The sequence below is a fragment of the Lissotriton vulgaris genome, chromosome 2_1, assembly GCF_964263255.1.
Source record: "Lissotriton vulgaris chromosome 2_1, aLisVul1.2, whole genome shotgun sequence".
Classification (NCBI taxonomy): Eukaryota; Metazoa; Chordata; class Amphibia; order Caudata; family Salamandridae; genus Lissotriton; species Lissotriton vulgaris.
This window is the reverse complement of record NC_141687.1, coordinates 906,119,418-906,696,133: the sequence shown is the minus strand read 5'-3', so window position 1 is coordinate 906,696,133 and position 576,716 is coordinate 906,119,418. Positions and strand designations below refer to the sequence as shown.

The following is a 576,716-nucleotide window of genomic DNA, read 5'->3' as shown; positions in this document are numbered from 1 at the left end:
GGGAGGGAATCTTGAAATAACTTAACCACAAAGGAGCGAGCGTCCCCCCCTTCCGCTCCTTCAGGGACTCCTAGGACCTGTAGATTACTTCGACGTAAGCGATTTTCCATGTCCTCGAGTTTCCACATCATATCCGAGAGCTCTACCTCGTGGGCATCGATCTGTTCACGATTTGAGGCAGTTTCTGACTCATTCACAACACCCTCGACTCCATCTCAGTCATTCGGTCATTGAAGGAACTAATTTTCCTCGAGAGTTGCGGACCACCCCCTGCACCTTACGAAGTTCTGCTTGGGCCTTACGGCCATCATGGGATGTCTCTTCTCTGTGTGCGGCTATGGCTAGCAACACAGTTTCAATCGTTGGTGCTAACATGTCTTGGGAGGTTCCAGGCTCCGAATGCTGAGTTGGGCCAGAGGTTAGCCCATGTGAACGTGTTGGAGTGACTGCTGGAAGAAAATTACTGGTAGGTGTGTAGTCCCAAGCCAACTCAGCAGAGTCTCGATGGCTCTTTCTGTGTCTCAGTGCCGTTTTCTGAGCAGTTCTAATCTCCTTGGTGCTGGTTTCATCATCACTAGAATCACTCAAGTGAGATCCTGTATCTGTTGACCAACACAGCTCATCAGAAAAAGAATAAAAATCGCTAGGGTCCATTGTCTTTGTCAGGATCATCCTCGCTAACAATTTCAGACCCCTGTTTCGAAGGCTGTGAGCCATCAAGAAGTGTTACCGCCTTTTGCCTTATCTGTGTAGCGGGTGGCCCCCCCAGACTGTCTACTTGGGTTTCTGTGCTCCCAGATGCAGACGGGAGTGATTGCGGGTGGTTACCTACAGAGATAGCACTCCCGGGGGTTAGAGCAGGTACAGCGGGTCCATTGGCATTTTCACCTATTTTATCCGTCTGATCTTGCATTTGCATATCACATGCGACATCATTCCTTAAATTTTTAGTAATGCCCCCGCTGGCTTGGGGGGTGCCCCCTCCGCTCACCGTATTGTCCTGTCCCTCTGCATCTTCAGCCAGTCCACCTCCGTCCACGACAGTTTTAACAGTTTCAACAGCCGGCACAGTTTCTACCACAAGCATTGCCTCGGGCGTGTGCTGAGCTCCCGGCTGACTCTTCCCTCCCTGACCCGGAAGGGGCCTCATTGGAGTCTTGCGAAGGAGCTCCACTACAGAGGGAGCGCTCTGGCCGCCTTTCCGGGCAACATCACACTGGTTAGGAGCCTTGCCGGGGGTCTTCTCCACGGGTCCCGCCGCTGTCGTTGGAGGCCCTGCACGTACGCCTGTACTTTTCCCGGATGCCTCCGCAGCCTCTCGAATGGCCAGCCTCGCCGCTCTTGCCTCCCTTGCTTTCGCGGCCGCCACTGCAGCCGCGGCCGCATTCTTCGGAGCCATGTCGTCCAGAACAGAACTCTGCTCATGCTCTTCAACGCCGCCCAGGTAGGTCTGGCAACAGTTCTTATGTTTCTTGACAATATAGCATAAATACCGAATCAGGGAGAGGCCGATTACTGTGGCCAGCGCCGGTACTTGACTCTTTACCAGCGCTCCATGTCTCTCTGTAATCTTGCCCTCCAGCATTATACTCCGCAATTGCTCGGCTCAAAACAGCCATCCAGACGTAGTTTCTTTCAAATCTTCATCTGTCTTGAGCTGCCTTTTTTTCCCACGTTACATGCTCGGTTGAATCCAAACTTTCTACCATGAGCACCGGACGGCCCACACTGCGGTCTCAAGCGGCCGCCATCTTGCCCCGTATCTGTTCTTGATTTGATTTGATTTAAATATTTGAATGAAATAATCTCATAACTGGTATGGTGTGATGACCTCTCCTCACTTTTGACCAATTAAATTGAGGGAATACATTAACTTGCAACATTGGGGGGTGGTACATTGCCCTGGAAAATGGTATATCTAAGGTAGGCTTAGCTAGTTAGATTGTCCGACTTGTCCGAATAGCTGATCTGTCACTGACCCAACGCACTAAATAGGCGATCGAGAGCAGAGGTGCTGGCGAAGCACTCTGTCAGAAGAATCGATAACCCAATCGGGTTTCTGAGGGAGAAGAATCGATAACCCAATCGGGGTTCTTGGAAGGAAATTCGATAACCCAATTGGGGTTCGACTGTTGGCACAGAGAGGGGTGTGATGCTGGCATTGCACTTTAGCTGAGGGTACCTGTCCTGACCTGTGTTGGTCCTGTCCTGATCCAATTTGGTCCATACTTATCTTGGTTCTGGTCTGCACCTGTCCTGTCCTGTTGGCACCAGAACAATCGGGACTCCTGTCTTTTATTCAAGCCCGTGGCCAGGGTTGGTTTTCACACCATTCTAGGTAAATTTAATCTGTGTGGTTATGTCATTGTTCTGTTTCCCTTTTCTTACCCTCCCTAATTTTCAATGCTTAAAGTAAGTTTCATAATATTTTCGCATCATCTTGCTTTAATCCTTATTTTCCTAATTGAAAAGGTTTTAACTAAACTTGTATGGACTCTGACATTTAAGAATTTTCCTAGATAAAGCATTTAAACCTTTCCCGAGTTTGTGGTTATTTTATGAATGCAAATGTTGTTTCTACCTATTATTCGAACTCCCTTGATCCCTTAGGACTTTAGGTACCGGTGACAAGGATTGGTAAGTCAATGGTATATGTATAAGTCCTAAAAGTTAATTATAATCCTGATTAGCGAGGGTTTACCTGTTCGAAGTGTGTATGTGTATGGGCCCAGGTGAGTATGGTAAAACGAGCAGGTGAACCCGCGCTCTATCAGTACCCACCGAGTTTATTTTGAATTTGGCTCAATTTGCTCTAAACTACTTTAAATTTGAGAACGAGTACTATTACCAAACCAAAAGAACTGCCATGGGTTGTCCCTTTGCGCCGGAATTGGTGGTTCTGTTCATGGACAAATTTGATGACAGATTTGTGTACAATAATAATCTGTTTGTCCAACACCTTTCAAATTGGGTGCGCTACTTCAACGATGTGTGATAATAATTTGAATAGTAATGAAAATGACCTTCTTCAATTCCACAGTTAGCTAAACACACAGACTCCAGATATTCAATTTAGTCTGAACTACAATGCAAACAGGATGACATTTCTGGACATAGAGATGTATCTTTCAGATAGTACACTAATTACAACACTCCATAACAAACCCACCGACAGAAACAAAGCCTTACATGATACAAGTCATCACCCATGGAGCCTTCGAGACAATGTCCCGTTTGGGCAATTTCTCAGGATCAAATGGAACTGCTCACTCAAAACACAATACATGCAACATGCATCTACACTACTTGGTAAATTACAGCTGCGTGGTTACCCCAAAAAACTACTGAAGCATGCCATGAAAAGGGTTTGGTGGACACCAAGAGAAACATTGTTGCATAAGATAACAACCTCATCAATGGAACGCTTAGTCTGCGTAGCCACATTTTGCCCAAACACCACTCTCTGAAGAAAGTAATAACGCAGAGTTGGTATTTGATCCATAATGTTTATCCGACATTTGAAAAACCTCTTTTTGCATTAAAAAAGGAAAGTAGCATTGGCAACCAGATTATTTGTGCAGCAGTACCACAGGCGTCATGGACAAACACATTAGGAGAACAACAGAGGTTGCGACCAATAGTGGGACACCACAGATGCGGTACTTGTGTGTGCTGCCCACAGACAATTGAAGGTTCTCCTTTTACATTCAAAGAGGTTCGATGGGAACATGATGCTCACTCCAACTGCAAAACACACAATGTCATCTACGGAGTATTGTGCCCATGCCCGAAGCTGCAAACGCCCCTTTGGTGAATCATTGGACTTAAAACAATCACAATGAAAACGATATTAAATGGACAGTTTAACTGAAAGTGTATAAAGACCCTCATGGAGGAGATTTTGATTGCAAACTCTCACAAACAGAAGCTATACTTATTGTAAAGTTTAACACAGCCGTAGATGGACTAAACAAACTTTCTGAAATATTTAACTCGTAATTACTGGTGGCTTCCAGCCTGCATTTAGCTGTACTTGTGAAAACCTGTCTGAAATTTTCTCCACACTACAGTAGCCATAATTTATTTTCTTAAACTCCATTAATCTCTCCTGCACTCGCTCTCTGAGCTTTTGATTTTTGAATAACAATTCTCTTCACATACCCACTAGCATTGAGCTAGCACAGACATTCTTTAGAAATTTTCCCTTTCAGGACCAAATGTGCTCCATACCAACATCCATTGGCAACATTATTTGAATGCATACACGTTCACCTTCATCCCTCCAAGGACGTTTTATACTCGATATTAGACCCTACAAGGACTTGTTTACTAAAGATGCTTTACATCTATTATCAGACTTTTAAGGAATTGTATACAACCTATAAAAAAGAAACACTCTCCCCTTAAAAAAATAAATTTCCAGCAAGCACTGTGGGCGTTACCACAGATGACGCATGAAAGCAACGTTCTCCAAATATCCAAATACTCATTGCAGGAACACAAAAGTGTAGTCCTACGAGTCGGAGATACAAGGACGGTCCTCTAACAACTGGGCTCTCAACTAAGATGAGCGCCATACACTTTCAGTGATATGGGTCATTTTAATACATTCCACACCACTAGACGCAGTGTAGACAAAAGGGTCTTTAAAAGCGAAAGATGAAGGACAAGCGCTTTGTGCTGCCATGCACGGAAAGCAAGGCAGCTCAATTCAGTATCCCGCCATGTGTATATATATTTTTTCATAAGACTTGCCTCTCTGCAACGTAATCAGGCAAGATCACGTACTATATAATATACAGCAGAGGTATTCAAACTTTTCCAGGTTGAGCCCCCCCAGCTGAATTCCCCCAGATGTTGGGCCCCCCCACCACCCGACCGAAACCTCGGGCATCCGGCACACCACATGATCGCCTGCAACGCGCACACCACGGGCCATATCCGACAAACAATGCTCAACACAACAAGAGTGCCTAGCAAACTGCAGGCCTGTGAGTGGGTGTGGCGAAACGACAGAGGCGTACCACACAGCTCAAAACACAATCCTCCAAGGCAAAGGAAGTCATCACAACCCTCCCCATCCATCATGTACACCTTGTCATCCACTAACTCCCCCACCATTCATTCCTTCCCTCCATCTGTGCCCCATCCACATCCAAACCCCTTCAACCACTTGCAAACCCATCCACCATCCATCCCTCCATCCATCATCTCCCCCATCCATCCCTCCATCCACCCCCTCACCCATCCATCCATCATCCATCCATCCCTTCACCAAATCCATCCCCTCACCAATCTATCCACTCTTTCACCCATCCATCCACCCACTCATCCACCCAACCACTCACCCAAGCTATCCTCCCACTCATCCATCCACTCCTCCATTCATCCATCCACTCCTCCATTCATCCATCCACTCTTCCACCCATCCATTCACTCCTCCACCCATCCATCCACTCACTCATCCATCCAACCACCCACCCTCTCAACCATCCAGCCATCCCCCACCCACTCATCCATCCACCCAGTCACTCATCCGTCCACCCACTCAACCCCCCACTCATCCATCCACCCACCCATCCATCCCTCCCGCTCTCCACCCTCCCCCCACTCATGCATGCACTCTCTGACCCATCCATCTCCATGCTCCTCTCCTCACCCATCTATGCACACACCTGCCCATCCACTCTGCCAATCATTCATCCTTGTCCTCACTCATCCATCCATCCTCCCCCTCTCTCTCCATTCCCCCCTTACCCAGCCACCCATCCCTCCATCCATCCTTCACCCACTCATCCATCCACTCATGCACTCATGAATTCATCCATTGACCTCTCACCCACCCCTTCACTCCTCCATCCATCCCCCGTCCATCCACCCTCCTCAATCACCCATCCATCCCCACATCCACCCCTTCACTCATCCATCCATCCATTCATTCATTCACCCCTTCACCCATCAATACATCAATACATCCATCCATCACTTCTCTCATCCATCCACCCACCGACTCGTCTACCATCCACCCCCCCATCGATCCATCCACCATTTCACTGATCCATCCATCCCTCCACCCATCCATCTACCCTTCCAACCATACACACATCCATCCACTCCCATCCATCCCTCCACTCATGCATCCATCCTCTCTCCCACCATCCATCCACCCCTTCACCCATCCATCCATCCCCTCACTCATCCATCCATCCCCCCCTGAAAGTAATTCAGAATCGCCTGCAGGAGGAGCACTCTCTTCAAGATGTAGTTTTCAAAAGTGCTGTCAAAGGTGCTTCAACAGCTCTGCCACCAAGGGAAGACTCTTTGTTGCAACCTCCAGACTACACGGGCATCTGTATGTCAACAAAGTAGCAGGGAACGTTCACATCACAGTTGGCAAGGTAATTCCACATCCACGAGGCCATGCACACCTGGCAGCACTCGTCAGTCACGAGACATACAACTTTTCTCATCGAATTGACCATATGTCATTTGGAGAGCTGATTCCTGGCATTATTAACACCCTTGATTGAACGGAAAAAATCGCCTCAGATCATAACCAGATGTTCCAGTATTTTATCACAATTGTGCCAACAAAACTCAGAACATACAGAATCTCATCTGACACTCATCAGTTTGCAGTGACAGAAAGAGAACGTGTGATTGATCATGCATCAGGCAGCCATGGCGTATCAGGCATTGTCATGAAATATGACATTAGTTCACTAATGGTGACTGTGACAGAGTCTCATATGCCATTTTGGCAGTTCTTAGTGAGACTGTGTGGTATTATTGGTGGAATTTTCTCAACAACAGGCATGCTGCATGGAATGGCAGAATTTATTGTAGACATTGTCTGCTGTCGTTTCAAGCTAGGAGCTTAGAAGCAACCGACTGTTCCTCTGCACCATGGAGACACAAATAACCACATACTTCTATGGGACATCACTATTTTTAATTATGCTGATGATTTGCAGCTTGTTTTTTCACTTAATTCCCCTCTGGCCATCAATACGTTCCATGCTGTAATGACTCACATACAACTCTGGATGGACCAGAACCAATTAAAACTCAACCCAGGAAAAACTGAGCTTCTTCTTCCTGGCCTCAGCCATATCCATTGGGGCCCTCAGTTCTGGCCGCCGGAGCTTGGTTCCCCCCCCACCCCTGCTAAAACAATAAAAAGTCTGGGCGTAATTATTGACACCGAACTTACCCTCAAAGCCCAAGTTGGAGCGGTAATTTCATCATGCATGTTCCAGCTTCGAAGGATTCGCAAAGTTCGTCACTTCCTCCCCCCTGCAGCACTCACCCAATCTGTTACCTCACTGGTACTCTCACGTCTTGATTTTTCTAACTCTATTTATCACGGCCTTCCACTTTATCTGCTGAATCGCCTCCAGGTCGTCCAAAACCAGGCAGCTCGCCTGATCCATGGACTACCTCGTTGGCAATCCGCTAAACCTCTGCTCCATAGCCTTCACTGGCTCCCTGTGAATCAAAGGGTCGCCTTTAAGGTGGCTTGCCTCACTTTCAAATGTCTTCACTGCCCTAGTCCTGGGTTTCTCAACTCCCTCATCCGCCCCTACCGCCCTACACGTAATCTACGCTCTGCCCGTAATGACCTACTAATCACCCCAAAAAATAAAACCAAGAAATTTGGTGGCCGCCGTTTTTCTTATCTAGCCCCCACTCTCTGGAATTCTCTCCCCCTGTCCATCAAATCCTCCCTCTCTCTTCTCTCCTTCAGGAAACTCTTAAAGACCCATCTGTTCCCATCCTTATGTTAGGTTTTGTGTATTTCTGTCTCTCTCACCTGTCTAGCAGCGCCAGGAAGCTTCGGCGTCAGTGCGCTTTACAAATGGCACTTAACATAACATAACATAACTTCTACTTTGAAGAAAACAGTACGCATTGACAAATACACCTGGAACCATGTTCCAATTGTTGTGATGAAAGCCACATTTTATTTCAATAAAATTCCAAAAACATTGTGCAGTATATTTCGGAAAATGAAAAAGTACAGGCTTTCCATTAGAAGATAAAGCACAGCAAATCAACCCATAACAAAAATAATCCTGTTGTGAAACAGACCTTTTAATGAAATTAATGCAAATGGTCACACTTTGAAAAAACTTGCATTTCACCTTAAGTTTTTCGATCAGTAGCAGAGGCAGCGTTAGGTTTGGGAAATGGTATTAGTCTCCATCCCTCAACCAGAATGTGCCTTTTACATTATTCTTTCTTATTATGTGTCTTCGTAAGAAATCAATTGAAAACATCACACGTCTATTTGTACCAAGGCTCAAGGAAGCACTGCCAATTCAAAAGCGAGAATTAAAAGGAGCTGAATAGACCAAGATCACACAAGGCCGACTAGTATGGAACTTGAAGCTTTCACCCTATTGAGCTATATCATCAGTGACTTTGTCCTATATTTATATATATAACTGGCTGTACTAGCACATCGAAACAAATGATTTTTGTACCATCTTTGGAGTAAATATGACATCGAATTAAAGAATGTTGAGACTCCCGACCCCACCCCCTCCCCCTCACTCCCACCCCCCTTGAAAGGCAGGGGCCCTGGGCCAGAGCCCACCCCGCCCGTGCCTCAAACCCTCTCTAGGGAAACCTTCTCTCCCTTCTGGGAAGAGCTAACTCTCCCAGGAGGGGGCCAATTCACGGAGTCAGCTTCAGCTGCAGTGGGAGGCAGAGGCAAGGGGTCTCCTCTGCTAAAGCTGAAAGCGTGTCTGTTTGTTTGCTTTCCTTTTTAGCAGAGGAGACTCCTTGTCCGCACTGCAGCCGAAGCTGTTGACTCCATGAATTGGCCCCCTCCTGGGAGAATCACCCAGACAAAGGAACGGGCACAAGGGGAAGATCGGAGTGGAGCGGCCCCCCCTGGGATGGTGCCGCGCCCCCCCAGGGGGGCGCGCCCCACAGTTTGAAGAACACTGATATACAGGTACCCCGGCTCTCTATAGTCATGCCCCTTCTTATGTATAACCTTTATAAGTCAACATTCATCCAACTTATAGCAAAGTATTATTGGCAACAGACAGAGATGGATTTAAGCAAACAAGTTTCTTTTTAATTTGAACAGATATTATAAAGACATCACAATTTCTAATCAAGATCATGAAACCCCCTTTTTTTCAGAACCAAAAGAACATATAGAAGAGGAGACTCTCAGTGAAGAGAATTCCAAGTTATACAGTCTTGATCAAGATGCACATGAACAGCCAACACGTGTTTTGTCACCTCCAGTGACTTCCTCAACGCTGTAACGACAATAAGATGGTTTCATGTGTACTGTTCATCTTTGTGTATGGAACAACCCCATTATTAAAGGATCATTTCCACCATAGATCTTGAAAAAGAATTTGCACAAAAAAATAATAATTGCAAGTTAGGAACAGAAGGGAAGTGTTTTAAAATCAAGAAACTTACAGTCACATGCATCAAGCTAAAAACCGGTCGCAAATGGGCAGATTCTCAGAATCTGCCCCTTTGCGACCAGTATTTTTGCATTTGGGATGCATCATCCCAAATGCAAAAATTGCAATTTACGGAATCTCTAAATTGAGATTCCTTAAATTGCGATTGCATTTAAGGAATCCCAAATTGAGATTCCTTAAATGCAATGCCTCAAAGTCAAAAAATTAGCTAATAGGAGTAGCAAATTACCATGAAGTTGAACTTCATGGTAATTTGCAAAAACTTTGAAAAATTCACTTTTGTGCATTTTTCAAAGTTTCATGTTGAGCACACACATGCCCTTAGGTCATGTGTGTGTGCAACATATGTGCACAGAGCAATTTCAGGGGTGCAACAGGGTGTCATTTTGACACCCTTGTACCCTTGAAATTGCATGAACAAATTTCTAGTACCACTGGTACTAGCAAATTGCTCATGCAATCTCTAATTCCAATTCCAATTCATCTCCAATTCATTCCTATGGGCCTGGAGGCCCTTAGGAATGAATGGGACAGCATTCCTTAATTGCGACTCACAATTTGAGAGTAGCAATTAAGGAATGTGTAGGAATCGCTATTTTTATAGCCATTCCTACATGCATAGGCTTTTGCGATTCCTAAATAGCGATTCCTTAAAAATCCCTATTTAGGATTCACAATTCTTTCTGTTGATGCATGTGGCTGTTAATTCCAAAGCGTGAATCAAAATGTGTCAGCAGATATTGGAGCAAGAAAAGAGGAGAAAACGGAAGAAGAAGAGAGTCCCGTTGTCTAAATTGTGCATCAGAACCCATGTGCGCAATCCATCCTAAACACTGTAATACTTGTCCCTAGTTTCAAAAATTCTTATGTCACTGACTTTTGCAAAAAGGGATGTTTAAACTGACAAACAAGTCTTGTTTCTTCAAGTAATTAGCTGGAAACGACCACAATACATCAATTGGCAGTATTCTGAGAAATATAATCAGAACACACAAGAAAGAAAATCAGATCAAAACTTATAAGGATCACGTACGTCCACATTTTTTAGCAGTTGTCCCATAGTAGTGTCGTGTATATACTCACTTTCTGGTTATACATGTGGCCTCAGCCTATATCGTGTAATGGGTCCCGATAATCCGCTCGTATTATAGGTCCCTGGTGGGCGAAAAGAAGAGTGCTTTTGAGGTCAAGCATCTCGGTCCCATATCAATCCATATGAGAAATTGTGTCTCCCTCACAGACTTACTAGTTATATATGTCTGTCAGATTCTGCGTCTTTATTTCCTTATTACAAAGTATTTTATTTCTTTGCCAGCCCAAAAGGGCAAGTTCTAAAGTAAACTTGTCCCATATTTGCTTCTTGAATTTCCTTGATCAGTAATTTAGGATCAGGTAGACCTATAGGTATAAGAATGCAAGGCAACAGTGTGGATACATGGCTGTTGCTACATTCTATGAGACCTCCACCAGGCCTAAGTTTGACTTACTTTGGAGTTCCTTGTAAAGGCCTCAACCTTATTTGTGATCAGAACAGGCTATAGTAGACCCCTGTAGGCAAGTAATTACAAACACAAAAAATAGAATATGAGAGTATATTCAATTATCTAGTCATAAGGTGAGGATATGCAGTAACATATTTGTGCTCCGCTAGTAGCCAAAAGTATAGAAAGTGCTCAATCTTAAACTATCCATCTCCCCCATTTTAAACGTAAAAACAAAGCCGCTTTATATGAAAATCCTCAGAGGGCGAAGAAAATAAAGTTGGCCCCCAAAGGAGATCATTAATTCCGGCTTATATTTGATTTTAGATCATTAAGTATCCAACTTGCCTGCAAAGCGATATTAAGATAAAACTACATGCAGAAGTGAAAGCTGCTAGAGTATCCATGCAACTCACCCCTTGATAAGTTCCGAGGTCCAGCGGCGTGGGCTGTCACAATATGTCCAGTAGAAAAATAAGCTACGTCCGGACACTGTAAATAAAACACGACACGCAGAAAGGGAACACAATTTAGTCCCCTTCATTCTATCTACATAGAATGCAACTGACGAGGTATTGTAGCAGCCATTTTGGAAAGGAGTTTGTCTACTGCAATATTATGTCGGGAAACCGGAAATTAACTCCGACGCGCAGGCCGAAAAAAGTTTGTCACCTTCACTCTGTAGGGACCTGCCAACAGGGCACTAGGACCCTGCAGGTCACTAGGGGGACACCGAGGGAACTGGACACCACATCTGGTCAGGGGTGTGGGGAAGGGGCCTTCAGAGTTGGACATCACAGGATACAGATGTGTGTGGGCAGGCAGATGGCAAGCTGTAGCAAATAAAGAAGTAACGATCTTTAACTGCCTCCTGAGCTTCTTTGGAGCAGAGACACAACAACTGCGAACGACGGTGGGATCATAGGAGCAGAAGTGGATCGGATCGTCTGTCCCCCAAAAAGAAGCGCGCGGAGCCCACCCTGGTCCGAGCACCGGAGAAAAGAAACGCGATGCGGGAGCCCACCCCGATCGTCGACAGCAGTAAGAGCTGCGCTGTGGCTGGGGAGGCTGGAAAAACAAAAACAAAAGGAGTGAAACAAGAAAAGGCATCCGCCGGCGAGCGGATAGAGAAACATTGCAAGGGAGCCCTCGGCTCTTTAAAGCGCTAAAAGGAGAAAGTGCGTGTTAGTTCAAAGGAATTATTTCGAGATTGCAGCGGCCATTTTAGGATCAGGCGGAATGGGCCAATGAGAAGACAGGTAAGAGCGGCGGCCATTTTGAAGTCAGGTGGCCATAAGAAAACATAGGAAATAGCGTGAGAATACGGTGGCCATTTTAAAGTCAGGCAGACTTGGCCAATAGGAAGCCAGGAAAGAGCGGCGGCCATCTTGAAGTCAGGCGGCCAAAAGAAAACACAGGAAACACAGAAAAGAGTGCGAAAAAGGCCAAAAAGACACAGAAAAGTGGAAATACAGCACAAGAATAGAAAATAAAGAAATAAATGTTATGTTATGTTATGTTAAATTAAATTTATTAAGCGCACGTACGCCCGTAGGCTTCATGGCGCTGTTGGAAGATTTGCAAAGACATAACATATAACAGAGAGAGGCAGAAATTAACTATGGGTAGGCTTGCCTAAAGAGCCAAGTTTTGAGAGCCTGTCTGAAAGCCAGCAGGTCTTCGTGAAGTCTCAGTGTCAGTGGCAGAGAGTTCCACAGGGAGGAGGTCAAGAAGTGAAAAGAGCCGCCTCCCTGGCGTTGTTTCCTAATACGAGGCACCACTAACAAGTTCTTTTGACCTGAGCGAAGAGCACGAGAGGGGGTGTAACTAACAAGCAGGCTGCTAATAAATCCAGGGCCCTTACCTTGTAGAGCCCTAAAGATAATGCATCCAGCTTTAAATGTTGCTCTCTGCGCTACTGGCAACCAGTGGAGACTGGCCAGCCCCGGCCTGATGGACTGCCATTTGGGAATCTTACAAATCAGCCTGGCCGCTTGGTTCTGAACCAATTGAAGTCTCTTGAGCTGCCCAGCTGGAAGACCCAAATACAAACTGTTGGAATAGTCCAGGCGGGACAGCACAAGGGCGATGATGACTTGGATCAAAGCAGGGTGAGTTAATAGGTGGACAATCTTCTTGATCTTACGAAGTTGAAAAAAACTTGAAGATACCACAGTCCCTACCTGACTTTTAAGCGAAAGATCTTCGTTAAAAGGGACCCCTAGGCTTTTTACTGTTTGGGACTTGGCTGGGGGATTTCCCATTTCTGGAGGCCAAAAATGTGGCCCCCAGTACAGTTCACTCTTCCCAGGCAAAATCAATTCAGTTTTGCCTGGGTTGAGTTTCAGGTGATTTAGGCTCATCCATCTCTGAATGTGGACCATGGCCTCCCGAAATTCGGTGGCAGCACCAGGGGAGTCCAGACGGAAGATCAGTTGCAAATCATCTGCATAGTTAAAAATTAAAGCTTTAAACTTTCTTAATGAAAACAGCAGGGGTCGTAAATACAAATTAAATAAAAGTGGGGACAGGGACGATCCCTGAGGGACTCTGCATTCATTTTTAATTTTAGGGGCTGTAAAGGTTCCTAATCTCACTGCCTGGGTGCGATCCGAGATAAATGACTTCAGCCATCTCAAGGCCGAGCCTCTAAGGCCCGCCTGTTCGACACGGTCGATCAAGATGGTGTGGTCGACCATGTCGAACGCGGCCGACAGGTCAAGAAGTACTAGTGCTTGATGAATGTCCTTGTCCGCGTTGCATCTAAGTACATTCTGGCCCGCCAATGTCACCATCTCGGTAGAATGCCCCGGTCGAAACCCAGCTTGATTGGGTTTTAGATATCCAGTAGTTTCAACGAAGCTAGAGAGACAGCTAGCAGCATGTGCCTCCAGGATCTTTGAAAGGAATGGCAACAAGGATATCGACGATAATTTGATGGATCATGAGGATCCAGGCCAGGTTTTTTAATCAAGGGAATGAGTAGAGGGTGTTTAAACCGTACAGGTACCTTTCCCTGATCAAGTGAGTCATTAAGCAGAGGAAGGATCCCCTGAGGGATGGAATGCCCTATTTCTGTGAAGATGTAATGTGGGCAGATGTCGTCGGGTGAGCCAGACTTGACACGTGCCAGGAGAGCAGAAAATGTTTTAGAGTCTATGGCAGGGAACGCATCTAAAGGAGCGGGATTATTAAAACTATCATCCAAAGGAGATGATATAGGAGAACTTGCAATTTTGCGTTTTATAGTTACAATTTTCTCTCTGAAGTATTCGTTCAGAGAGTCACACAACTTCTGGGTGGGAGCTATTGAGGGAGCTGTCCTATCATCGTCGCAGAGCTCATTAACTATATTAAATACATCTTTGGTTTTATTGGAAGAGGTTAAAATATTTTGGGAAAAGTAATTGGTTTTGTGTTGGTGCAGGATTTTTTGGAACTCCTTCCTAGCAGCGCAATACACTTTTCTGTCTTGTGGGGAGTAATTTTGTCTCCATTTCCGTTCCTTTTGTCGTACCCCTAATTTAAGATTTTTCAGTTTTTGGGTAAACCATTTGTGGGCATCCTTCCCTCTAATGCTGGAGACCAGTACCTATAAAGGAAATAAAAGAAAAAAAAGGAGAAAAAAAGAAGAAGAGTGCTAAAGAAAAAAATGAGTGACAATGATGAGAAACAGAGCACGAAAGCGATTTTCCGCAGGCCACTACCGTTCAGCCTATCAGAGCCGCAAGCAGGCATCAGTTGGGAAAGATGGGTCAGGAAGTTTGAACGCTACATGATCGCCACAGACGTTCCGGACAACAAGCAACTACTACTACTAATGAATCTCGGACGGGACGAAATAGAAGATCTATTACTAACATTCCCCACTGACCCGTCCGCGGACTACAAAGGAGTGATGCAGTGTCTCACACGAAAGTTTGACCCGCAACGCAATGTCGATTTCGAAAGATACACCTTCCACACTGCATGCCAGCAAGGAGAAGAGAGCCTGGAAGATTTTGCAACGAGACTAAGGAAGCTGGTAACATACTGCGAGTTCGACAAATTCGACAATGAGCAAGCGATAAGAATGCGCATCATTGAAAGTTGCAAATCAGTCGAGTTCCGAGCACATGTTCTGAAGGAACCAACAACACTGGAGACAATATTGACGATGGCTCGAAATGAATCACATGCCACGGAACACGCTAAGCAGATGGAGATGGGAAAAGAGAAGAGAGTGGCGGTAGCACATCGCGTCACTGGGAACTTCAAGAAAAAAGAATACCAGGTGCCGGTCCTGCAAAAGAAAGGTGAATAAACAAGCTATTGATGTGGCCTCGAATTCCCGCACGTCGGTGCTTGCCCCGCAATGGGTCAAAAGTGCAGGAAGTGCAACATAGACAATCATTTCTCGAACACATGCATGACCAGACAATTCAGACACGAAAGAGGCAGAATGATGAGACCACAGATGACAAGTAACAGATATGCAAGGCACATGGAAACTGCCAATTGCAGCTCCTCAGATGAGTCAGAAGAGACAGCAGCACCTGTGACGGAAGAGAGGATATATCTGATGTCAGACGCACCAAGAGAGAACCATGACATGGAGCACGTTCACCTCGTGGGGAAGAAGCAAATAAAGAAAACAGCCACTGTAGACATTGGCGTGGGAAGCCACCAAGCACAGTTCGTACTCGACAGTGGAGCAACTTGCAACATCATGTGCGTATCAGAATACCAAAAGATGAGAGTGAAACAACCGCTTTCACCGTCAACCGTAGATGTGTTCACGTGGGGCTTCCGACGGCCAGTAGAAAACATGGGGAAGTTCAAAGAAACCATAACATACAAAGGCAAAGCATACCAAAAAGAAATACATGTACTCAAAGGTGACATTCCAGCACCATGCCTACTCAGCAACGTGACAGCTCAGATAATGGGACTACTGGCCATGACATATCACATGTCAGAAACTGGAAGCATCCTACAAAAGTACTCAGCAATATTGAACGGTCTTGGGAAGCTGAAAGGAAAGCAGATTACTCTGCACATCAATGAAGTGGTCAAGCCGGTGGCCCAGTATCACAGAAGAGTACCAATCCACCTACAACCACAGGTGGAAGAAGAGATAACAAGCTTACTGGCCCAAGATATCATTGAACCTGCTGAAGGGCCAACGCGTTGGGTGTCTATGATCGTTGCAGTCCCGAAGAAGAACACTTAATAGATCCACATCTGTGTAGACATGAGGATCCCAAACACTGCAATAACAAGGGAACGTCACCCGGGACCACACCTTAATGACATGATCAGCTGTCTCACTGGGGCTTGTCAATTTTCGAAGTTGGACCAATGCAAAGGGTCCCATCAATTAGAACTAGATCACCCGTCCAGATACATCACAACATTCTTCACACACCTAGGTCTATTCAGATACATGCGGTTCAGCTTTGGAGTATCATCGGCAGCAGAGATATTCCAGGAGACCATAAGACAGGTGATAACACCGGTACGGAACAGCCTGAATTACAGTGATGACATTCTGGTATTTGGAAAAACAGACAAAGAACATGATGCAGCTCTACGTGAAGTGTGTACACTACTAGAGTGAGCAGGCCTGACGCTAAATGAAGGAAAATGTGAGCTGGGAGGAGGAGAACTAGTATTCTTCGGTCACATCTTTTCGAAGCAAGCGATGAGGCCAGATCCCAGCAAAGTTGAAACATTGAAGAATGCAAATGCGCCAACGGACGTTGCGGAAGTACGATCGTTTCTAGGGCTCGCAAGTTATTGTGCGTGCTACATACAGGATTTCGCCACAGTGAGCACCCTACTATGAGAACTAACAAAGCAAGGGCAGCAATTTATCTGGTCCCTGGAATGCAACAAGGCATTCGAAAAAATAAGACAAGCAGTGGTGACCATGGAGCATCTAGCCTATTTCGACCCCCTACTATGCACTGAACTAACGGTTAACGCTAGCCCGGTAGGGCTCGGAGCAATACTAGCGCAGCACCTGCCAGGAAGAGACTCACAAAGGAAGATTGTTGCATATGCGAGTACAAGTTTAACAAACTTTGAAAGGGCATACTCGCAACCAGAAAAAAAAGCCTAGCGGTGGTATGGGCGTGTGAACACTACCACATGTTTGTCTACGGAGAGTCATTCACAATCATAACTGACCACCAGGCGCTAGTGACAATCTATGGCAACCCGTCAGCCAAAATGCCACCCAGGATTGAACGCTGGGGCATAAGGCTGATGGATTATGACTTCACAATCACAGACAAGCCGGGGAAGGAACACAACCCGGCAGACTACATGTCGAGGTACCCCCTGCCGCTGACACAAGAGACGACATCGATGGCAGAAGAATACCTAAACTTCGTACTGAAAGAGAACACGCCAGCGCACATAACAGTGGCATAGCTAGCGATAGAGACCAAGAAGGATGCCATGATACAAACAGCCATGGAGATAATGAGAAGACAGAGGTGGAGGCATGCCAACAATAATTGCACCTGGGGACGGGCGTATGCAAGGAAAAAGTGCTAGCTCTGAAGAAGATACATGAGGAACTGTCAGAAACAGAGACCGGGATTATGATGAGAGGAACAAGAATACTGATACCAAGTTCACTGAGGAGGCAATTGATAGACCTGGCTCATGAGTCCCACAGAGGCGTAGTAGCAACGAAAAAACTGATAAGGGAGAAGGTGTGGTTCCCTGCACTAGATTGCATGGTAGAAGACACCATAATGACCTGCCACCTCTATCATGTAACAGGAGCACCGGCAAAGAATGAACCTCTACAAATGTCGGAACTTCCAAGAGCGGTGTGGACAACACTTGCAGCGGACTTCTTTGGGCCTTTGGAGACAGGCAACTACCTGCTTGTGGTCATCGACGAATATTCAAGGTTCTCAATAATACGACACGTCCCATCAACATCCGCCACAGCGACACTGCCGATACCGGATGACATATTTGCAGCCTGAGGCTCACCAGAAACACTAAAAACAGACAATGGCCCTCCAATCTCAGGGGAAGATTTCCGAAGATTCGTGCACTACCTGGGGATAAATCACAGGAAGATAACGCTGCTGTGGCCTCAAGCAAATGGAATAGTAGAGAGATTTATGGGCAACATCAAGAAGGCCGTTCAGAGGGCCAGGCTGGCGCAAGTATCACTTGCTCAAGCTCTGTGCCAAGTCCTATGTGACTACAGAAATACACCCCATACCTCTACAGGAAGATGTCCAGCAGAGTTGGTACTGGGAAGAACAAGCAGAACGAGGCTACCACAACTAGAAGCAACATTGGCACCATATCGCGGTGACATTGCAAAAAAAGACAAAGAGGCAAAAAAGAAAATGAAAACATACTCAGACGCAATGCGACATGCCAGTGTGCCATTCCTAAAGGAAGGAGACACAGTGGTAGTGCGTCAGAGGCAACAAAGGAAATCTGACAGCATTTCTCCAAAGTCCCGTTACTAGTGGCGAACGTAAAGGGACCAATGATAACGGGAGAGTCAGAACACCAACGGATAACAAGAAACAGTTCGCACTTCAAAGAACTAAAAGGAAACAAGAAGGAAGACCAGGTCAAAGACCAAGAAGAGCAAGGGCCAGCGGAAGAACAACTGACAGAAGCAAGCCCGAGAAGAGTTTGCTGATGTCCAAGTCGACTAATAGAAGAAATGTGATGAGGAGAGGTGCACTGACTGGTGCCAAGGAAAACCCGCATCTATCTTTGTCTCCACTCACTCATCACTGCGTCTCTCAATGTTCTCGTCACATCTTTGTGACAAAAGGGGGAGATGTAGTGACCTGCTAACAGGGCACTAGGACCCTGCAGGTCACTAGGGGGACACTGAGGGAACTTGACACCACATCCGGTCAGGGGTGTGGGGAAGGGCATTCAGAGTTGGACATCACGGGATACAGATGTGTGTGGGCAGGCAGATGCCAAGCTGCAGCAAATAAAGAAGTAACGATCCTTACCTGTCTCCTGAGCTTCTTTGGAGCATAGACACATCACACTCTAACTCCATAGAGTGCAACTAACGAGCTATTGTGGCGGCCATTTTGGCAAGGAGTTTGTCTACTGCAGATACCACTATAATGGTATCTAAAGCTAAAGTAGCTTGAGTATTCCACCGTCTTCATACATTATGGGGAGAAAGAATGATTGCTAATGTATATGTGCCGACCTCTCTAGTGGTACAACACACAAGCATGTAAAAATGGCTACTTATAAGAGCTAATAAAACCTGACACTTAAACAGTATAAATTTGGAACACCATGAAAACATGAGGTTACTACGAAGCAATGTACCCTGATTGCGTAGACTTTTGAGCAAACAAAAATAGGGTGTGCCAACCCAGATTAAAAAGTCTTGTGTACTACATTTACTATATTTAGAGAGAACCAATTTACGGCAATTTTGACATCGAATATACGTCAATATTCTGCTTCATAAAGGCCATAAAGGCCAGTGCCATGCAGTAATACGAGTGCATAAAGAAGACAGACTAAATGCAGGAAATGATTTAGGGAATGAAACGGATAAAAGGACAGTGAAGCAATTTATGGTTTATACGCCATTACCCCTCCCTCCCCCTGTTTTCTCAGAACAATAGTTTTAATACATTTCTTTGTCAGTATCCACAATGTTACTTTTGATCTCTCTTCCTTTTGTATGGAAAAACGCTATAACATTTCATATTTCAGCAGTGATTCATAGCATAAAAATAATATTGGTACATTAATCAGATGTTATTTCCAACATATATTACAAGTGTACTTATCATGATTATTACGACACAATGACAAAAGGTCTCAAGTTGTTACATTACACTTGAACATATCCATTCCATTCAGCAATTATACAGAAATTCATAAGTCTATTCGAGTAGAAATACATGCACTTCTTTAAATTGAGCCTCATCTTCACAGCCCACAATTTAATGATCCACTGTGTCTCTGCTCTTCTCAGTGCTAGTGTTCTATCTCCCCCTCTCGGGCCACTTTGTGTATGTGAAATGCCATGAAACTTGATTTTTCTCATATCTTCCAGAGTATGACTCTGGTTGAAATGGACTGCGAAGGGGTAGCTGCAGTTGTTATTGCGTACTGCCCTAATATGTTCCTGTATCCTCTTCCTTAGGGGCAGTATGGTACTCCCCAAGTAGATGAGTCTACAACAACATACGATACAGTAAACCACATAATTAGAGTTGCAGTTCATAAATTATTTGATGCGATGTTTAGTAGCAGTGTTATACTGAAAATCAAGGATCTTGCTGGCTGCGATTTGTCAAATGTTACAATTGGCACATTTGTAAAAACTTTGTGGTTTTGATGATAACCAAGTGGCCCCTTGTCTCTTAGGGGGCAGATAGCTGCGACACAAACGTTCTCTCAGTGTTGTGCCCCTTTTGTGCGATACTGTGGGTTTGTTGGCTATGTATTTTTCTACTGATTTGTCCAGCTTTAGGATGTGCCAGTGTTTCTGAAAAATGTTGTAAATTTGGTGACTGTGTGTGTTAAAATCCGACACTAGAGCGATCTTGCGATCCTTTTTTTGCAACCTGCTTTTGCGTCTGGTTTCATTTCTGGTGTCCCGACGTAGCTTTTTGCTTATAAAAACCTAGTAAACTTTATACCCTTTTTCTACTGGACGTATTGTGACAGCCCACGCCACTGGACCTCGGAACTTGTTATGGGGTGAACTGCATGGATACTCTAGCAACTTTCACTTCTGCTTGTAGTTTTATCTTAATATCGCTTTGCGGGCGAGTCAGATAGTTAATGATCTAAAATCAAATATAAGCCGGCATTAACGATCTCCTTAGGGGGACAACTTTATTTTCTTCACCCTCTGAGGATTTTCATATAAAGCCGCTTTATTTTTAAGTTTAAAATGGGGAGATGGATAGTTTAAGATTGAGCACGTTCTATGTGTTCGGCTACTAGCTAGTGATAATCTTGGGTAATGTCCCCCCTCTCTGCAAAGGAGAAAGAGAGGACTTTTCCCAACTTAAAAACAAGGTCACACACTGGCTTTCCCGAAACACCGCAGGTGGCCATATGGTTGTACATAACATAATTATGGCTCGCCGAGTTGCATGGCTGGGTCACTCTATGAAGACTAGAGAAGGTGACTGTATAGTCATAAATTTCAATAGCCCGACACTAGTAGCTAGGATACTCCGGGATGTAGAGGGAAGCCCCTCGATGGGGGGACAGGGTATTGAAATATTGTCACTCGGGTTCTTCTTCAGACCAGGATACCAGGGCACTTACAGCAACCAAAACCACATGAACAGGACGTCCGTTAATAACCCACATTATCCCAGGGGACAAGGAGGGTGGAACATAATACCTATGAATTCCAACGGAGCCCAGATGAGAGGCGGCCCAGGAAACATCCCAGGTGTCGAAGTCACAAATAGATTTAATGCTCTTTCGGGCCATAATGACTGCGACTGACTGGGTGGTAATCCGTCTAGCTATCCCCCCCAGGACGGCCTTAACATCTTTTCTGTATATCCTTTACCTCGGGTCATCTCAGTGAATGGCTATAATATCTCTGTTGCAGTTATCTCTAACAACATTGATCTGCCAGTAGACGAAGGACCCTGTGAGTTTAACTACTCTGGAATAACCAAACTTGATCTTACTATAAAACGTGCTCAGGTGATCATAGAGGACAACCCAGCGTTTAATGTTGTCTCATGGAATGTTGCGGGGCTATCGGGAAAGATTTTAGATCCCCTGTGGGTGCAGTTTGTAAGTAAACACTCTATTATTTGTCTCCAAGAGACATGGGTTACCAACTGTAATAATATCTCATTGGAAGGCTATAAATCATTCTGCGTTCTAGCCATAAACTCAAATAGAGGCAGCGCCTCGGGAGGATTATCCATCTTTACCTCCCTGGCTTTAAGATGCAGAATAAGGGTCTTTACCTCACTTAACAGAAACATTCAGGCTATTATCCTGGGGAAAAATGATAGTAGCCTGTGTGTGATACATTTTTATAATGCAAGTAATCAGGGCGAGGGATGTAGGATCACAGAATTGCATAACTTTATCACCCAGTGCCGCGGTCCAACAAGAAGAAACCTGTTACTTTCAGGAGATTTCAACGTACACCTTTGTGGAGACCCTATGGTAACCACTCTTGCGACCATGGGTTGCCACATGATAACGGGCCTACACTTCGAACATTCTAAACAAGGAAATGCGTTGAACTGAATACTGGATGAGCAGGATCTCTCATTTACTAGGAGTATTGCACCACCTCTATCTATACAGAAGGAACCCACTTAACAGGGCAGAAGTGCCGGGACTGTCATAGATTTTATCTTAGTCTCTAGATCCACTTTGAGTCTCCTGTCGGCATTCTGTATATCACCGAGCGCACACAGTGATCACAATCCTGTCCGTGTGCTGTTAGGAGGGAATTTAATGAAATTAAAAGATAAAGACGAGGCGGAAATACGCTGCTAGCTATAAATTGAGGGCGACATATTAAATGGAACAAGATCACTACGCCTGGTTTTCTCGACAGACTCAAAAAAGATTGTGCTGCTGAGTTTCTGGGGAAAAATGATAGTAGCCTGTGTGTGATACATTTTTATAATGCAAGTAATCAGGGCGAGGGATGTAGGATCACAGAATTGCATAACTTTATCACCCAGTGCCGCGGTCCAACAAGAAGAAACCTGTTACTTTCAGGAGATTTCAACGTACACCTTTGTGGAGACCCTATGGTAACCACTCTTGCGACCATGGGTTGCCACATGATAACGGGCCTACACTTCGAACATTCTAAACAAGGAAATGCGTTGAACTGTATGCTGGATGAGCAGGATCTCTCATTTACTAGGAGCATTGCACCACCTCTATCTATACAGAAGGAACCCACTTAACAGGGCAGAAGTACCGGGACTGTCATAGATTTTATCTTAGTCTCTAGATCCACTTTGAGTCTCCTGTCGGCATTCTGTATATCACCGAGCGCACACAGTGATCACAATCCTGTCCGTGTGCTGTTAGGAGGGAATTTAATGAAATTAAAAGATAAAGACAAGGCAGAAATACGCTGCTAGCTATAAATGGAGGGCGACGTATTAAATGGAACAAGATCACTACGCCTGATTTTCTCGACAGACTCAAAAACGATTGTGCTGCTGAGTTCTTAATCTGCACCAGCACCGATCCAGTAGGTGAAGGAGTCTTAAACGCTTTTGAAACCATTGCCCTTCGTGTAGGAAAGATGTTACAGGCACTGGGGAGAAAAAATCCATCTGACGTCCCTAAATGGTTCTGTCACAAATGCTCTAAAGCAGCCAGAGACCTGAAGAGGGCCTTAAAAATATTTCCTAGGGACAGACCCCTGATTCGCACTCAGCGATTAATTTACAGAAGTGTGCTGGCGAAAAGGAAAAGGAGTTGAAAAATGAGCTCTGGAAGGAGCTCTTAGATCCTGTGACTTTGGGAAGTTCCTCAAGATTTTGGTCTACTATTAACCGTTCACCCCTCTTAACATCAGGGGATAAGGAACTAGGGTCAACCATTACGGAGGAAGATTGGGTGTCCCATTTTGCCACTATTTTTAAGGATAGTGTCACCTGCCAAATCCAACCAATAGAGGAGCAGGGGTTGGCTCCTATGGTGTTTACAGTTGGGGATTTGAGGGAGGGCATCAACAACCTCTCAAATAAGAAGGCCCCTGGCCCAGATGGCATTCCCCCGGATCTATTTAAATCCTGCACCCCATTCTGGGCCCCAATTCTGACAGCAGTGGGAAACGCTGCAGCGGCTAAGGGATGTCCATCTTCCTGGGGATTATCCACAATTGTACCTGTATTCAAGAAAGGAGACCGCAATAGTACATTAAATTATAAACCAATCTCCCTAATTGATTCCATTGGAAAGGTTTTGGGGGCGCCATACATAAGAGGTTGACAACCTGGGCGGAGGAGAAATTGATAATCTCTGATATACAGTATGGGTTCTGCGCAGTGCACTCAACTATGGCGCAATGCCTAAACCTTTACTTGATCTTGGGCAAGTGCACCCTCTCACACCCTGGCACAATCTGCATGGCCTTCATGGATCTTTCCTCGGCTTTTGACTGCGTCAACCGGGGAAAGTTGTGGCAATCCATGGAGGCTATGGGGGTAGAACAACAGTTGGTACATTTTTTAAAAGATCTACACAGTGACACAAAGGCAAACGTAAGATACTCCATGGATTTGAAGGTATCAAGAAATTTTAGGACTGGTAGGGGGGTCAGGCAGGGGTGTATCCTGGCCCCTTTTATTTTTAATCTTTACATAAATGACCTGGAGGACACATTGGTTGACACAGGGGCAGATTACCCCTATGTGGGCCATCGGGGACTGCCCGTCCTGCTATACGCGGATGATGCCGTCCTCATAGCCCGCACACCGAAAGGGCTACAATCTTTACTCGATGCCTTTCATGGATTTATGGATAGTCAAGACCTATCCATAAATAACACAAAATCTTACGTTATGCAGGTGGGGAAAGGAGTAAAACAACAGTACCCCTTTATGGTAAATGGCACCAGGGTGCCTTTGTGTACCTCTTTTTCTGATCTTGGTGTCCACTTGGATCATCAGTTGAACTGGACCTCTCTCCTAAATAAAAAAAGGGGGGAGGTGCAGCGCTTTTTGACTTTGCTGTGAGAATGGGAAATAGACCAGTTGGGGCGATGCTGAAGGTCTATAGCGCAAAGAGTATTTCGATAGCCAGTTATGGAAGCGAACTATGGGGCTACTGTAATCCAGAGGGCCTTCAGGTGGTTGAAAATAAATTCCTAAAACAGCACCTATGTGTCCCACAGGGTACACCAAATGTGTCCATGCATGAAGAGACCGGTATGCCTTTTATCAGTGACACCCTGTCCATGCGCCCTCTTATCTTCTGGCTACAATGTTGGCTCAACAAACAGCTTGGTCTAATCCATAGTCTCCTTAAAGAGACACTGAGCCTCGATTGTATGACCAGGATTCCCTGGATGAAATATCTTAAAACTGGCTTCGGGAAGGAAGGGCGCTTGGACCTGTTTTTAAATCCGGAAGGAATTAACAGGAACGATGTAGCATACATAAAACAGTCCTTCACCACACGAAAATTAATGGACAGGCAGGAAAAGGACCTGTTGAAGCACAATGTGCGCCTCCATATGATGCTTAAAACCTCACCAGTTGAGGAACCATATTTACTCTTGCCACTAACAGCACATGAGCTCTTTTTATTAATAAGGTTTAGGTTTAATTTGTTTCATCTTTTATTCGCAGTCCAGAAGGGGTGCCACAGAGGGACAGTGTTAGCACCCTGTGGCTGCGACAATCAGTCTCCACAGGATCTGCTACACTTCATGTTTTTCTGTAAATATTATGAATTCCCTAGGGATTTTTATCTTAAACCTATTTTAAAAAGATTGCAATTTGTACAATCCGGGCCCTGCTTTATTATACCTACAGCTGTTAAAATCGGAATGTATACCCCATGTGATCGTTTTTTAAAAAGCTCAATGAAGTACAGAAAATGTTTGGATACTTCAAGTTACACAAGTAAACCTCTGAAAGACATTCCTTTTTAATATGTGACAGATGGATTTTAAAGTTATGAAATATTTGTCTCATCTATTGTAATTTAACATGTTTTCTCTTCTTTTGTATGGAAAAAAAACCGAATAAAGTATTTTTGAATTTGAATTTACTAGCGAAATACAAATATGTCGCTGCATATCCTCACCTTATCACTAGATAATTGGATATACTCTCATATTATATTTTCTGTTTTTGTATTTAGTTGCCTAAAGGGGCCTACTATAGCCTGTTCTAAGCACTCATAAAGTTGCAGCCTTTACAAGGAACTCCAAAGTAACTCAAACTTAGGCCTGGTGGAGGGTCTCATAGAATGACGCAATAGCCATGTATCCACAATCTTGCCTTGCATTCTTATACCTATAGGGCTACCTGATCCGTGAATTACTGATCAAGGAAACACGAGAAGTAAATACGGGACAAGTTTACTTTTGAACTTGCCCTTTTGGGCTGTCAGAGAAATCATTTATGAGGCTGTGCGTCACTTTTACGCCACTGTACGTCACTTTTTGTGACGCAACAGCAGAGTAAAATATGTGCCTTGTTGCACCATATTTACAAAGTGACGCATCTAGGTAGATGCATCACTTTGTAAACCCTTGCGCCACATTATACCGGTACCAGGTATAATGTATGCAAGGGGGGCGTTTTGATGCAAAAAAGAGTTATAGAAGTGACACAGTGAAATCTATAATATTTCACCTGACGCAGGCACTAACAACATGGGACTTGCCGATGTGAAAGTACACATTGCTGGAGTTGCGTCACTTTTCTGACACACTCCAGCAATGCATCACTTTGCGCCTACAGATACGTCAGAAATGACTCTCCCCTTTACTTGGAAGGAATGTTTTCACCCCAATACAGAAACGGTCAACTGTGACCCCCCTTCACTCAATATGCCCTTCAATCCAGGGCCAATTCATTTATTTATTTATATGGGACTTAGGGCCCGCTGCACAATAAAAAAGATTTGGACTCCCGTTTGTCAGCACGAGTATTACCTTAACTACCCAGGACAGCCCGCTAAGCACAATCCAATTTCCAGTTACTTACAAGGTGTTTTCTGATTGATGTTTCAGGGTACAAATTAACAAACTTCAGAGACAAGACCAGACTGGCCAATTTTCCAGGTATGTGCCTCACAAGGCTCCCTACTCGGGTCCATTACCCAAGATGAAACGTTTTTACAACACACTGAGTTCTTTTTCCTTGGTGGTTCTACAGTGACAACTAAACCAGTCCTCAAATCTGCTATCTTGATAAAGCGGGACAAAAGTAAGTTGTTTTACTTCAGTGACTGCTGCACTGCACAAAGTCCCTTTCATAATTTTTTTTAAATAAGACTCAGACTGACACCCCTGCTTTCCTTTTCCATTTTCCCTCTTCCTTCTTCTTTTTCTATCTTCATTCTTGTCGTTTTTATAGGCTATATAAGTAACGTTTTTCAACGTGGAATAACCGAGAGATCCATGTTTGAAGCACAGATTGGCTATTCTCATTCAAGGTAAATAAAGAGGTGAAGTTCATAGGGATGGAAAGTGGAATACATGAAGGTGTAAGTGTTAACACGAGCACTCTCTTGCTTTTCTTCTTTCAGCTCTATTTCGGTTCCAGGTTCTAAAGAAAACCCCCTTAAAAGAATGTAGGGGATCGAAACGCATAGACCTCTTTTTATGAACAAACATGTGCATATGAACATTGTATCAGTTTAACCACTTTTTCTTACATAAAGGCTCTTAAATCAATGTATTAACTGATTAACTGAGTGATCCAGGTTAAACTTTAAACGCAACTGTTTAGCCTTCACCCAGACGTGGGTTGTATCCCCATAAAAAAGGCTAAAAGTATCTTGTGAACCAAACATTACAAACCCTCTGGTTGCTTTTTTGTTTTGATTATTATTGTCTTATGTTGATGTTGTTATTATTTGTAATTGTGTGTGGAACCCCAACTCACAAATTGGTTTAAACTTTGAATGTAGGTCCTGTCAAAATTATATGAGAACACATTACATGTAATTTACAATATGTTTGTGCTGAGTTGTTATGTGGTGTATGAAATCCTTAATAGACTTGAAAGAACAACATTATAACAAAAAAATAAGAAATTGAGTGTTCTATTCTCCTTTTATGATCTACTTAAAATGAAATAAGCAAACTGACACGTGTGGTTTGAGGAAGTAATTTGTTTAGAAATTGTTGTTTCAATACTGGCATGTATGTAGTTGTTGACTAGTGGGCCTGCAGCACTGGTTGTGCCACCCACACAAGTAGCCTTTCAAACCAGTCACAGGCCTGCCATTCTAAGGTCTCTGTGTGTAGTTTACTGTCACTTCGGCTTGGCATTTAAAACCACTTGCCAAGCCTTAAACTCCCCTTTTATTACACATAAATCACTCGTAATGTAGGCCATAGTTAGCCCTAAGGGCAGAGTGCTGTGTAACTAAGGGGTAGGGCATGTACTTTTAAGTTTTACATGTCCTGGTAATGATAACAGCCAAATTCGTTTTTTATTACTGAGAGCCTACTCCTCTCATAGGCTAGTATTGGGAATTCCTCAAAACACTTGTAGCTGTAATTCCTGATTAGAAAGTAGTCTTTACATCATGTTTCATATCTTTGGAATGGTAATGATACATTCTCTTAACTGGTAACGTTGGATTTAACATTACTGTTTTAGAAATGCCACTTTCAGAAAGTGGGTATTTATCTGCTCTTACTGCTCTGTGTGCCTTGCAACCTGTCTCCAATACACATCTGTGCATTCCCCATAGACAGCCACAAACACAGTAAGGGTGGGTGTGACATAAAACCCATCTTCATAAATCTACATTCTGATAGCTGTTCCTGGGCAGGAAGAGGCCAGGGGGCTGACACTTACACCTGAATAAGCACTGTCCGGTTTCCCACACAAAGGGCTGATTATCCTCCCCAGATAGCTTGTCAGACAAGTCGGAGGAGAGAGGACCTGTTGCTTTTAAGTCAACCACACTTCAAAGGCACATTGGGTATAAGTACTGGGGCACTGACCCTACCAAGACAGTACACTGCTGGAGCTGCGAAGAACTCTGCCAGGTGTATAAGACTGCTGTGCCACAAGGATTGCCACTGTGCCTGACTAATTCTCTGATGTATGTTTTCTGCATTGCAGATCTGCCCTGCTGATCTCTGCCATGCTGAGGACAATAATTGGACCCATCTCACTTGAACTCAGAGTGACTCCAAGGTAGGGTCGCTAGATTTTGAGAAGGGAGGACTGGGACAGGCCAGATACAAAAGTAGGACTGAAGCTTTTAGCCCTACTTTTATGTCTGCCTTGTCTCTATTTTGAGTAGCTTGGTAAGTGTGTACGTACACACACACACATATACTTTAAATGTGTGTGTATAAGTATATGCCACACATTTACAAGCTACGCATTCATAATCTTAGCTATGCCACAGTCTCTATCATGAGCCAACCTGCACTCCATCCCCACTCTTTCTCCCCATCTACCACATTATGCGTGCATTTGGCCTTCTCCTGCATGCCTTTCAATTCTCCTTTCTGCATGACTTTACATTTGTCCCAAAAACAGGGACATGTAGTTAAAATTAGGGAAAGCGTTGGAATGCAGGGACAGTCGTTTGAAAACCGGGATTGTCTGGGGAAATCCGGGACATCTGATCACCGTACTCCAAGGGCTTGCTGGCTTGCCCCTTGTTCTGAAGTCGCAGGGCCATCAAACACTTTCTTCAACAGCACCTGGACTCTGCCATCTGTGAGTCCTGCCCTGCCAATTGGTGCTATTGCAATCCTGGACCCTTGAATGGTGATTTCTGCTGTCCAGAACCATCAAAATCGATCTGGTTCTACTTATTGAATGTTTGTTTTGGTACTTTTTTAATCATAAAATGATTCTCTATTTTTCTAAACCTTTGTGGATTATTTGTATGATGTTACTGTATGTGTGTGTTGCACAAATACTTTACACATTGCCTCTTTAGAAAAGCCTGACTGCTCTGTGCTAAGCTATCAGAGTGAGCACATGTTATCTTTTAGTGTGTATCTAGCTTACCCTGACTACAGTTGTGCTACCTGCTTGGGCAGGATGAATACCTCTGCCAACTAGAGACTCAATTTCTAATAGAGTGATAGAAGGGATGTATACAATTTAGAATATCTGATTGAGAAGGTCACGTTAGCTGTCACCTAGCTACAACTGATGAGTGATAAACAACATGCTCTTGATAACAACAGTCCTGGTATGATCTCCAGATTAGGTGAGCGTCCAGCAGGCATGTACTGCATGCATGCCAGCCATGGCTAATATTCTTGAGTTTAACCAGCAGTGATGACAAGCAATCCAAATGAGTGCACCAGTTACCAGTAGGCAAGGTAGGTTAGCCTAATCTCCATGCGGGAATAAGAGGAAATTACAGAATGGACAGAGCAGGAAGATAAATTGCTTTAGGTCAATGTAGCAGCAATAGAGAAGCAATCCAATGCATAAAAGGGTTCAAGGGGTCATAAGCAGCCGGCATTTATTTACACTGCATCCACAGAAGAACATCAGAGTACTATTTTAATGCTTGCACCAGATACAGTTTGTCATTGTAAATTTAAGGCATTACTAGTATGACCCTTCTCTTTCCCAATGTCAAACAATATAATCACTATGTGGTAAAGTATCCCTTTCCAGGTGGGTTATATATCAGCAATAAGTACCAAACTGCATCCTACAGCCTGATACCTACGTTCATTGTAGTGATGTTGTAGCTGACAACATAGGAAGATAGCTTTAATGGCAAAATGGCTGATATTTCTTGGGGCAACCCCTTTGCAACACTTTCTTTACCAGTTTTTACTATGGAGGCTTTATCACACAAACTTTTATCATGCATATGCCTTTACCACAGATGGTAAGTATATGTAAATAAGTAAGTATATTAGGGCTAAGGATGGTGCTAGGGGTGGCTAGTAGTAAATTGAGTCAAGGGTAATTTTAGGGCTTAGAGTTGAGTAGTGATGAGTGATGTAAGGGTCATTTTAGGGTTCAGGGTTGGGAAGTGGCATACTGAGCTAAAGGGTAATTTTGGGGTTTAGAGGTGGGTAGTGGTAAGGGGATGCAAGAATTTTGTATGTTGTAGTCTTAGTTTGCTTCTATCAAATTAATTAGACAAACAAAGACCAATGATGTGTGAGTTTAAAGTGTAGGATTGGAAGCAATGTCTGGGATTACATGGAGGGAAGCTGTCATTTTACACACAGACTAATGCTTCTGATACCTTCAGATTTCCATGGGAGAAAGCTTCCTAAATAGAATGGGGCCAAGAGAGAACTGTTGGACTTGGGGTTCAAATTGCCAACTGCCAGGGTTGCAATCCTCCTGTCCTTTGCACTGTAGTTCATAGACACAATATTACATGGAATTGTTAAAACCACATTTCAACCATATCGGACTACTGAGTAAAAGGAGCAAGGAAGGTAAGCAAGAGTAGGTTAACATAACAGAAATCTACACATTAACCACAGTCCAGCTCAGAAGAACTCCTATCCCATGAGACTCAGGATGCCATGTAAATCTTCAACACAAGCAACATGCCTACAACTGGCTCGCAGATCAGCCTACATCAACTTTAGGGTGTTTGCCTCTTTCACAAGGGTTGGATGGCACTTAACGCAGGAGGTGAAACCCTATGCCTCTAAGAAGAAGCTATGCTCCTTCTTCCAGACTTGAGCAACCACCCCAACATAGAGTTACATACAAACGGCAACCACTAATACTTCATTACATGATCTGTGAATTTCCACCAATCAAAGGCCAAAGGAGCTTATTAGAATTGGTCTGTTCTATTTATGATGGTGTGCCTGACTTTTTATTGATAAACTCCAATTTTCATGTTGTAATTTAATTTTTGATTATGGTGCTCAAGGGCACCTGCATTCTGCATATTTATACATTGGTTATAGCTTACAATGGAATGATCAAGGGTGTAACACAGATCCCTGTAGTCCAGGTGGTACATGGGAGTCCCCAGCCATCCATGAGACCCTATTCATCACAAATCCAATGAATATCTTTGAGATATGGGAGGCTCAGGGATCCCTCATCACAATCTGCGTGGGCGTCCCATCATTTTATGTTATGCCACCAGGAATGATCTGGCTCCATCAATGTTCAGGTGATCCCACCCACCAGTCCGCTGACCACACTGCAGTCTTAAAAAGGAGCACTGTGTTCTCACCGCATGAGGCGTCCAATAGTTTAGGAAGAAGTTATTGATCAGCTAAAATATGAAACTTGGAAAAAAACTTCAAATGTCTCACTTCGAAGAGTCTTCATCTCCGGTATCGTCCAGTGTGTTATGGGTGCTAGTGCAACAAAGAAAATGGCCCGCTGTTTGAACTGTTAAATACTATCAGGGTTCTGTGGTTCCCTCTCGCCTCTGGACCCAGGTGTCTATGCACTTGATGCACCCTGGTATCTCTTGTCTTCTGATTACAAGGGTACCTGTCCTATCCTCACTCCTCACACCAACATCCTTAACCTTCCCCCAAAGTATCTAATCTCTGTCAAACAGGTCAAAGCCCCACAGTCGATACCCTGCTGCTCAAAATCCAAACATGCAGGTGTGTTACATCCCACACATACGGTTGCTGCAGTGCATTTTTTAACTGGGCCTCACTGGAATTGTAATACCCCAGCCGGCAGAAAAATGTCTACAATCATCCAAGGCCAGTGATGTTTCCCCTTTCACACTTATAACGATAAGATAATACACTTTAAAATGTTTTCATGGATGCACATTTATAAGGGATTGATAATTAAAGTAAACAAAATCAGAAAAGAAATGGTTTAAATGAAAAACTCTTTAACATTAAGTTTTATTTATGGATCATGTCCGAGCCTTTGCAGAACTTTAAAAAGGTGAATAAACTGTATTTTCTGTGGGAAAGGTGTCAGCCCACCCCATTCACCACCAGGTAGATATGCCCCTGCTCACATGTACTTACCTGCTTCAATCTTTAAAATCAAACTTTGCCGCACAGCAAATTTTTATAAAACAGTAGCTGTAGGGTTGAGGAAGGGTGCATGGCTGTAGCAGGATTACATTTTGTAATGAGCTGGAGAGAAAGGTGGGGTCCACTCTGTACAGAGTAGCAGACGCAACAGGATAGTGTTCAAAACAGCTGTAAAACTTTTTCTGCGGTGACAAAACAGATCTTGTGGAAATCAAAGTCATCCACTTTCTGCTGCGAAGAAAGGAACAGATTTACTCCCCTCACTATGCCCCTAATATACCTACACTCCCGAATGGAGCCAAAGACTGCCTTCTAAAAGGAGATGCTTGATTGGATCTCCTTAGAGAAAGAGGGGGATATGTACAAGGAAGAGGCGGAGAGAGACGTTGGCCTTCCTGGCCTCTCTCCGCCACTTCAGAAACGCAAGGCTGCACCATATTTACAAGGATATGGTGCAGCCCTGCGTTTCCCCCTGCGCTGGCGCAACACTTAGCAGTGCAAGGGTGTCTGCGTGCAGCGGAGTATTGTTTATGTGTAGGAAGGTGTCCCTTCCTGCACACAAACAATCCTGAAATGCCATTTTGTCACCTTCGTTTATGCTGCTTCATGCAGCACACATGAAAGTCACAAAATTGCATTTTTTTAAAGGATTGTTTATGTACAAGAAAGGAAACCTTCCAGTACATAAACAATCCATGGCATTTTGCTTTTTTCATGTGTGCTGCGCAAGGCAGCACACATGGAAAATACAAAAACAAGGAGAAATAATGCAATTCGCCTCGTTTCGCCAACTTAAGAGCAACTTGAGACCAGGGTTTGCCTGGTCAACCCTGGTCTTAATTTTGGCGCTGCCTTCTTTGTACGCCACCCTTGTACATAGGAGTGTATATATATATATATATATATCCAAAGTAGTTAGGGTCCTTCCGAGACCATTCCTCCCATAGTCAGGTGGCGTATTCACACGGCGAACCCAATGCCGTTTAATATTCACAATTTCCAGGTTGCTTAATCAAGCTATTACGCACACAGAGGCAGGTTTGAAGAAAATATTTGTTTATTCCCAAATTACGCTACGCGTTTCAACACAATGCTGTGTCTTGTTCACAGTTCTTGAACAAGACACAGCATTGTGTGGAAACGCGTAGCGTAATTTGGGAATAAACAATTATTTTCTTCAAACCTGCCTCTGAGTGCGTAATAGCTTGAGATATATATATATATATATATATATATATATATATCTACAGCCAGTAGTTATATATATATATATATATATATATATATATATATATATATATATATATATATATATATATATATATATATATATATATATATATAAAAAAACTACTGGCGGTCTCCAGTAGGTAGTTATAGTTAGGACCTAGTATGCATAGGAAATCCACAACATTCTATTCCCAATAACTTTGGCACTGATTGATACATCTTTGCAAAATTTTCCAAACTTTTGGCCAGCTCTGGTCCACTCCTATCCTGAAAGCCTCACAGTGATTCGTCAAGAGGGGGCCGAGAAAAAAGGGGGGTCCCAAAACATGATTTCCCCATGCAATTTCCCATAGGACCTTTAGCCACAGCTACAGCTTGAACTGCTGAACGGAATGACACCACAGTTGGCAAAGAGGTAGCCCTCAGTTCAAACTTGTGCCTTTTGCTTAAATGGTGCCAATCTGTTCTTCAGAAGTTCCTGAGAAAATGACAGTTACATTTATTTATATATCTATAGGTGAGGTGGATCCACGGAGTCTGCACGCATTGTCAACGTACCATAAGCGCACCCTTCCGATCATGCCCCGAATGCTAATTGGCTGTCAAGTGGTTGTCAACACTCAAAGCCAGGAACTATTGGCAGCCATTTTGTGCCTCGGTAGAAGCGAGGCTGAGAAAGTCAGTGGAATATATGGGTAAAATGTAGAAAGGGGGCAAGGTAAAAATAATTTTACCCTCTAGACCTGCTTAGGGTGTCCCAGAAGGACCCCCAAGGCCCACAATTTTTTTTTTTAAAAGACCTGGCAGGTGTGTGTAGGGTGCGCGGACTCTGCTGTAAAATAAATAAAATAAAACTGAGCTTTTTTTGTATTTAGCCCCCGGGGGGGGCTAAATACAGGGGGCAACATTATTAAATTTTATGGGGGGGGGCCCAGAGGGGCCCCCCAGCCCCAGGGATCTTCATCTCCGGGGCTTAAAAAAAAATGGTGGGGGAGGGGTCCAAGGTCCCCAAAGCCACGGGGACCACACCCGGGGCTTTATGTATTGTGGAAGGGGGACTGCGTGGCCCCCCTCCTGGAGCACTCGAGGGCTCTGTTACCTCCCGGAGCTACAAATAAAATGGTTGAGGGGGCTGCAAGGTCTCCAAAGCCTAAGGACCACCACTCCTGGGGCTTTATGTATTGTGGGAGGGCCGGCTCCTGCAGTGTCCCGGGGTGTCCTTCCCACCCTCCCATAGCAAGGAAATCTGTTCTTTCTTTCAAAATCTAAATCAGATTGCTTTTCCACATGGGGAGCTGCATATTAGTAGCTCCCCACGTGGAAAAGAAATGCAGGCTCCCAAACGCGTAGAAGTTGTGCACCACAGGTGTTGGAGTCACGCACCCTACAGATTATGAGTGGTGCATCCAGGCGTGCACACCAGGGGGCGGCACTGAGCGCTGTGCTGGGTGCGCAACTTTTAATTTTATCGTAAAAAAATAGCCCCTATCAGTAATTTCTAATATCCCCGGAGACCCTATCCCCCGGGTCTTATAAAAAATGTTGGGGACTGTGGGGGGAGCCACTATGCCCCCTCGGTCCCGCCGGCTCCCCGCGTCCTTCGGGAGCCGTCATTGCTTTTCCACATGGGGAGATGCTAACTTGCATGTGGAAAAGTTATCTGGTTTGGATTTTGAAAGTGAGAACAGATTTCAGTGCTCTGTCTTTCAAAATGCAAACCAAGTTTGTTATCGGAGGGTGGGAGCCGCAAGACTCTCACCCTCTCATAGCGAACAGCAGTGTCCCGGGGGTAGGCACCCCGGGACACTGCAGGAGCCGGCCATGGGGGGTGGAGGTCCCGAGGGCCCTTGAGAGCTCTAGGCGGAGGGCCACTTATCCTCCCTCCCACAATACACAAAGCCCCGGGGGGTGGTGGTTCCCGGGGCTTGAGGGGGGTCATTTAGGCCCTTCCACTTCTAATTTTGTTGGGGGGAGGCCTTGCAGCCACTCCAACCATTTATGTTATAGTTCTGGGGGGCTGCTCTCACTGTTGCATAGCAAACAGCAATGTTGAGAAAATCTTCTGGTAAGATAACAAAGGATTTTGAAGTCCATTATCGGTGTTTTTGTTGTAGGTTGCAGCCGTTAAAGCGACGACAATTTAAACGCCTTGTTTGTAAATATGCCCTTAAGTTTTGTAATATCGACAATCTTGTCTCCTATTTAAATAGGCACGAAGTATTTTTTGAAGTGCATTGTGAATTGTGAAGCAACACTGTCTAATTGTGATCGATAAAGAATTGAAAGTGTTGTGTACTTATATTGCTCGTAATGTTCATAGGGGCAGATTTACAAATCATTGCATTACTGTTGCATCATTTTTAAGATGGGAAAAGTGACGTGAAAGTAGCTCAAGCGGCTTGTAAATCTGCTACACAGTGTTCTGTCTTACATAAGTTACTTTGCTTTCCTTTCTGTCATGTATAGGATCCTGGGTAAATATAACGGTTTCTGTACAGCCAGTACCTTTCAACCCTACAACTAAACTGCTTACTGCCTTTTTACCATAGGACCAGTTCATGGAACACTTAAGTGAGCACAGAGGTTAGAAGTTCACCACACTATGGGGCATATTACCAAGCAATAGCGATAATTATCGCTATTGCTTGGTTAGAGACAAAAATTTACCGCTGAGCTGCGGCGATTTTTATCGCAAATAAACCTTGGTATTACCAAGGTTTATCGCAAATGCGATAAAAATCGGCCGCAATGCATGAATATCGCTGAAAAGTCAGCGATATTCAGGCATTACCGAGCTAATGCTCTTAGCCATGTTATCCACCTCCCATTGGATAACATGGCTAAGAACTGCTCAGGGCAGGTGTTAGCTTTTGGAGATATTCGCGCTTAGCGCAAATATCTCCAAAAGTTGGTAATAGGAGATAGCGATGTTAGTGGCTGTTTCCAGTCGCTAACATCTTGGCACGCCCACTTTGCATGTCATTAGTGATAAATATCACTGACATGCAAAGTGGGGCCCAAGATGGTTGCTATCTCCTACTAGCTGTCGCTAACTGGTGTTAGTGACAGCTAGGTAATAGGGAGATAATTTTATCTCCGCTTTCTTGGCTTTTAAAGCCAAAAAAGCGGAGATAAACCCCCTTGATAATATGCCCCTATGTTGCTAATCGAAACAGTTACTGTGCTGGAGTTTTAAAAGTTTTCCATAGGAACCGTTAGTCGTAGAAGAAGTCAGTGTAAAATATATTAAAAAAATTAGCGGGGGTTCGCTGGGGCCCCCACAGTCCCGGGGCTTCACTCATGTTGGGAGGGGGGTGCAGTAGGCTGTGTAAATTATATCGGGAAAACAACAATGTTGCCTATTGTGGCTTTTCTTTAATATAATGTGCAATAATGTTTATTTATTAGGCAGTGTTCACTTTTGTTATGGATAGAGTCACTTTGTTACAGGAAATGTATTAATATGGAGGACGGAATGTTTTGTATGTGTGCGTGGAACAAATTTAACATTTAATTGTCTAAGGTGTTCCAACAACAAGCTTAATGTTCATTGGGTGCGAACTATTGAAAGTAGAAGTGTTTTCTGCAATTCACTTCTGCTCCGGAGTGTAGCAAGAACATCTAACCGGCTTACATGTTGTAAGGAGGACTTTCCTGAGCTTTATGTTGGTTGGTTGCGAACTATTGAAAGTAGAAGTGTTGCCAGTCATTCACTTCCACTCTGCGGAGTAGGAGGGACATCTGATTTGCTGACGTGCTCTAAGGCGGGCTTTCCCCAAGCTTAATGTTAATTGGCTGTATACTGTTGAAAGTAGAAGTGTTGTCAGCGATTTCTTCCTTCTTCGCTGAGTATTACGGACATTTCATTGGGTAACGTGTTCCAAGCGGGACCTTAAAAAGCTTAATGTTCATTGGCTATGAAGCATTAAAAGTAGAAGTTTTGGCAGTCATTCCTTCCTCCTCTGCGGAACAACATGGACATTTTATTGGCTAAAGTGTTTCGAGCACAAGTTTGCTCCTTATTGGGTGGGAACGGTTCACTGTTGTCAGTGATTTTGTGACGCACTTTCAAAGGAGTATGGGAAAAGAAAGTAGTAGAGGGGAGGTTAAGAACACTATTAACTCTGTACAGTGGTCACAAGGTGGTGAACAGGGATTATAAAGGTAAATTTTTTTTATATATTGGAAGAGCTATTTAAATAATTGCTGTGTGGTGTACAAATCACGGCGGAAAAATGACAGTGTCTTGCAGTGTTTTTTTAATCAAGTTTGCTGGTGGTATACTTCCCAGGAGAATTCTTTACTTATAATGTGGTGTTTACTTTTCTGATGGGGAGTTGTGGTTGCGCCGCAAAAATTTCAGTCTAGGTTTGAAACAGTTTTTATTTAGCAAATACAAATAAACTTTCTTCAGAAACTGACGCTGTATATATGAAAGGGCTGACAATTAAAAATGCAATTTCATAAAATGTCAGTTAAGCGTGGCCATACCCTCCTTTTTTCTGCTATAGTTTGTAAAAGTGTTGATACTCTTGATAATGTTAGAGGGCATCAGTTACTTTTAGATAAAGTAAAATAGAAGTGCTACAATAAACACTCCCGCACTACATTATCTGAGGTCAGGAGAAGTAAAAAACAGTTAAATACAAGTGTCTTCATATTACTTAGAAATGTATGCATTATTATTTTTCAAATTTGTGTTCTGTAGAATTCAGGAACGTTCTGTTGTAGTGCTTAGAGGTTGCACACTGTTCCGCTAACAAATCACATACTCACTTAAGAATATATAGGATGGTACTATTATAATATACATAACTGGTCCTATATATTCTTTAGGGAGAAGGTGAATGGGAACCGCAAATGAAAAGAATAGAAATTAGAAAATAACATTCAGAAATGTAGGGTTTATCAAATATTTAAAGTAACAAAGTATGGATGAAAGCTATATTTTTTATTCTGCAATTTCGTAAGATATGCTCCCTGAAAAAAATATCTGATCAAGTACGTTCTAATGTTTTCTAAGCTGTATTACAGATGGCGCCGAAAAATCTCCTATTCCTCTTCTGTAACAATAGGACAATCTATTACAACATAACGATTGATACCATTGTTACAGTAAAAAGAAAAGGAAAATAAAGTTACCAGAACATCCATAACGAAATACTTTCGAGCGGTAATTATTTTCTGAGCTTCTTTTCTCCGGGGAGGTCAAAAAGTTTGATCTTTGTGGCGACGGGTCATAAACTCCTCTGAGATCATGACTGTGAAAATTATAATATATATTTTCACAGTATATGATCAAAAGGGGGGAACAAACTAAAAAGCAGAAGCTGGTGAAGTTGCTTATATATCTTTACTCTTTGTGACGATGGGTCATAACCTCCACTGAGATTAGCATAACTCTTAATATTATTATATACATATTAACAGTATGTAATCCCTAGGGGAAAACACACTAACAACTGGAAGGTGGTGACGTTGATTGTAAATGTTTAGGGTTTGCGCCCACGGGTCACCAACACCTCTGAAGCGAAGTACAGTGTCAATATTATAATATAGAAAGTCACAATATATAAGCTGAAAGGGTGCAGAGCGGGAATATCGTCGTAAAAATATCGACTAACCTTAATATCGCCGCAGAAATATCTACAGGAAGAAATATCGATGTCAAAAATATAGTTTGACCAGAATATCGACAGACAGGTAAGTAATATCGATAACATTAATATAGTTGTAATAAATATCGTTTACAAAAACATCGTTTACAAAAATATCGTTTTTTAAATAATTATAAGTAATGTAGTGTTTTTAATGAGTATTGGTTGTCAAAGTAGTATTTTTTGTAGTATTTTATTAGTTAATAATGTATTTTATGTTGAATTTAGTGTTAATAGTTCCGTAGCGGGTTGTGGGTTTATAGGGAGTAGGGTGGGAAGTAATTTAAATATGATAAAATAATAGATTAATTAATGTTTTAATTGAATATAAATAGTGTAATAAATAATAGTTAATTAATTTCAATTAGTTAATTGATTAATAATTATGTAAATTAATTATGTTAATTGTTTAATTAATTTTAGGTGTGTGTACTATAATTATTTAGTGAAAATGTAGTGAATTAATTACATTTTAATTGAATAATTATTTAATTAATGATAATTAAATAAAAATAAATATTTGTTAATTTATAAATGAGTAAATACATTTAGTAATTTTTACACCTACACTATCCAACGCTTTCCCTACTGTTGCACCCTCTGGAGTGGGAATAGTAATTTTTACCCCTACGCTATCCAACGCTTTCCCTACTGTTGCACCCTCTGGAGTGGGAATAGTAATTTTTACCCCAACGCTATCCAACGTTTTCCCTACTGTTGCACCCTCTGGAGTGTGAATAGTAATTTTTACCCCTACGCTATCCAACGCTTTCCCTACTGTTGCACCCTCTGGAGTGGGAATAGTAATTTTTACCCCTAGGCTATCCAACGCTTTCCCTACTGTTGCACCCTCTGGAGTGGGAATAGTAATTTTTACCCCTACGCTATCCAACGCTTTCCCTACTGTTGCACCCTCTGGAGTGGGAATAGTAATTTTTACCCCTACGCTATCCAACGCTTTCCCTACTGTTGCACCCTCTGGAGTGGGAATAGTAATTTTTACCCCTATGCTATCCAACGCTTTCCCTACTGTTGCACCCTCTGGAGTGGGAATAGTAATTTTTACCCCTACGCTATCCAACGCTTTCCCTACTGTTGCACCCTCTGGAGTGGGAATAGTAATTTTTACCCCTACGCTATCCAACGCTTTTCCTACTGTTGCACCCTTTGGAGTGGGAATAGTAATTTTTACCCCTACGCTATCCAACGCTTTCCCTACTGTTTCACCCTCTGAAGTGGGAATAGTAATTTTTACCCCTACGCTATCCAACGCTTTCCCTACTGTTGCACCCTCTGGAGTGGGAATAGTAATTTCTACACCTACGCTATTCAACTCTTTCCCTACTGTTGCACCCTCTCGAGTGGGAATAGTAATTTTTACCCCTACGCTATCCAACGCTTTCCCTACTGTTGCACCCTCTGGAGTGGGAATAGTAATTTTTACCCCTATGCTATCCAACGCTTTCCCTACTGTTGCACCCTCTGGAGTGGGAATAGTACTTTTTACCTCTACGCTATCCAACGCTTTCCCTACTGTTGCACCCTCTGGAGTGGGAATAGTAATTTTTACCCCTTCGCTATCAAATGTTTTAACTAATAATATATTGTATATTTTAATTATATGTATGTATTATTGTTGTTATATAAAGTAATGTGTTAAATATATGTATATGTACACATTTATTAAGTTTATAATGAAAACGTGTAGTTAATTTGTTTTAAATAGTTAAAAAGTAAAAGTAATGTAATGTATTTTGTTAATAGTACTTATATTTATTTATTATTTAATGTAATTTTAATTAATTTAAAAAGTCGATATTTTTTACATCTATATTTATTACAACAATATTTTTGAGTGGATATTTATGTACTTACCTGTTTATGTATAGGGTGTCGATATTTTTGTAAACAATATTTTTACAACTATATTTATGTCAACTATATTTTTGTAATCGATATTTCAACACCCTACCAGCTGAAAGGTGCCACAAAAGGAGCAATGTTTGTTGTAATCTATCTGTTTCTGAAAATCAGCTGCTGACGTTACAGAGAAAAAGGGAAAAACATGCAATAACACTTTTTTTCTAGATATAAATGTTTAAATATTGACAAATAGCCACAAATTATCGCTATCTACTATGTCATAATGAGACAATTTAAAACTCCGGAATATGTTTGTTGGCGCAAAACAAGAATCCGATGCTAGAAAAGGGAACTAGCATCACAGATTGGCGATGCAGAAATAACTCGCGAAAACAAAACTAATCTCACAATAGGTGTGGTTTATATAGTTTTTGGTTGTTTAGTAGTCTATGGAAGGAAGATTCGGCTCCGCCTATGTAGCTGTCACATCTTACAGTTTACACGGGCTCACGTTTTAACTGTTTTACTTGTGCACGTGTTGGGAAAAGTTACAAACTGTGAAGCTTTGAATTTCCATAGTAATACGTATAAGGTCCTTATTATCTACATACGTTGGAGAGATTAAAAAGTGTTACCCGGTAAACTGTGTCCTTTGCATTCTCATGATTAAAAACATCCAAATAGAAGATATAAAAAAAAATATTGTTTACAGCAGAAGAAAAAAAATGTATTAATATTTGTTATCACTATGCTTTTTAATTAAAAAAATGCGTAAAGCTATCCCCGGAAAGGTGTGCCGGCGCTTGGGGCGTTGGGAAGATTAAGCAAGGTGTGATAGTGGTGGGCTAAGATGCTGACTTTGGAATCGAACTGTGAACGCTGTTCTTGAAAGTCAGGTATTATAGGTGCTGCGTCATACTTTTACCACACTTATACATTAATTACTGCTAATTAAGTTGAAAATATTCTTAAATTATAAGTAGGGCTCCTTGATTTATGTTTTTACTGATTTTTACAGATAAATACAGACAGAAAAGTATTTATTTTTCTCTCTGTATTTATTTTAAAGTGTGGATAAATACAGAAATTGGGTTATTTTTTGAGCTTTTGTAAATGTTGTCAATGATGAGTAGTAGGCCAATAGGTCTGTCGTTCTAAAAGTAAAAGATCAAAAACAATAAATTACTTTTAGTAAAGAGCCTTTAAGAGCAATATATATCCTCGTATAAGAAAACTTGCACATTTTAATATGAAGGTTGTCTATAGTTTATCATCTAAGAGTGTTTACATGAGTGAAAACGGTCAATCTTTCAGCCATGAGTGCCTATTTATCAGTAAAATAAATGTGGAAATATACTAATTTCAGATTCATTTTTTTACAAAACCCAAAATATATATGGGTAAATATACATACATTTATTTTTTAAAAAATTGATAAATATAGATGGAAATGTCCCAAAAATAAATACCATAAAACCAGGAGGTATAATTATAAGTTAGAAAACACTACTGTGAAGTTTGTCTTTACTATAAAAAGTGTACACGTGTTTTTAAATTTTGCTTAACAAACACTATAGGTTATAGGGATATTGGAGTTAGATATTGACATTTAAAAAAACTTTGATATTCACTGAAAAAAACATAGGTTTCAGGTAGGTTATAGTTAGGAATTATCATTTAAAAAAACCTTAGAAATTCACTGAAAAAACCATAGGTTTCAGGAAGGTTATAGTTAGGAATTATCATTTATAAAACCTTAGAAATTCACTGAAAAAACTATAGGTTTCAGGGGTGTTATAGTTAGCTGGACATTTCACTCGTACAAAACCATTGAAATTCCTCCCTTATACTTAGTTGTACTAAGTATCACTCGCGTGCCCGCAATCCACTGCTGATGATGTCACATATTACATCATTCATGACATGGTCAGTGACATCACTGATGACATCTCAAATGACATCACTGATGACATCACTGATGACATCATCCTGTGAATGTGGTTTGGTTTCATATTTATATCCACCTGTAGGAAACAAGTATTAGAAAAAAGAGCACAAACATGTTCCTCCCTAAATAGACAGAACAAGACCTTCAGACAGACATATTGGAATGAGTACTGCATACATTTGCTGTCTAGAAAAACATATTGTATTAGAGTCTGAAGAACATTGTGTCACATTCTAATGGAGGCATGCCAGCAGGCATCTATCCCAATGACTTCATGGCCCCCTACATGAAGCTGATCACAACCAAATAAAACCTCAATTCAGCAGACATCTTTAACTAGCAACCAATCTTCAAGAGGCCATTCTTGTCACACTTATTACCATAGAAGGCTTGGACAATACACTGCCATCTATCACAAAGAGCTTTCTGGAATGGCCAGAAGACAAGTGTAAACAGAAATTGATGGCCTGTCTTATCATTACAAAACCCGTCCACTGCCTGTGAATCAGTGTATTGCCCCACATGGGTTTTGAGGCTGGAAGATCTGGGTATTTAAGGAACCTTTCTAGAATAGATCTCCTCTTATCTCTACAACAGATGAAGCATCATCTTGTGCATACTGTACTCTTTTCTACACTGACTAGGAAGGTCCCTAATGTTGCATCAGTTCTCCACAGCACAGCCAACTACTGGAATGCATCTGATCCTTCAATCAGACCTGTTAAAGCCATGCAGAAGACACCCACACCATCCTAAAGCTCACAAACCTGACCTATTCTCCTCAGCCTGAAATGTAACTCATCACTGTGGACAATTGGAAAATTACCACCCTACGACTCTATGGTCCCATGAACTGGATCACTCTCAATAACATGTCTGAAACCTGGGAGTTATCATTGGCACTGATATGTCACTAGTGCCTTGAGTGAAGAAAGTTACAGAAAGTGCTTTCCTCATCATGCCAACACCCTGCCACATTTGTTTCTCCTACATTTCCATCAGAAAGTCTGGCCAACCATCATCTTGATACTGTTCCACCTGGGCTAGGCAAACTCACTGTCAGTTCTACCCTTTAAGAAAATGCACATTGGTGGCACATACCTGTCTCTTCAGAAAGCCAATCTCAAGAATTTACAGCCAGCAAAGTTAACAAATATTCACCATCACCTGACATTCAAAGAGATAGCTTTGCAAAACGATGACAGCATCAACTGTGGTAGGTATATCCCAAAAGATCCTTCGACTGGGGCAGGGGTTTGCTTGCATGGTTGCAGTAAAGGTGCACATATGGTTTTGCCAATTCTTCAGCTCAATCAGGTCTTCATTAACATATTGAACTTTTTCTGTTTACCATCCATTGGGGCTGTGATGGTCTGTAAATGTACAGATGCACAGATCTTCATCTCCTTCCCGTGGATGGAAGTGGAGGATGCCACATAATCATGGAAGTTTTCTCTCCTTCAAAATGATACTGTTCCTCTGAGCAGGTTTTTCTAGCAACATTGGTGGTCGTAATAAGGTACCTTTGGTTGCCAACGCATCAAAAAGTGACCTTTTGACAGGAGAGCTCTATTTGTGATTTCTCACTTCCTTTCTTGCTGATGTAAAACCACACAGTTTTCGGACATGCATTACAATCATAGTGATTAAACCATGCAGCGTTACCACACGTATTAACATTGATAGTGTGTTGGTTGCGAACCTCCCTTAATTAGTCCATGAAGGGGAATAGTTGCAAAAAAAAGTAGCCCATTTTGCACAAACATAGGCTAATTTTGTGATACTCTGAATGTAGACCGTGAAATAAGGTGACATTCTACAGCAGTTCCATCCTCTCATCACACTAGCAAGGTGGCTAAATGCCCTTTAGATGGTGATGGAAAAGAACTGTGAAGTACCTTGTACAGTGATGGGAGAAAGCCATGGTATGTTCCAATGAAGGAGGGATTCAACCATGATGTTCACTGCGTGATGACTGAATAGGATAGTAGACCTTTTGAAGACCTGATATTGAGATAGGATCCTGCCATAGAGTCCTCTAACAGTTGAATAGCGAAACCGAACTGGATTTTAATCCACGTGGTGATGAAATAGAACTTTGGGCTACCTGGTGGTGACAAGCTACAACTGCTGGGTAGTCCATATGGTGCTAGCATCGGGAAGGCACTGTGACACTTCCTACCTTTATTTAACTGAACTATAAGCTCTCTTATGAGATTTTATGTATTTTTATTTTCAAAATTTGTATATAGCGCTGGCTAGACCCGGAGGTATCAGAGCGCTTTACATGAGCATCAGATCGTAATTACAGGCTACATCGTTACAAAGGTTACATAGTTCTTAGAGCATGGCCACATAGTTACTTGTAAGGTCGAGATAAACAATAAGCACAAATACGTAAGGGGAAAAGCAGGAAAGGTGAGAGATTCAGGGGAGGGGGGTTGGAGCAGGGGAAGTGGAAAGATAATGAAGGCAGGAAAGAGGAGGGAAGGGTGGGAGACACAGCATGGGAAGAGGAGGGGAAGGGTGACGGGAATACAAACCGGTAGACGAGTCAAGGCAAACGTCCAAAGTCCAGTAAGCTGTGATCCCAGGGGAAGTGGTATCACTTCCTTATCTCTGTTGCGAGAGGCTCCCTTTGCACAGTGGACTCTCTCAGAGGGGTCTCTGAGTCTCCAAGGCCTACATACTGGATCCTTCCCCAGAAAGGGGAGAAGAGTGCTTTGGCAAGGGGTGCCATACCAAACCTCAAGTGTGAGTGGCTCCTTTGGCTCAGTGGACTCACTCAGCGGGTTCACTGAAATTCCAGAGTATAAATATTGGATCTTTCCCCAACAAAGGGAGAAGGAGTGCTTAGTCAAAGGGCACAAAGGACAGGAGGGTAGGCAGAGTAGCAGGCAAGGGGAGAGATTGGAGGGAGAGGGGATAGGAGCTAGGGACGAGACAATAAGGAGAGATGAAAAGAAGTCTGTCTAAAGACCGACTGGGTAGGTGGCGACCAAGGAGGGAATCTACTGCCCATCTTCCCTATAGCTAAACCAAGTAGCTCTATCGGGCATCTATAGGTGGAATGGGCCCATCACTTTGCTGGCCATGGTAGTACTGTCTTCCTACTGGATGCATCTGTAAGCAACTTAAGGTTATGTGCTGCACAATTTGGGTCCACAGGTGACGAGAAGGGTCCCCATGGGTTAGTTCAGTGGCTCAGGAGAGTGTATCGAAAATAACAAAGGTGGGGGAGTATAGAGGTTGATAGATAGAATGTACCTCCAATATAAGTATGTATAAACAAAAAGATTCTACCCTATTTTTAGTTTTTAATTGATATATTGTGATACATAAGTAAGTGAGTGTTACTGATCCCTTGAAATGTCAGGGAGAAGCACTAAGTGTTTTTAAGATACCCCTAACACACTAAGAAGCCCATAGATGCATGCTTCATCATAGGGTCTTCCCGTCCCTCTAAGGGGTGGGGAGGGCGGGTTTCAACCTACGAATACGCGGGAGCACTTGATTTTATTTAAATAGGCTATGTGTGGTGTGGGTAGTGAGAGTGGTAGGGAGTGTGCTAAACACAAAATTAAGGGCTATTAAAAATTCCCTGGCTAGTGGAAAAAGTACATTTTATTCACTTCCCTAGCTGGAAACATTAAAAAGGGGAATTATATGCAGGGGGTAAGTATTATGCCCTACTCGGTCGACATGTTTCATAAGCAGTCCCCACTGCTTTACTCATCAGGACCTAATATGATCCCTACTGCACTCAAAACTAATCTTTTTATATGTAGTATGCCTATTTTTCACAAAACAGACCGCAAAAATAGGCTGGTCTGTTGACAAGGGGTACAATTGGCCCCTCAGTAAAAAAATAACCAAATTGGTATTTGAAAAGAGAAAAGCACAAAAATGAGCAACCTGTATGGTTGTTTTCACAATACATCACCATAACGTTGAATAACTTTTTTTCTAGAGAAAAGTAGTGATATATTTTTCTCATAAAGCTATGCACTGTTGTTAGTTCATGCCTGGCGAATAGTTTGCCCATTGTTTGTATGACTTTCTCAGTTCTTTCACATTGAAAGTAGACAAAACATAGGAACACATATCACATGACTTTTGTTCATTCATACATTCGCTCTTTGTTAGTTGCTGACTACCACACTCATATTTGCGAGTGTAAACTGAATGTAGTATAATGGTATAGTTGGCATCACTTGTAAATAGTAAAAAGCGGTATTTGAAAAATGTTGACACTGAAAAATACATACACTTTTTGCCTGGTGATCGGGCCATACGAGCTAACACCGGGGGGAGGGTTCCTTTATAATAGTCACTGTTGATAAAAAGGGGAGATCGGGTTAACTGACCTCACCGTGTAGTATAAATAAAAAAGTTAAATCTGGGGTCAGGGAGACGGGTTTTAAAGACTTGGCTCAAGTCTTACTTACTTGAGAATTGATAGTCCCTCACCCGCCAAATCCCTTCGTGCTGCTTCGTGGGTATGTAGATGGAGAGTGAGCACTTGTTATTTATCCGCCCTTAATTGCCAGAAAAGCTGCGAAAACGGTTTTTACTAATGAACTAGACTGTGAGGCTCATTGGAAAACATCATTGGGCACTGAAGTGGACATTGCACAAGGACCACTTCCTTCCTCCGTGTTTGCCAGTGTTGCGGAAAACATCTAGTGCGCACTCAAAAATGGCCCCTTCATTTGTCACAGATAGATTGCTCTGAGTGCCCTACTTCCTGCTTGTGCTTGGCCACCTCTCTGCGGGCTTATCAGTGAAACGCATGGAGCTTACAAATTGATTGGCGATACTTACTCATGAAAGTTTATTCCCTTTTTAAAGGAGTGTTTTTCAGGAGGAGTGTTTTTTATAAACCGGCAATGTATTTCAGAGGAGTGTTTCCTTACTCCGTGTATGCTGGTATTTGAGAGAACACCTAGTACGCAAACAAAAATGGACGCTGCATTTGTCACAAATTGATTGCTCAGAGCGCCCTACTTCCTGCTTGTGCTAGGCCATCTCTCTGCGGGCGTACGATGCAGCCGTATTCTGTCGGACTCGGTTCGGTCTGACTCCATAGAAGTCAATGGGAGCTGATCGTACGACGCATACATGGGCTCCCATTGACTGAATGGGTACGTTGCAGACAAGTGCGCCCCCTACAGTGGGTACACGTTGATGCCATCCACACGGTACATGCCTGTGTTGGGTAGACCCATGGGTCTCCCCCTGTGTCCGAGGCGTAAGGCTGCGGGGGTAAGATCGGGGCCGATGCGGACCCCCAAAGCCCAACTCCGGGAGCTATTACGAGCCGGGAGCTCCGACTCGATCCGGCTCTATGAATCGAGTATTGTACTGGCTCAGTCCGAATTCGCCTCCATTGCGCGCCACGGTTAGCTTACGGCCGAGTCGTACGGAGCGGTTCGGACCCGGAAGCGATTCGGACGGAGATCTCGCGCTTGTTCGCATCGTACTTCGGCATCCGGACCCGTGTACGAACCGGACGGAAATTCAGCCCCAAATCAGATCCGCTAATGCCAAACCCGATTCGGTGCCCTTCTGACCGAGATCAGAATCAGCCCCTTAGTGCTTCTACCGGACATTTCAAGGGATCAGCAACACTCACTTACATGTATCACAATATTTAAATTAAAAACTAAAATTAGGGTAGAATCATTTTGTTTCTACACGCTCAGGAGAGTGTAGACAGAGCGATCCAACTGAGTTCAGCATGGTGTAGAAGTGACAAGTGCCCCTGCAGTAGAGGACCGTTGCCCAAGTTCTATCGCCTAAGCAGGGAAGACCATCAAGGCCATTATTATTTTTATTATTGCTTGGTCTACCATGGCTGCAGGTTGGAGGGGGGTCATGTTGGAAAATTGCCCCCTTTGAAGGGTCACCCCAAACTTTTTGACTTCCTCCTTCCCTTTTTGCTGAATTCTTTTTGTTGGTTTTAGGACTCTGTGCACTTTACCACTGCTAACGAGTGCTAATATGCTCATGCTCTCTCCCTAAAACATGGTATAATTGTTTTACACCTGTTTGGCATATTTCATTTACTTGTAAGTCCCTTATAGAGTGGTATACCAAATGCCAAGGGCCTGTAAATTAAATGCTACTATTGGGCCTCCAGCACCGGTAGTTACACTCACCGAAATAGCCCTGTAAATCGTGTACCAGACCTGTCATTGCAGCCTGAAGGCAGTGTCACACTGCCATGTCGACTTGGCAATTCAAAACCCTTGCCATGCCTTAAATCCCCCTTTTATGACATATAAGTAACCTCTAAGGTAGGCCCTAGGTAACCCATAGGGCAGGGTGCTATGCAATGAAAAGGTGGGCAATGTAGTTTAAGTTTTAAATGTCCTGTGTCGTGGATTGGCAGCAGCGCAAGCATACAATACGCCACTAACCTTTGCTCAAGATGTCCGGCAGAAACGATGTCTGAAGAGAAGTTCCCCAGTCCCTTCAAGCTACGAATCCCACAGCGAAAGTCTAACTCACTGTGTGAAAGCGTACCCCGTCGGGAAAGGGTAAGTGGATAAAACAAAAAACAGGCAGTGATGATTCTCTGGGGGTCCTTCTGGGTCTGGTCAATATGTTGCGTAGGATAGGAAAGAGCGTTCCACCTGAGTTGAGGAAGAGCAAAGAATATGGTTACAACCACCCTTGTAAAGATTATCATAGATATTCTGAAACCCCTATTCCACCACTCACCAGAATCACACACCACCCAGGCCGGTAAGTAACGGGCAAAGGAACCCTTGCAGGCCAGACAGCACTATAATTGAACACAGTCTTAAGAAGCTGGAGAATGGCTAAATCCACTCGACACAAGAGTTCCTGGCCGTTGAGTACAGCAGTAAGAAAACCAAAAGCATTTATGGCTGTTAGTATCACAAGCCAAACACTACCACTGTTTGAGTAATCCTGAGTTTGGATTAAAAAAAAAGGAAGTGGAAGTAAATGAGTCACTGTCTCTTTTAGGTTCGCAATCCAGTCAGGGATCACAAAGAAAAACAACGTATCCCAGAATGCATCTCTTGTTAGTTGCGTACGGAGTATCTGCAAACACGTCTTTAACAGCAGACGTGTTCGCACATAGGTACTTTCATTTACGAGACAAAGTCCAAGGAATGTCAATAGCAAGTGTACCAATAAATCACAGTCCCTATCTAACTATGGTACGAACAACGAACACACGACTTTCGCAACTGAGGCGAGCCCGCTCTCCAATTGCCACAGTACTTATCATAAGTCGTCAGGATTCAGGAGAAAAGATTCAGAACGAGTTCCACTCTTCGGCAAACTTCTTTCTTCCAGCTGAAACCCGGCAGGGATCACCATCCGCCATTCCAACAACCTCCGGATTGATTGACAAGCACCTTCCTAGTGGGAGGGAGGTGCTTATATGAGATACGCCCTGTGACTCCGCTAGACAGTCCCTTAGCATGCTGGTTAATGTAGTTCTTTCTGCCTGCCCTGCATATACTCCCAGGCACACACAATCGACGGGGCTCTTTAAGATGACACGGTTCTCACCTCCTTAACCATGAAATCGCTACAGAACCCCCTCTCGAGGACTGTCGACTCGGCGGTCGACCTGGTTTACCCGGATGCAGGGCATGGAATCGCTCAACCAACTCGGGACAGTTCAGATTACCCACAGGTTCCCATGTCCTCTCCTCGGGGCCATACCCTTTCCACTCCACCAAATACTGAATCCCACCCCTGACCATCCTGGAATCAAGAATGGATTGCACCTCATACTCCTCCTGTCCATCCACCTCAACAGGAAGGGGTTTCTCAGGGAGTCTCATACTGGGAGGACAAGGGACTAGGAGGGAAACATGGAATACAGGATGAATCCGCCACCTCTCAGGGAGCGAGAGTCTGACAGCAACAGGGTTAATAATCTCCACTATACTGTAAGGACCCACATATTTGGGCTTAAGTTTGGAAACCCCTTTGATGTGGAGATTCTTAGTGGAGAGCCAAACCTTATCCCCCACCCGCTCTACCGCCCTCCTCTTGTCAGCGAAGCGTTTCTGCGCAGACTGAGCATCGGCCAGACTACGTCTTGCATCTATCAACACTGATCTATGATGCGCATGATGTTCATGGATACTAGGCACAGGGGAGCGAACGGGCCAGTCGAATGGAAGGATATTCGGGTGATGACCATGGAGACAAAAAAAAGGAGAACAACCCAGTGTTCTGTGTACAGCGTTGTTATAGGCAAACTCTGCCATCCAGAGCAACATAGTCCAGTCCATATTGTTTTGCAGTGTGAAACATCGGAGATATTGTTCCAGCGTCTGGTTCAGACGTTCTGTTTTTCAATCCGTCTGGGGGTGGTAACTGGAGGAAAGTCGGGCATCGATGTTCAAAGTGGTGCACAGAGCCTTCCAAAACCGAGACGTGAACTGAGTTCCCCTGTTGGTTATCAACACACAAGGGAGACCGTGAGCCCGTACAATATGTTGGAGAAACACCTTTGCTAGTTCTGCAGACGTAGGTAATTCAGCCAATGGTACGAAATGGCCCATCTTCGTCAGATGATCCACGACAACCAATATCACTGTCATCCTGTCACAGGGTGGCATCTCAACAATGAAGTCCATGGAGAGAGTATGCCATGGTTGGGGAGGTATGGGCAAAGGCCTAAGAAGTCCCACAGGTCGAGTATGAACGGCCTTTCCTTGTGCACATATTGCACAATTCCTGATGTAAGATCGAACGTCCTCCCGTAATTGGGGCCACCAGAAGGAACGTTCCACACTCGCAATGGTTTTATACATCCCCATATGTCCTCCCAATACAGAATCATGGGACCAAGCCAACACTTGCTGTCGCAGCGCTTCCGTAGGAATTAACAAAGCTGTACCATGATAGGCGAGGTCGTCCTTTTCTGTACGATGTTCAATTTTCTGGATCCATTCCTGCAAGTTCATATCCGCAAGGGCAACCTTCACTTCCTCTAAAACGTCGTGTGAAGAAAGCAGGGCTACTGATGCGGTGGACATCTCCACTTCCTTGAGAATCAAGGGGGTTTCCATCTCCTCGGCTCTTTCCTGTTCTCCACCTCCGAGACATGAAAGTGCATCCGCCTTTCCATTTTGTGGTCCAGGTTTATACTTGATGATAAAATCAAAGTCAGAAAAGAACAGGGACCACCGTAACTGTCTTGGAGTAAGGGCCTTGGCTGTCTTCAAGAATAGCAGATTCCTGTGATCCGTATAGATCTCCACTGTATGCACCGCACCAAGGAGATAATGACGCCATTCCTCACAAGCTCTTTTTATAGCTAAAAGCTCCTTATCCGTGATATTATAGTTAATCTCACAGGGCGTGAGCTTTTTGGAGAAGAAGGCAACAGGATGCATTTGGCCGGTAACTGGATGTCTTTGGGATAACACACCTCCCACCGCAGATTGAGAGGCATCAGTCTCCAGAATATAAGGTAGTTGCGGATCAGGATGGCGAAGGATGGGACCCTGGGTGAACTGCTTTTTTAGAAACTGAAAACACGCAGCAGCATCCGAACTCCATACAAATGGAGTATTTTTTCTCAACAGACTTGAAATCGGCTGTATAATTTTGGAGAAATCCTTTATAAACCTCCGATAATAGTTTGCAAAACCGAGAAAGCCTTGCACTGCCTTAACGGTCCGCGGGGTGCTCCAATTGATTATTGCTTCCACTTTACTCATATCCATTTGAAAGCCCTGTGCGTTAATCACATACCCAAGGAAGGAAACTTCCTGTACGTGGAACAGACATTTCTCAAGCTTTGCATACAGCGAATTCTGTTGTTGTTTGCCAAGCACGGATTTCACATGAGTGACATGTTCCGAGAGGGTAGAGGAGTACACCAAAATATCGTCGATATAGACGATGCAATAGGTTTCCAGACATCCGCGTAATACTTCATCCATGAAAAATTGAAACGCGGCAGGGGCGTTGCATAGCCCGAAGGGCATCACCCTGTATTCGAACAATCCAAACTTTGTTCGAATTGCTGTTTTCCACTCATCCCCTTTTTGGACACAAACCAGATGATATGCCCCACGAAGATCGAGTTTGGTGAAATACCGGGCACCTTTTAGTTGGTCCATAAGTACTGGTATCAAGGGGAGAGGATATCGATTTTTGATGGTGACACGATTAATAGCTCGATAATCGATACAGGGTCTTAATTCAGCGCAATCCTTCAAGGGGATAAAAAACATAGGGGATGAAGCAGGTGATGTCGAGTGTCTGATAAATCCCGACGCTAGGTTCTCCTCTATGTAAGTTTTTAGATATAGTGTTTCTTTCTCGGTCATGGCATAGACCCGACTGCATGGAATGTCTGCTCCTGGTATTAGTTCAATTCGGCAGTCGTACACCCTGTGTGGTGGCAGATGGGTAGCCTGTTGCTTATCGAACACAGGAAGGTATGCCTGATATTCCGCAGGAAGTACGGTAGCACAACAATATCGTTCTTGGGAACATGCGGTTGCCAAACACACAGACGGTGATATTTCCGGAATATGGGTGGTAGAGGAATCCTGAGTACAATGTTCCTGACAATAATCGGATGACAGTGTAATGGTGCGTGCAGCCCAACTGACTTTAGGATCATGAAGAGTCAACCATGGCATTCCTAAAATGAGATGAAATTGTGGAGCGTCTATAAGATCAAACTGGATATTTTCCTGATGATTTGGGCTGGTCTGCATTAACATAGGACAAGTGTGGTAAGCTACTGGACCAGATGACAATACGGTTCCGTCAACGGCTTTCACCAATTCAGGTTTTTCTTTCTTTTCGCAGGCAATACCGATCTTCATGGCAAACTCTTGATCGATATAATTTCCGGTGGCTCCAGAATCTACCAGAGCATCAATGTTCAATGCGTTTTGAGGCGTGACCCATAAGGTGACTCGATGATTCATGTGCGCCACAGCCGGATGTAAAGTATTAGCAAGTGAAGGGGAGATCGTTAATGGCATACAACCCAAGGAAGAGACCTCCTCCTGATTTGGGTTCTTCAGTTTTCCGTCGGCTTTCCAGACTGTACTAGGGCTTGAGCCCGTGGAATGAAGGGTCTTCCTGATACTGCATTTCTTGCTCTACATTCTTTAATAAAATGTCCTCCTTTTCCACAGTACAAACATTGTTTTAGACGGCGTCTTTTCTCTTTCTCCTCCTGTGACAGGGGACCACGAATGCCACCTATCTGCATGGGTTCGGGACTTTCCGCTGCTTTGGCACATTCTTCCGTTGGGCCTTTAAAGCGAGGATAGAATGGACGATTGTCCCCTCTCGTTCTGTCCCCTTTTCTCTCAAGGAGCCGATGATCCAACTGAACCGTTAGGTCTATAAGGTCTTCGCAAGTGTCGGGAAGCTGTACCACTTGTGCCAGAACATCTTTAAGTTCCCCTCTAAGTCCTTGATAAAACAATGAGATCCGCTTAGCAGGAGGCCAGTCGGTTTCAACCACCAGCCTATTGAACAATGTAATGTAGGATAACAAGTCCTGAGAACCTTGACGTAATGTGAGAAGTTCCCTGTCAAGGGTCAACATATGAGACTTTCTATCAAAAAGCTTATGTAATTCCAGACAAAAAGCAGGAAAGCTGTGCAACACTAGGTCGTTTTTCTCCAACAACGGTATGGTCCAACTTGCGGCATTGCCACCCATATAGGACATCATAAATGCAGTCTTAGCAGGGTCATCTTGAAAAACCCCAGGTTTACAAAGAAAATGTAACCTACACTGATTCAGAAAGGTCTCAAAGTTCCTGGGCTCCCCATAGAAGCATTCAGGTGGGGCTAACGGAATACCCACGTTTTGCACAACATGAACTGTATGGACTGGATCAGTCTGGGGTGTCGTAGAAGGGGGGGTGACTGAAGGAGGAACAAAAAACCCACCCCTTCTGCTCCCAGAAGTAACAGGAGGAGGCAATGTAGCGGGTTTTAGGTAAGGACTCCCCCCTGTCCCTTTCCGTGACAGTCCTGCTACCTCTCTCCTCAATGTGCCTACTTCCTTATATAGTTTCTGATTTTCTGTTCTAGACGTATCCACTTCCTGCTGCAAGGCAGCTAGGCCTTCCACCACGGAAGCCAATACAGCCTCGATATTCATCGTCTGGGACGGTGTATATACTTGGGCTTGTCAATCTGTCGTGGATTGGCAGCAGCGTAAGCATACAATACGCCACTAACCTTTGCTCAAGATGTCCGGCAGAAACGATGTCTGAAGAGAAGTTCCCCAGTCCCTTCAAGCTACGAATCCCACAGCGAAAGTCTAACTCACTGTGTGAAAGCGTACCCCGTCGGGAAAGGGTAAGTGGATAAAACAAAAAACAGGCAGTGATGATTCTCTGGGGGGTCCTTCTGGGTCTGGTCAATATGTTGTGTAGGATAGGAAAGAGCGTCCCACCTGAGTTGAGGAAGAGCAAAGAATATGGTCACAACCACCCTTGTAAAGATTATCATAGATATTCTGAAACCCCTATTCCACCACTCACCAGAATCACACACCACCCAGGCCGTTAAGTAACGGGCAAAGGAACCCTTGCAGGCCAGACAGCACTATAATTGAACACAGTCTTAAGAAGCTGGAGAATGGCTAAATCCACTCGACACAAGAGTTCCTGGCCGTTGAGTACAGCGGTAAGAAAACCAAAAGCATTTATGGCTGTTAGTATCACAAGCCAAACACTACCACTGTTCGAGTAATCCTGAGTTTGGTTCAAAATCAAAAAAAAAAGGAAGTGGAAGTAAATGAGTCACTGTCTCTTTTAGGTTCGCAATCCAGTCAGGGATCACAAAGAAAAACAACGTATCCCAGAACGCATCTCTTGTTAGTTGCGTACGGAGTATCTGCAAACACGTCTTTAACAGCAGACGCGTTCGCACACAGGTACTTTAATTTCCGAGACAAAGTCCAAGGAATGTCAATAGCAAGTGCACCAATAAATCACAGTCCCTATCTAACTATGGTACGAACAAAGAACACACGACTTTCGCAACTGAGGCGAGCCCGCTCTCCAATTGCCACAGTACTTATCATAAGTCGTCAGGATTCAGGAGACAAGATTCAGAACGAGTTCCACTCTTCGGCAAACTTCTTTCTTCCAGCTGAAATCCGGCGGGGATCACCATCCGCCATTCCAACAACCTCCGTATTGATTGACAAGCACCTTCCTAGTGGGAGGGAGGTGCTTATATGAGATACGCCCTGTGACTCCGCTAGACAGTCCCTTAGCATGCTGGTTAATGTAGTTCTTTCTGCCTGCCCTGCATATACTCCCAGGAACACACAATCGACGGGGCTCTCTAAGATGACCCGGTTCTCGCCTCCTTGACCATGAAATCGCTACATCCTGGTACTGAAACATACCCAAACTCATTTTACACAACTGTGAGGCCTACCCCTTTCAAAGTTTAACATTGGGTATGCCTGATTACACTTATAAGCTGTACTTCCTAATTGAGAAGGAGTAGATCTGCCATGTTTCATATCACTGGAATAGTAATTGGTTCATAGACTGGGCAGCGTGCTGTGACGTGGTCTGTCTGTGGACGGTGCATAGGTATAAATATGAAATGGTTCAGAGTGAGTGTCACAACTTTTCATGGTGTGGTATGAGGATTCAGGTAGCATTTGCTTCCCTTAACGAGGTGGTGAAGTGCTTTGTGGACCTGTAGAATAGTTTTCTATATTACCTGATATTATTCCTCATTTCCCCTCTGAAATGGGGGGTCATGTTTTATTATTGTTTCTAACATGCAGTTTGGGAGCTGTGTCTTTGTGAATGCATGGAGAGAAGTATGTCTGTTAGTGTAGTGTGACAATTGTGTCCGTGAGTGTGAGGAGACATTTATGTCTGTGTGCAGGATTGCAGTCAAAGTGATGGTTACGTCTGAGTGCATCGTGACAGTTGTGTCTGTGAGGGCAGAGTGAGGCTGTCTTTGAGTGAAAGACAGGTGGTGTGTGAGTGCAGCATGAGGAGTGTCAGTGAGTGCAGAGTAAGTGGTGTGTATGTGAAGAGTGAGAGTTGTATCTGTGTGAGCACACTGTGCCGAGTGTCAGTGAGTGCACAATGAGTGCTCTGACCAGCGAGTGCAAGGTACCAGGCTAAGGGGAGTTTCACTATGAATGCAGGGTGTGCTTGTGTGAGTGTAGTTTGAGATGTTTCTTTGTGAGTGCATGGTGAGATGTGCTTCTGTGAATGCAAGGTGAGTGATGTGTCTCTGTAAGTGAGGGTGAGAGGTTTTCAGCGTGAGAATGCAGAATGAGAGGTATGTCTGTGTGAGTGCAAGCTAATAAGTGTCTGAGTGGAGAAGGAGCAGAGTCTCTGTATGACTGCAGGTGAGAAGGGTTTCTGTGTGAATGCAGGGTGAGGGGGTCTCTGTGTGAATACAAAATGAATGGAGTTCTTGTGTGAAGGAAGAGGAGCAGTCTACCTGCAAGGTCTGCCTGTGTAAATGCTCCATTTGCAAAGTCCAGGGTGAACGACTTGCCTGAGTGAGTACAAGATGAGTCATATGACTATTACGGCTTTGGATCAGTGTATGTACACAGTGAGAAATGTGCCTGGGTGTGTGTGTGTGTGTGCAGAGTGAGCACTATACGTGCGTGCTGGGTGAGCCATGTGCCTGTGTGCGAGAAGGGTGCAGCACATTAAAGTCAAACTCATTGGCATTGCCAATGGTTTTTGACTGACTTTCAGTTCATCTAAGGTAATCAGTGTCAAATATATTGTGGGGTGCAGTTACATCACATGCTCAATAGGGGCGATGCATCTGCCACATGGGCTGAGGCCTGAACTCCAACTCAGTGTCTTGTCGACTGTTATTGCTGAACCGTGGCATGGCCCGATATAAAGACTTAAGGTTCAAACCCCAGCACGTTAAATGTTATATAGTTCTTGCACCAGTGGCAGCTCCTCCGCTAAGGCATAGGAGTGTCGCCCCACTGCTTTTTGAGCAGTACAAAAAGGAAAAATAAAATGATAATAACACGTTATTAGCATTTTATTTTTCCGTACTGGCTCAGAGTTCTTTAAATTAGGTTTGGGAAGAGCGGGGCAGGGCTGTCACAGGAGCAGGGGGAAGAGAGGTGGGTGTAATGTTCGTGACTGCTGGTTAGCAGTCTAGTTAACAGCGCACGTAGGCATGCACATACGCGGGCGTAATACGTCACGCGGTGCACTATAAAATAGAGAGGGCGTGGCCGGGCGAGTTAGTCTGGACCACACGGAAAGTAAATCTGGTGTCCCAGGTCTAATTGTTGCCGCAGCGTTTTCCCCACCATGCGCATGCGGCCCCCAGACCTGACGATGGCGACGAGGGCTTAAAAGACCCATGCTGTGCCCCACCCGCCACTCCCGTCTGCCCCCCGGAGGTGCGCCGACACTCGACCGGCAGCCTGGCCTCCCAAGCGCAGTGGCCCGGACCGAGCTACCCGCCCCAGAACCTGGAGCCGGCGGATGACGGCAATCGCAGACTGCGGCCCCCGCGGATGTGTCTGTGGGTCGAGAAGGCTGCTGACAGGAGTGGTGTGCCCCGAGTGGCGGAATAGACGCCCTGATCTGAAGAACAGGGGTAAGAGCGCCCAAAGTCCACAACCAACAGTTGGAGGCCTCGAACATATCACGACCGCAAGAGCGAGTCCTTACCATGATGTGTGGCCCTAAACATCGCCGGCCTGATTGCTCAGCGAGGCAGATCATGGTGACATCGCCACAAGCAGCTACAGCACCAGTATCGCCCCATCCTTGCACTGAGCAACCCCACGTGCCAACATGACGCCCATTCCCCCCATCGAGCCATTTGCGGTGGACAGCGCCCCTGCGTCCCTGGCGCCGCGCTGGAAAGACTGGACGGAGCACCTGCAGTTCTACTTTGAGGGTGCTGGCACGGCGAGGGAACGCCGCAGGGCGCTACTCCTGAGAACCGCACCCATACCAACAGACCACGCACGGAACCTGGGCTTCATCCTAGACTCCTCCCTCTCGATGACCAGACAAGTCAACGCCGTCTCATCATCATGCTTCAACATGCTACGAATGCTCAACAAAATTTTCCGTTGGATGCCCACCGAAACAAGAAAGACGGTCACCCATGCACTGGTTACAAGCCGACTAGACTACGGAAGCACCCTTTACGCCAGAACCACAGCTAAACTACAGAAAAAACTCCAACGCATCCAAAACGCCTCAGCCAGACTCATCCTAGACATCCCCCGCCAAGCCACATTTCCGGTCACCTGAGAGACCTCCACTGGCTCCCCGTCAACAAGAGAATTACTTTTCGCCTCCTCACCCACGCACACAAAGCCCTCTACGACCTAGGACCCGAATACCTCAACATGCGCTTGTCCTTCTACACCCCCACCGCCACCTCCGATCATCCAGTAAAGCCCTCGCCGCAAATCCACGCATCCAAAGATCGACCATGGGAGGAAGATCCTTCTCCTACTTAGCGGCCAAGACCTGGAATTCCCTCCCCACCCACCTCCGCCTCACACAGAACCACCTCTCCTTCAGGAAACAACTTAAAACTTGGATATTTGACAAGTAAAGCTCCCCCCCTCCTTCAAGCACCTTGAGACCCTCTGGGTGAGTAGTGCGCTATATAAATTCAAAACTTGAACTATCTGGGAGGAAAAGATATCCACCGGATTTACAAGACCCTGGTAGAAGCCACGCCACACACCTACGTCACACTCCTCAATGCGCTCAACGCACATTTCGAGCCGATGGCCAGTAAAGATTATGAACGGTTCATATTCAGGCAAGCAAGACAGGAGGCCGAAGAATCGCTTGATGCATTCCATGGAAGGCTTAAAGAACTCGCCAGCACCTGTGGGTTTCATGATGAGCAAGAGGAGATACGAGGCCAAATAATACAAGGGTGCTACTCGTCAAACCTGAGAGTGAAAATCCTTCAAGAGGACGGAAAACCGCTAGCAGAAATCCTGAAACTAGGACGCTCCAAAGAACTGTTGCAAGCGATAGCGTCACACATGGAGGCAGCTCTCCATAGGCCAGTCAAAATGGAGCAAGTCAACACAGCCGAACAGGTCAATGTGGTCCGGCCAAAGTCACGCCAATTCACGCCAAGTCATCATCGTCGCAGGGACGACGGAAGGAATGCGGGTACTGCGGAGGCATGCCCCACCGCGCTCAAGATCGTCCGGCACGTGGGAAAAAATGCAGCTCGTGTGGCGAATGAATCCCTTTGCAGCGGTTTGCAGATCCACAAAGCCGAAGAACGAGGCAGCCCACGCCATCAGAGAGAGCCCAGACAGTGAAGACATTGACGATGATTCCAATGACTACCCGGTCCACTACGTGTTCGCCATCGACCAACCGGAGAGAAAGAAGAGGCGTCTCCCAAAGTGCTGCATAAGAATACACCAACAGGAAGTGAGAGCCACAATCGACACTGATGCCTCGATTGAACTCATGGCGGCAAACGTATATAACCAACTGCGGGAAAGACCAGCCTTGAAAACAGCATAAGATCCGAGTGTTCCCATACGGACAGAAGACCCCCATTCCGCTGATTGGGTGTTTCCAAACGGAACTACAACACCAGGACCGGAAGGTCCCGATGACCGTCTATGTCACCAAAGAAGGCAGTGGCATGCTCCTCAGCGGACAGGCGGCCGAAGAACTCCAACTCATATCATTCGCAATGGCCGTACTAGAAGAGGAGCTCGACACGATTCTTGAGGAGTTCGAGGACACGTTCCGAGGCATCGGATGTCTAAAAGGAAAAGAGGTGTCACTCCACATTGATCCATCCATTCAACCAGTCGCCCTCAGGCATCGAAGAATAGCGTTCCACCTAAGGAAGAAAGTGGAGGAAGAACTAGAGGCCCTCGAGCGACAGGGCATCATTGAAAAAGTCAGTGGGCCCACTCCGTGGGTGTCGCCAATCGTGGTGGCGCGCAAACCCAAACAGCCAGGCCAGGTCCGCATCTGTGTAGATATGCGCTTACCCAACGCGGCGGTCAAGAGGGAACGACACTTAACCCCCACCATTGATGACATTCTGGGAGAATTGAACGGAGCAAAGTGGTTCTCCAAAATGGATCTCCGGTAGGGCTATCACCAGCTGCCCCTGCACCCGGACTCCCGCTACATAACCACTTTCTCCACCCATGTAGGTCTCAGACGATACCGATGCCTCAACTTCAGCATCTCTAGCGCGGCTGAGGTCTTCCAGAACACCATCGGGGAGGTTCTGAGCGGGCTCCCAGGAGTCTTGAACGTCAGCGACGACACGCTCATATACGCGAATTCCGTCAAAGAACACCACCAAAGACTGAGAGGCGTGCTGCGAAGAATCAAAGACTCAGGCCTTACCCTGCACCGCGAAAAGTGCCAATTCCTCCAAAATAAAATCAGCTTCTTTGGATACACCTTCTCAGACCAAGGGATCGCCCCTGACCCAGACAAGGTGAAGGATGTGCAAGCCGCCCCAGCCCCGACCAACATGTCAGAGGTACGAAGCTTCCTGGGCATGGTGAATTTCTGCGGGAGGTTCATCCCGGACTTGTCCAACTTCACCAGGCCCCTCAGGGAACTCACCAAGTCCACCACCCCCTGGCAGTGGGGAGAGGAACAGGATGTTGCATTCCGATACACCAAGGCCGCATTGTCGGCGGATAAGACTCTGTCATACTTTGACCCGGCGAAGCCTACTAACATAGCCGTGGATGCCAGCCCTTACGGCCTAGGAGCCATGCTGACACAGTGCCAGGGAGAAGAGGACTGGGCGCCCATTGCCTATGCCAGCCGGTCTTTGACCGAAACTGAACAGCGATACTCTCAGATAGAGAGGGAGGCGATTGCAATCCATTGGGCCTGCAGGCATTTCCACGTCTACGTATACGGACACCCGTTTACCGTCTCCACGGATCACAAGCCTCTGATCCCCCTATTCCAAGGGTCAGTCTCCAAACCGCCACCCAGAATAGAGAAATGGATCCTACAACTCCAAGAATCCGATTACCAATTGGAATACAAGCCGGGAGCGACAAACCCCGCGGATTATCTCTCGAGGCACCCCGAGCGGCAACTAGCGGAGAAGAGGAGGATGCAGAAGAAACAGAGGAATACGTGAAAGTAGTGCTGGAAAGGTCAAGACCCCTACCGATGAGCATGGAGATGATCGTCGAAGCAACTCGCAGCGATGAAGTCCTCAAACTAGTGGTGAACGCCTTACAGGCCAACGACTGGAGAGCCATTCAAACATCACTAAGCAAAAGGACACCGCAGGCGAGAAGTGCCTTAGAGACACTTCTGAAAGTGAAAGAAGAACTGTCCATTAACAGCCAAGGGTGCCTATTGAGGGGACCACAGATCGTGATGCCAAAGAGCCTCACCCAACAAGCAATCGAGCTAGCTCACCGCGGACACCAGGGGATGGTGAAGACCAAGAGTAGGCTCCGCGCAAAGGTGTGGTTTCCGGACATGGATACCAGAGTGGAACGGGCCGTCAAAGAGTGCCAATGGTGCCAGGCTGTGGGGCAACCCAAATGCCCACCCCCGGTCATCACCGAAGACAACCCGCAGAGCCATGGGAGCGCGTCAGTGCGGACTTCGGACACCTTCCAGACGGTAGATACATGCTCGTCATCATCGACGACTTCACCAAATACCCGGAGGTAGAAATTGTGACAACTCTCACAGCCAAGGAAGTCATTGCAAAATTTGAGAAGGTCATCGCCACACACGGCATCTTCGAGTGGGTCAAGACAGACAACGGACCGCCATTTCATGGACAAGAGTTCGCAGAATACCTCAAAGATTGGGGAATCCATCACCGGAAAGTGACCCCCCCCCGCTGGCCTCAAGCCAACGGGGAGATAGAGAGGTTTATGCGCACACTAAACAAAGTTATCCGAATCGCCCATGCAGAAGAAGCCCCTCTGGAGAGAGCAATCTACACGTTCCTGAGGGAATATCGGCTCACACCACATCGCACCACAGAAGCAGCCCCAGGTCCATCGGCGATGGGGAGGATAGTCAGAGACACAATTCCCAACCACCCTACCTGGACCCCGAACAGTGCAGACTCACGAAAGACTCTATCCAACCGGAGGCGATCAAATTACTATGCCAGTTTCCGACGCAGGGCCAAAGAACCATCAATTCAAGAAAGAGACCAAGTCTACGTGAAAGACAGATATCCAGGGAGCAAATTCAGACTCCCATTTGAATCTCGACCATGGACAGTCACGTGCCGCACAGGCACTATGGTGACAGCTCAACGGGGGATGGAAACTGTCACACGCAACATCTCTTTCTTCAAGAAAGCTTACACGCAATCAGCAGATCTACAAGGCCAAGGGCCAGACCAAGAACCACCCAGTCTACCTGAAGGACCAAGCAGTCCACGAGGAGGCGAAGATGACACCTGGTGCGAAAACTCGCCAGCAAGCCCCCTTGCCACGAGACGCCGAGAATCGACAGCCCCCAATTCCCCGAAGATCCCCAGCATGCCACAGAATCGCCTCAGGAGACCCCACGGAGGGTGCTCACCCGTGGAGAAGCAGCAGGGTATGGGCTGAGAAGGAATCTGTCCCCGTCTTCACAACTGGCGGGCTTTGCCGTGGGCTGATCACAGACTTCCTATCCACCAGACTGGTAACAGGCCGGACGGCCCTAACAATACTTTACTAATATCCTCATACCCAGTGACTCTTATATATATTTTGTTTTGTTCAAATAAAGGTTGAAAGGAATGTAATGTTCTTGACTGCTGGTTAGCAGTCTAGTTAACAGCGCACGTAGGCGTGCGCATACGGGGGCGTAATACGTCACGCGGTGCACTATAAAATAAAGAGGGCATGGCCGGACGAGTTAGTCCGGACCACGCGGAAAGTAAATCTGGTGTCCCGGGTCTATGTGTTGCCGCAGCGTTTTCCCCACCATGCGCATGCGGCCCTTAGACCTGACAGTGGGCACTATCTTAAGTGTGTGTGACTGTTTGGCCCGCCATCTTGGGATGGCCAAACAGTCATGCGCACTCACCTTTGTGCTCCACCCGGCTGAAATGAGCAGCCTGGGTGGAGAACATGCACAGGTCCCGGTCTGAGCCCTGAGCCAGGGCTCTCAGATAATCACATTCCTGCTGTCATTCTAGAGGATTCTAGGGGCCTGTGTGCTTCAAGTTCTTCCGTGCCACAGAATAGGACGGAGGAGAGAAGCTGCGGCAGGTAAGTGAAATTTTATTTTTTTTCTATCCGCCCCCGTTCCCCCTTCCCCCTTCCCCCAGTTTCCTTCACTACCAGCCGCCACTGTCACACCTCTCTTCTTTCATCTGACAGGCCACCTCTGGCAATTGAGGATTTCTGGCCGGTGGTGTGGCGATGAGATCCAAAAGCATACCCTTTAAGCACTAGTTAACTATAATTAGCCACTTTTATAATTAGCCTCATTAGCGAATGCCTCGGCATCCTTTTCAGCAGTCAATTAGTTGCCCATGTTCCATAGAACAACAAAAATACCTGTCTGTTCTCGCAATGATGCATGTTAACCAGCAATTAAATCTTGTTGATATCACGCCTACAGCTGAGGACAGAGCACCAAGGGACAAGAGACTGCTGTCTGTGTGCGCACGCGCGTAGGGGAGGGGTAGGGTGGGGTGGGGGGGGGGGCAGGGTGTTCAGGCTGTACCTGCATCACGCACAGCTCTGACAGAAGAGAGGCCATACATGCTTCTTGGACTTGTCTCTTCCCCACCAGTGCTAGATTTGTGTATGCATTATTTACATCTTCCTTATTATAAAAGCAGGTCGGCGAAAAATAACTCCATATACCATTTATAACGAGGGTCATAGGAGCATATTAAACACACTTATGCTGCAGGAGTATACATCGTATTTATCGAGCTCGAAATCTACGTTCTGCTCCAGTGAGGGCAAAAAAGATTACCGATGTTATGAAGGACTGACTGAGGTAGGGTGAGGTACATAGACCATTATCGAATTTTAATGCCACTGAGTTGCATAAATGTTTTTCTGCAGACAATCTACTGCCTTTAAATCTTCAATTTCAGCATATGTAGGAAAATGTAGATTTACTGTTCTCACCTCTATCTCTGATTACTTTGATGATATTGTCAAAGTAAGTAGATGCTAATAGTGACCCTGCTCTTACCTATATATCCTTACCTTGATGGTATAGTACTAGAGCATTCTTCCACTTGAATGCAGCCGACGGGCTTCAACATCTCTTTAGTGCAGCAACCTACACCTTCCTGTTAGGTCATGGACTTTGCAACATATGTATAACCCTCCGTCATTCTATTAGAAGGGATCTAGGCCATAATCAAAATGAATACATGCCATTTAAGTGGAGTTGTAAGTATCCATTATGTCATTCATCTTGTGTGGTGAAAAATGTGATTAGAACCGCCATGAGATCCTATAACAATGGTAGAAATGGCTGAATTTTGCTTATGTTTTTATGGTGTATGTGGAAAGCCGAGACCTAAAATTTGGCTTTAGATCTGCATGTTATTACCAGGACCCCGAGATCATAATTTTATATTCATTTCTACAGGGCTCGCAGATGGAGAGGTATAAACCTCATACGCCAAGATTGTAATTGGTTGCTGGAAAGATTTGGCAGCCATTAGGGTCCGGAAGATACTGCGTTCTCAAATGCACCTACCCTAATTGTTTGGTGGCTGCTGGTAGACACACAAGTACATGTCAAAGTGGTTTGTATCGTAAGTCAAATTCAATATGGGAAAGACAAATTCCCATATAGACATAAAAAAAGCTCTGTGCAAAGTTGTGTGCTAAAGTCGTCCAAAAAAGGGCTGCAATTGGTCACGAAATGTCGACAATATTAGAAAAAATAAGCTTTTGTGTTAAGGGGCTCCTAATTTGTATTAGACCCCACTTCCTTTAAGGCTAAATATTGTAGTTGGAGGGCAGGGACTAGAGACTGGAGCCATTAAAGTAGATGTTTAAGGTAGCTGCACGCGTTTACCCACGGATTTCCTCCGTCGTCTCGCTGAATCCTTTTCAGGCGCCCGAGTCAGACTGACGCACTCCCTTGTCGTTTCGCTGAACCAATTTCAGGCGCCTGAGTCAGACTGACGCGCTCCCCTGTTAAATCAGAAAGGAATGGCGGCCTATTACGAATTTGCCCAATAAATTAATAAACAGTATATCTTCAAAAATCTGTGCAACTAACTGATCTCATTCAGTCTGCATGAGGAGTGCATGCTAGTGCGCCGTTACATATTTAATTTGTCGTTCCAAACCAATCCACGGAATAGCTTCAATTATTGAATAATAGATCGCATCTACTATGGGAATTACAGCATAGTGGTGTCTGGATGAACTACCAAGAAAGATTTTGGTCAACTTATCAGAAGTTTTGAGGAACCTCATAACCTCTAGGAGGTGGCCCACCCACAACCCCTCTGTCCTGAAGAAGACCCGCATCGTAAGGACGATTTCCCTACACATAGTTCAGGTCGAAACGTCGACAATATAATTACGACCAATCTCCTACCCCAACAAGACCCTATCGGCTGAAGCAGAGTTTGGTTCGGTGCATTTGTTAAAGTTTTGGACTTTCTTAGAGCCTCATACTGTGGCCCTTTGGATATAGGGACCGCGTGTACTCATTTTCCGAATTGTGATTAAAACTTGTCACAGAATGAATCGTAATACCCTTTGACCCTACCCTGCCCTTGACACTTCCTTCACTTCCCCCCTCCTCGTTGTGAATGTGGGCACGTATATCTAATATCAATTTGAAATATGTTTAACTGAATATAATATGAATTTCAACCAGTAAAAGGTATTCATGCAAATCTGAATAAATACTTTTTTGCGTTCATCAACTTTGTACTTTGAATTCATCAGATGTTATAAGTGTATATATCAATCTGTCTTTTTGTCTGGGACCCCTTCCCTTTATAACGATACCTACCCTGGTCCCTTAGACTTTATTGGGTTTGACCCTGTTTTTCATAACCTACAGGTTTAGAGGCATCGTTATTAGTCCTTGGAAACTGTGTACGATTTGGTCGGAAACAAGGGCTCTGAGACGGATTCGGCAAACCCAAATCTGATTCAGGGCCCTTCTGAATGGCATCATAATGGACCCCTTAGTGCAAGAAAGCACTTGTGACTCTGGAGATTTATCAATCTGCACTTATCCTGGCCTGTATCCCCTATGCAACCTGGGAAAAGATCATTAATAGACAGGTGCAATCAGTCTCCTTCCAACAAGATCAGGCCTCATTAAAAACTCTTGGTTTTTGACACCATTAAATGCCTCATATCTGGCATCCAAACCGCAACCTTACTTTTCAGCTGCTCGCAACCCTAACGTCAGAATAGAGATGATGTATATGCGACTGTTGGCCAGACCGATTGCAGATTTTAACCGGGCCTGGGCCAACTATGCATGGAGGAGCGTGTAGGCTCTGTAATTACCATCAGGAATCTTGGCTACATCTCTTATGCTGTTGCCCTGCTATCGCGCACAAAGGGAGACCTCTCCTCAGGAAAATATACTTAAGAGAAGGAGCAAGTACCTGCCTAGAGGCCTCAGCCTAATGCCTTATTCAAAAGGCCCCCTCAGCGCTGGCCCGCTGTGCTCGATTCATACAAACCCTCAGAGTCACTTTTCAGCCTTGTCTTGGTACTTTTCAACGCCCACACAAAGTGTAAAAACTGATACTACTTTAAATGAAAATCTGGCCCTGGTCCTTTTGCCGAATGAAAACAAAATTACGAGACAATTACCTTATACCAGCTAAGCCATGTCATGAACGGAGCTCACAGTACTCCGACAAGATCTAACTATTGGGGCACTGACTTTCTGAGAAAATGGACGGATCACTGACAGAATATCGAACTAAAACATGGTAAGTACAAAAATATCGAAACAAAAATATCGATTTAAAAAATTTCGTAGTTAATAATATTGGGTTTTTTCTGTAAAAAAAGCGTAAAATAAAGTAAATAATACTAGTAAATAAAGTAAACATAGCTAAATATATCTAATAATGTTTAAAATAATAAAGAATACATATATAATAATGAAACATTAATTAAATATATACATAAAATATATTAGATATACTTACTTAACAAAAAGTTGTAATAAATAAAACTACTATTCAAAGTCCCAAAAAAACGACAGTTATAAAAACACTGGATAGCGTAGAACTTAAAATTATTATTTCCACTCCAGAGAGTGCAACAGTAGGGAAGGCGTTGGATAGCATAGGGGTAAAGATTACTTTTCCAACTCCAGATAGTGTAACAGTAGGGAAAGCGTTGGATAGCGTAGGGGTAAAAATTACTATTCCCACTCCAGAGAGTGCAACAGTAGGGAAAGCGTTCAATAGCGTAGGGGTAAAAATTACTATTCCAACTCCAGAGAGTGCAACAGTAGGGAAAGCGTTGGATAGCGTAGGGGTAAAAATTACTTTTCCCACTCCAGACAGTGCAACAGTAGGGAAAGCGTTGGATAGCGTAGGGGAAAAAATTACTATTCCTACTCCAGAGTGTGCAACAGTAGGGAAAGCTTTGGATAGCGTAAAGGTAAAAATTACTATTCCCACTCCAGGGAAAGCATTGGAAAGCATAGAAGTTAAATATAACATACTTATAAATCATTTTTGTATTTAAAATAATTAATAATTTAATTTTTTAATAACTCTACATCATTTACAAATACCCATTAATAATTACTAAAAGCATAGTTACAATTGAATAATAAATTAACAATAAATGAACAATAAATGCCAATAAATATTAATTAATAAATATTAGTTACCAAATAATACATATTGAACACTACATTATTTTTCATAACAAAAACATATGAATTATAAAAAATTGATTAACAATTAACAAATATTAAACAATAAAATGATTGTTTTAAACAAAAAATATTTTTGATGAAACAATAATTACCAATTATTAAAAAGTATTTGCCAATAATAAAAAATAATTACTAGTTAAAAAATATTAATTGCCGATTGAAAAAAGTAATTACCAATTAAAAAAATTACTTGCCAATTAAAAAAAAAATTATTACCAATTACAAACATTAATTACCAATTAAAAAAAGTTAATTACCAATTACAATAATTAATTACCAATTAATAAATATTTAAAAATAAAATATTTATCAATGCCAATAAATAAAAATAAATCATTACTTAATTACAATTAAATTACTTCCCACCCAATTCCCCTGTAATCCCACAACCAGCTACATAACTTAAAAGCAAAAATTATTTAATTTAGATTTCCTAAAAATTAATAATGAATAATTAATTTACTATAATTAAATTACTTCCCACCCTATTCCCCTATAAACCCACAACCCCCTCCAGTACTAAAACATAAAATTTACTTAAAAATAACATTATTATTATATAAAAATAGTACACATATAATTTAAAACAAATAGAATACTTAACAAAAAACATATGACACATACATATAAAATACATGATAAAATACATAACAATAATACAAATATCGATATTAGTAACATCGAGATTAGTATCATTGATATATTTGATATCGATATTACTAACTTCAATATTACTTACATCGATATAAAAAAATTCGATATTACTTACCTTAGGTTCGATATTCTGTCCAATGATATTCTTGACCTCAATATTCTTTACCTTCGATATTTCCAACTCGATATTACTGTAGGTCAATATTTAGGAATCAATATTTAGACTGTGCACCAAAATGGACATTACTAACACGAACTATAAGCATTAGGCTACCGCACCAAGCAGATGCACCTTACTAGAGAATTGACCCTCGGGCAAAATACACGCTGCTGAAAGGTGAGGGCTACAGAGCTGGAGAACTAAAGTGACAGAAACTCTGGGAATATTGTTCACATGGGTTGGCCTCTGGGAAACATGTGTCTTTTTGGGCATTACCTGAAACTACCCTATCTTTCTTGAACTTTGACGGAAGGGTCTGCTGTAACATTTTATGTAAAAACCCTTTTAACTGGTCATGAAAGTAGTTGAGGATTTATTTTTTTAGCCCATGTACTCTTTTTTGTGGTTTAGTATCATGGTTTTTTATTATTTTATTTGTTGTGCAATGGTTTTAATTAATATGCAAATACAAATTAATTGGTTGACAATTTGGATTGGTTGACTCCTTAGTGTGACAATATTGTGGCTAACAAAAGACCAGCTGGGCTGTCTGATTTTGCACTAGTTTCAGCCTGTTGTTTAAGTCAGTGGGGAGTCCCTTGTAAAGAGCGTTGGCATAATCAGTCTGTGATATCACAAGAACGATAAGAATATCTCCTGATTTTAATTATTCTCCAAAGTTGGTAGTGCCAAGAGGATGATACCGTTTCAATCTGATGTTTGAGGGATGGATCCTCATTGATTAGAATCCCATGCTTTTCATTGCTTTCTTAGGTGTAGGTGGAGAACCTAATCTGGGGGTCCAAAAATAAGGATTCCTTTGGATCAGGTCATTTTTAGTGACCACAACTTCGGTTTTGTGCAATAATTCTGTTATTAAAGCCTGTAAAGCATGATACACAGCTACTCACCTAAAACCAGTGGCCGGCAGTGATTGGAGATATGTGACGCATGTAACAGAGCTGATTTCTTGCAAACATTGGGCCGTCAGCTAAGTCAGGCAAATAGATAACAGAAAAAAACAACTCCACAAATACCCTCTACCCCCACTCCTCCATACTTTAGCATTCATAGACTACGTTTCACAGGCCTCTTGATTTAACACAGCAAAGAGAAGGGAGATACAGCCACATATTCAGTGATGTTTAGCCTGCATTAAGGGTTTTGTGGTGGATCAAGCGAAGTAGCTGCAAGTAGGTTTGACATGTTAGTTCTCTAAATTCAGAGGATAGCATTTGAATAAAGGGTGCCCAATTATCAGGACAGGAGATACTTTTGGGATCCACAGATAGGGACAGCTTGCCTATCCCCAGCCTGAACCACAGCTTTTTCAACCAAGAGGTATGGTCAGGGATCTTGTCGGAACCCCAGAGTGCTAGAATTACATGTTGTGCAGCTCTCAGAGTTAGTGCCATTACCCCATCGGAAGAGCATAGAGGCTAGATCCAGGGATTCGGAAGCCCTAGAATAGTGAATGCTGGAACCTTGGGATGGAAGTGTTGAAAGCAGTGTTGATGTCTGTTAGCACTTGGTTCCAAGATCCGGTACGTTTTGTACATTGGCATAGGAGGTGGAGAAGGGTCCTCATGAGTCTGCCAGCACTCCATGGAGCACCCTGGGTTCTACTTATGAAGTCATGCAGGGGTCAGGTACCAATAAGAGTCAATTTTTAGGCAGTTTCAATGCTGGACATGTTATGTGCAGTGTTATGTACTCTATAAAAATGGTCCTCCCATTCTTTTGTGGTAAGGGCCCACCGCTTTCCAACGTACTTGCCCTGGCAGAAAGTTTGATAGAATTGGGCATTAAAACCATTGGGCCCCAGCGATTTCAATGTCTTTAGGCAAGCGATTGCCAAAATGTCCTCTTCTATTCGTATGGGTTGGTTGAGTGCTTCAGCCAGAGGCTGGGAGGGAAGCTAGGGTGATCCCTTTAAGATAATGCGAAGGGACTCCATTAGGGCCATCAGAGATAGAGTACAGGGAACAGTAGAAGATCTGGAAAGCCGTGGCAATCTCTGCATCTGAACGGGCCTCTGTAGAGTGGTCAATCAATGCATATCGTTTTGACGTCCCTGAATGAATTTTTACTATGGAGGGGGTGTGCTAACATACGCCTGCAACAGTTAATACAGATGTAAAATGTGTGCTTTATACGTATCAAAGCATATTCCACTCTGTAAAGGTCAAGACATTTAAGAAGAAGCCTCGTTTTTTCATGCTCCTGCCATATTCTGGACTCGCCGCCTGTTTGTGGATAGCCTCAAGCACCGTGGCTGATTTCTTCAGAAGCTGACATTTGTCTTGACGTCTGCGCTTTTCCACCACAGAGATTGCTATGAGTTCTCCCCTCATTACTAGTTTCCAGACTTCCCAAACTGACACCAAGGATACCTCCTTGGTGTTATTAGCGTGAAGGAAGTCTGTTAGTGTTTTCCAAAGAGAGTCGACCGTAGCAGAGGTCTGCAGCAAAGAGTCTAAGTCGCCAGCAAGAGGTCCGTGACTGGGTGACATCTAGCCAGAGATAGTGAGGGGGGAATGAGCTGAAAGCGACCGGGGGACAATGACTGCCTTTGTGACAAGGGCTGCAAGAGTCGGAGCTGCCAGGAAATTATCAATACTTGCATATGTTTTGTGTGCTGTGCAGTAGAATGTATGTTCCCTAACTGATGGGTGTAGTTGACTTTATATATCTTGTAGTTCACAGTCTGCCATCCACTGTAAGCCTAATGTAGAGAAACCTCCTGTTTAGTTGGAGTGCTGTCCTGATCGATCGAAGTTGGTGTACATTGCCAAATTCATTTCTCCCCCTATCAGAATAGCAGCATCAGGAGATGCTGATGTTTGTAAGTGGAATAGATATTTACCAGGATAAGACAGAAATTGCCCAATTTAAGTCAGACTGCAAGGAGACATGACTTTGGGCACATCAGTATCCCCCGATAATGTCAACGTCCAATTGTCTCTCTTTAGCGATGGTTGTGGGGTCAGGCTTTGTGCCAGCAGTGAGCTCCTGGTGTGCTGCCGTCAATAGCGTTTACGTGCCATGCAGTCCTGGGAGCTGTTGTGACTGTCATCCAGTGAATGATCCGCAATGCTGAGTACTTTGTAGGCCTCCATAAGGGATCTGAGTTGGTACAATTTACAGTCAAGCAGGAAGATAATCTGAAATGGGTCGCCCCAGGAGTATGATATCCAGCCCTCTTAGGTGAGCAGTGGTAGGACAAAAGTCCTGCAGTTCCCGAAGAGTTATGGGTGAGTTTTGGTATACCACAGGCGTGTGCCCTCAGAATTGAAATGTGGGCCTCTCATGCTTTGCGCAGAATGTTTTCTTTCACTTGAAAATCGTGTACACAAGCGAGGATGTCGGATGGGGGCTTTGCCTGGTTTTGGTAGATCCACATGATGGACATAGTCTAACTTTATGTCTGTGTCTTCTGAGGTTCCGAGGAGGGCCAAACATACTCTCTTAAGTTGGCTCCCTCAGTGTGAGTTGGGACCCCTTTGATGTGTATGTTAGTACGCTGAGAGTGATTTTCTAAGTCCTCGGCATGGGCTTGCAGATTAAGGTGTTGTTCCTTCAGGCAGAGAACGTCTTACTCGAGCCATTCCACCTCCTTGTCTCGTCTGGGCTCACGTTCCTCCATGGTAAACACCCTGTCCTCTCTAGGTCTTGATGGACCTCGCGTAGGTCAGCTGGAAGGTCCTTCTCCACTACTTGCAAGTCACCTTGAAGCGTAGAGCACCTCCAAGAAAGACCTTGTCACTGGCCCCTCTGGATCATCCTACTCAGGGAGATGGTCCATCGGAGGTGTAGGTGTCTTGTTACCCTTTGCACCCCCTCAAAGCTTCGTTAGCATGTCTCTGAGAGAGTGGTCCTTTTTCGCCCTGGCTGCAGACATGATGGGGATTTTCTACAAGGATGGAGTCGGAGGGGGCCTGGTCGATGGTACACCCTCAGATGGGGTGCACATGCCAGGACTAAAACAAATCCTGAACAGGCCGACTCAGGTGCCAAAAAGTGAGATGTCACTGCAATTCCTATCAGAGAGCCCACCGATAAAAGGATCCTTGTGTATTGATGGTTGGACTAGAGTAAACGCGTGAAAGTAGCATCCCCAGGGCATCGCTCGGGGCACCAAATGCACTGGAAGTCCACCAGGAGTGCAGACCTGCCTAAGGCCTCCAAGTCACAAGACCCCCAGAAACAAGCTGCTAGGGATAATGCCCTCCAAATAGGATCTTCTGGAGATGTGGAGCCGGAGCGGCAGGCACGCATCAGACTATGCTTGTAGACCAGGAATTGAGGAGGGGCCCTTCCCTTAAACCTCCTGCCCCCCAAACACAAACCTGGCCCATGCAAGAGTGTTTGGTCCTCCAGATCAGTCACCCCAGTCAGTGGAAGACAGCAGACTAATCCCCCTGATGTTAGAAATAAAATCTATTCAAGTAGCAAACTAGGAGAACTGGGGGATTGGCTGCCCGATCTTTATGAGGGTATGGGGCACTCAGAGTGTGGCTGGCAGGCAGAGATCCAGAGCAAGCACCAGGGTAGCTCATGGTTTTGCTGCCACATATCCTGCTTGTAGGCCCAAGCCTTGGGCATAGGGAATGTTGCCATTAAGTACAATAGTCAGGTAGGCCAGCGGGGAGCTGCAAGGCAGACAAGGGAGCCATAGGCCTACAGGCAGATCTTTCAAATCTTGAAGCTGCACTATGCTTCCTCCTTCCTAGGTACTTTTTCAGCAGGACCTTCGTCAGTCACCCGGCCTGCCCTTCATCGCAGTTGGCCTAAAGTTTGGATTTACCCTGTCCAGCGCGACTCAAGTAACCCTTAAACGGTTTTTGCTTCTAAGCACTACATTTTCATTTATTCATTTTTATAAATTCATAACTCCGGTTCTACTTATTGGATTTTTGTGTGGTCTTATTTTACTCATAAAAGGTGTTTTCATTGTGTTAGTGTGTGTGTAGGACAAATACATTACACATTGCCTCTTTAGATAAGCCTCACTGCTCTGTGCCAAGCTACCAAAGGTTGAGCACAGGTTATCTTTTAGTATGTCTCTACCTTACCCTGACTAGAGTGGTGGTTCCTGCTTGTACAGGGTGCATACTCCGACAATCAGAAATTCAATTTCTAACATTATGCATCCTGTTTTGGAGTTCTGATACTTTCCATTATAATGGCACATATACTAAGGAACATAAACAGTCAGGGTTGCAGTCTAGCTTATTCGCCGATGTTCTGGTTATCTGCAATAGGGTTCTTTTCTGATGAATCCCTAGTTGTTGCTCAACTTACACAGTGGCGTTGTGGTGGGAGCACCCACCTACCACAACATACAATGCTGGCATCCCAGGCAACCCCACTGGGGATTCAGATGGTGCGAAGAGGGCATCAATGTTGGTATAGCGCTCACTAGTCTGATGCTTCAGCATATATATAAAGGTGGATTATTAGGATAAAAATAAGATTAAGAAGAAGAGAATGAAAGAGAAACTAAAAGAGAATGAATGAAGCAATGAATAATTGCATTGCTTTTGACAACTCTGAATAAATACAAAATATAAATTGGCTACTATGTCAGTCGTGGTGGTAGACTGTATGGGGACAAAAAGGACTCGGGCATACATAGCATACAAAAATGGATCGTCGCTCAGACGGGTAATGCAAGGCTGGGAAAGTTCTTTACAGGTCTGTGCATTACAGCCTGGTGGGGAAGATGCAAAGTGTGCATGACTGTTTGGCTGGCCCAAGAGGGCCCAAGCAGTTGTGCGCACTTAAGCAGTGCACATCACTCCTCACCGTGCCCTGGCCAGACCCGCCCTGCCCTGAGAGCCTCTGACTCAATAGGAAAACTAAAAAGATAATAACAATATTTCAGGAGTATTGTGACGCTCCTCCGCCTTAGCTGAGGAGCCGCAAATTCAAAGACGAGGTTTCCCACAAGCATTTGGATGAGACATAACCTTCCAATGAAATTAGATAGAGCAATTGTTTGCAACGCCAAAGTAAATACAAACTTTTATCTACCTCAAATTCAGACTCTTTACCAAAAAGCACTGGGGTAGTTTTCCTGAATAGCCTCGTTTGTTTTACACTGAGATATGAATAATTCAGTGAATGTTCTATCAAACGGCTAGAGCAAGATTTGCAGACCCTAGTTTGATATCTGTAACACTCAGAAAAGGCCAACACATTGCAGATAACATTTTAGAAGGCTGAGGAAAAAATAAGTTAAACACATCTTGTTCTTTGAAATGCATTTCAGGAACTTCAATGACATCTGTATATTTATTTTAAGAGACGTTGTGGGTCATTTAGACCCTGGTAGGTGGCCCACAGGTCTGCAGTAACTCATATCGAAAGCCCATCAACCACTGAGGCAGAAGCAGTTTCAGAAGAGCTGAATTCTCAGTGGGAAATATATTTGTTTGCTTTAATTTTTAGTTTTTTTAAAACAAATACCAAAGGGAGTGTTTGTCCACGTAAAACAAAACCTTAATAGCTCTGACAAGCAGGGAATTTTGTTTTCGTTCCTTTCCAAGAATAGGCATGCATTGCAACTGGGATACCCAGTTAGGGAAAATATGCATTTGGAGGACCACCCTATTGAGGATGCATTTATGACACAATAAAGGCATGGGCGCCATTCAGCTATGACCCCTAGCTTGCACAGTATGACCCCTGGTACTGCCTTTGCGACTCCCGGCGTCAGAAGTGGCAAGATCAGTGCCTAGAAGACGGCTTCATCCTCCTTGTATATAGCTCATTTTTAATTGCGCTAACTGTGAATAATTGTATATTATTCACTATTGGTGTACTAAAACTGGAGTATCAGGTAAGTATTTTGTGTGCATGCTTGTGAGTGAAAGTGTGTTTGTATAAGAGAGGGAGTGTTTGTGTGCAAGCATGTGTGTATGTGAGCATGTGTGCGTGAATAAAAGTGGCAGTCAGTGATGGGAGTGGCAAAAAATCAGACTGAATGTCAGTAAGTGAGTATGATTAAGTCAGGGGGAGTGAGAATGATGGAGTGAGGTTAAAAGTGAGTACAAGAGAGTGAGAATGAATGAGTGCAAGGAGGTGACAATGCCTGAGTAAGTGTGAGTAGATGAGAATGAGTGTGAGTTGGTGGATGTAAATTAGCATGAGTGAGAATGTGGTATGCTTGCGAGTCTGCTTTAGGCCCTTGCAAAACACGGTGTTGGCATACATGAGGCAGGTATTAACAGTCAGGGACCTGGCATTCTAGTGATAATACTAGACATATAGGATACCATGGCAAAAGGCTGGCGCAGGCATGCAGGAGGTAATACTTGATATGGAACACCCACGGTAAAACTCTCTTTCGAGCACACTGGAGATGATTCTTGGCAAAAAGTATGACCGCTGTGGCATATAGGACGGGAACAAACATGATAAAATGCTGGCCCTATCATACTAAAGGTAAATTTTGACATAAAGGTCGCCAATGCTACATTATATTTTAAGAAGGATTACATTAATACCAAAATTCCAGGACTAGCATTTTATATGTAATTGGTGACATAACGGAGCACCCATGTCACGATTCGCTCCCTGTGCTCTCCTACCCACCACCAGGGGACCACATAGTAGGACTTTCCAGTCTTCTAATAAGCTTCCAGACCCTCCCCTGCATGCATATATTGACTTCCAGCCATTTGGACACTTATTGGTAACTGACATCCATTCCCAATCCATGTCGGGTTTTGTGAAAGCCAGCCTGCTTATATTTGAAGCCAGCCTACTCATGCTTGAAACTCCATTACCCAGAATTTCCTACTCACTGCTTTGTCTCCACCCCAGCAGGCCAAGGATGGGTGGAGGAATTCAGCTCACCTGTGGCTGGATGCCTCCAGCCTGCTCACACTTGCTGCATGTGAGTACTGTGAGCTCTACTAAGCCCCAGCTCCCTTCAGGCCAAGGTTGGTCATTGTAGCTGTTTACCGGTGAGACCGATCCTTGTTTCCAGTGCTCCCTGAGCTTTTGCTATTCTTGTTTCCCGAGCTTTAGTTATGCCTTGCTCCTGACATGCTGCTGTTTTCCTTGTTCCTGAATTAGCACTGCCTGCAGTGCTACCTTGACCCCTGAGCCTTCCTTGCTTCTGAACTGCAGCAGTTTCCCTTCTCCTGAATTAGCACTACCTGCAGTGCTCTTGTTTCCTGAGTTCCTGAGCTATAGTTATTCTTTGTCCCTGTTCCTGGGCTTCAGCTATTTCTTGTTCCTGATTTGCATTGCTTGCAGTGCTCTCTTGACTCCTTGTTTCCTGAGCTGTAGCTAATTCCCTGTTCCTGAACTAGCCCCTCCTGCAGTACTACTTTGACTCCTAAAGCTTTAGTAATTCCCTATTCCTGTACTAGCACTGCCTGCAGTGCTACCTTGATTCCTTAGCTATAGTAATTCCCTGTTCCTGAGCCAGCACTGCCTGCAGTGCTACCTAGACTCCTGATCTTTAGCTCAATTCTTTTTCCTGCCCAGCACTGCCTTCTATGCTACTTTGTTTTCTTGATTCCTTAACCTGCACTATTCAAGTATACCCTTGTAGCCTCCCCTTCTGTATATCCCTTTCCAGTCCCTGCCTTTCTTCCCAATTCCTTGGTTCCAGTTCCTAGTTTGCTGTCTTTCTATTCTGCTGTCTTGCTTCTGTTGCCTTGTATGTTTGTTACCTCCTTTCCGCCAAGTGTGCCCTGTGATTTCCTTCCTTTTCTGTTAAGCACTCCTCCTTACTAGCTTCTTGTCTGTTGTGCTTGTTTTTATTTCTACCCTCTTGCTGTTACTACCTTGCGTGTTCCTGTTTGATCGCCAGGATCCGTGGACACAGCTGACTACCTAGGTGGTGTTTCTTGTTCACTGTGAGTATTGTCTTTGAGTTGCATTTATAACATCACCATAGGTTTAGCTCCACAGACCCTGCCTTTGCATGCATATCCTATATGTGGATATTTACAGTCAGTATCTGTAACAGCAATTGTGGGTGAGAAACTTACTGAGCTTCAGTCTTACCGTGTGGAGCTCCTGAGTGCTTTACCCCACACTCCCCTTCATTGTTAATGTTGTATTATATATATGTATTGCACATCTGTCCTGGGTGTAGTTAGTCTGAATGCTAACTTGCCTTGTGAGTGCCCTTCCTTTCTGGGTCTTACCCATCTTATTCACTTGTACAGGCTTCCCCTTTGAATCCCTTTTTCTCCTCTAACCCCCTGTATGATCCTGGGCAGCGCTGTACTCCTATTTCTGTGTTCGTTTTCTACCCAGGCCCCAGTCCTTGCCCAAGTCCCGGACTGTGTTCCCCACATAGTCCTGGATAGTCCCTGACAACCCAAGGCTTATAAAGGATACCCATGGCAAAATGCCGGCCCAGGGACAATTGATGTTATTTTGTGCGTATAGGGGCATTGATGGGATATTTTGAGAGAAATGGGGTCAGGTATCATTGTCTTGGCACACCATGAAAGGACTTATTTAATGAGTGCCCTCTCATAGCTCTTTGCTTTTTAGCAGAATTATGTGAAAAATTCCCTTTAAAATGTACTATTTGATCCATTTTTACAAAATGTTCTTGTGGGGAGAATACCTTACTCCCAAACCCATTCAAAAGAGTTCTAGTTCATTTGGTTTGATCAGTACAATTTAGGGCAAGTATTGTATTACACATACTCCACCACTTTCAGAGGTTATGTCACCACCCTAATATAGTTGGATACCAAAGAGACATGTGTTGTATTTTTCTATATTAACACAGATATAATGTAAGTTTAGTGATATCAATGATTGTAATGTCATCCGGGTTAAGGTCAAGCCACTGCACTTTCTGGAAAGATTCAGGTTCAAAGGTTGTATGATGTTACTTCCTTTGATGTCAATAAGGTCAAAGAGTGTGTGATGTCACTTCTGCTACCTCTGGCATTGTGATGAGTCGACGACCATGAATAAAGGTGGCAGTCGTGTAGCAAATTGTCAATACTTTTGACCATTAGCTCTGTTAGTAGTCAATCAGCAGTTCCCCTACTGAAAATAGAAACTGTGGAACTGCAAGCTTGGTGGGACTGGCGTCTTGCTGATTTACGGCAGCTCTGTGCTCACACCAAAGTCTTGTTGTCCCATACGAATGAATTTAATTGACACTCAAATGTTCTGTGTGTGGACTGCAAGACAATGAGGAGAGATAATATCAAACTTGCAGAGGACAACATAAACAAAGAGGGTAAAATGTGCATATGACAGACATATCTACCAAACAATGGAGATTGGTACAAAAAACTATGCAAAGAATTGCATAGAAACACTCGCTTTTATAGGAATCAGCCCTACGCAATGCTGTTGGTTTTCTGTGAGGAAGCAGTGTAGATATTGTTTGATGGGCTAGTTTACTCTCTCTACATATGAGTCTGACTTTGGGTGATAACTGGAAGATATGTTGGGCCACTCCTAGGGCTTGCAATGAGGTGTTCCACATCTTGCAAAGTGAGACTGTGTGTGAAGGTTAACGATTTTTGGATATCTATAAAGATATACAATCTCCATCGTTAATACTGTAACTAGTACTGAATTTGTGGCTAATGGTGGGAAAGGGATAATATTCCGAAACTACATGTAATGTTGCATATGTCTGTCAACCCTGTAGATCATGGGTTTGATGCACAAACCAGGTGCTAGTTTAGGGAATGGTATTAACTATCCCACTGGCATTCAATAATCATGCTTCGCTTGAATGTGCATTTTATATAATGCCACAACTTCAATGAAATGTAGTCATATCCGTGGCCACTAAAATGAACGTGTTACTAAATTATTTATATTTTGGATTTACATATATTATTTTCTGGTCCAAGAATTCCTTTGATTTGGTGTAGAGAATGTGTTTTTTACTGAACTGAAAGGGCTGGTAAAAAATCTTTATTTTTGGGTCTATTTCTCCAAGGATTGCACCCAGAAAGCTAGGCTAGAGTTTTGAATTTGTTGCTCGCCAGCACAACTAAAGTTGACACTCTTGATAACTGGGCGATTGCAAGAAATCATGATAGATAATGGTGGTCCAAGCTACATTTTATTTAAAAATTATTTTTAAATGTAAGACTAAATATTTATACTTGCAACTCCCACATGACAATGTGAATTTCATCAACATTCGGAAATATCATCACTTCATCTCACTGTGCGATAGCGCAAAGCTTCCAAGTGTCTTTAGAGAAATTCTGCATGGTGAGTGGTGACAGGAATGTTCCTACGTGTATTTTGTGAGTGGAGGGAAAATAGTTCAGTTTGAAGGATATACATTTTCAAAATCTCTGACTCAGAATTTTTTTTTATCATGCTCATGTAAAATGTTTTGAAACAAAAGCGTTGTTGAACATTAACCATTTGCATCTCCTTTTAAGATCTGAAAACAATACTTACAAAAAGTAACATTAAGAATTATTGAGGAGTTACTTAGAAGTATCAGATGGGACAAGTAGAAGTAGACCGAATGATTATTGGTCCTATGAAGCGCATATGATAGTACAACATATTCTAACACAATATAAGGATTTGTCCTGCCAATTGTAAGACAAACAATATTATCTGTAATCTACATGATTCTCTAGAGAACATTGATAAGCTCAAAAATTGAAAATGATATAGCTATTTAGTTGTTTTTGAAGGATTGAAGCTCCACATTTTCAGTCTGTGATGAGAAATGCAGGTTATTTGTAGGAAAGGTTTTGAGGTGATTATTCAGGTGTTGCTAGAAATAGTGATGCTTGGGTGGCAATAAAATAAGTTTTTTTTTATTTTGGCACGAAATGTGGACTTGATAAACATGAAGTAATCAAAACAAGAAAAACTATTAAATTTGGGATACCCATGACTATTTTTTTTAACAAAAAATTGAAGAGGACAGGTAGAGTGCATCACATTCTGTTCTTAATTAAATAGTAACATTATTTCATTCATATAATGTGATTGTTAGCTATGTATTTTAATATAAACATGATATTAAGGCCATTCAGATTGGCAGATACCAAGGGCCTCGTTTATGAGGTTTTGGCACAGGGCAGCGCCGCAAGTAATCTTGCTGCGCTGCCCAATGTCAAAAGAAAATGCAGATACGTGCCGTATCTGCAAGATATGGAACATTCCTCCCCATTACCCCTGTGGTTGCTCACAATAGGCTGCCATGAGCCATCGCAGGCTCTGGCACCGTGGTGCAAGGGTGCCTGCGTTGCGGGGCTGATTGATTTTCTGCAGGAATGGACACCTTCCTGCACAAAATCAATCAATTGAAGCGATTTCCTCTTTCTATGTGTGTTGCAGAATGCAGTACACATAAAAAAAGGAAATAACGAGGAGAAATGAAAGCATTTCTCCTCGTTCCGGCTTCTAACACTATGGTGTTAGATTCTGAAGCATTCCCAGGTTTATGATTTCCTGTAAATCTGGGAGTGCTACAGATTCCATGGCTGTTGCAGGGGAACACCCACAGCAACACCCATGGAACGCCCCTTTCACGCAGTGTTCTGCGTGAAAGGAGCACATATTTATAAGGCCATAAAAAGCCACGTAAAGTGGCTTTACGTAGTCTTGTAAATATGCTGTGGCACTTGCACCACCTGAACGTCCAAAAAGTGATGTTTTGGTGGAGCAAAAGTGCTCCAAGAGGCCTCATAAATGAGGCCCCAAATGTTTAGCGGCAGCAAGTTCTTTAGTTTGGGAGCAAGAACCAAGAACCAATATTCATCACTGATTTATATCATGCTTGCAGGAATGACCAATGGGTAAGATGATCTGAAGGTCCTGCTCTAGGTGCATTGCAGATTAACTTTCTAAACTAACCTCTGCTTTATGTTGCAAATACATTTCAGAACTAGATTAAGTAGCTCGATGGACACACTGAAGTTGGCACATAACAAATTATGTGATTGTCTGTGCTCCCTTCTCTTCAGATAAATCACCTGAGGCAGGCTGTGGCAAAATGAACATATTGCAAATGCTGAAGCTTATGAGCGCAGCAAAACTGATGATGTTTAAGGAAGGATCATTGAATTGTACAAAGAGCAGAATTGTGCTTCACAAAAAGGTAAGGGTCTTGAAAAAGCCCCTGATATTCCACTTTTCTGGAGCATGAGATGTGGTGGCCCAAAAAGACTATGCAAAGTAGTTGACCAATAAATGTCATGGAACATTTGTGTTAGATCCAATTTGCTTACTACAAATAGTCTCTGTAACACCTTGAAAAAAAGATTTGAACCTTTGTCAAGAAGGCACTTCTGTGTGGCATCGGCATAGATGCCTGGGGTGTCTCAGCTGGTACATGTTAGGTTTTGTGTGGGCAATAGGGAATCCTGTGTCACACCACTGCAAAGGCACCAGGCTAGAAGGTAACAGTTCAAGTCTACTATGATTGACCTTACCTGTGGAAAAGTAAATGGCATGAAACATTCACAAGCTGCTGCATCAAACCTAGTGAAGGTAGTAGGTGCTGCAACAGGAAGACACAACCTTCCATGTGAAAATTTGATAAGGTATCCAACATTTTTATATGTATTCAATTGATTATGCATCACTTTAATCAATTCACAGAAAAAAGTATTAAACAATTGGTGGTAGGGAGAGCCCAGTCTGCCTGGTCGTCGGCATGGTGGCCATCCTGTTTAGGACCAACCCCCACCCCTTGCCAGGAGGCAAAAAATCTAGGGGTAGGGTTTGATGCAGGTCTCACTTTCGGGCCCCAGATCAACCGTGTGGTTGGCGTATGTTTTGGGGTACTGAAAAGATTGAGGAAAGTCCTGGACCTACTGCCGATGGAAGCTCGCCAAACCTTGGTACATGCTCTGGTAACCGCCAGGATGGATTACGGGAACCTGCTTTACCTGGGGGTGCCAGAGAAAAGCATGGCTCGCCTCCAAGTGCTGCAAAATGCGGCAGCTCGTCTGATCCTCAGGCTGCCCAAAAGGGCGCCTTCGAAGGCGGCCCTGCAGAAGCTACATTGGCTTCCGGTGAGGCGCAGAGTTGAATATAAAGCCCTCTGTACGTGTCACCGTATCCTGAATGACAGGGCACCTCGACCATTGGGGAAACTGGTTGAAGTTTACAAACCCGCTCGAGCGCTTAGATCCGCCGGTGGGGGTCTGCTGAGGGTCCCCAGGGTGAAGAAAGCGTGCATGGGAGGCAGATCTTTCAGGTGTCTAGCGGCAAACTACTGGAATAAACTTCCAGTGGACTTGCGTCTGGAACCTGAAGAAGCGAGGTTTCGAGCGAAATTAAAAACCCACCTCTATGCGAAATAACTGACTACTCAGCTACTGTGCTCCCTGTTTGCTGCCTCTCCCACTTTCAGCGCGTGGACACGCCGGTGCGCGTAACTCAGCGCTTTACAAATGTCCCTATATATACATTTAGCCAACAAGGGAGCACTTACTGATTAGACAGTAGAAAGTACTCCAGTTGAGTAGAGGTATTGCACAAAAAGGTGGCATCTTCGTGGACAAACACGCAGGGCGGGATTCATTCTGCCCCCTGTTAGACTCGTTTTTTGTGCCCTTCTGCCCTCTGTTAGACTCGTTTTTCCCTTGTTTTTCTGCCCTTCTGCCCTCTGTTAGACTCGTTTTCCCTTGTTTTTCTGCTCTTCTGCCCCCTGTTGGACTCGTTTTTTGTGCCCTTCTGCCCTCTGTTAGACTCATTTTGTGCCTTTCTGCCCCCTGTTAGACTCGATTTTTGTGCCCTTCTGCCCTCTGTTAGACTCGTTTTTCCCTTGTTTTTCTGCCCTTCTGTCCTCTGTTAGACTGTTTTTTGTGCCCTTCTGCCCTCTGTTAGACTCGTTTTTCCCTTGTTTTTCTGCCCTTCTGCCCTTTGTTAGACTGCTTTTTGTGCCTTTCTGCCCTCTGCTCACCACATCATCACTCAGCGCTACCCCAGCATCACTCAGCACCACCACATTATCACTCAGCACCACCACATTATCACTCAGCACCACCACAGCACCACCCAGCACAACCACAGCACCACTCAGCACCACCACAGCATCACTCAGCACCACCACAGCATCACTCAGCACCACCACAGCACCAATCAGAGCCACCACAGCACCACTCAGCGCCACCACAGCATCACTCAGCACCACCACAGCATCACTCAGCACCACCACAGAATCATTCAGCACCACCACAGCACCACTCAGCACCACCCCAGCATCACTCAGCACCATGCCAGTATCACTCAGCACCACCACAGCACCACTCAGCATCACCGCAGCACCACTCAGCACCACCACAGCACCTCTCAGCGCCACCCCAGCATCAATCTGCGCAACCATTCAACAACAACTGGTTCAAATATGTTCTCTCAATGTTTCAAGCTTTATTACAAATGTCACAAAAAGATGTTAATATTTTATTTCTGTTCTTGGATTTTCGTCACAATAAAATACACTGAACATAATCTTCACAAAAGTTATTTACAAAAGTTTAAGCTATTGCCATTATAAATTAAAATCACTTTTATTTAAATATTAATTATTTAAAAAAATTAAAAGCCTTTGTAATTTGTAATATCAATACATCTAAGTCACGTAAATACAAAACATGTTGCATTACAAATGCTATAGGTGTCACATTTGCAAAAGTTATAACTATTGGCATTGTAAATGACAAAGCTATTAATTTAGCTAATTTCAAAACCAACACAAAATTAAAAAAAAAATTCATTTACAAGACCAATAGCTCAAACTTTCCTAATGCGAGACCTATTGCATTGCAAATGCTTGTTTTTATATCTGTCAGTGCTTCCTGTTGAGGTTTAATTTTCGTGACAGGCGCCTCATTGCCTACTTGTAACTATTCTCTGACCCTGCTTCAAGGGTCAGATCAGGGTCAGAGAATAGTTGCAAGTAGGCACCAGGAAGCACTTACAGGCTTACAGCAGCAGGTGCCCAAGTTGAAGTTATTTTCTTTGTAACCTTTTGTAAAAGGGTACAAAAATTAGCTTCAACTTTTGCACCTGCTGCTGTAACCCTGTAAGTGCTTGGCTGAAAATTCGTCCTTGCTGATTTGCGGATTTTACCGCGATTTCGCAAGACTCGCGGATCGCGAAATCACGGAAAATCCGCGAATTCCGCGAGCGGAACGAATTTTCAGCCCATGCTTAATTACAACAACAAAAACTTATGAATTAAACTCAACATTAAGCAATAGGGCTGGCATACACATTTCTAATAGCAAAGCAACATTTTGTTTCAGTGCTAATCGATCTAGAAGACTTTTGGCAAATTATTTTTGTATTAAAAAAGATAAAAATCAAATTAATGCATTCCATAATTCTAATGGTCAAATTGCTTTATCTCACAAAGAAATAGTTAATGAATGTATGAATTAATATTGAACTTTATATAATGAGCCTCTGTCTAGTGATAAGTTGCATATTGATAATTCTTTAGAGATGTTTGGTTTACAGACAATAAGGAACAAATGTGATTTACTGATTACATTAGAAGTGCAATTAACAATTAAAGCCCTTTAACTACTTAAATCTTCTGATCCAGATGGTATTCCTGTTGAATTTTCCAAAGGATTTTCTCCTCACCTTTCACATATTTATTCAAGCTTTTTACTCACTTTAGTAGTGTCAGCATCACCTTCTGATCTGTATTGAAGCATTAACCCCTTGGCTGCTGCGGTAATTCCCCCACAGTGCAGGGGGGGGGGGTCTGCGGCGCCGCTATGCTCATGACGAGCTCAGCTTGTCATGACTCACAGTGAAGCTGTGCTCATGACGAGCTGAGCTCGTCACAGACCCGCCCACTCATGAATTCTCCTGCACAGGCGGGGAATTTGCCGCGCGTGGGTGGGCCGCGGCTGTTATGACGAGCTCAGCACGTCATGAGCACAGCTCCACTGTGACTCGTGACGAGCTCAGCTTGTCATGAGCACACAAGTGGTTAATTATGTTTCTCCTGAAACCTAACAAAGATCCCATTATTGTCTCAAATTATTGACCCATTTCTTTAAATAATCAAGACTGTAAACTTTATGCAAAGATTCTTGCAACCAGGTTGGCCTCTGTGCTTGATAATATCGTTCATATTGAGCAATCTGGTTTCATGAAAAATAGACATTCTGTAAACAATGGAAGAGGACTATTTCATGTAATTGAGGGTAGACCATTACTACCGCTGCCATCTGGTGTTCTGGCATTAGATGCGGAAAAGGCTGTTGCTAAAGTCCATTGGCAATATCTTTTCCGCACCTTATCTCCTTTATTCAAAAGATCTCAGCTCCTTACTCTGGTCCATCTGCGAATTTTTTTTATTAATGATCACATTTCTAATAGTTATTTTCCTTTTTAGGGGTACCAGACACGGTTAGTCCCATTACCTATTTACTTTTTCTTCTTGCTATTGAACCTTTACTTATTGCCATCAGAAATTGTGTGGAAATTGAATGCCTCATCATCAAATAATGTTCCTATCAAAATGTCAGATTATGGTGATGATGTGCTCCTATATATTGATACTCCTGAATTTTCCATTCCTCCTCTATCAAATCTAATCCACACATACTCAGATTCCAAGATATACTCTAAACACTAATAACACAGAATTATTTCCTTTGAATATTTATTGTACCCCTGATATGCTACCAAACAACGAAATAATATGGCAAGAGAAAAAACATAAATATCTTGGTATATTTATTTCTCACACCATTAAAAAATCGATTACTTTGAAGTGTGATTATAATGTCAAAGATATGAAAGACAAATTTCTTAAATGGTTAGCCTGACATTTGTCCTAGTGGGGAAAAGTTGATTCTATTGAAATGGTTATGGCTCCAAAAATGTTCTACCTCCTTTCTATGATACCTGTTCAACTTCCTCTTCAGTTTTATAAAAATATAGAAAAATGTATTTCTAAATTTATTTGGAATAACAAATCTCCTCATATAAGTTATTAAAAAATTAAAAATGACTAAGACGAATGGGGTTGTTAGTGTATCAGATTTCCTTAATGATCATAGAGCATTTATTTTAAAACAAAGTTCATTATGGTTCCATCATACAGAGCTTTCTAATCCACCTTCATGGCTTCTTGTTAAAAAAAGTTTGATTTCTCCTTTTCCTTTACCTACTTTAATGACTATGGCTAACACTACTGTCCTGCTAAATAGATCAATAATACTGAAGTCTACAAAATTAATATTACAAGATTTAGACTTGATTTTCCAATCACCTAATTTCGCTTACCTTAAATTTGTCATTATGGTATAATCCTGTGGTAAAACTGGCTCAACATCCTACATTTTGGCAATCCTGGATTAAAGCTGTTTTTTATTTAAAAGATATGCATCATAATAGTACTTTTTCTTTTACTTTTGATGAATTACAGCAAAAATGTAGATTGCAGCCATCAGACATTAACAAATATGAACTTTTGTGTAATTCAATCCTTGATTCATTTACAAATACTTTTCTCTAAATGCTACTTCAGATTTAGAAAGGTATATTCAAACAGTTGCTTCATCATCACATGGTGTATCACTGCCTTATAATCGGAAGGGGACAATATTAACATTCTCTCATCTTTTTGGAATAACTAACTGGATCTATCAATATCTCAAGACACATGGAGGAACATTTGGATGAATAATATCCCTGGATGGTTGCCTGTCTTTCTATATCAAATGAATTCCTTTATACTATTTAATTGTTTATGGACACCTTTAAGGTTATTTTAGATTCTCAAAATTGTTGGAACTGTAATCAGAATGCAGGCTTGTTACGTTATATACTTTATGAGTGCAATATTGTTGTTAAGTTTTTGAAGGAAGTTTGGATGATCATTACAAAAGTATTTCATTTCACAGATAATCTGTCACATGATATAGTAATTTATAAATCAATTTCACTTACCAGAAAACTGTAATAAATAGCAAACTACTAGATTTTTTAATTTCTGTAGCTGTAACATCAATTGGAAAAATGCTTGATTGTTATCGGTACATGAATGGTGGTCATAGATCATTTTGTACCAGAAGAGGAGCCAAATTGACTTTGTTGAGTGTCATTCACAATGCCCCTAATTATCATTTATTTTGGATCCTGTTGATAATTACATGGAATTAAATTTCTGAATAAATAGAAACTGATAAGCTATATCATTGTTTCATGTATAGATTGGTTAGTTAAATTTAGTAGCTCTCAAGTTATATATGAACAATGTTTTCAATGTATTCACTTTTAATTTCCTTTTAATTTTATTAATATTATTGCACTTGATAATGTACATGTACTTTATTGAATTTGACTTTGGCATTATCTTACAAACTGGCATGTTTGTAAGCTTAGTTCCTATATTAATGTAAAATTGTATGTACCTATCTCGGTGCTCTTTTTGTATGGTCTTTTGATCGAAGCTAAAAATGTAATCAAATATTTTGAACAAAAAAAATAAATACTGAACGTTAACTACTTTTCAAATTAGCATACAAGGAAGATGACCGAAAACACATGTTCTCTTGTGGAGTGCCTCACGAAAAAGAAAAAAATACTTCCCACAAAGTGAGTACTCGTTGAAGGATTCAAGGAGCCAGTCAGAGGAGTGGTAAAGTGATATTCTACACAGGAGGGACAAAGAAATGTTGGACAGCCTCAAACAGAATAAAGTCAGTAAATATAAATCAAGCACCTGTGAGTTACAAAACACAAAGCCAATGGTAAGCAATGGGCAGATTACATTTCTATGAAGCTTTCAGCATGTCCCCAAGAAGTATTTAGCAACCAGACAGCTGCACTGTGGAAGAATTTGAAAAAACTGGGGAATTTAAAGGGAATTATAGAACTGAAGTTAGAATTGGACGGATGCTGAGCATAGGCAGCAAGTATTCTTTAGAAGAAAAGTTTAAAGTAAGGATGATCTTTTTATAGTTTGTAAGGCAAGAGAGATGTTGATGTTGACTAGTTGGAAACAACATTTATGAGCAACAGACGAGACATGAGTGGAGAATGAAAGTGATTGAAAATCATGCCGATGTTTTGGGATGAGGGGAAGGAGAGGGTAAAGAAGGGGAAATCATATGAAAAAAAGTATGTTGTCACAGACACTCCCCCACATGGACTTTGCCAACTCCCGCAGACTGTTTCCACAAGTTCCTGAAGTGTCCGACTGCCACCTTCTCTAAGGATTTACAAGGTTTAAGTAATTTCTAATGGGGTGGATGTTCTCCTAAGCACTGACGACTTTAAACAATGGATCCTGTTTGGACAGATATGCACTAGAATATCTGAATCACTGATAATCCAGCAGCCACAGTAGAGTATGGGGCTATAAATCCCTTTAACCCCTTCCATGCTGATGACGGAACCGCTCCGTCATCAGCTACAGTTGAGCTGTGCTGATGACGGAGCGGTTCCGTCATGGCCCGGCCGCCGCGCCTGCGCGGCGCTGATTTCGCGCCTGCGCGGGCGTTCTAATGAGCGGGGCGGGTCATGACGGAACCGCTCCGTCACCAGCACAGCTCAACTGTAGCTGGTGACGGAGCGGTTCTGTCACCAGCATGCGGCGGCCGCGCGGCCGCCCCGCCCCTTTAGCGCTGCGGCGGAATAGCCGCCGCAGCGAAGGGGTTAAAGAAGAGGAATGTGTCTTAGTTGCAACAACAGGAGCACATAGGTGGATGGGGCTTTAACCCGTTCCCAGCGTCAAACGTTCAGCGCCCAGTGCTGAACGTTCGGAGAACGAATGCTGACATGACGGCCAACGGTCGTGCGCAGCACTGGGGAGGTAGCGCTCATGACGACCGTTGGCCGTCGGCAGCAATTAAAGGGTTAATGATTGGTAGCGCTAAAAAGTGAAGGCCATTTGATGAGGACCCCTGGTGGGAATCGAGCTTGTCAGAACTGTCTTTCCTGCAATGACAGAACATTCTCACACAATTCACATTCCATAAAGTATTTGGAACAATAAAAACAAACAGGACTTCACATTCCATAAATCTGAAATAAACTCTGACGCTTAGAAGGACTTTTTGTCAATATATATTTATTTGAGGATATTTGTTTGAATTAAGTAAACATTTTGAAACAATTACATTTACCGAAATTCAGAGCAATAAAATCCCAAATGTGCATTGGCATCTAGTGTGGCTGACAGGAAAAACATTTACTGGGCATTCTACATCCGGCACGTCACAAAATAGATGCTTTATGAATATATAAATTTGAAAAGCATTATTTACATGGTTTTGCAGCAGGAGAATTGCAGCATATTCTACTTGGCCCACTTCCTTAATTAATAGTTACAGGACAAAGAGAATGGGATGCCAATGACATAGTAGACAACAGGTTCGATGCAAAATGCACCCAAAGTGGTCAAAACCATATGTGGGGTTAAATTGGAAGGTTTAGCAACCTGATGTATACATCCTCTATAGCCCTGTGCCACCTTCATATCCAGGTACTGCTTCTATCAGTCTTTTAGCTGAGTCGATTCAGGGTACAATGTTAGGAGAAAGTATTGCAAGGTCTTACAGGACACATAATATACCTAATTTCTCCTGAACCCTCAACTAATAGTTGCATCACCCTACTCTACCTAAGTCTATGAAGAAAGGAGCAGCGGCCATGCCAGCAGCATGCAGCTTTTCAGAGTTCCTTCTGACTCTTGTGGTCAGACCACTGGAAGGGTGGATTTGGGGGGAGTCATGTCTTGCCATTTTGCAGTAAACTGCGTGGAGACGGATGCTCCTTGCAGCTGATGTCACAGTAGTGTATAAATGTTGTGTACAGCATAACATATCAAGTAAGGCTGAAAATGTAGCAAGTGTACTCGTTCAGTCTTCAGGGTCTATTGAACAGTGCAGCAACTATCTAAAAAATTACCCAGACACATGAGCCAATTTACAGGTTAAAAATGATCAGGATTGGCTTAGGGACAGGTGACAAGCTCCATTGGTTTTCTGCTATACATTTCTCCAAACGGATGTTTTTAATTCCCAGGGGAAGATTCTCTCACCAGTTTCCTTCAAAACATTGCACAGATGCTTTATATGGACTTTTTCTGATCCCAATTGTCTCAAAACCTATTATTCCTATAAATTAATTTCTCTGAAATCAACTCCATAAATTATATGTACGAAATAATCCCTTAGAGTTATGGTGCCTTCTTGACTTCCATTTCAGGTGAAATTTCTAAGAGGGCAGTTCTGTGTACTGGTCACATTTACAATGTACTTGTTTTTTGTGGTTATCTTAGTACCAGAACCCTTGGATGCAATATAGGTCATTGACATACAGCTACCATGAATAATGTTTACATCCCTGACTCTTTATCACACACAAACACATATGAATATCTCGCTGATCATTGAATGTTATGAATAGAAAAACGTGTACATTTCCACTATTTTCCTCCATCCCTATCTAGAATTTTGAAGAATATTTTCAATCTCCCGATATTAAAGATGGCTTATTTCCTGTCCTTGTATATATGACAGTGCACCTAACCAAGCAAAGGGAGGGGGAAGCAAGCAAATTAAGCCTTCTGCGGTCACATTTGCCCTTTGATAAATCAAGAATATTGAGAGCTAGAGTAGATTTTTCCCAACAAATTGTAATATTTTGTGTGCCTTTTATAGTGAAAGGGTAGGTATTCGAAAAACAAAAGCATTAGGATTCATATTTTAAATCCAAGTGTCCGATTAATGCATATTTCAATGAATATGTTGAGAGTTATTCGGATTTACTTCTGACATTTCTGGAGAATGACTTGTTCATTCATTTCCCTGTTGATTTTTGTTTTCAGGTGGTTTGGACAAACCTGTGAAGAATGGATGATGGACCATGCCCTGGTGCAAGAGTCAGAGCAACAGTAAATATTTCCCGATATCACCTGGGCAAAAGGCTCTGATATGTGGAAAAGCAGGGTCAGAGAAAACTCTATTTGCATAAAAGGAAGAAACTAATTGCAGTTTGACATTAGGCACTTTATTGAAGGGGACCAACAATAAAGACAAGTGACATGATATTTGGAAAGAAAAAACAGATAAAGAAGCAGAATTATTTTAATGAAACTAAGATTATAATCCTGCATTTTCTTTAACATACCAGTCTGTGGGTACACATTTGGGGTGAAATATTTGGTTTTACTTTTATTAACCCTTGTTTAACGTATTTATCCATAAATCTGCATACATGAATACTCTGTACTGCATACTTGCCACTTCAACTTCCACTGACTGCTGTTTGCATTTGCAGTTCTTAATATTTGCATTTTATCATTCTTAGAGCATAATCTTGATGCATATCTCTATGATTGTTCTTGAATTTACTATTGTGCACTCAATTTACAGGAACTCATGAAACCTTCCAATGTTTAAAAGTACGACTACATCTATGTGAGTTTAGCCACGGCTACCTAGCGAGGTGTTTGTTGCACGTGCATCCATGTCTGTGCGCCCACGTGTAATAATATTTACTACAGCCTCTTGGGCTTTTCTGCATAGGGAACTAAAAAATGTGTTAGTTACTTTATCGAAGCTCATCACAAAATGGAGGAAAGGTCAATTTTAAATATGGGATCAGAATTTAGAAAACATGTTTATAGCATCATAATGCCAGTGCAGAATTCACAGATAGTGAGACAAATTTTTGAATACACATAACAAAGTCTTTGAGTCCATATATGCGAGAGCTGCATACTCATTTTTGTAAGGAGTTATTAAATCTCTGAGTGAAATTTCCAATCGTATATATGAATTTACGTCCTCAGATTGATCTAATCAGTGACCCTCCACCATTCCTGCGTGTTGGAGAGATTCCCCGTTTGTGGGCAAACTAATTAGGTGATGGATGTTGGCAAACATGTTAAAGTTAAATCTGGCCAAGACTGATCTGTTGCTGACCTTTAGTGGCATATGTCAATCTGGCCTGCTGCGATGGGATTGTCCAAAGATTTAGGGCCTGATTAACGAGGCGGGCAGACGGGACTGCCTGACAGGCTGTAGGCATTCCCATAGTAGGCTTTATGATGCAACCGCCACCACGGCGGTCGCATTGCCTATCTTTTGCATTGCAGTGGGTGCTGCTGGCTGCAGCACCCGCCGCAATGCAAAAAAGGGGACACTATACATATCCCTACAGTACGTGGCAGGCACTATGCAGTGCATGCCACATGGAGCAGGGATATGTAGGAGGGCACCATGGGTGCCCCCCAGTGCCCACTGCTTAGGGTGAGGAAAGTAGGGGGGCCTGCTACGGTCCCCAAAGTCCCTTTCAACCTGCCTGTTCATGGCGGGTTAACCGCCATAAACAGGTGGTTCATGGCGGGTTAACTGCCATGATCAGGTGTGCGGAAAGGGACATTGCAGTTGTAGGGAATTAGAGGCCCTCTACTGCACCGCCGGTCCCAAGGAGGCTGTCGAATGAATGGAGGTCGATCTGTCTGACCGCAAGCAAACAACCCACCATCCTAATGTGGCGGGTGGGAGCTGTGCTTAGGGTGGCGGTGAGACTGCCACTGACAGACTGTCGGCGGGGGTCTCACTGCCATCCTTATCAGACCCTAAATATTGTCCTTGAAGAAACAGGCTGCCAGTGTGTACTAGCAGTATTTAGAATTTCTGTAACCACGGTCAAGCAATAGTAGACCCAACTCGTCTAGACTACTATCTACCTATCCCACCATAAAACGACTTCGGCCTACTTACAGCAGTTGTAGAATGCGACAGATAGAATGACGGGAGTACTTTGAAGGTTTGTTGTGTCTGCCAAGTTGAGAGGTTTCCAGTGGCTTGCATTAAGGGACATATTTTGCTTACAATCTATTGTTTCAATTAATACAGCCATCTTTGCACTTTCTCTGGCTTTTCTGGCTTTCATGACAACAGAATTGAAGAGATTTCATCCTCCACGTTCACTAAGCTTTCTTAGTTTTTGGCTGTGCTTACTCTGTCGAAACCTCCAAGGTGTGGAGCTCTTTGTTGACACATCTTTGGCTAGAGGCGCTACTAGTTCTATTTCGGATAGGCCTAAAACATGAATTTTAATTTGACCAGAAGTGAACACATTATGTTTCCATTTCCTTGCTACCATGTGGATTAGTTGCTAGAGTGGTTTACAAAACAAATTAACATTACATAACAATTCAAAAAGACATGGGCTACAAATGTATTGGGCCAAAGAGTTTTTTAGGATTGTGGAAAGACAGGATGAGACACATTAAATGGGGATTTCGAAAGGTATTCAGTTTCGGAGCCAGTTGCATATCTCCTGTGCTAATTTAGAATGGTATTGCCGTAATGTAAGCAAGATCTATTTCTGACTTTTGAGAATCATTGCATAGAGGTTTTCTAAAGAAGCAGTTGACACACCTTCTATATAGCTATAACACATGGCACTACAAAATGATTTAAACATATTTCTAAAGAATGCTGTGTTTGTATTAGCCAATCAGATGGCTAAGAATGCAGGCAATAACTACTGCATTGCAAGTTTAGTTAAAGTGTGGGGCCGGGGCATGAAGAAGGGAGGGCCAGTGGGAGCATGAGTTTTCCTAGGGTCGTGAAATTTAATGATTGGGTGCTAATGGAGTGATTGCCAATGTGCTGTCAGATTGTAACTCCTGTTAAGTGTTCTTTCCTACATTATGCACCCTCGGTCTACCCGTTATGAGGAGCATGAAACTTAGCATAAGTAAAATGTTGAATAGTCCCTGAGGCTGAATGGAGATTTTACTTGAGTTCCCACGTGAAGTGAACTGTGGCATTCACGAAATGTGACTTTTACCTGATAAAACTAGGAAATATCAACTACAGATGAGCTGGAAAGGACCACAAGAAAACCTTGAGTCACCCAAAATACATTTCGACCCAAAAGTGGCTTAGCATATTACGTGGCAGTGGGAGGAGACATTGAGTCTGAGGTAAGGGATCTGTGCCTGTCTTATGCAGTTCCCATGCACGACTGCCACATAGGATATTGAACCTACCTAGTTACACAGTTGAATCACCTAGCTTAGCCAAGAGATAGCATTTGGATTAGACTCGCCTATAAGCTGATAACATCACAGCTTCATCCACAATACACCATAAAACAGTCTTTCAAAGACCACATTGTTGGATCCCCTATCAGATGATCCTATTCTACTCCTGTAGTAGCCACGTTTGAACAAATGATCACCCTGTGCCATACTGTAGATGTAATCTCCAAAGTCTAAATCAATCTTTCCTTCTTGTTGACTTCTTTGCTTCATTTTATGGGCATCAAGATATTGCAGCCAAGAGCATGATACCGCCTTCCACCGACGGCACTTCAACCTATCCCCATTGCTCTCTAGGAAACAACATTGTGTCACCTTTAAACAGGAATAAACAACATGTAAACAGGATCTCTATACTACAGGGCGTCACTCACCATGGGATTACACAGAAAATAAGAATTGTACTAAGGTGAGCTGGCACCCTCAGAATCTACCAATCAAATTCCCATGTCTCATTGACCTTTAACCATGCCAATCAAAGGTTTCAAACAAGCTAGGAAAACTGATCAGTACTTCTAAAATATTATGCATAACTCTTCTTTACACAATAGTTAACCTTACTGTTATGAACAACATGCTTAGTAGTTAAGTACTGGTTATTTAAAACAGTATAAATAAACTGTAAGAGTAGTCTGCAGGATTTAACTTTTTGGGATTTGCTTAAATCTATACCATTTCCTCTCCTGCCGTATTCGATCTTCATGCCAGGACTAATCCACTGAGCTCCCTGCTGTTCACTTACACCAAATCTGCATTTTCTCAGGTTAGTAATCAGCTGTGATTTTACATGCATTTTACACCCAGTTTAAGACCTTTGAGGAACTCTTCCCTCAGATCATGTTTTTTGGTGTTTCCAGTAATCATGAACTTACAGGATCCAAAGGCACAACAGTACTGGACAGGTGGCTGTTTCCTTACAGTTCTCATTCTCAATGGATTACTTCATGAGAGATGTGATTCAGAAACACAACAAAGAACATGCAGCAATTTTTTAAAATGTTCTACTGTATATATTAACTCACACTTGGTTTTAATGATTTAAAAGTAAGTATCCTTTTTTTTTAAAGATCTGATTATTCCAAATTATTCATAACCCCAACACATTTCTACTAGCTAAAGTACATGTGTTTAGGTCTAGGAAATGTAGTTTGGTAGGATATTTGGAAGTATTAGAGATAAGGCACTTTCTTTAGCAAATTGTGGGATCCTGGTAAAGTCACCCTAATTGATTCAGTTTTCAGTGAGAGCTGTACTAGAAAATCCCCTATTTCAACATAATTGCAATCAGTCAAACAGGTTCAAAATAAACAGTTTTCTAATGCATGCCTCACATTGGAATATAGATCATTTATGCATTCAGTGTATCATTATCAAAGTATATTTTCAGAACTGAATACACCTTTTCTGATCATAGATATGGTTATTAAAAAGAAAAGGAAATTATATATCACCTAACGCCATTTGCTTTTGATGTGAGTAATGGGGTGGAGTAATGGCTTATCGAAGAGTGGCAATCCTAAAACGAGTACTGCATTGCTACTGCTAGGAGCAGTGGTATGCGGGTTCTGTGGTAAATATGTTAGTAGAACTCTCAGTTAGGAGGCTGATATTTCAAAGTTTGAACCTCTGAACCGCGAGCTAACATTTGTGAGGTCTTGTGTATTACATTTAACAGATGGTGGCAGTATTGGGATATTATTAAAAATAGGCTGTTTTCAAAGAACATAACAAGCATTGGCATTGCCAATAGATCTGCTTTAAAGGAATGTTGTATGGTAACGTGAAGCATTACAAGAACATTGAATAGGAATGGATATGTATTTATATGGAAACAAAGAACTATAGAATAATATTGGTGTAGGTTAAAGTGTCAGGTGACAGTTGCACATTCAATCCAGACCTGCACATCTATGTAGGTAAATGACTGCTCTCCTCCCATCTGTGCTATTGACAGAGAAAAACACCATAAATTATCTAGTTATCTAAGGCACCATAATATCATTACAATGTCATGTGTATGCCCCAGAAATTCTAGCATCTGGATACATAATCAAAACTGCTACAGCTGTAAGTTGGGCAAGCACTTTTTTTGGAAGCAACAACTTCCACCCAATCTAAACATGGTCTCATGTCTCCCAACATGTGGGCGGAGTCAAAGCGCCTCCGTAGTGATACTCACATAATTGTCTGGCAATAGCTGCGCTGAAAAGCCAGACCCTAAAATGAGGGGTAGACATTCAGCCTTCAAGTTAGAAACATTCAGCCTTCAAGAACAGGGTTCTCGAAAACGTAGGTCCCATTTGAATGGGATGGGATGCAAAAGAATAAATCAAACAAGGGAAGAAGAGCTTTGAGAAAAGGTGTCTCCTGTACACACACATCCAGAGTATGTGCGTGTACAGGAGCGTCACTTCTCTATGTTAAAATCAGATCTTCTGTTTATGTATGTAAGTGATTAAATGAGCGAGGGACCACGGAAGTTGCAGGAAACATGCATGGTGCATACTGTGGGCTGAATCGCTGCAAGCGACTAGTGTGGTGGTTTTAGTCAGTGTGTCAAATTTTAGAACCGCTAGGGGGAGGTAACGTATGTAAATCAAAATAATTTCAGAGTTAAATAAAAGAACATATACTCTGAACATAAAATGTAAATACATTCCATTATATAACATCTTTAAAACTCCCCATGCATCTATTTGGTCTACACAGCATCTCTCCCTCCATTTGGCAGCCTAGATGTGCTGGAAAGCAGACAGTCGGGAGCTGAGGATAACCATGGTCGCACAGATAATAAGCTTGATGAGTGAGCCTCTGTTCAGCTGGGTGGCTCCATTTAGGTGCACATTGCCATCCAGCATCATGCAGCAGTTAGTGGCTGTGGCATTGCAGCACTCTTGGTAGCATTGACCTGTGGTGGCACCACTGCAGCTTGGAATACTGGTGCTGGCTTTGCAACCGTTGCTACACCCCGCAGAGTAGGAGAATGTGGCTCCTGAGAATGTTTTCTTTAACTGTATGAACAAATCAGAGTAAGTTATATAGCTTAATAGAGCAATGGATAATACATGTGAAAAAACAACGACATATTATCAGGTTATCCAAGGCCTGCCAATAGGAAGTTATAATTTACAACTGAAATTTCAAAAGAGAAATTGTGATGCATTTCTCATAACTCTGGCTGTGATGTATGTTGAGCAAAAGTAACTGATAGCAGTTGAGAATGGTTTGGAAGTAATTTTATTCTTTGAGGGTACATGATTGTTTATATACCTTTATTTTGGACATCTCCCAGAAGACATTCTGTAAAATTAAATTCTCCCAGCAGTATTAACTGGGTTATCAGAACTGATTACTTACTGATAATCTTCATTATTCCACTTCCAAGTCATCCTTACACTTTAGGGATGAGCCTTCATCGGTGCCTCAGAGGTAGACAAACCATTTTGCCCCAAAGTAAAATAAGAATGTATCGCTTAGGATTGATAAGAATTACATTTCCTATATTTCTTTTTAGTTGAACATACCACCCCTTCCTAATTCTCTAAATATGCATTGCTTGGGCACTTTGTTTTGTTAAATGGCAAGTTTCAGATTGATTGTTCAAAGGTACAGTGGATTGCAGGGCAGTGGTAGACAGTACTCTGATGAAGATCTCTTACTAGCGGATGATTACCAAATGGAATTGAGCCATTACCACCTCACCCAGCTTCCTCATCACAGTCCTTATTCTATAAGGAAGATATAGGAAAATAAAACGTGAACCAAACTGCTTAAAATTAGACAGTAAATAATAGTTTGGAGCTGACAATGTTAAACCTGGCATTATGAGCAACCTGTTTCAAACAGAGACCAATCAGAACAGCAGGAGGGCTGTGGTAGAGCTCAATTATTGGTCAGCGGTGGGGCAGAGCTATTTGTTTGCAGTACATTTTGACAGTGACACTGGTTTTAGCGTGTTGTGCCTATTTGTCTACTAGTCTTGCTGGGTTCTGTGCAGGGCAGGTCTGAGGTTATGAGTTTTAAAAGTTCTAGGTAAAAATAGCGCCAATTGCAGGTATCTGGACACCACAGACTGGAACAAAGTCACGAGCTCAGGCCAACTGCAATGGAGCACAGGCTGAACACAGGGCCACATCCAGCTCACTTGAGGTTTTACCTTCTGACTTCAAAGTGGTGTCTGTGTAGCTTTGCTTTGCTGAACACTGGGTTGCTCGGTGTCAAATCCAGGGAAGCTTTCAGTTGCAATGTGATGCAGGTCTCTGTGTCAGATTCAGTGAAGCTTTCAGCTGTGCGATGAGCCTCTGTGGGAATCTGCATCACTCAGCGTCTGATCTGGTTGAACTGTCTGTGAGGAGCAGGGCATCTTTAAGAGGCTTTGTGTTGTTTAGCGTCAGATCGGGTGAAGCTTTCCCTCAAAATCAGTGCAGCATGGCTCTGTGGGGATCAGCGTTGCTTGCCTTCAGATCCGGAGAAGTCCTTAATGAGAATCTGTGGGACTTTGCATTTCTTCATACTGGAAACAGTGAAACCTTCAGTTAGGCAGGGAAGTACACTTTGACTCCAGCCAAAGATACAGGACCTTGAGGAAAACAATTGGGGGTCAGATCTCTCTCCCACAGAGGCCAACAGTGAGGACCAGGTCAGGTCCATTTGGGTCTGGGTAGCTGGCTTGCTGTGTCCTTGTAGCCCATACAGGGTGTCAGCTAACTGACCCTTGGAGTCACTTCTGGGACCCTGGGTTCAAAGCAAGCAGGTCCAGTCTTTCTTTTGCAGACAGCATGGCATTCCTTCCTCTGAATCTTCTCAAGCCAAGGAGTGTTCTGATTTCAGGTCCTGATGATGCCACTTTAATACCTAGTGCCAACCTGTGGGTGGAACACCCCTTTGTCTATCCCTGAAACTGGTCAGTTCTCCTTTTTCCTGGGTTTTGCTCCAGTTTGTGTCATTAAACAAATGGCAGGCAAACCCAGGTGAGAACTAGTGGCAGGGTAGGCTTCTTCTGAAGTCAGGAAAAGATGGGTACATCCCCCAGTATACTCTCTGAAGTGAAATGAGGCCAAGGGGAATACCCTCACCTCTTCATAGCCAGACCTTTTTTTCTACTGTCTAAGAGGAATACACATCACACTGAAGGAGGGTAATTAACAGTCATGTGACAATGGACACTGGCAGAAAGGAACATTTGTTTTAGGGAAGAAAATACTAATTTTCTAAAAGTGGCATTTCCAAAATAGTTATTTTAAATTGGACTTTACCACTAAAATAGATTTAAAATTAAAATGAGTGGAAGAAGTATTTCTCTGGCTGTTCACAGTTGAACCAGTTGTTCTGTGGTAGTGAAACAACTGGCTTCCCCAGAGTGGTTCCTCTGGAAGCCAGTCTTTCTACCACCATGGTCTGAATGGCACAGGCATCCCTTAGGGCAGTGACAAGGACCCCATTCCCTGTAACCTGGTGGAATTGATAACTCTCACCCTCGGGCATCACTATATTACCCTCTGAGTCCATCTCCCAACTAAGAGACACTAGGGCATACTCCACCCTCTGCTCCTGGGGATTACCTCCCCCAAGTCCACCTTGTTCACCCCTGAGGAATACTCCCCCTGTGGGTGGTTTCCTGGTACACACAGGGCCCCCCTCTTGTGCCCTAACTGGAGACAGTCAAAGCACATGAGTGGAAAAGAGCACCTGGGCTTCCACCCAGAAGACCGCTTCCCCCTAGTCTCAGCAGGGGCATAGTAACCCTTTCTCCCCACACTATTTTGACCCCTACTTGGGACATGTCTGTTTTACCCTGGACCTTCCCCTCACTCTGCTGTAGGCGGCTTGAACCACCCTTCTTGGGGTCACTCCCAGGTACCTTCTTTCACACTCTTGGTGACATTCTGTCACTATTTTTCTGGGTTGTTTAACATATAGTAATTTGCATGTAATACATATTTACTCAAAGTGCAATTTGCATGTTATAGTTAACCATAGTTCTCTGCCTCCGTCCTCCCATTTGAAATAGAAATGTTGCCATCAAACGTTTGGAAGCTTTGGAATTGCCTCCACACAAATATGTTTTGTGACGTCTGGCAACTGCTTTACAGACAAAATGGCCAGGTACTGCGCTCTTGGATCTTGTACATTGAATGGCGACCATTCTAATGATTCTGAAAATGATGTTGCTTCAAGCCTCTTGTTGACTGTTGCTGATATGTGGGAAGAGGTCAAGAGTTTGTAGAAGCAAGTTTCAGAGAGTGAACAAGAGGAATGGGTCAAAGCAGGCTACGTGAAGAATCACAATGAGATCTGCATGTTGACAGATGGAAGATCTGTGCTGCCATTTGCTATGTTGTCTGCTATGGCTAGGCATTTTTATGACCCATCCTATATGGTCGAGAGATGCAATGGTGCATCCTTTTAAGACACACTGGTTAATTCCCCAGTTTCATCTCATTGCACCCATGTGTCACCTACCACCAGTTAAATGTTTGTAGAACTGTAGTAATGATGAGTCAGCGCAGGGAGACCAGGCAGTCTTTTCAATTTCATGCAACTTAATTTTGTTGAAACACCTGTAAGTGAGGGGCTGTGCTAAATATTAGTAGTAGTGTGTATTTTCTTATGATTAGTGGAAGCATATCCAAATAAGAGGAATGACTGTTGCCAAGCTGTTATTGAAGGAATTGATCCCTCCTTTTGGCCTAATTGTTTCTTTGGAGTGAGATTGTGAGGCTCATTTTAATGATTTTATGCTGTGAATAGCCTTGCCAGTGGAGAGACTTTATCGTAGTTACCGGCCTGAAGCATCAGGTTTTGTTGAACAGGTCAACAGGTCAACAGGATGTTGAAGTCCCGGCTTGACAAAGTGCTTGCGTCCACATCACTTAAATGGCTGATTGTCCTTCCCTCACTGCTGATGGGTTTTCAAAGCACTTCTGATCAGAGGATTCGAGGACAGTATGAAATCCTCAGGGGGGGAGTGATGAGACTTCTTATTCTGCCTGCAGGTGTGTTTGTGAATGTTACAGATGATATGGTTCTCGACTACTGCAAGGGACTGGCTGATGGGGTGTGTTCTGTCTCTCATCAGGTTGAGGCGGCAACTCCCCTTCCAAGCCAAGAACAATACCATGACCTGGCCCAGGTGATTGGGTCCTAGTTAACAAACACTTCAGGAAAGGTTGTCTTGAAGCCTGCTGGTGTGGCCCCTATCATGTCATTCTTGTGACGAACACTGCTGTGAACAGTGGAGGCCTCCCAAACTGGGGACATGCTTCTCATATACGAAGAGTGAGACAAGCTGGTGAGAGGTAGAGCAAGCTTTTTTTTTTAGAGCCAAGCTCCAAGATATCCCAAACAATCAGAGAGGGGAGAAAAGTGTCCCCACCTATCTCAAAGTCAACCTTAGACAAATATTGACCCTGTGGTGAACGAGCGAAGGGTAAACACAGTGAACCAAGCTAAAGATACTATGAATGATAACTCTTAACCTAAAGAAGGGCCAAGCAGTGCAGCCAGAGGGAGGCTGAAAAGAGAAAGGTGGTCAAGGAAGTGAAAAGACTGACAGCTGTTGTGTCAGAAGCACACATCCCAGGGACTACCAATGAAAAAACTGAGAAGAGTGAACAAAGTAAAAATGATGATGATCAGCGAGTGATGAGGAGATCAAAGAGGACTTGAGTTCCTAGTCGAAGGTACTTGGCTCCTCAGTGGTATACTTTGATGAAAGTGGGCCTAACCCGAGAACATAGGAGACGGACGATCAACGAAAAGTGCTTTAAAATCCTCTGTGAACAGGGCTACCACAGCGAAGATTGACTGACTTTTAACTCAAATTCAAGTGAACCATTACAAACAAACTGAAACCTGTCTGAAACTTATGGAACATCTTAGGGCCCAGGCTGTAGTTGAAGGGGAGGGTTGTCAGTTTAGAAGATTATGTAGGGGGTAGGAATAACTTCTGAATATAATTAAACATATATACTCATTCTTTAACTAATCAATGTTTTGCCAATTTGACAGTAGAAGACTTCCAAGAAACCACGTTGTCTAATTCACCAAACAAATGTCAGATGAGTTTAATTGCATTGGCAATTGTCTTCGTTTTTCTCATGATCTGCCTCTTAGTGTGTTCAAATTTTTCTGCTGAGTATGCTTCCATTATAACAAACCAATTTTCAACTAACCTAGATGAACTGTATAGAATTAACATGCTAATTTCACAAGGGAATGGCTCCCAAGGAACTATACTAAGAATGTTTTCTTGAACATGTTGTATGAGTACTCTATAGTTATGTATCTGTATGTTTCTTATATCTGCAGTTATCCTCCTGCATCTACTGCAGAGGGAGTGACTTATTGCTACTTACCTCTTTCATAACCTTTGTCCTGCAGTATAATGCTTAGTATTCTTTATCATTAAGGTTGCTTTGAACATTATATTTTGAATTCTGATTTAGTTCTTGAGCAGCTGCCTATGTACAAACATTTTATTCCTCATTATGATGCTGGTACATAGATACGGTATGGTATTTCTTTAGATCTCCAACAAAGAGTGAGATTTCCTGTGTTTAGAGAGAAGGGATGACATGTAAGATGAATGAGGCTGAGAAGCATTTTATTGAGGAGTTGCAAGATAGAAGGTTAAGGGCCAGATGTACGACCATTCTAAATTGCAACTCGCAATTTGCGCTTGATTGCGAGCCGCAAATTGCGAGTTGCAATTTAGAATGTACGACAGTGTCAGAGACACTGATTGCGATTCCCAATGGAATTGCAAAATGCGAGGCTCATGAAAATTAATGAGGCACTCGCAATTTGTGACCCCAATGGGAATGGCCGGCCATCCCAGGGATGGTAGCCTGCTGTGCTCAGCAGACCTCCATGTCTAAAGCCGTTTTTTTTAAAATGCAGCCTGTTATCCTTAAAGCAAAACGGGATGCATTAAAAAAAATACATTAGTTTCATTTTTTAAGGGCAGGTAGTGGTCCCTGGAACCACTGCCTGCCCCTAAAAATGTTTTCCCCTGCATTCGCAAAGAGGAAGAGGTCCCCTTCCCATTTGCGACTGCATTACCACCCTCTTGAAGAGGGCAGTAACTTGCAAGTGTTTTGCGACCGCAGTTGCAAAACATTCATACATGGCTTGTGAGTCGCTCTTAAGAAGGGAACTATTTTGGTGACTAGCAAAATAGTGTTTGTACATGGGCCTTTTAAGTTTTTCCGTGAATATATCTCTTATATCTATTGTGTATAAGCAAATATTGTAATTTTGATATTGTAATAGATTGGTGTTGATTAATATTCATTTTTTTGCATGTTGTGCTTGTTTGTTTATTATGAAATAAGTTGCAATAAAATATTTTGAACACAAAAAAGAATGTCGATCACCACATAATTGCTTCATAGGTTCTTAAAGAATAGAGTTATGACATTTGCATGTACTGTATATGGTTGAATGTGGTGATTGACTTTCTGTGAACTGTAATCCAAGAGAAATTCTTTTTATACATTAATTGTACGAGAGACAAAAAAGCCAACTCCAGAGCACTGATTAATGTAAACGTAATCTCTCTATATGTTTTACTGTGAAATGCTCATGGTTCTGGGGTGCCCTTCAAAACAATTGCTGTTATTAATTGGGCCAACTCAATGTTTCTCTGCTACAGATCAGATTGAAATCTGAAACTTATATCAACAGCATGCAGTTAACCGAATGAGCTGTCTACAGAACCCCCATGGGCATTACCTTGGTTGGTTTGGTGAGGATGGGGACGGCCTTAGACGCATTACGTTTACAAGTGATCATTATTTTGAACTTGCTGTTGCTTTTCAGCAGGTGGTTTGGCTGAACCTCGAATATCTCATGTGAAATGACTGAAAATAAAGCTCTTACCTCGCAATAATCGTATCCAGTCCTGCAGGGTTCTTTAGTCTCTCTCCCTTTGAAGCAATCGGCTGTATCACATGTAAACTTTCGGCACGTTTTTCCCTGGAAGCAAATTCAGAACAAATAAGTGAGTCTGGTGACTTCACTCACATATTAGTTTTACACTGGCGGTACACTAACACTGTATTCATCCCTGAGCAAACATACAGAGAAGCAAAATAAGATGTGGTGCTACTTTAAGGTCCCTGTAGCTAGATGCCTTACCCTCTTCCCGCAAGAGGGCACCAGAGAGTAATTAGGGATCTTAAAGAATGCCTGGTTGTCAGGGCAAGGAGGAACGTCCAAATAGAATATTGTCCTTTTGTCAGGGTCTCCGAAAATCCTGGCACCAGCACTGAGCATATGAGGCAGGTCTAATTGGGTACAATGGAGGAGATTTACAATCCCCTTACGTCATCTTTACGACACCGTTGCATCACTTCTGCGACGCAGTGGCGTCGGAAACCATGTGCCACCATGCAACAGATTTACAACGTGACGCAGCTAGTGGGATGCGTCACGTTGTAAAGCCCTGCACTACATTATATCTGCATCAGGTATAATGTATGCAGGGTGGGCGTTCCGTTGCAAGGGAGCCCCGTAAAAGTGATGCAGTGAAATCTACAAGATTCCACTGAGTCACTTTTACGTCCACGCTGAATCAAAACCTTACGCCTGCTTGTAGCAGGCGTAAGGAGTGACGCAGCATTGCAAGTATAAGATGCCCCTGAGCAGTGCTGGAGTGGCGTTGCCATTGCGACACGACTCCGGCACTGCATCACCTATACGCTGATAGATGCGTTACACATCTGTCTCTCCTTGCACCACGGTGCGCTGCATTGTAAATGCGGTGCATCCATGGTTTCACACGGGGTTCCTAACGTCATGCAAAATAACTGGCTCATCCCTGCTGATCTGCAGGGATTCGCCAGTTACTGTAAATTTGCCCCAATATGTCTAATAACCCAAAGAAAGCGTAACTGTGAACTGTACATGCAAATATGTACTGTGTGTGTAAGAGAGAGCAATGCAGCCCGCCCACATGACCCAGGTACAGTTTCTGAAGAGGCGCGAATTAAACGTGCCAGATGAAATATCACAAGTCCATCGGCATACAATGTAAGTTTGGCGTAGAGTCACAAAGTAGGACGTTTTGGGCATTCACTTGCTGCACGCAACATACATACATCTCTGTGCAAGTGGCATAGGCTGTGCAGACAGGGCAGTGAGGTTTACAAATCAATCCAGTATCGAAGACGAGTGCAGAAAGCATTGGCATGTGACATAAAAGTAGGAAATAATTACGAAAGAAATTACTATAATTTTTGTGGCATATTTCATGCTCAACATAATGTATGCTAAGTGTGAATGAAATGCAATTTAAATATGCAGTGTGTACATTGAACAGAGTCATACTGGTGAATTAGTTCATCTGGTGGACTTTACCTGTTCGATATAAGCCCTTGTGTTGCTGTTATTGTTAACATATTAAGTGCACTATAACTTGGGTGGTTTTGCGCTGTAGAAATATGCAAAATAAATGCTGGTGAGTCACCAAGAAGTCGTAAAGTACACATATAGCACGCTTAGATAACACTTTGCATAAGTCAGTCACACTTTTTGCCCCGAACTCTGTGAATCAGTCCCATAAAGTTTGACTTATAAGTGGAGAAACATAACCAGTGGGAAAATATTCTGGGAGCGATTCTGTAAGTAAACGTGTCAAGAGTACGTCACAGCTAAACCTACTCACAGAAAAAAAAGTCTCTTTTATCAGGTCCACGTTTGTTATGTTTGGAGACAGTCGGGTAAAATGCCCACTCAGCTACATACACTGTTTGTTTATAATTTACACACGTTAAAGGATGAACATTTCATGAAAGCCACCATTACAGAGCACCATTGGTTGCCAGCAGATACCTGTGAAGTATTATGCATTACATTATGCACATTACAACCCAATTATTAAAATTCCAGCAAAATGGCTGCAAAGTGATCTGCAGGTCACAAGTTCGAAATCCAGTAAAACCAACTCAACTTTATATCCCTCTGAGGTGGGACATTGACTACTATTCCACTGGGTAATAGTAAAGTCTGTTACTTACAGCACGCTTAAATGGAAGCTGTGTGGTTTGAAGTTCATAATAAAAATGTTATTTTGTTGACTGACTGACTGTTACCTGGGGCCTGCATTTCAGGAATCCTATGTATTTAGATGACACTTACATTTCCTGGAAAAGGCGTTGTTGTTGTTGTTGGTGTTGTCGTCGTTGTGGTAGTAGCTGGTGTGGTCGGCATATCACCTGCCATAAGGACAAAAATCAGAAATTAGCTGGCCATCAGCATAAGAGGTATACGATTTCTCTAGTACGTCCTTGTCCTGGATAAAGAAGGACTGGGCATTTGCAGCTTCATTGCGTGAGAAATGTCAGCGTATATTTACTGGTAAAGTGGCGAAGCGTGTCGTTAAGCCCAAAAGGCTAATGACACGCTCCGTCACTTTAGAATAGCAGGGCTGCACCATATTTACAAGAATATGGTGTAGCCGTGAGTTTTCCCCCTGCGCTGGGGCTAAAGTTAGCTGCTTAGCACCAACATAGGTGTCTGCGTTGCAGGAGAAAATTGTTTATGTGCAGGAAGGTTGTCCCCTCCTGCACATAAACAATCTTTAAATGGCGTTTTGTAACTTCTCTGAGTGCTGCTCAATGTAGCACACATAAAAGTTGCAAAACATCATTTTTTTTAAAAACAATTGTTTATGTGCAGGAAAGGACCCCTTCTTGCACATAAACACTCACTGGCATTTTGCTGTCTCCATATGTGCTGCACAAAGCAGCACACATGGAAACAGCAAAAACGAGGCAAAATTGAACATTTCTCCTCTTTTCACCAGGGTAAGACCAGGCTTTCCCTGGTCTTAATTTTTGCGCAGGCCCTTATTCACACCAGCATTGTAAATATGGGACACCGTCAAAATCAATGGGTGTTGCGGTGGAATGCTCATAGCATGACCCATATGCCCTCCCTTTTCGGCAAAGCCCCTATCGCCCCCACCACAACGTCCTGGAAAGTGATGTTCTGGTGGTGATAGGGGCTTGTAACTATGCTCTGTCACTGGTGGTCAATTACCAACACTGGTGAGATGACTGCTTTAACAGGCAGCAGATAAATGTATGTTAATTATGATTGTGGGTAGTATGAAATTGCCACTTTCAGTAAATAAAGACTAGTAATAACCGCTGCAGGTAAAAATCCTGCTGGGGAACAATTTCTTTTCCTGCACCAAATAAGTACTGTATGAGCGGTAAATAACACTGCTTCACATTGCAGCACCTTGTTATGGGCTTCATCCTTTTATCGCCCCCTACTAGCAGTTGTTATTTGGGTGCTATTTTTCAGCACCGTTCTTGGGGGCACATTGTTCTGTAATTAGGATCAGCTGTAGTACAATTTCCGCAGATGCCAGTACATCACTGTTGCTATGTCAATTGACTGGATCTTAAAATTAGGTTTTGAATTGAAGGTTCTGGCAGTCATTGATGGGTCTCCTTGGACCTAATGAAAGCAGTGTAATGGTGGTTGTCAATCATTTGTCTGTTTCACTTTCCTGACACTGTCTCGTCTCCCTTCAGAGCTTAGGAAGGCGAAAGGATGAAGGTTGCACTTTAGCAACACCAATTGACTTATCCTTTGTTTAACCACAACACTGTGTGGACATGTGGCTGACAGGAGGTTCAGACCAATCAGCTGCTCTCACGGACCTGAGAGATGTAAGAAAGGCCATTTCGTGTTGCGAATGTGTTCCCCATAATTCCCCTCCCTATGCAATCCAATGGCTGTGCTATGGTGTTAGGGAAGCTCTCATTGTCTATTTGACACCACTTGGAACCCTTCAGAGCAAAACTGTACCACTTTTGTCAGCTACCCATCAATAAATCTACATGTTTTAATACAAGGAGTGCTTGTGTGAACTGTAAGGGAGAGAGAGAGTGTGTGTTTGTGTATATGTGTATAGGGTATATACACCACTGAACAGGTCCAATCAATGGGATCATGGATGTTTGTATGTGCTATTTCTATAGGTAAAAGACAGCAGAGAACTGGACAGGGTCAGAGACAAGCATAAAGCCAATGAGTGAGTAAAAAGTTAGCTGGTTTGTGACTTGTTATGCTTTGTGATGTACTGTTTGTTAATGATATGAATCTTCCAGTCTTGCCTAAATTGGAGTAGCGCAGAGGTGGTCCTGATAGATACAGGGATGTTGTACAAGTTCCCGGTTGCACATGAGGAAAGGCTTGCTGTCTTTTGTTTTATACTTAAGGGGTTGCTAGTGTGTAGCCTGGGAGGCCATGGAGCACAGCGCTGCCATCATTCAGATGTAAGGGAGGGTGGATGTAAGTTCTAAAGTCACCTTGGAAGAAGAGTATCCTTTCCTATACAAGAGAGACCTGGTACCACACAACCTTTGTTGTTTTGAAAATGTGTTCTTTGAAGTTGACGTTGGTGTCCAGGGAGAATCCAAATGACCTGACATTCTGTAAAAGTTAAGGTTTGCAGCCATCAAAGTTCATGTTATTAAGCTAGGTTTGTACTGTTTCTTCTTTGTTGTTCTTGGCAAATAATAGGAATTCTGTCTTGTTTGGGTGGAGCTTCGAATAGGCGCTGGACATCTATGTCTAGAAGAGGTGCAAGCAGTGTTTGTGGTGTTAGAAGTCTGGTTCATGAGAATGTTCCCTTTTGGTCGCACCCCTCATTCCTACTTCCAAATCTCTGCAGTGAGCTGAAAGCCACAGGCCACAACCTGGACTGGGCTGCCAACGACTGGTGGTTGTTTGAACAGCAGATGAAATGTATCCACACAGAATGCTACAGTTACTAGTGTGAGCATTTCTACCCAGCTCTTAATTCAAGCACTTTTATATTACAACCAGAATAAAATGATTAAAAAACAAAAGAGCATTCAATAGGTTGTGACATGTTAGACTGAAACTCAAATGTTGCGAAAAATAATTGTGGGCTAACACTGTAACCGTTTTGAATACCTAAGTTAAACTAAGATGCACAAAAAGCCATCAGTAGGTATAATTTACAGGAACCAATTCATACATTTTGAGACCTGTAGATATTTACACCTACAGGTAGAATATTAGTAACATAGAAAATATCCGTTTGGTTGGAATAGTGTAGCAATAACCTTAGGGAATGGCTGCACGGTCCCAGTGATGTGACGGAGAGCACGATTTCAAAGATAAGCAAAACACACAAAGTTAGGATTAGACAGAGTTCCTTAGTACAAGAAGCAAAAAGAAAAATAACCCTTCCTCATCCACTTCTTTTCATTTTCCACCATGCTCTCCAAGTAGATTATAGCAGGGAACCATTATTGTAGCCAAATGGTCACATCTTGCCAAGGCCTCAGTATAAAACATCTTCCATTATGCTGCCAGACCCCATTGCAATCTTTCCCTCATTGTAGGCAGTCATACGCACATGTACATACATATACAAAGATAGGAAGACACATGTACATACCCTCACACATGCTCACTCATCCACTCTTGCTTAGACCCCCACAGGCATTCACATCTCTTGATGCCTTCCCACCTCCACCTACCTACATGGCAGGCGGTGGAGATCCTGACTCCGAGATGAAGCAGCTTAACACCGGTTGTTTTTTTAACTTTGTGGCTGGGTACCAGTGGTCCAAACGGTAGTTTAATAACAAAAGGAGGGATTGGTGTTCTGTTCCATAGTGCAAAGCCTTCTCAGGACTTGGACGACAGAGAGCTGTAGCTAACAGCTCTGTGCCTCGGTAGACCAAAGGAGGCTAGACAACTTCATAATGTTGGCTGAAGACTCAAAGAACAGGCCGGGAACAGTGGGATGTGAGTAGTGGTGAAGGTTCGGTAGATGAGAAGAGAATCTAAAGGCTGAGCTCAGGGCAACAGCCATTTTTGCCCTAAGCCCTTGTACAATTGAATCTGCCGGAGTGCTTTCCATCTCTCACCACCGCAGCACAGGCACGCTGGTATGCAAGATTGGGACCCAATTGAAGGTTCCTCTGTCTGGCATTTAGTGTGTGTGTCTGTGTCAGTGGTCCAAGTGAATTAAAAAAAGTATAGGAACTGTGATCCTGTGCGCAAAGGGGGTGGGGTGAGTGAGCGTGGGGGTGGGGTCAAAGGTGTGGCTAAAAGAATCAAAAACTTCTGCAACTTTTTTCGGTCTTTCACCCTCATTAAACTACATATAAAATTAAGGCATAGCTTAAATGAAAAATAAATGCAAGTTAACCCCTTCGCTGCGGGGCGTTTTCACCTGCTGTGTGGGGGGGGGAAGGGGGCGCGCGCAGCGCCCCCCATGCTGGTGACGAGCTGAGCTCGTCATGAGGCACAGCGGAGCTGCCCTCATGACGAGCTGAGCTCATCACGGCCGCACCCGTTTTTAGAACGTTTAGCACAGCGGGGAAATTAGCTCCGCGTGCGAACGTTTCAACGTCCATGACGAGCTCAGCTCGTCACCAGCATGGATGGTGTTAAGTTAATCACTGGGAAATGCACTATCATACAGTGTAAAACCGCTATTGTATTATAATACACTTCAGAGGTCTGTGTCTGTAACCAGAGAGCCACAGAATTGAATCCTGGTTGATACAGCCAAGTATAGTGACTTGTGCATGTTTAGTGCTACGAGGTACCATTCTGTGACAAAAAGCACTGTGAATATGTAAGCCATTATTTTAAACTTCAAGTACACATAGTATGAAATAGGCAGCTACAAAATATGCCAAAAGGATTAAGATAATGTGCTTCCAAAATGTAGACATAGTGCATTAGTTTTTTATAAATGTCCATCACAGCTCAGCTGGTACTCCCTTGCAATACCACTCAAAAGAATAAACCTGTCATCAGTAAGCCTCAAGTGATTCCATCAATTAAAGCCAATGGTGTCTTCCATGCACCCTTTACATTTGCATATTGACCAGTTGCTCACATTTACATTGCTTTCAGGTAAGCAGGCACTCTGGCAAGAAGGCTTGTTTAGATGTCTGCCCCTTCCTCGGTTTCACAGCACATGAAACTCCCTGCCTTACACTTTAGCTGAAGCATTTCAACTGTGGGAATTAACCGTCGCGGGGCAGTTCTTTTTTCACAAAAAGTAGGGGAACTGTTTTTCTCAAATTAGAAAAGTATGAGCAAACCGTGCTCCTCAGATCCCATCTACAATGACCAGTGGGCTCTGTGTGTGTGTGTGTGTGTGTATGCATGTCTACTGCCATATTTGGTAATGTTATCAGTGATGCTAATTTAGTAACACTTTTCACCCTAAGTGGGATGGGTATGCCCAGGCGGGGGTTCCTTGCTCACTGTGCCACTGGATTCAAACTAGGCTGGCTGAAGAAGGGTGACATACCGTGAAACCGGTCCCAGGATGCTTGTTTCCGGTCCAGGGAGGACCTGTCCTGGCAGTTCGGTCTGGACTGTTCCCATGGGGCACAGGATCAAGACTGATTTGCATATGGCTGGGTCCAAACTGGGGTGGCGTAGTGGGCAAAAGAACAATGGATTTAACCCAGATCTTTTGACTGGGGGAGAATGTTTGCATTGTTTGCATTCCGTCCATCATTTGTTTGCTGTAACACGTTATTTAAGATGACATCAGTGATGTCATTAGTGATGTCACTGACCATGTCTTGAGGGATGTAATATGTGAGGTCATAAACAGTGCATTTCGGGGGCGTAAGTTATAGTAGTTAGCTCAGGTAGCTACAACTGCTGAATTTCTATGGATTTTTAAGTGTGAAATTTGAGCCTAACTATAACAGCCCTGTAACCTTTGTTTTTTAAGTGACTTTCTAAGCATTTTTTGAATTCTATTGCCTAACCATAATGTTCCTGTAACATTTGTTTTTACAGTGAATGTCTACGTTTTTCAAACATTATTTCCTAACTATATTGTCCTGTAACCTTTGGTTTTATTTGTGAATTTCAAAGGTTTTTAAATTTTATTTTCTAACTGTAACCTTTGAGAGTCAGTGTGTGAGTGACTGTATAGGTTAGTGAGTTGGTGTGTGAGTGACTTTTTGGTCTGTGAGTAGGTGTGTGAATGGTTGTGTGGGTGTATGAGTGGCTGCATGGGTCTGTGAGTAGCTGTTTGGTTATGTGAGTGGGGGTGTGAGTGTCTTTATGGATGTATGAGTAGTTGTGAGGGTGTGTGTGTGGATTTGTCAGATGGTGAGTGGGTGGCTGCATGAGTCTGTGAGTGGGTGTGTTAGCAGCTGTGTGGGTGTATGAGTGGCTGTGTTGGTGTGCGAGTGGGTTTGTGAGTGACTGTATGAGTCTGTAACTGGGTATTAGAGTAGGTTTATGAGTCTGTGAGTGGGTGTTTGAGTGGCTGTATGGCTCTGTAAGTGGGTGCATGAGTGGTTTGGTTTTGTGGGTGTTTAAGTGACTGTATGTGTGGGTAAGTGGTTATGTGGGTGTGTGAATGGCTGGTTAGGTCTATGAGTGAGTGTGTGAGTGGTTTTGTGAGTGTGTGAGTGGGTGTGTGGGTCTGTGAGTGGACGTGAGAGTGGAAGAATGGATGAGTTAGTGTGTTTCTGAGTATCTGTGTGGGTGTGTCAGTAGCTGTGTGAGTGACTGGGCCAGAAATAAAACCCACCTGCCCCTTTATCCAACAAGAGACTACAGTTTTTGCACAAAATATCTACCCAACTGGAGTACTTTCTACTGGTTAATTAGTAAGTGTTAACTCATTGGGGAAATGTCTAATGCATAATCTACACTAGTGCTGTGTAATGGAACAGAAGGAAATGTCTCCAGTGATCTTCTGTGTGTTTCATTTCGGCAATGTGATTGTTCCTCAAGCGTCTTCTTCCAGAAATCTGTGATAACATAAATTCTCCTAGATAGCAGATGACAAGAATACAAAGAGGTGAATCTCCACCAAGTAAGGGTACCTACTCTTAACTTTATAAAGTAAGTGCTTCTTTGTTTGGTGGAGATGTCCTCATAAGCTTCGGCATCAAGAAGGCATCACCAAAATCGTCAGGAAACACACTGGCTAGGGGACCTCATGGTAAGCTGCCCATCATAAGAGCAAAAGATGGGAAGACCTTGGGATACTACTATGGTGTAAGAGGCGGGGTCAAAAGGGCAAGGCTTTCAGGCAATTTTGCACATTTGCATACTCGTAGTAATTTAAAGCAACAACCATGGACTCTAGTCTCACAAGGAGAGGTCAAGAAACAACCCACTTGTCACAGTCACGACAGATTGAGCTCCAATAGATCAACGATGCATTCACCTCCACAAAGGATTTCAGATCAGAGTCAAAAAAATGTATTTGGGTAAAACAATACCAATAAAAGAGCAAATAAACAACTGTTTAACGAAAAATTAACATGATTAAATTTTGTCCAACATAATCAATACCCAAGTATTCATTTTCCAACAATACTACAGAGCCGAACTGCAGTGGAGACGTACTTATAAGCCATAAAACAAGAGAATTCATAATTTAAAAGAAGTAGGTGGCATAATGAAGGTTTACACTTTATAATATTTAATAATCTTAATAATGGTTTTTAAAAAGTGCGTCTCGGGTTAAGATAAAGTTTACAGAAAAACATAAAGTGCAGAGTGCTCCTTACAGAAATTGAGTTACATGGACACAAATCTAATTTAGCATCACAATATACATCACTTGGGTACAAACCAACAAGTGAGCAATTCCCATCCTGAACCTAATCAAGTAAAACATTTTGGCTTGATTAAAATAAAACGAATAATAGGATTCAATTTGTGGGGAGCTAATTAGTAATGGGTGCTCTACAACCCTTTTTTTGTCCCTTTCCTGACTGTCTCTTTCATTCTTCAAGTACAATAGGAAGTCATTTTTGAGCTTATCCTTTGGAATTGCAGATATGTTTCCAGGTCTATTAAAACAATCCTGCAATCCCAACTTCTCCAATTGATCTTGCAATAGGAGAGCCAGGGAATTTTTTTTACACAATCCAATTTTAAACAATCCAAGATTATGTCACGGTTCAGGGCTGGTTCCTCTTTTACCCAAATGCTACGCCACATCATCAGAGGTGCTAATTGCATACGAGAGGACAATGGTGATACGCCCAATTCCTTATGGCATATAATAGCCGGGGTACTTATGGGTAGTGTCAGCACACATCTTAACATCATATTCTCAGCTCTCTGGAGACCCAGAGTGTTGATGCAGCCCCAAACTCCAGCACCATACAAAGTGGTGGGGCATGTTCGTGGTTTATATATGCCTATGATTACTTTTATGGCGTGAGAGCCTAATTTTCCATAAATCCAAAAAAGCCTCCACATTTTTATTAAAGCCCCCAATCCTTGCATGAACTAGATGGGTCCAAGTGTTTTTTTTTAAAAGAATGCCTAAGTAAGAAAAAGTTGGCACCTGACACAATATTTCATTGTTTATATAAAATGTCTTAGTTTTAGATGGTGATTTAACAGCTACAAATACATGCGATTTTACAACATTTGTTTTTAACCCAGGATTTCAGATCAAATAAATGAGAAATTGCTGAACGTATTTGCTTTGACTTCGCCAAGCCCAGGAAATTAGGATAATCTGGTGTTTACAGAAGGGTAAGGGGGGCTGCTCGGCCCTCCTCCCTGGGCTGATTTTAACACTGGCGGTCCCATCCCCTGGGGCCCTGCCACTTGATGCTGGGTTTTCTGGTTCCACCCAGTGGGCAGTGTTCAGAACTGCGAGGGAGCCTTAATGCCCCTGCAGTCCCTGCTTACTCCCCGCATCCAGTGGGCGTTAACATTGCTTAAAAAATGCTGCTCCCTACATGTGGGAGCAATTATTTTATCTGTTTACAGCATGCTTGATAGCAGGCAGGAAAACAGATGACAATGTTCCTGCTCCCACCTGCTGGAAGAGGCCTTACTGTTTGCTCTCGCTTGGCGGGAACTGTCAAAGCTCCTGACAAGCAAGAGTAAACAACTATGTCAGGAGACTGGGCACCTTGGGATATAGGGAGCCGACCCTGGGAGGTGGTGGTCCCCAGGGACATTAATGGCTCCAGAAGGAAGGCTCTGTGGTACCCTCCTTGTTTATGTAGGGCCAACCCCAGGGAGGTGGCGGTCCCTGGGGCAAAAATGGCCCGGGAGGAGGGCTGCATGAACATCCTTCTCAATTAAAATTTGGCCATGCCAGGGGAGGTGGTGGTCCCCAGGCCAAATATGGCCTGGCAGGGGAGCCTCGTGTCCTCTCTCCCTCTTCAAAATGTAATTTGCCCTGGGGTGGTGGTGGTCCCCAGGGCAATTTATAAGTAAGGAGGGGGTACGCGTGGCCCCCTCCTATTTTAAAACCAAGCCCCAGGAGGTGGTGGTCTCCCAAGCTGTAAAAGGCCTACAGAGGGGGGCTGTTGCGGCCCACCTCTCATAATTTCATAATTGCACATTGGATTGTCCATGGGGAGGCCCCCTCCAGATATTATATATCATAATATGCCCCAAGACCTATGATTCACAGATCCCTGTGATTTTTGTCGGGAATATTGTAAAAAGATGTTTCTGACCCCCATGGTCCCTGGGGGACTTCACCATCATGGGTCAGGGTATTCCTCCCTGCCCCCTTTTCTTCTTTTTACTTTTTTTTGGAACTCAGCTGAGTCTGAGTCCCAAAAGAGCTGCCAGCACTTCCTACTTGAGGTGTTGGCAGCCAATCAGATGAGATCTGTTGTATTTGAGGAGGGTCCACGCTTCTAGATATACAAATTTGTTTTTGCTTTAATATCTCAAAAACTACTGAACGGATTTAAACCAGATCACAAAAAGGAGGCTTTCTGGACTTAGATCTAGTGTTCTGCCAAATTCAGAACCGGGCTGTAGACGTGTTTAAAATCTCTATGAGAATTACCATTGGAAACGCACTATTTCCCCCCCCCCTCATTTTTCCCAGCCCCTGCTTGACACATCACCACAAAACTGCCCATACACAACAAGGCATGCAGGGCACTTTTTTGGAAACTTCCATGAAGACTCGTCAAACGACGTCAAAGTTACAAGCAAACCAAGAAATGCTTTACCGATGGAAACTAGATCCTAACTATAACTACCTACTGGGGACTGCCAGTAGGTAATATGTATATATATATATATATATATATATATATATATATATATATATATATATATATATATATATATATATATATATATATATACATACATACATACATACATACATACATACATACATACATACATACATATATATATATATATATATATATATATATATATATATATATATATATATATATATATATATATATTTACATTTGTTTTGCCAATGGAATTTTCTCGCGCACTCCCGGCTTTCTTTAAATGACGACCAGCAATCCGATGCAGTGCACGTTATTTTAATATCATAACAGCTTGACCAGCAGCACTTCTCTACACGTTTTGGTCTCGCAGACCTTGTTCAAGAGACTATTCTCAACTGGCATATCCTGCAAATGTGTTTAAATAAAAGTGAAAACAAACACAAAGTGACATCATTTCCTTTTTTGGACCGCAGCTAAGAATTGTGGTACTTGTAGTACATATTTCATTTTAAATTAATATCTCTTCATTAAACCAATTAATTCCTAGTAAGTTATTCAATCTTTTACCAATGTAACATCTTTTTCACATTTGAAATGAATGATTTACTTTTACCCTCCAGTGGGTAATTTAATGCCGTTCAATAAATCTACCGTTTAGTGGGTTTTTCTTTTCTTCCCATCATCCTTCCCTTTGGTGGGTTGTGGTGAATAGTAACAACAAAGATCCGTTGCTGTTCCTAATTTCCTGTATGGTATTTACAATAATGATCGCCATATTAATATTTCGATGTATCCCACCAATATATGCTGCCTTATACAAACTTGTGTAAATTGTAAAGAGGTGACTGCAAAAGTGAAAATTAAAAATGAAAAATAAAAATAAAAAAATGAAAAAGGATAGTTAAAACATGTTACTAAGGGGACAAGATTCATTTTACAAAATAGGGGGGGGGGTGATGGTTCAATTGGGATGGCTCATAGGTGGTAATGTAATTCCACATCCTGGTTCAGTCCATGCAGGCTCAGAGTTTGGAAATTCAGGATGTGTTTCAACTCCTTCTGCCTAAGGATTTTTTCGCGATCTCCACCACGTGGATGAATGGCTACTGTCTCTACTGCATAAAATTTCAGTTCTTTCTAATTTCCTCCATGTGCCTTTTCCATGTGTTTTGCCACAGCGTTGCTACGATCATTGCTCACAGTGGCCCAAACGTGTTCTAAAATGCGTTTTTTTAATTCGCATTTCGTGCTCTCCACGTATTTCAAAGCACATGGGCATTCAATGATGTAAATAGAAAATTGGCTCTTACAGTTTATAAGTTGCTGGATTTGCCATAAGCATTTATTGGCCATCATGATCTCCTTTTTGTTTTGAGCAATGGCACACACCTTGTATCCTGTGCATTTGAAGAAGCCCTTTGGTTTTAGCCAGATTTCCGATTTTTTAGGGGATTGAAAATGACTGTGAACTGACTTGTCCTGCAAGTTTTTGGCTCTTCTGTAGGTGATATTAGGATGATCCCCTATTATATTGGTCACTGTGGAATCCATTTGTAAAATATGCCACATTTTTTTTTTTTAGAATGTTCAACACTTGTTTGTTACTAGTAGAGTAAGTAGTTATCAATCTTATTTTGTTTTCCTCATTCACAATAGGAGCCTTTTCTTTCAGTAAATCTGTTCTGTTTCTCAAATTAGTTATTTTAAGTGCTGTGCTAATTGCACCTGGATTATACATTCATTTTTCAAATCTTAATCCTGCCTGTTTTTGATGTTTGATCCATTCCTCTTCATTTGAACATATTTGTTTAATCCTGAGGAACTCCCCATAGGGGATGTTTTTAATCAGACTTGCCTGGTGGAAACTTTGTGCATGTAACACAGCGTTAGTTGCTGTGGTTTTGCGATGTAGGGTTGTTTGCACCTCATTGTTGTTGATATAAATCATTGTATCCAGAAATATCACTTTCTGTTCACTGATATCATATGTGAATTTTAGTTTGAAGTCAGAGTTATTAAGTATATCAAAGTATTCTGCAAATTCTTCCTGAGTTCCATCCCACACTAATAGCAGATCGTCAATATATCTTGACCATGCTATTGTCTTGTTTTGAAATCGTTCATTATTTTTAGTTCAAGCCCAGGTTTGTTCCCATAGTCCCATGGTGAGACAAGCATACAATGGACTAAAAGAAAAGCCCATGGCCGTGCCCTTGACTTGCCGGAAAATTTGATCCCCAAACATAAAGGCCTTTTGTTCCAAGCATAATTGGATCATTTCCAAAAGCATCCTGTTGTGATTTGTAAACTGTATATTTCTTTCTGCCGAATTTTTTTTACAAGCTCCTAATCCAATATCATGTTGCATGTTCGAATACAAGGATACCACATCCATAGGTATCAACTTGTAAGTTGATTGCCATGGAGTTTCCTGCAAGTGCCTTAATAGATCACCCGTGTCTAGGAGATACAAAGTCGATCCCTTCACATAAGGTAGTAAAAATAAGTCTAGGAAATTGGCCATAGGTTCGAGTAGTGCCTCTTTGGCCAGTATAATTGGCCAATATAATTGGCCTCCCTGGTGGTTTAGTGGGGTTTTCATGGACTTTTGGAAGAAAGTAGATGGTAGCCAATTTTGGATGGGCTGCTTCAAATACTTGACTTCATCTTCATCTAACAAATTTTGTTTCAACCAGTCGTCTAGTTTTATATCCAATTCCTCTTTCCATTTCTTCGTAGGATTACTTTGCAACTTCTTATAGTTTTCTTTGCTCTTGAGTTGCGAATATGCCTCTCGTATGTAGGCTTCCTTCTCCAAAAAGACGGCATTACCGCCTTTGTCAGCCATTTTTATCTCAATCGTATCGTAATTTTTTAATTGATTTAAAGCTTGGCGTTCTTTGCCAGAGAGATTATCCTTAATTTTAGGATCTGTTAGTTGGTAAAGATCTTTAATCACACATTCGTGAAATACATCGATTTTATTTCCTGGGGCTAATTGCGGATTGAAAATTTCGCAAAGATTTGTCAACCAGCGCCAAAGTTATTGGGAAAAGAAAAAATGCTTTTTGAATAGAAACAAGGTCCTAACTATAACTACCTACTGGCGACCACGAGTAGGTAATGTGTATATATATATATATATATATATATATATATATATATATATATATATATATATATATATATATATGCAACACGAAATGCGCACAGCAGCAAGCAGCGCAATCACCGACCACACCAGCATGTTTCGAGGGTCTTTATTTCCAGGCAAGTAGGTATTTTGCAAGCAGAACAGCATGACGCGTTTCGAGGTCAGTTACCTCTTAATCATATGCATGGTTTCTGGGGTGGGTTCGTTAGTCTTTTTAAACGTGGCTGGAACACTGAAGAGGGACAGCTGTCCTTTAGTCTTAAAGAGGCAGTCTTTTTTCATGATTTTCCAAGTGTTTGGAAGAATTAAGGTAACAGTACTAATTAATTTATTTTCCAACTTGTTAGTCGGGTCCAGGGTAAAAGTACCCATTTCCATTCCTTGAACATGTTTATAACACATTAATCACTCCCAATGATGTTTGGTTTACCTTAATTCTTGTATCTCCCAATGTCTTTTTTGTTCAGACTGCAAGGTCCACAATGCCTCTTTCTGCATACACAGCGTTATTTCGTTTCTTCAGTGTTGATTTTGGTAAACAATCCTCAGTGTGTTACAGGCCAATTGCTTCACGCTTTAAACGGTCGAATTAATATTTCGTTTTTCCCGCTGGCCTCAAGCAACACTGGTTTTTGAAACAGTATACACCCAGGCAGACTTATGCTCTAAGGAACTGGCTAACTCTTAACACATTATGATCACAACATATGATAAACACAAGATTGGTAAAAAACAATTAATAAAACAGACTGTTAAGATATGAAAATATATTTTTAATCTCGATATATTTTTTTAAAAAATAGCATAGTGAAACAATTCAGAAAATGTTGCTATGTGAATATGATGAATATAAAACATTGATTATGAGATGACAAATCTGATACATTTTTAAAAGGACAAGAAAAATATAAAAAAAATACAAAAAAAGATAATTTCCAGATTATTCCTTCAGATTTTGTTAGACTTGGGCTGTGTCAACGCGTTTCGACAATCTTTTGTCTTCATCAGGACTTTAAAATATGCAGCCACTTTTTTTCTAAATAAAACAGAACAGATTTTAAATAGATGTAAGATTAACACTTTCTAAGTTATATGTAGCAACTTTTGTTTCTGACTGACCAAAATTGGCCAACAATTCATAACATTTCTTAACATTTTGTAACAGTCTGCAGATAGTTTTCTTAAAAAATAATTACAATAAACACATTCTGAGCATTTGCTCCAAAAAGAATTGATAGCTTCGAATGAGATTCCTTAGCCAGACTACTATATACATGGGAGTGATAATACAGAATCGTCGATACTACAGAGTGAAAGGCCATTTATAGTCAAACCCGGAAAGAAAGGTGTTCTTTCGTGAGTAGTTTGAGGATGAATTCCTATTGGCAAAACTCATCTGAAGGTGTGTTCATATTTGACAAATCTAAGTGTTTCAACGAAGTTTCTCCTACTAGATCCTTACTTATAGAACGAGATATTTGTCTAAAAGACTATTATAGTAACTGCTATTCAATTCTGATTATATTTCTATGCTTTATCTTATTTGACTAGTGTCATCAAATAAATGTCTTACCTAAAAAGGGGTTTTTTGTAGCAGCCTTCCACTGTGCTCTTTTGTAGGAAGCTATACAAGCAAGATATTGGATGGGGGGGAAAAAAGGGGGTGTGGGACACCTTTTCTGTATTAATTGTGCAGTATGTGATATCTGTTGGAAATAAAAGACAAAACATATTGGTATTTAAGTTCCTTAGCTCTATTTCTATTGGTTTAATCTTTAACCATGAGCGAAAAAGCGGGTTATTTATTCTGACTACTTTTGATTCCTAATCAAAGGTTTTACCTGTAAATGTAGTAGTAACTGCGCACTTGTTACTTCTGCCCTTATCTTCTTATTAACACTCTTCCATCAGAGAGTATAGTCAGCATTTGGTTTCATTTAGGCAAAAGGTGCAGAGCGGTCCAATTAGTTATTTTTAGGTAGCACGCTTCTGTGTGTAAAAGAAGGAGGTTCAGATCTACTTGCATTTAGGCTAGTGTTGTCAGAACAGATTAAAACATCAGTGTTAATTGTTAACCCTTATTTGTATCTTGATTTACCTTAATCATTGAGTATAATTGCCCAAAATTAGATCGAGCACGATGAGGAAGCCAGGTGAAGGACGTGTGCTGTCGTCTTTTAAGTATGTCTTTCAGGTGCCACCGCTCCCTATATTTTCACGAGTGACCGTGGTTAAAACTTGTAATGATACTAAAATTTGAAAATAAACCACATCCTGAAAAATAGACGGAAAAAGGACGTTTTAGTATTTAATCCTTCACGGAGAAGGGTTGGAGATTAATTCAGTGTCTATCCGTATCCTTTCGCGTTTGTTTACCTGTTGGAATCAAGTCGGCATGACGACCACAGATCCGCTTGTACAGCTTTAAATCTTTCTGGCGGGTAAATCAAAAGCGGATCCTTCGTATGGATTCCGATGGCCCGGACCAGGGTACTCAAAGCGACGCAACGAAAGACCCAAAGTCTAGGGAAAGTGAAAAAGATAAAACTATCCTTAGTGACTAGTTAGGAATCGATAGACACCTAACGTTTCGATAAAAAATTTCACCAGCCAAGGTTTTCGGTTGGCGGCTAAAGGGTAAGTCTGCAAAGAGACAAGCAGACAAAGAGCAAAGTTTTGTGGAGCTCTTACCGTTTCTTGCGAGCAGAAGCGTCGTACGTCTCCTTCCGTCAGGATTCCAAGTAGAAAAATGGACGATCATAGAAAGTCCTTCTTCCATTGCTTTAAATATCCTTCTTAAGCGGGAGGCGGGGTTAGTTTTTAAAGGAGCCTCATCTATTCCGTCATGTATCGTCATATTTCCTAGTCCAAAACGATGGTGGGGCTAGAATTTAAAGTGATATCTCTTAAGTCGGAGGCGACGGTGAGACTGTAGATTAGAGCGATATCACTTCAATATATTTCTAGGGGTTATGCGAATCATATTTATTACATTAAGGGTATATAGATAGGTGGCAGAATACGTACTCATAATATTGCGTTTTCCCAGGGCAGATCCTGATTAAGACCATGTTCAAAGGTCCCAAGGGTAAATATCCAATATACTTCACGCTTCTTTCGTATTTCATTACCACCTTGGTTCTCTTGCACATGAATTTTCTCCAGGATGCGCCACCTTATGTCCTCTGGCTTATGCTTATAATCTGAGAAATGATTTACGAGTGGGGCTGTTAGACGTTTCGTTTTGATTGCCGACCTATGTTCTGTGAGTCTAGTTTTGATCATGCGAGACGTTTCCCCCACATAACCCAGATTGCAGGGGCATATGATCAAATAGATCACATTTTTCGTCTTGCAATTCCATAGTTCTTTTGCTCTAATGGTCGTCGTTTTGAATTGCATTTCTTCACCAATTATAATGCTGTCGCATGAATGGCATGATCCGCATCTAGAGGTGCCTCTAATCGCATTCGTTCCAGTGATTGATTTCTGGATGAATGCAGTGTCCTCAGTTTTTGGTTTATGGCGAGAGTGGACTATTTGGTCTTTTAAATTCCTATTCCGTCTATGGGCGAACATCGGTTTCTGTATCTTCTCCTGGTCATCTGTAGTGTTTAAGAGATGCCAGTTGGAATTTATTATTTGTCTTATAGTTGAATTCAATGTTGAGTGTTTTGTTATACAAACCAGCTTGGAGTCATTTTTCTGTCTTTGGGAGTTCAGTAAAACATCACGATCGTAAAAACGAGCTCTCTTATAAGCTGTTCTTACCAGACGGTGTGGGTAACCCCTCTGGATAAACTTTTCTTTCATTTTTATAGCTTGCACATCAAAATCTCTGATGTTCGTACAGTTTCGTCTGACTCTCAAAAATTGAGAGAATGGTATGCTATCTTTCTGGCACCGTGGGTGATAGCTGCTGAAATGTAAAAGCGTATTGCGCGCAGTGGGTTTTGAATATAGATCTACTTCAAGGGAGCCTTCATTGTTTTGTACATAGATATCTAAAAACTCAACTTTTGACTCATTTATGTGTGCAGTAAAATGCAAATTTTTATCAGTCAGGTTCAGCCAAAGCAAAAATTCCTTCAGAGTCTGTTCCCCATCGGTCCATACAAAGAAAATATCATCTATGTACCGGTACCAATGGGAAACAGACTCGAAGAACGGTGCCATTTCATTGTAGATGAATTTGCTCTCAAAAAAAATCATATAGATATTCGCTATGGAAGGCGCCATGGAAGCACCCATGCTTACGCCCTTGACTTGTAAAAACAAATCACTGCCAAATTCAAAAAAGTTCTCTTTCAGCACAATAGTTAGACAGTCTCTGATGAATGTTTTACAACACGGAATCTGATGCAAGTCAATAAACCATAAGGTGGCTTCAATGGCTTCTGCTTGAGGTATATTACTATACAGTGACTCTATGTCTAGTGTCACGAGTAAATCTCTGCCCGACGATTCTGTATTATCACTATCGACGATTCTGTATTATCACTCCCATGTATATAGTAGTCTGGCTAAGGAATCTCATTCGAAGCTATCAATTCTTTTTGGAGCAAATGCTCAGAATGTGTTTATTGTAATTATTTTTTAAGAAAACTATCTGCAGACTGTTACAAAATGTTAAGAAATGTTATGAATTGTTGGCCAATTTTGGTCAGTCAGAAACAAAAGTTGCTACATATAACTTAGAAAGTGTTAATCTTACATCTATTTAAAATCTGTTCTGTTTTATTTAGAAAAAAAGTGGCTGCATATTTTAAAGTCCTGATGAAGACAAAAGATTGTCGAAACGCGTTGACACAGCCCAAGTCTAACAAAATCTGAAGGAATAATCTGGAAATTATCTTTTTTTGTATTTTTTTTATATTTTTCTTGTCCTTTTAAAAATGTATCAGATTTGTCATCTCATAATCAATGTTTTATATTCATCATATTCACATAGCAACATTTTCTGAATTGTTTCACTATGCTATTTTTTAAAAAAATATATCGAGATTAAAAATATATTTTCATATCTTAACAGTCTGTTTTATTAATTGTTTTTTACCAATCTTGTGTTTATCATATGTTGTGATCATAATGTGTTAAGAGTTAGCCAGTTCCTTAGAGCATAAGTCTGCCTGGGTGTATACTGTTTCAAAAATTGTTGTTTCCCTGACCCAGGAGCTAGATCCTAAACAGGGGGTCCCTGATACTTACCCTACTCAAGCAACACTGGAACAGATTACAACCACCTCGGATTCCAACCTTTTCATGCTTGCCTCCGTGGAATTAATTTTCTCTACATGTTGTGCTAAGGAAATCCTTTAGGCAAACTCTGGCTGTCGCAGAAATTTACTTCCTTGGTGAAGCGGGCCTCTCAACGTGGCCTCTTCATTCAACCTTTTCCGTTATTAATGTTTCAGCCGGCGGGCGCTTTTTTATTTTGTTACTCACAAAAGTCCAAAGTCCTGACAGTAAAAGCGCCACCACCTAGCGAGTCGGGGCCGGTTCCGGGATGTGTCAGACAGCCCAATAATTGCAACACGAAATGCGCACAGCAGCAAGCAGCGCAATCACCGACCACACCAGCATGTTTCGAGGGTCTTTATTTCCAGGCAAGTAGGTATTTTGCAAGCAGAACAGCATGACGCGTTTCGAGGTCAGTTACCTCTTAATCATATGCATGGTTTCTGGGGTGGGTTCGTTAGTCTTTTTAAACGTGGCTGGAACACTGAAGAGGGACAGCTGTCCTTTAGTCTTAAAGAGGCAGTCTTTTTTCATGATTTTCCAAGTGTTTGGAAGAATTAAGGTAACAGTACTAATTAATTTATTTTCCAACTTGTTAGTCGGGTCCAGGGTAAAAGTACCCATTTCCATTCCTTGATCATGTTTATAACACATTAATCACTCCCAATGATGTTTGGTTTATATATATAAATCTAACCCACCCACCCAATGAACATTTGCATATGATTAAGACTTGCATGAGTCGAAACGCCAAATGCCTTAATGCCTCGGAATAAAGAATGTATGAAGCACTGTTGGTGTGGTCTTTCTCATGTTACTGAAGAGTACGGGTTTTCTTATGGAATATATATATATATATATCCATCCAAACCCACGCGCAGACCTCAGCAGCGTGAAACCGACCACACCAGCGTACTTGAAATCCATTTATTTCGGCAGAAATGCATTACGCGTTTCGAGGTAACACACCTCTATATATATATATATATATATATATATATATATATATATATATATATATATATATATCAAGCTCACGTGTAGAAACACACTGCACTCTCGGGGTTTTCAGTCCAAAAAGGTTTTATTATCACGAAGACGCGTTTCGGCGGGTCTGCCTTCTTCCTGCTCGTTTTGATAGTGCAGGCAGGCCAGCGAGGAGGTACTTTGAACAGTAGGGACGCATTCCCATTGGTCAGCGCAATCACGGGGAAAAAGTCAATGCCTTGATTGTTACCAGGTGTTACAGGAAATCCCCACGGTCTCGGGCGATTCAAATAGGCAATGAAAGTCTGGATGAGAGTGACAGCCTTGCCAGAGACCTTTTCTCCGATGGTCCCTTCGTTGCACAATTGTTCAGCAAAGCACCTTTCAATCCGTTGGCTTGCCTGCTGGACACCCCATCGTCAGACCACGCAGCATCACGGTTCACGGAGCAGAGGACGGCATATATCCGTAGTCCCTTCAATCTGGATGATTGACGCAGTCACGACTCCATAGCCCAGAATGCTGCACTGGTGGTGCAGGGCGTATGTAGTTCTGTACTTCGCTCCTAGTTCCACCAAGGACGCATTCTGCACTCTTCACGACGGGTGCGGTTAAAATGGTGGTGGGTCCATTTTAAATACCAAGCTCACGTGTAGAAACACACTGCACTCTCTGGGTTTTCAGTCCAAAAAGGTTTTATTATCACGAGGACGCGTTTCGGCGGGTCTGCCTTCTTCCTGCTCGTTTTGATAGTGCAGGCAGGCCAGCAAGGAGGTGCTTTGAACAGTAGGGAAGCATTCCCATTGGTCAGCGCAATCATGGGGAAAAAGTCAATGCCTTGATTGTTACCAGGTGTTACAGGAAATCCCCACGGTCTCGGGCGATTCAAATAGGCAATGAAAGTCTGGATGAGAGTGACAGCCTTGCCAGAGACCTTTTCTCCGATGTTCCCTTCGTTGCACAATTGTTCAGCAAAGCATCTTTCAATCCGTTGGCTTGCCTGCTGGACACCCCATCGTCAGACCACGCAGCATCACGGTTCACGGAGCAGGGGACGGCATATATATATATCCAGCAGTGATAGTGATTTCCCACAGCTTCTCATGCACTCCAGCCGGTAGCGCTTCAAAGACGAGAAACGGACACCAGAATTTCGTGGTGAAGCGGGTCTTTTATTGTTTGGTTACAGCTTCAGGTCAGGCGCGTTTCGAATAACGATGTATATATATATATATATATATATACCAACAACTGATTCCTCTGACGGTGCGCTCGCTGAAAGGAATCAACGTAGCGGCTTCCCCTAAGCACCGGACTGTCGACATGCAGCATTGTGGGACTGGTAGTCCCCGTAATTAGCGCAAGTGGGCGGAACCGGAGGCGGGCCCCCAAACCACCTGGAGAAGGAGCCTAAATGAACAGCAAGACATGGGAAGCACGCATTTTGGAAAATGAGCATCTGACGAAGGCACACGCCGAAACCGGTTATGCCAAATCCAATGAAGCCAGGCTCTACATATCCCGCAGTGTCCTTTGCTTTTTTACCACCAGGAAGGAGAATCCAATTTGCATATATATATACACTAGGAGTTATATTTCTGGGCCCATTTATTTCATTAATTTTTCAGCCCTCACCAATTGTAAACCAACGCGTTTTGACCAGAACGGTCTTGATCACAGTTAATGACAACCCATCTTCTATATCTATTTATACATCAACACACATTAGGCCCTTAATGAGGCATTATGGAAAATGTAGTTCACTGTGTTAAAAAATAATATATGAAAGAAAATTGTATATGTATGACATACATCCACACTATTCATTGTTTACATTGTTACAATAGTATTTAGGTCTCCAATTTTAATTATTCGTGGATATTTTTACTCAATTGAATTACTTTTGATTCAATAATATTTGGTTGTATAAACCTAGCAACAGTTATACCTGTTTCCCAGATTGGCATATATATACACACATCTTAAGGGAGCAAATATTCCCATGCCCCAATAAGGATAAAAGGATCACTTTTAGGCTGGCAAGCAAGAAGATAGACCAGAAGAAATGCAGGGGAAAAGGAAGGAAGGATTGAAGGCAGGTGATGACAGCAGTTTTCCTCATTACTCCCAGACATGTATTTTGGTTTGAAGGGGAAAGTGGGCCTTTGTGTTCTCCTTGTTTCTGCCACTTCAGCCAGGGCACATCAAAGTCAACATGGCCATTTTGAAAAAAAACTTCCTCTGTATGCAGGGTACTGAGCAAACATATCAATGGCATTGTTTTCAACACCACATGATAGGTGCACAGAAGAACACATCTGGGGCCGGCAGGACGGTTCAGCACCGCTACAGGTACTTCCACGGGAGAGGTACCAGTGGATTTTCATAAACTACTTGTCAAGGCTTGGGGTAAGCAGCATGCATCACAGCACAAAAAGCAGCAGTCTTTTCTGCATTTCCCTCACTGACTTATACACACACATCAGTTCGGCAAGGAAAGAAATGGCAACTTTAGCAGAATGGGCAGTGAAAATGGGGGATAGACTAGACCAGCTAACCAGCGTGGTGATAATTACTTCTGAGTTAGGTGTTCACTTCCTTGTCGTTGACATAGACAGCGCGAGTATTTAACCGAGTATTTAACCCTCTCAGCTCTGTAACTGTTTGGATTCTTCGCTTGCTGTCTTGTTCGTAACCGGATGTATGACGTATTCATGCATGCATTTACAACACATGCCTTTACAACGCAGGCAATACATCAAAGGTGTTATTACCACTTGTTGCATTACAGCGCAAGTTGTTACAACAACTTGCTTTAGGGAAGAGCTGAAGTTTGGAATAGTATATTTAACTATTCACACTCCAGTCTGTGCAACAGTAAGGAAGGTGTTGGATTTAAAATCCATCAATGAGTTCTCTAAAGCAAGTTGCTGTAATGACTTGCGTTGTAATGGAACTTGTTGTAATGGATCACGTAGTAACGACACGTTTGTTGTAGTGCCTGCGTTGTAATGGAGCTGCGTTGGTCTGTCAGAGTTATAAACGCCGATTCCCTCGTAACCCAGCTACCCTGGCCCTTCACTTTGCTGTTAGGTGTTTCTCGTTCTTAGAACCTTCTTTGGCCAAGCTGTACCCTACCAACACACAAATACACCCGATGCCACTGGCATGGGGATGCACAGTTTTGATTTATGCATGATTCCCTATCACAGGTATGTCAGGCACAGGTGTTTTTCTTGAAATTGACTTAATATAAATATGTTAACATATGACAATTGGTGTTTATGCTGTAACTGAGTATAATTTTTAAAAATATTTGTGAGACTTGATAGTGGACCTGTTGAAGGTAAATAAACGTTTTTACATATTCACTTAAGCAGAAAGTGTTTTAGTTGAAATTATCACCCTTTCATTTCTTTAAGACTTTAAGAAGATTTACATGATATTTCTATAAATTACATCTCTCCAGCCCACAAGTCCTGACTTTCAAAGTATGCAGTTGATTTACCGTATACAGTGCTGTTCCGCTTCACGCACTGAGTGGTGTTGCAGCAGTCCATGGTGCAATTGTCCTTCATGGTACCATTCACCATACACATATTCCTTCCCAGAGTGCACTGGCTGGAGCATCTGGCTTCAAAATGCATTGAGTCGTAGCGATAAAGCTGTGGTCATATAGGCAACACAAGGCAAAAAGGGATGTTGTAAGATAAGTCAGCAGGTCATCTGGACTACAGTCTTAAGAACAGCGCACAAGGCATTATGAGAGAGGCAAGCCGTAGCCAGGTGACCGGGCAGTACTTGACAGCACCCATTCTATCAAACACCATCATCTATGAACTCAGTGGCCGTCAGCAAATCCCCGTAGGGGACACCCCTGGCATGACTCTTTCTTTAATGACTTGTTCTCATGCGTGTTGTAATGTTGTAAATTGTTTTTTATATGTAGTATACTTTTTATGCCTTCTTTGTGTTGGCAAAATAAAGTTTCTGACTGACTGACTGACTCTTTTTACAAGTCAAGAATCTGCAAACTGAGAAAGAAGAACAGCAGTAGAAGGGCATGGTGGGTCTGGGATACAGAGGCTTGTATGACAAGTCATTGACTACCAAAATATCATGCTACATATATATAATATCTAAAATATCTAACAGATATATATCATTTTTAGGATAGTCTACCATTATGTGGTCCACATTTATAGAGTATGACATAATACCAGCTTTGGTTTATAATACCATATAAGTGTTGAAAATATATTGGCAAAATACATTGCACACGCTAAAAATAAAAATGTACCCCTAACATTAACCCTAACCCCAATTCAAGCATAAGCCCTGCACTCCAACCCGAGTGGTACCCTTATCATGAACACAGTGGTTTCATGTCTTAATTACCTCACCAGCATATTGAATATAACCCGATGGACTTTGTGATTGATTTATTATCACCACCAAAGTACTGAGGATTTTCCTAATGTTAGTGGAAAGTGGTGTAGTTGAGGTGAAGAATCCTCAGTAAATGATTGATGATTTTTCAAAATACCGTGGAAATGTGAGCTCCATTCTAGACTTCACCCTTAACCCTTTTATTTTGTGGGATGCTTTGCAAAGCTCAAGCTTTTTCTGACTGTGTGCATTCTTGAAGAATCAACTTATAGTTCATTTGTATGCAACTTCATCTAATTTTGCAATCAGTCTCTCAGAGTAAGTCAGAGTTGCCTGCAAGCTCCAATGTCCAGATGCTCAGTATGAGGCTGACTTCGTCCTTAGGATTGTTAAAAAGAAAGGTTCTGTTGGGGGTACTCAAAATAGCATGGCTTTATACGTTTTTGACCTTCCAAGACATGATTGCTCCTGCACTACGAACACAGGTCTTAAGGAAACGTGCAGATATAATTATATGTGTCATGGTTCGTTATGCATTTTGAGATTTATGACTGCCTGCCTTCACTCACAAACCTCCTACGTGCACCCCTGCACTGCTGCAAGTTTTCTGAATTGCCATATTTAGAGTTGGTAAAAGGGTTAATTTGTTCAAAAAAAGTGTTACTATTGATTGGGTCATTGATTACACGTCTTTAGTGAAATATGTATCCTTCCCACACAATGCCTATAAAAATGTAGAAGACTGATGCACTGTCTAACATTGTATTAACCACTTCCATATGTATCTTTAAGGTACCAGTTTTTACTTGCATGGGTGTTGCAAAGGCATTTCTAAGGTTATGACTTCATTCACTTTCCTTTTCTGGACTATCACCGTCACTTCTGACAGGAACATTGACACCACCCACATATAACTGGGGCCAGTTCACCAAACCTGCTGCGGTCAGAGGTGGGACCTCCTGCAGCTACCCCGCACGTTTGCAAAATTTCTGTGGTGACCCCATCCTCCTGGGGCCCCTACAAGTGGAAAACAAGCGTTTTTTTAATGCAGCTAGGACCTGCATGGTATAATGGGGTGCTGCAAGGCTTTACCTATTCACTGGGGAGAGTCGCTCTTCCTTTTGCCTTTGTGCTTGTTTTTCATTATGCAGCCTTGCGCCACACCCCCTCCTTTTCGGGGGCACCCCACGAGTCACTTCTTTTGGTGGAGGTGGAGAAGTGTAAAAATGACTCCACCCCAAGAGATGTGTTAGGAATGCATTATAATCATATTTAGTCTGCACTCCCATATAGTCTGTGTGGCTAATGTTATTAAAAGTAAGTAGGGGTATTGCATATTAAAAATATCCCTGCAAACTAATAAACTGAGTATATGTGTTTAGAGATGTAATTGATAACATTGTGCTGCTTACACAATAATATATAATGAAAGATGTTTGCAACATGTTTACGGAGAGGTGATATAGTGATATGTTTGCTAAATGAATAACCGTGTTGTTAATGTGTTAATTACCAAAGTACACATTGAACATTTTGATTTGTGTGTGTGTAGAGAAGTGCACAAAATGTAACCATGTGCTTGTTAACTTAGCCTAACTTGTGGTCCTGAGATGTATTTGGAATAAAGCTCACAATTCTATTTAACCTTTGAATTCGTATTTTATTCGTGCAGCAGAGATGTTGTATGTATTTTGCGTTCCCACTGCAGAGGGACAAGCCTTGGTTAGAGAGCGAAAAGGGTATTTGTTCTTAACACCATCAATGCTGATGGTATACCCCTCCTGTGCTGATCCCGATTTATTCCCATTGTTCATGACGAGAAGGAGACGAGACCAAGGACGGAAAGGTGCTTCTTTTCAATGACAAATGTATGCAATCTAACACAAAAGTTTGTTTCCTTATTACATACATAGCTATACTCGAATTAGTTATTTTCTTTTTATTATGCAGGGCAATTAACTTCAGAAGATTCTGCTTCTTACTATTTACATTGTACTTCTATACGATAATGCTTGGCCTAGTGTTTATTAATCTGTTTCTGAATTTGAGTTTGGAATAAATGTACTAACTTGAAATTTAGTGTCGAACTGAGTTATTTTGTGACCCTCATGGGTTGCCTCCAGTGTCTGGGCTTCCTCCTTTGGTTTAGTGAGCTTGGACCTGCCCTCATCCTGGCACAGGATGATAGCTGGCTGACTGTTGCGGAGCAGTCCACCCCACCCCTTCATTCTGAGGAGCTGACCTCATCAAGGTTAATTACTCCCATTGTTCCTGCTGCTGGAGATAAAGTAATTAACCCAGCCCGGCAGGTTGACAAAAGGCTTGGCCTCTGATCCTAAGTTGATCCAGATAAACATGACATCCTTGAAAGACCCATAAGCTGTACAGATATGTGTTAGGACTTTACAGCATTGTTCTTTTCAGACAGGTTACACTGTACATTGGTATGACCCTGGTGTCATTAGACCAAGAGGAAGCGGAGCTAAACACTAAGGCAGTCTTTCCAATATTGTATAATGGAGGGTCACTGCAGACCATGCAGTAAATCACACTTACTTTCCCTATGTGTGTACACCAACATTACAAGGCCTATCCTAGGTCAATACCCAACTCTGCAGAGTCCATTCTGCACCAGGCCACCTATGCGCAGTTCCTAGGCTGCGCACAACAGGAGTCTCCCATGCGCAGCCCTCACATGTGTGCACACATGTTCACATGTAACCAGCCAAATGCCTCCTACCCATGCTGCAGCACATAGCCTTATCTTAAAAAGAGGGTGCTAGCCATAAACAGGTGCAGTTAATTGTACCATGAGTTTACTGTGGGTGAGCCACAGGTTATGAGGCTCCCACACAGTAAACGGTAAAAAACAAGGTGATCAAAAGGTGAAAAATCTGGGTGGATTACATGGTCAGAACAGCCTTCTCATAACTACTATTGCTGTGAAATAAGATAGTAACAATATTGATAACAACGCAAATGGTAGGTGCAGTTTGTTCCTGTATATTTAGAAATTAGTCCTACCCCAGTCAGGAGTAAGTCACACCTATTCACTGACTATATTTAATTCTCACTATTAAGATATTACTAGCCCTTCTACTATTGCTACTAGTAATAGTAAATGTAATAGTAATGTTACTACTACTAATAATGATAAAACGAATATGTGTTATTATCGTCAACTTTAATAACAATACCACAATGTTAATAATGTGAATGGGATGATTATCTGTGTCACTATTACTAATGTCGCTGCTCTTCTGATCAAGATAATTATCTGAATTCTTATTGTTGTTGTAGTTACAGCTGATTTTATTACAGTTGAGCTACAGCGAGGTAATAGGAATTGAGGATGTATCATACACCTCTTCCTTTCATCCATGCCAAATTACAAGTTGTTTCTCAAGCACAAAGTGACTGGGATTAGAAACTATAATGGCTCTTACCTCACAGTAGGACCCATTCAGACAATTCATCATGTTTCTCATCGAAGCCGTCGTGGAACCATTCATCTGGGTAGAGTTCATCCCGGGCATCGTGGTCATGTTCATTGGGGGCATCATGGTGGAATTCATGGAGTGCATCATGGGAGAATCCATATATGTACTCTCATTCTGGTAACACTGAGCCCCATAGCAGTGAAATTTCCAGCACCTTAACTGTAGAAAGATGAGACAAACCACAGGTATTTCAGGTGATTAGAAAGCCACGTGGTGCAGTGCCAGAGACCAAACAGCACGCACTGTTAAATGAATACCCAACACTACTCTCCGAGGCCATGCCCTCAGGAAATAAAATAGTGGGTAAAGCAAGTGCCCATTTTCCCATGTCTTCGCTTGTGCAGGCATTTTACTTATTATGAAATTCAATTTTCAGATTATTTCTTGAAGGGATGCTATTACTACATCCTTTTTAATGTGGATTGGTACACATTGGTGTCCCGTGACCAAACATCATTATGGCTTGTTTTCACTGGCAGAAAATTCATCTCCACTTTCAGGGAAATCTCAAAGAGCAGGAACTTACACCCCAGAGTGAATCTTTTCTGAGCTGAATTCAGGCCCCAGAGTGAGTGACTCATCAGACTAGTTTAATGAGACACAGGGGCATATTTACAAGCCCCTATTGCCATGGGAACATGACTTTTTATGATGTTCCTGTGACGATAGGGGCTTAGCCTTATTTACAAGGCAGCGTTAGGCCGCTGAACCTGACTTATCACTGCCTTGTAAATAAGGCACTATTTCACGCTATGCTTGGCATGAAAGGGTAGGGCAATGGGTGTTGAAGTGGGCGTACCACCGCAACAGCTATTGATTTTGACACTGCCTCCTATTTACAAATGAGGTGTAAATGGGAGGCAGCACCAGAATTAAGACCAGGGAAAACATGGTTTTACCCTGGTGCAACAGGGAGAAATGTTTCATTTGACTTCCTTTTTGCTGTTTTCATGTGTGCTGCATTGTGTAGCACACATGAAAACAGCAAAAGGCCAATGATTGTTTATGTGTAGGAAGGTAACCCTTACTGCACATCAACAATCATTTTATTAAATTGCCGATTTGCAATTTATATGTGTGATGCATTAATCAAAATGGCATTCAAAGATTGTTTATGTGCAGGAAGGGGGACCTTCCTGCACATAAACAATCTTCCCTTGCACGCAGACACCCTTGCACTATGTTGCTAGGCTGCTAAGCGTAGCGCCAGCGCAGGTGGAAACGCAGGGCCGAACCATATTCTTGTAAATATGGTGCCGCAATGTGTTTTTGAAGTAGCGGAGTGAGGCGTTAAGCCAGTAGGACTAACGTCTCACTCCGCCACTTCCCTTGTAAATATGTGAGATCTAGCCAGAAACAAAAGTCTGACGATATATTTTTCAAAAGGTGCTTGGGCACTTTAAACTTAGGCTTACAATCTTGTGCTTAATGAGTGAGTGAAACAGGTACATTGATCTTCAAGGTGTAGAACAAAATGTTGACCCATTTGAAGCAAGCGTACAATGTAAAGAAAAGCAGGGGCACATATGGCATACTCTTTTGTTATGAAAATCATTCTCGAACCTTGAGAAACTCTGTCTGGTCTGTATTGCACACCAGTCAAGAGACTGTCTCAGGTATTTGGACCTTGGAGAGAAGGAGAAAATGTCTCTTGGGGCCCAGAGACATGTTGCCTCTGGGTCCTAGGAGGTGAGTAGCTGTGTCCAGGGTGGGCTTATTTTGTGATTTTCTAGATCTGCTTTAAAGTGGTACTAGCATTGTTTTGGCCAATAGCGGAACCATTTATCGTTTGGTCCATATGCTTCAAAAAGGTCAGCATCTCTCAACAGAGCAGGTTAGTGGAGCTCAGAAGGACATGGCGGGGTATTGCGGTGGGGTTCATATTTGATACACCCGAAAAGCATAGAACGCAATGACTTAAATGACTACACAACACATTCTGATAGAAAGGGCATGACTTTCTTTTACTCACCATCCAAGGTGGAGAAGGGGTTTCTGTGCTGTTATACATGGATGTCGAGTTCATGACCATCGTACTACTTCCCTCTGCAGACACACAAAAAAAATATATGTAAGCTGACATATTCTTTCAAAATTTGGCAGCATCTTCCCATTTCAGAGTCTAGCGTAGCCAACCATAATCGGGAAAAAGATCTGATTGTTGTAGATCATTTGTCTGCTTTTCTTTTATATTTATATGTATGGTCGTGTGTTTTTTTTTTATATATAGTGCTACATCCCACACTTCTGTCGTTTCTAAGCTCCGTAAACAGCAGATGTTATATATAAAATTCTGCTCTGGACGAATGGAATGATGTTCCCTCTTGATTTGTTTCTTTGTCAAAGTTACTATACCCAGAATATTCGAGGACCTATCTCTATAATTAACCCTCCAAAGCAATCTTGACTCCTTTTTGCAATGGTAATTTCTCTAAAACTACCAAAAGGATTTTCACCAAAGAGAAAGATCATCTTTGAGTAAAGCTCTTCTTTTTGGCAAGACTTAGTTTACTTCCTTTAATAGTTTTTTTGCTGAGAAAAACATCTTCGATGGAAACTAAAAATGTAAAAGTGTTGATACACTTCCCTGACACTCCTTTCCCTGACGGATGTTCACAAAACTAGGAACGTTGAACATTTATAAATGATAAATTGTGTTTTTTACATATTACTCTGGATATATGGGGGGCCGATTTACAAGCCCCTTGCGTCACATTTACGCTGCAGTTGCGTCACTTCTGTGATGCAGCGGTGGCATAAACCATGCGCCACGTTGCAACTTATTTACAACATTGCGCATCTAGGGAGATGCGTCACGTTGTAAAGCCCTGCGCCACATGAAACCTGCATTAGGTTTCATGTGGGCGTTCCGTCGCAGGATGGGTGCTCCGTCACAGGAACGCCTCTTAAAGTGACGCAGCGAAATCTACAAAATTTCACGGAGTCACTTTTCTGAGGCTGCTGCGACAAAACCTTATGCCTGCTTGAAGCAGGCATAAGGAGTGGCGCACCACGTTAGGTATAGACGGCCCTTGTGCATTGCTGGAGTTGCATCGCGCCTCCAGCAATGCACCACCGTTACGCCACAAGGTACGACACGCATCTGCCTTTACTTGCGCCACGGTGCGGTGCATTGTAAATGCGAGGCATCCGTGGTGGCGCAAGGGGAGACTTGCGTGTCGCATCTGTTCTGCCGCATCCCTGCTGATTTGCAGAGATGCGCCAAACATTGTAAATATGCCACATGGTTTCTCCCATTCAGTTTTGACTTGTTGAGTAGTAACCAACAAAGATATTTAAGCAGAACCAAGACATAAGGAAATTAATCCATGCACTATCTGTGTGGCCTTGTGAATATTAGCATCAGTTTTTACCAGTGTAAAGTTAATAAGGAAAATGTTTCTACATCAGTTACGATAATACATGTCTGTTTGCCTAAATAACTTGTATTGTTGGGCAACATTTAGGTTTACTTACATACTATTAGTATACCACTGATATATCTATATTTACTGGAAAAACCAAAGGTTTAAGGGATGTTATAGGTAGGTGAAAATGTTAGTTAAACATAGTTTTAAATACAAAAAAACACTGAAATTCACCAATTTTAGTTATCTCACGTAACTCAAACTCGTGCTCTAAAGTTGAAAATGGTATGTTTAAGTTCACAATTTCTCCTAACTATAACATCTCTACATATCCTTAACCTTTTTTAATTGAATATATATATATATACATATATATTTTTTTTTTCTCTCTTAATTTTCTCATGAACTACTAGAGGGATTTACACCATTTAAGCAAAAGGGTGATCTGCGAATCAGACTCTACCATTTTGCCAAATTTGGTGTAATTCCGTTCAGCGGTTCGGGCTGTAGCCGTGTCTAAAGGTCCTATGGAAATTAACATGGGGAAACACATTTTGGGACCCCTCTTTTTTCTCGGCCCCCGCTTGACGAATCTACCCGAGACTTTCAGGGAAGAAGCGGAGCGGAACGGGCCATCTTCTTTGAGAAATTTGCGAAGATTCGTCCACCGGCGCCAAAGTTATTCCCAAAAGAATGTTGTGGATTTCCTATGGAAACTAGGTCCTAACTATATATACCTACTGGCGACTGCCAGTAGGTTATATTATATATATATATATGTATATATATATATATATATATATATATATATATATATATATATATATATATATATATATATATATATATATACCCACATATCCACAGTGATTGGCTCCCACTGCTTCCAACCCGCCACAGAGACCGTGGCCGCGGCGAAGAAGGAGACTCAGACCCCACAGGAAATCAGGCAAGTTGTTTTTATTAGTTGTTACAACCGCACAACATGACGCGTTTTGAGCAAGATGCCCTTGCTCACTTGTAGTCCTTAACCTTCGTCCATTACATTTTTATAACTGTAGTGACCGCCCCCTCCACTATGACATAGTGATCGTTATCGAAAGAGGACTGAGATTATTTCGAAGATACAAACTCGAAATGCATTTTAGAATGTCTCATTATTTAAAAGAACAAGAAAAGTTTGGCTAAAAATACATAAATATATCATACAAATGTGCAAAATATAGCAAACTTTTTTGTAAAGTGCAATTGAAAGCAAGAAAATTATTTGTTTCTTATTCTCTATTGTTTCTATTCTTTTGATGTAAACATATGTCTAGATAAATCCATACAAAGCATCTTATAATCATCATATATCGTCCTACATTTTCTTCATAGGATAAATCCAATATCAGACCATGTGAGCTAAATTATACCTCTGAAATCATTGTGCAAAGATAGGTGCTAAGAATGTGCAAAAGAGCTGTTAAGTGCAATTTATTAAAATATATAGATCTAATTTCGTATATCATCAATGCAATTGTTTAAAAACAAAAAGAGAGCCATTATATTGATCACAGGTCAGTTTTCAATAAGTAAAAAACTATACTGTGTAATTTTCAGATAAAAAGCCTTTTGTTGCATTAAAAAACGAAGAAATTCATCATTATACTAAAATCAGATCTATGGAAAAGAAGGGAAAGGGAAAAACTCGTCACAGGATAAAATATATACAAGATACAGAAGGGTCGGATTTGCAAATTAATTCAGCTTACTTTCCCAAGGCTATAAAAAATTGTGCATATCTTCCGTGTTATTTAATCCATTGGGCCATTTACTGTCGAACTATAAAATAATCTTAGTGTCCATTTGCCTCAATAAACGTTCCCTGTTTCCTCCTCTTCTATTTTTAGGGATGGCATTGATGACATAATATGAGAGGCAACTAATATCATTGTCATGAGTTCGTTTAAAATGTCTAGCCACAGGATACGCCGGATCACTGTGGAGAATAGCCCTTATATGCTGCAAAATTATGACGCGCACCTGCAACTTCGTGCTACCAATGTAGTTAAGCCCGCAGGTGCACGTCAGAACATAAACAGCATATTCGGTCTTACAGTTGAAATTACCCAGAATAGGAATTGGAGTTTCACTAAAAGGTGTTGAATAGTGCGTCATATTACAGCCAAATTTGCACGCCCTACATGTTGTGCATTTCTTAAACTCTTTTCTAGGTTGCAACCATGTGGACACCTTTCTTGTCTCAGGAGAAGTCTTATCCAAGACAGTACCCATAGACTTCCCCCTTCTGAATGTAATGGGGGGATACTTCTTCAATCTTTTACCTATGACATTGTCCATAAGTACTATTGGCCAATGTTTGTTGACAATGGATCCCACTCTCCGTTCCTGTTCACAATAGGTGGTGATTAATGAAGGGATATCTAGCACTTCTGAGCTAATTTCTGATCTATTCTCTTCCTCATTGCTATAGTTCTCAAATAGGCTACTCCTTGATCCTGTACTAGCCTTCGCTATAGCATCACTGATGGTTTTTTCAGTATACCCTCTAGCCTTCAGTCTGTCTACAAGTTCAGCCTGACACCTATTGAAATCCACCTCATTGCTGCATATCCGCTTGAGTCTAAGGATTTCTCCATACGGTATGCTAGCAATGAGGTGCTTAGGGTGAGAACTGGTAGCATGTAATGTAATGTTTCCTGAGGTTGGCTTCCTATATAACGTGCTAACCAGTTTGGTATCATCTACGTACAGTCTTACATCTAAAAAATCAATTTGTGATTTATCGATATGGGACCTGAATTTAAATTCAGGGAATTGTTGTTAATTTCCCTTATAAAATCATGTGCCTCATCCTCACTCCCTTTCCACAAAAGAAAAACATCATCTATGTATCTCAAATATGACACAACATGGGATTCAAAAAGTACCCGATGGGTAGACCTGAGGACCTGCTCCTCCCACCAGCCAACATGCAAGCATGCATAGCTGGGGGAGAAGCAGGCCCTCATTGCCACACCCCTTTCCTGTTTGAAAATATCTTTATCAAAAAGCAAAACATTGTTATTCAGGCACCACATGATCAATTCAAGAATCACCTTGTTGTGCTCATAGAACTCACTCGGCCTAGTATCTAAAAAATATTTAACAGCTCTGGTACCTTGTGCATGATCTATACTCGTATATAGAAATTCTATATAGAGAGTAATCAAATACAGATCATCTGTCCACACCAACGCGTCAATTTTCTTGTAGAAAGTCGCCGGTGTCCTTTACATAACTAGGCAGATCTTTAACCAAGTTTTGCAAGGAATAATCTATATATTGGCCCACCTTTTCTCCTAAACTATTAATGGCCGAAATAATGGGCCGACCAGGAACTGGAAAAACATTCTTATGAATTTTGGGTATCAAATATAATACTGGTAATACGGGAAATTCATTATACATAAACTTGTATTCTTCATTAGATAGAAGACCTTGTCTTTTCCATTGTGACAATAATTTTATAAGTACTGTTATATATTTTTGAATATATAACAAGCTTTAAGAGGTCACTCAACGGGTTGCCACCAACTGGTTTCTCACTTTTTTAATGATTTTGTAATGAGCCGCCCAAGAAGAAGCGGTGTAATACCTCGAAATGAGTCGGCGAAAGAAAACTACATCGGCAAACTGGGGCGGATTACAGTGAGAAACCAGTTGGTGGCAACCCGTTGAGTGCCCTCTTAAAGCTTTTGGGACTTTGATAGTCAAAATTATTCGCACGGCTGCCCTGCCGTGGAGAGGAGCACCATCTGCAAATCCAAAGAGGCTGGTGAAGAGGATCTTGTCCGTATCACGTCAGCACGGGAAGCCGAGTGAAATGAAAACCGCCCTGGGGTTCCGTCATCCTACTGAGGAAAACAATATGCTTTTAATGATGTACAAAGTGTGCATGGAACTTACCAAAGGTTTTAATTATATTTGCATTGGACTACCTGTCCCAAAAGGCAATGAGGCACACGTACTAAACGTAAGAGAGCCAATCAACGAACTGAAATCATGTACTAAACGTAAAGAGCCAATCAATGAACTGAAATAAAACAATTTTTTTTTTTTTAAATACGAGCAATCCGTGCGATTTTGTAATGAGAAGCCCAAGAAGAAGAGGTGTAATACCTCGTAACGTGCGGCGAAAGAAAACTACATCGGCAAACTGGGGCGTATTACAGTGAGAAACCAGTTGGTGGCAACCCGTTGAGTGCCCTCTTAAAGCTTTCGGGCCTTTGATATTCAAAATTATTCGCACGGCTGCCCTGACGTGGAGAGGAGCACCATCTGCAAATCCAAAGAGGCTGGTGAAGAGGAACTTGTCTGTATCACGTCAGCACGGTAAGCCGAGTGAAATGAAAACCGCCCTGGGCTTCCTTCATCCTACTAAGGAAAACAATATGCTTTTAATGATGTACAAAGTGCGCATGGAACTTACTAAAGGTTTTAATTGTACTCGCATTGGACTACCTGTCCCAAAAGGCAATGAGTGGCAAAAAACACGGGTATGACCCAAAAAGTCACTGGGACCTGGGTAAATATGCGGTGTGTACAAAAGGGGGTCCCAGAACATGGGAAATCAAAAACAATTCACAAAACACATTAATGAAAAAACTTAACCCTGAAATTATTACACAACTGTCATTTAATCACAGTGTATAAATATAATGAATCATGTTCTACTCATCAGATGCAGTCAATTATTCAAACAGCATTAGTGCCCCAGAAGAGAAAGGGGAGGGGGAAAGGGGAAGTGAAGGTATTGAGAGGAAGGCAAGGTAATAGGAATTGTGACATAACATTGGTCAGATAAGACCTCAATAAACAACACAATAAATCAGTTTTCTGAAAAACATTATGGACCAATGGTTCAAAAAAAAAAACTCAATGATACATAGGGGAGGAAGTCGACAGGGGGAGAGAGAGACTGTCCACGTTTCGGCCATCGAGTAATTGCAGGTGATTGTAGGAGCCTTGCTGAGGGGTCTTCATCAGGACGAGAATGGAGAGATGGGGCAAATTACCTTTAAAAGCAAAATTGAATAATGTAAATGTGGTCTTAAAAAGATCCAAATTACTCTCAACAAAGCAACAGGTTGGGAAGGTGGTTACCATATGGTGATCAGAGTTCTGGTCGTGGTACCGGGTTTTCATAATAAGCGAGGAACATCATGAAAGTTATTATCAGCGGGGGAGCAAGCGAACGTATATCAGTATAACATCCTGACAGGATGTAAGGAAAACATGAGCTTAGGTAAGGGCAGATTTACAAAAATGACTTACAAAATGACTGGTAGTCACAAAATCTTCCACAGCCGTGGAGATAGAACGGTATACGGTCCGTATGCAATAAATTACTGTGGAAAATAAAACAAACAGGACCGCCTAAGTTTATAAAGTTTTTAAAAGAAGGTGGAAAATAATTCAAGTTGACACTTCGTGTACAATAAGGAGCCAAACTCACAGGGATTCAATTATCGATGAGACATGGCAGACCCCGCCGCCAGATCGGGAATCTGTAAAGAAGAAGGGAAAACGATGTAATGCCCAATGGGTGCAGTATCAGCATTTTGGCGGTACACTAGGAATTAAGGCAAAGGAGTACCTGTTCGTTTAAAAATCCAAGGCGTGTCTCGTGGGTCCCGTCGGACTGGCAATGAGGCACACGTACTGAACGAAAGAGAGCCAAACAATAAACTGAAATCATGTACTAAACATAAAGAGCCAATCAATGAACTGAAATAAAACAAGAAAAAAATGTTTAAAATGCGAGCGATCCGTGCTATTTTGTAATGAGCAGCCCAAGAAGAAGAGGGGTAATATCTCGAAACGTGTCGGCGAAAGAAAACTACATCGGATTATAGTGAGAAACCAGTTGGTGGCAACCTGTTGAGTGCCCTCTTAAAGCTTTTGGGTCTTTGATATTCAAAAAAATAAAAATTATATATATATATATATATATATATATATATATATATATATTACCTACTGGCGATAGCCAGTAGGTATATATAGTTAGGATTTTTTCTCTATGGAACTTTTGAAAATTCTATGTCTAATAACTTTGGCGTTTGTGGACGGAATCGGCTGAAATTTTCAGGAAAATGGAACATTTTGTTTCTGAGCTGCCCCTGAAAATTTGGGGGGGTTCCGTCAAGGGGGGGCCGAGAAAAAAGGGGGGTCCCAAAACGCGTTTTTCCCATTCATTTTTCCGTAGGGCCTTTGGCCTCACTTTTAACTCAAACGGCTGAATGGATTTACACGAAACTTGGCAAAATTGTAGGGACTGTTAGCCCGATGTGCCTTTGCTGGGTCTCAATATATGTGCTCCAGTGGATTTTGAGAAATTAACGTTTAAAAAAAGAGATATATCTGTGACAGTGTCCTAGATAGCGCACCAGATCACGTACTTTTCGTGTTACGGAGCTTTGCGTAGCGAAGCTGATTGGCTCTCCGGTGTCTGTCAACATTCTAAACAGTCCGGTGCAGCCGCCATCTTGTCTCTCGGTAGGATCGAGAGACAAGAGGAGGAGAAAAACGAAGGGGGAATTTAATGAAAGGGGGCAAGGTAGATCCTTCTTGACCCCCTAGGAATGATGTTGGGGTTATTAAAGGGTCCCGTGGGGCAAATAATTAAAATTTGATTTTTCGCGGTAGAAGCGCTTCTCGGTTCGCGAACCGGGTCGCAAACTGGTAGCGAAACGTGAATTCGTCATTTTGTGTTTCGATTTAATTAAATTACTAGGTATAAGGGGGTACGGGAGACAATCCTGACCCCTTATGTTTTCTGAGGGTGGCTGAGGAGGCTCATATATGTTGATACATGTCTTCCAGCGGCTGTGCGTGAGCGTTTTTTTTTTTTTGCCGCTTGACTTCTGTTAACGTTCGATTCGATGGAAATCAGGAGCTGTTGACCGCCATTTTGTCACTGCGAGTAAATATTTTGTTAAAAATAATTGTTATAAATTAATCCTTATTGATAAACATTGTCTGCGCCATCTTGCCTTTTTTGCAATGCCACACTTTTGTCGTGCACGGCAGCCATTTTAGATGCCTTGACCAGACCCACTCTCTGAACGCCGCCGATCCTCAGCATGGCTCCCCACCCTTGCAAGCATCTCCCCCACGCACTGGTCACCCCCGCTCTCTCTCTCATGCATGGGCCATAAACCTCCCCCCATTTGCGCTGCTCTTCCCTGAGAATCACACTCTGTGCCCGCCCGACACCTCCCTTTCACCCTATTCACTACCGCACCCTCTGACACTCCTCTTCCTCTGTGTCCGATTGTCCAGGCCGGTCCCAGGCTATCACCTAGCCCTGCAGATGTAGTTTATGGCCCCAGCTGTAAAGAATCACCCCTCTTCAAAGGAGTTACAGTAGATCAAGGCCCCCACCCGATGAGATCCATCACACCACACGCGTTCCTACTATCTGATAACCATCCTGTATTGTGCTTGGGGAGGGGATTCTCACTGTGAGGGTGTGTGGGTCCGAGCCTGAAGCGGAAGATTCCAGGGATGCCTTTTTGTACATCAAAGTCTTCACAATTATGTGTCACATTAAAAATATATAGCACTCCAACAAAGTTGTAGGATTATAACACTTTAATAACTTATAAATATATACAACGCTCCAATAAAGTAAACACGTTAAAAAAAACTTTCTAAACAACTATTTACCTGACATTGCTTTAACCAGGATAGACAAAGAAATGACACAGTGATGTAAACGTTTCTGAAAGAAATGCCAAGAACGTCCCATGTGAAAGTGAATTTTATCTGGCAATTTTTTTCTTTTCCTTCTCATGAAAAGAAAGTTAATGCCAGGTTCGTTACCTGCCTCATCTGTAAAAAAAAAAACTCTCGAGAGGGACCGAAAAAAAATATAGCTATGGTAATCATACCATGCATCGGCACATGGAGAGGTGGCACTCTCTTAATTATTCTAAAGCACAACTTCGAGATTTGGTGGATAATCCCCAACCGGCAAAAACATCCACCAATGACTTAGCAATAAGTGAGTCAGAGGCAAGGGAAACGGTCCCAAATCTGTAAAAGAACTTTAGGCAGATGAGATTGACTTGTGTAGCATGTGGAAAATTAATTTCATGCGGAGAGATGAGTATTACTTTAATAAATAGATCATATGAAAATCATCAATGTCCAAAACGTTCTAGAAAGTAATTTTTGTCATTTTTGAGGAAGAGAGATAACCTACAGTGGTACTGGGTCGTTTTTGTTCGTACTAGGGGGGCCAGGTTACATTCGTTCGGGGTGGCTTAGGGGCATTTAAAACAACTTCCCTGATACAGGTAGCATATAAAGTAGAGGCTAAATACCAGGATCTTTATCGATTGCTTTATGCTGTAGAAAAATGAAAAACACACAACAAACCTGGACCATTCATATTTTCAATGTTTCTGCGTACTATACTTTTTAACCCTTAACTAATTGAGCTGCTTCATTTCACCTGCTTTTAAAAAAAAAAAAAAAAAAACTCGGAAACAGTGGCCATTTCTTCGAAACTTACCAATCTACGCGTTACAACTACGTTTGCTTTTTCAAAAACCTCTAATAAAAATGTTGGTGCCCAAATACGGGTTTATAACCCCGTGGGCCGGCCACGGAGCAGGCTGGAACTGAAAATGGGGGGGGGTGGGGGGGGGGGGGTCTGGGGGGGGGTATTTATTTGTGGAAAACATAACAGAGTAAGTGGTCGTTGATTTCATAGTAAAAAGTGCGTCAAGTGCAACAAAATCATATCGATAATTCATTGTGAGCAAGTACCAAAAGTGTCGACAATTCGAACCTTCAATAATAAATACAGTAATCAATGATGCATTAGAAGTTAATATCAATTCATTGTTCGAAAGTGTAATCAGTACCCGTCCCATGTCAATTCATTGTTCGAAAGTATAACCAATACCCATCCTGGATGAATTCATTTTCCGAACATATAATCAGTCTTATCCCATATCAATTCATGTGCTAAAAACTGCATACATATCTCATGATATCAAGGCTGAGCAATCGAGGCACAACAAGGAGTTGAGAGTTTCATTTGTACCGGCGCCATTTTGGGTGAGGTCAGGAAGGTTTAAGTATAGTCAAAATGTCTCCACCAACTCGTGGTTGGACCGGGACCTCTTTTGGCAGTCCAAAAGTTTTCGTTGAAGGGTAGCAGAGGGGACTGGTGAAATGAACCATCAGTGAAAGTGGGGTGGGAGGAAACAATCTCTCCTACCGGGTCATACTGGTGTCCCACCGGAACTGATCAAGTTGGTAGTCTTGCAGGATTTTGGTGATTTCAAGATTGAGGCCGGCGCCGGCATGAGCGCGCCGACGTTCCGCAGCTACGTCGTGGTCGTTCCGTGGGTGATCATGGCAGTCATTCCCCATCGGGGGCCCCCGTGGCTCTTATAGAATCTTCAAAGTTGAGGAGAACGTTTCTGGATGCAGGAAACTAGAAGCGTCGTTGCACCGCAACAGTGGACGAGACCCCCGCTGGGTGAGCGGAGCATCATTGCCTCGCAATAGTGGACGAGGCCTTTTGTCGGGTGAGTGCAGCGCCGCTGCATCGCAAGAGTGGAGGAACCCTTTTGTTGGGTGAGTGGTGCGTTGGGGGTGCAGCTGAGGGACCCCCACCTGTGGGGGTGGGAGAGGCTCGTTCGTGCCGCCTCTCCCTCCCAGCGCACCCCACGCCGACACCTGGCGTTGACATCCTTGATGTCCGGACCAGGCGATAAGAGGGGGGGGTCGGAGGCAGAGGCAAGACATCCCCCCCCGTGGCCTGCAGGGCGCCGCTTCAGGACCTTACGGGGAGCTCATATCAAGCCGGGGCCAGACCAGGAGATACGAGGGGAGAGGGGGGGGTCGGTGGCATGTGCAAGACATCCCCCCCCAGTGTGGTCCCAGCCATTATTGAAAAAAGAAGAAGATACCGTTGACCTCGGCTCCTCTCCTGGTCCACCTTATGCGACGACCCTTTTGTTGAGTGAGTGGAGCGTTGGGGGTGCAGCTGAGGGGCCCCTACCTGGGGGGGTGGGAGAGGCTCGTTTGCGCCGCCTCTCCCTCCCAGCGCACCCCACGCCGACACCTGGCGTTGATATTCGTGATGTCCGGACCAGGCGATAAGAGGGGGGGGGGGTCGGAGGCAGAGGCAAGATATCCCCCCCCCGTGGCCTGCAAGGCGGCAGAAGAAGGGAATCGGGAGACCAGTACATTTCGGGCCATCCACCCCACGGCTGCCCTGCACGTGTCGAGGCCTCATTTTCCGGATGGGCGTAACCGTGGCCCTGTTGCACTTCGGGAGTTTCCGGAATGGGGGTAGGTATCTGCTGATTTGTATCTATTTCATGTTACCGTTAATGGGCGTGGCGGGCGGTGGGACAGACATGCTTGGAGCAGTGGGGGGGTGGCGGAGCCTAGCTACCTCGTGGCTGCCGTAACGTCAAGCTTGGCTTTTTTCACCACTTCCATGTTTCTTAAGGTATTGGTGAATTATACTTCTCCGGAAATTTAAAAGTCACAAATGTTTTATTTGTGTAATCGTTTCAGGTCAAACGGATTGTGGGACAATGTTCAGAATGGAAGAGTCACCAAAAGGTGAAATTGTTTTTGATGGTAAAATGATGTGACTCCTGCAATGTGTCGCTTTTGCGGAACAGATATATGATGTAATTGTGTTGTTAATGTTACGGTGTACATGTAAAAAATGATGCATAAGTGTTGCACGGGCATTGTAGATACTCTCCTATGTGTGCTTAGCAATTTCAAGTCACTTCCCCCGGGTTCAAGGGCCTTGTAAATACGTCCCCATGTGTGTCTGGTCATTTGAAGTCATTTTCCTTGTAGTGTAAGGCCCTTGTAAATACGCCCCCATGTGTCAAATTAATTAATTTGCCCTTAAATGTTGCTTTTTCGGTAATTTTATCAAATCGGTAATTTTATTGATTCGGTAATTTTACCGAAAATGCAAGATTGAAATGTGGGTAGCCAATTTTCCAGTGGCACATGGCTTTCAGAATCGGTATTTTACCATGGAATACAAATCCATGGTAAAATACCGATTCCTGTGTACATGCACATCTGTGCATGTACACATATGCCATGTGACAGACAGACGTGTCCTTAGGGCATGTCTGTGTGCCACATTGCACACATGCCCGTTTTGGGGGTGCTAGATGGTGTCAAAGTGATACCCCCTGCACCCTTGACAAATTCGGTATTTACCGATTCGGTAAATACTGAATCGGTATTTGAATTGAATCCTATGGGCTTCAAGGCCCATAGGATTCAATAGCAAATATCGATTCGGTATTTACCCAATCGGTAAATACCGAATTTTTAAGGAATCGGTAATAAATCAGATGTTGGTACTTGCATCCCATTTACCGATTTTGAAATACCGAATCGGTAAAATTCGGTAATATTCGGTATTTCAAAATCGGTAAATGTGATTTTCCTACATCTGGCACTAGGTGTATTATTGTTTTACATAAAATGTTTTAAAACTTTGTTTGAAATCAAATGCATGCACACTTAGGGCCAGATGTAGGTGGTCGTTTCAGGCCATTTACCGACCGTTACGGCCGTTTTCGGCCGTTTCCGATCGTTAAATGGCAAATCGGTATGTAGGGGCTTAAATCCAAGGCCACGTGTAGGTAAATCTACATTTATAGAATCGGAAAAATTATTTGTTCGGTAAAATACCGAATCGGTAATTTTACCGATTCTGTTAATTTGTTATGTAGGGGGGAGTCTTCTGAGTCCCAAAGACCTTAACGAATCGGTATTTTAGCATGAAATCAAACTTCATGGTAAAATACCGATTCCGGTGTGCATGCACATGTGTGCTCGCACACCTATGTCATGTGAAAGGCAGACCTGCCCTTAGGGCTGGTTTGCTTGCCACATGGCACCTGTGCCTGTTTTGAGGGTGTCAGAGGGTGTCAAAGTGATACCCCCTGCACCCTTGTGCATACTTTTTTTTTTATAGCATTGTCGAATCTAGTTCTTACTGTTATTGATTTACTGTTTGGTAATAGTGGTTAATAACATTTTTTATTATATTTCACCACAGATTCAACTGCAGATTATTTGGGAATTAGACAATGCCGTCTAAGGATAGAATTCGAAAGGCTACAAAACGTCAAAGACAGCTTGACCCCGGGAGCCGGACGCCTATGTCGGGTGCGATCTCAGGCTACACCAGGGCTATAAGACTTGGGGAGGGGGTCGGAGCCAAGCGTCTTCTCCGAGTCCGTGCCATGACACCGCCCCTCGGGGGCCTCCGTCAATCGGTTTAGGGAGGTACCGTATCACATTGTTTTCAAATGCAGTCAGGTCCACAAACAGCCCCCACTTACTTTGAGAATAGTGAAGCTGCAGCAGGTGCAAATAAGCTTTAGACAGTGTTACAAGCGCTGCTCAGAACTCTGAACTATGGCACCCAACATCCAGGACTTATGCCATTTGTGCAAGGCAGTGACATCGAAGCAACTCAGGGACCAAAACCATGAACGAACACTCAATTTTACTATTGATGCTTGACTGAGGCAAAGGAGATCAGTGTGCATGAGTCTCATGCTCTATCGATTGAGCTAGCCGGATCGGGCAACTAAAAGTATAAAATAGTTATGTAAATAGTTATTTAATAAAATGTTTTACCTTGTTACTTTGCTGGTGTGTTGTATATATTTATAATATTTGCATAGGGTTTGTCGTTATTTTGGGTGGGGTGGGTGGCGGAGCCGAGCTGTCTTGCAGCCATCATCGTGTGGAGCTCAGTTCATCTCACTAGTTTCGTATTTCTCATGAGGGGTTGTTTTTAATGTTTCTATTTCAGCTAGGTCAAAAAGAGATCCAATTAGTGGCCTACTGATTTTGCTCGATTCCTTTTGTTTTTTAAAACGATTTTTCACTATCTGCAAAGACTAAACAGAGTATTGCGACTCTGTGCTTGTTTGTAAATAGAGAATGAACCAAAGAGAACCAATTCTAAAACAGTAAATGCTTGGATAACAATTAATCAAATGGAGAGAGAAGCAGACACGACGGATTAGAACGGAGGCAAAGGCCTGCGTTAACTACCCTTCACTATCTGCAAAGAGAGAGTACTGCTAAGAGAAAAGAGGGGGGGGGCAGCGTTCAAAGTACATCAGCGTGCATAAATACGAAAATGTTTGTACCTATCACGTACTTCACATTTGACAGCTTTTGATATTTGCTATTAAAAAACCATTGAAATTCACTGAAAAAACCATAGGTTTTAGGCCATATATAGTTAGGGGTTAGCATTTACAAAACCTTAATTTACTCGCACAAAACCATAGAAATTCGCATATATAGTTAGATGCAATAACTATATATCGCGCACCCGCTATCCACTGCTGATGATGTCACATATTACATCATTAATGACATGGTCAGTGACATCACTGGCAACATCACTGATGACATCAATCATGTGATAATACGATCAACCTCTTCAGACTCTAATATAACCTTAGAGACACTCAGAGTAAACAGACACTCACAGACTGTCACTCATCCATGGAGTTACTCACACACCTAGTCAGTCATGCACTGAATCAATCACACCTCCATTTCATCAACTATACAGTTATACACACCTTACTTATTCAAACATATACTAATACATATTTACTCTCTTATACAATTCCTGATACAAGTTCTCAATGATCCATTCAGCCACTCACACATTCACTGGCTCTTATACACAGTAATTTATATATGTGAACTCTCACATGTACTGTGTTTTACATATTTACTTACTTTGACATGTAGCACTGAGATATCCATTCACTCACCAAGACACTCGTACACAGTCAACCACCCATACAGCTGTTTCAACATGCAGTTTTGAACCCATAGATCGAGTGAATCAACTGTTCACACATGTATACACAGAGTCACACACCTCCCAGCCACCCCCACACACACACTTACTCTCCCATAGAAATACTTAGGCAACCAATCAATAACTCATATAGTTACTCATATAGCTACTGATTAACACATGCAGCACTTCATAGAACAACAGATATAATGATGCACAAATTAAGACAGTTTAGTCACTAACCCATGCACTCAGTGAGACACATGTAATCACTCTCTCATACAGTCAGTCATGCACCTACTAAATCCTTCAACCAGACACTTATACATCCACTCATTCTTCAATATGTAAGACGTATTTTGACTTTTCAGAAACATACAGTCACTGGATGTTGTCATTTGAGATGTCATCAGTGATGTCATCAGTGATGTCATTTGAGATGTCATCAGTGATGTCATCAGTGATGTCATTTGAGATGTCATCAGTGATGTCATCAGTGATGTCACTGACCATGTCATTAATGATGTAATATGTGACATCATCAGCAGTGGATTGCGGGTGCGCGATATATAGTTATTGCATCTAACTATATATGCGAATTTCTATGGTTTTGTGCGAGTAAATTAAGGTTTTGTAAATGCTAACCCCTAACTATATATGGCCTAAAACCTATGGTTTTTTCAGTGAATATATATATATAAATATATATATATATATATTTTTTTTTTACAAACACTCGTTTAGCGTTTGCTCCAGCCTCTCTCCGCAGCGGGCTTCCCGGCGGGATTGCCACTCCCCTTATTATCCACACACTCCTGGCAGTCAAAAGCTAATAAATCAGCAATACACCAGAGCCGGGGCCCAAATGTTCGTACGAACATTTGGGCCCCGGCTCTGGTGTATTGCTGATTTATTAGCTTTTGACTGCCAGGAGTGTGTGGATATATATATATATATATATATATATATATATATATATATATATATATATATATATATTCAAAACACATGAGCCCAATTGTTATCATGCAAATAAATGGATGGAGAGCGCGAAACGCTGTAAATGTATGTATGTAAATGTAGATGTATAGGCATTTATATAGCGCACTACTTACCCGGAGGGTCCCAAGGCGCTTCGACCGCTGCGAAACCCTTCCTGGCTTCCCTGAGAGATGGTCCCTTAATGGGTATCTCCAGGGTGAGACCAGGCATCCCCGGCGGTCTGGTGGGGCCGTTAGTGAAGATGAGGCAAGCTAATGCCCAGAGTTGCCGAGTGTGAACGCTGATCAGAGTGGGCACCGAGGCGAGAGAATTATCGAGTCCGCTGACCATGGTCCAGAAACCTGCCGCGCCGGGAATCGAACCCTGGTCCCGGGCCGTCCTCTGCTCTCGGGTCTGCTGCCCGTAAGCAAGGACTGAAAAGTTTCAAAGGCGTTGGGCCTCACCACAAAAATGAGCCTAATTTACAGATTTACAAGGGGGAGACACACTGTTGGGAATCCAGCATTGAGAAAGGCAACACACCGAAACCGGTCTGCAAGCTACCCAATAAACGACTAAAAGAAACCCTGTTGAGTCCTGTGTTTCTCTAAAACCGCGAGGAAGATGAGAAGTTGGTTTTATATATATATATATATATATATATATATATATATATATATATATATATATATATTTATATATAGATATAGTCTAAACACATGAGCCCAATTGTTATCATGCAAATAAATGGATGGAGAGCGCGAAACGCTGTGATTGTCATTAATTGGCCCGTAAGCAAGGACTGAAAAGTTTGAAAGGCGTTGGGCCTCACCACAAAAATGATTTTAGAGCTAATGGAATGGTGCCTAAACAAGAATATTTTTCTCTTTGGTGATGACTACTATTTGCAGGAACAAGGGACTGTGATGGGCACCTGTTTTGCCCCAAGTTATGCCAATTTACATCTGGGCAGATGGGAGGAAATGGTGCTTGGGGGCAGTCCCTTGGACAATGGGCTGAACATGTTCTGTTATGGGTCAGATTTATTGATGACATCTTCGTGTTGTGGCAGGGCACAGAGACAGAAATTGAACTGTTCATCAAAGATCTAAATAACAATTTTCTAAATTTAGAATTTGTGGGGCACCATAGCAGAACGTCCATAGATTTCCTTGACATCCGGATCAAACCCTGTAATGGTAATTTGGAAACATCCGTATTCCGTAAAGCTACCGCTGGAAACTCAGTTCTCCATGTGGAAAGTGCTCATCCTGCTGCACTGATTAGGAGTATACCATTTGTGGCATACTATAGAGCTAAGAGAGCATGTAGCGAACAGGGAGAGTATGAGAGAATTGAAGAGGAAATGACACAGAGATTCACCCAGAGAGGTTACTCGTCTGAGGTTTTAAAAGGTGATCAACCAAGGCTAGAAATCTAGACAGACATAAAATACTGTTCAAACCATCTAGAACGAAGCAACGACAACAACAGATAAATGATCTAAATGATCAGGATACTTCTAGTTTTATAACTACTTTTAATATGAAACACAAAGAGATAAGGTCGATCTTGAATCGACACTGGCACTTGATAAAAAGTGATCTGGTGTTAGGCTCTAAGGTTAAGAAAAATCCTGAGATTACCTACAAAAGATCTAAATCCTTGAAGGATTTAATTGTCAAAAGTGAATTCCAAGAAGGGAAGGGGGGTCCTCCTACATGGTTGCAGCAGAAACCTGGTTTTAAAAAGTGCTCAAAATGCAAAGCGTGCCAGAATGGCATGAATCGCACTGATTTTAAAACTTTCTTTAATAAAACTGTGACCATTAGAAATGTCTTAACCTGTAGATCCAGTTTTGTTGTTTATTTGTTACAATGCTCCTGTCCCAAAATGTATATAGGGATTAGGGCAGAGGTCTTCAAACTGTGGGGCGTGCCCCCCTGGAGGGGCGTGGATGGGTTCCCAGGGGGGCGCAGATGCCTCTCCAAGTATATGTAAATGAAGATGTCCTGGAAGTGCGAGCTTTGTTTACTTGCTGCATTTCCAGGCTGTCTTCATTTATTCCGAGCGTGATTTGAGTGCAGGGGTCACTGAGTGTGGCAGGCAATGTCAAAGAGATTACTGACAAGCATTTGGAATAATAGGTCTCGCATTTGCCAGAATTTAAGCTACTGGCATTGTAAATAGCTATGTCAATGCCAATAGCTCAAACTCGCATAAATGCGAGACCTGTTTCATTGCAAATGCTCGTTCTTTCTTCACGTTTAGATTTCATCTATTATTCATGCCACTAATTTCAATTAAGGTTTATTTAAAATTGGATTGGGGGAGGGGGGCAGTGATTTATGCTGCAAAGGAAGGTGTCGCCAGGAAACCTGGGCGTTTCAGAGCTTGCTTTCCACAATTAGCCTTTAAAGACCGTTCCTGAACAGACTGTGAAACTCGCCGGAAATAATGCAAATGTTTTATTAAACAGATGCTTCCGAATGACCAGGCCGCAATCTTCAATGACCTCTCTCTCCTACATCCCACAGCTGATTGGAGTGCCGATTGAAGCTCCCAGCACCGCTTCACAGCCTCTATTGAAGCCCACGGCCTGAGCTCAGGATATGCAGCAGGATAAACCCCGGGCGGCGGGGGTCTCGGGAGCCTAAGACTCACTCATTTTGGTTGCGATCGTAGCTCCTCCTCCTGCACAAATTCTTAATGTGAAATCAGTTTGTGGTGTATTTGTCCTAGTAAAAACTATATTTGTTTGAGAGGTTGTTTGAATGTGCGTTTTAACTGGGCAGTACTAAATGCAACTTTTGTACTTTGCGTTTTCCCTCGTTTATTTTTTTATGCTTTTGGTTGTGTTTCACGAGGACGAGCCTTGCTGGTCAGTGTCTTGGTTTTGAGCACAAGAAGGGATTGCTGCTTTCACTTGCTTGATTCATGGTTGTCATATTATATTATGGGATGAAGAGTTAATAATTTTTTGTTTCAAAAACGTTAACATTTAAAATGCGTACATCGAAGAGTGGGTAGTTCTAACATTCGGTAGGCATGCCATAGGTGCGGTGCCTGAGAGCTACTGGGCCTAGTTCTAGACTTGGGGAGTGCCTGTACCTCACACAAACCTAGAATACTTAGCTTGAGGTCCAGGGTATAAGCAAGGCCACTGGAATTATGCGGCAGGAGAGGGATAAATTATGAGAGAGAGTTGAGCAAATTATGCAGCATGTTTTTTTAATACCATTGCTTCAATATTTTTTCATTTTAAAACTTGGTAACACTGTCTGGGCATTGATTGCACCTCATTAGGAAAAGTTTAATACCGAAATATAACTATAAGCAACAGAAAGAAGACCAGGCCAGGTTTGCAAAGTGCCTTCCACTGCCCAGCACCATGTGTCATAGCATTTTTACTAACTTTGGAACCGTTTGACCTAGAACCATTTTTTTGTTTTTGCTAATATCCGCAGATGATGTGGCAGATGGTGGATTATGTGTCAAATCTATAAAACACCTAAATACAGCAGTAAGCAACTACATGATTTCCAGTCAATCTTTGCAAAGGGCCTTCCAATGCTCTGGAACACTTTGCCACGTTTTAAGTAAATTGTGTTCTGTGTGAGCTAGAATCAAGTTTCTTTTGTTGGAATCTTCAGATTGTGGATTATGTAGCAAATGTGGTAAACTCAATTATGTGATGAACGCTGCTGCTGCAGAAACTCATAATTCCAGTGGCCCTGGCTTTAAGCAACTCAATCAATTAACGGCTGTTTTTTTTTTTAACTTTCTGCACTACATCTACACCCTTCGCTTTCTGGCAGAGGCACTTCAAAGTCAGCATTAACCATTCAGGGGCAGTTTTTTGTGAAAGCTGAGTCCATGAGGTGGCAGGTAGAAGGCCAGCAGGATTACATTCAGATACAGAGCCCTAATCCTCTCGATCCCTGGGGCCTCACAGTAATGGTTTAAGAGACAGATGAAAGGAGTGAGATTGATAGATATTCTCAAAGAGAAGGTCCAGAATAGGGAGCACTGTATGGGGACTCATTTTTATGTTTACAAATGGCCAGATGCAGCCTTTTCTGAGAGATATCCCAAAGAAGGGGACAATGTAAGTGCTTTTTAATTGTTTTTTCAAAGGTTCATTCATTAGTGAAGCTGGTGCTGCTGCCAGGATTGTAAGTGGCCATTGCTGATTATCATTAAGGAAGCAGATGCAGCAGGGCTGGGGCTCAGGGGTTTGAGGGGCCCACTGCATCACAATTATGACTGTCTACCTTTAAAAAAGGGGCATGAGAGCTTATTTTCCTTTCTAGCATTAGGACCGAGGTGATGGTCTGTCATGGAGGGGAAGAAGTAAAAGATGCAGAGGAGTCACCTGCTACTCAGTACTACAGTTATCATTAGCGCAACAGGTGTAGTTGCATTGGGGTCCAAGATTGTTAGAGGCTCACACCACCCCAATTATGGGCATATGTATATTTGGGGTAATGCATGTTTTTGTTTGATGCATTTGCTGTTTTATAAGTCTTATATTTAGTGCAGTTTATAAACGATAGGAAAAGTACTCCGGAAATCAACTCATAAGACCAGGCACTTGCATGCAATCACCCCCCTCCTGCTCCCCCAATCCTTGCCATAAAGTTTTGGAGGGGGGCCCCAACCTCAAAAATTTTGCTTAGGGGGGGGGCTCAGAGCAAAAAGGTTTGAAGACCTCTGGATTAGGGAGTACAACTCTCCCTGTATTTCAAAGAATCCTCCAACACAGGCGAGCGATTGTAGACCAAGACAGGACTTATCCTATTGCAAGGCATTTTGAGACCCACCATCAGAGTAACTCTGTGAGCCTGCAGTACACCTGCATAGCAGACGTCCCGAAAAAACAAGTGAGGAGGGGACAGGGAAAAGGAACTCCGAAAGCTAGAAACATATTTTATTTTGGAGTTCAACTGCAAAGAACCATATGGGCTCAATGTGGATGAGGACTTATACACATGTCTGTCTTCAATAATGAAATGAGAGTAAAAATGTAAAAATCTGCACAAGTGTAAAACCATAAAAATTTATGTTTTTAATTCTTAAACCTGAGACAGTAATGAGTAGTGGGGCACATCATTTGCTATGATTGATTTTAATTAGTTGTTTTGGGTCAGAATTTCTTTCGATATGCACTTGCACTTTAGAATTTCCTGCAGTGTAGTATGTATATATTGAAGGTAGAGATATGTTTATAGGGAAAGAAAAAGAATAGAAAAAGCATTACTATTCCAGTTTACATAAGCACTAGCACGTTAAATTTAGATTCCTCTTCAATTCTAATATGCATGTTGTAATAAATACAAGAAATGACGTGCATACAAAAAAATATGATTTCCCCCTTTTTTAGAAAAAATATATATATATTTTTTTTGCACCAGTCATGATATGTTGTATTTATTTAGCACTGGCACTTTATAGTGAAGTAATTATAAGTCTGAATGATTATGATTATAAATAGAGGTACAGAGATGCATACTTTGTACAAATGGACTTGCACTTTAATTTGCTAGAATTTGCACCCAACTTAAAAAGGCACTAGCCAGAATAATAAGTTTTTGCCAAACTTTTAACATTGTTATGCATTTGCACTTTAAATTTCTGACAAGCACTGATTGAAATTGAATTTTAGTGTATTTTAGATGAAATGCAGTGTTTAAAAATGCGAGGAATAAATATACCCACTACATATTTGCACTTTACATTTTTATGAAATCACCCTGAATTCAAATTAAACTTGTTGCTATGTCTTTGAAATAATGAAGCCTTTAAATAATATGGCTTCATAATTGGGTTGGATAGTGAGGAGGGAAATGCCCACTTTAAAGAAATTGTCCAGGTATGAAAAAGAATGTAAATGTGGAAAATAGAACATGTTAAAACATGGCTGCCATCAGACCGAAGGCTTAGACCTTTTTTACAGCATGTTGTGTCCTTTTTCAATGTCACTTACTGTGTATTTTAACGTGGAAAATGGTGCTTTAAAACATCGTGAACAAGGCAGCATGAGTCTGCTGAAATGCGTAGATGTTGTAATCTCGTTGTAAATAAAGCCAGAGTGTTTCTGTAACTCTATCTGGAGTGCCGATTGGTTATTTTTTTCAAGCTGTGGATAATCTTATATGCAATATATATATATATATATATATATATATATATATATATATATATATATATATATATATATATGTTTATATTGATATATTTATTTTATATATAGATATAGTCAAAACACATGAGCCCAATTGTTATCATGCAAATAAATGGATGGAAAGCGCGGCAAGCTGTGATTGTCATTAATTAGCCCATAAGCAAGGACTGAAAAGTTTGAAAGGCGTTGGGCCTCACCACAAAATTAGTACCTGGATTGTTTGAAGATTGACAAGGTATGACGCTTGGAGTTGAGTGCGTCTCCATTCTCTTTGACAGAGGTGTGTGTTTCGAATATATATGTATGTATATATATATATATTGGAAGTACGATTAAAAATGTAAAAATGCGAATCCTAGAGCACCAACGAGCTATAGTGAACAAAGATATGGCATATCCTGTAGCCCGGCATTTCGCGGAGATACACCAAAGTAACAGGGAGCTGTTACAGTACTTCGGCTTGGACCACATACCCTTAAACCCTAGAGGAGGGGACCGATTACTTAGTCTTCGTAGACTTGAGTCACGTTATATCATCGACATGCAAACAAAACACCCACTGGGTCTTAATAGTGGGGAGGAATTAACAGTACATTTGGGAAGATGATAGATCTAGTTGAAGTATATTCTAACATGATGAAAAAGAACAATTTGTTGAATCTGGAAATGAGGACTTTAAATTTGAATATGTAATTTCGCATGTTTAAGATGGCTGATGCACTATAAATGGATCCATGTGGATGACCTATAAAGGACCCCGATGATAAGATAATGGGTCATCTCCTCGATAAACAGCTGTGTTGTTTTTGATATTTTTGATAATTTGGAGTGTGATTACGAATTTGAACATTTTATGAAATTTTATGAATTCACCTCTATGATGGCAAGGCGTGGTGATAAGCCGATACACGGCTTGATTTCTAATTTCCTATTAATATCAGCCTTGATTTAAGGTATTTATTGTAACATGCATGCACAATGTTTTAATAACTATCAGAATCACGGATGTGAATGATGCGTGCATATTTACGTATATATATGTATAATGTTGTGCCTCTTAACTGTTGAAACGGGCAGTCTGTTAAGCGCCTAGTAATGCAGTGATGTGCCGATACACGGAATTATAAACCTGATGGGTGGCCATAGGGGCCTCTATGACATGCAATTGGGTTTTTCCAAATGTTTATTGTGGTATTCTATCCCCTTTGAAATGGCCGCTGCATTTGCGCTACAAATTGTTGTCCGTTTTCAGTCTTTTGGTAAACTTTATATGTTGCTGCCAGACGGTTGAATGTGTGAACACTGACGAAGGACTTGGCGTCTGAAACGCATCTGTTGCACGAGTTGTTTGTGGGCTGAGAAATAAAACCTTGCTGCCTTACCTCTGGAGCGCGCTTCACATTTCTCGAAGGAAATGGTTTTGAGCCTGAACATTTACAGCGAGTATCGGCGCGGAGCTTGCACCCGCTAGTGAGTGCCTTGGGATTGCCGGTGCACTTTGGAGCTTCAAAAAAAATTAAAAATATATATATATATATATCCAAAGAAATTCCGCTCCGTGAAGAACAGGGAGAGGCCACACAGGGGGTGACTTTGGAGGATATTTATTCAATTACAGCTGCGCATAATGTATTTCGGCTCCTTTGCCTTCTTCAGATGCTGCTGCCTGAGCAAAGAGTGACTCCACCCTCACCTTTCAAGAGTCCAGAAGCACTGCCATTGGCGGAAATCCGCTGACCACAGGTCACATGATGAAACTCGACTGCAGTTCTCTCACAACTGCAGCTCCCAGAATGCTGTTCAACTGGGTAAGTGTTCGTAGGCAGTTGCTGAATAAAACAATCCTCATGGTAATTGAAGGCTTTGAATTCTGGAAAGGTGCAGAGTATTCAATATATATATATATATATGGAATCCAAACTGCTGAAGTTGAAAAAATCCACTGACAACAGGTACAGACCACTGGAGTGCAGGTCAAGGTGAGAAGTGCTTTATTCCTCCTTTTCTGGCAGCATGACGCGTTTCGACCGGGGGAACCCGGTCTTGATCACATGATGCAGACAAAAACCAGCGAGTTTAAGTGCAAACAGTCTACACATGCTCCTCCCAACTAAGTGTAACGACGGGATTTTCGGACCAGATAGAATCAGCTCACCAAGACACCACCAATCCAGCCGAAACGTAACCATCTCCCTCCTCAGGACCTACTACCAAGGCACCTGGGTACCTACCTGAGGATGGGGAATTAGCAATATACAAGCTCATATCATCAAAAACACCACTAAATCTATAGGATTACTAGGAATACTCACTGATTACTAAGGACGTCCATGCTCTACACCACACTCACACCTTATAGTCTCACGGCAACTCAGACCCAGACTATGCCACCCTCCTGCTCATAGAGAAGGGGGCAGTTCCGATAACTTACCATTACACACTGACCACAATCAGTGCTCACACAAGCCACAATCCTGTAGGTATAGGCACTGTATCCCCCCAGTGCTCTCACTCTTTCACACAAGCCACAATCCTGTGGGTAAAGGAACTGTATCCCCCCAGTGTTCTCACTCTTTTACACAAGTCACAATCCTGTGGGTATAGGCACTGTATCCCCCCAGTGCTCTCAATCTTTTACACAAGCCACAATCCTGTGGGTATACACACTGACCACAATCAGTCTTCTCACTAATGCCACTCTCTCTAGCAGCAATCTCACTACACACCGTGTCCCTCCGGTGCTCTCACAAGCCACAATCCTGTGGGTATACACATTGATCGTAATCAATGCTCTCACTAATGCCACTCTCTCTAGTGGCAATCTCTGTCCTATGAATACCTTCAGCTCTCTCTCTCTCTGTTGGGAAGTTTCTCTATATATCTAATATCTACTGGAGATGAATTATCATAGTTCATGTGGTAGATAGACAGTTCAATCCTCTCACACAAGAAGGGCCAAATCACAATATGCAAAGGTTATTTCCTGATTCAAGTGACCCCTGCTCCCTTGCTCAGTTACCATTTACCCGGACGGGAGACGCATTTGTCCACATAACAGCATCTGACTAGAAGAAAGGTTAACTTTATTATAAGAAAACAACAGTTACACAATGGTTCACTAAGAACTGGGGTTCCTTTATTACACAATATCAAATTATAACATCACAATAACTAGCAATCTAGACATAGCCTGAAAAGTAAAGGGGAATAGAAACATCTAAAGAATACACAGATCTGCGGGGTCTCTTTATTAACAAGAAAGCTCAGATTACTAACACATCCACATATAGCTGATAGGAACTGTAGATAGCTAAAAAGGGAAATGGATTATATCAGACTGCACACCGCTGAAAGAAAAGGGATTAATCAGTATAGCAATACAGTAGGGAATATAGCTTAGGAAATAAAGGACAAGATTAATGATTACGTGTAAAGCAAACTAGTTTAGAATACCTCACCTTTTAAGAAAGGAATGTTTCTCTCTCTCTCTGGTGGAATCAGGGCTCTCTCTCCCTCTATCACTACGGCTTCACTCCACTGGCTCCAACTGCTCCAACTGGCAGCTCCAACTCTTCCATCTGACTGGCAACTGCTTCAATACATTCTGACAAACTGGCAGCTCCAGCTGACAGTTCCAACTTCATTCCAAGATTCATCTGACTGCTCTCTCTCCAGCTCCAAAAATCATCTGACTGCTCTCTCCAGCTCCAGCAACCAACTGACCACTCTGCCTTTCTGCACTTCGCTAATATGGAATGCTATCCCCTAGTGGAAAGTTCCAGCCAGTAGCCCCCTCCCACCAAATTCCTGTGCCAGCTCCAAGGCTCTCCGCGCAACTGCAGTGGCCATCTGCATGTTACGTCTGGGCCCAAGAGACAAACACATTTCTTCGATAAGATTCACCTCCAGCCGGTTCTCTCTAGTTTGCAAAGAACGAACAACACCTCATAACTAAAACATTAAACTTGACCGACATGCTTCTCAGTCTTTAGAGGCAGAAAGCAAAATGGAGTCTCTCTGGTTCTGGGCCTTGTAGGCCCGAAAAGGATGAAATAGACACTTAGCTCTATACACAAACCCTACCAATAGGTAATATAAAATCAAAACTACAGGATCCACCCGCCACTATAGGTAGAATGATGAAAGGACACATAATTATGTCAAAGCCAATAGGCAATAGATGGATTAGAGTCAGAAATAAGGGATCTATCATCATATAAAGCGGCTATCCTCTAGTTTATGCTTCTAGGTCTGAAAAGAGGCCTGAAAAGGACCAAAACAATAGGGATCTAGGATGGTAGCAAGCTTAAAGTCACCATCACTCAGAAATAGAACCAAAAACACGGTCAGCACACTAAGCATGAACAATAAAGACATACTATCAATAGCGAAGACCTCTCCAGTAAGTAAAAGCTTCCATCAGCAATAATAAAAAGGATGAAACGCCAATGAATAACCAATTTACAAATGAATATTCAATATAAAATATATACTAATAGTAAAAGCTATAATCATAGACAATAATCAAGGGCAAGTGCCCAAATTAATCCAACCTAGAAAGGTAAATGTATTCGCTATATACAAGGTCTACAATACATGCTGAAGAGAGGGAAATGTGCAAACAATAGCAATAACAACGTGCAAAAGTGCAATTAAAATCAATTATTGAGTCCAAAATAAATGTACTCAAATATCATTATAGTAGATGCCTAGACCATCAATAAGTGCAAGTGCTTAATGAAAATCAATATACATAATCAAAAGATTATAATAGAACCCCGGACATTAGTAGTGGTACAAACAAAAGGAGTTGCTGACATTTGAAAAAACAATGAATTCATGTATAAATACATAGATAAAATGCCCAGTATTCTCACCTCAAAAAAGGGCTCAAATCTCCATTCATACAAGTAAAGTGCCAGAAGCCAATTTTTGCCCAATAAATAGCCATCCGAGCCTCATACCAAATCTCCACCAGATAAAAAACCAGTAAAACTAGAACCACTAGAAAAACTAGTTAAAATCTGAGAAGAACATGGATAAAAAGGACACAGATAAAATTCATCAGTACAAAAACAGAGCTTAAAATTATTCATTAATAAATAGCAGCAAAAGTGGAACTATAAGACAAATTACATGAGTTAGTGCTAAGGGAGCAGGCCTGCCCCCAAAGAAAAAGAATGTAGTTACAGAAATCCGAATACTAAATATAAATATTAAACATATATTCATAAAAAGTTATACAAATCTTCCCCTGTGTTAAGACCATTCAGAATCTTAGTATCGAGAAGTAGAATGTAGTGGCTCTCAAATTGTCTCAGTTTACGCTTCCTATCCCCACCCCTCTTGGAACTGCATCAATAACAAAATAACTCAAATCCTTGAGATTATTCTGATGCACTAATTTAAAATGACGCGCCACAGGGTAGCTGGGATCAGAGTTAACAATTACTCTCAAATTTTGCAAGATGCGGTTGTAAACCTGGAGCTTAGTGCTCCCAATGTATTGCAAATTGCAAGTACACTTTAAAACATAAATGGCATAATCTGTTTTGCAAGTAAACAAACCTTTAATCTTAATAGCATCTTCACTAAAAGCATCATTGTACTCCCAAGTGTTACATCCGAACTTACAGGCTCTGCGCGAACTGCATTTAAAAAAGCCTGTACGATTAGAGAGCCAATTTGAAGATTTGACTACCTCAGGACTGATCTTAACCAGAGCATCCCTCATAGAGGGTGCCTTCCTGAAATTAATACAGGGGACCTCGCTCAAAAGTGGTGCCAAGGAAATATCCATCTTCAGGATAGGCCAGTTAGACTTGAGGATATTACGAATCTTTTTCTCATAACTACTATAGGTAGTAATTAATATAACCATCATATCCTCGTTTTTAGGCACCACATCACACATAAGGGGCACATTTCCAGTGTTAATCACCTGTGGTGAGGCTTTAGATGTTAAAACCATTTTCTTCAATGCGTTCTTAAGATCAGTCTCTCTGTAACCACGATTCAAAAATCTTTGAAATGATTCATTTAAACAAAGTTCCAAATCCATCTCATTGCTGCAAATATGCTGAATTCTTAAAAAATCCCCATAGGGGATGCTCTTAATCAAATGGCGGGGATGGGCACTAGAAGCAAGGAGAGTTGAATTACCTGCTGTACTTTTCCTATGGAGTTTAGTATGAATGGTATTCTCTGAAATATAAACTTCCACATCGAGAAATTCAAACCTCACTTTGCTAATGGTAGCCGTAAATTCTAGATTGAGCATATTGTTATTTATATTCATCACAAATTGTTCCGCAATTTCTCTGGACCCTTGCCAAATTAAAAACACAACATCTATGAAACGCCAAAAGTGGATGATTCCAGTGCCTTGGTTTCCAGCACAGCCCGAAGCGCGACCAAGGACATGCTCCTCCCACCAACCTACGTGTAAACACGCATAGCTGGGGGAGAAGCATGCACCCATGGCCACGCCCTGTAACTGCTGGTAAACTTCATTATTGAAAAAAAAATTATTGTAGAGGCATAGCTCAATCATCTTTACTAAGATTTTACTGTGTTCATAGAAGAGTTGCCTTCACTTTGCACATGCACGTTTGTGGTAGCGCATCAGTGTTAATATTACGTATGCGCACAATACGTCCCACCGTCTGGCTATGTACCCATAACGTATTTCATTTTATTTGCGCATGCTCAATTACAACATGCCCAATCACAGCTCTCACACCCAGTGACATCATGCTCAACCAATCATCCTTCTGCAAAGCATTTATAACCTGCCAACCTTCTTGAACTTTTCCTATTCCGCAGTCACACCCATTGATAGTTTTGGATCCACTTCTTCGTAGGTGAGCACTTTTTTTTAAGAATAATTAAATTAATTAATCTGAATGATCTTTAAATACCGCATAAATGCAAATTTTTGTTTGATTTGACAATGTTGTTTTTAAGCAAGCTTTCCTATTTTTTTATATCGTTAAAGTTGACTTCGTAACTTTTGTTTCTGAGCAAATCACTCAATCCTGCCGCCTTCAATTTTGTAAGTAGTGCGCCACGTGCTGCTTCCGCCCCAAGCAGTGCACATGTAACCGATTGGTTAATGTTGTATTTTAGCACGCTCTCCATGTTTTTTAATAACATAAAACTTGGTTTCTTATCCTTTGTTCTGTGCAAATCAGTTAATCCTGGCATGTTTTTTTAATTTGCCAAGCGCCAGGTGGCCCTTCCCGCATCAGTGTGCTACGCGCTGTTCAACTTAATGCAATGTAGTTTTTCTTGTGTAAGTAGTGCGTCACGTGCCCCATGTATTGCAAAAGTAACGTTTTCGGCAATAGTGTATTTTAGCACGGTTTCCAGCTCTTATACCTCCAATATCTTACCTTGGTAGGCGATGTTTCTAGGCAAATCACTTAATCCTGCCGCCTTCAATTTTGTAAGTAGTGCCCCATGTGCTACTTCCTCCCCATGCACTGCACATGTAATCGATTGGTCAATGTTGTATTTTAGCACGCTCTCCATGTTTTTTATTAACGTTAAACTTGATTTGCTATCCTTTGTTCTGTGCAAATCAGTTAATTCAGCCATGTTTCTTTAATTTGCCAAGCGCCACTTGGCCGTTCCCGCAGCAGTGTGCTACGTGCTGTTCAACTTAATGCGATGTTGTTTTTCTCGTGTAAGTAGTGCGTTACGTGCCCCATGCATTGCAAAAGTAATGTTTTTGACAATGCTGTATTTTAGCACGGTTTCCAGCTCTTACACCTCCAATATCTTGCCTTGGTAGGCGATGTTTCTGGGCAAATCACTTAATCCTGCCACCTTTAATTGTTGAAAGTAGTGCACCACGTGCTACTTCCTCCCCATGCACTGCACATGTAATCAATAGGCCAATGTTGTATTTTAGCATGCTCTCCAAGTTTTTTAATAACCTTAAACTTGACTCCTAAATGCCTTCTGTGAATACCGAAAGTCTTAAAATTAGGATTTTTCTCAGTTTAGTAGTAGTAAAGTTAGGACTCCTAACTTTAGGACTCCTAAATGCCTACTGTGAATACCGAAAGTCTTAAAATTGGGATTTTTCTCAGATTAGTAGTAGTAAAGTTAGAAAAAACCTAATTTTAAGACTTTCGGTATTCACAGAAGGTATTTAGGAGTCCTAAAGTTAGGAGTCCTAAGTTTACTACTACTAAACTGGGAAAAATCCCAATTTTAAGACTTTTGATATTCACAGAGTGCATTTAGGAGTCCTAAAGTTAGGAGTCCTAACTTTACTACTACTAAACTGAGAAAAATCCCAATTTTAAGCCTTTCGGTATTCACAGAAGGCATTTAGGGGTCCTAAAGTTAGGACTCCTAACTTCTGTGAATACCGAAATGAGTAAGGGGCTTCTGTGAATACCAAAATGAGTAAGTGTCTTGTTTGAATACCAAAATGGTAGTAAGTTTAGGATTTTGTCTTAAGTTAGTTCTGTGAATTGGGCCCCATGCTTTTAAAAAACATGCACCCTAGTTTTCTGTGTAGAATGTTGTCAAACAACCAATCATTTCTTTTCTGTTTTAATTTCACTTTCCCCCCAAACTCTTTGTCTATTCTAACATATGCAAAAGGCAGAAATGGAACTACTCCAATCTATTTTGTCCACAGATTGAGAAAGCTAGGAAAAAATGTGAATACATCTGTTTCTACTTTTTTCCAAGGCTATAGAATGGTGTCCATATACCACAAAAATCTGCATTTCAATATACATGGCATCTATGGGAGAGATGCTGTACATTTTACAGATGAAGGAAACAGAGTCTTTCTCATGAACATTAGACTCTGCATAGGTACTTAATTATAAGTACTAAAATCTCTCAATAAACACAAGGGCTCTTTTTAGAGCCATCCAACATCTATACACATAGGCTTGATGTATATCTCAAAAATACATGCTTCTTTTTTTTTTGGCGGCAAAATGCGCGGATCCTATGCACATCACCCAACTTTTGTTTAAAAAGAAAAATACTATCTTACTTTATTGGCCCTACGGGTCCTTATGTGACCCCCTGAGCTGGCCTAGGGGGTCAGGGTGTGTCTACCCTGCCCCCTTTTCACACTTTCCACACATATTTCAATGACTTCCTCAGCCTTGCTTCTACCAAGGCACAAAATGGCTGCCAACAGTTCCTGATTTCGAATGTTTACAACCGCTTGACAGCCAATTAGAATTGAGCTCGTGATCGGGACGGTGCGCTTATTCTAAGAGGCCAATCCTCGCACAATCCAGGGATCCTCCGCACCCAAAGCTATATAAATGACTTTAACCGTAATTTTCAAAGAAACTACTGAACAGATTGACACCAGATATGCGAAAGGCACAAGTCGGAACTGAGGACTACCTCTCTGCCAAATTTGGTGTAATTCTGTTCAGTCGTTCGAGCTGTAGCCGTGGCTAAAGGTCCTATGGGAAATTGCATGGGAAAACACATTTTGGGACCCCCCTTTTTTCTCGGCCCCCGCTTCACCAAACACCCCTAAACTTTCAGGGAAGGAGCGGAAAATTTCAAGAAGATTCATCAATCGACGTCAAAGTTATTGCCAATAGAATGTTGCGGATTTCCTATGGATAATAGGTCCTAACTATAAATACCTACTGGCGATCGCCAGTAGGTAATATATATATGAGCCCGAAACGCGTCATCCATTCATGCTGAAGAAACTGGGTTAAATAAAACATCTTGCCTGTATGAAGTGGTCCGTCTCTCCTTCTTCGCCGTATGGGAATTAGGAGTTTTCGTATTGTGAATATATATATATTCACTGAAAAAACCATAGGTTTCACACCAGTTATAGTTAGCTGGAAATTTAACTGACATAAAACCATTGAAATTCACACGTTATAGTTAGTTGGACTCACTTTAACTTGCGCTCCTGCAATGCACTGCTGATGACGTCACATATTACATCACTCATGACATGGTCAGTGACATCACTGATGACACCATCCATTGAATGTGTGTCTTTCTGAAAAATCTATATGTTTTATATATGTATTTGTAAAGGTCGATGGACGAATAAATGTTTAAATAAGTGTGTAAATGGATGTTTTTTTAAATAAAATATTGATTGGTTAACTGGCTTATAAAGTGTATCTTAGTGAATACATATATTAGCGAGTAATTTTAAAATATTTAAATATATGTATCAGTGTTTCACTTTGTGTATAAGTGGCTGCATGGGTTGGTGACTGACTCACTGTTTGTATGTGTTTTGAAGACAGCATATGTGCAAGACTGTATGGGTGGATGAGTGTGTATATGTGTGTGTTAGTGAGTGAATGCTTGCCTCACTAGTGTATTTATGAGTAACTACATATGTTTTAATCTAGTATGTGTGAGTATTGATGTATATAAGTGAGTATATGTGAGAGTGAGAGATTGAAAGAGTTCCTGTTTAAATAAGTATGTGTTTCTATAAGTGATTGTTTAAGAGAGTAAGTATGTGTAAGTTTCCTTAGAAGTAATGTGCTAGTGTGTGTATAGCTGTATATGCAAATAAATGGATGTTCAATAGTTTATTTGCATGTGTGAGTATGTATGTGAGTATGTGTGTGAGTAACTTTTGGATGACTGTCGGTGTGTAACAGGATGTATATGTGTATCACTACATATGATGAGTGAGTATATGTATGAGTGACTATATAGAACTGTTGCTGAATGAGAGGATGTGTATATAGATGGTGGAATTACTGAATGGGTTGTTGTAACTGGTATGGGTATCTCCATTTTTTTGAAAATGTTAGTTTCTATTTTTGAATATGTGTTTCAAGGGTTACATTACACTGAAAGGAGGTCTGTCAGTCTGTCACAAGGATGGTGTCATCAGTGATGTCATGAGTGATGTCACTGACCATGTCATGAGTGATGTAATATGTGATGTCATCAGCAGTGCATTGCAGGCGGGCAAGTTATAGTGAGTCCAACTAACTATAATGTGTGAATTTCAATGGTTTTATGTCAGTAAAATTTCCAGCTAACTATAACTGGTGTGAAACCTATGGTTTTTTCAGTGAATTTAATAGGTTTTTTAAATGCTAATTCCTAACTATAACTGGTGTGAAACCTATGGTTTTTTCAGTGAATTTCATAGGTTTTTTAAATGCTAATTCCTAAATTTAACTGGTGTGAAACCTATGGTTTTTTCAGTGAATTTCAAAGGTTTTTTATTACCAAATTTCTATAGCTATGAAATGTAATATTTTTTATAATGAATCCTATATTGTATATTTATGTAATACTATTTTTTTATGTATATTGTTCATGTTTTTTTTTTTTGCCCTGCAGCGCTCCCGGTGCGCGTCCCGGTGAGCGCACCGGTAAGCGCAGTCTTTCGGCGCACCCCAGGGCGCGTACCGGTGAGCGTCCCATTAGCGCTATTGCCACGAACGAAAACATCATCGTGACGTATCGCGTACCCGCGTCCACGTGATACCCACGGCGTAAACGCACCCGGAAGCACTCGAGCGCATACGATCGTGCAACGTAAGCATCCTACGCGCCCCTGGGCGCGCCCCGGGGCGCGTAGCGTAAGCGCGTTGGGTCATGTGACCTAAAAATAACACTTTTTATTGGTTCAGGACAGTTTTGGTTTCCAAATGATGAAAGCCCTGGTCATGTGACCTGAAAATAACACTTTTCATTGGTTCAGGACAGATTTTTTTTCCTAATGATGAAAGCCCCCACCTTTTTTCCTAATTCTCACTTTGTACTTTGAGTGAAGAAGACCTGTTGAAAGACCTCTCTGTACCTTTTTGGACTGAAAAATGGCTTCAGTAGCAGCAGCAGCAGGAGCATCTCAGCCACCACCACAACACCACAGTGGTGGAGATGAAGAAGAGGAGGAGGAGGAGGAGGACGAGGAGGAGGGAAGGAGGACGTTCCTGCCAGAAGATAATACCCCATATAGGCCAAAGTTGAGCCGTTTTCAATTCCCTGTTTTTTGTTTCTCCCCATAAAAATTACAAAAAAAATATAAAATTGTTCATAAAAGCCAAAAAAAGTACAAAATGTTCAAAAAAACATTAAAAAAAATATAAAACAACAAAAAGAAGAAAAAAAACAGTTCTTTTTAGAACTACCTCCAATTTATAAAAAAAGGCTACAGTTTTTAAAAATTCTTTCATTCTTTTTCCCCCATGGTACGCTCCCCGGTGCGCGTACCAGGCGCCCCCCCCCGCGCAAATCGAAAAACAAAAAATAAATTTTTGCCCCGCGGGGCCCTTTTTTGGCCCCCACATCAAACCTAGGGGGTCGAGGGGGGTCTACTCTGCCCCCTTTTGGTCATTTCCCCCTTTGTTTTTGCCACCTCTTGTGTCTCGATCCTACCGAGACACAAGATGGCGGCCCCTCCGGACTGTTTGGAATGTTGACAGACACCCGAGAGCAAATCAGCTTTCCGTGCGCGAACTCGCGTAGCGCGCTGGTTCGCGCCCCAGTGCGCGTACCGGGGTGCGCTTATAGATATTTATTTTTTTTGAACCTAAATTACTCAAAATCCACTGGAGCACATATCTTGAGACATAGCAAAGGCACATCGGGCTACCAGTCCCTACAATTTTGCTAAGTTTGGTGGAAATCCATTCAGCCGTTCGGGCTAAATGTGAGTTCGACCGCCCTATGGAAATTAACATGGGGAAAACACGTTTTGGGACCCCCCTTTTATCTCGGTCCCCGCTTGACGAATCCCCCCCAGACTTTCAGGGAAGGAGCGGAGCACCGCGAGGCAAATGGAGGAAAATTTCAGGCAGATTCCTCAACCGGCGCCAAAGTTATTCCCAATAGAATGTTGCGAATTGCCTATACAAAATAATCCTAACTATAACTACCTGCTGGCGACCAGTAGGTAATATATATATATATATATATATATATATATATATATATATATATATATATATATATATATATATATATATATATATATATATATATATATATATATATATATATATATATATATATATATATATATATATATATATATATATATCGCTACACAAAGTGATCCTTCAGCCAGTCGAGAGCGCTCCGCAGTGTGTGCTCTGCCCAGGGGTCGGATCCTGACCCAGAAGAACATTTTTTGTATACAAAGGAGGCGGCACAACCAGGATACTTATCAAGCCTTGTTTATTCCATTTCACCCCACCAACGCGTTTCAGCCACAACTGGCCTTGCTCACGGACCGTTACTCACTTCCCCACACCACCAACCTGACGCTGCCAAAAATAGTGCCTGCTGGGATTTGCAGTTCGTTTCATTTTTTCACGAACTTCTACTGGTGTGCTGACTGCATGAGGGGGAGGAGACCCAGGTGCAATCAAGTATTTTACACAGGAGGAGTCAATATGGGGTGTGTTCTTTACAGCGAAAGGGCGCTGAGGAAGGCAACCACGCCGAAATGCATCCGCCGCCGCTGGGGTCTGATGAAATAAAGTTGTGCTTTGCTTGGGACCCCCCTTGTGGCCTCTAATCTTTTCGTGGGAAGGATTCTTTCGTCATATATATATATATATATATACAAACTCTCACCTTGACGGAAAGAAAGAGTCGCACTCCCAACAGTGCAGGTTAATCCACTTATTTAATTTATTCTTTTTTCTTCTTCTTTTAGGCAGTCCTGACGCGTTTCAGTAAATAATTTGACCTTTGACCTCCATTGGGTGATGCTACAAATATTCCTTCCGATTCACTTATGTTATTTCAACTTTAATTATAGTCCATTCCACACTCACTGGCGCTCCATAACAATCCTATTTTAGAGGTTGTTGGGAACCATGCCGAAGTCAGTCTTTGGCGGCACCTGCTAACCCATAAGCGTTTTCACGGGCAAACAAAGACGGTTCAATTCTGGGCAGCAATGGCTCTGTTGCTGGCGGTGCTTGACTCACGGCGGAACCAAGCCAGTAAAATATTATCCAAACTCTCACCTTGACGGAAAGAAAGAGTCGCTCTCCCAACAGTGAAGGTTAATCCACTTATTTAATTTATTCTTTTTTCTTTTTCTTTTAGGCACATCTGTTTAAGCAGCCACCACTATGCATTTGCTCCATTTTATTAATTTTTGCCCCCTGGTGGGCGCCCTCAGTGGGTCTCTGTTGCAAAGCATGCTGGAACTAGTGGTTCACTGCTAAAGTTACAATCAAGCCCTCCAGTGGGTGATGCTACAAATATTCCTTACAATTCACTTATGTTATTTCAACTTTAATTAAAGTCCATTCCACACTCACTGCTGCTCCATAACAATCCTATTTTAGAGATTGTTGGGAACCATGCCGAAGTCAGTCTTTGGCAGCACCTGCTAACCTATAAGCGTTTTCACGGGCAAACAAAGACGGTTCAATTGCGGGCAGCGATGGTGCTCTTGCTGGCGGTGCTTGACTCACGGCGGAACCAAGCTGGTAAAATATTATCCAAACTCTCACCTTGACGGAAAGAAAGAGCCGCACTCTCAACAGTGAAGGTTATATATATATCAATCTAAATCGCTGTTTGACATCTCTACGAACACAGCAGCCGCGGACACCAGAAGGGCTTTGTAGCAGTCAAATTTATTTCTTTAAATACAGATCGGCATTTCTGGCAACACTCTACGCGTTTCGGGACTCTCTCCCTTTCTCACGAGTGCTGAAATCCATGTAAACAACCCTTTTAAATGAACATGTGACTTCACAGCGTGAATAATACTGAAAAAAGACTTCCGATGAACAGACAAAACCTGAAAAACATACTCAATCATACTGATTAGTCAAGTGAGCTTTTTCTTCCATCAGCCAATTCGGTACTGCAGTTCCCGATTAGGAATCACTGTACCAGAACCTGATTGGGTGGCCACAACATGAGGACAAAATTCTCTCATGGTGCAGCTGCCTTTACAGGACACTGGGACTCAAACCCCAAGTCCTCAAAATAAAAAATAAAAGGCACATAATGAACAGGGTGAGGAAAAACTGACCCCCAGGTCCATGTGTGACCCTGCAGCCAACACCCGCTGCACACAACTGAAGGCTGTTCTCACTGGGTGTTGGCTGGCCACCACACTGCAGGTTGGGTGCAAGGCCTGAGGCCAACTCCGCTGTGCAAAGACAAAGGCCTTGCTCTGCGGTGGCAGGCCACTCTGTGGCTGGTCAGGGGTTGGCCAGAGACCAGGTCCTACAGATCAACATTGGTGCACCAGAGACCATGCGCAGATGGAATCAGCCACCCTCTAGAGACTGTACGCAGGGCATGGCTTTGGCACAACGATCACAGACAGGGTGGTCCACTGATTTCAGCAGGTCACCACCTGTGGGATGGCAGAAAGTTCTGGTAGATTGCAGTTCACCTATCTCATGAATAGTGAAGCAGGGTGTAGGATTGCTAGCAACTACGATCCAATATTTTGTGATCAACATGTTAGTATATAGGTCGATTTGCAAAATACCATTGTATTTTCATAGCTTCATCCCAGTCTGTGGCGCGGTGACAGTTGGCCTTGGGCACTTCAGGGCTTAAAACTGAAATGCCTATGGCCAAGGCTATCAATGACGCTCCCGCTAATCACGATGGGGAAGGCATTAGGCTGATTTGTCATTGTGAAGAGGTCATGCCCATATAAGTTGTGACATCTTCAGTGGGGCAAAGTTCAGCTCGGGCACTGGGCGCCTACACACTTAGGGCGTGTTTAGCACCTGGCTACCTGACCTGAACTTAAAGAGTGCCTGTCAGGTTGACCTTTTCTCACTTGACAGGCACTCATTGTGTCTGGAAAAAGGTGGGGCGGGCTTGGTCCCTTTGCCCTTAAGGATGGGCCTCTGCTGCCTGATAAGTTGAAATCCCTTTTCACCACCCTCTATAGTTACCCGTGTGATTATGAAATGGTGACCCTGGTGCTAATAGGAAACCATATATGCAATTCCTGGATTGGCCCAGCGCTGGGTGTGCAGCCATAATGACAGGTGCACTCCATCCTCCATGGCCTGAGAACCAGAAATCAATCTGTGAATTTCCATCCCATCTCACACTACCTCTTGAAGGACAAAGGCAGCACCCATTTGTCATAGGATCCTTTTGGACTTGACCCTTTCTGCAGGGTCAGCCCCAAACTTTTTGCTTATACCCTCCTGTTTTCTAAATCAATTTTTGTTGGCTTTTAGGACACTGCTCATGTGTGCTTGCACCTTTAAGCATGGTAAAATTGGCTTACACTCAATTGACATGTTTAGTTTACTGGTAACTCCCTAGTAAAGAGGTACTACATGTAGCCAGAGCCTGTAAATAATTGCTACTCGTGAACCTGCAGCATTGATTGTGCTAATCACTTAAGTAGCCTATATGTGCAGTTGTAAACTGCCATTTCGACCTGGCAAAAATACACCTTTTGTCAGGCATAAGCCTTCGTTTTTAATACATATAAGTCACCCCTATGGTAGGCCCTAAACAGACCATAGGGCAGAGTGCAGTGTAGGTAAAATGTGGACATGTACTTTTAAGTTTTACATGTCCTAGTAGTAAAAAACCTTTCAATTCGTTTTTCACTGCAGATAGGCCCACCCCTCTCACAGGATAACATTGGGCTAATGTATTACATTTAATAAAAGATGACTTTCAATTGGGAGCAGGTAGAAATATCGATTTTGGTGTCTAAAGAATTGTAATTTAAAAGCCTTTTTAATGGTAAACTTGGATATTAAGACACGATTCTGAAAATGCCACTTTTACAAAGTTGCTGCGGCAACAAATGATGGATGGAATGCTGAATTATTCAAATATTCATCCCCAGTCAATAGATCTGGGTTAATCCATCACTATTTTTTATCACTATACCACCCCAGTTTCTACCTAGCCAAATGCTAATCAGTTTTGACTCTGTTCTTCATGGGAACAGTCCAGCCGAACTGCCAAGCCAGGTGCTCCCTGGACCGGAAATAAGCATCTCTTGACTGGGGGTGAATGTTTGATTCATTCAGGATTCCATCCATCATTTGTTGACGCAGCATTTTTAGAAAGTTAATGTTGTTTGTCCCCTTCATTTGGTGCCTTTAGCCTGTAACCTGGGTCACATGATTAGGGGTGTCTGTCCGTCGGTCTTTCCGTATTCCTCACAGACAGTGAGACAAAGGAGCATAGATGGTCGGTCGCAGGATGGGCCATCTCGGACTAGATGAGGGGGTGGATTTGTCATCTACCATACTGCATGTCACAAAGAATCTGCCTGAGCACACTCACAAAGTATTGATACCAGTCTATTGTGATCTCAGACGCGCTGGGGCCAGGGCACAGAGGCAGCAAATTCCAAAGACTTCTGGTGAAAACCTCCAGGACCTTCTCCTACTTCAAAAATAGGCACCAGGAATACATATTGGGCCCTCAAATTCACCTCTTCAGTACACCTCTGGTTCTGTGGAAGGACTGCTATGATGCTCTGCAAGAAGCACTGCTACTTTGTTGACCTGCTGCTCTGCTGCCCTGCTGCCTGAGTGAAAGGATTGGACCTGCAGCTTGAACCCAGGACCACCAGAGTGACTCTTAGGCTAATTTGCTGGCCTCCTCTTCACAGCCTCAAGGACAGAAAAGTCTCCAACCACCTGTAACTCAGCACCCTCTCTGCTGTGAGTCCTGCCCCCCAAAAGGTGCCACTCCAATCATGGACCCTTGAAAGTGCGTCTGAAGGTGCTGTGCCAGCCAGGGGCGTAACACAGGCTCCCGCATCCCCACAGGGCAGGGGAACCCAAGCTCCAAGGGGCCCCCTTAACAAAGAACTCCGACCTGAGAGCTCCCATTTTAGTTTGTAGGGGGCCCGTCCATGTACCTTGCAGGGGGGCCCTTCAAGTTTTGTTACGCCAGTGGTGTCAGCTAGCTCTGGGCCTGTGGGCAGATCCAATGCAGTGCAACACATCTCCTTGCAGCTCCACTTCAGAACCGCCGCTGCACAGCACATCCCCATCACATCCCCAACACAGGATCTTTCATCGTAGCCCGCAGTTTCCTCAGAACCGCAACTGCATGACACATCCTCAAAAACAGGCCTTCACATCTCAAGTCCCTTGTTGAGGCCTCCTCAGCAACGACACAGGACTCTGAATCCTAGCCCAGCAGCTTCTTCAGAACCTCCGGTGTGGCGCATATTTGATGCAGGACTTCGCATCGCGAACACCTCGTCAGTGGCATTATTGACAACAACACAAGAGCTCGCATCACAGTCTCACAACTCCCCAGCACCGCTGCTGCATGACGCATCCTTGACGCTGGAACACTTGACACTCCGCAACCAGGAATTAAGGTTCTCTTTTTCAGCTGGCCTAGCTTGGTCCCTGTATCCGGCCCGCTCTCTATCGCAGACAGCCAGAACTTGTGACTTTGTCCTCGTACAGCGTGACCAATTAACCACATCTTCTAGTCACTGTTTTTACAAAAAACTTGCAAATGTCCAGTTTCACTGGTTGGATTTATGTTGTTTTGGTGTCAAATAATGTATTAAATTCTGCCATATTTTTTGTAAATTGTTGTGGGATCTTTCTTGTGTTGTGTCTTTACTTTAATACTGTTTGAAGTGCTGCATAAGTACTTTATACATTGCCTCCACGTTAAGCCTGACAGCTTTGTGCCAAGCTACCAGAGGCTTAGGGGCAGGTTAATATGGGGTTTGCTTGCGACATCGCTTTGACAGAAATTGTGGCTGCTGGAGGGTTTCCCCCACTCAACCAGCAACCCACTTCCCAACAGCTCTCACTATGTGGATCAACAACAAAAATGTTATTCAGTGGCCTGTCCTCGCCCACAGAGAAAAAACACAATCCAATTGGAACATGTTGAAAGGTGCAGTGAGGCTGGCCACATCCTACAGGAACTTCTCCATACAGCCCTTTGAATACCTCCCCCCAAGAAACATTATCCCAAATTAGTGTTTTCATCCCCATCTGTTTAGCTACAGTGAAAATACATTCCTTTTTATATATGTCCGCTAGAACGGAGTGACCTTTGGGCACAATTAAAGGCCATACATTAGCGCTACTATTAAAGCTTATTAGGATATTTTTTCTAGTGCATGTAATTACAGCAGCCTTTATTTTTTATATTCATTAATTGCCTTGATTATGCAATTTCTGGTTTAGTCTATCTATGGAGATGATTAAGGCTCTTGCAATTACACATACCAACTATACAGATTGTTGTAGTTTTTGACAGTAGTTGTAAACCTATAGTATCACTTTCCACTACTTTAAACTGCTCCAAATGTATAAGGCTACTTTTTCAATGTCTGTCACCCTCTATATAACAGCATTTCTATTAAATATTCAGATCCTCCCAAAAACAATTAATGTCTGAGAGTAAAGACAGTGCATTTGTCTGTCTCAGCCTTTATTATTTACATATGCAGATGACAAATAAATGGTATAATAGAAGGCATCATCATACCATCAATGACATGACATGGCAGCAGTGTATTATAGAGTAGAGCTTAGTGCGATAGAGTGGAATCGCAAAGAGTGAAGTGGTGTAGAGTGAAGTGGAGTGACAAAAAAGTGGAATGCGTAGAGTGGAGGGTCATAGAGTGCAGTGGGGTATAATACAGTAGTGTACAGTGGATTGGCGTGGAGTAAATTGGTGTACAGTGGATTGGCATAGAGTGGCATAGCCTACAGTGAAGTGCCATACAGTGAAATAGCATAGAGTAGATTGGCATACAGTGGAGTGTCCGACAGTGGTGTGTCATAGAGTGGAATGACTTGTCATACAGTGGATTGGAGTGTTGTGCCATAAAGTGAAGTGGAGTGTTGTGTCATGCAGTGAAGTGCAGTGATGTATAGTGTTGTAGAGTGAAGTCTAGTGTAAAGAGATATAGTGTGAAAATGGCTAAAAGGATGTCGAAGAAATTTTGCAGAAATGTAGAATATGGTGTGCAGAGTAACGCAAGGCAGCGACTTGCTCCGCCTTTCATTTCTCCAGATTTACTAAGGACTGCAGAGTGATGCATGGAAGCCTAGAGTTACTTGCTAAATCTGACTTAAGAATTGTGTTGCCTCTGTGACACAATGGGTGACGCAAAGGTAACACAATACAATGATAAATGTGTCCCTTTGTGACATATTGAGACACTATATACTGTGATAACTTCGCTACATCACGGCAAATGTCGATGACAAGGCAATATATAATTGACTAATGTCAGTTTTCAAAATAAATGAAAAGGCAGGCATATATTTGTCTACTACCCTTTAGCCGTGTTCTGGATCAGGACCTTAAATAAAGGTAAGTAATAGGTTTTATTGTTGTTCCCTACCTACTACCACTTTATTAAAGTTTTGATATTTTTTCAGAAGTTTAGAGTACCATGCTAGTACCTAGGAAATACCATGTTTTTTAAGAAATGTAAAATTGTTTTACATTTTTTTTTAAGTTGCACCATTCCTCAGTAGTTCTGCTGTGCTTCATGAATTCTTTTAAATATATAGAACCTATATAACATTTTTGCCTACCTATGATCACTTTAAATAAGTAGTAATAGGTTGGGAAAATTATAAAATCTAATACTTACCTATGTCTAAGCCCCTAACCTAGAACACAGAAAAAGCGGTCTGAAACAACATGTCTGCCTTTAACTTTTGTAAAGGCAGTCATTAGCCAATCACACAATGACTTGTTATCGCCATGTACAGCAGTAGTTTCTTAAAATTTTGAAAAACTGTAGTGCTCACAAATATCACTACGTTTAAATGCCTTATAGCTTTAAAAATTCTTAACCTACTTAGCACTACTATGCAAAAGGATCATCTGCACCATAATGTGAAATCTTGCCAAATGTCATGGAAATCCGTTCAAACGTTTGGTCGCTACACATGAGCACAAAGTCTGTGAAAAATGCAAAGGTGGCAAAATGCATTTTGCAACCTCCCCTTTTTTCTTTGCACACCCTTTAATGAATCAACACAAAACTTTGAATCATCTGCCCATATAGAAAAAGCAATAGGTCTGGAAAGTTTCATGGACATTCGTCAAACGGGGCAAAGTCAATAGCAACCTAAAATCTAAGGATTTTCTATTTTGGAATCCTAACTATGATTACAGAATGGCTACTGCCACTCTGTAAGACACATATCTCTATACATCTATCTATATATAATATATATATATATATATATATATATATATATATATATATATATATATATATATATATATATATATATATATATATATATATATATATATATATATATGTATGTATATATATATATATATATATATATATATATATATATATATATATATATATATAAAAAATATATATTTATATTATATAGACACATATATAGTAAGTGGTATACTAAAATGACATTACATACTACTTAACAATTCATTAATCATTTCAATGGAAGCTTTAAACAATTGTTAATTTCCACATGATGGTAGTTCAATGCCATACGTCCTGAGCCCACTGGCCATGGTCATGGCCTTCACTGTGTGGTGGCAGAAAGAGTATGTGTAGGCCTTGTCATTACTTATCTCTATACTATTTACAAGGACATCTTGTTAATGATGGTAGTACTCTGTCCTCATAACCACATTCAAAGTTTTAATATCCTCTATTTACAAGATGGCAATGCAATATTTGATGTCATGTGTGATGTAATTTCTGACATCTTGTTGGAGTTTATGTACAACGCATTTGGGGAGCATGCGCTGTTTGTTACAAGACGTTGTTAGCTTACAGTAGGCTTAAAGCTCTCCCATTGCTTACCACTGGTTGGCTTTATTGTCACAATCATGAGCTTGCTTCTTATTTGTCGGCTTGAGAGTGTGCTATCATTTCTCTTGTGTTTGTTCTTCCGCTGGAACATGGGCACATTACTTGTTGGTGTCCTTCCACTGCTTGCTATTCAAGCACTACTTTTTTTCTCCATATGAGTGCATGTGTTTTCCAGCCTCCTCCATCTTACTTTGTGTTCCTCTCTCGCCTGCATTCTTCTCTTCTCTTCTCCCTTGTGTGCTTCTCCCACATTGCTTTCTCTCCCATGTGCTTGTCCTCCCGCTCCAAGTTGCTCTCTTTTTTGAATGTTTACTTTCCAGTTCTCCAATCTGCTCTCTGGGTGAAGGGTAAAACATATATGTGTTTGTATTTTAGATGGCCCGGAGGAAGGGAATTTCTTCCCGAAATGTATTGGGTTGTTGATAGAAATCATGACATATGGAACCTATTTTTGCTCCTGAGCTTTTGTGAACAGCGACGTAAAGCATTGACATGAATAAAATGGATTGAATGAACAGTTAAGCAAGAAGGTCAAAAAGTAACGGTGAAAAATATAGATAAAAAAGATTTACATTATTTTAATTTAATTCATTGGATTCATCCTGTTGTGTGGCTGTGCAGCTTGGTGGAACCAAAGCTGATGGTTCCCTACAGCGCAATGGGGCGAAGCGCGGAGCAAGTATGCACGCCAAGAATGTTTGAATTGATGTAAACATGGATAAAACGTGATTACAAGTGTGCATCTCACCACCTCTGAAACTCATTAGCATGATTTGTTCGTCTTAAATTGGAGAGATTGCACCCATGACAAAAAGGCATGAAGAGTATGGTTTAAAAAGGATAAAAACAGAATGGGAGAAAAGTGCACACAATTGATGACGACCGGCACAGGAGTTGGGTTTCCAGTCATGACAGATTACTATGGACACGAGAAATTCATAAGGAACTGAAGGAAGGAGAAATAGCTGAGATTGACACAAAGATGAAGTGTGTAATTAAATATTAGGCCATTACAAGTGTTGATATGGGGTGGTTCTGAGTTCCAGCATCAGAAATGTGAGTTTGAATAAAACACTGGAGAGATGATTTGAAATTTGTTAAAAACACCATGTTGTGAGGGACGGAGTACATTGCATTCTGGGATGTGTAGTTGCATCACCTAAAACAATGGGGGCAACGAGAAAGAATGCATAACACACACAGTCCGTTGTTTAGTTCAGCTTTGAAATCCTGGTTCAATCAGCCACCTGGGAGTAAATAATGAGGGGGGCAAAATGTATAAGAGGTTGTGTCATCTATAGATTTATTTTGCATTCACGTCAGGAAATAGGAACATGACACGATAGAACTCGGTATGTTATTTTTAAAGAAGTGGAAATTCTGGAAGGATTATTTTAAGGAACAGGAATGACCAGATGACATGGTAAGCGTGAACACGTTTAGAGCAGTTTCAGCGCTAATGAATAGGTGATAAGATTTAATTTTGTTAAAGTGGTTGGATTTACTGAGCGGTAACTTGCTACTTTAAAATTTGAGAATGGCATGGATGTTGTAGAAGGGTTCGTGTTAGCATGCTGAATTTTCCAGTGTAAACTCTCTGGGAACTGGCCAGATTAATTTGCAGCGTTTCTTGCTTCGTTTATTCCCGTGTACAATAGATGGATTTTAATGCCTGCGAAATGTACCATTATGTTGACAAAGATGGGTAAAACATATATGTGTTTGTATTCTAGAATCCCCCGATGAAGGGAATTTCTTCCCGAAATGCATTGGGTTGTTGGAATAAATCATGACTTTTGCTCCTGAGCTTTTGTGAACAGCGACGTAAGCATTGGAATGAATAAAATGGATTGAATGAACAGTTAAGCAAGAAGGTCAAAAAGTAACGGTGAAAAATATGGATAGAAAAGAAGATTAAGTTATTTGAATTTAATTCATTGGATTCGTCCAGTGCTGTGGCTGTGCAGCTTGGTGGAACCAAAACTGATGGTGCCCTCGTGGTAACTAGAAACAAATGGCCAGCCATCGCCAGCACAGCATATCTTTAATAAACTATCAATGTGAGGAGGCAGCAGGTAGGAGTTGTGATGTCTCATGGCACATATAGAATTCCCACAAAGTACATCTGGCCTCTCCGAAAAAAGTGGAAGAGAATTACCTGTTAGAAAATGCTTTTCTGAGGACAAGAACCCTCACTCACTTGAGCATGACATGCTTCAACACTGGGTTTCCTCCTTCCTCCTCACTCCAGGACCACAAGGTACTGGTGTCTACTACAACTGTCTGATGGAGCTGAGCAGAGGTGTTTTGAGTTGGATGAGCAAAACGTTCAGAGTGAGGGGCAGAGTGCAAGCAATAAGGAAGAAGTGACATGGTTAAAACTATAATAGGTTTAAAAAGTAGGCGAGGACAAGGGATCTTTAGCAAAAAGGCAGACATTGAAGGGCACAGTGGAGGGTGAGGACACCGTGGCACAAAGGAAAATATCGCAGGAGGGTTTATTGCCCAATATAACCATACCAAAGGGGATAATAATTATTTTCATTATGTTTTAAAGGATAGCTTATCCAAAGAATGGAGGGAAATTGATGAATCCTGTTTTCCAGTTCTTTGAGCAAAAGATATCCCTTAATGGACTTTGAGGAGCCTTTCCCACGGGTGCCGAAGGTCAACACTGCCCTGTTCATTGTCTGTGACCAAAGAGGATGCCCCACTATCAGATAAAAAGGTAGAAAGTTCCTTGAAGAGGGCATTTTCAGAAGCACATTTTTCCACCAGATCAAGTTAATGTGCTGCTTACCTTTTACTGAATATTTGCAAAGATTTTCAAGCCCTTTTTGAATGTCTACAAGAGGGTTCTGATCTCTCAGCCATGCTATGCATCATGGAGCTGCTGTCAAAATTTGTATCTGATACTACTTTTGACTCCATGTGGTCGTCAGCTACCTCAGTAGTGACGCCACACTCAGACTCGAGCTTAGCAGCCGACAGCCCGGTACTTCCTGATGGAATCCGTCACGTTGCCAACCCTCAGCCGCAACGTATGCCTGTAACCATCCTGAGGCCCACCACGAGGTTTAGCTCCAGCCTCAGTTTTTGAAGAGGGCCGCGTCCATTTATGAACATTTCCTGATGGCCTGATTATTCAATTTGAAGTTCCTTTTGCAAACAGAACTCTGCCCAACCCCTCCTTTCCCGTCCTGATGAAGACCCGTTTGTAAGGGAACAACTACCCTTCACCAGCCAGGGTCGAAACGTAGACTACTAACCCCTGTACCAGCTTCGAGCCCTAGCAAGAATTACACTGCTTACCTCAGAAGCCTGGTTGCTTGTAAAAATCTATGAACATTTGTGATACTCATGCTTTGTTCCTGTGGGAAGCCAAAAACGTTGTTTGTCTGTAAATAATGTCTTCTTGACCTGCACCTAGTTCCCTATCCAACTTCACTTCCTACCACATCACCCCTCCATCCCACCCCTCCCTTTTGTGCACAATTACTTACCAATGGATATTTTTCATGCAATGTATACCAAATATGTGGTTGAGTACCCTGTGAATAAATAACAATGTACTCCTAACTTTACAGATATCTCTGAATCTCCTTTGATTTGTTTAATCTGTTCTCCCGTTCTGGGACCCCTCTTATTACAAAACTGTATACCCAGGTCCCAGTGACTTTCTTTGGGTTGACCCTACTTTTGTAATACACCTCAGCAGGGTCAGCAATAGCAGGAAGACCCCATTTAGGGCTTACGTCTTGGAACATGGAAGCAGGGCACAAGACTTTCTTCAATAGTTTTCCTTTTTCCAAATAGAAGTTATTCGGTCCTGAACTAAATGATTTAGTGCAAAACACCACAGAGGAAAAGGTCCTACAGCCTTTTAAAACCACTTTAAGAGAATATCTTTTCATAAGAAATGGAAATAATGGGCTCAAGATGGTGGTCAACGCTTTTGCAGCTAAGCCTGTGGCCTGTGATTTGCATTTGGTGACAGATGAAGGCCCCAGCAATCTCAGTAGCAGCCCCAAAAGCCTGACTATCTAGAGATAGTCATGGGGAGATTAGTAGCAAGATTCTACCACCTTTGGGAACAGTGGATATGAGATGTTTGGGTCCTTTCTCTTGTGCGTGATGGCTATATTCTCTTGTGCGTGATGGCTGTATTATAGACCTAAACGAGCCACCCAGCATATTTTTCTGGGCACTCCTCTTCCGCTCTCACAGATAAGGCGCCAAATCCTCTTGGATGGAACAGACCTTTCGAAAAAAGGGGGCTCTATTGGAAGTACGTTTTCTTCAAAATCAGGGGTTTGTACATATACAATGTTAGCTTTGCACAGTTAGTAGAAATGACCCAAGCAGAATGGAGATATAATATCCGTTGCAGTTGGTTTTAAAACATTTGGGTTGTTGTACGCTGCTTAGATTAGAATTATTATTTTACAGATACACACACATCCCATATTTATTGAATCTTCGATTTAGTATAATCTTAAACATGCTCAAATCTTGATTTAGTCAAAAACATATAAACATGAAAACCTCTCCAATTTTTGATAAGCAGTGTACGTATATACATACTCTTGATAAATTGGATAAGGGTACTCTGAGTATGAGTTGAAAATAATTTGAATGAATTATGGAGTACATTACTTAGTCAGATCTCATGCAAACATTTGCTGTATGTATTTTACTAATGGATTCAGCTTTTTATGCAAGATTTGGTCATTTTTTGGGTAAATATTTGACTTAAATGAACGTTTTTCCTTTCTCTTTTGTGTTAATTGCACTTGTAGATATCATGGTAGCCGTTTTTCTCCTAGACTGTAATTTAGTCACTATATAATAACCTGTACATTTCCACCATCTAGCATTGATATTGGTAATATGATTACTCATTTGATGGTGAGCTGCGGTCTGATTTTTTATGTTCCCCCGGATAAGAACATATTTTATGTGGATCTTAGAGTCATGTATGAATTTGTGGTTTTATGTTTTATATTGTTTAATATTGTGTGTTTCTTATTGCAATGCTTTGTAAAGAAAATGCAAAGTCGTTTTTTATTGTTTATTTTGATTCGTCTTAAAGCATGAACTATAAAGGATACTACATTGAAAGGAGAAGTGTATTGGACATTCTTTGGTACCATACTGAGAAAATTGAATATTACTCTATGAGCTGTGCAATAATCAGTTAGTGCCTCTCCGATATGCTGTCTCGTGTAATTGTTGAGGCTGAGGAGGATCAGTATCTGGATAGGGACACAACAGTGAGTAACAAAGGGAGCTTGTAGTTGGAGCTGTCTATGATGCATCTGGTTGCTCAGTGACAGTTTTCAATAAATGACTGTGTTCAGTGTCAAGTTCAATTTTTATGCCCACAGAAAATTGGGTCATTAAGATATATCTTCATCTTGTTGGGGCTGGAATGGGGTAGATTGGTGAATGGATAATGATTGTATTTCTTACCTGTAATCTTCATTATCCACATCCATAGTCCTCCCCGTTATGGTTCTACATCCCTCACTCCCACATTCATTTTTTTTAGGCACTCTGTGTATTAAATGCAAAAAGGTAGTGGGGAAGTGGAGGGTATTTATGCACATGACATACCTTACTTTTAGAAAGTGTAGTGATTTGTTATCATGCTGCCTCGAGGGACAGGGCACCTAATCTTCTGAGGACTGTAACAAGGAGGCGTTTGGATCAGGGTAATGAAGGTTACAGGTAAGTAATGAAATCATTATCATGCAGAAATGTGTTTAGAGCGCATGGAAGCTGCAAACCTGTGGACTGACCTTTGGGTAATACACCAGTATTTGGTATTAACATTACAAAAGTTCTGCTTAAGCTCTGGTTAAATGGTAGACAATGTTCCAGTCAAAGAGGTTGCCTGAAGTGTATATTCCAGGTAAAGGTTCTGGATTCCGGAGCAACATTACAAAATATTTATATTTAAAGATCGTATTTAAAGCCTGAACCATCCTCCAAGCACTGATGTAATAGAAGAGAAAGCGCCCCATCCTAAAATTTAACCTCACTGGCTTCATGTGCCAGAGAGGATGCATGCATTCCACCTACTACTTATTTGCTTCTGTAGACCATGCTCTCTACAGCCATGCGAAGGGAGCAAATGACTGGACAACATGATGTCAAACAGTTAAATAATCCTAGGGCACAAACTAGAGAAAAAATAGTACTGAGTGAAGACCAGGGTAAAAGCTTGAGACTGTGGCGGCGAGGCAGCAGGATACGCCACTGCTTGCCCCAACACTCTCCTTAGCTTGAGAACGTGGCGGCGAGGGAGCGCGATACACCAGTGCTTGCCTTAACACTCTCCTTAGCTTGAGACCGTGGCGGCGAGGCAGCAGGATACGCCATTGCTTGCCCCAACACTCTCCTTAGCTTGAGATCGTGGCGGCGAGGGAGCACGATACGCCACTGCTTGCCCTAACACTCTCCTTAGCTTGAGACCGTGGAGGCGAGGCAGCAGGATACGCCACTGCTTGCCCCAACACTCTCCTTAGCTTGAGACCGTGGCGGCGAGGGAGCACGATACGCCACTGCTTGCCCTAACACTGTCCTTAGCTTGAGACCGTGGAGGCGAGGCAGCAGGATACGCCACTGCTTGCCCCAACACTCTCCTTAGCTTGAGACCGTGGCGGCGAGGGTGCACGATACGCCACTGCTTGCCCTAACACTGTCCTTAGCTTGAGACCGTGGAGGCGAGGGTGCACGATACGCCACTGCTTGCCCTAACACTGTCCTTAGCTTGAGACCGTGGAGGCGAGGCAGCAGGATACGCCACTGCTTGCCCCAACACTCTCCTTAGCTTGAGACCGTGGCGGTGAGGGAGCAGGATACGCCACTGCTTGCCCCAACACTCTCCTTAGCTTGAGACCGTGGGGGCGAGCGAGCAGGATACACCACTGCTTGCCCTAACACTCTCCTTAGCTTGACATTGTGGCGGCGAAGCAGCCCCAACACTCTCCTATTGGCAGGAGCAGACCAGGGCCCTGCGCTTTCTCCCCAGTTCCGACAAATAGACGGTTAGCGCCATGGTACTTCAGATTCAGTTCTCTGTTTTCAATAAAAAACATATTTCTGCCCTCTATTGTAAGCACATTTCACATCTCATCGAACCATCCAATTTTCTCTGGAAAAACTCATTCAAATAGATGAATCTTTTAAATCAGAAAGTTAGGAGATCTTTTACAATATTCAGATCTCGTGATCATATCCAGCTTTCCATTCTTTTGAGATCAATTAAAAAATAATGGCAAATCTTATGCATGCATATGCATCAACTGCATGCCAGTGGGCATAGCTAACATTCCTGCTGTAAGTGCCATGGTGCCGGGGCCCAGAGCTCTGAGGGGCCATTCAACCCTGATAATAGCTGTATTTTACCACCCAAACAGCTGTCAAAGGGCCAATTTTTAGTTTGATCCTGGGTAGCCCATGCGCTGCTCTGCAAAGCATGGTGTTTTGTGGTATGGCATAGAAGCTCTGCCCATTTCCCGCCCATCTTTTCAATTGGCTCCTGTTACTGGCTTAGCGAAATTGTTGCTTTTCATTTGTGAATAGGCTTAGTAGTGCCTCCTTGGTACCGCCTTGTCTGCATCTTTAACCTCCCATAACTACTGGACTTTTTACGTGTGTTTTTACACGGTCTGCTTTATGAAGTCAGTGAGCACTATTTTTTAATTATTCTCCCCTATTCTACCCACCCATGACATTGCAGGAGACTGCATGCTTTTATATTATTAGTAATATATTTATTCAAATTACAGCGCGGTCCGCTTGAACTATAGCGGCCATGCTTATTTAAATATTTAATTTACGGCATGCTTCACTTTCATTATAGCGACAGCTTTACAGAAACTTTCTTAATTTTTTTTTTCCCGCTTTGGGTGAAAGCGCACCATATGTGCTTTCACATTAATGTTGACTGTGTCTCTTAATTTAGACGCTGCTCACTCTGACCTGAATTGGGCGAGCAGCATCTAAAGAAAGGGGCTCGGCCACCATTAAAGCGGTCTCGCATTTGTGAGAAATAGAGCTATTGGCATTAGAAATAACAATGCCTTACATGTATGTGATGCTTTTAAAAACACATAAATAAAAAACGTTGTCATTTACAATGCCAATAGCTCAAACGCTCGCAAATGCAAAACCTATTGCATTGCGGGTGCTTGTTCTTTCTTGCACCTTTGCCCATTGCATCCTGGTGACACTGCTACTACACGCTTCCGTTGTGGGAATGATTAGCATAGATTCTAATGTAATTGGTTCGAAAGCTTCCTTGGTTGCGCGTTCCAGCGGAGATCTTTGTGCACCCTGACGTCACATGTTGGCATCATTCCGGAGACCATACAGTTTTCACAGACCGATAGAAGAGAAATAGACGGAGCACATGCAGGTTTGCTTAAACTGCCACGAGAGAGTTCTCTTTATCTGATCTGTTGTGAAAATGCCCTCTCCTCTCCGTGCACACTGACTATGGCCGTCGCGTTGTAAAATAAAAAAGTTATGTGTTATGTGTTACCCAATTTGACTGAAATCAAATGAAACACCTCTAGTCAAGCATGAAAGCGGTAGACCAGGAAGGCCTGAGGGCAAAATCTCTCCATATTTATTAAAGTCAAAATTGATTTCAAAACCCATATGTTAATCGAAAGGAAAAAAAACCTGAACTATAGCCTTGTATTCTGAAAGTCTCTTAAAAACCCCCTTCATGTTTTTTAATCGCTTTTCTTACTTTCAAACACAGTCTTTCCAAGTTACTTTCCCTCGTTTTAGCCAGATTACTATTTGCCATGTTTTCCTGTTTTGGAAAAAAACAAGTTTTGTCATGCTATCTTGAATTTGGGCAGAAAGCCAGGCTGGTATCAAGATTAAGGAAGAGATAATGGGTTATTTATAATTAGGAGCTGGTCCACTGGTAGCGATATGTTGATTTTGATGTGATATTAGTTAGAGTAGTTGTCCTTTAGCTCTTTTCTTCCATAGGTCGTCGTATTTATTAGGTTTGGGGCATGTGGTAAGGTCATGACCGGTGAGCAGCTATTTTAAGGTCTGAGGGGGCGGGCATCATCCCATGGAGGTTCCCGCCCAAGGGGAGGTGCCCTTGGCACCTCATAGAACTTCAGGGGCAAGGTAATTGCTGTTCAAAGGATCGCGGGTTGGAGTAGTCACGCTTTCCTTAGGCTGGTAGCCACCCCGCGCGCGCATACTCATGACGTCACCGGATGGCGCAGAGTAAGGGCCCTCCTTTAGTGGGTAAATGGAGTTCACGGCGTGGACCGGGTAATTACCAGGCCCGGCTGCGCATGCGCACATCTCTGGGTGAGGCGCAGCTAGTAATTGTTTCACGGCGTGGACCGGGTAATTACCAGGCCCGGCTACGCATGCGCACATCTCTAGGTGAGGCGCAGCTACTAGGACCTGACACCGGTTAGCGACCTTGCCATATGGCCAGAAATGTAGTATACAAAAATCTAGCTGAGGATGTTAGTTCGGTTAGGAAACAACCTGTATTAGAGTCTCTGTTAAGGTTAGTCTCTCATACTTGTTGACAATATTGTATCTAATGTCCTGCTGATTTTTGTATAAAGTATTTATTATGCTATTAACATTTTTAATTTTATAACTTAATAAATACGGCCGGGGGGGTCCCGCGACCCCCCGCCTTCCAAAGATAACCATGTTTTGTGTTCATGTGTCCGGGAGTTGGTGTGGTCATTTGGGAGGGGGGCGGCAGTCAGTCGCTGACCATGTTACTTTGATTCATATGAGTGCAGTTTTTCTATTGCTTCACAGACCTCTTTACTGCACAAAAGTCATTGACTGTGGTAGATTTCTCTGTGGGCTTTGTATAATAGTTGGGGAGGGTTAGTGTGGGGTGGATGTTTCTTTGTGACATAGATGAGGTTTGAGCTACTTTTAGGAAAGTGCGGTTGTGGTGGCACATGGTGGTGACGTGGCATACAATTCCCTTTCAGTCACCTGCCGTTGCACTCTACTCAGTAGGTGCATCTCAGATCTTCATTCTTCCTCTAAGGTATGTTTGGAAAAGCTAATATTCAGAAATTTGCCAAACACTATTTTGTGAGGGTATGCGCTTCTTGAGGGAAGGAGATGGGTTCCATAATTTAAGGCACTCTACTCCCAGGGATATCTATGATCTTTAAGTTTCTGAAGTGTCTACCAGCCACTTCAATGCACTTGGTCAACTGGATGTGCACAAGGTGAAGCCTTGCTTGACCTTTTTAGGTTTCGCCTACTAGACATCTCATGCGCTGTCTATTGCAAGATGTATTGTTAGCTTACAGTGGGCTCAGAGCCTGTAAATTGCTTGCCATTGGTTGGTTTTCTTGTCAATCTCATTTGCTTGCTTCTTATTCAAGAGCTAATGTGGACTTTACTTCCTTTTCTTTTGTTTGTACTTCCCCAGGAACATGGACAGATTTCTTGTGCTCTTCACTGCTCGCATTTATAGCAATACTTTTTTCTTTTATTTAGGCACTTCTCAAGAGTGCATTTGTTTTCCAGCCGTCTCCCTTGTGTACTTCTCTCCTCCCCTCCACTGTGCTCCTGTCTTTCACCCATGTGCTTCTCCCCCTCCCCAGTGTAGCTTTCTCACACATGTGCTTCTCCTCGCCAGCACCACATTATTCTCTTTCACCCATTTGGTCTGCTCCAGTGCTCTAATTGGCTCGATTTATGTGTTGTGTGCTTTTCCCCACCCACGCCCCCTGCGTTGCTTCTGGTCATCTGTGTCCTCATGTTGCTTCCACCCCTTGCACCCATGTTCCTTTTTGTCTCCCACCCACGGCCTGAGTTGCTTCTGCCCCATTGCTTTCACCCCATATTGTTTATCCCCACCTACTTACAAAAAAAGATTTAGGACATATTTTTTATTTTTAGTTATTGATCCAACTCAGAGTGGTAACTAAAAAAAGAAAAAGAGACCATGTAATTTTGTACGCACTCACCTGCATGGTACACCTTCCTAACATTTTTTACTGCAGGCCACGCAAAAATCTTTAAAAAAATCATTTAGCTATTCTGCACCACATCAGGATGCAGTGCAGAATCGGTGCTTAATTTGAGACTGTGGTTTCTGGTGCTCAGAACTGGTCCTTAATTGGCAATACCGAAACTTATGACAGTCCACCACATGGTGGAGCTGTTTGTCCACACACCTCTAATATTGACCTCTGGATGAACCAACTCACAGCCTTCAACTGCTCCCCACACATTATTGACGCAGCTAAATCTCTAAGAATCACACTGGACAAACATTTGAATATGAAGACCCAGATCAGTAACGTAAGCAAGGGAGTTAACCACCTTCTGAGAACTTTCAGGAATCTCAAAACTTTCCTACCTCAAGCCGATTTCAAACAGGTGGTCCAAGCGCTTGTTCTACCGAAGCTTGATTATGGCAGTGCTACACTATGCGGCCTCCCCAAATACACTTTGGCTCCTTTAAAGGCATCATTGAACGCTGTGGCCAGACTCATTACGGCACCAAGCGAAATGCTCACATCTCCAAGGTCCTGAAATCTCTAAACTGGCTGCCCTACGAAGCTAGAATTCAACTAAAGATTGCATGCCTAGCGCACAAGGCCATCACCTTCAAAACCCCCAATTACCTAGTGCAAAAGTTAATACTATCCGGAGGGGTAGACCGTTGAGGAGTGCTAACTCCCCCCTCCTGCAACCCAAGATCTTCCGCAAAAAGAGAACATGTCAACGAGCCTTCTCGGGTTCTGCTCCAAAAATTTGGAACTCTCTCCCACCGGAAATCCGGAGAATCTCCTCCAAGGCTGCATTCAAATGGGAAGCAAAACGATTCCTCATGAACAAGTTCTTACCTTCATAAGAGGAGCGAAGGTCAGCAATTAGCGCATCCGTCACACTTCAAGAAAGGACATCACTCTGGTTCTTTACTATTGTACTGGCTCCCCTTTGTAATTCTGTTTCAATGCATATCACATTATACTCCTAGCCAAGGTCTATCTTGAGTCTTCTATGTGCACTATTGTACTGCTTTTGTATATTCCCTATTTGACTCTCGTACTGTTATGTAGCCTCATTCCCTCAAGTGTAAAGCGCTCTGATATCCTTCTGGATTAAGTTTGCGCTATATAAAACTTTATAAATAAATAAACAGTAATTGTTTAATAATAAATTGGCAACACTGGCTGGGGCAATGGGCGGTGCAAGCTGCAATGGTCTCCTGACGAGTGCCCTGGCACTTATTTATTTTTATTCTACAAATTAAGCACTACACAACGTACGTTCAATAGAATCCTTCTTGGCCCAGATTTACAGCAGCAAGGTTTGACTACTGTAGGACAATATGCATAGTCCAGGATGTTATTCAGAAGAGGAGAAAGGTTGGTTCTGTTCGTTTGCACAATCTGCCTTGCTCAAAACCAGTACTCTGTGCCCATGAAATGGTGCCATCTGTGTAAGAAACTAATACTGGCCATTTTTATATATGCTGGTCATCCACGAATTCCACAGTGGCACAATGCTGCAATGCATTATGCAATTACTGATCTGAATAGTTAAATTCTTGTCTGAAATGCCATACAAAAGTTGATTTCTGTCAAAATCATTCTGGCAAAAAAGAGCAAACGCTTTCTTTTTTAAAGCAGTTTTGGACTAACCTCTTAGTAAAACAGATTTAGAGATACAATTGCACTCAAAGATTTAAAGGGCCTTCGTAAAACACCCATAAAAATTGAACAAAATAGATGAAAATGTAATGCAGTTTGGGAACACCTGTTCTTACAGGACGTGTGCTCCCTTGGATTTTCAGAAAATAAACACTTCAATATGGGGGCGCTGTACACATTCACTCTATATGTGGCATGCATTCGGCCGGTTTATGACGGGGTGTCCGAGGTAACCAAGGCCTTTAGGTCCACACCCATGGCTCCAGAAGTGACTGACTCCTCTCACCTGATTGGCTCATTGTTGTGCCGGCGGTAGTAGCAGTAGTTACAGTAGTGCTCGCAGTAGTCTCGTCAGCAGCAGCAGCAGGTGAACACATCAGAGCCCACAGCAGCAGAAAACCTAGAATGGGAGAGTCACAAAGACATCCAAGTCAGAATCCGATTCAAAGGATGCTGTATGATGTACAAAGCCATCAGAGCCAACACCCCACCATACCTATGGGATCCCGTCTGGAAATCACACAGCTCAATACCTCCAAGGCACACAAGCAGACTGTCTCAGCAAGAACTCATCCGTCCCTAGAGGCAACACGGCTTCCTGTTTTGAGAAAACAGGTCAAAGCCTATCTTTGTAGATCATTTTTAGCTACTCTGACCGACACACTGCAGACACCAATTCATAGTTTTGTATCTTATCTTCTGTGTCACTTTGCATATCCCATGTTTCCTCTTCTTAATTTCCATGTAATCCTGGTCTTCTGTCTTTTAAAGGTTCCTTGTAAAGTACCCTAACACCTGCACTGGTCAGTTTTCGCTATATAAATACTAAAATAAGTAAATAAGTAAAGAACACAGACACAGTACATGTTTGGTCATTACAGGAAGGGAACCCCGTAGGTTTTTGATCTGACATCAATCAGTCAAACGCCTGATGGAATTGCATTTTCAGTCAAACCAATGGTGATTTCGTTTAGAAGTAGGATCATAGAAGCTGCATAGGTGAAACAATATTGAAAAAAATCTTTTTGCACCGATTTTGCAGTTTTTGCGATGAGGAGCGGAGAAGGTGATTTTGTTCTCTTCAAATTGCAGAAATATTTTAGCATAGAGGAAACTAAAACAAAATCATTGAACAGAAACAATAGAGATTTCAATAAGAATCCTAATCTTTGAATAACTTTTTTAGGCAATATTAAGCAAACTGGGTTCCCACTTTTCTGGACACACATGCAAGAATACATTTATCAAGCTGATGTTCTCTCGAACCCTTTCCCATTATTTACATTTGAAAAATCTAAAACATGTTCTCTCCGCTTTGCTGAGCACGCCGTAGCCACACCCACCTCCTTCTTCGGATGCCGGATCTCGGCATCTGACGTCAGACGCGGGTTGACAGCAGAGGCTGGAAACAGCTGAGCATCACGAAGGGATGCTCACGAACACGCAAGCGGGAGCCTGGAATAGGAGCAGAGCAGAGCGAGAGCCGGTGTGCTTTTTCCTCGTTGTTGGGTCCCACTCCTGAATAATCCAGTGCAATGTCCCTTCATTGCTGCTGTGGGACTTCGCCTTGCTAGCACCATATCGGCTCCATATTGGCTCAGTGCGGTTCAACGGGCAGCCTTCATGTTTCACCGAGCCTGCAGATTTCTTGCTCGTGCTCCTTGGAATGCAGGAAGTGACTGCCTGTGGGGGTACTAGACTCACCTCAGGACTAGGGCTCTCGGGCAATCAGGCAGAGAGAGGAGATTTGAAGTTTTTACGGCTTTTTCTTCCTCTATGCCATTGGGACTACCAGGTTTCTCTCCAAGAGGGGGTAAGTGCATGTGTGTTTCTTACCAGCCGGTGTATGGGGGTTCCCTATACTACTTGGTTGAGGGTCGCTGGGGGTGTCCCATGTACTAATTTTGGCTACTTTGTTACGGGGTCCGCTCAACAGCTGCCTTATGCGAAATCTCACTAAAGGTACTATAGCAGCCCACTCTGACTTCCCCAGTCTGGGTCAAAGGGTGAAAAAACAAGTTAGCCAGGCTGCTTCTCGGGTAAACCGTGCTGCGGCTCTTAGGAAAGATCTGGACTTGAACAATGAAAACGCTGAGATGGCAGGTTCCGAGTAAGGCAAACAAGACAAACTTGGAGGTTCTTCTGTGTGCACCTGGATTCCAGCATTAGCCCTTTTCTATTGCCTCTTCCAGGGCAGATACCTCCACTTCATCAGATCTGGCCAAGCTAAAGACAGCGACGCTGGTCGATTCAAATGGGGAACCAAGGACCTTAAAAAGTATTCTTTATTTTTTAAAGCCAAACCCGGATTATCATCAGCGGAGGCGGAGGGGACAGCAACAAACCTAAGGACCTTAGTAAAGTTGGGAGTCCTAGGGATGGCAGCCACCCTCCTTCTCAATCCCCTCCTCTGCTTTTGCCTTCTTCTGGGGGGAGCTCATGTGAACTATCTACTCCCGTAAACGCTGGCTTGACCATCCCAGATGACTCTATATCCTCTGACACACAGACTTTGAAGTCTGAAGTTAGGCCAGAATTGATCCAGCGTAACTCCTCCCCGGATAACAGACCCATCTCTATGCAATGGGATACTAAGAGCCTCCTTAACTTGATTCTGGATGAGATTCAAGATCTGAAAGCCTCGCAATCCGCTGAAATCGCTGTAATCCATGACCCATCTAACTAAAATTGAAGAAAACACGACTCAGGTCCCGGCACGTCTTCTTGAGGCAGAGACTAGGATTTCGCAATTGGAGGACCAAGTTTCAAGTATGAATAATAAAGTTGCCGCCTTCCACAGCCACAAAACAGCAATGGAGTTCAATCTGGAGGAATTGGAAAAATCATTCTAGACGTTCCAATATCCGCATTCTTGGTATTCGGAGGGCCTCGAGGGCCAGCAGATTCTACAATGGGGATTTTTTTTTTTTAAATCCTCCCGGATTTTAAGGGTGATCTGACTCCTATGCAAGCCCATCGGGTGCCAGCACTTCTTCCTCCCAATTCTAAATTTCCATGGACAATCCTGGTTAATTTTTGGGATTTTAGGGTCAAGGAACAAATTCTAGCCAAGGCCATAAAGCAGCAACAGTTTACCTCGTCGGAGGTCCCACTTTATCTTATCTTCCCAGACATGTCGGCTTCCGCAGCCAAAAGGCAGAAAGAGTTTGTTAAAATGTTACATCTGTTTGAGGAACAGGGGGCACAGGCAGTGATTGCCCAACAGAGCAAGTTAAAAACGCTCGTCAAAGGCAGATTCCTTGTATTCTGTAATGTCCCCGGAAGCTCAGGAATTACTGCATCAAATTTCTTTGGATAAGTCCTAATGGCCTGCAGATTTCAAAATGTTAATATAATGTCAAAGTGTTAATGTAATGAGTTTACAAATGTTTTCAATCTCTTGTTTATTCTTTCTTGGCCTCTTATTTATTTATTTATTTTTGAGATTTATACAGCGCATACAATTGCCCGTAGGCGTCTCGGCGCTAGAAACTATGAAAGTATTCCCAAGGTTAGGCCGGTAACTATTCTTGATCAAACAGCCAGGTCTTTATCTTTCTGCGGAAATGCATCAGGGATGGACTGTCTTTGATGGGAGCTGGCAGGGAGTTCCATAATCTGGGGGCTGCCACTAGGAAGTGTCTATCGCCCCAGTTGACTGTTTTTGTTTGCGGTATTTGTAGGGTTTTTTGATTGTTAGATCGGAGCGATCTTATGGAGGATTGGTATTTGAGTTGGGATTTCAGGAAATGTGGACCAGAGTTGTGCAATGCTTCATAGAGTATGCATAGCGCTTTAAACTTGATCCTGTTTCGAATCTTGAGCCAATGGAGGTCCCTTATCGTCTCAGAGATTGGTGAGAACTTTGGGATCCCAGACAGGAGACGGGCTGCAGCATTCTGGATGGTCTGCATTTTGTTGGTCACTCTTGCTTGGGCGTTGATGAATAAGCTGTTACAGTAGTCAAGAGATGACAGCACGAGGGCGCTTACCAGCTTCTTACCTGCTGATGTTGGTAGAAACGGCATGATTTTCTTGATCAGCCTGAGTTTATGATGGGCTGTTGCTGCTATTTTATTTGAATGGGCCATGAAATTTAATTTATCGTCAAAAATCACCCCTAGATTTCTGACGGTGATGGCAGGTGTAGGTGGTGTTCCGTGCGTAGGGGGCCACCAGGTGTTAGACCATCCGGGGGAGAGATGTCCAAATATGACGACCTCCGTTTTTTCAGTATTTAACTTTAGGCAGTTAGAGGCCATCCACTCACCGATCGCCCGCATGCCCTCTTGGAAGTTTTCAGCTACCTTGTCACCATTCCCGTTGATGGCCAACACAAGCTGTGTATCATCCGCATATGAGGTAAGGCTCATCCCATAGGCCTTGATGACAGAGGCCAGGTCCGACACATAGATATTGAATAGTGGCGGACTGAGGGATGAGCCTTGAGGAACCCCACACGGTAGTGATAGTTTGTGTGATTATCCTGATGATCTTCCTTTTCAGGCATATCTTCTTAGGCAGCCTCTTTTCTATTGCCTTCTGTTTTCCCTACTTTATCTTATTCTTTTGCTTTTTTCTGCTTATTCTTCTATTGAAGGGTGGGGTAGGTAGACTGGTAGCACTTAGCACCAAATCATAGTGCCAGTTGAGGGGGGGCAGGGGGGATAGCCTGTTAGGTGTGAGCAGGGACCGTGGTCTGCTCATGGTGGCTTTGGGAGAAGGGGGGGGTCACAGGGGTGGAAAAGAGAGCATGAGGGAAAAAATAAATCCATTTTTAAAATCCCAAATCATCCATTCATTATTACTATGGCATGGATTAAGACATAAAATCCAGCTGCCATTCTAATACAAGAGACTCATATACCGGCGGGGAAACAAGTAGACTTCCAAATGTTTAGGTCCTGGGCAGCTTATAGGGGCTTCTCCTCTTCGGCGTCTCATCGGGGTAAGGTGATCTTCCTTAGCAAAAAACCTCAAGCTGAGTAGTTAATTTTGTAAGCGTTCAGAGCGGAAGGTGGTGCTGGGCCACCTGCAATCTCGGGAATAGATTTTTAACTTTTGCCAGCATATATGCCCCAGTATAGGATAATCCTATGCAGTATGAAGAGTTTTTTCAATCTTTAATTCAAATACCTGGCAAATTGATCATAGGGGTGATTTAAATTTTTTTATGAACCCTAAAATTGACTCCTCAGCTATATCCAAAAAACAGCTAAAACCAAAAACTTTAAAAGTTTTGCAAAACTATGGCATTTTACATATCTGATCCATGGAGGGCAGTATTTCCCACTAAGATCGCCTGTACTTTTTTTTCGGGTAGATTTTACACTTCCTCACGCATTGATTTTTTCCTAATTTGTAGGAGAATGGTTTTTAGCCAGTAGAGAATCCTTCTGAATGGAATTTCGGATCATGCGATGGTCATTATGGAGTTAGAGTTGGGTAAATATATCACAACTCCTAAAAGATGGATGTTAAATAGGCAATATCTATTAGAAGAGAGCTGAGTGCTTTTTATTAAAACAGAGATAAAGGAGTTTCTTGAGCGAAATCGTGGTACAGCCCCTCTGCTTTTAACCAGCAGCAACTTGATCAGGCTAAACGGGATCTTAACGAAAAATATTATGTTAAAAGTCAATCCTTTTACCAGCATCATAGGCAAAAGGTCTATGAAGAGAGAAATTATACCGGGAGGTTTCTCGCCTCGCAGGCCTGGGAGGAGGCAGTAACCATTCAGATAAGCGCACTAAAATGTCCTATAGCCTGTATCCGTTCTGATGACCCATGGGTCATAGGGGATATAATGTCACAACATTATAGGAATATATATGGCCAACAACAGCCCATTGACAGGACATCTTTGGGAGAGTTTCTTCAGAGATATGAATTACCCGTGCTTTCAGAAGCCAAAAAAATTAGTATGGCGAGTCCTTTCACGAAAAAAGAACTGGGGGATGTTATTAAAAATCTCCCGAATGGCAAAGCCTGTGGCCCGGATGGAATACCGGCTGAATTTTTAAAAACCTTTTCTAGCACCATATTGGAATATGTTTTGCTGATTGCTAACTCAGTTTTTATAGGGTGGTTTAATACAATTTTCATTTAGAAAAGGGAATATAGTCAGCTTTTTGAAAAAACGAAAGGATTGTGAAGACCTGAATTCTTATTGTCCCATCACGCTTTTAAATTCGGACTATAAAATTATTACTGAACTGTTAGCTAACCGATTTAATGGAATTGCCTCTCACCTGATCCATCCTGACCAAAATGGTTTTATCGCAGGGAGGCAGCTCGGGACCAATACGCACTATCTCACTGAAGCATGTGATTATTTTGAGACTCTGAAGATACCAGCTCTGGTCCTCTTATTAGACACCAAGAAGGTATTTGACCTAGTTGCTTGGGAGGCTTATTTTTTATTCTGTCAATTTTCAGCACACCTCCCAAAATTACGGGGCTGATTCAGAAATTGTTTTTGAATGCAGAAGCCAACATTATCATCAATGCCTCGGTGGTTGGACAAGTCAGTGTTAAACGGGGGACTAGACAAGGCTGCCCACTGTCTCCGGTGTTATTAACCTTTTTTATTGCACCATTGGCGAAAGCCATTCGGAATAGTTTGGATATCTGTCCTCCTCTACCAACTATGGGAAAATTTAAATTATACGCCGATGATATCATGCTCATAATAAAGCCTGAGAAGGAGGTGCAAGCAAAAGCTTTTGACATTTTTGAACAATTTGAGCCGCTTGGCGGATATAAAATTAATTTAAAAAAAACCCAGAAATAATACAGTGTAGTTGCGAGCCTACATATTTACTTCTTGATATTCTTCCTTGTCTAAATACAAAACCGAAAAGATATCTCGGTGTTTATTTTATGGCTCGAATTTTTTAATTATATAATTTAAATTTTGCCCCACTTCTGTAAAAAGTTCAGGACTTATTCTGTCAATGGAATTCTCTTCCAATAACCATTTTGGGTAGGGTCGCATTGATTACAATGTCTGTTCTTCCGCTATTTAATTTCTTATATTCCATGATTCCCTCTGTTTTAACGGCCTCTTTCTTTGCTAAGTTATAGTCTATGTTTACATTTTTTCTCTGGGGCAAGAAGGTCCCCCGAATTGCACTTAGCACTTTATATGAGGAGCTGGAAAATGGTGGATTAGCTCTTCCTAACCTTAGGGATAATTATTTTGCATTTTTTGCACAATATACATCAAGGTTTAAGCAGGAACTACAAACAGGTTTATTTATCAATTATTTTATGGTTATTAATTTGTAAAGAGAATCAGATTCAATGCCCACTAACAATAGTAAAAATCTCCTAAACTAGTATGCTATAAGCGTTTGCAGTAGTTTTTCTATAAACGTCAGGCTTTTTATAGAAGATATTCAATCCCCGTAATCAACTCCTCAACTTCATTATCCATCCTCATTTCACTCTCTGGGATTAGAGATTCGCCTGCAATTACACAAAAATGGGGCAAGGCTGGCTTTGGGAAAATCTCCAATTTCTTAAGGAATGATGGATGGCTGAATATAGCTGAAATGTCTCATTTAATCCCAAATCATTTCCTTCTCCTTGGGTTATATAACATTTTAAGTACATTTTTGAGTAAACTCGGTTTGGTTCAGATCATCAAACGGAAATGCTTAGTATGTATTAGTAGATGAGACTAAAGTTAAGAAACACTGGGAATGGAAAAAGCGGTTAGCCTCTATCAAGGGTATGGATCTTGTGGAGAAAGCAATAACTAAATGGGGAAAACATGAGGAGATGGAAATCACAGTGAGTATGTGGTCAGTAGTTAATAATCTCAACTTTAGTACGTTAAGGGGCGCGAATTGGCATAGGATGTAATTTTTTTAGCAAGTGGCTGCTTTATAGAACCCCACTTTTCTTATCTAAGGCTTATCCCAACCAATCTGGGCAGTGCTTTTCTTGCCCTAACCATCCTTCAGCCAATTGGACACATATCATATCACAATGCCCGCTGATCCAGAGGTTCTGGAATGACATGTTTTGCTATTTTGAAGCCAAATGCTTAATTACAATAGATTTGAATATTCGGCTGATAGTGTTTGGCAATGACCCAGACCTTCATCTTTATGACAAGGTGATCAAATTATTATGTATTGTAATGGCAGTTGCTTGATCACTTTTGCTTCAGAGATGGCAATTGGATCTTACACCAACTAAAAATGAATGAGTCCGTAAAATGAAGCATGTTAAAAAAAAGCGAACAAGCCTATGCACTGCGAATTGGGGGGATTAAGAAGTTTGAGATGGTTTGGGCAGCCATTTTCAGTTAAGATTTCGAAATCGAGCCTATATCTAGGGAGGTTTTTTCAGCATGTTTGAATCCAATTTATAGTAATATTAGTACTTTAAGTTACTATATGACATTTCAGATGTTATTGCTATGTAGCTGTATTGATTTATATAGGATGAAATATTATTCTGGGCATACTTAATGATTTCTCTGAATATGTTTAAGGTACCTAAGATTTAATCAATTGTTTAGTTTGTGTTAATATTGGCAGTGGATGATGTTCCAAAATATTACATGTTTCATTTGTCGAATGCTGGCTTAAATGCATATATTGTCTCTCTTTTACTAATTTTAAGATTTACTGTTTTCAGGCCTACTGGTGTTATTTAATGCTTTTGTATTATTTGACACGTTTTATGAATTATTTGTATGTATGGATGGACAAAAAGTTTGCTTTTATATGGATTTCAATACAAAAAAGAAAAATGTTCTCTCCACTTTTTTGTAATCACATGAAAAAAATGTGACAGCAATGTGCTGATCCCCTTGGATGGGATTTGCCTTTTGCGCGCCCATGTGGTCGAATGAGATGATTCTGTTTCTGAATTGATATATAAGCCATTTTCACCAGAAGCACTGTTCTCAATATCTGGTGAAGTACCCTGCTGTTGTTTAATTTTTTTGATCTGCATTGAGTAGGGGGCAAAGCCTTACCTTCTTAGGTCTTGCCTACCACACAGCGCAAACTGTTGGCAAAAATATCTATTTCCAGAATACAGTGGATTTAGAGCACACCCATTGTTTTCCATTGGCAGACTTTACAGGGACTTTTTTTGCATGCTTTTCATTTGTTAACTTGCAATGGCTTTCCTTCCTCTTCTTGTGTTTGTCCCTTCCCTGAAGAATAGACACATTACGTGTGTTCTTCCACTGTTTTCTTTTTTAGCGCTACATTATTTTTTTCGGCTAAGCATTCCATGAGAGTGAATGTGCTTTGGTCAGTTGTCTCCCTTGTGTGTTTCTCTCCCCTGTCAGTTCTCTGTTTTGCTCTCAGTCACCCGTGTGCGTGGCGAGCTAGTCTGCGGATGCACACTTGCTGTGGCTGCTGAATACTTTTATTGCTGATTTTAATAGCACTCTGTTAAATTACTCTGTTTTGTGTAACGCTCACTCTTACCTCTACTTCGCCACGCTCGTGACCCCGTTCCACCCCGGCTCTGTGCCGTTTGCGCGGAGGGTCAGTCAGAGGAGCGTCACTTCCTGCTTGCAACACTACTTCCGCCCTGCATCCAGTCATCACAGGTTAGCGGTCTAGTGTTGCCGAGCTTGCGTGTATTTATCCCCGCTCCCAGCACCCGGCCAGTGACTAACGCGGCGAGCTAGGCTGCGGATGCACACTTGCTGTGGCTGCTGAATACTTTTATTGCTGATTTTAATAGCACTCTGTTAAATTACTCTGTTTTGTGTAACGCTCACTCTTACCTCTACTTCGCCACACTCGTGACCCCGTTCCGCCCCGGCTCTGTGCCGTTTGCGCGGAGGGTCAGTCAGAGGAGCGTCACTTCCTGCTTGCAACACTACTTCCGCCCTGCATCCAGTCATCACAGGTTAGCGGTCTAGTGTTGCCGAGCTTGCGTGTATTTATCCCCGCTCCCAGCACCCGGCCAGTGACGAACGCGGCGAGCTAAGCTGCGGATGCACACTTGCTGTGGCTGCTGAATACTTTTATTGCTGATTTTAATAGCACTCTGTTAAATTACTCTGTTTTGTGTAACGCTCACTCTTACCTCTACTTCGCCACGCTCGTGACCCCGTTCCGCCCCGGCTTTGTGCCGTTTGCGCGGAGGGTCAGTCAGAGGAGCGTCACTTCCTGCTTGCAACACTACTTCCGCCCTGCATCCAGTCATCGCAGGTTAGCGGTCTAGTGTTGCCGAGCTTGCGTATATTTATCCCCGCTCCCAGCACCCGGCCAGTGACTAACGCGGCGAGCTAGGCTGCGGATGCACACTTGCTGTGGCTGCTGAATACTTTTATTGCTGATTTTAATAGCACTCTGTTAAATTACTCTGTTTTGTGTAACGCTCACTCTTACCTCTACTTCGCCACGCTCGTGACCCCGTTCCGCCCCGGCTCTGTGCCGTTTGCGCGGAGGGTCAGTCAGAGGAGCGTCACTTCCTGCTTGCAACACTACTTCCGCCCTGCATCCAGTCATCGCAGGTTAGCGGTCTAGTGTTCCCTCACTTAAGTATAAAATGGCGATATGGCGGAAGCGCAGCGGACGAGCGCAGCGGGAGCGCCGACTTCGCGCCAAAGTCGCGCACAAGTCAAGCCCGTCTGCGCCCGTCCGCATCCGACCGGGCCTAGGGCCCCGTCGTAATGCCCATTTTATCACTTATTCCTCCACTGACCTTTTTAACCTTAACCTCCCAGGGCCCATTACCGATCGCGCCACTAGGGCCGCCCAACAATGTGGTATCTTTGTCCCCTCGGATATCCCTGTCCTTGAAACCCCCTCTTCCCTCGAACACTCTCCCTCCCCTTCTACCTTCACGTCCCCAACACTTGTTCCTCTGATGGTGCTGTATCTAAATACCCGCTCCTTAGTTCGCCATCAGCTCGAAGTCTTCCAACTATTGCATGATAGTACCATCGACATCCTCCTCTTAGCCGAAACGTGGCTAACTGAGGACTCAGGCCCTGACATCCTCGCAGCTATCCCTGTAGGTTACTACATTATGCAAGCTAACCGTCCTGCCGGCAAGACCGGGGGAGGGGTGGTGGCCATTATCCGCTCTGAATTTAAATTCTCGGAGCTGACGTTGACCCCCATTCCCAAAACTGACTGTCTTACTTTTAAATTTTCCTCACCCAAATCTTCATTCGTCTGTCCTAGTTTATAGGCCCCCTGATCATATGCCTCTCTTCTCCCAACTCTTCGGCGAATCCATCTCCCAGCTTTCGATCAATCATGCCAACATCATGATCATTGGAGAATTCAACTATTGGCCATCTGACACCCATGAAAGCCATCTTTCTGCGGAGTTTACGGACCTGTTAGCAGGCATGAACTTCCACCAGCACATTCATACCCCTACTCACTGCAAAGGTCACATTTTGGACCAAGTGTGGACATCCAATCTTGATATTTCCCCTCCCTCCGTACTTCCCTGTCCCGATCATTTTTCTATTTCCTTCTCTCTTTATCTTCACACCCTGCCCCCCTACCCTTATTAATAACCTATCTGCTCGCAACTGGAAGAAAGCCAACATAACCGATTTCCATGCTCTATTGGCTTCCTCCCTTCCAGCACCCGCGATCTCGGTCGCCGACCAGGCTGCCCACCTAGAAGAATGGCTGTTAACTGCCTGTGACAAAGTCGCTCCCTACAAAACCATTAAAGCTAAGCGTCCCCACGATGCTCAACGGTGGTTTTCTGATCAGCTTAAGGCTGATAAACTTGCTCTTTGGCAGGCAGAGCGCCGATGGAGACTCAATTATGATCCTCAGCTCAAACTGGCTTATGTAGATGCCCTGAACACTTACAAAAAAGCTATATTATCTGCCAAAACAGCCTACTTCTCTCAAAAAATCTTGGATTCTAACACCAAAGCCAAAGACATCTTTTCTATTGTCAATGAGCTTTCCCTGCCTGACAGGATGACACCCCAACCCCAACCTACCCAAACCTTATGCGACTCTCTGAACTCTTACTTCATAGACAAAATAACCATCATCAAAGACAACATCCCCCCCCCTCATCACCTCTTCCTTTACCTCTTCCCCCCATGAATTCTAGCCGTCTGACTCAGCTCCCACCAATTTCTCAAAATGAATTCTCTGCGCTTCTTCGCAAGGTTAGCTCAGGCTCCCCTAATGACTGCTGCCCCCCTCAGATCCTTAGAGAGGCCTTCCTGGCATGCCCTGGCCCTCCATTAGCTTAGTTCAACAACTCTCTCGCTACTGGGGAGGTCCCCTGTTCCTTCAAACAGGCAGCTGTCATACCCATCCTTAAAAAAGCTAATGCTGACCCCACCATTCTAAGTAATTACCGTCCCATTTCCCTCCTCCCCTACTTGGGCAAAATTCTGGAGACCTACGTTAACCGCTGCCTGAGTACCTTCATCGAGAATTCCTCCTTCCTGGATGCCCAACAAGCTGGCTTCAGACCCCTCCACTCCACCGAGGCGGTCATAGTGGCCGTCATGGATGCCCTGAGGAAAGGTGCCGACAACAACATCTCTCAGGCCCTTGTCCTCCTGGACCTGTCGGCTGCTTTTGACACGGTCGATCATACTATTTTGATCGACCGTGTCAACAACACCGGCATCCAGGGGGTGGCCCTCGACTGGCTCAGATCTTTTCTGAGCCATCGGACTCAAGCAGTTCACTTATCTATCTTTTCTGCGCCCTACTCATCCCTCACCTGCGGTGTCCCTCAGGGCTCCGCGCTCTCACCCTTACTGTTTAATTTGTACCTTCAGCCCCTTCTTTCTTCCCTCCGTAATACCCCGGTTACTATTTTCAACTACGCAGACGATCTTCAGTTAATTTTTCCCATTGACCCTCTTACTTCCTCCCGTTCCAACTTCCAATCCACTATGCTCAACATCGCAGAGTGGATGCTTCACAGTCAGTTAAAATTGAACCCCACAAAAACAGAGCCGGTACTTGTTGGGGGCTCCAGTAATCCGTGGAATTCCACCTTTTGGCCCTCTTCCCTGGGGACTCCACCTAGTCCAGTTAGCACTGTGAAGAGTCTGGGGGTGATCATCTCTGAGGACCTCTCTATGAGGCCTCAAATCAACGCAGTCACCTCATCCTGTTTTTTCCATCTAAGGCGGATTCGTAAAATCAGTAGGTTCCTCACTAGAGATGCTCTAATTTTAGTCATCCTAGCATTGATCACTTCCAGACTCGACTATGCTAACACGTTGTATGCCGGAATTCCTTCAATCCATCTCCACCGGCTACAACTTGTACAGAACCCGGCAGCCCGCCTCATATTCCGCCAGCCAAAATATCAGCATGTCACCCCTCTTCTGCGTAGCCTCCACTGGCTCCCCATCACTAAACGCTGCATCTTTTAACTGGGCTGCGTCACTTTCAAAGCCCTATCCGATCTAGCCCCTGCATTCATTTCATCTTGCCTGACATGGTATGTCCCCCACAGAGACCTCCGCTCTGCAACTCTCAATCTCCTTGTTATTCTTAAAACCAGACGGAAAAAGCATGGTGGCCTGAGTTTCTCTGCCATGGCCCCCACCACCTGGAATTCCCTTCCAACTGCACTCCGCCTCTGTCCCAACTATGATCACTTTCGCAGACTGTTAAAGACTTTCTTGTTTCAGTCAACACTTGAGTAACTCCTCCACCCCAGCTGCCGTTATGTCAAAGAAATGCCTTTTCATATGTGATGTGGAGTCAAATAAGTGTTGTTTGTATTCAAATAAGAAAAATTGTTCATTGATATGATATTTTTGATGCGAAACTAATAAAACACATTGGATTTATTCCGGAGAAAACATTTCCCGAGAGTTACTGTTTAGCTCAGTGATTCGAGCGATCATCATTGATCCAAGTTCAAGTAGTGTGGCAATATTGGTGCTCTTTTTGGTTTATAGTTATTTGATGGTGAGGCTTGTCCTTATTGCCAGTGAGCCCAGACCCTGTCTTGGTATTGGTACTTTAGCAGAAGGCTTTCTGCGAGGTTGTTTCAGGCCCCGATAGGAGCCGTTGAAATATGGTGGTATAAAGTTATTTGTTTTTGTATTGATTAGTGTTGTAAATCTATTTTATTTGTTGCGAGTGAGTAGAGCACAGTATGTCTGAAAATCAAACATTTGCCTATAGCGAGGAGCATATAAAGAATCTACTGGAAAAACCCCCCCTCTTCACTTCAGTGACCTTGAGTTCATCTGCTAGGAATCAAAACGAAACTGATAAACTCTTAAGGCTAAAGAAAAAACAAATTCGCACAGACCTGCATGGTCATTTCCTCCTCCAGCATTTGAGAGCTGGGACGATACCAGGAGGACTGCAGATTAAAAATATCCCCGTGATATTTACAGACGACCCGATTTACAAAAAGGGATACAGTTTTATTGAGACTAAGTGTAGCCGAGACCTCATGGTCTTAACGGTCGAGACAGCACAAAGAATCTCATTACAACAACTGGAAGAGATAAAAACTTTGGAAAGTGAGATACTACAAAATCAACTTATCGAGGACGCAAAAACACTACTTGAAAAAGTTGAAAAAGACATCTTAGAATTTAAGGACTATACGATCAATCGAAAAGAAAATCAGTTCCAAAAGGACAAGAAGAACTTTAATCTTGAAAAGACATACCCGTATTTACAAGCGGATTTTTATTCTAGATCTGATTCAAGGAGATATTTGGGAGAATACCAAGGACGATCAACAAACAAGTTTATTTCCTTTTCAGATACTTCGTCTGCATCAAGCAGTAGTGAGGGTGAGACTAACAATCAAAGAAGAGGTGCTAATAAAAGAGGAGCATTCCAACAACAACCAGGACCATCCTCGGCTCCTTTTTTAGGAAGAGGCCAACCACAAAATCGAGCACGCCCCCGTTACAACCAGCCATGGGAAATGTCGACTCAGAGGCAGAACTACAAGAACTGGTAGTCTCCCCGATCTTCAATTTGTCAAATAAAATCCTCACTCCATCAGAAATTAGCATTTTGGAAAAAGGGCTCTCCTTTGTCCCCATGCGACACACCAACTTCGTGAAACTCAAAATGGAGGCACTTGAATTTTGTCGAAAAATTAAATTAAAATCTTTCTTTGCACAAACAACGGTGAACCCACCATTGGAGGTCACAGGACTGAGAAAAAAGTCAACATTTTGCCCACCTGGAAATAAAGTTGCAAAAGAAATTATCACTTTTGAAAAAACCATCCTATCGGCCATAACTAAAATGGAAGGAAAACGTAATTGGACAAAATTTAACATCTCACAAGCGGAAAAAAGTGCTTTAGAGAATCTCAAAAAGGACACGTCAGTTATAATCAAACAGGTGGACAAAGGCGGATCGATTGTTATATGGGACTCTGAAAAATATATAGCAGAAGTGATGAGTCAACTCAACAACCCCAGATGCTATAGGAAAATAGCAAAAGACCCCACTACAGAATTACAACAACAACTGAACCCAATTTTGGAGAAAGGCTTGATCGAGGGAATTATCGGGAAGAAAGAGTTTGAATATCTCAAATGCAATAATCCACGAATACCCTTGTTTTACGTTTTACCAAAAATCCATAAGGACATAAACGCCCCTCCCGGAAGACCAATTGTCTCCGGTTGTGAGTCACTATTTGAACCAGTGTCCAAGTTTGTGGACTTCTTTTTGAAACCTTTTATGTCCGAAGTAAAATCATTTCTCCGTGATACAACTGATTTTATCAATAAACTTCCCACCATTCCGTTTGAACAAAATGAAGATTTCTTAGTAACAATGGATGTTTGTTCATTATACACCCAGATTCCTCAGAGTGATGGTCTGGATGCAATTCAGTTTTTCTTGGACAAGAGAACCAGACCCACTAGAGTACCCACTGACTTTATCATGCAGTTAGCATCATTGGCTTTAAAGAAGAATTATTTCAACTTCAATGGAGATTTCTTCTATCAGATAAGCGGAGTAGCCATGGGGTGTCCCTTCGCCCCAGAACTGGCTGTACTCTTCATGGCATTATACGAAGAGAGATTTGTCTACCAGTCAAACCCATTTGTAGAACAAATCACCAGCTGGAGTCGATACATCGACGACGTCTTCTTGACTTGGAAAGGGACCGAAGAAGATCTAAAGAAATTTCATGTGTGGCTCAACTCAAGAACAGAGGAAATCAAATTTAGCATGAGCTTTTCTAAAATAAAAATGTCATTTCTCGACGTCGAGGTATATCCAACAGAGGGAGGCCTGGTGACCACCCTGTACAAAAAATTGACAGACAGAAACAAGGCGTTACATTTTAAAAGCAATCACCCGCGGAATTTGAGAGAAAACCTCCCATTTGGACAGTATTTGCGGATCAAGAGAAACTGCCATTTCAAGGACGAATATATGTTCCATGCCACGAACCTGACAGACAATTTAGCTCTAAGAGGCTACCCCATAAAACTACTAAGAAGAACAATGAAGAGAGTGTGGTGGATTCCTCGAGATACACTTTTAGTCAAAAAGGCAAAACCAACTCTTAACAGGATAGTATGTGTTTCTACATTTTGTCCTAACTCCAACTTATTCAAGAAAACCGTCTTACAAAATTGGCATTTGGTGGAAAATGTAGACGAGACACTGAAAGAGAATCCACTGTTTGCTTTCAAAAAAGATCAAAGCGTCGCTAACCATTTAGTTCGCGCAGCAATAAAGAAGAATACACCAACAATTGGCACAATGCTAGGATTGCCACCAATCCAAGGACATCACAAATGCGGGTCTTGCATTTGTTGTGCAAGTACGGAAGAAGGGAGCCTGTTCCAACACAAGCAACATTTCTGGAAACATGAAAAATTTAGGAATTGTAAGTCAAGGTACGTTATATATGGCATAAGATGCCCTTGCGACAAGTTGTACATCGGCAAAACAAGCCAGGAGGTGAGATGCCGCATTACCCAACATAAATCGCGAATAAAAAAGAATGTGACAACCGCTCCATTAGTCAATCATTGGAAGAATCATGAGCACACATTAGAGGATCTAAAATGGACAGTAATCGCGAAAATTGAAAAAGACCCCAGAGGTGGTGACATTGAGGAAAAGCTATCACGTACTGAAGCCATGCTAATTGTCAAGTTTAACACGGCGACAAGTGGCCTGAATGAACTCTCCGAGATTTACCGCCTATAAATACTCCGGACGCAATATTGTCGACCCAGCAATGAACACATTCTTAATCGGTCTACTGCCCCCGCTGTGGACCGTGAGGTCGGCTGCACAAGGTCCGATTCAACTTAAACACACACGGTCCCCATGGCGACCGACAATGAAACTACAATCCCCACAATCCTTGGTACCAGGAAGTGAGTAAAACTAGGAGACGCGAGATCAGCTACACCGACTGGAAGGTGCCGGCCGCTGCATTTGCTGACAGAGACCGAAGAGCGTGGACCCCCTGATAAACTCAGTTTAAAAGAATCATTCAGGTATTTCAAAACGCCGTGATATATCAGAACCACGAGGCAAATGACCGAACAAACAGAGACCTGACATATGTCTCCCCCTTGTTTTAGACAACTAACGAGAAGATTCGCCGTCATTCCCGGGAACCATCACCCGACTGACCTACACGCTGAACAAACGTAAGTCGCCCCTGTCCCATCCACAGCAGCTGCAAGAGCCAGCAAAAACGCCACCGTACCCTGACAAGCCCTTCTATTTTTTTAGATCTCCACTTCCACCATAGTTGTGAAAATATGGAATTCGCTAAATCGCGGCATGCGTAAAAGGATGTAAGTATTCACGTATGAGTGTACCAGTGAAGAGAGTGTAAGTGCCTTTTTGAATCAAAGGCTAAAGAGGTTCCATTTTTTGTTTCAGTTCCATCAAGCAAGAGAGAACCGAGCACCCGAGAGGTAGGATTAGTTTTCCCACCCCCCACTGTAGTGTCAAGAGGCATGGCCTTTTTTCCCCCCGTTGATTCATTCTTGTTCTCCATTTACAGGCACATGGTCCTGATGAGATTTCCCCACAACAAGGGGTTATCGAAACGCGTAGACCTCCTCTACCCAGCATTAGGAATATACGATTGATTATCAAGCATCTCAAAACTTTTCATTTGCCCATTCCAATGCTATGTTTTCTAAATTATGAAACTGTAAATATTGTTGTATAATTGTTTAGTGTGTGTATATATCAATGTGCTGTCTTGTATGAGTGTTTGAATGAAAGCTGGTATTTTGCTTAAAATTGTCTTTTTGTTTGTCAAAGAAATGCCTTTTCATATGTGATGTGGAGTCAAATAAGTGTTGTTTGTATTCAAATAAGAAAAATTGTTCATTGATATGATATTTTTGATGCGAAACTAATAAAACACATTGGATTTATTCCGGAGAAAACATTTCCCGAGAGTTACTGTTTAGCTCAGTGATTCGAGCGATCATCATTGATCCAAGTTCAAGTAGTGTGGCAATATTGGTGCTCTTTTTGGTTTATAGTTATTTGATGGTGAGGCTTGTCCTTATTGCCAGTGAGCCCAGACCCTGTCTTGGTATTGGTTATGTCAAGAGCGCCATGAAACCGTTGGTGAACGTGCGCGGTACAAATATTTTTAACGTAACGTAACGTAACGTAACGTAACGTGCTCCTCCCATGCTCCCTCTGTTATGGGCCGTGGTACACTTCTACCCTGTGATGATTTCTCATCTGTGTGCTTCCACCACCCACCGCACGTTGCTCTCGCTCGCTTGTTGATTCTCACCTTCCATCTGTAAAGCTTTCTTCCCTGTCAAACTCCACGTTGCTTCCTTCCACTCAGCACAACCCCCCCACCCCCCACCCGTTTGCTTCCTGCCACAATGGTAAATTTAAAAAAAGAGTTTGTCTCATTCTGGAGGATTGCAAATGCATTGTATGCTCATCTACAAAATGACAGAGGTGCTGCATCATAGCACTTTTTTGTTTGTTTTCTTTAACCATGCTGAAGATCATTGGGGATGTTGTATAGGATGGCAAAAATCTATTGACAAAGCCATTAGATCTCAAAGACGAGACATATTCGCTTTGCCAATTTTCGTTATTTACAGATGTGTGCAGAGCTGAAGTTGTAGCTCTTGTAGGCAGAAACCTTCTCACATGATCTCCACCTCCCCATCTATAGTTTTCTCATCTGATCCTATTTCCTCTTGCTCTGCTGCTTGTAACTTCATGACATCAAGAAAATTAAACCTTTCCTGCCCCATTCCAAAGATTGCATTGTTACTGTTACATTGTTACTGTCCTCTGTGGTTTTTTCCATTTCAACTCTTGCTTTTCACTATACCTTGATCTCCCTAGAATTGCACTGTATCCCAGGGCCGGATCTAGGCTGCTCTGACTGGTGCAGCCGCACCTGTCGCTGGCCTCTGTGGGCGATGTGTTTAGGATAACAGGGGTTTAAAAAGCACCTTCTGCGGAGCTCCTTTTGTGTCCAGTTTTCAGGCAGCAATAAAAATGTCATGATAACTCTTTGATTAAGATTACTGCTTGAGAGAGATTGGCGGATGGCCACATCCCCTGCTGGGTGACAATATAGGGGACTGCCCCTTAGCGTATTCACACTGCCCCTGATGGGGCTAGTATTTTTTCTATGGCCACCTGCCAGTAAGGGGACAACAGCACGGGCGAGATCTCGCCTCCCCAGGGGAAGACACACTTCCAGGATGCGAAAGGCTATTTAGGTGGACTTCCCACCTGGGCAATTCCAGCAGCACAGGATTTTTCCACCCAGCAAGGGGGCTAAACAAAACAGTAATGCAGAACTGCTGTACAGCGTCGCAAGCTGAGTTACAGGGTGATCTTTATGCAAAAAGGCAATCAATACCCCATCAGAGGGTGGTGAGGCCACTAAAAAAATGAGATCCTCAGGGTATAGGGGGCCTTGAGAAGAACGAGACGGCGACCCCTTTCATCCCATAATGGACAGTTGGTATGGAGGTTGGCCTTACCTGGCTCCGTGGTGGCATGGGTGCAGCAAACACATACAAAAGCATTGGGCCGCAGCTCCAATACATAAGATACAGCACCGACTAAAGAATGAGATGGATGGCTGGAGATTGTTTCATGAGGGGTGTCAGCAGTTAGTTGTTAGTGGTTCTGCACTCGGATGGTCACCCGTAAGCTAACCCTACCTGTGTATATATATATGCATAACAGAATGCAAATACATTTGCAACAGTTTTCCCACAAGAAAAAGGTTTTGGTCTGTTTTGTTATTTATAATGCAACTGTATAACTGTGTGTTGTCACAAGAGAGAATGCTTATATCGACATGTGAGATAACAGTGGGCTAGGGGTGGGAACGCTAAGAATTTTGTTCAGTGGCAGTTTCCACTCAGCGTAAAGTGGGGCAGAGGGTTATTATGCCTGCTGCAAAAGACATGTACCATACTGTCACAGAACTGTATTTTATGTGGGTAGCTCAGTGGGTTACTGCTTTTGTCGCAAAGATCCTATACAAGCTTAATATAGCACAGTCAGCTATTAACTGTCATCATAGAGCTACATGCACACTGCATAATATAGATTAGAACATTATGTTTTTCCCAGTCTTTCATTGTCCTAATGTTTCTAAAAATGTTCGTTGGGGTAGAAGTGCTTTCTTGATAACATTTCCTGTGGACTGATTTGCAGACGTTAGAGTCATTGTCTGTGTCTGTGTGTGTGTGTGTGTGTGTGTGTGTGTGTGTGTGTGTGTGAAATGCATGTTAGAGAGAACATATGCAGAGATGAGGGAGTGGGAGTGAGGGAAATAACGGAGAAGGAGGTTTTTTGGTGGGTTGGGGATGGCACCAACTGTCTCCTTTTTCATCCATTCAGACCTACATTCGTCATCTTGCATCTCATCAATACCGCTCTCATAATACATTGTATCAAACCCAGCTTTGTTGGTTACCGCCGCCACTTCAGTTTAAATGTTGCTTTCTTACCAGTGTCTTTAACTCCTTTGTGTGTTTACGCCAATATACCCTTCCTTACTCTGATTTCTCTTCTTTCCTCCATGAGCTGCTGGTTTCTTCTCTCTCCCTCTTGTTGCTACGGAATGGGCTCTGTCTGCACACTCTCTCCTCTTCCCTTTTGACTTTCAAGAAGCGCTTTTAAGCTTATCTGCTCTCTCTTCCGGACCAGCAGCAGCGATCAAGCATCTATTTGCTTTATAATTTTGATTATTGTACCGATGTACAGCACCATGTAGAAATGTGCTATGCTAAATATGTATATAAATCCGGTCCGGCTCCAGGAATTTTTATTTGGGTGGGCTAAGTATGCATTTGGGTGGGCCACTGCGGGCCAATTTGTCACTTATATGTCTAGCCAGGCCTGCTTCAGGGACTTCCTTTATCTCTCCTTAGTCTTACAGGGCCCAGTAGAACACATTATTTTCTTTCCAGATCTCTTTCTAAAAGTTAATACTCTCAATAAGTGTTTTTTCCATGTAATGTCCTTCTGATGGGAAGAGGAGGTTTCTGAGGTGGGAGTATCAGGCAAGTGACACTTTATGTATATGTATGTATAGGCATTTATATAGCGCACTACTTACCCGGAGGGTCCCAAGGCGCTTCGACCGCTGCGAAACCCTTCCTGGCTTCCCTGAGAGATGGTCCCTTAATGGGTATCTCCAGGGTGAGACCAGGCATCCCCGGCGGTCTGGTGGGGCCGTTAGTAAAGATTATTTATTTTTGAGAATTTGTAGAGCGCGGCTGATACCTTGCAGGCTTCCTGGCGCTGGAGAGTACTCTGTTGACGGATAACCGGGGGAACAATCAGACGGACATTTATTGGGGGAAAAGCCAGGTCTTGATACGTCTCCTGAATGGAAGAAGCTGTGAAATCTGACGTATGTCAGTGGGCAGTCTGTTCCACAGCTTGGCCGCTGCAACCCTGAAGGATCTGCCCCCTGTTCTGGTTTTATTAAATCTGGGTACCTTTACCAGACAGGCCGAGGATGAGCGTAGGTCTCTGGCAGGAGTGTACCACAGAAACAGGGCTTGCAGAGGTTTAGGTCCAAGTCCATGCAGAGCCTTAAAGACAATGCAGAGGGACTTGAAGGCCACTCGTTGTTTTAAGGGTAGCCAGTGTAGCTCAGCCAGAGCTGCTGTGGCCGAAGCCCTCCTCGTCCAGCCAAGAGCCAGCTTGGCGGCGGCAGATTGAATTCGCTGTAGTCGATCCATCAACGTGACTGGAGACTCCAGGAGCAGGGCGTTACAATAGTCAAGGCGACTGAGTATCGTACACCTGACTATCGACGCCCTGGCTTGTGCCGGGAGAAGAGGCATGATTTTCCGCAGTGAGCGAAGCAGGGCTGTGCAGATCCCCACAGTTTTCGTCACCTGGGTTTCCATACTTAAATTGTTGTCAAGCATGGCTCCCAGGTTGCGATCCGAGGGAACTGGCAGAGGTTTGTCTCTAAACTCTGGGGGCCAGAATTCATTCGGAAACTGGCGGGGTATCTTGGTGCCTGAACAAAACAGGACCTCCGTTTTAGCGGAGTTAAACTGGAGGGAGTTTCTGTGTAGCCATCCAGCCATCTCTCTTAGGCAGTCGTGGAAGGTGGAGAAAGGAATGGCATCTTCCCCTTCCCAAGAGAGGATGAGCTGCGTGTCATCAGCGTAATTTATTGTTTTGATCCCAAAGGATTGGATTAGTTTGATTAGCGGGATGAGGTACACGTTAAAAAGGATGGGGCTGATGGAGGAGCCCTGAGGGACTCCCTGGGGTACTGGTGCAAAGGTGGATTGGAATGGGGGAAGGGAGACAGCCTGTCTTCTGTCCCGAAGGTAGGAGTGAAACCAGAGCAGTGCAGTGCCTTCCACTCCCACTTCACCAAGTCTCTGCAGCTGCATACCATGGTTGACCGTATCGAATGCGGCAGACAGGTCCAGCAGTATCAGCGCCACTGGCTGGCCCCTGTCTGCACGCATGCGAAGATCCTCCATGGCTGTTAAGACTGCTGTTTCGGTGCCGTGGGCAGGACGGAACCCGAACTGGTGATCGTCAAGAAGGTTGTTTTGTTCTAGATGGGCGGACAGGCACGAACTGACCCATCGTTCGGCGACCTTCGCTGGGAAAGGCAGCAGGGAGATGGGTCGGTAGTTTGAAAGACAGTCTGGGCTCAGGGTGGGTTTCTTCAAGAGAGGGGTGATTAGTGCCTGTTTCCATGGGGTTGGGACAAAGCCACTGTGCAAAGACTGGTTGCATATTAGGCGCATGGTGTCAAAAAGTTCATTTCCAAAATTTTTCCAGACTTTTGGAGGTAGGGGGTCGAGTGGAGAGCCCGAGGTGATACCAAGCGCCAGTCTTTCAAACTCGAAGGCCGGGATTGGGGGAAATTCCCGTAGTCTAGCCAAAAGGACAGAGCCTGGAGACGACAAGTTTCGAGAGCTGGTGTCTGGTCTCTGCGTGTTGGAAGTTCCTGAAGAGGGAGGTGTTTTCAGGTTGTGAATAATGGTGTTTATTTTATTAATGAAAAACACTGCAAGATTGTCGCAGAGGGCTTGGGTGGGAGGCTGTGTAGAGGTGACACAGTCCGGATTGGTTAAGTTTTTGAGTATCAGAAAAATACTTTTAGAGCTGTTAGTGGCGTTGGTAATGATGGAACAGTAATGTTTAGCCTTATTTTGGGCGATGGCAGTTTTGTACTCCCGGAGGTTTTCTTTCCAAAGAGTTTTGTGAGTGTCAGAGTAACCTTGCCTCCATTTTCTCTCTGCTTGTCTGCATGCTAGTTTGAGAGCTCTTAAAGAGTCGTCAAACCATGGGGCCGGTGCTCGTCTCTGCAGTTTGCCCTTTTTCAGAGGGACGAGGCGTTCCGAGGTGTTGGAAATCCTTGTGCAAAGGGATAGATAGTTAGCCTCCACTGGTTGAGTAATGGAAAAACTGTCTTCCACTTCAAATACTGGGCCATTCAGTCTGAGTTTGTCCAGAGCCTTCCAATCTCTGTACGGGGGTACCGGTCCGTGGAGTGCCGGTCTGCAAGATCTGCTGCCTACTATATAAAATTTGATGAGTGCATGGTCGGTCCAGCACATCGGCAAAATATCGCTCAGAAGTGCTAGCTGGGGGGAGGAGAAGATTAAATCGAGCTGGTGCCCTGCTGAGTGTGTGGGTTTGTTCACTAGCTGGAAAAGTCCCATTCCTTCACAGGAAAGTAGGAGATTGTTAAGTGCAGAATCTAGGCTGCCGTTGGGCCAAAGGTTGAAATCGCCCAAGACAATCAGGTTGTTGTGAGAGGTAGCCATATTAGTAAGGGTGGTGAGGAGCGACTGCTGCTGAGTGGAATTGAAAGCTCCCGGCGGGCGGTAGCAAATCACAGCCGTAAAGGTAGTTCCAAGATGACAGTCGATGGAAAGGCCAAGTATTTCGGTCCCGACCACTGGGTCCATAGCAATAGTTTTTACTGACCAGGACGCTCTATAGATTAAACCGACTCCACCGCCCCGCCCCTTAGGTCGTGGGAGATGCAGGATTTTGAAGTCTTGTGGGCAGGCCCAATCCAGTTCTATATTGCAGTCAGAGTGGGTCCATGTTTCCGTTAGGAATAAAGCATCAAGATGGTGATTATCTATGAGCTGGGCGATTTCGTGAGCGTGTTTGGGCAGGGACCTGACATTCAGCAGGCCACCTGTAAATAAGCCTTTGCGCGCAAAATCGTGCAGAGGATAGGCGGTGTCTTGGAAGGACAGTTGACCTTCATGAGCGAAGTCTCTAAGGAGGAGTAGAGCCTCACGCGTCAAGTGCGGAGAGCTACTGGTGAACGGGGGGATCGAGGCCGCGGGTGGCGCACCGGGCGCTGCCGAGGCGCGGACGAGCGCAGACGAGCTTGCCTTATGCGCGCCTTCGGCGCGCAATCGTCGCGCCCGCTGCGCTCGTCCGCTGCGCTTCCTGCCGAGGCACATAATAAATAGAGAGTGACTGCGTGGCCAGCCGCGGTGGGCGTGTCTGGCGGGTCCCTCGACCAGGAAGTGGCGGCAAGACGCGGGACTAGAGCAACAACAACAGCTGTCTGCTGCTGAGCGCTATCGCCGAAATGCCAGGGTATTCAGTGCACAACAGGTATTAAAATCACAAGATACACTGTAAAAAGACAATTTTTAAAAGGTCGTTGCTCCCGGCTTTCCGCCTCAGGAGTTCTCTGTATAATGGCAAGCTAATGCTCAGAGTTGCCGAGTGTGATCGCTGATCAGAGTGGGCACCGAGGCGCGAGAATTATCGAGTCCGCTGACCCTGGTCCAGAAACCTGCCGCGCCGGGAATCGAACCCTGGTCCCGGGCCGTCCTCTGCTCTCGGGTCTGCCGCCTCTAACCGGTGAGCCACACTACTTCACTCTACACACTTTGTTGTATAGAGCTATTCTTATCAGAGTAGGGTTGCACAGTACTTCACATCACGCACACATTATACAGAGACAATCAATCCTGCAAGTATGTAAATCAGACTAGAGTGAATATCACGTAAACCAATGAGGATTACAAGGTGTAGGAATCACTTGTCATCCATACTGGTGGGCAGTATATTTTAAGGGCGTTTGGTCTGGAGAAGCACGAATTCAGGATTTAAAGCATTCCCCAGTGGTTACTGGTTGGCTTTACAGATAAAAACGTATATCTGTCCAAACAAATTCATTTTAGCAACATAGACTAATGAAAGACAGGGGAAGTTATAACTATATTACAACACAAAAACAGGCTACGTTCTAACTATATCATTCAGGTTTGCATGCAGCTCTTTGATGACAGTTCATATGTCATTGTCCTATGATAGGTTTGTAACTTCTGAACTACAAGTAACACAAGAATCTCTGTGACAAAGGCAGTAACCCACTGAGCTATCCACATAAAATACAGTTTATCTGCATTTCAAAACTACCAACAGACAAAGGATTGGCAGGATCATTAATTACCAGTTATCTGGACATGTTTATTGTTGTCTTGCATCTGTAGCAGAGTGGCCCTTGATAATGATGAAAACTGTTTAAATAAAGCATACAGGAAGTATGTGTCTTGTTGGCCCTTCCCTCTTGATTTTAAAAAGAAGAACAAATAGCCAGAAGTTCTCTCACTTGCTCGGTTCCTCGTCACAGCCCGATCTTATAGGCATCTGCAGGGGCCAGGAAAGGTGTATCCGGAGAAACAAACTTTTTGTCTCCATCGTGGAACAGAAAAGGCAATATCCATTTAGCAGAATGGTTAAGGGGTTAAGGTTACCCGGTGCCAAAGAGAGGATGTGTCCCCTTCGCCATGCCCATATTTTACCTGCACAGAGGGTGGGGTCACAGCCCACCTTTCTAAAAGGAGATGTGTGATTGGGGTGCCTGTGAGAGAGAGCCCAGGCCCAATCACACCACTCCCAGAACAGGAAGAAAAACAACGTTCGGAGGAACATTTTAAATGAAAGTGCCCATTGACTACTATACTGGCCTTTGTGTCGTCACTTCCAGGGCCAAGACTCATGTTTTGGTAGGCCAGGCTCATGTTTGGCTGGGTCTGGCTCACCCACTAAAACGGGGCCTGATATAAATAAACCCTGAGTGATGGCAACAATGCCTTTGCAATACTTACAATACTAACAAGATTTAACAAAGCCAATGGGGTTAACTTTTGCGTGGTGCATGCGCCAAGACACACAACATTTACACATAGCGCTTTAACAGCCATTCACAGTGAACCAACGAACATGAAGGCTTCTATTCAACCAGACTTACAGACATACATACCCTCATGCTGTAGTGGACATGGGTGATGTGACTCAGGACAGCACAGACTGTGTGCGTGGTATGAGGCACAAGGAGATTTGCACCAAAGGGTCACTCGAAGGCATGTGGCGGTTTTACAGGGTGATGTAAGTCTGTAGATGTGGAGCAGTAGAGCAGAGGGAAGCGTGCAGCAGTGGAGGGCAGGTAGATGTGCCCCATGTGATCACTGGGTGCTGTGTTTCAGGGCGTGACTAGTCTTGTGACTCGGGGAAGCGCTGGTTGCTCTACATCATCAGCTTGCATGTTATTGTGCAGAGGAGTATTAGGTCCGGTGCATTAAGGGAGCACTGCTTGCTGTGCATCATGGAGGTGCTGGTAATTGTGCATTAGTGTATGCTAGTGGCTGTGCATAAAAAAGAGTTGGTTACTCTGCATCAAGGGAGCGCTGGGTGCTCTGCATCAGAGTAGTATTAGGTGGTGTGCACGAGTGGAGTGCCGAATGTTTTTAAAAATGGGAGCACTAAGTGCTGTGCATCACAGAAACATTGAATGCTATACATCATAGAATCACTGGTTGCTGTACTTAATAGAAGCACTGGTTGATGTGCATCTTAGAAGCACTGGTTCATGTGCATCATAGAATTACTGGTTGTTGTACATCATAAGAGCACTGGTTGCTGTACTTAATAGAAGCACTGGTTAATGTGCATTATGAGAGCACTGGTTGATGTGCATCATAGAAGTACTGGTTGCTGTACATCATAAGAGCACTGGTTGCTGTACATCATAAGAGTACTGGTTGCTGTACTTAATAGAAGCACTGGTTAATGTGCATCATAGAAGCACTGGTTGGTGTACATCATAGCAGTACTGGTTGTTCTACATCATAAGAGCACTGGTTGCTGTGCTTAATTGAAGTACTGGTTGATGTGCATTATGGGAGCACTGGTTGATGTGCATTATTGAAGTACTGATTGTTGTACATCATAAGAGCACTGGTTGCTGTACTAAATAGAAGCACTGGTTGATGTGCATCATAGAAGCACTGGCTGATGTGCATCATAGAAGTACTGGTTGTTGTACATCATAGAAGCACTGGTTGCTGTACATCATAAAGCACTGGTTGTTGTGCATTATGAGAGCACTGGTTGCTGTGCATCACAGGGGCACTGGCTGCTGTGCATCACTGGAACACTTGTTGCTGTGCATTACAGGAGCATTGGTTGCTGTCCATCACAGGAGCACTGGTTGCTGTGCATTACAGGAGCACTGGTTGTTGTGCATCACTGGAGCACTGGTTGTTGTGCTGTACTGGAGCACTAGTTGCTGTGCATCACAGAAGTACGGGCTGTTATGCATTATGGGAGCACTGATTGTGGTGCGTCACAGAAGCACTGGTTGCAGTGCACCACAGGAGCACTAATTGCTGTGCAGTGCCAGGAGCACTGGTTGCTGTGCATCACAGGAGCACTGGTTGCTGTTCATCACAGAAACACTGGCTCCTTTGCATCACAGAAGCACTGGCTGCTGTGCATCACAGAAACACTGGCTACTTTGCATCACAGAAGCACTGGCTGCTGTGCATCACAGAAACACTGGTTGCTGTACTTAACAGAAGCACTGGTTGATGTGCATCATAGAAGTACTGGTTGTTGTACATCACTGGAGCACTGGTTGTTGTGCTGTACTGGAGCACTAGTTGCTGTGCATCACAGAAGTACGGGCTGTTATGCATTATGGGAGCACTAGTTGTGGTGCGTCACAGAAGCACTGGTTGCAGTGCCCCACAGGAACACTAATTGCTGTGCAGTGCCAGGAGCACTGGTTGCTGTGCATCACAGGAGCACCGGCTGCTGTGCATCACAGAAACACTGGCTACTTTGCAATACACAAGCACTGGCTGCTGTGCATCACAGAAACACTGGCTACTTTGCATCACAGAAGCACTGGCTGCTGTGCATCACAGAAACACTGGTTGCTGTACTTAATAGAAGCACTGGTTGATGTGCATCATAGAAGCACTGGTTGATGTGCATCATAGAAGTACTGGTTGTTGTACATCATAAGAGCCTAGTTGCTGTACTTAATAGAATCACTGTTTGATGTGCATTATGAGAGCACTGGTTGATGTGCATCATAGACGCACTGGTTGATGTGCATCACAGAAGCACTGGTTGATGTGCATCATAGAAGTACTGGTTGTTGTACTTCATAAGAGCACTGGTTGCCGTACTTAATAGAAGTACTGGTTGTTGTACATCATAAAGCACTGGTTGCTGTGCATTATGAGAGCACTGGTTGCTGTGCATCACAGAGGCACTGGCTGCTGTGCATCACTGGAACACTTGTTGTTGTTCATTACAGGAGCACTGGTTGTTGTGCATCACTGGAGCACTGGTTGCTGTGCTTTACTGGAGCACCAGTTGCTGTGCATCACAGAAGTACTGGCTGTTATGCAGTATGGGAGCACTGGTTGTGGTGCGTCACAGAAGGACTGGTTAGAGTGCATCACAGGAGCACTAATTGCTGTGCAGTGCCAGGAGCACTGGTTGCTGTGCATCACAGGAGCACTGGCTGCTGTGTATCACAGGAGCACCGGCTGCTGTGCATCACAGAAACACTGGCTGCTTTGCATCACAGAAGCACTGGCTGCTGTGCATCACAGAAACACTGGTTGCTGTACTTAATAGAAGCACTGGTTGATGTGCATCATAGAAGCACTGGTTGATGTGCATCATAGAATTACTGGTTGTTGTACATCATAAGAGCACTGGTTGCTGTACATCATAGAAGCACTGATTGCTGTGCATTATGAGAGCACTGATTGCTGTGCATCGCAGCAGCCTTTGCTGCTGTGCATCATTGGAACACTTGTTGCTGTGCATTACTGGAGCACTGGTTGCTGTGCAGTACAGGAGCACTGGTTGCTGTGCAGTACAGGAGCACTGGTTGCTGTGCATCACACGAGCACTGGCTGTTATGCATTATAGGAGCACTGGTTGCGGTGCATCACAGAAGCACTGGTTGCGGTGCATCACAGGAGCACTAATTGCTGTGCAGTACAGGAGCACTGGTGGCTGTGCATCACAGGAGAACTGGCTGCTGTGCATCACAGAAGCACGGGATGCTGTGCATCACAGAATCACTGGTCGCTGTACATCTCAGAAAAAATGGATGCGGTGCATCACAGAAGCACTGATTGCTGTGCATCATTGAAGAATTGGTTGCGTTGCATCCCATGAGCACTGGTTGCTGGGCATCACAGAAGCACTGAATGCTGTGCAACACAGGAGCACTGGTTGTTGTGCATTACTGGAACACTGGATGCTATGCATCTCAAGAGCACTGGCTGTTGTGCATTATGGGAGCACAGGTTGTGATGCATCACAGAAGCACTGGTTGCTGTGCATCACAGGAGCAATGGTTGTTGTGCATCACTGGAGCACTGGTTGCTGTGCATCACAGGAGCACTGGTTGTTGTGCATTACTGGAACACTGGATGCTGTGCATCACAGGAGCACTGGCTGTTGTGCATTATGGGAGCACAGGTTGCTGTGCATCACAGGAGTACTGGTTGCTGTGCATCACAGGAGCATTGGTTGTTGTGCATTACTGGAACACGGGTTGCTATACATCACAGGAGCACTGGCTGTTATGCATTATGGGAGCACAGGTTGCGGTGCATCACAGAAGCACTGGTTGCGGTGCATCACAGGAGCACTAATTGCTGTGCATCACAGGAGCACTGATTGCTGTCCATCACAGGAGCACTGGTTGCTGTGCATTATGGGAGCGCTGGTTGTGGTGCATCACAGAAGCACTGGTTGTGGTGCATCACAGAAGCACGGGTTGCTGTGCATCACAGGAGCACAGGTTGCTGTGCATCACAGGAGTACTGGTTGCTGTGCATCACAGGAGCATTGGTTGTTGTGCATTACTGGAACACGGGTTGCTATACATCACAGGAGCACTGGCTGTTATGCATTATGGGAGCACAGGTTGCGGTGTATCACAGAAACACTGGCTGCGGTGCATCACAGGAGCACTAATTGCTGTGCATCACAGGAGCACTGGTTGCTGTGCATTATGGAAGCACTGGTTGTGGTGCATCACAGAAGCACTGGTTGCGGTGCATCACAGAAGCACTGGTTGCTGTGCCTCACAGGAGCACAGGTTGCTGTTAATCACAGAAGCACTGTTTGCTGTGCATCACGGGAGCACTGGTTGCGGTGCATCACAGAAGCACTGGTTGTGGTGCATCACAGAAGGACTGGTTGCTGTGCATCACAGGAGCACTGGTTGCTGTGCGTTACGGGAGCCCTGGTTGTGGTGCATCACCGAAGCACTGATTGCTGTGCATCACAGGGGCACTGGTTGCTGTGCATCACAGGAGCACTGGTTGCTGTGCATCACAGGAGCACTGGTTGTTGTCCATTAGAGGAGCACTGGTTGCTGTGCATCACAGGAGCACTGGTTATTGTCCATTAGAGGAGCACTGGTTGCTGTGCATCACAGAAGAGCTGATTGCTGTGCATCACAGGAGCGCTGGTTGTTGTCCATTAGAGGAGCACCGGTTGCTGTGCATTACAGGAGCACTGGTTTATTTGCATCACAAGAGCGCTGGTTGTTGACGTTTAGAGGAGCACTAGTTGCTGTGCATCACAGGAGCACTGGTTGCTGTGCATCACAGGAGCGCTGGTTGCTGTGCATCACAGGAGCATTGGTTGCTGTCCATTAGAGGAGCACTGGTTGCTGTAAATCACAGGAGCACAGATTGCTGTGCATCACAGGATCCCTGGTTTTTGTCCATTAGAGGAGCACTGGTTGCTGTGCATCTCGGGAGCACTGCTTCCTGTGCATCACAGGAGCGCTGGTTGTTGTCAATCGGAGGAGCACTGGTTGCTGTGCATCACAGGAGCACTGGTTGCTGTGCATCACAGGAGAGCTGGTTGCTGTGCATCACAGGAACACTGGTTGTTGTCCATTAGAGGAGCACTGGTTGCTGTGCATCACAGGAGCACTGGTTGCTATGCATCACAGGTGCACTGGTTGCTGTGCATCACAGGAGCACTGGTTGCTGTGCATCACAGGAGCACTGGTTGCTGTGCATCACAGGAGCGCTGGTTGTTGTCCATTAGAGGAGCACTGGTTGCTGTGCATCACAGGAGCACTGGTTGCTGTGCATCACAGGAGCACTGGTTGCTGTGCATCACAGGAGCACAGGTTGCTGTTAATCACAGAAGCACTGTTTGCTGTGCATCACGGGAGCACTGGTTGCGGTGCATCACAGAAGCACTGGTTGTGGTGCATCACAGAAGGACTGGTTGCTGTGCATCACAGGAGCACTGGTTGCTGTGCGTTACGGGAGCCCTGGTTGTGGTGCATCACCGAAGCACTGATTGCTGTGCATCACAGGGGCACTGGTTGCTGTGCATCACAGGAGCACTGGTTGCTGTGCATCACAGGAGCACTGGTTGTTGTCCATTAGAGGAGCACTGGTTGCTGTGCATCACAGGAGCACTGGTTATTGTCCATTAGAGGAGCACTGGTTGCTGTGCATCACAGAAGAGCTGATTGCTGTGCATCACAGGAGCGCTGGTTGTTGTCCATTAGAGGAGCACTGGTTGCTGTGCATTACAGGAGCACTGGTTTATTTGCATCACAAGAGCGCTGGTTGTTGACGTTTAGAGGAGCACTGGTTGCTGTGCATCACAGGAGCACTGGTTGCTGTGCATCACAGGAGCGCTGGTTGCTGTGCATCACAGGAGCATTGGTTGCTGTCCATTAGAGGAGCACTGGTTGCTGTAAATCACAGGAGCACAGATTGCTGTGCATCACAGGATCCCTGGTTTTTGTCCATTAGAGGAGCACTGGTTGCTGTGCATCTCGGGAGCACTGCTTCCTGTGCATCACAGGAGCGCTGGTTGTTGTCAATCGGAGGAGCACTGGTTGCTGTGCATCACAGGAGCACTGGTTGCTGTGCATCACAGGAGAGCTGGTTGCTGTGCATCACAGGAACACTGGTTGTTGTCCATTAGAGGAGCACTGGTTGCTGTGCATCACAGGAGCACTGGTTGCTATGCATCACAGGTGCACTGGTTGCTGTGCATCACAGGAGCACTGGTTGCTGTGCATCACAGGAGCACTGGTTGCTGTGCATCACAGGAGCGCTGGTTGTTGTCCATTAGAGGAGCACTGGTTGCTGTGCATCACAGGAGCACTGGTTGCTGTGCATCACAGGAGCACTGGTTGCTGTGCATCACAGGAGCACTGGGTGCTGTGCATCACAGGAGCGCTGGTTGTTGTCCATTAGAGAAACACTGGTTGCTGTGTATCACAGGAGCACTGGTTGCTGTGCATCACAGGAGCACTGATTGCTGTGTATCACAGGAGCGCTGGTTGTTGTCCATTAGAGGAGCACTGGTTGCTGTGCATCACAGGAGCACTGGTTGCTGTGCATCACAGGAGTACTGATTGCTGTGTATCACAGGAGCGCTGGTTGTTGTCCATTAGAGGAGCACTGGTTGCTGTGTATCACAGGAGCACTGGTTGCTGTGCATCACAGGAGTACTGATTGCTGTGTATCACAGGAGCGCTGGTTGTTGTCCATTAGAGGAGCACTGGTTGCTGTGCATCACAGGAGCACTGGTTGCTGTCCATTAGAGGAGCACTTGGGTTGTGCACAACGGGAGTCCAGGGTGATGTACAGTTCAATGGTGCAATGTTGTATGCATTAAGTGGCAAATGGTGATGTTCTATATCCGGTGCACATTGATATAATTGGGTGTCAGCAGGGTCATGTCAGAGAGGTCACAAATTGTCCTATATAAGCTGGGAGTAGTTCCTTCAGATCATATGTGTATACTTTCTTGATAGTGCTATTTGCCATGTAAAATCATGACTACTAGCTCGATTAAGGATTATTTGTTCCACATAACTTGTGGCAGAAGCAACATCTGAAGAGGCTCAAAAGGTCTGTCCTTTCCCAGGTTTGTGACAGTCGCCCAACATTTTCTCCCCCACCTGATCCATCAAAGCAACGCACATCTGTCCGAGCAGTAACATATTTGTCCTACCACCCCACAATGTCCTTCATGGGATAGTTTGATTGCCTCTTGTACAAAGGGTGTTTAGAATAAACAGATGGATCCCTTCCAGATGGACGCCTTTATGATATTGGGGCGGGCCCCATGTGTACTGCAAAATGACCTAAGTTCTTTGAGATATTGGGACTGTTTCCATTCTGAATGACTTATTGGTCTCTTTATTGCTGGCAGTACAAGAGTTTAGTGACCGTGATGAGAGTTGGATCGCTTCTGTGATGTCATTTGTGCTTCTGGTATCAGGCTTAATGTGCTTGCCAGTGTATGGCAGGTATTCTTCAGCAATGAAATATTTGGATGCTACAGTACCAATCTTTTACTGGGCGAGAGCGGGATTAATGAGCCAGCCACAACTGCCGCCTCCCACGAACAACCTAAATCAATGGAAGAGACTGGGGGCTCGCTTGCAACATCGGTTAGGAAAATATTCCGATTTTATTATCCTTTCCTATGTTCCACTGGTGGTTAAATATAAGGAAGCTGCATTCACCTTTTCACTAACCCTTATTGACCAATGTCTCTCTTCTGTCTTCTGCATCTAACATACCCCTGGGCTTTCTTCCGGATCTTTGTGTAACCTTCTTGTACTCACCACTCACCTGATACGTAGTAGATCTAAAGAAGAGGTATGTCACTGCACCTATAAGAACCGTCTGACAAATTGAATCTGTAGGTCTAGCTACATTATCTAGGTGGCTGCGGTGGACTGGAGACTGGCACATCTGGACCCACCTGTTCCATCCGTGGCTGATTCCTTACAGATGCTGTTTCTTAATCTGTGCAAGCAGGAACACGAAAATATGTACAGATTAAGAAACAGCATCTGAAAGAACCCTAACAGATGTAATTGACAAACTTTTTTTCCACCTGGCTCTCCTGGAACGCAGATTTTCGGATTTGTGAATACTGAAAGAAGATGGAGCGCCCAGTGTCATGGAGTAACTGCAGGTTGTGTTAGAGTTAGCACCACGTGGCTGCTTTGTAGGCTTCTTCCACTGGTGGTGAATGAGGCAGGCACTATCTTCGGGCTCACACTCAGATTCAGTTCATCGAAGCAAGGCAGCTTCTGGAGTAAAAGCGAGACAGTGCAAAAGCCTCTTCCTTATTCGGTGGCAGTGGACTGGTGAACGCGTGCAGGCACTTCCTCGTCATCAGTGTATTGGCTGAGGAATTGACGACACTGGATCATAACAGCAGCAATGAACTAGAATGGCCAACTATGCACAGAGGCATCTGAATCAGTGAATTTTTGCAGGAGCTTGTTTGTTTGTGAAGAATCCGCTCCTCGGAATGGTCAGCACAGCTCTCTTGAGCTCCCACTCCTACACATATGTCCAATACATCTCCAAGATCTGGAGGCAGGAGCCAAGTGTTAGCTTATGAAATAGTGGCTTCTGGAACACTTGAAGTCCTGGTACCTAGTCATCAAAGACATGTCAAGTTGTAAAGCCCACTTGAAGGACACTGATAAAGACATACCCCACAATGCTAGAAGTCTTCACACAAGATTTCCATTGTGGTTATTTCTCATCTAAAGTTAAAAGCAAAAAGTTGTAGCAATGTCCTGGAATAAAGGGGTTTGGGCAATACCTGTAAAACAGAAACACCAGCGGACATCACTTCTCAATTTTTCCTAAATAATGGATCAAAAAATGGAAAGTGAATTGAACTTCTTCCTGCGAGGGACATGTCATACTGAACCTAGCCTCACACAGCATCACAATCGTTGTAAAATTTGGGAATTTCGACTTACTTCTGCAGCCCTTCCACAGAACGTTTCCACATTTGAATATTTTCTTGTCACGATATGTGCAGTATATTCACATCCATGTACGGGATTATACCTCATGGTGCCAACGCTTTCTCTTTGGGGGTGTCAGGGGTGGAGTGACAGTGCCACGTGACAATAAGTAGGGGCATATTATCAAGAATGGCAATAAAATTATCGCTGCTTTAGTGGCAGGAAACTGCCGCTAAAACATCGATAATGGGCTTGATAATAGGTCCTTGTGAATTCCCATAGCAGCCCAGGTTCTGGTGTTAACCTGGGCTGCTGTGGGAATTCACAAGGGCATATTATCAAGCCCATTATCGCCGTTTTAGCGGCAGTTTCCTGCCGCTAAAGCGGCGATAATTTTATCGCAGTTCTTGATAATATACCCCTAGGTGACTTAGAGGCTTTGAGCCTGAGTAGGACACGAGTAAAGAAAAGACGGACACATCTGGACTAACAATTTTTCACCGCATTAAAGAACGGGCAAAAATAACTGATGAACACAACACAGCCTCAAAATATATACTCCCTAGGCAGTGAGCAGTAAACAACATGTTTGTTGCTGTACCCGAGGGAGGTAAAAGGTTAGGTTAGCAACAATATGTAACCACAACGGACACCGGTGATCAGGTTAGAGGAGCATGAAAGAAAGGCCATCCTCACGCAGGCCTTTGACCCTATTCAGAGCCGACCTTTGCCAGGAGTGCGCCCTGGTCGGAAAGAAATTTGAGGCCATGCTGTTGTAAAATGGGGCAGCAGGGGTGCACTTTTCACAGGCCAGTTCCTGGCAAGCTACATCAAAGCAATAACTTGCATCTGATTTCAAACATCTTGCACCTTCCCCAACTCACCTAATCGCTCACAGCATAAGTCGGTCAGAGCGGTGCCAAGTTGTTAGTTGAGGTGGAAAGAGAGTGTTGTTCAATGGCACAGGGGCGGCCTTAGGCATGTGCAAGCTGTGCACCTGCACAGGGCCACCAAACCCCAGGGGCCACCACGCCAATATATATCCTTAATATAATAATCCTCTGAGGATGGATACATATTTGCGCGGCGGCTCCTGGCAGGGATTTGGCGGCCTCTGGCTCTGTTCCACTTCCAAACACTCTGACCCCTCCACCCCTCTTCAATGGCCTCCGCGCCTGCGTTCCTCCTGGTTCCTGATTGGCTTCTTTTTTTCCCTACCCACTGCTGGCCCGCTGGTACAGGCGTATATAACATTGCAAGCAAAATGAAGGGAATTTGAGTACACAAATCTGGTTATTCGAAACGAAAGAGAAACGCGGCTCAGAAGGCTTTCATAGCGTCACAGAAAGGAGCAATCCTGAACTTTATCACCCAAGGGAAACCTAAAGATGGAGAATCCTCCGGCCAGAGTACTGCTGATGCACTAGGTTAAACAGGCGCTGACGACCATAAACAATAAGCAATGGGGCATGACCATGGTCTCATATGCCGACGACACTCAGCTAGCGGTTACGATCAGCGGGGATGCGGACCGGGATGCCCCCAGGTTTCAGAGTGGACTTAGGGCGGTGGCGAGCTGGATGAAGAACAACTGTCTCCAGCTCAACGCAAAGAAAACGGAGATCATGATCGTCGGTAGGAGGTCGGAACTTTGGGGGGACAGGTGGTGGCCTGCGGAGCTGGGGCCGGCCCCCATTCCGGTCACAGAATTAAAGAACCTAGAAGTATGGATGGATCCCTCCCTCAGTTTTGTGGGCCATACGAAGAGAACCGCGGCCTGTTGCTTTGGTATACTACGGTCGCTGCGTCCCGTCTTGAAGTTCTTTGACCATCGCACCAGGCAGTTGATAGTCCAGGCTACAGTGTTCTCTCGCCTGGACTATGCCAGCTCGCTTCTGGTAGGGGCCAATGTGGCGGAGGTTATCCGCCTCCAACGCATTCAGAATGCTGCGGCGAGAGCCATTGTTGGCTTACCCCGAACATATTCCGTCTCCGGCACATTGAGGTCACTGCATTGGTTGCCTATCAGGGCAAGAATCCAGTTTAAAGTGCTGTGCTTGGCGTTCAAGATTTTGAGGGGTGGGAGTCCTCAAATTCTTGCGGACCTTTTGTCCTGGTATGTGCCTACCCGGTCCCTGAGATCCTTGGGTTGAGCTCTTACGGTGATCCCCCGATACAGGCTGTGTCGGGTCGGCGGCCGCTCTTTCCGGGTCAGAGCGGCCGAGCTCTGGAATTCTCTTCCTGTTGAGATGCGGTTGCTTGCGGATCTTTTAGCTTTCCGTAAAGCTTTAAAAACTTTTTTGTTCGAATAATTTGCTTTTGTCTCCTCTTCTGTTATGTTCCCTGTAGGTGTTGCTTATTACTTGCCATGCGCCAGGTCGCCCCCTAGCTGGGGCAGCTGTGCGCAATACAAAAGTTCGTAACATAACATAACATAACATAAACAAAAAAATTATGATATCCATGAGCAGAATGATACTCACGAACAGACCAATGAAACTGAAATTGATACAAACAAGCAGCAATTACCAACTCAGGATGAGGATTATTACAAAAGACCCTCAAACAGAGAACCTGAAACAATCAATCAATCAATCAAGGCATTTATAGCGCGCACTACTCACCCGGAGGGACTCAAGGCGCTCGGGGGGGGTGGGGTGCCGCTACTGCTCGAACAGCCAAGTCTTGAGTTTCTTCCTGAGGGAGAGGTGGTCTTGGGTCAGGTGAAGGTCGGTCGGGAGGCTGTTCCAGGTCTTGGCGGCCAGGTAGGAGAAGGACCTTCCTCCTGTTGTCGCTCTTCGGATGCGGGAGACGGCGGCGAGGGCGTGGTTGGTCGATCGGAGGTGGCGTTTGGGAGCGTAGAAGTTGAGGCGGTTGTTGAGGTAGCTCGGGCCTTGGTCGTGTAGGGCTTTGTGTGCGTGGGTGAGGAGACGGAAGGTGATTCTCTTGTTGACGGGGAGCCAGTGCAGGTCTCTCAGATGTCATGAGATGTGGCTGCGTCGGGGGATGTCGAGGATGAGTCTGGCTGAGGCGTTCTGGATCCGCTGGAGTCTCTTCTGGAGCTTGGTGGTGGTTCCGGCGTAGAGGGCGTTGCCGTAGTCCAGTCGGCTGGTGACGAGGGCCTGGGTGACCGTCTTCCTGGTCTTCCTGGTCTCGGTGGGGATCCACCGGAAGATCTTCCGTAGCATGCGCAGGATGTTAAAACAGGACGCGGAGACGGCGTTGACTTGTCTGGTCATGGAGAGGGAGGAGTCCAGGATGAAGCCCAGGTTGCGTGCGTGGTCTGTCGGTTTGGGTGCGGTGCCCAGGGCGGGGCCACCAGGAGTCGTCCCAGCCGGAGGGCGAGGAGCCCAGGATGAGGACTTCCGTCTTGTCTGAGTCCAGCAGGGCTCGGATGTCATCGGTGGCAGCGATGAGGGCGGTCTCGGTGCTGTGGTTGGCTCGGAAGCCAGACTGTGAGGGGTCGAGGGATCCATTCGTCTCGAGGAAGGCGGCCAGCTGCTTGTTGACGGTCTTCTCGATGACTTTGGCTGGGAACGGGAGGAGCGAGATGGGGCGGTAATTCTTGAGTTCGGTGGGGTCCGCTGTTGGTTTCTTTAGTAGAGCGCTGAGTTCGGCGTGCTTCCAGCTCTCAGGGAAGGTGGCGGTGTCGAAGGAGGTGTTGATGATGTCCCGCAGGTGGGGTGCGATGACAGCGTCGGCCTTGTTGAAGACGTGGTGGGGGCAGGGGTCGGTCGGAGATCCGGAGTGGATAGAGTTCATCGTGCAGATGGTGTCTTCTGTGTTGATCTGGGTCCAGGCGCTGAGGGTGGTGGTGGGGGGCGTTGGTGCAGTCGTTGGGAGCGTTGTTTGTGGGCTGAAGCAGTTGTGTATGTCAGCGATCCTGTTGTGGAAGTAGGAGGCGAGGGAGTTGCAGAGGTCTTGCGACGGGGTGATGTCGTTGTTTCCGGCGTTGGGGTTGGAGAGCTCTTTCACGATGTTGAAAAGTTCCTTGCAGTTGTGTGCGTTGCTGTCCAGCCGGTCCTTGAATGCTGTTTTCTTGGTGGCGTGGATCAGTTGATGGTGCTTCCGGGTGGCGAGCTTGAGGGTGGTCATGTTGTCCGGTGTTGGCTCCCTTCTCCAGGCTTTCTCGAGGGCTCGGCAGTTCTTCTTGGAGCTCTTGAGTTCGTCGGTGAACCATGGGGCCTTCTTGCTGCCGGGTCTGCTAGGTGGGGTCCTCAGTGGGGCGAGGTCGTCTGCGCAGTTGCTGATCCACTTCGTGAGGTTGTCGGCGGCCTGTCTGGGGTTCGCTGAGCTGGCGGGAGGGTGCTGGCTCCGGGAAGCGGCGAGCTGGTCTGCTGTGATCTTGTTCCAGCTTCTTCGAGCAACCTGTTGCTGGTGGTGGTGGATCGTGGATCTTCTGAAAGTGAAGTGGACGCAGCTGTGGTCCGTCCAGTGGAGTCCGGTGGCGTGGCTGAAGACGATGTCCTTGCTGGATGAGAAGACAGCGTCGAGTGTGTGTCCGGCGAGGTGGGTGGGGGTGGTCACCAGCTGCTTGAGTCCGAGGTTGGCGAGGTTGTCAAGCAGGGTGGTGGTGTTGCGGTCGTTGTTGTTCTCCAGGTGGAAGTTGATGTCCCCCAGGAGGATGTAGTCAGCGGATGGGAGGGCGTGCGGGCTGATGAAGTCGGTGATGTCTTCGCTGAATTGTGTGCGTGGTCCCGGGGGTCGATAGATGAGGGTGCCTCTGAGGGTGGTTTTGGGGTCCGTGTGGATCTGGAAGTGCAGGTGTTCGGCGGTTGTCAGGGTGTCATCGGTGTTGGTCATGATGCGGATGGTGTCCCTGTAGATGATGGCGATGCCTCCTCCAGTCTGGTTGCCTTGGTCTCTTCGGGTGATCTTGTAGCCCTCTGGGATGGCGATGGCGATGTCGGGCGCTGAGGAGTCGTTCATCCAGGTTTCCGTGAGGAAGGCGACGTCAGGAGCTGTGGTGTCGAGGAGGTTCCAGAGTTCGATGGTGTGTCTGTGGACGGAGCGGGTGTTGAGTAGGATGCACTTGAGGTGGTTGCTGCTGGTGTTCGGCTTGGCGGGTGCTGGTGCGGGGCAGGTCCGGATGCAGGAGAACTTGCAGGCGTGACCGAGAGGCCGGGTCACCCCCACGAACAACGTTCATCGGTCCCTCAACATCTGGCATTCTGAAGGAGGTTGACGTTTAGAGTTTACAGACGGATGATGCTGGTATTGAAAAGGAAGCCAAAGAGCAAGACCATGTTACAGACCCGTGTTCTGAATGAGATTTATGTGATTGGAGGGATCCTGCTTTGTGGCCGAACTCTCTTACTGAGGCGCAACGTGTTTTTCTTATTGAAAGGGTCTCTCCAGAGATCAGATTCTAAAACAAAGTATCCAAGTGAAGAGCACTCAAAAAGTAAACGTTGTTTTTCTGTTACCATGTTCTCACGGAAATGACGGAATTGTGAAAATATAGATAGGCGCTGGCTTGTCTATTAAAAAAAAATAATGCAGAATTCTGTTTTTGCTCTAAATAGTTTTCTGATGCAGTCGTCTGTCTGATCATGAATCCTCTTCAAAACACATACGCGCCTTCAGGGCCTGGGTTGAATTCGAAAGAAGGTTAAAACAAGGACAGACAATAGATAAAGAACAGCAGAAGTTACTGCAAATGAAAAGTGATCGTTGGGGCAAGGTCTTGGAAAGGATCATGTCCATTGTTCATTTTCTAACAGAACGAAGTTTGGCTTTTCGTGGTAAAACTGATACTTTGTTCAAACACGACAATGGCAATTTTCTAGGTCTTGTTGAGCTGCTAGCCAAGTATGACCCATATATGCATGAGCATGGGCGTAGAATTAAATGCGCTGAAATCCATGACCATTACTTGGGCAAGAATATTAAAAATTAAATAATTAATCTTATGGGAGCTTAAGTTTTAGACAACATTATTGAAAAATACAAAAGAGTAAAAATTTTTATGTCATTTTGGATTGCACACCTGATGCAAGTCATCAGGAGCTAATGACAATGGTCCTTCGAATTGTGAACATGTAAACAATGCCAGTCGAAATAAGTGAATTTTTAATTGGTTTCAATTTCATTGGTTACTTGCCTGTTGAAAGCAGTAAAGGTGCTGGTCTCACAGAAGCATGTTTTCAAAAACTGCAGGAATTGCAATTGACGTTTCAAAATTGCAGAGGTCAAGGGTATGATAATGGGGCAAATATGAGAGGCTGCAAGAGTGGTGTTCAGAAACATTTACTTAACGTGAATCCAAGAGCGTTCTATGTTCCATGCAGTTGTTTGAATTTAGGCCTAGATGTATCAAGATTCCTTTTTGCGAATCTTAAATAGCGATTTTTTGCGAATCGCTATTTAGAATTCGCAAAATGGAATGTATGTAAAAAATTGCATTTTTTTTGCGATTCCTTACTTATCTTTATTTGCGAATTCGCAAATAAGGAATAATTCCCCATGCATTCCTATGGGCCAGGAGGCCCATAGGAATGATTGTGCAGTAATTCTCAAATTGCGAATTCGCAATTTGCTAATTGCAATTTGAGAATTATTTCAAGGGTGCAGGGGTGTCTCATGGACACCCTGCTGCACCCCTGAAACTTACATGTGTGTGCATATGGCACACATACATGCCCTATGGGCATGTATGTGTGTCACATGCCACCTTCAAAATAGTCAAATTTTGTTTTTTAAAAGGATTTCGCAAATAAACACCTCAAATTGGTGTTAATTTGCGAATCCTTAACCCAAATTCGCAATTTAAAAAAGTTTCATACATGCCATTTAAGGAATCGCAAAATTGCGATTCCTTAAATGCATAAGCAAAATAAGGAATCGCAATTTTTTGCGATTCCTTATTTTGCTAATTTCTGATACATCTCAAAAGATGCTAAATGTCCGTTTGCGATTCCTTAAGGCTGAAATTCTGCGAATTTCGGCCTTAACGAATCGCAAACGGCTTGATACATCTAGGCCTTAGTACTTAGTGATATGGTGAAATTATCCACTCAAGCTGTGACTCTTTTTGGAATCTTGCATCAAATTTACATACTGTTTTCTGCCTCAACACAGACATGGCAAATACTCAGAAAGCACGTTAAAGATCTGATAATAAAGCCCATATCCAAAACTCGATGGGAATGCTGTATTGATAGCGTCAAGGCTGTCCGATTGCAAGCAGCCGCCGTTAATGACGCCGTGGTTGAAGTATCAGAGGAAGCGAATGACCCAAAGGCCAGAACTGAGGCAGTCGGGTTGGCTAAGCAATTAAGGAGTTATGCATTTCTAGTATCGCTGGTGATTTGGTATGACCTTTTGCCGCAAATAAATCTTGTCAGCAAAATCATGCAAAGTAAGGATATGCAACTTGACATTGCATTGAAATGCCTTGAAAAGACTGTCCAGTTTCTGAAAACGTATAAGGAGAGTGGTTTCAAATCTGCACAAGTTTCAGCTAAGGAGCTGGCGTATGAACTGGAGATGAGCTCAGATGAGACACATTTTCCTGCATCTACAAGTTTGCGAAGAAGAATGATTAGGAGACAATTTCAATACGAGAGTCGTGATGAGGGAATCGTAGAACCAAACGAGAAATATCGTATGGAGTTCGTCAACGTCTTGATGGATCAAGCAATTATGTCCATGAATGAAAGGTTCATCAGATGAAACATCACTATGATTTCTTTGGATTCCTTCACGACTGGGGGAAAATTGCTAGCATGAACGATAATTAATTGATAAAAAGTTGTGCAGATCTAAGCATCGTGTTAACCGACAGTTCTGACTCAGATGTTGAACCCGGAGATTTACATACCGAGCTGCGAATGTTCTCCTCCTTGGTTCCAAATAATGCAACAGCTTTGGAAACATTACAATTCATTTACGAAAACAAACAAAACAATGCAGTTCCAAATCTTGCAGTGGCTTTACGCATTGCGTTGACAATCCCAGTTACAGTGGCCTCAGGGGAAATAACTTTTTCAAAACTGAAATTGATTAAAAATTGTTTAAGGACATCAATGACTCAAGAGAGACTGAATCATTTGGTCCGGTTATCAATTGAACATGACATTGCTAGATCTCTGGATTACGGTCAGATTATCAGGTAATTTGCAGCACAGAAGGCTCACAAAAGAATTACGCAAAATGTTTTCCATGGTTTTAATCAGACTCGCTATGTTGCTACTCACTAAGTATGCAGAAATGAAAAAAACTGGTGCTAAGATAACGAAAGAAGGAAAATGGAAAAGTGGAAACAATATAGAAGAGATAGCAAACAATAAAAGACAAAAAGGTAAAAAAGTAAAAGAAAAAGTTAAAAAACATAACATAAAAAACAAAAAAACAACAAACAAAAAAACAAGTTGGGTATTGCAGCTACCTCCATGTGGTGCCTGGTGGAAACAGCAAAAGCTGGCGAAATTTTGGCAAAAGTTAAACGCTTGTGTCATGAGCACGAGGCGGCTATGCAGTGTCCGCAACGGACGTGCCCATCCGCCATGCGTAAGACACTATATTTGATATGGTATCGATATTAATGTTTCCGGGCAAAGAAGCCACCGATTCTTTCTCTGTGGGGGGCTGTGGGTCCGGGGTCCCTGTCATGGCCCTGGCACTGCAGCCGTCTATGCCAGTCCCTCACATCGTGTGTCACAATCCCCTCCTCCTCCTAAATGTTATCGTACTGAGACAAATTCGGAAAGGGTAGGAGCAGCCGCAGATACTGGTCATCTAACGCCTTTTCTGGATGTTTTAGTAAAACACCTTCCTGAGGACCGGGGGGCTCCACCCGGCTCGGACCTCCTCCTCCAGGGGCCCCTACCATTGCTCCCTGCCCACGGCCGCCATGAGCCTGAATGGCAGCAGGGGGTGAGGTAGTAGGGAGGGCAAAGAATGGGTCTGAAAGGGTATTAAATACAGCCAGTGGAACACGTTAGATTAGAAAAACATTACAATAAATTGCTGGAGGCAAGGTGGAGGGACGTTGCTGTGCGTATGACCTTATTGCAGAGAATCAGCTTCGTGAGCCCCTCTGAAGCTTGGCACTCTAGGCCTGATCCAAGCTCGCCCATGCCAAAAGCCGGCCGGACTCTGAGAGCATATTTTCTGTGCTCAGAATATTTGCCGCTGGGGAGGTGCATAAAGGGCAGTGTTGGTTAGTTCGGGGTTAGGGTTTTCACTGAGATGAAGAGTTCTGCTCTGGTCCTCAGTTGAGGTGAAAAGCAAAATGGCCGGCCCCAGGAAGGAGTCAGTGATGACAATGAAAAGAGCTGGGCCAGATTCTGAATAAATTAGGAAGGCCAGACAGGCTGTAGCAGGCACATGGCATTTCCCCGGTGGGCCGCAGGGGTGGTGGCAGGTTTTGTCACTGGGGCCAGTTTTGCAATATCAAACCCCTGTAACAAAACCGGGAGCTCCCAGGGCCGGTCAAGCAGCAATCTACCAGGACTGGTTGCTTTCCCAGTCCGACCCTGTAAATAACAGTGCTTTTTAGGTCTCGCCTGTGCAGCGCACATACGCTGCTTAGAAGGACCTTTAGCCGTCGCTCTGCTCTTTTTTGAAGCACATACTCGTGCTTGTGGCGGCATCCACCTTGCGGGAACGAGCAGAGGCACGCATGCTAATTGGCTGTTGCTCACTACCGCAAGGCAGATGGTGCCACAAGCACGAGTGTGTTTGAAAACAGCTGCTGTCACACGAGCGCGCGCGCACCATGCAGCTCGCATGTTGGTGACTTTTTTTATTTCTTGTTTCTTATTATCTTTCTTTCATAGTTCTTCAGCTGCACCCTTTCTTTCCACGCAGCTCGCATGTTGGTGACTTGTTTTTCTCTTGTTTCTCATTATCTTTCTTTTATAGTTCTTCAGCTGCACCCTCTATTTTCCCTTTCAGTCTCCGTTTCCTCTCTCCTCTTCTCCTGCTTCCACTGGCTCATTGACTTTCTTATTTCTCCTCTCTAATGTATTATACTGTATTTATGTAGCACCTACTGCTCTGATGTGGGGCGCTTCAGCGCTCTCCTACATAGAGAGCATTCTACAGCATGTAGGATGGGTGGCTAGAAGTGTTTTGACTTTGTTGTGATACTATGTGGGAAGTGTTTCAGATCACCCAATGAGCGCCACTGACCTCTGACCTGGCCATAGCAACGCATGCCTCTGCTGACTCCAGAGTTATTTTGCCCTCTGAAGTTTACCCTCCCAAGTTAACAAATCAGGCTTTGGCAAAGCCAGTAGTTCTTGCCTTTTTGACACACTTGCTTTTCCAGACCTTTTCGCTGAAGTTGTGCAGCATGCGTGCAAACAAACAGAAGCAGAAGAGGATGCGATGAAGTGCACGCCTGCGTGTGTGTTTACAGTGAGCCGCATCAGAAGACTTTCAGGGGTAATATTTATTTTACATAATAATGTAAAGAACTGGAACAATGTGGGGGCTCACAGTACTTCTGCGTGTGGGCTTCGCATTTTGAGTGTGCCAGCCGCAGAGGCAATTTATGACAGTGGGCACCATGTGGGCACCATGTGGGCTAAGTACACCTATGCTCAGACTAGACCCAAAAGTACTATAACATTTGTAGAGAACACAATTACATACCACACAAACACATTGCCTATTGGAAGGCACAGGGATATACTTATTTGCCCACAATCACATAACAGTAAGCCAACGCTGTAACTCTAACATAGGGCCAGATGTAGGTGGCCGTTTCAGGCCATTTACAGACCGGTAACGGCCGATTTTGGCCGTTACCGATCGGTAAATGGGTGACAGGTATGTAGGGGGCATTTTTTTACCGATTCGGTAAAATTACCGAATCAGTAATTTTACCGCATCGGTAAAATATAAATTCGGTAAATTTACCGAATCTGAGGCACCCGGATGTTGGTGGGACTCTTCTGAGTCCCAGAGGCCTTATTGAATTGGTATTTTACCATCAAATCCAATTTGATGGTAAAATACAGATTCCGGTGTGCATGCATATGTGTGCATGCACACCTATGCCATGTGACAGGCAGACCTGCCCTTAGGGCATGTATGCCTGCCACATGGCACCCGAGCCTGTTTTGGGGGTGCCAGAGGGTGTCAAAGTGACACCCCCTGCACCCTTGTGAAAATCGGTATTTACCGAATCGGTAATGCCCATTCATTCCTAGGGGCTTCAAAGCCCATAGGAATGAATGATTTAGAAAAGGGGGTGGTGATGAACAGAGTGTCTGAGTTAAACAGACCACTCTTACCCAGTCCAAAGATCAGGGCTCGATCCATCACCGTTATTTATCTCACTGCCCCATCCCAGCTCAGAACCTGGCTATATGCAAATCAGTCTGTCCCTGGCCCAGTGCATCATGGGAACAGGGCAGACTAAACTACCAAGCCAATTCTTCACCAGAAAGGAGACAAGCTACCGGGGACCGGTTTCTGGCATTTCAGCCTTCTTCGGCCCGGCTTGCTTGAATCCTGATGGAGCAGTGAGAAAGGGACTCATGTCTGAGTATACCCTGCCACACCTATAGTGGCCAAAAATGATTTAGAAAAGGGGGTGGTGATGAACAGAGTGTCTGAGTTAAACAGACCACTCTTACCCAGTCCAAAGATCAGGGCTCGATCCATCACCGTTATTTATCTCACTGCCCCATCCCAGCACAGAACCTGGCTATATGCAAATCAGTCTGTCCCTGGCCCAGTGCATCATGGGAACAGGGCAGACTAAACTACCAAGCCAATTCTTCACCAGAAAGGAGACAAGCTACCGGGGACCGGTTTCTGGCATTTCAGCCTTCTTCGGCCCGGCTTGCTTGAATCCTGATGGAGCAGTGAGAAAGGGACTCATGTCTGAGTATACCCTGCCACACCTATAGTGGCCAAAAACGATTTAGAAAAGGGGGTGGTGATGAACAGAGTGTCTGAGTTAAACAGACCACTCTTACCCAGTCCAAAGATCAGGGCTCGATCCATCACCGTTATTTATCTCACTGCCCCATCCCAGCTCAGAACCTGGCTATATGCAAATCAGTCTGTCCCTGGCCCAGTGCATCATGGGAACAGGGCAGACTAAACTACCAAGCCAATTCTTCACCAGAAAGGAGACAAGCTACCGGGGACCGGTTTCTGGCATTTCAGCCTTCTTCGGCCCGGCTTGCTTGAATCCTGATGGAGCAGTGAGAAAGGGACTCATGTCTGAGTATACCCTGCCACACCTATAGTGGCCAAAAACGATTTAGAAAAGGGGGTGGTGATGAACAGAGTGTCTGAGTTAAACAGACCACTCTTACCCAGTCCAAAGATCAGGGCTCGATCCATCACCGTTATTTATCTCACTGCCCCATCCCAGCTCAGAACCTGGCTATATGCAAATCAGTCTGTCCCTGGCCCAGTGCATCATGGGAACAGGGCAGACTAAACTACCAAGCCAATTCTTCACCAGAAAGGAGACAAGCTACCGGGGACCGGTTTCTGGCATTTCAGCCTTCTTCGGCCCGGCTTGCTTGAATCCTGATGGAGCAGTGAGAAAGGGACTCATGTCTGAGTATACCCTGCCACACCTATAGTGGCCAAAAACGATTTAGAAAAGGGGGTGGTGATGAACAGAGTGTCTGAGTTAAACAGACCACTCTTACCCAGTCCAAAGATCAGGGCTCGATCCATCACCGTTATTTATCTCACTGCCCCATCCCAGCTCAGAACCTGGCTATATGCAAATCAGTCTGTCCCTGGCCCAGTGCATCATGGGAACAGGGCAGACTAAACTACCAAGCCAATTCTTCACCAGAAAGGAGACAAGCTACCGGGGACCGGTTTCTGGCATTTCAGCCTTCTTCGGCCCGGCTTGCTTGAATCCTGATGGAGCAGTGAGAAAGGGACTCATGTCTGAGTATACCCTGCCACACCTATAGTGGCCAAAAACGATTTAGAAAAGGGGGTGGTGATGAACAGAGTGTCTGAGTTAAACAGACCACTCTTACCCAGTCCAAAGATCAGGGCTCGATCCATCACCGTTATTTATCTCACTGCCCCATCCCAGCTCAGAACCTGGCTATATGCAAATCAGTCTGTCCCTGGCCCAGTGCATCATGGGAACAGGGCAGACTAAACTACCAAGCCAATTCTTCACCAGAAAGGAGACAAGCTACCGGGGACCGGTTTCTGGCATTTCAGCCTTCTTCGGCCCGGCTTGCTTGAATCCTGATGGAGCAGTGAGAAAGGGACTCATGTCTGAGTATACCCTGCCACACCTATAGTGGCCAAAAACGATTTAGAAAAGGGGGTGGTGATGAACAGAGTGTCTGAGTTAAACAGACCACTCTTACCCAGTCCAAAGATCAGGGCTCGATCCATCACCGTTATTTATCTCACTGCCCCATCCCAGCTCAGAACCTGGCTATATGCAAATCAGTCTGTCCCTGGCCCAGTGCATCATGGGAACAGGGCAGACTAAACTACCAAGCCAATTCTTCACCAGAAAGGAGACAAGCTACCGGGGACCGGTTTCTGGCATTTCAGCCTTCTTCGGCCCGGCTTGCTTGAATCCTGATGGAGCAGTGAGAAAGGGACTCATGTCTGAGTATACCCTGCCACACCTATAGTGGCCAAAAACGATTTAGAAAAGGGGGTGGTGATGAACAGAGTGTCTGAGTTAAACAGAACACTCTTACCCAGTCCAAAGATCAGGGCTCGATCCATCACCGTTATTTATCTCACTGCCCCATCCCAGCTCAGAACCTGGCTATATGCAAATCAGTCTGTCCCTGGCCCAGTGCATCATGGGAACAGGGCAGACTAAACTACCAAGCCAATTCTTCACCAGAAAGGAGACAAGCTACCGGGGACCGGTTTCTGGCATTTCAGCCTTCTTCGGCCCGGCTTGCTTGAATCCTGATGGAGCAGTGAGAAAGGGACTCATGTCTGAGTATACCCTGCCACACCTATAGTGGCCAAAAACGATTTAGAAAAGGGGGTGGTGATGAACAGAGTGTCTGAGTTAAACAGAACACTCTTACCCAGTCCAAAGATCAGGGCTCGATCCATCACCGTTATTTATCTCACTGCCCCATCCCAGCTCAGAACCTGGCTATATGCAAATCAGTCTGTCCCTGGCCCAGTGCATCATGGGAACAGGGCAGACTAAACTACCAAGCCAATTCTTCACCAGAAAGGAGACAAGCTACCGGGGACCGGTTTCTGGCATTTCAGCCTTCTTCGGCCCGGCTTGCTTGAATCCTGATGGAGCAGTGAGAAAGGGACTCATGTCTGAGTATACCCTGCCACACCTATAGTGGCCAAAAACGATTTAGAAAAGGGGGTGGTGATGAACAGAGTGTCTGAGTTAAACAGACCACTCTTACCCAGTCCAAAGATCAGGGCTCGATCCATCACCGTTATTTATCTCACTGCCCCATCCCAGCACAGAACCTGGCTATATGCAAATCAGTCTGTCCCTGGCCCAGTGCATCATGGGAACAGGGCAGACTAAACTACCAAGCCAATTCTTCACCAGAAAGGAGACAAGCTACCGGGGACCGGTTTCTGGCATTTCAGCCTTCTTCGGCCCGGCTTGCTTGAATCCTGATGGAGCAGTGAGAAAGGGACTCATGTCTGAGTATACCCTGCCACACCTATAGTGGCCAAAAACGATTTAGAAAAGGGGGTGGTGATGAACAGAGTGTCTGAGTTAAACAGACCACTCTTACCCAGTCCAAAGATCAGGGCTCGATCCATCACCGTTATTTATCTCACTGCCCCATCCCAGCTCAGAACCTGGCTATATGCAAATCAGTCTGTCCCTGGCCCAGTGCATCATGGGAACAGGGCAGACTAAACTACCAAGCCAATTCTTCACCAGAAAGGAGACAAGCTACCGGGGACCGGTTTCTGGCATTTCAGCCTTCTTCGGCCCGGCTTGCTTGAATCCTGATGGAGCAGTGAGAAAGGGACTCATGTCTGAGTATACCCTGCCACACCTATAGTGGCCAAAACGATTTAGAAAAGGGGGTGGTGATGAACAGAGTGTCTGAGTTAAACAGACCACTCTTACCCAGTCCAAAGATCAGGGCTCGATCCATCACCGTTATTTATCTCACTGCCCCATCCCAGCTCAGAATCTGGCTATATGCAAATCAGTCTGTCCCTGGCCCAGTGCATCATGGGAACAGGGCAGACTAAACTACCAAGCCAATTCTTCACCAGAAAGGAGACAAGCTACCGGGGACCGGTTTCTGGCATTTCAGCCTTCTTCGGCCCGGCTTGCTTGAATCCTGATGGAGCAGTGAGAAAGGGACTCATGTCTGAGTATACCCTGCCACACCTATAGTGGCCAAAAACGATTTAGAAAAGGGGGTGGTGATGAACAGAGTGTCTGAGTTAAACAGACCACTCTTACCCAGTCCAAAGACCAGGGCTCGATCCATCACCGTTATTTATCTCACTGCCCCATCCCAGCTCAGAACCTGGCTATATGCAAATCAGTCTGTCCCTGGCCCAGTGCATCATGGGAACAGGGCAGACTAAACTACCAAGCCAATTCTTCACCAGAAAGGAGACAAGCTACCGGGGACCGGTTTCTGGCATTTCAGCCTTCTTCGGCCCGGCTTGCTTGAATCCTGATGGAGCAGTGAGAAAGGGACTCATGTCTGAGTATACCCTGCCACACCTATAGTGGCCAAAAACGATTTAGAAAAGGGGGTGGTGATGAACAGAGTGTCTGAGTTAAACAGACCACTCTTACCCAGTCCAAAGACCAGGGCTCGATCCATCACCGTTATTTATCTCACTGCCCCATCCCAGCTCAGAACCTGGCTATATGCAAATCAGTCTGTCCCTGGCCCAGTGCATCATGGGAACAGGGCAGACTAAACTACCAAGCCAATTCTTCACCAGAAAGGAGACAAGCTACCGGGGACCGGTTTCTGGCATTTCAGCCTTCTTCGGCCCGGCTTGCTTGAATCCTGATGGAGCAGTGAGAAAGGGACTCATGTCTGAGTATACCCTGCCACACCTATAGTGGCCAAAAACGATTTAGAAAAGGGGGTGGTGATGAACAGAGTGTCTGAGTTAAACAGACCACTCTTACCCAGTCCAAAGATCAGGGCTCGATCCATCACCGTTATTTATCTCACTGCCCCATCCCAGCTCAGAACCTGGCTATATGCAAATCAGTCTGTCCCTGGCCCAGTGCACCATGGGAACAGGGCAGACTAAACTACCAAGCCAATTCTTCACCAGAAAGGAGACAAGCTACCGGGGACCGGTTTCTGGCATTTCAGCCTTCTTCGGCCCGGCTTGCTTGAATCCTGATGGAGCAGTGAGAAAGGGACTCATGTCTGAGTATACCCTGCCACACCTATAGTGGCCAAAAACGATTTAGAAAAGGGGGTGGTGATGAACAGAGTGTCTGAGTTAAACAGACCACTCTTACCCAGTCCAAAGATCAGGGCTCGATCCATCACCGTTATTTATCTCACTGCCCCATCCCAGCTCAGAACCTGGCTATATGCAAATCAGTCTGTCCCTGGCCCAGTGCACCATGGGAACAGGGCAGACTAAACTACCAAGCCAATTCTTCACCAGAAAGGAGACAAGCTACCGGGGACCGGTTTCTGGCATTTCAGCCTTCTTCGGCCCGGCTTGCTTGAATCCTGATGGAGCAGTGAGAAAGGGACTCATGTCTGAGTATACCCTGCCACACCTATAGTGGCCAAAAACGATTTAGAAAAGGGGGTGGTGATGAACAGAGTGTCTGAGTTAAACAGACCACTCTTACCCAGTCCAAAGATCAGGGCTCGATCCATCACCGTTATTTATCTCACTGCCCCATCCCAGCTCAGAACCTGGCTATATGCAAATCAGTCTGTCCCTGGCCCAGTGCATCATGGGAACAGGGCAGACTAAACTACCAAGCCAATTCTTCACCAGAAAGGAGACAAGCTACCGGGGACCGGTTTCTGGCATTTCAGCCTTCTTCGGCCCGGCTTGCTTGAATCCTGATGGAGCAGTGAGAAAGGGACTCATGTCTGAGTATACCCTGCCACACCTATAGTGGCCAAAAACGATTTAGAAAAGGGGGTGGTGATGAACAGAGTGTCTGAGTTAAACAGACCACTCTTACCCAGTCCAAAGATCAGGGCTCGATCCATCACCGTTATTTATCTCACTGCCCCATCCCAGCTCAGAACCTGGCTATATGCAAATCAGTCTGTCCCTGGCCCAGTGCATCATGGGAACAGGGCAGACTAAACTACCAAGCCAATTCTTCACCAGAAAGGAGACAAGCTACCGGGGACCGGTTTCTGGCATTTCAGCCTTCTTCGGCCCGGCTTGCTTGAATCCTGATGGAGCAGTGAGAAAGGGACTCATGTCTGAGTATACCCTGCCACACCTATAGTGGCCAAAAACGATTTAGAAAAGGGGGTGGTGATGAACAGAGTGTCTGAGTTAAACAGACCACTCTTACCCAGTCCAAAGATCAGGGCTCGATCCATCACCGTTATTTATCTCACTGCCCCATCCCAGCTCAGAACCTGGCTATATGCAAATCAGTCTGTCCCTGGCCCAGTGCATCATGGGAACAGGGCAGACTAAACTACCAAGCCAATTCTTCACCAGAAAGGAGACAAGCTACCGGGGACCGGTTTCTGGCATTTCAGCCTTCTTCGGCCCGGCTTGCTTGAATCCTGATGGAGCAGTGAGAAAGGGACTCATGTCTGAGTATACCCCCTGAGTATACCCTGCCACACCTATAGTGGCAGGCCGAAGACGGCTGTAATGCCAGAAACCGGTCCCCGGGAGCTTGTTTCCTTCCCAGTGTAAGAATTGGCTTTTGTAGTTTGGTTTGCCCTGTTCCCATCATGCACTGGGACAGGAGCAGACTAATTTGCATACAGCCAGGTTCTGAAACTGGGATGGTGCAGTGAGCTAAAAAACGGTGTTGGATCTAGCCCTGATCTCTTGACTGGGTGAGAGCTTTCTGCTTAATTCAGAGACTCTGTCCCTCACCACCCCTTGTTGTAAATATTTTTGTCCACCCTAAGCGTGGAAGGGTATTCTCAGATGTGAGACCCTTGCTCATTGCACCATCAGGATTCAAGCAAACCGGGCCGAAGACGGCTGTAATGCCAGAAACCGGTCCCCGGGAGCTTGTTTCCTTCCCAGTGTAAGAATTGGCTTTTGTAGTTTGGTTTGCCCTGTTCCCATCATGCACTGGGACAGGAACAGACTAATTTGCATACAGCCAGGTTCTGAAACTGGGATGGTGCAGTGAGCTAAAAAACGGTGTTGGATCTAGCCCTGATCTCTTGACTGGGTGAGAGCTTTCTGCTTAATTCAGAGAATCTGTCCCTCACCACCCCTTGTTGTAAATACATAGGAATGAATGGGCATTACCGATTCGGTATTTACCGAATCGGTAAATACCGAATTTTTCTGATTCGTTATTCCAGCACATCTGGAATACCTACATATCCACCCCTCAGATTTACCGATTCTCAATTACCGAATCGGTAAAATGCGGTAATTTTCGGTAATTAAGAATCGGTAAATCGATTTTACCTACATCTGGCCCCTAGTTCCTTAGCTTCTTACTGGGCAGCTCTGGTCATTTCGCCACGTCCTAGTACTTTACGGAGATTTTTTTTGTACCATATTGTATGCCTATGCTCACATTTACAGTACGTCATACATTATTTAAAAGCAACAGCAAAAGCCACATGCTGCAATCTATTTATGTCTGTGTACCAACGCCTTGGCTCTAACCTGGTCCCCTAGCTTCTTGTCCAGCAGCTCTGATGACCATGTGGTCACATGAAATGCATTTTTATGAGCTGTACGCAATTTATGCTGTATGCTTTTTAGGCATCCTCAAAACATTTCCTAATATCATACACACCAACTGCTGAACATTTGCCTAACTACTTCCTTTTTCGGGCCACACAAGTCCTCCAGCACTTTGTTTACCGTCTCTGACATTAATTACTTAGTCTTATCTATAACACAATATATTGTGCGCCTCCAATTAGGTGCTAAAAGCAGCGTGTTGCGGTCTGTAGACCACATGCTGCGTCTTTTTTCGTCTGCGTGAAAGCTTTCATTAAATTGCAAACAAGAAGAAAAAACAAGCATTTGCAATGTAATAGGTCTCGCATTTACGTAAGTTTGAGCTATTGGCATACGTAAAAGACAATGCCTTGTTTTATAATTTGGATTTTAAAACCTAAATAAAAGGCATTGCCATTTACAATGCCAATAGCTTAAACTCTCGTAAATACGAGACCTATTGCATTGCAAATGCTTGTTTACGATAAAAATGTCATAATGCAAACATCCGCAATTGGAAGTCATAGGAAAGCTGTATGGCATGGGACACTCAGACATTTGCCTGGAGAGCTGGGAGATTAGGTGCAGCAAAATGATTTTATTTTTGGTAAACATTTCATCCGATAGTAGGAGTATCAGGCGCCTACTCAGATGGATATATTACTTTTATCCATGGCATCCCTCACTTTTAACACACAAAGCCATAGCCTTTTTAAAAAGTATAGGAGCAGTGCTTTATATATATATATATATGCATTGACCATGACAAGGCATTTTTTTATGTGTTATTTCATTTAATGCTATTTACCTGAAAAAGTTATGACTGAGTGAGTATGGAGGGGATGCATGATATAATATTCTGCTTTCACAATCACACAAGCAGCTGAATGCTGCTTCCGAATGCTTTAGTGATCCATTCTGAATCGAAGCTATGAGGGGAGTTGAAAAGGAAGTCCTGTCCTGATTGCGATTTGGGGTTGTATGTTTCGATGCATTGTGCCCGCAATTGCAGGGGTAAATCACTGATACATTACCAACTCCTCAAATGAGATGGCAACCCATTCGCAAAGTTGAAGCTGTTCACGTAGGACAGCATTCCCAGTGGCGTGACGAAACTTGAGGTGGCCCCCTGCAAAGTACATGGAGGGGGCCACCACGCCCGGACTCAGTCAGGGGCTTTCAGGCCAGGGGCCTGCTGCCATGCACAGTGGAGGAGGCCCCCCACCCGGAGCTCAACCATCAATCCCCCCACCCAACCGCCGAGGCTGTTTCGCAGCTGAAGCTTCTTTTTTGCGAACTGTGTTGATGGCATTGTAGGGAGTAGGCAGCTGTTCCTTGTCCAATGTGTTATCAATGTGTAACATTTTTTGTTTGAAGCCGCACCAGTTCCTTTAAGGATCATGGCCTGCTATAAAAAAAAGTTGGTTCGAGAATGAAAACACAGACTTGGTGATCTACTGTTCTTTGCAAGCTACCACGCCTGTGTTTATAGCCAATCACAGGGTATTGCCAATAAGGACCTGTGTAATTGATATCCATTAGGCAGGTTGCTCCGCAACCCCCTACGACTGGAAATTTTGTGACATGAACTTTTAGTATATAGGTGGCATCGCAAATCAGAGACACGTCGAAAAAAGTATTTACACAATTTACCACCAGTTTATGAGCCATGGCCTTTAGTATGTAATGGTCAAATTGATCTGAAATCTCGTACTCTGTTACATGTTTTGCATTTATCTCTGACATCAAGTTGATGTGTTTGTAATATGCATTCTAGCAGCATTGAGTGCAAAGCTCCTAAAAGTAATCTTTAACTGGTGTTTAATCATTGCCTCACCGGTATACACATGGACACCAGGTTGCTTCAATGATATCTAAACAGCTAGGAAATCTGCATGTACCTTTCAAAATAAATTCTAATAGAATTATTATTGAAGAATTGTGTATGTTTAAAAAATAACTTGCTCAGTTTCTTGAGTTATGTGAGTTGGTGTATGCAGATGGGTTTGGGCTGATGGAGTGATATTTGAGTGTTTTTGTCTCTGTCTGGCAGTATAATCTCTCGGTCCAGCACTACCTGCAAATTTTAGAATGAAAAGTTTCTGAAGCATGACAACAACATCCAAGTATCTAGTAAAGTGGTGGGAACACATTCTGTCGGCTAGTGACAACTGATTATTCAGGACATGATTCAGAAAAGTAGTTGCAACATTGATGTAATTTGTGAGGTCTTAAGCAGTGCATCATAGGGGTGCACGTTTTTCTTAGTTCAGTTACATATAACTGGTGAACCTGAGTGTTTGTTTGTGTTAAAACAGTATTTTTTTATCATGTGAAGACGTATAACTTCACGTTAACGATCGTTTACTCAGAGAAGTTTTTAAAAGTAGGTTAAAATCTTACTACCTTACTTACATAAAACTCCACTTTAATGTTTGATTTTTTTCTTGAATTTATATGTTGCTTTTAACCTTTTTCAATAAAGTTCTTGTTGTATTCAGATTACATTAAAATATTTCAGGCATTTTCCCTTCACATGGTATCTTTGTGTTCTTTTGACCCGAATATTAGTACAGCAGATGGTAAGTACCAGCCACCACATTCCTTCTTCCACCTTCTTATAAATGTTTGACATTACTGATATGAAAAAAATTAAGGCTTTTCCTATAGGTTCCTGTTCTTCATACCTACAAAGACGAAGGACATATACCAGTACCTCCACACGCCATTAGGTGGGTTTTGAGGTAAGCAGCACACTGGATCAGGTACTGTAGATTGACAATCTGTCACATACTCTCATTTACCTGCCTATTCCATTTGTTTTTATAGTTTAGAGTGTGTCCCTTTCTTGTTTTCCTGAGGAAGACTCGGTTCCAAAGCGTAGATGGTTTTAAAAATCAGCAATTAAATAATTGATGAGCTTGATGCAGATTGACTGTTACAGCAGGGCAAAATAAACAGATGACAAATTGCCCCTTTCGACTAACTTTGACCATAATAGTTCTCAGGCTATTATTGATTATTTATATGTTGTACATTGTTCTGTTGTGATCTCACTTTCACGAGCACTGCACCGATCTCACTGAGTGGAACACTAATATTTAATGTTGTTGTCTTATAATACCTAAAAATAATGTGTTTTGGCTAAGTGGTGTGGTGTTGTACGGCACTACACAATCTACCAAGGGGATTATTAGACCTTTACCCAATAAATGTTTGTTAAAAATCCTTTTTGCTACATTCCTGGTAAAATCATTCTAGAGTAATATTTTTTAACGTAAGGCAATATTTTATTATGATACACAAGTGGTCAACCACCCCTGCCTTCTGCCATGCACAGCTTGGTGTTGGCCACAAAGCCTGGCCGGTGCACTATCCACCAGGAGCTATCAAGGTCCTGCTGCACACACTTTTTGACATGCACGGCAAGAGCAATATCACATTATATTATACATTAAATAGGGTGGCTCTTACAAGAGCTTTTGGTTGTTAGGAAAATAAAATACATATATATATATATGTTGGATAAGCCAATATTTCAGGTTTGAAAGGAAGATATGGTTTCTGTAGGCGGTAAAATGTACACCATCTATGTAATGTCACTGTAAGCAACTCTACTGTATGCTATTTTACTCTATGCCAATCTACTCTATGCACCACAATACTCTACCCCACTCCACTCTATGCTACCCCACTCTAAGTCTCTCCACTCCATGCTATTACAATGCACACCACTCTCCTCTAACCAACTCCACACCATTCCACGGTACTACACTCAACAACCCTGTACTCCACTGAACTATAGTACTCCTGTCCATGCCAGTCTACAGCACCCTATATTAGTGTATGGCACTGCATGACACTAACGCCCATTAACCCTCTATGCACACAACTCTATGTCACTCCACCCCACTGTACTGCTCCTAACTCTATTACTCACTACTCCACTATATGCTACTCTATGTCACTTAACTCTACTCCACTCCATGCCACTCCATCCAACCATACTTACTCCATACTACTCCACAATATAACACTGTAACACACTATGTGGCACTCCACTTTACTCCACTCTTCAACACTTTCCAAGACTGTATAACACGCCAGACAATTTTACTGTACGGCACACCAATCCACTCTATGACACTTTATTCCATTGTATACTATGCTAGGCCACTCCACTCCACTCTACAACATAACATTCCTCTCTATAACAGTTAACTGCACTCTATCCTATGCGACTTCACCCCCTTAACTCTAAACCAATATATGAAACTTTACCCCACTCTATGCCACTGTTCGACACTTCAGTCTACTCCACTCCACTCTACTGCACTCTCCTCCACTGCATACAACTCCACCCTACAAAGCTGTTATGCACTCTATGCCACTCTAGAGACTCCACTCTATCCCACTTATCACTGTACAATACTCTACGTCAGTCTATCCCAGGACACTCCACTGTTAAACACTCTACGAAACTCTCTAACACGTTACAACACAGCACTCCTCTGTATTCTATGAGAACACACCTCATTTTATGACACTTTACTTAACCAAACAAGGGTGCCACAAAACTTTACTGCATTCCAAGCTATTGTACTCAAGGAACCACCACTCCACTGTATTACACTGTGATTTTTTATACATTACGCCACTCAACTTTACTATATAACACTACACTCTATGACAATACACTGTACAACATTGATCTCCACTATACTGTATGGCACACCATATAAGAGAAATCCACTCAACATGACTGGACTGTACATTTTGAAACACATTTTTATTAAACATTTCAAACATTACTAAAATTGTTTAAAAGTTGTTTTAAAAACTTAGTTACAGTTAGGAAACCTTTATCTATTATTTCTTTACAAACCAAACGTAAACAACACAAACATCAGAAATTCTAAAGTTATAGTTATATCTTACATTTAAAATGTGCGCGCCACATTTAAATTAGTATAACTTTATTGCTTTTTGCTACAGAAACCAAACTTAAACATTTTAAAGGTACAGTTATACCTTACATTTATAATTTATGCACCACCTTCAGATAATTATTACAAGCGCTCCTCCACACACACTGTTTTCAGCTCACTAAGCACAGAACAATAACTATAACTCTCCACTCTACCATGCACTGTTTTCAGAAATATGGGATTTGAGATGTCATAAGTGTAGTTATAAAGACTATAAGTTTAAGATGGTATAATTGGTTTAATATAAAAGGGTGCAAGCAGTGCATGGTGGAGTGACAAGTTATAGTGAACATTAACGTAGATAAATATCTATATATATACTTTGTAGATTGCATTACCAGTTTTATCTGTGATTCAGTATGTAACCCCAGTGGCTGTGCGTCCATTTGGGGTGCTGGGGCATTGCCCCACCTGGCCACATGGCCCCAAGTTGCACGCAAGCAAAATAGCAAATTCTAGATTCTAGACTAAACAAACTTAATCTACTCACGAGTCACTCCGCTCCAGACATTGTCAATCCGGTCGGCGCTGAAGGGGGGTGGGGGTGGCAAGGGTGACTGACAGCACCGCTTACTAAAGCAGAGCTGCAATAGTGCGCATGCTCGATTTTGAGCTGGTCATTTTTATGACCAGCCGAACATGCACACTACACACACCTCCTAAGGACCAGGAGAGCGAGGGAGGAGTCGGGACCCGAGAGGCCGAGGGTTGCTTCATGCAGCAGCCCCGGTCTCTAATGGGCAGGCCCTCTCTGTGCCCTAGCCAATCCTGGCCCTGCTAATGCAGTGACTGGATTGGCAGAGTCACCGCAGAGCCTGAGCCTGTGAGGGCAGGCATTAAGATTGGGTGCCGCGGGTGAGTGGGTATCACTGCCACAGCAGCCGCTCTGTGATTCGCCATGAGTTAGTCGCGTCACCGGCACCGCACCAGTGCCACACGAGAGTCGAGTCGACACCAGAGATCTCGTCTAGCGACACCAGAAGTGTCCATGCTGTGGCTAGCTGGCAGTGCCAGCCTGCCTGACTCTGAGATAATTTCCCCTGAGTTTTTCATGCCAGTCAATAATCCGCACATCTGTGAAGCCACCTGAGCATGTAAGTCAGATCGACATTTGATTTCAGCACATCTCGCCTTCCTGCCATCGTCTAGACATTAATTACCCTCACGTTTCAGGTGACCCTCTCTTTGGACTTCGCTTTACAGCATGGTTGAAATGCAGGCATCTCATTTACAAATTCTCCCTTAAGTAGTTTGCAACTCTCTTAGAATGAAAAAAAGCTGCATATCTGAAAGGCACCAGATTTAAATGCTGTTTGAACACTGCTTTCTTACACCGAGGGCAGTCTGTGGCAGGTGTATTATTTGTACACAGAGTGACATCAGCCCCTCTGGTAATGGTGACCCAGGCTGGTTACTTATGGGTGATAAAATGACTCATCTACATCAGTTGGACTTCTGAGTCTGTATTTACACATCACTGGACACTGTCTCCACAGGAGGCGTCCACTTCCCGCCTAAACTTCTGACCCATGTCCACATACGGAGGACATGTCCAATACCATGCAGGACACGCTCGCTTCGTGTCCCCTTGCAACCCATGCATGGAGAGGCTCTCACAACCAGCAGCCAGGGGCCTAATTCCTTGCTTGCTTTGGAGCCCGAGCCCATAGTGTCTTTGCTACACCACTGAAGGACACTGATAGATGGGAAGGTTCGCTGTAGATAGGGATAAGAGGACAGGTGAAGGGAGAACCGTGCACGCAGAGTAGGTGAAAAAATGTACACAAACAAAGCAATGAGAAGATTGCAAAGTGGGAGATGGAGACAAAAAAAGAGTTATAGCGATGGGGGAATGATGAAGACTAAGGTACAAATGGAGGTGAGAGCATGACAGGGTGAGAGACAATAAGGATGGTGAGAATAGAGGTAACAGGAGGGCAGACGTAGTCACCATTAGGTGAGTGCAGTGAAGAAAGATGAGGGAAGACTTGGGGTGACAGCAAAACCAGACATGAGAGGACTAGGGGGTGAGAAGGATATCAAAAGATGGACATGAGATGTTGAAAGAAGTGGAGTTTATAGTAAGCCTAAAATTGTGTTGGTACGTCATGGGTGCAAACTGCATTTGAAAACGGAGCTTTAACTAATCCAGTTTCAGAGTTACATATGAGGACCCTATGGCAGCTTGTCCCCTGTCACAACACGTTCACCTGTATTGTTTCCCTATATCATAGTTAGATGTAATCCGATATCCCCCATTCAACAGCCAAAAATGCTACACACTGCAACAGGCGCATTAACCCACGGTTCTATGCTGGCTGCTGCATCCAAAACCACTTTCCTTGACAAGAGCGCAGTTTTACAAATTCGCTAATTCATTCTGCCACCATTTGGCACGCATTTCTTTTGATTGCATTTTGAGTGTATTCCCCCGTGAGCCAGGAGTCAGACATGTTCGGTGGGTCTGTGCAATGTCTGACGACTTCATGTATATGATGGAGAGAAGTGAGCTTCTTGTTGCTTAACTTACACACAATGAGTGAAAGTTGAGTTGCTTATGCATTTCCGATTGAATAACAATAACAAAGCTGTAGCGCCTCCAGGCACTACTACCTGTCAGACTCGACCGCTTTTGACGTGCCTGCTGCTGTCTGCGTGTCAGTGTGTGCTGCATGAAATCACCAGCCAGGGGGCATTTAAACCACTGCACAAAATTTGCGCGAGCAGCATGTTGCATGCAGCAAGAGCTGTGTGCAAGTAGTGGCACAGAACTATAGAAGGCGTAATTTTGTTATAATTGCGCGTTGTATATTGGTTTAACGCATCTGAGGTGCATGTATAATAATCATTCGTGTCTGAGGGGTACAGAAGACAATGAGCAGCCCAATAGCACCCTGAAAGCTAACTAGAATTGAATATAAACTCTGAGAGAAACTGGGATAATCAGGGAACAAATATAAATAGCTCTCCACTACAATGTAGGTTATCATTTTTAATTATTAAGGAATACGGCGATGGAGCATAGATTGTTGGAAGGGGTGTGATATGCTTTTAGAAACACGTCTTTTAAATGACATGGCATTTTGAGCGTTACCCTGGGTAATTTATATAGAGGAATATTGATCTTCTTGAAGCAAATCTAATTTCAGCTGATCACTTTTAATTTAAAAAAATGTAATTCTGTTGATATGTTTGTTTTGATTTTCTTGGCTCTAACAGATGGTGGTTAAATTACGTCAGTCCTCAGGAGCTCACACACGGCCGAGGGCAATTGCTAATTTTCTTTGCATGCAGTGACGAACAGCCTACAATAATGCCAGTGTCTGTGGGGAGGTTGCTTGCATTCTCGGGTCTGTGCTGAGCGCCCCCAGCTGCTCAGAGGCCTCAGTAGACGTGGTGTTATCTACTGTAGTCTGTTACCAGGCAATGTCAGGCCTAGACAGGCTTTAATAAATTAAACTTATTGAGTGCAGTGCAGCTAAGGGTGAGTGATGTCTGTGTGAGTGGAGGTTGAGCAGTGTGCCTGTGTGAGTCCAGGATGAGTGATGTGGATGGGTGAATGCTGGCTTAGTGATCTGTCAGGGAAGGGTGAGTAATGGGTCTATGAGTGCAGGGTGAGTAGTGTGCCTATGTGAATGCAGGGAGAGTGATGTATCTGTGCAAGTGCAAAGAGACTTGTCTGGCTACCCCCAGAGATGTATTTGCCAAGCCACCTCTTTCTCAAATTTGTTTGAGAATGCACCATTTGCCCACTTTTTTTCCCGAAATGTTCTCGGAGGGGAGAACCCCCCTGTACTCCCCGTTGGTGGTTCGGGGTCGCTCTGTGCGCTCGCTCGCCACAGTGCAGTATTTACGCCTTATCACTTTCAAATGTCACCAGCCGCCACTGTGTTAGCCACACCTACCCTTAAATTAATTTCGAAAGTCCCACTGCCATTCCCATACCCATCCTGGGCTACAAGTGGATTACATTTCACACCCTTTTCAGGATATAGTCATAACAAAGTTTGTGAATGGTCACAAATATACATGTCTGTGAGCATTCACAAACATACAGGGCTAACGGCACTTTGTAGCACCCACTTTGCATCCATTTCATGGGATTTACTACTGCAGGTTTCTCTGTACTAGTAGCAGAGAAATCCATAGTCAAAAATCCATTTACACTTACTAGGAATTCTTTAGTGAATTCCTGGCTGGCTTTAATGAAGTTATTTTCTTTTATAAAGTCCATTTACGGGCAAAATCACGTTTGTGTATCAAGACTGTGTATCGTTTTTGCAATAATAATTGCTAGTATAGCAATGTGTTCATTCTAGATATAGATTGTGATAACTAGTGATTCACCTGACATTAAGGTTACATTTAGCTGGTGGGAACATCTTTATATCTGTAAGCATAGCAGCTACAAGAAGGAGGATGAATTCTGCCGACAAAGTGCTAAGAAAGTCAGTTCAATGCTTTTTCGTAATCTCTGAAACTGATCTGCACAGCAATGTTTGCTTCCTGAGCAGGTCCCTTGAGGCTGCACATGGGCATTTGCCCGTAGGAATTGGCCACAGCAGTGCATTTCCAGAAATGGTGAGAAATGTCCTTCCCAAAATCCCCTCTGAGAAGGGTACTCTGCCTCAACTTGGTTGATTTGATATTTAAACTGCAAAACAATACAGTGATTCTGATTGGCAGTGCTTTGCTGCCCCGCTGAGCCGTACTTACAAATATAAATTGGAGCTGCCCTCAGGGTTTTTAAAAACCTATGATGCTGACATGTGAACCTAGTTGTGGTGATTTCAGAACGTAGTTTTGCCAGTTTCTTCTTGGTTGGGAGCACGTCTGAACATCCCACTGAAACCAGCTGGCCTGTCATTTTCATGCTACTGACCTAATATGCATTAAGTTTCCTGGCAGCCTGAGGAGTCCAGAGGTGCAAGTAAATTGCCTAGATGCCCTTTCTGAGGGGGCTTGTATCAACAACCAAGTGCTACAAGGGCCCCCATGTCATGAGTTATCCACATTTTAGGGGAGTGATATATGTTGGCCCTAAACTGGTAGATGATCATAATCTCTTCTGAATAACTTTCCTTCACTTTCCCAAACTGCTAGACTCTATCATTTTCATTGCACTGTACTGTTACTGTAATGCTACCACCTAATTGGTGACTGTGTTTCTTTTTCTGTCATTTATAGTTTTAGCACTAATCCGGACTGTGAATGGTAACTTTTGCAAACCTGAAACAAAGTAAGCAGAGTTTTGTGCGTGGCTTGTGATTCCCCATTTTACATTTGTTGTTAGGATGGGGTGGTGGACGATTGTAAATGTTAAATGTTCTCCAAGATAGTGTGTACTATTTAACCATTTTACAGTTACTACATTGTGCTCTTTGGTGTTTATTGTTCTGGTGCTTGTTTTCACGTTATGATCAAAATTAACATATAGTGTTTATATCCAGGGGTTCTGGTTTTATAATGGTATGTCTTAGCATTAGTGCTTTTATTGTGTTTTTTTGTTCTTTGCACTATTTGACTTTACTTTTACTGTTCATATGTCTTCATACTGAGTTATTATTTAAGTGTTTTGTCTGCACTAAAAGTTTTAGCCCTTTGTTTGTATTCACCATTGAGATAACTGTTTTGTATTGTAGTCTTCCCTTTCCTTCCAAGACTTTCTTAACCACATGCGCGCTAGCGTTATTCTGGAGCTATGCTGAGATTTTAAAAAACCCATTGTTCATGACGAGCTGGGCTCGTCATCAGTGTTTGAGGAGGCTACACCATGACGAGCCCAGCTCGTCATGAGCCTGGAAGGGGTTAAACTAATCCATGACTGCTCGTTCACGTCTAGACAGAGGGTCGAGGAGGCATACCCAGACCTTCTTCCCATTACTGACCAAGATCTGAGGGGCAGATTTACAAGTCCTTTGTGCCTCCTTGCGCCGCCATTGCGTCACTTTGTTCGACAAAATGGCAGCGCAAACAATGCGGCTTATTTACAATGTGACGCATCTAGGGAGATGCGTCACGTTGTAAAGCCCTCCGTCACATTATACCTGCGTCAGGTATATTGTATGCAGGGAGGGTGTTCCCATGCAGGAAGACCTCATAAAAGTGGTGCAGTGAAATCTACAAGAATTCACTGTGCCACTTTTAGGACACCACTCCGGCATAACCTTACGCCTGCTTGAAGCAGGCGTAAGGATTGACGCAGTACAGTAAGTATAGGCCTCAAAATACATTGCTGGAGTTGCGTTGTGCTTGGGACACAGCTCCGGAAATGCGTGACTTTAAGGCCAACAGATGCGTCAGAATATCTGACACATGTGTTAATCCTTCCGCAATGGAGCTCTGTATTGTAAATACAGCGCATCCATGGTGCAAGGAAACTGACGTATCTATGCAGATGTGTCAGTTCCTTTTAAATCTGCCCCTGAGTGTCCTAGTTAATGGGGTGCACAGCACTCCTTGGCAGTGCTTACATGTCCGTGTGACTACGAGGATTGGAAAAAAGCAGATCAGGATGCAAATCAGTGCAATTACTCATCACAAATGTAATTTGCACCAGGGTTTGTTTTTGATACGGTCACTAATATTGAGTCTAGTTGACCCCATAAGCAGGATGCGCATGTAGACTTTCAATTCTATGAGTGTTATGGAAAAGACTCCAAGTACAACTCTTTGGTGCAGTGAGGAATTTGCGGCTAGATAGAGTATCCACAAGTAAGAGTGTCACCAAAGTTAAGTAACTTGTTCTGCTTTGTAGATAAATAGGTGCTCCTCTGAGAGCCACTTGATGTGAGTGGAACCTGTGGTGGATGGGATAGAAACAGATGGGCGTAACCCTACTCAACAATCAGGAGGACCCATCTGTCCGATGTAATGGCCTGCCACCTAGGGAGAAAATGTCAGATCATGCCTCCCACAGGGTGTTTGTGTGCAACTAAGAGCAAAATTAAAGCCACAGGGGAGGTGGACTAAGAAGGTCGACCCCCGGTGACCTATATGTTTTCTGCCTGTTCCTCATCCGCAGACACAAAAGGACTGGGGTGACAGCAGGGCAGGTGAGGGGCTTGGAGGTACCTATACACTACACCTCTATAGCTTTCCAGGTGACCTCGGCCGCAATGAGAATCTGTTGCAGTATCAGCCTACAGTCTGGGAAAAGATTGCACCCTGGACTTTAAGCAAGGATGGGACTTGTGTGGCTCATTGCAAATATGAGGAATATTCAGTTAGACTTATCTATGAGAATGCTTTTTCTCGAAATTATTTTCATTACGGTTTTCTGTCTGAATTATGCTCAATCGGCTTGATTAATAAACTAGTGTGTAGAGATCATCTGAAACCTACAGCCGTGGGTGCCCTCTTATGGCTGGTGTAGATTTGTAACATATGAGGCCTTCACCAAGAAAACCAGAAGTTTCTAAATTGATAACTGTTATGTTATGTTATAAAGCTCTTCTATAGCGCGCGGCTACTCCTAAGAGTGTCCCGGCGCTAACACATGCACACCGTGCAGTGATCACAAAATACACTGATTTCTATTTTCCAGAGCCAGCATTTATTTTGTTGAGCATATTTCCAGGAGTACATTTACAGGAAATAATTCACTTAATCAGTTTTAATTGTAAATGGAAAATGTGAATAATGCCGATTTGATATTCGAATTCATTGCTTAGAACTTGTTTTTCTACAAAGAAAACATTTTCCATGTGGAAAACAAGTTTAGACTAAACCCCAAAGAAGCAGGTAGGTGTGTGTTCCTTTCTGCAAACCAGAACAACACAAGGGCCAGTGGTGAAAAGCATTTTTTCATTCAAAAACGGCCCAATGCACAGAAACAGGCCGTTTGTGACAAGAAAAATGCTTTTTTCTGATGTACAAAATGCGATTCTGTAATTTGCTACTGAATCAGAAGTTGTATTTGCAATTCAGTGTTTGGAAGTGGCATGTTTTGGGCGCTCTTCCAAATACCAAATTGGTATAGTATTATCACTGTTTTGCGACCGAATTCCAGTCTCAAAACAGTAATACTTTACCACTATTTAAAAAGTGGTGGTAACCCATTCACAACCTTCCCCTTTGAGAATATTGAAAAAAAGTTTTTTAAGACTACTGTTAAAAAATGAAACTAAAAAACATTCCATTTTTTTCTTTTAAATGCATTCCATTTTCCTATTAGGAAAAAAGGCTGCCTTTAAAAAAAAAATGAAAGGTTACTTTATTTAAAAGCAATCACAGACGTGGTGGTCTGTCGACCCCAGCAAGCCACCATCCCTCTGATGGCAGTGAATTATAGTGTGTCACAAGATGCAACCTACCTCATTAATATGCATGAGATAAGTCGATTTGTGACCCATTAGGAATTGCTAATGAAACTCACAAGAGTTTTATACATTAGTAATGGCAATTTCCTAATTGCAATTCGCAGGAAATCGCCATTAGGAAAACACTATTCCGAATCTTCGTGCATCTGGCCCTAATATTCAATAGGGCGGGAAATGACTTACTGAATTTTCTAGGGCTTTGGCCTTCTGTGTGGCACTGTTTTCCTCACTGTAATCCTTATTTTAGAGGATGAAATACCTGTAATAATGATGGATTTCTCACCAGTGTAAGTTCATTTTGCCATTGTACAATTCCACATCCCAATTCCCCACCAACTGCATCTTTTTGGCACACCTAAATTCAATTTATGTGCACAGAAAATGTATTGCAGGAAGCTCTACGGTCTCTCCCTCAATGCCACTCAACAGAAGAGCCGCCCTGCACAATACAACGCTATTCCCTGAGATGCTGCAATGTGCCCTGCAGCAAGGAAATCTGTTTATTCCGAACACCAGGGAGAGGATGTGAGTAGACATGTGCAGTCTCCTCCCAACCGCCCACTTCCCACAACGAGCTCTCAATTATAGACTGCTTCTTAGCAGGAAGTCATTTGTTAACCCTTCCAGTCATTAGTAAAGCAAGACTAACAATGAAATCATACACAGCGCACACTCCAATTTAATAATCACACTTGGATATGTCCTGAGCACGTACATAGCCTAGTGTTTGCAATTTCAATGACACATTGAAAGTATGGAGCGCTACAGGAGTCTGACCAGAGACAGCTGGAGGTATGGAGTACTATAGGAGTCTGACCAGAGAAAGCTGGAGGTATGGAGTGCTATAGGAGTCTGACCAGAGAAAGCTGGAGGTATGGAGTGCTATAGGAGTCTGACCACAGAAAGCTGGAGGTATGGAGTGCTCTAGGGGTCTGGCCAGAGAAAGCTGAAGGTATGGAGTGCTATAGGAGTCTGACCAGAGAAGGTTGGAGGCATGGAGTGCTATAGGAGTCTGACCATAGAAAGCTGGAGGTATGGAGTGCTATAGGAGTCTGACCAGAGAAAGCTGGAGGTATGGAGTGCTATAGGAGTCTGACCACAGAAAGCTGGAGGTATGGAGTGCTGTAGGGGTCTGACCAGAGAAAGCTGGAGGTATGTAGTGCTATAGGAGTCTGACCAGAGAAAGCTGGAGGTATGGAGTGCTATAGGAGTCTGACCACAGAAAGCTGGAGGTATGGAGTGCTATAGGAGTCTGACCACAGAAAGCTGGAGGTATGGAGTGCTGTAGGTGTCTGACCAGAGAAAGCTGGAGGTATGGAGTACTATAGGAGTCTGACTAGAGAAAGCTGGAGGTATGGAGTGCTAAAGGAGTCTGACCACAGAAAGCTGGAGGTATGGAGTGCCGTAGGGGTCTCACCAGAGAAAGCTGGAGGTATGGAGTGCTGTAGGAGTCTGACCAGAGAAAGCTGGAGGTATGGAGTGCTATAGGAGTCTGACCACAGAAAGCTGGAGGTATGGAGTGCTATAGGAGTCTGACCACAGAAAGCTGGAGGTATGGAGTGCTGTAGCGGTCTGACCAGAGAAAGCTGGAGGTATGGAGTACTATAGGAGTCTGACCAGAGAAAGCTGGAGGTATGGAGTGCTATAGGAGTCTGACCAGAGAAAGCTGGAGGTATGGAGTGCTATAGGAGTCTGACCAGAGAAAGCTGGAGGTATGGAGTGCTATAGGAGTCTGACCACAGAAAGCTGGAGGTATGGAGTGCTGTAGGGGTCTGACCAGAGAAAGCTGGAGGTATGGAGTGCTGTAGGAGTCTGACCATAGAAAGCTGGAGGTATGGAGTGCTATAGGAGTCTGACCACAGAAAGCTGGAGGTATGGAGTGCTATAGGAGTCTGACCACAGAAAGCTGGAGGTATGGAGTGCTGTAGGGGTCTGACCAGAGAAAGCTGGAGGTATGGAGTACTACAGGAGTCTGACCAAAGAAAGCTGGAGGTATGGAGTACTATAGGACTCTGACCAGAGAGAGTTGGAGGCATGGAGTGCTGTGGGAGTCTGACCAGAGAAAGCTGGAGGTATGGGGTGCTATAGGAGTCTGAACAGAGAAAGCTGGAGGTATGGAGTGCTGTAGGAGTCCGACCAGAGAAAGCTGGAGGTGTGGAGTGCTGTAGGAGTCTGACCAGAGAAAGCTGGAGGTATGGAGTGCTATATGAGTCTGACCAGAGAAAGCTGGAGGTATGGAGTGCTATAGGAGTCTGACCACAGAAAGCTGGAGGTATGGAGTGCTGTAGGGGTCTGACCAGAGAAAGCTGGAGGTATGGAGTGCTATAGGAGTCTGACCAGAGAAAGCTGGAGGTATGGAGTGCTATAGGAGTCTGACCAGAGAAAGCTGGAGGTATGGAGTGCTATAGGAGTCTGACCACAGAAAGCTGGAGGTATGGAGTGCTGTTGGGGTCTGACCAGAGAAAGCTGGAGGTATGGAGTGCTACAGGAGTCTGACCAGAGAAAGCTGGAGGTATGGAGTGCTATAGGAGTCTGACCACAGAAAGCTGGAGGTATGGAGTGCTATAGGAGTCTGACCACAGAAAGCTGGAGGTATGGAGTGCTGTAGGGGTCTGACCAGAGAAAGCTGGAGGTATGGAGTACTATAGGAGTCTGACCAAAGAAAGCTGGAGGTATGGAGTGCTATAGGACTCTGACCAGAGAGAGTTGGAGGCATGGAGTGCTGTAGGAGTCTGACCAGAGAAAGCTGGAGGTATGGGGTGCTATAGGAGTCTGAACAGAGAAAGCTGGAGGTATGGAGTGCTGTAGGAGTCCGACCAGAGAAAGCTGGAGGTGTGGAGTGCTGTAGGAGTCTGACCAGAGAAAGCTGGAGGTATGGAGTGCTATAAGAGTCTGACCAGAGAAAGCTGGAGGGATGGAGTGCTATAGGAGTCTGACCAGAGAAAGCTGGAGGTATGGAGTGCTATAGGAGTCTGACCAGAGAAAGCTGGAGGTATGGAGTGCTATAGGAGTCTGACCAGAGAACGCTGGAGGTATGGAGTGCTATAGGAGTCTGAACAGAGAAAGCTGGAGGTATGGAATGCTATAGGAGTCTGAACAGAGAAAGCTGGAGGTATGGAGTGCTATAGGAGTCTGAACAGAGAAAGCTGGAGGTATGGAGTGCTATAGGAGTCTGACCAGAGAAAGCTGGAGGTATGGAGTGCTGTAGGAGTCTGACCAGAGAAAGCTGGAGGTACGGAGTGCTATAGGAGTCTGACCAGAGAAAGCAGGCGGTATGGAGTGCTATAGGAGTCTGACCAGAGAAAGCAGGAGGTATGGAGTGCTGTAGGAGTCTGGCCAGAGAAAGCTGGAGGTATGGAGTGCTGTAGGAGTCTGACCAGAGAAAGCTGGAGGTATGGAGTGCTATAGGAGTCTGACCAGAGAAAGCTGGAGGTATGGAGTGCTGTAGGAGTCTGGCCAGAGAAAGCTGGAGGCATGGAGTGCTGTAGGAGTCTGACCAGAGAAAGCTGGAGGTATGGAGTGCTATAGGAGTCTGACCAGAGAAAGCTGGAGGTATGGAGTGATATAGGAGTCTGACCAGAGAAAGCACTGTGTAATAGTTAATAAAGTGAGGGTTGCCTGAGCGAAGTAAAGGAAGAGATGCTACAGCCTAATGAGGGTAAGCAATGCAGGAGCAAGAAGAAAATGAGGTAATGATGTACAGCATTCAAGATCTTGAAATTATTATTATTATTATTATTATTATTATTATTAATATTATTTATTAGTCAATTAAAACCATAAACATAACATAATACACAAAACCGAACAATAAAAAAAGAAAAGACATACAAGAAAATTATAGGGCTACTTCAACCACAAAACCTCATGTTTACGGGCCTTTACCTTTTCCTTCAGCCGTTCCTTTCAATTGTAATACAAGTGCCCAATGCAGAAAATAAAGTCTCACAATGACTTGATCAAGCCTCAACGAATTTGTAGCACTGCCAATTAACTTTCTCCTAAAAACATCACTATATGTGTAAAAGTGCTTAAGTCCAAATTCCTGCAGCGGTAGTGGGAGCAATACTAAGCAGACAGTGGTTTTCAGTCAAATATAGTACCCAAGTACGAGACTATGCTTTAAAAAAGGCCAAAGTACAAGATGAAAGTGCCAAGTTAATTACAATTATTGCCTTAACAAAACGAGGAAGGGAACAGCCACTATAGGGGGCCCTAGCAGTAACAATTTTATAGCACTGCCATTTATCCTTCTCATAAAAACAGTACTGTGGGTGATAAATTGCTTGTTTGCAAATTCAAACAGCAAGAATAGGTATTAGACTAAGTGGTCAATGGTTTTCAGTCGAATATGGTACCTATGTACAAGACTATGCTATGATACTGAACCAATAAGCAAGACAAATCTGCCAAGTTTAATAAATTACCTTAACATGAAGAGGTATGTACTAAAGGGAAACCTAGGAACCCCTGATCCTGAAATTAGGGAGGGAATTAAATGAGAGGGTGCTGCAAAACGAGGAAAATGTTGTGCTTATGGGGGGAGAGAATTGCAACAGGAGTTTGAAAGGGAAACAATCCCTGCAGAAGCCTAAAGGGAAGGAGTGATGGCAGTGGTCGGGGATGCTGGAAGGGGCTTGGAGAAAGTGCTAGTAGAGGAATCTCGCAGCCAAGGATGGCAAAATCATGCGCCATTACAGCTCAGGTAATTGGGCTGTTACTGCTTTGGCAATTTCTTCTTTTGCGGGGGCCAATTGCTCTGCTTGGACTTCACAGGCCCTAAAAACTTGGGGACAGAATTACAAGCCCCTTGCGTCACTTTTGCGATGCTGTTGCGTCGCTTTTGTGACACAGCGGCGGAGTAAAAGTTGCGGCCCATTTACAACGTGATGCGTCTAGGGAGATGGGTCACGTTGTAAAGCCCTGCGTCACATTATACCTGCGCCAGGTGTAATGTATGCAGGGTGGGCGTTCCCATGCAAAAAGCCATGTAGAACGGGCGCAGTGAAATTTACAAGATTTCACTGCGCCACTCTACACCTGCACTGCGTCAAAATCCCTGCGCCTGCTCAGACCAGGCATAAGGATTGATGCAGTGCATTTTACATGGGACCTACCAATGTTTTCTGGCGCATTGCTGGAGTTGCGTCACTTTTGTGACAAACTCCAACAATGCAGCACTTTTCCTCCAACAGATGCGTCAGAATTTCTGACGCATCTGTAATTCCTTGCGCCATGGTGCACTGTATTGTAAATACAGCGCATCCATGGTGGCGCAAGGACATTTGGAGGTGACGCAAGGAAACTGACGCATCTATGCAGATGCGTCAGTTCCTTGTAAATATGCCCCTTGGACAATAAGGGTACTGGTGCAGCATGATTAATTTGCCATAAACTGTCACACATAAAAGATGGAAATGTCACACATTAGCACGTTCCAAACATGGAAATGAGCAGACTTAAAACATGGCAGTTATGTATCACAAATAAATCAACGTTGCTAACTTACACATTGCTGCATTCTAAAACACTCATGTGTGTGCAAAAACACAAACACCCACGCCATCCGCTTGCATGCAGGGGCTTAGGAGCCGCCTTGCTGGATGACACAGGGCTGATCTAGTCGCGATCTTTTCCCGGCATGTATTGCTGGCTCTGTGTATGGTCACACATAGGCTTCTGGGATGGGTCGGCTCCACGTAGGTAAGTTTTTTAACCTTTACCACACATAGTAGGTTTATGTATGTATGTATGTGTGTGTGTGTGTGTGTGTATATGTATATGTATATGTATATATATATATATATATATATATATATATATATATATATATATATATATATATATATATATATATATATATATATATATATATGTGTGTGTGTGTCTGTGTGTATATATGTATATATACACACACACACACACGCACACATATATATGTATGTATATTCTTGTTTTGTTAGGGGTGGGTAGGAGAATTTTAGAGCACCCAATATCTATACATTGTTTAGATGTTAGTACAGGAGCCAGATCTTTTGATGTCAGGAGTAAAATTTATTCATGTCCATGCTTCACTAAACATTGAATGTTGAATGTACGTCTTGGTACTACATGAAAAAACCTTATTTCAAGCCCCCATCCAATCCAATATTAACTCAAGAATCACAGAAATTCAGCACTAAGTGAATATGTCCATGGTGCCCTCACAGCCCACATTGACTTCAATCAGGGGTACCCTAGATCAAAGGTCGCTACAATGGGAATGCCGTTGGTTATCCTTGGCACTGCCCTTTCTAAACATGGTCTCAGGCTTCATTGAAGCAGCAGGATAGGGAAGTAAATAAATATCTTATATTCCTGTTTTTTTTAAATTATAGTTGTTTGCCTCTAGCTAGCCTCTGCATTGTAAACAAGTCGTTCTTGAATGGTTAATGTTAGGTCAAAGGGTCATCCATATGATGGGATTGGTAGTCAGTGGTGTGTGAGGTCACTTCTACTGCTACTTGCATTTCACTAATGTGCAGCACAGAATTGATGCCCAAACTTGAACCATACTTAAGAAAACTAGTAACAGAATTTATTAAAAATATTAATACGGTTGGCTACATTATTTGGCAACCGTGCTTGAAGATTATCTGGCACAACTTAAAGTCTGTGGATTTTTATCATATGTTTTACAACTCTTGGGTCTGGGAAGGAAACATTAATTAAAACTTCTTGGGGGCAGAGGAGGAATGCTTAGTGGCAGCGTAATAAAGTAGTTCCAGAAAGAACGGTACAGACATAAGAGTGACTTCTACCAGGAGTGATGGGTCTAACTCAGAAAGACTGAAAACAATTTGGATAAATCGGAATAATCATAGTGTGTGAAAAAGACTCATTTGCCAACATTCTAGTATTTACTAGGTAGCCTTAAACAGGAAATTGCTTTGAGCAGTTGGTCTTACAAGTTTAATCCCACCCCTTTTTGATTTTTGGTTGTAGAGTAAAGTTTATACTGAGCAGGAAGCAGATATTTCAAGAAAGCAAATACCTCTGAATAGTAATGTTGATTTCAAGCACTGCCCTATATGCTAACCTACCACTCTCCCTTCTAACCCCTTAAATTCCTAATTAAAATTGGATTGGATGGTTTTTGACCTCTCGCAAACCATGATCTCCCGCCAATCCTCCCCATTCAGCCATGACACAAATTTAAATATAATTGCTAGGGGAAGTCTCGCAAGAGCCATGACTTTAGCCATTGTCCAGTAGCCTAGGGTTCTCTCTAACCTGCCTTGTAAGCCTTGCACTGTATACCATAGTTTGTACTTAGTCACCACCTGATTCTTTTCAGTGTCACTTCAAACCATGACAACAACCTTTTTCCTTGGCCATGACAATAACCTGCTTCCCTCTTCTGATGGCTCCTGCCACCCAATCATTCTCTTTTTCCTTCCTTTACAACCTGTTGGCCAGATGGGTAAAACCAGTTAACTATAAAGCAATGATCTTCTCAATAAGATACTATTGTCTTGGGCCATACCCACTATATCCAAACCTCTTCTTCCTTATTTCCTCTGCCTTGTGTCCTGCGTTCTTGTATCCATCTCCCTCTTTTCTATCTTCTAATCCTTCAGCACTTCCAGATGAAGCTAAGGAGGCTTAAACAGCTATACAAATATGCAACATAACTTCTAACCCTGAAAACATGCTCTTTAATCTTCCGATCAATGAACCAAGGATGAATGTAATAACATCACATCAAGCGGACGCAAGATTTCGAACTGTCTAGGAAATAGTATGCTGAATTCGAACACAGACAAAATCAAGGCTATTCTTTTGGGTTCTAAAGTACTTATCTCTGTCCGCAAATGTCAACAATATTGGGAGTTCCCTTCAAACCTTAGTACACTGTTAAAAATTTGCATTTTGTTTGGAATTTGGACTTGAGTCAGATCCCTGTGTCAACACTAGAAAACACTTCATTTTCAAATTGAGAGCATGCATGAGGTGGAAATATGATAGAGGCTAGTATCGATTTGGGCAACACACTTTATAGAGGTCTCAAATTCAAAAGCTGCAGCCTGTTCAAAACCCTGTAGTAGGACCGATTTTTGCACTAAAGAAGGGGCTCATCCTAACAAAGCAAAGCATAGGAAGTCCATCAGAAGACTAGACAGTACACAGTCGAAGAGTTAAAGCCAGTCATAGCTCAAATGCAGCTGGGCTCAGCAAGAAGACTGGAGCAGAAACATATCAGTGATAATAGATGGTAAGTGCTCTACAACCAGGATAAATTCCCTTCTGTGGGCAAGTAATTAAGCTTAGTGAAAGAAGATGTGAAAGATCAGGTAGTCATTGCAGTCCAAGATGCACAAGGCAGCCCATGGGGACAACTCACTCCATTAAAATCCATGGCATGCAGCCACACTCTACCACTCTGTCATGGTGAAGTCCCTAAGGAGTCAGCAGGGTCCCAGGAATAAGACCGGAAGTATGGAAAACAAGCTGCAACAGGAAGACATTGAAATTGAGATGATGCAAATATGTTGCCAGCTATCAGTGCAGCACAGGAAGCCAAATATTTGATACAGTCTGTAACAATGCGGCCGCAGGATATCTAAATAGGCACTGAAGAATTTGCTACTGCAAGTGGAAAAGCAGGTGCTGATGTCATCACAGTACAGCTACAATTTGAGATTATGAGTCAAATTTCTGTGTGTTTGGGTGCCACCGCTAAATGGCATTACACCACTGCCAAGCCCTGAGTCTGAGCAAAACAAGGGTTAGTGTAGAGATGGCTAAAGCCAGGTCCACCCTCTACCTGTATGAGAAGACTTTTTCAAAACAGCACTGAATTGCTGCAGATTAAAAAGGCTGAGGAGCAGAGTTGGTTCGGGCAGCCGGGCACTCTGGCTGCGAGATAGACCATATTGAAAGGGACATTTTTTGGTCCTGTGGGATGTGAAGGTGCCAAATATCCAGCTTACACACTGGCTCTTTCCAACCAGCCCATCTAGCTGTGCCGCAGAGGAACAGCAAGGCCAATCACTGCTATCACCAGTTTCCCCTGCAGTGATGCGGCAGCCAGCAAACTACTCCTCATGTTGCCATCACTTCTCCTCCATGCAGAGCAAATTATAAACCACATTGCCAAATCACAATTGTAAAATTGACTCAACTATTTCCCAAAATGTTACATGTATGCAAGAATTATCCATAATGTGAGTGTGTGTTGAAAGAACAAATTCATTTCCCTTGTACAAAAGACATGAAGCATGTAGCACTCCAGAAATTCATCACCTTTGGAAGTTACGTAATTTAGGCTAAAGATATGTATTTTCATACAAATGGATGCTTGTTTCCGGTCCAGGGAAGGCATGGCTTGGTAGTTTGGGCTGGACTGTTCCCATAAGGCACAGGGTCAGACTGATTTGCATATGGCCATGTCTTAACTGGGGTGATGGAGTGAGCTAAAGAATGGTGATGGATTAAACCCAGATCAGTTGAATGGGGGTGAGTGTTTGATTTGCTCAAACGCTCCGTCCATCATCCCCCTTGGTATCGCTTTGTTCGCCCTAAGTTGGCAGGGTATGCCCAGACGTAGGTCTCTTGCTCACGCTACCACTGGATTCAAGATAGCCTGGCTGATGAGGATTAAGAATCCGAAACCAGTCCCAGGAGGCTTGTTTCCCGTCCAGGGAAGACATGGCTTGGTAGTTTGGGCTGGACTGTTCCCATAAGGCACAGGGTCAGACTGATTTGCATATGGCCATGTCTGAACTGGGGTGGTGGAGTGAGCTAAAGAATGGTGATGGATTAAACCTAGATCAGTTGACTGGGGGTGAGTGTTTGATTTGCTCAAATGCTCCGTCCATCATCCCCTTTGGTATCTTGATTCATTAAAAGCATTGTTGTCTTGGTGGGAGATGAGTGGGACATGATGACATTTAAGTTCATGTTAAAAAACTATCCCTTTTAATAAATGCCTCTCAATGCAGTTATATAATCTCATATACTAAATTGAAACTATTATTTATTTATTTATTTATTTATTTATGGGCTTGTTACGCGCCGGCATCACACCCGAAGGTGTATCTCCGCGCGGTGCTGTGAGGTGGACAGGTCGAAAGCTCCTCCTAGAATAGTACAGTCTTTAGACGTTTCCTGAAAACTGAGTGACTCTGGCAATCTCTGAGAGAGAGGGGGAGGCTGTTCCATAGACGAGGACCCATGATGGATAGGGCTCGGCCTCCCTGTCTGGTCTTATAATGTCTAGGGACTTGGAGTAGCTGTTGGTTGGAGGACCTAAGGATGCGGGATGGACGGTGGTAGACAAATTTGTCTGTGAAGTAATGTGGTCCCAGATTATGTAAGCTTTTATGTATTAAACAGCTGATCTTGAATTCTATCCGTTTCCGGATAGGAAGCCAATGAAGGGCTTTAAGGAGGGGGAGGGATGGTGTTCTGGGGGGGGTATTGGTCACTAGCCGTGCTGCGGTATTCTGCACCACCTGTAGTCTATTGAGCACTCCCTCATTGGCTGCTAGGAGCAAGCCATTACAATAGTCCAGGCGGCTCAAAACGAGGGCCTGGACCAGGGTCTTCCGGGTATCGTCAGGTAGAAGGGGGAACACCTTCCGAAGGAGTCCGATAATGTGGAAGCAGGACCCTGCAGTGGTGTTGGCGTGATGAAAAAGGGTGAGGTCCTGGTCTAGACGCACCCCCAGGTTCTTTACTACTTGTTTGGGGGGCGGGGCCTGTCCCAAGCTAGGAGGCCACCAGTCTGGGGTCCACAGGATTCTCGCCTCTCCGAATAACATGACCTCAGACTTTCCCACATTGCACTGTAGAAAGTTTTTGGCCATCCAGCTGGCGATTGCAGTCATGCCGTTAGAGAAAGTTTGTCTAATCTCAGGCGTAAAGGTCTTAAAAGTAAACAGCAGCTGCGTGTCGTCAGCGTAGGAGATAGGCATGAACCCAAAGGACCTTATCATGTCGGCCAGAGAGGAGACATATACGTTGAACAACGTAGGGCTAAGACATGAGCCCTGTGGAACTCCTCTAATGATGTTAGCCGAGGTGGAACTGAAGGAGCCCATGTTCACTGTCTGAGTCCGCTCTGAAAGAAAGCTGGTAAACCATGCCAGGGCAGATTTGTCGATTCCTATCTCCTTTAATCTGGCAAGGAGAATGGCATGGGATATGGTGTCGAATGCTGCGGACAAGTCCAGCAGCACCAACACCACAGACAACCCTCTATCAAGGGACATGCGTATGGCATCCGTAACGGAGAGGAGGGCGGTCTCAGTACCATGCCTGGGCCTGAACCCGGACTGAGAATGGTCTAAGCTGCCAGTCTGCTCAATAAAGGTGGAGAGATGGTGATTGACATGTTTCTCAGTCAATTTGCCGATGAATGGCAAGAGGGAGATAGGCCTCAGGTTGGTCATGTCTGACCAAGGGATGGCGGTGTTCTTTCTGATAGGTTTGACTATGGCCTCCTTCCACCTCCGAGGGACCAGTCCCTCAGATAGGGAACGGTTAATCACCGTCCGAATGCAGGGGCTGAGGACACTCCCAATGAGGTGCATGACCCGGGCAGGTACGAGGTCTACTGGGCTGCCTGATTTAATGGTCCCAATCAGAGAGTTGACCTGGTCTAAAGAGATCTCAGGTATGAATGATAGTGAGGCTGGGGCAGCACAGGCTGTTCCAGGCTGGGAACTGTTACACATGTTAAAGGGATTTTGAAGAGCCTAAAAAAAATCTATAGGGTTTTAATTGCACAGTTTACAAGTCCAACATTTTCTGGGCTTGGCTAATGCCCAGGCAATTTAGTGCCCAGTCAGACTCGCGTATCAGCTCTTTTTTGGCTCTCCCTGCTACTTTATTGGCACACCTACCTGCTTACCAATGCTGGTTAAATAGGGCCGCACATTGTGCTTGACCTTATAACTTTTAGCAAATTAGACAAACTTCTATTAAAATATACGTTCAAAGCCATTCATCAAAATGTATCTATTTATCCCTCTGAAGGCAACAAACATCCTGTCTTTCAATTGTCATTTGATGGAGAGTTCTTCTGTTTTTTGTTGTTGCGAAAGTGTTTCTGGCATTCCTGTTGTTTGTCTGTGAATGGGAATGGGTCTATTTCACCACTGCTGTTACTTCAAACATGCCCTTTCGTCCGTTTGCTCTTCACAGAGCTGTTCACAGAAGAGCAGGGCAGAAAAGGACACAGAAATAATTTAAAGCGACAAACAGGAGTTTTTAAAGTCTATGAATGTCCTTAGGAGGACAAATGAATACTTTTAGATTTGCATGTCCTAGAGGCTGTCAGCCGCAGCCCAGTTAGCCCAGCACACTGAACCTGATGGGGTGGGGGTTAAGACCTTTCAGCCCAATGCCCAGTTACTCACCGGTAATCTTCATTACTCTGAGTCCTCGTCTTCCTGTTCCATTCCTGAGCCTGTCATTCCCGCCCTTTTTTTGTTTATGGTGATTGATTTGTGTTGTTCTTACTCTTGGGTTTCTTTTGCATTCTCAGGATGTGTGGGTGATGCACTTCCTCCTTTAAGTATGCCGGGCCCCGTGGGAGTTCATTTTGGGGAAAGTATTCGACTTTGATAGGTAATAGGTTTCTGTAGAGCAGACAAGCAGCTCATTGTTGAGGAGTGGGATGTGAAGACGATCAAAGAGGTAATGGGCATTGAGCACCTGGGTTGATGGCCTGCTCCTGACCACTGGTAGTGCATGGAAAGGCGCTACCCCCCTGTAAGATAGGGCTAGGTCAGCACTTAAGTTGTGCATTATATACCTGTTTATTAAAGAAGGCCGGCAGCCACAGTGTTTTCAGTAAATATTTAAGGCCACTTTGCCCCCGAGCATGGAAGCTGGAGAAGAGCAGAGTTGCTGATGCAGGATTGAGAGTTCGGTGCTGAGAGACCCTCGTGGCAGAAGTTTCGCCCTGCGGTAAGCCCACCTTGCTCAGGAATTTCGATTACTGTTCGGAGCTGGGCATCGTGAACACAACTCTTGTGGTCATCTAAAGCAGTGGGAATGTGAGAATGTGTATTCTTTTGGAAGATCAGACTGTAACAGACTTGAGACTTGGGAGCCGGAAGTGGGAGTACCTGCCGAGCAAGGACGTGTGGAGGGGGAGGGGCACGAATTTCGTTGTGCGCACTGCATCGCATTTGGTAATGAAGTGCACGCAACAAAATTCATTTTATTTATTTATATGTTTACTTACCTGATAAGGTCCGTAATCCATACATTACTACCCCCCACCCTGCCCCTCCCCACGTCACCGCCCAGCAGGTACTCCCACTACCGGCCGCGGCTGGAGGAGCCGTCCTTCCCTACCTGTGTTTTGTTGTGGGTTATACTACATTTCAATTTAGGACCCTTGAATGTGGCCTTACATCAGCTCCTAGAGTCTTTACAAAGGCCAAGTTGTAATTTCAACCCATTTTTACAGATCAGGCCTACATGTGTTCCTGAACTTCGATGACTGTCTGATGAAGGCAGACTCACATCAGTTAGTTAGTTCATCTGTGGAGCAAGATGTCAATGTTGTTCAACCTGGGGCTCTCCATCAACATGTCGAAATCCCACCTCCAACCCACACTCAAGCTGCCCTTCATTGGACCAAGTTAGACACAATTGGCTTGAAGGACTTTAAGTCCCTGCAGCAAGTCTGGGACATTCAGGCTCTTACCTCAATTTTTCAGGCAAATGTTATTCTTCCTGCCTTGATAGTTTTCAGGCTGCTAGACTTTGGCATCCTGCAGGTGCCCTTTCCTGGGTAGCACATGCAGACCCTTCTGTGGAACTTGCACCTGCAACGGAATCAGTTTTATCGTGCTGGACGAGAAGGCTCACATTCCTGAGGATGCTTCTAGGGTTTTGCAGTAGTGGATGAGGGGCACCAGTTTGATATACAGCAGGCCACTTCATCACCTCCTGCCACAGGCCACAGTGGTAACAGATGCATGGTCCCTAACGGGGGAGGTCACTAGAACAAAGTGGAAATTAAACCTAGTGGAGCCGTGAGGCATTTTGTTGGCTGTCAAGGCTTATCTTCCATCAATCAAGAAGCAGTGTATCCAGATGCTGTCTGACACTACAGCTGCCATGTGATATTGCAAAAGCAAGGTGGTGTAGTCGTATGTTCTCTCTTTGTGGAGTTGAGGTTGTGGAACTGGCCAGGACAAAATTAGATTTTGCTGATGGCACGTCATCTAGCATGGTCCCTCATCACCAGAGTGGACAAACCCAGCAGGTGTCAACTGTACAATCACAAATGCCATGTACAACTGGATATGGCTCAAGATGTTTGCCCAAAGGAGTATGCACTTCCATGGACCTTGTCAGCGCCTGCCAAAAAGCTCAATGCAAAGTGTTGCCCTTTTCAGTTCTCTCCTCAAAGATCTGTAGGGAAGAGTTTTGGCCTTCTGCATGCATATGAACCATTGCCTCTGTTTCCGCGTATTCGGAGAAAAGTGAGGCACAACGCTACCTAGATCATTCTGATGGCCCTGAATGAGGGTCTGGTACTCTGAACTTCTGAACTTGTGCATCTGTCATCTACTTCAGCTTCCTTTGCCAGAGACAAAGAAAAGGTGCTTCATCAGAGCCTCTACAATCTACACTTTCAGTCATAGACATTGAGAAGAACTAGCTGAGAGGATTTGACAATCTGGTATAAGTGGTGGATGTAATTCTGGCCAATTGCCATAATTCCACTGATTCTATATACTCTGTGTGTTGGAATCGTGGATAATGACCCTTTACCGGCAAAGTTATCTGATGTATGGTTGTTTGTATAGTTCTTGACTTGGCCATGATTTGCTGTAGACACAGTTAAAGGATACTTATTGGGCCTTTCGGCCTTTCTTTGTGTACCAGGTCAGCCCTTACTGTTCAAATCACCAGTTGTGATGAGCCCCCTAAAAGGGGTATCTTGCTTGTTTCCCCTGCTCCCTTTACCATGACGCAATGGGACTTCAATCTGGTGTTGACAATTTTTTGATGTGTTCCCCCTTCGAACTGTTTCCCAGTTGCCCTCTTAAGCTTCTCACTTTTAAAACGTTATTTCTCATTTAAACCGCTTCTGCACATCACTTCAGTGAGCTTCATGCTTTGTTCATTCTCCGCATACAACCTTTTTCCCAGACAAATTGATACACATTCATTCTTTCTTCCGAAAGTAGTGTCACCCTTTCATTTCAGGCTATCCATTACAGTTCCCATGTTCTTTTCTCCCGCCCATTCATCTAAGAAGAAGGAGGGATTGCAACTATTGGCCCATTGAAGTGTCTTTAGCTTCAATATTGATATGACCAAGGGCTACCACACTGATGATCAACTCTTTGATGGTATCGACTGACGGCCTCAAGCTCACTCCTCTAGAGTAAAGGTCATGACCATAGCTTTAGCTTGGGTTTCCTTATCCTGGAACTCTGCCAAACCATTACTTCCAAACTTTCACCAGGCTCTACTGCACTGATTCTCAGGTCTGCATGGTGGGTTAAATTGTCTCTTTTGATTCTGCAGGCCTTCTTTCAGTAAGTCCACTCCTCATGCCTACATCCTTTGGGGATTACTTAAGCGCTGACTCCAAAAGTGAGGAATCTGTGGGAAGAAGCATCCATTAGAAGAATAAGCTACTTACATTCAGTAATGCTGCTTCTGGTAGATTCTCCACCTGCAAAAACCTTGCTGACTCCCAACCTTCCCATTCTGTGGAGAGGACGTACCCCATTAAAAAAGATGCCTAGTTAGTTTGTTCACTGCCAGTTCTCAAATCAGTCTCTTCAGTCATGTTTATGTGTGTAAAGCCATGGAAATAAGTAGGAAATATGATGTCACATGGCAGGTCTGGTGCCTATATAGAGCTCTGTGTCCTCATTCCTGTGGTGGGATGGAACCAAGTTGGAGGCTGATGGTGTCTCATACCAGCATGCAAGTGCTATTGTAATATTTTTGGGAATCTACCTTGGCACCGAGGAGTAATAAATGTTGAACAATCTGTGGGTTCAGGGTAACAACAAGGAAAAGCATTACCAAATGTATATAACATATTCTTCTGTGCTATGTACCAGGGAATAGTGGAAGAGCTTCGCCCCACTGCTGAAATGCAGCAGACAGAAGAAAAATAAAATGACAATAAAACTATTTTATTGTCATTTTATTTTTCACTTTCAGTCGGGAGTGTAAGGCGGGCGGGCCATGCCGCAGCAGCAGGGGGAGGAGGAGTGGTAAGCACTGAAAGTGTGCCTGTCAATTTGGCCGGTCGTTTTAGGATGACCACACTGACATTCGCACTTGATATCTCCAGGATGTCCCTTGAAGATATCTGCAGTACTCAGGGGCACAGGCTCCCATTACCTGCTGGAGCGCGAAACTGGCCCGCTCCATCCAATCCCAGCACTTCACATATGCGGGGAGTAATAACATGAGAGAGGCGCTGGGATTGCGTGAGGTCTGGGAGCCTGTGCTCAGGGGATTGCAGGCCAGGACGGAAGCATAGGAGTAGCGAGGCACAGCGTGAGAGCAGAAGATTGAGGCAGCCGGCAGGAAAGGTAAGTTTATATTTTTAATATTATTCTTTTTTTTCGGTGCTGCCCTCCCACGTAGGATTGGCAGCAGCCACAGCTACCATGTTCCTGGCTGTTTAGGACTACATAATGTGGTCAAAAAGAAGTAGGGGATGATTTATTATCCCATGCTTAGCAAGGGGAAGGGAGGGTAACTTTTAGTTGATGTGAGGAGCAGTGAGATTTGTTATAAATAGTTGATGAGGTACTGCTTGAAAAGGTGTGTGCTTATCTCCTTCCTGATCAGCCTAATATGTTGTGAGATACTGTTCCACATTTTTGGCATGGAGGCCAAGAATGCCCGTCTTCTGGTTAATCTGACCACTTACTTGCACATGTGTCTTATGCTACACATTTTCAGCAGTTTAGTAAAAACACCAGTCAGAGATTGGACCTTTAAGGTTCACCTCCCCTATCATGGATTGTATGGCCATGAGCCCATTTCTGCAATTTAGAATATTCAAATTTCCACAAACTCACAAGTGGACCTGTCTGGCTTGCGTTTTTCCATTTCTTTGCTTGCATCTTTCTCATTTTCTTGTTTATTCTGTTCTTTGCCAAACAACATGTTTGTGATCTGCTCTATTTGTAATTCTAGAAGTATTGCCTCCAGGTTTTTGCAAAGTTACTTTAACATGTAGGCATCCTTTAAAATGCAGGCAGGCCATATTCCCAAGGGGCAGCTTTCCCAGTGTATGCGCTACATCAGCCTGATAACTATACCTCTTGCAACCAAAGCACATGAAGGCATATGTGACACATTTGAGAACAACGGAAGCCACTGTAAGCAATGGAGCGACAAAAGAAACGAAATTAGCGCAATGAAGTTGAGATATTCTGCCCTCAGAGGGTGGAAATTTCTAACAGCATTACAATCCTCGTGCCTTGAGCCATACCAGTCCCTTCTCTCTTGTTACAGCCCCATGTTGACAGCCCAGGTCCATAGCGTAGGAAGTCAACATTGAATTACCAGTCGGAAACTCAACAGTGGACTGCAATGCTTGAGATAGCATTTGTCAAGTTGAGGCAGGATAACTTAGCAAAGGTCATGAAAAAGTGCATAGTGTTGACTCACTTGTTTAAAATTGAACATTATTCACAAGGAGTGGGATCTGGCACATCATTTTGTGATCACGTACTTATATAAAGATGCTCCTGCATTTTGTTAAGTTTTTAAAAGTTGTGTTCTGGGCTTCAGAGCTGGCTGACATAATATTTGAGATAGCTTCACCCTACAATGATATTACCTTGGAAGGAGTTCATCAGAAAACCTCTTCGTCTCATCTTCAAGTAGTACGTGAATCTTGCCATCTCTCAGTGCTCTAGGAAGAAAACATACATAGCATTAAACCTCAGATTGTCAGAGTCAGGCTTTGTCTCACAGTACTCAGGTGAGCAATAAATTGGGGGTCCGCACATGCACGTTCCTTCTTAAGCCCCTCCCCAAACACAATGTCACTTCATCCCAGTCTCTCTAGTTGACAAGCTATGCTCCAGCTGTTGAATCCACACGCCCATGACATAGGTATGACTATTACACGTAATTGTCCCTCATCAAGATTAGACATCCCAAGTATCCCCAAATGTGAGACAGTGTCTATACTTGGGTTGAACTCTGCCTGGTTCAAACACTTTCCACAAATTTCATTGGAGTATGAAGACTTTCAACTAAGTTCCTTAAAAAAATCCTTGCATTCATTCGGAAGCATTTCGGTTGAAAGTAGGAGTGGCTTTAACTTTTGAGTAATGATTTAAGAGATACGAAAAAACGTAAGCTGACACAAAATATTCCTGAAAAAGAGTGAGTAGAATTCAATGATTCATTCTCTTGGTAAAGTGGAGTCTCCTTCCACGCTACGTTATAATGTACTTAAAAAGCAGCCGCCACCAAAGTATGTGGGTGAAAACAAATGTCCATGGAGTTGAAAAACAAGAATGACCAAGGGCCTGATTGAGAATTTGGCAGAAGGAACAATGGGCCTGATTACGATCTTGGCGGATGGGATACTCCATCACAAACGTCCCCCAAATTACAATGACATTATATCCTACGGAACTTGTAATATGGCGGACGAGATATCCATCATGTTTGTGATGGAGTGTCCCATCTGCCAAGGTCGTAATCAGGCCCAAAGGCAGTCAGGGAGGCATAGGACTTTACGATGCTGCCTTGCCTTTACACCAATTGAGACTTAACTGTTAATCAGATGATGAACTAAATGGCAGGGGCAGCTGGTGACATTTGAAAGTGGTGAGGCGTAAAATAACAATCGTACTGCACCATAGCGAGCAAGCACAGCGAGTAGCCCGAACCCCCAAAGGAGGGTTCGGGGTGATTTCCCCCCGAGAAAATTTTGAAAAGAGCGTGGACAAGTGGTGCATTTTCAAGCAAATTTGAGAAAGTAGGAAGGTTAATAAAGCAATTGTGAAAGTTCAGTTATTACATTAATAGATGTCATAACATAGGTAGCTGCTTATTCAGTATACCCACAGAGCTTCATAAATTCCGCCCTATTACGCTGCTGAATTCAGACTATAAGACTTTCATGAAAATCTCAGCTCTAAGAGTAGCAGACGTTGCACAGCATTTGGGAAACAGCCTTTACAAAGCATTGGGAACCACGTATTACCTTTACCACGTTTCCATTACAACGCATGTGACTTTATCACGCATGTCTTTCCACACAGTTTATAGTGTTTAGGTGCTACAGAATGTACTTAATAATATGCCATTTGATCAGTAAAATCTGTTTAGTCCCCAAGGAGAACAAACACTAGAAAACTTTTAAAAACAGAGATAACAATGTATTTCTGAGTACCTTACTCACAGTATTTTTTTTATTTAACAAACAAGTAGCAGCATTCACTTTTTGTAAAGTAAATCAGCACGTCTCTCTTTCAGTCTAGTTACCACATACATAGCCCTAACTCCCATGTAGAAAAATATAGCATCAGTTTCCTTACCTTTAACACTGGTGTTTGCTGGGTGAAAGAGCAGCAAAGGAGGTTGGGGTCCTCTTGTTGTTTGCCAAAAAATTGCCCCAAAATGCGGTAATGTTTCTGGTTGTCAGGATTTACCAGGTGCTGAAAATGAAAAGATAACAATTTATTTTTTAAACACTAGGGTAATCCAACAAAGACTGTGGGAAAAAAAACATAACGCTCCAATTCTTTCCTTGCAGTTTGCATGCAGCTCTTAGAGGACAGTTAATAGCTCGCTGTTGTATGTTAGGATTTTAACTTACAAACTGCAAGTAACAAAAGGATCTCTCTGACAAAAGCAGTGACTCACTGACCTATTTACATCATATGCATTTTGTGATCAGCATCAGGTACAGGTTATTTGCAGCAGGCACATTAACCTTCTGCGCTGCCGCCTGCTGCTATTTCACTACTGGGACCACAAACGTAGGCTAGCTCTGCCAGACTTCCAACGCACCTCCATATATAGGCCAACAACTGATTTTTATATTTTTTGTACTATATAGCGCGCACTAGATCCGAGACATCGGGTATCAGAGCGCTTTACATGAGCACCAGTTTCGTATCATTACCATTAATGCCTAAATAAACCTTGGAATAAAGCTGAAAATCCATTTCTGGGGTAATTTGCCCCAACATTGTCAGGAACGTGAAAACCACCATTTCCACAGACCGACCATTTATGTTCTTGTTCATCGCCCATTTATGCGCTTGGTGATCCGTAACTAAACTCTGGGAGGAATGAGACGAATACATACAGATTAAGATCAGAAATGGCTTTGCATATTGCCGCTTCCACCTTCAGGTCCACTATGCCTGCTATACCAGAATCCTTTGTGACCACTCTTAATGTTCCTGACAGGTTTGGTAGCACTGGATCCACAGATATGGCGAGAAAGAGGTCTGGATCACCCACCGGTTACATTCTGGTCCAAAAACTGGGAACATTAGACTTCTCTGGCTCTTTGTATTCCTGTAAAATTGTATCATGGACATTAGGAAGCATAGGCAAGGAACAATCTAGAAGGATGCTGATGAAATTGTGAAAAGAGAGCTGAGCTAGTTGAAGTGGCCTCTACAGGAGCAGTAGGCAAACCTGAATGAGGGAACCAGATGCAAGCCATCTTAATCCACCAACCTGCATCTGGGATCAGGCACTGGATAGTATCTAAATTCTCCTCTGCATTATTGGAAGACCAGTAGTTGGGAGAAGAAACCGGAGACCCAATAAATCCTGATTAGGAGACGTATGCTGAGCAAGAAGTGCCCTGGAAGTCTTAGTCACCAGGATTTTCAGAGTTGCCTCAGGGACAAGCATATTAGCTCTCTTACTCTAAGACCAAGCTGATCTATCAGGGGAGATGTCTCTTAATCTCTTAAAAGAGCCCTTGCTCCCTTTAACCAATATAGACAAGGCACTGTGAGAAGTGAGAAATATCACTTTAAAAACAGCCCCAAGCAGAAGGCATCTGCAAGAACAAGCTGCTTTAAAAGCTGTGCCTCCCTGTCCCTTCGTTGGGTTGGCCCCACTCTTGGAATGATGTGATCATCGTGCAAGTCTAGGGCCAACCACTTCTGTGGCAGCCTGAATCAAGAAGGCTGTCGCACAGAAACGGGAAATGGAGGGAGCACTTCAGGGTTCCAAGGCACAGAAGAGAGCCCTCACTTACAGATAGATGCACATGCATACTGCGGCGATTCCATAGCAAACACTAATCTACCATGACCAGAGTCCAGAATGGAACCGAATGTGGACTCTGGGTGATGCAGGCAGCCATTAGCCAATGCAACCCAGATCCACCCTTATTATGGTAAATTAAAAAGACGACTGCAAGACAGTAAACAACTGGAAGATGGATGGGCCATGGGCACTTATATAGGGTAGCATGGGAGCGGGACAGGGCTGCTGTTTTGAATGATGTTGATGTCACTTTATGAGCATCTGCAGGACCTTCATTAATGTAAGGAAGGGACGATAAATTAAGAGGGAATTCGATGCCGTGAGGTGTTAATAACATCTAGACACAATAAAGGACATGATGTGCGCAGTATGAAAAGTTGGTACCATAACAATGACATCTAGAAGAAATACAGCCCGAGAGACATTTGGTGCAGAAAGGTGTATCTATTTTTATTAATACATTGGACAGCGATGGCTTCCACGTGGAAACCGTGCCATGCATTTATAACCAGGAGGATGGATAGAGGTAGTGAATTCTCAAAATAAACAATCGTGGGGTAGCATACAACTTTCTCGAATTTGAATAAGTTCGGCAATACCCCAAAACTTCTGCAGTCAAAGACCTTTTCATAAATTAACGCCGCATGGTTTTTTTTTTCTGATATAATCCTGCACTGTATGCCAATTAAATAATTGTCTAATTAAGCTCATTTTATTACAAAGCCAGGTCATTGACTCACTCAACAAACACGGCCTGGTATGAAAAACAGTGGACATGGAGGTGAGGTAGAGGCCCCTGGAAGTATTGCTAAATCCTCTGTTTATAATTTATGGTCTGTCACCACTTTATCACCGAAAGCTGTCCCCCCATTTTCTGCTGCCACAGGCCGCTTTCCCAGCGGACTATCCATGCCAGCTGTCTCGGCAGCAGCAGGCAGGAACGTCCTTACTTTCCCAAGCCTCGACCTGTGGGAAAATCTTCATTGGCCAGTAATTGATTCCACCCTGCCAGCTCCATTACTTTAGTCCACACTCCACAGTCAAACTGGCAGAAATCTGGGGGCAGGCCGCTCCGGCCCACCCCCTGCACGGCTCGTGAAGCTGTGGCCAGCGCGACGGGGCCTGTTAGCTACCAGCCTGCCCTGCAATTAGCACTAATCTGAAAATTGGCCTGCGCTTTCAAAGCCAAGCACCTGACAGCTAATTGTTTATGTCAGACTGACGTGCTTTTAATATGGAAAGTTTACCTCGCCGAGAGCACTTTTATGTGTGCGCCTTTGCTTTCCTTCAGATTAGAACTGAAGGAATTGCCACGGGCGCACGGAGGGAAGGAACAAAGATTGAGAATGCATTTTACTGCATCTGTCGCGCACCTTGAAGTGCTCCCCGCCAAGCTTGTCTCCTGACCCACTTACCATGGGCAAGGTGCACTGTGTTTCTGCTTGCTAGAATGATCCCAGGGAAGGAATAGCTGTCTCTGCTGCCTGCGCACGAGGTGGCGAGCTCCAGGGACCAGGCTACAGACAAGAACCGACTTCACAGCCGCGCGTGCATCCCGGCGAAATGTCCAATCCCTGCATGGCTTCACATGAAGTCACATAGTGATTGGCCATAAACAGTGCAACTGAGGAGGCAGTGTGCCACCCCCATGCGCGGCATCCAATAATGGATTGCCTGCCCTGCTGCGTGGTGGACCAGCCAATCCTGGCGCTGCATGCAGCGACAGGATTGGCTAGGGGGGCACATTTAGTACTCGCCCAGTCGCCCTTTGTAAACCCTGGGGGCTGCGGCCGACTAAACCGGCACCCCCTGGGTCCCTCTCTCTAAGGGGAACATCAGTATGCGCATGCTCGGGCTAGTTTCAGCCACAAATTGCACTTGCGCACTACGGTCTGCTGCAGCCTGAGTGTGTGGACTGTCTGTCACTCAAGCTGCAGCAGCCAACCCACCCACGGCACTCTGAAATCGCCGGGTGTGTCCCGGATTCCCGGCGGCGGATTCTAATTTAATTAGGATTGTGGATTGAAATACATTTACAGTGTCCTCATCTTCACGACGCGGCAACGGTGGGTCCATGTGGCTGGTGGGGCTACGCCACTCCGCCCCAATGGACGCACAGCGGCTGCTAAATGGATTTGCATGAACCACCATCACAGTGATTCAGACAAGCTGTTGAGAAGTTTGGTGTGCAGCCCTCATTGGTGACCGATGCCTCCACCAAACGTTTGAAGGTTTCACATTTTTCATAAACAAACTCCCAAAGTTAGAGGTTTTTTGCAAAATGTAAATTAATGGCCCTTGTACCATTGGAGTTTCCTCCCACGGTGTGAGGGGATTGATTTTATTTCTTTTTACTGTGCCACAAAGATAGCAAAAAACGTCCTACTGCCCACTCTAATTTGGGTGGACAGTCGGATGACTTACCTCCGTGCCAGCACAGTTAATGGGATACAAACAAAAGAAAAAGTGTGGCATCTTTGTGCTTCTAGGTAGCTAATGATGCAGTGGGAAAAGGCAGGCCAGAGGACTCACTAAATTCCATGTGTGAATTAGAAGTACATCCTATTGTCTTGAATGTGGTAAGATTCATGCAGAAGTGCTTCTACTAAAGCGGGCCCTGTACTTGCAGTCAGAGATAATTTGATCAGTAAAACTATAATGGTAGAACATTTGAAGAAGTCTGAGAACCAGCTTCAGGGGCGCCTAAATTAAGAGATACTGAAGTGAGAGAGGCACAGTTAGCCCTAGGCAGAAGTTACTTTAGGGTGATGCTGAGTGATTGACCCAAGCACAGTGGCAGGGAATGTTGAGGGTCCCGATGTGTGCCTCCTTGGCAAAGATTCGCCTGACTCTAGGTTGATGATTTTTGGTATTGTGACTTAGGTGATCTCTCTGTGAGTCCTGTCCCTGAGAAGAAGTAACAGGATTTACCAACAGAAGATGTGGGAGAAGACAGGGTAAACCTGGAGTGGTAGCCTTGTCCAGTAGGCATAGAGTGGCCTGCACCTGCTGGAGAGGAATCTGACGTACAGACTGAGCCTCTTAGTTGAGTCCTGGGGAACCTGTCTGATATGTTTGAGCTGCAATCACCCGAATGGCCTACCCAAGCAGGCTTCTTTAATGCACTGAAGGAGTATGCTTTAATTGAAGGCCTTAGGAACAAGTCGAATCTAGGTCTCATAAACTTGCTCTTTAAACCATACTTCTTAAATAAGCTCATTTAACATGAGCCTTTGTATGTATAGGCATTTATATAGCGCACTACTTACCCGTAGGGTCCCAAGGCGCTTCGACCGCTGCGAAACCCTTCCTGGCTTCCCTGAGAGATGGTCCCTTAATGGGTATCTCCAGGTTGAGACCAGGCATCCCCGGCGGTCTGGTGGGGCCGTTAGTGAAGATGAGGCAAGCTAATGCCCAGAGTTGCCGAGTGTGATCGCTGATCAGAGTGGGCACCGAGGCGAGAGAATTATCGAGTCCGCTGACCCTGGTCCAGAAACCTGCCGCGCCGGGAATCGAACCCTGGTCCCGGGCCGTCCTCTGCTCTCGGGTCTGCCGCCTCTAACCAGCGAGCCACACTACACACACCTTGACTGCTAAGGCAATTCCCGCTGGGTGCTGACATCATTTGAATATTATTGTTTCATGACAAGCTCAGCTCGTCATAAGCACACGACCAGTGTACTGCATGACGAGCTGAGCTCGTCATGAGCAGCGAACAGGTTAAACCCTGCTCCTGGTCCTATAGGTGTAAAATTTGAAAGAAGGTGTTATTGAGAATAGCTGAAGATATACATTTATTGGAATATCTATGTGTCACTAAGATGCACAACAGTCTAGAAGTGCACTTTTTGTTGCTCTACATAACAATATAATAAAATACATTATGTCTCTCTTCCCTAAGTGGTTAGGCCAGTGATTTGTACAGCGCACTGACAGTGTCTCTCCTCATTCCATGGGGGCATCACGGACATATGAGAATGAACTTTATCAGAATCCTGGACCCCAGGTTTACAAAAAACGTTTTTGTCCTGGTGATTGTAAGTTATTCAGGTCTCTGATTGTTCTGGTGTAGCCTGTGCTATCATTGATCTTTACCAGAGTACCAAACCCCAAGGAACGTATTCCTGTTCAATTTAATTCAGGTTATTAGAAGACTGTACAGGATGTGTGTGGTGTTACCTATGAAATTTATCCCTCAGTCCTGGAATCCTACGCTTATTGAGAAGTTGAACATGACCCTCAAAAGATCAAAAAGTTGCTTTGAAGAGCCACTGAGGAAGAATTGTAATGTCTTTCTCCCTTCTCTTTTGTTTGCCTACAGGGAAGTACCACAGAAGGGAGAGAGCATTGCCCACTTCCACAATCTGTTTTGGTGCCCTTTGAGGGATAGGCAATCCCCAATAATCTTCACACAATAATATGAGCCATGTGTTGTGCACCAGGTCCCAGATGGCCTTGTACATTTAGTTTGGCAGACGGGTTAATCCCTCACAAATATGATGGATATAACATGTGTTGCATGACAAGTGCCATTAGATATAATGCACTTGTAGTACAGTGGATGGGATATCCTTCACATTTGTGACAGAGTAGCCTGTCCACTGAAATATAAATCAGGTCCTACGTCTACCAAGGACCTGGAAGATAGTTAGAAGCTGACCAAACACGATGATGATTTGATGATATGATTAGAAGACCATCCCGACTGAGCAAAATCTTGGACAATAGGATAGGCAGCTGAGTCTGTGGAGTTTGGAGCACTTTTGGATTAATGGATGAGGCCTTACAAAGTGCTGCAAAAATCACTATAGTGTATTACTTTACATATCTTAGGACCCTTGGGTAAACCCAGGGTCTTCTATGTCAAATGGTTAGAGAAGCTGAAGAGAGAGAGAAGGAAGGTGAGCCCTTCCTTACCTCTTACATGGCAAGGAAACTGATGTCCTAGTGAAGGGAGTTCATCTTCAGCCCTCTTTGACTTCCAAGTAGCAGAGGGATGGAACGGCTGCTGAAGTAGTTTTCTGCCTGACCCTATGACTCACATTTGACATTGACACTGTAGGCAAATAGGTGAGAAATTGGCTAAGGCAAGGGACGCATCAATGCTAAAACCGTCATGATACTTATCTTTGGGGTGTCTGAGCCACCTAGTGGTCCTTCTGTGTGCTACTAGCATCAATAGCATGCCCCTGAGAGGGTTCCTCAAAAAATTGATGTGGTGTGGGGTGGACTTATACCTTTCACCAAGACAGATGTGCAGTCCTTATCTTTAGGTGATCTGGCTGACAACTTTCCAATTAGATTTTATGTCACATCAAAACTGCTGGCAAATTTACTGTGGATGCTAAGGAGGGGTGCATTTTCTGCACCAGCGTGTTCTTTTTATTCGAAAGTGGTGTCTTTTCGAGTAGAAGTCTCCTACTACCTTCCACTAGAAAATGCTCTGCCTAAGGCTAGACCAGAAGGCTTCAATGTTCCCTGTTGGTTTCCACTGCTGTCTTCAGTTCTGCCATTGAAGACCACCTGTTTCTCTATTTGGAATTGCTGCAGGTGCTGAAAGAGTCTAACCTGACTATCATGGTAGCAAGTACCAGACAGGATAAAGGTATTGAAGGACCTGGATGGTCTCAAAATGCAGAATCAGATCATAGCCATTCTAAGCCTCTAAGTGCTACAGGGATTTGTTTTAAAATAAACTGAAGCATTTTAGCATCATTGACTGAACTGACTTATTTTTTTGTATTAATTGTTTATGAATTAACACCTCATCATTACAAACATCTCTATCAATGAAGAAAGTCATAGAAAGCTGGATACAATTGGTATTATTACTCGTACAAGAAGGAAAGATAGAGAGGTGCCTTTTTTTGTTAACAGTACCACAACCGGAGGATACTTAGGCAGAAGTGAAGAAAACAAGCATTTTGCAATGCAATTCGTCTCATATTTGTGAAAGTTAGAACTATTGGCATTGTAAATTACAGTGTTGTTCATTTTTGCTTTCTGTTTGCAGTTGAGTGATCATATTTGAACAGCACTATTGTCATTCGTAAAACCTTGCAGCGCTGGAGAACCAGAAAATGGAAAATAGGTTACGAGGGAGGGGAGGTAGAAAAAAAAATTCACTAATGGAAAAATGAATTAAAAAATAGGGAAGGAGTTGCTGTAAAGGGTTGGGGATAAAGCATGACAGGAGAGACTGTGATACCAGAGCAGGATATGTGCGTGATAGACAGAGAGAGTGAAAGAGGGTTTAGATAGAAGTGGCCAAGGGTGACAGGGAGAAAGGGATGGTTAAAGAAGAATGGGACAGGGGAAAGGCAAATGAGAGGGAGTGGGAAACAGACGGTGGTTGTGAGTTTGTGAGGAAGAGACTAGAGCAAAATGGATGAAAGAGAGAGCTGGGGGAGTTGGCGCATAGAGTGAGAAGAGAGAGTGAGGAATTTTTTTAGGAGTAGTCGGCATTCATACATCAGTTGAAAGCTCTGAATTTATTTCTGCGTACATGATTAATGGTATTGGACTGTGTCACGAAAATTTCAGAGATACTCAAAAGGGTAGGAGTATTGTTATGAACTATACTCGAGGTTTTAGTTAAGAAATAACTTTTTATAAACAAGAACTTAGGATAAAACTTCTTAAATATGATACATTGAAAACATTGCTTGTGTTTTAATTCACAAGGTATGCAATGTGATTCAGAAAAACCAAGACCATTGTTAATCAGATGCACCCTAATAAAAATAAAAGCACATCTAACCTGGGCTTCTATTGGAATTCAATAATGCATATTAGCAAGCCCATTATAGCCGTTTTAGCGGCAGTTTCTTGTCGCTAAACTGGCAATAATTTTAACGAGGTTCTTGAGGCCAATAAATGGGCACATGGATTTCTGCATTTTTTTGTCTGCCTATTCTTGTGTCCCTCTACTTCTGGTAAACTCAGTTGAAATCTACATCTTACTCCTGCCTCTGATGAGATCTATTCGAGCAGGAGGAGGTACACCAGTGCTTCACCGAGAGGTACATCCATAGTGATAGACAAATTACCAGAAATTTGCTCCAGGCATAAGATAATTGTTCGTAGAACCTATAGTGACAGCTGTCCGTAACGAATATAATCACAGAAATCAATATAATGGCACAGAAAATGTATGCGCATATTATTCAATTGGTGTATGGGCTCTCTGTATGCGATCTTTGACACTAGCCAAATTCAGTGCTGCTGTTTTTGCACTTACAAAGGATTATGACATTATATTCATGACAAAGGAATATAACTAAATGTTCAGTGCACTAAACCATTTTGGTATAATCAAGAAGTAGTGCTCAGTTTAATAAGTGCACAAATCTCCTGAAAATACTTTTTACATCCCACACAGGTATGCCGCACTTCAACATGTGCAGAAAATGGGGCACAGGGTTGCCCTCTCTTTTTCGTTCATGGCACCGAGGGAGGATCGGGGGACAGAATGCATCGCCATTTCTAAAGGTCATGGCCATGATGACCTTCCCAGGTTGACCAGAAATACCATAAGGTGACCAAACTTCACTATTGGCATAATGGATATGAAGAAATGAAACAATGGGGGGAGAAAGGGGGTAGGGAGGGAGGTAAACCTGCCTAGGACAGAAGCATTAGGGGCAAAGATGCAACCACATCACTTTCAGGCACAGCACTGGATAATATCAGGAAATATCCAATGTCTCTTCTGCTCGTCAAAGCATATCAACAGTGGTAGGGCTAATATGACTTTGTATCAATAAGTGGCTCTGTTATGTACTTGCTAAAATTAGATAGGGCAATCCTCTCTTTTTTCACTGAGCTTTGTTTGAAGCACCTTGATTGGAGTTATCAGTCGAAGACATAGGGAAAAAAGGGGTATGAAGGGTCTCCCTATGCCAGCCCAGGGGTCAATTACTCTCAATAACGTGGCCACTTGGCATCTTAGTGGTAACATTACATTTCCCACAGTCCAATGACTGTGACAAATTGACAGATCTTACATATGCATCAAATGAAACACTTGCTCAAATGTCCAGAGTGCAAAGCGTGAGAACAACCTCTAGTTCAGCAAATCCCACTGTGGAGCAAATATCCATTAGTCATGCACAGCAGCAGCAGATTAACAACACATGAGCCTGTCATGGCAACATACAGTGATGCAAGGCTCGCCAATACCTGTAGCAGAAAGGATTACCTTCTGTATTTCAACATAGCCGCTACCATGCTCAACTAGGACAACATCCAAAGCAGCACCCCCTCCAGAGAATTGCAAAGCAATAGGTTTCATTAGTGTATGTGAAAGCCCAGTACTACCCAACTCCCTCAAGGTTGGTTGCCTACTTCTTGGAAAGAAATGTCAACAAATACTGATAGCCATGCCTACAGGGCTAGCAACCTTCGTCATTAAAGCCGAAGGGTGCATTTGAATACTACGAATCGAACTAAGATTGCTAAAAATTTAATTTTATAGATTGAGGCTGCCAACTCGATAATCCTTAGCCTTCCGAAAACAAAAACATTACAAAAGAGTTAACACCTGATTGGTAGGCTTCACTCTGTGACAAGCATTGACAACGTGGTCTTTTTTGGGGGGAGGTTTTTGATAATAGTTGGACAACTGTGTGTGTTGTAGCACCTGCAATTCTTGAAAATAAATTCAATAATTAAGCTACATCTTGGTATACAAAAACATGCAGGCTGGTAGTAGAGCCCTTTTCCTAAACAATCAATATTAGAAGAGGTATGCTGTACTCTCAGATAAGAGTGTTATCAAAAGGAGCAGATGAAGTTTGTGTAGTTAGTGGTGAACCTAAACGGCCAACCTAGGAAAATATATCAGAGCAGATACTTGTGTTCATAATGTGATCCAATATGACTCCGACCTGAGATGATGTGTGCCAGCAATAAATGGAATATTGCATTGTTGAGGAAACATGGAATGGTTAAAAATTGGTACCCAGAGCATAAAGCATGGTGTTAATGAAATGTTAAATGGAGGATTCCAGAGATTGGGCTAGGGCTACATCTCAACTGCCCCTTCACATACGACACTAACACTACTACTGATATGTTGATTTTAAACGCAAGGCTGTGTGTCTAAAGTGCTTCAGTATTTTAGTAAGATTGAATAAGACATTGAAACTGCACAACACATGTAAAAATGATGTCTTCTTCACCAAAGATAGTGTAAGAATATAAGTTTAGTTAGGTAAATAAGTAGACCATACAGCACCAATTGTCCGGTAAGACGTTCAGCCCTGGAATGAGTGATTCACAGAATCGCTTGCCTCACTACATTTCATGACATAGTAGAATTACTAACTTAGATTACAACACATTCCCTTTACACAAAGAATTAATAATAATAAATCAAATCAAATAAACAAATAACAACAAGCATTTAAAACATGGAAGAAAAAATCTTGCAAAGAATAATATAATGAGAAAACATTTAATTAAATTAGAGATTTCATTTAACCAACAAGGAATAATCCTATACAGAAATATATCATGAGAGAACGTAAAATCAATGCAAAACTTAATCTCTGAACTTTACAGGTAGATTCCGACTTCTTCGAGGAGAAGTTTCCAATTCTTCACTATGAGAACTCTCATCCGAATGGTTATGATCAAAACTCTCATCCAAATGGTTATGACCACTTGGATTGTGTACATTTGTGGATTTCCTCAAACACTTCACCAACCTAAACATACTCCACATACATCCAGTATTCACTTTCACAAATGTTTTCTTTTTGGCATCAATGGTGAATGGACCAATAAAGCTAGTACTACCTTTCAAAGGATGTATTGGATTCTTCACCAAAACTTTGTCACCAAAATTCCACTTCTTGTTCTTCACATGCATTCTGGAGTCATAATTAACTTTATATTTACGTTGATATTCAGAGATTCTAAAGCGCCTTGCTTCATCAGAAATTCCCACATCAGAACACACAGGCAGCCAAGAAGGATTCAATTTTGAGACAACTTTCCTTCCTTTCAAAGCCTCAAAAGGAGATTTTTGCGTGCCTACATTGGGAGTTTTACGGTGTGCCCACCACGTATCTCTCAACACACCACTAAATGACATTCTTAATTCAAGAGCACGCTGAGCACAATCCTTGACAATCCGGTTCATCCTCTCAGTCAAACCATTAGCCTGAGGTGTATATAATGCTGTTTTCTGATTAACAATATTGTGATCCTTGAGAAACTTACACCTTTTATGAGATGCAAATTGTACTCCATTGTCGGTACCTAAAAACGTGGGCACACCTTCAGAGACAAATACATCTTTGAGAAAATCAATAACAGTTTTAGTGTTCACGGAGGAAACACATTTTGTGACTACCCATTTGGAAGTATAGTCCACAACCAGTAGGACAAAACGTTTGAAAGAGGGCAACAATTCAAAAGGGCCCATAATATCTAAACCCAATTTCGACCACACAACATCAGGAACTTCAACAGGAGATAAGAGCCCATTATTGGGTCAATGTGACATATCACTGGATGCACATGACACACACTCCTTGACAACATTCTCAATCATGTGATCCATACCAGGCCACCAGTATCTTTCTCTCACTCAAGCCTTAGTAAGACTCCATCCCAGGTGACCCTCATGAGCTGTGTTGATTATTCTGTCTCTAAATTCAACTGGAGGAACCAACCTATCTCCTCTCATAGGATTTCCACACATAAATGACAGCTCATGCCTCACAGACCAGTATGCTTTCATTTCTTGATCCAAGGTTTTAAAATCAGGCCACCCTTGATTAGTCCAAAATCCAAGAGAAACAAGAACTTTATCTTTCCTCACAACCTTCAACCATTCTTCACTCGACAATGTCGTTTCAGCAACCCAACACACACTCTCAATTTCATTTTCACTTTGTTCCTTTTCTACGGGTAATCGAGAGAGACAATTATATTCCTGAAGACCTTCATTCCAGCGCTTGAGTTTGGGTGTGATATGATCAGTGTGCCGACATGAAAAGATTTGAACTAAAGGACGATACTCTGTCTTAACTAGAAAAGGAATGCCCCAGAGATAAAATTTTAAATGGTGTACAGCCCAAAAAAAACTCAGGGCTTCCGTCTCAATACAATAGTAATTAATTTCTGCATCTTTGAGAGCTCTGGAGGCAAATGCAACTGCTCTCTCCTCTCCATCCACAATTTGAGAGAGCACTGCACCCAACCCATTGAGGCTGGCATCAGTAGTTAACACAGTTTTCCGGTTGACATCAAAGTGCCCTAACATAGGCATTGTCCCAATTTGAGACTTGATCTTATCAAAAGCCTTCTGGCAATCATCAGACCATACAAAATCTGATCCCTTCCTAAGTAATGCTCTTATAGGTTCAGCCAAACAGGCAAATCCTTGTACGAATTTGGAATAGACCTCAGTGAGTCCCATAAATGATCTTACTTGTTCTTTATCTTTGGGTGTGGGAGCTCTCCCAACACTCTCCGCAAGTTCCACTTTGGGTTGAATCCCTTCACCAGAGATTACATGTCCCAATATTTCCACCCCAATACGACATTTTTCTTTCTTCACTGTTAGTCCCTTTTCCTTCAACCTTATCAAAACACTAGTTAATGTCTTGCCATGTTCTGCTTCACTTTTACCATAACTCAGAATGTCGTCTTGGAAGAAGACCATCTTCATGATCCTCTGGAAACATGCCGCTGTCAACCCAAAAGGCATTCTCAGGAAGCCGTAGGTACCCAGAGGTGTCACAATTGATGTGAGATGTCACAAATCCTTGTGCAACAAAATTTGGTGATACACTGACGACAAATCTAGCACACTAAAAACACAGGCTCCTTTAAGTGTGGTGAGAGACTCAGAAATGTTGGGCAGGGGTTCTCGATCCACCCAAATCCATTCATTTAGGCCCCTCAAGTCCACACACATCCTAACACTGGCACCACCATCCTTTGAGGCCAAAAAAATGGGGGGCAACCATTCTGATGCTTCTATTCATCAAAAACTTCCAACTTTAACAGTCTCTCAAGTTCAGTTTTAAGTGGTTGTATCATCCCTTTCTTTAAGAATATGTCGGTGCTCAAAGCCCTTAAGACAACCCAAACTGTTTGTAAAGACCTCTGGAAATCTTTTGAAATACTCACAACTTTGATTCTCATACACACAATCTTTACTCTCACAGTCCACCAGCATGACTTGATCTCTGGGATCTTTGCAATGGGATTGAGCATGATACCAAGATCACGTTGGTGTCTCCACCCCAACAAATTGTCCCCTCTCTTAGCTACATAGACCTTACCCACTGTGTTTCTATTTTTTAAATTAAATACAAGCCTCGACATATCCAAGAACCTTAATTCTTGCACACCCATAACTGACTGGACTTGTGTCAGGTGGAGAAAGTGTTACACTGTCCAAACCCACCACTTCATCCGATTGCTTGTTATCGATCATGGTGAACAGGGAACCAGAATCAGCTAGGACTACAAATTCATTATCATTTACCAAAATGTTACATTCGGGCATTGTTATTTTACCTCAGTGTTACCATCATTAACGTTCAATATTACAGTATGTACAACCTCAGTATTTTTCTCAGGATTGCGAGTTTTGTTAGATGACTTACAAATTCGGGCATAATGTCCCTTGACACCACACTTCATGCAAATTGATTCCCTGGCATAAAATGAGGATCATTTGAGAAGTGTGAAAAACTTCCACACCTAAAGCACGTAGGTTTAGGAAAATCTCTAGAACCCTTTTAACTACCATTGCTACTATTAGTGGTAGAATTCAGATGAATCTCACAATCCTTTTTGACTGGTAAACCCTTGGCAAAACTACGCATGCATGATTCTCTTTCTGGGGTTTTAAACTTTTCAACAGGAGAGACTTTGGCCACACTGTCAGAACTCTTCAAACTGTCAGTTTCTGCCAGAGCATGAACATCACTCTGTCCCTCCTTCTTATCATCGCGATTTTTCCTCATCTCTTTCACCCATGAAGAGGTATTCTCCATCCCCTCCACTATGGCATCAGCTACAACCAACGTTGGGTTTTTAGACAAGAGTTTTTCTTGGACACAAGTACTATTTGTGCACCTTACTAATTGCTCTCTGACTAGAGAGTCAGAGAGTTAATTAAACTCACACGTTCGTGCCAAAGTTTTAAGAGAAGCAACATAACTTCCAACCCGTTCAGTTGGACCTTGAATCTTGGTAAAAAAAACGTATGCCTCTCCAAACTACATTAATGCGGGGTCTCCAACATTGTCATGGACATCTCATACATGTCAGTTAGTTCACCTTCCCCAATACCAATAGGCATGAGATCCACACTGTCGTAAATATTTCGTCCCTCAACACCTACATTGTGTAAGAGAATAGCTTGTTTTCTGAATGCTGAGAATTTTTCTCAACCAATTGCCTCAATGTAGTAGTCAAATACATTCCTCCATCTCTTCCAGGGAAGAATTGGTTCACCCTTTTCTGAAATGAAAGCTGGAGGTTGAGACATGCTTGTTGTTGCAGCCGTAGTAAAATTCCACAATGATACAAATACAATATGTATATGAACTACAATATTTAAGAGTCACTGCACCAACCTTAATGTAAAGAAAAAAATGGTAGGAAAAAATAAGATTATTAAAACATACATTAGTTTTCAAGGATAAATGGCAGAAAAATAAAATAGTACTTGTTGACATCCACATTCCTGTTTGTACCCAATAAAACCTCACTGCCTTCAATGTAGCTAATATTTCCACAAAAAGTTACTAGTTAACATGGATAGAAAAAAACCAAGTTAAAATAACTAAGGTTGTCACCATTGTCACAAAGGTTATAAATTGCTGTCCTAAACGCTTGCTCGTCGCACGATGTCTTACAGCTGGTAGTAATAAATTCCTTGAACTCTTGAGGGGATCATGTTGATGTGTTTTCAAGAGGTAACGCTGTTATTGAGATCATGTTGCTCGCAACGTTGTGTGCGTCTGTTACGTGCGTCTGTTCCATGCGTTGTTTGCTGACATGTCATGTGCCACTACTGACATCTAAATCTATACACGCTGATGCTGCTTCAAAGGCGGTGACGCGTGGAAAGACAATAACCGGAACACGCGCAGGTCAACAAACTGCTGGTGAGTGCATTTTAAAAGACAACACCAGTGTGTCTTTTGTAAAAGTAGAGGCCACAGGAATTCAAATCTTTGTTATCCACATTCAACTTGCGTTAGCGAAACAAAACTTGATCACAAACTGCCACTGGTGCAATCATAACACTTCAATCGTGCAATCGGCATGCACAGCACTCAGCCACTGGTGCAATCAAGGCACAGTCTAGTTTAAACACTCTGCCACTGATCTTCGGTACAAGGAGTGAGTTTCGGATAGTCGTTTAATTCCGGTCCAGTCTTGCTTGGCAAAGGGAGAAAACACAAAAATATAGTAGAGTGGGTCTCCGCAGTCCAAATTGAAAAAAATAGTTGAAAAGGGGAATTGGTGCTGAAGATGCCTGTCCCCTATCAGGAAAGGGTCCCTCGTTGCCAGTGTAAGAATATAAGTTTAATTAAGTAAAACAGTAGACCATACAGCAGCAAGGAATGAGTGATTCACGGAATCGCTTGCCTCACTACATTCCATGACATAGTAGAATTCCTAACTTAGATTACAACACACAGCTTGTGCGTAACAGTGATTCTTATATTGGTTGCAGGTGGCAAGTGGGAAAAACATTATAACAATTATGTGCAGGTGGAAACAAGCAAATAAGTGTAGGTGAGGTGCAAATCCCCTGAATTTTCACTTTGCTTTATACACAAAGTATAGAAGGAAATTTGGTAAGATTGCAGTCTTGCCATAAGAATTGTGGTGTAGAAGAGTGCATCACAAACAGATTTGTTATTAGGGAATTCCCCATTGTAACATAAATGCCTTAAGGTACTGTTGAAATCACGTGCAGAAGAACAACGGTGCTGTTATTTATCAGTTAAGTAGTATCCTATGTATCATAAAAAATCAAATGAATTTTAAAAAGTGAATAGGTTTGGCTAGCAATTTATTTTCTTTTTTAGCAATTGTTTAACATACTATTAGTAACGTTGCTATAAGGGAAGTATGTTTTTGTTTTTTATTTCACATTGTTTTTAATTTGTTATACAGACTAAACTGATGAACATTACTTTCTGTGTAGATTACAAAATGGGGAAAGCTTGGGTGGTTAGATATAATTGTAATATATAATGTGGCAGATACATATGTGTATACATATATTAATAAAATATATGAATAAAAGAAGAGTTTTTTTGCTTAAAGGTTGCATATATTTAGGATATGAAATAGCAATAGAAGCCCCTTATAATAGGACTAGTGCAAAAAAAAAGAAGACCAGGAATGGTTGTTTAATATACTTTAAAAAAAAATTGCGTTAGTGTAGAGTGCGTGGTCTGTGAGCAAACAAATTGTTTAGGGAGGGGCATTGTAAGTAATCAGTGGTACATACATAAAAGTAAGTATTTGTGTTACATTTTTAAGAAAGCATTGGTGGTTGCATGTCATGTTTTTAATTTGTCAAGTGGCAGTAGCAAAAACAAAAAAGATTATTAATAAGCAATTAAAAAGTGTCAACAAAGTAAATACATTAAACGTCGCATAAGCTCTCAACTACTATGTTGTGCTTCATCTGCAGTCAAACAAAATGACTACTTGATGCACCATTACAAAAATCGCAACTTGCAAAATATTCCTATCTGTGAAGACTTCTTGTCTTGCCGGACAATCCATCCAAAAAAAGGCACAAAAAAGAAGTATATCTGAAAGCAATAGGTGTAAGGGGGTTGACCCATATCATTCTTTATCTCCACAGTGAATGTTTTTGAAGACATGATCACCAAAGACCTTCATCGCTAAGGCGTTTTTTAGCCAGGCTAAAAATGGATGGGAATGGGACTTAAACACCTTAGTAGACTACTAGCACTTCTATGCAATCAATGGTGCCATCTTGTAATAGGAATTCTTCAAATTTACTCCTCTCTTAGCAATCCAGATGCTTTAGAAAACATATATTTATTAGCACACACAAATAAAGCATTTTATTTTTGCAATGTTATTATGTAAGGTAGATTTTTCTTCATAAATAATAAAACGCATTCCCCCAAGCCTTTTATGGATATATTCAGAGGAAGATTAGACTCTATAACCCTTCAGTTCTCTTAAAATGTCCTCTCTCTTATGCAGTTTAAGCTTTTTTCAAGACTGGTTCTCTACATGCAATGCTTGGAATGTAGACCAAAAAGAAAACTTGTAATGCCGCATATTGTAAAAAGAACAGATGATGGACAGAATGCTGAACAAATCAAACATTCAACCCCAGTCACAGACCTGGGTTAAATCCATTGTTTTTTGCATGCCACGCCATTCCAATTTAGATCCAGCCATATGCAAATCAGTCTTAACCCTGCTTCCCCTGGGAATAGTACAGCCCAGACTGCCAAGCCAGGTCCTCCCCGGAACAAAAACAAACATCCTCGAACTGGTTTCAGGACAACATCCCTCAGCACCCAGACAAGCTAGAACCTGGTAGTGTAGAGAGTACGGGACCCAAGTCTGGGCATACCCTTCCCACTTAGGGGGACAAATGCAAAAAGAACAGATTATAGAAGAATGCTTCGCAAATCAAACATTCACCCCCAGTAACAGACCTGGGATAATCCATCATATTTTTGCACACCATTCCAGTTTAGACCCAGACATTTGCAAATCAGTCTTGAACCTGCTCCCCATGTAAACATTCCAGCCTGAACTGTCAGGCCATATTGTAGGACAGCTTTCATGTGAACAATGGTAAAGGGTACAGTCTCAGAAAAAGAGCTGAGAGAGGAGGAGAGTGGCCAATATGCAACATCAGCAAGGAACACAACTACCAATGTGGGTGGAGGTTAAAAAAAATACTTGCATTTGGAATGGTAGACTATCGAACACAACAATATTGTTGATTCTTACTAGTACAACCATTTGATAGTGAGCCACAAAATAGTGCCATTAGACCGTCGGACTGAGAATAACAGCCCAGGCTATTTTTCTCGAAAATTTAGCTTTTGACTTTTTGTCATGGAAACATCAGATGTGCATGGCAGTAGAACAGTGCTCCCAAGTAACTGCCTCAATAGAATTGACCAAGAAACTAGTGTCCATGAATACAGAAAGAGAAAATAATGCTCTTAGAATATGGTATGAGTGAATATTGGCCCTAGAATATTTTGCATGTGTTGAACAAAATATTCTGTGTAGTAATACTTCAAAAGGGAATAGAGATGCTTTGAATATTGAATTTAAGAATATTTTGTAAGAGATTGTGGCCATAATTCTAAATTCTAAAAACATTGAAAATAATAATCTTGAGCCAAGTAATTTTTCCCAGAAGAATATTGAATCAAAAATATTGGACTTACCAGCTATGGGCCTTGCTTTCATTTATGCAGCCTGAGCAATGGCAGAGGGGCTCAGGAGTAAGAGGGCCTTTCTGCACTGATTGTCAATCTGTACAAGCTAAGAGCACAGATTTCAGTAGGACCGCCGCTGTGACTTGTTTCCTCCAGTGACTTGTGATTTTCCATTTTCCCCTACTTGTCCCAGTTGCATAATCAATAATTATGCCCCCCCTGACCCCAGAGGTAGAAAGGGAAGTGGCTCCTGAGTCTCTCATATCTCACAGATACTCATTCGCCTTGGGTGGAATAGCCCCCCATGATGGGTTTGGGGGGCCTCTCAAGGGTTTGAGGCCTCCTTCGCCCAGGGGTTGTGGGAGCTTATATAACACCCCTGCTGGTTCCCAAGAGATTCAGGATGGGGTGATTTTTTCTCCATGCCATCACATCATCTAGCATTGCCATCTAGTGTCGGAGCACTGTACAGCAGGTGATCTTTTATCCTGTGAGATTACTATTCAATGGAATAGAAACAGTCAGATTTGTAACAGCATATTGATTGTATGTGTTTGATTATATTTATTTCCTGATTGGTCTAATTAAGAAGGCATATTGGTAAAAGAAGAAGCTGGGGAGGTAAGTATCGCCCTGGTGTTTGCTTGATTGCAGTTTGTGTGAAGAAGTTCTTGCCTTTTTCTCTTTCCAAATGAATGTTGTAATTTGAACATTGAGAGATGTTAGGAAAGAGTTGGAGAGGTGCAGAGATGCAGAGGTAACATATTAAGATAAAAGTTGACTTGAGTTTGCATAGCATCTTAACTGTTTCAGCCCTCCCCCACCATGTAATGAATTTCAGAGACCATTCCTCAGTAAGCATTTTAATTTTTGCAAGGCCGGAGGTTTCTATATGGTTCTAAGTTTTCAAAGTATACTTTGAAAATTCGATACCCAAGTATTTAAGTTTGCTTGGTTGCCATTTAAGATTTGTGGATGACGTCATAAATGAAAGGCATACATTTTTAAGAGGAATGGCATTATCTGCCTTGGTGTAAAAGATTAGGACGCCATCTGAATATGCAGCTAGTTTCTGAGAGCGGCTTTTCAAGCGGATACCTTTGATTTTTTTATTAATGTAATAGAGGTTCAATTGATAGAAGAAATTGTTCCTAGAGGTAAGTCAAAAGCTCCCTAAATATGCCCATTCAATTGAATATGGGCTATTGGAGTATAGTAGATAGCCATGGCCAAGTGAATAAATCTAATGCTTAGATTTAACTTCTCTAAACTGGCTTGTAGAGACAGGAAATCTTGTCAAACGCTTTTTCTACATTCAGAGCCAACACTATGGCCGGACAGAGCAGAAGCTTTGCTTTCTCTAAAACATGATAGAAAGTCATAATGTCATCAGCCTGAAGGCAGCCTTTTACAAACATGTCTGGGAACGGTATAAATAACGGAAGGACTATCTCAAGTCGTAACGCCAGATTTTTAGCATACATTTAGTAGTCTGTATTTAATAATGAGGTAGGTCTAAAGTTTCTTGTATCCAGGGGTTCCTTCCCCTCTTTAGGAATCACCATTATATTTGACTCAGAAAAAAGAACCTCCAGTTTGCCCAGTGATTCAAATTTATGAAAATGGGTAAGATTATGAGGCTCTAATATTTGTTGGTAGGTGTGATAAAAGGGAGCCGGAAGACCATCCGGGCCAGGAGCTTTGTTTTGTTCCAACAATTTAATACCTAAGCAAATTTCTTCCAGTGTGATACAGTTGTTAAATTGAGCGAGGGCCTCCTGTGGGACATTGGGCAGCTGGAGAGGGTCTAAAAAGGATTTACATGCAGCTGCATAGTCATTATTACCTGATTTTGTACGATTTTATAGTTGTTAATAGAAGTTATAAAAAGTTTCTACAAATTTTATAGGGTCAGTTTTAAGCACACTAAATGATCTTTGATAGCCAAAATATTAATGGATTTTTTGGTATTCTTGAAAATGAAAGCCAGTAGTCTTCCAGATTTATTTTGCTCTAATAAGTTTCTAGACTTAAGTTTGGTTGACTACGCATGAGCTCTTTCGCTAAGTATCTTGTTATATTCATATTTAGGTTTCTTGATTTTGGAGGAATTGTTAGCCTTAAGGTCTTTGAGTCTCTCCTGTTGTAAAATGTGTAATTCTTTCTCCAAGATAATTAGGGCCTCGTTTATGAGGTTTTGCCGCAGGGCAGTGCAACAAGGAATCTTGCTGTGCTGTCTTACATCAAAACAAAAGAGCAGAAATACGCCATATCTATGAGATACTGCACATTCCTGTCCCTTTTCCCTGAGCCAGCACACAATGGGCTGCGAAGCTCTTACACAGGCACTCTTACAACATTGTGCAAGGGTGCCTTCGTTGTTGGGGTGATTGATTTTGTGCAGGAAGGCACACCTTCCTGCACATAATCAATCAATCAAACAATTTCCTCTTTCTATGTGTTCTACAGAATGCAGCACACATGGAAAAAGGAAAAAACTCAGAGAAATGAAAATATTTTTCCTTGTTGCGCCTCCCTAATGCCACCCCTAGGGTGGCATTAGATTCTGAGGCAGTCCCAGGTTTGCGATTTCCTGTAAATCCGTGAATGCTTCAGATTCTATTGGTGTTGTGTGGGAATACCCACAGCAACACCATTGGAACGCCCCTTTCACCCAGTGTTCTGTGTGAAAGCGGCACATATTTACAAGGCCATGAAAAGCTGTGTAAAGTATCTTCAATAATCTCATCATCCATTCTCCAAGATCTATATTTGTGAGGAGAATTAGTGAAATTTAGAGTAATGTAGATACATGCATGGTCCGAGACAATAATAGGCTCAATGGTGGGATTAGTTACTGATCGCAATAGTATAGTATCATGCTGGCACCCTGCATGCTTTGCAATTAACGTGAAAACCCTGGTTTTTTAGTTGTATGCTGGGGAACAAGCATAGTCAGTTATCCGATTGTGTTTCATGCTATAAGCTCTTGTGTCTTGTGTCTTAGAGTAGAAGGAGATCTCTTATCAATTTACGGCAATAGTCTAGTATCTTTTTTCCTTTTGACAGGATAGTTTAACCCTTTGGTATCAAGGGAGACAACCTTAAAAGTGTTTTGAAACATATCTAAAGTTTGGTCTAGATCGGGCACTCACCTTATGTAAGGAAGGAGACTCCAAAGAAAGAGAGAAGAATAGAAGATGCAGAAGGGAAAGGAGAAGGACATGCTTGGTCCTGTGTATACATTGCATAACAATGTTACATGAGACAAGTATGGATCTCCAAATGACAATTTCCCAGGCCTGCAAAATTGAGAGCATCACATTGATGGTTGCGTGTGTCAGAATTACACCTAGGGACCAATTAGAGCACCCTTCTGTTCCCGGGCCTGAGGAAGAAGACTCAGAAGGACTGCTGAGAAAACCTCATATCTCGGTTACTGTTACCAAGCACCTTTGGTTGCCAAAGACATCCAGAGTTAAGTTACATATTCAACAGAGTTTCAAATAAGTTGACTGTATTTGGTTCTGGGTCCACACAGTTGAAGCACCTCGCCAAAGAGATTAGAACTAAAAACACAGGCTTCCACACTTTTGAGACTCAAAATACTAGAATTCAATGTTACATAAAAATCTTTTTGCAAGTCTTCACTATCAACTCTGTCAAATTTGGAAATGTATGTGATATTCTATTTTGTTTTTTTCAAACTTACAAGTATAATTCTACTCATTCTCAACTGTAATTTAACACACAGCAAGTCATTGTTTTAATTTTAGCAACTAAAACATATTCTGTGTATGTATGGTGCCTACTTATGGAATGCTGCGTTTGATGTGATGCGAGTCTATTTTAAGACATATTGGTGGGAACCAAGTTTGTCAATTGTAATGGTTGCTTAATGGTATTCATACAATGCAAGTGGTTTGTAAATCTTTTCTCGCCCTTTGTGTGTGGTCTAATGATTTTGTGGCATATTTCTTTACATTCCCGGGTCGATAGTTTTTATAGAAAGTTGTCAGTCAGCATATTTAAGAAAAATCTTTGTGGTGGCTGGAGGGGTCTGGATTCTCCTCAGGTTACCAGTTCATCTCATATTAACACCCACATAAACATCACCTTGCTGTTTTTTTTTTGTCAAACGTTCTTTATTAAGTTTCATAATGCTTGATTCGCAGCAATGCCATTGACAGAATTGGGGAAATCCACCAACATACAGATTATTCGCTAGTAAATCACACAGTTTCAATGAGATAGAGGATGTGAACTCTCATTTAGGTTAATAACATTAGGCATTATCAGTATTATGATCAACATAGTCCACTAGAAACAATTTTCCTCCTCAAATCAGCCCTCGCCCCAACAACTAACATAAGTGTGTCCGCTATACAGTGAGTGGGCATATGAGCCAAGCCTAAAGCAGTAAGGCCTACTTTCCAGGATGTATGAGGCCCCATGAGCCCATTGTTTGTACTATACAGGGTGGTTTAAAATTGGAAGAGGTGTAGTGCTCTAGTACATTTGGGGCATGTGAAAAGATGAAGGCCTTCAAGAGGACTTTCGCCATGGGTTCCCATTTATTTTCGAAAATCTTATAATTTCCCTGATATATATCAGCCATTAGCTTCATGGTCAAAGCCTGACAAAGTCTTGCATGCCACTTAGACATGGTGGGAGCTTCAGGTTTCTTCTAGGCTGCAGCCAAAGCAGTTTTGGCTGCTCCCAGGCACAGCCATAGTATAGATCGGTCCTCAGATGTCTGGTGTTTAAAAGTGTAATTCCGTAGTCCTAGGAGGGTGAATGAAGGAGTTCTGGGGATTGGGTAACCCAGAATGTCTTTCATCTGGGCAAGAATTTCAGGCCAAAAGGGTTGTATAATGGGGAAGTCCCATCATATATGTCTAAAGCAGAGGTCCTCAAACTTTTGGATGCCGAGACCCCCCTGTCAACATTTTCAAGCGTAAGGACCCCCTCCTGACAAACATTTCTAAACCTCTAGGTTATGAGGAAGGTGAGGACCAAATTATGCGACAGGCTTGACTAAATTGTGAGAGTAGAAAATGTAAATAATGTTCTGTGATGCTGCGTATTTTGGGGTAGCATTGCTTTATTATTTAGATTTTTTTTTAAACACAGTAATACTGAGGAAAGATTTCACCCCATCAGTACCAGTTTATAACCAAAATACAGCAATTAACATCAGAAAGGTGTCTAGTCAACCTCTGTGAAGGGCCTCCCAATCCGCAGGAATACGCGCTGCCAAATTAGAAGCTCACCTGGCCATGGCCGGGAGCAGCAAGGGTGCATGCATACCGTGGCGGTCTTGTGCAGTTAAGCAGTTTACCCATGCCCCTTTCCTCTCACCCCCTTCCTTCCATCCCTCTCTTCTCTCCTCTCCCAACCCCGGATCCCTCTCTCACATTGCAGGCAGATGGTTATTAGTCCCAGGACACCTTTTGGTAACAGTAGCGCACTACAAATGTAAATAATAGGCAGAAGCAGGGTATCCACTAGACCCGAACTTCGGGGGGGGGGGGGGGGGGGGGTTAACACTCCCAGCCAGGGCTTGTCCCAGCACTGAACGCACACGGTGCAACAGTCTTTCCACCTTCTCCATGAATTCCCTCACTACCATTCACCAACAATACACATCTCTCTATAGCACCTGTCTGACAAACATTTCATTTTTTTATAGCGCTACTCATAGTTTACTCACACTCAGTTCTGTAATGTGCATGGTACATCTTCTTTGTACCAGGCACTTTAACCTTCTTCACTGTGTGGGTGACAAGAGTGCCCATGTGACTGCACGGTGAGCAATGCAACAGTGTGAGAGTAGGGTAAAAGGAGTGACTGCAGGGTGAGTGAGGTGACCATATGAATTTGGGTTCGGCTGTAAGTACAGAGTGGGAGGAATTAGTGCATGGTTAGTGATGGCCTTGTTTGAGTGAGCTACAGATTGAGCAGTAAAGGGGGGACAGGTGAGTGAAGTGTCACTTGAGTGCAGGGTGAGAAGTGTGCTCGTGTGACTGCAGGGTGGGGTACAGAGTGAACAATGCAAGCAAAGTTTTAGTGCAGAGTGATCACTGTGAGGGCAGGGTGAGCAGGTGAATGTTGTGAGTGCATGATGATCAGTGCAAGTGCATTGTGATCACTGTGAGTACATTGTGATCACTGTGAGTACATTGTGAGCACTGTGAGTACATTGTGATCACTGTGAGTACATTGTGAGCACTGTGAGTACATTATGATCACTGTGAGTGCAGGGTGAGTGGGTGAATGTTGTGAGTGCATGGTGATCAGTGTGAGTGCACTGTGATCAGTGTGAGTGCATTGTGAGCACTGTGAGTACATTGTGATCACTGTGAGTACATTGTGATCACTGTGAGTACATTGTGAGCACTGTGAGTACATTATGATCACTGTGAGTGCAGGGTGAGTGGGTGAATGTTGTGAGTGCATGGTGATCAGTGTGAGTGCACTGTGATCAGTGTGAGTGCATTGTGAGCACTGAGTGCAGGCTGAGCGGATGAATGGTGTGAGTGCATGGTGAATGGTGTGAGTGCATGGTGATTGGTGTGAGTGTACTGTGATCAGTGTGAGTGCATTGTGATCACCGATTGCAGGGTGAGCGGGTGAATGGTGTGAGTGCATGGTGAATTGCGTGAGTGCATGGTGATTAGTGTGAGTGCATGGTGATTGGTGTGAGTGCATGGTGATCAGTGTGCGTGCATGGTGATCAGTGTGCGTGCATGGTGATCAGTGTGCGTGCATGGTGATCAGTGTGAGTGCATGGTGAGCGGGTGAATAGTGTGAGTGCATGGTGATCAGTGTGCGTGCATGGTGATCAGTGTGCGTGCATGGTGATCAGTGTGCGTGCATGGTGATCAGTGTGCGTGCATGGTGATCAGTGTGCGTACATGGTGATCAGTGTGCGTGCATGGTGATCAGTGTGAGTGCATGGTGATCAGTGTGCGTGCATGGTGATCAGTGTGCGTGCATTGTGATCAGTGTGCGTGCATGGTGATCAGTGTGCGTGCATGGTGATCAGTGTGAGTGCATGGTGAGTGGGTGAATAGTGTGAGTGCATGGTGATCAGTGTGAGTGCATGGTGATCAGTGTGCGTGCATGGTGATCAGTGTTCGTGCATGGTGATCAGTGTGCGTGCATGGTGATCAGTGTGCATGCATGGTGATCAGTGTGAGTGCATTGCGATCGCTGGGAGTGCAGGGTGAACGCGAAAGTGAAGGCGAGAATGAGAAGTGAGTAGTCTGAAAGCAGGGTGCATTTCCAGAAACTTGAAGCATAGGGTTTCAGATATGAGTTAAACTGTTGCTTTAATGGCATTAATCAGGGTTCGAGGGTGGAGGAAATAAATAATGTGCCGATCCTGTAACAAACTTCCAGTCTAATGATTAGGGTTACCAGCTCATTATTTTGATGGCCCAGAAATAAGCAGTCACCTAAAGCTGTATTTTTTGCACTTATCTGTGAATACTTCAAACAGCAAATATACATAGAAAGCACTTTTAATTGTGTTCTAGGGATGCCTCAATGATCCACGACTAATAATTAAAGAAAATAAAGACAGAAAAGTCACATCACTAATTAATACATTCTTTTTTTATTTATAACTCAATTTAGTGTCAAGAGCAGGTCTCTGCTCGATCTTTAAACAACACATAGCAGGGATGTTTCTTTTGACAACCCAACTTTATATTTTTTTTCTTTAAATGCATTCTCACACTACAGCAGTAAGTGTAAAAATACAAATGTAAGGAATAGGCAGAGTGGGGGCCCAGGGGGTACTGGAACCATTAAAAAAACTAAGCTTTAGTAATCAATTAACAAAGGCATGTAAATATGCTAATGGTCTTTAAAGACCTGTGAAAAACCCGGGCCGGTGATAAGACTCCAGACACTGCCCAGCGAGGCCCCAGGAGCACGAGCTGCACTGCAGCAGCCCGGGCTGAGACACGGGATGGGGGAGGAGGGGGGCTGAAGCCCTTGAGGCCATGGTAGAAGTGACACTGTGAAGGCGCGACCCCCTTTGCATCGCTCCACGGCCCCCTGGGGGTCGCGCCCCACAGTTTGAATACCCCTGGTCTAAAGTCACCCAGTAGTCCACAGCCTCGCCATTATGAGTCCGATGTGGTTGGATATATCTTTTTGAATTTGGTAGGGTAGAGATACCAGTCATACAGAACATTGTAGTGTGCCTTCCGCATTCCCATAGAGTGGTTGAATCTGGGAATGTCTCTTCTAATCTTACACCATTGTTCATCTGTGATTGTTACCTAAGTGTCTGCTCCCAGAAAATGGTGTGACGAGGTCTGGTTGATCAGGGAGAGGAAAGCAACAGTGAGTGCAAAAAGGTGAAACAGTCCTTCTGACTTCCCGCCCTTCCAGCACATTTTGCTATGTGAAAAAGCCCCCTTGTGTCTCCGCCAAGCATATCTCTGGCTGAAGTACCCAATGTTGTAACTAGTTGCAGCGAAAGCGCTTTGTCTCTGGAAGAGAAAAATCTTGATGACAGTTTGCAAAGGTGAGGATATCTCAGCAATAAAGAGGTGAAAAATAGTAAGGCAGTCTCCAACATTCCAAAGGTCGAAAGCCCTAGGTTGAAGTTTGGGTTGGAAGCCTGGATATAAGTGGATGGAGTATAAGGCGAGGGAAACATCATCCAACCTGAGGAGCGGTTCACCTTGTCCCACACCGTAAGGGAAATTCTATTCGGTGTACTCAAGTAAGCATGATGTGACCTCTCTGGTTTCGGTTTTCACTCTACATCCCAGATAACCCTACCCTCCATGGCCCTGTCCATATGTAGTCAGTGCTTGATGGATGCTTTTAATCACCATGCCAAGAGTATGCTCAATTGCGCCGCTTTGTAGTTGAGTTTGAAGTCGCGAAGTGCTAATAAGTAAGTAAGTAAATCTTTATTGCACAGTTAATTAAAACCATTGCAAATATTAGCATATAAAAACATTAGTTAAATACAATTGTTATAAAAGATATAAAATGAGAATGACTTCATATAAAAAATAGTAATTATTACAAAAAAATGTGTGCTTCTTACGGGCTGGATGAAGAATTAAAAAAGTAAGTGAGTAACTTATATGGCGCCTGGGTCTGAACCGAACTGTAAAGGATGTTACAAGCGTAAAAGAGCGTGTTTTTTCTACAAAGTCTATTAGTTCATTTCGGTCCCCTACTGTTTTCTTGGGTGCTGGTTGGACTTCGGGAGACAGTCCATTACCCATTTCGTGTGATTGATCCCTTTTCAGTTACCGTTTGAGTCTCGCTTCTTAAGTTAGCCTCATCCTGTATCTGCTCTCTGTCCTTGTTTCTTTTCTATCTCCTCCAAGAATTTGATGACGTGGCTTGCGAGTTGAATGTTCTTTCCATCAAAGCAATCCATTACCGCCTGCTGGCGTGTTCTTATGCCCAGCCTGCGAAGTGCTAGACCTCCTGAATCCCTGGGTAGTGTCAATAGTCTGTAGGGAAGTTAAGCCAATTGGTCTTGCCATATAAAATGTGTAACCAAAGATCTAAAAGTTGCAAAGAAGTCCCCATCTATTGTGATGGGAAGACCTTTGAAAAAGATACAGCAACTTTGGTAAAACAGACATCATGACTGCATTTATAAATCCAATCCAAGATCAGTACAAGGGTGGCCCTGGCTTTAGGTCCTCCCTAAGTGTATGCAAGAGCGGAGGGTAATTTGTGTGATATAGGTCAGACACCTTGGGGGTAATCTTAATTCCCAAGTTGGTGATTTCCTTCTTAGCCCATTTAAAGGGGGTAGGTGCTAACATTCATCCATTCATCCATCTTGCTAATCGGCTGCTTCAAACTCTTTCAGCTCATGTTATAGGGCCTTCAAGGATTCTCAAGGTGTGGTAAAGGAGAGGATAACATCATCCGCGAACATGGAGATATTATGTGACAGTCCACCAAAGGGAAGACCCCGTATTGCATCCGATGCCCTCTCTCCAACCGCCAGCAGCTCCATGCTGAGAGCAAATAGTCCCAGTGATAAGGGACACCCCTGTCTCGTGCTTCTCTCCAGCTCAAAGAGGTCCAAGCTAAGCCCATTGACTAGGACTTATGATCTTAGGTGGGTATAGTTGACCTGAATCCTGTATATGAATTTGGCCACAAAGTAGAGAATAGGAAGGCCCAGTTCACTCGGTTGAAGGCTTTTTTGGTATCCAGCACCAATTGCACTGCCAGGATTTGCTTTTTAGTGGCTTTTTCCAAATTGTCGTGAGTCTATCGCCCTTTAATGAAACCAGTTTGGTCTGGGTAGATCAACTCCGGCATGATGTCTTCAAGTCTTGAAGCCAAACCTTTTGCGTAAAGTTTGGCATCAAAGTTCAATAAAGCAATTGGGCGTTAGGATGAGCAAGACTGTGGATTTTTCGATGGCTTTGGTATGACTGTGATCAGTTCTTCATCCATCTTGTGTGTTACTCTCAGTGATTCTGCAATGTAATTTAATAAGACTGTCAGGTGGGGTACCAATTCAGAGCTGAAGGTCTTATAGAATTGGGCAGTAAGCCCATCGGTTCCAGGGGATTTGTCGTATTTGATCATTCAATGGCTGATTGGACTTCATCTTCCCTAATAGAGCTCTCTAGAATTTCATTATGCTTAGCTGTCACTTAGGAGAGCTCGACTCTGGCCAGGTACTGTATCTGCTCTAACTCATTTGAGGGTTCTGAAGTGTAAAGGCATTTATAGAAGTCTTGGAAAGCTTGGGCCTTGTCCTCATCCTTGATAGCTAACTCTTCTGTATGTAAGCAAATGTTGCTTATAATTCTTTTGCATGTTTAGCTCCGAGCTGGTGCACCAGATGCGTCCCGATTGTATTATTCTATTCATATGTGTTTGTTTTGAGGCGTAATAATGTGAATTCATCTCTATTGGTTAAGATAGAATTTAACTTCCCCCATAAGGCTGTAACCTTCCGTTGTGGTGTGAGACCACTCGCACCACTCGGCTGTTTGTAACTCAGCTTCTTGTGTCAGCCGATCTTGAGCTTTCTGTTCGGACAGGGTAGACATTAGAGAGATCCATACCCATCGTATTGCCGCTTTAATGGCATCCCAGGTGCTGGATTGATTAGTGTTCTGCGGGTAGTTTAGTTGAAAAAACTCTCTGATTGCTTTACGCAACTTTATCCTTAAAAAGATAATCTCTTATAAGAGGGGCCGAAAAGAACCACCGTCAGAGTTTCAGCTTCGAGCCACCCAATCCAATGTAATCTCCACGGGAGCATGGTTCGATAACATGCTGGGGTGGAATCTAGCCCCTTGGATAAGGTATAGGGTGGTGGAAAGTTTGACTCAAGAATACATAATGTAACCAAGAATATATGCGGTGGGAGTAAGAGAAAAAGGTATAGTCCCTGACTGTGGAGTGAGTCATTTGCCGAGGCATCGATTAAGCCAACATCGAGAAAGTCCTGTCATAAGTAATTAGAAATGCTTCCTGTTTGGATTCTATGTGAGTGAGATCTATGAATAGCAGGATCCTGCATACGGTTGAAATTGCCCATCAGTATAATCTCCCCTTCAGCGAAGCCTCCCAACTGGGAAAAAAGTGTGTGGAGAAATTGCGACTTCCCCGTATTGGGCGCATAAATCGAGGCTACTGTGCATGTCGGACCTCTAATCACCCCTTAACCATTACTATTCTCCCCTCTTTGTCTGTTTTAGACCCCAAAGGCTGGAATGTTAACAAGGTGTGAAACAGGAGAGAAACCCCGTTATGTTTGGTAGTTGCAGATGAATTCTAGATCAAGGGGTATGTTTTATGCCGTAGTCATAGGGACACAATATTGTATCTGCAGACAAGCAAATATTTCCAGAGTATGTGCCTCTTAGCAGGAGAATTGAGGTCTTCAACATTCCAGGATAAAGTATTTACCACCATTTATGCAGTGGCAACCCATTGTCTGCTGTCTGTATTGGCCTGTTGTATATTATGATGTAGGCTGCCTTTCCACTCTCCCTTATCTGTTGTGAGATCTGCCCATCTCTTGATTTCTGCCCCTCCCCCTACTCTCTCCGCTGCAAATATGTTAATATCCACTCATGAAAATGTAGCATAAACAGTAAAACATTAACAGTCGGAAACTAAATTCCCTGAAAACAATAGAACATCACAGCTATCAATCCAATCACAGGTGTTCCGGTCACTAACAGCGAAAGTTTTCAGTTGAGATGCAAATACAGTTCAAGGCATATTGGTATTGGAGCTCCACTGCGACCAAGCACCAAAGCCGCTCTCCACTCTGGGATCTAGAGCGCCAGGTCTTCAGATCCTATAGAGCCCCCTGGCAAACCATAAGCTCACTCCATCTCGTGAACCTCACTTACCAGCCACTCAGAAGTTTGCATTTCCATTAGCTGTTGGGTACATCATCCAGTATCAAAGCCACTGGCACCCGGAGGGCACCTGAGGGATAGGGGACTAAAAAAATTGGCATTTAACCCTGTAGTTTTGGACGTTTCTGCGATTGCCATTGTTCTTTCTTAGCTCCAGACACCAAACTCATGGGTATCTCTCCTTGGCTTCCCCCGCTTCTTCATGACCAGGAAGAGAGATCCCCAATAACGCTGCTGCAGCGTGGAGATGCACAAAGCAATGAGGCTTATTCTAGTATTCAAACAAAAAGGCTGAATGGGTAAGTCCATCTATATTTAATATGCTCTTTGTGTAGTGTCTCTGAAATTGGTCTGAATTCAGGTCGGAATAAAAGTGTAGCAGGAGAAATATCTTGGAAGAGGGTGCATGTCGCTCCCTGAAAAGAGATAAGGTCGAGTTTTCTGTCCGCTTGAATGAATGAAACTTTACAAAGACATCCTGGGAGCATCTTCCTGCCCCAGAAAATGGAGGTCCCATCCTGTGCAACCTGTCTATCTTGACGTGAGCAGAGGTTTCCCCCAGAATCTTGCAAAACAGGCCGTTCACAAAAGCCTCCAGATCTGTCCCTTTAGCCCCTCTTCTAGGTTGTGAATTCAAATATTCTTTTGTCGAGAGCGATTTTCTAGGTCCTCACACTTCAACAGGGGTGAAAGTTACTGGTCTCGTATGATGTCGTGTCCTCCATTCGGCCAATACATCTTGAAATCTTGAAGAGATGAGAAGAGATCCTCCTTAGTTAGTGCTATCATCTTGCTGGGTGTGGAACTGGGATGCTTGTATATGCAAGGCTCAGTTGGCGTGAATTAGCTCGAGACCCTGTTGGCTTTTGGTTTTTTCTGAGGCATAGAAGCTGCCAGCCAGTGAACAATACGGGGAACAGCGTCTCAATAGTCAGGGACCCCTCCCTGCCTGCCACACAAAAGTACATTGGAGTGCTCTCCTTTCCCTCTTGAGTCTGTATGATAAACCAGGAGAGCCAAGATTATCCAGGTCCAGCCAAACGTCCACGTAAAAACCTCTGCACTGCTCCCACCAGCTATTCAGCAATGCTGTCTTAAGCCCTGGAGCCGGTGAACTGGGGGGTCATGATTTTGATCCATGTGCATTCTAACTTCGCTGGTACCCCATGTTCTCACTCAGTTTTGAGCAGCTCAGAAATGCCCATGAACAAGTCAGCAGCTGAGGCATCCTGTCACTTCATCAAGGTACCAACTCCAGGGCAGCAGACTCCAGCAAGAGAGATCTATACTATCCTATAATATTCAGGCATAGGCGGGAAGTGAATTATCATATACAGTCCCTCGCTGTTCTTCACTAATTACCATATTATGGATCGACATGGGCCTTGGTGCCAACCCCAGGGCAAATATCTATGGTTCCGATCTCTCACCTTCAGTAGGATTGGGAAACTCAGTGCTGGACTAGTGTCCCCAGGGTCTCTGCTCTGGAGATCTGCTGCTATCGGGGGCAGCCCCGTGCCTCCCCACCTTGATGTCAATGTCCGCAGAGGTCCACCATTAACAGATCCCGGCCCAGCTGCACCAGTACAACCAAAAATTTGCAGTGCTCCAGGGAGGAATCAGGGCCCTCGCATCAATGGGTCTCACTTATGGTGGAACTTGCGGGGGCCCACCGCAGTCTCTGAATTCAACTCCTGGAATTCAGTTGCGATGAATACGGCTCCAGAATACCACTCACTGGCTACCATGCGGGCTGTTTGTCACCCTCCGTCAGACGCCATGTTGAGGTCAGGCATGGAGTCCGCTCTCGGCCCCCTCATTTGGTCTGTGGCTGCTAGTCTAATGTTCACCCCCTTTCACCTGTGCCGCACCTCAGGGGGATCCTCCACAGGCGCTGTGGCCCAGAATGGCCACCAACACAGATCCGGTAATTATTCAGGTCCGGCTCATGTCGTATGATGTTATGTTTTCACCTCACGTGTTATTTTCCTTAGGTGCTGAGCCTTCCCTGCTGCTCATATCGATCACCTTGGCTGCCAGGGTTTCAGCAGCTCCCATGTTCACCATAAATCAGCCAAGTAAGCAGAGGTCCTTCCATGTGCCTTGAGTTTTAAAAAGAAATACAGCAGAGCCGCTGTGGATTAAGTCCATGCAGCCATGATGGTTGGCCATGCCCCCCACCTTGCTGTTTTTGCTACATATTTGTGAACTGGGATATCATTAACATGTCATAAGGGGATTCAGTAGCAGATCCCTTAGTCTCACTGATCGCCAAGATGCTTGACTGTTTGCCCATTAAGACTCCCAGCCTTTAGAAGTGACAACTGTGTCTCATGCTTTAGAAAAGGGGGTGGTGATGAACAGAGTGTCTGAGTTAAACAGACCACTCTTACCCAGTCCAAAGATCAGGGCTTGATCCATCACTGTTATTTATCTCACTGCCCCATCCCAGCTCAGAACCTGGCTATATGCAAATCAGTCTGTCCCTGGCCCAGTGCATCATGGGAACAGGGCAGACTAAACTACCAAGCCAATTCTTCACCAGAAAGGAGACAAGCTACCGGGGACCGGTTTCTGGCATTTCAGCCTTCTTCGGCCCGGCTTGCTTGAATCCTGATGGAGCAGTGAGAAAGGGACTCTGTTCCCATCATGCACTGGGACAGGAACAGACTAATTTGCATACAGCCAGGTTCTGAAACTGGGATGGTGCAGTGAGCTAAAAAACGGTGTTGGATCTAGCCCTGATCTCTTGACTGGGTGAGAGCTTTCTGCTTAATTCAGAGACTCTGTCCCTCACCACCCCTTGTTGTAAATATTTTTGTCCACCCTAAGCGTGGAAGGGTATTCTCAGATGTGAGACCCTTGCTCATTGCACCATCAGGATTCAAGCAAACCGGGCGGAAGACGGCTGTAATGCCAGAAACCGGTCCCCGGGAGCTTGTTTCCTTCCCAGTGTAAGAATTGGCTTTTGTAGTTTGGTTTGCCCTGTTCCCATCATGCACTGGGACAGGAACAGACTAATTTGCATACAGCCAGGTTCTGAAACTGGGATGGTGCAGTGAGCTAAAAAACGGTGTTGGATCTAGCCCTGATCTCTTGACTGGGTGAGAGCTTTCTGCTTAATTCAGAGACTCTGTCCCTCACCACCCCTTGTTGTAAATATTTTTGTCCACCCTAAGCGTGGAAGGGTATTCTCAGATGTGAGACCCTTGCTCATTGCACCATCAGGATTCAAGCAAACCGGGCCGAAGACGGCTGTAATGCCAGAAACCGGTCCCCGGGAGCTTGTTTCCTTCCCAGTGTAAGAATTGGCTTTTGTAGTTTGGTTTGCCCTGTTCCCATCATGCACTGGGACAGGAACAGACTAATTTGCATACAGCCAGGTTCTGAAACTGGGATGGTGCAGTGAGCTAAAAAACGGTGTTGGATCTAGCCCTGATCTCTTGACCGGGTGAGAGCTTTCTGCTTAATTCAGAGACTCTGTCCCTCACCACCCCTTGTTGTAAATATTTTTGTCCACCCTAAGCGTGGAAGGGTATTCTCAGATGTGAGACCCTTGCTCATTGCACCATCAGGATTCAAGCAAACCGGGCCGAAGACGGCTGTAATGCCAGAAACCGGTCCCCGGGAGCTTGTTTCCTTCCCAGTGTAAGAATTGGCTTTTGTAGTTTGGTTTGCCCTGTTCCCATCATGCACTGGGACAGGAACAGACTAATTTGCATACAGCCAGGTTCTGAAACTGGGATGGTGCAGTGAGCTAAAAAACGGTGTTGGATCTAGCCCTGATCTCTTGACTGGGTGAGAGCTTTCTGCTTAATTCAGAGACTCTGTCCCTCACCACCCCTTGTTGTAAATATTTTTGTCCACCCTAAGCGTGGAAGGGTATTCTCAGATGTGAGACCCTTGCTCATTGCACCATCAGGATTCAAGCAAACCGGGCCGAAGACGGCTGTAATGCCAGAAACCGGTCCCCGGGAGCTTGTTTCCTTCCCGGTGTAAGAATTGGCTTTTGTAGTTTGGTTTGCCCTGTTCCCATCATGCACTGGGACAGGAACAGACTAATTTGCATACAGCCAGGTTCTGAAACTGGGATGGTGCAGTGAGCTAAAAAACGGTGTTGGATCTAGCCCTGATCTCTTGACTGGGTGAGAGCTTTCTGCTTAATTCAGAGACTCTGTCCCTCACCACCCCTTGTTGTAAATATTTTTGTCCACCCTAAGCGTGGAAGGGTATTCTCAGATGTGAGACCCTTGCTCATTGCACCATCAGGATTCAAGCAAACCGGGCCGAAGACGGCTGTAATGCCAGAAACCGGTCCCCGGGAGCTTGTTTCCTTCCCAGTGTAAGAATTGGCTTTTGTAGTTTGGTTTGCCCTGTTCCCATCATGCACTGGGACAGGAACAGACTAATTTGCATACAGCCAGGTTCTGAAACTGGGATGGTGCAGTGAGCTAAAAAACGGTGTTGGATCTAGCCCTGATCTCTTGACTGGGTGAGAGCTTTCTGCTTAATTCAGAGACTCTGTCCCTCACCACCCCTTGTTGTAAATATTTTTGTCCACCCTAAGCGTGGAAGGGTATTCTCAGATGTGAGACCCTTGCTCATTGCACCATCAGGATTCAAGCAAACCGGGCCGAAGACGGCTGTAATGCCAGAAACCGGTCCCCGGGAGCTTGTTTCCTTCCCAGTGTAAGAATTGGCTTTTGTAGTTTGGTTTGCCCTGTTCCCATCATGCACTGGGACAGGAACAGACTAATTTGCATACAGCCAGGTTCTGAAACTGGGATGGTGCAGTGAGCTAAAAAACGGTGTTGGATCTAGCCCTGATCTCTTGACTGGGTGAGAGCTTTCTGCTTAATTCAGAGACTCTGTCCCTCACCACCCCTTGTTGTAAATATTTTTGTCCACCCTAAGCGTGGAAGGGTATTCTCAGATGTGAGACCCTTGCTCATTGCACCATCAGGATTCAAGCAAACCGGGCCGAAGACGGCTGTAATGCCAGAAACCGGTCCCCGGGAGCTTGTTTCCTTCCCAGTGTAAGAATTGGCTTTTGTAGTTTGGTTTGCCCTGTTCCCATCATGCACTGGGACAGGAACAGACTAATTTGCATACAGCCAGGTTCTGAAACTGGGATGGTGCAGTGAGCTAAAAAACGGTGTTGGATCTAGCCCTGATCTCTTGACTGGGTGAGAGCTTTCTGCTTAATTCAGAGACTCTGTCCCTCACCACCCCTTGTTGTAAATATTTTTGTCCACCCTAAGCGTGGAAGGGTATTCTCAGATGTGAGACCCTTGCTCATTGCACCATCAGGATTCAAGCAAACCGGGCCGAAGACGGCTGTAATGCCAGAAACCGGTCCCCGGGAGCTTGTTTCCTTCCCAGTGTAAGAATTGGCTTTTGTAGTTTGGTTTGCCCTGTTCCCATCATGCACTGGGACAGGAATAGACTAATTTGCATACAGCCAGGTTCTGAAACTGGGATGGTGCAGTGAGCTAAAAAACGGTGTTGGATCTAGCCCTGATCTCTTGACTGGGTGAGAGCTTTCTGCTTAATTCAGAGACTCTGTCCCTCACCACCCCTTGTTGTAAATATTTTTGTCCACCCTAAGCGTGGAAGGGTATTCTCAGATGTGAGACCCTTGCTCATTGCACCATCAGGATTCAAGCAAACTGGGCCGAAGACGGCTGTAATGCCAGAAACCGGTCCCCGGGAGCTTGTTTCCTTCCCAGTGTAAGAATTGGCTTTTGTAGTTTGGTTTGCCCTGTTCCCATCATGCACTGGGACAGGAACAGACTAATTTGCATACAGCCAGGTTCTGAAACTGGGATGGTGCAGTGAGCTAAAAAACGGTGTTGGATCTAGCCCTGATCTCTTGACTGGGTGAGAGCTTTCTGCTTAATTCAGAGACTCTGTCCCTCACCACCCCTTGTTGTAAATATTTTTGTCCACCCTAAGCGTGGAAGGGTATTCTCAGATGTGAGACCCTTGCTCATTGCACCATCAGGATTCAAGCAAACCGGGCCGAAGACGGCTGTAATGCCAGAAACCGGTCCCCGGGAGCTTGTTTCCTTCCCAGTGTAAGAATTGGCTTTTGTAGTTTGGTTTGCCCTGTTCCCATCATGCACTGGGACAGGAACAGACTAATTTGCATACAGCCAGGTTCTGAAACTGGGATGGTGCAGTGAGCTAAAAAACGGTGTTGGATCTAGCCCTGATCTCTTGACTGGGTGAGAGCTTTCTGCTTAATTCAGAGACTCTGTCCCTCACCACCCCTTGTTGTAAATATTTTTGTCCACCCTAAGCGTGGAAGGGTATTCTCAGATGTGAGACCCTTGCTCATTGCACCATCAGGATTCAAGCAAACCGGGCCGAAGACGGCTGTAATGCCAGAAACCGGTCCCCGGGAGCTTGTTTCCTTCCCAGTGTAAGAATTGGCTTTTGTAGTTTGGTTTGCCCTGTTCCCATCATGCACTGGGACAGGAACAGACTAATTTGCATACAGCCAGGTTCTGAAACTGGGATGGTGCAGTGAGCTAAAAAACGGTGTTGGATCTAGCCCTGATCTCTTGACTGGGTGAGAGCTTTCTGCTTAATTCAGAGACTCTGTCCCTCACCACCCCTTGTTGTAAATAACTGTGTCTCATGCAGCACAGGAGACAAGACATGGACTATTTTGTTTGTCTCCTGCAGAAGTTGAACAGAGGAATACAAAACAGAAATGGGTGAATTGCTTGAATAATCGCAGCCACTGGCAATTACCCCAGGCTGCAGTCCAGTCCATTGTTTTTTTGCCCACCATGTCACATCAGAAAGGAAATAGTATATGCAAATCAGCCCTAGACTTGCTGCAATAGGAACAGTTCAGTCACAGCTGACAGGCCGCATCCCTTCGAAACCAGACCATCCACAGACTGGTTTTGGCCTTTTAGGGCCTCTTCAGTAGGAATCAGCTTGATTCCTGCACGCATTATGAGTGTGACACACCGAGGAACTTGGGGTGTGACACTGAGGAATACTAAAAAGTCATGAGTGAAATGCTTTAATGAATCTCAGCCTCTGGTAATTACTCAAGGCTGTATCCCAGTCCATCTTTTTTTGCCCACCATGCCACCTCAGACAGAAATCAGTAATATGCAAATCAGCCTTGGTCCTGCTCCAATAGCAAAAAATTCCAACCTGAAGAGCCAAGGCAGGTCCCCTCTTAACTGGAACATAAGCAACCCCTACCGGTATCAGCCTATTAGCCGTATTTGGCCTCTTCAGTAGGATGCATCTTGGTACCAGTGTTACCAGTGGCGCAGTGAGTATAGGAACCACATCTGGGCATATCCGCTGCCCTTGGTGTCTCACACTGAGAAACAAAAAATTGTGATGAGTGGAATAGTTAAATTAATTTCAGCCACTGGTTATAATTTGGGGAAGTATCAGAGTCCATTTTTTGTACACTGTGCAACATCAAACAGGAAACAGCCATATGTAAATAAGCCTTGGTCCTCTTCCGATAGGAAAAGTCCAGACGAACTGCCAGGACCAGTCCTCTCTGAAATGGAACACAAACAAGGTTGGTTCCACTTGCAAAAAGACCAAGAATGAACTGTATTGGGCTGGATCTTGCCTGGGGTTTCATGGTTAGCAAACAACGATAAGCTGGGTTGTGGCTCCAAGTGATTGCCAATGACTGAGACTAATTCATGCATTCCACAAATCACTTTTTGTATTCCTCTCTTCTGCAAGAGTTAGTAAGGGACTGGAGGAAAGGCATTCCTTAGTATAATATCTCATGAATAACCAATCAAAGAATGTAATTTGTGGTTGTTCCCAAGGACCTTATGATCCCCTCCTCAAAGTTATCCCCACTTTCATCTGCATAAGTAAGTATGTATATTGTTACTTTATTAATGTTATACTCATGATTATTTATTCCTGCGATTTCATCAGTGTTTGATATCACTTTGTATAGTTATATATGGGTCAAAAGGCATGCAATATGAGTTCTACCATTTCCCTTCCTCCAAGTTCCCAATGATTCTCCTCGTTGCCCCGTCAACTGGAGTCATACTTCCAAGAACCTAATCCACCACCATCTTCCATCGTGATAATGGTATTTAAAGATTATTAAGCATTAAACAACAAGAGCCCCATTTAGGTTAAATTGTCAGTGATCATGCTATTACCCAATAGTTACTTCCAACTGAACTCCTCTCACAGCAGCTGCTTGTCATTTTCCTCTCTAAACCTGTCTGACATTCCTTACTCACCCTTGTTCTGTGCTCCACTGACAAAGCCCTAATCCAGATGTCCATTGTCTTTCCGTCTCCCTCACTCAGTCCCTGATCCCAATTAGCACATTCAAACTCTCTCATTTTTCACTTTTAACTACATAACCTCGCCAACAATGACTCTCTGCCTCGTTGGTTCATAGGACTTCAACACAGCTGTCCATTAAGCACTTGGCTTACATATACCTAATGTGCACTTTTTTCTAAGATGCCCTTTTGCCTTCTAAAGACTCTCCCAACAGCCCCAGAACACCCAGGCTCTTTCGTCCTTAAAAAACACCATACATGTTCACCGGCTCAGATGGATCAGTCACTTCTGGCTGCTCGGGCCCCCTCCCAACCACAAGAAAACAGCCATACCATCCGATCACTCCTCTCACCACTACATCCTAACACACATTCATACCATTTGCTCTCTGTTGCTCCTGGGTTGCCTCTACAGAGCATATGCCACACTGGTTGTTGAATGTCCCATTGTTATGTTATGTTATTTTTATTTGTAGAGGGCATATATCCTGAAGATGTATGCACCTGTAGAAGAAAATTACAGGATACCCCAAAATAAAATGTAATGACTAGAAATCTATGTGTTCATTTTTTTGGCAGGATACACACAGAGATGAAAATATACAGCTCTCCAGGGGATGATTGCTTCACTCTTTCACTTCTGCAACAGAAAAAGCCTTTTCCTGAAAAGAATCTGTCTTTGACTTGGGAAAAATTGGCAAAAAAAAGCCTGAGGAACGAATTGGGCTGTGAGGGACAAGTAATTTATCTGCCATGAAAGAAGGAGAGGTACTGTAGATTGTGCATTATTCAACTACCAGCTCCTAAAATATCACGTGTTGTAACGCTTCCTGCCGTCTGTTCTCTTTTCCTTTTGCCACATGACATCTCACACAGACGTTCTCGTGGGGCAAGAAAGAAATAGAGAATAGACTGAAGCAAGCACTGCAACAAATCCTCTCCTCGTTGCCAATATTGAAGACGAGGCCAGGTAAAGTAGATATGCACTTTAGTCCAGGACAGCATCAACTGACACTCCAGACAACAGTAATGCAACTATAAGATGTAAAAGTAGACAAAAAAAGGAAGACACACAAGAACTTCCGTGTGAGCCCTCGAGTGCCAAGAAAGGAACATAGAACAGGCTAAGCATTACAAATCTCTTTCTAGCAGAAAGCCTGTGTAGGGATCGCAAAATGGGTGGAATGTGGTGAACATTTCTCGTGCAAGGAAAAGTCTAGCTGATGCATTTTCGATCAACTGCTTATCCTGCAGACCAAGATGGATGAAATGTCTGTAGCCAAGTTGTAATTACACTAAACTACAGGAATATGATGCTCTTTGCCAATGTCGGATAGGATTTTCCCCCAAAAACTTAATTTGCCACTAACATTATACTGGCTAATGTAACTACATGGCACTCCCAGGAAGGTCCGCATCAATATAGATATCTAAATTGTAGACTACTTTGATGGAGGGCAGTGGTGGGCCCATGTCCTCTGGCCAAATGGAAGGGCTCAATGTATCCACTGTGCTTCTGCTAATGAGCAGCCCTGTCTTTGCCAGAATGTGTTTTAACCCTTTCGATGCTATTGACGGAACGGTTCCGTCATGAGCGTCGGTTGGCCTGTGCTCATGACGGAACCGTTCTGTCATGAGCCCGTTGGCTCATTAGAACGTTCAGCACAGCGCAGGAATCTGCGCCGCGCTGATGAGGTTAAAGAAATGGAAAACATCCACCACTGCCCTCTGAAGGACTGGGTTCTTTTGGACCCAGCGGTGCCAGGGCACAACACCTGAAACCTTCGTGGGTAACCTGTTCCGACGTACAAGTCACAGAGACACGGGACACTTCCTTCGGCGTCAAAGAGTCAAGGTTTATTTACTGCAGGGAACACAGAAGTCACAGGAAGTACATCGAGTGTAGTTCGGGGAGACTGCTTCAAATTGGTTATGTGGATCGCTCCTTTTATACAGTTTTTACCCATAGGCTAACATTGAACACAAAGGTTTACAACTCAGTTCCCACATCTAGCTCCCAGAGGGGTCGTTTTGGTCGCTTTCAAACATGCAAGGTCCGGAACATAAGTGCGGAAGCATTTGGCGGTTCCCAACTGTAAAAACCCATCTTCCCACCATTAGCAAATTCCAATCAGCAATCAAGTAGATCGAAACAGGAACGAAGACAGGTGCAGAGGAAGACGGAGACAGTGGGGAGATCGGAAAGGGTGTAAAAGGGGAGGTGTCGGGAAGCACGAGATACAGGCATCAAAGGGACGTGCCTAATGAGATGCACGGCTGAGACAATAAGTCCGTGCGGCAAGATGAGCCTCGAGCGGCGCCACCTGCCTTACAGTAGCAACCCCCTCGTCATAAAGACACTTTCAAAGGACATGTGTCTTCCGCAAATATCTTGGGAGTCCCAGGGTCGCGAAGCGGACAGCGTCCGTTCGCTGACTACTTGAGGGCAAGAGACAAAATGGATGCCGTATCTAAGATGGAACCCGTGGGTACAGATGAGAAACCCACGTAACAAACGAACGGTTTAAGTTAGCACAGCGAAACTGCGCACACTTGCTAAACTCGTCATTTGCGGTTCATAGATACCAGACTCGACCATATTCGTTCGAGTCGGAAACACCACTTACAATTGTCACGGAACCTCAGACGCTCCTTTTGCCCTCATGTAGGCAAGCACTAGTCGGAATCATATTCGATATTCATCAGACCATCAAGATGTCGTTGCAGCATAGCTCTGTCCAACCGAGTCCCCTTGGTAACAGGTGGTTGTCTCATACACGTTGTAGCACAGAGGCCACATAAGGCAGGACCACACTGCACACAAAGGCAACACGTGAACAGGAACACTACCACAACCCCGATGATCATCAGAATCTTCCAACCCCATGTCGACATCAGGCCCCAAAACCAACCAAGTAGCGTCCAATCCCCTACATCCACGTGTATGGATTCGGAGATCTTATGCAACTTCGAGATGGCTTGATAGACAGTAGGAGCATTATCAGGTATAAAAATGCAACAGCTCGAATGGATCACTTTACATACCCCACCGCGATCTGCCAAGACGACATCTAAAACCATACGGTTTTGTAACGTCATAAGTCTCTCCGCCTGAAGTTCTGTGGTGATATTACCAAGGGCACTGGCAGTGACATTAGCTGTCGATTCTACCACTCGAGTCAAATGTCTCAGGTTCCTACTATTGACCATAGGTCCCCAAAACGGGAGGAAACCCTTGAAAAAGTCTCCTGCCTCTTGACCGGCAGTATCCTCTTCGCTAATTACGCCTCGTACAACTCTAGTCTTATGGTAATCGGCATCTACAGTGAACGTCGGAGGCAACAGATTTGCAACAAAACATGAGCCCATAAAGTCTGAGGGCAACCATGTGTATGCACGATCATGACAGATGAAGTACGTACCCTTGGCAGCCAGAAACACAGGGGTCGGGGACATTGGCAGAACGTAACTTTCAATGCAAGCACTTACTCCCAGTGAGGCTTGCGAACCACGACCCACAAGACAAAGATTACCAGTGTGGGGTACGACCCATATTGGAGGCGAGCTTTTAAGCTGCTTTTCATTAGCGAACATACTATATTCCCCTCTATTCAGGACCCTATAGGCTTGTACCTCTTCTTTAGGGATGAGAAAAGCATCATAGATCTCATCTTCCATATCCTCTATTGCCATCGATAGCACCCACTGGTACGAGGTAGGACCAGGTTTGGGGGAACGTTGTTCTGGAGTGGGGTGGAAACCTAGTGCGCTTCGAAGCATTGTTTGGAATGCTCGAGCTGACCCTTGGGAACTATACGGTAACACCAGATATGGAATTCCCTTACCCGTAGTATGTGGCATCAACCCACACACCCAACAATTAGTAGTGTTAACCACTAACTGATGCTGATGGAGGAGCTGGATAAAGGAATTGTTGCGGAATTCTACACGTCTAGCCTGTTCGTGTTCCGGTAAAATGTGAAAGGAATGGGGAGAAGCAGTAGTAGCAGTAAGAGTAAGATTAGGGTAAGGAGTAGGAGTAGGGGTAGGAAGTAAAAAGTAAGACATAGCGTAATACACCCCACCCGCCAAGAATGCAGAAGCAGTTAAAAACAATACAAACAATTGGAATACAAAACATTTAGTACGACTGAGTTTCTGCAGTTCGACTCTATATGCCTGAGCTCCTTCCAAATCGTTCAGCTTCGAAAATGCCATTTCCCTACGACCGTCCGCAACGTTTCTTGACGCACTTCGTTCTGTGCAGCAATGGTCAATCCCCAGGAGTTCCTAGGAACCGACGGCCTTTAACCTAGCGTCAAGACCTACTGTCCAGAAGGAAGTACGCGCGCGGCCCTACGGCCCTCAATACACAATATGTATTTATTTAGCACAATAATTCAGCTGTGGAAGGAAAAAAGATACAAGGAAGAAGCTTAATATATATACAAACAAGTTTCAATGATACGAAATGTTCAAAGTTGATCAGGGGAAACGAGGATATTGCAGTTATCAATTTCAGCAAAGCAAGAAAAACTTTATTTGTCCTTAGTGTGAGAACGCAAAGAATATCGATGTTTCCCGGGACGTGTCTGCTCGTCGAACAAAGGATCCGTTGAAGAGGCAGCGTCCTGCTGATCAGTTGGTTGATTTGATCTTGAGTCTTTTACTGACAATGTTCCAACAGTGGCTTTCTGCTGCGCTGAGGGTTTTCCAACAAGATGTGCGTCACTAAAAGGCACAAACGCCGGCAATGTTTCTGTTTCTGTTGACGCAATGCCTTTCCTTACCCACGGGTCTGCCGGCAAAGGAATAGGGACTCGTTTGCAATGGGTAGCATGTACCCAATTCTTCCGCCCCTCAAGACGAACGGCAGTCCTCGTGGCCAGGAGCACCTGGAAAGGTCCAACAAAGCGGGGGTCCAGATTCTTCTTGCGTGAGAAGTTACGGGTGACAACCCAATCACCGGGCTGGAGCTGGTGACCTGGACCCTCCGTCTGCGTCGGCAAGGCGTCGTAAACCTGTTGATGAATTAACCTCAGTTTAGCAGTCAAGTCATGTAAGTAGTCAATCAACATCGGATACTCAAGATCAACGAATATACCTGGCCTAGGAACCCCCCACACATTCGCAGGACGGCCGAACACTATTTCATAGGGACTAAGCCCTATTCGGGAGTGTACAGTCGTCCTAGTTGACAGTAATGCTAGAGGCAAAGCGTCGGGCCAAGACAGTCCAGTCGTAGCCTGAATCTTCGCTAATTTTAGTTTAAGGGTACCATTGTACCCTTCAACCAATCCAGCTGACTGGGGATGATTGGCGCTATGGAATTTCTGATTAATTCCAAGGCCCTTACACACATTCTTCATCACACTTCCAACAAACTCACTTCCATTATCTGACCACACGACTCTAGGCATTCCATACCGAGGGAAGTATTCCTTCAGTAGGATTTTCGCAGTAGACAAAGCAGTATTATCTTTGAGGGGATAGGCCTCGATCCATCGGGAGAATGCGCAAACCACAACCAAAACATATTTCAAGTTATTGCATCGCTCCATATGGATGAAGTCCAATTGAATCACCTCAAAGGGATACGAAGGAGGAGCAAAACTGCCAGGGGGAGTTGGGGTTCCTTTGCCAGGATTGTACATTATACACACCATACAATTCTTCACCAGACGTTCAGCACACTTTGTAATGCCATCATTCTTCCACACAGGCGACAACAACTTGCAAATGCCTTTCGCGCTGATATGTGCTAACCCATGTGCCATTGTCACAATGGCCAGCACATACGCATCAGGCAACATCCATCTTTTCTGATCCGACAAATCAATCCAACAACCATTCACATCCAACTTTCCCGTACTTTCTTTCCACTTCATCTTTTCCGTCTCGGTGGCCTCATTCTGAATTGCTTTCACACTCTCTATAGTATTCTCACACATACTCGATTCTGTAGGCCACCTAACCGAACTCGTCACATACATTCGAGTGCTAAGGTTCCGGGCAGTCTCCTTAGCAATCTCATCTGCAAACGCGTTACCACGACCAACATCATCCGTCACTTTACGATGCGCACTACACTTAACAATCGCAACTTGAGCAGGCAAAGTCAATGCATCCAAAAGATCATTCACAAGCTGGCCATGCTGTATTTTCGTACCGTGTGACGTGAAGAAACCACGCTCTCGCCACAACCGTCCAAAGCTATGCGCTACACCGAAAGCGTACTGGCTATCGGTGTACACATTCACACGTTTCCCTTTCGCTAATACACATGCTCTAGTAAGAGCAATCAGCTCTGCAGCTTGGGCAGAATTCTGATTCAATCTCGCAGTCTCAACAACAATATTCAACGTCACAACAGCATAAGCAGTAGTCACATCACCATTCGGCAATTTAAAACATGACCCATCCACATACAAAGTGCCGTCAGGATCTTCCAATGGGGTGTTTTTAAGGTCCACTCGACCTTTTGTTTCCTCTTCTGTGCGCAAGTAGCAGTCATGTTCTGTTACTTGATCTGACTCTGCACTAATCGGTAACAAAGTTGCCGGATTTAGGACATTACAACGTTTTATTTGAATGTGGCTTGCCAAGAGCGTCAATTCGTACCCAGACAACCTCGCACTCGTCAAGTGCTGAGTTTTCGTTCGATTCAAAAGAGTATCGACTGCATGCGGAACCATCACCGTAAGCATATTATCCATGACCAATCCTGCTGATTGTCGGATGGAGACCGCAGCTGCCGCAGTTGCTCTCAAACAACTCGGCAATGCTCTAGCTACCGGGTCTAAGGTCGAGGAAAAATATGCACATGGACGTTGCTTACCACCAAAAGGTTGCGTTAAGACACTCAACGCACAGCCTTCTCTCTCGTGAACATATAACGTGAACGGTTTACTGTAGTCAGGGGTACCTAACACAGGAGCCGAACACAATGAATCACGTAATTCAGAAAAACTTTTCTGACATTCTTCCGTCCATGGTAAAGGAGTTGAAACATCCTTGCACGTAAGAGCCACCAATGGTTTCGCTAGCAATGAAAAATTAGGAATCCACTGCCTACAGTACGACGTGATACCTAGAAAGGCACGCACATCTCTTTGGGTTTGTGGCACAGCCATTCGCGCAATCGCTGCAATTCTCTCTGGGGTCAATCTCCTTCCCTCCTTTGACAATAAGTGACCTAGATAGGTTACTTCTTGACAACAATATTGGAGTTTAGAAGGTGACACCTTGTGATTTAACTCACAGAGATGTTGCAGCAACGACACCGTAGCAATTTTGCAAATGTCCTGAGTATCAGCAGCCACCAATAAGTCGTCGACATATTGAATTAAGGCCGCACCAACCGGCAACCGAAACGCATCCAGTTGTCCCTTCAAGGCTTGACTGTAAATCGACGGACTTTCACAGTAGCCTTGAGGAGCGCGTTTGAAACGGAAGCTACGTCCACCAAGAGAGAAACCGAAAAGGTCCCTGCTCTCTTCGGCGATCGGGATGCTGAAAAAGGCATTTTTCAAATCGATCACCGAAAACCATGATGCAGTAGCTGGAATCAGAGTCAGTAGCGCCGTGATGTCAGGCACAACAGGGAATTGAGGAACCACAATTTTATTCACCTCCCGTAAATCGATAACAAAACGATAAACAGGCGGTTTGGTAGGATCAGTACGTTTAAGAATGGGCAGTACAGGGCTATTGCACACGTTTCCCCGAGTCTCCTCAATAACATCTTTCTCGATCAAGTCATAGGTGATCGCTAACAAAGCTCGTTCACCATCAAGGGAGATACGGTATTGGGGAATACGCGGCAACCGCACATTCGATTTCAACTGAACAACATAAGGGGAGATATCAAGTAGGCCCACATCGTTTGGACCCGTCGCCCACAAAGACGCAGGAAGAGAATCCAATTCCGGTGGAAGCTTATCGAGGGACAAATACATGGGAGAGACTACTTTCTCCCCAAACGTAAGCTTTACACCCACAGGAGAACAATACAAAGTTGCATACAAACGTTTAAGCAAATCCAGACCCAAAAGGTTTTCGCCACAACCAGTGGTCAAAATCAGCGGAGCTTCGAGCTCACGCGGCCCAATTTGAAGGGGCAAAGGGCGCGAAACTGGATTGCTAACGGGGGCGCCAGAGAATCCAACGGATACATTTGTTAAGCCAGACAAAGGTGCGCCAGGGAGTTTCGAATGCATAATGGAACTTTTCGCTGCACCAGTGTCCAACAGAAAAGGCTCAACGACGCCCGATGTAGCAACTGCGACGTAAGGCCCTCTCTGATCAACCGGAACTGATACCACTCCCTCTCCTTGTCTTCGGCTGTCCTAGTAATTACTGTCGTCAGTTCCCTGATCGACGTAATAATCGTCTACATTGTACTGCGCAGATCGTCCTTGCGATGATCCACGTTGATCGAAACAATTATTAGAATTTGATGAGTTGTCAGAACGGTCGTTCTGAGCACCACGACCTCTACCACGTGATGCATTCTGTGAACCACCACGACCTCCTCTAGACGAATTACCACTATTACGATCATTTAAAGCAGGACAATCAAATTTAATGTGTCCCTCCTGTCTACAATAAGCACATTGATTGTACCCCAACGAAGATCTGTTGAAAGAGGAATCATTACGCGACTGCGATCGATTCGATTGCGACTGTGATCTATTCTGCTGAGACGCATTCTGATTAGAACGCGGCGGATATGCTTGTTGTAACAACACTTTAGTTTTCAGCTCTTTTGTCTTTTTATCAGCTCGGTCATTTTCTTCTTTCTCTCTATTTTCATAATATTGTGCCGTAGCCAGAATCTGAGCTGAGGTAGAAACGGCCCACGCACTCTCTGAATTCTTCAATTTATTGCACAAATCGGGCAATAAGTTCGATACAAATTTATCCACAAACAGCCGTTGTCCACCCTCAGTACCCATATCCTGTCCACTATGATCAACAAATGTTTCCTCAAACCTCGTAAAGAAGTCTGAAACACTCTCATCTTTCTTTTGCTTACAGGCTGACAACTTGTCCCAATTTACCTTCATAGCTGGCATGAGCGTTTTCATTAATGTAATGATTCGCTGGGGAAGAAGTGCAATCAACTGATCGGGTTTAGTAGCAGCCGCTTGTCCAGCGTCTGCCGCTGTAATGGCAGCCCAATCACCACCTAATTCATTTGTGTGATCTTGATGACGAATCTTGGCCCATACCGGTTGCGGTACGACATTGCCAAACAACATGTCAATATCGGCAAGATTCATTACCGTAGCATCCACAAGCTGCGATAATTCTTTGTAATACCCCGCAGGATTTTTGCGAGGATCAGGCAAAGTTTGTTTCACCTGAAGCACTTCCGATCGTTTCCATGGGAGATGTATCCATACTCTCTGGAAATGTGCCGCTATTATGTTATTAACATCAGTATTATCAGCAGGTACCCAAACCGGCGGAACTTCACGCATAGGGTATTGGCCAGACTCAGCTTGTTGGCGTTCAAGATCCTCAACAAACAGTGCGTGAGGAATAGGAGCAAGGCGATAAGACAGCAACTGCTCAATAGCTCGTCGGACATTAGTATCGACTATCAGTCCAGTTGCGAACTGAAGCCGAAGATTAGACAGGGCGGTTAGCACCTCGTCAGGCGCAACAGCCGCTATCTGATCATGTAGGAGTTTACACATTTCGTCAAACACATATCTCTGAGTCGGTATGTTGAATTGACTAAATGTTTCAAGAACGACTCGGGGTGGATTTCTTTGCGGATTGTCCATCCAACCCATCGCCATATTGTATAGCGCAGCGCGTTCCCTATTACCGGGAAGCTGACTACGTCTCTGTGGTGGACCATCAGAACCAGCGGACCCAAAAACAGGTCCGAGCGACTGGAAAAAATTTGTCGCAATGGGAGAACTACGGTTACGAGTAGAGGGACAAGAGTAAGACACAGGACTAACAAGAGGAGGAATAGAAACGTTAGCAACAACAGGGGTTAACAACACAGGAGCAGTAGCGTGAGTAGGAGTATGTGGAAGCGGAGGAGCAGTAGGAATGGAAACAGGCACAGGAGCAGGAACAGTCGGAAGAGCGGGTGCAGGTTGAGGAACGGGTGGAGGAATAACAGGTGGAAGAACAGGTACGGCAGGGACCACAGGAGCTGCGGTACCCTGTACGTACGGAGGTGGCGACTTCATAAGATAAGACATTAAAGGATCCTCAACTGCCTCTTCCTTCTTATCCGACTCCGTAGGCAAAGCAGGATAACATTTATCTATGGTCATACGTTGCAACCTCTCAAACACTTCCTTATCCTTATCCTCCTTATCACGCTGAAACTGCTCAGCTTTCTTCACAATGGTAGCAACATTATCTCGCTCACTACGTTTATTCTGTCTGATCTCTTTCTGTCGGGCTTCTTTGCGCCACAACCGAAAGGCATCAAACATGGCCGGCCTAGATTTGCGTTCGAACAACTTTATTTCTAAATTATCTAAGATCGACGCTTCGAAGCTACCGTGAGGTGGCCAACGAAGATCGCCGTCTTTCTTTGTATATTTTATCCAGTAATCGTTAAAAGCAATCGGGCCTAGCCCATGTTTGCTATATAAGTCATAAGTAGGAGTTCCAACCGGAGGTATCGGACACGAGTCCTCCAGCAGGGAATCCGCACCACAAGGTCTACAACAACTGAACAAAGTACTGCGACCAGGCATCTTGCACACTAGCCGAGTTTCACAAACTTCAAGGGTTACGGGATTTACCAAGTCCCAGCAAGAACAAAACCCTCGGTCTTTGGCGGCTGCAGTCGTCAAACAAGTACAACAACAAAGTACGCTAGCAAAGTGTCACCGACAAAAACACTCACACAGCGTGTACAACAAAAACCACTAGTGTTTACAACAAAGACACTCGCTGAAGTGTCTACAACAAAAACACTCGCTAAAGTGTTTACAACCAAGGATTCTGGGAGCGACCCACAAATACTTAACTCAAAGATCAATGGCGTCCTCAGGAAGGCCCGTCTATCGTCTCGCTATACCAAGGTCTACGCCAGGCGCCAAAACAGGTCTACAGTCAGGGCAGCAGTCCGTCGCAGCCGTCAGGAGGCGGGAATCTTCGCGGGAAAAGTCTTCGGGCCACTTATTTCGACAACAGGATCGATGAAGCGGGGTGCACCTTCCCTCGGAGATTTCACACGAAGTTCCTCACGATCGTCGGGCTTGGACCGGTACCACTGATGCAGCCCCACGTTGGGCGCCAACTGAAGGACTGGGTTCTTTTGGACCCAGCGGTGCCAGGGCACAACACCTGAAACCTTCGTGGGTAACCTGTTCCGACGTACAAGTCACAGAGACACGGGACACTTCCTTCGGCGTCAAAGAGTCAAGGTTTATTTACTGCAGGGAACACAGAAGTCACAGGAAGTACATCGAGTGTAGTTCGGGGAGACTGCTTCAAATTGGTTATGTGGATCGCTCCTTTTATACAGTTTTTACCCATAGGCTAACATTGAACACAAAGGTTTACAACTCAGTTCCCACATCTAGCTCCCAGAGGGGTCGTTTTGGTCGCTTTCAAACATGCAAGGTCCGGAACATAAGTGCGGAAGCATTTGGCGGTTCCCAACTGTAAAAACCCATCTTCCCACCATTAGCAAATTCCAATCAGCAATCAAGTAGATCGAAACAGGAACGAAGACAGGTGCAGAGGAAGACGGAGACAGTGGGGAGATCGGAAAGGGTGTAAAAGGGGAGGTGTCGGGAAGCACGAGATACAGGCATCAAAGGGACGTGCCTAATGAGATGCACGGCTGAGACAATAAGTCCGTGCGGCAAGATGAGCCTCGAGCGGCGCCACCTGCCTTACAGTAGCAACCCCCTCGTCATAAAGACACTTTCAAAGGACATGTGTCTTCCGCAAATATCTTGGGAGTCCCAGGGTCGCGAAGCGGACAGCGTCCGTTCGCTGACTACTTGAGGGCAAGAGACAAAATGGATGCCGTATCTAAGATGGAACCCGTGGGTACAGATGAGAAACCCACGTAACAAACGAACGGTTTAAGTTAGCACAGCGAAACTGCGCACACTTGCTAAACTCGTCATTTGCGGTTCATAGATACCAGACTCGACCATATTCGTTCGAGTCGGAAACACCACTTACAATTGTCACGGAACCTCACCTCTAGCAAGTGTGTTCATTAGTGTGTCTTGTGCCCATGATGAGGGGAAGTGGTTTCCTAGGTGGAGGAGAGCTTGAGCATCAGCTGAGTGTAATCTTTATGCATACAGTATATTACTTACATTTTGTGTAGAGGAATAGCCAATGGCAATATGTAGATATAAAAATAATAATTCCACCGCTGTTGCCTGGCATCTGACCTAAAGAATGGAAGGAAGGCGGTCTGTACTCCTCATAAAAGGCTTGATCTACTTCAGGGCTAGATGTTCAAGGCATATTTCCTTCTAAAACCTCCTATCTCTTACACTTTCGCATTAAGTTCAAACATAGATTCAGTGAGAAAACACAACTATGGCCCTCAAGCAAGGCATCAAAACAATACGAATATAGAGCATATGGTGGACATTCATGCTTCCATCTATAGCATTCCCTCAGAGTAGCCGGCCACCCAACCACAAATGCAATTCAGTGTCCCATCTGGGGCAAAAGTGCTATATCAATGCAACTACAAAGCTATTTCTAATTTATATAGTGCACAATCCTCTTTGGGAATAAAGAGTACAAAAACAAATATCTTGATGAATACAATGTGTGAACCTACTGGCAGTAAAAACATATGGTGAGGGTCAGCATCAGGCGAATATCCTGTTTTTCAATTAAGATATGTCAAGTGTATCAGCTGCTGCTCTTGGCCTACAATTTAGTATCTGTGGTACCACCTTCTCGCCCTCCAGTCTTGGGTTCATGAAGGCAGCAGCAGGAACTGAAAGTAACCAGGACAAAAGGAAACCCCATAACTTTCTGTAGATACACCTCAATGCCTGCACACAAGCCCCTTGACTTGAAATCTGGAGGCTGTTGGAGTTACTAAAGGTGGGTCAAAGGATTAATCCTTTGATGCTACTGAGGGTCTAAAAGTGTGTGATTTCTCTCCCACTACCCCTTTATTTTGCCTGTCGGTGTCCATGTCGGCTAGTCAGAGTGATATCAGCTGCACACACATTCTGAACTAAACAAAATGTTTATTTACTCAGCATCTTTGGCACACAGGGAAAGAATATGATTTCTTCAGATCAGGAGAGATCAAGTACACTCCATACTTTTTGTACACAACTGTAAATGAAAACTAGCATTGGATATTAAGGTATACAACTTAAGTGATGATTAATAAATGTAGTCATAATCAGTGCTTTGTCAAAACCTTAGGGGTCCCGCATGGAAGGGATGATGAAGGGGCCTCCACCACATTTTGCTCTGATGTAGTCTCCCAACTCCTGCCTTCATGAGTCCTCATGGATCCGAACTATCCCACAGATTGCACAGTCCCACAAGCTCTGGATTCAGGCTGTTGGGATAATCTTCATGGGCAACATAAATCATAGGCAGGCACCTCTCATGGAGCCTTAATGCTGTTTCATTCACTCCTTAGGGATGCTTTTTATTCCTTATGCCTTTCTTCTCATACCTTTTCTAAAACAGCCTGTCCTTCTTCTAGTGCTCTGCATGCAGTGCACCCTTCTGAGTGGCCTTGCTGCTGCAAAGTGAAAGCATGAAGAATGGCATATGATGCTACATCCACCAGCTGAGGCTCTATTTTTTAATATGATTTTATTTTTTATTATTTACTTGAAATGTTTCAAGAGCGCTCGATTACCTGAGGATGTGGTGGCACTGATAAAGTGTTACTAAATACCATGTATGTGAAAAAGCTGCAAATAGCCATGCCATAAGGAGTTTCTTGAATCTAGATTGATTCGTTTATCGCTGTACATCTGACAGAAGGGGCTTCCAAAGAGTGGCAGCCTGAAAGTCAAACAGGCTGCCACCTTGGTGGACAATCTTGATTTTATGGATCTGCCGCAAACAGACCGATGAACAGTAGAGGATTCTGGACGGATTATCTCAAGAAAGCATATGCTGGATAAAAGCCAGGCCTGGACCATGAAGAGTTTTAAAGTGGACTAGGCTATTATAAGGATTCTGTTGGTCTACTGGAAGCCAGCGTAATGATCTCAAGTGCCTAGAGATCTGTGCATGTTGTGTTAATCCAATCAGCAGATGAGCAGCACAGTCGTGAATTTATTGGAGTCTGTGAATCAAATAGGCTGACACGTGTAGAATAAAGCCAGTGGCATAATCCAACGAGGCTCCTAGTACTATTAGGATCATAGCAAAGTGGGAAGATTTTGGAATGAAGAAAAGGATTTCCCTTCATTTTTTTTGACTTGAAGGAAACAGGTGGCAGATACTTTATGTATGTGAGGGGGAAAGGAAAGATTCTTATCGAGGACTATCTCCAAATTTCTTAATGAGTACACAGGCCTAAGAAGTCCGGTCAGCAGTCTACCAGGAGGAAGATCGGCAAAGGATTAGTACCTCAGTCTTCTCTGCGCTATGTTTTTAACAATTTGTGTACATCCAATTCGCAACTGCCTTTAACCCTTGCAACAAATTTACCCAAGTGATGGTACTTTGACTATGCAGTCTTCGAATCATTTGAGTGCCATCGGCAAAGCAAACATCAGATAGCTGGCGATTTTGTATCAGCTTTGCCATCAGAGCCATATAAACATTGAAATTGAAGGCCTAAAAGAAGATCCTTGCGGCACTTCAAAAGAGACTCTTTTAGTAGTAGACCTTAATGGGGGCTTGATGACTGCATGGCTCCTACTGCTCAGAAAGGAGCACAACAACCCTAGTGCAACTGCGTCATACCCAACATTCGCCGGCTTGTCTATCAGAAAAGAGTGGTTAACTATGTAAAAAAGGTCGAGGGAGATAAGGGCTGCCATCACTTTTTGGTCCAAGATTATTCTCAACTCTATTTGAACTGCAAGAAGGCATCCTCAATGTTGTGAGATGGATGGAAGCCAGATTGCCAAGGGCTGAGTAAAGAATTGTTAAGAGATGAACAGATAGTTGTTTTCTTTTACAGATATAACATAACGTGTATTTGTAAAGCACACGTTCACCCCCAAAGGGGCAACTTTGTGCTGAACAGGTGTTTATTGTTACCCAACTCAATAGTATATCTCAGCCACCGGGCACAAAAAGCAAGATCGGTAATATGGTGGTAGTTGTCTGGAATTGCAGAGTTAAGCGCAGGTTTTTTTATAATAAAAAAATGTAAACATGCATGTTTCCAATTTTCTGATTGTTTACAGGTCCTACAGGATTAATTTAATAGCTGACATGTGGGAGCATAAATAATAATGTGGCAGATGGAAGATACAGACTGGGCAAGGGTCGTCTGTCGGCCTAGAGTTAATGGTTTGCATAAGTCGCCAAACAGCCTTAGGGCAAATAGGAGATGTACATTGGAGTCAAAATGTATGGATACTATGCCTGTGTCACTTTGTGGGTGAGTGCTTGCACGTTTGAACCCCACATCAATACTGCCATATGTATCTCTGACTTGCACGCTTTGTTCAGGGTATGTGCTGAAAACTCAACCAGTAGGCCATATTCTCTTCTTTTTGGACTTTGAAACAAGTTGAACAATGTTAACAAACAAGGTTCAAGAATTACAGGTACAGTAAGCTTTTACTCCCCCAGCGCCCACCCTTCTCCAGCGAAAGCACTGTATTTGTAGCTTTCAGATGCAATATGGCGCCAAGGATGGTCTTGCCAATGGGGGAAATCAAGCTATGCCTGAGTGGCTGGTTTAATAGGGCAGTGCATGGGATGGTATTTTGGCTGTTTGTGGGCCTGTTTTGTGCTTTGCTGGGCTGGTTTTACTGTTGATTTCATTACAAGACCGGAGGCTACCATTATGCAAACAACTTTTAATGCAGAACCAAGTAGCCGCATACATCATAAAGCAAGTTCCATATTAGAACATAAGAAAATAAATAAATGGCGTGAGCACTAGACAACCAGCCTCTTTTAAATGCGGCTCCAAGCAGATACGTTCATTTTTTATTCCTCTCACTTATTGTTGATAGCTTTTGTAGTACTTCGATTCATACTATTTCTTTAATGATACTATACTCTATTTATTGTACATGTTTGATTCTCTTGACAGCATTTGATACTGCTTTTTTTCTTTTCATGCGCAGTAATTTTAATACCTTGATGTCTCTTGCTGGATTTTGTTTCGTGATTGGTCACTTTCTAACATCGTTTTAATGATGATCCACTTTAGCTAAGGTGTTGTTATGCCTCTTTAAAGCCTTTTCTAGACTAGTATTAGAAGAACTTCATCAGGGCAGAAATAATCTGTGCTTCAAAATTTCAACTCGAAAATTATAATCCCTGGAGCACCAGCATAAATTTTACGCTACAGAGTAGAAGACCGTGATATTTTGGCACATCAGCCTTTACATCATTATCTTCGAAAAGGGTTTTAAGTGACCAGGGAATTCCTAGGCACTCTCTAAAGTTGACGCAATAGTTGAAAAAGGAAAAGATGTCACTATATGGTGCAACTAGGTGAGGGGATAAGCCCTGTAACCCCCCCAATTGAGCGTGGGAACAACCCTCACAATACAAAATTCGAGCAAAGACCTAGGCACACATACATTAGATGTAACAGTTTGTTAGTGTAGACATATATAGTACATTATGCAAGCCAACAAATACAGAGATGATCTCTTGATGAGTTTTGAATTTGTTCAGGCTTTAATTTTCGAGAGAAACCAGCCGACAAGTGGAACAATCTTTCCGCGACTTCCTCAGGGTTGTATTAGAAGATATTAGATTGATGGATTGTCGCTCAGCCGGTAATAATTCCGACCTGGCCGGGCCAGAGACAAACTGATCAGCTTCAATATTAAACAAAGGAATCGGAGAATCCGTATCGAATTATGTAAAATGCTCGTATGCGCTCCGATTTCTGAAGAGAACCCAATGGTATCAATAGGGTGAACCGGAAAATGCCTTTAGTAGGGCCGCAACAGAGTATGGCAGTTGGTCTCGGTGGACGCCATGGGAGAGAATAAAACAAGAGGAACGGATAACTCCTTGTGAATCGGTAATCTTAAAGTATGTGTGCCTCGGTGTCTCGCCCACGGGCTACTGTGTCCCTGATTGCAGCCCCTTCCTCACTTTACCACTGGATTCAAGCAAGCCTGGCTGAAGACGGCTGTAATGCCAGAAACCGGTCCTAGGAAGCTTGTTTCCGGTCCAGGGAAGGCATGGCTCGGGCTGGACTGTTCCCATGAGGCACAGGGTCAGACTGATTTGCATATGGCCATGCCTAAACTGGGGTGGCAGAGTGGGCTAAAGAACGGTGATGGATTAAACCCAGATCTGTTGACTGGGTGTGAGGGTTTGATTGGCTCAGATGCTCCGTACATCACCACCCCCTTTTGTACCTATTTCCTAGAGGACTGGAAATGTTATGCAGGTTATTGCCATGTGTGCATTATGTGCCTTTTCTCACAACTTACCACCAGCCTGTTCAACATGGGATTCTCTAGGACCTGCTTCTACCTCCATTACTATTTCAAACCCCTAGAACGCTGCAGTGTCCTTTGCGTAGTTTCTATCATGATGTGTAACCAAACTCATTCTGTGCTCCGTTCTAAGGTTTGGCTCTGTAGCTCTGTTGTTTTTTCTTATCTCCTGTGCTTTCCTGGTATGTGTGAGATGGGGGAGAGTTATTGATCATGATCAGTTGTGCTTGGTTGAGCTGGCAGCACCCTGTGTGGGTATGGTTGTGGCCTGGGAGTCCTACTTAAACTTATCTGCCTACTGCAGACTTGTTCTCTCAAATGCACTGGCTGCTGTGAGGCCCTGACTCGTGTCCTGGTCCCTCCCTCATTGAAGCAACTTCTGTTAGTCTGACTGACTCCTGCAACAGTCGACCCTAGATTGTGCATTGCCACTGTCTTTTTAGGTCTGGATTTTGACAGTCGAACTGACCTATTGCTGACAATAAACATAGATTGGGCTTTGGGGCCACTGCTATGAACAGTTGACTTCCTTCAATCAACCTCTTTCAGCTACTATCTTGAGATTTTGTCAATCATATCTTGTCTCAGGCCAGTGGTGAATTCATCACTCACCTAATACTATTGGCCATCTGGGTATGTTAGTTTGCCTCCACTCGAGTGTTTGCATTGAGAGCATGAAGGAGCACTTTACAGCCATAGCTCTGTCTGTCTGCTCCTGCTGGCTTCCTCCTGTGTGTCTAACATTGATGTGCTAATGCTGCATGCATTAGCACTGTAAACCTCGAATTATTGGTTTTGCAAGTGCCTGGTTTCTTTGAAAACTATACGCCCCCTCGTATTATGTGTCTGCCTGCATCATTGTTTCCATTGCAGTCCTTGCCTCCAGTCTCATGCAATCCAGGCAAACCATCTTCTGTCATTCTTGAATTTCCCTTCCACATTACCTCGCCTCCATTTCCCTTATGTCTGCAAATCTTTCTCCTGGTAATCCGTGTAGCCGTGTTTCCTTCCTTCGTGTTTTCCTATTCTAGTTTGCTTTCATCATATCTCTGTTATTTGATGCCACTCTGAGAGCCCTGGCCAATGAGCACTGTATTTACAGACACTCTAAGGGTGTTGGACTGGCACAGTGAAGAAGTGTTTCCTGAGAAACTGCAGCTCTGCTCATATTTTCCCTGAATCCCCATGAGGCAGGGCACTCATCGCCATGGCATCTGCTGAGTTTGGCCAGCTCTTGCCTGGCCTTTCCATCTTGCAGTAGTGTCCTCTTGCTTTTCTCCTGTGTCTTAGTTTATCCATTATTCTGCCAATGATGGTTTTCGGTCCCAGTACAAAATGAAGTCATTTGTGTTATGCTTACTCTGTAACAGTCGAACAGTGTTGTTATTGGTAGCAGTCACTCCCCACTTCACCTACCCTTTCCGGCCATTTAATATCCTGATTGTGGGTGCTATCTTTGAGAGAGTGATCACACAGCTGCTGGCATGATTGTCCATCAGAGACATTTTTGTGTCAGAAACAAATAGTCCGTTCACTACTGGCGAACAAGGTGTCTCTATATTCACACATGCTACTGCTATGTGCCTGTCCACAATCATTCTCATTTCAAAACCATTGTTGCGACTGAAAAGTCGTTTGCATAGTTATGGACATGTACCCTTGCCCTGCATGCCAAACTGTACTGTTGCTTACCATTGGCTTTGTGGTTTGTAACTCACATTTTCTGGCTTTCTCTTTGATGGCTTTATTGGTTTCAGGAAATGTGAGCAGGGAGCAAAGCCTTTCTGCAGTACCTTTTCTTGTATTCTTCCAGGAGTGCTCCTTTCTGTAAACAGGCCTGTACATCTTGTTATTATCTTGTCATATTTGCTGTGCATTCAAAGACAGAGGCCCAATGTCAAGTTCTGTCTCCTGAGGGAGCTTGGTGTTTACTTTTCTTTGTCTGACTTCAAAGTGAGAGAATTAATGTGACAATCTTGCTGGATGCTGGGGGTAGGAACGTTTTTTTCTCTAGCACACATTAAAATGAACTGTGCAAGTATTTGTAAACTGTATAATTTTATTAGTAAAACTGTATGTCTGTGCAAATGTAATGGTCATTTCAATTAAAAATGTGTTGCCTTTAATGGCAGTGTGCTACCACACCATGCCTACTCTGCACCACTCCACTTTACACCACTCCATGCCACTACACTCTGTGCCACTACACTATACTCCACTCTGCACCACTCCACTTTAAACTACTGCACTCTACGGCACTTCACTCTATGCCACTCTACTCTACACCACTATACTCTATCTTTCACCACTGCACTCTTCACCATTGCATTCTACACCACTTCAGTGTAGGCCACTCCACTCTACTCTGCACAACTCCATGCTACTGTTATCTGTGGCAATGCACTCTAGTCCACGCTAAGTTTCTCCTCTCTATGCCACTTAATTCTATGCCACTCCACTCAACTCTGCACAACTCTACTCTACACCACTCCCCTCTACACCACTCTGCAGCACTGCACTCTACACCACTGCTCTCTTTGCCAATGCACTCTACTCTGAACCACTCAACTTTATGCCCCTGCAATACACCACCTAACTCTGTGCCATTACACTAAACCCGAATGCACTCTATGACACTGCACTCTATGGCCCAGATGTAGGTAAAATAGATTTACCCATTTTTAATTACCGAATTCTACCGATTCGGTAATTAAAAATCGGTAAATCTAAGGGGTGGATATGTAGGAACATCCAGATGTTCCTTTTACCGAATCGGTAAATACCGATTTTGACAAGGGTGCAGGGGGTGTCACTTTGACACCCTCTAGCACCCCAAAAAAAGATTCGGGGGCCATGTGGCAGGCATACCTGCCCTAAGGGCAGGTCTGCCTGTCATATGGCACAGGTGTGCATGCACACATGTGCATGCACACTGGAATCGGTATTTTACCATGAAGTTGGATTTCATGGTAAAATACCGATTCTGTAAGGCTTGTGGGACTCAGAAGAGTCCCACCTACATCTCATTGTTACCGAATCGGTAAAAATACCGATTCGGTATTTTACAGATTCGGTAAATTTACCGATCGGTAAATTTACCGAATCTGTAAAATATGTGGCCCTACATACCATTTTGTGAATCTCGGTCGGTAACGGCCGAAAATACCGATTTTCGGCCGTTACCGACCGACCTACATCCGGCCCTAAGTCACTGCACCCTTCGCCACTCCACTCTACTATACTTCACTGTACTCTGCGCCACTGCTCTATATGCTACTCTTCACAACTGCACTCAATGCCAATCCACTCTATGTCACTCTATACCAGTGCACTCTACAACACTGTACTCTGCAACACTAACCTACGCCACTGAACTTTATGCCACTCTTCTGCATTTTATGCCAATGCACTCTACGCAACTGTAGTCCATAATACACAACAGTCTATGCCACTCTGCTGTACAACACTCCACTCCACTCTTTGCCATTCCACTCTACAACACTCTAAGCCACTATCCTCTATGCCACTAACTTTTAGGCATGCTGAACAGCAGCCACACTGGTATACAACATGGCTAAAACACATTGGCAACTTGCATAGGCGAGACCTATACGCTTTACCAATGCTTGTTAACCTGTGTCACTGGATTTAAGCCTAGAGGCTCAGCCACCTTTTTAAAAGTTCTGATGATGTGTTCTTACATAATTCTTGGCATACACCAGGTGGCTGTGGAGCGTTGCTCAGGACAGGATGACAGGATGCAGAGTAGTGACACTGGCTGGATGTATGTGTGCCTGGGAAGAGTATAGTACAGAGATAGAGCAGTGCTTTGCAGTATATGTATGGTGAATGTGTGTACTGGGTGTATGTGTACAGGAGATTAATACATTACATGAGAGATGCAGTGCTGTGTAGTGTGTGGGCAGTGAAAGCATGTACTGTGCTTATGTGTGTTTGTGAAAAGTATAATGCATAAAGGGTGAAGTATTGTGCAGTGAGTGCATGATGAATGTGTGTGATGGCAGTATGTATGTTTGAATGTAGCACACCATGGCACAATACAGAAAGACTACAGTACTGAGCAGTGCGTGCAGTGAGAATGTCTGTGCTGAATATATGTGCGCCTGGGGTGGTCAAATAGATGGGGGTAACAGTACTGGAATGTGTGTGCTGTGTATGCACACTGAGTGCAAGTGTGTCTGCAATGGTACAGTATATGGAGGACCCTGGGTTCCATTTTGGAAAACCGAGGCCAAGAAAATGAAGACATGATGAGTGGAGTAATCCCCCCCAGACAGATCTGTGAGTTGCTGCATTCCTGTGAGATGGGTGGGATGCACTGGAGAAGGGAAAGAGGGACTCCCTCTGTGCACTTCAAGAGGTGCTCTTTGATTCAATGAGAGATCACAGGAAAGGGGTCTGGACAGATCTCAGGTAAGCCCGGGCAGGTAACTATGCTCCGCCAGCGAAGTTTACGTAGTTTTGCATACTCTGCGTTCCGTTGCGGAAGCAGAGTTTAGGCAAAACTATAACTCCGTGGCAGAGCGTAAATAGCCGACCCCTCCACCCTCCCAAATAATTATAAAGAAGTAAAAAGGCATTACGTATGCAAGACGTACAACGTAGGGGTTATCTAAGAAGAAGGATGGCAAGGACGAGGAAGGAGAGTGGCCATGACAAAGAGGAGGCTGCCAAGGCAGGTAAGTGCCTTTTTTATTACTTTTCCAAGTCCCTGGAATTTTGCGTAGAGGCAATACGCCTGCTCCGACCACCCTTAATCTCAGGAAAGAGATGGGGCAGATAAGAGAACCTTAAAGACTAGGGCTGGAAGCCCAGAATGGACCTCTTGATGCACATATCACTGTGGTTGACATCCGGGTGTGAACTCTAGTCTCTCAATTTGTTTTTATTGATTTGGTTACCATCAGAGATCTATAATATATACAGTCTTAAAATGATTTAAAATATGAAACAAACAACCTCCATACAAATATGCAGCTAATACATAGATAAAAATGAATTTAAAAATGTGAACAAGTTGCGGCACACAAATTCATTCGGAGCTGATCTTGCTAAGGCAATCAGATCATTAGTTTTAAACATATAGGGACCCATTAGGATGGTGGGCGGTAGCCACCGCCGGCTTGGCGGAGGCGATCCACCTGCCTTCCGTGCCGGAATGACCCCCCCGCCATATTAGCATGGCTGGGGGGTCCGCGGCGGACGGAAAGACCGTCCGCCGGGACCGGGGCAGAAAAGGGCTCCATATAGTGACGGTGTCTATCAGACACCGCCAGCTATATTACCATGGACATTTTTCAATGCCTTTCCGTGGCGAAGACTACCTGCAGGGGCCCGTTGCGGGCCCCCAGGGACTCCGGGGGGTTGGGGGTGCACATGGGGGGTACCTATGGTACCCCACTGCATTTCAAAGTACCGCGCGGTGCCTGTCACATTGTGCTTTGAAATGCACAACATGTATTTTTACCATTGCGGCGGGCGGTGCTTTCAGCACCACCCAACGCAATAGTAAAAATACAGGATGCGCCCGCCACTGTGGCGGGCGCATCCTAATCACACCCACGGGACCCCGCCCTTATGGCGGGTGGTCCCTTGTACCGGGAGGATGGCGGGCGGGCAAAGTCCGCCCGCCATCCTAATGGGGGCCATAGTATTTAAAACATATAGGTTTCAAACACTGCTTCTGTGCTTCTAATATTGACTTATAGGGACAAACAAACCATACATGCTCAATATCTTGAATGCCACCTTTACATAAATACAAAAACTGGAGGGGATAGGCCCAAAGGTCCAGAGCCAGGTAGGGCCATACTAAATTGAATAAAAAAAGAGAACTTGACTCCGTTTAACGTTATGCTCTTATTATTTTTGAGCAACAAACAGAACACTATCTTGTCTGTTTGAATGGAATTTTTATTAAACCATTCCTTTCTTTGCAATTGTTTATATTTTCCAAAAAGATTTGAGTTGCATGAGAAGTGAAGAGACACACATATTTGAGAATTGCCTGGCCACCAAAAATAACCTCTAATCAATCATTTCATTGCCGACATCTCTGGATGAGAATCATGAGCCATTTTAAGAATGATCTCCCTCACTCCCAAAGGAGGAACACGCTTTCCATCTTTATAGATAAAATCCCCATCTAACTTCAAATCTTCTGAAACTTTAAACAACGGCATAATGTCTTCTGGAACATAATGTTTCTGTGGCCAACCCTCCACAAGAAATTTCTTAAGCAATTGCCAGACAGCATCATTCTCTTCACTTTTTTTCCAAATTAATTCTGAAATATTTGAAAAAGCACCCACCACAACATCTTGTATAGTGGTTACGATATCCACATCACAATCTTTATCCTTCGGGTCTAACGCACAAGGATGACGTGACATAAAGTCAGCTGTGACATTCCTTTTACCCGGAACATACTCTGTGACGAAACAATACTCTTGTAACCTAGAAGTTAATCTAGCAATCCTTGCTGTAGAATTCCAGCCACCACCAGGTGAAAGTATAACAACTAAAGGCTTGTGGTCCGTCCTTAAAATAAATTTTGACCCCCAGATATAATTTCTGTAATGCTCTATAGCCCACACACATGCAAGAAGCTCCCTTTCAATAACAGCATAGCGTCTTTCTGTCTCACTCAAAGTTCTCGACGCAAAGCACACATTCCACTCTTCAGACCCACACTTCTGAGACAAAACCCCTCCAATACCATATAGGCTTGCATCAACCGTTATAATGCATTGTTTTTTTAAACAAAAAGGTCTTAGAGTAGGTGCATTAACAATATCCTGCTTGATCTCATAAAAGCCTTTTCTTGCGAATCAGACCATTCAAACTTAGCATTGTGCCTTAATAAGCTTCTTAAAGGTTCCATTTTGGTGGCAAAGTTAGTCACAAACTTGGAATAATACTCACACATCCCCGCAAATGATAGTAACTGGTCTTTGTTCTTTGGAGATGGAGCCTTTGTAATGCCTTCCACATATGATCTCTTGGGAATCACGCCATCACCTGTCAGGGTATGCCCTAACTACTCTACACTTTTCTTGAACATCTTGCACTTGTGAGCCTTAAGTGTTAAACCATTTTTTCCAACCTACTACACACCTCAGACAGATGTCTCAAATGGTCCTGATTGTTCCCTGTAAAAATAAAAAATATCATCCTGAAAACATTTGACGAAAGAATCCAGATCTCTAAAAATGTTAAACATTACTCTCTGGAATACTGATGCCGCCGAGGCTAAGCCAAAAGGCATCCTTGTGTACTGATATAAGCCCTGAAGTGTGATGAATGCTGTTAACATTTTTGAATCATCAGTCAATGGCACCTGATGATACGCAGATCTTAATTCCAACGTGGAAAATACTTTGGCTCCCCCCAGCATGGATACAACTTCATTAATATTTGGTAGGGGGTGGCAATCCACTACAATCTCAGAGTTTAACGCTCTTAAGTCCACACATAGCCTCAAACTTGTATCTGGTTTGCGGACCAAAACAATTGGGGAAACCCATTCAGATTAATGCATGGATTCTATAATTCCTTCAGACACCAAATCTGATAATATATCTTAGAGCTCCTCCCTTACATTGATGGGTATGGGTCTTATTTTTTGTCTAACAGGGTTATCATCAGATTTGAGTTTAATCCTGTGTGAATAATTTTTAAGTTTTCCCAACGAGTCGGAGAAAACATCTTTAAATGAGACTTTTATAAAAGTCTCCATATCATCCTCGCCTGTAACAGAAATATGATTAGAACCAACCAATTCATCCAGAATTACAGGGTCTTTCAATCTGGGATTCAGTATTATACCTAGTTTATACTGAACCCTCCAACCAAGGACATCTATGCCTTTTACTGAAATATACAGTTTGATATTTGCAATTCTACCCTTAAAAGTCACAGTTGTTTCAAAATAACCAATCATGGCGATGTGTGAGCCATCATAACTCACCAGATTAATGTCAGATGGGCTGATTTCGTCAATATTGAACACAGACACGAGTCTTCCTGTAAAATATTGTTTTGAAATTATAGTCCACGGCGATCCGAAATCAGCCATGAGCCTTAATTCAACATTTGCCACTAAGACCAAACACATTGGAGCATTATGGATTGACATGTCATTGGGATCATCAACATTTGCAATACCATTTGAGAGTGTAACAACAAACCCAGACATTGTCTCTTTCATTAGTGTGTTATCATTGCCCGTAGAACGTCCAGAATTTCCCAACAGCCCAATCACAGATGAAACCCTTGGCCAATATTGTGTTGGAAATTTCTTTTGATCTTGACACATGTTTACAAAATGTCACATTCTTCCACAATTTTTACAATCTCTTCTTAAAGCCGGACACCCGCTAAAAGAAGACATATGATTTCTATTTCCACACCTGAAACAATAAAAGTTTTTACCATTCCTATAAATCTTCCTTTTACCATTAGGATTTTGAATATGACCCTGAACAGCATTCAAACATTGAGTGTCAAATTTCATCTTCTCTTCTCGTTTTACTATTGCGACCTCATCTGTTTTTTACTATTAATACTCTTGACCGTATGCATCCACTTTTCAGTCTGTTCAAAGGCTTTAGCAGTGGATATAGCCTCTGATAATTTTGGATCCCCCATGACCCATAACTGTTCCTGTGTTTTTTTTACATTTAACATGAACCACGATCTGATCACGGATCATTTCATCTGAAATATTGCCAAAATTACAATGTAAGCTCAACGTAAAGCAGTCAAGCAGTCAAGAAATCATCAAACGATTCACTTTCTTCTTGTATAAAATTTGAATCTGTTCAAAGCAATATTACTGGTTGGTTTAAATATTTTTTCCATTCTCAGTAATGCCTCATTGTACACATTAGTTGCCTCAGCATTGTCAGTAACATTTAACTGGGGAAGAGATCCAAAAACCATCTGACCCTCGGATCCAAGACAGTGTAATAAAATACTCTTCTTCCTCTCTGCTCCCATTCTTTCCCCATCAATCGCCTTCATATAGTTTATAAAGTCTTCTTTCCATCTCGACCACGGTAGCGGTGGTTCACCTTTGTTTTGCAAGAATTTTGCCGGCGGATTAAACTGAATTTTTCTAATATATCTAAAATATTATTATATATATATATGTTTTATTAATAATCAATCTCGGCATAAAGTGTATCCTCAATGTCACCCTTCTTGAACACTCTTAAATTATAGTTGGTACGCCGGAAGAGTGTTCCTGTAACATGCTCCTCTATCTATTATAATGATATAAGTGATGCCGTTGGCTGATTACCGTATATAACTTGCAGTGCCAATTGATGCCAATTGAATTTGCCAATTTAAATTGAATGTTTTATTCACTTTTGTTTTATAAATGTCGAAAAGATTTTATTAAACTGCCAAAATAGCCCAAATCCGTTACTATAAGTTTACTTCCAACGATGTGTCCTCAAATGTAATAAAATTAAATGCTCAAAGTAAAACAATTACCTTGCGTGAAGCCGATGATTCACCCTTACAGCATGTCGCGTAATGGTTGCTATGCTGTATCCAGGGTAAATAAAAATGGCCACCACGCAGACGTTCTTGCGTCACTTCCTCCCAGGTTCCTTTGCGAACTCCAGTACTTCCGGAGTACACTAGAACCAGGGACGTAATATTGACAGACAGCTGAATTCCAAAGACGTCGATTGAAAAATGCAGGTGCTCGCCCTTTTTTCAAAAGACGCTGCGAGCGGATGGCCTGTACGTTGGTAATCCGTTCTTTGTACAAGTTGGCCTGTGACAAAACTTTGTATTGAATAACAAAAACAAAATGGTACTGACACCTTTCTCCTCAAGTTTACGATGCGCTTGCCTCACAGCGTCTCCAAAGTGCTAGCATTTTCTGTTTTCCACATTTATTTTTTGTTCTCTTTGCAATGGATCATTTGTTTTCCTCTTTTTTTTCAAGCAGTAAATCTTCGTTTCTCATACTGATACCCGAGTATGTAATCCTTTTACTTTCCTTATTATCCAGTATACAACTCCATTTCAGAAAATAATAATTCCTTTAAAATATCTTGAACACAACTCCTCTGTGCTGCTCCTTCTTTAACTGATGAGAGCAGTGTTCCTTGCTTCCTTGACCCTCGTCGCCAATAAAAGAACTTAAAAGTCCAAATTAAGTATTAAAGTTATTTTAAATAAATATAATTGAGCAGCACAGCAACAAGACTGTACATCTGCAAAGGACCCTGACAACTGATCCTTACACGCTAAACATTCCTAAGCAAAGTTCCAATGCAACTGGAACAAAGGATAAAAGAAAACATTTACTGTGAACACATTGGAAATGTAACAGCCTGGACCAGAGGAAGCTGTTAACTAGTTTGGGACTTCCCAAGTACTTGTGAAGTCCCAAGGGCCACTGGACGTACAGTTATTGATAACCACCTATAGCTCAACCTAATAAACCAGATGTCATCTTGATAACCCCAGCCACCCGCTCCCGTCGTACAGCATAGTTCCATTTAAAGCATGGCTCGCTCCTGCTCGGTGTTGGACTGCCAGCCTATCATTGTGGAATGTGCCAAGTCTCGAGGCTTTTTCCTTGACAAGAACGTAAAAATTCAAGAACATCTCAACAACATGGCGCAAAAGGGGCACAATACCAATGTAAACAACGTAGACGGTTTATTCATTGACATTTGTGTGTATACATGATCCAAGCCTTGCTATTAAAGGTTAGACCACGGAAACTCACTTATGGTTGGTTATTGTAAAATTCATCAGGTCCCCCTCAAAACGACTTTCCTTGAAGTTGCAAGATTGTACAAAGGCTCAAAGGAGTTTGAGCATTGTCTCCAATACTAACCTCACTGAACTGGCTGCCTTTAGAGACATGTAGTATCTCCTCTACTTGAGGTATCTCACTCAATGTTTTCCCTTCTTAATATCTTGCTAGTTCGCTCTCCCCTGCACTTCTTTTATTACCCCTCTCCTTGCATTGTTTCTCTGTCTCTCTTGCACAAACCTATGTTTATTCTGCCCTCCCACTGCATCTCTTTTCCCCTCTTGTTCTATGCCCAGTTTATAGCCTGCACTGTTCATTTTAATGCCTGTATTCATCCCTCAGTGCACTCTGTTGATGCTGTTTCTGAACAAGTGTTTTCCAGATATACAGCACACTGATGTCACCTCAGTTGCACTGTACTTTATCGAAATGATAAATAAATATAATCATTTAGTATTTATACCATTTCTGAATGATAAATAAATACCTAAACACAAAAATAACTATCCTGATCCTCTTTATAATCCCACACTCCTCTGTGACTTGCAAGATCCTTATAATGCAGTGTAAAGTAGAGGTTATTTTATCACATATATGTTTATTTATTGTACAAACAATAATGTTTGTGAACCTGCACAAGAATACTTTCAAAACAAGAACCAGAGGGAAACAGAAATTGGGGTCAATACCATACGGAGGACAGCCTGAGCATGCACACATAGGGCCTCATTAGGATGGCGGACGGACCTGCGTCCGGCCGCCACCCCCGAGGTGGAGGGACCGTCTGCAGGGGCAGTGGCGGTCCCTTCGTGCAAATAAGGATGTGACCGCCACCCTGGCGGTCACATCCTGTATATTTAACATTGCGGCGGGTGCTGCTTGAAGCAGCACCCGCAGTTAAATATGCATGCTTTATATGCATGCACAAAACCGTGCCTGCCACCTTGAACATGCAAATGCTGGGGGGTACCATAGGTGCACCCCCCACCCCCCGACACCCTGGGGGCCCGCAAGGGCCCCCCAGAAGCTATTTTCCACATGCTTTTCCACTGCGGTAAATCCGCCGGGTAAAAGCATGTGTATACACACATTGTAATTTGGCTGGCGGTGTCTTTCAGACACCGCCACCAAATTGCGGCCAACACCCCGCGGATCAGCGGCGGACGGATCTGCCGTCCGCCGCTGATCCCACCGCCATCCTAATCTGGCGGTAGGTGTTTTGAAGGGCCGCAGCGGTGATTCCGCATCCTCTGGGCCGGCGGTGGCTTCCGCCGGCCCGGAGGATGCGGAATCACCGCAATCCTAATCGTCCCAATAGTTTGGTAAAGCTCGCATGAGGCACAATTCGAGCAGTTTACCAAGATGAATGGTAAGGGAGTGAATCACTATGCAAATATTTAGGAAAGAAGAATCAAGAGAGAAAACAGACTTGGAGTCAGGTAGACAAACCTTTTGCGAAAGATGCAAGGACCCCAGACTTGTTTTGGCCGTAGATGTGGCTAGCATTCCTTTCTCCTGAAGATCTGTGCAGCCTGGTGGCTTGAGGAATGGAGACTGTGCCATCTAGTGAGCAAAAGCCATTTCTAGAATCTGGTGTCCTACATGGAGCAGCAGCTACGATTGTGATATGGTAAAGTGAGTTTGATTCTTTCTTCTTTGTGGTCTATGGAGACCACACAGGATGTGGGTGGGACATGAAGAATTGCTTGCCAGCTTTCAGTCCTTACCGCAGCACAGCAGGGAAATCAAGGGGCTTGGAAGTCCTACTGTGAAACATTAAGTAGACTATTCATAGTGCTCTTGGCAGGATAAATTATTTTTACAGTTGAAAATATTTGATTGATTCTTCAAAGAATGCAGCTCAGACAGATTCCTACGCTATCCGTCACTATTACTTGCATGGTAGACTGTGAATGTAATATATATAGGCTTTCCTGTTTTCAGTTTCTATTTTTGGTAAATTCTGGTAGTGTTTTTTCAGTGTTTCCAAGTAATTTCAATACCTTAAAAAACGGTGGTTATCAGTGGTTACACGTTTTTGTGCCATTAAAAACAACAGAAACAGGGTTTTTCCAGTGTTTATGGAACTTTTTGCTTTTATTATTGCTTGCTTTCTGCACTGATATTATATAGACAGTGTACATACAGTGTATATTCGGTCCAAATACATTTTTACAAATCAAACATCTTAGTAAACCATACAATATTTCTTCAGTGAGTTTTTGGTCATGCATGCTAGCTCTTTCCTTCCCATGTAAACTTTTATCTGTGAAAAAGGCCCTCTCAACATTGGCCAAAATAACCAGTATACAATTTTGCAATTTGCTAACTCTGGCCACTGACATGGCTTTCCATGTCAATACAGGTGCACCAGAAGATTGCGATTCTCTGTGACAGGTTCTGCAACATATGCATTGAACTGGTGACATATGCCCTCAGATATATTGAAGTGGTCAAACATGAAGCAGCACTTTTAAAACTCCAGAGAGAATTTCCCTTTACGGAAGGGATCTATAACTTATGCAGAGTACCACAGTGAGGGTTCACTGACTTCAAATGCCATGGTTGGTGAAGGGCTATTTCTCATACATTGCAAAATAAAAGTCCCTGAATTGCTCCTCAACATTTCTTTGCTTACCAAGTGGCAAGCACTCTAACATGGAACATGTTTCAGTGCCAAAGTCACTAAAAGTTTCAGCAAGCCTACTCTCAAGGAGATGTTTCACATCTACACCAATTATGCTAAACACTTGGTAGACAAGGGTGTTTTCAGACTCTCCTTTTTTTATTATGTCCACTACAGCAGTCATGCTTTCCTGTAAAAATCTAAGAATGCAATAGAGTGTACTTTTTTTCAAATCACTATCAATCTATAACTAAAGATCCTCGCAGTTCTTGTCTTTGGCATCATCATTCGGCAAAAGTTCTGTAATCGTTTGCCACATGGATAATGTAGCATTCATGGCCTCTAGGACTGCGAACCACCAGCTAAGTGGCACAGTTGAGATGACTCTTTCTTTGAAGCCACACAAAGAACAAAATGAGAAATATTTGTGGTTTAGTTTCTGCGCATAACAAAACAGTGTATCAGAATGGTCTACAAAGTCAATAGCATTCTTCATTAACAATGAAAGTTGTAAAGATGCTTTCAGCATACCATCTAACAAGTGGCAAGGGTCTCTTACAGAGAAGCACCTCAACTCAGGTATCGATTTTGATAGGTCATAATGCAACTTTTTCATGTACGTAGCTGAATCACTGCAATTACAAACAATATCACTCCAATCTTTGTTGAACTTAGTAAGAACTTTTTGCAGCAGCATTCCAAGTGACACTGCGTTCCATGTTTTCCAAACTTCTGGTGTCATGTTTTCACCAGTATCCAAGATGCTTGGTGACTGGACTCTCTTCACATATACCTGTCACTATACCTTGTATTGAATGTTTAAAGCCTGGGGTGTTTGGCAATTCACCTACTATCAATACTGACTCATGCGATGATGTATAAAGGGGTTTTACCCATTATCTGTGGGTACATGTGATGGTACATATAGAAAAAGATTCTTATGAAACCTACACTTTTCCTATGAGCGAAAGACTCAAACATAGCCAAGAAATCAAATATGATTTTGATATTTCCTGATTCTCTAAAGTTTATAACATAATGAAACAGCACCTCAAACATGCTTCTACCCCCTGTATCTTTAAACCAAAGATCACAAAACTGAAAAAGGAAGAAGAAACAATATTTTAGTTACATCCCTAAACAACGAAACTCAAGCAGAATAATGTTAGCCCAGTCTTTCCTACTGCTACCTTATATAACAAAGTTACATTGTATTGGACCCTTCAGTTAGAAATAAAAATTACTCTTTCACTCTCCCTTTCCTTTCTCTAAATGGCATTTAGTTTGTGGTTGTGCAGGTTTTTTTTCAGTGTTTATATGTTTACACTGGTGAGGGCTATTTCCCTTCCGGTGGGGTTTTTACCAGTTATTATAAGTTTAAACCTAAAACTGGACAGCCTAAATATATAGTACACATCTAAGACTTTCAACCTTTTGAAGGGGGAGGTATCTCTGAGTAGGTGGGTGCCCTCCATCTTGAGGTGTCTCCACACCACCCAAGAATTGAAAGCATTGAGATGTTTACCAATGTGATCCCTTTCCTTTATTGTGGACCAAGAAACTCTTCACATGTGCATGTTTTGGTGTGACGTTTAGATACAAGCCTGCACCAAGGCATTCAACTCTTGAGAACCATTAAACATGAACCTAGAACTACCCTCCAAATTCTGACAAAAGAGATCAGTTCAATAAGAAAGTTAGAAAATGTGAAATCATTAGTAGCAACTCAGAGATAAGACTGGGAGTTGTCAGCATACTGCTGGAACCTTCATGCCATAACTATGAGTTTGCCTGTGTTTTGATGAATCAAATGCTGAACAAAATGTTAGCAATATCGGACCATGAGGAACTCCGCCATCCAAGGGTTGTAAAGATAGCTGCGTTTCACTTATTTGTATTGTTGTTAATGTGGTGATCTCTCGACAAAGCTAGTAGGTTTGTCTTAAATATAATGACACCCACCTCTGGCATGATGTTGCGTTTGGTATAAGTGAGAGTTATAGTGAATAAAGGGTTCTGGACCTACTGCGGTGAAATGTGATTCGAGGGTGACACCAAAGGGATTTCTATCTATCTTGTGTAAATAGTTGTAATTTAATGCATATTATTTAGTTGTGTGTGTGTGTAATAAATACATTTTTTTTAAGTAAAAGCACTGACTTCACAATATTTTCTTGAGTGTTGTTGTTGTGTGCCAGCCAATTTAGATTGATAGTGCGCACCTTCTGCTCTGAGTAGGCCTTGGACAGCTCTACTCCACTCCTCTGAGGGATCCTAGTGCTGTACTGCAGTACTTGGTTGCCATTAAGACAATTGGGGACCTATTACTTGTGAAGACTAACTTCTTTGCAACCAAAAACCCAGTTTCTTACAAATACAATTCCTATTTAGATTAACTTCTAAATGTGTCAGTTCTAGCACACCTGACATCAGTATACAGGAAACACTTCATATTGTCTGGAACTGGAAGGCTACTATTTAAAAAAATTAATTGAACCCAGCCAAGATTAAAGTCCTTATTGTCAGGAACTAGACTAGAAATGGGATCCCACTCTTTGGACCAGTATCATGGGTTACCTGCCACTTCCAGTAAACAGTGCAAAAACATCAGGAATCATTATAAAGGCAAACTTAACCCTCAAAGCCCGAATAACCAAGGTAGTAGCATTTGCTTTTGGCATTTAAAAGAATTAATGAGGATTTTGCCTTTAATTCCTCCTGGCCATCAGAAGCAGATGGATGTATGTCGTTACAACGCATACTTTTACTCCGCATACCATTACAACGCGGTATTTACAACGCATACCGCTACAACGCATAGCGCTTTGGGGTGCTGGATAGTGGTAAGTATAATTTACTATTCTAACTCCAGTCCCCGTGGACCCTAGGGAAGGTGTTGGATAGTAAATTAAACTTAACTCTTATCCTAGAGCGCCCCCCAGCGCCATGCGTTGTAACGGTATGCGTTGTAATGCCTGCGTTGTAGTGGTAGTGCGGAGTAAAAAATGCGTTGTAACAGGTGCATACCGAAGCAGATGGCTATCACATTTATCCAGCTCCATCCAGCTATGCTAATGGTCGACCTCGAGTTTGATGGGCAGGGTACTCTGTTACTGTTGTGACAGAGTACCGATCCTTCAAACTCCAAATCAGCCCTAGAGGACCACCTACTTAAATTCTGGACTGACCCTGTTCCTTATGGGAACAATCAACACCGAACTTTGGTCATCTCACACATTCACTCTGCGGTCCTAAGATTTTTTAGTTGGGAAATTGGAGATTTACCCCCTACCGCCATATATCACTTACTAAACGAAACCCCTAGCTCCAACTACATACTAATATGCATCGACTCAACCAATCTCTGCCCCATTTCATCAGCTACTGTGCAAGATTTTCACTTACTCATGCCTGCACTAGACATGCCACAATCAGAGCACATCTCCAGCCTTCATGCATGGTATATCCATACTAATATAATAAAGAGAGAGCCCAAACCTTTGAGGCGGGTAATCTCAGGAACCACAGCACCAATCACAACACCCAATACAGCGTTGGAAAGGGCAGTTTCAGCAGAAGGACATAGGCTATTCTGACGCCCACCATATACATTTAAAAGGTAAAAGAACCGTGCTTCTTGTTCACGGGCTAGTATGCACCCCACCAGAGGGGGAAAACACACGAGCAGGAACTCGAAGCTCCAGAATGCTTTTCCAGTATGCACCTGAGCAAGCCCACCAGGGGGCGGGAAAAAGTAATCATATTGACTGACGGCTCCAGCTCGTAATCACTGCCTCATTTGCATACCAGCCCCAAAAAAAGAAGCATGTCAGCTTCGAAACGCGTCTGGCGTTTTTAATGGGAATTCAGAAATACTGGCCTGCTGGAATAAAGGACGCTTTCAAACACACAGGAGTCCGGCTTGTCATTGTGTGCGTTCCAAGCAAGTGGCACACCCTTTTTTGGGGAGAATATATATATATATATATATATATATATATATATATATATATATATATATAAATATATATATATATATATATATATATATATATATTGAAGCTCGTTCGTCTCCCTCGCCACTCGGAAAGAAGACTTAAAGCACTCCGGGTATGGCACTAGATTTTATTCACGGCACACAGCAAAAAGATGTCAAACGCGTTTCGGACAGCCTATATATATATATATATATATATATATATATATATATATATATATATATATATCTATACACATACCACTTTCCCTATGCCCTCTTTCACACAGACACAACGAGTGCACACACTGCTTCACCAACCTCAGTCTTTAGATCTATCTCCCTTTCAGACAAGACTATATTCTTGACATGCATCATTTGCAACATGCTAAATCAAGCCCAATACAAAATTAATTGAACAACATCGCTCCAGCAACCACGCGAACACCTTACGCTTCACTTACATGTGAGTCTATCAACACAAAGATATCTACAATCCTCCAACTGTGACACAGAACCTCCCTTGTGGTAGAAAGGCACTATATAACGACCATGATGCAAATAAGGAAGACGGTAGAAGGACAAAGTTTGAGCTGAGGAAGCCAAGAGGCAGCCTTTGGACTCCTACTTTCAGTGACTTCATATAACAAGCAAAGGCCTGTGAAACTTTAAAATTTACAATTTTACAATTTACAAACTGCATAGCGCTCAGTACACGAGGAGTGCTCAAACAGCCAGCTGCTATGTTGCCTAGTGTACCAAGCATCTATACAAGAAGTATTGATGAACTGAAAGGATAGAAACGTGTTAGTCTAGCAAGGTGTTGCATGTTTTCCGGACAAGATCATTTATTGGCCAAACATCTACAGACTTATTGTTCTCGAATAAAAGCAGGGTAAAGCTCAGCATAGACCCATTGCTTTGTCAGTGGGTATACTGGCCTCTCGTGGGCATACTGGCCTCTCGTGGGCTGAATTTAGCAATTGCCGGTCGGAAGCCGGATTTCATTGTAGATATTTTGTCCTAAAACCTCTAGGAGCAGGAAGCGTAGCTGTAAAAGTGCAGCAGACGAAATGGCACTGGGGCCTGGGTGCTTAAGGGCACCTTTCACCCAGATTGTGCAGTATTTTGCTACCAGCCAGTGGCTATGGGGACCCATCTTGTTAAGGACGGCTGGAAATCAGGACACATTTCCTAAGGAAAATAGTAGAGGGGCTAATATGATTTGCAATTCACAACTGAGGAAACAGGAAGTTACATCAGAAGAAGTGATGCCATGCTCTTATCCATATTTAAAAGGTCAAGGGTGTATATTGTTAAAAACAACTTCTTAACCTAATCATAAATAACTACAAAGAGAACATTTTTGGTTTTACTATTTATAAATCACATGTATTTTTCCACGTTTCCAAAGTGCAACTGAGCTTGAAAATGGCTGAAAGTGACAATAATTTTAAAAAAAGACATTTCCAATTTTTTAACCTACTTTTAGCGACCAAACAAAATGTGCTGGGTGTATTTTTAAAACATTAAACTTGCTGTTGATGCATGTTTCTTTCCTGTTGCTGTTTTATAGCTAGCTGCAAAGCACAAACGTGCTTCACATTTCTGTTAGTTTAGCAACACCTTTCAGCATCGGGCTTAGGGGTCCCCTTTCTAAAAATAGTGATGGGAGTCCGTCCACCTGCGTCCACCTCCGACTTGTGGCCAGTAGCAATAGTTGAAGGACTCGCGAGCACCTGTTTACGCCAGAGAAGGTCACTGCGTCCTCGCGGATCGGCCTTGTGTTTCGCGCTCCTTGGCGATGTTGCCATGACAATGGCCGACCTGGCGCGCGCTGGGGCTCAGTTGCATCTCCGTAATGGCACACAGGGGAAGGGAAACGCAAGACGTCGGTATGGAAACTGTCCTAGCACTACAGGTTTACCAAAAATTCACCACGAACATCTGCCACGAGAGAAACGAGTTTCTGGAATCTCAGCGACTGCCACCCGTTGTATTTCCATTCAAGTCGGTGATGGGGCAATACTGGCCCTGATAGTAGTGCAGGAGGTTCGGTAATCATAAAGAGGGCGTGGGCATGTGTATGCATCGAAACGAGTTTTGGAAGCAGAGAAACCGAATACTTGAGGCGACTGAATAATTTTAACGATTTAAATGAACATAGTACAATAAGGGGAAGTTTAGAAACGTTGGAAGGTTCTACTGAAGGAAGTGTATGTTATAACAATATAATACAATATTTTAGGAACTGAACAACTCCAAATAAAAAGTTTATTTTTCGACCCTCTCAAGGCAGATGGGTGTCTGGGCTGGGTGCAAATCTCTCGAATGCCAGACAGGTGTGTGCCTCCAAAACAAAGGTGCCCTCACAGCTTCTAACAGCATGACCTCGGGGAACAGCAACAAGACTCCAGTGCCTCTCAGTCACTGGTTATTATAAGATTACCAGTCAAGCCCATGCCACCAGTGACACCATATAATGGTCCTGAGCATTTCTTTAACAATTTATTGCATTTTGGGCAGTATATTCCTGTTTTATGTCAACTAATCTAATTAGACTAACACGCCTGAAAACAATTATAGAAACTGCCATGGCTGCATTATTGATGCTTTTGATGACTTGAAGTCATTTGGTAATCTTAGCTACTCCTCACTGGTATTATTATCTCACGCTATTTTCACACGTATGGGTCGTGGTTTTGTTTTCCCACTGCACTGGGGGCACATGTCACCGCGAAGCAGAGACCCTGTTGTTATTTTTTGTATGTTTTGAAAGTAAGCTTTCCATATAATTATTTATTTATAATTCAAATGTTGTTTTTGTGTTCCTTCTACTCCATTTAGCATTGACAGCTAGCAGTAAATGGGCTGTTTATTTCAATAATATGCACTAAATGATACATGAGAGAACCATTGTTCTCAATAATCACTGGATTACCCAGGATCTCTTTGGGTTAAAGGGTGGCTCTTGTTTTCCAAAAAGTGCACAACCTTAGCTTAGCATCAGGCAGTTTCTTTTATGAGACCGAATCTGCACTTAATTTGCATATGTTGCCGTTAATAAGACAATATTCACATCTACTGAAATTACTTGGATCATATTCATGTATACTGTATTCAGGTGAAATTTTGATTTATGTCTAAATAATTAGATTGAAGACTGTAACTTAACTAAATTGTTAAAAAAATATTTATGGTTTGCAAATCTACTCTGTCAATACTGTGGGTCATAATCTGCTTCACTGTCATTTAGACTGAGTAGTTGATAACTGTGAAGCGCACTGCGATGTTGTAGGAAGCTATTGTCACAAGCTTGATCATGGTTAAGATTTTTCTCAGTTTAGGAGTAGTAAAGTTAGGACTCCTAACTTTACTACTCCTAAACTGAGAAAAATCCTAACTTTAAGACTTTCAGTATTCACAGAAGGCATTTAGGAGTCCTAAAGTTAGGGCTCCTAACTTCTGTGAATACCAAAATGAGTAAGTGCCTTCTGTGAATACCAAAATGGTAGTAAGTTCAGGATTTTGTCGTAAGTTAGTTCTGTGAATCGGGCCCGTAGAGTCCAGATCCAGGTCGTCCATGAACATCACGAACCGATCAACCAGGAGTTTTAGCCCATTAACTGTCCGAGCCATCCACACAGCATCATCGGAGTCTAGCAAGGACAGGACCTTACTAGACTTAACCCTCAGCAGATCAGGTGTTCAGGCTTTTGATATTTCATAAAAACAATAATGGGGTCTACACACATCCCTGCCTGACCCCACACGGTAGGCTAAAGGATTCGGAAGTTTCCCCCTCCGTGCATTAACATCCATATGCAAAGCTCTAAGGAAGTTAATCAGGTCGGCAGACAGACCCATCTCACCAATGATGTCCCAGAGCTTGGACATGTTCTCCCTATTGAAGCGCTACTGAGGTTCATTATTGCAAGGAAGATGGATCCCTGCTTCGACACAATGTACTTCCCAATAATGAGGATACGGTTCAGGCACTGTTCTACAGTGCCATCCCCTCCCGGAATCCATATTGGGCCAGGCAGATTATGTCTTTTTCCCGAGCCTAAGCTTTGACGTGCTGAAGGGCAGTAAGCCCTACCACTTTTACTACAGAACATAACAAAAAAATTGGTCTGTAACATACCGGATCCAATCGGTTCGCTATCTTACATACAGGCACTATGGTGGCTGATTTCCAAATCGGCGGGAGACCTAGTTGGGATACGGCTTTAAGAACGTTAACCAGGAGTGTAGCTCAGAGATCAGGTTCGTCCATACAGAGATCCATAGGTATTACATCTGGCCGCGCATATTTTATTGAACCAGCCTGGCTTGGCACCCCAGGATTTACTCGCCATATCTCTAATAGTGTTAACGGTGGATTCGTTTAGCCGATCAAAGGCTGCCACCACTAAGGAGGGTGATGTATCCAGAGCTAACAGGGGCTCCAGGATGATAGCAATGTTCTGTGTCACCACATGTTTATTCACTTTGGCCATTGGGAGATTATGCCACTTTACTCTGAAACACCTATACTTGATGGTTAGGCCAGTCAGGCCACGGTCAGGGGTTGCACCCGGGCCAGCGTTGGATTTTGGAACTTTTTCTATGAGGTCATGGTCGCTGAAGGTGGATTCTTGGACCACTCCAGGGCTTACCAAGCTAACAAGAGATCATGAGATAAAAATGTAATCTATAATGGTCCCTTTTCCCCAACCCACAAAAGTGGGCTGTTCCCTGGACAGACTGGTGACCCCAGACATTATATTTCTTAATCCAGACAAGAATCCTGTGCACACGTTAATCAAGGTGTATACATGTACACCCGGCTTCTGGGGTCTGGGTTGAAAGAATCATCGATAGTGAGTCACTGTGGACTCAGAGACTGGACAGCCCCATAGGAAGACAGGACCTGTCTCTCCGCTGCCATATCCCAGGCATTAGCTGGTTTGAGACGGATGTACCCGCCCGTTTCTGAGTCCACAGTGACTCACTATCGCTGATTCCTTCAACCCAGACCCCAGACGCCGGGTGGGAAATATCACCGGCTATACGGACCATTACCCCATTTGTGCTTACAGCCCTGAAGAGTCACGGGCTCCTTGACCACTTGACGAAACACGTGGCGGCTGGTCATTTGCTTTTGAAGTTACCTTTCAACAAAGGAAGGTCAAATACAATCCTTTGAAGAACAAAAAGACTTTCTATTGTGTCCACTTTGTTTCATTTACTACCTATTGTGTTCTTTTGATTAAGAATGATACATTTATACACCTCTCTTAACGTGTGCACAGGAGTCTTGTCATAATTACCGAGTGGGCCCCGGCCACTCTCTGCAGAGGTTTCAGGGTCTCCTCTGACCTTGCTGCACCGTCTTCATTATTGTTGTTTTTTACCTAACACACACCGCTACCAGTTAAGGCGCCACACTTCCTGTACATGTCAAAACCCTCCACAGAACCCGCATATTTCTTAATCCAGTCCGACCCAGGGCCTCCGACAGCTTCCGGCCCCTTTGATCAGAGTTGGAGTCACTGATCACAAGATCTTCTGGCACAAAGGGGTTACCTTCGTGGCATATGTGGTCCAGAGTAGCATTAAAGTTCCCGCCTATCATTATTCTTTAAACAATTTGAGGTAAGCATATGAGCTGACCTCTACACGCGATACTGCTTCAAAAAGCACCTCGATCTGGCACCCGGGGTTGCCAAGCGAAGTATAAAAATTGTTAAAAATGGGTGTCTCTCGGTGGCAAGGGCTTGTACCTTTGTCCAAGTAGGGATCCTTCTTCCTATTCAGGATAAGCGAATTACACTCCTAAAATAACCCCTGCTCATCCTATTGGTAGCTTTGCGCGAGCAGTCAGGCTTATCTTAGAGGCAGTGTGTAAAGCATTTGCATATAACCGACAGTAATACAGTGTGAACACTACAAAAGGACACCACACCAGTTTAGAAAAATAGCCAATATTTTTACATACAAGACCGAAAATTATAAGAATCCACAATACAATACATAAAAATCTACAGTTATCAAAATACGCTTTATAAACAGTTCCTTGATGTCGATAGCTCTGTCCGGGGCTATCACGGCTTCGTTAGCAAACAAATCCAAACAGTTCAGGCTGGTCGTGGCGTCGTGGACCAGCTACGGTGTCAGGAAGACCCGCAAACAGTACCTGTCAGAAATGCAGGGCACCGAGGCCCTTGAAGTCACTCACGTTGCAGGTTGAGCTTCTTTCTGTTGGGATCAGGAGCGCTGGCGTCGGCAGGCGTCAGGTGCTGCGGTGCGAAGTGCAGTGGTATGGTGTGTGGCGTCTTCAGGTCGTGGTGCGATCAGCAGCGACCGTTGGTATCACCAGTGAGACCAGGGTCGTGGTGTGAAGTGAAGATGGTGCTCCTCACGGTGCTGGCAGTTCACGGTGCAAGCAGCGGCATCGTTGTTGCTGAAGCGCTGTCGTCGGCTGACGAATGGGATTCGATGGCGCCGGCGTCAGTAGGCCAAGGCTGCGGTGCGGGATGAGGGCGGTGCGTCATGTAATTTTACGAGCAGTGCCCTTGAACCACGGTGCAAGCAGCGGCGTCAATTTTGGCGTGGAGCGGCAGTGTCGGGGAGGCCCACAGGTCTCGGTGTGAGCAACGGCTCGGTGGCGGTATCAGCAGGCATCGTCGGGGAGACCAAGGTCGCGGTGCAGCATTGCGGTGGTGCTCTTTGCGGTGCCCAGGCTTTGGCTTGAAGTGAGGCGGTGCAGAGTGCGGTGCCCACAGGTCGCGGTGCGAGCAGCGGCTCAGTGGCGGCATCAGCAGACATCGTCGATGAGGTCAGGGTTGGGGTGCGGCATTGCGGTGGTGCACTCTGCGGTGCCTTCAGTACTGCGGAGTCGGCAGCGGCATCGTAGACGTCGTTGAGTTGCTTTTCTTCTGTCGCAGCACAAAACACACAGTCCCCAATGCTGAGGGCAGAAGAGCTTGACATCTTTGCTGTTCCTGAGACTTCTTGAACAGGGGGCAAGCTCTACCTCAAGCCCTTGGAGAAACTCACAAAAGTAGATTACAGAAAGTTCAGTCCAGTGCTTTCACTGTCAAAGACCGAAGCAGCCACTGTAGGCCAACACAGCAAAGCACACAGCAAAGTGGTAGTCCCTCCTCACAGCTTCTCCAGCTCTTCTTCTTGGCAGTCTTCTTGATCCAAAAGAGTTCTAAAGTTCAGGGGTCTGGGCCCCAGTATTTGTATCGAAAAATCCTTTTATCCTCTAGGCAGAGGTTGTCTGTGCCCAGCCAGAACCAGTTCTGCCTTCTCTGGTGTCATTTCCCGGCAGGGGGTAGAGATGGCATTGTCAGAGGCAGACCAGGCCCTTTGAGGTGCAAGGAAATCTCCTCCCTCTTCCCCCATCGCAGCCCATGTCTATTCAGCCCTTTCCTGACCTCCCTTGACTATCGGGAGCCACCCTTGCTTCCCAGCCATCTGGCGTTCAAAACCCAGACAGGCAATCTACATTCCAGCAGAGGCACACGGGATGACTGAGCAATAAAATACCTACTTCCTAAAAGTGGTATTTTTAAACACAGAAATAAAAATCACCTTTAGTAAAAGATGCATCATTAGATTCTGAGTTCAGGCATACTAAATTGTATTTTCCCACCTAGTTCCCAGGGCTAGTTATGTTTATAAGATGTTATAAACAAACTTACCATTCTGTCCTACGGGGAAAAGGTAGCCTTGCAATAGTGAAAAACGAAATGGGCTGTAATTCACTATCAGGACATGCCACACACACCAGGGCATGTCCTACCTTTCATATACACTGCACCCTGCCCACTGGGGTACTTTGGGCCTACCTTAGGGGGGCCTGACATGTATGAAAAGGGAAGGGTAGGGACTGGCCAGTGTGTGCACGGGCCAAGTTGACCTGACAGTTACAAACTGCGCACAGACTCTGCAGTGGCAGGTCTGAGGTACCTTTTCCTGGCTACTCACGTGGGTGGCACAATCCGTGCTGCAGGCCCACGCATAGCATTTGATTCCCAAGCCCTGGCACACAGTGCACTTTACTAGGGGCTGACAAGAAAACCAAACAGCCAATCACGGAAACACCAATCCATAACATACTTTACCACAGGAGCACTTGCACTTTACCACTGGTCAGCAGTGCAAAAAGTGCGCAGAAACACTAGACCAGCAAAAACAGAGTCAAAACAGGGAGGGCAGAAAGCAAAAACTCAGGTGAAACATGCCAAAAGATGCCAAAACAACAAAATCTCACAAGAAAAAAGTAAAAATCTTTAGAAATAACCACGCAAAGGATCTGAATGCCACTATGTTTGACGGGGGATGGATAAACTCTCAGGCTCATTAAAATAAAGTGATTAGACCCCAGCGCAGCCGCCGGCCAAGGGAAGGGATTGCTACCACACAGAAACTTTCATAACTGTCTCGGCCAACTGGGTCGAAAGCCCAAGTTTCCTGTAGCATAATGATATCAAACACATAAGTGAAAATAATCCAGTTCGGGTCTGCCAGTTAATCCCTAATACCTGCTAAATTCCAGTTTAGGATTTTATTGGGCGCCCTGGGACACTTGACGATGTTAGCTCTACAGGTAGTAAATTAGGGGAATCCTTCTCTAAGCCTGGATGGTTAATCCCGGGAAAAGATAAAGCTGAAGTCAATCATTTTGGTCCATGGCACTTAAAGGGTCAAATCTATTAATCACCAAGATCACCATTTGTGCAGGGGAGAAGACTGGGAGCCTAAGGGAGCGATGGGTCAAACTACCCGTGGGATGGGGTTTCAAACATTGATAGAAAAAACCTAGTGGGAAGATGTTAATACAGGCTTCCCTAATGGTTGATGATACAGAACTGTGGAGTAAGGCTGAGCCAATCAGGTGACCTGCAGTTGATTACAACACAGCCCCCCTGTAAAGACGTAGGCATTGGTCCCACCCACCCTACCCTCCTGACAAACAATATGTTATCATAGTCAATATAATTAAAGTCAACATTGTTTGCCAGCCAATAGCATACTTTGTTTTTCAATTGGCTAAAGTTCTGTGAGCCATTGACATGTAGGGTCGGAACCCCGGCCAGGATAGCAGTATAAGGACAACAGTCTGGCTGCAAATTTAAACGTGGGAGCTGTACACCTGGCTTAACAAGCCTATCCGCCAGCACCCCAGGTGCTGATTGGCCCACATGGCTCCCTTGGCGTCTGTCCACAGCGGCGGGTTTTCGTGCAGGTTGTATAGCTGGGGAAGCCAGAGGCTGAGGGGGCCGCAGGTGGAGGTTGGAGATGGTTGTGACCGCTCCATCTGTGGCTTGACTTCTAGATAGAGTGTATCACAAGGCATCCAGTCCAGGTAGGGATGGCAAGTAAGCACCTGCACCCCTCCCAACCGAGGAGCAGATTGGGTTCATGGCATCCTTGAGTGGATGAAGCCCAGCGGCTAACTTTGTTAAATCTGACTCTAGTTTGGATATTCTTTCAATCAAAGGGGCAATACTTGGCTGGATCGCGTCTTTAAGCTTGCCAAACAAAGCTGTCCAGTATAAGGCAGCAAAACTCAGGCGGGTCGAGCAGTTAGCACTGGGCTGAGTTATAGGCTGGCTAATAGGTGCATTTGAAGGTCCCTTAGGCCTCCTCCTCTTGGGTGGTTCCTTGGTTTGCCTCTTCCTTTTGGGTTGGGGGGGCGCATACGCTGATATTTAGGGTTTCCGAGACTATGTTGTGGGGGCGCAGAGCTGCAGAGAGTAAACAGGAAGGGCTCTTATCAGGCTTGGGTGCTGCACAATCTTGTGGGGCATGCACCTCGGGCGCGATGGAACACTCATCAGTGCTTTCCTGGTGCATTGCGAGCTGGGGTCTGTAGTCCCCCATCCAATTCCAGCAAGGCAGGGCAGGGCAGGGCAGAAAGCAGCAGTAGGGGGCTCCTACGTAGCTGGAGCTCCATATATATTGATGCACCTCTGGGCGCGAAAGAACACTCGTCCGCGCCTTCCTGGCACGTTGCCTGCTGGGGTCTGTAGTCTCCCATCCAATTCCTGCAGAGCAAGGCAAAAAGCAGCAGTAGGATCTCAAACCCATCCCTAAAGTGCAGCCAGGTTGCTGCCTACACAGAAAAACACTGATCAGCATTGAACCAGACGCTCCTTATTTCACTAAATGTACAGTCCCCAGTGCAGCATGCCTTCACAGCTGCCCTGGGCATCAGTCTGGGCTGTCTATCTGGACTGACATGGTAAGCCCATATAGACAGGAGAGGAAGCGGGCCATGAAGATTCAACTGTCTTGTATGCGATGAGCAGCTGATGTTCCTCTACGAGTGCGGATCTAATATGTGACCCAGTGTTCTGGAAAGTCAGGAAGGACCCTCCGCGGAAGTGTCATTGTATCTGGTGGCCAATACTCTCACGCAAAACTAGACAGTGGCTTGCAGGTCACCATTAGAAACCTTCTACTACTAAACCCTACATTGGCTCTTACTGGCACTGCTGGGCGGGTAACACCCTGAGGTTCACCCGATGCCCACCAAGGTTGTTTTACTTCAATATTTGGGTTATCTGATGATTGTGCTCCCTACAGATTCAAGGTTTAGGATACTTTGTTGTATGTACTGGTTTACTGTTTGTTTACAAATGCTAACTTCCCCAATATCCTAATGCAATTGCTGCCCACATAACGAATGGATGTAGGTCTGTTTGGGTGTGTCCTGTGAATATAAACCTTACTGATTTTCCCGGAACTCTACATGTTGGCATGATTAAATATAGTAACGCAGTACATGTACCAGAAGAAGAAAGACTTGTCCAACCTTTTTGAGGCGCTTGGAGCTAACGCGTGCTTGCAGTGTGTCATACATACATGCATTGCAAGTGCTGCTTCGGGCTTCTTGTCTTGTGCCATCTATACAGCAAGTGAAATGCATGTGTTGCTATTTGTAGTGCCTTTGCTAGCAAGTTTTTGTTGGATGCTACGTTTCTGTTCCTCTGTTTAGGAAGAAGGCCCTCTTTTGGAAAGACAAGTTGTACAGAATTACCATGCGGGACCAGTAATACGGTAAAGTAATACTATCAAGTCATATAGCAGCCACGCCGCAGTGGTTGCCAGGTTCCCAATATAAGCCTTAAATATGACTTTATTGCCAGAGAGGGAACGTGGAATCTTGTCACTTCAAGTAGACTGCCAAAAATGCTCCTACCATCTAGGTTTCCAATCTACGTGGTATTTAAAATGATCATATTCAATTAGCTGACATCCATTTCGAGGAAGGTTCGCCTTGTTTCCTCCAGATCATGGGTACTCACACACTTTTGCCCAGGGGCCATAAAGTATGGTCTGTGGTGTGACCGAAGGCAGCACTTATGCCAGCAGGGTGGTGGTAGAGGGCCTGGGTCAGGGATTGTGTATGGAGATCTAAAATAAGTGATGAATAAACAAGCACGCATTTATTTGCAGGTTAATAAATGCATGCCTGTTTATTTAACATGTTTTTCTGAATATAAGGGTTTTGCAACTAAACAGTACCTAGTGCTGCTGTTCACCAGAGGGGCAGCGTGTAAAGGTCAAGTGGGCCGCAAGTGGCCCCAGGGCAGTACTTTGAGTAAAACTGCTCCAGATGGTGAAGTCAGAATACAGATGTTTTCACTGGTGACGTCACTGCTTTCTATTGTTATTTTTATCCTGTGTTGCAGGAAGTGAACTTTCTGCTTTCGTGGCAAAGTAACCATAGTTTTTTTTGTTAGGCAGCGTTCCAGTAAATTCATTGTGACTGCAGTTAGATACCCCCATGTCATCACTTCCATATGGCACTGTCAGCAATAGAGCAGTGCCTGTTAGTGCTCTGCTGACTGCAGACACAATGGCTTGTCACTAGGTCCCCCAATTAAAACATAGGGCCAGGAGGGGACCTACATTCTTTATTATTTTGAAGTTCGGCTGAGTTGACAAGGCCACCAGGAGTTCTCGGGCAGGGGTGCTTTTGGGCAGTTTTAAATTACTGACCTAAAGCAAGACTGAGAGATGCCTAGGAGGACATTTTAGGTGATAGGTTGTGGATGGATATCTATCACAGTAACTTGCAGTAACTTACAATAAGCATGGATTCGGATATCCAATTAATGTGATCAACACTGTGATGGATTAAATCATTTCTTTCTGATAGAGCCTAATATCTGCTATGGAGGCTTTCTGTCTTCAGCAAGACAAAAGCCTGGCGTACCTCAGAGTTCTGTGCTTTATCTAATCTTCCTCAGTATTTACCTTCACCCCTTAACCATCAAATTATACTCTTATGGGTTTGTATTATAAATCTATGCGAATGAAACACAGATAATCCTGGAAGGCAAAGCTTTGATTTATCTTCTTCTTGCCCACTTTTTGATCAGTTGGCTGAGGATTGAGAAGAATTACTTAGAACTCAACTCCTGCACAACTGAGCTACACATTGTCCGTAATCCCACTCACAACAGTTACCGCATTCTCCTATCTCAATTCCATAACTCTCTTCTCTGAGGGTACAGTCTAACTCTGCTAATGGAGTCTGTTCAACAAAGGGGTATTTTTAAATTACTGTTATTACCTTACTTATGATACCCACCACATCTTCCAAACCTGCCTACAGTGCTACCTGCTGTATCTAACCTACCATACTTACCTTAAATAGCCTACCTTTCCTTTAGTACCTACCACATATAACAGAACATACCTAACTTACTTACCTACCATACTTACTTACCTACCATACCCACCCTTACCATACCTACCTTATCTACCCCACCGTACCCACCTATTATTGTTGTATGTGATTTCCTAGAAAAACAGTTTAATTGAATACCATTACTGAGAAACCATTTCACCTAAACTAGTTACTGGAAATGAGCAGGATGAATGGCATTTACCCTTTCACAGGGGCAAATTCAACAAGTGTATTTTTTTCGAAAGTGGCTTTTACATGCTTTTAAAAAAAGATGTAAATGCAATGGCTGCAGGTCTTACTCTCAGAAACATTTTTGTTGGAGGTATTTATTTCAGTGCTTTACTTCGGGGACATTATTTCAAATTGATATCTTTTACATTGTCAAACAAATACTTTGGATGCTTTTCATTTAATTCAATCCCTGCCCTCTACAAATCCTCACCGCTACTAAACTACACCAATCCCTGAACTCTAAAAGCCCTACACTCCACCCATCCCGGAAGCCCTGACCAAGCCATCCGGAGCCAGAGGCAGCCAACCAGCCCCCACTCACAGGCAGCCAACCTCACACTGCTCACAGCACATTTTCAGGCCTTGGGCCCAATTGACCTAGGTGAGGGGATGGTTGGCCCTTCTTCCCGAGCTGTATTCGACCCGGGGCCCGATTTACTTATTTGGATGAAGGGGGTGTGCTGCCCGCCTCTTTGAGTTCGTTATGGTGGTGTTGAGTTACCACCCAATCGCGCACTGTTCACGTGGCGCCGTGGCGCTTTATATAATCTTATTAAATCAAAATATGTTTTAAACCGCTTTTGTGTTGTATTTCACACATTTATTTTTCTAGTTCATATTGTTTTTCATGTGAATCATAATTACTTTTTTAAACATGCACAATTCTATTTCATTGCTGACATATATTCACAGGGTTTATACATTCCATGTTCATCAGTTTATGCTCGGCACATATAGTATAGTACATGTATTCAACATTTTACGAATGAGCCCAATGCATTTCGGCACTCGTGTGTGCCTTCATCAGGGGCAGTATCTATAAAAGAAAATTAAAGAATATGGTGTAAGTATCAATTTTTGGCAGGGGGTTCTGTGTATCTATGACCGTAATGTTTGCGTACCTGGTCCTTGTGGTGATGTATGACCTTAGTCCTGTCCCTCAGTATGGCCCTTGTACCTGTGTATAAAACGTAAGTGCAAGCCACTGTATAATGATGCCTTATCCACTTGTGTGATAACTATCCACTTGCCTAAAGTAGTTTTACATACCTTAAAAGTCGGTATCTCAGGTCTCTAAAAAAATATATATATAATGGGCAATTAGGTCTTCAGTATATATTTTTTTGTTTAGTTAGAACCTGTCACTATGTAATTGGTTTTCCACATACCTGATTCAAATGTGCCTCAGGTTTCTGAAATATACAAATCATTTTTTGTTTTAATTTAAACGATGTTGAAAACATTTCTAAGAATACCGGCTCGCGGTAGCTTGCCGTGTTTACCTGTGTTTTGTTCTTCGTTATCCCGATCTAAAAAAAACGAAAAGTAACAGTTTAAGCACCCTAATCGGTTGTCTCCAAGTCTACTGCTTAGTTTAGATATTAATATTCCTGTCTTACCTGTTGTTAACGTGACTTCTGCTCTAAACGATTCCCGTACTCCGCACTAGCGTCTATGTGCTTCGTTCCCCGTTTATCTACTGATTCCGCTAAACTCCGCGTCAGTTTCGCGGAGTTCTCATTAAACGACGGACTATGCGCCCGTGTGTCTGAGATAGTCTAAATCCGTGGCGGCCATATTTGAAAGGGTTTTCGAGTCCGTGAATGGATCGTATCCCTGGCAACCTAATATAAACAATAAACTCCTATGTCATAACTTTGGTTCATAGGTACTGTCGATATTCTGACAGTGCCGAGATGATATGATTATTCTACCTTATTTGTCCCTTGTGTTGAATCAAACTGCTGTAGCGAAAACTATAAAGTTAAAATATATAATAGCTCTTTTAAGTTATACTGTGACTTATTTAGGTAATTCTAGGACACGCTCATATTGTACCTCTTGGGGCTGTTTGTAACTATAGAGTGTGCTCGCTTATAGATCATTTTAAATGTGTTGAATTGGTACATCGTTTGAAGTCTGTAAAGGGACTAAGTGTGTGAATCAATATACATCAAGTTATGCAGTACATAAGAACATCATAAAAACCTTACATCCAGTTATATATGAATTTCTCTGTATCATCTGATATCATTTAACTGTTACATTTCCCTGATCACAAAACATAATTGTTTTTTATTAGTATGTGAGTCACTCAGGTGTATTATGTAAAAATGTCTCTCTATTGGTTATTCTGTTGTGATTGTTCCTATAGATAACACGCTAAATCGTACTTGTCATTAAGACCAGTGGGTATCATGGTGTTAAGATATCTTATCCAAAAGAGTTCACGCTGTAATAATTTCTGATGGTTGTTCACACCTTGTTTCAGTGGTACTTGTTCTAGAATTTGAAATCTTAATTGGGATATGCTGTGTTTCTCTGAAATCCAATGTTGTACCAATGGCGAAGTCAAGGTGTTATTCCGGATTCGGCTTTTATGTTCCGTTATTCGCACTTTTATTTTTCTCTCAGTCTTGCCTATGTACATTCTTCCACATGGGCACTTGATTCCGTAAACCACGTTTTGCGTGTTGCAATCACTTGTGTGTCTCAAACGTATGTGTTTTCCTGTTGTTGGGTGAACACATGTGTCTCCTATTATTGCATTGTTGCAATTAGTACAGTTATGACATCGAATTGTCCCTCTGTGGGTGGAGGTTTCCTCAGGTTGATGTTTCAGTTTCAATTTCTCTTTTAAATTCATTCCTCGAGTGTATGCATGCAATGGTAATTCCTTGAACAATCCTTTGAAATCCGGTTCCAAGGATAGTAACTCCCATCTTTTATTGATAATGTTCTTAATCCTGTTTGATTGGGTAGTATATTTTGTTACAAATACCATCCTATCTTGTTGTTTCCTCGATCTCGGTTGTAACAATGTCATTCTGTCCATTGTAGATACTTTTGCTATCTGCTCTTGTAGTATATCTCTAGGATAACCTCTTTCTTCATATTTCTGAACTTGTCTTTGGACTGTAGTTTCATATGTCTGCACGTTTGAACATATTCGTTTGATGCGGATGAACTGGGATAGTGGTAAATTTTCCGGGTGGAAACTCGTGTAATTTAGGGCACTATTTCGGTCCGTGGGTTTTGTGTACAGTTCAGTATTGAATCCATTATCCCTTTTGGTGATTCTGACGTCAAGAAAATCTATTGTTTCGTTGCTTATTTTGTGAGTGAATTGTATCCTGGTCTCCACCTGGTTAAGGGTTCTTATTACTTGTTCTAGTTTTGCCTGTGTGTCGTCCCAAATTAGAAAAATGTCATCTATGAAACGACAATAGAACTTTACATGTGACCATTCTCTCCAACTCATCATGGTTTGCGACTCAAATTGAGCCATGAAGGTGTTAGCGTATGCTGGGGCCCCAGCAAAGCCCATGGATGTTCCAGTCAATTGAGCAAAAAATGTATCCCTCCAAATAAAATAACTGTTGTGAAGGCAAAATTTCACTAATTGCATCAATAGCATTTTTTTGTCAGTCGATATATCTTCCAGTTTTAACAATGCCCACTCAACTGCTTCAAGTCCTGCTGCATGTGGTATTGATGTGTAGAGTGCGACCACATCTATTGTGCACAGTATCCAATGTTCTTGGTACCCTTCCTCTATCCAAGCTAATTTGTTCAAGAAGTCTGTTGTATCTCTGATGTATGAGCCCCATTGTTGAACAAATTTTTGTAAATAGTGGTCAATATATTGGCCAATGGGATCAAATATAGATCCACATCCTGACACTATTGGTCTGAAGGGTGGGTTAGTCGGGTGCTTGTGAATCTTTGGGATCATATATATCCGTGGTCTTCTCGGATTGTTAGTAGTTAGAAACGCTATTGTGTCATCATCCACTATTTCATTGGTTCTGGCTGTTTGCAATATGCCTTGTAGCATCCTTTGCAGAGCTGGTGTTGGATCAGCGGTCAATTGTAAATATGTGTCTTGGTCTAAGACATGTTCATTAACTTTGTACTCATAATACTGGGTGTCCATTAGTACTAAGGCTCCCCCCTTGTCAGCAGGTTGTATGGTTAATTTTGCGTCGTTGGCCAAATTATTGATGATGTGTTGTTCTTCTTTAGTCAAGTTATTATGTCTTCTCCTCTTGTAATCCAATGTCTTCAAATCATTTTTCACCATGATTTCAAAGGTGTCCAACATTTTATGCGAAATTGGAGCTTGAAAAGTGCTTTTCGGTTTGAATTGTTTACCTGTGTGTTCCATCCGGACATCACTTGATTCTACTATATTCCCAAAATAATGTTTGAGTTTCAGTGATCTCATGAATCTGAAGAAAGCTCCTTCTGTTTCCAATTCATTCGCTGGAGTGGTAGGCACAAATGTTAGACCTTTATTTAGTGTTGTGATTTGTTGTTTAGACAACGTTGTTGATGAAATATTTATTATTAGACTACTGTCCTTCCACTTCGTAGAGCTTTGCCTGCCACTTCCTCTCCTTGTTTTGCACTTGTTGTTAATGGTGCGGTTTGCATCGTAGGCGGTTGACCTTGATCCTGGTCCTGTAACAAAAAAGCTGTTTGTCTGCTTGTTGTGGCTTGTTGACTACTTTCGGTTGTTAATATGACTCCTTCTTGTGTTGCTCTAACTGGTCCTCTTTGTATGGATGTTTCTTTGTCAGTGACCAGACTTTCTTCAGAAGAATGTTGGGCTGGTGGTGGTCTTTTTGTTGGTACAAACTTACGGCGGGCATAGATATCAGCCCATGTATAAACCTCATTCAGTTTATAGTCTATGGTGTCGTGTTTGTATTTGCGTAGCTTCCCCTCTTGTAATTCCTTTTCGTATGTATCTAATTTAAGATTAATACCCTCAAGGCTTATTCTCCATGTGTCCGCCTCCATTCTGGTTTCTAATTCTGATTTTAAAGTGTATATTTCATCTTCCAATTCCTGTATGTAGTTACAGTAATATTTATTGTATAGTTAGTAAAAACCATTACAAAATGTGAATGCAGCAACATTAAAACACACGAAAATTTACACTGCTGAGTGAGTAAAAAATGTTATAAAAATGAGAGCGTCTTTCGGGTTAATAAAGTAAATGTGTTCAGGGCTCAAGACTTCGCCAGTTTTTTTGCTTTTTCTCGAAATTGTCAATGAATTTGATTGCCCTGCAAATGAGTTGCGGATCTACTGAGCACAGGATTAGCATGATCGCAGACCGGCAGGTGCGTGTTCCATATTCCTTAAACTTGGTCTTCAACCAACTCCGACGTTCCTGGTTCAGGGCCGGGCAAATACAGATCAGGTGGATGAAGTCTTGTCTTCCTGCGCCACATAAACAGCATCCATCACGTTCTAGGGGCTTCCATTTTGGTAACTCGGCATTTGTTGGTAAGCTGCCCAGTCTTAAATTGAGGTATTTCCGTTTGATGAATGTCGAGAAAGCAAGGTCTAGGTAGGTTGCTGGTGCTAGTTTTTTATAAGATTGAATTGTCATCCAGGCATGGGACCGATGACTAAAAGTTATTTTGTCATTTAGCAACGAATGCCTATTGGCAGCCTTTTTTGTCAACTGTTTAAAGGAAAGCATTGGAAGCTTGGATTCCCAAAGTGCAGCCAGGTTAGTTGATTCAAGTGATGATTTAAGGTACTTGGCATAGTACGAGTTGGGGCTTTTGCTGATTGTTTCCCACATGGCACGGTACAGCGCAATTTCTTGATTCATCCACACATCGTACCAGAATTTTATGGTCTCGTACTTTTTAAGCAGGACTTGAGATTGCAAACCGAATTCGAGTCTGACTTGTGCGGGTGATGCATTCGTTGGTAACATAAATACACGCTTGTAGATTTTCATTTGGAGTTTGTCCAAGAGTTGTGCACTCTTGCCATGAAGTAATATGCTCCCATAAGCTATTGTTGGAAGTAGCTTGGCTTTCATTATTGTTAGCAGGGGAGAGACCAGGGGGCCTCTGAGTTCGGACGCCAAGCTACTGAAAGCGTGCAATAGGACCATGCTCCTCTTTTCCATGCTGTTTAGGTGCGTAGCAAAGTTAAGACGCTTGTCCAGTAGTATCCCGAGATATTTATAACTTTCAACCGCTTCCAGTTTGACATTGTCTATAGTGAAGGTTGGTTGCACTTTATGGCGTCGGGTTATGACCATAATCTTGGTTTTTGTACTGTTTATTGCTAGCAAATTCTGTTTCGTGTAGCGGGTCAATTCCTGTAATAGACGTTGCAGGCCTATTCTTGTCTGGCTTAGTAGGACCACATCGTCGGCATAGGATAGGTGTGTTATACAGAGATTACCTAGCCGCGGTGGGTGAGCATTGATTTGATCAAGGCTTGCTGTTAAGTCCGCCATGAATAAATTGAAAAGGTGAGGGGCCAGTACACAACCTTGCTTTAAGCCATCGAAGGTATTGATCTTCCGGGTTAGCCTCTGTCCATTGTCGATCTTTACCTGCATCCAGGTGTTACTATACAGGTCAATGATCGGCGTTAGGATTGAGTCTGGCAGGCCCTGCTGCTTCAATTTGGCCCATAGTAATTTCCTGTTGACACGGTCGAAGGCCGCCTTGAAGTCAACGAAGCAGGTATAAAGTTCCTGGTGGTTTTGTAGGCTTTTTTCACCAATTAAGCATAACGCCATTGCGTTTGCCATGGTGCCTGTTCCTCGACGAAACCCTGTCTGGTTTAACGGGATTTTGCTGTGCATATCCGACCATTGAGCTAGATCTGCTAGCACCAGAGATGCGTAGTATTTGGCTTCCGCATCGATCAGGGCTATTAAGCGGTAGTTAGTTGGATTTTTGCGGTCTCCGCCTTTGTAGATGGGGTTGATAATGGCACCCCTCCAGCTTTCCGGGACCCGACCTGAGTTGCTAATTGACCGAAACAGAATGTTGAATTTACATGCCCAGAACTTGGGGTCTTCTTTGTAGATTGCCTGCGGAATGCCATTCGGCCCCGGCGCACTCTCTTGTTTGCCTTTCTTGATTATTTTTAGTATTCGGCAATCGTCGTCTGTCCATATTGATTGATCCATGTCTTCCTGGCCGATGATCGAGCCATTAGTGCTGGTAATAGTCCTTCTTTCCTGGTTCATAGCTCTTGGCATTTCAGGTTCAGTTGTTGATGTTGTGATCTGGTTCGCCGTTAGGTTTATTGAGAATGTATCAACTATGTGTTTGGCCCAATCGCTTTCGGTGATGCATGTCATATTTACAGGTTGAGCTGCTCTGTTAATGGAGTTGACTTGTATCCAGAACGCCCTGGAGTCTGATTTTTTTATGTTGTGCAGCAATTTGACCCAGAATTCGTTAGCTTTGTTCCTTTTTTCCATCCAAACCAGCTTCTTGTATTGCCTCCTTGTCGATCGGACTTCTTGCCAGATACTTGGGTTTGTCCTTAATCCTTGTGCCCGTCTTGTGAGCTTCTGAAGTTGTTTCCTCATAGACAGTGCTGCTTTTGTGAGTTTTATATCAGTCTTCCGATAGGTCTTCTTTTTTGCGTTGCTATTGGACCTTGGTAGCCTTTCCAGGAAGTCAGACCAGGTTTCTGAACATAAGTCCTTTTCTGCAGTTGTTTGTTTGAACAGTTTCTTAGCGTCTGACGCTATTTGTGGTAGGGTGATACTTGACCACCTTAACCGCTTCAGGTTGATTGTTGAGGTTATGCCTGGGATAGTTGGTGCCTTTATGTGCCTGGAAGGACTCAGTTTCATCTCGATGTGTTGCATTGAGTGATCGCTGTCTAATGAGCAGAGTATTTGGAATTTTTTAATTAGACTTAGCAGGGGTAGTGTAACTAATGTATAATCCAAGGTGGAGCTTGCATTGTGGCCTATATAAGTAACGGCAGGGGGTTTGTCATGAAAGGTTCTTCCGTTTAATACCCGTAGGCCAAGGCGTTCAAAGTCCCACATCAGTTGCCTACCCACTTTGTCTATCTTCTTAACAGGTATAATCTCCTGGGGTTCAACTTCCCACAGTTCGTTTGCTACAGAGATGTTGACCTCATCTTCTGGTGGATGTAGAAGGTTGATGTTAAAATCGCCCGTGATAATAATCTCCCAACTTGGATGTTCAAGGCGGATGTTGGCTACTACATTGACTACACGGTCGAAGAGGTCCGTTTTAGCTGATTTTTTCGGGTGGGCGTATAAATTGATCAAGATGATTGTTCTGGCATTGTTTTTTGATGTGCTTTCCAGTTTAATAATTTGTATATCTGATGCTGATGTGGCCATTTGTGAGGCTCTGATCTTCAGTGCTGTGGATATATATATTGAAAGACCCCCCCTTGCGCGTCCGTAGCACTGGAGACGTGTCGCGCTTTCATGGAAGCATACTCTTCCCGGTACATCGATTGGCTCTGTTGTCCACGTTTCTTGCAGTGCTATGATGTCATATTGGTCCCAGGTTACTGTTTTTCTACTATTGTTTAAGATGTTTTTAGCTCCTGCGATGTTCCAGGAGAGCAGCTTTATTAGTGTTCCTTTGCTCTCTTCCGCTTCCCAGTGGGTTCAATTGTCACTAGTGCTCAATATCTGTCTCCAGTGATTATTAGTCGGAGTATCAGCCCCCCTGGCACCTTGCAGTACTGAGTGAGTAATTCGGGTTTTGTAGTCATCTCTTTTCCTACATCTTCTTAGTAGCGGTGACGGATAACCCTTTTTTATTTCTTCTTTCAACGTGATTCCCCACTCTTCGAATTTGCGTGTTTCTGTGAGTAAGTTTTTTACTATTTCATTATTCCTCCAGGTGGCAAGCGTGCCTTCCTTGGCCACATTGTCCCCTAATGGGATGAATTCGATTGATAGTAAATCGGCAGATGTTAGGTGGCTTAAGCTTGGGATGGAGGATGTAAGGTGGAGAATGTTCCCTCGATTTAATAGATCTTGTGTGCCTTGAGGCTCGTAGTTAGGGATAAAAAGTATCTTTCCTGCTGTAGCTGTTTGCTTTTCCAATGGTCGGTCATTGCTAATCTGAGCTTTTCCCTCTGAAGAGGATTTTTTAGGCATGTGATCATCATGATCCTTTGCGGTGAGATGGATATATTGGGCTATTTGATTGTACCCATTGCTTTGGGTTTGCGTGAGTGGCATGTTTACTACGGCCTTTACTTCTCAGCCTGTTCGTTTTGGGCTGACCTGTTCTGAGTAGCGCCCACTTACTTTGGTGTCAGTTCCGAGGCATGGTCCTGTCCATTCTACCTTTGTGGGTTCTGCGATTTGTTGTGTGCCGTTGTTGCCTGTGAATATCGTAAGTTGTATTTGATTGTGCGTATTTCTGTCCGCCTTTGTTCTTACTTGTCTATTAGTTTTCTGATCGCTTTTCCCTAGTGTTGAATTTTCACTTGGTATTGTGATGCTTTTCCCTACCGCTGAGTTATTACTCGGTACAGTGATGCGAATGGAGGGAGGTTTTTGATTTTTGTCCTCAGATTTAACTACCACCCAATGGGGCCTTTGACTGTTTGGTTGGTTTTTATTGTGTTGATCGATCTCATTTATAGAATGCTTTTTATCTTCATTGGTGGTACGACCTTTTTGACGAGTGGTGGAGTCAGTTTTTTGTTGGTCAACTGGCCGACTATCTAGGATTTTATTTAGTTGTGTGTTGTTGCTGATCCCTTGATTCTGGCTCGGATCAGTGTCACTTGCGGCAGGTGTTGGGCTCGAAAGATCAATGTGACTGGAGTTAAAAGAGGTTATCTCCTCTTTGTTCGTTGGTTTTTTTGTTGTCCTCGATTGAGTGAGGTCATTCGGGCTTTTGCTTAGTGGTATTTGTCCTTCTTCTTGATTTTTCCCGTTTTTTTGCTCTTTGCGTGTCCCGACTGATGAGTGATTAGTCCCCTCTTTGACAGTAAGTTCCTGTTTAGTTTTGATTTTTACCTGATTGAAGATAGGAAAAGTGACCAGCGTCTGGGTGTTTATAAGCGGGTGGTTTGACGTCTGATTTCTGTTTTTTCTTGCCCGCTTTTTTTGCCGCTTGGTTAGGCCTTTATGGTCGTTTTGGTTAATTTCCCCATCCTGGTTTGAGTCCTCTGTTTCCAGTGGTTTGCGGCCGTTATTTTGTGTGATGAGGTGACTTTCACCTGTTGTTTTAGTTTCCTCTATTACACCATCAGGTGTCAGTGTCCGGTTGTTTGATTGGTTCTTTTCTGCTGATGTTTGCCGTGATGACTCATCCACATTAGATTTAATCGGACATACCTTATGTGGACTCTTGCAATTTTCAAAAGAAATAAGGTCGCATCTGATTGGTGTACAGTTATTCCACTGATTGGCGATCTTGCATTCTAGTAATATGTCTTTAAGTATTAGAGGCAGATCCTTTAATTTTTCCAAAATTGAGTGGCAGGTGCATGACTGGGATGCTGCCCACGGTTGGATCTGATCCTTAATAATGTTGGAGATACTGGCCATGGTATCTAGCTTTTTGTTTATGTTGGATATGTGTTCCGCCAATGTGCTCATAAGGTGTATCTGGATGTCGAGTTTGTCTGACTGCATGTTGAGGGTTTTAATAGAGGTTTCCAATATGCACCCCAGTGCACTGTGTAGTGTGATTATTGATTCCAAGTTTTCGTTTATCTCATGCCCTGTTTCGTGCCGGTGCAGGTCCCCTGTGTTGTAGTTGGAGGAATATCCCTGTGAGGCTTGTTTTTTAGACGTTGTGTCATTCTGCCGTACTTTGATCTTTTGCCGTGTTCCGGGACGCGGTTCTGGGCTTGTTGTTATTGCTACATCGGTAATAGCTGAGCCACTTGAAATTTCTATTATTGAGGGTTCCATTTGAGCACCTGCGTCGATCATGTTTGGAGAGTCTATTGGTGCATTAATGTCCTCCTCCTGATTCACTCCACTGGATATCTCCACTGTGTTGTTGCTTAGTGGCTCTTTACTTGGAGAGATTTTTGTGCACCAATCAATTGATGGTACTCCCTGGTACTTCTTTACAGTGACCTTTGTTTTGTTGGGGATTTTTAATCCCTCTACGTTGGTATCATTTCCTTCCTGGGCCTCCATTTCAGTGATGATTGATTTACTGAAGATTTTTAATCTCTCCAAGTTGCTTTCAGTTGCATGGATGTTCAGGCAGGCTTTTTTTGTCATGGTTCTTCCTTTAAGGATAGGCACTTGAGGCGCCCAACAGGGATTTAATTCCTTTATCCTCTCTGTGGAATTATTCATTACTGGGATCTTGCGTGAATCTGATCTTGGGGTTGAGTGGGTGTATGGGGGCACCTTGTATGCTAGTTCATGCCCAGTAATGTTATGGCAGTCCGCGTTTTTGGATTGAACCACGTAGCTTCCCGTTATTATTTGGTCTTGATTTGTAGCCTTAGTTGATACTGATTCGGTTGTAGAAATTGATTCACTTTTGCTCTCTATTTTACTGGGGGAGGATATTATTGTATGCCCTTCTTTGTGGTAGTCCATAGGCTTGATAGCTCCTACATGTGTTGTTGAAGGTTTCTCATGACCTTGCTTTTGGAAACACGTTTTTCTTCAGGGTTGCATCCATATGATTGGGTATTTCCTCTCTTCCATTGGGCCTGTCTTCATTGGTGTGTAAGGCGCTTGGAGGAGACCTTATGTCTGTTGGTCTCAGATCTGCTTTTTTTGGTGACATTGGTCTTTGTAATCCATTTGGTGTAGTCGGCATTGCAAAAAGGGCAGCCATTGGGTCTTTCAGGAAAGTAAATTTTCCGGTAGGATTTATGTTGGTGAAAATTGAATATACTGGGGATATTAATGATGCGGGTGCACTCCCCTCAGTTGGTGGAATGGGGGATTTGGTCTTGGCCTTGGCTTTTTTCCTTGTATTTAGGGGGGGGTTTGTTCTTGTTCTCCCAGACCTCATTCCCCTCTTTTTTTTTTTTTTTCTTTTTTACTTCCCAACTCCCCTCTGCTTCCACTCCGCCTCCCAAGCCTGTCTGCCCCCTCTAAGTTGGAGTAGCTGCCGTCAGGGAGATAGCGTTGCGTTGTTGCGGAATGACTGCGAGGTGACTGCTCTCTCTGACGTTAAAGAAAAAAGAGAGAAAGAAAAAAAAAAAAAAAAAGGAAAAAAAAAAGCGCTGGGTGACAGGTTTTGCCTGGGATGTAATGCCGGTCAGTTCTCTACTGTGCACTGTGTCCTTTGCACTGTTAACACGCCGTTAGACTGCCCCAGCTGCTGCTTAGCTTTGGTATAAGAGTGTTGGTGGACAGTTTTCTGGCGCATAGGGAAAAAGCGCTTGAGGGGTAAGGTACACTTAAGATGCTGAGCCGATATTGCAAGTGACGCCTCTCACCGTGTTATTGTTGCCTGCTGCTGATGTCCTGCTGATCCGGTCTGGTCTGGTCTAGTCTGGTCAGCTGAGACTGCTCCCCCCACGAAGCTGTAACGCCCGTGCCCAGGGTGCACCGAGAGAGAGCCGCTGGACTGGATCAGGTCAGGTCCAGACAGTTGCCACCCCCCCCCCGGGCTCCGGCGCTATAGGATAGTCCAACTGCGGTGCGCCGGCGGTGCTGGGAGCACTAAGAACACTGAAGGCGCTGTGATCCCTGTGAGCTGTAAGCGCTGTGAGCTCTGGGGGGGCTAAACTCCTCCTCGGCAGACCCCTGGTATGCCTTAATCTTCAGGGCTCCACTCTGCCTCTGCCTCTCCCCTGCCTCACAAATGTCAAGGGGAGGGGGGGAGCGGGGGCCTTGAAGCCTCGACTCACAGCTGTTTTTGGACTGCTCTCAGTTTTGTACAAGCAGCAAGCTCAGTCCGTGTCAATTAGCATTTTCTGTCTCTGCTCTGCAACTTGCTGCAACTTGCTGCTACTGCAGCTGCTCGTGCTACTACTGCTGCACTCTGCTGGTCGCTCCTACCAGCATCACCAGCATCACCAGCCTCCGCCTTTGTAAAATGTTGCCGGTTTACTCGCCGGTATACTCACTGGCCCAGCGCTCCTGCTGCTGCTGCCGCTGCCCAGTACCGGTAGTATTAATGACTCTCGTCCGCCTTGCCTCTCTGCCTCCGCCGGGTCATTTTCCTGTTAAGTTTCGATTTTTTCGCGTTTTTTGCCACAGCCGTGCGAGGGGCTGCACTGAGGAGCGGGAGCAGCGAGCCCCAAGCAGGACAGGGAGCAAGGAGTTCACAAATGCCCCCCTCTTGCCCCAGCTCAAACAGCCCCAAAAACGGCACAAAACGGCACAAAAACGACTCCAGCGGCTCCGGCGGCTCCACGGGAGACTCCCTCCTCCCTTCTCAGCTTGTCCTGCACACTGCTGACTGCTGACGGCTGCTCGCGGCTGCTTGCGGCTCACTGCTGACCTCTAGTGGCGAAAGGAAACCCCACTAATTGATGCACTAAGCAATTCCTGTATGGTTTTAGCCAATTCTTCTATAATGAGTAATATTAAGTCAAGTGAACATTTATTTAGGATGCTATACCACTTATCCATGAACTTCATGTTGAGGTTGAATCTGAACAGCATAGGTTTTATTGACAGTCGTAATCCCCTGGGTATGCGTTTTGCTTTGTGATATTGAATGAGAGTTGATGCGTGCATCCTCTGGTTTACTTGTCTGCGTGTGATGTATTCCAGTTGTTTAAGTTGTTGACTGATGGACCCCCCGTGAGCATCCATATTCCTAGCTTCCTTTATGAGCTTGTAAATTTGATCTGCTTCATCACTCGTATATGCCAATGTGTTGGCCCTATTGTCCGTGATTGCTGTGATGTTTTCAAATTGCATTTTTATTCCTTGGGTGCCTCCTTACTATGACTGTATTATGTAGAATAGGAGGGTTGTAGGAGCACTCCGAATTTCTCTGAATTTTTCTGTTTTTTACACTGGTGCTGCGATTGTTAAGGGTTGTCAGTCCTGGTTATACAAGTTCGTTATGGTGGTGTTGAGTTACCACCCAATCGCGCACTGTTCACGTGGCGCCGTGGCGCTTTATATAATCTTATTAAATCAAAATATGTTTTAAACCGCTTTTGTGTTGTATTTCACACATTTATTTTTCTAGTTCATATTGTTTTTCATGTGAATCATAATTACTTTTTTAAACATGCACAATTCTATTTCATTGCTGACATATATTCACAGGGTTTATACATTCCATGTTCATCAGTTTATGCTCGGCACATATAGTATAGTACATGTATTCAACATTTTACGAATGAGCCCAATGCATTTCGGCACTCGTGTGTGCCTTCATCAGGGGCAGTATCTATAAAAGAAAATTAAAGAATATGGTGTAAGTGTCAATTTTTGGCAGGGGGTTCTGTGTATCTATGACCGTAATGTTTGCGTACCTGGTCCTTGTGGTGATGTATGACCTTAGTCCTGTCCCTCAGTATGGCCCGTGTACCTGTGTATAAAACGTAAGTGCAAGCCACTGTATAATGATGCCTTATCCACTTGTGTGATAACTATCCACTTGCCTAAAGTAGTTTTACATACCTTAAAAGTCGGTATCTCTGGTCTCTAAAAAAATATATATATAATGGGCAATTAGGTCTTCAGTATATATTTTGATTTAATAAGATTATATAAAGCGCCACGGCGCCACGTGAACAGTGCGCGATTGGGTGGTAACTCAACACCACCATAACGAACTTGTATAACCAGGACTGACAACCCTTAACAATCGCAGCACCAGTGTAAAAAACAGAAAAATTCAGAGAAATTCGGAGTGCTCCTACAACCCTCCTATTCTACATAATACTGTCATAGTAAGGAGGCACCCAAGGAATAAAAATGCAATTTGAAAACATCACAGCAATCACGGACAATAGGGCCAACACATTGGCATATACGAGTGATGAAGCAGATCAAATTTACAAGCTCATAAAGGAAGCTAGGAATATGGATGCTCACGGGGGGTCCATCAGTCAACAACTTAAACAACTGGAATACATCACACGCAGACAAGTAAACCAGAGGATGCACGCATCAACTCTCATTCAATATCACAAAGCAAAACGCATACCCAGGGGATTACGACTGTCAATAAAACCTATGCTGTTCAGATTCAACCTCAACATGAAGTTCATGGATAAGTGGTATAGCATCCTAAATAAATGTTCACTTGACTTAATATTACTCATTATAGAAGAATTGGCTAAAACCATACAGGAATTGGAAGATGAAATATACACTTTAAAATCAGAATTAGAAACCAGAATGGAGGCGGACACATGGAGAATAAGCCTTGAGGGTATTAATCTTAAATTAGATACATACGAAAAAGAATTACAAGAGGGGAAGCTACGCAAATACAAACGCGACACCATAGACTATAAACTGAATGAGGTTTATACATGGGCTGATATCTATGCCCGCCGTAAGTTTGTACCAACAAAAAGACCACCACCAGCCCAACATTCTTCTGAAGAAAGTCTGGTCACTGACAAAGAAACATCCATACAAAGAGGACCAGTTAGAGCAACACAAGAAGGAGTCATATTAACAACCGAAAGTAATCAACAAGCCACAACAAGCAGACAAACAGCTTTTTTGTTACAGGACCAGGATCAAGGTCAACCGCCTACGATGCAAACCGCACCATTAACAACAAGTGCAAAACAAGGAGAGGAAGTGGCAGGCAAAGCTCTACGAAGTGGAAGGACAGTAGTCTAATAATAAATATTTCATCAACAACGTTGTCTAAACAACAAATCACAACACTAAATAAAGGTCTAACATTTGTGCCTACCACTCCAGCGAATGAATTGGAAACAGAAGGAGCTTTCTTCAGATTCATGAGATCACTGAAACTCAAACATTATTTTGGGAATATAGTAGAATCAAGTGATGTCCGGATGGAACACACAGGTAAACAATTCAAACCGAAAAGCACTTTTCAAGCTCCAATTTCGCATAAAATGTTGGACACCTTTGAAATCATGGTGAAAAATGATTTGAAGACATTGGATTACAAGAGGAGAAGACATAATAACTTGACTAAAGAAGAACAACACATCATCAATAATTTGGCCAACGACGCAAAATTAACCATACAACCTGCTGACAAGGGGGGAGCCTTAGTACTAATGGACACCCAGTATTATGAGTACAAAGTTAATGAACATGTCTTAGACCAAGACACATATTTACAATTGACCGCTGATCCAACACCAGCTCTGCAAAGCATGCTACAAGGCATATTGCAAACAGCCAGAACCAATGAAATAGTGGATGATGACACAATAGCGTTTCTAACTACTAACAATCCGAGAAGACCACGGATATATATGATCCCAAAGATTCACAAGCACCCGACTAACCCACCCTTCAGACCAATAGTGTCAGGATGTGGATCTATATTTGATCCCATTGGCCAATATATTGACCACTATTTACAAAAATTTGTTCAACAATGGGGCTCATACATCAGAGATACAACAGACTTCTTGAACAAATTAGCTTGGATAGAGGAAGGGTACCAAGAACATTGGATACTGTGCACAATAGATGTGGTCGCACTCTACACATCAATACCACATGCAGCAGGACTTGAAGCAGTTGAGTGGGCATTGTTAAAACTGGAAGATATATCGACTGACAAAAAAATGCTATTGATGCAATTAGTGAAATTTTGCCTTCACAACAGTTATTTTATTTGGAGGGATACATTTTTTGCTCAATTGACTGGAACATCCATGGGCTTTGCTGGGGCCCCAGCATACGCTAACACCTTCATGGCTCAATTTGAGTCGCAAACCATGATGAGTTGGAGAGAATGGTCACATGTAAAGTTCTATTGTCGTTTCATAGATGACATTTTTCTAATTTGGGACGACACACAGGCAAAACTAGAACAAGTAATAAGAACCCTTAACCAGGTGGAGACCAGGATACAATTCACTCACAAAATAAGCAACGAAACAATAGATTTTCTTGACGTCAGAATCACCAAAAGGGATAATGGATTCAATACTGAACTGTACACAAAACCCACGGACCGAAATAGTGCCCTAAATTACACGAGTTTCCACCCGAGGAGCCTGATCAAAAATTTACCACTATCCCAGTTCATCCGCATCAAACGAATATGTTCAAACGTGCAGACATATGAAACTACAGTCCAAAGACAAGTTCAGAAATATGAAGAAAGAGGTTATCCTAGAGATATACTACAAGAGCAGATAGCAAAAGTATCTACAATGGACAGAATGACATTGTTACAACCGAGATCGAGGAAACAACAAGATAGGATGGTATTTGTAACAAAATATACTACCCAATCAAACAGGATTAAGAACATTATCAATAAAAGATGGGAGTTACTATCCTTGGAACCGGATTTCAAAGGATTGTTCAAGGAATTACCATTGCATGCATACACTCGAGGAATGAATTTAAAAGAGAAATTGAAACTGAAACATCAACCTGAGGAAACCTCCACCCACAGAGGGACAATTCGATGTCATAACTGTACTAATTGCAACAATGCAATAATAGGAGACACATGTGTTCACCCAACAACAGGAAAACACATACGTTTGAGACACACAAGTGATTGCAACACGCAAAACGTGGTTTACGGAATCAAGTGCCCATGTGGAAGAATGTACATAGGCAAGACTGAGAGAAAAATAAAAGTGCGAATAACGGAACATAAAAGCCGAATCCGGAATAACACCTTGACTTCGCCATTGGTACAACATTGGATTTCAGAGAAACACAGCATATCCCAATTAAGATTTCAAATTCTAGAACAAGTACCACTGAAACAAGGTGTGAACAACCATCAGAAATTATTACAGCGTGAACTCTTTTGGATAAGATATCTTAACACCATGATACCCACTGGTCTTAATGACAAGTACGATTTAGCGTGTTATCTATAGGAACAATCACAACAGAATAACCAATAGAGAGACATTTTTACATAATACACCTGAGTGACTCACATACTAATAAAAAACAATTATGTTTTGTGATCAGGGAAATGTAACAGTTAAATGATATCAGATGATACAGAGAAATTCATATATAACTGGATGTAAGGTTTTTATGATGTTCTTATGTACTGCATAACTTGATGTATATTGATTCACACACTTAGTCCCTTTACAGACTTCAAACGATGTACCAATTCAACACATTTAAAATGATCTATAAGCGAGCACACTCTATAGTTACAAACAGCCCCAAGAGGTACAATATGAGCGTGTCCTAGAATTACCTAAATAAGTCACAGTATCACTTAAAAGAGCTATTATATATTTTAACTTTATAGTTTTCGCTACAGCAGTTTGATTCAACACAAGGGACAAATAAGGTAGAATAATCATATCATCTCGGCACTGTCAGAATATCGACAGTACCTATGAACCAAAGTTATGACATAGGAGTTTATTGTTTATATTAGGTTGCCAGGGATACGATCCATTCACGGACTCGAAAACCCTTTCAAATATGGCCGCCACGGATTTAGACTATCTCAGACACACGGGCGCATAGTCCGTCATTTAATGAGAACTCCGCGAAACTGACGCGGAGTTTAGCGGAATCAGTAGATAAACGGGGAACGAAGCACATAGACGCTAGTGCGGAGTACGGGAATCGTTTAGAGCAGAAGTCACGTTAACAACAGGTAAGACAGGAATATTAATATCTAAACTAAGCAGTAGACTTGGAGACAACCGATTAGGGTGCTTAAACTGTTACTTTTCGTTTTTTTTAGATCGGGATAACGAAGAACAAAACACAGGTAAACACGGCAAGCTACCGCGAGCCGGTATTCTTAGAAATGTTTTCAACATCGTTTAAATTAAAACAAAAAATGATTTGTATATTTCAGAAACCTGAGGCACATTTGAATCAGGTATGTGGAAAACCAATTACATAGTGACAGGTTCTAACTAAACAAAAAAATATATATACTGAAGACCTAATTGCCCATTATATATATATTTTTTTAGAGACCTGAGATACCGACTTTTAAGGTATGTAAAACTACTTTAGGCAAGTGGATAGTTATCACACAAGTGGATAAGGCATCATTATACAGTGGCTTGCACTTACGTTTTATACACAGGTACAAGGGCCATACTGAGGGACAGGACTAAGGTCATACATCACCACAAGGACCAGGTACGCAAACATTACGGTCATAGATACACAGAACCCCCTGCCAAAAATTGACACTTACACCATATTCTTTAATTTTCTTTTATAGATACTGCCCCTGATGAAGGCACACACGAGTGCCGAAATGCATTGGGCTCATTCGTAAAATGTTGAATACATGTACTATACTATATGTGCCGAGCATAAACTGATGAACATGGAATGTATAAACCCTGTGAATATATGTCAGCAATGAAATAGAATTGTGCATGTTTAAAAAAGTAATTATGATTCACATGAAAAACAATATGAACTAGAAAAATAAATGTGTGAAATACAACACAAAAGCGGTTTAAAACATATTTTGATTTAATAAGATTATATAAAGCGCCACCAGGACTGACAACCCTCAACAATCGCAGCACCAGTGTAAAAAACAGAAAAATTCAGAGAAATTTGGAGTGCTCCTACAACCCTCCTATTCTACGCCCGCCTCTTTGAACCATATTTGGCCCATGGGACCACATCGTCCAGGGCCCAATGTATTTATAAGAGGAAGCAGAGCTGTGCTGCCCCTCCCTGAGCCATTATAGGCTCCAGGGAGCCCACCACTGACCCTATTCCATAAGAAGAGGGAGGCCTGTGCCCCCTTCCTCAATCAATTATTGGGTATCCCACCCCAGGGCTGCACTCGATAAGTGGAAGTGCATGCGGCGCCCTTCCTGCACCATTATGGGTCTGAGGAAGCGCATCAATGGGGTTGAAAACTCCAAAAAGGGTAGGGGGGCCTTGTGGCATCCCTCCCCAAGCCTTTTTTGTCCCAAGGTCCCATCTCCCAGGGCCCGATTCAATTAATATGTTAAGAGGGAGCGTGGGCCCCCCAAGTCAGTTTCAGCACCTGGGAAGCCCACCCCAAAGCCCAATGTATTTATAAAAGGGGGGGGGCTAGAGGCCCTCTCCCCGAGCTTCGAAAAGGCCCTAGGGACCCAATCCCCCATTGAGCCGGGCCCGTGGGATGGGATCCAAGGGGCTCAGGCAAGGGGGCCGCATGGCCATTTTCCTATGGGAACTACTGACCTAACTATAACTACCCAGTGGTGAGAAAAATCGACCCAGGAGGGGGGCTGTGTGCCAAAATAAAATCAACCAAACGTGGTGCAAATAACAGAACTCCATTCTGTTGAAAATAGATGTACCATAATAATCCAGACAAACACCAGACACACAAACAACATAAGCGACAGTAAAAGTGCAGTTAAGGGAATACATCTGCATATTACAAGTAAACCCTGCAAAGATTTCTACATTAGATTTCGGCTGTGTAATAAAAAGAATGCACAGACCTACCTGCATTACCCTATCAAGTCCCTTATCTTCAACCTGAATATATTATGCAACTGCAGTACATGTATCTATGATCCCTGCCTGGCGGGGCCGAGCTGGGAGCGCAAACCAAACCTAAAAATGCGAGCTGGGAGCGCAAACCAAACCTAAAAATGAGGTCAGATCGGCTGTGCTCGGGGGGTGGGCGGTGGGAAGCACAGCAGCTGCTGCTTTTGGTAGATGGGGCTGATATTGCAGCACTGCTGCAAAAATGACCCTCTGTACTAAAAACAGCCCCCACCAATACAAAACCGACCCCCACCCTTCCGGCCCACCGGGGAAATGTCCGTCCCTGCTGCCTGGCTCCTTCCACTCTGTGCCACACAGCTAGTATGAAGCACTATTTATATGCCATGGCACTATACAATGTCTGAGCTTCTAAGCCTGCAACATGTACATGTGTTCTCATAGTGTGTCCACATCCCTGTGAAATTCACCTGCTTTGCTTGACCAAGACCCATTGCTCGCTCTTTTTCTGTTCCCTTTTTAAGGCTCAGACCTCAAAATCACTCTGATGTCACATTGTATTGCCAAGGTGATCAATGTCATGTGTGGTTAACATGCAACGACTGTCTGATGGTGTCACAAATAAGATGGGGCTTTAAGCACCTTTGATTTTTTTGATCCGCCTTTCCACCTGTACTACTGCGCAAGGCTTTTAAAAAGACTTGCATGCCTTTTATCAAGAGGTCACTTTGGACACTGTCACTGTTCCTGTTGACACTTTCAGATATTAAGGTGTCTCTACAGTCCCTGGTGAGTGTTGGGGCTTTTTTGCAGTCTCTGGTGGGTGTTAGTGGCTCCCTCTCATCTCCATAGGCTGGCCTTAATGTTTCTGGCCATGGTAGGGCATCTGAGGAGAATCCGAATTCCCTGTTACTTGGAGTTGGTGTCTGATGCATGAATTCCATGGGCTCCTCGCCTTCTACTGTCCAATGGCTGTGGGGATTCTCCCAGTTTCTGAGGCCAATCCACCTCTGCCTTGATCTGATGTTCACATTAGCATTCAGTGATTCAACTGGTTCCTGTTGAAGGGTGCTGCATCTTGGATTGCACCATTATTTACTAGCAACGAGGTTTGTGTTCCTTTTGCTATCCTCCAGAGGGAAGAGCGATTCACTTAGTATTTAGAGTTTATGTAACTGATGAATGTACTTTGCATAATAGAACATTTATAAACTGAAATACTGCCATAGAATAACTTGCACATTTTTTGTAGGAGCAATATTCCCAAGATTGTTCCTTCAACATGTAAGAAGCAGGTGTGTGGCTTTGTATAGACACTTCGGGTGTTGCATCTATAAGGTTCTCAAGACAAATGCTAGTTTACCGCACCAATCTCCTAAAACAATCAGGTAGTGTGGCTAAAGGGTAAGTGGTATGTCTTACAGACATCCCTATGTGCACACAGCAGCTACGTCACAAGGTGTTCTCGCCAACATCAAATATAACAAATCAGACAGTCGCTAGCACCAGCAATAATCAACCCGCATTTACGCGTATTCTAATCTCACCAACAGAGTATGAGCCATTCCAACTGATGCCAATGAAAATTTGTATATGGTTTGGGCATCAGACCATCAATGGTTTATCTTCAAAGACAATTGATGCCACTCTATAAATTTCTCCCTTGAAATTTAGGCGATGAGTCTGAGGAATCAAATGGTGAATGCAAATATGACACTATGCACATTTGTTTTCTACCTGCATTTCTAAACACGAGGGCTGTGTGGATGGGGAAGAGGCACACTTGGCAGGGAATGCCTGTGTGTTTTGGAGTGGGGAGTCATATGTTGGAGACATCGCTGCTAGGCTGGTTTCTTCCTTTCCCCTTCATGTGTTTCTTACCCATTCCATGTGACCAAGCGTCTTTCTGCTGTGTCCTCAAAGGATAACAATACCGAAAGCTTCGTACAGATATTAACCTGCAAAATAGAGGCGGTCCAATTGAACTGGTTCAAGCTGTGTGTCCCTCCTGTGGCTACTCTCGGGTTGATCTGTGAAAGCCAGGAAGATTTAACTAAGAAGGGTGTGTACAGTGCAGTAGAATGAACATTCAAGTACTCTCAAGAGGCAACTTAGTCCTCCGAGCACTGTGGTGTGGTTGGTACAGTCCATACAGCGTGACAAAACATACTAAAATGACGCATTGAATTAAAGTGAGTGTTATTTAAAATACTTAGAAGTTGCAAAGAAATAGATATGAGCTGCTCTGCATTTTGCCGTTCCTAAATAGGATCTCGAAAGTATCTGTCCTTTAGGAACCTTTTACATTTTTTCAGGGAAAATGTTGTCAAAAGTCAATGACTCCATTAAAATTCACGGGGCTCAACCTCCTGGAGGAAGGCGGCAGGCATGTTTCGCTTGTCACTACCACTATGGTAAAGCATTTGAAAAATCTTTTTCAAAGGTCACCCGCCGCGACTGTTCTAGGATGCTTGAGTTTGTTCATTAATCTTGAACAAGGCACGTTGGCTCCCTTTGGTTCATTTTGGCATGCTTAAGGGGTTCATCCATTATGTGAACGTGCAGATTAATATGTAAGGCACCAAACTAAAAAGTACTCCTATACAACCACACACTCTCTTGCTCTCTTTTGATTCTTCCTGCTGCAAACCTAACAACTTGATGGAGGGGTAGAGAGATCGCCAAAGGCTGGGGCAATCGGGTTTTGTAATTGGCGGAAGAGGCAGCGCCAGTGGAGGAAGTGGGAGGTGCCTTAGAAGAAACACTTTAGGAATCGTCACTTTTTAGGTCTTGCCTGGAGGTGCAGCACGAAGCGCTGCTCGCTGGCGAGAGATTTTGTAGGAGAGTAGATTTGAGAAGGGGACTTGAAGCCCCGCTCCTCATTTGCCATTGGAAATAAGGGTTGTTTGTTGATGCCGTTTCACCTCCGATCGGTACTGGGTTGCCCGCTTTTCTGCTGTCGCAAACACTTTCTTATCTTTATGGGGCCATGTGTTTGTAAGTAGCGTGGAGGAGCGCACAGCTCCCGACCTCACAGAGGAAAAAAATCTTGGTTTTGTCAAGATTTTTTTCCTTTGAGAGGTCGGGGGCAGTGGGCGCCTTCACGCTAATTAGAAACACATGGCTGCATAGATAAGAGATAGATGCTTGTTAGAGTATACATCCAGGGAGCTTTAAGTACCATGTATAGGCAATCACAAAATACATCTAACTCACTGAGAAAAACAAAGATATTTCAATGTGGTCCCAAAGTGCCGCTGATTTCAGTTCTCGCAGTGAGGGCAGATTTTTGCTGACATTTAATCCCCTGCCCCGTTGGTGTTTGCGTTTTTTCGCATGAGTGGATCTGGTTCAGGTGGAAATGTTTCCCCTGTGACATCAGAGTTTCAGGTTCCTGCCTCAGAGCCACCCCCACTTGCCGAGTGGCGGAGCCTCTAGAACTACCCGGTTTACCTTTATGGACACACAGAAGCTGCCAAGGAAACCATGGACTCTCACCGATTTTCACAAATGGGCTGAACCCACAGAAACATTGGACTTTTATCCGTAGCCCTTCGCTGGTCGAGAATCTCATGGGCATCGAGGCGCTTGCTTACAGACGGTGCAGGTTACAGGATAGGAGAGCAGCAGGTGAGCTCTTTGGACTTGTCTACAGCCTGCAACGTGGTGTTTTGCTTTATGTCATTGGTATAGCTCCTGAGCCTCCATAGTGCAGCTTCCGTGTGCTAAAAATTGCGTTGAACCGCGTAGATAAGGAAGGGAACTAGCTTCATTGTTATGTGTACTTTAGAGAGACCTCAAACTGTCACCGGCAAGTATTAGTAGATTGTCTTGTCTTGATGTTTTTCCATATGCATTCTGGGACTTGTAGTTTTGTTTTTGTCATAAATGCTGGGGTACAAGAATGCAAAGTAAGACCTGTAGCTGCTAATGCCTGACATAAGACAAGCTGAGACCTCGGATTTATAATGCAATGATGCCATATGTTAGGCGATTATACCGTTATACTTTGAAAAAAGCAAAACACAGATGGCATGGCATGTTTGCTTACAATGGCAACTAGTTTTCTTAGTCAGATGTAACAGGAGGACTGTAATATATGTCACAGTTTTTTACACTGACACAACTTTTCCGCCCCGGACTTTACTTTTACAAATCATTGTCTTCAAGGGCGACAACTGATTCCATTCAAGCACAAAATTAATAGTTTATCGAGATTTCCTTCTCTCGAGTTAGTTACATGTATGTCCACAGACATCCGATATGGAGAAAAACGTCTCTATGTAGAAATCAAATAAACGGGGACGGGCTTCAGAAAGTATCGACCAAATACCTTACCCTGGAAACGAGGCGTCCTTATGATATAGCTATATGGTTAACGCCAAATGTACTCCTTGGAAAAAAAATTCCCCGCTGCCTGCAAGGTGCTGTAGACAAATTTATTTCGTGCAGTCGGTGTGGTGGTGCGCACTTTCATATCTGGGCAGGAATTGTTATGCTGGTCTGTATGTTCAGCTGTCATTGTTTAGTTCGGGAAAAGTTTCTAGTACGCCCACCAGATACCTGTGCGAACCGCTTCTCCACAGACCTGTCATCTCACACAATGCAACCTGTGCACACGGTTTAGGTGCTCATCACACGGCCGCAGTGTAAATAGCGAGTTTCACACAGTGAACCATAAGGTGAGCTGGGAATCATTACACATGGGTTTTCAGTGCGTGGCCTTGGCTATGCGCCATAGGAATACATATACGGTACAAAAGGTGGTGGTGATGGACGGAGCATCTGAATCAATCAAACACTCACACCCAGTCAAAAGATCTGGGTTTAATCCATCACCATTCTTTAGTCCACTCTGCCACCCCAGTTCAGACATGGCTATATGCAAATCAGTCTGACCCTGTGCCTCATGATAACAGTCCAGCCCGAACTGCCAAGCCATGTCTTCCCTAGATCGGAAACAAGCTTCCGAGGACCGGTTTCTGGCATTCCCGCCGTCTTCAGCCCGGCTTGCTTGAATCCAGTGGCAAAGTGAGCAAGGGACTCACGTCTGAGCATGCCCTGCCACACTTATGGCAGCAAAAGTGGTACAAAAGGGGGTGGTGATGGACGGAGCATCTGAATCAATCAAACACTCACACCCAGTCAAAAGATCTGGGTTTAATCCATCACCGTTCTTTAGCCCACTCTGCCACCCCAGTTCAGACATGGCTATATGCAAATCAGTCTGACCCTGTGCCTCATGGGAACAGTCCAGCCCGAACTGCCAAGCCATGTCTTCCCTAGACCGGAAACAAGCTTCCGAGGACCGGTTTCTGGCATTTCAGCCGTTTTCAGCCTGGCTTGCTTGAATCCAGTGGCAAAGTGAGCAAGGGACTCACGTCTGAGCATACCCTGCCACACTTATGGCGGCCAAAAGCGGTACAAATGGGTGTGGTGATGGACGGAGCATCTGAATCAATCAAACTCTCACACCCGGTCAAAAGATCTGGGTTTAATCCATCACCGGAATTCATATAGGCGTATAAAAATGCCACAGCAAAGGAAAGCCGCTCCAGAGCGCTTGTTTTTGCAGCAAGTCAAAGTATTGTTTTTTATTTATGTTATAACCCCAGATCTATCAAGGTTCCCAGGACTGTGGGTGAGTTGCAGTGAGTAGCTCTCCCAGGCCAGGTTTTCCCTCAGCATTCTAATAAAATAAGTACCCAGCCGCCAAGTTTCCAAGGTCAATGCCTGATAAGCTGCTCCGGAACAGGTTTTTTCCCTTTGATTTCTGGGACTTGTAGTCCTGTTTTTTATAATGGGGATAAACAAGACTCATAATAAAAATAAAAAAAAACCTGCACTAGGGCAGCAAGTCGCAATTGGCCCTGAAACTTGGCAGGGCTGTAAACAGGCCTTTAAGTCCTAGATTGCGAAGAAAACATCTGGGCTGGATGTTATACATGCATGGAGATAGGATACTTGGAGTCTCTTATATCACACCTTTAAAAGACTGAATCCAAGAGAAAATACTGCACTGTATGAAGTATTCACAAATGACGCAGGACTTTTCCAGAGCAGACTATTACATTCATTTGCATTACTATTTCTTCTCTAGTTTCTGGAAAAAGAAATTGTAGTCAGGTTTAAAATGGGAGGAAAAAAGTGAGGGGTTTCTCAAAGGGCAATGGCCTATGTCATTTGGGGTGTGACTTACACACATAACTAAATGTCTGCGAATCCCACAGTGTGTCACACACCCATTATTTCTGTTCCTCTCTGAGTTTCCTCTTATTGCATCTACATATACAACACAGCAACTGACATACACCTAAAACCAGCCAGGACTGAAATGAGTAACAATGACTATGTTACAATTTGTTAAGATTGAAAATAATTTAGTTCTGGAATTGTGAGACTGAATGAAACATTTTTGAGGCCTGTGGAAGGGGTAGTGTTTTCCAGAGTCTCACAATCTCTCCTGTTATGTTCATTCTATGTTAAGTACAACATCTTTCTCCCCACATATTGTCTATCTACAAATCTTACACCGCTTCTCTTTCCTCTTTAGCACCCTCTTTTCACTCTCTTCTTAAAGCGCTTCTTGGCATCTCCTTCAAATCACCATCGCCGCAAACACACAAATCACCCACTCACATGAAGCACCATATTTTCTTTCACTTTTGCCTTATCAATATATTAACGACAGTGTGTGTGTACCTCCTTCTCGCATATTTGCCCAGAATCACCACTAGGACTGGAATACATGACCATTGCTCTGTGTGCTCTGCAGAGAGGTCATAAATTGGATGACTATGTATTCTGGGCAATATAGGTATGATATCACTATCACTGCAGATATAGGTGTGAGATCACTATCACTGCAGATAAAGGTATTAGATCACCATTATTTCAGATGTAGGTGTGAGATCACTGTCACTGCAGATATAGATGTGAGATCACTATCAATACAGATATATAGGTGTGAGATCACTATTACTTCAGATATAGGTGTGAGATTACTATCACTGCAGATATAGGTGTGAGATCACTATCACTGCAGATATAGGTGTGAAATCACCATCACTGCAGATATAGGTATGAGATCACTATCACTGCAGCTGTATAGAATACCTACGTATTCAGTATACGAGAGTTTAAGCATTTGGCATTGTAAATGGCAATGCCTTTTATTTATGTTTTAAAAACGAAAACAAAAATAAAAGGCATTGTCATTTACAATGTCAATAGCTCAAACTGATGTAAATTTGAGACCTATTGCATTGCAAATGCTTGTTTTTTAAAGTTACACTGATTTGCTCATTGTGAGTGGTAATTATTATTATGATTGTGATTATTATTATGTTTTTTTTTGTTTTGTTTGGTGGACTCAGTTTCCTGTGGTAATGTTTTATAGTCAAGTTACCCGCAAGGAGACACCTGTCCGTCCCAAGAGGGCGTGCGTGTTCGTTTTGTTCTTGTAAACGGTCTAAGTGGGCCCAGGAGACAGGCTTCCAGTCGGTGTTTTCCACTCCCCTTGCGTGAGGTCGATTGATGGGGACTTTTTGGCACGAGCCCAGCTGGCTTCAACATGACCATTTGAACATTCGAAATGTCACGTTTTACAAGCCTGCTCATGATTGCAAATGGATGTTTTCGTTTTTCATGTCGTGATTATTTTACACAAATCCTCGAAAGTGTGTAAATTCATTGCGAAGCATCGCCCTCTCGAAGTTACGGAGGACTTTCCGAATCTGAGATCTCTGAAGTACTTGCACTATCCCCACGCGCTTGTTCAGTTTGTGTGGTTGAAGCCTGCCCCTCTGTGGCTGGTTCTGGATCAGCAGCATGGAGTTGTAGCAACTAGTAGGCCCAATGCTTATGACTTAAATAAATAGCTGTAACGGTTTTGTGTTATACTGATGTAGAAAAATATCGACGTTACCTTACATCCAGTGCTTTAAATGGGCGGGTACTGTCCAGTACGGAATACCGGCACTTTTTTGTTTTGAGAGGGAGGGACCAGAGTACCTGCACTTCTGTTTTTCCATTTCAAGCACTGCTTTAACATCTACTTTTTGAAGTTTATTCTTAAAGTTTTTTTTTTTTTTTACCCATGTTGTTTTTCAAATAGGAGGGACCCCTAAAAACCCACATGCCGTTGTTCCAATGACCATTTTTCTTTTTTTCCTTATTTTTCCTTTGATGGCCTTTTTCATTCTTAACTCCCCTTGCGACCTTGACTCTGTTTATTTTTATTTCACACTTGTTACTCAATTCGCCCTGTGTTTACCCCTCATACAGTGTGCTAAAAGCATCAGCTTTCCTGACACATTGTATCCATCTTTAGTGGGGTACAGTTACTAACTTTTCCAATTAGCCTGCAACAAACCCGCTCTGTGGGACTAACACTGCAGATAGCCTTGGACAGCTTTTAAGTGGTGGGCTTGTATCTCGCGTGCAGTAAGGACAAAATGTGAAGTCAGCTGCTGGTTGAGTTTGCACAAGGACGTAGTCACTTCATATACTGTAGTTGGATGTTTATAGAACACAAACTGGGGTGACTTAAGTAGGCGATGACGTATTTATTCAGGGCTTTTAGTGGAATAAAAAAACTGGAGGGTCTCTCAAAAGGTCGTGGCCAATGTAATTACGGGTGGGCTTAAAAACACGTAGGCTAAAAATCTGTGTTTGGCAACCCGACTGGTATGTTGCTGCTTCTGTCATTGCATCCAGATATATTTGACAACAAGTAACATTACACCGACAAGAAGCCAGAACCATTGGCTTTGTTAAAAGTTGTTCGTTTTGTAAGATAAATAAGCAACAAGTATGGCTTCGTTATATATAGGGCGACCAACCGTCTGTAAATTTCATGGACCGTCCGTAATTTGGACCAGGTCCGTTGTCCGTGAGGATCCCTTTTACGGACGCCTTTTGTCCATAATTTTGGGCCTTGCAGGGAGCAGAGCTGTTTCCTTGCGAGAGGCCTCAGCTTCCTGATGGGGCCACCTTGCACTCCTCCTCGGAGCATAAGAGCAGCTCCACCCCGCCCATTGTCATTCTGTATGCTGGCTGATTACCACATACAGAATGACAGTAGGCCAGTTTGGGCTGTTACAGCATGTAGTGGGCCTCCTGCTGCCTCGGTCTAGGGCTGGGTATTCTGTTAGGGTTAGATGGAAGAAATGTACAAAACAAATGTACAAAAACGCCCATGTTGCTATTTGCCAGTTCATGAAAAGAAGCTGGGAAAAGAAGTTAAAAGAATAGGTTATATTTCTTACACAGTCTCATCATTTCAGAGCTGAAGCTTTTTTTATATTATATACAGCAAAGCCATAGTTGCTGCTTTTTTATTTATTTTATGCAACTAACATCCATTGACAAAGCCAATAATCATGGCTTGTTGTAGGTCTAATGTTACCAGATGCACTGATAGAAACAGCAAAATACCAGTTGGGCGGCACCTTATGCTCTGCACATATTTTTAGCTTAGGTGTTTTAAGCCATGCCCTTAATTACATCAGACCCCCAGTTTTTTCATCCCACTTAAAGCCCTGGAAACAACGCCATGTCTTAGTCACCCCATGTCTTGGCACTGTGCATCATGCATGACTCATGACTTTCAAGTTTTCAGATTGCCTATGTGCAAGGGCATAGGGAACCCCACCCCACCCCTTGCTTTAGGAACTACAGAGAGGGTGAAGTTCTTGATGGGCCTCTAGTCTGCAAACAGTAGACAAAGGCTCAGCTCATAATTAATGTGAAAAGGTGGGTGAGCGAGTGAGTAAGTGAAGGAATGGGTAAAGGGCTGAATGGATTAGTGAAATTTTAAATGGATGAGTGAAAGGGTGAATGGATGGATAATGAGAGAAAGGATGGACGGATGAGTGAGTAGAAGGATGGATAAGGGTAAATAGATGGATGTATGTATGAGTGGAAGGGTAGATGGGTGGGTATAAGGGTGGATGGATCAGTGAAAGGATGGATGAATGAGTGAAAGGATGGATGAGTGATGGGGCCAATGGATAGATTCATGAGTGGTTGAGTAAATGGATGAGTAGGTGGATGGTGAAGGGTGGCTGGAAGGATGGGTGGCTAAGTGAAAGGGGAATGGAGAGAGAAAAGGAAGATGAATTGATGACTGGATGAGTGAAAGCATGGATGAATGATCAGCAGAATGGATGGCGAATGGGTACATGGATGAGTGAAAAGAAGATTTTAAAAGATGGATGAGTAAAAGAATGTATACATGAGTGAAAGGGAGGGTGGAGAGCAGGAAAAAAGGATGGATGAGTGGGGAAAAGGTTGGATTGGTGGACGTATGAGAGTGGGTGGATGGATGAGTAAGTGAAAGGATGGCTGGATGGGTGAAAGGGTAAATGGTTGGATGGATGGATGGGTGGAAGAGTGGATGGATTCAGTGAAAGGATGGATTTGTTGAAAACGTGGATGAATGATGGATGGATGAGTGAAAGAGTGGATGGAAGGATGGATGAGTGAAATGATGGATGGAAGGATAGATGATTGATAGGTTTTCAAATGGTTGAAAAGGTTTTGGTATGGATGGGCACACAGATTGAAGGACAGAATGAATGATGAAAGACTGACTGATGGATGAAAGAATTAATAGATGACAGAATGTACATTTGAAATGGTGGATATAAGGGGTTTGATGGAAGGATGAATGGCTAGATCCTTGGACAAGAGAGATCTTCTGGGGAGGGTTGTGATGACCTACTTTGCTTTCTTGGTGCCATAAGAGCTTTAGTTCAAGATGAGAGGTATTTACGTTCTCTGGCTACTCCCTTTTCTATGTGTTACTATTCTGTATTTGCTGAGTGCTTATGTGTGGGATCTATACATCATGCATATGACATTTTGAGTGACACCCAACTGCTACTTGAATGTTACACTAGAAATGGTAAATGTTTGCATGTTTTATTTTAGGTGTAAGGTTTTAAGGAGAGCCTCATAGTGCGATGAGCTGTGCTTGAGATGTATGTTGTGTTTGTAGCAATAGGCAAGGCGTGAAAAATAAAGCATGTCATAGTTTATCTCGACAGTACCTTCCTTAAGAAAGCTGCAGGGAAAAGTACCTTTGTGTCTGTCAGCTAGTGCAACTCTCTGTGAAGCCCCCATAAGCAATATCAGGGTCCATATTTTAAGTTCCACTTGCTGAAACACCCATAATGTGTTCCCTATAGTGGGTTCATCACAGCAATCCTCCCTTTAGTTCACCTATGCGTGCCACTTTACATCACACAATGGCACTCAGATATGAGATGCTAGTAACAAAGTCTATCCGAGCAGATCTTCCCGACCACTTCTCTCACCAAACATGCCTGCTCAGGACCAGAAGTTGTAAACAATCAGACTGGGCAACCCATTGCAGTAATCATATCAATAGAATATTATCATATGAAATACCACAAAAAACCTGCACAGTTGCTCAAAGCTGCATGCATATCAAAAAAACCATGAAGTGCACGATTTTCTCAACCTGATGTAAACTTATTTTGACTCGTACTTAAGTGGTTGTCTATTTACTTACTTTTATACTGTCGCGCAACATCCTCTGATGTGTCTGTAAAACTTACCTTTTGTCCCGAAGTTTTGTCCTGAATTTTGACCTTCTGTCCTGAATTCTTGTCCTGAATTTTTACTCTTTGTCCTAAATTTGCACACATGCCAGTTGGTCTCACTAGTTGTATAGAATATTGAAAATGCTTCAGTTTTGAAAGGAGACTATGAAAGAACTATAACAAGCTTCTTTGAAGTTACATCAAAGGCAGTGAAGGGTGGTACTGCTGCAGAGGTAAGATTTTTTTCACCATGTGGGTGAGCGCAAACATGGAGAGCCAGATAGGGACCTGTCTCAGCACCTGCATTTTAGAACTGCCAGTGCTGAGGGCCGGCAAGACCAAGCCCTCTTAAAAGTCCTGATGCGGCCAAATTGAAACTGCACATACTGGGGAAAGTGAACAAGCTGACAGTCTTTCTCCTCTAGATCTGCAGCTTCACAGAGCTAATTTACTGCATAATGTGTAACATCAGACAACTTACTTACTCTGGCTCATACAGCAACATCTATCCCACATCCTCCCTAAGGAAACACCATCACTCAGCCCAGGTAGTTCATATCAAACAGCATCCCCCAGTTCATTACTTCAATAAAATACACCATCCTCAAGCTCATTCACTATATATCATATAGCATCACCCAAACACGCACTGCATATCTTATGCTTGTTGCTTTTGAGCAGCCTCCCCTACACCCGACACTCAAAAACTCTCCTCCTGAAACCCCCCCTTTAAAAAAGTACCATGCTTTACAAAAAAAATCTTCCCAAAAATCTGGAATACCATCTCTGTCTACCTATGCCAGTTCATCTCTGGTTCAACCCTGAACTAGAGCACCTCTGCAGTCTACATTTTGTATTTATGTCCTCCCTATTCCTCCTCAGCAAACTTGCTAATTTTTAAAATGAATGAAGTAGCATACTTCTAACACATACATTAACTGTTGTAGGTGTTTGGGTGCCTGTCGTCATTGTTACCAAAATAACTGGGATTTTAAAGCTTTTCTAAAGGTGTACAGTGTACGGAGATGCCTGCTTTCTGTGGGTGTGAGAATGGAAAACAATCTCCCACCCTGGATTGAAGTTTGTACTGGGGGATGGACATACATAACTTTTCTTGGCTCTTGAGATGAAGACTGACCAAGTATAAACTGATTTTGTTAGCCAGTGATGAGGGTGTCAAATTGTAGATGTATTTGCCTCAAGGGTATTTTTTATGTATCTTTTGTTAAAAGAGGTGTGTAGATTTACCCTCCAAACAGTTATTTTTACTTCAATTGGATTCCATCCTCCTGTTAGCCTATTTCACAATTTTTGGTGCAATGTGCACCAGAGGCATTGTGGGAATGAAGCCTGGGCATGGATAGAGATAGGTTCTACAAAGCTTTCTGTGTCAGAGAAAAGTTTGTGTATCTTGCTGTAGGGACCTTTAACATCCTTAATTTTACAAGTAGCAAGAGCATTTGTGGCGGACGTCTAGCCTTGCACACTTTCTTGAATGGGAAGCCAGATCTGACTATGGGAGTGTTTTAGGAAGATGGTAGGCTTGAAGCGTGACGGACTGCAAAGCAATGCTAACACTTTTACAGAAACAGGCATTCAGAATGTGTTGATTGTGATGAGTAGTGCATGAATACGCTCGCTGAGCCCAGTACCAAGAAGCAACGCAGAAAATGCGTGGCAATAGCATTGTTTGAGTCATCTACGACGGGCCATATTACACAAAGCGTCCCGTGGGAGCAACGGGCATTTGCGCCCACTTTGCACGCCTCATGGCACTTGGGTATTACAGACGGGGCAGCAGACGCTTGTGCGGTCCCTTCTGTAATACTGGTAGCGCTGTCGCAAATAAAGTGTCAGCACTATCGTAAGAGGGCATTGCTTCATTTGCATGGTGGGGTGCCCCATGCAAATGAGGTAATCTCTTTGCCTCTGCACCTGCACCGAATTACAGACTCAGGCACAGAGGCAAAGAAGCTAACAGGAGTCGCACTGACAGTGTGCCAACTAAAAGCACCCCCTGTTTGCAGCCCTTTGGTGGGAGGAAAGGGGGTCCCATGGACCGCACTGGCCTGCGAGGGAATCTCTAATCCCCTTTCAAAATGCAAGCAGGTTGCCGCCTGTGTTGGATTTGAAATGTAATTCCTGTAGTACATGTGATGACTGTGCTCTATTTGCTACGTTTAAGCCCCAGTTCTCTTTAACTTAGCATGCATGGCACCATCTTTATCGCAGCCATGTGGTTTCACAACCAAGATCGAGTGTCTGTCCCGGTAATGCTCGCCTCTGCAAGAAGCCACCCCACCCCTCTGGCTCGTATTTCTCAAGTTTGGAGCTTCACTGTACTAATGAATGTACTGTTTATTGTTGCATACTTTTACCATTAGATGTACTCGTTCTCACAGCTTTAGCAGAGAGCTGCTGCATGGACTTGAGACTAAGATAACTTGTTCCTCGCACAGTGGCACAGCCCATCTTATGTGCCTTCCATTGTTCACCGTTGCCTGAGCTGGAAAATTTCGGTTTGGGAGGTTCTCTAGTGGTGAGCGAATTGTATGACTGATGTGTACATGTGGAGGGGGACCAGACCCTTCAGCAGGCCTTTTAGGAGACTGATCAGATTGGAGTCCTTTGCAGCGTATTTGCAATAAACTAATTGGTTTGTATTCTCTACTGTCTGACCGGCTCTTCATTATTTGGGAAGGCATATAGGTGGTCTTGAGTTACCCGGTTGACCCATTTCGGGCCACTTCGTTCACCTGCACAGTGATAAACACGGAGCGGCTTTAAAGCACCTTCCCCATTTTTCACATGAATGCGCTGCCCCGGGGGCAGAGCGAGTTCACGGCTGCCCTGGGGGCAAACCATTCCATGTAACAGGGTGCACTTTCCCTGTTTGCCCCCAGCACACCTTTGTTAAGGTGGGCCGGGCACATACAGGGAAAATGCTCCCTTTACATAAAAGGGCCCCTGGTGAATGAAATCACTTAGAAATACAGGATAATATTTTGCTGGCACTAAGATGATGTAGTTGGACAGATTTCTAACATGTAAGGTGTTTCTACTGAGTGGCTGTGGTATACTAACCAGTTACTGGTCTGTTTTGATGAAACATGAATGTGAAAGGTCAAAACAGCACAGCCTGTCTGGGAGTTGGGGTTTGAGCGAATGGAAACCTGTATGTTGTTATAAATAACAGTAACCACCTCCTCCTCTTGCCTTTCCTACTAACATGTTCATGTTTAGAATGAAGTAGCTAGGTGGTACCTGGTGGGAGATATCGACTTCTCTCTGTGGTAAGTTAGGACTATGTTAGACAGCATACAGCAGGATGAGAACGTGTTATCAATTCTTGGAGGTCCCAGTGGACCATGTATTTATAAAAAGGCACCCTGAATGGAGTATAGAGCTGATCTATCATATATATCATAACAGGAGGGACTAATATCCTGAACTAAACTGTGCAATGGAGAGTGCATATTGGTTATCCTTTTGTTAAGTGGCCCTTTCTCTTCCTTTGTGCCTTTACCAGGTTTTGGCTTGGACTAAGAGCTTTTCTACTATTCTTCCCAGGTTCCACTTATAACTCTTACATCATAAGTTGGGAAACCCTATACCATGGTCTTTAAGTTGGTCATCTTAAAAAACATAGCTTTCTTGGAGAGCAAGTCCTACCACAGGCTGTCCCGAATGCCCAGGTCACTACTGTTAACATATTTTAGCCAAGCTGGTACATAACAGATATTCTGAGGGAGGCGTAGCCTTACCGCCAAAGATGACGGATGCCTGTTAGATGAGCTTCGAGTGGACAGGCAACACAATCTTGCAGAATCCTGCTGTCTAGAGACACGTCCATCATCCACACGATCCTGGAAGAGAGCTAAAGCACAGTTGTGGCTGCGATCACTGGTGGTGGCTGCCAGATCATGCCAGGGGCTCGCTGAGAGCAACCGGGCCAGCCTTTCCAGGGCTGCATGGTTGACTCGTGGGGTTTGCCAGCCCATGAGAACCAGAAACTCAGCAGACTACAGAGGTGCAGAATCTGCACGTAGCACTGACCCCCCCACCCCTTCCCGGCTGGATCAATCTATGAGGACCCCCGAGTCCACTCAGGCCCAGTGTGAGGGGGAGGCGATCCAGCTGAGGCCTGTAGCAGGCACTGTGGATGCACCAAAAAAGACTTATTACTACCCTTTAAGTATTGAATGGGTGTGGCTGGGCCATTGGGCCCCAGCGGGCACCCCATTTGACTCAGCAGGCCTGCGCCCATACAGTAGGGCCAGCCATTGGTGCACTCCGCCTCCCCTGCTGCTTTTGGGGCCGCGGGGGCTTGTTCAGTATGTGACCGATACACAGAGAAGAGGATTTGCACACACCCATATCGGGGGCTCGGTGGTGCGGTGGTTTCTTGGTGCCCCTGTAGCCTACCAGCTCCTTCTAGGCAGCTTCTGCCACCTGTCGCATGAGGAACTTCTCTATTCCGACCTTCCTGGACCAATGGTGGGGTCTCATCAGCGGGCGGACAGCTTGTGTTACAGAGTGACTGGACCCTCTTCCTGAGGTGGCTTAAAGGTGAGGAGACTCTCCCGGCACCCGAGACCCATCACAGCAGCTTTTTATTTCCCCTGATGGCATACACGGGCTCCGTCACCATGCCTGGTATCGCAGATCCTGGGGTGACGCGACACTCCTAGTGGAGATCCGGCATTTGAGGCTTGAGCCTGTATGAATATTACCTGTGCAGGATCAAGAGTGGTAGGTGGAGAAATTGAGGGCCCCCTTCTCACCCATGTGGAGCATCCCCTAGGGCCTGGGGAGAGGATGGAGCTATATGTAGAGGGCCTTGACTGGCAGGAGAGCCCATGATTTGTCTACCGCTACCCTGGGTTCACTGACACTGTTGCTTTATGAAGCACACTGATGAACTTCTCAGAGTCCAAAGCCCTATGCCTTGAATATGCTGAGACCTGTCCTTCACCCCGCGACTCAACAGTATTCCTTCCTTCTAGACTGCTTGCTCTGGCCCTCCGCGATCCCCTTTTGGGTCTCCTGCCTGCAGGGGGAAAGTGTTTGTAGGTTGGTCCTGTACTAGGTGGTATGCTCACATCAACATGGCCCACAGCCGTAGGTAGGCAGAAATTGAACAAGGGCCGATCCCGCCCTCCCTCCCCGGTGCCCTGTTCTCCGGACCACCAGGAACAGGATGACCCACAACCCTCCCAGCACCAGGACTCCTTAGCTAAACTGGACGCCATCCTCCATGCAATTGAGACATTGCGTAAAGTGAAATCCAGAATAGAGCAAATATGGGTGGAATTCAGTCTTCTGCAAGACGACCAGAAGAAACTGGCCTTCATAGTTACAGGCACAAAGTGCAGCATCGAGGGCATACGACCACAGTTAGAAGATCAGGAAAAGTGCATGCAAGACCGCCTTAACAGAGTACACCAGTGCAGAGGACGCCGAGGGAAGGGCCAGATGGAATAATATTCAGGTTGTGGGTCTACCAGAGAGTTCTGAGGGATCCGTGCTGATGATTGAGTTCTTGGAGGACTGGGTGAAGTCCTTTATGCCAACCCAGGCCCTCTCCCCTCATTATTCCATGGAGAGGGTACACACAGTTCACGCCCACCGACCAGCTCCAGGGGCGGACTCGGTCCATGGTTGCCACACTACTCCATTATAAAGATATAGACACTATCTTGCAAGCGGGCAGATGGGTAGCCCCACTTGAGTATGGAAACTGCTGGATCTCGATCTTTCCTGACTACACCCCCGTACCTCCTTTGTTACAGTAAAGCGCTACCTTCAAAACCTCAATATCCGGGGCTCGCTACTATACCTGGCAAAGCTGAAGGTCATTCATGACCAACAGACTCAATTTTTCATGGAGCCCATCTGAGCCTGGGATTGAGGGGAGTCTGTGTCCCTGCTGGACAGGAGTAAAGAACCTCACCCTAGAAGGCGGAGACGTCAGCAAGGTCTGACACGCAGCAGGGCTGGTGTAGCTCTTGGAATGCCCTCTCCACAAGAACTCCAACAGAGTCACTAATCAATCATTGTGACAAAATGTGTACCCCATCAATCTTCGCCCCCTACAAAAACTGACTCCTGATTGGCCCTGAGCAAGAACGACATAGCCTCAGGCATTTCTGGAAATACAGGACTATTGTCTGGTCCCTTGGTTGTCTACAGTCCGTGGATGACCTCCTTTAACGCCCCATTCCACCGACCAGAAGGAGCTTTGACAGGGAAGTGGGCTTTGTTGTTCCTTCAACGAGTCACCACTGGCCACTAATCCAGAATTGCGGCCTTACTTCCTTCGTGTGACCACCCTCTTTGGATTCAATACCATGGACACCCTATCCTTTCACAGATTGTGGATGGATTGTTCTCCCAACTGAGCCATGAAATAGATTGACTGCCTGCGGCTCATTTCCCTCCTCTGTAAATGCTCCACACCCCCACTCCATGTGCTGGGTTTTTGAGTGACTGTTTGGGCATTCAGCATCCAGCTGCAGGCTCTTGTTTTTGTTCAAGTTCTCTGGTTTGTCATCCATAGTTATTGTTCCTGCAGCACAAGTGATGTCCCGTCCTCCACCCTGCATACCGGGGAACCCGCTAGGGACGGGTGGTTCTCTCATAACTCTCTCCCCCACTCATACCTGATATCTCACCATGGCTACCAGACCGACCACCAGGTGAACATCAGTTTCCTGCAGGAGACTAATCCCACTGGTAGCGAACTCCAGTGACTTAGTAGAAGCTGGAGAGGCATGATTTATGGCAAGTTCTACTCCTTATATGCTCGTGGTACCTTTCTCTGGATCCACTCAGGCACACCCTTCCAAAATCACAGCATGGTCAATTTTACAGAGGAGGGATATTTCCTTGTAGAGGGCCTGTTAGATAGCGGCCTAGTCCTTCTGGGCTGTATTTACACCACAAACACAGAACAAGTAGCGTTTTACTCCTCTCTATCTGGAGTCCTAGCCTAGTGGGTGGACATCCTTTAGATACTAGAAGGGGACTTTAATAACGTCCTGGCCCTCTCTCTTGACCTCTTCCATCCCCAGCTCCCTTCAAGCCCACACACACCAACACTCACAAAAATTATCCTTCTGGGTCCAGCAATGACCTCTCTTTGATGCCTGGAGGGCTCGTAACCAACACCTCCACCTGCACTTCCACATGATTCATATGTCCAGATAGATAGTTTTTTGTGTTCCTCAGATTAGCTTCCATGACTTACACACTTGGACTATCAAACCACGTACTTTTGGACCATGTACGAATGTAGTGACCATAGAATGGGGAGCACAGCACCCACCAGTTCCCGCCCTGGAGGATCTAGATGATGTGGTGTACCACAACACTCAATTGACCCACATTAGTCAGTATTTTACAGAAAATCATGCCACAACCCGAGCCGTTGAGTGGGACTCCTTTAGAATTGTCACCAGGGGGTTCTGTATTCAGAATATAACCGGAGTCCACCGGGAACGGACCAGGACACTGAGGTGGCGTGTCTGCCCTTGGTAATCATCCCTACCCACAGGACACCGCATGCCGAGCCCTCTCCGATGCCAAGGTGAAGCATGCTGCTCTGATAGGACGCCTTTGTTGGTACAATTCAAAAGCATACATGGCCTGACTCCATGCCATGAGAGATAAACATGGCTGCTTACTTGCCTAGCTGGCCTTACAAAAGACACCCACACCCCCAAATACAGAAATAACCCCAGCAGCTGATCCTCTCTTGCGCTTACATTCGTCCATACTAAATCCGTTCAGTTCCTACCACTCCGAGCTCTACAGAGCCCCTCCCAGACCACCTACCAACGCCATAGATTGCTTCCTCGCCCCTCTTCCTTTACCTTCCACTAATGCCCTTGAGCGTGAGGAACTTGATGAACTGATTATAGTGGCTGAGGTGAAGAAAGCTATAAATGATCTGACCTGTAATAAGGCCCCGAGTTTGATAGCCTCCCAATAGAGTACTATAGCTGTTTTTGACTCACCTCTACCTCGTCTCCTCATCTCCCTCTTGAAACCAGATAGGAAACCCATTCAACTCTCTTTTTATCGGCCCATAGCCATTTTGGGCGCTGATTATAAGATATTTGGCAAGGTACTGGCGGAGCGGTATATGCAGGTTCTCCCCACCATTGTCCATCAAGACCAAAATGATTTTGTGCCGGGCTGCAGCACATCCAATAATATCAGGTGGCTTTCCCATGTTATAGACCAGGTGTCCCTACACTATCCTAAAGTGGCATGCCTCATATTGCACTTCGAGAAGGCCTTTGATTCCTTATCTTGGTATTACCTCTTTGAGGTTCTAGGGGCAGCAGGTCTCGTCCAGCGGTTATTGGCATACACTAAGTTTTTATACACTAACCTGACTTTACTTGTGTGCGTGGGCCCCTGATCTCACCCCCTTCCCCATTTATCATGGACATGCCAGGGCTGTTCCCTCTCCCCAATAGTTTTTGCTAATGCATGGAGCCGCTGGACCATCGTCTCCGACTAGAAGGCCAATAGTGTGCATCCCCCCTAGATGGTACCACTCATGCTGTATCGGTCTCTGCCGACGACCTGCTATTATACCTATGTGACATGACTATCAACCTGAACTTGCTCGCAGCGATCTTACAAAGGTTTGAGGAGGTGGCAGACCAACAAGTGAACTGGGGGAAGTCATGCGCCTACCAGTGTTGGCGGGACACACCTCCCCAGGCAATACGTCTGGGCAGTGAACCCTTGGCATGGATAACGGCTGCAGACTGATACCTGGGATTAGACTACACTGCTCCCAAAAGGACCTATTTGAGGAAAACCTACAATGGGCATTAACTGACCTTAAGTCCCAAAGCAATTTTGGCAGCAAGGTTTCCATTTCCAAAATGATTATCCTCCTTTACCTTTAATATTATTTCATTAACGTGCCAGTGTTCCCACACAAGTTAATTTTCAGGGACCTAGACCAAGCACTGAGTGATTAACTATGGGATGGTAAGAGTTGACGGGTGACCCTTAATAAACTCCAGCTGCCTGAGGGATCGGGTGGGCCGGGGGCTGCATCCTTTGAGTCCTACTACCTTGAAGCGCAGCTCCAGTGGGTATCCCGGTGGATGGCAGGTGTGAATCTTTACGAGACCAGCGTCAGGGAAGGCCCCATACCCCTACATCATCTTCACCAGTTACTCGACCCTACCATTAAGATACAACGCTCCTGGTCACTTCATGTATGGGTTGCATGGACGTGCATAGCTAAGATCGCACATCTAACCAGGCAGTTGCTCCCTTACTTCCCCACTATCCCCCTTCAAGATCTACTGGGCAATTTACAGCCAACCAGCTGGCAGCGTGGCATGATCTCTATCTGGGTACTGTGGGCAGTCTCTTCCAAGACACCCATCTACTTACATTTCACCAACGGCGACAGAATCAGGGCATTGTCCCATGCCAATTCCAGCTACACGGGCAACAAAGACGGCATTTTAGACACTGATGATGAAATCCCTATTCATGCTGTAATGCAAACGTTATACATTATGGAGGGGGGCGTCACTTAATCACATGGCTATTCAAAGCTACAAGGGAACACGCAGAGACCCCTCTGACACACCTTTGCCATGTCTGGAAGGAAGACCTAGTGGGACCCTATATGACATTGAGTGGTCCAGGGCCTTGGAGTCCCCCCAGAGTATCTCCCGAAATGCGCGTCTTTAAAAACATCCAATACATGGTATTAAACAGGGCGTATCTTATGCCTTCTCGACTGAACCACATGTTTCTCACGGGCAGTCTCACGTGCCCCAGATGCCATGGTCAGACAGCCGACCTCCAACACGTGCTCTGGTCGTGCCCCAACATAGCTGGCTATTAGCAAGTTATATATAATACACTGGCCACTGTCACTGAACACACAAAATTAAATATTAGGAGGACACGACCCTGAGTGTCTTCCCTAAGACGCAAAACCATAAAGTGCAGGCACGCTTTGCCAATCTTGCCCTCCTGCTGGCTGGCATCTCCTAACCATGCCTTGGATGGCCCAACGTCCGGGATTACTCCTCAAAGGCATAGGACACTTCTCTGTTGGGGAGAGGTGGAGAGCACCCCACTGCATTGGGGGGAAAGCTCTGCGACTTTGCAGGTGATCCATAGCAGCAGCCTGGGACACCATGCTTACCCAATTCAAGAAACTGGTAGATGGGGACCCCTCCGCCTCAATAGCCCCACCACTGATTTTAGCCTAAAGGGGCTAAGTCCTGTACAGACCCCAGTTGTGGAAGAAGAAAAAGTGGTACATTTCATGTCCTTTCTAAAGTCCAGAAGAGCATTATTCATCTTGAGAGAGTAGCTTGGTATGCTATCAGGTTATTTGTCATATCAAGTTCATTCAATGAGGCCTTACTTTCCCTGGTGAGGTTGGACAATGGACACGTTGTCCAAATCTTCTCATGTAAGGGTTGTACAAGGGTGAACCCTGGGATTAAAAGGTGGATAGAGGAGTTGGGTGATTTCAATATCCATGTGGAGGACCTTCTGTATGGTAATTCCACTCAGAGCCAGTAATCAGCTGGATGAGAGCAGATGCGTTTAGGGAAGTAGGAGAGAGCTAAAGATGAAGTTTGTGACTATGTCATGGGGTTGATTGTCAAATGGTGGCCAGAATAGGGTGAAATATCTTATCAGACCAACCTATTTTGGAATGTGAGGAATTCATTTGTTTTTCAGGGAGAACTGATGAGAGTTGCCAGGTTGATTCCTTTTATGGACCAGAGGAAGGAAATTGCTAGCCTGTTCCATTAAGGACATCTTGGAAGAAATATAAGGCCCAAGTGAGAGAGAAATACTGGTGGTCAGGAATATAGAGGCACGCTAAGGCTGATGTGAGAGACTGTGTGATGAGATCGATAATAAGCACCTCACTCCTGCCTCCTATTAATAGTGCAAATACCTGGAGGCCCTTGGGTAAAATAAAGTCTTGACATAATTGGTCAACGTATGTTGCTGCCTCTGGGTCAAGACTGATTTGCATATGGCCAGGTCTAAACTGGGGTGGCTTGGTGAGCAAAAGAATGATGGATTTAACCCAGATCACTTGACTGGGGGTAAATGTTTTGATTTGTTCTGTTTTCTGTCTATCAATTGTGTGTCCTTTGCTTTCTCACCCCAAGTGTGCCGGGTATGCCCATACGTGGGCCCCGGGCTCGCTGTGCGTCTGGAATCAAGCTATCCTGTCTGATGAGAGGTGAAACCCCAAAACTGGTCCTAGGATGCTTGGTGCCGGTCCAGGGAGTGCCTGGCTAGGCAGTTCGGGCTGGACTGTTCCCATGAGACACAGGGTCAAGAATGATTTGCATATGGCCAGGTTTAAACTGGGGTGATTTGTGAGCAAAAGAATGATGGATTTAACCCAGATCTCTTGATTGGGGTGAATGTTTTTATTTGCTCTGTATTCTGTCTATCAATTGTGTGTCCTTTGCTTTCTCGCCCTGAGTGCACCGGGTGTGGCCAGACGTGGGTCCCGGGCTCATTGTGCCACTGGAATCAAGTTAACCTGGCTGAGGAGTAAATCCCCAAAACCGATCCTAGGATGCTTGGTTGTGGTCCAGGGAGGACCTGGCTTGGCAGTTCGGGCTGGACTGTTCCCATGAGACACAGGGTCAAGACTGATTTGCATATGGCCAGGTCTAAACTGGGGTGACTTGGTGAGCAAAAGAATGATGGATTTAACCCAGATCTCTTGACTGGGGGTGAATGTTTTGATTTGTTCTGCATTCCGTCCATCAATTGTGTGTCCTTTCCTTTCTCACCCTATTTGCGCCGGGTATGCCCAGACGTGGGTCCCAGGCTCACTGTGCCACTGGATTCAATCTATCTTGGCTGATGAGGGGTGAAACCCTGAAACTGGTCCTAGGATGCTTGGTTCTGGTCCAGGGAGGACCTGACTTGGCAGTTCAGGCTGGACTGTTCCCATGAGGCACAGGGTAAAGACTGATTTGAATATGGCCAGGTCTAAACTGGGGTGGCTTGGTGAGCAAAGGAATGATGTATTTAACCCAGATCTCTTGACTGGGGGTGAATGTTTTGATTTGATCTGCATTCCGTCCATCAATTGTGTGTCCTTTGCTTTCTCGCCCTAAGTGCGCCGGGTATGTCCAGTCTTGGGTCCCGGGCTCACTGTGCCACTGGAATCAAGCTATCTTGGCTGATGAGGGGTGAAACCCCGAAACTGGTCCTAGGATGCTTGGTTCTGGTCCAGGGAGGACCTGGCTTGGCAGTTCAGGCTGGACTGTTCCCATGAGGCACAAGGTCAAGACTGATTTGTATATGGCCAGGTGTAAACTGGGTGGCTTGGTGAGCAAAGGAATGACGGATTTAACCCAGATCTCTTGGACTGGGGGTGAATGTTTTGATTTGATCTACATTCCGTCCATCAATTGTGTGTCCTTTGATTTCTCGCCCTAAGTGCGCCGGGTATGACCAGACTTGGGTCCCGGGCTCACTGTGCCACTGGAATCAAGCTATCCTGGCTGATGAGGGGTGAAACCCTGAAATCGGTCCTAGGATGGTTGGTTCCGGTCAAGGGATGACCTGGCTTGGCAGTTTGGGCTGGACTGTTCCCATGAGGCACAGGGTCAAGACTGATTTGCATATGGCCAGGTCTAAACTAAGGTAGCTTGGTGAGCAATTTAAAAGAATGATGGATTTAACCCAGATCTCTTGATTGGGGGTGAATGTTTATATTTGTTCTGCATTCTGTCCATCAATTGTGTGTCCTTTGCTGTCCCTGGCAGAGCAGTATCTGGTGTTCTTAGTGTCTAGCACATTGAAGTGGGTCTGAACCAATTGCATGAGGTCACTGAAGGCAAAAGTGGTTTTCAGGTTCTTGAGAGACACAGATGATGCTGTACACAGATGATGGTGTTCAATTTGTTTCTCAAAAAAATCAGACCTTTTAAAAAGGTTTGTCCATAGGTTGCACCACAGGCAATTGGCCTAATGGAACGATTGAACAGGGTGGTCAAATACTGTGTTCAGAGGGTGATAGTGTTAGGAGTTCTGCATAAAGAGGTGTTGCACAAATCTTTTGGAGGCACATTGTACCTCTCCTAATAGTGTGCACCTGGAGGCTACCTTCAAGTGCCATGAAGGGAGGAGTGGCTGGCACTGAACTTAACCTGGTTTAGTTGAGGCATCAACGGCAGCGTAGTACTCTTGATAGCGATGTGTGCACCCAGAGGGAGGAAAATTACCAGAAAAAATATAATAGTAGGTATGCAATAGTGAAGTGCATGCTCGTGAAGGAGCATCGGAGAATGATGATTTTGTTTGGGTGAAGAATCCTGGCTGGGTGAAGAACGACAGGTCTCACTTCATGGAACCTTTCACCAGTGTAGAAGGGAAGAAAACATATAGCAGATGAGGCTACAGGTCACTTATGGAGCAGCATAAGATTATCAAACAATGGGTCTTCTGGAAGGCTATCTGAAAGTTCCCTTTGTAGTGACACCCACTCTGGTTATTCACAATGTGGCATCGACTCTGGTGCCTTTGCTCAGAAGGGTGGACATAGTAGTGATGGTTTTGCTCCAGTTGTTTCTGAGTCTTTGGACTCAGAAGAGCCTTGATACCATGTTATAGATCCACGAATTAGAGAATTATTGGCTCACGAACAAACAACAAGACTTATGCACTTGTCTCTTCTTATCCAAGGAAGGAGTTGTGGTCTATCTCCCTTTCTCACAGTCTTTCTCCCTTGGTCTACATCCTTAGTCTCTCTTCTCTGTCAGCCGCGGCCGGCAGTGGGAGTACATGCAGGGCGGTGACGTGGGGAGGGGAGGGGCAGTGTGGGGGGTAGTAATGTATGCATTACGGAGCTTCCCAGGTAAGTAAAGATTTAAATAAATAAAACGAATTTCATTGAGTGCACTGCATCCCCAAATGCGATGCAGTGTGCACAACGAAATTCGTTTTATTTATTTAAATGTTAACTTACCTGTAAAACCCCTAATCCATACATTACTACCCCCCACCCTGCCTCTCCTCCTCCCCACGTCACCTCCCTGCAGGTACTCCCACTGCCGGCCGTGGCTGTTCTCTATCCTTGATGGAACACATCTGTTTGTGCGAACTTCGGAATTGTATGCATGCCATACACATTGCATATCGTGTAAGATGCCATTGGTTTCCGTTATTGTGAGGATCATCCTGATGCATGTTGGTGGTGTAGTTCACCTCATCTTTATATGCAATAAAACCCTTGGCTGACCAGGAGTTAAACTTTACTGCATTTGGAAGTAACGGAACAATCTGGGTTTCCTTTCCCATTGAATTGTATTTATGTTTTGTATACTTATTTGTATTCTTTATGTAAGATCACTCTTTTCTGGACTTTATTTTGCGGATGGCATTACATTAAAAAACAACAAACTCCTTTTTATCTGGTTGCTCAGCCACATCCTGGTGGGGAAAAACAACTGCAGTCTCAGAATCAATCCCATTTCTGAAAAATGGCCACCTCACAAAAGCTTCTTAACAGCTTAAAATGTATAGTACACTTTACAATTTTCTGAATGGAAACTGTAAAATTAGATTAAAGTATTATCTGCTAGAAGAGGTGAACATACAGCTATGTACAAAATATTTTATTACTCTTTGCAAATCAATGGATGACAAGCAGAAAGCTGGGAACTAGTTGATTTTTTTTCCCAAAGTCAATAGAACATTAAAATTATTCACAGATGATTTACCTTTTATCTTTCTGTTTTCAAAGACCTGCTGTGAGCAATACCAGTACTTACACTGGGCTTTTGATTAGCCCACTGCTTAACATTGATTGTCTTTTTTGTCAATCTCATTTGCTTGATTCTTATTCAATGGTTTTCCTTCCTCTTCTCGTGTTGGTCCCTTGTATGTACAGATCGCTTATCATCTTTCTCATTGGATTACTTATATCCTACCAATGCTGACATTCAGGCAACTATGTTTCCTTTTCTTTCAGCATTCCATGTGAGTTTGTGTTTTCTTGCTCTCTGCTTCATGTGAGGCTTCCTCCTTAAATAATCGCTACCCCTGCATGTTCCATTTTCCTTCCTCTCCCTCCTCAGCTCCTTCATTGCCAGAGGTGGCTGGTGTAGAAAGCTGGCTCTGTATATAGTATAGTGTGCACAGAGTCCAGTGGAACCCCAAAGGTATGCACCAAGATAGCATCTTACTCTCTATTTTTGGTAGTGTGGAGGAGCAGTAAGGCTTTATCAGAGGGTAGTGTTAAGCATTTGTTGCACACACTCAATCAGCAAATGATGTCACACACTCAAAGACTGAACTAAGACCAATTTGTTTTGTATATATATATTATTTGGTTATATGTATTTTCTAGAACCAAGCAAGCCTGGTACAGATAAGTGTAAACAGTACTTTTTAAGGAAGGTTGAACAATACAAGCAAGCTGAATAAAAATTACTTTGTTACAGGTTTGTAAATGCTTTCAATACAGTGGCAATTACTTTACAGATTACTTTAGGGATTACCTTTTCTACTCAGTGTGATATTCCTAGATATCACACTGGGACATTTCCTTGAGAAAAGGTAAGTAAAGCAGTTTTTAGTTATTTGCAGTTTTTCAAGTTCTCATAAAAAAACAACTCCACACTTGGCACAGATTTCAAGGAAAAACAGTTGATGTATTCCTATGGAGAAAATGTGGTTCTCGGTTAACAGGTGAGTACTTGGTTGTGGGAGTTAAAATTCTGGGTTAGAACCAGGGTTCCCCCAGGACCAAGGATGCAATCTTAAAACACCGTCAGCTGCACTAGGGTGGCCGGCTGCAGAATGCTAAGGCACAATGTTATCAAATAGGTGATAGGGGGCATTCGGTTGCTGGCTGCTTATGAGCAGGCCACGGTGTTGTGGGAGCAAAGCTTCTGGTGTTAGGCTCAGGGTAAAGGGGGATCCGAGTTAGTACCCAAAGGACACCCGCAGTGGCGGCTGGGTGCAGGGTGCTGTTTTGGCATCGGGTACCCTGTTGATTTCAACAGGGATTCTCAGGTTGCAGACTGCAGGCTCGGGATGAAGATCTCCTGGAGGTGACCACCGGTTGGAGAGGTAAGTTGCCTGGGGATGTGGGGAGTGGGCGACCCAAGGCTATGGGGCGTTGGGTGCAGGGGTGTCTTTAGGCATCAGGTTTTCTTACCAGCTCCAGTCGCGGTCAGGGGGATCATTCAAAAAGAGGCTGCAGGCTTTTCTTGGAGTTTCGAGTAAGGTCAGATCATCAGATCTCATGTCTCATATCAGGGTCGCTGGGGAGACCTCCTCATGGTGTTGGACCACTCGAACTCGGGCCATGGGCGTCGGGTGCAGAGTGGTGCAGACTCAAGATTTTGGTTGGAGTCTTTGTCTGCTGGTGAGCAAATTCGGTGCTCATGGGAGACACAGTCTTTGGTTTGGAAGACAGAGCAGGTCCTTCGGCTTCTTGAGGTTGCTGGCTGCAGGACACACCGGGATTTCGCTGGAGCAGGTTCGAGGTGCGGACAGGCCCATAGGGTTAGGGCCAAGTTAGTGGGCATCCCCCTCTTCTTCGTTCTAGCACAGCTTCTTCAGTCCTTCTTCTTTTCTTTTGGTTGGTTGTTGTCTGAGGAGACAAGTTTAGAGGTTGCCCCTAAATACTAAATATATGGGCTTTACAGGTAGGTAAGGTTGGGACCAATGGGTCTCTTCCTGGGGTGGGACGGGAGCGTATGCCTCTCTCTGGTTGGCTGGGTCCCCCATCTACAAGATGGCGGGGACTGAGGGTTGTGCTTCACCTCACCTCCCTCACCTGAGGGATGGGGTAGGCAAAGGTGGGCACACCTCCCTTTCTCACTTGGTTTTCCCGCTGATTCTCCCGCCCAAAGTGGGGGTTAGAACCGTCGGGGGCCAATTATTAGAAGCAGCAAAGGCCTGGGGAAGCTCACAAAGGCAGCAAGCCTTTGAAGCTTCCCCTTCATGGACACTGCCCATCCTGGGGGAGGAGGCTTGGCACTTCATCCCAGGATGCACATTGTTTCAGACCCCGGAGAGCAGCAGGCTCCTGACCCAGTGGTCCAGAAACATGTCTGGTGGTGGCCGCCGGCAAGCAGCCACTCAGCCTGGACAGTAGTGCTAGGTCGTTTTTCAGGCAGCATCTCTAAGATGCCCTCTGTGTGCATTTTTCATTAAATCAGTGTGGGTTTAATGTGCTGAGAAGTTTGATACCAAACTTCCCAGTTTTCAGTAAAGCCATTATGGTACTGTGGAGTTCGTACTGACAAATTCCCAGCACCATATACTCCTAATGGTATTACTGCACTTACAATGTCTAAGAATTGGCTTAGACACTGTAGGGGAACAGGGCTCATGCACCTGTACCCTCAGTACTGGTATGGTGCATCTAGCTATCCGGGGTGGCTGACCTATGCCAGGGCAGTGGTTTATGGGCATGACACACAGGGATGTGTGCCATGTTGACTCTTCACTTTGTTCTGCATTAAAACATACAGCCTGCAAGGGCAGTGTTTGAGTGTAAAGGTACAGAGGCTCTAATGGTGGCACAATAAGTGCTGCAGCCCTTAGAGGCCTTCCCTGGCCACAGTGCCCTTGGTACCTGTGGTACCATTTCAAAGGGACTGACCTGTAGCCAAAGAGTGACAATTGGGTTTTGTTTTCAATGCAGTTTAGGGAAAGAATATATGCCTGGGTACCTGTTTGGCAGGAACCCAGGGCACACTCAGTCAAAGTACATCAGCAGTTTGAAAAAAAGTGGGGGCCAACATGCAAAAACTGGGTACTTTCTGACAGCTGGCAACATTAATTAATGATCGGACACGCACCATAAATGATTCCAGCGGCCGGGTTCTACAAATAAATGCTCCTCTCCCGCGCTGATACTGGAGGTGACGAGGAGCAGGAAGGAAAGGGAGGGACCTCCTAGTGCCACGCAAATCCAAACAAAGCAGCTCCAGGATTGGTTGGAGCAGGCAAACCCAGCACTCATTTTGAGACTGGTGGCCTGTGCCTGCAATCCCTCATCTGTTTTACAGAGCTGGGATTATTGGTTTTGAAGTGAGCATATCAGATTGGCCGGCTGTTGGCAGCCGGCCAATTTAACATGCGTACTTGAACACCTAAAACGTCCTCCTGCAATCTGCAGGAATCTGCCTAGCCTTTACATCCACTTGCTACGGATGGAGGCACACAGAATAATAAAATGGTAACAACCACTTTATGTTTCTGTGTTTACAGCTGCGCTCACAGCAAGTGGGGCGACACCCTTCTGCTCATGGAGAGAAACCACCCCTGTTTATTGCTTCACCCACCCACCCGAGCCTGATTTTTTAGGTCTCGGCTAAACGCGCGGAAGCGCGTCTCGCCGAGAACTATTGTTAGCGAGTGTGCTTCCCAGGAGACACTCCTGGCCGCGCGCATCGCCTTGGAGGGATTTTGAAACGCGCACGCGCTCGCTGTAGGCAGCTGCTGTCGTGCATTCATTAACACGCATGTGCTAACTTGGGGCCACGGGCACACACCGCTGCTGTCGCGCATTCACACGCATGCACTAACTTGGGACCACGGGCACACACATCATACTTGGGACCCCCCCTCCTGATGCTCGCACTCACGGAGACTCCTGTTGCGGGTGGAGTTGGGACCCCCCTCCTGATGCTCGCACTCACCGGGATTCCTGTTGCGGGTGGAGGCCGTTACCTGGCTTCTTGCACCAGCGAGATTCTCTCTTCCAGGCGGGAGCCTCGCTCCCTTCAGCACTCCTCCGGTAGCTGCTCTGGTGACGCGGGCGGGGCTCCTCTCCTCCGGAGGAAGTTCGGTGAGTTCCTGTTGTCCCTCGGTCCCGCCCCCGGCCTGCCTGACTTCCTACTGTGGCCGGGCGGCGGCGGGGACAATCTTTTATTTTTCTAACCAAACTCACTTCCGTCTCAAGTAAAGCAAGGGGCATACATTTTTAGTATGCACAATTTGTCAATAATATTACAATATTTGAGTCTTATTAAGCTGCACACAACATATGTTTTATTTGTTTTGGGCTCACTCTGAATTGTATCGCTTCTACATGCGTGCAGATTTTGCAGTTACGGAAAGCGAAATACAGTGGGCTAAATCGTTTTCTCCTGGTCACAGTCTGGGAGACTAGTTAACTAACATGCCGCTTTCAGCCCAGGTATCATGATCAGAGTTTCCAGTTCAGCCACAGTGCTTATCTCTAGAGTTGCACAGGAACAGCAACATGTTAGTGCATAGTTATCTTTCAAACACAACATTACTACACACTGATCAATGACTTTGACTTTCGAAGTGTGATTATGTGGTGCATCTACCAAGCACTTTATAAGAAGTCTTTCTGGCACTATGACAGCTAAATCGCAGAGTAGTGAGCGCAGAGTAGTGAGCGCAGAGTAGTGAGCGCAGAGTAGTGAGCGCAGAGTAGTGAGTAGTGAGTGCAGAGTAGTGAGTGCAGAGTAGTGAGTGCTGAGTAGTGAGTAGTGAGTGCAGAGTAGTGAGTGCAGAGTAGTGAGTAGTGAGTGCAGAGTAGTGAGTGCAGAGTAGTGAGTGCAGAGTAGTGAGTGCAGAGTAGTGAGTGCAGAGAAGTGAGTGCAGAGAAGTGAGTAGTGAGTGCAGAGTAGTGAGTGCAGAGTAGTGAGTGCAGAGTAGTGAGTGCAGAGTAGTGAGTGCAGAGTAGTGAGTACAGACTGCAGAGTAGTGAGTGCAGAGTAGTGAGTAGTGAGTGCAGAGTAGTGAGTAGTGAGTAGTGAGTGCAGAGTAGTGAGTAGTGAGTAGTGAGTAGTGAGTAGTGAGTAGTGAGTAGTGAGTGCAGAGTAGTGAGTGCAGAGTAGTGAGTGCAGAGTGCAGAGTAGTGAGTGCAGAGTAGTGAGTGCAGAGTGCAGAGTGCAGAGTAGTGAGTGCAGAGTGCAGAGTAGTGAGTGCAGAGGTCAGAGTAGTGAGTGCAGAGTGCAGAGTAGTGAGTGCAGAGTGAGTGTGCAGAATGCAGAGTAGTGAGTGCAGAGTGAGTGTGCAGAATGCAGAGTAGTGAGTGCAGAGTGCAGAGTAGTGAGTGCAGAGTGAGTGTGCAGAATGCAGAGTAGTGAGTGCAGAGTAGTGAGTGCAGAATGCAGAGTAGTGAGTGCAGAATGCAGAGTAGTGAGTGCAGAATGCAGAGTAGTGAGTGCAGAGTAGTGAGTGCAGAGTAGTGAGTGCAGAGTAGTGAGTGCAGAGTGCTGTGTATTGGCAATGTAAATGACAATGCCATTTATTTGTGATTTAAAAAAAAAAAGAAATGTCATGAGCAATGCCAATAGCTCTACCTTTAATGATGCCGAGACCATTGCATTGCAAATGCTTGTTTGCTTTGTGTTTAACTGTCCCCTAACTCTTGCTCCTCCGTACGCCACTTCTAGTTGATCTCCCCTCTTTGATTTCTCCTCCACCTGCTCCTCCACTGCTCCCCTCCACCTTCCGTTGCCATTTTTGTTTTTAAAGTGTTCTTTTAATTTTTGGGACAGGTCTTGGGCCTGTAATTTGGCGCTAGGCCACTCCTTTTACAGAATGCACTTTCAAAAACATTTAAATCATTTTTTCTTTAAAAAACAAAATGGCAGCCAAATATTGCATTAGGTATGTGCATACATTATGACATTTGTGCATGTATTTATCATCATACTGGCTGCCGTAGTGTTATAATACATATGTTGTGTACACTTAATTGCCTTATCTTTTTTAACCTTTTTTTGCCAATGCTGTATAAAAAAAGGCGAAACCTATTGACAATGTTGGCACTTTTATAGTTTTTTTGCTAAATAAATAATGTTGGATCATTTTAGTACAAACATTTCAGGTAAATCTCAGTTTTTCTTTTTATGACATTTTATTTGAAGGAAAGTCCTATGCCCCCCTTTACCTAAACCGAACTCTTATGGTAACTGTATCACTCACTCTAACGTCTATAACTGCTCCATTTCTGTCACCATGTCAGTTTTTCCCTTTGGCTGTTCAGTGAGAAAACAATGAGCAGGCAAGGGCCCCCTCAGGAGATAAGGGCCGCGCAGAATTCATTACCTAATTGTGCCCTCTCTTGATAATACCGGCTGGCATGAGCCGAGGAAGAGCTCTGTCTGAGCGTTCTGCGAAAGGGCAAAAACAAAGAGGAGAAACAAACAGCGCCGACTCCCTGGTAAATATCACCATGGAGCCGGCGCACGAAGAAAAGATCACTTTTAGAATGTCCCCAACAAAAGCAACAAGCATTGGCAAAGGCAACAGCCCTGGCCTGGAAAGGGTTGCAAGTTTATTTAATCACGTTTTGTAAAAATACGCTATTGGGATTGAAAGAGTGAACGTAAAAATAGAAAAATGCCAATGAATAAAGGTGGCATGCGCATGTTTGAAAAAATGCAGTAAATAACCAACTGCATAATTAATTTGATAAAGACATGACATTAAAGCAGAAATTAAACTACAGGTTGGTGTAAGGCTCCCTCTCTGGTCACCCATTGGAGACACAAGTGCTTAAACATAGGATCACAACATGTACAACACTGTCAACCACAGACTCCCCCACAGTGTAGTGTTGTAGGCAGAAGCAAAATATCACAGATGCTTGAACAGGCCAAAGGATACAGATTGCTCTCTGAAAGCCTTTGTATAAGTATATATCCAAGTAATCAATTTTATTGTGAATTTTTGGAAAACATGAGGCTGTTAATAAACTGGCCTTTTTTTGTATCTAGCACTTCATGCAGTGGCATAGCTAGCCCCTTAGGCGCCCATGGCGGTGCCTCCGTTTGCCGTCCAGCGGCGGCAGCATTGATGGGGGAGGGGAGGGTTGTCGAGATTAGGGGGATTGGATTGCCGCTTCGCAACGGCTGCTTTGTAGAGTGGGGAGGGGAATTGCTGCCCAAGGCGGCATGTAAGAGTGGGGGGAGGCCACCGCCCCCAAACCTCGCTACGCCACTGACTTCGATGTTGCTTTTACTCAAGTGGGTCTAGGGGGTCTGTTAAGGCCTACTGATGCAGTGATGGTCATTCCTTATGATCTTGATAATCTTCCAGGCTAGGACCAATGTCATTTCTGACTCTGAGATCCGCAAGTTTTTTTTGCCCCCCAAACCCCAGAAAAGTTTGATCATAATTGCAAAGTAAAACCCATACCTGCTGTTCCATCGTTGTAGTTTTCTGCATGATTTCTAGCTTTATATGGAAAAATAATCGAAAATGCATCTAAAAATCCATGTCCCAATCTGCAAAATTGTCCTGAATTTGCTGGAATAGAGGGGCAGATTTACAATAACTGGCGCATCCCTGCATATCAGCCGGGATGCGCCAGATATTGTACCCCAAGCCTCCGCCACCATGGATGAGCCGTATTTACAATACGGCGCATCATGGGGCAAAAACAGCACAGATGCGTGACGCATCTGTGACGTGAAAGCTGCGCATTACTGGAGTTACGTCACAAGTGCGACGCAGCTCCAGCAATGCTCTGGGGGGGCCCTTTTCTTACAATGCTGCGTCAATCCTTACGCCTGCTTCAAGCAGACGCAGGGTTTTGACACAGCATGGGCCCAAAAGTGACTGAGGGAAATCTTGTAGATTTCACTCAGACACTTTTAGGAGGCGTTCCTGTGCCGGAACGCCGCCCCACCCCCATACCCCCCCCCCCATGCGCAGGAACGCCTCCTTCTGGTGCAGGGCTTTACAACGTGACGCATCTCCCAGATGCATCACGTTGTAAATACCCCGCACCATGGCGCCTCTTTTGCGGCGCTGCTGCATCACAAAAGTGACGCAACAGCGGCGTACAAGAGGCACAAGGGGCTTGTAAATCTGCCCCAGAGAGGCTAACTTTACAAAGCAGATTGTCTAACTTGGCAGGGACCCTTCTTCATACTGGGTATAGATGTACGAACAACGTTTTAAATTATTTTTTTTATGTTTACCTTTTTGGGAAAACATGCTTAGTGACTAAACATGCAAAGTGATAAAGGAAGAAAATGAGAAAACTTTCAGTACTGTGCAAGCACACATTTCAGACAAAATTAAAGTATTGAGCCATAGTGTACAATAATAAAATAGGTAGTTCAATAAATGTATCCAGGAACTCTGAATGAAGTGTAATCTTGTGAAGCGTTAGAGTTCTGAATAAAAGGTAGCATTAAACCTTGTTTGAACAGACACGTGTCGGCCTACTTCCAAGGGGCCCACCTTTCGATAAGGCCACCTGAGCAAACGTCTGTGGAAATTAACAGCATCATGTGAGCCTCTCAGATTACAGGCTACCTTGTTATCTCTTGTAATTGATCAACTGTTGTCCACCATAATAGAATTATGGAGATTAGGATCATATTTCAGTCAGTCAGAGTTTAATGCAGCTTGTATTGTTGGCATAAAACAAATTCTCAAGGACTGTGTCCTTAGTTGATCTTCATTTAATTTACATTTATTTACGGTACTTTTAAGCATGACTTGCCCTAAAAGGCGACAAAGGCACTGCACACAAATCAAAGGGGTATTAATGGTACAATAAAAGTGGTTTACATAGCCCCCATGATTATGTAGTAATTATTGAATTATAGAGTTAAATTATTCTGCATAATACATTATTAAAGGGTAAGAGTTGTACGATTTTCCAGGATTATAGAATTTACATTTCAGCTATTAGGTGATTAGAGTGCACAGATACGTTCACCGGCACGTTCATCAGTATAAGTCATTGTCACTATTAATATAGCTAATGTTAGCATTCAAATTTATGCACTATCAATCCCAGTAGGTTCCTGTAATACTAGCACTATCAGGGATCATTTTAGAGACCTCATCACTGGCAATAAATATCTTAAAAGCTCAGTTATACCCACAGGATATCCGTGCGGCTCCTCAAGTGTGCCACAGGAGACAGGTTGACCCCTCTGTCCACCATGACCACAGTAGACTGTTATTATCCTGAAACAATTCTGAGAGATATTGAAGCGACCCCAATTCTGCCACGGGAGAGCGCTTTGAGATCACAACATTGCCAGGGGAAATGTGTGCAACCACAACATGGCTGTGGGAGATCTCTGCCCCGCCTCAACCAGGGAAGGTGAATGTGATCCCCCAAACACAGGCATGGTAGATGTGTGGGCCTCAATCCCTGCCAACATATGAACACAAAACTGGGAGGGGATTAATGTCTGTCCCGATCATAGGCGTGGAAGAATTTTGTGTGACTGTCCAAATGGGCCATATTAGATCTGTGTGACTCCAACACGACCAGAGAAGTTCTGTGTGACCCCATCAAAATAGCTATGTAAGACAAGTCAACTGAACAATGTCATGGGAGAACTGTTCAACCACACCACATCCATTCAAGGTCATTGTGATACCAACCAGCATGGCCCCACTACATATTGCGTGGTCTGAATGACCCTCCATCTTCAAAGGGTGATGAGAGTTATGTTGGAGCTCTCTCCTTGATCATGGCCATGGCAGACTAACGTGACCCGCAGCATTGCATTTGGAGATGTTTCTGACTACAACGCTATGATGCTGGGATCTCTATTTGTTGGCAAGTTTGCCATGGCAGATTTGGGTAATTTCATACAATGAGTGAGTAACTTTATGACCGGAACAGATCTATAAGAGTAACTCAAGCACAATCATGGGAGCTCCTTGTGAACCTGCCTATGACAAGGAGATCTATCTATGGGCTGCAGACAATAAGGGGGTGCTCAGTCATCCTAGGACAGCAAAGACACCCTAATTCTATAATTGGAGGTCTCCATGCCTGCTGACACACAGCATTCATAGTGAAAGAAGCAATGCAAGAGAACCACAACCATTAATGTTCACTAACCTTATAACCACTGTGACTCAAGTGCAGCCCTAGCACTTCCTTAGTACTCCAACAACCATAAAACCCACCCTGAATATGAAAGATCTACTTAACCTGAACACAACAAGAGTGTTTCTCTGCAAGAACAATAACTTTATATATATATTCTCGGTTATCTCAACCCAGTCATGAGGGCTTTTGAGGGCCCACACCAAAGTCATACCCACACACATTTATTGAATAATCTGTAAACACTGTGAACTTGTGCATGCACTACAATACCTATAGACAGCAGTAGCAGTTACATGCAATCAAGCACAACCAGAGAAATGTTAAATACCCACAAAACAGCTATTCAAGATCTGATCCCCACCCCCCGTGGAATACAGGAGGTTCCTCTTGAGTGTTCAGGACTGTCAGAATCTTGAAGGGTTTGTTCTCCCTCTATTGAATTAATCCAAGGGGCCTCTCTTACCATGGTTTTCAATGTTAAATGCCTAGGATTCATCATCAACTTGCTATGATATGCGTCATTGTCCGTACATAACACTGTTTTTCTTATCATATACGACTTGTCAGCAGTGGTAAACCCTTTGTAAATTTGAGACCGTAATATGGAAATTAACTCACTGCCTACATATATTTCAGTCTATCCCTTGTGGTGAATGGCACCCATGCCTGGTCTTTAATGGAAGTTTCATTAACCTTTTGGGTTTACTGGGTTGCATCGAATATTGCTGACTTTAAAACATGTGACCATACATAATGGTACCCTTACAAAATGTGTCCCTGTGCAACACACTGTCGTTGTTCACATGGTCTATTGTCCGCCAATACTTTACATTTAATTAGTTGTGGCCCAACCGTTTAGGACTCTTAATATGATTACATTCCTATAGCCAGGCAGTTGTCTTAGGTTTAGAATAATTTACGAGTGACTGGTCTTTCACAGCCTTTGATCCATTCTACTTGAATTAAGGTCTCCATCAAACCTAAATGGGTCTTACCAGATTCATTGGGTGATCATTGACTCAAACACAAGCAGATTCCTTAAACACAATAAACCACATAAATCATGGGGTTGACAATTTCTAACATAAGCAGTCTATGGAATGCTATGAGCTTCATGTAGTTCATACAGTGATGTCAGTTCTCAGTTATCAAAACACCATCATGGAATGTCCCAGTGAACTCAGCTGCACCATAGAATCTCCGATTGATCTCTGTACAACCACAGAAGCTTGGAAGGATCTGAGACCCAAAAAAGTTCTCGCAGACATAAACACACCCCAGTGAACGGGTGAAGCTCTCTAAAACATCTTGGGGTGCAACTAAAACACATGTGTAGCTCTCCTATGTCAGATAACAGCCAAGGACTACAAAAGAGAAACATAACATTTCTCTGTAACCATAACACAGACATGGGCCAGCTATGATTGATCTGGGGCCCTCAGGCATACTAAAATAATCTCGTAGTTATCTCCAATAGACCAATGAACATTCTCAAAGACCTCCAACAAAGATATACAATGCTTCTGTAACATTTAACAACTGTTTGCGATCTTTGACTGACCCAAAAATAACGGATCCCTTGATGATGCAAAATGACATGAAGGTGAGATTTTCATGACTTCATTACATACACAATAGCTCTGAAAAAAGACAGTGAGGCCATGGAAGCGTTTGATGATGCCAGTGTTCCTCAACTTGCCGATGAAAGCATGCGTTAGAGGCCATTGACACAGCCTTGGAAGCTTTCTGTGCCACCAACAAAGACATGGGAGGAATCATGGAATCTCACGCATCCAAAGATGCTCCCAGAAGCCCAAGAATAAACTAGAAGGCCATTAAAGAACCCCTGAAGTCATCCCTGAGTGTTCTCAGTGACCACCAAAAAACCAGTGAAATCCTCTGTGAAACACAAAACAGGATCATTGGGTCTTAGGGCCGATACCGACCGGTAAATGGGTTTTTGGGATGTAGGGGGCCAATTTTACCGATTCGGTAAATTTACCGAATCGGTAAAATACCGAATCGGTATTTTTACCAATTCGGTAACTTCAAGATGTAGGTGGGACTCTTCTGAGTCCCAAAGGCCTTTCAGATTCGGTATTTTACCACCCAATCCAATTGGGTGGTAAAATACCGAATCCAGGTGTGCATGTACATGTGTGCATGCACACCTATGCAATGTGACAGGCAGACATGCCCTTAGGGCATGTCTGTGTGCCACATGGCACACATGCCTGTATTTGGGGTGCTAGAGGGTGTCAAAGTGACACCCCCTGCACCCTTGCTGGAATCGGTAAAATTCGGTATTTAAGAAGTGGTAAAATAAAATTACCTATATCTAGGGCTAGATGTAGGTAATTTTATTTTACCACTTCTTAAATACCGAATTTTACCGATTCGGTATTTAAGAAGTGGTCAAATAGAGGGGGTGGATGTAGGTATTACAGAATCGGTAAATACCGAATCGTTAAGATTCTGTATTTACCGATTCTGTAAATACCGATTCGGTAATGCCCATTGATTCCTATGGGCATTGAAGCCCATAGGAATCAATGGGCATTACCGAATCTGTATTTACCGATTCTGTAAATACTGATTCCAGCAAGGGTGCAGGGGGTATCACTTTGACACCCTCTAGCACCCCAAATACAGGCATGTGTGCCATGTGGCACACAGACACGCCCTAAGAGCATGTCTGTCTGTCACATGGCATAGGTGTGCATGCACACATGTACATGCACGCCTGGATTCGGTATTTTACCACCCAATTGGATTGGGTGGTAAAATACCGAATCTGAAAGGCCTTTGGGACTCAGAAGAGTCCCACCTACATCTTGAAGTTACCGAATCAGTAAAAATACCGATTCCGTATTTTACCGATTCGGTAAATTTACAGAATCGGTAAAATTGGCCCCTACATCCCAAAAACCCATTTACCGGTCGGTAACGGCCGAAATCGGCCGTTACCGGCCGGTAAATGGCCACCTACATCCGGCCCCTAGCCCTTAGTCCTTTCCAACAAGACAAAGTAAATGCTAGTTTCCCACCGTCTGTGATGCCAGCCCTAACATGGGTGTATTGTGTGTGACATACAAGAGATTTATTATCACCACAAGGAAACTCCCCCAGTATGTTCAGCTCTTGGTGAACCTAAATAGAGTCCAGAGCGTTACTCCAGAGCACAACTCAGTCCCTGCAGGAGAGCAGTGAAAGCCCTCATTGATCCATCCATAGCATAGTAAGTCTCAGTAACCCACAAACAGCCCTGGAAGCGGACAACAATCATACAAACAGCAATTGCAATTTCCACTGACCTCAGCACAGCCACAGAAGCTCTCTCTGTACCAAATACAGCAAATGAAATTCGTTGTGACGCCTTTTGTTGGAATGGTAATGTCCCCTGAATGGTATACAGCAACTGCTTGTTCATCTGGTATTCTGACTTATATTTTAGGCCTGGGATCACGCTAATCAAGCATGCCCTCAAAGGCCTAGGCCATTCCTTGACAATAAGAGATCCAGGACCTGTCATGTGACTTAAATGAGTGCATCAAGCATATCCTCAGAGAGGACAGAGGATTACTGCTCCAGTCTTGGATTTAGCACATTAGACTGGTGCAGGTGGAAAACCGGCTATTGTGATCACATATAGTTGACAAGATCTTTTTGGCTGTGTTATGGACAGAGTGATCCACTGTCCCCTCTTGTATAAAGGTCCATTGTTTTTTTTTTTTTTTTTTTTTTTGAAAACCTTTATTGTGCTTCAAGTCAGAACAAATACGGGCCTACAACCTTCCGGCCGGCCACGGTAACATTTGAGCCTCAATGCAACTTTACGGCGACACAGTAATATCTTTCGTTGTAGGCAAGCATGAAATGGGTTACACTGTAATTGCCACATTACCATGTCTCAGGATCGATGAAGGTTAATTTTAAGGTTTTCATCGCGACAATTAAGGTCAGGTCGTACTACTCCGCACTAATACAAACAAGAGAAGAAAAACTAGGTCCATGTAGGTGGGACTCGACAGCAAACACCCGGATCAATCAGTGCTGCTCGCAACATGCGAGTTCCAGCCAGAGGACGGTCACACAGTATGCACTCCCCAAGGGAGGACGCTATATCCCAACCAACACCGCGCCACCACCCATCCCCCAGTCTGCCTAACACGGGCCTAGGAAAGAAAAAGTATATAATAACAAAAGGCGCCATAGAAAATAAACTCCAACTAAAATATACCCCCCCACCCTACACACATGCAGAGGCTACGGCCTACCCCCCCCCCCTAGCAGAGTGTTTCATCTCCCCAAAAAACCCGAAATGTAGTAAGAGAAAAGTAATTGAGAAGAGGAAAGAAAAGGAAAAAGGAAGAGAAAAAGAGACACAATTCACATAAGTCCAGGGAGAGGAAGAGGGGTAAACTACCCAACCACTCCCAGGGAAAGGAAGGGGAAAAGCGGGGAGGAGCCCACCCAACAACCGAACTCCCGGTCTCCCTCGCCGCCACTGTATCCTGCGCCATGTACAACACAATGTCAGAAAACTGTAAACCCGGTGGGCCCGAAGCAATAACACCCAGTACCTCAACACAACGCAAGTCCTCCCCCCAGCAGACAAATTGGACATCAGGAGAGATCGACAGCGACATATAGCAAAAACAGGACATTAAAGACTACTCAGCCAATATTGCAAAATGTGTGTCAGTCCAGGCCACCGCCAGCCGATCCAACCAAGGCGACAACGGGCAAACCATCACCCCCGTCCGGGCCGGCAGAAGTGTTCCAGGCCTGTCCATTGCTGCGAGTCACCATCAACCAGGACAAAGAAGCAAGATGGCCGCTCACGAAGAAAGGGAACAATGAAGACGCATCGTGGCGCAGGGTCTCAATCACAGTAGTAACGTGCCACAGAAGCTCCAGTGATAAATGCAGCGAGAAATCATAAAACGTGTTTCAGTCCAGGTCCTCGCCATCCGATCCAGTCAGTGCGACGACGGACAATCCATCAACCCTGTCCGGACCGGCAGAATTTTCCCAGGCCTGTCCATTGCTGCGAGGCGCCTGTAACCAGGACAAAGAAGCAAGATGGCCGCCTGCGAGGAGAGGGGACAATGAAGACTCCTTGTGCCGCAAGGCCCCAAACAGTGCAATAACATACCCCAGGGGCTCCCATGATAGAGGCAGCGAGGGGGACAGATGACGAGGAAGAAGAGATGCCGGGCCCCGGTGGATAGTTTGTAGGCAGAGTAGTCGCGTCAAAAGTAAAAGGTGCCTTTGCAACTGTTACACTGTCGATGGAGAAACACAGTACCTCGTAGCCAGGAGAATGCCCCACCGCCGTCTCTTCATTCGGCAACATTGTATCTCCTCCAGGTCGGAACAGGGGCGGCGGGGGATCATCCAGCCGGGATCGCCCCATGTCAGGCAGCGCCTCATCAAGCCTCCGGACCAGTGCCCAGACAGTGCTCCGCATTTCAGCTTTCAGTTCCATGAGGGCGGCCAGGATGTCGCCGCAGGTCGGGTCACTCCGTGTCGGAAGCCGGTCTGCGTTATCTTCCCGTTTCTTCGATGCGGTCACCGGCATCAGGGCATATGGGCCCCCGGTCGCTGCCAACCCAGGAGCAGCCAACGTCTCGGCGGGGAGAACAGGCGCCATGTCCATGCCTGCTGCGCACAATGAATGGCGATGCGGGGGGGGAGAGCGGTATCTCAAGTAGCAATAGTGTAGCCGCCGGGGGAACTCAGTGAACAACTCGGAGGCAGCACAGGATGGGAGCCCTCCAGGTTCCCGTGGGTATCGACCGTCCACCACAGGGAAGACGCACCAAGATGGAGTCCACCCGTTACTCCATGGAGAGGTGTGGGAGAGCTAGCCGTGGGGGGCTCCAGCGTCGTCCACGCCTCCAGCAGCGCGAGAGAGAGTCTGACCCAGTTGGAAGGGTCCGACTCCGATCGTCCGGGCAGCGCACTACTCCCCCGTGATCGTCAGTGTTTCACCAGCTCGTCTCCCCATCCACGTCCCTCTGCTTCCAGCGGCGGCCATCAGCGCAGGGTCCAGGGGAAGCGCCGGAGGTCGGAAAAACACCAAATCTGCCACCAATTCCGCCGGGAAGGATACCAGACGAACGCCAGTCACTTCGGCGTCAGTATTTCACCGTGATAGGACGGCGCAGGTCAGGAGAAATGATCAGGATGTCCGAAAGAAACCAGACGGCTTGCGGAGCCGGGAGCTCAAGCGTCCGCGCCGTCCGCCATCTTGGCTCCTCCCCCCGTCCATTGTTATGTGAAAACCTAGAACCTGACATCCTGTTTGTATATCAAGTGTGTGTATGTGTGTGAATGAGTTACCTTTAGCAAGGGACTGCTGGTTAGTTCTTCCTGAATACTACCATTTTTGAAATGGTAGGGTTGATGGGTGTGTCTGCAAATTCTGGTGTAAAAGGTGAGGTCAGGCCTTCCCTTTTCTATCCCTGATTAGTAATTTCAGAGAAGCTGGTGACATCCAGGTGCAGAAACCTCATACTTCCTTGTGCCCATGTTACGGTTGCTCCAGTTTTGAAAACTTCCCCTGTATTACCTGCAACGTGAAGCATCACTTTACAAAAAGGCTATACCTGGAGAGCAGCATGAGGGAACACTTAACAAAGAATCACCCCAAACTGGTCCTGAGGTTTGAGACAGTGAATCCACATTGCTTATCTAGAAAATGGGTTTTAAAGTGGGCCCAAACCACCCTTCTTTGTTCCATTTACAAGTTCTTCTTGACCAAGGGAGGGAGTGCTGCCCAAAGAACCTAAACAACTACTGTGTGGGCAGAGATGGTGTCTGTCTGACAGTCAAACACAGATGAGGGGGCATCAACTTAAGCCTGCATTTTCTGCTGGAATAGCTGAGGATCTGCTTAGTGCCCATTAAGAGTGAGAAGAGTCTGTCTTGGCCTTCAGGAGCAGAAGCCCAGCGGGTTCATGGCCTGAGGAGCATCCAACGAAAGTAGAATGCCTGCGAGAGAGAATGCAGGAAAGACCTATGCTGCAGAGGGTCTTCCAGACACCCCGGGGTTCCCAGAAAGAACCATGGAAGTCTATATATATATCCGCACATAGACCACAGGAAGACTGCACTCACGTTGACATGTGTAATGGTCTCGCTCAGTCTACATCCACTTTGCCATGTGCATCAGTCCAGGTGGGGCTCCAACTGCCTGACTGTTTGGGTACCAGCCTCAGGGGGGTTGTAACTGCGTCTACGTGTGCATCTGCCCAAATCGGGCTGCAACCACTGAGAGGAGAATAGGTGTCAGCATAGAAGCAGTCTATAACTACCAAGAATGTCAATAGAATGGGGGTTTCCTTCAGAGAAGATGCTATGGGTGCTGGCTCCCCCTACGGCTGCATTTGAAGCTGTACACATTCACCATGGGGATTCAGCTGCCACGGGCCTGAGCTGCTGAGATTGTGTTGAAGGTAGTGTGAAGGAATAAAGATTGGTTTCCTATCCACTATGACACAAATGGTAGGAACCTGGGTAAACAATTCGGCATTTCATTTGTGGGGAAACGGAACTGTACCTGAGTCTTTTTCATGCCATGCCATAGTTTTATTGGGAGACCGATCCAAATGGGGTTTCCTGAGTGGAAGCGATAACAGATAGGGGTGCAAAGGGTGCGGTGCCCACAAGAGAATACTGATCAGGGGCACTACCCTAGAGCATGGATAGAAATGTGTTGTATTGAATTCTGCTGTAGAAACAAAAATAACTTTCTTGTTCTAAACGTCAAGCACTGGGCTAGACAATAAAATGAATGTGTCTCTCTTAGAAGCCTGTGATTGCTGGCCCTTGCCCCCTGAGAGCCATGTGTGGAAAGGGTGATTCTTGGCCAGGGTTGAAGAGACGTAGTAGGATGGACCACAGGTCCCCAGCCACCATGCTTGGAGCTCAATAGCCCCAGCCTGCACTGCGGCCTCCTCTAGGCGGTCTGACACCCTCGCAGTAGGGAAAGCTCTCAGTATCCATCAACACAGCAATAGAAGTTCTCAGTGCCCCAGGACACCACCATGGAAGATCTGAATGATTCTACATACTGCTACTGAATTTCTCAATGACACCAACTCGGCCACTGAAGATCTAAATGACTCTACACACAGTCACTGACGAGCCGCTGACACTGTCAGTGACCCACAATGTAATACTGGAATGTGTCAATGAATCCATGCACTTGCATGATGTACTTAATTACTCGAACACCACCATAGAGGCTCTCGTTGACCCCTGACACAGCCATCAAAGGTCTCACTGAGTCCAACCACAGCCATCGAAATTCTCAGTGACCACACCCAGCCACTGATCTTCTCACAGAGCCAAATCCAGCCATGGAAATCCTCAGTGACTCAAAACACACTCATTAAAGTTCTCAGGAACCCCAGAACAGACACTGAATTTCTAAGTGACTTTAAAACCAGGCAGGAATTCTATTAAAGTAACCCCATTCACGAGCCCTGGGAAAGAGATTACTCATTGAATGTGCTATACAATAAAGAGGTAGCTAGCTACAGTTGGGTCATTTGTCTAAAGAAACACGATGACCGTCCCTGTTTAACTGGTGATGAATTTGTGTCATGTGCTAAAATATTGATTATGTGGTCACAAGCATAGCTGAATTCAATGGACACACACACTCTACTGGCCGCAGAAATATACAGCCCCCATATTACTTTTTAAGCAGCAGGATTGTATTAATCAATACATTCACTAATATCACTGAATACCTAATAGTGGAAACATTAAATGAGGTAACTCTGGCGTTGCCCACAAGAAGACAACCTTTCACTTCAGCCTTTCCCTGACGTCATCATCGAACATTAACAGATTTCCCAAATCAGTGCTGCTTTTAATTCTCTGCAGTGATTGCGGACTGCACAAGGCAGTCAGTCATTCACTGTGAGGACTGAATGAAATCCTGCAGAGCCCAGGCATCTGGGAGCATCAGTGGTCGATGTCAGTCCTGCGGACGAGTGACTGTCACGCTTGAGATAGTGATAGCCCTACAGGAAAGTAATTTGTAGAGCTCTTCATGAGAAAAAACATTAATTTACACTACCAACTCTGATCCTATTTTTAGGACATACATTGCAGAGAAAAGCATGTCTACTCTTTCTATATGAAAAAAACGATGTTTAAGCAAACCTTAGAGTGCCCCAGAGAACAGCTTCGGGCGGACAGAACTGGACCCTGCAGTGATTAACGTAGGTCCTGATGGAACACAGCCCTCTCTTGAAGAGGAGGGTGACATGCAATTTACACAAAGAGACATAAAAACATTTGACAAAGTTTCACATTTTATGGGCAATGCCGAGTTGCGTCCGTGATCACCCAGAAAAAAACAAGACAACAGTGCCAAAGCCACAACCAAAATTCAACACCTGGCAAATGCAGCCTGGAACTCACAAGAAGAGACAGTTCACCTGCTTATCTTCTCATTGAATGAACTACCGTTAAAATGTGACTGCCCATGTGTTTGCCTTTCCTGGCGTTACATCTTTTCTCACAAGTTTGCGTACTTTTGGTCTGGGCGTTTATTTCTCTATAAATGTTCCCTCACCTTAAAAAACTCCCTCTCCAAAAGCTCTCAAATAGAAGGCATTCATCCAAACGCATTCACTCTACATTTCTTGAAACTGTAAAATGTTTTTAATCTAATATTTCAAAATGCAATTTTTAACAGTGAACTGCATCCGAGCGCAATTACAGCAGGCGGGTAAAAACGCACAAAGTGCACTTTTAGCGAAGTTATCTTATGCAGCATTGACATGACAGCTGCCGAGAGCTTCTGGTGTGATCTTCAAGCAGATCTGAAGAGAACCGTGCTTTAAGCAATCTCACACACATGAATACACGGTAAAAATCATATTCCTTGGTTTATCATATCGTAAATTAACTAAATCCGGACAGCTCGTACAGCCGGCCGTGCCACCGGGCTAGAAAACGAATGAAATAACCTAAAACAAGTCGCCGGCCCGCTGCCGACGTTGGAGGTGGCTAGCGCCTCTTAGCTGCACGCATAGGCGCTAGACTGATACTACAATAATATCACGAAGGATGAAGGGACCTGGGGACTTGTCAGCCTGCCAGTGTGTTGACGGCTGGGAGGCAGTATTTAATATTTCAACAGCTTTCACTCTTCCTTCATTATCCCGCCCCAGACAGCTGCCGCCCCTGTGTGCGGTGAACGGACTTACAACAATTCATAAATACTGCATGCAGCGTTCCCTCCTCACGTGTATCAGTCACTCCAACCCCGCGCACGTGAAGCAAGTACAAACAATGAGCATGAAGTGCGGAGCTTGCTTTAAGATACACTGTGAGAAGATATTTCCAACAGGCCTGGACCCCAAAGAGAGAAGTCTCGCCCTCTTCTTACCGTGCAGCCCGGGCGGTGAGGTTGAGTTCGCGCAGCGGCAGCCCTCGGACGCAGTGTGTGCTCTGAGCCGTGTGCAGTGGTTCTGAGCACTGATGGACGAGCACAGGTGCTGCAGCCCAGAGGCGAGGAGGCAGCCCCACCCCTCTCGTGCTCCGCGAGCTTCCAGCTGCATGCGTCTGGAGGGCTTACCTGTTGCCTAGGCTGAGGCGGAGAGGTACAGCATGTCCCGAGGGTGGACATGGGGGGCAGGAAAAAAGGAGCGATGTTCTGGGGTAGCTGGGCCAGTTCAAGAGGGTATCAGAACGAACACGGAAACCGTGCACACATTGCTATCAAATCCATCCAATCCTAACCCAAACTTGACACACAGCAAGAACAATATATTCGCCATGATGCCACATATACCTACAAACACATGTTTACTATATATATTGAAGAAGGGTGCCTGGCCCCTGCATGGTCCATCTGTTTGGCTGGTGCTGCTGTGCCCCACCCCCCCTCTCCATCCTACGACCAAGACTCCCTGGCCCTTTTGGACGTTTCTGCTCCCACCCACCCATGCTATCTCTTATGTTCCTCACTTTGACTCCTGTCTCTCAGCTTGCGCCTCTTGTTGTTTATTGTACCTTTTTTTGTGCCTCATTCTTGCCTCTTATAACCTTTATTGCCTCCAACTCACTCTGTTGTCTCTCCCCTTTGTGTCTCTCCCCCTTAACTCCCCTTCGTTTTCTGCTGCTTTTGCCACTTACTGTTTCTCTCTTTGTGCCTCTCAATCTCATTTACTCTCTTTTTTCACTTTTCTGCCCCTTCTTCCCTTATGTGCCCCCCTCTGCTTTCTCGCACTTTTCTTTTCTGCCTTGTCCTTTCCAGCTCTGCTAATGCTGCTAGCCTCACCCATCGCCCACTCATTCTGGCACCTAGAAGCATTCGTAGTGGCAGTTTCATGCGGACAGGCAACGGGTAGGCCAAAGACAAACCCTCTTGTGTCCATCCACACCCTGACCATGCCCAACGCCAAAACCCCTGGTCTGCCAGCCACCAACAGCAGCCCTAAACGCTAATCTGCCAAAATCTTCTGTGCCCTCGACTCTGGACCCCTGTCTCCACACTATGCATACGCCTCCCTCACATGGACAGAAGGTGCATTCTCCTCCCCCACCTACAGCTTCACTTGCCCCGTCTCTGACCCCACTCACTGCATCTCCCTATCACAGCACACCGTGCAGACAATCACACCAAACGCATTGCCACTGTGCACAACCCAAACCCCCTTCCCTCATCTGCCTCCCTACTACTCAACACTGCTCACTCACCAAGCACACCATAGAAATCTGAGACCTCTTGCATGACCTCTGTCCTGACCTCCTATTTCTCACTGAAAACTGGCTTAACTCAGCACCGTTTCAGACATAGCATTGGCTAACCCCTGGGTACAAAATCACAAGACAACTCAGAACTTACAAGCCCTGAGGAGCGCTCACTGTAATCTACCATGAGGAAATCAACTTCTTCATCACCTCAGTGCTTACCAGCAACTGGATAGAACTCATGGCCTTCAAAATCAGCAGCTCCAGCACCACAACCCTTGGAGGAGCTCTACTCTACACCTCCTCTATTCCAGGTCCCACACCTAACTTCAGTTCCAACCTTGCAGACCTCATTACCTCTCTTGCCCTCTCATTCAACTCCTAATTTTTCTTGGCGACCTGAAATTCCACCTAGAGGACCAGACCAACTCCTACTCCACCACTCTTCTTGAAGATCTTAGCATCTTAGGACTCACCCAACAGGCGAATCACCCCACCCATTCAGCCAAATACCATCTCAACCCCATTTTTGTCAATTTCCCCAACATCACAGTAGACGAGCCCACCACACTCACCTGGACGGACCACTCTCTCATTTACTCTGGCTTGCCTTTGCCTAACAAGCTCAGAACCCCCTCACCCAGACCGTCCATTGTAAATGAAACAAAACCCCCAAGGGCATCTGGTTTCCTACCTCCATCTTGAACACCCCACCACAACACCCTAGTATCATCCATCAAGAACCACTTTGCGTGAATCATCTCCTTCATGGACTCCCTGGCTCTTCTGAAAACCACCTGCTCTCCTGGATCCAAGCTGCAAGCTGACTGGTACAAGAGAACCCAAGGCTCCTGAAGGATCACTGCAAGCAGCTGGGACAATGGTGGTGCATTTCCCATGGCAACATGGACAAAGAATCTTAGAAATCGGCCCTCCATATCTACCACCAGCACCTCAAAAACCACCAAGCCCTTAGCCATCAGTGAACAGATCCAAAACAGCTCCAACACCACCAAAGAAATCTTCGCCATTGTGAAGCAATTCACATCCCCATCTGCCAGCTCAACTTCCATCACCTCATCTTAGGTACTCTGCACTTAACTCTCCCACTGCTTAACTAACACAATTAACGCCATCTACAACAACTTTTCCCCATTAATTGGACCTCCTCACTCTCAAAGTCCTTCACTCCATCAACAAGAACGTCCTGGAAGCTCCACTGACCTGCTGGTCAGCCATCGCCACACCGAAAACCGCTTACACCAGGCTCCTTTCAGGAGCACCATCATATCATTTTCCGGACCACAACTTTGTCAAAGGGTTTGACCCCGTCTGCACATCCCTTAGACCTATTCTCAACTTATCACTCTCCACCGCCAACCATCCTGGACTTCTGGAAACATGCCATCATCTTACCGCTCCTCAAGAAGTCTTCGGCGGACCTCCTGACCATCTCCCGCCTCCCCTATTCACCTAAAGCTCATCAACTCCTGGCTGCCAACTATAACCTCCTCCTAGGCCTCTCTCAATCAGAATACAGACCCAATCACAGCACTAAGACAACCCTCATCATGGTCATTAAAGCCATCTGCTGCATTGTGGACAAAGGAGACACACTAGCACCCATTCTACTAGACCTCTTAGCAGCATTCAACACTGTCTCCTGCCCATCCTCATCCAACGCCTCAACAAGGCAAAATACATGGCCTAAGGGGGCGTGGCTTAGGGCCCGTCGGAGATGGCGGCGTTTATGTAGGCGCTCCGTGGTCGCTGGGGCTAGCGAACGTTTTGCGGACCTAATTTCTGCCGGAGACGACGTAAAGAACTTTGGAAGACTCCAGGAATGCTTCGACGCCCATTTCGTCGCCTTTGCTGACTTCCCTCTTTGTATTCGGCAATTTCTTTCGGTTGCAGCATCATGACGGCCACGACCGCCATTTTGGACATCTGAGGAGTGTTTCGTGAGCGGCGCTTTCTTCACAACAACGAATGTGGCTGCACGTCTCCTCTTACCTTGAATAAGGTTGGCCTTTTTTTTCTTTCAGCAATGACTCAAATGTACTTTTACCACCTCCACTTCTACAACACGCTGTTTTGAGGTGTTTTTCGATTCAGCGGCCATTTTGCTTTGCATTTTACTTATGAAACTTCAATGTTATGACCAGTTGAATTTGCTGCCGAGTCTCCCTTTCTTCACATAAAGCTGACTCTCATGTGTTTTTTATGACTTTCGCCTCATGCCCATATATTGCAGCCAGATTTGCTTCTCTCAAGTTTGGATGGCCATCATATTTACCTCTAGCGTTCCTCCGCATGATGCCTCTTTTTTTCCTTTATTCAGCAATTGCGCAGTCTTTATTGACTTTTCTTGCTACTTGCTGATATCCTCACGATTCCAGAATTCCAACTGCTAATTTTTCTCTCTTGTGGGAATCTTTAACTTATGGATAGAGGCGCTACGGGTCGTGCTAACAAGACTCCGTGACGTACCTTTATCAAGAACTCTAAAGTATTTTCTGAACTAGCTCATTTGGAAGCCTCTCAAGCATCTGTTCCCAACATGTCGCAGTCCAGTGCGGATCATCCTGTGCAGCCCTCAGGGAAAGCCACCACAAAAAGGCTCAAAAAAGACCCTCCTTCACCATCTTATTCCTCTTCAACCGTATCCATGGAACTATTATTGGAGGAGATACGAGCCCTTCGTCCTTTTATGGAAGAAACCAACGCTAAGCTGCAAGTTCTAATGGATAACTGGTCGCAGATGGACGCTAGAGTTACGTTGGTGGAACGCAATGTCTCCTCTCTCTAGGAATCATCCTCCAAGGTCGCTCATATGCACTCGCAGATCTCTTCTCTCCAGAAACAGGTTGAGGAGCTTGAAAACAGAAATAGGCGTAATAACCTATGCCTCTACGGCCTGGCGGAGGGTTGTGAGGGGGGTGATCCTATTGCCTTCTTCAAGACCTTTATTCCTAAACTTCTGCATTTACCAGAGGACACTTCGCTCAACATACAGCCTGCCCATAGGCTTGGTCGCGCTCCTTCACCTACTTCCACATCTTCGAGACCCAGAGGCGTCATCATGTATTTCTTGGAATATACTGACCTTCTTATAGTCCTTTCAGCTGCCAGAGCTTTCCCCTCGCCTTACATGGTCAGGATCCACTTTATTTTTTGCGCAGGATTACGCTAAATCCACAGCTAGCCGCCGCAAAGCTTTTTTGGATATGAGGCCAGAATTGCGTTCCATCGGCGCCAGATATGGTCTCTTTCACCCCTGTTTCTTCAGAGTGACTCACAATAATAAGACAACGACCTATGAGGATCCTGTGCGACTTTAGAGCTTCCTGAATTCCTGCAATGCAGCAGACATGGACACCTCTGGCTCCTCCTCCGCTTTTCCTCCATGACTTACTTAAGTGGCTGTTATCCTCCAGTTCCGTTGGTTCATGCTAGTTTTGTCAAACCAGTTATGTTTTTTTTGTAATTCCCTTTGCTTATCCCTTCCTTATATTTGTACATGATGTTTTCTCATGTACCATTCTCATTATGTTTTACTCCTTATTATGTTGTTTCCTGATGTTTTCCCTCATGTCGACACAGAAGAATCCGTCTTTTGTTCTGTGACGTTCCCCCGGCTTGACGGCCTGCGTACATTGGACGTCCTGCCTTCTCCAGTTGGCTCTACCCCCCTCAACCTTTCGTCCGTACTCCCTTCTGATTGTCCTCCCTCGCCTCCCTCCCTTGTAAGTACGTTCTTCTCTTTACCTAACATGTTTCCCTTTCTCTCCCTCTCCCTGTTTTTCTCCCTACTTACCTTCGGATCGCAGGTGTCACCTTTCTTTTGTTCTCTTCAACATTTCTATTACTCACTCTCTTTGTATATTTCCTTATTCTTTGTTTGGGCTTTCTCTATTTGTTTATCTATTTGGATACATGTTATTACAGTCTTCCTCATCTTCATCTCTTGCTTTTATTCATATTCTTCTTTTTTCACTTTCCCTATTTCTCTCTATTTTTCTCTGCCCGTACTTCTATATTTTCCCTTTTCTCTTTTCTTATTGTTCATAAATATATTTTCTCTTTGCTCAGACTATCCTAGCACATCCCTATACTCACTTCTTTATACTACCTCTCCTTCCTTTCTATATTCTTCTTTCCTCTCTTATTCCTTCTCTCCTTCTTGTACAGTACTTATGATTATTTCTTTTTGTCTTCCTTTGCTACTCTTATGAGCTTCTCTTTTGCATTTATTTCTCGTTATCATTTTCTTTTATTTTGTATGATATGTCATTGAAAATTATTAAGTGGAATGTCAAGGGCATTAATTCTCCAATCAAACGACAAAGAATCTTATCTCATTTAGCTAGATTGAATGTAGATATTGCATTTTTACGAGAAACTCATTTATCTGATGCTGAATCCGTTAAACTTAAAAGAGGCTGGCTGGGTGAAGTTTACTACTCCCAGGGTGATGGCAAACGAAACGGAGTAGGTATCTTGTGTCGGAAAACTCTCTCCCATTTCCTAATTTCTCAGGAATCAGATGCTGAAGGCCGGTGGATACATGTTAAACTGTCTCTTAAAGGTGTTCCAATTTCTCTTCTAAATGTATATGCCCCTACTGGTGGCGATCCTGCTTTTTGGCATGACTTTTCTCACCATATCACCAGATTTGTTGATGATAATTTCATCTTAGCAGGTGATTGTAACCAACCTCTTGATCCTTTCCTTGGCAGGAATTCTAAATCTCCCTACATCCCAAATAAACCCCATAAACTCTTTGCTCAAGCCATTTCTCAACACAAACTTATTGACACCTGGCGCTTGTGCAATCCATCGACAAGAGAATTTACTTTCTATTCCCCTTGCCATCACTCCCAATCTTGTATTGATTATATTTTTGTTACCCACAATATTGCCCAGACTCTCACTAATGCCGAAATTGGCCCAATTCTTCTCTCAGATCATGCCCCAACTTTAGTGTATCTTGATATACTCCCTAAGCCTGTTGGCCCTAAAAGGTGGCGCTTTAATAATACTCTTTTGTTGGATCCCAAATTCACTGATTCCTTTACTGCATTTTTTGACGATTTTTTTTTGTTTAACGATACTCCATCCATTCCCAAACACACCGTATGGGACGCTTTTAAAGCTGCGGCCAGAGATTTTATAATTGGATATGTGGCAAAGAAACAAAAAATTGCCCGCAAATTTACTACAGATCTTCTTTGCGATATTAAGAAATTGGAGCACGCTTACTTTACGTCCCTTTCACAAGACAGTTTAACAGCCCTGTTCAAGGCCAAAATGAAATTCAACACAAAATCTACAGAGGATGCTTCCTTATATTTATTCAAATCTAGTGCAAAGTTTTATGGAGGTAGGAATAAATCCGGCAAAATCTTAGCCAATTATTTGAAAGTTAAGCATAACAAAATGAACATTGAATCCATTTACGACACTCAGTCTATCCTCAAGCACAAAGACGCAGATATTCTCACTGAATTCTCCACTTTCTATGAAACTTTATACTCCTCTGAAACCCAATCCTCCTCCCAATCTCTTGATCATTTCTTCTCTGCCATACATAAACCTGACCATTTTCCCCTCGACCTCTCTCACCTAGAACTTAACATTTCTCAACAAGAATTACTTACGGCACTCCAAACTCTCAAAAAAGACAAAGCTCCTGGACCTGACGGCCTTACTGTTGAATTTTTCCTTCATTTCTCAAAGCTCCTCATCCCAAAATTGCATTCTCTCATTGACACTTTTGTTACCTTGGGCACTTCCTCAGGTTCTTTTTCCGATGCACACATCTGCCTTATACCCAAAGAAGGAAAGGATGCTCATTATTGTAAAAACTATAGACCAATTTCTTTGGCCAATATTGACTATAAGATATTTGCTAAGTCACTTGCAACGTGTCTTGACCTTTTACTCCCAGATCTCTTAGAACAGGAACAATCAGGCTTCGTCAAGGGTCGATTTATCACCGATAATACAAGACTGTTGTTTAATGTACCCTCAAAATCCCATACTATACCCCATCCCCTTGCAGCAATTGCTCTAGATGCTGAAAAAGCATTTGACAGGGTTGAGTGGCCCTATCTTTTTCATACCCTTAAATGGTTCGGTTTTGGTCCCAAATTTATTTCTTTGATTTCTTTACTGTATTCTAAGCCCCGAGCGGCAGTTTGCGCCAATGGCCTAGTCTCTTCCTTCTTTAACTTTGGTAGAGGTGTGCGTCAGGGTTGTCCTTTGTCCCCTTTTCTTTTCAATTTGGCTTTAGAACCTTTCTTGTCCAAACTTCGCCAAAATCCCAATATTCATGGCTTTCAAGCTTTGGTTTCTCAAATTAAGCTCGCCGCATATGCTGACGATATTTTACTTTTTATTTCCAACCCAGCTGAATCTATCCCTGCATTCCTTGTCGAAGTCACAGATTATTCCCAGATTTCTGGGTATAAACTCAACAATGATAAGTGTGAGATCTTACCCTTGACGAAGTACACCTTTAAACCCGATTTTAGCACTTCCAATTATACATGGAGCTCTTCACATATTAAATACCTTGGTCTTCACATTACCCCCTCTATTTCAGGCACTGTCTCCCTCTGTTTAAATAAATGTACTCAAAAATTAACAGACTTAACATCCAGGTGGCATCCTCTCTATCTGTCATGGTGGGGCCGCCTAGATACAATCAAAATGATGTTATCTCCTGTAGTCCTTTACACTATCTCTAACATCCCTGTCTCAATTCCTTCTAAGTTTTTCAGGAAGATCAACTCAATTCTTATACCTTTTCTTTGGCGTAAAAAAAAACCCAGGATGTCTTTAATTAGGCTTATACGCCCCAAGTCAGAGGGTGGATTTAACTTCCCGGATTTCCCAGCATACCACAAGGCGTTTTTGTTGCGACAGGCTTCCTTTTAGTTACAAGATTCGATCTCTCCCTGCCCCCTCGGGACTAAGCTCGAACGCCTCTTTCTTTCACCCTTTTCCCTTGCTGAATATCTTTCATTCTCACGCAAACCCTCTTCTATTCCCACTACCATTCACAAATTCACCACTAAATTACTTCTATCTTCTTCTCCTGCCCCCCCTATAACCATTGCTGACTTCCTCACCTCTAACATCTGGCATAACACCTCCCTTTTAATTCGCAACAAACCCTTTTACTGGAAGTCGTGGCGGACTAAAGGATTAATATGGGTCTCCCAGTTATTTTCAAATTCCTCTTTCATTCCCTTCTCTACACTTCGTACTGACTATGGTATGCCTGCCTCTTTTGTCCATAAATACCTCCTTCTGAAAACAGCAGTATTGGCCACCTACAATCGTCTCCTGCTGACCTCTCTCTCTTCTCCACCTTCACCCACGCCCACTTCATTACTTCATTCCCTTTTGCGTAACACTCCTAAAGCCTCCTCCATTTACAAACATCTTCATACTACAGATATCCTTAGATCCAAATCTAAAGTGGAAGAATGCAGGGAACATGATTTTGCTACTTCCTGGCCCATTCCTTTTTGGGATAAGATTTGGAATAAAATTCGCAAATCTTCTAGAGCAGTGACCTTGACACAATCCTTGTTCTTCATTTACAACAGACTTCTTTTCACGCCATTTGACCTCCATAAGCGCTTTCCAACTACTCCACACATCTGCTGGTCGTTTTCCTCCCCGCAAGCAACTTTATTTCATATGCTGTTCCTATGCAAACCTGTTCATGACTTTTAGCTGCAAGTTTGCGCCCAAATTAATGTTATTTTCCATACATGCATTTCCTTTTCATACACTAACATTTTTCTAGGTAGTCTATCTCCTAGTTGGGAGAATATTGATCTTAATACTAATATTATTGATATATTGTTAGCCGTTGCTTTACAGCAGATTACAGTCAACTGGAAGGACTTTTCTAATATTTCCTTTAAAGCATGGTGGTATAATGTCCACCACAATCATAGATTGGACACTGCTTTTGTTTTTCCTGCTCATATGACAACAAAACGTATAGATTTACGGCTTCCTATTACACTTTATCTTAATGCATGTGCTAAACGCTCATTTCACCCACGAACCGCACAGCAAGAAGTCTTAAAACCTCCTTAAATGTCCTCCTCATTCAATTTTTTTTTCACTATCAGTTATGTGGATTTCCTTTTGTATAATCATATTATTGTAATTCCTGTTTCCACTGTATTTACTTTTTGATGCTCATGATTGGATCTTATTCTTGTTCACACTTTTTATTATGTTCACTGTTTACTGATGTATTTGTATTTTATACTCTTTTTTGAATCATACATTGACACCTTGTGCTTTTCCCCTTTTATCAAATAAAATTCTTTTTGAACTTAAAAAAGAATACATGGCCTAATACTATGATGGGTCAGATGCTTCTTTCCCGGATGCACCAAATGGTCAGACTAGCCCCCTACTTGTCTGAAGTCACCAACCTGTTCACCAACATGACCCCCTCACCAGCACCATCTAATGCTGCCAGGAACCTTGGCATTATGATTAACAGCCACATCTCCATGACCAATCAAGCCAACATAGTCACTTTCATCTACTTTCATATCCTTAAAATGCTCAGGAAATTCTTCATACAGCTCTCTCCCTCTGGTTACTCGCAGATCCGTATGTGATCCCTTTTCACCAGCAGGCACATCTACAGCAACAGACTCCACATAGGCGTCATTGCTTATCTCACAAAAAACGCTATACAGAACGTAGCCATATAACTCACACTTTAAGTATCACAATGCACTCAGTTATTTAAACACCTCATGGACCTCCAATGGCTCCCTTATCGGCAAGTGCTCCCTTTTCAAACTCTTCACACACACCTACAAAGCACTACACAACCAAGTCCCAGCATACCATAACAACCACTTTCTGTTCACACCCCGGCCAGACACCTCCCCTCGGCTAACTTAGGGGGTCATAAGGATGGCGGACCCCCGAGGTAGAGGTACCGTCCGCATGGGCAGCGGCGGTCCCTCAATGCAAATTAGGATGTGACCGCCACCCTGGCGGTCACATCCCGTATCTTTAATCTTGCGGCGGGTGCTGCTTGAAGCAGCACCCGCCACAAGGTTAAAAATGCATGTACTGCATTTACATGCACAAAGCGGCAGGCACCACGCGTTGCCTGCCGCTTTGTTCATGTAAATACAGGGAAACAACACTTACAATAAAACTTTTACAATGCAGTACCTTTACAATGAAACTTTTAAAAAGCAACATCCATTACAACGCATGCCATTACAACGCAACCATTACAACGCATGTCACTACAATGCATACCACTACAACGCATGTCATTACAATGCAGTTATTACAACGCATACCATTACAACGCATACCTACACTATCCAACACTTACCCTACTGTTGCACCCCCTGGAGTTAGAATAGTAATTTTTACCCCTACACTATCCAATACTTACCCTACTGTTGCACTCCCTGGAGTTAGAATAGTAATTTTTTCCCCTACACTATCCAACACTTACCCTACTTTTGCACCCCCTGGAGTTAGAATAGTAATTTTTACCCCTACACTATCCAATACTTACCATACATGCAATGTAATGGTATGCATTGTAATGGTATGCGTTGTAAATGTATATGCGTTGTAGTGGAATGCGTTGTAAAGGTGGTTTCAAAGAATTCGTTTTAATGGCATGCGTTGTAATGGAATGTGTTGTAATGGATGTTGCGGTGTAAAAAATTTGTTGTAAAGGTATGCGTTGTAAAAGTATGCATTGTAACGACATACATCCGTAAATGCAGGGGGGTACCATAGATACCCCCCATGTGCACCCCACACCTCCTGACACCCTGGGGGCCCGCAACGGGCCCCCAAACTGAAAAGACCACATGCTTTTCCACGGCGGAAAAGCCGCCGTGGAAAAGCATGTTTCCTGCCCTATCCTAATATGGCTGGCGGTGTCTGATAGACACCGCCACCATATTAGAGCTTTTACGCCATGGTGGGAAGGTGCCCGCGGTGGAAAAGCGGCAGATGGTTTTCCCGTCTGCCGATGACCCCCCAGCCATCCTAATCTGGCGGGGGTCTTTGGAGGCACTGCTGCGGTGATTCCGCATCCTCCGGGCCGGCGGTGGCTTCCGCCGGCCCGGAGGATGCGGAATCACTGCAATCCTAATCAGCCCCTCAGTTTTCTTCCATGTCCCCGTATCCCCCGGGCCAGAGTCGGAGGTCAAGCTTTCTCCTACTTCACTCCCAAAGCCTGGAATTAACTCACCTACCACATCAGAGCCGCCAGTTCCATCCTTGAAATCTGGAAGAAACTGGAAACCTGGCTCTTCCAATAGGCTCTCAGATAGGCCCCTTCAGAAGTGCATGGATACCCGCCCTGGTTACATGAGCGCCCTACAAATAGAAATGACGTAACCTCACATATGAAGCACACATCCCAAACAAAAAACACTAATAACTAAAATTAGACACTCATAGCCAAACATGCATACACACAATCAGCCCTGTACACCCAAAACAAAAACTTGACACTCATAACCAAAACAATGAATTTAGTGCACTTTAACCGTGGACCTATAACCTAAACCACACAATCATGACTAGACCTATGGACTAAATCTATAACCTTAACTATACACTCTTTTTTTCAGTTTAAGAATTTTTTTATTTTGTTAAAAGAAGGTACAAAGCAAAGATAACATAATAATACAGTAGAACCAAGTGATACAATATGATGCAGAGAAAAAAGCTATAAAATAATGGTTCATTAGTAAAAGAAAGAAAATGAAAAGATAGGGAGAAAAAAGATAGAGAAGGAGAGAAAGAAAACAGAAGGGAAAGAGAGAAAAGGAAAGGAGAAAGAAAGAAGAAGGGGGGAAGAAAAACAGAGGATATACAGGCCCAGCACTCAGGTTGATTAACTATACACTCTTAATTGGAATAATGAAAGTCATGAACCTGCTAGCAAAACGAGGCAATCATACACAAAACAATGCATTGATGGCTAAGCCTATGCACTCATAATCACAGCTAGGTACTCTTAATCAAAACAATCCATTCTTCAACAAAAGTAAGGCACTCAAAGCTAAAATAAATGACTTCTCCCTAAAACCATGCATGAATAACCACAACTGAGGGAGAATGGGGAGTGGTTAGGACCTCCGTGCAAGATGGCCTCACTGTAGTGGAGCTCCAGCGACCCGGGGGATGGATATGGCAGATTGCAGCATGCCAGACTACTGTATGTTGACATAGGTAGCGGACACAGAGACATAAAGACTCCAACTTTCACCCTGTGGCCCCGCGTCAACCATTTCTAGGCTCCTGGGGATGGAGAGCACTGGAGGAAGGTGCACCCACTGCCTGGGTCTCGCATCTCCGGGCTCAATTACTGTGGCTACACCAGCTGCGTTGGCCCATCCCAGGCGCCGGGCTCTGCTGATGGAATTGGTGATGGGTACAGCCAGGGGTGAGACCCTCCCTTCCATGCCAGCATGTCTGATGTGAGATGGAAGCCCAAGAAGACCCTCCCCCCTGGTGGATTTGTAGGGGGAAGCACTCAGACATGAACAACTCATATGACTGCTTAGATATAGCCTAAAATAGCACTTGAAAGGACTAGCATCATCTTACTCCCACCAGTGACTGTCATTGGAATCCCTACTAAATACCTCTTTACTCTGTGCAGCACACTGTGTGGGGAAAACCATTCATTGTACCCCTCGTGTTACTCAAACTATCTTACTGATTGATCCCATTGAGATATACGGTGAAACCTATGCCTTTACTGTGACCACACGAGGATTGGGTCACTTGTTCCCTGAGGGCCTCAAAAGAGGTAGTTGGAGAGGAGAGCAGTGGGACTATATAGGCTGCCGGCACCTGATCCGTGGAGGGATGGTGCAGCCCACTTCGCCCTGCCTTTGCTGCGGCCTACGCTTGGTGATTTTATGAACTGTCACTACTCTGTGTGGTGCTCTGATTTCAGCACTATGCGTGCTTGTCTGTGCTGCACCCAATGAGTACCCGTAAAGTGGACCCCAGACAGGGCCAGTTGATGCTCAAATCCCCAAAAAGTCACACTCTTGCATGCCAGACACGCGCCTGCGGAGATCACTATAGTGGTGGAACCTCCTGCCGAATCTAATATGGACGAAGGTGTAAAAGTGCTACTGCTGGCAATGTAGGGGAGCCTAGCTAAGATAGATGTGAAGATTGATGCACTCACTCTGCAACTGAATTCCATAAAAGAAAAGTTTGAGGGACATGATCAATGAATCATGACAGCTCAAAAATGAATATCGAATGCCAAGGACACTCTTCATGTGATGACTGACGACTGTAAGCACATGGCACTTATCCTAGAAGTGGTAAAGAGGAAAAATGAGTTATTGCAAGCAAGATCACGTAGATGTAATATCCATATATTGGGGCTATTAGAGACGACTGCGCTTTAGAAGCTGAACGAGTATGTGGAACAACTGCTAGTGACCATGTTTGGTTGCAAAAAACTGTCCCCGCAATTCGTGTTGGAAAGAACCCATCGCATCCTGGAGCCTAGACTGATCCCCCGAGTGCCACGACGTCCCATACACGCTAAACTACTAAACTGTAGGGATCGAGACACTATCCTCGCTCTGGCAAGGGAGAGCACTGAAATTGCGAATGATGGGAACAAACTGTCATTCTATCCGGATCAGACTCAGGCAGTCCAGGAAGCCCCTGTTCGGTTGCGGGGGTTGGACTACCGGGATAGATTGATTAGTGTTTGCAGTACCTTGAAATTATTTGACACACCAAGAAAACCACACAGGGAGCTATATATAACTGTCACAGAGTGTGGAGTCCCAGCGGCGCCATATGTATTAGAGGGTTCTGTGGACAAACTCTTGGACCCCAGACATGTCAGGAATTTGAATCTTGTTTGATGCATGCATGATACAATGAGCTTTAACCGAGCCGCTGCCAGGCGCATGACGCCTATATTATGGGAGTGTGTTTGCGGACGAATAGAGGTGCTGTAACGATGGGTGGGGGGTAATTGGTGTTTGTTGCTGACCAGATTTGATTTGGTATGGGTGGGGGGATGGTGAGCGGAGTTTTCTAGTGATAACTGTTGCATATTTTTGACACGGACCCTGACATAACCGACATGACCACTTTGGTAGCACACACTAATATATGCCGTCCCTGACATAGTGAGGGAGAGGAAACGCCCTCTGATAAAATGCAAGATGTGGAACTTATGAGACCTAAATAATTCCCCAAAAGATACTTCAGGTGTTGGCCATGCCACGAGGCACGCGATTAACATACTCCCGCTTCAGGAGACACACATATTACCCCATAGAAGCCAGCATGGTGTCAAGCAGTGGTGCTCCCACAGATTCTTCGCTACATATTAAACCTATTCTACAGGGGTTACATATTAATAAGATGTACCCAACACTTCCTGCCTACCCAGGTGGAAGGGACATTATTTGATTGTTCAAGGTATCCTACATCATACACATCTCCACCAAGGACATACTGGGCTGGATACATGAAATCACACAAATGCCCGAACACTGATCATTCACTGGTGCTACTGACCCTACTCTTTCCAAATACAGATGACAACTATGGCGCTTGCAGCCTGCCAGGCTTCGAGACATGGCATTCCGAGAGGCGATAAAACAGGGCATAGTGAATTACTTTAATACCAATAAAGACTTGGTGCAAGGGCGTGGGACAGTATGGGAGGCCTTCAAGTTCATGATACATGGGGAGTACTTATCAAAGGGACACAGCATCCTCAAATCGATCATGGATAGGCTCTATTGCATAGAAGGCCTCCTGAAACAGCAACAGACTCAATATACAATGACCCAGGAGTCAGATACGCTTAAGTAGCTCCAGTTGATGATGAGGGTATTTTAAGGTCGAATATATGGGGAAATATGTGGTAGCCCGGACTTACAGGGAGGGCAAGAGACCCGGGCACACACTGCCTAGGTTGATTAAACCCAAATGGGCATCAGACTATATTGCTACAATAAACACTACTGAAGGAAACATAAAATCTAGTTTGGCTATCCTCATGGTGGAATTTTCGGCTTATTACCGAGCCCTGTATGCCTCAACATACCAAGCGGATTAGAAAGGGCTCACATGCTACTTAGAGCAGGTCACATTAGTCTGAGTGGGAAGGACGGAGGGAGAATTGCTATGCTTTCCATCACCAGAAATTATGTGCTCTGAGCCATTAGAGACCTCACGAACTGTAAGACGCCGGGCAGCAATGGTTCGCCTGAAGAGTTCTATAAGGAACTTGGTGAACAGCTTGTCCCCTATTTGCTGGAAATGTGCAAAGAAGCCCTTCAGAATTGTGTGCTTCCACCCACTGTTCAGGAAGCAGTGGTCATTTCACTTCTTAAATCTGGGAAGACTGTGGGTCATATAGATCACTATCCCTAATAAATATAGATATTAAGATCCTGGCAAAAATCCTGGCAGACCAATTGGTGCTGCTGCTTTGTGGCTTGGTTTTACCAGAACTGTTGGGATTCATATTGTGTCAAACTCAAAGTGGTGTTGAGGAAATTGGGCTTAGGTGTAGCATTGATAAAATGGATCAATTTGCTTTATACCAAATCAACGGCACAGGTACTTGGTAAAGACTGCATTTTTGCCCCAATTGAAACACAATGTGGACCATGCAGTAATCCCCCCTGTCTCTACTCTTTACAATGGCATTGGAACCTTTGGTTAGTGTGCTCTGATAAGTACACTGGCATAGGGGCATTCAATTCGAGATGCGCAGGGTGCTGGTTTCACTCTACTCTAATGACATCTTACTTCTTGTTAGAGACCGCAGCTGTAACCTGAACCCCATTCTAGATGAGATCACCAACTTTGGCTGTTGATCAGGCCTTACCATAGATTGGTCCAAATTATTCATGATGCCACTCAGGGACAGTAACGTTGAAGTACAACCTAAATATCCCCTGCAGTGGCTAGTAGACTCTGTCGGCTATCTTGGGATATGAATCCACAAGGATTTGTCTGTCACTCTGTGTGAGAATTACAGTACTCTAATAGACTGAATTATTACTAATATTGACACATGATCAAACGACCCATAATGAAGGACAGCTGTGTCACCCTCATAAAGATTATGATACTTCCACAACTCCTACTTTTGTTCCAGAATATCCCAGTCCCATTGACCTCTAGAGTTTTTGTTCAGCTACATTCCTCCCTAATCAAGTTCACTTGGGTGGACAAACAACTATAAATTGCTTGGAGGTTATTGCAGTAACTGTACAAGCAGGGCGGCTTTGCTGTTCCACATTAGAGCTGTATTATTATATTGCACAAGCTCAATTTGCCATACGTTAGATTTATAACTATTGACAGGTGCCACACTAGGATCTAGAACTAGGCTTATCGCTCTCACACAGTCTAAACAATGGCAAAATGAAGTCTACCACAAGGCCAAGATCAGAGATACAGGTAGTGGGCTGCACAATATGGGCATTGCCAGGGGCGGCTCTAGGCTCATGGCGGTCCTGGGCAGGGAGCGGAGGTAGGAGGCCCCGAAAGAGGGAGTTGGGGCGGGGCGGAGCGTGAGGCCAGTGAAGAGGGGGGGGGGGGGGGGGGGGTCAGGGTGTTTGGAAGTGGAACAGAGCCAGAGGCCGCCAAATCACTGCCAGTGGCCACCACGCAAATATGTATCCATCCTCAGAGGATTATTATATTAAGGATATATATTGGCGTGGTGGCCCCTGGGGTTTGGTGGCCCTGTGCAGGAGCACAGCTTGCACATGCCTAAGGCCGCCCCTGGCATTGCCTCACCTTGCATGGGTCTCTGGTGAGGATGTCATGTATTCCCCACAAATACATTTAAGAACAACTCCAAATTATCTCTCACTAGCAAACCATAAGTAATTCGTCACTGACAGGGTAAACAACTCCTCATGCTTGGGAGCTTACATGAGGGAGGCAAATTTCACCCCCTAACTGAAAATCTAAAAAAGATCATCCCTACTCCACTGGTGATGTTCACATATAGCAGGCTGCGGGAGGCGATGAAAAAGACCTTTTCTACCTACCCTCAGGAACTAGCAGATTTGAGACTTGAGTCTTACTGCCTCCGGCTCATTGAACACCAAGGCCATTACTGTAATGTACACCACCACATTGCAAGACATGCCGAGATTAGATCACCTGTGTAGGATTTTCTGGGAGGTGGATCTTGGCATTCGCTATACAGACGTACACTTAGAATACTAGGGATGTGTCTATGAATGGCAGGCATAGACTACTGCATTATAATTTCCTCCATCAAAGCTATTACACTCCTGTTAAACTTCAAAGATATGGGATGCGTGAGAACGATTCATGTGAAAGATGTAATGGAACAGTGGCTGACCTCATACACCTGGCATGGCATTGTACGCGGATTGCAAGTTATCGGTCACAGTTATTCAAAGTGCTAAACGCTATTGTGGACCTGCCAATTCACCTGGAGGCCATGATAGCGCTTCTGGGCTATATTAAAGGGATACCCAACATAGTAGGAAGCTTGCTGGCTTGGCCCTACTGCTGGGAAAAGAACGTGTGGCTCTCTCATGGAGGAGGGGAGGCCACACACTGTTGATCGCTGACTCACAGACCTGGCTTCATGTAACGAAAACTCAGGACTGTATTGCACGTTGCTACCTACGGGCTCGCATCCCAGGAACATCTGGGCCGGCTGAGAACCTGTCTTGCCACCAGAAGGGAGGAGATTAGTAATGCACGAGGTCCTTAATGGGACCTGCAGCACATCTGTGTCTGTGGGAGAAGAAAGGGGGATGTAAAAAGAGTTGGATGATATCCTCATAGTCACAGTGGTCACGATCTGTCAGTCTAAACTGTAGATCCAGGGGGCTTTCTGTGCTGCTTTTTGGTCTGAAAACGATGAGCACCATGGAGGTCACTTTGTCTTTATCCATTGTTGTACCTTTCAAAACTTAAATTAAGCTTTAAAATAAAAGTGAATTACCATAGGTACTCATAACCAACACAATGCACTCATTCTACTCAAACCCAGGCACTTACAACAGAAACCACGCTTTCATAACCGAATCATATGCTCATAACCACAGCTAGGCGCCATAATCAAAACAATGCACTCATTGAAACCAAAACTAATCACTCATAACCAAAACCACATGCTCCTAACCAACGCAAGCATGATAATCAAAAAAATAGCACGCGCGATCAAAACTATAAATCATTAGCTAATCACATACATTTATAACCAAATGTACATATTCATAACCAAAACAAACAGTCCTAACCAAAACAATGCACTGATCAGACCTAAAAACACTTATGGCCATTGAATACACGCATCATAACCTAAAACACTGGCTCCTAACCAAAAATACTGACTCTAAACTAAAACCACACACTCACATTTAAATGATAAGGTCCACCCGTTTAAAGTTAAGTGGGGAGAAAACCGAAGTACTGATGCTTTGTAAACAGTAAACTGGTTGGTCATCGCATTGGTGTCCCTCATAATTGGGCAGTCTTCCTTTACCTGTTGCCTCAGCTAAAAATCAAGGCAATATTTTTGGCAAGAAACTTTGATTCCTAACCGATATCAATCAAGTAGCAGCAATTTTCTTTCTGATGCGTTTGGTTCTTTTGAAAACTCTTCTCTTCTCCCATTCTGGTCAAGTAAAACAAATGTGTAAGCAATGATTGCCTCCAGGATCGACTATGAACTCATTATACCTAGGGGCCTTCAATATTTGATAAGTTGTCCTCAGCTCGTGATGAATGCTGTGCAAGACTAGACTTAGGCCTGCCCAACTCCCCTTCCAATAAAGCTCACTTACAAGATCTTCATTGGCTTCTGGTAGTGATACATATCATTTTCTAGGCCCTCTGTTTTACACACAAGATGGTTTATAAAGTTGGTATGTTTACATGAGGAAGACATTTCTTCGATATGATGTGCCTCTCTCCAGTGGCAAAGTAGCAAATGCTAAAACATTTCCTAGGTCCTAGGAGGCTTGATTCCGGTCCAGGGAAGAGATGGCTTGGCAGTTCTGGCTGGACTGTTCCCATGAGGCACAGGGTCAAGGCTGAATTGCATATGGCCATGTCTGAACTGGGGTGGTGTGGTGAGCAAAAAAACAATGGATTTAGGCCCAGATCTCTGTACTGGGGTGAATGTATGACATTGTTCTGCATTCTGTCCATCAACTGTTGTTTTTGCATTTGTCACCCCGAGTGGGCTGGGTATGCTCAGACGTGAGTCCCGTGTTCTCCACACCACTGGAGTCATGCTATCCTGGCTGAAGATGGCTGATAGCCAGAAACCGGTCTTAGGATGCTTGATTCCGGTCCAGTAAAGACATGACTTGGCAGTTCTGGCTGGACTGTTCCCATGAGGCACAGGGTCAAGGCTTATTTGCATATGGCCATCTCTGAACTGGGGTGGTGTGGTGAGCAAACAAACGATGGATTTAGGCCCAGATCTCTGTACTGGGGTGAGTGTATAACATTGTTCTGCATTCTGTCCATCAACTGTTGTTTTTGCATTTGTCACCCAGAGTGGGACAGGTATGCTCAGACGTGAGTCCCGTGCTCTCCACACCACTGGAGTCAAGCTATCCTGGCTGAAGACGACTGATAGCCAGAAACCGGTCCTATGATGCTTGATTCTGGGCCAGGGAAGACATGGCTTGGCAGTTCGGGCTGGACTGTTTCCATGAGGCACATGGTCAAGGCTGATTTGCATATGGTCATGTCTGAACTGGGGTGGTGCGGTGAGCAAAAAAACGATGGATTTAGGCCCAGATCTCTGTACTAGGGTGAACGTATGACATTGTTCTGCATTCTGTCCTTAACTGTTGTTTTTGCATTTGTCACTCCGAGTGAGACGTGTATGCTCAGACGTGACTCCCGTGCTCTCTACACCACTGGAGTCCAGCTATCCTGGCTGAAGAGGGCTGATAGCCAGAAACCGGTCCTAGGATGCTTGATTCCAGTTCAGGGAAGACATAACATGGCAGTTTGGGCTGGACTGTTCCCATGAGGCACAGGGTAAAGGCTGATTTGCATATGGCCATGTCTGAACTGGGGTGGTGTGGTGAGCAAAAAAACGATGGATTTAGGCCCAGATCTCTGTCCTGGGGAAAATGTATGATATTGTTCTGCATTCTGTCCATCAACTGTTGTTTTTGCATCTCTCCAGTGGCGGCAGGGATGGATCAGTAATGGCGAGGCGCGGGGTCGTGGTGGGGAATGAGGGGTAAATAAAAAATGTATTTAAACTTACCTCCTCGCTGTGTCCTCCCTCGCAGTGCTCTCCTCTCCCCGTCTCTCCTCTGGCCAGAACACGGAACAGGAAGCACCCAGCTGAACACCATGGTTCAGCGCTCAGATGGTGACAGGGAGCCTTGGCATGTTCTCCACCCAAACTGTAATGCGACCTGGGTGGAGAACCTGCCAAGTGTGCATGAATGTTTGGCCGGCCCGGTCAAATATTCAGGGGCTGTTAGGGAGTGAAAACCACTCCTACCCTCTCCTGCTCTGTCAGCAGAGCAGCCCCACCTGCCCCACCTTGCAAAGCGGCCATGCCAGCAACAGAAGAAAAAAAATGATAATAACTTTTAGTTATTATCATTTTTCTCCCTTACACTCTTGAAAAGCAGTGGGGCAACTCTCCTCCGCCTTAGCGAAGGAGCCCCCACTCCCCCCCTCTCTCTCTGCTCTGCTTGTCTCCATCTCCTTAATAGCCTCAGGATCGAAAGCTGTACATTAGCTGGGAGGTCTTTTTCATTTTGAGAAGATAAGTTATAGAATAATTTGCCCACCCATATATGAGGAATTCACAATTATCTTTCCTTCGGGAAGTCTCTAAAAACATGACCCTTCAATTCCTTCCTCTCAGTGATCCTCCACCTTTAGTTTTGACTCTCTTCATCAGTTTCCTTTGGGATGTAAGACAATCTTCAGTGCCAGGATGCCCAATCAGATATTAGACGCACTACACACATTTATATTAATATATTAATTCAAAGAAAGATATCTTTCTTTGTAATCTAAAGCCCTCTTTACAAAATCAGTACATTCATCTCAACCAAAACTAAAGACTCATAGGCAACCCCTTAATTACGTGGAATTTCACAGATTACTGTAGTAAGGACTTTGTTGTTGGTTAGCCTCGCTTAAACAAATCTTGATTTTTAAAGATTTTAAAAAATGTGTACTGTGAGAATGGATGTTAGGCCGACAAAGAAGAGGATTATATTGTTTTGTCAACTGTAATTGTGTACATATTTGCAATTTTGTGACTTGCAGCTTGTAGGAAAGCTCATGCTCCCTACAATGGGCCTTAAGCAAATACCAAAATATATAGACCTGACTAGTTCATTGTAAAGCCATGTCTGATGCTGTAGGCCTGATCTGTTTATTATAAAAGATTACATCAAAGTCAGTAGGCCTCTCTTATTATCTTGTGAAAAACATGTTTCAGAACCAATAGGCTCTTAAGGGTTTATTGTTATTAGGTTGTGTAAAGGCTTGTAGGCAAGTATTTTGACACATGGAATCTCATAGACTGCTGTAATAGGCAAAATATTTTGTGTTGCTTTTCCCCTATGACAAACCCAAGGGGTAGCAGGTTTGCACTCTGTTAATCTTGTTAGACTATGTTTGGAGTGCAGTGCATTTTTTGCCAGCCATCATTTTATTTGTAATTTCATGATGGTATGCCTTCTGGTTCCTTTGTGGGAAAGCTTAGGCACCATACAGTAGGACTGAGTTTTTTTAATGGTGACAAGTCAATGACGCAAATATACATCTGAAATGTTCAGTAAGAAATGTGAAGCCAGATGCCATGGATCTGATCTCTTTATTATGAAAAGCTATGAAAAAGGCAATTGGTCTGACTTACTTATTGTGGGATGAATAAGTTAAAGCTATTTGGCCATTAAGGCTATTGTCGCTTTTACATCAAAACAGCCGATTGATAGAGTGGGGCTATGTGTGAGCCTTTTAAAACAAGAGTCCTAAACATGAATCATGTAAACCCAGAGGAAACACGGAGGAAAATCCATTAAGGGAAATCCACATGAAGGAAGATTATAAGTACAAACCATGAATTTATTAAACAATAAATCATTAATACAAAAGGCATTGGTTAATCAAATCATATTAAAATGCTCAAAATCCCGCAAAAATGTAAAGTATCATTCGCAATGATAAGTAAGCCCTACTCTAGTCAGTAGCCAGTATCAAATACAGTCTAGCACAAGGCACATGAAATCAAGGGGCATTTGTCATGAGAACTGCTCAATAAAGGCTCAACTACTCTGCCACCTGCTACTTTGTGCACTAAAGATTGCTGGGTTTGTCAGAGATAAAGCTGAAAAATACATTAAAAACAATAGATGGGCTCACACTTTGCGAGAGGCCATCCTAAACTTAACAGCAGGTGCTTTTTGGAAGAAAGGGGTGCTGCAGGTAATAAGCAATGCTAAGAAAGCAGCTGGAAGACAATATACTCTCCGGCCACAGGGTAGGTTATTTTAAATACTCTCTGTGTGAGACCCCCAGGCAAGCAGCACTTTGTTGACAAGTTTTACCTGCGAATAGAGTTCAGCCAGTACCATGGGCAAGCCGTCTGGTTTCCAGGGGGCCAGATCCCAGCTGTGGCCATTGCAAAGGTGAAAAGCAGCCTGTCCGGCCACTCTCTCCTGCTTCATCCAACCCCTGCCTGCTGCTACGCTTTCCGCCGAGGGCTCCCAGGTTCCCTTGGCCACCCAGGAGTGCTTGACTTCCAAACCCCGCACTGGCTGCCCAGTCTGCCCTTCCCATCAGTCCCAAACTTGTACACTCCTATTATGTGCACTCACAGGCCACCTGAGCCTTGTGGCGCTCGCTTCTATGAACCAGCACACACCCTGGGTTGGGCGAGGGGTGCGCGCAGTAGTGACTGTGTCTGCCCGTGAGCATTGTGTGGCCCAGACGCTGAAAACGTCACACTGACTAGTGAAATAAAACAGTAAGAACATACTTACCAAATGCAAAGCATGCCCATGCCCACAACACCTCTAACTGAATAATGTACCGCAGGTACATATAATGTGTTCTTTCAGCAAAACAAGCAGGGCCAAGGACAGAGAAGCTTGAAAAATGATCTAAAATTGATCTAAGGATATACCCACTCTAGTGCATCTACACGTCTGACTGTTGTGCGTGCATCTCTGACAGACCAAACAAAGGATAGTTGGTTTTACGAACTGTGGAAATACATTTGTATAATTCTAGCTAAAGAGGGGGGATGCTTTTTAGCACTTTGATTGGAGTACACTATGCTCTAATTCAAAGACAGTACAAACATAGCCCGTGTTGTAGGCGCAATTTACTTATTTTTTTTGTATGTTTTAATATGTTGTCTTGTGCCAAATGCCTTCATGATGCAAGCTTATTAAACTGATTTCAATATCTGTTTATTTGTGAATACACCCTTTGGATATTTGTGGAAATTATTTCATCGTCAACCTGAGGCCCGTGGTTTATGACTGTTGGTTCTGGTGACCACTGGGGGCAGATCACTCTAGATAAGCCGCGTGGCACCGTTTAGTTTCATACTGTGATTCTGTAACCTAGGTGTATAGTCTTGTGAGCCGCAGTGCCAGTAAACTCTTCCACACGGCAGAGCAGAGATTTTGCCAAACTCCGCGGTCCAAGCGGAGCGCAAGTGACACAACTCCACCAGCAGACTGGACTTTACTGCCAACTCCTAATGCAGAAGTTGGCATCAATTTATATACAGTTGGAAAATTCGTCCTATTCAAGAACATCAGGAATATAAAACATTATATTTTATAAATGTGACAGTGTGAGCAAGACCACAGAACTAACTGAATTTCATACTATTAATTAAACAATGAAGTTACATCTGAGCTCCATGTTGCACAGGCAAGAAGCTGGAAGATGAAACTGTGTCAAGTTCTGCAAACTACAAGCAGTCAAAGGTGCAATCTGTAAACACGAGAAGGCCTAAAGCCTCACTCATTTCAAGGTAACAGAATTTGGGGGCATATTTCCGAGGAGTGCGTTGCAAAACGCACAACGCACATTCCAGTATCGCCGGCTATCGCCGGATTTCATCGCCTTATTAGCGCGCGATTATCAATGCGCATCAGGCAGGCGAATAGAAATCCGGCGATAGTCGACGATATGGCACATTAGCGCATAAAAACAAATGTTGTTTTCATGCGCTAATGTGGGCCTTGATAATATGGGGGGGTGAATTCAGCTTTATGATCCACACCCCCATGTTAACAATGCCAGAGCAGGCGTTGGGAGGCCTGCGATAAATGAGTTTATCGCAGGTCTTTTCCTCCCATCGCCTTCCTTGGTAATAGGGTGTTCCCACCTCCAACCACATTATTCATGTGGTTGGACGTGGGAACGCCCACTTTGCATATCATTAGCGATGTTTATCGCCGACATGCAAAGTGGGCTTGGGCCAGGCTTCAAAGTGCCCTTGTTAATAGGGCTCTAGCAGTATCGCCACTTTCTCGGCACAATTCGCCGAGAAAGCGGCGATACTAGCCCTTGGTAATATGCCCCTCGGTTATTTTAGACACAGCCTAAATATTGCTTTTATTACTATTTAATATAAGTTAATACGCAGTATTAATTACTGTGGAATCTGCGCTATTATTATCACACTACACGAAAGACTGCAGGCAGATATTTTGTTATGTGGAGTTCCAGAAAATAAGGTAGCGGAAAAGGATTTTGGTGTTGTTTAGTGCAAAGAATTGCACTGATATTCCTTTTTAGGATCTCATAAAAGGGTCACACATTTGTTTTGCCAAATGTAATTTTTATTTTACATATTTGCAATGTTATGATTGTATGGCTAATGGCTGCTGTGTGATAAACTTTATCTTCAAACCAGTTGGCCGGACATGGCTATTGTGACAAGTAAATAATAAAGTAAAGAGAATCTGTTGGATCATTGGAAAAAAATGCACTCAATGTCATAGGTTTGATCTGTTTATTATGAAAAGTTTAGACAGAGGCAGTAGGCCTGACTTATTTAGTGCAAAATCAAACTTAGTGTGGGATTTTCACAGTAACCCCAGAAGCTATGGAAGCATAAACATACATATGATAATAGTTATTCTGTGAGGGATGAACGAAAAAATTATTTCTCTGATTGTGCCCTAAAGGGAAGAATGCCTGATTGCTAAATAAATTGGCAGCTCACCGTAATCCATTATTTGTCAATCCCTTTACTGACATACATGTTTTTCTTAAACTCAACATTTCCTCACACATATTTTTACTTTGCAAATATTCTTTATGTTATAACTCATTTGAGTTCTTTTATAGCAATTCAACATTCGTTATCAATATTCTATGTAAACATAAATAATTTATTTTCAATAAACACATATTTATATACACAAAATTCGCCCTTGAGTGTGCAGATTTTATGTAGCTACCCTCATATAGTTACATTCTGGTTAACTCTTCTGAAGCTCTATGCTTTTTATGAGCAACCTATTGGATTGGTTCTTATTCAAATGTGCCCTGTATCTGGTTTCACCGATATGTAGCAATACAGAGAGTGGGCTTCAGCTAGATGTGTTTCGGACCCCTTATTTCTTTGCTCACATCTCATCTGGACTTTTACAAGGACAATTGTGAACATGACCAGCAGTGGTTGAAATGTGTTGGTTTTTCCTCTGTGCATTTACTATTTTAACAAATAACCAAACTCTGTTATGAGTGTGTCCTGTTTCTTTTGGTGAGGTCTACACAGAAATTTTGCGAATATTGTCTGTAGAAACTTACCACAAAATGAACGCACCTTTTCTGAAGAGGCTGTGCACTGGTGAAAAAACACCAACCATGGCAGTCATATGGATGCACCGCCTCATCAGAAAAGGTGCATTCATTTTGCGTATATATATATATATATATATATATATATATATATATATATATATATATCCACACAGCTTGGCGAAAATCCTGCCGGCGCCTCTTCGTTTGTGGCGGGCCTCGACGGGGTTTCGCCACACCCCATTAAATCCAAAAGAATTACCGTCTTTGCTTCACAGACAGAGAGTCGAGGCCCAGATTAGCTTTTCAAGTGTTTTTATTTCGCAACACTAGCACTCAACGCGTTTCGCAGCCTCCGCCGCTTTCTCACCGTGAGAAAGCGGCGGAGGCTGCGAAACGCGTTGAGTGCTAGTGTTGCGAAATAAAAACACTTGAAAAGCTAATCTGGGCCTCGACTCTCTGTCTGTGAAGCAAAGACGGTAATTCTTTTGGATATATATATATATATATATATATATATATATATATATATATATATAGATATATGCAGTTTGTAAATGGCTTCTGCGATGGAACAACGGAAAGCGGCAGCAGCAGCAATATCGAACAGCATCACCCACTGGAGGGCAATAATTTTCTAATCACGGACCACAGGGACCAGAATGCCTTGCAATGAAGGCTCAATAGGGGCCGCCCACTCGGGGGTATAAAAATACAATTGCTGACACTCAACCTGTGACTGTGTTATTAGCATGATGCTGGGGCTTCCTTTGAAAAAGGTCAGGAGACCAAAATGCATTAGGACCAAAAGCGCTGAAATAAATTAATCAGAAAGTTTACTGTTGCGTGTGCGGCTCGTTTTCTTCCCGAGGGGAGAGGTTGTTGGAATTTGAAACGGCTTGGTTCTGCCGTGAGGAACGCACTACCTGCTTGAGCGCCATTACAGCCCGCAATGAACCACAAATGACTTTTCCGATAAAACGGCAAGGGCTAGTAGTGCGCCGCCATGGACTGTCTATGGCAAGGTTTTCCTGCAGTTTGTAAATGGCTTCTGCGATGGAACATCGGAAAGCGGCAACAGCAGCAATATCGAACAGCATCACCCACTGGAGGGCAATAATTTTCTAATCACGGACCACAGGGACCAGAATGCCTTGCAATGAAGGCTCAATGGGGGCCGCCCACTCGGGGTATAAAAATACAATTGCTGACACTCAACCTCTGACTGTGTTATTAGCATGATGCTGGGGCTTCCTTTGAAAAAGGTAAGGAGGCCGAAATGCATTAGGACCAAAAGCGCTGAAATAAATTCATCAGAAAGTTTACCGTTGCGTGAGCGGCTCGTTTTCCTCCCGAGGGGAGAGGTTGTTGGAATATATATATATATATATATATATATATATATATATATATATATATATATATATATATATATATATATATATATATATATATATATATATATATATATATATATATCACTGTTCACAAGTATCCTACTTGAGGGCGCACTCCCCCTTGGCAACATCCGTTAGTATGAGCGGCAGTGTGGACAGTAGAACCAAAGGTACAATCCAGGAAGCCTTACGCGTTTCAGATAAAAACATCCTTGTTCACAGGCAGCAAGTAGCATTAAAGTGAAAGCACAAAGACCACTGCTAGAATCATTTCTACACCTTTATTGGCTTCAGGTGCAGCCTCAAACCCTGATGACTCATGGGAACAGTAGTCTTTATATCGTGCATGGATTCTTGATACAATCTCACGTGCTACTTGCCTATAATGTTCATGATTTTGCCATAAATGAGCCTTCTTATGGAGCATGTACAGCACTGCCAATAATTCTTGCTCAGCCAAAAGGTCCGTGATTAGCTCCGAAATTTCGGTGCCGCCGGTCCGCTTTGTTCGCGCTTTGGTGCAGCCCCACGGCTGGACTGCTGTTATCTTTATCACTGTTCACAAGTATCCTACTTGAGGGCGCACTCCCCCTTGGAAACATCCGTTAGTATGAGCGGCAGTGTGGACAGTAGAACCAAAGGTACAATCCAGGAAGCCTTACGCGTTTCAGATAAAATGACATGGCAAAATCATGAACATTATAGGCAAGTAGCACGTGAGATTGTATCAAGAATCCATGCACGATATAAAGACTACTGTTCCCATGAGTCATCAGGGTTTGAGGCTGCACCTGAAGCCAATAAAGGTGTAGAAATGATTCTAGCAGTGGTCTTTGTGCTTTCACTTTAATGCTACTTGCTGCCTGTGAACAAGGATGTTTTTATCTGAAACGCGTAAGGCTTCCTGGATTGTACCTTTGGTTCTACTGTCCACACTGCCGCTCATACTAACGGATGTTGCCAAGGGGGAGTGCGCCCTCAAGTAGGATACTTGTGAACAGTGATAAAGATAACGGCAGTCCAGCCGTGGGGCTGCACCAAAGCGCGAACAAAGCGGACCGGCGGCACCGAAATTTCGGAGCTAATCACGGACCTTTTGGCTGAGCAAGAATTATTGGCAGTGCTGTACATGCTCCATAAGAAGGCTCATTTATGGCAAAATCATGAACATTATAGGCAAGTAGCACGTGAGATTGTATCAAGAATCCATGCACGATATAAAGACTACTGTTCCCATGAGTCATCAGGGTTTGAGGCTGCACCTGAAGCCAATAAAGGTGTAGAAATGATTCTAGCAGTGGTCTTTGTGCTTTCACTTTAATGCTACTTGCTGCCTGTGAACAAGGATGTTTTTATCTGAAACGCGTAAGGCTTCCTGGATTGTACCTTTGGTTCTACTGTCCACACTGCCGCTCATACTAACGGATGTTGCCAAGGGGGAGTGCGCCCTCAAGTAGGATACTTGTGAACAGTGATATATATATATATATATATATATATATATATATATATATATATATATATATATATATATATATATATATATATATATATATATATATATATATATATATATGTGATCAAGGCCCACGAGCCCGAAACGCGTCATTGCTGTTGTTGTTAACCTGCGCCAGTAAAATACATTTTTGGCCAGATCCTGTGGTCCGTCTCCTGTTTTGCTTCGCCGGTCAGCGTGATTGGAGGTGGCTTCGGGAGTGTTTTCTTGCATATATATATATATATGCCTGAAAGGGTATGTTTTTACTGGTACACAGACAAAATATCGATTTTTAAATATCGATATACAAAAATATCGAAGTTTAAATATCGATGGGACAAAATATCGAAGGTAAGTAATATCGACAGTCTTAATATCGATATTGGTATGATATCAGTAATATCGAAGTTGTAAATATCGATGTCAATAATATCGAAATTAATAACTTCGATGTTACTAATATCAATTTTTAAATACATTTAGTGTATATTATATTGTATTTATTATGTTTTATTATTTATTTTTAATGTAATTTAATTAAATATTGTCTTTTACTACTGTAGCGGGTTGTGGGTTTATAGGGGAATAGGGTGGGAAGTAATTTAATTATGTTAAATACATTTTTAATTAGTAGGAATTATTAATTAATTAATTGAGAAATAAATTTTAATTCTTTTTAATTAATTGATTAATTGAGAAATATGTTCTGTAGCGGGTTATGGGTTTATAGGGGAATAGGGTGGGAAGTAATTTAATAATAATTAATTAATTGATATATGTTTGTACATATTTTAATTAATAATTAATTGGTAATTAATTTCAATTAATTAGTTAAATAATTAATATAATTTTGTACATATTTATAATTATTAATTAGTTGGTAATTAATTCATATTAATTATTTAATTACATTAATTATAGTAATTTTTTATATATAATTTATTGTTATTATTAATTAATTAATTGGGAAAAATAATATTAATTATTAAATGAAATTAATTACAGCAAATGTGCTAATATATTTACTTTATTGTTATTGTTAATTAATAATTAATTGGTAATTAAATAATATTAATTAATTTTGGGTAAAGGAGTATTTTTAGGGTTCAGGGTCAGTTTTCAGTTTTTGGGTAAAGGGGTATTTTTAGGGTTCTGGGTCAGTTTTCAGTTTTTGGGTAAAGTGGTATTTTTAGGGTTCAGGGTCAGTTTTCAGTTCATGGGTAAAGGGGTATTTTTAGGGTTCAGGGTCAGTTTTCAGTTTTTGGGTAAAGGGGTATTTTTAGGGTTCAGGGTCAGTTTTCAGTTTTTGGGTAAAGGGGTATTTTTAGGGATAAGGGTCAGTTTTCAGTTTTTGGGTAAAGGGGTATTTTTAGGTTTCAGGGTCAGTTTTGGGTTTTTGGGGTACAGGGATATTTTTAGGGTTCAGGGTAGGTTTTGGGTTTTTGGGGTACAGGCGTACAGGGTAAAAACAAAAAAATATTACATTAAATCAAATAAATTACATGATAAAAATTAAAATTACATTAAATTATTAAGTTTTTTATTTATTTTAAATGTATACGTATTAGTTTTAATTTTGTTTTAATATTTTTATTTAATATTTGTAAAATTATATGTATTTTAAAATTATTTTTACATTATTATTAATACATTTAAAAAAACGATATTTTTGATTTCGATATTATTGTACTGCGATATTATTTTTTCGATATTTTTGTACTTACCTTAATGAAGATAGGATTCCGATATTTTTGCTGTCGATATTTTTGCTCCGATATTTTTGCATTTCGATATTCTGTCTGTCGATATTATGTCAGACATTCGTTTTTACTTATACTGGGTGCTCCCTTGTGTCTGGACAAAGCTATACCTCTCTGAAGAGCTCTAATTAGAGCGAAACACTGTGTCAGGGGTTGCTTTTATTCATTTCAGGTTGGCTTGGTTGGTATTTTACCAATTCAAAGCTGTAATATTGTGCCTGGAGTGATAAATGGCTTTTGTCATTTTACAGCTCGGCAAGGACAGCACTGTGCTAGTCCTATGCTTAAAAACTTTGCTGTAGAAATAGCAAAAGACGTTGTCCATTTCTATCTCGGCATGGATAGCACTGTGCTAATCCTACGCTTAAAGACTTTGATAGAAAAGCAGATATTTGAGGTGAGCAGATCTAGAGTGTCGCTGGTGTTGAGAGTGCTCCATACAGGAGTTGCTTTCCACCTAAACTTGAGAACTACCCAGAGTTCTCTGCTTCTTTTTTGCATAATTTATTCATCACTCTATGCCTGAAAGGGTATTTTCTTGACTTATACTGAGTGCTCCCTTGTGTCTGGACAAAGCTATACCTCTCTGAAGAGCTCTAATTAGAGTGAAACACTGTGTCATGGTTGCTTTTATTCATTTCAGGTTGGCTTGGTTGGTATTTTATCAATTCAAAGCTGTAATATTGTGCCTGGAGTTATGAATGGCTTTTGTCCTTTTACAACTCGGTAAGGACAGCACTGTGCTAGTCCTATACTTAAAAACTTTGCTGTAGAAATGGCAAAAGACTTTGTCCATTTCTATCTCGACATGGATAGCACTTGTAATGGTATCCAAACAGGTTCTGCAGGAGCGTCAGGAATCCGATGATAATTCCTCAGCCTTCCCCTACGGCCTTCCGACTCTATCAAACTCTAGAGTACCGAGAGGCTCGCCAGGGGAAAACAGGGAGACAAAACAAGGAAAGGCGGGGAAGAACAAAAGAAGACTTGACTGTAAGTTTCTGTGACGATGGAACACCTTGTTGTACAGGATTCAGGAGGACATCGTGCTGAAAGACAGATATATATAATTCTAACAATTGTCTATTAGACATAAACCTCTATATTCACTATAGCAATCAAACATACCCCCAATGTTTTGTCTGATGTTCAGGAGTGATGTATAGGCTGTTGAGGTTTTCGTCTTGAGCTACAACTAAGTAATGGAATAGGATTAAATGATACCACTCTGGTCTACCAGGAACAAACACTGAACACTCCAAAAATAACACAAGGCTCTCTCACTTAATTCTGAAGCACAAGGTTGTCCAACGTTAGTGGTGTTCAATAATACCCTTGACGCACTTTCAATGTTAACACCAACACTTGGGCAGTGAATATCTAAATAACAAAGAACACATATATGAGAACCAAAGCATAGCAAAAAGTCTGGAATAAATAAGTAGGCAGCGCACAGCGCTGTTACCGTGGGTCTTGGAGGGTTATGTTCTAATTTGCACCTCTACTGAAATCCACGCAAGTGTCCCCAAGCACGGAGGGTAGTTGACCCAGATGATGGCGGATGAGGGGCCAACGATACTGCAGTCAAGTGGAGGAATGGAAGGGGCAAAAATGAAAATGGGCTTTGCCAATGACCGAAACGAATACCTGGCCAAAGGGCATACAAGGGGAAATATAACCTAAATACCTAAATGGGTCTACCCTCTGACCACCCGGCCGGAAGGCGGGGAACAAGCCCGGCCGCTAGGCAGAGTAGTCAATGCTTGGGTCAAGGAAGGGGGTTGTATGAAGACTGGAATGTAGCCCGGCCGGACGGCGGAGTATAAACCCGGCCGTCGGGCGGAGAAGTGCGGGAGAGAAGGCTGAGCACTCAAGTACCCGGCCGGACGGCGGAGTACAAACCCGGCCGTCGGGCGGTGCAGTGCAGAAGAGGAAGCCGAACGCACAGGGGCCCGGCCGGACGGCGGAGTACAAACCCGGCCGTCGGGTGGAGCAGTGCAGGTGGCTGACAGTGTATGCGGCTTTCAGAAAGGGATGAAAGCGGGAGCCGCTACAACTACGGAATCAAAAACGACGGAAAACTCTCTCGGTAACTCTCCAAACGCTACGCAAGGAGAAACAGGAAGTCAGGCAACGGGAAAACAGGACAATCAGGAAACCGGAACAGGAAAATCGGAGCTTCGACGCAAGAACGTAAAGCGTCGCTCCCTGGGCTCGTTTCAGATTTATAGGGCTTGTCAGTTAAAGGGGCAGTACGTGTGGTTTACAGACCACGATTCTCGGGGCAAGACAGCACTTTGCTAATCCTACGCTTAAAGACTTTGATAGAAAAGCAGATATTTGAGGTGAGCAGATCTAGAGTGTCGCTGGTGTTGAGAGTGCTCCGTACAGGAGCTGCTTTCCACCTAAACTTGAGAACTACCCAGAGTTCTCTGCTTCTTTTTTGCATAATATATTCATCACTCTATGCCTGAAAGGGTATTTTTTTTACTTATACTGAGTGCTCCCTTGTGTCTGGACAAAGCTATACGTCTATGAAGAGTTTGAATTAGAGCAGAAAACTGTGTCAGGGGTTGCTTTTATTCATTTCAGGTTGGCATGGTTGGTATTTTACCAATTCAAAACTGTAATATTGTGCCTGGAGTGATATATGCCTTTTGTCATTTTACATCTCGGCAAGGACAGCACTGTGCTAGTCTTATGCTTAAATACTTTGTTGTAGAAATGGCAAAAGACTTTGTCCATTTCTATCTCTGCATCGATAGCACTGTGCTAATCCTACGCTTAAAGACTTTGATAGAAAAGCAGACATTTGAGGTGAGCAGATCTAGAGTGTCACTGGTGTTGCCAGTGCTCCATACAGGAGCTGCTTTCCACCTAAACTTGAGAACTACCCAGAGTTCTCTGCTTCTTATATATATATATATATATATATATATATATATATATATATATATATATATATATATATATATATATATATATATATATATATATATATAGTGACCAAGGCGGTACACCGCCGAAACACATCTAGCCCTTGTTTGATCATTAAAACTGTGTGCCACAATCTCACGGAGTCTGTGCCTGACTGTTCGCCGCCGCCAGGACTGGAAGAGAATATATATATATATATATATATATATATATATATATATATATATATATATATATATATATATATATATAAATATATATATCGACTCCACCTCGCACTCTCCAGTTCGTGATGCACTCTTGACAATAATTACCGCCAGTCAGAAATGTAGCTCGGAAGACTTTATTTTACATCAAGCCAAACTCCAAAAACCCAACGCGTTTCGGCGACACACTCGCGTATAAACATCAACATAGGACTACACAACAACATAGTATATGTCGGCCATCTTTGCATGGTAAAATGTGGGACACAGTGTATTTACACACAAACAACGATCTTTTCCATAGACGATATCTTGTCCCACAATTTGTATTCACAAATATAGTACGTTTCATTTCAAAATCAATTACGGTGACTTTTATTGTTTTGTTACATACACTATCTAAAGATAAACATTAAATATCATGTTGTCTGATAGACCAACTTAAGTGCTCCAAGAAGAGAGTATCAATTCCCAAGTGGGTAATTTTTACCTAGAGATAAACATTAAATATCATGTTTAAATAGTCATAGTCAGATAGACCAGCAAAGGAACTCCTGAAAAATAGTGTCCAATCCCAAGTGGATAATTTTACATAATAGTCCATAAACAAAACAAAAAGAGAGACCAAGGTTTATGAGCAATCCCAGTGGATATTCGTGATTGTTCTCATTAGTTATTTGTAGTCTTTCTCAAGTGGGTGAGCAAATTGAATTAAATTCATAGTCATTTATGTGGTCTCTATATGATAATTATGGACAAATTGATATAACTTCCAGTAGTATCACTGGATACCATAAATTTCTGACACATTTTCTTCTTCTTGTGTCCTCATCTGAAAGAAAATTGAAACATACATTGATGGCTCATCCTGTGTTGTCTTGTTCTATGTTGATAATGTTTCAACAGTAAGATTAAAATTGGTCAAAATTATAGGAAGCAAAACGAAGGATACAGAGAGACATACAACTAAGTCATACTACATTATGATCCAAGGCGAGTGTGTCGCCGAACGCGTTGGGTTTTTGGAGTTTGGCTTGATGTAAAATAAAGTCTTCCGAGCTACATTTCTGACTGGCGGTAATTATTGTCAAGAGTGCATCACGTACTGGAGAGTGCGAGGTGGAGTCGATTGTGCAGGGTGACCTTGTGCCCTGGATTGCACTGACGCCGAAAGAGTCCCGGTCCCTACAAGGACAGTGGAGAGGTGATATATATATATATATATATATATATATATATATTTTTTTTTTTAATCCAGTCCAGATTAAATTAGCCTGGCAGTCACTCCTGCCTTGCTGAACAGATATCACGAATCACATACTCTTTAGAGAGTTCCCATTAATCTTTTAAGTCCATCAAATATATTCAATCGGAAGGACAGTGCAATCCCCTAATGAAATAAGTAACTTAAGCCCCAATAGGTTTACATTTCATATACATTCTACAGAATAATCTTGTTTTGTGTGACAAAGCCCCTGCAGATTATCAAGCCTCAGTCGGCAAATACATCATAACAAATCATAAGTACTGTCCCAGAATCTGAGCACTCCAAGTGAATGTATGGCAGACAGTATGATATAAAGTATGGGAGGAGGGATGTGAGTCTATCAACTAATCGTTAGAGAGTGACTATGAAACACTAGGAGTCCATGTATAACATTTAAAGTTGATGGAGTTGGATACATCAAGTGCACAACAAAGGCGATGTATTTATTCAATGGTTTAGCTATTTATCTAAGATATTATTATCAAAAATAGAATAAATATCACCAATTCATGGTCCACTGCAACAGAGTCCATCAGTCATCAGGGTGTGAGCTAAATTCCTCATCCTTACTAAATCCTTGTTGTTCTTTAGTTCCTAAGAGGATGAAGTATCATGATTCAAATTTTTAGAGTGAATCTATCCTATCACCACCCTGTCTCTGTGGCATGACCCTGTATGTATGTATGTATGTATGTATGTATGTATGTATGTATGTATGTTTATATCCATAGGTTTTAGGGATGTTACAGTTAGTTGGACATTTCGCTCGTACAAAACTATAGAAATACACCCTTTATAGTTAGTTTACCGAACTATAACTCGCTCCCCGCAATCCACTGCTGATGACGTCACATATTACATCATTCATGACATGGTCAGTGACATCACTGATTACCTCACTGATGAATTCTCAAATGACATCACTAATGACATCACCCACACACCTTTGATACACCCACTGTAAAATACAGACTACCATTTTCGAAACCATTGACACACCAATACCAGTTACTACATACGCACTCACTCACAGTGCATTGCAAGGGCGAGAGTTATAGTTAGGTGAACTAACTATAACGGGGAATATCTATGGTTTTGTAAGAGAGAAATGTCCAACTAACTATAACGTCTCTGACACCTATGGTTTTTTCAGTCAACTTCTAAGGGTTTTAAAATGATATTTTCTAATTATAACGTGTCTGAAACCTATGGTTTTTTCAGTGAACGTCGAAGGTTTTTTAAATGCTAATTTCGAATTATAATGATCATTAAACCTATGTTTTTTTCAGTCATTTAGAATTTTTTTATGTGTGATATTTTGTAACTTTAATATCTTAAAAGTAGTTTTGTCATTTTTTTTGTTTGTTATTAAAATAATATAATGTCTTCTGTTAATATATATATATATATATTTTGGGGGGAGAAAAAAGTGGAGTCGTGCACCCATCATGAACCTATCTCAGTGGGTGTGCGGATTCAAACCGCCATATTGGTAAAGTCGTGAAGGATGCACGTTTCAGCCAGCCCACTCTGCTTATGCTTACAGGGAGGGAACTACGCTGCTACATGTCCCAGGTGTTCCCTGTAGAGATCTGCTGATCACATGTCTAGTTGTCAGCATGCCACAGCCACTCTCTCACGACTGGTTTACACCCACACCACACCCATGCAGCTCCCCTTGCCCAAAAGCGAGAGCAGGTTTTCCTCCTCCCGCTTCAACGAAGCAAAGCAGGGTTTGCTATGACAGGGCAGGAGACGTGCTTCCACCCTGTCATAGCAAACAACAATGTCCCAGAGGTGGGCTCCCCGGGACATTGCAGGAGCCGGCCATGGGGGGTGGCCATCAAGGGCTCCAGGAGGGGGGGTGGCAGTCCCCGGGGGCGCGGGACGGCAGTGTGCCCTTCTGCACCTAATTTACATAGCCCAGGGGAGGTGGTGGTCCCCGGGGCTGCAGAGGCCCCGCAGGCCCCCGTAATATAATTATATGACTGCCCCCGGAACCTGGCCCACACAGGGGCTCATTGAAATGAAGTGGGGGAGCCCCTACTGCATTAAAAAAAATTCTCCTGATACAGGCACACAGTGTGCATTCCAAAGTTTACAAAAAAATATATATAATACATTTCGGGCCTGGGGGTCCTTGTGGGACCCCCTGAGCAGGACTCGGGATTCAGTGTGTTTCTACCCTGCCACCTTTTCTTATTTTTTTTATCTTTTTTGACTGTTTTCTTGTGACTCCGTTCTACCGAGTCACAAAATGGCTGCCAACACTTTCTGGATTGCAGTGTTGGCAGTCAATCACAGTAAAGCTCGTGGTCCGTAGGGTGCGCAAATCCACCGCTGCCCCAGATATTCAAACTTTTAGTTTTTTAATTTCTCAGCAACTACTGAACAGATTTACATCATTTAAAAAAAAGTTGCTTTCTGAATCAAGCACTACCTTTTTGCCAAATTGGTGTAATTCCGTTTGGCAGTTCGGGCTGTAGCTTTGGCTAAAGTTTCCGATGGGAACTTGATTTTTTTACTTTAATTTTTTGAATTACTCAACAACTACTAAACGGATTTACACCATTTTAAAAAAGGTCGCTTTCTGAACCAAGCTCTACCCTTTTTCCTAATTTGGTGTAATTCCGTTCAGCAGTTCGGGTTCTAGCCTGTAATAAAATTTCATATGGAAATTAACATGGAGAAAACACTTTTTGGGACCCCTCTTTTTTCTCAGCCCCGCTTGACTAATCACCCCCAAACGGCGGCCTTTCTAAATTGGACCCGACAAGCCTGGGGAGGCTTGCTTCACCTTCTGCCACCAGCGGGACCCTGTCAGCTGTCTCCCCCCGCCGCCGCAGCCTCTGACACCGTGCTGCGGCCGCCGAGCGGGGGAGACTACAATCCCCGGCCTGCCTTGCGGCAGGAAGCCGCAAGAGCTAACTTCCGCGCCTTGAGGCGCTACAAAGTCCCTCACCACTCTCGGGGGAGCGGGCGGCCTTTCTAAATTGGATCCGACAAGCCTGGGGAGGCTTGCTTCACCTTCTGCCACCAGCGGGACACTGTCAGCTGTCTCCCCCTCGCCGCCGCAGCCTCTGACACCGTGCTGCGGCCGCCGAGCGGGGGAGACTACAATCCCCGGCCTGCCTTGCGGCAGGAAGCCGCGAGAGCTAACTTCCGTGCCTGGAGGCGCTACAAAGTCCCTCACCACTCTCGGGGGAGCGGGCGGCCTTTCTAAATTGGACCCGACAAGCCTGTGGAGGCTTGCTTCACCTTCTGCCACCAGCGGACCCTGTCAGCTGTCTCCCCCCCGCCGCCACAGCCTCTGACACTGTGCTGCGGCCGCCGAGCGGGGGAGACTACAATCCCCGGCCTGCCTTGCGGCAGGAAGCCGCGAGAGCTAACTTCCGCGCCTGGAGGCGCTACAAAGTCCCTCACCAGACCCGCGTCGCGGGAGCGCTGGGCTAAGCCCGGGCAAAGGGCGGGCCCTCTACGGCCCTCAGATGCCAGAGGAGGATGGGACGGGCTACCCCACTTGACCCTTTCCGAGGAGGAGGTATAGAGACGTTTATTTTATCTGTCTTGTAGTGTACTGCCTATTGTCGCTTTTGGAGTTCTTATTTTTATTAACCATGTCCATCTGGGAGGAGCTAAATGCTCTGTGTGGAACCAAGTATGTCCCGGACGCATCAACCCCCTCTATTATGGGTAGAGATGTTGACTATCTAAACGACACTCCACGTGATGCACCTCTACCTTTCAATAAAGACAAATCTCAAGCCAATATACCGTCCCGGGCTCTAAATTGTAAAAGGAAACACGATGAGGAAATAAGAACCAACCTAACGTTCCAAAATCGTGCACCAGCTCTACACCATCCCCCTCTACCCCAATCACATTAATGACGGATAAGGCTGTGTATAGAACAGACGACCCTGTATCGCCTCTCCAATTGACCTTACTGGCTCAGTTTGAGCAATTGTTAATACCTGCAATATCACCTCTGGGTACAAAAATCAACGAACTAGGGGACAGGCTGACCAGCATTGAAAACACATTTAAAAGGAACTCTCTACCAATCAATAAAACTGCTATACCTATCTGCCCTAATCCTCCCATCAACCACGAAAAGTCTAAGCCCATTGCATGCAGGAAAGTCCAAACTCTAGAACTGCCTCTTACTACTCCTATTCCAACTGGCACTAATGTTACATTAAATGCTGCGTTAACATCTCATACAGCGTCCAGGGCCGCCCTAGAAAGAAGGCATCGCATAAATTTACCTCCCGAAGCCGCCCCATACGTGACGGTCCTCTCTGGGGTCCCTGCACTTAGCCAGGGCAAACTCGAAACACACCAGGACCTGCTAAATAAGGTCATTTTCTGGCTAAAGCACAACAGACCTTTGCCACCTGACCTAGATGGTGGAATCCTGAGTGTCAGGAGGGTGGGGTGGCTAGGTACATTGTCCAAAGATATCTCGGGGGACCTGGTGTTAATCAAATTTAAGAACAGGAACATAGTCCCCTACCTACGATCTTGCCAGCCCAATATAGGAGATGGCCCCATTTGCATTTGGGACTTGTATGATTTCTATCCGAGCTTCCAACATATCCCGTTACCAAGACAAATGACAATGAACTATAATTCTTGGAGAAGGGGATCTTGTGTACCCTGTGCCATTAACCCTAGCCTCTAATTAGTCTTGAATAAGCACGAACACTGATTAGTTGACCCGTTACACTGATTTAATCCTGTTTTAATAGCTGATATTAACCTCGTAATGAAATGTTGAGATATCTATGTATGTATTGTTGTTGCTTTTATGGTTTTTTAAACTAAAATCGAATAAAGCTAATCTGAAGCACCCCCAAACTTTCAGGATAGAAGCTGACCTGGATAGACCTTTGTTTGGAAGAATTTCGCAAATATTCGCCAAAGGACGCCAAAGTTATTAGCAAATCAAAAAATGCTTTACCTATGGAATCTAGATTCTAACTATAACTACCTACTGGCAACCGCCAGTAGTTAATATATATATATACAACTTCTCCTCTGCCCGTCATCTATCCAGCTCAGTGCACGTGTAGACAATATTGTGCATTTTAATATGGGATGCTGCGATCTGAGTATTTACACATCTATATTATTAGACTGATCCTCTAGACTATAGATCTCATCCCAAATTAAAGGTGTCGTGCTTATCTGCATTTTTACTCATAGTTGGATTGAAAGGTCATGGTTTTAAATATATTTATATATTTATGATATATATTTTTGTATTTATTAACTTATTATGATGTTTAATATGACCCTGTGTACAGAACACATATTGTATATAGTATACATCTGTGAAGTATGATCTTCTAGTAGCGCCTTGCACTTTTTACAATGTTTGGCTATTTGCTATGTCGTATACAGTATACATCTGTGAAGTAGGATCTTCATGCAGCACTATGCACTTTGTACACCGTTTGCTATTTGCACAAGTGGATTTATCCAGTAATTTTTGTTTACTTTACGTGTCTTCATGAATTTGCATGTTTTCACCTTACTGACATAATTTCCATCAGCGCAACATGATTCAAGCCAAGGGATTATCCCGAGATGTGGTTATGATTATAAAGTCTGTTGTCAGTATCCATGCTCATGTACATCATGTGACCATAAACTCACCAATAGGAATGTATCCCCACTCAACACTAGCACTTTAAATATTGCCTTTCCCCAGCGTGCGTCATGTGATCAAGGCCTCTGTGTAGGCCGAAACGTCATGCTGTGTGCCGCTTCCTCGAGGGTACAATAAATATGATAATTGCTCACTGCACCTGAGGTCTCCGTCTTCCTTCCTGCGCATTGGGTTCCTGCATTGGGCTCCGAGCGAGAGGTTGCTGAGGATTGTTTTATATATATATATATATATATATATATATATATATACATATATATATATATATATATATATATATATATATATATATATATATATATATATATATATTATGTATATATTTATACTGTGTTTTTCTGTAAGGTTCAGAGCTTTTTCAGAGAATTGTTTTTATGCGTTATTTGACGTTGTTTATTTGGACATATGATAGTGGTGCACTGAATTATTATTGTGGGTAAGTAGGTGTACAATGTCCTACATGTGTGATGGTGATAATGTGCAGATTAATGGTGGCTTAATTTGTTTTCTGCCAAATTGCATGCAGATCTATTAAACAGCTCCAAAGTTGTTAGTGAATTAAGCATTTATTGTCCCCATACACCTTGGCAACCTTTCATGGAACTGCTCAGAAATGGGCATAAGAATAGAAATAAACACATGCACATTTTCTGCACATTCATCAAACAGTACCAAAATGATCAGCTACTGGACACTTTTTGCCTCCCTTTAAATTTGCCCCTTAGTCAGACCTGAATAAAATTGAGAATACTAGGAATAAGCTAAACACGCTAAGTCTCTGACAAATTGTGTGGATATCTAACAAACATTGCCAAAGGTATTAGCAAATCAAAAAGTTTAATTACCCCAGCCTATTGGAGCTGCATGAAGCATGAAAAGCCCGCCCTGGGTCTGACTTGCTAGTTGCCTGCCTCATTTCATGCAAATTCAACAATTATTGCCGACGTTATTACAAATAAAAATACTCACCTCTTCCCTCCCCCTGGAAATGGATTTACACAACATTTGACATACCAATAGAAAGCTGATCTTTCTAAACTTCTGACAAAAGTTGTTCAGATTCATTACATAGTGCCAAAGTTATTTGAAAATGGATACCGTTTTGCACACACCCCTTTCTAAAGGGTGCCTCCATGATGGATTGGTATGAATTTGAAAATAGCAAGAGTAAACTCAACATGCCAAGTGACTGCCAAAGTTCATGCATGTTTGTCATACAGTGCTAACGTTCTAAGCAAATCAAATGACTCCTCACTTGTCAAGATATACAAAAGTGTTAACTCTTTCAAATCCATTTGGCACCTTTTTTGGATATTAATATCTTAAGGAATTTAGACCAAATGATATACAGATTGTTTTCGGGGTGAATATCTGTTAAGCGTTTTTTTTTGTTTTTTTTTGCTGTTGCATTGAACAAAATTTCCTATGGGAGCTCTTTTTTGCCTTTGTTCCTATGCAAGAAACTGCACCAAAATCGGAATGCCTTACTGTAGAAATGAGTTCAAATCCTCATTTGCGCACTCTAAGAAATGGTGAAATCTGATGCTGATCTATCCATAGGGACCAAAGTTATAGGCAAATCAACAAATGTCTTAACATTCGGCTAAACCTTAACTACACAGCGGCAACTGCCATGGTGGTGTGATAAATATTAACAAATATATGCATTTTTTTTTACCATTGTTGACTGAGGGGAAGGGCCACGAGGTAAAGATCCAAGTGGGACATGTTCCTCTCCCCACACTCAATAATGCTTATAATTAGCATATTACACTCTGTACATCTGCATAAATAATATTTGTTTGGAATTTGTGCAACCTATGACGAAATATCACAGTACTTGTCACATACATTGAGTACATTGCCATTTTTTTTACATTATTTGGTAGTTAAATGTATGAGCAACATGACCATAGGTTTCTCCAATATTCGTTAAAAAAAAAAAATATGTAGAAATCAGGTTTAGCGGACAGATGAGATAACCGTGTTTGTCAAGACAGTAGTGTAAATGAAGCAAGGTAAACCCATTGTTACTTATTGGTGCAATATATTGCATAACACTGAATTTGTAAGCTTTAATTTGAAAGCATTTTTACCAAATGTGTCAAGATAAACCTTACATCATACTACTCCTTCCCTTTCCATTCATGGGTGGGTTCAACGTTTTTAGGCCCAACTATGCAAAATTCTTACACAAATCAAACTATAACGCATATGCGTCAGTATTACAAAAATGACTTGACACTTATAAAAGAAAAATATTAAATGCTCTTATCCGAAACTTACCCATGTTCATCTTAAACTGGGACATCTCTACGCAGAGATGTGTCCTTCCAGCCTGCAACGGCTGTCTGTGTCTTTGGGATTCGCCCTGCACCGGATGGAAATGAAATACATTTGTTTTGAAGGTTATAATATACCCCAGTCTCTCTCTAAGCTCACCACCTCGTTTTCCCACAGCCTAACATGCAGATATTAATACCGTGACCTTTGGACTGAGCGGTGACTTGTTGAAATCAGAACCTTTGTAGATGGCCGGACGATGACAGTTTCACGCTTCAAATTTTCAGAAGAAAGACTCATTATGCGGGACTGAAAACAGACGTCCTCGTTTCTCGAGCCCATGTGTGAGCTTCTGACCCGATGATATTAGGAGACATAATACACCTGCCTCATCTCGCAGGAGCCCCTGGGAGTCGGGTTTCATTCAGAGATTGCAGGGCTCAGCCTGCCAGACAGTCTCGGGTGGCACCGGCTCGAAGTTGCAGAATGGAAACAGTACTTTTCAGTTCCTGTTTGATTGTTTAAAGGGGCGTCTCCAGGCCACGAATCCTCCCCTTAAGAAATAAAAAGATGTCCATTAATTAAGTTTGAAAGTTTACAGAGAATGCAAGTTAAACTTTCAACTTAAATCCTTGCCTGGAGTCCCTGGAGTCAGGTGATATTGTTGCGGGCAGGGCCGGTCCTAGTACTTCTGGGGTCCCAGGAGAAAGTCAAGATGTGAGGCTCTTCTAATTTGCATGTAACATCACAAGAAGTGACATCACATAAAGTAACATCGCAGGACTATTGATCTTATTTGGCATCACTGAAGAGACCTAAGTGGATATCAGTAACATGGGCAAAAAGAAACATGCACGTGAAACAATTCCATATATTTTAAAATTTTATTAAATGGATTACATTTGTCACAGTAGATGAAAAAGATAGATGCTGGTCTCACAAAGATGCACATTTTTAACTCCATGTGAACTGATTGTTTCCAGATGAGTGCATGATAAACATTCCAGTTCTGTCTCATAAAGGGGAGAGATTCTGTTGAGATAATAAGGGGCGGGATCATTCAAAACATAAAATTAAACGAGAGAACTCCTCAACCCATGGATATAATTGCAAATTTGAAAAGGTTCTATTATCTTTCCGTGCCATTATTGTGCCACTATAGGATGACATTAATACTTAGTAATTTGTTTTAACGTAAATCCTCTCACCAGTATTCCGCATGCATATGCTAAGACTCGTAGGACAATCTTTTTTGTGTGTGGGCTCTTTACGCGCCAGAATTATGTTAAGTGCAAAAACACAACACATATAATACGAAAATACAAGACACCATTGCAAACAAATATTGTACATAAATAAAAAAAGACATAGAACAACGGAGACCACTACTAAATCATACATTGACTTGAAGGTATGTTTCAGATTCAAGGGTTTTTCAAATCAACATTTTTGATTTGGTGTTGGAACGGTAGTAAGTGGTAGTGACTGGCTTTAGTGCTGGTGGAGTCCTGTACGACAATGTTTGTTGGTGCCCCCAATGATCACCTCCACCACGGATACCCTCACTACCACCCTTTAACAGTGCCCCTCAAGCCTCCATAACCACATTCTCTCTCAGATGCATTTAATATGATTTACAGCGCTGCTCATACCAGTGTAGGGTGTCAGAGCACTTTATATCACACACATTATACAGAAACAAGCAATCATACCTGTGTAAATCACTGTATAAGAAATTTTACATATGACAAAGGACTACAATGTGTAGGAGTCACATGACAATCATACTAGTAGGCAGTATAGTTTAATAGCGATTGGTCTGGAGAAACACAAACTCCGAATTTAGAACGTAATACCATGGTCGGGGGTTCTTTTTAATAACCAGAATTCATTTCTATCTAAAAGAACCCTTCTTGCAACATTTGGTTACTCAAAGACTGGGGGAAAACATAATGCTCTAATTTATACCTTGTAGTTTGCATGCAACTCTTAGACAATAGTTAATAGCTCACTTTCTATGTTAGGATTTTGACTTATAAACTGCAAGTAAGAAAAGGATCTCACTGACAAAATCAGTAACCCACTGACCTATTTACATTATGTGCACTTTGTGATCTGCATGGTACATGTCCTTTGCAGCAGGCACATTAACCCTCTGCGCTACCATTTCAGGAGTCAAAACTTCCACCTGCAAAACTCCATCTCTTTCTAGGAAGAACATCAATTACCGGAGTTATCATGCCATTTTTATGGTTGGTGAAAGTTGCTGGAGGCATAGAAGGAGGCAACAAATGCTTTATATATACTTGCAATCATGACGTCCCCACCCGAAGTCATCGCTTGTGCAATCTCACCGGTCTCACCACCCTAAAGCCTCCCTGTTCAAGGGTCCTGTGCCCTCAGTTTTAGAGTCACTGTCGCTCTAGGATGTGCTGCTTCATAAGCCTGCCTTCAAGACTGGAGGTGAACTTTAGTATGGATTGTGGTGGACAGGCCTTCAAGGTTAACCCACACTTGCCAACACTAGGGCCACCTGCTGGTCCTAAGACACCAGGGCTTCTAAGGTCCTGTGGGTCTTTTAAGATCTAGCATGGAAATGGGCTCCGTCAGAAGAGTAGTCAGGTGGGCTGACCCTGGTTCCACCGTCCCAAATTCGTCAGCTCTGATGATGGTGCCACAGCCTACTGAGAGAAACTCGCACTGCCTTTAAATACAACCCAATTGTGTCCTGCTATAAACACCTGGATGCAACTCAGTTCAAATTACGCACTAGACAAGAGTAATATGCTGCCTAAAAATAAAAAAGTAAAAAAATCCAAGAAAAGAAAACACTCAAGGGAATGCAAGATTAAGTAACACATGTTAAATGTTAGAAGGAACAAAATGGTTACTTTAACGCTTTTGCACTTATTATTCAGAAATCAGTGAGTGCTTTTGCCTGAAAAGTTAAGGGCATGACTTCAGGGTCCAGAAGGGACACGTTTCAATGTCCTTTACTTATATCCTTACAAAACGTAAGTAGTATGGTTTAAAAAGGCTGCATTCATGAACACAGAGCCACGGTACTCCTTTTTATTTTTCATCCACCCATCAACCAGGTATTGCAGTACATCCAGGAATGGTGCACTTCCTCACCCTGTGAAAACAATGTTGTTCAAAGAAAGATGAGATAACAAAAGTAGTGCTTCACTGGCAACCTCTGGAAAGTGGCGCTAATTTGTTTTGGATGTGAATAAAATCAATCTGGCCACTTTGCAACCCACTCTGTCTTGCTTTATTTAGTTTTTTTTATTTCTCTCCATCCTGAGGCTGCACTTTGGAATAGAAAAATGTCTACCAAAGACATTTCCAGTAAAAGTGTTTTTCTTTTTTGGATCATTTCCACAGAGGAACAAATAAAAGAAAGGAGAGAAAAGAGGGGCTAATGGCCACAAGGCGCAGGGAAGGGCCCCCCGCACACCTCGACTTGCAGCTTGCTCCAGTCCTTCGAGGCCCAGGGAAGAGGGGCCCCTCCCCTGGGCCTCGAAGCAGTTACAAGGCCTTTAGCAAAACACTGCCCTACCACCAGCAGTTCTACATACATTTGAATTGCAGATTCACATGGGTGATGCAAAGGTTAACAAAAGCCAATTGATGTGGCTGCTCCGTCCACCCCTCACCCACCTCTTCTTACCTGTGCCTGCTGGTCCTGGAAACAAACAGGCCTTATGTCACCTAACAACAAAATTCCTTGAATGGCTGGTACTTAACAGAGGCTCCAATCTGTTTTTTCCTTCCTCTCACCCCTGCACCCCCAGGTATGCCACCACGCCCTGACCAACAAGGTAAAGACATCGCCATTTGTAATGCGATTGTGTGGGGAACTGGGCCAGGAGGAGCAGGTGGGCTAACTTTGAAAGTGTGGCCTTTCACGGTGAAGTGAAGCCCCCTGTTTTTTAGCTGAGCGCGTGGGCCTGGGCAGCTGCCCACACTGCCCATGCCCGGCGCCGGCCCTGGTTTCTGCTGCCCCTTATGCAGTAGCTGCGTAGCTGCCTAGGTCCTTTAGATATAGTGACTTAGCATCAGCAGTGTGGCAAGTTCCTTCTATTTTTCCAACTTCCTGCACCTCTCCCTTCATTACCTCCTACAGATCAGCCCAGTCTTAGGGTCCTTGCAAGCCCTTCCCATGCCGACGGAATCCATAGTGAGGGTGGAGGATCACGGGATGCTGCTGTTGTCCACCACAACCAGCACTCCTCTGCAATCCGCTGGCGTTCTAGTACCCAAAGCACTGAGAACACAACAAATCGCGTGGAGAAAAGGGTCTGCCAACAAGGGGACCTGGGCTATGCCATCCGCCTTCATAGACCTGCAAGACAAGATAGTTTAACCCTTTGGCCCTGGGCAGGTTAGGGGGCAGAGGGATAATTCCCCACAACTATTTGAAGCATTATTGGTGTTTGCAAGACCTGAGTGTCTATAACTCTATTACTAGACAAGGGAAGCTCATAGGGTCCGATTACGATGCGACTGTAAAGGCTCCAACCTACGGTTTCCTTTCCGACCACCTCATTACGATGGTTGGAGGCCAAAGGAGCACCCATGGTGCCCCCCTAGTTGATCCCTGCACCATGTGGCAGGCACCTTGAGGTGCCTGGCACGGGATGCAGGGATGAATCGCACCACCCATTTTACTATGGGAGAATGCATTACAGCTGGTTTATGGCCGGAATGCATGCTCCCATAGTAAAATATAGGAATGCGACCGAACAGTGTTCAATAGCATCCTAATGGGGTAGTCGGGACCGCCGACCAGGTGTCGGTCGGTCGATGAACGATGCGGTGTCAGGCGCAAGTGATTCCACCCAACATCATTATGACCCCCTAGAGTCTCAGGGCCAGTCTCTCTAGCAATGTCATCTTTTCAACACTGACTTTATTATTGTTTTTATTATTATTTTACATTTTCATATAGTGCAACTGTATGAACGCGCTTCATCCATAACCAGCAATTCACAACAAAAGTTCTTATACACTGAATGATACGAGCATTATAAACTGAACCAGCGATATGTCTAGATTGGAGGACATGAAGCAATTGTACTGAAGGAAGTTATACGGATTGAAACCTAACAAAGTAAAATTTGGAAAAAAGTACAGAAAGTAGAGTTTAAAAACAGAAGGGAAAGTAATAGAGATAAAAACAGGAGGGCGGAGCTAGAATCAAGGATACCCTCTAGAACAAAAGGAGAAAGGGCTGAAAAGAGATATGTAAAAGAGGAAAATGGGAGTAGGAAAGGCACAATTGAAGACAATATGAAGCAAGCAAGGTAGGGAGAGATGGGCGAGTCCCAGGGCAATAGGAGAACTCAAAATTAGCTCTGGAAAAAATGTTGAAACCAGCCCTACACTGCAGGTTTCCGCAACTAGAATGGGCAATGGGGTCATGGGTGGGTCATGGCATCCTCTTCTGCTCTTAAAGCAGCTGCCTTGCCTGTAGCCTGTAGCCCATTGTGAAAATGACAGAGTGGTAAAATGGCCAGTCCTGCTCTGGTGAGTCAAGATGAGGGAGAGAATTCCTTCAAGGATAATGACTGGTTAGAACAAAAACGGAGAGGAAGAGTTAAAGCAGAAGAATAAAAAGTAAAGAGAGGAATAGTAGACGAAGAAACCTCAACAACATGGATCAATGAGAACTAGAGAAACAGTTTAGTGAGGAATAGAACATGTATTCAATGGCAGAGCATTTAGTTGTAACTAAAAGTGATTTGGGATTTTTTTTCTGTAACAGAAGCAAGTCATTTTGCATATGATGCCTTATGATGTCTTATGGCAGCCAATTTCAAATACTCAGGGCTTCCATCTTCCCTGCTGCCCTAGTTATCTTGTTTTTTCAGATAAAGACCCAAGTACGCTCCAAGGGTCAGCCCTTTCCTGGTCAACTGGTATGCAACAGTCTGGAAGCATTTTACTCCCTCAGACAGTACCAGACATGGGAATTCAGTACTGGACCGTCATCAACTTCAGCTTCACCTGCAATAGGAGACGGCACAAGGTCCCACTTATCGGCTCAGCGGCTTGACCCATGAAGTAGAGGCCCTCTGGTTTCAATCATGTGCCGTCTTCTCCATGAGCCTTAGCTGTGTAGGCTTTTGAATGGTCCCCAACGACTTGCATTCACCCTATTCATTGAATCACAAGGAGCTAGAGTAGCCTCCAACTTTACTCCAGGCCACACATCCCAAGGTTGTTGTCATGATTGCACTAACCTGGCAATCCAATCCAGATCCAACAGAATCAATGTTAGTATGCACACTTCCCTGAAACTATTGGTGACCACGCAAAGAATATCTATGCCAGTCGGAAGTATATCAGGCGAATGGGAATGGTAAGAGGGAGAGAAACAGATACAGAGCAGTTTGCCTGTTCTTACTGCTGGACTCAACCTGCACTGCAGAGGGTTGCTATATACAACATGAAATAATTATTTTCGTATTTGATCGATGATATTACAGTTCACTATTTCCATTATGACATCTGATATATTTTGTCGCTGTTTCTGTGCAATCCAATGTCTGTGGTTGCTTATAACTCTATAACCTCCTAGATCTGAAAGCTACAAGTAACTTTGTAAATAATGTATGGAATGACATGAACTGTAAAATACATACTCGTATGCTATTAGTATCTTCAGCAAGTTAAAAATCAAGTCTGTGATGTGAATGATTCTCAATAGTTCATCTGTTGCAACATAATAAATACTTCTGGCAACACATACTTCCTGCCACTAGCAATACCTTAACACCATATGTGAGTCAAGTAATACAATACAATTCTACATAATACAGAGAATTCACTAGCTCCTGCAATAAATAGGTTCAATAGAGTTTGTAATCCTGGAAAGGATGACTTCATTATATAGAGTTCATAATCCTTGAAAGGACTTCAATATCAAGGTGCAAATCAAAGCCTAAATTCTTGGGGCCTCATTTATGAAAAGTGATGCATCGCTGTGTGAAAACAGCGATGCGTCACTTTTCATTGCGCCCTCCTTGCGACACCAATGATGCGTCATATTTACAGTATGACGCATCATTGCGCAAGGAGTTACAGATACGTCAGTATTTCTGATGTATCTGTATGGCGCAAAAGTGATGCATTGCTGGAGTGTGTCACAAAAGAGACGCAACTCCAGCAATGTGTCCTTTCACATGGGGCAAGCCCCATGTGAAAGGGCCTGCGTCAATCTTACCCCTGCGGTGAGGCAGGCGTAAGAAATTGACGCATATGGATTTCACTGCGTCACTTCTATGACCCTTTCTTGCGTCAGAACGCCCCCCCTGCATACATTATACCTGGCGCAGGTATAATGTAGCGCAGGGGTTTACAAAGTGACGCATCTACCTAGATGCGTCACTTTGTAAATATGGTGCAACAAGGCACATTTTTTACGCTGCTGGTGCGTCACAAAAAGTGATGCACCAGCGGCGTAAATGAGACCCTTGGTCTCTAATGTTTTTCTAAAATACTGAGAACAAAGTCCTTGACAGCTGTTAATGAAAGCGCAATAAAGTCCAATCTCCTGGCAACAAGATTTCTGCTGCAGCTTTTGAGCATCATGATTGCCTAGCAAGGAATTACAAGGAACTTTTACTGGATGGATGTAAGATGGCCACCACCATTGCAAGTCTCAAGACAGTTCCGTGGCACTGTGGAAAATCAAGTTTGTCTTTATTCCACTTCCATATTTGCATAGTGCAAGTGCCACCTACCCTCTGGGTGTAACGCTGACCACCTCTGCAGCAGAATGTCTGATCACTATTACATTTCAGAGGAACATGTCTCCATGACTACCCGGTATACACAGGTAAGCAGCCGCGTAGCTAGGGGGGGGCGAGGGGGGCGGTCCGCCCCAGGCGGCATCATTTTTGAGGCGGCACTGGAGGTCCGTTGCGGCCATAATTTTTGGGGGAAAGAATCGCGATTTGAACAAACACAAGTGTCCTAAATAAAATTATTAAGGCGGCCGCGGCCGCAACCGCAACGGACCACCAGTGCCGCGGCTGCCGCCCAGTCCAGCCAGGGCCGTCAATCAATAGTAGCGTGCGCGGCGCGCGCGAGCGCTACCAATGACGGCCCTGTATGGAAATGTTTGCCCAGCCCTCCCTCGCGATCAGAACGTAGCAGTGATGCGTTACGCGCTCACTGCTACGCTCTCGTCGTGTTGAGGTGAGGAGGCGGGCAGTGCTTCATTATAGTTGCAAGATGTACTTCAGGCACAGTCAGACAGCAAATTCAGACAAAGAGGTGAGAGAGTATTATGGGCATTTAATTTAAACACACAGCTTAATGTGGACATTTGGACTGAGAGCAGCTCTAAATGTTGGGAGGAGGTAAAGCAATAAGACACTTGCAGTGGAGATGGTGAGTCCCCCTCACAAGAGTTATTGCCCGCTTCCCTGTGTAGGATTCGTTTTCAGCAGGGGTCAAGGCAAGGCACTGAGCTCAATGTGTCTCTAGTCTTACTTAGTCCGAAAGGGGTTCAAGGTGACAGTCAGTTGTTGGCTTATTGTGAGTCGGTTCACCACGCTATTCTCACTTGAATGGCGGGGTGGTGCTGAGGTGAATGAGAATACAAGTTAGTTGGAGTTGTGGGAGAGAAGCGAGCATGTGATGTTTGTGTATTAGCGCAGGAGGGTGCATGCCAGGATATATATCCCTTTCAGAGTCCTTTTAACTTTTTGCACCTGTATTAGTTCTTGATTAGAGAGAATTCCTGTGACCTCTATTAGTCTTGTCCTTAGGGAAGTCACATGCTTCTGTGAAGATGAGCCAGAAACTCAGCTCCGCATCTCAGGACACAGCTGCAGGTTCAGAGGTGGCCCGCCTGATAAAGAGTGCCTACGTGAATGTCAGGACCGGCCGTGATAAATATTGCTCCTGTGGACTCTGGACTAGGAAGACCGGAGTACCTTTACATCCAAAATGTTCCTCACCGAACTGTGCTAATATAATAGCAGCACATTAGACCTAAAGACTCAAGACAAGGAACACATTTCTATCCAACTAATTTTTCACCGCTAATATCTCAGGGATCCCGTAGTGGATCCCTTTACTCCATCTCTCGCTCGGTCTCCGCCACATGTGGATGTGTCCCACTGTTCTTCCTAACCTCCTGAACCTAGTTAAATTCACGACTGTTCTAGCCCACCCAGTTTGCTATTCTAATGGGGAGCAGCCCATTATGACACTTGTCAGTGTATTTTTCAAGGGCATGTTTGAGTTTCATGTATCAAAATGCATGGATCTGTTCGAGAGAGAGGCTGGCACACAGAATGTTGCAATGGCTTCATGTCCCCCTTACAACTGCCAACTTCGAAATATGTATCTATAATGTCCTATCTGCAAAACTGCCCAGATTACTTTAAATCTTTCAGGAGAATACTATCCTAAAACAGGCTTTCCATTGTGATGAGACCATGCCATCCTGATGTTCTTGTGGCAATGTTCTATGCCTAAATATGTTTTTCGAAATTTAGTATCTCAAGTGGTAGCTGTCCACTATAACTCCTCTCAAATATCCCCATGTCCCTTAAGTGTGTTGGTCAATCGTTAAGAAGGAAGGATTCCTGCAAAGGGGAGAAAGCTCATTCATTCAATGCCACCAGCTGGGATTTCCAGTAGTACTTTTGCATATCAGCGAGGGTGCTTCATCTGTCATAGTCCTCTTGTATAGTGTATGGAGTCACCAATGAAAAAAATGGGGAGATCCCGTCCCGTAGCAAAATATGAATGGACTACTGCATCTAGTTTATGAAACAAAAGTCTTCAGGGACCCAGAATGTTCTACTTTGTCAAAAAAATTGATAAATCCAGGAAAGATGAGCCACTTGCATAATATTGCCTGTCCCATAAAATAAAAGAAGAGTGTCCATGAGTGCTTTGTATCTTGCCTACTTCAAGCCAAAGGCAACAGCATGCATTTTTCCAAGACGGCCTGTACGAATATTTGGAAGGGGCAATTCAAATCAAGGGCTGGTGTCCAGTTAGGGAAGGGGTAAATAATTGATTTTGATTAATAAATCCAGAGCTAAGAGAAAGGCCTGTTGACCATAGAGATACATAGAAACCTATGCATCGATGTCTTTAGGTTGGCTATGAATAAGAGAAGGTAATCAACTGTGTAGCCTATGACCGTGTCATGTATGTGCATGTAACTTGCATGATCTAGGTAACTATTAACAGCAATACTAAGTGTCTCTCGGACATCTTTCAAGTGTTCACCGTCCTTTTTCCCCAGCCCCCCACCCCCAAGGGGCGGCAATCTGAGGGATAGCCCCGGGCGCCACAAGCTCTAGCTACGCCCCTGCAGGTAAGCGTGTCCCCTAGATCATGGCAATTCATCCCTCTTCTTAAAGCTCTGCTACAAAGAGTGATAATGTTGTTCTAGCGCTATACACCTCCCAAGGTGGAGTGACACTTCCTTTTTTGGAGAGCCATATTGTCAGGGGCATGCAAATCACAGTTCACTACGGGATATGGTCTCCCAGCCTGGCGTGCATTAATGTTGAATCATCTTGGAAAGGAGTGGAAAACGCCAGCGATCTCAGGCAGTCTCAACCCTCCTGTGTCTTCTGAGGCTTCCCTCTTGGAGAGCTGCAGTTGAGGTAAGTTTTATGTGTTATTTTATTTTTGGTGAATGCAGTGAAGGAAGGCAATGGGGGAAGGCTGCAGTTCCAGGCCTCGGTGGTCCCAGGAGGGTTGGGACCACTGCCTTCCCTCATTGGCAGCTGCCCCTCACTCGCCACAGAGCGGGATGGGGTCAGTGAGATTGCTGACCCAACCCCATTCTGTGACAAGGTGTCACTGATTGACAATTAACCCTGGGCACTTTAGGGCTTAAAGCTGAAGCAACCAGGTCGAAGGCAGTAGGTATCGCTTACCCCGTCCCGCCCCTTCCTTCACAAAAACAATCATGCTAATAACACAGTCACCCTTGCACCATGGTACAAGGGTGCCTGCGTTGGCGCTTGACTACAAATTGTGCGCCGGCTGAAAGAACAGAAATACACCATATCTTGTACATACGGTGCATGCCTGCCCTTTTCAATTGGCATAGGGCAGCACATCAAAATGTCTTGTGGCTCTGGCCTATGCCAGTTCTTTGTAAATGAGGCCCTTAAACTCCCCTTGCATAAAAAAATGTGTGTGTCTAATGTAACTGGTTTTCATATAAAGAGCTCTAATACCTTCCGGTCGAGTTCATGCAATACCAATAAAAAACTGCCCCTGCCCCCTCAAAAAAGGCCACATGCCTTGGACCTCCTTTCCACAAAACACTCTAACTCAACCAATGGTGGACGTTTGTGGGAAATTTTAGGACTCTGATTTTCAAGGGATGGTATGCTATCTATATCCTATGAAGGCTGGCCCAGACAGATCTGCAGACTCCACTTGATGAATTTCAAAAGTAGGGGTGATGCACCCTGATCTTAGACTGTTTGTGATGTACAAAACGTGTTTGGGAAGTTCATCTCCAGTATGCTTGCAGCTAGGAATCCAATGGGTTAGTGTTAGTCTAATGTTGGCTGTTAGTGTTACTCCAATATTTGTTTCTAAGGTGAAATCTCCAGGTTTTATTTTTGTCTTTCAAGCTGCACTGATATGAACTATGTATCATGTTTTTATCAAATCAAACTCTTTTTAGCCCCCTCTGATTTCAGATCTTTGTTGTTGCTCACTTGAAGTCTGGCATGAGAAAATGTGATCACTTTGCCCGATACTTTTGCTGTGAATTGGTGCCATTACACTTTACGATTGAGCTCATACTATGCTGAGCAGCCTTCAGTGCCCTTACTCGTAAACAGTCTGATTGCCTTCCTGACAGGTTAAAGACCTCAAGTGACCCCCTAAGAGTCTAGTTTGGTTATAGGTGTAAAGGTTTTGGCATGATCTGGATCTTTCTCCATATAAGCATTCTTGGCAGCTCCTTCATGTCTGTGGAATTTTATTGCGAGACCAGAGGCTATCATTATGCATTTCTCTTTATTTGGTTTTTACTTGTAGCACATAGAAAAACGTAATGAACAGCGTAGTAATCATACAATTAGGAACACTTCATCTGACTAACATAGCACCTCTCCCTGCCAGCATTCCCCTCATTCTGCTCCTCATGAGATAAGTACTTTTGTTTGTTTCTCTCTGCCTGGGTGATTTAAATGAATTCTTTTCAAAAAGGTAAATGTTATAAGTAGTGGTTGCTGTTTATAAGAAGAGATGTCAAAATGCATGTAATTTGTTTCTGTGTAATTATGCAAAATCAGAAAAATTAACCCTAAATTGCATGTAATTTCACAAAATTCAAACCCAGCACACACACAATAACCACTCGCTTTCTCATCATTCTTGTTCTTCCCACTGTGCTGGCACAAAATGTTGTCCGCATAAGGCAACATTAGTGAAACTACGCAGGATTATATCGGCTTAACAGAAATTTCATCAGGCCAATTTATAAGTAGTGGTAGCTAGCTGCAGTAGGATTTAGAGTTAATTACTGGTAACTTTGAATCCGTTTTGTTGTTGGTTGAAGAATACCAAGTAAAGTAATTAGGGTGCATATGTAGGTAATTTACATTTTGCAATTCTCAAATAGCGATTTTTAAGGAATCGCTATTTGAGAATTGTAAAACGGAATGTAGGTAATAATTCGCAATTTTTTTGCGAATCCCTAAAATTTCTTAATTGCGATTCGCAATTAAGGAATGAGTGTCCCAATTCACTTCTATGGGCCAAGAGGCCTTTAGGAATGAATGGGGATACATTCTCATTTTTCTATGAGAAAATCGCAATTTGAGAATCGCAATTCCAAGGGTTCCAGGGTGTCCAAAGGACACCTGTTGCACCCCTGGAATGTAAATGTACATGTATTTATATAGCGCAAATCACCCACATCGCAGGTATCTAAGCGCTTGCTTAGGGAACCCGTCTTGGTATTCCCCTGTGAGATAACCCCGGCAGGGTATCCACAAGGTGAAAGCCAGGCATCCCTCCGCGAGGGGCCGTTGTGGAGATTAAGCAAGCTATTGCCCAGAGTCGCAGAGTGTGAACCCGTGAGTCGAGTAGGCACCGGAGCGAGAATTATCGAGTCCGTGGAATTATTGAGCCCAACCCCCGTCGAGGCGGGGAATTGAACCCTGGTCCAGGGCCGATCTCAGCTTCCGGGTCTGCCGCCTCTAACCCCTGAGCCACACTTCTCCACTATGTGCCTGTAAGTACATGTGGCGCACAGACATACCCTAAGGGCATGTCTGTGCGCCGCATGGCACTTTGAATTTAAAAAAAAATGCATTTTGACAAGAAATCGCAAAATACCATCTACTTGGAGTAGGTGGTATTTTGCGATTCCCTAAGCCAAAATCGCAATTTAGAAGGCACCCCTACATGGCATTTAAGGAATCGCAAAATTGTGATTCCTTAAATGCTTGAGCAAAATAAGGAATTGCAATGTTTGCGATTCCTTATTTTAGCTATGTGTTACCTAAATACCAAAACGCCGTTTGCGATTCCCAAACGCCAGAATTCTGCGAATTCCGGCGTTTGCGAATCGCAAACGCCTTCCTAAATATGCCCCTGGGTGTTTATTTTCCGAGGATAGCAGTGGAACATTTCATAATGGGTCGGACAGTGACTAAATAAGATTTTGTTTGGAATGTCCAGCAAGTAGTAGCATTTAGATCAACAGTTTGTCTACAGGCGATTTAATTTTTTTGTGCATAAGCAGTGGCACATGTGAACCTGATTTGTGGCAGCAAGCAGGGTAAGCACCAGACATCTAGTGGAACCCCACTGCTATTTGAGCAGTACAAAAAAAAAGAAAATGATAATAACAAGACGTTAATATCATTTTATTTTTCTTTGTGTGGGACTGGAGCCAGGTCGGGGCGTGGCAGGGATGGGGCTGAGCAAAGTGAGGAGTGGTTTGCACTCCTTAAGTGCACATGGTGTTTGGCCAAACATTCACGCGCACTTAGTATGTTCTCCACCTGGCTCTGTTGCACAGCCCGAAGGAGAACATACCTAGACTCCCAGGCTCTGCCAGAGCAGCAAAACAGGCTGCTCAGACTAATCAAGACGCTGCACATGTTGCGTTGTGACTGGCCGGGAGAGTCTGGTTCTGGTGCTGCCAGTTCAAAGGAAGGGGACGGAGGAGAGGCATGCGGCAGCTGTACGTTTATTTCATCTATCCATTCCCCCCACCCACCACCCCTATTACAAGGCAGCCACCACTGAGTAGAACCAGGAGAGAATGTGGGGAGAAAGCTGTTGAAGATGGGGGCATCTTGTGGCTCTGGTGAGGGCTTTATGAGGCTCTTGCTAAGAACACAAGATATGGCAACCATTTTTGATTGGGAAGCAGATCATTTGAAATGGCGATAGACGCATCACCATCAGATGCGCATCAAAACAGGTGTTAGTGCTAGGGGCATTTTGCAAACGGCTGACTGTACAGTTGACACAACTGAGAGTGCATGTTATTTCTGAGGCTGATATTGAGTTTGATGTTTTGGATTAATATAGAAGTGGAGTGAAGGAATGGCAGAAAACGAAAGTATAGGCACTTTTTCATTTTGAGTGAAAAGGTTCAGGAGAATATCATTAAAAGGTTGGTTTAGAGGGAACAGTGTATTACTGACAAGGAGGCTGCTGAAAAAGCTATTACTACATGTAAAAGGAAGGGTGTAGTTGAAGAAGAATATTGGTCCATATCTGAGGAGGAAAAAGATGAAGACAAATTAAAAGGTGGAAATGGTTTTAGGAAGAACACACATTTGCTCTTCCTAAAATATCAAAAAAGAGGGAGGTCAAAGTGCCATAAAAGGGAAAGCTGGTATTTGAAGCACAAGGAGAAGAGGTCTCCTAAGCAACAGATTTCAGCTTCAAGCTGAAGTGAGGAAGACGTATTTTACTGAGGATATTGATGGTAATGGAGAGGATATGATTCACAATTAATTCATTTTTGATTTGTATGAGGAGGATTTAGGGTAAGAAGATTTGCTGGATGAAGGAGGGTCAGCTAATCACAAAGAAAGATCCACAAAGCAAGGACATTTTGTCCAGGTGTCAAAATACCCTCACTCTCCTCTCAGAGCGCAGATTGATGGCCTACAGGTCATGTAAGCGAGTAAACTGAAGAATTGATATGTACGCCTGAAGATAGAGAAGAATTAGGGATGATGAAAGTTGAATGCAAGAGATCAAACATAGATAGGGTGTATGGTACACGAATATAGATTCCGAGTTGACTAGCATCTTTTTTCGCCTAGCAAGGAATCCCTGTGCAAGTTTAGAGAGATTGTTTAAGAAGTGCCAAGACATGCTTTTGGATATGTTAGGCCAGTGGTCTTCAAACTTTTTATTGCCACGCATGCAGTGAAAAAATAAAAATCATCGGGCCCCACTCAGAATTTTTCACACTTATTTTATTAAATTGGCAATGTTTAAATAGGTCTAAACGTATTTAAACATGGCAGTTCAGTTATGTTACCCCTTTCAAAAACGCAATCAAATACATGGTTGCCAAACATACTATTCTGGTCAGGCAGGTCTTACTAAAATGTAAACATTTCCACAGTGAGTTTGGTAGAAATGGGGCAGTAGGGGAGAGGATTTGAAAAATATTCGGGGTCCCTTCCCTTTTGACACACACTCTCAGCTAGGACATACATGACAAAAGATGTTAGTGATGGCCCATTACAGAGCAGCTTCCTGCCACTCTTTTTTTCCCACTTAAAACAAAGCACTGCTATCAGCATAATGCTTCTTTTGGACAGAGCCTGGCACCCCCCAGGGATCATTTGAGGCTCCGTTAGGGTGGCCCACCCCTCACTTTGAAGACCCCTGTGTCAGGCCCACTGACATATATTTTGGATATGGCAGAGGAGACACAGATGACAGATGTAATGGTGAATTCAGTGTTCTTGGAGGCAGGAGAGAGAGGGATTTTTGATGTTGGTAATGCTAATGTGTCTCTGCTTCCAGAAATATCTAAATCAGTGCCTAAGAAAATAAGTTAAAAGTTGTGAGATTTTTGGCAAGTAAAGAGACTGGAGTCGAAGCTGTGGAGTGCAAGGAAGTATGTTCATACATTTACAGTTTTAGATAAAGCTCAAAATACCTTAGGGGGTTATTTGGAGGCAACATTGGTTTTAGAAGGGCCAGTAGAAAGGGACTATCTACTGGCTGGTTTTACCAAAAATCCCAAGGTGAATTCCTAAGCAGAGGATCAGTTCGTGTATTTTAGACAGCAATGGGTTCCTTCCCACAGAGAGGGTGGAAAATCAGAATTAGACAAACAAGCAGCCGTGGACAGTTGCAGAGCAATATTTAAGGTAAACAATGAGAACATTATTGGTTCTTCCCTGACAAAGGTGGGAGGAAGGTTAAAGAAGGCTGTGGACAATTAGAGGAAATTAACTACAGATAATAGAGTTTGGAGACAGTGGCTGGTTTTAGATTATATTTTAAAAGCAAACTGATTCAGACAATAGAACCAAGGGAGTTTCATTTGGGAAAGGATCACTAGGTTTTAGTGGATCAATAGATCGCACCCTAATAACCCTCCTCTTCAACACTGAGATCCAAGGAAAGGCCCTGGTCTGGATCACCTCGTTCCTCTCAGACAGAACCCAGAGAGTCCGCCTCCCTCCCTTCCGCTCAGCGGCCACCGAGATCATCTGCGGCGTATCCCAAGGCTCCTCCCTCAGCCCAACCCACTTCAATATCTACATGAGCCCCCTCGCAGCCATCGCACGCAAACACAACATCAACATCATCTCCTATGCCGACGACACCCAGCTGATACTCTCTCTCACCAAAGACCCAACCACCGCCATAGCCAACCTCCAAGAAGGAATGAAAGACGTCGCAGTATGGATGAAGCTCAGCTGCCTGAAGCTGAACTCAGAAAAAACGGAGATCCTCATCCTCGGACAATCCCCTTCCGCCTGGGACGACTCCTGGTGGCCCGCAGCTCTGGGCTCCGCGCCGACACCCTCGGACCATGCCCGCAACCTGGGATTCATCCTGGACTCCTCCCTCATGATGACCAAGCAAGTCAACGCTGTCTCGTCCTCTTGCTTCAACACCCTGCGCATGCTCCGAAAGATCTTCAGGTGGATCCCCACCGAAACTAGAAAGACCGTCACCCAAGCCCTCGTCACCAGCCGACTGAACTACGGAAACGCCCTATATGCTGGAATCACCGCCAAACTCCAGAAACGAGTACAACGCATACAGAACGCCTCCGCACGACTCATCCTCGACATCCCTCGCCACAACCACATATCCGCTCACCTGAGAAACCTGCACTGGCTCCCCGTCAACAAGAGGATCACGTTCAGGCTCCTCACCCACGCACACAAGGCACTCCACAACATGGGCCCCGAATACCTCAACAACCGCTTCTCGTTCTACACTCCCACCCGCCAGCTCGGCTCCGCCAGCCTCCCCCTCGCCACCATTCCACGGATTCGCAGAACCACCACCGGAAGAAGATCGTTCTCCTACCTGGCAGCCAAAACATGAAACTCCCTCCCTGCACACCTACGACTGACCGAGGACCATCTCACCTTCAGGAAACACCTCAAGAACTGGCTATTCGAGCAGTAGCAGAGCACCCCCCCCCCCAACTCCCCCACAGCACCTTGAGACCCTCACGGGTGAGTAGCGCACTCTATAAATGCATTGATTGATTGATCAGCAGATGTTAGGGAAGGGTGCCGTTATAAATGTGGTGAACACGTTCATAGATTATTTTATCACAATATTTCTGATAAAAGTGAAAGATGAGGGATAGAGGCCTGTGATTAATTTGAGAAGTTTATTATTTCTGGTTTACAGACTTTTCAAGATAGAGGGAATTCATCTGCTTCAAGACATTTTTCAGGAAGGAGATTGGTTGATGAAGATAGATCTAAAGAATGCATATTTTACTATACCAGGAGAACAGAAAATTCCTGGTGTAAGGGTCAACTTTATGAATTGATATGTTTGCCATTTGGTTTTTATTGGCTCCTTGAAACTTTACAAAATAGGGCATTTGTTATCTGAGGGCAAATATATTAGCAGAATTGATTTGGTATTCATAGGAATGAAAAATATCATGCAAAAAATGTTATGAAGTACAAATTATAGTACTACATGAGATGTTCTGGCAGTTTCAGGAATTGCAAAATAACAGATTTCTTACCTTGAGACGGCTGAAATGTAAAAAAACTACCCTCTTTTGTTTGATTTGTTTCAGAAGAGTTCCTGATGTGCTTCCTCTGAAGGAGGCAACAAGATTTTAAGTCTGGGTGCAGTTCTGTTCGAAATTTGGAAGAGAATGAAGAGTATGAGTGAGTGTGTTATTCTCTTTTTGTGGATTTTCCAAAGCTGTGCATGGTGAGTAGTGTGGAGGAGTTTGAAAGAAGAATGTTGGAATTTAGACAAGATGGTGAGACACATTAGTTAAACTAAAGAAGTTGGGGAAGAAGTTAGGTAAGAAAAGTGAATGGAGTGTAAAACCAGTGTAGATAAAAAAAGAGAATAAAAGTAAAAAAGGGAAAGTATTTGGTATAAGGTGGAGACACTGCTCTGATCCTGTTATTTATTGGCACAAAATCGGAAGAAAGAGGCAGAGGTTGGATTCTGGAGCGGAACAAGTCACCCATCTTGTGGAAGATGAAGAGGAGAGTAAAAAGCTGAGCAGCAAAAGAGAGGGAATATTGGCAGGCAGCATTGTGTCAGCCAGATGGAGTGTCCCTAATTATATGGTTGCTACGGTGTTTTCTAACTGCATTTCAGTGTTGTTGTGAGCATTCATTAAAAGTTATGCATAATGCTAGGCTCTGTGTCTTTAATAAAGTCTAGATTATCCTATCAGTAAACCTTGGAGTAGCATCATCCTCTTCTACTACATATTTTCTTTGTCCTGGAGCTTCTGGCGTTTTGTCTGCATTTGAAGAAATAATTGTTTAACCTGGTCTTTTCCTGCTGAATTATCTGTTAATATGTTATTCCGATTTTTCTGTTTTATTTTATTTGAGATTGTATTTTATCCTACTGATTATATTTAATTTTTCACATATGTTTGTTACGTTGTTTTTTTTTGACAACATGACATAACCCTCGGGCTATGTTGTACTAAAATAAGAATCTAAATATAATATATCTGTTAGATCAGCAGTGTGAAACAAACCAGAAGTGGCCGCAAGGATTACATCTATAAAATATGTTGCTTTCTGAGCATCCTGCTGGAATGCTATGACCTTTAAAGATGAGTAATAAGGATCTTACTCACAGATCCATTGGGAATGCATAAAAATGGCTCTTTCTCTAAGGCACACCTCGACTCACCAAAGTAAAAAAATAAATACATTGAAAATTAAATCTATGCTAACGAAGAAGCTTTGGTGTGTTGATGTTTTCTTTCACTACAAATATTATTTAAAAAATATATATCACTCAAATAATCAGAGCAACCTTGAAAAGATAACATAACAACTTACAGCTACGGGGTAATGATCTGCTAATTGTTTCCTTGAGTGGAAGCTGCCACTGTAATTTCCCAACCTATTATTATGAATATTATGCAATATTACGTCCTGGAGTGATGATGATCCTGTGCTATCCTCTCTGCGCTGCCTGGAGGCGGGGCTAAACACGGCTGAACAGGTGAGCTGGCTCTGAGTACATCTGAGCGCATGTTTTATGTGACTTTACAGCCTAAATTGATGAGTTGTTGCCTCTCACTGTTTCCGAGCTGTGTTGTCTTCAGCTCATGCACTAAAGTAAGTAAGGACCAGGTGCACTGACATACAGGTCACAAAAACAGTCCTGACAAGTACCACACATCAGGCATTAGACTAACGCATTTTAATGTGGTAGTTCGCATCAGCACATTAAAAATGTTTTAATCATGCATTTTGACCACCTGCGTGCTGAGCCGAGTCTGGGTGAAGCAGGTAGTGCCTGCGAGAGCAGTGTGAGCTGCAGTTACAGCAGTGGCGAGCTCAATGAATGAGTGCTGGGGCAGAGCCATAGCGGGGCTGTATAGCCAGCTCCTGCACCGCGCAGCTCTGGTTTGAGATACTCTTCGACACGCAAGTCCTGTGAGGAAATCTACGAAGTGGTTATTGCCAAAGCTAGCGTTTTACAAAACAAAATATTATCTGTTTGGAACGCGGCTGCAGCCAGACTTGAATATGATATGAAAAGGAAATTTATAAAACGCAAACCAATTACCCGAAGGTGTCAAGGCCAATAAAAATGGCATTCTTTGTGGAGTCTGGATATTTTTGTTTTTAGACATAGAATGCTGAATGTTGGTTTCTAAAGTAAATTTTAAAGCACTGAATAAGTACAGGTACACGAAAAGAGTAAATTATTCATTAAAAATGTAAAGGTGGTCAAGACACCGAAAATCAAAGGGTGAAGCCAGGGGTCTGGCTTGGCCCGAAGAGCAGTTTCACAAAATCCGGAATGCCAAGATAAGAAACCCAACCTATAAGAGGTACAGGACTTTCACGAGAGATGTTTGAAAACCTCCTTCTAGAGATAAACAAGCATTTGCAATGCAATAGGTCTCGCAGTTGTTAGAGTTTGTGCCATTGGCATTGTAAATGGCACTGACTTTTATTTATGTGTTGGATTTTAAAACGTAAATAAAAGGCATTGCCATTTACAATGCCAATAGCTCAAACTCTCACGATTGCGAGACCTATTGCATTGCAAATGCTTGTTTGTTTCTAGCCATTCACTTAATGTTCACTTTGTTTTTCATCAGCACTTAATTTCTGGCTGCTTACCTTTCTCAATATAGCAAATGCATTAAGTTCTTGCACTCGTTGTTCTGTCATTAAGTGACCCCGCTTTATTTTTGTAAATTGCTCAAGACCAGACACTGGGTAAGTAAGTCCACCATACTGGAGTCCATGGTAAACTACAAACCTATAGAGTTTAGCTTTGGTCACCATGGTGTGAACAAGCATTGGCAAAGCTAATAGGTCTTGCCTATAGGCGAGTTATTGGCATTGGCAATCGGGTGAGGGTGGTGAACTGGAGGGTGGGTGGTTGTGGTGAGCAGGACTTTAAAAAAAAAGCACATTGAAGCGGCAGGCTGGCTGAGTCAGAGCGCTTTTTTTCCCTTTTATCTGATGGGGGAGAAGGAGAAGAAACGGAGACTGGGGTAGGTGGGGGATGGAGAGCAAACATGGACCAGGGGCGGGTGGGAGGCGAAGAAACAACATGGGTGGGGGAAGGTGGGATTGTACGGAAACAAAGAAGAGTAAACAGGGACCAACCGTGTGGAAAAGAAATAAGCAACACAGATGTGTGTGGGATAAGAATAAGGAACACAGGCAGGGTGTGTGGAGGAGGGTAAAAAGCAACAAGGACAGCAGTACTGATGGGCATTCCGCTGCTGGCGCTGTGATTGAGGCAGTTGAAGAAGAAATGCATTTTTTGAAGGTACCTCAATTACAGTGACATCAGGTAAAAGACTCTAATTTATATGAAACAATCAGTGCTTGGTCTGTGCTCCAGTGAAAGAAAAGGAAGTGACGCCTGGAATGTCTGCCCAATTAGAGGTAGGAAATGAGCCTGGGGCCCACAAATGGTAAGCGTGGGCGGGCTCCAAGCCCATTACTCAACAGAAAAGTCTCACAAGCTAAAGTCCATGTGCTATTGTATGCTCACGCAGGCAATATCTACAGAAGCACTGATACTCTTGAGAAAAGACAAAGAATACTGACAGGACTAATTACCAGATTGCATGGCATAGTATTTAAACAAAGGCTGAATATTAATTATGCTTACCTTCAAATCAAGAATCTCAGTAGAAACGTGATATCCCTAAATGCATTCAACTTCATTGGTGGTCTACTTTTGAACTGTAGATATGTCATTGGTTAGATCCTGTCTGTCCCGAACTATAGATCCCGGCTGCATGAAGATGAACTTTTCTGTCTCTTAACATCCACTTTCTGAACCTGCATTTTTCCGGTTTCCATACCAAGGGCTCAAAAGATATTCCTTTTGCATCTTCAGACAAAACAGATTATGCTTGTGATGGAACACTGCATACCTTAGTAAATGCATAGTATTTGATTTTCGATTTATCAACCTACTCTTGAGGGTATGGAAAGGTGTGCTGAAAAGCTTCTCGGAACCAATTATGTTTTACACAGTTTCTCTGGCTGAATACGATATCAGTTTGCCTAGTCGCATCCTAAATTGTGTAATTCTTTACAAATACATGTCTTACTTGGAATTTTAGCTAAGATGTGAAGGACCGCAGTTAGCACTGTTATGTTATGTTATGTTATGTTATTAAATCATTTATTGAGCGCACTAACACTGATTAGTTTCTTGGCGCTAAAATTGACAGTAACACAATCGAAGGTAGGAAAGGTGGATTAAAAAGCTTGTCTAAAAAGCCAGGTTTTCAGTGCTTTCCGGAAATGTAAGAGATCTTGGCAGGACCGGATTTCCAGGGGAAAGCTGTTCCATAGGCAGGGGGCCAATATTGCAAATCTACGTCCACCAGAACGTTTCAGTTTAAAGGGAGAGGTCTGGAGAAGGCCAAGGTGAAGTGAACGAAGGTTGCGGGAAGGAACGTATCTGGTGATTAATTGATTAATGAATTTAGGGCTTTTGCCGTGTAGTGACTTAAAGATCATACAACCTGCTTTGAAGGAACAACGTTGATTGACCGGAAGCCAGTGCAGCTTGATGAGAAGAGGAGTCGCCGCCTGCCACCTTGGTTGCTTCAGGATCAACCTAGCAGCATAGTTCTGCACCATCTGGAGATGCTTGAGTAAATAGTTTGGGAGACCCAGGTAGATGGCATTCGCGTAATCCAGATGGGACAGAACAGTGGCGATCACAACTTGGGTAATAGCTTCTGGCGTTAGTAGTCGCCTGACCTTCCTGATTTTTTTTAGCTGGTAAAAGCATTTGGAGACCACTTGTCCCACTTGTGCTTTTAGTGAAAGGTCACTGTCCACAATGACTCCAAGCGTTTTAGCCGATGGTGATGGTTGCGGAGCTTGACCCAGATCTGAAGGCCAATAGTGAGGACCCCAGTACTTAGCACTGTCCCCAGTCAGTACCAGTTCAGTTTTACCTGGATTTAGTTAGCACTGGGATAGCTAGCATCTTTTCTGAGTCAGATGATGGTCTTCATCATTGTAAGATCGTAGCATTACGAAACAAAAAAAAGCTCATGCTTTGTAAACCCTCGCATACAACGTCATAAAAATGCTCTAAATGTTGTCCTTAAAGGAGGCTTAGAACCTTTTTGACGGAACCCAAAATCTTATTTCACCTGTTGCCAGCTTGTTGATTAAGTGGAAACGACTCTGTTCGTGAGATAGCACTGACAAAGGTAGTCAAAAAAGGTGCTTGAAAATCTCAGTGGCCACACATGCAAATTAATGTTATAGAACATATGTGTCCATCAGTGGTCGAGGAGGGCAGGGGCTATGGCAGGTATTCAGGATGCCCACATTATATGCAGAATTAATTCCAGTTACACTCGTTTATATAGCTTTGTTCTATATTTTATGCTATTTAATAAGGGTACACACGCCCAAGCTTCATGGTGAGAGATAAAAAAAAAAAACAAGAAACACAGCTTAAAAGAAAAAGCTTTTTAAAAGTTTCCTAAAGAGAAACAAACATGGGATCACTGGGGAGCTGTTCAATCAGTAGGCGCGGCCACCGAGAAAGTCCTGTTGCGGACGCCGAGGGGGAGTGTGTGCGCGTGTGCATGTGTGCGCGAGGGAATGTGTGTGCGCATGCGTGACTGTGTGTGATTGAGAGAGAATGCGAGGCAGGGGATGTGCACGGCGACGTGCTCGCCCTTGAGGAGGAATCTGAGACAGCGAAGCACGTGGGCGATCGCTGTCTCACATTCCCCCAGACACGCCAGCAAAAGATGTCTTCGCAGACACAAAGCATGCTTCGCATGCTTTTTAGGTCTGCTCGACCTAAAAACGTAGAGCAGTGAGGGAACGCAGTAGGAAGAGCAACAAAGAGTGAGGGGAAAGCAGGACAAAGGGGCCAGAGCAAGAAAACAAACATTGAGTGTAAATGAAAAAGAAAATGTGTTTCCTGATGACAGCCCTGGAAGGACAGGATAAGCTATTTTTTGTTGTTGCAGTTTTTATATAGAGCGAATTCGATCTGAACTGTACATGAGCAGCAGTTACATTCCACAGGGACACATTCATTTTTGGTAGGCACGGGGAGAGTAAGCGAATTGCCCAGAATCACACAATGTTGAGCCCACGCGAGACTCGAACCTGGATCCCCAGTTTCACAGTCGGTAGCTGTGGCCGTAGAGACACATCCTCTCCCGTGGTCAATGGGAGATTAGACGTGCAATATATCAGTTTGTTAACTAATGCGCGTTGTTAAAAATAAAAAGATAAAAATGGGGTCCTGGTTGAAAGGCCATTTTAAACATACAATGCCCTGCATTTTCCAATTCGATTAGGATACTAAATTTGGAGACTAACTATAATGGTTCGGTAAAATTCTTGGAAAGACATTTCATAATACAGTTTGTTATATGAAAATAAATGGAAAGTAGACAAAAAAAGTGCAACGTCAAACGGCAATAGAGTAGAAGATGCGGCACAGAGAAGATGAGTTGGAGAGGCAGGGGAAGGTCGAGAAATAAAGGAAATGAAATCAGGTCTTCAAGCATGCATTCGTTTATTAATTAATAAAACCACTGTAGGGCTTAGAATGAGTTGTAAAAACGTACGTCGGGGTCCTACCTCTGAAATGTCAAAGAGACATTCTTTAACCCCGAACGGCAGTCATTTATTGTACAGTGGTAGCTCATGACATTTAGGTTTTACTCTGACACAATCTATAATGGGATACATTATATCATATAAGATCTTGTGGTTTTCAATTCTCCCTCCCAACTCGGGAGTCAGGGGCTTTCAATGCATTAACCTATTACCTTGTTGTGATAGTCTCTGACATTCAGTGACATTTTTTAATGAGATACAAAATGTCATTTGCTTCGTCTGTGTACAGCCTGCAAAGCATCTGATGGTAAAGTAAGCAATTTCATGTACTTTTGATATTGAAGAAGTGCATTAGTGACGGGGAAAATGCATAATGCAAATATTTTTCATAAACGGAATCTTCACAGAAGTATGCACTTCTGAAATTCAGTTCGAAGGGAAACTGAGCTCTGACTTCACCAAAGAATGATGCAACTTCAGGTACTTAGAATTCAGGCACGGGACTTTTGCACTTAAAACGGCATTTACAAAGGATCTGTAATAATCATTTCTTGCAAAGTATTCTTTCTGCGCCATATTTCTACAGATGGAAAGATGTACTAACAAGGGTGATTAAATCAGAGCTGGATTCACCTGCTGCTCGAAATGCCTGAGACACGCAGCTGCGGAGGGAGCGTCCTACGCTGGCTGGAACTTTCAGCGGGACGGCTCTGCTGCGGCGGGCTCTCTCCTCATTTCAGGTAACAAGCATTGGCGGCCGCACAAGCATTTGCGGCCGTGAAATGAAATCAATACAAGCAGAAACAAGCGAAGGATAACGACGTGAGCATGCACCTCAGCTGTACGGGAGCAAGTCACGCTGTGCGCGTTTCCATGTGCCGTGAGCATGCACATCGGACGTCGAGGGAGCTCATCATCACCTTCTGCGTCGCCTGCTGTTGCCGAGCCTGAGCCGCTAACCCTGCACACCTGAGGAGGAAAGACCGGCCTCGAGAGCAGCGGGGGACTCCTGAGTCAGCCCGGTGAGTAGGGGGGGACGTGTAAATACTGTGTTTTTGGTGCATCAGGCTAGCGAGACAGGAGATGGGCACTTCGAGTGTGTTGATGCGCGTGTGTGACTGTGTGTGTGTGCGCGTGAGCCCGTGAGTAGGGGGGGGGGTGACGGTGTGTGTATGCAGTGTGTGTGTGTGCCTGCGTGTGTGTATGCAGTGTGTGTGTGCCTGCGTGTGTGTATGCAGAGTGTGTGTGCGCGCAAAACTGAGAACTGAGAGAGGCATGGCTGACTGAGATCGCAGATGTGCACGGCTCCGGGGGCTGGGCTTGCGCGGTCACGCTGGGCAATCGGCGCTCGTCCACCTGTGTAGGTCGCTTCACAGGCAACTCGGCAACAATAGGTCTACGAGACCTAAAAATATTGTCTAGAGTCTGTAACTTAGACAATAGGCTATGTATGCAAGAGCCCTAACTGTTGTGTAATGTGAATTTAATTAAAGTCTTCAGTTTGCAAAATAGAGTTACCTTGGCTAAGCTTCTTAGAAATAAATAAATTAATAAATAAACGTTTTCCAATGTTCAGGGAGACAGGACTTTTTAATATTCACTGTCGTATTGCTAGATGTACTTGATTTGTAAACTTAGGGCCTCATTTATGAGGCCTTGCGTCAGTTTGGCGCTTTTGATGCATCACTCTTCCTGACGAATCAGCGGCGTAAAAAATGCTTCCTGTTGAACACTATTTACAAAGTGACGCATCTTAGCAGATGCGTCACTTTGTAAACTCCTGCGCTACAGTATACGTTATAATTTTATATATCGTTTTTTATTTGTAAAAGCCCCCAGGGAATGATTCAGAGCACATTGCTGGTAAAAGTACAACAATAGAAGGGGCAACACTATGTACACACATGCATACATATCACATGCAAACGTATCAATCTGCATTCAACTTATCCAAAACAATCAACCGCTCACAAAGATGTTTAATGTTTTGTGTGTACTGCCCTCATGTTACTTTAAAACAAAATATATACCTGTGGTTGCCATGTTTTAGTGTATGTGTGAGGGGTGCGGAAGTGAGTAGAGGGATCAATTATACAAACATAGCAAAGCAAACAAGGGAGGGCGAGGGTGAGACAGGCAGGGGAGCAAGAGTAGAGCAATGTCAACAAGCACACGCGGCCACTCCAATTGGAATCAGATGACCCCTGCGTGGCGCTGCTCGCTCCCACAAGGTGGATGCCACCACAAGCACGAGTGCTTGAAAAGTGCAGACCGATTTCTAAAGGTCATCTCCTAGAGCAGTGCTGCGCACTGCACTAGGCTCGACTTAAAAATGAATGTATGAGGGACAGAAAGGAGCCGTGCCTGGGGAGCTTGGCCTGGCTCTGTTTTGACCAGCTGGACGTCAGGTGACAAGAGCCGAGCCAGAGCCCGCCTCCAAACCACAAATGGAGGCCAATTGTGCATTATCCCTCAAAGCTCTGAGCTGAGGACCTGCGTCCCACGATACCCAGATTAATTTGCATTGATAAAATGTGAAGGCAAAAGAGATCACAAGGCCCACCTAGACCGCCTGTTTGTCTGCAAGATCACTCTGCCTGTCTCAAATCATACTGCCCTAAGAAATTGACCAATTTTACGTTTAATACATTTTCACATTTCATCTCTGCTTTCCTCCCCCTGCCTAGAGCCAAGGAAGAGTCCAAACAGGGCTTCCTAATACAATCCACCTTCAAGCATCTCAAAAGCTACTGCCGTCCGACTCCTTTGGGCAAGCTGCCGCCAGGTATCTGACTCGTCCTTCGTTCAAAGTGGCAAGTATAGGTGGCTGGCGGCCCAGGCCAAGAAGCCTGGTCAGGGTTTCATCTGATCTCCACATGATCCCTCTCCTCGAATCCAGGTACAGGCTCCTTCTACTCCCAAAACATTCTGTGTGTGTAATTGTATGACATCACGTCTGCAACTTTTGTAAAGTTTAACTAAGATAAATGCAGGTGAAAACAAGCTGCTGTCGTAGGTTTTAAAGAAGAAAAACATTATGGAAAAAACAGACTTGTGGCAGTACATGTTGTGGGAGAGTTGTGCGAAGGTGACCAACTTTGAGACTTTCCAACACGCAACATTTGTCCTTCTTTATTTACAGTGACATAGGCCTAGAAATTGGCAACTTTCTTACCAGACCTCTTCCCTTCCCACTTCGGTTTTGGGAATGGCTTTTTCCTGGAAAGGCAGCACCTATTTTTGACTTTGAAGCAAGGAATTGTGTTGAACAGACACGTTAAGGACACATTTCTCACCGATTACCACATTTCACAGCATTATATAAAGAGCAAATTTAACTATCTATTAGTCTCGTTTATAGGAATATAACGGATGACGTGTTGTGACTGACTGGGATGCACTGACAATTTATGTGTATGACTTCATGAGCAGTAATAATGCTGCTGGTAAACCTAGAGCGAAAGATCCTGACAAACCTGGTTTAAGGGAGAAAGAGTTAAGGTTCGTTCAGATTGTTAGAAAGTTATAAGCTGTCTGGAAAAGGAATTGGATACCCCTGATACACATTGCTTTAAGTTAAAGCACGTAAAAGGGAATAAAAGAGGCCTGTGGTTCCTGAATATTTTAATGAGAAACGAGCTAGGTCTTTTTGACATAACCTCAAAGCACAACACCTGATCCTATAGAAAAGTTGCAAACTCTTGAGTTTGAGGGCATACACCGACTCCTAACAAATGGCAAATCTTGATATTCTAAAACAGTGATTCGTAGGATATTCCCAGTGTTTCTAAGAATAATGGGTAATGACTGTACTTCTGTGGTAGCTACAGTGCTTTAAATGGAAAAAAATAAGTGCAGGTACTCACCAAAAGGAGCAGTGGGCCGAGTTTAGGGCAAGGCTAAGGGGGAACAAGGGGCAGAGTTAGCTTTTAGACCGTGCCAAGGTTGTATGCACGAAATCTGCATGCATTTTATCAACCGCCTAAGGATTACATGCTGCTTCAGCCTGCCCTAAATCGAACCGGTGGCCTACAGCCCAATGAGCCATCTGTCCAGTACTGGTTCTTTTTTGTAACATGCACACGTCACTTTTCTCTTGTAACATACTGTTTGCTACCTCTTACATTGTGTTTGCTAGATACTTGCACAAGTGCCACCATTGCCTCATGTAACGTTTGTTCTTGTGCTGGAGTGTCTGCCATTTATTGCAGTACTATACCTATACTTGTACTTTGTATGCTTTTGTAACCTGCACACATATAACTTTTTCCTCCTGTAATGTATCGTTTGCTACCTCTTGTATTTTGTTTGCTCACAATTGTCACTTTTGCCTCATGTAACTCAACGTTTGCTTTTGTAATTTGTTCACTTGTAAATTTCTCCTCATGTATCATTACTGTTCCTATTGTGAAGCGCTCTGACACCTTTGGGTAAAGTCCGCGCTATTTAAAAACGCATAAAATAAATAAAGAAGTCTCTCCTGGAACATTTGTAAACCGGAGTTAGGGCCAGAGCTGACAACGTCTGTATTGGGGAACCAGGTGCCAATCTCCACATTTATGATTGGTCTTCAGGTCTGTCCAAGGCCGATGAAATAGGAATCAGCGAGTGTGGAAGTGGAAGTCTGCAAGAAAGCAATACAGATGCGTGGCGACTGTAAAGGCCTTCCCATACGTTCTTTTGTTATGTCCTGAATAGTGCCTCCCACCACCACCCATTAGATTTTACAGCCTCCTCCTAGCGCCCACTGTGAAAGATCTTTGGATAAGCAAATGACTCAGCAGACACCACCCCTGCTCTGATTTACAAAGCAGCTCACGCTGGGTCCTGGTGATGAGCTCCATTGATTGATTCCGTGCAGTGCTTGAAAGGTGCTGCCATAGTATAACTTGAAGGATAAAGGGAGCACGCTGTCTCGGTTAAAGTCAGATCCCCATGAATACCGGTACTCTCTTTCTTCTTGAAAAAAGTGCTGGTACTCAAGGGGAGAAAATGAAGAAGTGCCGGTACTCAGTACCGATGAGTACCGGCCCATTTAAAGCACTGGGTAGCTAACAATGAAAAATCTTCTAGATCAGTGTTTCTCAAACTGTGCTTCGTAACCCATTGGCAGGTCGTGAGCCGATTTTTGGTGGGTCGAGAAACTCAAATCAATAAAGAAAGAAGCCTCTAAATTCAGTATTTATCTTGTCACATTTGCTGCGCTCCAAAGACAGAAGTCAAATGTCTTCTGTTGCTTATTTTTTTAACATGGGACTAGTGTTTACAAAATCCTCACACTGTGCAGTCCGAAAAAGAAAAGTGATGTGAATTATGTGACCATCTATGTTGCTGGGGTATATGAATGATGAAGGGAAAGGCTGTAGGATGCAATTTTTTCGTAACATACATCAACATGTAAAAAGCTGTAATTGAACTGTGCGCATTCAGTAAGTAGGATAGCAAAAATAGAGCACATTTCTTTTGTAATTTTGAAGTGTGATTGAAACAAACATTTTAATAGGATCAGAGCAAATCAAGACACTTGCAGAATCCCAAAGAATAACTATTCACTGAAACACGATTTCCATGCATTATCATTTGGGTGCAATATAGTTTTATCAGTAACACTGATAGTCCTGGTAAGTCTAGTGACGATTTCACTTGAAAATGCACTGTCTTCAAATGACAATGCGCCACCGCACAATGCTTTAGTTACATTTAAATAAATCGCCTGCCTCATCCATTAAAGTTAGGTGGGTCATGAAAGGTTGACATAAAATCTGGGTTGTGGTTCTAAGAAGTTTGGGAAGCACTGCTCTAGATGGTTAACTTATATGAGAGCTGTATTTAGATGGAACCATGTCATCCTCTGGTTTCCTCCAAACACAAATCGAGTACACCCTGTTACCAAATCATCAAACCAAAATGAGTAAAGGTCCTTAAGATTTAAGGATCTCCTTTTATTGAGCAATGGTGGGGAAATAATAGCAGAGATTTGCACAACACCAGCGTCTTGTCCCAAAGGACTTCCAGCTTTTTTGTTTAAGGAGACTTCTTCTTATTAAATCCCTAGATTGTTCTCTTTGTTCTTTGTGTGTCTTCTGTTGTCATCTGTGCCCGAGTCATGGAAGGCTTTCAAACTCTATTTTCTACTTAATAAGGTTGATCCTGCAAATTACTGTCTGATCTCCTTTCTACATGTGGATGCTAGGGTCTATGCAATAATTTTATTGGTTGAGTCGAGTTTGGTCTTTGAACAAGTACTAGGTCCTAAATATATAAAGGTGTTGTATCATTTGTTGTGGTAGGACCATACACATGCTGTGATGCTCTTATCAATTATAGTCCATTGATCAGTCTACACCATTGTAGCACATTTGTTTAAATGTTTTGTACAGTATATCACTTCCTTTGACAGTGTGTATAGGACGTTGTTGACGGAAAGTTGTGGTCTGGGGGGATTTTGCATTCTTTAAAGAAAGAGTTGCATTCGCTCTGCTCAAACACATGGCTAAGGGTGATGCTTGATTAGGAGAAGCATGTACCAGAACATGGCTGTACTAATAAGGGGTTGAACCGGAGTTGCATTTTAATACCCCCTGCTTTTCAGCCTCTATACAGCAGACTTCGGAAATCCATAATCTGAAGCCATGTCTTTTCCCCCTAAGGTTGGTGGACATCACATCAAGGTGCTTCAGTATGCAGATGATATATTCATCATGAACGGTGTTAAAAATGGGGTTTCTGATTGGCTCGGGTATTCACCTAAGCCAGGCAGAACCTGCCACTCTAGTCAGGGTAAGTAAGTTACACACCTAAGATAAACCCTGATCAGCCCATTGGTAGCTTGGCACAGAGCAGTCAGGCTTATCCCAGAGGCAATGTGTAAAGTATTTCTATACACACACACATACACACAGTAACAAAGTGAAAACACTAAAAAAGGACTCCACACCAGTTTAGAAAAATAGCCAATATTTATCTGAATCAAGCAAGACCAAAACAACAAAAATTCAACGTACACAAATCAAGATATGACTTTTTAAAGATTACATCAAGTACATCTCTTAGAAATCAAAAATAAATGCAACTGGGGCTATTAAGTTACAGTCGATGACTCCACAAAGTCAGTCCGACCTAGATGGAGCGAGGGACAGTTATAGAGTCGGGCAGACCCCAGTACAGTACCTTGAAGGCGTCATGACAAACAAAGACGATGCAAAACATAGAGTAGTTGAGGCGTCACTGAGTGCAGCACTGGTTGCTTACTGGCAGGCATGGGAGGTGATGCATCAGTTCCTTTCTGCGCACGGTAGGTGATGCTGCAGTTGCCACTACGGTACCTAGGTTCTTGACTGTGGAGCAGCGTCAATGGGCTGTCGAGAGTCAAGCCATAAGGCTTCGGTTTCCATAACATCAATGTTGGACCAGCCCATAGGCGTCACAGTCGAAGCGGTGTGCCACAGACTTCAGTAGTGCCGGGCTCAAGACTTGTGTAGTGGCAGAGCTTCTGAGGGAATCTCTGACAGAATATCAACGGACATAATATCGACCTACAAAACATCGACGCTGGAATATCAAAGGCAAGTATATCGACACCCTATCTACAACATGGTAAGTACAAAAATATCGAAACCAAAATATCGATGTTAAAAATATCGTAATTAAAAATATTGGTTTTTTTTTCAAAAAAAAAAAAGTAAATAAAATAAAAATATTTAAACATATTTAATAAAGTTCAAAATGAATAAATAATACATATTGAATAATAAAACTTTAACATTTAACGGGAAATAAACTTTACAACGCAACTTTTACAAAGCACTACCATTACAACAAAACTTTTACAACGCAACATCCATTACAACGCATGCATTTACAATGCACCATTACAAAGCACGACACTACAACGCACACCACTACAATGCATGCCATTACAACGCAGTCATTACAACGCATACCATTACAACGCATAGCATTACAACACATAGTACCCTTACACTATCCAACACTTACCCTACTGTTGCACCCCCTGGAGTTAGAATAGTAATTTTAACCCCTACACTATCCAACACTTACCCTACTGTTGCACCCCCTGGAGTTAGAATAGTAATTTTAACCCCTACACTATCCAACACTTACCCTACTATTGCACCCCCTGGAGTTAGAATAGTAATTTTTGCCCCTACACTATCCAATACTTACCTTACATGCAATGTAATGTTATGCGTTGTAATGGTATGCATTGTAAATGTAGTATGCGTTGTAGTGGAATGCGTTGTAAAGGTAGTTTCAAAGTATTCGTTGTAATGGTATGCGTTGCAATGGTATGCGTTGTAATGGATGTTGCGGTGTAAAAAATGCGTTGTAAAGGTAGGCGTTGTAAAAGTATGCATTGTAATGTCATACATCCAAATTTAACATAACATATAATATATACTTACTTAATAATACATTTTATTAATTATTTTAATTACTTATAAATTATTAAAATATACTATAAATTACAAAAATATCTACACACATAAAATAATAACATAAATAAAACGAAACAATTATATTTAATAAATTACAAAAAATGTATATAATTTCAATATTTTTAAACTCAATTAAATACAGCATTATCTAAACTAATACAAAAAATATTAAATGCATAAATAGATAAAACTACTATTTAAAGTAAAAAAACTACAGTAATGAAAACATTGAATAGCGTAGAATGTAAAATTACTATTCACACTCCAGAAAATTAAACAGTAGGGAAAGCGTTGAATAGCGTAGGGGTAAAAATGACTATTCCCACTCCAGAGAGTGCAACAGTAGGGAAAGCGTTGGATAGCGTAGGGATAAAAATAACTATTCCAACTCCAGAGGGTGTAACAGTAGGGAAAGCGTTGGATAGCGTAGGGATAAAAATTACTATTCTAACTCCAGAGGGTGTAACAGTAGGGAAAACATTGGATAGCGTAGGGATAAAAATTACTATTCAAACTCCAGAGTGTGTAACAGTAAGGAAACCGTTGGATGGCGTAGGGGTAAAAATTACTATTCCAACTCCAGAGGGTGCAACAGAAGGGAAAGCGTTGCATAAATAGAAAAAACTACTATTTAAAGTAAAAAAACTACAGTAATGAAAACATTGGATAGCGTAGAATGTAAAATTACTACTCCCACTACAGAAAATTAAACAGTAGGGAAAGCGTTAAATAGCGTAGGGGTAAAAATTACTATTCCCACTCCAGAGAGTGCAACAGTAGGGAAAGCATTGGATAGCGTAGGGATAAAAATTACTATTCCCACTCCAGAGAGTGCAACAGTAGGGAAAGCGTTGGATAGCGGGTGTCTAAAAATTACTATTCCAACTCCATAGAGTGAAACAGTAGGAAAAACTTGGATAGCGTAGTGGTAAAAATTACTATTCCCACTCCAGAGAGTGCAACAGTAGGGAAAGCGTTGGATAGCGTAGCGGTAACAATTACTATTTCCATTCTAGAGAGTGCAACAGTAGGGAAAGCGTTGGATAGCATACGGGTAAAAATTACTATTCCAACTTCAGAGGGTGCAACAGTAGGGAAAACGTTGGATAGCGTAGGGATAAAAATAACTATTCCAACTCCAGAGGGTGTAACAGTAGGGAAAGCGTTGGATAGCTTAGGGGTAAAAATTACTATTCTAACTCCAGAGGGTGTAACAGTAGGGAAAATATTGGATAGCGTAGGGATAAAAATTACTATTCCAACTCCAGAGTGTGTAACAGTAAGGAAAGCGTTGGATGGCGTAGGGGTAAAAATTACTATTCCAACTCCAGAGGGTGCAACAGAAGGGAAAGCGTTGGATAGCTTAGGGGTAAAAATCACTATTCCAACTCCAGAGGGTGCAACAGTAGGGAAAGCGTTGGATAGCGTAGGGGTAAAAATTACTATTCCAACTCCAGAGGGTGCAACAGTAGGGAAAGCATTGGATAGCGTAGGGTTAAAAATTACTATTCCAACTCCAGAGGGTGCAACAGTAGGAAAAGCGTTGGATAGCATAGAATTTAAATATAACATACTTATAAATAATTTTCATATTTAAAATAATGTATAATTACATTTTTAAATAAATCTACATCATTTACAAACAATAATTATTATAAGCAATTACATTTGAATAATTAATTAACAATAAATTAACAAAAAAAACAATAAATATTAATTAATAAATATTACTCACCAAATAATAAATATTAAACAATAAAATATTTTTCATTACAAAAAAATATTATTTAAAATTAATTCACAATCAAAAATTATTAAACAATAACATTATTTTTATACAAAACAACACTTTTTATAAAACATTGATTACCAATTAATTACAAATACTTTCCAATTAATAAGAAATAATTACCAATTAAAAGTATTATTTGCCAATTAACAAAATGATTTACCGATTAAATATTTAATTACCAATTACAAAAATTAATTCCCAATTACAAACATGAATTACCAATTAACAAAATTATATAACAATTAAAAACATGAATTACCAATTAAAAAAATAAATTATCAATTTAAATAATTAATTGCCAATTAATAATTAATTATAAATAAAATAATTATCCATAACAAAAAAATTATAAATCATTAATTAATTACAATTAAATTACTTCCCACCCAATTCCCCTATAAATCCACAACCCGATACAGAAATAAAAACAATAATTAATTAAAATTAATTTATAATTCCTAAAAATTTATAATTAATGTAGTATATTTAAATTATTTCCCACCCTATTCCCCTATAAACCCACAACCCGCTGTGGTACTAAAACATAAAATTTACTTAAAAATAACATTATTAATATATAAAAATAAATACATATAATTAAAAAAAGAATACTTAAAAAACATATTACACATACATAATTAAATACATAAAAATAATATAAATATCGATATTAGTAACATCGAAATTAGTTACATCGATATATATGCTATCAATAATACTAACTTTGATATTACTTACATCGATATAAATAAATTCGATATTACTTACCTTATGGTCGATATTCTGTCCAACGATATTCTTGACATCGAAATTCTGCGCCTTCGATATTTCCAACTCGATATTTGTGTAGGTCGACAATTAGGAATTGATATTTAGACTGTGTACCCTTCTGAGGCACTGGGTATCGTCGGAGCCTGTAGTGCAAGTCATCTTCAGAGCACTGAGTAGGACCACAGCTCCAGTGCAGGCAGTGGCACCCCGTCAGAGTTGCAGACGGCACCGGTTCCGAAGGCAATCAGCGATGTTGCCTTGGGTTCTTCTTAGTGGCACCCCAAACTCGCTTTCAAGGGCCCAGGTACTGGAATTGGTACTGCTTGGCAAGTAGGACTCCTCAGCAGAGGAACTCACGAGTTGCAGGAGTAGTATTTGATGGCCCTGAGACTTCCTAACAGGAGGCAAGCTCAACTCAAGCCCCTGGTGAACCTTGGAAGCAGGATGTAGAAAGCAAAGACCAGTCCTTTCACTCCCAGAACAGAAGCAGCAAGCAGCAGGCCAACACAGCAAAGCAAAGTGACAGTCCCTCCTGACAGCTATCGAACTCTTCTTCTTTGCAGAATGTCCTCAACCCAGAAGTGTTCTGAGTATGTATGTCACAGGTCCAGTACGTATACCAATTTCAGCCCTTAAAGTAGGCACACTTCAAAGAAAAGGCTTTGTTAGTGCACAAGACCCTGCCTTTCCCTGCCCTGGCACCAGACACACTACAGGGGATGGAGACTACATGTGAGGACAGGCCCAACCCTATTCAGGTATCAGTGTCTACTCCTCCCACTACTCTTGAAGACCCATCAGCCTGGTGATGGGTCAGCAGGATTTGCAGGGCACACCTCAGCTCTCTTTGTGTGACTGTCTAAAATGAATGCGCAAACATTTCAACTGTCATCCTGACCCAGACGTGTATTCAGAGACAGGTAGAGGCACAAAATGGTTAAAGTAAGAAAATGGCAACTTTCTAAAAGTGGGATTTTCAGCCCAGCAATTTAAAAACCAACTTAACTAAAATATGTATTTTTAAATTGTGAGTCCAGAGACACCAAACTCTAATGTTCTATCAGCCCCCAATTGGCAGATACACTTCTAAGATGGTGCAAGGCAGCTCAAATGCTAACCTATGGTAGTGATAGGCCTTGCTGTAGTGAAAAACAAGCTTAAAAAGTATTTCACTACCAGGTCATGTAAAACACATCAGTACATATCCTACCTTTTAAATACACTGCACCCTGCCGTTGGGACTACATTGAGCCTACCTTAGGGGTGCCTTGCATGTAATAAAAGGGAAGGCTTGGTAGTGGCAAGTAAGTGCATTTGCCTGGTCGAAATGGCAGTTTAAAACTGCACACACAGGCTCTGCAGTGGCAGACCTGAGACATGTTTGCAAGGATACTCCTGTGGGTGGCACAATCAGTGCTTCAGGTCCACTAGTAGCATTTGATTTACAGGCCATGGGCACACATGGTGCACGTATTACAAAATCAATTAGGCCAATCATGGAGAAACCAATTATCATTACATCTTTGAAAGAGAACACTTGCACTTGAGCACTGGTCAGCAAAGGTCAAATGTCCAGAGTCCTAACACCAGCAAAAACAAAATGCACCACACAGTCAAAGACAGTAGTTCAGAGGCAAAAAGACAGGGGAAACCATGTCAAAAGATGCCAGGTCTAACAGATGGTTTTCTAATCGATCGTTAAAGAGTTCTGACCAAGCTGGATGAATAGAACAGAGGTAAGAGAATTTTGGTTTATAGGAGCAAAACCAAAATTGAAATGTATGTAAGAGGGGAAACATGAATGCACCTGGCAAGTGAGTAATGTTCACCTTTCAAGGATGGCAACGTTTTAATTACGGTATGTGAGGTATGGTTGAGTGACAACAGGTTATTCCCCTATCGCCTATCCACAATGAAGTCTAATAGGTTTTCAATGACCTTGCTCTGGGTAGAGATTATTGGGAACCTTATACTTCCACTGCAACTCGCAATCTCCTTGATAATGGGGGCCAATTGTTGCATCAAGTACAATGCATCGCCAATAGGTGGTTGTTTGATCTACTGCCACCCACACCCAAGCTCTGGTGAGTCTTGTGTAGACTTGAGTATGGCTTGTGAGACAGGCACCAACAGTGAAGGCAGCATTTGTAAGGTTTTGTTACTGGGCGAGACATTCAGAACAAGGCTCTAAGCAAAACATCTTATGGGATGCTGTTAGCAATGTGGTAAAAGTTAAAGTAAACCCATGTGATCTACGTTTGAAAAATGCTTTACAAGAGTTGGATTTTTAAATCCTATGGCAAAATATAGTTCCTTTAAAAAAAAAAGAAAGATGATAAGAAGCAATTGTGTATATATACTCACGTGCTTCTCATTAGTAAAAATATTCTCGGTATATAAAATATCACAGCTCTAAAGAGTATTTACATATTGCCATGCATGCCCACATTAACACTCTGGTCGTAAAGAACTGGGCAATGTTTCAAAATAACCTAGCTGGGTATAGGTTGTTTCCATATAAACTTGGGTCTTTGGGCCATATTTTGCACGTAGGTCAACCCTTGTTGCCTCAGAAAAAAACCCTGTTTGCATTAGTACTTTTGTTTTTATATGAAGTAAAACAATGAATTAGTGCTTAAATGGGGGCAACCCACCAGCAGTAAGTTCAACTCTTACATTTTTAGAAACTGCTAAAAAAGATTATGGGGCAGATTTACAAGCCCCTTGCGCCAAAGTGGCCCATGGTGCTTGTAATTCAGCTCCTATGTTGTGAAAGTACCAAAATGCTACTTTTTTAATAAGGGCATGCAGCGAGGAGAGTAATAGGAATAAACTGTAATTTTTTTTAATGTATTGTGCATTTTTATGTATGTTTATATTTTCCTTCATGTTGCATTGGTTTGAATTGACTTCACAATAAGGGACGTTCATTATTTAACGACAGATTGGTTTGATAGGGAAAGAGATGAAGATGAGGATTTTCTACATCATATTTTGATTCAAGAGGGTGTTCGTAGGACTGAGTGAGAGGGCGCTTACTAGAGCGAGGGGCCCTCACCCATGTAGTGACAATTTTATTAATAAACTGCATGATTACTTAAAATCTTAACAGCCATGTAGGTGATGGACATTCTCTATGAAGCACCCGAGGCGCAGTCGTAGCAATTTGTCAGCACAAGGCACATTTAGGTATGTGCTGGGTATTTTTTTTATTTGTTTATAACATGTGGCACTGCCAGTAGTAGGTTCTTTTGTTCAAGTGTGAGGATTTGATTCACAAGTCCTGTTTTACTGGTAGGAAGCGCAAAGATTTTAATATTGCTATTTTGTCGCAAATAGCGCTCTGAGAGGCACTATAATGTGGAATCTAGAGTTTATGAGACAGGCACTAAGAACTTTCATAGAAGCCATTTTGAAAGAGAGAAATTAAATGAAATACCAGTATTTGTAAAGCACACAGCTACCTCCGAAGTAGTGTCCCAGAGCTGGGGGCCGTCAGGAAGATTAAGCAAGCTATTGCCCAAAGTCACATGGGCTGGGCTAACCTGCCGCCGGAGCCAGGGATCAAACTGTGAACCCTGGGGTCCGGAGTCAGGCACCCTGGCCGTTGCACCACACCTCTTCCACACCAGAGGAACAGAACTACGTTCTTAGGTGGCTAAGAGGAATAAGTTGTGGTTACTGGAGATCTCTTCTTCAAAGATCTTCCTGATCGACTGATATTCAGTCGAAGGCGACCTACCTTCAAGATTCGTCTCAGTGTTTTCCAATATTTTGAGGAAGGATGAAGGTTACTGAGTTGTTGTGTATAGTGAGTTTCATGTACGATTGCAGTTTTTCAGGAATGACAATATAGGCCCATGTGTGCTTTTAAATGCTATATAAAATATTTAGTTATTACTTGTACATAAATGATCCATCTCAAGACTTTTGGCAAGTTCCCAAGCCTGTGTAAGTTGGTTGATGCTTAGAACAAGGACAGCCTAGAAAATGGGTCTCTGAAGATGGCATTATCTGCTAGTTCCAGTGATGGCAAGGGGCAGCCAAAGATCCAGGGACCTTCCTAGACTTCATATGAATTGTATTGTGTGATTCTGATGAATTGTAAGTAATGCACTTTCATTTTTATTATTTCAGACTTATCTAAAGCGTGCACATCTTTGTTGGCCAGAGTGTGGCAACTGGTTGTCTCTGTGAATTGCATGTAAAGACTGTGGGGCATATTATCAAGGGGGTTTATCTCCGCTTTTTTGGCTTTAAAAGCCAAGAAAGCGGAGATAAAATTATCTCCCTATTACCTAGCTGTTGCTAACACCAGTTAGCGACAGCCAGTAGGAGATAGCGACCATCTTGGGCCCCACTTTGCATGTCAGTGATATTTTTCACTAATGACATGCAAAGTGGGCGTGCCAAGATGTTAGCGACTGGAAACAGTCGCTAACATCGCTCTCTCCTATTACCAACTTTTGGAGATATTCGCGCTAAGCGTGAATATCTCCAAAAGCTAACACCTGCCCTGAGCAGTTCTTAGCCATGTTATCCAATGGGAGGTGGATAACATGGCTAAGAGCATTAGCTCGCTAATGCATGAATATCGCGGACTTTTCAGCGATATTCATGCATTGCGGCCGATTTTTATCGCATTTGCGATAAACCTTGGTAATACCAAGGTTTATCTGCGATAAAAATCGCCGCAGCTCTGCGATAATTTTGTCACGCTAACCAAGCAATAGCGATAATTATCGCTATTGCTTGGTAATATGCCCCTGTGTTTTTTCAGTAGGTCACATGAAACCTTCATAGTTTTCTCAGGATGCCTGTCAATGCCACCTTCTGGGATTACTTAAATATAAATCAGAATGAATTAAGGCATCTTCCGCTGTGTCTGCTGGATGTGTGGACTAGATAGTGGTCCGTGTGACCCACCCTGACCGCTGATTGGCAGTAATGTGAATGGGGAAAGAGGCTTTGTGTAAGAGTGCACCACTTACAAGTGGTACTTGGCTTCCCACTCTGCTACTTATCTTTTTAGGAAGGATGCACTTTCCCCCTCTGTTCTGCTAGCTCCATCTTTCCCCCAAGGTAACCTCTTCCCGCTAGGGTTTAGGGAACCAATCGCTCACCATGCTTCTTGTCTCTTGGTCCTGCTCAGCACAGGGTCCAGAGCCCAGGTTCTGACTGCCACATAGGGTTCAGACTGTGCCTGACTGATGACGCCTTGAAGGCTAATACACATCCCAGTTTTGCTGTGAATGTGTTATTATTTGCATACCCCATTTGGTAGCTACCTGGGGCAAATTTGTTTGAAGAAACAGAGGGGCATATTTTAAATGAAGTGGCGTAGCGCGGTGGTAGCCTCCTTGGCTTAGCTCAGTGCTCCGCCACTTCAGAACCGCAGAGCTGCACCACATTTACAACAATATGGTGCAGCCTTGTGTTTGCCCCCGGCGCTGGCACTAAACTTAGAGCTTAGCGCCAACTCAGGCACCCTTGCCACCCTTGCACCATAGTGCAAGGGTGTCTGTGTTGAGGGGAAGATTGTTTATGTGCAGGAAGGTGCTCCCACATTAGGTGGCTTAATGCTGCCTTGTAAATAAGGCGAAGCCCCTATTGCCACGCAATGTGACTGAAAGTGACGTTGTGGTGGCGATAGGGGCTTGTAAATATGCCCCCAGGTGTGTTAGACAGCTTGGATAAATTAAAGCAAATTCTACAAGTCCCAAAATGTATCAATTTGTTGAATGAAAGCCCATGACGGGGCAGATGCTACGAGAAACGAACACTACAGCAATCCTGTGGAATATTTTGAAACAGCACTTCTGCTCCCAGAGTGAAATGTAATAAACAAGGGAGCCCTTCTTTGAGCATGCGCAGTAGGATGATCCTCATCGTGTCACTTTAGTTTGCTTCATAAAAGCACCCTCGGGAGTGAGTAGCAAGGATACCATGAGCTCTCATGCAAACAAGGAAAATATCCCAATGCACAGTTTGATAGCATAGCACAATCATAATTGGGATCCTGGGTCGCGGTCCTACTGAACCTGCTGCACAGTTGATAGCTACATCCCTAACCTCTGGAAGACCTCAATTCTAGAAGTCTGAAAATAAATTACAACTACGTAATTAGCTTGTAGGTATTTTAGTTTTCGCCAGCTAGGTGTGAAATGTCATGAGCAATTATTACGCAAAAAGTCCTTATTTGTGTTGTACACCTTGAATTCTAAACACGTGCCACTAATTGTAAGAACCGGAAACAAAAGCAAGCGCTGCCGACCCAGAGAGTACCTTCAACCTCAGCAGTCCCTCTCCAGGGCAGGAGGGGTTGCCAAGACGACGCTGACTCTCCTTCCCAGGAGTGCATCATATTGGGTTTCCAGCCTCCAACGCTGGAAGCTTTGAGGGGGAGGGAACTTGTGACACGTGGTTCCGATTTTTCCATAGAGATATGTTTAGAAATACTGATGTCACATTCTCTGTTTATCGCAAGGCCATTCTCCATCCAGCTGCCCACAAACTCACCACGCTGTTCTCAGCAGGGGTTTAATGTCACCAGAACGATAGAAAGTGAGTTTGAGCTTTTTTTTTTATGACAGTGACGTGTTAGACATGTTCCCTCCTCATCTTCTGTTAGCACCCTCCCACCCCAACACCCTCCCGACTGCTCCCCATTTAAACCCTCCCTGTCACGCAGTCCCCGACTCCTCACCTTTCCCTCACCTAGCGCCAACCCACCTCACAAGGGCCTACACACAATGACGACATCCCTGTCAACCCCCGAGAGGAACCCTGATATTCGGGCTCTCACAGATGCACAAATGCCTCTGTTTGATTGAGGGGCAGTGGAGTGGGTAGGCAGGGGTGAAGGTCTCAGATGCCTATGTTGTTCCACCCTTCCCCCACCCCCAAGATGTCCCAATCAAAGAGGCTCTGTGGAAGGACAATAGCCCAACAGCCAGGTCAGCACATACCTGATGGGCCACAACGGACTGAGAAGTTCACATTCAGGGATGTTTTGGGCCAAAAAGGTGTTTGCGTTTGAGGAAAGTAATGCTAAACTTTTGATGGACACTTTTAATGGCAGACTCTTCACCTTGTGAATATACCCAGGCGCCAGACTGGGTCCAGAGAACGCAAAGCTGTGCTCCTGCGTAGTGGTAAGTGACGCCATGCTGCTCCATGTCAATGCCCTTCCACTCCGAAGGGATGAGCGGAGCCGCATATAAGTGCCATCCATGCCACTAATACTAGTTTCCTTGTTTCTTTGTATCTGGAGCTCTGCCCTTTCTTCAGTCTGTGAAGAGATTTTTTCTTCAAATTTTTCCAAAAGCAAGGGAACATGTCATCCCCTAAAGCAACAGAGTTTAAGCCTTATGTGGGATGAAAGGGGTGAAAGTCCCAGAGGTTGTTGGTCTCCTTCCCTGGACCAGCTTCTGAAGAAAGTATGCCTTTCGCTACTGTGATCAGGAGGGCAGCTGTGGTTCTTGGCCCCCATCTCCCATTTATGAAGGTAAGAACAAATGTGTTTATGGAGGTCATTCAGCCTGGCCAGGCCAAGCCCTTGAACGAAGCTTTAACTGCACACTGTTAAGTACCAACCAAACCATGCTCTGCACCTCCCACCAGGTCAATCGAGAAGTCGCCCATCATCATAGACTAGACCCAGATTCCTTAACAAAGCATCCAACATCTTAGTGGCACACACCACCCAGTAGGGATAGAGACAGCCACTTCCTTTCTTCCTTCAAGGGTGATAAAACATTGCTTCTAACAGGTGGGTCCTTCAGATTGTCCAGCAATCCTGCCATTCCTTTTTTGCCCATCACACCAACCATGTACATCAGAGCAGCTTTCAGACAGACAATCAGCTGAAGTGCAGGCTCTTTTGGCCAAAAAGCCGGACATAGGGCTCCAGCCTTGGAAGCGTGGACTGGATTTCATTCACCCTAGTTCTGTTTCACAAAGAAAGAAGGATGCCTTCATCCTATTCTAGACCTTTGCCCTCTCAGTTCCTTCTTACACAGAAAATATTCAGAGGCCAATAAGGGCCCAGGTTCTATCTTCCCTTCATACCAGAGACTAGATTGGACGTGCAGTATACCTGTTTTCACATCCCTGTCCTGCAGGCCCACAGGCGTGAGCTACACTTCCAATTGGGCCATAAGTCCTTTCAGTTGCCATTTTTCATTTCAGGCTCAACAGTGCCCTCTGGGTGTTCACCAAGGTAATTTTGGTGGTTGCTGCCCATCTTCGGAGGTCAGGGGTTTCAGTCTTCCCCTACCTGAACAACTGTCTGTTGAAGGCAGTCTCACCACAGTCGTGATCCACCTCCAGATGACGGCAAACCTTTTGACATTGGATGGGAGGCCCATGCTCGCTGTGCCACTGTAACCAAACTACCCCCAACTGACACGCCCCAATCAGGGAGAAACAGGTCTTGGGTTGCTTTTTTGCATTTCAAGGAGGACCTGGACCTGGACAGGCATTTCGGGCTATACTGCTCCTATTGGAGCAGGGTCAAGATTGATTTTCCTATGGCTGGGTCCAAACTAAGATGGCATGGTGGACAAAAGAACAGCTGGTTGGAATGGTACTATGAGCGAATGCCAGCGGTTAAATCTATAGCTAGCATTCCCATGGTTTTTTGTGTGTTTGAGTTCCCAAGAAGATCTCCCTCGGAGGCGCCTTTCACCTGAAGTGGAACTCGGAACTCCTATACGCCTATCCCTCCTACCCTAAGTTCTGAAGAAGATCAGAAATGACCATGCCCAAGTCATCCATCTGGGTCTGGATTGTACCAGGAGAGTGTGGGTGGCACTTATATGCAGATCCTCTTTTCAGTTCCGGAGCAAGATAGAGTGTTACGGATGGCAAGCACTTTGTGGAGCACTGCTTTTTGTTAGAGGATTCCTTATACTACAAAAGAACTTTCACTGGGTATCCAATTTATGAATTATGGTGAATATTTAGCTGATGTATGGAGAAGAGTAGCTTTCCATCCTTCACTTTGACAAAAGCAAGGATATCTTTCATATCGAACCATTTTATGTATCAACTACAACTACAGGCTGATTTTACCTGTCTGCAGGTCACTAGCTATTGTGAACAATTTAAATACAGTGGGCTTTAGGAAAGCCCATTGCTTATCATTGGTTGCCTTTCTTGTCAGTAATAATTTGCTTGTTTTGCATTTGATGGTTTTCCTTCTTCTTGTGCTGTTCCCCCCTCACCCCATACTCCCAAGAGGATACCTTCTTGGCAGTCCTTTTGGTTGGATGACTTGCCCCCTTACACTGCTTAGCAACTACTTTTTAGGTTTCGACCTGGCGATCTGCGCAAGCAGTTCGCGCAGGCGAAATCTATTTTTTACCATATTGGCTTCAGGAACGTCCCCCGGCTCCCATTAGCTAGCTCCATAAATGGAGGCTAGCCATTGGGAGCCGGATCTGTCCGTCAAGGCCGGACCAGATTCAGGGGCGTTCCCGCGATCTTTTTCCTCTCCACCCACTTCTGTTCGTCATCGCGGCGGTGGGGGTGTGTTAATATTTTTTTTCGAGTCGGCCTGTTTTCTTCCTTTTACAAGTGTCTGTTGTTGGGGTTGGCTGCAAGATTCGAGTTCCCACGAAGCGATCAGGTAAGGAGCATTTTGTTTATAAATGTGTTTTCACTTTGTAAGTTTACGTATTTTGACTTTTTTGCTCTTAATGTATTTTTTCTGTCTGCTTTTGTTTTCATCCCGTTCCCGCCCCCCGACCGCAACGGAGGAAGCCTTCCTGACCCCCCTCCCGCTGTCCGTTCCCGCCCCCCCGCACACCCCCGACCGCCAACGGAGGAAGCCTTCCCAACCCCCTCCCGCTGTCCGTTCCCACCCCCCGACCGCCAACGGAGGAAGCCTTCCCGACCCCCCTCCCGCTGTCCGTTCCCGCCCCCCACCCCTCTGACCGCCAACGGAGGAAACACATCCTCAGGTATAAATAAAAGGATGTGCTGCCACTTGTGCCGGAGACCCAGCAGCCCACCAGTGTACATACGCCGTTATTTTTTTGCTGTTCCTGGCTCCAACCACTCCCTGCATCTGAGGGCCGTGCATACTACATTGGCGAACAGGATAAAAGTTCCTCAGTACGTGCCATCAATGCACTGCCATCCTCCCTGTATGGGCACGTACCCTGACAACCACACCACAGCATTTCGTCAACTACGTGTAGGTTGAGACAGCTGGGCTGAGCTGCCCATGGTGAACACTGAAGCGGGTCAGACTGCTCTCAACTTTGAGCCAGTGCAGTGCACTGTGTCTGAGCCGTTTCCGCTACTGTTTGATGAGCCAAAGAAATCGCCGGACACTGGAGTACAGGTATCACGAGGCCTGGTGTACGGTACTTTTGCTGAGGCCAAGCAACACCATCTCCAGCGCATATCAGAGCCATACAGAAATACTCCTAATTTGTGTCTCAAATGATGTGGCTGCCCTCCCCCTCCCCCCCCCGCAGCACTCATTTTAGACCCCCCTCCACACTTAGCTCCCCATGAGTGGCTTGGTGTTTGGGCAGATCTTTTTCGGGCCTGATAAAAGTCTTCCCGCCTAGGTCAGACCTGACCATTACCACCCGGCATTAGGGAAAACCTGTACTGCCCTTCCTCAAGCTTGAGAGACACGCAAGGGTTCCCCCCGTCACCCAGGTCCTTGGCATTTCTGCCTTTGACTGAGTTTAGTCGCCCCACTTGTGGAAGTACTTGAACTATCCATCTACAAAACAGATCCCCCTCATCTTGCGCCAGCGTTAACTTTTATTAATTGTGGTTGTGCTTAGGGCAAACCTTCAGACCACCACCGTTGAGTAAAGCCTCAGGTCATGTGAAAGGCATGGAACACAAGACATCTGCACCACCCACTGCGGTCAGAGCTTCCAGACTCCTGGGCCATAAAGGAGAGCAGGCACTTTCATACCCAACACAGCTGGGAGCAGTGTGTGTGTGTGTGTGTGTGGGTGTGTTGTGTCTGTGTCAGCATGTATGTGTGGACGAATGGCTGTGTATGTGTATGGGAAGTTTTTTATGACAAGTGGATTTGTGGTTGCTTCTATGTGTGATTGTGTGCGTTTGTGTTTCTAACAGTATGTCTGAGAGTGAATATGTGACTGTGTGTGAGTGACAGGTGTCTAATGAATGGACGTGTGACCATGTGTGTGTGATTGATAGTTTAATGACAGGTGGGCATGAGACTGCTGGTGTTTGCTGTATGTGTATGTGTGAGAGTTAACATGCAGCAATGTGTGTGTATGGTTGCATGTGCGACAAATAGGTGTGTAGCTTCATGTGTGTGTTTGACAGTGTTGCCACGAGTCAACGTGATGTTAATTGTGTGACATTTGCAGTTTCTGTTGCCTGCTGTTGGTGGACCTGAGTAGCGCTTGGAGATTAGAACTTGCCCTTGATCTATGTCTTATTTATACCATCTACTTGCAGAATATTAGATCCACTTCCTTGTCTCCGTCAGGAGAATTTATTCAAAATCAATAAGAGAAAATAAATGTATATTTTAAATGTAAAACTCAAGTAAGTAAGCTTCATTCATCAAGGGCAAAGGCGTACCGCAGTCCTCCTGACATCCCACTCCGGCTATCAGCCTCTTCACAAATCCTCTTCCTGTCTTTCTTGTTAGATCCCTCTTTCTGCCACTCACTCCTTTGCACTTTTCCCTGCACCCTCTCGTCTGTTTATCTTCCATCACTTTTCCTATTAATCCTTTGCGACACTCCCTCTGTTCTCTATATCACTATTACATCTATTTCTTGTCTCTAATTTCCTCAAACTCATTATCTTTTGCTACTCCTAAATGTATGCTCCCCAGCACACTACCCCTTTCTTTCGCCCTCTCTCTCTTTCATCTATTTCTAAAGTCACATTTATATCACTTTGTCCTATTTACTGTTTTTCATATCCCCATATCCCTTTTTTCTATATTAACCTTTCCACAAGCTTTCTATTTCTACTGCTCACTTTTACTTGCAATAGAGAAATATTACTGAACTAAATGTGCATATTCTGTTAATATCTCATATCAGCATGAAGGAGAGTTAGAGAGCCTAACAGCATTTTCATTTAATGGTTTATGAGTTTACATCATCGTCTACGTAGCCTTTCAGGAGCTAATATTCACATCTATAACAATCATCTGAGAGCCTACATAATGCATGGAACTGGCAATGATAGAAGCCATCCTTGCTGATAATTAGTGTTCAGACAAAAGAACTCAGTAGGGATTTTGTTGGCTGACATCATGATTTTTGCAACATTTCAGGAGCTTACATTCGCATAGATTTGGACTTACGTTATTAATTATTCAACCTTTCCGGAGCTTAGATTGTCATGGATCAAAGAATTTTAAAGCATCATTTGGGATCAGTAATCAAATTACCTATTTCAGTTTCAAGTCCTGTTAGTGTCACATGAGACTAGAGGAGAGAAGCAAAGGCATTTCTGTAAAAGGTGATTCTTCAGGCACTTTATGGTGGTTGAACGAGTGGTCTAGTCTTAAAGCGAAGGTTAGGGATATTCATAACTCTGGAGCCTCAGCCGAGAATCTGAATTTATAGGTAATAATTACGTATGCTTCTTCTTAACCTTATATGGCCATGTTTTGGGATTTTATCCTATGGTTAAATATTTTTGTGCTTAAATATGTGGTAAAAGTACACCATGAGCATGCATGATTTGCCTTTTCAGAAGTCCATGCTAAACATTTAAACACAAAAAAGGAAAACATTTACTAGTGTCTTCCATTCACTATGGGCCAGCTGTACGTATACATTTACTGGTCACAAACCTCGGCGATTTGGTAAATTCAGTGGGCGTTTACGTTTTTTTTTGTTGCAGCCGCATATTTTACTCTTGTTCCCGCCCCCCCTCCCGCTGTCCGTGAGCCCGCCCCCCCTCCCGGCTGTCTGTGTACCCGTCCCCCCCCTCCCGCTGTCCGTGAACCCGTCCCCCCTCCCGCTGTCCGTGAGCCCGTCCCCACTCCCGCTGTCCGTGTGCCCGTCCCCCCTCCCACTGTTCGTGAGCCCGTGTGTAAATGCATCGTAAATGCTTGTTTATTTACTGTTTTGCGTGTCTTTCACGAAGGCCTGCTTCTCTGTAGTCATGTGTCTCTCCTTTTTAGGTTTCGACCTGGCGATCTGCGCAAGCAGTTCGCGCAGGCGAAATCTATTGTTTACCATATTGGCTTCAGGAACGTCCCCCGGCTCCCATTGGATAGCTCCATAAATGGAGGCTAGCCATTGGGAGCCGGATCTGTCCGTCAAGGCCGGACCAGATTAGGGGGCGTTCCCGCGATTTTTTCCCTCTCCACCCACTTATGATCGTCATCGCGGCGGTGGGTGTGTGTTATTTTTTTTTCTCGAGTTGGCCTGTTTTCTTCCTTTTACAAGTGTCTGTTGTTGGAGTTGGCTGCAAGATTCGAGTTCCCACGAAGCGATCAGGTAAGGAGCATTTTGTTTATAAATGCGTTTTCACTTTGTATGTTTCCCGTCTTATGTTGCCTGCCTGCCTCCCCCTCCCGCTGTCCGTGCCTTTTCCAGCTCGTATTGTGTATCCCGTCTTATGTGTCCTGCCCGCCCCCCCTCCCGCTGTCCGTATGCACGCCTCCCGCTGTCCGTGCCTTTTCCAGCTCGTATTGTGTATCCCGTCTTATGTTGCCTGCCCGCCCCCCTCCCGCTGTCCGTATGCATGCCCTCACCCCCTCCCGCTGTCCGTGTGCCTGCCCGACCCCCCCCCGGCTGTCCGTGTGCCTGCCCGACCCCCCGCCCCCGCTGTCCGTGTGCCTTGCTGGTTTTATAACTTGTGACCTGGAGATCTGTGGCTGACGAAGAGATCATTCAAAGGTGGGAAGTCATTTCCTGTTGCCGCCCATCGGAGTGAGCAGGCCACTAGGGAGGAGGACCTCAGTCTTTTGTTAGTTCTCATTCTGATATAACTTTTCCTCAGCTGTTTGAAATCCCATGTTCACTGCTGCGACTGTTGGCCAATCGTCAGAGGGAGCTTATTGCATAGTGCCTCCTCAGGTTTATGCTCGTGGTCTTTCGGAATCTTCCTGATGACTATAATACATGTGTACCTTATAAGCTCCCCGGCAATCTTATCCTGAGCACCCCTCATCTGATTTCTGAATGACTATCTCTACAGGAAAAGGCTTACAGTCCTGCTTGGGGGTGCAGAGATTATAAAGGTCCCTGCCCTTCAGTTACATATCGGGAGTGACGTTGGCAGTGACTGTTCTTAAATACTGGCAATGACTGAACTGCAGATCCAACCCACCCCCCCTACCTTTAGCGCCTTCAGACCCAAACGGGTGAGTAGTTGCGCTTTACAAGAACCCTGATTGATTGACTCTGTTATTCTGACTGAGAATGTCTGAATAATTGTAGCTACATGAGCGCCTTCATTAATTGATGTTCGCAAACAACTGGAGTTAGGTCATTGGACTGGATATTTTGAACTTCTTTTTGAATTAGGAAGAATCTCTTAGCTGGTGTACGTGCAGGTAAATTGTCTCCTTACAATCCTGGATTTTTTGCGCCTTAGAAGGAATCTGCAGCATCTCTGTCACACAGCTCATTTAAGAGTATAGGGTCTGGACCAGCCTTATGTCCTCAAGCAGTTTCCCATTTTCTGTTCTCTGTGCCTCACCCAAAGCGTTTATCTACTTGGAAGGTGGTCTGGTTTGGTTGATCAGTGTTGCCAGACCAGTTGTTCATTTGCAGGCAGGTCCTTGATTTCCAAAGAAAGTCGAGTATGCTTCATAAGGCTTGAGGAAATATCTCTGGCTAGCTGACAGTTTTATGTATACAATATATTATTGGTCCAGATGCCAGTGTATTTGCTCCAAATTTCTCCAGGCCCTTCTTGCATCGCTCTCTTTTCTACTTTGTAAAAGAAAGCATGGATAATAAATTGACTTTTTTTTTAAAATGAAAGGAAAAAAACAAGCGGTGTCTTTGGACAAGACTCGGTGCGGTGCTTAATCTCCGTTTACCACTTTTTCTGTCTGCTTTCTCTCCATGGCGACCACTTTTCAGAGTATTAGTGCTGTAGTTGTTATCTCTTTCAACAAGAACAACTATTTTCCGAGTGGCTCCTCAGAAGAGTCCAGTTAATATTGCAGGCCTTTAGTCCTGAGGGGTCCATATTTCCCGGGACAGTCTTCTATCACAGCTTGGCCTCACTACGCCGGCTGATGTGCTTGGAACGTTGAAATCGCATTTGCGAGAGATTAAGCTATTGCCATTGTAAATGACAATGCCATTTATTTATCTGTTTTCAAAACCAACGCATAAATAAAAAGTTTTACATTCACAATGCCAATAGCTCAAACTTTTCCAAGGGCGAAACCGTTGCATTGTAAATGCTTGTTTCTTTTTCTCTCAATCCTCCATGCGAGTTCAAGTGTTTTCTTGCTGTCTCCCTTGTGTGCTGCTTCCCTATTGAAATATCTGCCCGCCTGTGTCGTCTGTGTTTTTCCCCCACAGTTAATCTGTTGCTTCCCCTGACCCTCCTTGCTTAGTTTTCTCCATCCTCACTTTTTAAAATTTTGATACTCCCACTTTGTCAGTGGTTAATTTGTAAAACAAATAAGTGCCGGAGCTCTCTTCAGGAGGCAGCTTGCTCCAGCCCATTTCTCCTGTTAGCACCACCTAAAACAGAGCCCACTACTAACCATGAAAGTGGGGAGAGGATGTAGTGTAATGGCCAGAGCTACTAACCTTGGAGCTGGGGAACCAGGTTCGAGTCTCAGCGTAGGCTCAACATCCTGTGATTCTTGGCAAATCACAATCTCTCCATATCTACCATAAATAAATGTGAATGTGTCCTTCACTGATACTGCTGAAAAGTGCTAGTATTGATGACTAAGTGTTGGTGCTGAGAACTGGAAACCCCTGGCTCAAATTAAACAATGCTCTTGGCAGAATCATTGCTCCCCCTGGGTGCCTGCTTAGCCCTTTTCCTCTACCTGCTCTGCGTAGCTCACTTCTTCCTTGTCTCACTTTTAGTTCATTTAAAAAAAAGATGTTATAGAGGTCCAGCAGTTGCAGTTTGCAGAAGGGGAAAATATTTTTGGGGGATTAAATCATTTTCAACAAATATTTTTTGGGTGCCCTTTTAACAAACTTTACGGTGCCAAGATGGGCAGCTGCCATCTTGGAATGATAGGTTAATACAAACAAAATAGCTGCCAGGTTAAGATTCATCTTCACTCAGGCATGCTAATGCACGGGCCACCATAGCATCATGGTGCCTACGTGCGCATGCATGATGATGCATGCAAATAGATGCATCATCTTGCTTTATTTGATGGTGTTGTTTACCATTGATATCGGCGAAAAGCACTGGAAAAGCAAATAGGTCTGTACTGCCCTTTGGCAATAACTATTTGCTTTGTGGTGGGATAGAGAAGTCCCTTGCATGATATAAGGGAATATACCCTTGCCTGGATAGATCAAAGTGAACATGTAACTAATATCCTGAGTTTTTGTTGGCCCTGCAAGCACACTAATCTCGGCCTAGCCCTGTCCATTACTGTGCCAAAGCCCACGGCCTGTTCTTTGACCTCCAAGGTTGCACCAAACATGCCTTTACAACAGGCATGCAACTACTGTCCATGAACCTGGGTTGACAATACAAAACATTGGGTCAGCGTAACAAGTTTTGTGAATTATTAGTCCTGACCAGGCCTTTTTCTTGCGTCAGTGAGGATTGCAACTAATTACCCAATTTGTGCAAACCTTTGCTGTATAATGGCCCACTTTCCCTTAAGCTGATATGTTGTGTGTGTGTGTAAACCAAGTGTGTGCATGTAGGGTGAGTATGTGACACATGCATGGAAACCAGAGGATGTGGCCTAACAACTACAGTGGTCGGCCTATCCCATTTTAGCTCCCATAGGATTCTTTACTTCTTGATTCAGAAAAAACGTCTGAACATAATTACACCAAATTTGGTAAACAAATCAACCTTTACTAAAGGAAGTACTTTTGATTGGTGTGATTTTAGTAGTTTCAGAAACTAGTGTTTAAAATGTTCTAGTCTTGGCATGGAGAGGTTAGTGCTAACTTGACTATTCATACACACCCACGCATGCACACACTTCTGTTGCAGCCATCATTATCCAACACGGTGCACTGAGCACGGTATATTGAAATATACAAAAGGATTGACGTTTCAGGTTGAGTGTCACATGAGCTCCCCTGACGCATGTGGGGAGGGAGGCTAAAAGGGACCCCATGGACAAAAAAACAAATATTATGAAAAAAAATTGTAAAATAGTTTTTCATTTTTGGAAGCATTGACAAATTACAAAACAACTGTTACATTAGTTTTGTCTGAGGCATCATAACACAAAATAATGTGCAGGTGGTGGTCTTGGCCCTTACTGCTCCCGTGACAGCAACACACACAACAGCAAATAAAGATATGTGTATAGCCGAACTCCATCTGGCAGTTGACACAGCTCTATTGCAGAAGAATAGGTATTTAGGGGTGGATGCTCCAGCACAGGCGCAATTAACCAAAGCCAAACAGGAGTTAAGGGAATTTTTCATCATAGGGGAAAAAAATAGCTCATGGATGTTCAACCAGCAAGTATATGAGGAAAGTCAGATAGTAGGCAAACTTCTAGCATGGTCGACAAGGGTAAAGCAGGAATCATCAATAATCACTGAACTGCAGGAACCAGGGACAGGGGCCTTGGTAATCGAAAAGGATAAGATCACTAAAACCGTTTTCGATCCTTATTGCAAGCTGTATTGAACCAAAAGACGCAGTTCATCAATATTTTTAATATTTTTATAATATCAACCTTCCGCAGCTTTCAAAGAACTGGAAGTCATTTTTCAACAGGTAATTTTTCAACAGGTTAACAGGTCAGAGTCATGGCCTGCGCCTGGTATCCTATGCCGACGACACGCAGCTGGTCATCTCCCTTACACGCATGCCCGGTGTTGCGGCCGACAGTTTCAGAGTTTGCATGCAAGAACTGGCAACCTGGATGTCCGCCCACTGTTTGAAGCTCAACGGTAGCAAGACCGAGGTACTCGTGGTGAGAGGAGGTCCATCTCTTTGGTCGTCGGCATGGTGGCCACCCTGTCTGGGAGATATCCCTGTTCCCTGTCAGGAAGTAAGGAATCTTGGAGTGTGGCTTGATGCTGGCCTTGCCTTTGGCCCCCAGATCGGCCGGGTGGTGGGGGTATGCTTTGGAGTTCTAAAAACCTTGAGGAAGGTCTTGGACCTCCTACCCATTACAGCGCGTCGGACTCTGGTGCATGCCCACGTCACCTCGCGCCTAGACTACGGCAATTTGCTGTATTTGGGGTCCACCTGTAAGGTCATCAACCGCCTGCAGGTGTTGCAGAATGCAGCTGCTCGCTTAGTTTTGAGGCTCCCTAGGAGATCTCCCTCTAAAACAGCGCTCCAGGCTTTACACTGGCTTCCTGTCAGGAGAAGGGTGGAGTTTAAGGCTCTATCTATGTGTCACCGTATTTTGAGCGGTAAAGCCCCTGTTCCGCTACAAAGTCTGGTCGCTCGGTATGAGCCTTTGTGGGACTTGCGCTCCTCTCGTACTGGGCTTTTGAAAGTTCCAAAAATAAAGAAGGCTTGCATGGGGGACAGGTCCTTTAGGTATCTGGTCACCAAGAAGTGGAATGCCCTGCCTAAGGAGCTACGTTTGGAGACTTCAGAGTCCATCTTCAGAAGGAAACTTAAGACGCACCTATATGCAGGGTAGGCTACTGTAATGGCTGCTTGGACTGTCTGTTCCACTTACCATAGCGCGGGGACACGCCGGGGCGCGTAACCAGGTGCTTTATAAATCTCCCTAATAATAATAATAATTTGGAATAAGAAGGATTCGGGGTAAAATTTCCAGTGCCTCAACTGGATAATGAAATGGGGGAGTGGCACTCCCCCAGGTTCGTACGTATTATGAAGTCTCGTTCTTAGATATCATAGTCAGTTTAATTGATAGTAAGGGGTCCTTGGATAGTTTCTTTCTCGAGAAGATGATACAGGAAGCCAAATCTCATATTCCTGTTTCCATAAAGACAGCTAAACACCCCCAAAAACTAAATATTAGACACTTCAGGAGTACTGTACCAGACTCCAGGCAATTCATCAATATTTTCAAAATATCAAACTTCCGCAGCTATCAGGTACTCAGGCAGGGTGAATGGTAGCTGATATTACAATAGTAGAAATCCAGCAGGCCCTTGCCTCAATGCCCTGCGGGAAGGAATGCGGCAATGATGGCATTCCAACAGAGCTAATACTGGATTTCTTGTACAACACTTGATTTCTTGAACAACAATCAAACACCCGCACTTATAACAATGATTAACGCTGAGAAAGCATTTGATCTCGTGAAATGGGAAACTCTTTTTTACGGCATTAGAAAGGTGGGGTTTTCCTCTCAAATCGTTAACAATCTAAGGAATATTTATCAAGGGGCACAGGCTCAGGTCTTCATAAACTTCAACTTAGCAGGGACAGTTGATATAAATTGGGGAACCCGACATGGTTGTGCCCTATCACCTCTGTTGTTCACTTTCTTTATTGAACCAATGGCAGTCAGGATTAGGGTAAATTTGGAGATAGAAGCACCAATAGTGGGAATGTCCAAACTGAAATTGTTTGCAGACGATGTAATCCTTTATCTTGGACCTGAAAAGAAGAATATTGAAACGATGTTGACAGAATGTGTGCAGTTTGAATCAATTGGGGGATATACAATCATAATAAGACAGAAATACTATTGCTCAATGCCGCTTGTGATGTTCCCCCGTGTAATCTTTAACGACAAGTTCTTTCTTACAACCTGATTCGATAATATGGATATATGTTACCAAACACTATGCGGAAATATATAAATTGAATTATGAGGTAATATTGAAAAGATTAAAGACCTACCACACAAATGTACACTTTTCCTCTTACATTGATTAGCTGTGTAGCTCACATACAAAATGTCTATTTTACCTTTATTGATTTTTCTTTTCATAAATGTTCCGATTAAAATTAACACAATATATGTTAAAGAAGTGGAAGTAATTGGTTGACAGTTCATTTGGAATAAGAAGGATTCCAGGGTAAAATTTCCAGTGCTTCAAGTTGATATTGAAAAGGGGGGGTTGGCACTCCCTCAGGTTCGTACGTATTATGAAGCCTCTTTCTTAGATATCATAGTCTGTTTAATTGATAGTAAGGGGTCCTTGGATAGGTTCTTTCTTGATAAGATGATACAGGAAGCCGGATCTCAGATTCGGGTTTTCATAAAGACAGCTAGACTTCCCCAATAAACTAGATATATGACACTACAGGAGTACTGTACCAGACTCCAGGCAATTCATCAATATTTTCAAAATATCATCCTTCCGCAGCTATAAAGTACTCATGCAGAGCGAATGGTAGCTGATATTACAATAGTAGAAATCCAGCAGGCCCTTGCCTCAATACCCTGTGGGAAGGAACGCAGCACCAATGGCATTCCAACAGAGTTTTATAAAGCATTTTTGGAAGAGCTAATACCGTTCTTGGCCTAGCTTTTAAATTTTGTTTATTAAAGGAGGTGAGATCCCATTCATTTTTAAATAATCCACCATCATTAGTTTGGTTAAGAAGGATAAGAATCTTAGGGATATCAACTCATATGGGCTGTTCAGTCTGTTAAACTGTGACTGTAAAATTTTCAAGAAAATATGGGCAAATTGATTCACCCCAGTTGCACAGAAGGTGGTCCATAAGGATCAGCAGGGTTCGTGGCTGGAAGATCAATGTCATCTAATACTGGATTTCTTGTACAAGCTCTTGATTTCTTCAACACTAATCAAACACTCGCACTTATAATGATGATCAACGCTGAGAAAGCATTCGACCTCGTGAATTGGGACGCTCTTTGTTACAGCCTTAAAAGGTGGGGTTTCCCCTCTCAAATCATTAGAAATCTATGGAATATTTATCAAGGGGCACAGGCTCAGGTCTTCATAAACTCCAACTTAGCAGGGACGGTTGATATAAATCGGGGAACCCAACAGTTGTGCCCTATACCCTGTGTTGTTCACTTTCTTTATTGAAGGATTAGGACAAATTTGGAGATAGAAGCACCAATAGTGGGGATGTCCAAACTGAAATTGTCTGCAGACGATGTAATCCTTTATCTTAGACCTCAAAAGCAGAATTTTGAGACAACATTGACAGAATTTGCACAATTTGAATCAATTGAGGGATATAAAATCAATCATAATAAGACAGAAATTCTGTTGCTCAATGCTGCTTGTGATGTTCTCCCATATACAGGCACATGCATCAAGCGATTTAGGAATCGCAAACGGTGCGAATCGCAAAATTCGGCCGTTTGCGATTCCCAAATCACTATTTGGGATGCATTATCCTAAAAGTGAAGAAATCGCTATTTTTGCGATTTTTTAAAGTGCGATTTCTTTTAAGGAATCGCAATTTTGCGATTCCTTAAAAGCAATGCATGAAACTGAAAAAAATTGCGATTTCGCAATTAGAGAGAAAAAATTACCATGAGGTTGGACCTCATGGTAATTTTGCGAAATGTTTGAAATATGCAATTTTTTGCATTTTTTAAACTTTCATGTTGTGCACACACATGCCCTTAGGGCATGTGTGTACACAACATATGTGCATTGTTTGATTTCAGGGGTGCAACAGGGTGTCCTTTGGACACCCCTGTACCCTTGAAATCGCAATCTCAATTTTCGATTAGCTAATTGCGAATCGCAATTTGAGATTGTCTTCCCATTCATTCCTATGGGCCTCTAGGCCCATAGGAATGAATGGGAAGGGATTCCTTAATTGCGATTCGCAAAATGCTAATTGCAATTAAGGAATTTTAAGAAATCGCAATTTATTTAGCGATTTCTTAATGCATAGGCATTTGCAATTCCTTAATTGCGATTCCTTAAAAATCGCAATTAAGGAATCGCAAATGCCGAGATTGATGCATGTACCTGTTCATCTTCCACGACAAGGTCTCCCCCCCAACCTGATTCAATATCTGGGATATATGATTCCAAATGCTATGCGGAAACCCACAAACCTTAATTATGCTGTAATGTTGAAAAAATAAAAGACCTACTAAACAGATGGATACTTCTTCCTCTTACATTGATTGGCTGTGTAGCTGTCTATTTTACCTTTATTGATTTTTCTTTTTTCTTTTTACAAATGTTCCGATTAAAATTAACACAATATATTTCAAAGAACTGGAAGTAATTTTTCAACAGTTCATTTGGAATAAGAAGGCTTCTAGGGCAAGATTTCCAGTGCTTCAACTGGATAATGAAAAGGTTGTTTTGGCACTCTCCCAGGTTCGTACGTATTATGTAGCCTCTTTCTTAGATATCATAGTCAGTTTAATTTATAGTAAGGGGTCATTGGATAGTTTTGTTCTCAATAAGATGATGCAGGAAGCCGGATCTCAGATTGCGGTTTTCATAAAGACTGCTAAACTCCCCTAAAAACTAGAAATAAGACACTACACGAGTACTGGAAAAGACTACAGGCATTTTATTCCAAGAAGGCTCATTCAGCAGGGTATGAGTACTTGCAACTCACAGAATGTAAAAACCTTGGCCTACACATCCAGAAGGGGTCTGTGAAGGTTCTGGAAAGCAAATGGTTTTAAAGAGCTGGCACATTTTATAGTGAGAGGGAGATGTATTAATTGGCTGAAGACCCAGGCTAGGTGTGGAATTCAGTGCAAGATTTTCTTTTTGGGTTGTCTTGTACATATATTGAAACAATATTTGGTATAGGTCTAACATCCATAGTTGCCACTATTTTCAGAACAAAGCTGAGAGGGGTGGGGAAACTGGTATAGATCTTTACGGAGTCCAGGGGAGTGCCCATTAGTAAAATGTTTTTTAGATAAAATTACTCAGGTGACGCAATGTACTTTCACTGAGTTCGAGTGGCAGGCAATCTCGCTAATTGGTAACAAAGCATTTAGAGCAGCACATTTGAAAAGAATGTCATTTTTGTCACGCTGGATCGCATACTATACTCCCAAAGTTCTTCATAAAATGTATCCAGAAGTAGAGGATAGATGCTTTTGTTGCCAGCAACCGGGAGAAGGAGGATGGCTTCATATTTTTTTAACCGGCCAGATGTTAACACAGTTTTGGGATAGAGTTTTCTCCGCTTTTGGCCTTGGTCTACAGAGACGACTTGAACCAGAGACGGCAATAGCGCTTTTTGGATTAGTAAGGCATAGACAAAATCCATCAGTCCGGACCAATTTAATCCTTTAACCCTCAGTGACAGTATCATAGCCAGGGGCTATGTTACCAGTTCCCACTATTCGCTGACCATTCGACACGACCATATCACACAAAGAAAAGGATTTAAGGGGTTGGATAGGCATGGTGCAGGGTTTTACATTGCAGCAGATGGAATCTAGCATTGCTTGAAGCCTCCTTGTAGTATCCTAACACCTTGTCCCAGTCTAGGTCAGTGGTTCACCAAAATCAGGTTCTCATTTAGAGTGTATCAGCAGGTGGTCATGCACTCTATCTCGCAACAACACCTTATAGATCAAGGAGAGACATCTGCCCCCATCTTGGAGTCCAACAATGACACTCAGCATATGTGATTCTGGGATCACCCCAGACAGCCAGTCCAGCATCGCCATGATGCTGGAGTCAATTTAGCGAACATCAGCAGCAGAGCCTGTGCCTGCTGGAGCATTGAGGTAGCCCGATTTGCACTGACGGTAATCATGAAGAAAAAGGTTAGTTTGTTATTCATTTTATTTGTACCTTTTTCACCCACTGACAGCACTGCGAGAAACTTGCATTGCCTTTAGCCTTAATTGCAGAGCACTCATTCACGGACTGTTATCAAATCTGTTAATGGACCATCATTGAGAGCTTTGAAACGTGAGCCTAAAGGCAGTGTGTTATCATAGTGCATGCCATTGGGTTTAGCACTGACTTGACAACCCTCCACTTTTGAGGGTCACCGACCACCACTGAATATCAGGGATTGACCAGGGCTAATCTGAAATTTGTTCTTGGCTTCTTCAAATCTGATAAATGTCTCTGCCTTTTAATCGGAACGTTTGTAAAAAGAAAAATCAATAAAGGTAACATCTCCCAACCTCTGCCCTCTATACATCTTACTGTCTCTACTACCCTTTTCAGGCTGTGGAACCCTGGATGATTTTATATCTCCATGTCAGGTCCAAAAGAATCACTCCTCATTACATACATATATAAACGCTCATAAACCTGAGACAACAGCACTGTTAAGTATGGTACCATCCGAGATTCATGTCTCAAGGTCAGATACGCCATACCTATCTCTTCCAGGGGAGAACAACCCGCCAGCAGTGTCTTTTTGGTTTGGTGTGTTCTCAACCATCCAAAGTGGGAGATGCTGGAGCTGGGAAGCTATGTAATAGTATTACAAATCTGGGTGTAATAAATTGCCCTTCTCATACCAAAGTTAAAGTGTACTTATTTGATCCTAGTGCACCCTCCATCCCATAGTAATTCAATGAGTATCTTATCAATTTTCTGAAAATCAGAGCGGGGTAGGAGGCACATTCGCAGCAATACTGGGATCCAAAACCAGCCCTGGCAATTCTGCTCGACCAGCCCCCCGGGGCTGGGGGGGGAGGGATGGGTTCTACATAGAAGTGTGAAGCTCCTCTGCCGCTTTTATTACAGTGGGGTATTTTTGCAGCACTGGTGAAAACCTTCCCCCAATAACAAAACCGGCTTCCCAAGATCATAAACCAGCTTTCAGTCCCTCTGGGAAAACGCCCGGTGCCCGCTATGGCCAGGCTGAACCGGGGAACATTGTGCCCTGGAATGCATATACGCACCTGGGAAGTATAAACATTTTACTCATGGCCACTGCCCACAAGAGACAGTGCAGCTTCCACCGAAGAGTATTGATAATTCTATTCCTGCAATGACACCATTAACATTCAAAATAATGTCCTCTGTCAACGTATGGGATGTGGCTGCCATGTCATCCCCAGATCAGGAAGACTCCCCAGTGGCACCCAAAAAGAACAAGAGAAAAATATTTTGATTACAGGATTTGTCAACCCTTTGCTGAATTCACAAATTGCTGGACCAACCCTGCTGTCTCAGGAATCGCGATCCTGAAAAAGAATATTCAGTGGCTGTGCTTGGCCAGTGACCACAGACGGCATTCTATTTGCAGGGCCTGGTGGCAGTCCAGTCCCCGTTGTCAATCTCCTCAACTAGGCAGACAAGATGGGACCCCGTGGTCAATACCTGGGGTGCAAGGCAAAAGATAATGTCTAAGGGGGTTGGTCACATTCTGCGGACTGGGCTTGGAACCTGGCCTCCTGAGTTCAAACCCAGCTGTGCATAGCTGAAATCAATTTGCAGAAGGGTTGACCTCTTGCTGACGGTTCTTTGCTGTGTCTTGCCAAATGCCGAGCATTGCAGCCCACCCCTGCTATGCACATCCAAAGGCCATTTGCAACAAGGTTTGACTGCCCATAGACTGATTGAGCCGCATGCTGCCGACCCCCACCGTACACACTCGGGAGCTGCCTATTAGCGGTGTTTAATCTCAGGGAACCTTTATACGTGGTATATGATTAAAACAAACAACAATTCACAGAAAAAAACATCCAAGTTAAAATGAAGTTATGATTAGCTTTGGCTGTAAAACATTAACATGTGTTGAAAAAAATCTTACAAATTCACTTAAAATTCAGAGGTAAATTGGAATTATGGTTGTGAAATCTACAAAAAACACTGGAATTTAAAACTTATATATGGTTATGCCCACAATCACTATCTCTTATAAGATAAGATAAATGCAAATCATAACTCGCAAACCAAATGAAATGCTCATGGCCTCACAATATTTAGCCCAATAATTAACAATACCTAAAATTAGAACATTATTAAGTAACAGTACATACTGTTTTATTATCGATAAACAGCTCTCTCTTAAACCGCAGGTCTCCAGGGTGGCGTCATCCTGCTTTGCTGCTGTCAGAAGGATTAAAAAAATCCACTAGTTAATTCCACTGGCAGCTCAGAGAACGGCTGTGTGGGCTCTGGTGGTATCCAGGGTGGACTATGGCAACGTCCTGTATTTGGGTGCAGATAAAGCCTTTTTACATCGATTACAGGTCATTCAGAACGCTGCTGCTCGTCCTCTTTTCCACCTGCCAAGATCTGCCTCAGCGTCTCCTCTGCTCCACCAGCTTCATTGGCTTAAAATTAATAAGCGTATTGAGTTCAAGGCTCTCTGCTACCGGTTTCGTGCCAAATGGGGCCTTGCTCCTTCTTATATTCAAAGCCTGCTAACGCCTTATGTTCCGACTGACAATTGGGTTCTTCAAGCCTTTCATTATTTTCAGTTCCCAGGTTTTGGCTCGTCCATGCGAGGGGCCGCTCCTTCCCTTGTCTTGGCCACAGGCTCTGGAATGCCCTTCCTATTGACCTTAGGAGCTGTCATTCCCTGCTTGCCTTCCATAAAGGCTTAAAGACGTTGCTGTTCAGTGATTTGGTCTGATTTTATTCTTTGTGATCTTGCCCTTTGTCTTTGTCTAGCTGTGTCGGCCTCCACATGTCTAGCGCTGGGAGACCCTGTTGGGTAGCTGTGAGCTCTATAAGTGTAATAATAATAATAATAATAATACGAAAACCAATAAATGATAATAAATCCATAATTGTAATTTCATAGTGTTAGGAGTAAGTTGATGTGTAAACTCATGCTCAAGGTTATTTACAAGTTAAAAAGGGCAACCCAATATTCCCATGTGGGTTTCGGTATCTATAATAGAGTAAGCAAAAGTGCCAACAAGTGACTCCTTTAGACACATAAAGATAATAATCTTCACATTATTCAGTGATGTCCACCAGTAAAATCTCAACTCAATTGTTCATACTTCATATGATGAGCATGGAATTTTATGAAAATGATGATTGAATCACATCAGCAGGTGCATATGCTTATTGCAAAATTGTATTGAAAGTCAAATAAATGAAAATAAAGGCGTTACAATAAAAATGATAAAACTAGGTACATTGACAATGTGTTGTCTACAGCGCAATTAAAATCTGAACATTCTGTGACATATGACATTGTACTCACCGCCCACTTTCTTAGTACAACAAAGGAATGTCCATCTTAGTATTGAGACAAAACTCGTTGCAGTGAGGTAAATGATCCAGGAGCAAGACTGACTGCTAATCGCAATACAATTCTGCAATAAGCATGTACACCTGCCTGTTTGATTTATTCATCATTTTCATATAATTGTATGCTCTTCATTTAACGTATACAACAATTGAGTTGAGATGTTACTGTTGGACATCACTGAATAATTTCTACTTTTTTCATATATAAAGAAGGCCTGTAAGACAGATGATCAGGTCTAGCAGCTAAGACATCTGTGAGGTATCATCTACCTCTGTTTCACATATTGGAGAAATCCATGCTGAAAACACAACCTGAGCAGTACAGAGCAACATCTGTGTTCAAGCAGGTGGGCAGAAAGATTAGAGAGACCCACTAAAAAAAGCAATGAGGTTATGAGAACAGGCTTTGAGTACTTTACTGTGGCGACAAAAGAACTGGCTGCTCTATTGGCACAAGTCTCTGTGTCACACAGGCGTCAACCGAGGCACACCAACAATTGACTGCAAACATTTGGACTTCCTGTGGAAAGGTTGGCTACAGTGGCATCAACAATGTGTAGGAGAACAGCTGACTTGTAGGCTGAGTTAGTACACCACTGCAGTGATGTTGCAAATAGCCTTGCACAAATAACCAACAATCCCTGAAGAAATTCAATTTGTTCATGCCAGAAATAGGCCACCCATGTCTGTTGGGGAAACTGAGGAGGGCTTAAGCAGTGTACGAAACTGGCTCTTTATGTGATATATCAATAACTGGTCATATCATGTAGACAGTCCCGAGGTTCTCCCAGAAGTGTACACGGCTATATGCGAACCCAAAGTGCTCTATTTGTGGTAGAGTGGTCGAGCAGCCTTGGACCTAGCACAGAGGAGCGTAAGACATTTGTTATACACACAGGGGCTGATTCACAGAACTAATCTGAGATACAATCCTAAACTTACTACTTTTGGTATTAACAGAAGGCATTTATAGTAGTAAATTTAGGACTCCTAACTTTACTACTACTAAATGCCTTCTGTGAATATCAAAAGTAGTAAGATTAGGATTTTATCTCAGATTAGTTCTGTAAATCAGCCCTACTGTGACTAATAAATGACACACAACTCAAAAAGGAGAACCACACCAATTTTATAAAAAATTAACTTCTTTCTAGAGTTATTTTAAGACCAAGATGTACATTAAAAAGTATTTACATTTTTAAATAAAAATACTTTTCACTTGTAAAAGTGGACACATTGCAATTTTTAATTTCCTCAATGTTAACCTATGAGAGGAAAACAATAATGCAGCTATGAAGGTAAGTACACGACTAAAAAATTCAGTCTCTGGGGTTTCAGGTCAACACCAGGAAAGGTTCAAATTAGTACCAAGAATGCACCACCAGGGGCACAGGGGCAGCCGGGTGCAGAGGTCAAATTCGGGGTTGAGTGCCCAATGTTAACCAATGGAGACAGGGGGTGATCGAAGTTGCGCTGCTCACAGGTAAGTTAAGCAGTGTCAGGGTTCAATCTCCGGAAGTTAAGGTAAGCACAGGGGGGCCAGAAGGAAGCGCCAACCTTACACCCTCAGCAGCACAGGAATGGCCGGGTGCAGAGTGCCAACACCATGTTGGGCGTCCAATGCAAATCAATGGGGGAGATCGGTTTTGGAGAAAGGCTGCTGGCTTGGGCCAGGAGAATGAACAAAGAAAACCCACAGCTGCCCAGGTAAGTTCTGATGCCAGGGGATATAGGGACACCATTGGACAAGCTCCCCAAGTCCCAGGGGCTTTGGATGCACGGGTGTCCTTTTGTGTCGGGAACAGCTTACCGGGCAGGTGGCAGTCAGAGGAAGTCTTCGGATTGAGGCTGCTGGCATGTGTTTCAACTCCATGGTATTTTGCACGTGTGAAACACATTATTTAAATGAATTTCCTAATAACAAAAGTTTTGTGAATCAAAACAGTGACTCGCTATTCAGGAATCGCTTTTTAGAGATTCTGGTATTTAGTAAGAAGTCATTATTTATTCGGAGCAGAATGCAACTTTAGGAAACACTAGTTTAGAGAGTCTTTGTACATCACAAACATCAAATCTATTTCTTGCTAATCAGTTTGCAACTGGCTGTTAAGTCACAACCCATTCGTAAATCAGGCTCCAGGTTCCCAATATATCTTGTGTAATTAGTTACAAATGTTTTTGCAACAGACACTGCAAGGTTTCTCATTTGGAATTTTAAGGTATGTCATCAATTGTGATGTAATGGTCCTACTCTTCCCTTTAGGCCCCATCATTCAGTCATTTGGAACCAGGCTTCCATGCATGTGCAGTCTCCAATTTTCCACTGAGGTGAGTCATCACATCAATATCTTTACAAATACAGAACTTCACCATATTGTATACCCTTTGTAATTTAACAGGTCTGCATAGTCCCCATCCTGATGAGGCCCTGCTGTCACCCAGGATGAAACGTGTCAACAACCAAACAAGTGGGTTATAGACTTTTAAAAAGACATTCATTTATTTGGTGTGGCAAAAGAAAATCTAAGGAATGTATTTATCTATACTTTTTAAACTTATATGCCCCTCTATTTGAATATGTATTGGTTGCTAAGTGAACTTTTCAGATTAATTACTGTAGGATTACACTTTGCGGATTAACATTTTTATACTTTGGTGTTTTCCCATGCTACTAAGTGAAACCTGTTCCTGCATGAACGATGTATTACCTAATTAAGGTGCATCTGCATGAACAATTTATTGAGGAATTATATTTTAAATATTATTTTCATGTGATTATATTGTACGTAGGAGGAAACTCAATGCCTATTCAAACTTCGTATTTTATTATAACTTTAGAATTATGACTACAAAGGGGTATCCTTTAATAATTTCATGCAATGTATTGTCCCAGCACACCACAGGCAAATGACTCCACCTACCACAGTCTTGCCAAACTGGGTCTATAACTTTACCAATTGTTGTATGTGTTGATTGACTAGTAGGGTCTGGGGTTCCTGAAAGATATGTGGATGAGTGTGAAAGTATGAGATAACGAAATCGGGATTTGTGTACAATTAACAATTCATCCAAGAGAGTTGTTTCTTTTACTTACCTGTGGTACCCCCTCTCTTGGTTTTTTGGGGTCACTCCCTTTCTTTTGGAGTTCACTTGACACCAACCTATTTCACATCTGTTTGACAGAATCCTCAAAATGCAACATCAGTCATGAAATAAGTCACAATAAGAACCTCTTTAGGAATGAATTCTGGCTTAGACCCTTCTATTTATCCCTTTCCCCAAAAATCAGTCTGCCCATACTGGTGCCTGGAAACATAAAACTTGTGGTGGTGGGAAACCTTTCAAAGTGGTGGTGTGTAACAGTTGATTCGAATTCGAGTGCATGAGCGCAGCGAGTGAGCCCAACTTGAAGTAGGCTTCTGGGGGATTCTCCCACCCACGAGAAGTTTTAAAAAAATGGGGTCAAAGCCATGGTGGCCGCCCCTGCAAGGATTACTACTAATATGCCAGTGCTACATGTTAGCAGGTTTGTGTTCATAAGCCCAGAATTACCTTCAGTACACCTTGGCCTCAGACAGACAAGCAATTATAACACACACACTCTCAGATACTCATACACGGTCTTACTCAGATGCTCAAACATTGTGTACACTGTCTTACACACTATTTCACTCATATACTGTCTCAATCGTGCACTGACATTGTCTCACTCATGTGCTCGCACCGTCTCATGCAGTCCCATGTTTCACCTGTTGTTTCACTGAATCAAACACTTCCATGCACACTCACTCAATTTGTTTACTCCAGCTCACTCTTTCTCACATCCACACTGTGTTAATCACACATCATCCCACACTCTCACTCACATGCTGATTCACTCACACGTTTACACATTGTCTCACTCACATGCTCAAACATTGTCTTATCATCACTCCGTGTCACACTTGCATGTTGCGCCATTCAATCACTATCTCACTTACATGCTCACATGGGGCCTCATTTATGAGGCTGTGTGTCACTTTGTGTGACGCACCAGTGGCGTAAAAAATGCACCTTGTTGCGCCATATTTACAAAGTGACGCATCTAGGTAGATGCATCACTTTGTAAACCCCTGCGCCACATTATGCCTGCGCCTGGTATAATGTATGCAAGGGGGGCGTATTGACGCAAGGAAGGGTCGTAGAAGTGACGCAGTGAAATCTATGAGATTTCACTGCGTCAATTTTAGGATGTTGTTGTGTCAAAATCTTGCGCCTGCCTCACAGCAGGCGTAAGACTGATGTAGGCCCTTTCACATGGGTCGTGCCCCATGTGAAAGGACGCATTGCTGGAGTTGCGTCGCTTTTGTGACACACTCCAGCAATGCGTCACTTTTGCGCTTACAGAAATTGTCAGAAATAATGACGTATCTGTAACTCCTTGCGACATAATGCGTCATACATTAAATATGACGCATCAGGAATGTCGCAAGGAGTGCGCACTGAGAAGTGACACTTCGCTGCTTTCACGCAACAATGCGTCATTTCTCATAAATGAGTCCCATACTGCCTCACTCACACTGGATATACTCACTGAGTCTCATTCATGCACTGCCCTCTCGCAGACTCACATGCTAACTCACGGTCTCACTGGCATACTCACACAGTGTTTCGCTCATGCGGTCTTACACAGTTTTGACAGACGTTCTCTCACTGTCTCACTCACATACTCACTGTTTCACTCATCTGCTCATATACTGGCCCTCTTAAGCTCCTCAGCTGCAGGCGCTCCGTTTGAAGTTTATGTCTCAAGCACCGAAGAATGTGCAGCGCCTCTGTATAGACCCAGCATCAACGTTCCTTGATAAAACTCTGTGCAGGCTCTAGCTTTGAGATGTTTGTTTCTTAATCCCACCTTTTCCCAACCCTCTTAACTAGTTGAGCACGTTTGTTGTGGCAGGCTGACTGGCATGTACTCCTAGAGACTGTAAGGCTCAAGCCTGAAGCGTTGGAGTCTACTTTTACCAGTGACGTTGCAGCGCATCAGAAATGGGTCGGCACTGTGCTGTGGCAGAGACATTGCCAACCCTGGTCAATCTGTCTGATAGCTGGTGCAGGTGCGTGAAGGCACAGATGTCACTGTCTGCTTCATGCTGCTTGACCCTAATGTGCAGCAAGTCACCATTGTATCCACTATACAAACAGTAAATAATGTCTTACTTTTCACTTTTAATTTATTAGTGAAAAGAAACAGAAAACAAGAAGAGCAGAGCCCGTAATTACGCCCATAGAGGCAAGCCACTACTGCATCGAACTCTTCCCAGATCAGATCTTCTTGACAACTATCTTGATTTTTTTTCTATTTGCGCCTTTCATTGAGCCACTTTATCTGGGTCATGTGCTGATCTTCATTCTCAGTAGCATGACAGTCGATATGCTCAAAGTATGGGGTCTGAGAAATGATAGTTTTAAAATGTACTCTCATGCCTTTATCACCAATGTTTCAATTGAGTATGGCTTTTTCCTATTCCTCCTCCTATCACCAATCTGTATTAATTGGAGAAAAATTATCAGTGGCATCGTTGTTTGGTATTAAGGTACAGAAGAATTCGATGCAATGTTTAATTTCATTAACACTCTCTGTGTACTTGCTTAACAATTGCTTCTTGATACACTTTGGATCTAATTAAGATCTGTGACCAAAACTGTTTAATAAAGTTATAAATATCCAGACATTAGCTCCCATTTAGTTAAGTATCTCTTCAGTATATTTTTGCTGCATCGGGTTTAACCTTATAAATTTCAACCAGGTTGAGGGCCTTGACTCACCAGGCTTCTGGTTCGCTAACATTTTTAACAGCATGTTTAAACCTGGCCAATTCATACTCTGTCATACTTCAGTCAAGCTTCTCATAAAGGAACACATATCCCTTCTGTTTCTTGTTCTGCTGTGCCCTGGTCACTTGGAGATGCTAGATACGTTCATTTAGGGTATTTCCCCTGCATGGATATCTTGCTAAAATTGGTAATCGGTCTGTACCATCCCTCAGCAGAGTACTAGGCCCTAGAAGGAAGCTCTGGAACACACAGCTCTTCGACTTCTTTATAAAAAACCTTTTCTAGTAAATCCAGGAGAAGTCAAAGAACTTGTGTGAGTTTAGGTGATCAAACCAATAAAAAAAGAAAGACAGTCAAATGTCAATTTTTCGATCTTGAAGTAGTATTTAATATTGGTGATAGTAGGTCTACTCTCACATTTTTAAGAAATCAAGGATCAGAGGCACAGGGAGTAGAAGTGATGTGTAGTGTTACACTTAATTTGGTCAGTTTCAGATGCCTGAATCGTAATTGAGATTCCCTGCTTACAAATCTCCACAATTCAGCCACCAGATCACATCTACTCACACACAGCAAAGCGTTGGAGCAGGTTGTCTGGGATTCCTTCTTCTCTTGAAGGTTTTAGGAGCTAAAATGATGAAAATCCGGGACAAAGGATGAAGAGTCCACTGAAACAGACACACGCATGGGATTCAAGTTTGTCAGTGCTACAGAAGGACTTCGATCACTGCATCCCTGCTCTTGACTTATCTACATTACCTCCTAGGTGTGACACGCAACTCGACTCTCGTCCAATTTGAAGAGCGCTCATTCACCCAGAAGGGTATCCTGGTGCTAAGGGGTTGCTAGCTGAGTCTGAAGTCATGTCTTAACAGCATCCAAGAATGGATAAAGAATGACTTCCTCAATGTAATCACAGTAAAGATGAGGTCCAGGTCTGTGGAGACGAGGGGGCAGATTTACAAGCCCCTTGAGCCTCTTTTACGCCGCTGTTGCATCACTTTTGTGACGCAGTGGTGACGCAAAAGAGGCGTAATGGTGAGGGGTATTTACAACGTGACGCATCTGGGAGATGCGCCATGTTGTAAAGCCCTGCTCCAGAAGTAGGCGTTCCTGCGCGGGGGGGGGGGAGGGGGTTCCGGGGCAGGAACGCCTCCTAAAAGTGTCTGAGTGAAATCTACAAGATTTCACTCAGTCACTTTTGAGCCCATGCAGCGTCAAAACCCTGCGCCTGCCTGAAGCAGGCGTAAGGATTGACGCAGCATTGTACAGATAGGGTCCCCCAGAGCATTGCTGGAGCTGTGTCGCGCTTGCGATGGAACTCCTGCAATGCACCGCTTTACGGCACAGATGAGTCACGCATCTGTGCCGTTTTTGCCACAAGGTGCGCTGCATTGTAAATGCGGCGCATCTATGATGGCAGAGCCGTGTTGCACAATAACTGGCCCATCCCTGCTGATATGCAGGGATGCGCCAGTTATTGTAAATCTGCCCCGAGGTTCTTAGGTCACAGGTGACGGGGCCCTCCCTATTGGGTGCACTCAGACAAAGAGCCAGTATGAAGAGGATCTCTTATTTCTTCATCAAACTGAGGTGGTGTACAGATCTTGCTAACTCAGCTGTTTATTATCCACCATGATCTTTTGTTGTTGACATGTAAAGAAAGTTGTTTTTGACAGCTGTCACTGATAATTAGAGACGCATTGAAAGCAACTGCCAATACTTGGATCTGTTTGGGTCCTCTTTGCTGACACCGGGCCCAGAATGGTTATCAGCTCTACTCATAGGGACTGCATTGCTCTCACAGGAGGCGGTCTCACTGGATGCTGGAATGTAGCTGAGTACAATTCGAGGTCCCCTGTGTAGCATGGTATTCGATAACATTTCAAAAATAGAAAGTGCTGGTACTCAGTAAAGCATTGCTTATAGTGTTGTAGTGCCTCATAACGCTGTTGGGATATGCGGTCAAAAAGGCATTGCCGCACCTTTTGAAAGTCCAGGTATGACTTTCCAAAATTTTCCACTGTGAGACAGAGTATGGTTCGGTTTTGTAGAGAAGTTCATTCAGTAGTGTATGTCAGTTATAATCAGTGGTGAGTTTTTGGGGCATGACATTGGGGGTACTACTTTTCTTCTGTGTTTCCTCTGGTGGTATGAGTGCCATTGTCCAGTAAATGTATATATCTGATAGTACCTGGCTGACGATAGCATGTGTGGCTTGAATGGCATAACAGCAATTTTTTGCATAATCATGCTGTTTCGGAAGTATGCAGCAGCGGGCCCTCCGTTGTGGCGGAAGAGCATTGCTCCCCCTGCTAGCCTCAAAATTTGGAAAATAAAACGTGTTTATCGTTTTTATTTTCTTTCATTGAATGAGTCTTGGGGGCAGGGCCATCGTGGGGCAATTCACGAGGGGGAGTGGTGGGCACTGCCTTCAGTGCGCATGTGGGGGCAGATTTACAAGTCCCTTGCGCCTCTTTTATGCCACAGTTGCGTCACGTTTGTGATGCAGCGGCGGCGCAAAGCCAGCTCCATGCTGCAGGGTATTTACAAAGTGACACATCTGGAAGATACGTCACGTTGTAAAGCCCTGCACCACATGTAGGCGTTCCAGCTCAGGGGGGGGGTTCCGGTGCAGGAACGCCTCTTAAATCTACAAGATTTCACTCAGTCACTTTTAAGGCCATGCTGCATCAAAACCCTGTGCATGCTTGAAGCAGGCATAAGGATTGACCCAGCTTGTTAGGGATAGGTCATCCCCGCGCCTTGCTGAGCTTGCGACGCAACTAATGTGCCGCCTTTCCGACGGGGGATGCGACACCCATCTGCCCATCCGTGCACCACGGTGCGTCGTATTGTAAATGCGGCGCATCAGCGGTGGAGCACGGGTGGGCAGATGCATCGCAACTCTTCTGGCGCATACCTGCTGATTAGCCGAGATGCGCCAGAAGTAGTAAATCTGCCCCGAGGTTTTGGCCGGCCATCTCAGGACGGCCAAACCGACATGCAACCGAGATGTCTCCAACCCGAGCTGGGTTGTCAATTTGGAGACAGCAGGCACAAGCTCCCAGTCTCCCTGGGAGTGCAAAACCAGAGCGCTTAGACCATCCTACGGCTGCTGTCATGCATGAGAGCACTGTCAGGATTGGTCGCAGGGTAGGCTGTTCGCCTGTGCTGCAGCGAGGAAGAAGCAGTAGAGCAGAGTTGCAGAGGTAAGTTTTTTTTTTTAATTTACTGTTTTCTGCAAGCGCCCCCCCCCTCCCCCGCCCTCTCCCCCCCCCCCCCCACAATACGCCCCCCCCCCTTCCCCCGACCCACCCTCCACTCCGCCGGCACACCAGCTGCTACTGGAAGTATGTTCAGAGTTGCTATTTACTGCAGTGCTTCTTATCCTGCGGTCGCTCCCTTGTACTGTGCAGTCCCTAATGGAGCCTGTTTTCCATGTAGGCAGGTGAATTGCTTTTGCCAGGAAGCTGGAGCAGCTGTCGACGTTTATTACGTCACTGGCACCACTGTTTACATTGCAATTAAATAAAAATAGCTCCGCAGGCAAACTACATTGGAAATGTTGCGTTTAGTCTTAATAGGTGATAATAGGATTCTGTTCTCCAGCAGAGACATTGACTGCAGATGTGAATAACCGACCCATGTCCCTACCTGCTAACACTCCAAGGATTGAAATTAGTGTCTACTCTTCTTTTGTAGCATTTTCTTTCCATTCCTATGTCTGTCTCTTCCCCTTTTCAATGCAGCCATTGGTTTTGTCGTCCCAGACCCACTTATAGGAATGTTGTCCCATGCATTAATCAGTTCCTACAAATACAAGTTTCTGTTTGTCACTCCAGTGCCTCATCAGAATTAAGTTTTTCTTAAGGTCCTTTTCTTGCGCTACACCTTTGACAGAGTTTGCTCAAAATATCTGCTTATTTCAGAGTGACACTATTTCTATCTTGCTTCCCCACTCCGCCTCTTATAGGCTGCACGGATTTAAGTCCCTGCATTACTCGTGATGATATTTCTAAGGGTCCCATCCCCCAGCTGGTAGCTCTCTTCTGATCTGGATTTACCCTCCCTGTATCCTACTGAAGGTGTGACCCTAAATATTGGATACATGGTTCTACCGGAGGTGCACCGTTGATGCACAGGCTAGTGCGACAGAATCCTTTTCCTCCTGCTATATTCTGCTTGTTGCACTGTCATTTCAGGTTTTGGAAAATCCAAGGCAGTGGTTCCTAACCTGTGGTCTGGGCAGGGGCCCATGGAGGTCCACAAAGCCTGCTCATGGGGTCTGCGGCTGCTTAGAAAATTAAATCATAATAAACTGAAGATTTTAAACCATTCTGTTATTGCAAAGGAATTTGAAATTGAAGGCTAAAAATGAAGTTAGTATCCTCAGATTGACGTGTGGGAGCTGTGCAAGTGCATCATCCATGCTATAGTAGGGGGGATGAGTGAACTCCAATTAAAAATGCAGATTTTTTTTTATATATTTGTGAGTTAAATAAAATACTTGTGTGTTTGTTTGATGAATGCTTGTTTCTGTATTTTTTGTGTATTGTTTTGCAGTTCAAATCCTCAAAAATGCTTAGACCGGGGGTCACAGCTTCCAGTACTAACTCAGTGGGGGTCCCTAGATTCAGAGGCGGCCCTGGATTCCAATAATGATTTAGTGGAGTCCACAGAAGTCAAAAGGTTAAGAACCACTGGTCTAGGTCTAAGGTATATAGTTTACCCCAAGGGCAATATTCCCTTTCTGTACCACTGCCCAGGGATTCTCTGTCCCAAAAAACCATGACTTTGCACAGCATTAAGCCCTAGGTGCTACTTCTCTGGCTATACTTTGACTTTTCCCAAACCCCTAAAATAGTTAACGTTTTGTTGCAGCGTTTCTTTCATTACTGAAATGGATTTTGGTGTAATCTGCATAGACGCACAGCCTCCCTTCCATCAATTAACGAGAAAGATATCTGGAGTGTCATTTGGGAGGTTACATAGGGTACGATTATGACTCTTTCATCCGCCATATGTCATTTATCATTGTCTATACAATGTCTAAGTCTTGGCATTCAGCTCTTCCACTTTCGAGACACTATAAGTCCACCCAAAAGCAGACAGGGTCATTTTTGTGCTGCTCTCTCTTTCCCATGCAAACAGAAGCAAGTAAGGGACAGTCATTGTTTGGCACAGTGACTGACGGCAGACCTGATTTAGACGTCACTAGGGGTAATCACCTAGGTGATTTACTTGAGGTGTAAAAGCTAGGTGTGAGGTGAAAATGTTGCCAAATTTCTTAAATTTATGTGCTGGGTTTAGGATTCATCTTAAAATTGTGTGCCTCTCACTTGGGATAGTCCACCTCACAAAATTTCCCACCGCCCCCATCTCTGTTTTGATCTTGGTGAAGCATGTGATTGTCCTTCGTCCGTGAGAATCTGTGTTTCATGAGCGATGTGATATTCCACTTGCTCCCTGGTTAGTTTTCCAGGGGATCTCAATCTTGGTGCCCTTAGTGTGAAACCCCAACTGAACCTTACAGCATGGACACCATATCAGAGTACGCACAAGGATCACACCCTCACAGTGAGATTAGGAATACTTTCTAGCTCATAACGTGTGCCTGAGATTGCACTGAATCTATTCTCATTTGTTGGCCTTCCACAGAAGAGAATGGAATTGGTCCACTGCAGTGCACGCCCAGGCATCCGATCTATCATCTTTTCTTCAGTTTGAAATGCTCACACTGTTATAGGCCCTCAAGAGGGAACAAGGAAATGTAACTGACAATGCCTTGTTGTGCCACAACGGTAGCACCAGCAGCTTCTGTCCCTCTCAGTGGTCTGAACTCCATTGCTGTTCATGAAGAAAGTGCTTGTTCTCCTTGTAGCCTGTGGTTTGATGACTGGTCAGGTCCTTCTCTTCAAATTTGTGGGAGTGCAGCAGATTTTATTAATAGGTGACCATAATCCTAAAATTAGCAGCAACATTTTTAGGATAGGATTATGCGTCAAGTTGCTGGAAATTTCGTCTCAAGGATGGACCTTGTTATGATGTTTATGCCTTACGGCTCTATTTTGCCTAATATCCTTCATGCAGGACAATAATATGGCTCACTGTAGGATCAACAGCATTGATCTAATCGGCTAGCATGTCACTTTGGTTTTGTAGACAACAGTGTATATTGTACATCAGGTGGGAGAATGAATACCATGGAATGTCATGAGGCTTTAGGGTTGTTATATGATCTGCTGTAATTTCATTGCTTTTCGAAGTATGCATTTTTAAGTAACCATAGGAATGAACAATGCCCATTACAGTGGTGTGTTTAGCATTCCATAATCTGTGGTCAGTCATATAGTCTCCTTCCAACTCTGCAAGGACACAGGGGTCATCTTAGGGTCTCATTAAGTGTTCCTCTGAAAGAGATGTATGGAGGCCACCAAAAGTCACTGAGGCAAAATGCTGCTGGCTGCAACAAAGGAAAAGATGAAACGGTAAACAGAAATGTCCTTCTTCATGAAACCAACAATGGCAACACTGCCGCGTGCTCCAGGCATCGCTGCAGGTCTTTGCTTTCGAACTTCTCCTTTGAATGTTGATGATGCCGGATCCCTCTATAAAAGTTACTAAGAATCCTCGGTCGACTGAACATTCATTACCTGCTGAAAAGTGTAAAGGGGAGAAACAATGCAGTCACAACAATTTAGCATGAGCCAGTAGCTAACATGGAAAGGATCACTGACTCCAAATTCAAATTTCTGGGGTATATTACAAAGCCAAAAATAACTGGACATAAAAGTACCTCATAACGAGGTTGTAACTATACATTGGCGCTAATACAAAGTTCATTCTACGAATCAATCTAATCCGGTGCAGCATAAAGAGAATGAGCAACTCCAAAAATACTTAACAAGCAATAACTGCTCCAATATCTATGTGTGTGAAACGTGTCCAGACATCCCTACTTCGCATTTTCCCAGGTAAGATCAAGAAAAGGTGTCAGCTTGTGAAGACTTCCTAAGAAGTACACTCACATTGTAAGGGCCAGTAGTAAAAGCTACGGAATCCGTTCTAAGTCTCTCTTCTAAGAATAAATCCCTTCCTTCTGCCCTCTAACAGCTCTCTGCTAACTCATCCCCTGGGGCAGTGTCCCTAATACAAAATGCACAATTGATAGAACATGCCCCGGAAACACCTCCTTTGGCCAGGCACCTCTAATTTTCCACCGAAACTTGTACTCAGTCCAGGAACGGTTGGTGTGTCCTTGGGTCTCAGGCTCTTTCAGCGAGAAAGAATACCAGCTTCCAATTATTGGCATTCCTGAATACTAAGTAACGGGTCTCCTTGAACCCTAACTCCTAAAACAAAGACGTTAGTCTAACAACTAAGAAGATGTCCTTGCACCTGCAACAGAAACATGAGAACAGACCAACCTTGCACGTACATGAATTTAGCGGACTGCCTTCAAATTAGAGCTCTACCTGGGTAAAATGCATTTCAGGCCTACACAAATCAGCTAACATAAGAAATACAAATAGGCCTTTCATAGCACGAAAGAGAAAATACTCCATCTAGGCCTTTTGACAACAATTTAAACACACATTTATGAATATTGCATCTGCAAGCACTACATTTCATCACATTTAAAGCACACTCAGGGCCAGATGTAGATCGCCAATTACCGGTCGGTAACGTCCGATTTCGGCCGTTACCGACCGGCAATTGGTTTTTGAGATGTAGGGGGCCCGAATTTTACCGAATCTGTAAATTTCCCGATTCGGTAAATTTACAGATTCTGTAAAATACTGAGTCGGTATATTTACTGAATCGGTAATTCCAGATGTAGGTGGCACAGTTTGCAGTGCCACAGGCCCTTAGGAATTCTTATTTTACCACCCAATCCTATTGGGTGGTAAAATACCGAATTCCAGTGTACATGCACATCTGTGCATGTACACCTATATAAATCATAAATAAATCGTAAATCATACGTTCTTATATAGCGCCTTTCACCGTAAGGTCTCAAGGCGCTTGCTTTGGGAACCCGTCCTGGCCTTTCCCTGCGAGATTACCCCTACTGGGCATCCCCAAGGTGAAGACCAGGCATCCCATCGCGGTGGGGCCGTAGTGGAGATTAAGCAAGCTATTGCCCAGAGTTGCAGAGTGTGAACCCACGATTCGAGTAGGCACTGAGGCAAGAATTATCGAGTCCGTGGACATTTTGAGCTCAAGGCCCTGCCGCGTCGGGGATTGAACCCTGGTCCCGGGTCTGACCTCTGCATCAGGGACTGCCTCCTCTAACCGGGTAGCCACACTTCTCCACAATGCCATGTGACACACAGACATGCCCTTAGGGCACGTATGTGTGCCACATGACACACAAGCCTGCAATTGAGGTGCTACAGGGTGTCAAAGTGACACCGCGTTCCCCCTGCCAGGATTCGGTATTTACCGAATCGGTAAATACCGATTCGGTATTTACCATTAATTCCTAGGGCCTTCAAGGCCCATAGGAATCAATGGGAAATACCGATTCGGTATTTACTGATTCGGTAAATACCGAACCTTACAGAATCGGTATTTGGAAAATGAAAATTACCTACATCTGCCTACTTCTAATTTACCTACTCTTAAATACCGAATCTGTATGATTCGGTATTTAAGAGTCGGTAAATCGGAATTACCTACATTGGGCCCTCAGTCATTTCTACATATGCAACTTTATGGCGCACTTTTAAATCTAATGCATTTCATTACACATGAACTACTTGCAATAAACATTGATAATTACGTTGTTCCCTCTAAATGCCATTTTACTATCTTGAATGGCACGACTCATTCTAACACTTCATTTACCATTTATTATTACAACACAATTTGCTAATAAAAATTAACACACACACAAGAATATATGCGGGTACGGGCTATCAGTGAAAATGATGTTCTCCTACAATTTTCAGAATATCTCTGTGCTTTATCAGTTCCGCCCTCTGATGACTAGTGTCATCACCAAAACACAACTCCCTGGAGAATGAACCGACCTAAACAGAACTTGTAGCCATCCTTCCCTTTAGGAACTTCTCTATATTCTTGCTATTGTCGTAATGACTGTCCTGCAGTCTAGTCATCCTTATCTCTCGCTCCCTAAAGGATCTTTCGATTTGGTCTGCCCTGTACCATTGATAGGCCCTGACAAATTCCCACAAGCAAACCACACAGACCACAATGATAACGATAGGCTTCAGAATGTAACCAAGAATACCTTTTCCCAGGCTTGCAAACCAACTCCCTACTTTAGCAAAGCCTTTACCAACTTTCTCCCAAACACCCTCTTCAGTCAAATCCTGTATCTCATGATGAATTTTAGTGATGTTACTTATATACTTCTTCAGATCTTTACTATTATATGGTATATAAGTATAGCACTCTTGCACCTTCAGCATTTTACAAACTGCCCTCTTTTGCCAATAAGACATCTAAAGCAAGACGGTTCTGCATCACCATCATCCTCATCGATAACATCTCTCAACAAGGATCAGCGATTTAGCTGTATTCGTTGGCAACTTGTCCACTACCATCCCCAGCTTTCTAATCTTCACATCATTCAAAATCAATCCCAATCCTGGTATTACTGCTCCAAAAATATCTCCAATCACTCCTCCTGCACGTGCATCTCTCCTCGCTCTAGAATGCATTCCTCCTTCCAGGAGTTCCAGCTCCTCCACATGGTAGATTTTGGGGAAAACAACTGCTAGTTAGCATGTACCATACCAATTGGCAGGTAACCTCACATAAGCATTTTTCCCACACACAAAATATACTGTACGCATCACCTGTACCGGACCTTGCAAAAGGTTCTTTGCTGACTCTTCCATAGTGAAAGTGTGATCACACTCACTCTGTCCTACATGGACCTTATCATAATAGGTCTGGACACGTTTCACACACAGCTTCCTCTTCTGTTCCATATCCAGTGCTATAGGGCCATAGCTCTCTTTCGCCCTGTGAGTTATCTCCTCCTCCGTCCAATTAAAGGCACCTTACACCGGTGCTACGTGTTTGCGTTAGTTGTCTATATTTATCTTCTACTTGATCTATGAACTTCTTTTCTATCTCTGTTAATGAACATGTTAGGTTATGTCTGTGTGCTTAAGCAATATTGAACAAGGTAGTCAGTATGATGTACTTCCCAATTCTATATTCCTGATCATAATAATCCTACTTGTTCAGGTATTTGTATGCTGGAACCACTGAAAGCACTGCATCATAATTCAAAAAGAAATACTCTTAATGACCTCTCCCATAAAATATGCTAAGCAACATACTACATGAAATCCGATAAGTTAGAAGAAGATGATGGTATCTAATGCCCTCATCCACTGATGCAGGCAACTGCTTACACACATAACAGTCTCTCACATCCATCATATCAATGTATTCATATAGCAGCCTGGCATACGCATTAAGCTTAAGATCACCTCTAGACAGATCTACATGCAACCTAAGACTGTTCTGATCTAGCATAGCCTTTTCAGGTCCTACTGTATTTTTTTCTTGCTAGAAGTACTGGGTATAGGTGTCCCTTTCACCTCTATGACTTCTGCTTCATGTGGAACAGTAACTGATACTATAACAACTATGGTTACTAACATTATCACTCCTACTATGAGGGTACCTGTTATACAGTTGAACCTATGGTTCGGATTTCCAACCTCCATTTTCGTTGTCGAGTCAGTCTGCAGCAAACAAACACTTTTAGAGTCTCTTTCTCCACCACAGGTTGCTGCTTAAACAGTTCCAACACCACTCCTGAAGTGCTGGAAATTCCTTTTACAATACTTTAATTCTTTATTTACACAGCCCAAAAGACATCCTTAGCCCTCTTTCTTCTTCTACGGGAAGTCCCTACGTTTATTCTTCTTCCACTCGCACCTAGGTTATATTCTTTAAACACCTATTTACAAAACACAGTTCATTCGCAAATTACGATGGAATCAGATCCAATTTCAAATAGAACAAGTTGCAAAATTTCAATACGAACATCTACTAGTTCATGAGGTGGTGGTTTAAATCCAAACGTTGGGGAAACTAACTTGTGCAATATCAGAATTCGCACCTTTCTCAAAACTTGTGGTTTTGGAACCGTGATTGTCGACACCCCTTCAACTTCAAGTCCTGGAACTATCAGTTTCACATACATTTTCAGTCGAGAATTCCTGCTGACCACTTGCACGGACCTCAGCCTCCCGGAACTCGCTACTCCTGGCATCAGTTACCACTTAAGTCCTCTCAGGGGCAGCGTATCTCTGGCAAGGCACTCTTGTCCTTCTCAACCTCCTCAGGCGTCCTTGGGCTTGTTTGTCTTCACTCACTTCCAATTCAGATGTCTCAGACACAGGGGTAAGATCTCTCTCAGGGGCCAATCTCAGATCCAGCCTTCTCTGTCTTTCAAGCCATGGTTCTTCTGCATGGTTAGCCCTTTTGCTTCTCTTTCGGACACCCTGCGCACCACTTCCTTCAGCTGAGTCTCACTCTATATCACTCACAGCGTTACCTTCTTCCTCAGAGTCAATACCTGGGTTGTGTGTAGCGTAACCCTCCTCAGCTCTGTCTGCTGAGCAACCAGCTTCGTCAGCAACCCTCACAGCTTGGCTTGTCCTCTCTCGTGGCCCTACCACCACAGCTGGATTTTTGTTCAGGAGAGGAGCTGTTTCTTCTCAGGGTTCTGAAACTCAGCAGGTGTGGGAAGCGTGTACCCAGTTTGGCAACCCTCCACACTTCACAGCTGTGTTCGTTACCAGTATCACCTGATAAGGGCCTCGCCACCGAGCATCCAGGCAGCTCTTCCTCATGTGCTTGTGGACAAGTACCCAATCACCCGGGCACAGATCGTGGCAAAGATCTCTTGAAGCCGAAACAGCGGCAGCTTCTACCAGCTGAGACACAGAACGGACCACATCAGCTAGTCCTTTGCTGTAATCAAGGATCAAGTCATCAGTGATGTCTATCAAAGCTACGGATGGTACTACTGGCAATCGCATCACTTTCCCCATAGGGATTTCATGCGGGGAAAGATTGGTCCTCCTATCTGGGACACTGCGAACACTCATCAACACCAAGATCAATGCATCAGGCCACTTCAGAGATGTAGACGAACACACCTTTGCCATCCGATCTTTCAAAGTTCCATTAATCTACTCCACTATCCCAGAAGCCTCTGGTCGACAGCTACAATGGAGTCTCTGTTTAACATTTAAAGCAGCGCAAAGCAACATCATGATCTCGCTGTGGAAGTGTGTTCCTTTATCTGACTCCAACGAGGTTGGAAAACTGAATATAGGGATCAGTACCCTCAGTAACAGCTTCACCTCTGTATGTGTGACATACCTTCGTGTAGGGAATGCTTACACCCCCCGTGAGAAATCACACACCACCAAAAGAATGTACCTCAATCCATTGCACTTAGACATTTCAATAAAATCAAGCTGTATCCCGTTGAAAGGCCCTCCCGACCTCCCAATATGACTTAATGCAACAACAGTTTTCTTCCCAGCATTAATCTGCTCTAATATACATACACACCTCTGATATACTGCTTCAGCAAATGGACGGAATCATGGATTAAACCACATCTGTCTGAACACTTGCACCATCGCATCTCTTCCAAGATGCACAGCACAATGAATTTGCCTTGCCATCGGGCTCAATAGGTCATCTGGTAACACTGCTCGACCATCACTTGAAACCCAAATGTGAATATCCCCCTTCTCACATCCTGACCTGATCCAAACATCCTTTTCCTGCACTGAAGCTTCTTCCTGCAGTCTCTTGAGTTCCTCCCAAGTGTCTGCCATGGCTAACATCATGCTGAGCTCGGTTCTTTCTTGCCTCTCTCCAGTGTAATCTCTAGTAAATATTCAGCGCAAAAACGTGCAATCTCATCTCATCGGCGTACTTGTTTCCAAGAGACACAAAATCCATCCCCCTCCCATGTGAAGCACACTTAACCACTGCTATTTCCCAGGGACATTGCAACGCTTCCAACAGTTGTCTCACATATTCTCCATTCCTGATGGGAGATCCAGATGATGTCAGGAAACCCCTCTGTGACCATAGCTGTCCGAAATCATGGACCAAGCCGAACCCATACTGACTGTCGGTGTAGGTGGTATTTCAGATCTGATCAGGTGCTAAACAGTCGCGAATCAAAGCAATGATTTTGGGCACTTGTGCAGAGTATACTCCTTCTAAGCAAGCAGCTTCAACCACTCCAGTAATGGTACATATATCAAACGCTGCTCTCAAATGACCCACAATGTCTCTTAAACATGAACCATCGACAAAGAAAATTTCATCAGGGTCAGACAGAGGTTCATCAATAATGTCAGGTCTCGGTTTGGTGCATAGTTCAGTCACATCAAGACAGTTATGGTCCTCATAATCTTCATCTCTACATTTGGCAATGGCATCAGTGTGGCAGGATTCAAAACAGAACACCTTTTCAGAGTCACATTTTCCGAGGCAAGTATGACTTGCTCATATGCGTGTGAGTCTATTGTTTGTCAGGTGCTGTGTTTTAGTCCTCGTCATCAGAAGCTCAACAGAATGTGGAACATACACGATCAAAAGGTGACCCATAACAATACTTTCACACCTCTCAATGCTGACACCTGTTGCAGCAATGGATTTGAGACATCCGCGAAATGCTGAAGCTACTGGATTTAAAGCAGCTGAAAAATAAGCAACTGGTCTATGGACACCCCCATGACTCTGAGTCAGAACAGACAATGCGCAACCTTCTCGATCCCAACAGAACAATGAAAAGGACTTGTTGTAGGCAGGCATTCCCAAAGTCTGAGCACAACACAGGCTCTCTCTCAACTCTAAGAATGCAATCAGACAGTCGTGGTCTCATGGTACCAGATCACTCACATTCTAGTGCGTGAGCCTCTGCAAAGGCTTCGCCTTCAGTGAGATATTGGGAATCCATTGGCGACAGTAGCCAACCATTCCCAGGAACATTCTGACTTCCTTCTGAGTGGTAGGCACTGTCATTTTCATGATCGCCTCAATTCGGTTTTGCCTTTCTCAGTTCGATGACCCAAGTACTGAACCTCACTCAGACAGTACTGCAACTTGTTTGGGGACACCTTGTGTCCATTCTCTGCTAGATGGTTCAATAAGGCAATCGTATCGATCCTACAAGCATCCTCCGTTTCGGATGCAATGAGTAGATCGTCAATGTACTGCACAAGAACAAAATTCTGTGGCAGTACGATGCTCTCGAATCTTTTTCAGGATCCGATTAAAGCTCGATGGACTCTCTGTATACCCTTGAGGGATATGACACCACGTTAACACACGATCTTCCAGACGGAAAGAAAACAAGAATTGGCTCTCCTCATGTAAAGGTATCGAAAAGAATGCTTGGCACAAGTCAATTACAGTGAACCACTCGGGTTCACATGGGATCTGTAATAGTATCACTGATGGATTTGGTACCACTGGACAACATAGAACCACAATCGTGTTGACCTTTCTCAGGTCTTACACGATTCTGAACTTCCCACTGTGTTTCTGTAAGCCCATGATGGGTGAGTTACATGGACTTCCCATTATCTCCTTCAAAATTCCCTGCTAAATCATGGAATTGATTACAGGTTTAATCCCTGCGATCGTCTCGGGTGACAGATTGTATTGCGGCATTCTCTGAAACTCAACATTTTCCTTAACCTGGATCTTAACTGGCTCAACACCTTTGATCAGTCCAATCTCTTCTCCTGTGAAAGTCCACACATCCAAGGAAACAGAGTCTCTCTGGTCAAGTGGAAGTTCTTCCACTGTTAACACGGGATATATTTCTATGCACAAATGCTGATTCGCAACCTTAAAGGTGGCATTATCATCATGTGTCTGTAATTCCACTCCTTTGGGTGTGCAATAGATAGTACAATTCAGCTTGCACAAGAGATCACATCCTAGCAAACAGACTGGACTTGAGCCACACACCACAAACTGGTGTCTATCTGGATAAGTTCCTATTCTCACAGGAATCGGCTCAGTCAATGGGTCAGTCATCTTCTTATTTGCCACTCCTACTACTTAGATTGATTGTCCATAGAGGGGTAGGTTGGGAACTACTGCAGATAATACAGTAGAACGGGTAGCACCAGTATCAACCAAAAAGGTGGTGGGATGACCGTCAACATCCGCCTCTACAAACGGTCCCCTCTGGTCTACCTCTAAGACTGTCCAAGAGTGCAGTCTTCCTCCCCCCCCCTAGTCACCGCCATTTCAACAGGTCTGAGCTTTACTCATCGCAATTCTCGAAAAGGGGCATCTGATGGTACGTTCGATTTCCCTGTGGAATTCTCAGAGATTGTGGAATTTGCACCTGTGGGCACAATGTCCCCCCTTGCATGGACCTGGGTCACGTCCTCACATACCACACTGTCTATTCTTCTTGTTGCTCCTGGTTTGCTGGATTCAATCTACACTCGTGTTTCCAATGCCCAATCTTCTGACAGAGGTGACACGCAGTGGTCTTTTTCAGTGTTGCCACATCCATCCCTGTCATGGGATCTACAGGTTTCCCTTTTCCTTGACCCTGCCCTCCTTGGTTGTCTCCCTGTCTTCTCCCAAGTGTCCTTCCACTGGACTGTGTCTGAACCTCTCTGTCAGCGTTTTACATTTGAACCAGCATTAGCTAATCCTTAAGCTTCCTATGTTTTGAGTCCACTTCATCACTGCAGTATCTGGAGTCCTGCAGTATTTCATCCACCTACTTGTTCTGCCAGCAGATCAAATGCTCCTGATTCATGAAGCTAATTTCTGACCTCAGACCCAAGACGAACTTGGAAATGAACTATCCCATGTCTGTGGGGTCTAACTTGTCGAGCATACTGTACTGCTTAGAGGCTTGTAAGAGCCTCTCATAATCCTCATGCATGGACTCCCTTGGTTTCTGGACAGTTTGATCTATCTTTACCCAATCAATGTCTTGTGGTGAGGTTTTGGATTTCAGCCATGTGATAACCTGCTCAAACTTTTTCAAAACAATAGGTGAAGGACCATTGGTAGCAGAATCCCTGTCTGGGTCAGAAGTCGGCCAATCAACGGCAACTTTACAAGCTGCCTACAAATCACTTGGTACGACAATATCAAACAATGTGTTCGGGTAAACCCACAACACTTCCGAAATTGTGACAAACCGATCGACTTGCTTGTACAACTCGACAGGCTTCTCCCTCAGCTGAGGAAATTTGTTCGCAAATGCTGCCAAATCACTTCTACTCCAAGGCACATGCACATACCCTCAGTTGGGTACCTCTTACAAAGGATAATTCTCCACTCCTAATATCCCCCCTCCTGGAGGCGATGTCTCTCTTACACTCTTTTTAGCGCTCTTCTTTTTGGACCATCTTTCCTCCCACTTATCAAGCATGCTCCATGCACGTATCCCTACAATCAATTCTCGAATGTGAGCCTTCAACCCTATGACTCTCTTCCAGTTCCTGATCACTGTACTGCAATCTGTGACTTACTCAGCAACATCTTCATTTTGGACAGATCCATCTTGTATCTTCTTGCCAAGTCTGTCCGTTTCCCATGTGCTGACCTTGCCTTACCAGTTACATCCTTTGCTACAAACAGCAACTTGTCTGGTTCATAAAGCTCAATTATTTCCAAAGGCAGGTTCCCACTAATTATCTCATCTACCTCAGCTTTTCACCTCATCACATTCAACATCTTTGCTATGATCGCGGCTTTAAGGGTTCCTCGACTTGATGCACCACTCGATTCTCCATTCTCATTGCTCTGATCTCCACATCGCTTCCCTTCCACTACATTCCCTAATACTGGTCAGCTTCCTGAATTCCCCCGATCCCAGTATCCTGACCTCCTATCATTAGGGCCCCTCACTGCTGGTTCCCACATCCTCAGATCAGATCTTGAATCAGCTTGGTCTCGCCGTTATTACGTCCACCTGTCCCCTAGATAAGTCTGCAGTGGCTGGCAATGGCGTACTCAATTCTACAGGTCTCTGTAGGTGAGCTATTTCACTCACTGTACCATCCTGTCCAGAGCCTGTCCCCTCTTTTGCTACTGATCGCGCTAGACTTCCATTTCCTGCATGATCTGGGTCATATTTTGACACTATGGGGCCGATGGTAACCAGCACTGTAACTCCACTAGCTTCAGTACTTGCCGGTGTCTGTATTCCCATTGCTTCCGTCCCTGTTGAGATTCTTCCCACTACTCTTGCACTAGGTTGAGTCTGCGATTCTCCATTTCCCTCTGTTAGTACTGCATTTCCTTCTACTGAATCTGGATTATATAGAGGTGGTCTTTCTGATAGCAGTCTATCTATCAAGCTGTCCTCGGGGTCACTCTCGTCCTCCTCCCCACACTTCTTCTGGGTATCTCCTAATTTTATCATCAACGAGAATAGCCTATCTCCTTCAATAGTTTCCTCCCTCCATCTCTTCTCCAATGCGTCCCATCGCGCATCTTGAAACGCCCTGATCGACTTTTTCAATCTTTCCTGACTTCGGTCTCTTTTCCTATCATATGCTGCATATGTAGGGCCTCAAACTGTGTTGGTCTGGGTAAGGGTCGCAGTGAAGGCATCACTGTTTTCAATTGGTACAACACTTCCAACCTGAAAGTACCATAACATGGAAAAGTCAACTCTCTCTTTCCTTCGGTCATTTTATGTCAATTTTCGAGCCAAATTTGGCATGCAATCCCACATTCATAGCCATGTAATGGGCTGGGGTATCCTCAGGTGAACCTTCTTCTCCTCCTCGAGTAACGACCCTTCTATCTCCTCTACACATATCTCGCAAACCTTTTCATGCTGAAATCAACTTTTATTCCTCAATTGTTTTCGCTCTACTTCCTAATGACAATCCACCAATACCAGCGCGGCTTCACACCAACCGACCTATCTCAGCGTGGCACTCTCTGACGTCACTCTTTCTCCGCATACAGCAGTTCCCCTCCTTACCAATTTGTCTCACACTCTCTCACGCATCTCTCTCATGCAATGAGTTAATGTTTTGTCCACCAAACGACCGATCAGTCACTTCTTTGACTGTCTGTCCACAAAATGACCGGACAGTCTCACGCAATTGTTGACCTCAACTCTGGCAACCGTCTGTCCACGGAAAGACCGGACAATTGCCCCAGAGTATCTGCCCAGGAGCGGCCGGACAGTCATGTACTTAATCGATAGGATCCAATCACTCAATATTCCACACACCGTAACCCACGACCTGCGTCGGTTACTCACACACTCACGCACACCACAATATCTTATCCTGGGATATCAAAAATCAAATCTCATAGACCGCACTCATTCGGCCCAAAACCACAATCACTCATCTCTCATTCTAACTCCCCAAGACATCACACAATCAAACAACACTGCAATCTAACAGACACACTTCCCTGTTCATACTCTCTCTACCACAAACTGCTGTTTCCGCCGCACCGTCACTCTCCGTCAATTTCCATCAAACGCCTTCGTCCTCCGCTCACAATCCCCTGGATGATCATCACTTAAGCTCTATGGGGACTCAATGACTAACCTTCTCTACTTCTCCCCTTACTACAGAGGTAACCATCCTCTCGTTAGCAACTGATGATGCCGGATTCCTCTATAAAATTTGATAAGAATCCTCGGTCGACTGAACCTTTATTACCTGCTGAAAAGTGTAAAGAGGAGAAACAATGCATTCACAACAATTTAGCATGAACCAATTGTTAACTTGGAATAGATCACTGACTCCAAATTTAAATTTTAGGGGTTTATTACCAAGCCAAAAATAACTGGGCATACAAGCACCTCATAACGAGTTTGTAAATATACATAGGCAATAATACAAAGTTCAGTCTACGAATCCGGTTCAGCATAAAGAGAATGAGCAACTCCAAAAATGCTAAACAAGCAATAACTGCTCCAATATCTGTTAGTCTTCATTAGTGGCTGCAAAAGAAATCAATTATTCTATCCCTACACTATCACTAACGGGGCATTCCTACTTAGCATTTTCCCAGGCAAGATCAAGAAAAGGTGTCAGCGTGTGAAGACTTCCTAAGAAGTGCAGCACTCCCATTGTAAGGGTCAGTAGTAAAAGCTAAGAAATACGTTCTAAGTCTCTCTTCTAAGAATCGATCTCATCCTTCTACCCTCTAACGGCTCTCTGCTAACTCATCCCCGGGGTATTGTCCCTAACACAAAATGCACAATTGATAGAACACGCCCCCGGAACACCTCCTCCGGCAAGGCATCTCTCATAGGTAATTTTCCACTGAAACTTGTACTCAGTCCAGCAACGGTTGGTGTGTCCTTGGGTCCCAGGCTCCTTCAGCAAGAAGGAATACCAGCTTCCAATTATCGGCATTCCTGGATACTAAGTAACAGGTCTCCTCCATACCTAGGTTGTTGCGATAGGGGTAAAAAGGTCCCAATCCCTTACTAACCGGCAAATGAGCGTAAATTCTCTTTTTTGGTTCCTGCCCTTGACAGGGGGGAAATCTCCCACCCCCCTAATTTAAGCAATTTTCAACAGGTTTGTCTGGGCAAGATTTGCTTGATCTGTTCTTTTCTGGAAAAAATTCTAATCACGCACTGTTTTTTTTTGTAAGGTGTTTATAATAGTATGGACACTCTGTCCACCAGAGTGAGTGAGAAGGAACAGCCAACACGTGTTTAACCCGTTTACATGGCCTGGGGATTCCTCAGGGCGGGCAAATTAGCTCAGGATAATACTCAGCGTCGTCATCAAAATAAAGCCCTGGAGTTCTTTGGGTCACAGCATAATGCAGGTCCTGGTTGTGGTGGTTTGGCTAGAGTTGGCCAACTCCGGCCAAACCGCCACAACCCGGACCTGCATTATGCTGTGAACCTCCTCCATACCTAACTCCTAAAATAAAGACGTTAGTCTAACTAACGAAGAAGAAGTCCTTGCACCTGCAACAGAAACATGAGAACAGACCAACCTTGCACACACATGAATTTCACTTACTGCCTCCAAATGAGAGCTCTACCAGGGTAAAATACATTTCAGGCCTACACAAATCAGCTTACATAAGAAATACAAATAGGCCTTTCATAGCAAGAAAGAGCAAATACTCCATCTAGGCCTTTTGACAACTATTTAAACACATATTTATGAATATTGCATCTGCAAGCACTACATTTCATCACATTTACAGCACACTTAGTCATTTCTACATGTGCAACTTTATGGTGCACATTTAAATGTAATGCATTTCATTACACATGTACTACTTGTTAAGCATTGCAATAAACATTGAGAATTACAGGTGTGACGAAGGGGACCCGGACTCGGGCCCTCCAGGCTCACCTATACCGATGTCCCCTCTTTTCGAACAGCACACCGACTCAGGGAAGACGGCAGAAGACGTGTACAATCCCGCGCAGACTACTGGAGACCCATGTTTCTTTAATTGGGCGGAGCTGGACCCTGAACCCGCCCACCTACCAAAGGTAAAACAACGCCCAAATCCCACTCAGGTGTGTGATACACCCGGAGGGAGAGAAGGAGAGTGGTGGCGAGAGGACGGAGCAGAGTGGCGTACGGAGGAAGAAGAGCAGAGGACGGAGGTGGCGAGCGAGGAGGAGGCGGGAGACGAGGAGCGGATGACGGGAGAGGAGAAGAGCAAAGAACAGCAGAGAGAAGAGAGGCGAGAGTGGAACAGCGGAGGACGGAGGAAGTAGAAGCGGAAGACAGCGTTGCCCATACCAGCGGAGGGAAAGCGAGAAGGAGCCGAGACTGCAGTGACAAGCCAGGAGGCCAACGGGAAGGAGCATCGCCCAGCCACACTTCGCACGAAGTGTGGCTAGAGCAGGTACGGTCACGGTTCACGGGTTGGGCGGGACGTAGGTGGGGCAAACCACCCTAAAACGAATCACTCGACATTCTGTGCACCCCCCCCCTCCTTCACTATATCGGCACTGGTCCTGCAAAGCATAGAGTGCACGTGTGTCCCCTCACTTCCCTACCCTAAACCGCCTACAAAGCCCTAGCCTAATTTTGGTTTCTTTGTTTCTGCTGCTGTGTTCTGGGGGAGAGCCGAGACGGCGGAAGAAAGGCCTACGACTCCTCAGGAGGCATCGGGAAACACGGCGGATTGGAGCAGCTAAACACCTGGCGGAGGACACGGGAAACCCCCTCCCCTATTACCGAGTACCTGTTCAGAAGAGACGTTTGTGTAAAGTAATAAAATCCTCATTTGCCAAGACCCCGTTGTCAGTGAGTCTGTTCGACAACCCACACGAAGGCTCACAACATGGTTCCCTCTAAATGCCATTTTACTATCTTGAATGGCTCAACTCATTCTCACACTTCATTTACCATTTGTTATTACAACACACTGTGCTAATTAAAATTAACACACACAAAAATATATGGGGTACGGACTATTAGTGAATGTGATATACCCCTACAAACTTCAGAATATCTCTGTGCTCTATCAATGTTTTAGTGGTACAAATGCCCACATCTCAGCATTGCGGAATTAGCACGTTCATACGATGATGCAGCTAAAGAGCTATGCATTTTTTTAAATCAATGAGATATCCATTTTAGCTAGGACACACACATACAGCATCTATATCTATTAAGAGTTACATTGAGCATATGTGCTACCAGGTTTATAGAACTCTTTTTCCACAATATACTTGAATAAAATCATGTCAATAGCAGTGTGTCCAACCCATATTATCACTTAATTAAAAATCAACTGTTAGCACTGTGTCTCAGCCCATCATTGCGTGGATTGCATACATTTTTATTATGGGAGCTGTATTTCATTTCCTTCACAGGTTCTCCAAGGTAGCCATTTTTGACAAAGTCTTCTTTTAAAATGTTGCTGCATGTCTACTCTTTCGTGTTGTATCATGCTGCCTGATGCTCACTCCCTCACAGCCCCATTAAGGAGACACTCATATTAGAAGCTGGCAGAGAGTACTGGCTCTTTGCCCCTGTTAGGGGTGAAGCTTTAAGGGGTTGTTTGGGGTGGGATACCCACAGATAATTGCAGACTTGCCAGTTGAATCGGAGGGCCCTGAGTCGGGCCTGCTACATCTGTCTAGGTTTTTCCCATCATCCTGTTTTCACTAACTGGTTTTAAATTGCTAATTTTTTTATTGGGAAATTAAATATACATTATGACCGATTTACAAAAAAAGTAATTCTTGCAAATAGTCTACCCACTGGCAATCGCTTAAGGTAACATTTTAATCTTCTTTTTCCACCCTCTGTGCTACTCTGAACAGAGGGCTTGATTTAGAGGTAGGCTGCCTTTACTTTGGCCCGCAGACATTGGCAGGAGCTGTTGTAATGGTGGTTCCTGTCAATGTAAGAAACGTTTAATGGATGGCTGAGTCAAAACTTTACCTACCTTTTTTATTTTTCAAAGACAAACTACTAAAGTGATAGTTTGTTAAAAAAAACTATGACCCCCCAACATCAGGTAAGTTATCTCCTATGGTATGGGGGCCATTTTTAGGGCTCGCGCCTGCGTTGTAGTGCATAGCACTGCCCGCGCAGTGAGAGCCCTTTAGTATGGGGTTTTGAAAGCTGCTCACACGCTCGTGCGTGTGATCAACTTTCCACGGCAGCCATTGGCTTTCGCGTGCTTTTTTAAAAAAAAGTAAGCACACAAATTGGGCAAATGTGGGCACATATCCCGCCTTTGCTCCGCACATTCCCAATGGTGGCTACCATGCGCAGCAGCGCGCGTTCGCCTCGCTGCTGCACTCCCTCCCCCCGCTCCTCTGTGGTGCGCGCGCACCACTAGTTTCCATTCTCGGCCTTGCTCCTCTGCTGTGCGCGCGCACCATTGTTTTTTAAAATTATTTGTCAAAGGTGAATGTTTCGCGTAGCTACTGTACTTCTTAATGTGGATACAGCGTGTTTGCTTGCGATGTGCTCTAAAGACATTTAAAAAATCTACGTTTAACAGTGGTAGTTAGCCATCTTCTAAAAAGATTTTAAAACGTATTTTGATCTTCTTTGACAACCAGAAAAAATACTTTGTTTCGTTTTCTTTTTACATTTTCATTGAAACTCATCCGTACCTGTTGCTTTCTTAGCGCACTAATTATTCTAAACATACCATATGTTTTTCAGGGGGCTCACAGTTAGGGCTGCTAGACTTACTGACAATATCTGCGAAAGTACCCCTCCTCTCTTTCCTTGACACTCCCTTTTTCCCGAAAGCCGTGCTTCCCAGGATTCCAGCCGCCTGGAATTATACAGGAACAGCCGTCTACTTGCACTTTTGACATGGTACAGGATAATGACCGGAGTTGGGCATACGCTGCTGCCCCTAGCTGGCATTCACGAAGTACGGCACTCACATTCTCAGGAACTGCACCTGAGAGGCGACAGGACTTCCGCAAGGCCTCCAGAGCCTTTGTGCACTAGGCTGGGCAAACAGCACAAGAGCCTGACCTTTAACCCGGTGACGAACCATCCCACACAGTGTAAACACAGCCTGAAAGGTTCATGCCCAGCGAAGCTTAATAAAAAGAAAAAAAAGTTTCACAGAACCTTTAGCACTGACTTGTTGCATGGAAATAAAATCTAACCCAGCTCCAGCATAAAATGAATGATGTCACTACATCCAGGTCTGCTCTAATCACGAGCTCATCTGGCACCAGGCGCTGAGGGCCCTGATGAAGGCATGCACATTTTTAACCCCTTCTCTGCTGCCGTCGGCCGTTAGCCATCGCAAGCACTACCTCGCTGGTGCTGCAAACGTCCTAAGGCCAACACGGCCCGCCCACTCCACGGAAACCGCTGCACTGCAGCAAAATAACGGCCGCGGCTAAGGTGTTAATAATAATTCAGGCACTGCACATTTGCAGAATATTCACTATGAGACTATGCAGTCACTTTGCTATTGTTGAACTGAAACATGGATTGTTGCTTAGTTCTATACAAAGAACTGCTAAACAACAAAAAGCAAGAAGCTGTAGATCAAGAAAAGAGCAATAAGGCCTAGATCTTTTGCAAGTAATCTTCATTATTCTTTTCATCATCACAGTCCCATAGAAGCCAACATGAAGAAAAATCTCCCCATGTGAGAAGGGGCGGGGCCTTGTACGAGAAGTACCTAGAAGGCATGTTTAAACCCTACACTACCCCCATCGGTGCCAGAAAGGAAGCAAGCTGCTCTGTAGCACAGTACAGCTGCAGGTACCCCATAAAAAAATGAATTACATTAAAAATTATTTTAAACAGGGAGTGGGACATGGAGCATACAGCAGGGAATAACAAGCATTTGCAATGCAATAGGTCTCTCATTCCTGAAAGTTTGAGCTATTGGTGTTGCATTATTGTTGCAACAGCAATAGCTCAAACTTTCAGTAATGTGAGACCTATTGCATTGCAAATGCTTGTTTTTTTCACTGTCCATGGCATTTGCACTGTGATAGAGTTTAAGATAGTAGGGCGGACAGTGAGAGCCCCCTACCCCATTTGACTCAGCAACAGGAAGACAGTGTTTGTGGTCACTTCCAATGAACCTCATAACTGTAAGGGTCAGGGCCCTATAGGAATGATCGCACAGACACAGAGGCATACATTCTGGAACTGGCCCAGGGCAGAGAGAGTCTTGCCTTTCTCTGTCAGATGCCTTCTGACAGTGATGAGTTTTTGGATACCGAAGCAGAAGCCTCATTATTCCACATTCATTTTGGGTTTTTTAGGCGCTGTTTAGGTTTTCCCTTTTGATGTGTGACACTTTTGTGCGCCTGGCCCCTTTTTTTGGCAGGGTCACCCGACTGGTGACACATGTGATGGATGGGGTGAGTGTGGAAGCCAGCCCTCAAGGTGTGGCTGGTGGAGGCACAATATTTGGAAAGTAGCGTGACCAGCCAGTCCTTACAATAACGATGGGCAAGTTTACATATCCAATGTTCTAGGGCGTTACTGAGGTTTGCCTGTTGATAGTGCAGCATGCCGGCCGGCAGCTTATGAAATAAGGACTAGACCTGTGTTTTCCTAAGAAAAGAGCCACCACATGAAAGATTGTAAAACATGTTAGACAGCCTGCTCGACAGCGGCGACTCCTCTCACAGCCGCACTTCAACCAATTTCTAACTAGGCACGTCTCTGATCATGTGCTTGACGGTCTGCATCCTATCAACTTCCAGTAGATGGAGCTCCAACGCCAAGATTTGAATTATCCATCACAAAAGAAAAAGAAAAAAAAATATGAAGTATCGTTCATCACAAATAAAAGTCGAGACAGAGGTGTACCATTGCTAAAGTACTTCAAACTGTTAGGAGAGGGGCAACAAACACAAGAACAGTGCGAATTAAAATTAAGGCATTTCTTGAAAGGCAAAGTGTTGGCCCTTCCGATGTTTCAACTTTTAATGTACAAACTTTAAAGAGATAGGATTGTTAAACTACGAGTGCTTGTACTGTGGACACTTTATAGCAGAGGGATTCTGTATTTTTTTAGGTTTAACGAATGCTGGGGCATATTACCAACAACTAGCGATAATTATGGCTATGTTGGCTTAACGGCAATATTTTTATCGCCGAGCTGCGGCGATTTTTATCGCTTAGGAGCCTTGCTATTATCAAGGTTTATCTCCTAAGCCTGTGGTTCCCAAAGTGTGCGCCGCAGCGCCCTGGTGCGCCGTGATTAGAAGCCATGGGCGCCGCGGCTCGGCGCAGGATGTGGGTCGTGGAAAATGCAGCTCAATTCCTCCCCCCTCCTTTGTGCTGCCAGGTCACTCTGCATCTCAATTAGTGATTCACTGAAAAAGCCTTTAATTCTCACACGTGGCAGACATTGCCCCAGGGCACGCATCTCCCGGTGTTTTCTTCTCGCTCCTATCTGGACTGTTTCTCTGAGCCCGGTGCAGCAGCCTATCCTGTTTCTCTGAGCCCCCTATGTAGCCGACTGTCCTGCTTCTGGGACCCTGTGGAGCAGCCTGTTCTTTTCTGTACCCCGGTGGAGCAGCCTGTCCTTTTCTGTGATCCCGAATGCGCTGCCTGTCCTGTTTCTCTGCCCCCAGTGCAGTTCTTTCAGTGAGTCCAGGAAAGCTGCCTGTCCTGTTTCTGTGCCCAGTGGAGCAGCCTGTCCTGTTTCTGTGAGCCCGGTTAAGCTGACTGTCCGGATTCTCTGTGAATGAGTCCAGTGCATGTCTTCCTGTCTTGTCACTCTCTGAGTCTCTGAGGCTGCTGTTGCCCTATTTTTCTGCAAGGAGAGTCCTGTCTGAATGCGCCGTGTCCACAGTAGGCAGAATGTCCCACTGTCCTGTACCCACTTGCACTCTACCTATGGCCCCCTGGCACGGACAGTCTTCACTCTATGAGCTGTCTGCTCTGCCCTGTCTCCTCTGGGTCGCCCGGTTTCCTGCATGAACAAGTGGCAGTCTGTCCCAGACTGTCCACAGCTCAGGGCCTGTCCCCTGTGTGGCCAAGCCCAGTCGCCACGCTGAGAGAGGGCGTCCTAATGCTCCCTGCCCCTTCCCGAGCAGCCTGCTGCACCCCTGGGCCTCCATTGCCATCTACTGGTCATCTAGCTGTATTATACTGCTGCCACTTGCACCCTGCATGCTGTGCTTGGGGAGAGAGGAAAGTTGGGGGCACTGTGAGCTCCCTGGTGTAACTGAGTGCCTGAAGGTTGTGTGCATGTGAGCGGGGCACAGACGTGTGAGCAATACATGAACAGTGACGTTTTGAGTTTTCGCTGAAGTTCCTACAGGGGAGCTTTTCATAGATACGTTTCAGTGGTACAAAAACAGAGGAGTAGCCAACGTGCCCCCTTTATTAAGCTGCTTGTGCAAGGTGGGGGGTGTTGGGTGGGTGGGTACAGGGTCAGGGGCCTGGTGGAGACCGTTGGGTGGGTCCAGTGTCAGGGGCCTGGTGGAGAGGGTTGGGTGGGTGGGTGCAGGGTCAGGGGCCTGGTGGAGAGCACTGGGTGGGTGCAGGGTCAGGGGCCTGGTGGAGACCGTTGGGTGGGTCCAGTGTCAGGGGCCTGGTGGAGAGGGTTGGGTGGGTGGGTGCAGGGTCAGGGGCCTGGTGGAGAGCACTGGGTGGGTCCAGTATCAGGGGCCTGGTGGAGACCGTTGGGTGGGTCCAGTGTCAGGGGCCTGGTGGAGAGGGTTGGGTGGGTGGGTGCAGGGTCAGGGGCCTGGTGGAGAGCACTGGGTGGGTGCAGGGTCAGGGGCCTGGTGGAGACCGTTGGGTGGGTCCAGTGTCAGGGGCCTGGTGGAGAGGGTTGGGTGGGTGGGTGCAGAGTCAGGGGCCTGGTGGAGAGCACTGGGTGGGTGCAGGGTCAGGGGCCTGGTGGAGAGCGTTGGGTGGGTGCAGGTTCCGGGGCCTGGTGGAGAGCGTTGGGTGGGTGGGTACAGAGGGTAGAAGGGTGCATGGCAGAGGGCAGAAGGGTGCAAGGCAGAGGGGAGAAGGGTGCAAGGCAGAGGGGAGAAGGGTGCAAGGCAGAGGGGAGAAGGGTGCACGGCAGAGGGGAGAAGGCTGCAAGGCAGAGGGGAGAAGGCTGCAAGGCAGAGGGGAGAAGGGTGCAAGGCAGAAAAGGGTGAAAGGCGAAGGTGGAGTAGGGTATAAGGGGGAGGGGGAGACTGTTGCAAGGGGGGGAGAAGGGTGCAAGGGGGAGGGCGAGAAGAGTGTAATGCAGAGGGGAGAAGGGTGCAAGGGGGATGGTGATGAAGTTAAAAATGTCCCCCCCGGAAACATTTATGCGGATGCCCATGATCGAGCCCACCCCACGTAAACTTCTTGTAACACCACAGAGCTCCTTGAGTCTCTCTAGCTTGGTTACTTTTAGTTGGAGTGCTTTATACTACTCTATGATGGTGTTGTATGCATTGAGATGTACTTTATAAGATATTTGTGATTGCAAATAAAGTTTTATGATAGTGATGGCTACTCTCTGAATCCTTCATCACTTTCAGGCTTGATTCTTCATGTAGGCCAGTGGTTCTTGAAGGGTGCGCCGCAGCACCCCGGTGCGCAGGTAAAAAAATGGTGGGGAGCCACGGCCAACTGCCAATTAGGTCAAGGGAGCCACGAGTCAAAAAAGTTTGGGAACCACTGTCCTAAGCGATAAAAATCGTCCGAAATGCATGAATATCGCTGAAAAGTCAGCGATATTCATGCATTACCGAGCTAATGCTCTTAACCATGTTATCCACCTCCCATTGGATAACATGGCTAAGAACTGCTCAGGGCAGGTGTTAGCTTTTGGAGATATTCGCGCTTAGCACGAATATCTCCAAAAGTTGGTAATAGGAGATAGCGATGTTAGCGACTGTTTCCTGTTGC

General features: G+C 43.7%; 1 protein-coding gene and 1 pseudogene across 1 annotated transcript; one reads left to right on the top strand and one right to left on the bottom strand.

Moving 5' to 3' along the window:
- The first annotated feature begins 4,659 nt into the window (after positions 1-4,659).
- LOC147731392 (endoplasmic reticulum-Golgi intermediate compartment protein 2 pseudogene) lies at positions 4,660-8,042 on the top strand (annotated as a pseudogene).
- Positions 8,043-91,077: 83,035 nt separating this feature from the next.
- On the bottom strand, positions 91,078-436,428 carry LOC147731391 (uncharacterized). Its single transcript, XM_086956439.1, has 10 exons — positions 436,357-436,428; positions 281,410-281,529; positions 279,693-279,767; positions 194,486-194,599; positions 137,272-137,345; positions 135,246-135,458; positions 130,919-131,075; positions 108,154-108,230; positions 105,895-105,990; positions 91,078-99,023 (listed from the first exon to the last, which is right to left on the bottom strand). Exons 3-10 carry the CDS (start codon positions 279,754-279,756, stop codon positions 98,745-98,747), a joined length of 1,074 nt encoding a protein of 357 aa, XP_086812565.1. The 5' UTR covers positions 279,757-279,767; positions 281,410-281,529; positions 436,357-436,428; the 3' UTR covers positions 91,078-98,744.
- Between the last annotated feature and the right edge of the window lie 140,288 nt (positions 436,429-576,716).

What these genes read in the sequence shown, in the direction of transcription:
- LOC147731391 (XM_086956439.1), bottom strand. Translation starts at nt 279,756, where the DNA reads ATGGCAAGATTCACGTACTACTTGAAGATGAGACGAAGAGGTTTTCTG. An exon ending in CACAACAATGAGCCAATCAG is followed by an intron (nt 137,346 to 194,485) that starts GTGAGAGGAGTC and finishes GTGTGTCTGCAG; the next exon opens with AGGGAAGTAGTACGATGGTC. An exon ending in CCCCTTCTCCACCTTGGATG is followed by an intron (nt 135,459 to 137,271) that starts GTGAGTAAAAGA and finishes ATCTTTCTACAG; the next exon opens with TTAAGGTGCTGGAAATTTCA.